Source organism: Schistocerca americana, chromosome 1 (genome assembly GCF_021461395.2).
Source record: "Schistocerca americana isolate TAMUIC-IGC-003095 chromosome 1, iqSchAmer2.1, whole genome shotgun sequence".
NCBI lineage: Eukaryota > Metazoa > Arthropoda > Insecta > Orthoptera > Acrididae > Schistocerca > Schistocerca americana.
Window position 1 is genome coordinate 368,035,648 of NC_060119.1, and position 575,275 is coordinate 368,610,922.

General features: G+C 42.3%; 1 protein-coding gene across 1 annotated transcript; it reads left to right on the forward strand.

Annotated features, from left to right (window-relative positions):
* The first annotated feature begins 31,151 nt into the window (after nucleotides 1–31,151).
* LOC124600483 (hexokinase-1-like) lies at nucleotides 31,152–316,035 on the forward strand. Its single transcript, XM_047136165.1, has 11 exons — nucleotides 31,152–31,264; nucleotides 158,401–158,486; nucleotides 282,002–282,155; nucleotides 282,252–282,470; nucleotides 287,007–287,189; nucleotides 287,329–287,465; nucleotides 291,034–291,146; nucleotides 296,297–296,452; nucleotides 301,954–302,093; nucleotides 312,626–312,759; nucleotides 315,297–316,035. The coding sequence occupies exons 2-11, from the start codon at nucleotides 158,406–158,408 to the stop codon at nucleotides 315,390–315,392; spliced, it is 1,413 nt and encodes a 470-aa protein (XP_046992121.1). The 5' UTR covers nucleotides 31,152–31,264; nucleotides 158,401–158,405; the 3' UTR covers nucleotides 315,393–316,035.
* Nucleotides 316,036–575,275: the final 259,240 nt, after the last annotated feature.

Consider the following 575,275-nt stretch of genomic DNA (forward strand, 5'->3'; position numbering starts at 1 on the left):
ACAAGTTCCAAATAGCTCTTCGTTGCCTGTATTTTACCCATGATACTTTGAGAATTTCGAAGAGAACACCTCAGTCAACATTGTTATAAGATTTCTTTAAATCTACAAATGGCTTCTACTAGTTCTTCCATTCTACTGTAGAGAATTTGGAGTAGTATTTTTTCAATTTAGTGGACCTGTTTGGCGTAAATAGAAAGTTGTCTTGAGTGTTCAGATTTCGAAACCACGAGAGACAGGTGGACAGATCTGGATCTAAACCCAGGACATTTGTGCATAACCTGACGGTCAAGAACGGTGCACGACTCCCTCACCCGCATTTTCCACCAAAATGCTCACACCTTCTTCCACCACCATGATAAGAACCAACTAACCAACTGCCTCTGGGTTGAGCGCTACCTTACTATCGTTCTTTAGAGACCTGGCCAGGGCAGAGAAAGCAGATATGTCTCCCTCAGGAGATTAAAACCGTAACGAGTGAAAAAAGCGTAATGTTAGGAGAGAAGCTTATGTACCCATGTTCTGACAGGAAAAAGGAGTCCCACTTCCAAAGCAACTGTATGCCATGAAAAGGCGATACACCATCACTCCCCTCTCCACTCGCTCATTGATTCCAGAAGATATTTCATCCGTCTCGGGTATCACAAATTCGGCTATTTGGTGCGTCGAGTACATCTTCAAACTCATTCTCCAGAATCTATGTTTCTCATTACTGCTGCTGTTAAAGGACTGAATTCAGTTTCAATTCGAGAGGTTTTTGATGGACGTTGGTCTCTGTGCGTGCTGTCAACCACTTTTGTACTATTCGTTTATATTTCCAACATGTGAACCACACATGGTGTAACAAGGAGATGCGGCCATACTTTCACGACACAGTCCTCAAACACACAACAATAAAAGCTTGTTGCATTGACACCAGTTCGTAAACACTTTAATTGTTCCATGTTAGAATTCATCTTCTGCCACTTTTCATATTAGCAGGTTGTTATAATTAAACTGAATGTGTTCCGAATGCACCAGTGCGGGCTATATACATTGCGCAGCACTGAAAAATCGTAGACATTTTCAGTAATCGGTACGCACTCAAAGTACGCTGAAAAAAAGTAATAGTTCCACTTTCTGCCACGAGGTGAAAATATAACGCTGTATGCAGTCAGAATGTGGTGCGGGTGCAGAAAAAGTGTAATAACGATCAAACACGTGTTAAACATGGTTCTGACACGTTAGTTAGGATAGGGTCATAAGATACAATGTGTGGTCAAAGTGGTCACCTGACATAGCATTATGCTGTATCTCTAACACTGCATGGTCGATAGTTGCTCGTAGCATATTCGGAGTACTCAGAGCGACATTTATCCTTCATATCTGGAGGAGTCCGGAAACACTTTTGACAGACACGATCTTTCAAGTGTCCCCAAAACCAGAGGTCACATGAATTTAGGTTCGGGGATCTGGGAGGCCACACACCTTGAAGTTGCCTTGAGATGATGCGGTCGTTATCGAAGATCTTTCACCTGTCAAGCATCATGTGGTGTCGCCCTATCTTGCATAAAAATTGTGATGCGGACACAAAGCAAGCTGGAGGAGGTCCTTATAACTTTCGGATGTCAATGTACGGCTAACAGGCCCACGAAATTTCATCTTCTCGAGCGGACCAAGTATGAAGCAGATTGTGGAAACACACCACATAGACGACACTGAGACTGAGAGCAGTGCATGTTCATACACATCATATGGCGGAGCAGAATCATATGTGACAATTCTGTGCATTGGCAGCATCGAGTAAAGTAAAATGTGCCTCACCCGCCCAAACAATATTCCCTGGCCACATGTCATCCATTTTCATGTGTGCCAAAAAACGAAGGGGAAAGTCACCACGTTGTAGCCTATCTTGGGTTGGTTCAAATGGCTCTGAGCACTATGGGACTTAACTTCTGAGGTCATCAGTCCCCTGGAACTTAGAACTAATCAAACCTAACTAACCTAAGGACATCACACATATCCATGCCCGACGCAGGATTCGAACCTGCGACCGTAGCGGTCGCGCGGTTCCAGACTGTAGCGCCTAGAACCGCTCGGCCACCATGGCCTGCCCTATCTTGGGGCTTCATTTGATTACATTCTGACTCTTACAAGGATACCGGTTTACAATGCGCCGCAAAAACTTTTTGAGCTGTTGACCTGGGAAGGGACGATTCCAATGACTAGCTCGAGCATTGGTTGCATAACTTCAGGCATGTGTTGCACAGTAGACGATACCTATAGAAACCTTGTCAACGAAAGCTATGGGAATGGGCAGAATCCCTGCTGCACCACCTAATTCACCTGTTTCTTCAAAATTTCTCGATCATATTCTTTAGCCTATTAATTGACATGGGACCTCATCGCAGCTGTTTCTCTCGGCAATATTTCCGCAATGCAGCGGTGCTATTGCTGCCGTTCTGATAAAACGGCTTCACCAGCGGTGCATAGTCTTTCTTCTCAACAGCTTTTGCTTTTAATGCGGAAACTTCAACCTTCTCAAACCTTTACACCAATAAGAAAGAAATCAACACATGTCGCTAAGCGACAAACGGCATGCTGACGTCAACACAGGAGCCATTTAACATTCTGATTGTTTATAGCGCCATATTTTCACCTGGTGGCAGAAATATGAACTATTATTTTTTCAGCGTATTGCGCAAGCGCAACAATTAATGAACACACCTACGATGTTTCAGCGTCCTGCGATGTATGCAGCCCATACGGTAACACTTGGAACGCCGTTAGTTTAATTATAACCAGCCGGAATATAAAATATGGGAAATACGGAGGAGCAGGAAGTACCACCTTCCATACGAAACGTATTCTACGAACTCCAAATCCCGTTTGAAGAGTTGGAGATAATGAATTCTAACACGGAAATGAAGCGCTTTCGAAGCTATGTCCATATTACGTACACTGATGAGACAAAAATATATATGAAACTTGTTTAACAGGATGCTGTCAACTTCTGGAAAGCAGTAAAGAAGCTATTCTGTGTGGCATGAATTCAACGGGCGGTAGGTTTCCGCAGATATGAGGCACCAAACGTCTACGCGCGTGCTATGCAATTCCCGCTAATTAGCTGCTGGTTTGTGCGTGTGGAGCTGGCGCCGATTAGCGTCCAAGATGTGTTCCATTTGGTTAATATGGTGTTCAAGACATTAACGTGTGTTCACTATTGTGCTCCTAAGCCACAGTATAATAAGTCTGGATTTGCTACATGGCTAGTTATTCTGTTGCAAGATATGACACCGTTGATGCATCAAGCATTAATATTCACTTAGTCCACAGCTGTTATGGTGCCCATGGAAGACCTGTTGGAAAACACTCCCTGAAATGCTGCTCCTGAATAGCAGCACAACAGGTCGAATTACGAGGCTGTCGTAAAAATCTGCAGTCAGGGTGCGTGGCATAACCACGAGAGTGCCTCTGCTGTCATACGAAATCGCATCTCAGACCATAACTCCAGAGGTGGGTCCAGTGTGTCTAGCACGGAGACAAGTTGGTTGCAGGCCATCAACTGACCTCCTTCTAACCAACACACGGCCATCACTAGCACGCAAGCAGAACCAGTTTTCATCAAAAACACCACAAAGCTCCACCATGTCCTGCAATGAGCTCTCGCTTGGCACCACTGAAATCACAAATGGCCATATTTCGCGGTAATACAAAACGTGCTGCCTTTCTTTGAAGTTTTTCGATGTACTCCGTCAATCCTAACTGGTAAGGATCCCACACCGCGCAGCAGTATTCTAAAAGAGGACGGTCAAGCGTAGTGTACGCAGTCTCCTTAGTAGGTTTGTTACATTTTCTAAGCGTCCTGCCAATAAAAGGCACTCTTTGACTAGCCTTTCCCACAACATTTTATATGTGTTCCGACCAATTTAAGTTGTTCGTAATTGTAATACCTGGGTATTTAGTTGAATTTACGGCTTTTAGTTTAGACTAATCTATCGTGTAACCGAATTTTAACGAGTTCCTTTTAGCACTCATGTGGATGACCTCACACATATTTAGGGTCAACTGCCACTTTTCGCACCATTTCGATATTTTTCCTAAAGCGTTTTGCAGTTTGTTTTGATCTTCTGATGACTTTATTAGTCGATAAACGACAGCGTCATCTGCAAACAACCGAAGACGGCTGCTCAGATTGTCTCCCAAATCGTTTATATAGATAAGGAACAGCAAAAGGCCTATAACACTACCTTGGGGAACGCCAGAAATCACTTCTTTTTTACTCAATGACTTTCCTGCAATTACTACGAACTGTGACCTCTCTGACAGGAAATCACAAATCCAGTCACATAACTGAGACAATATTCCACATGCACGCAATTTCACTACGAGCCGCTTGTGTGGTACAGTGTCAAAAGCCTTGCAGAAATCCAGAAATATGGAATCGATCTGAAATCCATTATCAATAGCACTCAACACTTAATGTGAATAAAGAGCTAGTTGTGTTTCACAGGAACGATGTTTTCTAAACCCATGTTGACTGTGTGTCAATAGACCGTTTTCTTCTAGGTAATTCGTAATGTTCACACTCAATATATGATCTAAAACCCTGCTGCATATCGACGTTAACGATATGATTCTGTAATTTAGTGGATTACTCTCATCACCTTTCTTGACTATTGGCGTGACCTGTGCAACTTTCCAGTCTTTGGGTACGGATGTTTCGTCGAGCGAACGGTTGTATATAATTGTTAAGTATGGAGGTAATGCATCAGCATACTCCGAAAGGAACCTAATTGGTATACAGCCTGGACCAGAAGACCTGCTTTTATTAAGTGATTTGAGTTGCTTCACCACTCCGAGGATACTTACTTCTACGTTACTCATGTTGGCAGCTGTTCTCGATTCGAATTCTGGAATATTTACTTAGTATTCTTTTGTGACGGCAGTCCCACGTGGCCGTCCGGAACCCGATGTTCTTGCGACCGTAGATTCTCGTCCACCGCTGCCACCAATCATGTACAGTGGCTACATTCCTGTCAAGCCTTTTTGCGGTATCACAGAAGATACACCCGGCTTCTGGTAGCCCTACAGCACGACCTCGTTCGAACTCAGTGGGGTGTTGACAATGGCGTCTTCGTTGTTTTAAAGGCATTCTTGTCTAACATCAACTCACCACGACCAATTTCAACCGTAATTGACGCTCACGACCGCTATAGCGCGTATTTAAAGCAAACCTGATGTGCATCCTCATAGTGGTGCTACTAGCGCCACTCTTATGCTACTCACGCGAAATATGAACAGACGTCATATTTCAGATGCAGAAACATGTCTACCGGCTTTCGTTTATATGCTGCGATTTTTTTTTGCGTCAGTGACTTTTCATTGCTGCGTCACGAACTGGCGACGTCACCAATCAGCGTTTGATCACGCGGTGGGCGGAGATCATGAAGTTGTGACGCATCATTGTATTTGGAATGCACGATGTTCCTTCATAAATGTCGGAATGTGGTTTTATATAATTTTAAGGGTAATCCCTGTCGCAATGAACATCGATTTTGTTTTAACGTTTTGCTCTGCAGGCTAAAGAGTACATTTATAATGTTCAAACTGTCAAACTGGTCAAATCGCACAGTTCATCGTTGAACCTATTCTGCATTTTTAAAATCCTATTTGGATTCGAAGGGAATTTCTCAGATTACCATGACTTCCTTAGAATATCTTAAGTGAACTTGGCTATAGAGGTGATTGTTCCGATAACAAGCGATAAATCTTACCAAGAATGTACATCTGCAACATGGTACCTAACAATCCTGTTATTAATGACTCTGTACATGTTCCCTGCCATGGGAAGTTTGCCAAAAAAACAGAAAGTACAAGAAAGATATATTCTGCTACTCTTTACCCAGTGTTGCTTACAATGCACTCCGTCATCAGGCCACAAGTTGTCCATCGGGACCATCCTACCGCCGTGTCATCCTCAGCTGAGGATGCAGATAGGAGGGGCGTGTGGTCAGCACACCGCTCTCCCGGTCGTTATGATGGTTTTCTGTGACCGGAGCCGCTACTATTCGGTCGAGTAGCTACTCAGTTGGCATCATGAGGCTGAGTGCACCCCGAAAAGTAGCAACAGCGCATGGCGGCCTGGATGGTCACCCATCCAAGTGCAGACCACGCCCGACAGCGCTTAACTTTGGTGATCTGACGGGAACCGGTGTATCCAAAGCAGCAAGGCCGTTGCCCAGAGTTGCTTGGTTTCCATTACATGCTGGAGGTAGATGATTCAGTAATCCCTTGCGCGAGGCTGCTTTCTACCCATATTCACAAATATGTATTGACGCTGGGGTTTTTCTTGGTGACAGGTCAAGTAAAACGTTGTACCTCGACTATAATATCGTCTATTTCGGATACTGTATAACTTTTAGAATCACGTGTCGCTATTTTCATATATTCAATGAGTCGGCCATTGGTTTACGTTTAATTTATACCCCTGTTCTGCAGGTACTCTTGTATTTTCTTGCTCCCTCTTGCTCCTCTGAAACCTTTCCGGCTGTTGCAGTTGGAACTGGCAGCAGCGTTGCACGGTGATCTCGCCAATTGACTGCAATTTGTTTGACACTTTGTGGCCCCACGGCGCTGCTGGCCCGTGATCATGACTCATTGACGGGAAACGCGACAGGCTATAGAGTTCAATTACGCTTCGCAGTGAGACCGAGCCGAATTGTTCCGCTATTATCAGATCTTTTTCCTTCTCGGCACAACGAAGCGACAAGTGGTTCAAAGCGCGGCTTGAGAGTGGCAGTGGAGCATTCCTCTACAGTATAAGTTCTGACTCGACAAGGCAGCAAGGGCATTCTAGCGATTTACTGTAACGTAAATGGAAAGTATTACACCATGACGCACCAGCTCGATATTTATCAAACTTTGTGGAGAGATTCATCACGTAAGAGTCATTTAATGATTAAACTTTCATTCCATTGGCACGCGGGGTAGCCGAGGGGTCTAGGGCGCCTTGTCATGGTCCGCCCCCCCCCCCCCATCCCCTTGTTGGAGGTTCGATTCCTCCCTCGGGCATGGGTGTGTGTGTTGTCCTTAGCGTAGGTTAGTTTACGTTAGATTAAGTAGCGTGTAAGCTTAGGGACCGATGACCTCAGCAGTTTGGTCCCATGAGGCCTTACCACAAATTTCCAATTTTTCATTCCATTTGGAGCTGACGCCCATCATCAACATCAGTATGTGGGTGACACTCTTGTAATATATGTGTATGAAAGCAAACAGCCTGCGAATGTCACCTTGAGAAATTTTTTACCGTCTCTGAAACATGTGCTGTGTCAGTTCACGAAACTGCTGGTTGGAAGCTGCAATGAAAGTACAGTGTATTTCAAAAAGGAATATACGTTTTACAAACTGTTATATTGTCTATTATATGAATGTTCGAAATAATAGACACAAATGCTATTTTGTCGAAAACTGGCATTCTGAGTCTGCAGCTGTGTATAAAGTATAGGTTGCCTCTTACACAGAAGATAATAGAAACCAGCAACTTTTTACAGTGCTGTTTATTTATTTAAACAGTGTCGTTACCGGTTTCGAACATTACAAGTTCATATTCAGACGGCTAGTTCACCTTAAGATACATTTTACATTAGCTTTCACTTTTTGTTTTCCCAGATGACGAAATTTCCTTGAGGTGGTGGTGCCCTACAACCAAAGGACCGAGTTAGTCAACGCAGCCTTTCTTCAAAATTTCATTCAGCTGCTTTCCAATTTAAAGCAGACATCACTCTCCTTTACAACAACAACATGCAGGATATTACCTAATATGAAAGAGTGAATAATACAGGGAACACTTTCAATTATTTATTGCACAAGAACTAAGCATTGTACAGATGTCACACATATTGCATTTTGGAGAAAATCATTCTGAAATTCGAAAAGACGGATTCTTTTGGTGCGCGGAGGAGACGAGTGGAGGCGTGTAAACGTGTAGTGCACGGAAAATTGCCCGGACATTGGACAAACCCGTGAACACGGTGTGTAAAATCCTACGAAACATCCTTCTTTGCTGTCCATTCAAAATTACCCATGTGCAAGAGTTGCTTCCTGTTGACCTGCCAGCAAGAGAGATCTCTGCTTTAGAATTTCGTGCTCGCATGGAAGTGAAGCATTTTGTGGACAGACGAAGCCAACATCCATCTTACAGGACATGGCAATACACAGAATTGTCGTATATGGGCAACGGAAAATCCACAAGTAAATCAACCAGTACCACTTCATCCTGAAAATGTCACTATGTGGTGCGGGTTTACGGCATCATTTATCATAGGGCCATACTTTTTCGAAGAGACAGGTGCTTCCGGTCCTGTTACCTATACCGTCACTGGTAAGTGCTATGAATGTCTTTTGTACAACCACGTCATTCCAGCTCTCCAACAGCGTGGATGTGTGGATGGGATCATTTTTATGCGAGATGGCGCACCTCCGCACATTGCAAATCCAGTTAAGCAGCTGCTGAAGCGCCATTTCGGAAATGCTAGAATTATCAGCCGCCATTTCCCTACAGCCTGGCCATCCCGATCACCTGATCTTAATCCGTGTGACTTGGCTGTGGGGATATCTGAAAGATGTTGTGTTCAGTGTTCCGATTGCAAACTTAGCTGAATTGAAGGCACGCATTGTGCAACACATTCTGAACGTTACCCCGAAACAATTCTATCAGGTGTTGAACATGCTGTTTCTCGATTTCAACTTGTTGCAAAAAACGGTGGACAGTATACTGAACATGTTTTCCGCCAGTCACACGGAAATTAATAATCCGATTTGATTTTGATTGATGCTTTTTATGCTGTTTTTGTAATGAGGACAGTTAAAAGCGGATGTTATTGATGCTTTTTATGTGGTTTTTGGCCTCAGCACAGTTAAAAACCGATGTGAGCGTTGCTTTTTGTGCGGGTTTTGGCCTCAGGACAATTAAAAACCGATTATTCCCATCCGATGTGATATGACCTTGCCATGGTGGATGGGCCTACGAACTAACAGTATCACATCTGTACACCCATGCACACTGAGTAGAACAGTTTGTTTGAACGTCAAACGTACACCCTAGGCATTGTTGTGTGATTTATTTGTCATTTGTAGTCGACCACTATTAAATTATGATGCTTATAGTGTCATCTATAGTTACATTTGTAACTATTTATTTTTCTTCTGCCATACGTTTTCCCCATTCTCCGATAATGTTCCGTTGCAAGTTGATGTCATCCTGACCACTGCTGGTATTTATGCAGCAGTTTGAAAGATTAACTTTAATTATAATCACCCTTTATATACATCCATCACAAATCATTTACTTTGCTTCCGATGTATGCCGTAATATTTATATAATATGGGCACAGTTATAATATTTATTTATGTACACCCATCTGATATCATTTACTTTGCTTCCGATGTATGCCGTAATATTTAAGTAATATGTGTACAGTTGTAACATTTATTTATGTACACACATAAAAAAAGGCATGCATCAAAGCAAGAGGACGTGGTACTGGGTATTAGAGGTACCGGTGTATAGAACAATCTGGAGCACCACCTCTGAAGGTATTGCTGTATGGAGGTACAACATGCATTGTGTGGTTTTAATGTTGATCTCTTTTCCAATTTCCTGTACTGGTTCTGGAATTCTCGGAACTGAGGTGATGGAAAACTTTTTTTAATGTGTTTACATCTATCCCTTATCATTTACTTTGGGTCTAACGTATGGCACAATATTTACGTAATATCACTGTAGTAACACTATATAACAAACTGACAGCTTTATTTGCTTATTTTAATTCATTCTCTTTTAACATAAGTAATAAGTAATAGAACATATGTAATTTGTAAATTTCGATTGTCACCTATGTGTATATATGATAACATCTTTGAGAGTGGAAGTCTTTGGCATTTTTATGTTTGCAATATCGTCATCTTTGTGTACATTCTTCCATATGGTGCAACTTCTTAATGTGTGAGTGGTGCTTTAGATTATGTGTATCCATATAAATAAAAATGTGCATCATACTGTCTTCGCTGCTACATGATCACACGCAGTCAGCATTGGAACTTAATGGCGCGGATCTTTCAACCTAAGTAACAAAAACATCTTTACTTTAATAATCTGTTTTCATCATTTAAAATCGTTGTGAAGCATAGTTACAGTTAAAAAGACATCGTGTCACATCAGTTTTGGTTGTACGGCACCACCACCCCAAGGAAATTTCATCATTTGGGAAGACAAAAAGTGAAAGCTAATGTAAATTTGTATCTTAACCTAAGCTAACCCTCTGAAGATGAACTTGTAATGTTCGAAACCAGCAACGGCGCTATTTAAATAAATAAATAAATAGCATTGTGAAAAGTGGCTGATTGCTATTATCAGCCTATAAATAGACACAAAGCATTCATATAATCGATTTGCCTCGATGGACAATGAATCCATAATATCGTATGCATAATGTCGTTCGATCTCCTTCGGGAATGTAGAATCAATGAGCATAGAGGACATACATGGGGACTGCAGATAGGTGACGCTAGGTGGGATTGCAGGTCGCCCGGGGAGCGCGGCGACATAATCCGAGCTGTTGCGATAAACACGGTATCTGGATGTGGTTAACGCAACTGCCTCACGAGTAGGAAGGAGATCCCGATATTGAGTTCTGGTCCTGCGCACGTTTTCACTCGTCGCCGCCGATAGCGCATAAAGTCCCGATGCAGCTGCTTTCATCAGTTTCTTTCCTTTCTTCCCCTCCCCCTTCGATTTACCAACATTAGTGTACAAAATTAAAGCCAGGAACCGAGATTTTGCAGGGTGGCGTTTATTTTGTCACAATACAGTATAATCAGGTGATAGTAAAGTACAAACAATACAAAAAATAGAGAACGTAAATAGTTGCAACATGCATAACCGTAGACAAAAATGTTCTTCGTTTTTTTCCAACTTAAGTGATTTACACACACATTCCGGCGACTGATTAATGCGCTCAGTATAGGGTGTGACCACCTCTGGCAGCTTTACAGGCCTGACGAACGGCGGAGAATGATGTGAATGCTGTCGTGAGGCAATGACGCCCGTTCTTTTTGAAGCGCTGCTCGCAGGTTTTGGAGGGTGGTTGGTGATGTGTCGGCACAGCATGGAATTCAACCTTTTACACAAGGACACAAGCTCAACCCAATAGGCTGTGGGGTGGTAGGACTGGACCAAGTGACGCATCAGGCAATCACCGTCGACAGTTGCACTCAACATTTATGTGGCACATTTAAACAAGACAAATAACAAATAAAACCATCAATACATTTTTAAAATTACCACACATATTTAAAAATAGCAATTAGATGAGAGCAAGTTAGTTCAAAATTTAAACATTCATAAACCACGGCCCTTATGGCCTATTACACATTTAGTGAAATGAGTTAAAATTATTTGGTCAAAGACTGTAATCAACCTGAAGAAAAATTTACTAAAATTTAACGAGAAAATGTAGTCTTTCGTTACTGCGGTGATTGGTATTACCAAAGTAATTCAGAGTACAGGCAACAACAAATCAGATACCGTGGTACACAACAACGTTACTTAAATGGCAGGCACCCAACAATGTAGGATATAAAATATAAAATTTCATGTGACCAAGCAACCTCGTGGGATTCAACAAACTACCCCAGAAGGGGACGCCCGCTCACTCAGCTGTTTCCAATACTGGATCGGCATGGACCCCCAAACGGGAGCAGCAACGGTCACGAACAGGCACGAAACATCCCAGAACTAGTGGGTATCTACAACAGACTGACATCTACCTTAAGTAACTAGAAACACAATAATTCATTACAGCACATCATCTGTACAATTAATCAACATATTAATGAACATCAGCTAAGCAGTACAAATCTATTTTCTTAAGCCGGCCGTTGTGGCCGAGCGTTTCTAGGCGCTTCAGTCCGGAACCGCGCGACTGCTACGGTCGCAGGTTCGAATCCTGCCTCGGGTACGGATGTGTGTGATGTCTTTAGGTTAGTTAGGTTTAAGTAGTTCTAAGTTCTAGGGGACTGATGACCTCAGATGTTGAATCCCATAGTGCTCAGAGCCATTTGAATCATCTATTATCTTACGTGCATAAGGCCAATTATACACTAAGCCGCGAGCGAACTAGATACTCGGCCAGCCGGTACGCGCGGGCAAAGGAGCGGAAAAGACGCAACCCAGGACCCCGCACCCGCTACCAAGACAAACAGCAGAAGACCCGATAAAACGAAATCAAAATGCAAGTAACTAGCATGCAGGATAACGGTATACCGAATTCACTCCCCCCCCCTCCCCCCCCCCCTCCCCCCCTCCCCCCCCTCCCCCCCCCCCCTCCCCCCCGACGCAAAACACAAAACGACTTACAGCACATAGCCACACTTAAATTTGTGATTAAATCAGAATTAATTAAATGTCCACATACTGACATTGAAGGAACTATTATACCTTCATTAACAGAATCAGTTTCAAACTATTTTAACACACAATAACAACTGGTCTCTCAGTAACTCGTAAGAATCTGTGAAACTACTCTTTTAGAATTAGACACTTGTCTCTCAGACACACTATTACTTAAGGTAGAAACGTAACAGTAATGTTGAGCTGTGGTAAAAATTGCTGTTTTGAAGAGCGCGCCGCAGCGCGTAGTGTGAAGCAGTCGCCTGTGGCAATCGCAGCTTTGATGTCTAACTCTGGTGGGAAAGGGGAAAGGGATCCTGTTCACGTGCATTTAAGGGGCGCTATGAGCTCGTCAGTCTGGGGTCAGTCTGGGTCAGTCTCTCGTCCTCAGCTTACTAGTCTGTCTCTCGTCCGAATTTGTGAGGCAGTTTGTGTCTGTCTGTTGTCCGGATCAATCTTTAAAGCCGGATAAATGAGAGTCTTTCCTCTCCGCCAGTAAGAGAACTCAGCGAGTGGTCGCCCGGCCGAGGGTTAGTTCCTGCATCTGAGTCTGCGCGTTAGGCCGCCAGTCTGCTCGAGTTGTTCAGGCAATGGTCATTGGCGGTTGGATCGATCGGTTGGTCGGTCGCGCACCGAGACACAAGATGACTGGTCCGTCTTGAGGGTCGGCGCATGTGAGATCGCCACGTGAGTCCAGTGGGCCGCGGCCTATAGCGAGGGGTTGTGACTTCGCGGTCGACACGAGAGCAACAGGAGTCAACCCACGACATCGGTCTGGCCGGTGCGAGCTGCGACGCCGTGAGACGGGAGATCGGCGCGCCTTCCTGCGTCCGTTGAAGCGGCTGGCAGCGGACGGTTCGGGAGAGCGATTTGAGGGTGCTGCGCCAGGTTTTCTCCAGAAATCGCAGTTTATTAGAAGTTAAGTGATTGGCGATATGTTGTTTGATTTACTCTTGTTAAATTCTACTTGTTTTCTTGGTGAGGTCACCAGCCGTTTTGCTTTGGGGTCGTCCCACCATTCTTCTCCGTTTGCCCACCCGCGGGAAGGTTTTTATTTATGAATTGGGTGGTCCCTTTTTCCCTTGTGGAGTAGGGGCGGGTTAGAGCAACCTGCGGTTCGGGTTGTTCGGTAATCTCCCTATCAATTTGCCGTACGTTGGCAGCTGCCTCTGTCATGTTTGTCGGATTGGGTGTGTTAACGAATTTATTGCTTGGAGTGTAACGGCCTACTTCCTGAAATATGTTTTGATCTTTGGAAACTTTGATATTATTGCCTATGATCTTAAGAGGCGGTATCTGTGTACTGTAGAGCATCTTAACTTGTTTGGCCAACCTTGTATAACTTTATATAAGGTTACATTTCATGGGCTTTTATTTAAATGGTCATTTTAGTATACAAAGTTGCCACCGTAAGACTTTTCTTGGAAGATAAAATCAAGTTGCCCCTTCGGTGGCAAAGTTAATGTTTTAATTCTAGTCTTTTGTACCATTTCCAGCCCTCTTACGGGGTGCATAATTTGTGTGCTTGTGTGAATTGTTAAAACTTTTAGTAGTTATCTGGTGTGTTGCAGATTTGCACCAGTGTAGTCTTTCAGAGGTTTTTGTGAGCGGTCGTAACTACGGCCGTGTCAAAAGGGAACGGCAATGTTCTCAGCCCAAAGGCTCATAGAGTCAAAAATTTTTTTCTTTCTGCCTCTGAATAAATTATAACTTGATATTTAGAGGGTGCTTTCTGATTATAATTTTAAATCTGTTTCTTTTAAAAAATGCTTTAGGCACCATTAAAGTGAATGAATTACCATTTGTTAAAAAGGAATTTGTTTATGATTTAATTAGTTACTCCCTGGCAACTACTTCCACGCTCACATAGTGTGATTAAATGTGTTAATGTTCTTCAAAATGGTTCAAATGGCTCTGAGCACTATGGGACTTAACATTTGTGGTCATCAGTCCCCTAGAACTTAGAACTACTTAAATCTAACTAACCTAAGGACATCACACACATCCATGCCCGAGGCAGGATTCGAACCTGCGACCGTAGCAGTCGCACGTTAATGTTCTTGATGAATCGCTAGTAAGTAGAATAAATTATCAAGAAAATTCTTTGAAAATAAATCACGGTTCAAATGTTATTGCAATTCACGGCAAAATATATCCAGGGAAACTTTTATCCATGTATATTTATAGCAACTGGCCAGCTTAACTCCGTCGTGTGATATAAATACAATAACCAGGCGGCACTTAGACAAGGACAAGCCAAACTGTTTTCAATGACGGTTAAACACTGGCAGTAGCAATCTAAAAACAGAATGTATCAGCACTCCAGGGTCTAGTAAATGCTAATCATCACATCATTTACATTTCTCCCTAGAACATTGCGCACTAAGCAAGTTGAAATTAAACACATTCGAGGACAGACTCAGTAGGAGTAGCAACGGCCGGCCAAGAAAATGAAGTCAACAGCAGAGAACCCAGTAGTCGATTCCGGCCACAATTTACAGCACAAGCGAGGCCCTTACCCTCTTGCTTGTTCGACGAATCCAGTCGCCGCAGATCCTGGTGCCAGGAGACATGTATTAAGCGAAATACACCAACCGCATCCCAGTAACGTGACTGCTTCCAAAAATGGTTCAAATGGCTCTGAGCACTATGGGACTTAACTGCTGTGGTCATCAGTCCCCTAGAACTTAGAACTACTTAAACCTAACTAACCTAAGGACATCACACACATCCATGCCCGAGGTAGGATTCGAACCTGCGACCGTAGCGGTCACGCGGTTCCAGACTGCAGCGCCTAGAACCGCACGGCCACTCCGGCCGGCGACTGCTTCCAAACCGGCGATATTTGCTACGGCGCGGTCAGCCGGGTAAACAGCCCCTTTTGGATGTGCTCTTCCTGCTGCCTCACACGGCGCCTGTACTGTCCGCCAGATTTGGCAAACGACGTTACAGCTAGGCGTCCTAAAGCAAATCCTCGCTACTTGCTAGAGCTTACTCCTCGCTCCCTGATCGGCCCGGTAGGTGGCGCCACCGCGCGCTCTGCGCACACCACCGGAAAGATGAGCCATACCGGCGGCGGGAATATCGCTGATCGAGCCACACGGCTCAGTTGGTGTATGCTGAAGTGATGCAATCCGTGTCCCTAGCGCACCCAGGCGTGCTCTATGGGATTCAAATCGGGAAAGCGAGCAGGTCACGCCATGCGTTCAATACCTTCCGTTTCCAAGAAAACATCAACCACTCGTGTTCTATGAGGTCGAGCATTATCGTCCAGCAATACGAAGCCTGGGCCCACAGCAGCCTGTAACAGCAGCACATGACGTCCAAAGGTCTCGTCACGATACCTGGCAGCAATTAATCGTTGCCTGTTTAACTGTACAATATCATGAAGAAGCGTTCGTGTGGTCAACATATTCCATGCCCGCACCATAAGGGATCATCCTCGATGTCAGTCTCTTTCCACAATGGTTGGGTCTCGAAATCGTGTTCCACGTTCTCTCCAGATGCGAATCCTTCGAGAATCACTGTCCAGACCAAATGGAGACTATCTGTGAAAAGAACATTGTCTCACTGTTCCGCCGTCCAGGTGGCACGTTGATGTCTCCACTCCAGACGTTCCCTTCTGTGAAGATGCATCCGAGGTACACATACAGCAGGTCTTCAACAGTAAAGGCCACTCTGCCGAAACCTTCTGTACACCGTTTGCCTCGCTATTACAGCCCTTCTTCTTCTTCTTTCACTTCCAGTTTTAGCGGGAGCTATTGCTATATTATTAACGGACCGAAACCTAAATACATCATTCTTAAACCCAATTCTATATCGACACCTATTCTGATTCTTTGGGCACCTCATCAAATAAGACCTTGTTCTTTGTTTATAAAAACCTTTTTTATGTCCGTATGCTATTTAGCCATTGTTCTGAGTCATAATTCCTCCTCGTAATAAATCTGCAGCTCACAGTTCCAAAAGTGCGTCCATGCATTATACAGTACACTCAACGAATCCCCATCTGCTGCACATCGCAGCTTTTCACTACTGACTGTCATAGATTCTACGACTCCACAATGCTGCTATCGCAGACACAGGTTCTGTTGCCTAACAAGTGTTTTCGGACCACAATTCTTCAAATATATAATTTTCCTTTATAAATATTAACACATCCGATAACACCGTCAAAAAATAGCCATCTCTCAATCTTATGACTCCCAGATCCACGCTCCAAACCATTTCAGATTTTCTCTTTTTCCTAATATCTTACCTGTATGTACAATTAGCTTTAAATTTAAATAGTGGTCTCTAATTAAGCATGAATCTGTCAGTAGCTGAATAATCAGCAAGGCTAACTACCGTACGGAGGACCTATGTTTGACTCCCGGTACTTCCTTGGTGAGAGGACAGGACAGGACCACTCAGCCTCGTGATGCCAATTGAAGCGTTACTTGAATGAGAAATAGCGTTCCAAGGTCTACGAAGGCGACGACAGTAGAGCCCTTGCATACCCCATCCAAATGATGCCACTGACTGAGGATTACACGGCGGTCCGTCGGTCCCGACCGACCCATCTGAAGCCATAATGACGGAGCTTTCATTTCCCTATTCAAGCGTTTAACTTAGATCCAGTAGCGTGTGACGTCACAGGAAGTATCTGAAGGCGATCGCCAGGGCGCAAGTGATCTCTTGCCGGTCCATTGACGGTGGCTTGGTGCGCTAGTCGCTCTTTGCTGGCGAATCTGTCGTGTGGCTTCGCTGCTGACTGAGCAGTTATGTGGGTTACAGACTGTAACTTTTCGTTGGTCTTGGAATCATTTTTTGAACACTAGTTAAATACTTCAACTTTTGGCTGAACTTGGAATAGGTTTGTGGGTGTGAGTTAAATGCTTTAACTATTCACCACACTTATATCATATGACTGTGTTTTCAGTGACTTATTTTGTGTGACTATGTTTTGACTTTAATTTTGTGTTTGGGATTTTGGTTCAAATGGTTCAAATGGCTCTTAGCACTATGAGACTTAACATCTGAAGTCATCAGTCCCCTAGAACTGAGAACTACTTAAACCTAACTAAGGACATCACACACATCCATGCCCGCGGTAGAATTCGAACCTGCGACCGTAGCAGTAGCGATGTTCCGGACTGAAGCGCCTAGAACCGCTTGGCCACCGCGGCCGGCTGGGATTTGGGGCAATTTTTTTATTTGATATGTGTATTCAGAATAACCAACTTAATTTTTTGCTGCAGTTGATAATGGGAAACTGCACAATATTACATTGAATGTATGTTTGATGTTGATTTTCGTGAATTAACATGCAATGAGGTGAACTTCGTTTACGCCTGCTTCTGTGTTTGATCCTCTGCTCACATTACATACATTTATTACTGTTTAATTTTTTTTTCCTTTTCGTTACTTATATTCCCATATAGGAGTCATGCTGGGTTGCATATACGATGCAGCAACGCACTTAAAAGATCGCTCCTTATATATGTGTGAACGTGATTTAATAAACATTTATTTGCTTTAAAATATAACCATAGGGTTTCACCAACATAATTAATCCCATGGTATTTATCCAATCATTTTACATATTTATTTATCATTTGCTAGCTTGCCTACTCGCAAAAAATAGTTTGAGGATAATTTCTGCATTAACTGTATGGACTTTAAAGCGGCGGTGCACAATTGACCTCTCTGATAGTAACAAGCCAGGCTAATAAATTAGCTCGTGCACTGCCCACTCCGATAGCGGCCTGTTAAAGCCACTTGAACGGTCGTAGAGTTTCGTGGCAACAGCTCGCCTTTCTTCAGAGATTCCTGTTGAAGTTCCCCGAGCATTATGTTACAATTTCGTATAGGCTATGCTAATCTGTTACGATCCCAGCAGCACATCTCTGAATTCATTCCGTATCTGCTGTCGTAGCTATTTGATAAGCACTCCAAACTCTGGAGCAGTACATCTACATCAGCACTCCGCAAGCCACCTTAAGGTGTGTGGCGGATTGTAGTTTGTGTACCACTCTCACGTCCCTTTTTTTTTTTTCTTTTTTTTTTCTGACTCAGTCGCACATGGTCCGCTGGAATTACGATTACGGGTAAGCCTCCTTGTGGGTGCGAATCTCTGTAATTCTGTAATTTTATCGTCATGGTCTTTTCGCAAGGTACACATAGGAGGAAGCTACGTATTGGTTGACTCATCTAGGAGAGTAGGCTCTCGGAATTTTAACAGTACACCACACTATCACGCAGAATGCCTGTCTGGCAGCGTTTTATCATTGGAGTTGGCTGAGAAATTCCGTGACACTTTCGGGTTTGCTAAATAAACATGTACCGCACCCCCTGTTCTTCTTGTGACGTTCTCTATATCCTCGACCGATCCTGTCTCGTACTGATCGCTGACAGACGACCAATATCGAGGTGTGTGTCGAACGAGAACTAGGTAAGCTATTTCCTTTGTGGGTGACCTACACTTCCTAAAGATTCTTTCGGCTGCCCTGATACCCCGTGTGCTCGTGTGTCATTCAGTAGGTGTCACTGTGGAACTGTATCGAAGGCCTTCTCGAAGTTAAGGAGTACGGCATCTACCTGGGCGCCAGTCTCACGGATAAATAGACCGAGCCTGCTTTCACCCGATCGTTATTTTCGGAATACGTCTTGAGTCTTTCAGAGATGTAAGGATAAACCATTTCAAAAAGGTAAAACTGACCACAATCTAGAACTATTCAACCCGCCCCGCTACAAATTTCGGTCTCCCATTCCCCTCCGCTGCTATTGTCTTTCGATCTTCGTTTGTAAGCTAGTACGCGTAGAGTGAAAAACACGCTTCTGTACTTTTGATGGAGGCGAGACAGTGTGGGATAATCAGCTCTGTTGGTACTGCATAGCTTCCTGCTGCACGACACTCTCTTTCCATCTTCCAATCAATCAAGGAGCTCGAGTGCCTTAATTGGAAAAGAATTTGGTGCGGCCTGTAAATAACTGCCAAACTACCGTTTAAAATTAACCTCACTTTAATGGGAAGCCTGACAAGTTCATAAAGCAATATATCACAAAAAATTAAACCATCCAAATACACTTCTATCTGGCGCCAAATCGGAGAGAGCAGCAGAAGTGGCATGCAATTACGTCCCTTGCGAGAAGAACTGACCGACCAAAGGTACTTTTCAGAATAAAATGTATATCTGGCAGGCTAGAATTACACATTATGTGTGCAAAACAACTTCCCAGCCCAGACTAAAAGCCACCGAAAATCACGACTAACAAAACAAACGAGGAATTCGGGCTCTTATTTTCTGGCGATATTAATCGCGACCATTTGATCATCAGCGATCGAAACACTAAGTCAAGACGGTAATACTCGAAGATTAGTGTACTGGAAACCTACTTGATAGATGTCGCTTTGTGCTGCCTTGCGCTGCCATCTTTCAACACACACTATAAGCGGCTGGCTTGTCTTGAAGTCGCCGACGGCGCTTAAGCTTCCTTCGTCGTAAAACATGTCAAACGACCACGAAATACGGTTCTCGCCTCAAGATAACGTCTCACACTTCCAGGCTGTGTTTTCGAAATAATAGTGTTGCAATACGTTCAGCACTTCCGGCCTCATTCAAATTTTCATTGTCAGTAATACGTCCTCTTATCAGTTCCGGGCAGCACACCTAGATGTTGTCCCATGGAGCATGTGGGGATTTTACTTTTGGAGGAATGAGTCTGAGCTAGGATCGTAACTTACCCTATTTTAGGATGTGTATCAGTTATTTAAATTCACTGAAATGAAATGCATGATGATACTGAAGATGAAATCAATGAGGTCATCAAAATTATACCAGAGAAAACCGTTCAGAAACGTGAAAAATGAAATGTAATGAACATGTTGTGACGAACTAAAAATCACATGAGACTGTGTTTCGCAAACGAACCTGGTGCTCATTGAGAGTGAATACCTTAATCACTGAGGACAGCCGTGCTCGCATCCAGGAAAGAGATATTTTCAATAGCACTGGCATTTCTCTTCTGTTACTTACGACCACATGCTCCTTCGCGTTGAATGTGGGATTAGAAACACGGAAGAACAAATTTGGCTGAGACACTGTGCTTTATCAAATTTTTGGGGATGTAAATAACGATGAAAACTTTAAAATCCAAGAAGTGAAACAAGCCTACGGAACTGTTCAGTCACTACACCAAACATATTTCACCAGTAGTGATTTAAGTGATCGCTGAGAGACCACAATTAATGTATCCTCTTCAGCAAGGGTACATCATCAGCCATTAGTTCTCTCATTTCTGTGGCTAAGAAATCATTTACCACACTTTTTATCTGCAACCAAGCATTTTCTCAGGACATCAAAACTCCGTATGAGCGGACGCACTGAAGTAACTGAACCGCAGAATACAATCGCACAAGGGACTGGTTTGTTTGCATCGGGCTGACATATATTAGCTTTCATGGCTCACCTTAAGCATCGATATCCATCATTACACAGGCATTCAGCAGGTAAACCTTTCCTCCAAGTAGTTTTCAGTACTGTTGCTGCTGCTGTCCACTGTCCGAAACGTATGGACAGTTAACGGATTTAACGTTCTTCTGCCCAGAAAGTAGAGAAAGTATATTCCTGTCAGCCTGTGTCAAGCAACAGACAATGCCCCTTGACACAGCCCGACAGGAACGTACACACATAAAAAAAAAGTTTTGCATCACCTCGAATCCGAGAGTTCCGGAATCTGAACAGAAAATTGGAATAGAGATCAACATAAATATCATTTCCGCCCTTTTTATTGCTCATGAAAACCACATATTGCATGTTGTACCACCGTACAACGATACCTTCAGAGGTGCTGTACACACCGGTACCTCTAATACCCAGTAGCACGTCCTCTTGCATAGATGCATGCCTGTATTCGTCGTGACATTGTATCCACAGGTTCATCAAGGCACTGTTGGTCCAGATTGTCCCACTCCCCAACGGCGATTCGGCGTAGATCCCTCAGAGTAGTTGGTGGGTCACGTCGTCCATAAATAGCTCTTTTCAATCCATCCCAGGCATGATCAATAGGTTTCATGTCCGGAGAACATGCTGGCCACTCTAGCCGAGTGATGTCGTTATCCTGAAGGACGTCATTCACAAGATGTGCACGACGGGGGCACGAATTATTGTCCACGAAGACGAATGGCTCGCCAACAAGCTGCCGATATGGTTGCACTATGGGTCGGAGGATCACATTCACGTATCGTACAGCCACTACGGCGCCTTCCATGACCACCACCGACGTACGTCGGCCCCACGCAATACCACCCCAAAACAGCAGGGAACCTCCACCGTGCTGCACTCGCTGGATAGTATCTCTAAGGGATTCAGCCTGACCGGGTTACCTCCAAACACGTCTGTGACGATTGTCTGGTTGACTGCATATGCGACACTCATCGATGAAGAGAACGTGATGCCAACCCTGAGCTGTCAATTCGGCATGTTGTTGGGCCCATGTGTACCGCGCTGCATAGTGGTTGCAAAGATGGACCTCGCCATGGACTTTGGGAGTGAAGTTTGGCATCATGCAGCTTATTGCCCCCAGTTTGAGTCGTAACACGACGTATTTGGCTGCACGAAAAGCATTATTCAACATGGTGGCGTTGCTGTCAGGGTTCCGCCGAGCTATAATCCGTAGGTAGTGGTCATCCTCTGCAGTACTAGTCCTTGGGCGGCCTGAACGAGGTATGTCATCGACAGTTCCTGCCTCTCTGTATCTCCTCCATGTCCCAATAACATCGCTTTCGTTCACTCCTAGACGTCTGGACACTTCCCTTGTTGAGAGCCCTTCCTGTCGCTAAGTAACAATGAGGACGCGACCGAACCGCGGTACTGAACTACAAACAACACGAGCCGTGTACCTCCTGCCTGGTGGAATGACTGCAACTGATCGGCTGTCGGACTCCCCCCATCTAATAGGCGCTGCCCATGCATGGTTGTTTACGTCTTTGGTCGGGTTGAGTAACATCTCTGTACAGTCAAAGGGACTGCGTCTGTTGTACAATACCCACAGTCAACGCGTAATATGTAGAAAATTGTCCACGCTACCTCTAAGTACAATTCAAAATATTACTTCATAATAGCAAAAACCAACCACCAGAACTGCTTATAACCTATAGGTACAGTGACCAAAATGTAAACTAAATAGCAAATATATGTACATATTCCAGGCTACTGAAGATGCTTTTAGAAAATAAAGGCGAAACGCGTATGGTACGAAAATTGTGTTTCATTCATTTGCTGTCAGACGTTCCTAAAATAAAAATTATCAATGTACCGTAATATGTGGGTACTGTCTGCGAAATTAATAGCGAACAGAAATAGTAGCATAGAAGTAATAAATTTAAACGTCATCCATGATGCGGCAGTATTTCACGCATCTCATTGCTTACGATGTCGTAGCTCCTGCAATGTGATAGGTATGTTGTTCTTACCCACACAGAGAGTTTCCTGACTGTAAGGGGTATATGTGCTAAGTTTGATTGAAATCGTTCCAGTGGTTTAGGTGGAGATGTAGAGAGCACACACCCACACACATTCCTACATACATAAATTTTATAATATGTATGGATACTGTGAACACGTTGGTACAAATACGATTTGACGCACACAGCCAAATCACTATAAAAATAGTTTGAACAATTATTTAAAATTATTTAACAATGCACACACAGGTACAAACTTATTTCTGAGGAATCCAGACAAATCAGTTAAATGTAAAAATTAAATCAATGTAAAAGAGAACTCACCAGAGATTGGGAGACGCTCAGTTGGATATTGCACTGTTTCTGCGACAATAGATAGTACACAAAATGAAATGTACACGTTACTATCTCGTATGAAATAAAATAGAGTTTTGTTTTATTTCGGGATGTTTATGACGCAATAAGGCAGGAGCACTTGATGGAAGGGGCGCCTTCAGTTTCGCAAGGTTTCCTGGGAAACGGTTTTGCTGTTCTCCGAAAGAGCTGCAGCATAACAAGTGGATCACATCTCCTTCTTTCCTCTGATAGTGATGGAAAGAGTAATCCTGGAAGCCTGTCCGGTGTAAGTGGGAAGGAGTTGAAACATGAGTGGTACACATTCGTCCCGAGACAGCTATCATCTTCCTGCTCGGTGAAATTTTCGAAACAAGAGTGAGGTTCTAATTACTGGTTTGATCGGCCATCAGTGTATGTGCAAAGAATAGCAGTCTCTTCTTTCTCATTGATTGCGATACGTTTTCTATGTTGTAATAAGTTTCACTGTTACTTTTTAATTTTCAAAATTCTCTAATTTTTAGAGGAGCTAATCAATATCCGACCAAAAGTACCCAGACAGCTATTAGTGGACATTAATATGGGGTGTGTCTACCCTCCACCTTAACGGCTTGATATCTGCTGGGCACACTTTTAGTAAGGCGTCTGAATGTTTATGGAGGAGTTAAAGGCCATTCTGCCTCAAGAAGCGAAACCTGAGAAGATAGTGATGCCGAATGCTGCAGTCTGAAGCGAATTCGACGTTCCAACTCATCCCAGAGGTGTTCCGTAGCGTTCCGATTCAGACTCAGGGTAGGACAGTTCATTTCAGGAACCTTATTGTCCAGAAACCAATGCCCCACATATCCTGCTTTATGTCGAAGTGCCCTGTCATACGGATACAAACTAACATCGTTTCCTAATTGTTTCTCCACTGGCCTCAGTACCCGGTGCTTCAAAATGCGTTCATATCCTTCCGCATTTGCTTGATATAAGGAGATCACACCCTAACAACGAGAAACAGCCCCCTACCATAACATGGCATTACACATGATGGGAAGTAACGTTCTCCAGGCATTCTCCAAACACAAACGCAGCCATGTGATGATCACTGGCTGTAGCGTGCTTCATAGATCCAAATCACACTTTCCCAGTCACCGACTGTCCAGTGACCTCACTCTTTGTAGCACTTCAAGCATCGTTTAGCATTGACTACAGATATATATGGCTTATGAGGAGCTGTTCGACCATTTTACCCTATTCTTCTTGACTCCCTGCGCACAGTCACTGTGCTACCCAGACTAATGGTAGCACTTGGCAATTCACGAGCCTTACCTTCCGCAATTTCACTCGATTTTTTACAACCACCGTCTGCAATGCTCTACGGTCCCTGTCCAGCAGTACATGAGGTTTGACTGGTTTAACGAGGGTGAGTCAAATGAAAACCTTAAATGTGTAATAACAAATCGAAATTTCGCGCCGTTATCCTTCAAGTTGGTAAGCGTGCTACAAACAGCGTGCAGAATTGCCTGTAGGTGGCAGCATAGTGCAGATGCACACATACTGTCGCAGTATCAGTATAAAGATGGCCGCCCCACTTGTGACTTGCACCAGAGATGAACAGCGTTCTGTTATTCGGTTTTTGTGTAATGAAGGTGTGAAACATGCTGAAATACATCGACGAATGAAGGCTCAGTGCGGTGATGCATGTCTGACACAGCAGCAAGTCTACGAATGGCGTAGGAAGTTCGCAAATGGTGTGACTTCAGTGGAAGATGCTCCTCGTCCAGGTCAGGCACAACGAGTTGTGACTTCACAGAACATTGCAGCAGTTGAAGCCATAGTGAAGGAAAACCGCCGAGTGACACTGAATGACACTGCAGCATGTTTACAGATTAGTCATGGGTCAGCACACCACATTGTGCGTGATGTTCTCCAGTTTCACAAAGTGGCTGCAGATTGGGTGCCACGGCTGCTGACTCCTGAAATGAGAGAACGGCGTGTTGATGCTTGTAGAACTTCTACGGCGCTTTGAAATAGAAGGTGATGGCTTCCTTGTAAGAATCGTTACTGGGGTCGAAATCTGGGTTCACTTCCACCAACCGGAAATGAAGAGAGCGAGCAAGGAATGGCGCCATTCCTTGTCATCAAAACCAAAGAAGTTTCGAACAGAACCACTAGCAGGGAAGGTTATGCTGACTCTCTTTTGGGACGAAAAACGTGTCATTCTGGATCATTACACGCCTAGAGGGACCACTGTCACCAGTGCATCATACACAGATCTCCTAAAAAATCATCTGCGGTCTGCAATCAAATCTCACCAGACCTTGCGCCAAGTGATTTCGATATGTTTGGACCACTCAAAGACGCAATGGGAGGAAAGAAGTTCCGTTCTGATGAAGAGGTACGCCACTTGGTGCATGAGTGATTGCGCGGCCTACCAAAAGAATTTTTTTCTAATGGAATTTATGCACTTTGTAAGCGCTGGAGGACTTGCATTGAGCGTGGGGGAGATTATATTGAAAAGTGATACAGCTTTGTACCACTTCTGCATAATAAGTAATATTCAAAAAATATTTAAGGTTTTTATTTGACTCACCCTTGTAGTTTAGCTGTGGTTCTTCCTTCCCGTTACGACTTGACAGTCACATCACCAACAGCTGACTCCGGCAGCTGACAAAAGGGTTGAAATGTCCCTGCTGGATTTCTTACTCAAGTGACATCCACCGACTAGTCCACGTTTGAAGTCTCTGCTCTCTTGACCCGATCCACGCTGCTGTTACCGCTTCTCTACTACAACACAGTAGTCCCCGGCTCCTTTTATACTGGTGGACCCGGCTCTCGTTTCATCTAGTGATCAGCCGGCCGCGGTGGTCTCGCGGTTCTAGGCGCGCAGTCCGGAACCGTGCGACTGCTACGGTCGCAGGTTCGAATCCTGCCTCGGGCATGGATGTGTGTGATGTCCTTAGGTTTAAGTAGTTCTAAGTGCTAGGGGACTGATAACCACAGCAGTTGAGTCCCATAGTGCTCAGAGCCATCATCTAGTGATCAACTCTGTATTTCATAGGATCGACCGGGTACTTTTGATCAGATAATGTATTTTCCTTACAATTCCTCTTATCACTGATTTTTTTTATCTTCGTATTGACCAGCTAGGGTCACGTAACTACGTCAGCTCCTCTTCTTTCCTTGTTATCGTCACCTATTTTCCAGTAAGCCTTCATCGTCTCCCCTTGCTGTCTTTTCCCATCTTTTGTTTATGTTGTTCTCGGTTTCTTATTTCTTCTGCATTGAAAGCCTTCTAAATTCGGCACTTTATACCTTTCCTGATTTTGTTTTTTTTCTAGTTCTTTCCTTATTTGTGTAATCCATGCTCATGTTGATTTATTACAGAAATACAGGACTACTTGTTTCGTTAGCCTGTTCTCATTCATTTAGCCTCTTCTTTTAGCCTTTTTTTCTCGTTTTATTGAGTTTAGATTCCCCCCGAAGGGGGGCGGGCTGGCAGCAGCTTAGTACGCCGCTCTTCAGCCTACAGAATTTGTTTTAAAAAATGAAGGTAATAAATAATAAAAGCAGCCGATAAAATCGGTGACTTAAATGGTAAAATGGCGGAAAATTGTGGAACTTAAAACATAAAACAAAGGAGAGGTGATGCTAATAAAATACATAGGAAGCAGACAAGTAAAATAATAGACAGACAATTAATGAACACGGCGACAGTCTGGTTTCTGTCCGCAAGAGATATAAAAATCACACCCAGCGACAGCTTGATTTCTTTTCGCAACACTTTGGATAGACACTCAACACTGAACACTCGCTTGAACACTGCACTAAAAAGTTGGCACAAATATGAAACACCACAGCCGCGGGCTGACGGGGGGAACCTGGACAGATGATGGGAAAGAAAAGGGGGGCAGGAGAGGAAAAACGAAGTGGGAGGGAGGGGGGGGGGGGATGGAGCCGACAGAGGACGATCTTCTCATTACTTCTCCTTTTCCATGCATTTGTAGTTGGTATTGCACCATTATTTTTGTAGCAACGCGTCCTTCAAGTACCTCGATTCTGTTGCTGATTTTATTGCTTTTATATATATGAGAGAGGTTTCTACGGCTGCCGCCACCTCTCGCATCCCAATCTCCGTCGTTCACAGTCGTTCCAGTCTCCTTCATTAAGACCTCTCGCCACAATTGCTTCGTTGTCGTCGTCTTTCCAGCGTCTTGCAGGTCTACCGCGCTTTCTTCTTTGATGTGGAGTCCATTGCCATACCCGTTTTGGCCATCTTGTGTCTGGCATACGCTTTAAGTGACCATACCAGAGAAGGTGCTTCCTTTCTATGTAGTCAAGGATTGTGCTTTTGACATTCATAACCTCTCTGATCCTATCATTTCTAATATGGTCAAGTCTGGAGTACCCACAACTCCCTCTCCAGAAATTCATCTCGACAGGTAGCAGGCGATCTTTCTGCCTCTGAGTTAGTTTCCACAACTCTGCACCATATCTTGTGATACTTTCAATAATTGTGTGGTAGATGGTATGTTTTGTTCTGCGCGTTATGTTTTTGTTCCAGAGAATACCATTTAGTTGTTTTATGGCTCGCTTGCACTGGCCTATTTTATTGTTTACATCATTCATAATTCTACCATTGGACGACAGTGTCACTCCCAAGTACTTAAAATTTTGACACCCTTTAACAAATGGCTCTCAGCACTATGGAACTTAACTTCTGAGGTCATCAGTCCCCTAGAACTGAGAACTACTTAAACCTATCTAACCTAAGAACAGCACACACATTCATGCCCGAGGCAGGATTTGAACCTGCGACCGTAGCGGTCGCGCGGTTCCAGACTGAAGCACCTAGAACCTGTTTGGCCACACCGGCCGGCACACCCTTTAACAGTATTAGAACCGAGCTTTCAGATATTCTGTTTTAGATACGTTTATGACAAGACCCCATTTTTCATATTCTTCTTTTAATTTGCGGAGCATGTAATTTGCATCTTCCTCATCTCCAGCTACTAACACTTGGTCGTCAGCAAAAAATAGAGTGAACAAGATCTCGTCTACATCTACATCTACATCTACATACATACTCCGCAATCCACCATACGGTGCGTGGCGGAGGGTACCTCGTACCACAACTAGCATCTTCTGTCCCTGTTCCACTCCCAAACAGAACGAGGGAAAAATGACTGCCCATATGCCTCTGTACGAGCCCTAATCACTCTTATCTTATCTTTGTGGTCTTTCCGCGAAATGTAAGTTGGCGGCAGCAAAATCGTACTGCAGTCAGCCTCAAATGCTGGTTCTCTAAATTTCCTCAGTAGCGATTCACGAAAAGAACGCCTCCTTTCCCACCCGAGTTCCTGAAGCATTTCCGTAACACTCGCGAGATGATCAAACCTACCGGGAACAAATCTAGCAGCCCGCCTCAGAATTGCTTCAATGTCCTCCCTCAATCCGACCTGATAATGATCCCAAACGCTCGAGCAGTACTCAAGAATACGTCGTATTAGTGTTTTATAAGCGGTCTCATTTACAGCTGAACCACATCTTCCCAAAATTCTACCAATGAACCGAAGACGACTATCCGCCTTCCCCACAACTGCCATTACATGCTTGTGACACTTCATATCGCTCTGCAATGTTACGCCCAAATATTTAATCGACGTGACTGTGTCAAGCGCTGCACTACTAATGGAGTATTCAAACATTACAGGATTCTTTTTCCTATTCAACTGCATTAATTTACATTTATCTACATTTAGAGTTAGCTGCCATTCTTTACACCAATCACAAATCCTGCCCAAGTCATCTTGTATCCTCCAACAGTCGCTCAACGACGACACCTTCCCGTACACCACAGTTCTAACATTCTGCGTGGTGTCTGTCTGTTCTAAGTCGTGTCTTCCTACCACTTTCGCGCAACGACGCTCTGAGCGTGTTTTTTAGGGAATTGACTAGTTTGAACCTGGGACCTGGCGCTGGTAAGGAGACGCCAGACCACACATGACATGTAGAGTTCAGAAGAGTTCAGTGAGACTAGCGATGATATAATCAAATACTTAATGATTTCAGCGTCAACTCCACTGCACTCCCTGTAATACTAACTAAATTTAGTGGAAGGGGTTCAAGGCTTTCCTTTTTTTAGTTAGCTGGTAAAATAACGTAAAAAAGCAGTTAAGTTTACCATTGGAAATTTTATTCTACTCACAAAACATTGTTTATAAATCGCACTATTGATAAAACGAAATATTTTAATACAGGATGATAAAAACCAACTGCGTTCAAGAAAAATGTGAACGAATATTCCCTGAATGGGTTTCCAAGTTCTACAATGGATCGAAGGATGACCTATGCCATATTACATCTATAATCTAGATTTAAGTTAAGTTTCATAAAAGAGAAAACTATGAAAATGGTCTACAGTGACCCTCAATTATCTCTAATTACTTATCTAACTTTCCGTAAATTACAGTGGCTGATGTGGCTGCTCAATAACCATATAACAGAAAAATCATCGCCTTTCAGATTTTTACTTCAAGTAGCAAATGTGAATACCATGAGCTTCAATTGACGATCGACACTAGTATTACGTAAAAAGGGAATGTAACAGATGAGACTTCTGCAGTTCTGAGTGAAGCCTCATGCGCTCAAAAATGCGGCATCGCGTGCGTTCATTACCTTGTCGGTGTTTAGGCAGTGTCAGGGGGCGGCGGGCGGCACAGCTCCACACCTTGCCGTCTCGGAAGCAACTGTCTCCTACCTTCTCCTTACTACAATTTACCGAAGTTGGTTTAAAAAAAGCTATCTGTCTGTGTTTTCAACTGACCAATCAGGGTCTCAATGTTAACCTTAAGCTCCGCCTACAAAAATTCTATCCAATGAGAAACGTTATACTTTTCGTGGTGGGGCAATATTTTTAAAGTTTGCAACGTAACAGAGACGCGAAGAAGTCTCACGCTAAAACGTGCAGCTGGTGTGGCCCTTTTAGTGTTATCGTAAGATCTATACTGTTCTTCTGGAGGGCTCTATCTTTTAACGTGGGCCTAGGGGTGGTTTTGGCGGTCGACTGACGACGTCGGTGTCCATCCCTCATCGTAGGGCCTCCTAGCCTACACGATTCTGCTCTCGGCTTCTGTTCTCGTTTCTCCCCTCGGAACAGCGTCTGTTTCACGGTGGGAAGGTATGACATGCATTTAGGCGTTCTTGTGTTAGTCTGTGGTATTCCATTTGCTCACTCGTTGGTCGTATTACTTTGGTTAATTTAATGTCAGGATTTATTTGGAGCTATACTGCCGGATTTGCTATCATGTCAGGGTTTTCATGGAAGGTTTTGGATTTGCCTGACACTTTACACAGCATCATCAGCAAACAGCCGCACGTTGCTATCCACCCTATCCAAAAGGTCATTTATGTAGACAGAAAACAACAGCGGACCTACCACACTTCTCTGGGGCACTCCAGATGACACCCTCACCTTCGATGAACACTCACCATCGAGTCTATAGGGACACCCATTCCTCCGCATTTTCCTTTTCCATGATTTTAATGCGTCCTCTAGGTAGATCTCAAAGAGTGTAGGGGCAAGTGTGCATCCCTGGCGTAGTCCCTTTGTCACCTGAAACTCTTGAGATAGTTGATTTATCACTTTAACCATCCCCGTACAACCTTGGTAGAGGAGTCTGACAGCTTTCCACATAGCTCAGTGACACACCATTGCTTTTAATTTTGTAATTTTTGTACTGGTGTCGTTCGCGCGCTGCTGACGTCTGTGACTCTGTGTTGCGCCCTGACGTAGCAGCAACAACAACGACGTTATGTACAGTTGCACTGTTCGCAGAGTGGTCTGCTGCGGCCGCGGCGGTCTTCTGGCGGCGAGAGGAGCGCGCGGCGTGTGTGGCGGCAGAGCGGCGAGGTCGCGGCGAGGCGTGCGCAGTAAAACCGCCGGCGTGCGCGGCCAGGCCGCAGTCCTGCGCCAACCCGCGCCGCGAACACTGCCGCAGGCCCGCGACACACCACACGACACACCGCGCCACGTCACGCCGCATCGCGACGCAGCAGGACCACCGCAACAGGTATTCGCTTGCCGCCGGCGCCGCTCCGTCTCAAGTGAGGCGGCTCGGCCGCGCACTCGCATCCTCTCCTCCTTCCCTAACTGCCCGTCGAGAACTGCCTACAATTTCGGAAACGTTTGTCGCCACCTGCTCAACTCGTTCCAAGCGGGCATTTGTTGACTCCCGATATCATTGCTGCCTCAAATAGCGTAGCTTGTGGGCTCGACTCCTGCTTCGGGCAAAGACGTTGTTGTTGTTGTGGTCTTCAGTCCTGAGACTGGTTTGATGCAGCCCTCCATGCTACTCTATCCTGTGCAAGCTTCTTTATCTCCCAGTACTTACTGCAACCTACATCCTTCTGAATCTGCTTAGTGTATTCATCTCTTGGTCTCCCTCTACGATTTTTACCCTCCACACTGCCCTCCAATGCTAAATTTGTGATCCCCTGATGCCTCAGAACATGTCCTAGCAAACGGTCCCGTCTTCTTGTCAAGTTGTGCCACAAACTCTTCTTCTCCCCAATTCTATTCAATACCTCCTCATTAGTTATGTGATCTACCCATCTAATCTTCAGCATTCTTCTGTAGCACCACATTTCGAAAGCTTCTATTCTCTTCTTGTCTAAACTATTTATCGTCCACGTTCCACTTCCATGCATGTCTACACTCCATACAAATACTTTCAGAAAAGACTTCCTGACATTTAAATCTATACTCGATGTTAACAAACTTCTCTTCCTCAGAAATGCTTTCCTTGCCATTGCCAGTCTACATTTTATATCCTCTCTACTTCGACCGTCATCAGTTATTTTGCTCCCCAAATAGCAAAACTCCTTTACTACTTTAAGTGTCTCATTTCCTAATCTAATTCCCTCAGCATCACCCGACTTAATTCGACTACATTCCATTATCCTCGTTTTGCTTGTTTTGAAATGTGCTGTTCTCTTCTGTGACAAAATGCAATATTAAATTTAGCCATTCTGATTATGCCTGTTAAAAATATTTACTGCGAATGCAGTTTTGACATTTTTGTCATTTTCAAGCATACTGAACCCCAACATTGCCGCCAAATAAAATTCGCTGGCATTAAAAGTAAAGTAGCGGAAAGTTAAAACTGAGAACCTAACTAGTATTTACGTACGATGTTCAACCTCATTCTATGACGTAAAGAAGTGATATGTTGTAGTTTCCAGCAGTGTGTATGTATTTCGTTTTTCTGTATTGTATTTGCTTCCTTTTTCCCATACGGGCGAGGGTGGGCTTTTAGCGGAACAATACTCCACTCTTCAGACAAAATGTAACAAAACAGAATAAAGAACATAAAAAGATGAACTGTATACATAGGTTTTTAACATATATAGGGTGTCCCAGGAGGACGATCAATATTCGGGGATGTGACAGGAACGAACATTCGAAGCAAAAATATCTGGCAAACAACGGATCTAAATCGCATAACTTAAGAGCTATGAGCACTTCTTCAGCATCGATGTTGTGTAACGAATCTTTTCTAGTGAACAACTGATCTTAGCACTTAAGGCATGCCTTAGGAACCCGTGTTTACTGAACTTATTTTTCTTCTTTTGGTCCATACTGCAACCTCTCACAATGTTTTCAATACAATAGATTTCCTTCACAGTAGCGAAGATGAAGTAGTGCTTACAGTTCTTCTGGTATGCACTTTGGATCCCATATTTACTAGAATATTACTGGATATTAACCATTCCTTTCGGGACGCACTGTACTTGGTGTTCCTTGGTAAATCTACTTTTCAAAGTCCTCGATCTTCCTATTCTTCCCAGTACTTCGGTGTTTGTTATTCTTGGCGTTTCCAAACAATATGTGAACACGAGCCATGTGGCAAGCACAGAAACGCATTCAACTTACATAAAAACTTCATCCACAAGATATATAAAACTAATTACTCGTGTAGCCAAAACGAATTTCTCGTGTAGCCAACATATTTGTCGGACGGAAACAGCGATGAAATGAGACAAGTGCGTAAACATACAGAATTCATGAGCTTGGAAGTACAGATATATTACCATATCCAGTTGGTATAATATGGCTTGTCACATGTGCATCCGCAATGGACACAGGTGATAAAAGCAGGTGTAGTAATGTAAAATGATTAACATGACAAAAACCACGAATGCAAATTAAAACTAGATGATACCAACATACGTAAATACAAGAACAGCACACCTAATCGAAACTTGTCGAGTCACGGTAAACAAAACCTTAAAAAAACAAGTGTAACAGTGTAAAAAAATCGTAAATGTAAATAATTTAAAGGTAGATAAAGTCCACGTATCTATAGCACGTCCACACAACCATACAAGGTGTGTCACATTACGCACGTAATGTGCTAATATGAAAATACCTAACAAGATTTAAAAGCAGGTACTATTTAGCAACACGTATAGCATGGCCAAGAATACTTGCCAGGCCCAACCAGTTGAAATACTGTTAGAATATTTTCTCTTTGGCTGCAGAGACGTAGCACTGTATCTATGAAATGATAACACTATCCTCTTGTTTAAGGCCACCTCGGTGTTTACTTTTTTCTTCCTCTCTTGGAAACCTTGTATGTTTGAAGTTCTCGCTCCAAAAAATTCTTTTATCATTACTACTTTTTTTCTTATGTTGTTTTTATCCCAAGCCTTTGCTGACTTCTTGAATTCTTATTGTTGTTGACTTTTTTCCCAGAGATATTTGAAGATCCTGAAGGCGACTTGCGGGAAAATATACTTATGTCGCAACATAATCAGTATATTTCAAATTTTATGTGCTCTGGCCTCCAACTGCATCTGAATGTAAATGCGAATTAGGTAGCACTGAGTTGTTAATTTCTGGCCATCCGTATACGGAAAAACTTGGTACTTGCGGCTTTTATAACTGCTCGTAACATTCCAGAAACGAAGTCTCGGTATTGTCCTCGTCCAGGTCAATTTAGGACGTGCCAAAATGTCAGGTATTCCTGTCATTTCTTCGCGTATTTTAGTATCCTAGGCTTTCAGAACACTTTCAAAATATCATGACACCGATTACTTACATCAAAAGAAAGAAAAAGTCAGCATAAACTTATTTTCCAAATTATTCGTTTATACCAGTGTTCAGTATGTCCCCACGAACGTACTCTCGGAATATCTGTGGGTGGATGGAAATCTGCTTGGTACTAGTTGAGGCAGAGCTCAGCAACGGTTTAGGATTACTTGGACTGGAATTGCAGATCACTGTTCGGTGCCCATGTTCTACCAGACATCCCAAAGATTCCGTGTGCAAGGGTTAGATATACCACAGGATATGTCTCCGAAAAAAGTAGTAGTAACGGGTTTGTGCATAGTGGGGCCGATGCGGTATTCAGTCATACCTCAAGGATAGGTAGGGGAGCATCGCAATCTGCACTTTTACTCGACCTAGTTCCTTCGGATTGTAGTCTGCGAGAGCCATTTAAAACAACTGGTTTCTGCAGCGGACTTTCCTAATGCAGGGGCCCTTCGCCAACGTTTGATAAAAGCCTTGACAAGCATTCGGAACCGTCAAAGGTGCTTAGAAGGGATTGGAAGTCCATGATCCAATGAGTAAGTGAGTGTATATACGCTAAAGGAGAACATTTTGAACCCTTGTTATAAGTTTCCGAGTTGAGAGCAATGTGATATATGCATGGGGGCTTAATTAAATAAAATGCAAATATTTTTGGTAGCTGTATGTCCGATTACGCTGTGTCTCGTAAACGGTTGGCCCTGACTAGTTTTTGTCCGCAATCTGACTGCATGGAACAACAACAAAGAATGAAATGAAAATTTTCGTTAATACAATTAATTAATTAAGTCCCCAGCAACTATAAAACCTACGAAGCCAACAAAGCACAAGTGTAGCTGTTCTGTGTGTGGAAGTGTGATTCAACGTACACATCTGGCACGGTTCTTCTTCACTAAGACAAGAAATTTTAAATATCATATATACTGAAGTAATTAAAAAATAGAAATACTATAATTGCGTAAGGAGAGCAGAATTACACTCTAATACAAGAACACAAGCCAGATGCTTTGTTGACTGAACCTGTAATGCTGCATTATTTAAGACATTGAGATAATAAAAAGAAAAGGAAATTTTTTTTCTTTTACCTTCATATATTGACGAAAATCACTCTAATCATTACAATATATCTCCACACCGACTCTCTACTACCACATCTCAACAAGAACTCTCCACCACGACCTCTCGACAAGCACTCTTAACTACCACATCTCAGCAAGCACTGCCTACTACGAGTTCTCAACAAGCACTGACTCCTACAAGTTCTCCCCAAGCACTGCCTGTGGAGGCGGCTGAATAATACTCTTTGGCGCAATCTCTGGCGCTGTGGCTCAGTGTAGCCACCTTTCATATGCCCCTCCTCCACGGGCCAGAATTTGAAGGTATTTTTGCCAGCATTGGTGGTGAAAATACCACCAAATTCGTCCACAAAAATACAGACAAAAATAAAAGATAGTATTAATACCTAAATATCACATAATTAGTTAAAATTTTGGCTTTGCACTGACCTTTCAATAACCTAATATATAAAATACAGTAAGCAATACAACTTCTTTTCATACATGTGACTTTACATAATAGTTCACGCAATACACAAAAAATCAGTTTATACTAATGTTCACATAACATGCTTTCCATGATTAGAAAAAAAAAAAAAAAACAAGTAATTGATAGTTCCAGCAGTAGCACCCAGGTGCAACCAGCAACAAGTGACATCATTTTAGTAAAAGCAGTTCCATCTGTGGCACCCAGTAATGTTGAACAGGTGCAGACAGCAAGAAGCAACATCAGTTCAGTAGAAGCAGTCCATCAGTGGCACCCAGCAATGTTGAATAGGTGCAGACACCGACAAGTGACATTATTTCAGTAGAAGCAGTTCATCAGTGGCGCCCAGCAATGTTGACAGGTGCAGACACCAACAAGTGACATTATTTCAGTATAAGCAGTTTCATCTGTGGCACCCAGCAATGTTGAAGAGGTACACACAGCAACAAGTCACATTTCTCAGCAGAAGCGGTTCCATTAGTGACATCCAGCATTGTTGAACAGGTGCAGAAACCAACAAGTGACATTATTTCAGTACAAGCAGTCCATCAGTTGCACCTAGCAATGATGAGCAGGTCCAGAGAGCAGTCCATAATATTCACTATCACTGATCACACTGTTCATCAGAGTTTATAAGTAGAAATTAAACATGTCCTAGTGGCGAATTCTATATGGACCGTTATAAAGCAGAAAAAATTTGCGACACAAGCCTTTTCCTTTGTGAGACAAACGATGAGACTTAATTAACACTTTTTGACCAACTGACAAGATTTTTAAACGACCAGGACGCTTAGCTGATTTCTCTCTTCTAGCAGCCGCAGAAGCAATATTTTGTAGAGCCAGGTTGACAACTTCAGAATGCCGCAATTTCCGTGTAGGCGGAAAAGGAACGAATTCAGAAATGCGATTTGTCGGTGCTTTGTTTTTTAATATCAGTATCGGCGGTAAAGAAGTTGAGTCATTAGGAAGTTCATTCAGAATGTTTTGAAAAATATGAAGATATTGATCCCAAGTTCTGTGATTCTGATTACAATAAAGACGACACAATTTATTGATTTCCTTCATCCATCTCTCTGAAGCGTTAGATTGAGGGTGAAAAAGTGAAATGAAAATAGGTTTAATTTTACGACGCCGTAGAGTACGAAGCCAAATTTTAGAACGAAACTGGGATCCATTATCTGATATAACCTTATCAACATGACCAACTTCTTTAAGAAAATGGTTAATGAAAGCATTAGATACTGAACGAGCTGTTGCTTTGCGTAACAGTGTAAAACACACATATTTTAATGTCAACTCCACTGCTACGAAAATGTACGCAAAACCATTAGTAGAACGAACCACTGGACCGAACAAATCGACTGCAGCCATCTCCTTTAATTTCGCTGGAATGATAGGAAACAACGGTGCTCTGTGAGAAATTGTTGGCGGCTTAGCCTTTTGATATAATTTGCATTTGGCCAGAACAGATCGAATACGTTTTTCCATATTACTGAAGTAGCAATTTTCCCGTAATTTATGAAAGCATTTTCTGGGACCAAAGTGCGCATAACTGAAATGCGTATACCAAATCAGCTTATTAACCCACTCATCAGGAATACAAACTAACCAAACAGAGTTGTCGACCGATTTTCGTTTAAAAAGAATGTCATTGCGAACTAAATAATGCTGTCTAATCGCTACGCTTTCCTTTCTCCTCCACTTCTCTTTAATGTCCTTCCAGATTGGATCCTTATTTTGCTCCTTAGCGATGTCCTGGAGCGAAGACGAAATAAAGTTCTCAAACGCAACACCTTGAATATACATCAAACAATAATTGTTTTCTATGCAGTCCTCTTCAGCACTTTGTTTCAAACCCATAGGTGCACGTGATAAAGCATCAGCAACAATATTTGAAGAACCCTGTATGTAAACAATACTAAAGTCAAATTCCTGTAGGTACAACGCCCATCGTGACAATCTGCCATGAGTTAATTTTGTCGACATAAGAAATTCCAGAGCTCGATGATCGGTGTAAACCTTAGCATGTCTGCCAAACAAAAATGTGCGAAATTTTGTAAAAGCCCAAACAACCGCCAAAGCTTCAAGTTCCGTTATCGAATAATTCTTTTCTGATTTAGAGAGAACACGACTTCCAAATGCAATAGTTTTCTGGACTACAACGCCGTCTTCTTCTATCTCTTGAAATAAGTGTGCCCCTAGGCCCTTGTATGATGAGTCCGTCGCCAAACAAAAATCTTTAGATAAATCCGGATGTGAAAGAAGTGGAGCAGCAACTAAAGCATCACGGAGTTGTTCAAATTCTGACTGAGCTTCCTCATCCCAACACCAATTAGATTTCTTTCCAGATAGTTCACATAAACGAGGTGTGGCCAAATCGTCCAATCTAACAAAGCGTCTAAGAAAATTACAGACACCAAGGAAACTACGAACATCACGTTTTGTGGTAGGAACAGCATAGTTACGAATAGCGTCTAATTTCTCTGGATCAGGAACAATACCTTCTGTAGAAATAATGTGACCGAGAAATTTCACCTGTGAACGACCAAATTCAGATTTTTCCAAGTTCACAGTAATGCCAACTCTTGCAAAGATACGTAATAATGAATCCAAAATTTTGTTGTGTTCACTCCAAGAACGTTTAGCAGTAAGTATATCGTCAACATATGAAGTAATATTGTAACGAAGATAAACAGATAAGATTTCGTTTAAACTACGAATGAATGCTGCTGAAGATACAGTAAGTCCAAATGGTAATTTCCGAAATCACTTTTGGGTAAAATAGTCATATCCGGTTAATGTTTACTTACTCTCTAGATAGATTGATAGTCGAAGAGTTGCTTTGACAGATGCAAAGAATAGTAAAAGAGTAGGCAGCGGTGCAGAAAACTAAAAGGGAAATAGCACCACTACAGCTCGCGGCCCTATGCACGCTACGGCACATATTCACTTAGAGTAGTGAATCCCCTGAGGACCTTAATAGCCGCACATAATTTCAAGTTTGTGACTTAGTGGCAAATTTGGTGGAAGTGCGTACATAAATTGATCTAACCATGAACATGGATGTATGTCATACTTAGAATCGCGGAAGATCTTAAATTTCCGAACAGTCAAAAAGTGTTTATAGTCAAAGTTTTCTCCTCGTGGCGACAAAGACCTACCGCGTCTGTCCCAGTCCCAAAGTCGATTATTGTCAAGTTCACGCGCCTGGCGCTCTCTTGTTGCATCCCGTAAATGAAACAAATTATTTTCTTCAAACCCCTCTGCTATATGTGATTTCAAATTTCTTTTGCTGTCTTTTCCTACAATTTCGCCTACGATCTGTTTGACTTGCTTTCGTAATGCCTCAACTTCCCTTTTAACGCGTTCATTAAATTTTCCCTGATTTTCAACATGCTTATTTATGTTCTGGTACTCTTCGGTTTCTGCAAATGGCAATGGTGCTGTATCATCTGAATCTCTGTCCCCATTTAAACCAAGATTTGTCAATTTGTCTGAAATGTCCTCAACTCTTTCCGATAAATCACCTATTTGTTCTTTCTGTTTATTTACGTCTTCCGTAAGTGTCGCGACTCGGGTTTCAGTATTGACACATTTGGTAGTTAACTGTTCATATTGTTGTGTTAGGTTATTTATTCTGTCATTTGGTACGGATTCCTCGATTCTCTCAAATATTTCTTCCTTATCGTGTGCGCGTTGTAAATTTAACTCTGAAAATTTCTGTACTATGACGCGATCTCTTTCCTCCTGTTCTCTATCCTGTTCCTTTTGTCTGATTTCTACTGCAATTAATCTATTATTGTAAGCATTCAAAATTGGTTGTACTTCTTCTCTGATTTCTTTCTTTAATTCATCTTTCATATTTTTGAAACATGTCCCTATTCGTGAGTCTAACCGTGTTTCCATTGTTCCCCTATCTGTTTTTAATTCAGATCGAAACTGCTCCATTATTCCCATTTGTAAGTCTAACCGTGTTGCCACTGTTTTTAATTCAGATCCCAAATTTAATATTACACCCATCAACTGCTCCATATTAAATGGTTCAAAATTCTTTTCGCCCCTAACATTTCCCGCAAAACTAACTTCCTTCTGCATAGCCATAAAGCTATCTGCGTTCGATACTATTCCAGAATCTTCTGTCGTTAATCTCGGATTCTGTGAATTTTCTGATTGAGAAAAATTTTGAAATGGTTCCGGACTATTTTCCCGACTTATTAAATTGTTTTCCACTTCATTATTCATCACACTGTTCTCCTGTGTTGGCGAGTTCGCCATGTTAACAATTTCGTCATTCTCACTATTCATCATTTTTGCCTTTTTCATTGATCGCGTAATCGTTTACAAAATATACAAAACTCGTCACTATATGATAATTCTACACAATGACACTTTATCTCCAACAATACCATTTACACGAAATGTTTCCCTCAAACATGATTAATCGAACAATTGAAATAATTGCCCTAAATTGTCAAACCCATAGACAAGACAATAAAAATTAAATTTTGAAAAATACCATTAGAAGAATGCCAATTACCAAATCTACATATGCAATATAGACTACAATTACTAAACTACAAATTACTACAACAATACTACCGTCTACTATTTTTACAATCAGAAGAATTCCAAGGGACGATCCGACGCAGCGGTCGCCACGTGCATGGGGGCTTAATTAAATAAAATGCAAATATTTTTGGTAGCTGTATGTCCGATTACGCTGTGTCTCGTAAACGGTTGGCCCTGACTAGTTTTTGTCCGCAATCTGACTGCATGGAACAACAACAAAGAATGAAATGAAAATTTTCGCTAATACAGTTAATTAATTAAGTCCCCAGCAACTATAAAACCTACGAAGCCAACAAAGCACAAGTGTAGCTGTTCTGTGTGTGGAAGTGTGATTCAACGTACACATCTGGCACGGTTCTTCTTCACTAAGACAAGAAATTTTAAATATCATTTATACTGAAGTAATTAAAAAATAGAAATACTATAATTGCGTAAGGAGAGCAGAATTACACTCTAATACAAGAACACAAGCCAGATGCTTTGTTGACTGAACCTGTAATGCTGCATTATTTAAGACATTGAGATAATAAAAAGAAAAGGAAATTTTTTTTTTCTTTTACCTTCATATATTGATGAAAATCACTCTAATCATTACAATATATCTCCACACCGACTCTCTACTACCACATCTCAACAAGAACTCTCCACCACGACCTCTCGACAAGCACTCTTCACTACCACATCTCAGCAAGCACTGCCTACTACGAGTTCTCAACAAGCACTGACTACTACGAGTTCTCCCCAAGCATTGCCTGTGGAGGCGGCTGAATAATACTCTTTGGCGCAATCTCTGGCGCTGTGGCTCAGTGTAGCCACCTTTCATATATTGTTTCATTAACAGCTCAAAACCGAAACATTTTCGAGCTGTGTTTCTACGGGTTTTTTCCCTTATTTTAGTCTGAGAAATCCACCTCCAAATTTACACTGAGGCGACAAAGGTCATGGAATAGCAGTATATATACAGATGGGGGTAGTGTCGCGGACATGGATATAAAAGGCCAGTGCATTGGCTGAGCAGTCATTTGTACTCAGGTGATTCACGAGAAATGATTTCCAGCGTTATTATGGCCGCAAGGCGGGGATTAACAGCTTCGAACTCAGAATAGTAATTCGAGCTAGGCGCGGGGATATCCCGTTGCGGACATCACTATGGAATTCAGTGTTCCGAGATCCACAGAATCAACAGTGTGCCGAGAAGACCCAATTCAAGGCATTACCTCTCACCACGGGCAACTTAGTCGCTGACAGCATCCACTTGAAAGACTGAGAGCAGCGGCATTTGGGTAGGGTTGTCATGGTTAGTAGACAAGCAAGACTGCGCGAATTAATCGCAGAAATCAATGTGGGACGTACGAGGAACGTATCCGGCAGACAGTGCGGCGAAATTGGGCGTTAATGGGCTATGGAAGCAAACGACCGACGGTAGTGGCTTTGGTAACAGCACGACATCGCCTGCAGTGCCTCTCTTGGGCTCGTGAGCATATCGGCTGGACTGCCATGGACTGGTCGCAAGAGTCCCGGTTTCAGTTGGTAAGAACTGATAGTAGGATTAGAGTGTAATGCAGACCCCACGAAGCCATGGAACCATGTTGTTAATAATGCACTTTGCAAGATGGTTGTGGCTCTATAATGGGGTGTACTGTGTTTACATGGAATGGACTGGAGCCTCTGGTCCAGCTGAACCGATCATTGACTGGAAATGGTTATGTTTGGCTACTTGGAGACTATTTGTAGCCATTCATGGGTGACAATGCGTTATGTCACCGTTCCTCGATTGTTCGCAATTATACACAACTGCAACCAGTCACTTTTTTCATTAATAATGCTTTATTAAATTAACCGGTTTTCGAACCCTTTCAGGTTCATCTTCAGATGATTTCGGGAGAATCCGGGAAGTTACATCATTACTGGTAGTAGCATAATGCTGGGTGCTGGTTCTATGGCAGAAAGATGGGTCACACTTTAATGTATCGCCATGACTGTAGATTATCTGTCGATATGGATGTGAATTTAGTTTTTACTTACTGCGACAGTATAGGCGGCTTTTTTTTCGTATCTGTCTGCAGACAGAATTCTTTACAGACGAATGGAAAAACTAGTAGAAGCCAACCTCGGGGAAGATCAGTTTGGATTCCGTAGAAACACTGGAACACGTGAGGCAATACTGACCTTACGACTTATCTTAGAAGAAAGATTAAGGGAAGGCAAACCTACGTTTCTAGCATTTGTAGACTTAGAGAAAGCTTTTGACAACGTTGACTGAAATACTCTCTTTCAAATTCGAAAGGTAGGAGGGGTAAAATACAGGGAGCTAAAGGCTATTTACAATTTGTACAGAAACCAGATGGCAGTTATTAGAGTCGAGGGACATGAAAGGGAAGCAGTGGTTGGGAAGGGAGTAAGACAGGGGTGTAGCCTCTCCCCGATGTTGTTCAATCTGTATATTGAGCAAGCAGTAAAGGAAACAAAAGAAAAATTCGGAGTAGGTATTAAAATTCATGGAGAAGAAATAAAAACTTTGAGGTTCGCCGATGACATTGTACTCGTAATTCTGTCAGAGACAGCAAAGGACTTGGAAGAGCAGTTGAATGGTATGGACAGTGTCTTGAAAGGAGGATATAAGATGAACATCAACAAAAACAAAACAAGGATAATGGAATGTAGTCGAATTAAACCGGGTGATGCTGAGGGAATTAGATTAGGAAATGAGGAACTTAAAGTAGTAAAGGAGTTTTGCTATTTGGGGAGCAAAATAACTGATGATGGTCGAAGTAGAGAGGATATAAAATGTAGGCTGGCAATGGCAAGGTAGGCGTTTCGGAAGAAGAGAAATTTGTTAACATCCAGTATCGATTTAAGTGTCAGGAAGTCATTTCTGAAAGTATTTGTATGGAGTGTAGCCATGTATGGAAGTGAAACATGGACGATAAATAGTTTGGACAAGAAGAGAATAGAAGCTTTCGAAATGTGGTACTACAGAAGAATGCTGAAGATTAGATGGGTAGATCACATAACTAATGAGGAAGTATTGAATAGGATTGGGGAGAAGAGAAGTTTGTGGCACAACTTGACCAGAAGAAGGGATCGGTTGGTAGGACATGTTCTGAGGCATCAAGGGATCACCAATTTGGTATTGGAGGGCAGCGTGGAGGGTCAAAATCGTAGAGGGAGACCAAGAGATGAATACACTAAGCAGATTCAGAAGGATGTAGGCTGCAGTAGGTACTGGGAGATGAAAAAGCTTGCACAGGATAGAGTAGCATGGAGACCTGCATCAAACCAGTCTCAGGACTGAAGACCACAACAACAACAACAACATCGACAGATAATCTACAGTCATGGCGATACATTAAAGTGTGACCCATCTTTCTGCCATAGAACCAGCACCCAGCATTATGCTACTACCAGTAATGATGTAACTTCCCGGATTCTCCCGAAATCATCTGAAGATGAACCTGAAAGGGTTCGAAAACCGGTTAATGTAATAAAGCATTATTAATGAAAAAAGCGACTGGTTGCAGTTGTGTATAATTTATTTACATTAATATACAGTCACGGTTCTAAAATATCCGTAATGGATAAGCATAATCTGTTCGCAATTAGCTTGAAGAACTTCGTGAACAATTCGGCAGTCCACCCAGATCGCCGGAGATGAATCCCATCACACATTAACGGACATAATCGAGAGGTCAGTTCGCGCACAAAATCCTGCACAGGTAACACTGTCGTAATTATGGACGGTTATAGAGGCAGCATGACCTAATATTTGTGAAGGGGGCATCCAACGACTTTTAGAGTCCATGCAACATCGACTTGCTACATTAATCCGGGAGGTCCGACACGACACTGTGGGGTGTCCCATGATTTTTGTCACCTCAGTTTATGATCCATCTTTCATAACCTGTAAGTTGTTACGACTTTTACCTCTTAATAGCGGTGTTTGCCTTTCCATTATTTCTGTATTCCTTGTGCACCACAGAGCGAGGTGGCGCAGTGGTTAGCACACTGGACTCGGATTCTGGAGGACGACAGTTCAATCCCACGTCCGGCTGTCCTGATTTTGGTTTTCCGTGATTTCCCTAAATCACTCCATGCAAATGCCGGGATGGTTCCTTTGAAAGGGCACGGCCGACTTCCTTCCCCGTCCTTCCCTAATCCAATGAGACCGATGACCTAGCTGTTTGGTCTCTTCCCCCAAAACAACCCAACCCAACCCCTTGTGCACCGGACTGTTTAAGTCTATAGAGTGCAACAGATGAGGGATTTAACTCTTGATAGACTTGCAGGGGACAAATAAAGTAATTCAGGATGTTAAGAGTATCAGCAGTCTGATAACACTTCAGTCATGGAGAAACGTTATTTCTTTAGAGATCGACACGTGTTATATAATTAAAACAGAGATGCTTTATGTCACAACACATTAATTTAAATAAAACACCAATTAAAATAACTAACGCGTTACAAAATAGTGAAAATAATCGACTTGTGTCCTTAATACTATCAAATTTTGTCACGGAAAGTGTGCTTTAAAAAAATTGCGTTATGTTCTGTAAATAGAGCAAAGCTTCCTCTCTGTCCTGTGCTGAGAATCATCGACTTACTAGCTCAAGGCTACGCTACCCATTATTCTGTCACTGGCTATTTTCCGCATTCTGTATCATGTATTATTATTTACATTTCGACTGTTCCACGTTTTGGACTCTTCATCAATCTTCTATACGCAATTTCTTTTCCACGATTTTCATGTGAAAACAAAGTGTTGCGAAATAACTCTGTGATTGGTACTCTAAACAGCTGATAAAAACTGTTTTCCAAAGCCCAGTTTTAAGGCATTTCGTGACTTCTGTGACCCCATGCGTAGTATATCAAATTTCTTATCTCAGGATTTCCTACAGTGCTCTGCAGAGCAGTAAATGTTGACATGTTAACTGATTCTTTTCCGTCTCTGCTTGGAACATCAAGTTCATAATTATAAATGAAAACCACAAAACGTTGTGGATGTTGTATAGTACTCTAGAAGATTTATACTTTATATTGATGTATGTTGACATGTGCCAAAAGTATGTGCAAATGTTTTCCATTTTGTCTCGATGATGTACCGGTTTTATTCTATAATCCTGTACGCAATTTCGTATACTTTGTATTTGTATGATTTCGTTCTGTGTTTGATGTTCTGAAACGCCTCATTTCTGTTTTCTGTAACAATTTTTCACTTACATCCAGTAAAGAAAAGTAACCAATGTTCTGTACAGTTTCACAACGTACCACGTGTTACTTTATTTTTATAAATGTCAGTGAATTGACGATTACTATTATTTACCTGCTCATCAAGTACTTGCAGTCGCGTAATAAAATTGTTTTCAGGTTTCGATGTAGACCATTTTCAAGCTACCTGCGAGATTTAATTGTTCCGCAGCTAATCAGTGTTGTTCATTATGTTGCCTGTCTGTGCTGTGAGTCATGCGATATGCACGTTTAACATGACACTTAAAATAATAGTTAAACAGTTTCCTAAAGCGAAATGAAAGGACAATTCCTCCCGCTACACTCTTTAATAAAACCGGGGTTTACATCTCTGAAAGCATTTGTAACTACGCGATTTTCAACAAAATATTTTATAGAACAATAATTACTCTCTTGAGATGGATATGTTTCGGTGTTTGCCGTTAATCCAGTTAAATCTTCAAATGGTTCACATGGCTCTGAGCACTATGGGACGTAACATCTGACGTCATCAGTCCCCTAGAACTTAGAACTACTTAAACCTAACTAACCTAAGGACATCACACAAATCCATGCCCGAGGCAGGATTCGAACCTGCGACCATAGCGGTCGCGCGGTTCCAGACTGAAGCACCTAGAACCGCTCGGCCACACCGGCCGGCAGTTAAATCTTCGTTTCATTTTCAATGGTCTCTTCTTCCCGTACAATAAGGACATTTCTGAGGAACTGAAGAGTTTTCCCTTTCTGTTTGTTTATTTTACATATCAGTTTACAACTACCGCATTCTGGTTAATTAAATAACACGTCTGTCGTATTGTCGAGATTATGAATGTTCCTGTTGCTGCCACGTTTTCGTGAGGGGTGATTCCTTTGTGTCAGAAATCATTACCTAATAGTCTATAGATAAAGCTGGGTTTGTATGTATATCTGGATACTTATTGTTTTTATAGTTTATTGCTATCTTCTGAGATTATTTTACTCTTACAAGGTAATTTTTATGAAAACAATATTTGGTTCCTGGTTGATGCCAAGTATAGTATTTCTTTTATTGTTCATCAACGCCGTCCACATATATAAAATAGTTCTTCAGTGTACTGTTGACGAAGGGAATTTTTTCTGCACTCGAAACACCGTACCTCCCTCGATAGTTCTTGACGGAAAGGGGCTGATCCGTATTGCAGAGATCAGAGAATGAACGCGAAGCTGTGAAGGTTGACAGTAGCCGCCCACGTGGGGAACGTCTCTCGCGTGCGACGAAACGAAGGTGCGCCGTTCAGACACCGCGTATAGCCTACCAAATTCCTCGCTGCTGTGTTTGCGTTTAGCGCGTGCTCGCAATTTGTACTAGCGTGCGTAGGACGGGACTAACAACAGCTGCACACACAGAAAGAAGACCAGTACCAACATGGTGTACGCAGTTTTGGCTGCTTTGCTTTCCGTCGGGATTTTAAATCCCCCACAGCTATATTCTTTTTCCACTTTTTATTCGTTTTAGTGTACATCCAGTATTTAAACTGACATCCTTGACACGGATAAACAATTTGGATCGAACAAAGGTAACGAGACTGTATTCCTACGAGTTGAATCAGGTGACGAGAGCAGTATTCGTTTTGCTCTAGCATTAGCACTTAATATACTTGCAACGACACGCATAATCAGCTTACTTTTTGCGCTTCATCATTGAGCATATCTCTAACGAAACCCTGCCATTTTCGTAACCTCTAATACTTTGTCTTTTGTGTATTGCTTGACGCCATTACTCCAGCCAATATACTGTGTTCTACCTCTTCCTTTAACCTCTTTTTCTTTATTTCTGTAAGCATCACTGTCAGTCTGTTTATTCGTGTCCAATCCTCGCGTCCATCTACATTTATTCAGCCATTCTCAGTCTTCGAGCGGTTTGTTCATTTGGTCTTTAGCATTCTTCGATCACTGCTAATAATGCTGAAAACGAAAGTTTTTGCTGACACAGTGTTCCGGAAATTAGTGAGATGATTATTGTTTATGTTTTTGTTTATTCAGCAACAATGTACACTCCTGGAAATTGAAATAAGAACACCGTGAATTCATTGTCCCAGGAAGGGGAAACTTTATTGACACATTCCTGGGGTCAGATACATCACATGATCACACTGACAGAACCACAGGCACATAGACACAGGCAACAGAGCATGCACAATGTCGGCACTAGTACAGTGTATATCCACCTTTCGCAGCAATGCAGGCTGCTATTCTCCCATGGAGACGATCGTAGAGATGCTGGATGTAGTCCTGTGGAACGGCTTGCCATGCCATTTCCACCTGGCGCCTCAGTTGGACCAGCGTTCGTGCTGGACGTGCAGACCGCGTGAGACGACGCTTCATCCAGTCCCAAACATGCTCAATGGGGGACAGATCCGGAGATCTTGCTGGCCAGGGTAGTTGACTTACACCTTCTAGAGCACGTTGGGTGGCACGGGATACATGCGGACGTGCATTGTCCTGTTGGAACAGCAAGTTCCCTTGCCGGTCTAGGAATGGTAGAACGATGGGTTCGATGACGGTTTGGATGTACAGTGCACTATTCAGTGTCCCCTCGACGATCACCAGTGGTGTACAGCCAGTGTAGGAGATCGCTCCCCACACCATGATGCCGGGTGTTGGCCCTGTGTGCCTCGGTCGTATGCAGTCCTGATTGTGGCGCTCACCTGCACGGCGCCAAACACGCATACAACCATCATTGGCACCAAGGCAGAAGCGACTCTCATCGCTGAAGACGACACGTCTCCATTCGTCCCTCCATTCACGCCTGTCGCGACACCACTGGAGGCGGGCTGCACGATGTTGGGGCGTGAGCGGAAGACGGCCTAACGGTGTGCGGGACCGTAGCCCAGCTTCATGGAGACGGTTGCGAATGGTCCTCGCCGATACCCCAGGTGCAACAGTGTCCCTAATTTGCTGGGAAGTGGCGATGCGGTCCCCTACGGCACTGCGTAGGATCCTACGGTCTTGGCGTGCATCCGTGCGTCGCTGCGGTCAGGTCCCAGGTCGACGGGCACGTGCACCTTCCGCCGACCACTGGCGACAACATCGATGTACTGTGGAGACCTCACGCCCCACGTGTTGAGCAATTCGGCGGTACGTCCACCCGGCCTCCCGCATGCCCACTATACGCCCTCGCTCAAAGTCCGTCAACTGCACATACGGTTCACGTCCACGCTGTCGCGGCATGCTACCAGTGTTAAAGACTGCGATGGAGCTCCGTATGCCACGGCAAACTGACTGACACTGACGGCGGCGGTGCACAAATGCTGCGCAGCTAGCGCCATTCGACGGCCGACACCGCGGTTCCTGGTGTGTCCGCTGTGCCGTGCGTGTGATCATTGCTTGTACAGCCCTCTCGCAGTGTCCGGAGCAAGTATGGTGGGTCTGACACACCGGTGTCAATGTGTTCTTTTTTCCATTTCCAGGAGTGTATATCTCAAAAGTACCAGTCGTAGTAATAAAGAAATATCAGAGTTCATTATAGTTAGTTATGGGCCGACTAATGACTCAGCCAAGTATGGGCAAAGTATCTGCTGTGGTCATGTAAACTGAACCGTCTAGAAGATAAAGGTAAATCATGGTAAACTTAAATCAGCATGACAAGCGGACAGTTGATACTACTGAATGCTAATTCAGTGTCGAAATCACTGCAGCACCTCCCTCAATGACAAGACAGAGTATTATATCACATGAGCACTATTTATGCTTTTAAAAAAATGGCTCTGAGCACTATGGGACTCAACTGCTGAGGTCATTAGTCCCCTAGAACTTAGAACTAGTTAAACCTAACTAACCTAAGGACATCACAAACATCCATGCCCGAGGCAGGATTCGAACCTGCGACCGTAACGGTCTTGCGGTTCCAGACTGCAGCGCCTTTAACCGCACGGCCACTTCGGCCGGCATTTATGCTTTAGCCATGCGATGTTGCTAGGATACTCTTGACCCGTCGTACTACAGAACAATTCATATTAACAAATACGTATATTTTTCTATTTAATTTATAATAAATAACAAAATATTGCAAAGAGAAAACAATTACAGGCAAACTATTCGTTCGAACCAAGAAGCCTCAGATCTGTCATGGAAGGTAATACGTTGCATGGGGGCTTAATTAAATATGATTGAAAATATTTTTTAGTTTTTAGTAGCTGTATGTCCGATTACGCTGTGTCTCATAAACGGTTGGCCCTGACTAGTATTATTACGCTATCTGACTGCAAAGAACAACAACAAAGAATGAAATGAAAATTTTCGTAAACACAGTTAATTAATTAAGTCCCCAGCAACTATAAAACCTACTAAACCAAAGCACAAGTATAACTGTTCTGTATGTGGGAGTGTGACTCAACGTACATCTGGCACGGTTCTTCTTCAACAAGACAAGAATTTTTAAATACCAATTATACTGACGTGATAAAAGAAAATTAGAAATACCATAATTGCTCAAGGAAAGTAGAATTACACTCTAATACAAGAACACACGCCAGATGCTTTGTTGACTGAACCTGTAATGACGCATTATTTAGGACACTAAAATAAAAACAAACTGAGTTAATTACCTCATTTATATTGATGAAAATCATTCTAATCCTTACATTATATCTCAACCAGAACTCTCCAATATCACATCTCAGCAAGCACTGCCTAATAGCACATCCCAACAAACACTCTCTGCTACAACATCTCAGCACAGACTACCCCGAGTCCTCGATAGGCACTGACTACGACGAGCTCTCGACAAGCACTGACTTCCACGAGCTCTCGACAAGCACTGTGGAGGCGGCTTAATAATACTCTTTGGCGCAATCTCTGGCGCAGTGGCTCAGTGTAGCCACCTTTCAATGTGTCTTCCTCAATTTACATTTACATATTGCTTTTGCATATCCCCGAAAACCTGATCAAATATTTCAGTTACAGGCATACAATAAATGAAATCAGAGGTGGTACTTGAACAGAATTAATACGTCAGATGAAGACATCCAAATTGTAAAAAAATAAGACAAAAATTGGACTGATGCAGACTTTTTACTGTAAAGTCCAAGTAAATCTCTTCGCAAATCAAAATGACGGAGGAACATGGGATCGGCTCACCATTCTCCCAGACATTGTCAGCTTTCCCGACTTTGGAGCCGCTACTTCTCATCCAATCATTCTTTCAATTGGACTCAAAAGGCTAAGTGGACCTCGTCCCAGTCCTCTCGTCAAGGAAAAAATCTCTGACAGTACCGGGAATTGAGTCTGGATCCTCCATATGACAGAATTGCTAATCTCTCAGTTGCGAAAGGAGACCACAAATATTCAACTTGCTCTCCTAATGTCACAGCTGGAAATTATCTAAGGAGCTACCAAGCACCAGTAAGATCACAGCTTCTCGAAAGGACTGTGGTGTACAGGGCCAAAGTTATTCGGTTGAAATATGGAGGTCCGGATCAACCTCTATAAGAACAGGACATGTGGCACTATAATATCACTCACGCAACGTGTTGATTTCAAATGTTCTTAGGTCCACGGCCGTGTAGTTTGGACTTACGTTGGTGCCTCACGCTGTGCTATCAGTAGTTCTGGCTCTGATGACGTCTTAGTTTCAGTCCGTGCTCGGAAGGTATACATTCGCAAATTTTGCGCTTACCTGTAAGCAGATTCAGTAACCATCATGGCGATCACTCACAACAAAATCACTATATCTGCGGAAATAGTAAATAGAATGGTCTAAAGAACATTAAGAAGACAGATCCCACTCTGCCAGAGGCTGGTGGCCGTCGGTCTGACGGCTCACCCTCGACACTTTACACTTTATGATAAGCGGCGGGGTACAGGGATCAGTACGACACGTATGAAAATCGAAACACTCGTAACCTGCGATAGCTTTATGGGACCTTGGGGAGGTTCCCAGCGCCTGCATGTTCCAATTTCCACACGTCCTCATGGTGCCGCGCAATGCCGTCCGAACGGCCCATCTAGAGATGAGTTCTAGGTATCGAAGCATTTGAGACACTGGAACAGTATTCGAGAAGGCAGAGGTGTAAATCCCCATTCTCCAATCCTGAGGTAAGGTTTCCGTGATACTTCTCGAATCACTACAGCCAAATGCCACGTACGGCTTACATGCTACAGCTTGCAACTTCCCCAGTCAGAATTTTGTTCTTTCCTGAAGGACATCGAAGACATGCTGAATTCTAACCTTCCTTCGATCCTTCCTTCCTCAATTACTTCAAATGATCGTCTAGTATTCCAGAGTTCGAAACTGCATTTCTAGAATTTACATTGATTTTCAGGAATGCGGTGAATTGTGGGTGCTGACATATTATCATACAATCTTGGTAGCCACCTGAGCAAGCTGTAACTACGAAACATAGTAAGATAAATAATGATAGCATTGTTGTAAGTCTATAACATTTTATGTCCGTCGTCAGTTAAAAAAATCCTAGTTATTTGCTGTATGGTAGCTGGCTGACACGCATCCGGCATAGGAACTATTAGAGGTTGTCTGCTAGCACGATCAAGCTGCTTAATTGGGTATTGTTGTTTCGGGCTATATAGATTTTCATTTCACCTTAGCACATTGCCCGGGTTCCCGGGTTCGATTCCCGGCGGGGTCAGGCATTTTCTCTGTCTCGTGATGGCTGGGTGTTGTGTGCTGTCCTTAGGTTAGTTAGGTTTAAGTAGTTCTAAGTTCTAGGGGACTGATGACCATAGATGTTAAGTCCCATAGTGCTCAGAGCCATTTGAACCTTAGGACATTTTGAATACACTCACAAGGGGAGGCCACGACGTTGCACCACTCTGCCAATTCCGAGAAAACTGGAAGATAAGTTTTACGCGTCCATTACGTAAATGATATACCTATGCGAAGGTGCTGGCGTAAGAAGTCGTTGCGGGCACTATGCAAGAGGGTCGTGGACGAGGCGAGAGTTCGAATTCCGCTCACGCTTATTTTTTTAATCTCTGGTCACAGTATTTAATTTATATGACATTTGAGAGGTAATACACTGAAAACAGAAACCACGTGCATTTTCATGAAGTTGTATGTTATTTGACTGTTTACTGCCCAAGTCACTCGATAAAAATGATGCGAATGACGTTATTTACAATCAGTAATACAGTCAGCCACAGTGTTCCAGAAGAATTTTCTTCTCGTATTAGTACCGGAGATATCCGCGAAAAGTTGGTAGCACAATTTATCTACCGCCCTGTACTAAGGATAATAGATTCACGTTACGTGCTTTGTGAACATCGTCGAAGCCAAGCGACACATTGCTGCCCAAGAAGTTGCAGGCTAAGCCCCAAGGCCGAGACAAGACTCGTGCTTCAGTGATCCGTTCGACTACTGCGCAATTAACGTGTCCGTTCGGTGCCCGACCTTGCTGCAAGTTTTCGACTAAAGAATATGCTACTCCATCCAGTACCACGCTGATGTGACAGTCGGTACGTCACTTTTCCGTTATCGTAATCCGTGCTGTGCCTGACTTGCAGAATCTGGATGAACGGCGTCGAATATCTGCGAGACTCAAACTAGAGTGTAACACAATGCCATCACCTTAGAATTTGAAAAGATAACAGAACAGCTGAAATGGATTAAGCGTGCGCTTAAGGCTTTCAGCGATCTATTTATTCCACTTGGCGCAGAAAAGGAAAAGCCAGCAATTCTCACTATTCCAAACCAACAGTACCAGCAACGAATTTTGAGACAACCTTACTCGTAATTCGTAAGCTACAGTACGGTAAATGATGGGCGTTACTTCCCACAAGTACTTTCTTTGTTATCATCTTCTGACTGGTGTGATCCAGCCACAACGACCTCCTGTCCAGCGCCAACCTCTCCGTCTGAATAGCGCCTGCAGCCAATGTTCTCGATTATTAGTTGGATTTATTCCAATCTCTGTCTAGGTTTTACTCCCTATACGACTCTGTATAGTACCAGGTCAGATATTCCCTGATATTTTAACGCATCTCCTACTATCCCGTCCCTTCTTCTAGTCAGTGTTCTCAAATATTTCTTTCCTCGCCGACTCTGCGGAGGACCACTTTATTTCTTATTTTATCAATCCACTCAATTTTTGGCACCCTTCTCTAACAAATCTCGAACGGTTCTAATCTCTTCTTTCTCCGTTTCTAGCCCATCTCTTTCTATAAACTAATATTATGTGCTTAAGTCATTTTTATATATTAGGTCTATAACTTTGCTTCCGCCGTTTTGCAATAGACGGCAGCAGCGGCAAGTGGGGTTCAGGTGGTTGGTCATAGGTGTAATACAATAAGCTTAGGCATCTGCAAACATAATGCCATAAAAATATATTTGTGATTGCATCGTAAGGTTATTCTCGATTAAGTACGTCAACTTACTTACCCATTTCTCGCCATTTGCGGGAAGTTTTAATATTCTGCCTGAACATGAAGAAATCTGCAGCTGTGGCCCTTAAAATGGTACAGGTACAGCTGCCCATGCAGCTTCAACACGATACCACAGTTCGTCAAGAGTAGTGACTCGCATATTGTGACGAGCCAGTTGCTCGGCCACCATTGCCCAGACGTTTTCAGTTGGTGAGAGATCTGGAGATTGTGCTGGCCAGGGCAGCAGTCGAACATTTTCTGTATCCAGGAAGGCCCGTACAGGACCTGCAACATGCGGTCGTGCATTATCCTGCTGAAATGTAGGGTTTCGCAGGGATCGAATGAAGGGTAGAGCCACGGGACGTAACACATCTGAAATGTAACGTCCACTGTTCACAGTACCGTCAATGGGAACAAGAGGTGACCGAGACGTGTAACCAATGGCACCCCATACCATCACGCCGGACGATACGCCAGTATAGCGATGACGAATACACGCTTCCAATGTGCGTTCACCGCGATGTCGCCACACAAGGATGTGACCATCATGATGCCGTAATCAGAACCTTTATTCATCCGAAAAAATGACGTTTTGCCATTCGTGCATCCAGGTTCGTCGTTGAGTACACCATCGCAGGCGCTCCTGTCTGTGATGCAGCGTCAGGGGTAACCGCAGCCATGGTCGCCAAACTGATAGTCCATGCTGCTGCAAATGTCTTCGAACTGTTCGTGCAGATGGTTGTTGCCTTGCAAACGTCCCCATCTGTTGACTCAGGGATCGAGATGTGGCTACACGATCCGTTACAGTCATGCGGATAAGATGCCTGTCATCTCGACTGCTAGTGATACGAGGCCGTTGGGATCCAGCACGGTGTTCCGTATTACCCTCCTGAACCCACCGATTCCATATTCTGCTAACAGTCATCTCGACCAAAGCGAGCAGCAATGTCACGATACGATAAACCGCAATCGCGATAGGCTACAATCCGACCTTTATCAAAGTCGGAAACGTGATGGTACGCATTTCTCCTCCTTACACGAGGCATCACAACAATGTTTCACCAGGCAACGCCGGTCAACTGCTGTTTGTGTATGAGAAATCGGTTGGAAACTTTCCTCATGTCAGCAAGTTGTAAGTGTCGCTGCCGGCGTCAACCTTGTGTGTATGCTCTGAAAAGCTAATCATTTGCATATCACAGCATCTTCTTCCTGTCGGTCAAATTTCGCGTCTGTAGCACGTCATCTTCTTGGTGTAGCAATTTTAATAGTCAGTAGTGTATTAGTGGAAGAACGTGCAGAGAATGTTTTCAACGTCTTAAGAACGGTGATTCTGTTGTCGAAGACCGGCATGGCGGTGGAAGACAGAACGTGTTCGTAGCTACTGAAACAGACGAAGACAGTCACAGGGCATCATTATAGAAAGCAATTGATGCGTTCGAGCCCAGCACTAAACACAATACAGCGATAGACACGTTTAGGTAATTTTGCAGCAAGTCAGTGCTCGACCCCATGTTGCAAAACCCGTCAAAATATACATGGAAACGTTGAAATGAGAAGTCGTACCTCTCTCGCCGTATTCTCCATACGTTGCTCTCTCTGACTACCACCTTTTTCGATAAGTGGCATACAGTCTGGCTCTTCGATCATATGAACAAAGGCAAACGTGAATCGATTCATGGATCCCCGCAAAAGACGCCCAGTTCTTCCGCCACGGGATTCATATGCTATCCGAAAGATGGGGGAATGTATTGGCCAGCGATGGGCAATACTATGAATCAAAATATTTGTATAAGTTTTTCACAATAAAGCCCCGAATTTCGATAAAAAACGGCGGAAGCAAAGTTGTAGACCTAGTACACTTTTCTATCTGCCATAAACTCCATAATTTTGTCGGCTCTACAGGATTTATATGCAAACTACTGACAAATGTTCGGAGCGTACCGAGAATTTTACCTCGGTATTTCAATGTACAAAAAGCTCAAAAGAATATACTCGCTCTTTTAGTCGTAAAAATGTAACATCAGCTACTAAACGAAGTCAAAGATGAACTAATTATGGCAGTACCATCTCTTTGGTATACCTCTATACGTTGCTTCGTTGGTTTCTCGTGGCGCAGTCATTGTGGCTGGCCATTGTCGATAAATATCACCCTGCGAATTCATCGTAGGCCGGGGCCGAAACTTCCCCTATCTGATTATCCATCGATCACATGCAGTGTCAAACGGAACGACATGGCTACTGGTAGAATAAAGTACCTGGGAAGACAAGGGTCCAATCCCCGTCCGGACAATCGGATTTCCATTTTCTTTGTTTTCTTCAGTCATTTAAGGCGACTGTCGCCACGGTTCTTTTGAAATTTCCTTGCCTACCCTTCCTCATCCCAAACTTCTATTCTGTATCTGAAGATTTCGTCGCCAAAGGGAAACAATAACGTTACTTTCGACAGTCATCAAAGGCAGCACTGAGATCAAGGTGATAATGAGGTGGATCGCCATCTTGTTAATTCTTGTATCTCCAAAAGCATCCAGAATAGTACGGAAAATTATCCAAAACATATAAAAAGACGGGTGAACAGTTAATGTACCTTCAAGGAACAACTGGCCAGTCACACTTCACAATTACATATCAGATTACACATTATCCCGTAAGATTCTATTTCTTATCAATGTGAACGTGTGGATTTAAGAGAACCTAATAGGCCCACACCCTATTATGACGGTTTATAGTGACATTCGATTTGAAATGCTATTTATCAGATGAGATAAGTAGCCCAGCACAATCATTACCCTCGCGAACTTTGCTGTTACAATATTCGCAGTAGTTAACACTTTCGACCCAGGTCGTCCTTGTTCACCGAAATCATGGTATGTGCACTTTCTATTTTGCAGCCTCCAGAACTCGCAGCGCTCTTGAAAACCGTACCCCTCCTTCGTGAGCGAACTCATTCACGACCGTCGTTATGAACTGTTGCAGAAGGGCAGCTCTGGCTGCAGCACTTGTTATTGACTGTGCCTGACCAGATTTTTGCTCATCAAATAAAGTATTGCCGACCTTAAACGGAACGCTAGCAGCTGTTCGGCATGCTAGAGTCTTAGTTCGAAAATTATATCTGCTTCAAAAATTGAGTACATTCCGTACCACTGAATTACAGCGTTTCATTCTATGAAAAACAAGCTTGTTTCACCAGTTCGTCGACAGTCAAACGTCACTTTTTTTTTAATTGAGAAAAGCTTAGTTTCGTGCTACTTACTTTACCTCCAAGCAAAGAAAAAACATTGTAGACCCAAGGTGAGATTTGTGCAGCCGACGAAAGGAAGGATCAGAACTGTTCCATAATGTCGTCAGACAACTTAGCACAGAATGTGGCTTACAGATACGGAAGAAAGAGTGGGATAAATGAGGATAAATATTTAATATCATAAACAGTCTTGATCACAATTAATTTATTCCGGTGACCGGTTTCGACCACTACTGTGATCATCTTCAGACCTACAAGTCGTATACAAACCTTTAATTAGAGGGCTAAATACAGTAAAGAAAATACATAAAAAGTACATAGCTGTAAAACTATGAATTACCAATAAGTAAGAACCTTCTTCTGCTGGAGAATCACTACTGGAGAAACCAGTGCACGTCTTACTATATATACTAGAGGCTCCGCACACTTCTGACGGAATGATGTCATTGCTAACCAGTGGGTTCTAGGTCGAATAACAGTGTAAAATTCTTAGTTAAAAGAACATTGACAAGAATGTAAAATTAACACACACAAAACTTAGCTTGTTCAACAGCTATTGGCAATTAAGAAACGTTAAAATTATTTAAACGAGTAGGATAAATGAATTTCGTTTTGACAGTACATGGGTTGCCCTCTCAAGGCCTATTAGTGAGCCATTTGGAACCACTGGTTGCAATGGTCAAGTTGGACACTGTTCCGAGGATGCGGCAGCAGGCATCTTTCCACTGAAGCTGTTGTAAAGTCGATAGGACTTCAGTGGAAAGGAATAAATAAATTGTGATTAAAATTGTTTTTGATAGTAAATATTTGTAACAACATCGATCACTGTTCACTCCCACAATGTATTCCAAAGTAATTAAATGAGGATAAAGACTGGCTAAACGAAAAAAATATAGCAGCTTGCAGTAGAAGTAGTGAAAGCGTTCTGTTTTCGTAGCAATATTTCATAAGGTAGCCCAAACGCGAGGATTATCGTAAGCAGATTGGGCCAGACGAGGGTTAATTCGTATGATATTTTTCGGTGGTAGACCGCGAAGCTTTTCATTTCTTTGGTACAATGGCACTTTTCATTCGATAAATGTGAGTGTTGTGCCTGAAATACATCGTTCAGTATAGCTGACTGAGATGCGTTCTTGTAGAGTTCTGTATCATGTTCAATGACGATGCGAGAGAGAAGGGAGAAAATGGAACCCACTGCCCTCTCCTTCAGAGCAGCACCAAAGGAACCACAGCGTAACTTCTTCATCCGATCGACGGGTCACCATCAACAACGCCGCAGAGACTGAGTACTGACAACGAATTTTCCTGCTGCCACCAATATTCGAACCTGCTACACATGCTGCACTAAGGGGCACGGCTAAGGAGACAGGTATATGATAAAAAATTTATTCCATAAATGACTTGCACTGGTGTTAAAATAGATATGGCGACAAGAAGTTCTTGGGATTCTACCTTTGGGCTAAAAGTCAAATGTGCACTGTCGGAAAACAGGACAAGAGGAAATGGGAAAGATAGGAGTTGTAGTGTTACTGCCCCGTATTAATACCCAAGTTGGCCAATAAATTTACCAAATGAGGAGAAAAAAATAGGCGAGTAAAGAAATTTATGAAAAAGTACTTACCGAAACAAGGGCCAAGTCAGTCGGTGCAGTTAACATAGTACTGGATGATAAAATGGAGATGATGGAGAGGGGAAGAAGGAAGATCAGGGTTTAACACTCCGCGATGACAAGATTATTAGGGACCGAATGTAGTCGCGGACTGGACCAAGATGCAGGAGGAAATCGGCGGTGGCCTTCCCGAGCCATACCGGCATTCGTTGTACGAGATTTAAGGAAAACTTGGAAAATCTAAATCGGGCTTGCTGAGTGCGAATTTGAACTTGTTCCTTCCTTCATGCGAGCCCAATACCTTAATTGATGTGACACCTTCTCCGTGGGTAACAATTGACGGGGGAAACAGTAGTATAAGTGAAGATCAGAAAATGCAAAATAAGTTATTCAGCACGTTAGGTAGCGCGAAGTAGAAATCGAGGGATTAGTATCAGGCAGAGAGACAGCATAAACTGCTGAAATATGTTTGAAATCCTAGCAAAATTAAATTAAAGATGTAGCAAAAGAAGGGTAATATACACAATAAACAAGAGGACAATAAGAATGAAAGACCAACAGACAAGTGCCTGGATTAAAAAGGGTGTTAAGACTCGGATGCAGTCTTTCTCCCCTACCATTGAAACCGTACACAGAAGAAGTAATGAAGGAACTAAAAGAAATATTCAAGAGTTTGATTAGAAATCGAAATGAAAGGATATCAGTGATACGATTCGCTGACCGATAAGAAATAAGGTGCTGCTCAGCAGCCGTGCTGTTTGAGGCACCATGTCACGGATTGCGCGGCCCCTCCCGCCGAAGGTTCGAGTCCTCTCTCGGGCGCGCGCGCGCGCGCGCGCGCGCGCGCGCGTGTGTGTGTGTGTGTGTGTGTGTGTGTTGTTCTTAGCATAAGTTAGTTTAAGTAGTGTGTAAGTCTAGGGACCGATGATCTCAGCAATTTGGTCTCTTAGGAATTCACACACATGTGCGAACATGTGGTCCTCAGCAGAATTATCGAAGAAAGGATAACATTAGCTGAAGACAGAATGGTAGGGCATGTCGTGAGACATCAGGGAATAGCTTCCATGGAACTAATGGGAGCTATGGAGCGCAACAACTGTAAGAAAAGAGGAAAGGCCGCTGGACCTGGTGGGATACCAGTTCGATTTTACACAGAGTACGCGAAGGAACTTGCCCCCTTCTTGCAGCGGTGTACCGTAGGTCTCTAGAAGAGCGTAGCGTTCCAAAGGATTGGAAAAGGGCACAGATCATCCCCGTTTTCAAGAAGGGATGTCGAACAGATGTGCAGAACTATAGACCGAGTATAATGACTTTTCTGGAGACTCGAAATCTACTCTGTAAAAATCAGCATGGGTTTCGAAAAAGACGATCGTGTAGAACGCAGCTCAGCAGCTCACGCTATTCGTCCACGAGACTCAGAGGGTCATAGACACGGGTTCCCAGGTAGATGCCGTGTTTCTTGACTTCCGCAAGGCGTTCGATACAGTTCCCCACAGTCATTTAATGAACAAAGTAAGAGCATGTGGACTATCGGACCAATTGTGTGATTGGATTGAAGAGTTCCTAGATAACAGAACGCAGCATGTGATTCTCAATGGAGAGAAGTCTTCCGAAGTAAGAGTGATTTTAGGTGTGCTGCAGGGTAGTGTCGTAGCACCGTTGCTATTCACAATATACATAAATGACATTGTGGATAACATCGAAAGTTCACTGAGGCTTTTTGCGGATGATGCTGTAGTATATCTAGAGGTTGTAACAATGGAGAATTGTACTGAAATGCAGGAGGATCTGCAAGGAATTGACGCATGGTGCAGGGAATGACAATTGAATCTCAATATAGACATGTGTAATGTGCTGCGAATACATAAAAAGAAAGATCCTTTATCATTTAGCTACAATATAGCAGGTCAGCAACTGGAAGCAGTTAATTCCATAAATTATCTGGGAGTAGGCATTAGGAGTGGTTTAAAATGGGATGATCATCGGTAAAGCAGATGCCAGACAGAGATTCATTGGAAGAATCCTAAGGAAATTCAATACGAATACAAAGGAAGTAGGTTACAGTACACTTGTTCGCCCACTGCTTGAAAATTGCTCAGCAGTGTGGGATCCGTACCAGATAGGGTCGATAGAAGAGATAGAGAAGATCCAACGGTGAGCAGCGCGCTTCGTCACAGGATCATTTAGTAATCGCGAAATCGTTACGGAGATGATAGATAAACTCCAATGGAAGACTTTCCAGGAGAGACACGGTACGGGATTTTGTTAAAGTTTCGAGAACATGCCTTCACCGAGGAGTCAAGCAGTATATTGCTCCCTCCTACGTATATCTCGCGAAGAGACCATGAGGATAAAATCAGAGAGATTAGAGCCCACACAGAGGCATACCGACAATCCTTCTTTCCACGAACAATACGAGACTGGAATAGAAGGGAGAACCGATAGAGGTACTCAAGGTACCCTCCGCCACAAACCGTCAGGTGGCTTGCGGAGTATGGATGTAGATGTGGATGTAGATTGGAACGGAAGGTGTTAGGTGTAAGCGATAATTCGAGATGAACAAGCTGGCTAGTTGTATATGAGGTCGTGGCAAGCCTCATCAAAACAGCCGGTAGATTGATGACCCAGGTGGAGAGAGAGAGAGAGAGAGAGAGAGAGAGAGAGAGAGAGAGAGAGAGAGAGAAGGACGGCGATCATCACACCTTTCGAAAGTTAGAAGAGTTAAAAAACGAAAGGGTTCGCAGTAAACAGCTGCCTCACGTCAGCTACAGAAGAACTTTCCCGGAGAGCGTATACAACGATAAGGAGCGACCGTGCGAACAATTGGTTGCGCGGCAGCCGTGAGCCCTCGACTTTGCGTTGAGGCTTGTATCGTAAAGATAAGGGAGCGCCTGCCTCCCATAACGCGCGTGTACAACGTTCCCCTGGTCCGCACACGCCGACACACAGCATTATTCTTGTCGATGAGCGCCTTACATCTCTCTTAATCTGCCCTGTTATGTGTCTCCAGAGGGCACAGGGTCACTGATAATTTTTTTACTTTTTTTTAAGGAGCGGCATAATCCTTGGCAGTAAAGCTTTATGGCCCCTAGATATCGCTACATACGTTATGTACAATGCAAGGCAGTGCTCCCGGACGGGAAACGTTGCATAATCTGTAGCACATGACAAACAGTGGCACCCCACTGTAGTAAAAGGAAGTGTCTTTTTGTTGACACAGTAAATGCACTCTATCGCACCTGCTTACATTGGAGCTGTACAGGGGATGATACTCGACAGCTCGACATTGTTTGTGGCTCAATTTCAGAAGCAGCCCATGAATTAAGGACGAGGACAGCAGGAAGAATCTTATCTCTTTACCCATCTTGTGCAGCAGATTTGCTAACGTATCTGACCTTCGTCTACACTCTATTTCCATCTTTGTTCACTCAACATTTATTCTGGTTGCATTGTGTTGCAAAGGAAGTTTGTAGTTTATGCAATCATATTTTATTGCGTCGAGTGCGTGTCCATTATAAGTCTCCTCACACAGCACTGTGCTGAACACGTATGCACTTCCAGAATGAGATTTTCACTCTGCAGCGGAGTGTGTGCTGTTATGAAACTTTCCTGGCAGATCAAAACTGTGTGCCGGACCGAGATTCGAACTCGGGACCTTTGCCTTTTGTGGGCAAGTGCTCTACCATCTGCTCTACCCAAGAACGACTCACGCCCCATCCTCACAGCTTTACTTCCGCCAGTACCTCGTCTCCTCCTTTCCAAACTTCACAGAAGCTCTTCTACGAACCTAGCAGAACTAGCACTCCTGGAAGAAAGGATATGGCGGAGACATGGCTTAGCCACAACCTAGGGGATGTTTGGAGAATGAGATTTTCACTCTGCAGTGGAGTGTGCGCTGTTATGGTCGAGCACTTGCCCGCGAAAGACAAAGGTCTCGAGTTCGAGTCACGGTCCGGCACACGCATGCACTTGTACGTCTATATCTACGTCCAGATCCACATACGTACTCCGCAAGCCACGGCCCCACTTCGAGTCATTTCCTCTCCTGTTCCATTCGTACACAGAGCGAGGGAAAAATGAGTGCCTATATGCCTCCGTATGAACCCAAATTTCTCGTATCTAATCTTCGTGGCCCTTATGCATATATACAAATCAAAAAAGTTTTGCATCATCTCGGTTCCGAGAGTTCCGGAATCTGTACAGGAAATTGGAATAAAGATCAACATAAACATCATTTCCTTCCTTTTTATTGCTCATGAAAAACACACATTGCATGTTGTGCCACCATACAGCGAGACCCTCAGAGGTGGTGGTCCAGATTGCTGTACACACCGGTACCTTTCATACCCAGTAGCACGTCCTCTTGCATTGATGCATGTCTGTGTTCATCGTGGCATGCTATCCATAAGTTAATCAAGTCACTGTTGGTTCAGATTGTCCCACTCCTCAACGACTATTCGGCGTAGATCCCTGAGAGTGATTGGTGGGTCACGTCGTCCAGAAACAGCCCTTTTCAATTTATCCCAGGCATGTTAGATAGGGTTCATGTCTGGAGAACATGCTGGCCACTCTAATCGAACGATGTCTTTATCCTGAAGGAAGTCAGCGGGTGCGAATTGTCGTCCTTGAAGACGAATGCCTCACCAATATGCTGCCGATATGGTTGCACTATCGGTCGGAGAATGGCATTCACGTATTGTACAGCTGTTAAGGCGCCTTCCATGACCACCAGCGGCGTACGTTCGCCTCACACAATGCCACCCCAAAGCAGAAGGAAACCTCCACCTTGCTGCACTCGCTGGGCAGTGTGTCTAAGGTGTTCAGTCTGACAGGGTTGCCTCCAAACACCTCTCCGACGATTGTCTGGTTGAAGACATATGCGACACTCATCGGTGAAGAGAACGTGATGCCAATCCTGAGCGGTCCATTCGGCATGTTGTTGGGTCCATCTGTACCGCACTACATGGCGTCGTGGTTGCAAAGCTGAACCTCGCCATGGTCGTCGGGAATGAAGTTGCGCATCATGCAGCCTATTGCGCGCAGTGTGAGTCTTAACACGACGTCCTGTGGCTGCACGAAAAGCATTATTCAACATGGTGGTGTTGCTGTCAGGATTCCTCCGAGCCATAATCCGTAGGCAGCGGTCATCAACTGCAGTAGTAGCCCTTGGGCGGCCTGAGCGAGGCATGGCATCGACAGTACCTGTCTCTCTTTGTATCTCCTCCATGTCCGAACAACATCGGTTTGGTTCACTCCGAGACGCCTGGACACTTCCCTTGTTGAGAGCCCTTCCTGGCACAAAGTAACAATGTGGACACGATCGAACCGCGGTATTGACCGTCTAGACTTGGTTGAACTAGAGACAACACGAGCCGTGTACCTATTTCCTGGTGGAGTGACTGGAACTGATCGGCTGTCGGACCCCCTCCGTCTAATAGGCGCTGCTCATGCATGGTTGTTTACATCTTTGAGTGGGTCTAGTGACATCTCTGAACAGTCAAAGGGACTGTGTCTGTGATACAATATCCACAGTCAATGTCTATCTTCAGGAGTTCTGGGAACCGGGGCAATGCTAAACTTTTTTTGGTGAGTGTCATGTTGAAAATACATTTGCAATCATGTAGCAAGTGGAACATCTTTGAGCGGGCGGGGCATTTCTTCTTGAAGGAATTGTAAGTACGTCTCGCCAGTTAGACGTCCTGGTAAAAAGAGTGGCCCAATAAAGTGTGTTGATTATATCACACCACACATTTATGCTAAATCGCTGCTGGAAATTGCGTTGCATTGTTGCATGTGGGTTTGTTTCAGGACATACGTGCTCGTTATGTAAATTGTTTAGTAAATAAATGGTATTTGTGTAACTGCCGATTAGTGTTTAACCAGTTGCACAATTCCAAGCGAAGGGCAGGATCTCCCGGATGTAAATGATGCACTTTTTGTTTGTGGTAAGGATAAAGATTATTGTACTCCATAACTTAGATTGTGAAATGCCTAATCGTTGATAGATACATCTTGTACCCGGGCTACATTGAACAGCATCCATGATATCCTCATCGTCGTCTTCAGGTACCGAGCACTCGTACTGATTATGAACGCTAGGTAGAGAACCTGTCTTCCATAGCATTCAGAATTCTCCACTAATAGTTCCTGCATTTGGAATCCTCCGAGTTGGATAACGCATGCGATATTCGTTATCTGAAGCCGTAGCATTACGATCACATTTGCCATAAATAAAAACCACATCGGCGTATTCCTCTGTCATAAATTTGAAAAAATCTTTATTTCATAAATAATCTACAAACTACAACAGATAATATGTGGTTTCACTTAAATACACTGTTGTTGTTATGTTCTTTCACTGAACATCATAGAAAACTAACTCGTTTCAAGGTTAGGAAACAACTGAAACAACTCACTAATGGTTACCAACAATGACATAAACGTTTCTACATTCTTAATGGAAAGTAAACAAATTTACTTGTATAATAATCTTCGCTTCTCTGGAGGTTCTGGAATACTACTGCAGGTACACGTCTGGGACATATTTTAGTAGATTCACCAGACCAATAACAACAAAATAAACGGAAATCGTGCTTCACTTTAACCTTGTTCAGTTTGCGATGACTTCATATTAGCGAAGTTGCTAAATTTCAGGCAAAATCTTTTATTAGACGTAACTCCGTAACCAAACACTTGCGGACCTATGTTTACACAAACTTTTTTCTTTAGTTTTACGTGTAGAATAACATATTAAAATATTTGCATATTTTCGTGAATAACCCTGTAGATAAACCGCACTTCCTTAAAACTCTCCCAATAAATCGAAGTCGACCATTTGCCTTCCGTAATACAATCTTCACATCTCGTTCCGTTTCATAACTCTTTGCAACGTTACGCCTTGATATTTAAACGACCTGACTATGTCAAGCAGAACACTACTAATGTATCAGAACGTTACGGGTTTGCTTTTTCCACTCATTCGCATTAACTTTCATTTTTCTACACTTCTGGCTATCTGCCATTCATCATACCACCTAGAAATTTTGACTAAGTCATTTTGTATTGTCCTGCAGTCACTCAACTTCGAAATCTTTCCTTACACCACAGCACCATCAGCCAACAGCCACAGACTGCAGCCCAACCTGTCCGCCAGGTCATTTATGTTTATAGAAAATAATAGTGGTCCTATCACACTTCCCTAGAACGCTCTTGACGATATCTTGTCTCTGATGAAACCCACCATCTAGGACAGCATACTGGTTTCTATTACTGAAAATGTCTTCTAGCCCGTCACGTATCAGGGAAGGTTTTCCATAGGCTCGTATCTCCATTGTCTACAGTGAGGCACCGTATCAAATGAAATGCTCTCTCTCTCTCTCTCTCTCTCTCTCTCTCTCTCTCTCTCTAAAATCACGGAACTCAGTCCTAACACGTCTCTGTGTAACTTTCATTGTATTAATTTTCCTCATCCTTGCTGCTTTAGTGGCGTGACATTCGACATAGAAGTATGTGGTCCAAAATCTGATAGGGGAAGAAAGTTTTATCAATAGTGAGTGGAAAATGGAGACGAACTGACGGTGTACAGTTCCTGATCATTAGACTGCGCACCAATGTTTAAGACTGAATCCCAAAGCTCTTCATAGTGCCTAACAGAGTAAGAGCACAGAGCATTGTTTATGGTGTTGTGAGCGGTGGATAAGAATCAGTATGACCATTGCCCACTACGAATGTAGTGTGTGGACATGTAAGGTGAGAATGTGGGTCTCGCGGGAGGTGTGCGCGAGATAGTCCCTGCAGTCACATTACCATCTGTGCCCTCGGTGGCTCAGATGGATACAGTATCTGCCATGTAAGCAGCAGATCCCGGGTTCGGGTCCCGGTCGGAACACACATTTTCACCTGTCCCCGGTGTTATATCAACGCCCGTCAGCAGCTGAAGGTATTAATATATACTTCTAATTTCAGTGCACAACCTGTTACCATACGATACAAAGGGTTCATGAGAGACCGCAGAAAGGGTTCCCCACAACCAGTGTCTGTGAATTTCGACTACACTCACCTCTTTTTTCCTTCTTCTGTTTATTGACAATGATACTGACCTCGAGAACAAGCTGCAGACGAATTGCTGCAATTAGCCGACAGTGTTGGAAGAGTTTGCGTCATATATTATTGCAGCCAGTGAGTCTCGGTGTGGAGTAATACAATTAACTAGCGTTTATTCAGACCATAAGACAGTTGGAATTTTGTAGCTTCCAGTGAGCCAATCGCTCTGGCCAGCATTGTTGTTGCTGAAGATTGGTTTGATGCCGACTTTTTCACAGTAGCCTGTACTGGACAAACGTCTTCATCTCTGCGTAACTACTGCAAGATACATTTATTTGAATTTACTGATTCTATTCAACACTTTTTCTCCTATTACAATTTTAACCCCCCCCCCCCCCCCTCACACTTCTTTCTGTTACAAAACTGATTCTCTGATGCTTTAGGATAGGCTCTATCAAGCGATTCCTTCTTCTAGTCACGTTGTCCTGTAGATTTCTTTTTTCCCCGATTCGATCAATGTCTCCTCATTAATTATCCGATCTAACACCTAATTTTCAACTTTCTTCTGGAGCACCACATTGGAAAAGCTTCTGTTCTCTACTTATCTGAACTGCTTATCATATACGTTTCACATCCGTACAATGCTACTCTAAAGACAAATAACTCAAAATAATTCACAAGACTTAAACTGATATTAGATAACAAATTCTTCTTTTCAAAAATTCGTTTCTTGCTACTGCCAATCTGCATTTTATATTCTTTTTGTTTCTGCCGTCGATAGTTATTTTGGCTGTCCAAAAAGAATAACCCGTATATTAATTTTAGCGTATCGTTTACTGCTATAATTACCTCCACGTCAAGTAATTCAGTGAAACTACACTTCTTTTAATTTAATTCATACTCGTCTTATGAACTCATTGCAAGACACTATTTATACAGTCCAAGTTTTCTTCCAAGTAATTTGCCGTCGCTGAGACAATTACAGTGTCGTTGCCCTAACCTCAGAGTTTTAATTCCTTCTCCTCGGAATTTAATTCCTCTTGCAAATTTTTGCTTGATTTTCTTTACCGTTTACTAGATATACAGATTAAATAACTTTGGAGAGAGGCTACAACGTTCTCTTACTCCGTTCTGCACTACCATCTCCTCCGTGTCATGTCCTTGAATTCCTATAACTGCAATCTGTTTCCTGTACAAGTTTTAAATAACGTTTAGTCCCGTTATTTTATACCTGACACCTCGATAATTTTAAAGACATGTTCCAGTCAACATCATCAGAAGTTTTTTCTAAACCTGCAAATGCTAAAAATGTGGTTTGCGTTTGTTTTAAGATCAGCGGTAGAATCAGTATGACCTCTGGTGTTCACATATTTCTGGGGAAGCCAAACTCATCGTCCCTGAGTCGGCTTCTATCAGTTTTTTCTATTCTTCTTTAAATAATTCGTGATAATATCTTGCAACCACCATTTATTGAATTGATGATTAGGCAACATTCTTACTGTCACACTCTTTTTGAAGTCTGAGGGTATTTCGCCTGTCTAATATATCTTGGCTACCTGTGGCGTCAGCGGTATACGTCCATAATTGCCTCCAGTGTATTAATAAACCGCTCTCCCGCAACGCAGTATCATTTGCAGCTTGCCTATCTTACGCCTTTCAGGGGCAACAAAAATTTCATGTTCAATATTTCGCGTAGTTATTGATCGAACTTAAAAATTAAAAAAAAAACTTTCACCATCTACTCATTAGCAGTTATGATGTTATGCTGAAAGTTTACCACAATGAGATAAGTATTACAAATGGAAACTGTGTGTTTGTCTTGAAACAGCGTCCGCCACGGCGCGCAAATAATGGAACTCAATTCGTCCAGCAGTTGAAAATGAGAGCACTTAGCGACTTCGAGTAAACTTTGCACACAGTTTCAAACTTTTAGGAAGCTGTTTCTGTCTAACAGCACACATAAAATGACGAAAGGAAAAAGGTTTATCGCTGAATACATTTTCGCTGTCCATGCAGTCAAGTAAAGCTCAAGCACGACGTTTTAATTCATTACTTCATTACTTCTAACTCTATTCGCAGCGCACTGTGGATACAATATCTACATATATCACTGAATGTACATGCAAAATTATATCGTTGTACAAGACACACTTCCGGAGGTATGACGTCATATACACACACCAAAAACAGTTTTGCATCACCCCGGTTCCCAGAACTTCGGAAGACAGACGTTGACTGTGGATACTGTATCACAGACCCAGTCCCTTTGACTGTTCAGCGACGTCACTAAACCCGTCCAAAGATGTAAACAACCATGCAAGAGCAGCGTCTATTACACGGAGGGGGTCCGACAGCCGATCAGTTCCAGTCACTCGACCAGGAAGGAGGTACACGGCTCGTGTTGTCTGTAGTTCAACCACGCCTAGACGGTCAATACCGCGGTTAGGTGGTGTCCGCATTGTTATTTTGTGCAAGGAAGGGCGCTCAACAAGGTCTAGGCGACTCGGAATGAACCAAAGCGATGTTGTTCGGACATGCCTCGCTCACACCGCCCAAGGGCTACTACTGCAGTGGATGACCGCTACCTACGGATTATGGATCGGAGGAACCCTGACAGCAACGCCACCATGTTAAATAATGCTTTTTGTGCAGCCACAGGACGTCGTGTTACGACTCAAACTGTGAGCAATAGGCTACATGATGCGCAACTTCACTCCCGACGTCCATGGCGAGGTCCAGCTTTGTAACCAAGACACCATGCAGTGCGGTACAGATGGGCGCAACAACATGCTGAATGGACCGTTCAGGATTGGCATCACGTTCTCTTCACCGATGAGTGTCGCATATGCCTTCAACCAGACAACCGTCGAAAACATGTTTGGAGGCAACCCGGTCAGGCCGGATGCCTTAGACACACTGTCCAGCGAGTGCTGCAAGGTGGAGGTTCCTTGCTGTTTTAGGGTGACACTATGTGGGGCCAACGCACGCCGCTGTTGGTCATGGTTGGCGCCGTAACGGCTGTACGATATGTGAATGCCATCCTCCGACCAATAGTGCAACCATATCGGCAGTATATTGACAAGAAATTAGTCTTCATGGACAACAATTCGCGTCCCCATCGTGCAAATCTTGTGAATGACTTGCTTCAGGATAACGAAATCGCTCGACTAGAGTGACCAGCATGTTCTCCAGATATGAACCCTATCGAACATGCATAGGATAGATTGAAAAGGGCTGTTTCTGGACGACGTGGCCCACCAACTACTCTGAGGGATCCACGCCGAATGGTCGTTGAGGAGTGGAACAATCTGGGACCAACATGCCTTGATGAACTTGTGGATAGTATGCCACGACGAATACAGGCATGTATCAATGCAAGAGGACGTGCTACTGGGTATTAGAAGTAGCGGTGTGTACAGCACTACCTCTGAAGGTGTCGTCGTATGGCGGTACAAATGCAATGTGTGGTTTTCATGAGCCATAAAAAGTGCGAAAATCATGTTTATGTTGATGTCTATTCCAATTTTTTGCACAGGTTCCGGAACTCTCTGATTCGAGGTGATGCAGAACTTTTTCTGATGTGTGTACATTGACATGTTTGAAAAACTAAATTTTGGTTGAAATGGAGCGAAAATTACCCAGATTATACACATCCAGTGTTTTATAATGGGAGTACTAAGCGACTTTCAACATAATTAGGCACAATTTGCAACATTTTCTAAACTTTTTCTCGCTTACATTCTTAAAGTCAAATATTTCCCACATTAACTCATCTGTAAAGTAATCGGACGCCTGAAGCTGTTTTATAGGTGGAAGTTCGATTCTTTAAAAATCATGGGTTTATTGGTATGATTGTGTTCGCCATCCCTTCTTAAAAACGAAAAGGATTTTTCCGAATCACTTGTCTCTAGAGTTGCGCCCTATCAAGCTTAGGGTTCGGTAATTTTGGTACACTTCATAAATGACGCAGTAAATGCTAGGACTACCAGTAGAAATAAATGTAAATGTCGTGTGACTAGGGCCTCCCGTCGGGTAGACCGTTCGCCGGGTGCAAGAATTCTATTTAACGCCACTTTGGCTAATTGCGCGTCGATGGGGATGAAATTGTGATGAGTTGGACAACACAACACCCATTCCCTGAGCGGAGAAAATTTCTGACCCAGCCGGGAATCGAACCTGGGCCCTTAGGATTGACATTTGTCACACTGACCCATTTTTTTTTCATTTTGTTCGGTATTGTTTGTTGCGTTTGGTCTGGGCGGACGTCACAAGACATCCTTTCAAGTTGATCGTTGATTCCTTTACTCAGTTTTTTATTACAGACGGCGAGCAGCCCTCTGACCGAACACGCTGATCTATTCTGCCGGCACTACTCAGCTACCGGGGCCGGACTGGACTATCAGTAGTATTGCTGGAATCTGTAGGGAAAGAAACATAAGTAAATATGTGAAAGAAACTGGAAGCCGGCGGTTTCTCTTAGTTTTTTGTTTGTTTGGTTGTTTTTCATGCACATAATTCGAACCGCACATCATTCAGTATTAGTCCACCGTAGATTTTACATCCTTACAGAACACTAACTGCGTTTTATACGTCATAAAAATTAGTTGAACGCTTAACTTACGTGCTTTTATGCAACCAATGCAATTGCGTTTGATGCAAGTACAGTTTATACGCACAAACAGACGAAAAGTATTTAATTATTGTTGTTATTGTTTTGTACTCAATAGAATGTTCTTCTTCATGATCAAAGGCAAGACTTTCATTTTATTGTTGACAAATGCGAAAGTTGTTTATGAATAACAAAAACTTGTTTTATGTAAGTTCGCCGAAGAATCAAAGCGATGTTTGATATATTTTTGTTTTGTGGTACTGTTTTTATTTTCCCTTTTTCTGAGGAAATTGCGTTCTGTAGAGCTGTATCATAAATCTGTATCGTTTTCTTGATATTTCCCACAACATATCTCTGTATCAAGTTATAAATGAACAGTTTTGAAATAAATCGTCAAATAAAAGTTGACAAGTTCAAGTCCTAAAGAACGGACACCACAATTCATATAATTTGAAAGGCTTAGTTGGACAATAAATCCACCTTCATTGCGAATGCGTAAATACATCCGACCTCCTGTAGGGATCTCGGAAGAGCGAATATGGAGGACATAAACAGGATCTGCCGGTAGGTGGCGCTCGATGGGAGAGTGTATCAGCCGTGACAGTCCGTGCAGTTGGGGTGACACTGTCCTGTATGGGGCAGTGGTTACCCCCACCCGCAGGAGGTCACGGGTTCGAATCCAAGTCCGGTACACATTTTCACTCGTCGCCACCGATTTTGCATAATGTCCCATCGTAGCTGACAACAGTGATCCTTCCCCTCTCCTTTCCTTTCTTCCCGTCTTCACCTTCACTTTACGTATTCACACCAAGTTTGTAGACAGTTTACCGGCTCCAGTTTTTAGGGGAATCTAGTAAGACACGTACAGAAAGCGAGCCTCATGAGGTAACGGCCGGATAGGTATACAACACACCTAGCGTATAGCTAACGCGCTTACGACCTTAACTGACCTACGTTAGCTTATGGTAGTTCTACAACTCTACCTGTTGCGCTTCGTCTCCTCAAAGACCCACGATAGACTGCCGTTAGAAGAGGAGCTACGTAACCTACAACGTCTTGACTGAGAGAGTAGCAGTCGTTCAGCCGGTTGCAGCTGGCCATGAATGGCGGCAGGGCGGCTGCGTTCCGTGTTGCGGTGAGGCAGTCGCCGGCTGCAGCGGATGTGGGGCAGGGCTCGCCGTGACGCAACCCGCGCAGCAGGCAGCGGGAGGCAGCCGGGCCCCAGCCAACGGCGCGCCGGTTGGCTGCAGGTGGCCGCGCCTCTGCGCCAGCCAATGGCAGCACTTCCCTGTCACCGGCGCGCGCTGCATCCGTACCGGGGACGCTGCGCTTTCCGGCGTTCACTGCGCAGACAACTAAGATCAGCGATGTGGTTTAGAGGCAATGCTGTATAGTCCGATTAAAATTACTTGGTATTTGACGTCTTTCACTTTCCGCTACAGTGTTACCGCATCCGCTGTCGGCTACGGCTCGGTTATAGGCGACACAAACACGGCGGGTCACTTCACAAATGCTGTTAATGCGGCCATTTTTAGGTGTAACGGAAATGGAAGATGCTCTGCGATACCTCACTTTAAGTGGCCAGTGACCGAACTGCGGCAGACGTCGAGTTTTGTAGTACTGAAATTACACACTTGTCCTAACCTCGTGATGTGCAACGTATCGGAGGAAACGGCGATCAACAATCTGCGGCATAGCTAAAATCACGATCGCTTTGTTCACGGCGTTTAAGGCTAATCTCTAAGAGGAAACTCGGGACACAAAAGTTTCGTAATATGTTTGTTTGCAATAGCCATCTTCAGGATAGACTATCAGCTTTAGGGTTAAATGCAAACTGTTAGTTCCCGGGTTCGATTCCCGGCGGGGTCAGGGATTTTCTCTGCCTCGTGATGGCTGGGTGTTGTGTGCTGTCCTTAGGTTAGTTAGGTTTAATTAGTTCTAAGTTCTAGGGGACTGATGGCCATAGAAGTTAAGTCCCATAGTGCTCAGAGCCATTTGAACCATTTTTGCAAACTGTTACCTTCTCTCCTTCTCCCTGTCATTGGCTTCCTGAAACAATCCTCACACTAGCTACACGCGATGCCGCGTTACTAACCGAAGAGCAGTCCTGGTTGACATCTGGTCGAGATTATAGGCGACACAAGCAGACAACAACCGAAAAGAGCATGACAGGAACAAAAATAAGGGCAATTAAGAAAGTCAATACGACGATGAAAATGACGCGGCAAAATACTAGAAATAAAAAGTTACATTTAAACCAATTAAATGAATAAAAAGATAATCAAAATCGCCGGCCGAGTGGTTCTACGCGCTACAGTCCGGAACCGCGCGACCGCTCAGGTCGCAGGTTCCAATCCTGCCTCGGGTATGGATGTGGGTGATGTCCTTAGGTTAGTTACGTTTAAGTAGTTATAAGTTATAGGCGACTGATGACCTCAGAAGTTAAGTCCCATAGTGCTCAGAACCATTTAATCAAAATCTTTTGATTAGATTTAGAAAAATACAATATTTCGTTGCATTTGACGAGATTCAAACCTTCGACTTTCTACCCGTCAGGTTTATGTGCTAACAACCAAGCTATGCCATTATACTGCAAAAATCTGTTGTATTTATGACTCTGGTGTCCCAGTCGCAACGATTAATTGACTGCGCAATGTCGCGCGAAGATTATATAGTGTAAGCCGATCTCTATGATTATATTAACTGTATAAATCATTCTGAATCGCGTCTTGAGCGGAGGGATAGAATAGTGCTTAGTTAGTGCTGTATCTGAATCGCGTGTGTGTCGTTAGAGCGCGCGCGCGCGTTTGTGTGTGTGTGTGTGTGTGTGTGTGTGTGTGTGTGTGTGTGTGCACGCGCGCTCGCTTTTGGTGTGGTTATCACGTGTGATGAAATACAAAATAAAATGACCAGACACATCAAGAAAAAAAGCCGGACAAGGAATTCAAGTGAACTGATTGTTGTGGCAGTTTGGTAACGGCGAACGGTTCGGGCGTGACGTTGAGCGCTCTGATTGGAAGAAATCGGCTACAATGCGTGAAGTGTCAACTGTCAAGTAATTTTAATCGGACTCTGTTGAATCGGTGTGAAGTTGGTTCCTCACAGTTACAATGGACAGGGAGCTGCAGCTTCGGGCGCCAACCTCAACTAATAACGTAACGCGATTTTGTAAACGTGTCTATATTAACGAATCAGTATTGTCACAATACTCAGACGGCTATTGTTTTCACCTGCACCCGTATGCTCTTCGCGGTTGAAAGCTGTCTACAGCGCTGCGATTTTTCAGGGTTCTTACGCCGTCTTAACTATACAGGGTGACTCTTATTAACGTCTAACAACCCCCGAAGCGACGTAGATGATGCTGAGACAAATAATTTAAGACACATGGGGCCGCAAATGTCGGGAAATACCTCAAAAGGGAATGATAAATGTTGAACATGTGACGTCAACAGATGACGTACCTCGCTGCGTGTGCAGCAATGGAGCCTATCGGTCTGTCACACCTGATCATCCCAATCCAAATCAAGTATTCGCGTCGGTATTGATCTGGGCCTACGTGCGCGACTTTAGCGCGTGGAGCTCAGGGTTCGAGTCTTGTGTCTGGCAGGCAGCACTCTTTCGTTTTTTTCCCCGTTTTTTTGTCGTTGCGTTACACAGTTGGATGTTTACATTGACGTAACATTTATTGTTTTATTTATCGGACTAGCGGTCTCCGCTGGTCAATTGCAAAGTGCGGTACAGCAAAAACCTAGCGTATTGCGTCACAAGTAAATGAGTATATGCTTCCGAACTGCATCGTTACCACTAAATGACCTACGTGTCCTTTACTAAGTGAGTAAGCAAAAAAGATGTGAAAAAAGGAATGAAACACAAAATAAGAACAGCTTTTGCTTCGTTACAGCGAGGGCGGTAAATTTGCAACTTCTACGTCTACAACCGCTCGCATTTACAAAAGGTGTTCGAAAAGATAGTAGCCCAGCGGAGCCATGAGTAATACAGCCCCTAACCGGCGAGGGCAGAATTGACAAGGCCAATCGCTGCTCGTGCGGCGAGGTACGTCGTCTAGAGTCGTCACATGTTCAACATCTATCATCCTATTTTGGGGTATTTGCCAACGTTTGTACCCCCATGTATTTCATATTAAATTACTTGTCTCAGCGCCACATTTGTCGTTTCGGGACCCTTTTTCTTTGATGGGCCCTTTTTCTTTGATGCTACTGTCACTGGAGAAGTGTACCTGGAAATGTTATGCACATCAATTTTGCAAAGTATACGTGTGCTTTATGGAACCGATGAAGAGGTCTTCTACCAAAAGTATGGGGCGCCACCACACTACACCAAGCAGTGCGAGATTTCCTGGATGACAATTTTCCGGGTCATTGGAATGGACGAAGAGGGCCCATTGAGTTCCCTCCACGATCGCCAGATCTAACACCCATGGAACTGCGAAAGACAGCGTCTATCGACGTAAGCCACGCACGCTGGAGGAACTTCGCCAGGAAATTACAGCGACATGTGCAGCGATCTCTACTGTAACACTGTCTGACGTAGTTGCGCCGACCGTTCGTCGTTCTGTTATGTATATAGTCGCCAACGGTGAACATTCTGAACATTTAAAGTAACCATGTGCTAAACTGAAGGTTGTACAACGATCAATTATTAAACGTAAAATACACATATAAGTAGTAGTTTTCGTTCTTTAAAGTGTGTATACACTTTTCTGGCGGACTCTGTATGGAGATACTATCTTCAGAATGTGTCGCGAATACAGTTACTTGTAAAGAAATAATAAATTAAAACGGCATGCGTAAGGTTGAAAGGGTCCTGTAGCCACCTTTCATTGCCAACTCTCGTAGTGGTCAAGTCGGCAAAGGGGTTTCCGCTACTTGTGAGAAATCCACCTGCGTTAGGTTGGTGGCGGAAATGGCATCCTGGGGTTTTCCGGTCCACGCGGAGCGTGGAAGAGGCTGGAGAAGGGGGAGGCAGTCTGCCGCCGGTACGGGAAGCGTCCACAGCTGTGCTCCAGTCGAAGAAGGGTGAGTTGGACTGACCGCGTGGCGCGTTGTTACATAGAGAGGGGAGCTTTTAGCTTTTGGTCTCGAATTTCGTCTTATAAAGTTTTACTTGCTGGGTTGCAGCAGAGAATGCAAGGCTTTTGTAGACTTTCAGTTTGATTCCCAATGCAGTCTTGACTTTGATCCGTGAGAGGAACGCAGCACAAAGGAGTTGCATATGTTGAAGTGCCCTCGGTTCAGTGTGAATGTTTATGTGCCTACAACTGTGTGTGTATGCTTCTAATCTTTTCCGGATCTTGGTAATTTTTGTGTATTTGTGGATTTTCTTTGTCTCATGTGATTAAAATTTGGCCACGGTCCATAGAAGTTGTCTCCGCGGACCGAGTGGGCACGCGAGTCTGTTATGAAACGTATAGTATTTCACAATCAATTGTACATAGTTAGCATGCAACAGCAGTCTATAGATGCACTACATCAATGTTTTAAGGAATAAATAATTTTGCCTTCAATCTTATCTTGTGTACCGATGTTACGTCGCCGTTACCTTCGCCATTTACCTTGTAGTTTTCCTTGTTGGCCCACCTATAGCGTTTCCATGTGCACAGGTGTAGTGATTAGTGTCCCTTTTTTTATCTGAAACAAATGCTCTGGAATAGATCGTGTTTTCACGAATCTTGCTGCAGGCTGCACTTACGCATGGTGTTCACGACCTATTTACTTTACTCAATATTTGATTCACGGGAAGAATGCCTGGATCATATCAATAACTACATCCCATTCTTTATCAATGACTTTACAATGAATGTTCTTTTGTGAGTTTTTCTTATTAATAAATTAAGTAATTTTCCGACTCAGTGCTACCTCTTCTTTGTCGTGTGGCTAAAGTTGGTGGCGACCCTATCTTTTATATTGATTTCAGTGTCAAATAGCATTTTCTTATTCAAAGTGCGCGTGGGTCTTTTAGCTATCAGGATACATTCAAAGGGCGCTTCATGCTTCTTGCACATAGCGTCCTTTTATTCACGCTACTTACAAAGTTCTAGTTCAATATCACACCATCTGAAACAGAAACTAGTTTTTCAAGTGTCTTAATTCTTATAACATCATACCTCTTGATCCACGAGTCGTACGATGTTATAATTTTGCACGTACATTCAGTGCTACATGTGGATAACGTCTGTGGACCGTGATGCGAATAGAGTCAATAGTAAAGATGTAACAAATTAAAACGTCATGTTTGACGCTGAAGTTAGACTGCATGAACAGGGAAAATGTAGTTACCGATATACCTTTTTTGTTTCATCAAGCTGTGGCGGGTGTCAACGAGAAAAAGTTTCGTACAGCTTTGAAACTATGTTTAAACTTTGATGGAAGTAGCTAAGTACTTCTCGAACTTCTCAAATAGCGGATGAACAAAATCCTGCTATTTACAAACCGTGAGTTACACTGCCTCAAGACGAACATTTGTCTTACTGTGTTAAACTTTTAACATAACATTACACGTCTTAATGAGCAGATTGTGAAGGGCTCAAAATTTTTAAAATCCGTCAGTAACCTCGCAAAATAGTGAAAATAATGTTTTTATTGTCCCTGGGAGCCATAACATAGGAAAAATGCAACTGGTACCAGGTTCCTGGCACCGGGAGAGTCGCGTAGGATTACGCATATATGGAAAGCAAAAAGCGTGCATCAGCAGAATGTCTATAAATTATACTGTAGTGCTACATAGAAAACTTAGTTTTAGGAGGGCCAGTACCGGAGTTAACGGCATTCTTCAACCAAAGACCCCGCCCCAGCACGAGCGCTGCTCGCTCTTCAGTTAACAAACTGACTGTAGCTACCTTCACAAGTGTACATACAAAATCTTCTTACACACAAATGGCTGGCAGGAAACGGCCATAAAGTGCTTGGCGGAAAGCAGTGGTCTGCAAAGCGTTTGTAGGTCCTTGATTCCTCAGTCGCGGTAGGTTCTATGGGACCAAACTGCTGAGATCATCGGTCCCTAGGCTTACACACTACTTAATCTAACTTAAACTAACTTACGCTATGGACAACACAAGCACACCCGACGCGGAGGACTCGAACCTCTGGCAGGGCTTGGGGCGGGGGGGGGGGGGGGGGGGGGGGGGGGTGAAGGGGGGGGGGGAGGGAGCGGCGCGAGCCGTGGCAAGGTGTCTTAGACCACGAGGTGGTTGCATATTACGGTATGCACTGCTGGTGTCATAAACACTCAACAGAAACCTCACCGAAATACAATATTCCTCGTGGTAGAATCGTAGAATCTAAAGAAATACTAAAAGAACGGTGTTGATACATAATATTCTCGCTGGTATGTCATCGGACTGTTATGTCTTCATGCCAAAATACTGCAACAGTATAGCTCGTTGTCAGCATCAGGAGTTCCCTGGCGAACTAAACGGTCAGGGGGACAGTTCTGTCTCTCCGCGGACATCATCTAACGCACGCATCCATGTCCAGGTTGCCAGCAATATAAACGTTGCCTAATTGCATTCTTCACCATCACACGAGTCGCTGGGTACACTATGCGATCACTTCTGGTTCGCATAGCCGGTAATTGAGACAGCAGCCACTACATTCCTAGTGTTAAAGAAGAGGGTTGTGCCTGTCTTCGAAGTTTCGCAGGCTATCTCCACAAAATACAGCAAGTCCGCGTGTTTCCCAGCAGTCCTGACCCACGTCGATACAGATAGTGCTTGACAGTTGTCCTGGCCAACAATGAGTACTCTGAATCTCTTACCCACTGAAAACATCTGATACTGGGTTACTGAGAGACTGACGCGCTAGCACTCGCGAGACACTACGATTGATAGACTATGAAATAGAGCTGAAGCAGCGTGGAATAAGGTGCCCGTTATCTCTCACCTAAGCATATTTCGTTTCATACCCATTCGGGTTAGTACCATTGTTGCTGCCAGAGGTAGCAGCCCTGTACTGCACATTTCGCAATCTCCCACAGAGTTCGCAGCTCGTGGTCTCGCGGTCGCGTTCTCGCTTCCCGGGCACAGTGTCCCGGTTTCGATTCCTGGGGTGTCAGGGATTTTCACCTGCCTCGAGATGACTGGATGTTTGTGTTGTCCTCATCATTTCATCGTCATTCATGAAAGTGGCGAGATTGGACTGAGCAAACGTTGGGAATTTGTACGGGCGTTGATAACCGCGCAGTTGAGGGCCCACAAACCAAACATCATCCCTAATCTGTACAGTCTCATATCATCTACATACACCCAAGGAAAAAAATTCCAGTACACAAAAATAATTAATGTAGAGTAATAAAATTTTGGGAATACTTATCTTTAGGGAACATATTTAAATGATTAGCATGGCAAGTCCATAGGTCAATGTAAGCAACGCAAAAACCATTGCAAATATGGAATGCTCGTACATTAATAACTTGTATAACCGCTAGAATGTTGAATGCATGCATGTAAACGTGTATCCATTGTGTTGAACATAAGCTGGATGTCAGTTTATGGGATGAACTTCCATTGCTGTTGCTCTAGATCGGTCGAAACAGGCATGACGCTGGAGTTGTTGCCCTGTGATATCCCGTATGTGCTCGATTGGAGATTTATCAGGTGATAGAGCAGACCACAACAACATGTCAACGCTGTGTAGAGCATGTTATGTTACAACAGTGGTATTTGGGGTGAACGTTATCCTGTTGGAAAACACCCCCGGGAATGCTGTTCATGAATAGCAGCACAACAGGTCGAATCGCCAGAGTGACGTATAGTTTTGCAGTCAGGCTGTTTGGGATAACCACGAGAGTGCTCCCGCTGTCATACATAATCACATCCCATATCGTAACTCCAGGTGTAGGACCAGTGTGTCTAGCACGTAGACAGGTTGGTTGCAGGCCCTAAACTAGCCTTCATCTACCCAACTCAAGGCCATCAATGGCACTGAGGCAGAACCAGCTTTCATCAGAAAACACAGTAGATATCCAAACTGCCCTCCAATGATCTGTCACTTACAGTGTGGATTCAAAGCAAACCTTATTTGTATCCTTTTATGCGACTGGCGATAAATTCGTACAGGCATCATCTTTGTAAGATGTAGATACAGGCCTAACAAGTTTCGTTTACTTCGCATAACTTCTCATTGGTGTTGTGATTTTTTTTCTGTTAGTGCATTTATCATATATTTTTCTTGCTATCATGTATATTCGCAAAAAGTGAAATTTCCGATAAATAGTGAATATAAGAGCCAAACGGTTGCATAAAATTTATTGTGAAATTTCGTTATCTGTAGCTGTCCTGCTGTCACGATTTTGATGGTCAGTAGTGCGTATGTTATGCCGCAAATTTTCGCGTCTGAACTTCTGATAATTATTAAAGCCATAGTATTTGGGCTTTGATTTGCTTTAATGTTGCTGATTTTGAAGAACCGTGGTGTTCCTGCGCTGTGTCGGCCTGCGACTGTTGCTTATCTTTAACCTTTAACTGGGGAGGTGAGCATTCGTAACATGACTAGGGACGCTGGGTGTTCGCAGCAGCCTACATAAATACGATACTGAGATTTCGATGTTTTTCTTAAATTGTTTATTATACAATAAACATCGCATTTAGTCTTTCATTAATTCATTTAAGTGCAATTTTAATCACTAAGGGACTCGAATAATTATCCATAACTGATAAATCAATAACATGTGTGAAATGGTTTCCAATGTTCATATGCATACTATTCTCCAAATTAATCAAGTACGAAAAGCTTTAAGAATTTTAAAATTATAGAGAGATGTTAACAGACAAAGCAACAGACATATTTACATAACTTAAAACAATCATTCATGTCAAAAGTCTAGAGAAAAATCACATTTCAACACTGAACATTTTCATCAGCACTGGAAGAAGATTCTGAATTGATACATTTACTGCAGATGTTTTTCATTTGATTTGAACACATAAATTGGTTACACTTGCAACGGAAGAACTTGTTTTTTCGTCAGCATATCTTAGACAAACTGTACATTTTCCTGATGTGCGTTTATTACTTTGAACTGTTGGAGTAAACTCTTCCGTATTTGAGATCTCAGCTGGCTTCAGCCGGATGGATCTTGGTACAGCCGAGTTTGAAGCTGTTTTTAAAACCTGAGGAAGCACAAGCTCCTGCCCCACCTGTCTTATAAATTGCCTTCTTTCCACAGCAAAACTGGGGATGTTGCTCTTCATTATAACTTGACCATTAATGCAAGCAATATCTACGATCCGAAATGACACCGCAAATGGCCATCGCTTTGTTCTTTTTTGCTACGGTGTGTGCTGCACACAACTTGTCTACTCCACTTTTTGTAAGGTTGTAGAAGGTAATGATTTCAGGTTTCTTTCTGTCACCTGTAAAGCAAGATAGTAGTGTACCAGTTATCTGCCGGCCGCTGTGACCGAGCGGTTCTAGGCGCTTCAGTCTGGATCCGCGCTGCTGCTACGGTCGCAGGTTCGAATCCTGCCTCGGTTAGTTAGGTTCCAATAGTTCTAAATCTAGCGGACTGATGACCACAGATGTTAAGTTCCATAGTGCTTAGAGCCATTTGAACCATTTTGAACCAGTTATCTGCTGATATATTTCGTCCAGTTCCTTGAATCCCCTCAGTAAGTCTAAAAACGAAGTCTTTACCTGAATTAGAAACTTGGAAAGGCCCTTCAGGCTGTCCGCATACACTTCCATTTGAGATACACTCCTGGAAATGGAAAAAAGAACACATTGACACCGGTGTGTCAGACCCACCATACTTGCTCCGGACACTGCGAGAGGGCTGTACAAGCAATGATCACACGCACGGCACAGCGGACACACCAGGAACCGCGGTGTTGGCCGTCGAATGGCGCTAGCTGCGCAGCATTTGTGCACCGCCGCCGTCAGTGTCAGCCCGTTTGCCGTGGCATACGGAGCTCCATCGCAGTCTTTAACACTGGTAGCATGCCGCGACAGCGTGGACGTGAACCGTATGTGCAGTTGACGGACTTTGAGCGAGGGCGTATAGTGGGCATGCGGGAGGCCGGGTGGACGTACCGCCGAATTGCTCAACACGTGGGGCGTGAGGTCTCCACAGTACATCGATGTTGTCGCCAGTGGTCGGCGGAAGGTGCACGTGCCCGTCGACCTGGGACCGGACCGCAGCGACGCACGGATGCACGCCAAGACCGTAGGATCCTACGCAGTGGCGTAGGGGACCGCACCGCCACTTCCCAGCAAATTAGGGACACTGTTGCTCCTGGGGTATCGGCGAGGACCATTCGCAACCGTCTCCATGAAGCTGGGCTACGGTCCCGCACACCGTTAGGCCGTCTTCCGCTCACGCCCCAACATCGTGCAGCCCGCCTCCAGTGGTGTCGCGACAGGAGTGAATGGAGGGACGAATGGAGACGTGTCGTCTTCAGCGATGAGAGTCGCTTCTGCCTTGGTGCCAATGATGGTCGTATGCGTGTTTGGCGCCGTGCAGGTGAGCGCCACAATCAGGACTGCATACGACCGAGGCACACAGGGCCAACACCCGGCATCATGGTGTGGGGAGCGATCTCCTACACTGGCCGTGCACCACTGGTGATCGTCAGGGGGGACACTGAATAGTGCACGGTACATCCAAACCGTCATCGAACCCATCGTTCTACCATTCCTAGACCGGCAAGGGAACTTGCTGTTCCAACAGGACAATGCACGTCCGCATGTATCCCGTGCCACCCAACGTGCTCTAGAAGGTGTAAGTCAACTACCCTGGCCAGCAAGATCTCCGGATCTGTCCCCCATTGAGCATGTTTGGGACTGGATGAAGCGTCGTCTCACGCGGTCTGCACGTCCAGCACGAACGCTGGTCCAACTGAGGCGCCAGGTGGAAATGGCATGGCAAGCCGTTCCACAGGACTACATCCAGCATCTCTACGATCGTCTCCATGGGAGAATAGCAGCCTGCATTGCTGCGAAAGGTGGATATACACTGTACTAGTGCCGACATTGTGCATGCTCTGTTGCCTGTGTCTATGTGCCTGTGGTTCTGTCAGTGTGATCATGTGATGTATCTGACCCCAGGAATGTGTCAATAAAGTTTCCCCTTCCTGGGACAATGAATTCACGGTGTTCTTATTTCAATTTCCAGGAGTGTACATACCAAGTTCTTGCATCACATAATGTCTGTATTTTTATTCCGTATTTAGCAGGTTTGCTAGGACTATACACCAAAAAGGGATATTTACCTCTGAAGGGAACCAGTTGTCCATCAATTGTGGTATAACTTCCAAGGCTGTATGCATTTCTGCAGTTTTCGTTCAACAAGGTGAATACTTCCCGCATTGCAGCCATTTTATCCACTTCCTTACGTTGCCCCCTATCACGAATATTACCAAATCTCAAACACCTCATAAGTAACAAAAATCTGTCCAGTGACATGTGTGAAATATTTCTACTCCTAGTCCCTGTGAAGAAAACAGATCTTGTAAATTCATTTTAGCTGCCCTACAAGAACCAGGCGCGATTCTAGAAGTCGGTCAAGGGGGGTGGGGGCTAATGGGGGGGGGGGGGGGGGGGAGGTTGGGGGAATGGAATATGGCTTAACAAAATGAGAGTGGGGGTCCTCTGCTGACAAATTGGTAAAATTTGGTGTTGCTTAAAGTAGTGTTTCGTAACTGTTTTGAAGTCCAGGGTACAAAATGTGTATTAATAAATAATACAACGCCTATTTTAAGTTAAATGATATTTATTGGTTTAGGTAGTAAGCTATTTGCCGCTCTTATTCTTTTGTTAAAATGTATTTGGAATACATTGCAACCTATATTGCTAAACAATTACAAAAAAAAAATTGAATCTGTTGGAGTAATATATTCGCTGATTTCTGAAGTCATTTTATCCAGTTTAATATGATGTTCCATGGGGGGTGGGGGGCTATATCCCCCATACCCCCCCTTGCCACCACCCCTGATAAGGGCCAGCAATTATAAGCAGTCCACTGAAAGATCGTATTATTATTACACCTGTTTTCTGGCATCTATTTTTGTTCTTGTAGAAGGCCTCGATGCTATCAATATAAAGGTTGGTGCACTCTACTATTGAGCGAATTATTTGCTCATTTATGAACACATCAAAGCATTCTATAGCAGTCTTGCAGTCATTAGCAACTAGTTTGGTACCAAGAAGCTGAGTTACTATATTTTGCTTCCTTGTTATGATATTATTAGGTGTAGTCATCCATTTAGTTACTTTATCCTTACCAAGCATACACGTCTCTGGTGTTGTTGGAAAGGAGGAAGCCGTATCTTCACTAGCATGTCATCAGATTAATCACTTGCAGTTGCATGATCGCTTTCTTCACACTGTTCTTCTTCATTGTCATCCGACTCTTCAAACTCTGGAATCTCACAGTCTTCATCTTCATTAAAAACTTCCTCCAACAGACTTCTAAGACGTTTCTACTCCTCCTTATATGACAACACGAACAATGGTTTCGCAACAATGTGCATCCCTTTGAACATAGGTAAAAAGGCGCCCAACAGTGTGAACAACATGCTTCGCAAATACCAGTAAACTTTTACACCTGGGGTGCTGTGAACACCCCACATCTCCAGTTAAAGGTTTTAAGGAAGTTGTGAAGAAAACGAATATCAGAGACCTACTTCCCGCAGTTTTGACCATGAATTTTGGTTATTTAAACTCAAAAGAACCTGTTTTACTTCCAAAGCTAACTAAAGTAATCACGCCAAAGATTAGTAACAAACTACAAAGAGCATAAAGCACACAAAATCATGCAAATAATTTCGTAAAAAAGTAAGGAAATGTCTGTAATTTTGATTGATTGTATCTGCGAAAGGGAAATAAACTAGCACTTCGTCGTGAGTATGCGTTATTGTGATGTCCTAATGAATGTACACAGTCTGCGTAATTGACGCTTAACGCCGATAGCATGCCTTGCACCAGTATCAAACTAGAAGCCTTACGATGATTGGTTCGTGCTCGGCTAATGGCGGACGCTACGACTTACGCGGACACATCAACGTAACACGCAAATTTGTGTAATAAAAGCATTGCACACACATGCTGCACCACACTCCTCCAAAAGATACGTAAAAAACATGTAATAATAGCTATGATACAATAAAAAGGATGGAAGTAGCAAGTAGTAATGACTACAGTTTATAGTGGAATAAACAATGTCAACACTCATTGCGAACACATGTGACAGAAACTACATTTACTTAAGGGAAACAAATATTAGGAAAGTTTTGTCAGAAAAGAAAAAGAAATGACATTTAGAATTGTTTAAAATAATTTGAGTGTCCTCCTGATTGTCGGGGCGTTATTCCACCGCTGCCCACGGCGTCTCCAGACACCTTTTCGGCCTGGAATCTCAATGACTGTCTTTAGTGTTGAGGCCCGCTTCGAACTCAACCGCGATGCCCAACGAAGACGTGTCTGGAAGACGCCCCGGACAGCCGTGGTATACCAAACTGACTGTCGCCCGCCATCCGTCCCCACAACCAGGTTTGATGTTCTGCTGTGCCATTTCTTTTCCGAGCGGGACCCCTTTGTTTGTCATCCACGGCACCCTTACAGCTTACAGGCACAGCGGTACGTCGATATTCTACGCCCCGTTCTGTTGCCCTTCATGGCAATCCACTATCGGCTTACATTAAAGCAAGATAACGCGTATCCAGCCGGCCGGTGTGGCCTAGGCACTTCAGTCTGGAACCGCACGAGCGCTATGAATCCTGCCTCGGGCATGGATTTGTTTGATGTCCTTAGGTTAGTTAGGTTTACGTAGTTCTAGGGGACTGATGACCTCAGATGTTAAGTCCCATAGTGCTCAGAGCCATTTGAATCATTTTAACGCCTATCCACACGCGGAGAGAGTTATTATCGCTTGTCTTCCTGCTTCCCAAACCATATCTTAGCCAGCAAGGCCGCCTCATCTCTCCCCAATTGAGAACATTTGGGACATTATGGGTAAGGCCCTCCAACCATCTCGGGATTTTGAAGATATAAAGCTCCAACTGGACAAAATCTGGCACGATATTCCTCACGGAGACAACCAACAACGCTGTCAATCAGTGCCAAGTCGAATAATTGACTGCATAAGAGGTGAACCAACGAGTTATTGACGCTCTCAATTTATTGAGCTCTTTCTCTTGAAAAAATTATCCAATTTTTCTGAAAATGTTCGTTTCTACATTTACATCGCATGTAAGATTTCCGTTCCTTCAGGATAATTCCTTCGTGGTGTTTGCCGCCTTTTTTTTTCTTAGATTGTATGACAGAAGAAAACTGTGCTCCGTTCGGGAGTTTGACAGAAGACTCTTTCCTTTTGGAGACAATATTGTTATCCACTGAGATTTACAGACACGACTCATGCACCAGCGACACAGCTTCAGTTCTGTCAGTACAGTCCCCTCATACGTCCACATCTCTAAGATCAGTTTACAGCGTCCAGACTGGATAACGCCAGGATACGTAAGATTACGCAGAAATTGATACACGTTAAGTTCCTCACTGAATACAGAATTTCTATACCTTCGCTGCTTCCTGCACAGTTTATCTTGTACAACAAATAATTTGCTGGCACTAGTTTTGATTCATTTGGTCGTTCCAAGAATTGTGAGAAAAATTTTCTTCAGTGACCGAATAGACCCAGACCATTGAACTGTTTTCGTCAGTGAATTGCGTGTATCAATCCGCCGCAGGAAGACGATGTTTAGCACCTGCTGCTATAGGCGTCTGACAAAAGGCAGCATCCGGAGATCTCACTATGTGACAGCTGGTTCACTTCCCGACCTTGTTTTTAATCAACGTCTGCTGTTCAAGGGAAACGCAATTCTAGATTAAGATTTCGTCATCTATTGCTAAACTGCTCGAAAAATAGATTCGCGCACTTCTGTAAGTGTATTCACCCGACAGAAGTGGTGTGCAAGACAAGGCCTCTGTTATAAGCGACCTACCTCGGCAGATGGGCGTGCGTGAACTTTTCCCATGCCAACAGTTGCATAGATGCTTCTCAGTAGCCACATCATCAATTTACTTCCCAATTCCACCAACCTCTTTCTTTCTAAAAAACAACACCAACAACAACAACAACCGCCGCCGCCGCCACCACCACCACCACCACCACCACCACCACCACCACCACCACCTCCTCCTCCTCCTCCTCCACCTTTTTATTTCTTCTTTTACTTTTTCCTCTCCGCATTTCTACTTTTCTACGAGGGTAATCCCAAAAGCAAGGTCTCCTATTTTTATAAGACCTGTTTATTTCTACAGTGGTTTACATCTTGAACATTTAACTATTTTTCGACATAATCACCATTTCTGTCGATGCATTTTTGTAGACGCTGTGGCAGTTTTTACCGCGCGACTGCAACGGTCGCAGGTTCGAATCCTGCATCGGGCATGGATGTGTGTGATGTCCTTAGGTTCGTTAGGTTTAAGTAGTTCTAAGTTCTAGGGGATTGATGACCACAGATGTTAAGACCCATAGTGTTCAGAGCCATTTGAACCATTTTTTGTGGCAGTTTTTGTATTTCCATGTCACGCCAGCTCGCAGCCATGCTGTTCAGAAAGTTATGAACCTCTTCTTTCGCCTCGTCGTCGGGGCTGAATCACTTCCCGGCCAAATGTTCTTTTAACTTAGGGAACGAGTGATAGTCAGGACTATAGGGTGGGTGGGTGATTATGTTCCACTGAAACTGTTGCAGGAGAGCAACAGTTTGCCGAGCGATGTGTGGGCGATAAATGTCATGGAGAATGTGTACGCCCTTGCTTAACATTCCTCTTCTCCGGTTCTGAATTGTCCGTTTGAGTTTTTTCAAAGTCCCAGCGCCGGCCGAAGTGGCCGTGCGGCTAAAGGCGCTGCAGTCTGGAACCGCAAGACCGCTACGGTCGCAGGTTCGAATCCTGCCTCGGGCATGGATGTTTGTGCTGTCCTTAGGTTAGTTAGGTTTAAGTAGTTCTAAGTTCTAGGGGACTAATGACCTCAGCAGTTGAGTCCCATAGTGCTCAGAGCCATTTGAACCAAAGTCCCAGCGTTAATTGTGGTCCCAGCGATTCAGCTCCGACGACGAGGTGAAACAAGAGGTTTATAACTTTCTGAACAGTATCGCAGCGAGCTGGTATGACATGGCCGTACAAAAACTGCCACAGTGTCTACAAAAATGCAGCGACAGATATGGTGATTATGTCATAAAATAGCTAAATGTTCAAGCTGTAAACTGATGTAAACCATTGTACAAATAAACAGGTCTATGTACTTATAAAAAAATAGGAGATCTTACTTTTGGGATTACCCTCGTACTTTCTTTCTCTCCTTTTACGTTCCTAATCCTTCTTTCCTATTCAGATCACTTACTTATTTTCGCTGTTTTCATATAAATCTTCAAAACATGATTGTGTAAGTGTATTGACGTGTCATATCAACGATATTTTTTCTGCCTCAACATGTCAACAGATAAAAAACGTATCGTAATGGCGTTGTGAATTCTTGGCTCAGTTTCCATTGATGCTTCAACAGAATACTTTCCTAGCGCGCTAAGAACGTGCAGCAAGACCGTAACTTTGAAATATTATCAGAAAATAGCTCGCCTCTTCCACAAGCAGATTTAAACTGTTTATAGCTTTTCGTAACTTTCTTCTTAGTTATTAAAAAATTTGACTTCGAATTATATACGAGGTGTTTCAAAATCAATTAACTTGTTTTAAGACTTTGTAGCATTTATTACATTCAATTTACATATATAAATAATACATTAAATAAAAGAGCATCTCAAACAATGTTGTTTGTATACTGGTGCGAGAAGGAAAGAGCGTGGAATGACGAAGAGCGATTGAAGAACGTGCAGAACGAGTGAGAAGCTTTCATGCGTAGCCCCAAGAAGTCAGTACGGAAGGCTAGTCGTGAGTTAGGAATTCTAGTGACTTTTAAGGAGACTTTTACTGTTACGCCCTTATCGTTTGCGGTTGTTACTAGCTTTAAAGCCTACAGACCACGGTTTACGTGCCAACTTTCCGTACGAAATGTTGCTGCATGACGATGAAGGTTATATGGATCGCGTCGCCTTCAGAGATGAATCGACGTTCTGCCTAAGTGGAAAAGTCTACAAGCATAATGTGCGTATCTGAGGGTCAGCAAATCCCCACGAGATGATACAGTTGCAACGAGACTCCCCTAAATGGAATGTTTCTGTGATATATCCCAGCCGAAAGCTTATGAGCCTTTCTTTTTCGGTGCAGTAATTGCAACTGGTGCTTCTTATTTTGATGCCCTAGAACTATGGCTCTTTCCTCACTTGGAAGAAGTGAACCACAGGACTTTATTCGGCAGCGAGATGGTGCGCCACCTCAGTGGCATAACTTATTACTTCAGTGATTAAAAGACGTTGTACCCGACCGCTGAATTGGCCGCAGGTTAGCGATCGATAGTTCTTGTCATGACCTCCACGTTCACATACGACGTGACGCCATGCGATTTTGACGTTTATGCGTTCATAAAGGATCTTGCGTACCTCTGTCCGCTACCAGCTCATCTACCCGACTTACGAAACAGCATTGTTGCAACAATTATCCAATCTCAAGGTTTGGGAAAAAATCGCCTATCAACCCCCTGCCCTCCTCCCCCCCCCCCCCCCCCCCCAACCGTCCGCAGCTCGTGGTCTAGTGGCTAGCGTTGCTGCCTCTGTACCACGGAGTCCCGGGTTCGATTCCCGGACGAGTTGGGGTTTTCTCTGCCCGGGGACTAGGTGTTGTCCTCATCATTTCATCATTATTCGTGAAAGCGGCGAGATTGAACAGTGTAAAGATTGAAAATTTGTACGGGCTCTGATAACTGCACAGTTGAGCGCCTCACAAACTAAACATCACCATCACCTTGTAACCTCCTCCTCACTTATCGACCTTCATGACAGTGAAAAATTAAACCGCGTGTACCTAATGGAAATTTGGGAAAAGCAATCGTCACCGAAGTTAATCTGTCGGTGAAGAGGGAGGAAAGGGTTGCATCTAAATGAAAGGAAAAATGCAAATGAAACTGGTGGAAATTAATTTTGAAAAGGGGTAAAGTTAATAAACAAAGTAAATGTGCGGCCGTTACGTTAACAATTAACTAGCGGTAATTAGATATTTGAGATTTGGGGGAAATAACGGTCGCCAGTCCTATGGACAATTACTATAGTAACTGAAAAAGAAAGGTTATTACACATATAATTAGCACTAGAAGCGTGGCAACTGAAGGTTGACACGTGTAGTGTGAAAACTAAAAGTTTGTCAGAAGTAATAAATTACGCTACACTCTGACTTAATTTAGCAAAAGAATTAATAAAACCCGAAAACTGAAAGTTAATTTAGTGACTGAAATTAATAGTGAGCTTTGTTTCTGAAGCACATCGAAATTCAGTAAAATACGGTTAGTCTTGGGCTATCTCAACAATCATTTCAAAAGCTATCTGAATCTACGCAATTTAGAAATAAGAGATTTAACTTTGAACTTGAATTAAATGTTTCTGAACAATTAACAACAGTAAAATTTAGTATGTACCAAGCTGAGCTGCAGTCACAGGTAAGCTAAAATACGATAACAAAACTCGCACTCTTAATTTGTGCTTGTGTAATCTAAATATTGTAGCCAGCTATGAATACCTTAACTGAACTTTGAAATTAAAGCAGTGAAATCGAATTATATTACTTTAATGCTGGAGTTTGAATTTCAACGACACTCGGATTCATTCCGGAAAAGGAAGGGACCCTGCTTGGTAATGCAATTGGGACAATGAGCAACAAAGGTTCATGCTACGTTGCTGTAATTTAGTGAGAAAAATTTAACAGTTTGAAAAGCTGAGGTCTGCCATACAGTTCTAAAACTTTACGTGCTGCCAGTCTTCCTTGTTGGTTGATTGAAGCTTTGAAGTCGTCGATGGAGGAGGTGGCGACAGTCACTCATTGTCGGCCGTCGCTGTTGCAGAAGCTGGATGTAGGCGCGCCGTCTTCTCGACACGGTCTCCAGCGGAAACAGGCTCTTGATGTGTGCCAGCTGACGCTCCCGTCCGCGACACCATGTCAGAAACTAACATAGCAAGTCGAGCGCAATTACATGCTGCCAAACCCCGAAAGCGCGGCAACTCGCGGGAGCGTCACACAACACACCTGCTCCACTGCCCTCCTCCAGCCAGCCCCGTCTGCTCTGCCCGCGCTCCACGCGGCAGAGTTAACACTACCAAAGATCCTAAGCACTTTGGTTCTCCACACGACCTATCGATGTATTCGTTCGATAGCATAGTTTTCCCTAGGCAAGACCCAGCGTAAAAATACAAATAGTATTTACAAAACAAACCAATTATACATCGACATAAATGCATAAATATATATACGAATAGTAAAACAATTACAATATATAAAGACACAGAAATGTCATATCTTCAGGTGACAAAATAAGGAAAAAATTTATAGTACAATAGATGGAAATAGGAGGATATGCATTTCCGGCGTTACACGTGCCCCACATTGTCTGAGGATGTTCGTGTAACCTAAACAGACTCAGAAAATGTCCCAAAAAAGAAACAGCGGAAATGCATATGCTCAAAACATCAACAAAATTTAGCATTCGTCTAATTAAACATAAATCAATTTTTCGACCATAATAATTGAGTGGAGACACTCCTAATCTTATTCTACTCTGTCATCTTGCACAAAATAAAACAGGTTGACAACATATTAAAATTCATAGAAAACAGAAAATGGTTTAGCTATTCCAAAATCATTAAAATTCGTAACACTGTCAAGAAATGGAATACTATTTACAAAATTAATCAGAGTAGGTGGCCATAAAAACAGGTAGATCAAAATACGCAAATTAATAATTAATTACATAGAATACACATTTTTATGTAACCTTTTCATAATTTATATTCTCGCCATGAGAGTCCACTTAACGCTAAACAAGAAAATAATATTCAGCAGATCGAAAAAACATAAATATTGACAGCAGAATTCTTTCACATCAGCTGTCCGGGAAGAAAAACTACTCCGCCTTCCGTACCCGCAAGTACAAAGAATGCCGACAGCGGCACAAGAGCCGACAGCGGCTCCGCCTCGCCAGTATTGTTGCGCCCGCCTGTGCAGCATGCTTGATGTCACTCGCCCTTGTAACGTCATTTCCAGAACGTCCGTTTCACTTCGGAAAAACTCACTCCCGAGTAATCTCAAGGAGTCCATTATCACTATCACAGTGGATTACTCAACACTGTCCATCGTCACACGCATGTACTAGCCTGAAACTTAAAACAGCGTCTAAGTACATCGGCAATGACTAGTAAAACACACATTCATGAAATCTTACAGCTAGTTACAAAATCATATTTACATTCCTTAATCTACTGTGACTCAGCTGAAAACGTAAACTAGCAGCTTTGATTTTTCACTTGATTAATAATCAGTTACTCTTAAAACATTTAATCAAAATTAATTACTCATTAACTGCAACTTCTTTAATGACCTCTTGGTCAGGCAAAAGCATAGTAATCTAGCAGATCGTTAAATATTACACTCTATATTTACATACTGTACAAATTACCCATTCTGTGGTATTAATCAATCCTAGGTTGGTACAATTTCAAGTCTACAATGTTCCGTATACCTAATACCTTTCCAGAGCTTGGATACTCTAAGCAACAAGCATTTGTGTGAGGTATACCAATGACTTTATATGGTCCATTATAAACAAACTTAAATTTAAAGATTTCATTGTCTATCTCGCTCGATTTTTCATGAGTTTTTACAAGTACTAAGTCTCCGATTGCAAACTTAGCAAAACGCGCTTTAGCGTCATGACGACGTATGCGAGCATCGGCTTTTAGCTTCATTATTTCTCGCAAACGATCTTTTTTCACACCAATACTAATGTCAATCCGTGGAGGGAATTTGATTATCTCTTCCACTAATCCTGGTTTGTCTGAAAACACACTCTTATTCCTCATTATTACTTCATACAGGCCTCGTCTTTGTTCGTGTGTTACTTTTGACACACCCTCTACAATACTTTTCAATTCACTTTCTACACTATTGTCAATGCCGAAAGTCCCCACGTTACAGTAGTTCAAATTCATACCTACGTCAATGGTATCCGGCCAGTTAACAATGTGTATAGGCTGGTATAGCCTATGCACACCATCTCCTGCCTCGTCAAAACTAACTGCTATTGTTTTATCTTGTGACGTACATGTCAAAGTTTTGCTTTCGCAATTAATCACTGCACGGTACTTTAATAGCCAATCTAACCCGATAATTACTTCCGTAGTTAAGTCTGGCACGACGACAAACTCTCGTTCAAATCGTGCCCCACATATCTCGAAGTTGACAAAAATCTGTTTTGTGACCCGTTTACTGGCCTTCCCAGTAGCACCGATAATTTTCACTCCTGTTATTGGCATAACTACGATACTAGGTCTGTCTTTCAGTAACTGAAATATTTTCCCAGATACAGCACACAATTCTGCACCGGTGTCAATCAACACGTTTAGTTGTAGGCCGTGCATATTAACAGACACTACTATCTGTCTACACTTGTCCTCGACTGTTTCTATATTTTCGCACAATAAATACTGGTCAATATCCAGGTCATTGATCCTAAATCCGGCTTATCTGGCGGATTTTTCAGCCTCTGTTCACATACAGTTTTAATTTCAACATGTTTCTCCTGAGGTTTAGTCTGTAGCTTCGCCTCCAATACCGAAACTTTTTCCTGTAACTCGTCAACTAGTGAGAGTTGCTTTGCTATCAATTCACTAATTATCACCTTCGTTGATTCCTCTTTGGTCAGATTGATCTCATCTGCCAATGTACCTGCAAGAATGTGCCCAGTAGTATCTGCAGTTACTTCCTCTGGATCTGCGCAACCCACACTGCTACCGTCCGACCGTATAACGTCAGCTCTAACCTCACACACGCTGTAATCTACGTGCTTTTCTACCAATCGTGTCTGGCTATCACTAAAATTTTCGTAATCTTTCTCCTTAACACTCTCGCAATGTTTAAACTGGAGTTTTGCGTCGGATGGGTCGGCTACTTCTACCACTGTAACTTTCGGTAAGGTCTGCCGGTTAGGGCAAGAACTTTCCGTTACTACTTCAACATCCAACTCCCGCGGGACGAAACACGACAAATCTTGCTCGTGCTCCCCATTAACATCAACTATTTCTGGTAAAGTCTGCCGGTTAGAAGAAAAACTGAATTGCTCCCACATTTGATGTATTATTTATAACTGGGGTAAGTGGAATGTAATAAATGCTACAAAGCCATAAAACACGTGTATTCTTTTTGGAATGCCCTTTGCTAGAGGATGTGTGGTTTTTTTTTACTTAAAGTTATAAAAAAGTGTCCTGTTAATGTGTAATGAATGGGAAAATCTTTAGCTACGACTTTAAATAAGAATCGAAGCTAATTTACTTTATTACATCAAAGTGAGCATTAAATCGTACGTGAAATGTTGACAGTATCAAACAATGAACTTGGCGAATCTGAATAAACGATTGAGGGTATGATTCTAATAATTAAGTCTCGATATCAAACAATAATACTCGCGAAGTAGAACCGTGATTGCTGAAATGTTAGTACTAAGAGGTAGACAGCGCTGTAGAAAGGTATATATTTGCATCAGTGGCCGAAATTTGCAAGGAAGCAAGTCTTCAGAGTAAAGCTTGAACATTGCTGAAACTTAGTAGTAATGATTTGACTGTCCCTACAATTCATCTCATTGTAGCGGTTGGATGTCATCATGTTTATCTCCAGGTGTTGGCCGAAATGGTCGCAGTGGTTTCACTCCAATGACGCGCACCTGCGGCAAAGCGCAACTCGATACGAAATATTTTCCCAGTTAATCTACTGGAACGGTAGGTCGCCTGGCTCTCAGGCGCCAGTGACAGTCCTTGGTGATGAAGGTGAAGTCTTGCAATTGGGGTGGAGCTTTGCGATGAGAAGATTTTATTCTGTCTGCTTTTGAAAAGGACGACTCGGCTTTTCGCTTTTTCGTTCTCTACATCATTCCTGATTGGCTGATCTGTGGATATTCCGAGCGCTAAGCAGTCAAAAGAAGGCCTTAAAAGAAACTGGTCCCCTCTCTGTCCTTGAGTTCAGGCAGTTAACCACTAAAACATCTGCTAACATTTGGTGTTGAAAAACTGCGTTCTGCTCTCTCTCTCTCTCTCTCTCTCTCTCTCTCTCTCTCTCTCTCTCTATCTCTGTCTACACCTACATCTACATCCATACTCCTCAATCCACCTGATGGTGTGTGGCGGAGGGTACCCTGAGTACCTCTATCGGTTCTCTCTTCTATTCCAGTCTCGTATTGTTTGTGTAAAGAAGGATTGTCGGTATGCTTCTGTGTGGGCTCTAATCTCTCTGATTTTATCCTCATGGTCTCTTCGCGAGATATACGTAGGAGGGAGCAATATACTGCTTGACTCTTCGGTGAAGGTATGTTGTCGAAACTTTAACAAAAGCCCGTACCGAGCTACTGAGCGTCTCTCCTGCAGAGTCTTCCACTGGAGTTTATCTATCATCTCCGTAACGCTTTCGCGATTATTAAACGATCCTGTAACGAAGCGCGCTGCTCTCCGTTGGATCTTCTCTATCTCTCTATCAACCCTATCTGGTACGGATCCCACACTGCTGAACAGTATTCAAGCAGTGGGCGAACAAGCGTACTGTTACCTACTTCCTTTGTTTTCGGATTGCATTTCCTTAGGATTCTTCCAATGAATCTCAGTCTGGCATCTGCTTTACCGACGATCAACTTTATTTGATCATTCCATTTTAAATCACTCCTAACGCCTACTCCCAGATAATTTATGGAATTAACTGCTCCCAGTTGCTGACCTGCTATATTGTAGCTAAATGACAAAGGATCTTTCTTTCTATGTATTCGCAGCACATTACACTTTTCTACATTGAGATTGAATTGCCATGCCCTGCACCATGCGTCAATTCGCTGCAGATCCTCCTGCATTTCAGTACGATTTTCCATTGTTACAACCTCTCGATACACCACAGCATCATCTGCAAAAAGCCTCAGTGAACTTCCGATGTCATCCACAGGGTCATTTATGTATATTGTGAATAGCAACGGTCCTACGACACTCCCCTGCGGCACACCTGAAATCACCATTACTTCGGAAGACTTCTCTCCATTGAGAATGACATGCTGCGTTCTGTCCCTTTTCTATAGCCAAACAGCTGGGTTCTTAACAGCACAGCCATGTCTCTCTTTCTGACTGCTAATTTTCAGTGCCAGAGTTCGGCGGCGTCTTTCCAAATCTAGCTAAAACGGCGTTTCTCCTCTTTCCACATTCGAGTGAGAAAACCGTTTCTGCTTGTGTACCTATGGCAGGTGCTATTGCCATTTTCGTGGTCGGCTCCCCGCGGCGTCTCCTCAAAGGAAAGCTGTGCAGCTAAGTGATGTTGACTTTTTCAGCTCATGGCTGGTCCCTTCCAGGAACTCTTCCGGCCGTGGGCCTCTCGTTTCAGCCCACATGTTCTGACTGCGCCTGCTCGCTTGCAGTTTAACTTAATACGTTTCCAAAGTGCCCGCTTCTTTAGATTGGATCACGCAGTACAGTATAAGAATGTAAACTACATTGATCAGCTGCTTGCTATCACAGGCACTGACGTACATCTCATTGGTCAGTGGGTATTAATTGCTGTGATATGGTTAGTCTTTTTAACTCTGATTTGATACTAGTTGTGGCACAGTTTTGAGAAAAAACAATCACGTAACTTTCTCATCGAGTCAGAATGACAGATTTACAAAAGCTTCGATTGTACATTATACTATGTATTCTTTCTGTTTTCATGTTGCGGTTGTTTTGATTTGACAATACTTAGCCCGATGCTAAACAGTCCCGTTCGTGCCTTTTTGTGCCCTTTATTTTCTGTGCTTGCTGCTCGCGCAGTAATCTATAATTCGGGGAACTAGTGTGTATTTGTCAATTATAACTTGCCTCAGAGATGATATGCGGTGGAGATGTGCATTGAGGCACAGTACAATATTTTGACATGACCAATATGTAATCTTTGTTAAATGACACAAGGTATGACAGAATATAATGTGTGTCGGTGTAACAGCAGGGTCACAGCTGTTCTCCAATGCCATGCGTGATATTTTCGAACTGCCAATATCCTCGAGGCGTACCACAATAAACTAACATAGCTGAATGTAAAGACTGGAATTTAATCAAATAGTTTACATTTGAGATATACTTGTGCTAATTAGAGCAGTATTTGATGCTGAAAACAGTCAAGGCTCGTATACATGGGTGGTTTGATGATTTCTGTGATACAATGGAACATTTTTGTTTTGCTTTCATGGTTGGTAAGCTCGATTATTCCAAGGATCGTATAATGAATTTCAACAATGTACAGCGTACAGTTCATTGTTGACAGCTGTCTGAATTGGTCAGTGTGTCGACTGCGACAAAAAATGAAGCCAACCGAATTTCGTGCTGTTATTAAACATTTTCATTTCAAGAGTTGGATTGCTGAACAAATCAAAATGGGATTAGTTGAAGTTCACACGGACTTTGGACCATTATTGAAGACCATTTATTTTTGGGTGTATGTAGTTAAACGTGGTCAGACAAGCACTGAAGGCAAAGCGCGCTCTTGCTGTCCAATTGAGCTCACCACAAAGGAAACCATTGACAAAAGCCATGTTATGGTAATGGAAGACGACCGAATAAAAATTCGTGATATTGCTGAGACTGAAGGCGTCTTAACTGTGCAAGTGCTTCATGTCCTGCACGGAGAATTGGCTGTGAAGAAGCTGTGTGCGAGGTGGATGCAGCGACTGCTAACAGTCAACCAAAAGTACATCCTCCACAACATTTGAACATAATGTCTGGCGATGTTTAATCGCTATCTGCAAGACTTTTTACGCCGATTTGTGTCTGTTGATGAAACCTGTATCCGTCATAGCACACCACAGTCCAAACGATAGTCAGAACAATGGACAAAGCCTGACGAAAATGCACCGAAAAAGGCCACTGTTTTCTTTGGGGGGGGGGGGGGGGGGGAAGGGGAAGGAGATTCCCAAGGGGAATAATCCGCATAGATTACTTGGAAAAAGACAGAACCATAACAGAATCCTATTACGTTTCATTGTTAGATCCTTTGAAACTTGCGCTGGCTTAACAATGGCGAAGGCTGACTCGCAAAAGTGTGCTCTCTTCCTCCACGACAATGAACCATCCAACACATTAGCGAAAACAATGGCGAAAGTTCATAAAGTGGGCTTTGAATTGGGTCCTCGCCCATCCTATTCACTAGATGTACCGGTATCCCCAAATGTTTCTTCCTCAACTTGAAATTTTAGCTTACTGGGAAGAATCAGGAAGCGATACTTGCAGTCAACGAGTACTCTGCAGAGTTTGACAGAACCTATTTTTCAGATGGGATGAAAAACTGGAGGATCGCTGGACCAAGTGTATATCCCGAAAAGGAGACTAGGGCGAGAAGTGAGTTGTTTATGAAACACATTTTTCTCGCTTTTTTTAACAGTCTTATCAAACCATCCTCGTACACATATTCGTTACTGTCTTACGAACGTCTCGTTTGTGGATCCATGTCTACTGGAACGTTTCTGTTATCGTATACATTACCCTGTGGCAGTTACTGCTGTTAATTAGGATGCACCCTGTATCTGATAAGGGCTCAGTGAGATCGAAGACGAGTTCCACCAAGAAATCGCGATACGTTTCCAGAGGACAGGTTACAATAAAACCCTTCTGGTGTTTTTCTACATCATGGTAAGGAAATTGTAACGTTTCGCTCACTATTATAGGAGGACTTCATCGTGGTGACGTACACAACTACTCTGGTGTTAGTATGATAGTACTTGGGTGCCGTGCTGTGATGATGTGCTTTTCCTGAATCTAGAACATCACGGCACACCTTTCACATAGTCACGTATTTCTGCACAGTGCCTGCTCGACCTGGAGATGGTGTCTCAAACGTTGGACACCCACAATCTCACCATCAAGTGTGTTGATGTCGTTCGACTAGCTCGTCCTGTGTCCAGTTGTCAGGCCTACGAGTTGTGTGGACGTCAGTCACATTACACGCCCAACTACTCTGTTGGACATGGTGACGAGAGTGCACACTCATCAATACATCTATCTTCAGATTCAGTTGTTGAGTGTAAACACTGTATTCAGTAGATTTTGGAATACTCGTTAACAGCACATAATGTTCAAATTATACACTGAGTCGTGTTCAGAAATAAGGGTGTTTTGAAAACACAATAATACTGTATTTATTATACGGTTCTGCTATATATAATTTAAACGATAGCGTCATTTCGCAATAGGACTGGTCTCTCTCACTGGAATCACTGACGTTAACGGAGTTTCTAGCCTCCAATAAATAAATTCCCTTCAGCTTCCTTATATGAGTAGTCAGTGTCTTTGAAGCGCAAATATATGATACGGAATAAGTTGCAATTATCTTGTACTTTTTCCATTGTAGGGTCACTAATCATTGACAAATATGTAGCTTTCCTAACATGGGCTTCCATCAATGTTAGAGAACATTCTATTCAAGTCAGTGAGGGCATTTTATTTTAACTTGATGCTTAGTTTAGCAGCACAACACGTTCTAGGACATGTTTAAATCTTCCCCCATCATTCGATTGGACAAAAACAGACCTGTATAACCTAATCATACCTTTCTCTGCTCTGGAATACCTGTGGTAGTTAATTTGATTGCTTGCCTCTGTAATTACATCTTTGGAGAACAGCAGCAGTTCCATGTCGCTTTTCTTTCAGCGCCGGCCATGGTGGTCGTGCGGTTCTAGGCGCTTCAGTCCGGAACCGCGAGACTGCTACGGTCGCAGGTTCGAATCCTGCCTCGAGCATGGATGTGTGTGATGTCCTTAGGTTAGTTAGGTTTAAGTAGTTCTAAGTTCTAGGGGACTGATGACCTCAGATGTTAAGTCCCATAGTGCTCAGAGCCATTTGAACCATTTTTGCAGAAACCAAAACATTGGCTCGTTTTACACCATAACAGCCATACACTACAAGAATTTTACTGAAACAGACTACAACCGAGAGGCATTAGTACAACAAATTTTCATGTACATTCATTTATGTTAGTGCTGGTTTATCTGCCGCACTGTAATACAGCTGTTCTTTAGTTAGTTGGTACGGTGAGACGTGGATACTATTACTGCATGAATCTTGTGCATCGTTCATTGGAAATCGTAGTATAGTTGCCGAATTGCACCCGTCTTGCATGTTTATTTTGTCGTATAAGTAATGTCTATTAATGTTTATGACCGTATAACTGTCAATTTTTACTTTTATGTGTGGAGTGGTTTTAATTTTTTGGTGACTTAATTTGACTGCAGTATGAATATTAGGGAAAGAACCTGCAATATGTAATATTTGTAACTAAGCACTGACTCCCATAGTCATTATATTAAAAGTTTGTCGCGATCCGTCTTCTGTGCTTGAAAAGATGGCTTCCGGAACGTGCCAATAATATGCTCTGTTTTACCTTTAAGATGGCAGAGAGCCCTGGGTTGAGTGCGTCACTTCTTGTGTGGTTACGTTTTGTGGGGAAGGAACTAAATCAAAAATGAGATACTCAATTATGCGTTTCACAGTTGCACAGTATCATCTTTCACTTTGTTTGTCGGCACCAACTGTTAATATACAGGACGTCACAGGAGAAATGGTCAGTATTCAGGGATATGATATGAACCATCATTCGAAGAAAAAAAATTCTAGAAAACATGGGCTATAAAATGGATACGTTAAGAGCTATGAGCATTGTCCATCTTCGTGCAACATACCTCTTCTAATGAACACGTGATCATAGCTCTTAAGATGTGCATTTTAGAGCTCCTGTTTACTAGACAATTTTTTCTCGTTTTGATACGGGCTAACTTTTCCCAAAGTATGCTAAGCAAAGTGCTTGCTGTAGAAGAGATTTGTTTCACAGTATCGAAGATGAAGAAGTGCTCATACCTCTTAAGGAATCCATTTTAGAGCCTATATTTACTGGATCATTTTGCTTCGAATGATAGTTCCTGTCATATCCAAGAATAGTGAGCATTTCTCCTGTGACACCCCGTATAAAACTGATACCGATCTCACAAATTTGGATAATAGTGTTAGACACTTTGTCAAGTACAACTGTTTCATTATTTTACTGCCGTCCTACTTAAAATGGATTGGCGTCGCTTCCCTTGTGTGCGTCCATTTACGTCGCACACCGTACTCACGGGAACAGCCCACAGAAGTTGACAGCAACGAAACTTGTGGTTTTCACATGTTCGTCAAAGGAGCATCTAGACTTTTTCTTTACGGTACTTTTACAATGAAACAGCTGTATGAAAGGATCACTGAGATCAAGGGTAAAATTAGATATTCATTTAAATATAAATAATTTTAATCATATCTGCATTAATAAAAATTTGAGGTGACAATTGAGGTCTCCGGGAATATGGTCACTTTCCACTGCATTTGTCAATCAATCGCTAGAGCAATGTCATTTATTCAACGTAATTGGAGCAGCTTCTTCCTGTTGTAACAGTTTACCACTTATATGATTCGTAGCGATACAAGGGTTGCTGCCCATGAATCGAAGCGAACCACTACATCTGTTCACATAACGCAAGACAGTGGAGGTCAGAATGTTGACGCGTGTTAACAGCAGTGTCACGGTTGGGTAAATGTGGCAAATAGTGCCTCTCTACCAGAGAGGTACGATGAGGCGTTTCAGTTGATAAGAAGTGGATGTCCGACTACGTTGTCCCTAATCTATCACACCGATACTACCTCTTTCTATGTTTTGTATCTGACGATATTGCTGTTCCTTATTCTACGGTACGTACAGACGATAAGTTGGCTTGCTGCCTTCTCTTCGTGTACTACGGTACTGCACTGTCAAAACATGGCCGTTCGCTACCTTGGGAAAGACTTCTGCGGACTGGTTAGGATTGATAAGTGCTTAGCCTCGCTGTTAACAAAGGTCGCCAGTGACGCTGCTACCAACAGATAACAACTGTCTCTAAATAGGTTAGCGTGCGACCTTACTCAGGTATTCTTTAAACATCTGCCGTCGTTTCAGAACGCATCCGCTGTCTTGGGAACGTCGTATTGCATAAGAAGTCATCCGTAATGACCGGCCGACTTTACCTATGTTGAACTGATGTGTCGCTAATTCTGGCAAAACATTATGAAAAGGCATTGCGCCTAACTAATTACTTCGAAATTGCCTACTCAGTAACTAGAATCGTTACGCAGTATCATCGGTATCTGTAGTGTATACTATAAATACCTAACTAGGATTCCTCTTTTGTGATCAGTGGAGTTCGTCATGTGTGTACCACTCTCGTGTAGTAGCGCTTTCGGAGTGCGGTGTAGTGTTGTGTTGTTGTAGCAGATAATAGTGCTACACAGAGACAAAACAAATCTGACTCCTCTTGAATACTACCAGAGTGACAGAGATTGTTACCATCTCCAACCATTATTTCAGTAAATCGTCGTCACTCAGTGACTGTGAAGAGATTTGGAATTTAACCTATGACATTGGTGCATAATCTGATGATCCATAGCTGTACGCCATCAGCTTTTCTCTCGCAGGCCAAATATTGGAATGATTCCATCAATAGAATTCCTATCGGCGGCTCGATCGCCATGGCACACGTTAGCTACCTCGGCTACGAGCTTTGAGCAGTTTCCCTCAAGTTACACCAAAAAGCACACCGTTGTTATGAAATCATGATTAATCTGCTTTTCATTGTGACTATTTCCAACACTATAAAAGTAGTCTTTACACAAATTTCCCTTCCCATCTTTTCCGTTTACAGTATCGCTTCGCTATTTACATTACCAGAAGCAACGTCGACTCTACACAAGTTCCGACTTTGGAGTCCGCATTTGACCACTACAAAATGTAAAATATGCTGACACTGGAGAGAGCTGTCCCGAAGGTTGCCGTACTGAGAAACGAAATATTATTTGCGCAGGAATTGAGAAAGTTTCTTCGGACAAGCCTCTGCTCACTCTTAGCTTCACAGTTAGTTCTCCACGATTCGCAGCCCCACAGTGACATATTGTTGAACATACAGTCGAGTCATACTTCGAAAGACCACCGTTATTTTCACGGACACCGATCGAAAGAGGTAGGGATAACGCAATAGTTAGGAAACTGGATTCGCATTCGGAAGGAGAGGGGTTCATTTTGTCATCGGCTATCCAAATTTTGATTTTTTTTCCTTTAGCTCTGCCGTTTAAGGTAAATACCGGGATTGTTGCTTTGAATAAGTCGCGTTGCTCCTGCGTTCTTGACCAACTGATTAACTTCTCTGACTCCAATGACCATTCGCTGCTAAGATTCATCTGATGCTCCTGTTTCTGCTGGCTTCTCTATGAAACGAAAAAATTAACATTCCAAGCAAATATAATGAAACGCTGCACATTCTCCTGTTACTAGATAATACCCAACAGCCGGCCGCTGTGGCCGAGCGGTTCTAGGCGCTTCAGTTCAGAACCGCGCTGCTGGTACGGTCGCAGGTTCGAATCCTGCCTCGGGCTTGGATGTGTGTGATGTCCTTAGGTTAGTTAGGTTTAAGGAGTTCTAAGTCTAGGGGACTGATGACCTCAGATGTTATTCCCATAGTGCTTAGAGCCATTTGAATACCCAACAAAGAGATGGTGAACGTGATACGTAACATGAGTTTGATATTTTGACAGTCTCACCAATTGCTGTTACGAAAGGGGTGGTGGTGGTGATGGTAAGCTCATATAGGACCAAACTGCTGAGGTCATCGATCCCTAGGCTTACACACTACATAATCTAACTTACGCTAAGGACAACACACACACCCGTGCCCGAGGGAGGACTCGAACCTCCGACGGTTGGGGGGGCGGGGGCGGGAGCGGGGGAGGGGGGGGGGGGGGGGGAAGCCGCGCGAATCGTAGCACGGCGCCCCAGATCCCGCGGCTACCCTATGCGGCTTATGCAGGAGGTATGCAGTGCGTTGTTATACACGGAAATTCTAAAGGTGGTGCGCTAATTGAAGGAGTTGACAGAGGAATCGAAATACAATAACTGTGAAATAAGAAAAAGTCGCGGAAGAAATTCTGCGGCAGTGAAAGTTTTGGAATGCCAAGAACAAGGACAATCAACGCACACGCGCCGCGAGTTCGGCAAAGTTAGTTTCTGTGTACGTACAACTACATGTCATTTATGTGCACTCCTTTTCGGGTGATGCCGTTGATGTATTAGTTACTGTGTACGTACATACCCTTTCAAACCGTGTCCTCAGAGATCGGAAGAGGAGGTCCAATCGCATGGCCACCTCGCTCTCCTGTCCTGACACCTCTTTATTATTTTTTTGTTTCTGTCAGAAGCTTCGTGTACGTGGCAACAGTTCCCGACAAAGAAACATTTCTCGCCAGGATAGTTACAGCGTCTGATGAATTTCCTGTGATGCCTCGTGTAATTGGTAGGGAGCTCCAGAATTTTCTACGAAAATGTTAAGCCTGTACTGAATATGGTGGCGGCTATTTTGAAGTCCTCCTGTTATGTACAGCGTTGTTGAGTAAACAGTACATTCTCTCTGCCGAACTTAGGACGCATGAATAGTGGTTGTTCTTGACATTCCAAAAATTTCATTCGCTGAGGATCACTTCCAAAACCATTTGGTCCTATTCCAAGGATACTGTATTTCTTCTCCTCTGTCAACTTCCACAGTTCATGCACAACCGTCTGAATCACCCCGTATATTAAAAAGGCTGGTAAAGTGTGAGTAGGACTCGCGCTCTCAGTGTTCCGTACAAACCTAATTATACTCCTGGAAATTGAAATAAGAACACCGTGAATTCATTGTCCCAGGAAGGGGAAACTTTATTGACACATTCCTGGGGTCAGATACATCACACGATCACACTGACAGAACCACAGGCACATAGACACAGGCAACAGAGCATGCACAATGTCGGCACTAGTACAGTGTATATCCACCTTTCGCAGCAATGCAGGCTGCTATTCTCCCATGGAGACGATCGTAGAGATGCTGGATGTAGTCCTGTGGAACGGCTTGCCATGCCATTTCCACCTGGCGCCTCAGTTGGACCAGCGTTCGTGCTGGACGTGCAGACCGCGTGAGACGACGCTTCATCCAGTCCCAAACATGCTCAATGGGGGACAGATCCGGAGATCTTGCTGGCCAGGGTAGTTGACTTACACCTTCTAGAGCACGTTGGCTGGCACGGGATACATGCGGACGTGCATTGTCCTGTTGGAACAGCAAGTTCCCTTGCCGGTCTAGGAATGGTAGAACGATGGGTTCGATGACGGTTTGGATGTACCGTGCACTATTCAGTGTCCCCTCGACGATCACCAGTGGTGTACGGCCAGTGTAGGAGATCGCTCCCCACACCATGATGCCGGGTATTGGCCCTGTGTGCCTCGGTCGTATGCAGTCCTGATTGTGGCGCTCACCTGCACGGCGCCAAACACGCATACGACCATCATTGGCAATAAGGCAGAAGCGACTCTCATCGCTGAAGACGACACGTCTCCATTCGTCCCTCCATTCACGCCTGTCGCGACACCACTGGAGGCGGGCTGCACGATGTTGGGGCGTGAGCGGAAGACGGCCTAACGGTGTGCGGGACCGTAGCCCAGCTTCATGGAGACGGTTGCGAATGGTCCTCGCCGATACCCCAGGAGCAACAGTGTCCCTAATTTGCTGGGAAGTGGCGGTGCGGTCCCCTAAGGCACTGCGTAGGATCCTACGGTCTTGGCGTGCATCCGTGCGTCGCTGCGGTCCGGTCCCAGGTCGACGGGCACGTGCACCTTCCGCCGACCACTGGCGACAACATCGATGTACTGTGGAGACCTCACGCCCCACGTGTTGAGCAATTCGGCGGTACGTCCACCCGGCCTCCCGCATGCCCACTATACGCCCTCGCTCAAAGTCCGTCAACTGCACATACGGTTCACGTCCACGCTGTCGCGGCATGCTACCAGTGTTAAAGACTGCGATGGAGCTCCGTATGCCACGGCAAACTGGCTGACACTGACGGCGGCGGTGCACAAATGCTGCGCAGCTAGCGCCATTCGACGGCCAACACCGCGGTTCCTGGTGTGTCCGCTGTGCCGTGCGTGTGATCATTGCTTGTACAGCCCTCTCGCAGTGTCCGGAGCAAGTATGGTGGGTCTGACACACCGGTGTCAATGTGTTCTTTTTTCCATTTCCAGGAGTGTATATACCCTCATGCTCATAAACTAAGGATATGCTGATACATGGTGAAACAACGCTCTGGTGGGCAGTTTACGGGTTCACATCACCTGGGGGTATGACCATGCGGTGCATTTGACCTGCGGTGGCGCTGGCAGCAGTCCACATAGGCAGAGGTGTGTTGGTGCATGTCAGAGTACGGTGCAGCGAGTAAGTGTGCAGGCGTTTTCAGACGTGCTAATGGTGACTGTGTGTTGAAAATGGCTCAAAGAACACATACTGATGACGTTATGAGGGGCAGAATATTAGGGCGACTGGAGGCTGGTCAAACACAGCAGGTCGTAGCACGAGCCCTCCGTGTGCCACAAAGTGTAATCTCAAGATTATGGCAACGATTCCAGCAGACAGGAAACGTGTCCAGGCGCTACAGTACGGGGCGTCCACAGTGTACAATACTACAAGAAGACCGATATCTCACCATCAGTGCCCGCAGACGGCCACGGAGTACTGCAGGTAGCCTTGCTCGGGACCTTACCGCAGCCACTGGAACAGTTGTCTCCAGACACACAGTCTACAGACGACTGAACAGACATGGTTTATCCGCCCAGAGACCTGCAAGGTGCATTCCACTGACCGTTGGTCACAGGAGAGCCCGTAAAGCTGGAGTTCAAGAACACAGTACATGGTCATTGGAACAGTGTCCCAGGTTATGTCCACGGCCGAGTCCAGCTATAGTCTGAACAGTGATTCTCGCCGGGTTTTCATCTGGCGTGAACCAGGAACCAGATACTAACCCTTCAATGTCCTTGAAAGGTACCAGTATGGAGGTCGTGGTTTGATGGTGTAGGGTGGGATTATGATAGGTGTACGTACACCTTTACATGTCTCTGACAGAGGAACTGTAAGAGAGGTCAGGTGTATCGGGACGTCGTTTTGCACTAGTATGACTGCCTATTCAGGGGTGCAGTGGGTCCCACCTTCCTCCTAATCGATGATAACGCACGGCCCCACCGAGCTACCATCGTGGAGGAGTACCTTGAAATAGAAGATATCGGGCGAATGGAGTGGCCTGCCTGTTCTCCAAACCTAAACCCCTTCGAGCACGTATGGGATGCTCTCGCTCGACGTATCGCTGCACGTCTTCAAATCCCTACGACACTTCAGGAGCTCCGACAGGCACTGGTGCAAGAATTAGAGGCTATACCCCAGCAGCTGCTCGACCACCTGATCCAGAGTATGCCAACCCGTTGTGCGGCCTGTGTACATGTGCATGGTGATCATGTCCCATATTGATGTCGGGGTGCATGCGCAGGAAACAGTGGCGTTTTGTAGCACATGTGTTTCGGGACGGTTTTCTCAACTTATCACCAATACCGTGGACTAACAGATCTGTGTCGTGTATGTTCCCTATGTGCCTATGCTATTAGCGCCAGTTTCGTGTAGTGCCACGTAGTGTGGCACCACATTCTGCGATTATCCTTAATTTGTGAGCATGAGTGTATTTTAGTCGACTGTTCGTCTATGTCTTTTGGTAAGTGAGTCTGGGCATAAAGGGCCATATATTTTGGCTGCATTGAGTTAGAACTTAATTTTTTTGCACCAGCAAGGGACCAGTTTTAACGTGCTACATCTAGCCGTTCTTGAGAAGGGGTGTCTTAACAGAATGACAGATTGATAACAGATGGCAAAAACATAGTTCTTTGATATCATTACAAATCAGCAATTTCCGGATTTTTCCTTTACTTGTACTTTGGAACCTTGCTTCTTGGCAAATTTCATGACTCTAGTCCACCGAAACTACTCTGTTTGGTTTTGATAATAAGAGTTTGCGAGCATCGCAGTGTGTGATATTGATGGGAGTTACGTAGAAGCTTAAATTTTTTACATCGCCAAGGAAGCGTAGATGTTAGTATTTGACATAAATTTCAGCTTGATGCCTCTATCCGTTCCAGACACAAAATGGCCTTAACAGATGGACGGAAAAAAGGACAACAAAGTGATACTGTAAGGGTTCCGCTTTTACCGATTAAGGAACGGAACCCCAAAAATGTGTGAGAGTTTCTTCTCGGATTAGCATAGACAACAAACGGCAGTTCAGTGCTTCTGTAAGCCCGACAGCCGTCTGTTAGCACAAAGTATCCGCGCACGTGTGGCCTTGACGCGTCATCCCGCAGCATGTGTGCCTGAGGCCACATGCCGTTCTCTTTATGTCAGCCCGCTAATCACATATCTGCCGAGTTAACACGGCAGCGTAATCTGCGTCACAGGTAACGCAATTACCATTACTGTCTCCCGGCCTGTTATCGGTGGTCCTGGGCCTCTAGGTGTCTGGTACAGATTCCCAGACCGGAGCTTGCGGTAGATAAAAGCACTGCCGTACGGCCTGTGGAGAACTATTTTGGTTCGAGTTCAGGAGTTTGGTGCCTTAGAAAGGGTGTCATCCAGTGCAACCAGGTGGATAAAAAAAAAAAAAAAATTAAAAAGGCTCTGAGCACTATGGGACTCAACATCTTAGGTCATAAGTCCCCTAGAACTTAGAACTACTTAAACCTAACTAACCTAAGGACATCACACACACCCATGCCCGAGGCAGGATCCGAACCTGCGACCGTAGCAGTCCCGCGGTTCCGGACTGCAGCGCCAGAACCGCACGGCCACCGCGGTCGGCCCAGGTGGATCAGAATGCCTCCTGAGGTGCTTGCACTTTTAGTGGTAACTGTGAATAATTGACTCTGAACAATGAGGTCCCACAGAAGCAGATGGAACTTTAGCACTCAGTAGCTTTACCTGCTTTACTTCCTCTGAACCACCCAGTTACAAGGGTACTGGAGTCCTCTCTGTGCTGGACAGGGACGGGTTTTTCCGATTTTCCTCTCCAATCCTTGGACTGAGACCAGTTAGAGATACGTGAGGCTAATTGCTGGGAAGAAGGCGATGGAATTAATCCCCATTCAGGGCCCCAAGAAACGTACTGAGAAGCACTTAGGTCATTTAAAGTGTAGGGTATTAGATTCGTGGACTCCTTTCTAGCAAACGGGATCTGGGTTCGAGAATGGATAGCTCTGGGCAAGTGGGACCCGTTGCCCTTAACGCCTTGCCGAGCGAAATGTTGAACTCACTTTGTAAAAGCTGCTGTTGTCTCATCTGAAGTAAGGGGTCATCGCTGTGACGCCGTCTTCGTCTCCATAAGGACTGCTGGTTGGTTGCGAAAACTGTTGCCCAATGGCTTAAGGTCGTCTTCCCCCTCATTTTCAAGTAGTCCGACCTTTTACAAACAGTAAGTTTCCCGATGGGCGATCTGGGGACGATATGTTGGTTGCGTCGACCAAATGAGGTTGTTTTAGAATTCTGTTCAAATGGCTCTGAGCACTATGCGACTTAACTGCTGAAGTCGTCAGTCGCCCAGAACTTAGAACTAATTAAACCGACCTAACCTAAGGACATCACACACATCCATGCCCGAGGCAGGATTCGAACCTGCGACCGTAGCGGTCGCTCAGTTCCAGACTGTAGCGCCTAGGATCGCACGGCCACTCCGGCCGGCTAGAATTCTGTGGATGAAATCGTAAAGACGGCACATAGAATTAACAGAAGAGAATGCTGAGATCAGTGTTTGCATGGTACAGTTGCTACGGACGACAATGTTCAATATTAGTATCCGCAGCAATATGAGACGTATGTCTCACGTAAAGAATCGCATTATATATTCTTTAGGTAAGTATGAGATTTTTCAAATACAATACTCAAAATTACGTAAGTTGTAGTTGAAGACTTGACAACGAGAGCGTGTAGGTTAATCGTCGTTGTACTCATTTTTTAAACAGAAGATGTCCGCCCCCGGTAGCTGAGTGGTCAGTGCGACAGAATGTCAATCCTAAGGGCTCGGGTTCGATTCCCGGCTGGGTCGAAGATTTTCTCCGCTCCGGAACTGGGTGTTGTGTTGTCTTAATCATCATCATCATCATTTCATCCCCATCGACGCGCAAGTCGCCGAAATGGCGTCAAATCGAAAGACTTGCACCCGGCGAACGGTCTACCCGACGGGAGACCCTAGCCACACGGCAACAGAAGATCGAAAGTTTACGTGTCAGAAACACGACGGAAATCTTGATGGTGTCAGTGATATACACGGTGTATTAACAGTGGATGGTGGTACAGTTTCTACAGGGCTTCATCGTTTCCAACAGGGTCCTGCTATTAGGAACATTGGTGCAATACCGGGAAGGCTGTAGAAAGAAATAATTACCAGAATGTGCAAACTGGGACAGACGTTCTAGCAGAATATCGTCGTGTGAAGTAGTTCCTCAGACCACAAGAATTCATCTACTATTCGTACTCTAAATGCTGACAGATTATGAAAAGAAGACAAGGATTTCTGCCTCGTGTTTCAGTTATGAACAGAACAAGGACCTACTAGGCATCGCATTCTTTCTGAGACAAAAGTGTGATTCTTGAGAATATTTTTGTTCAGTCGTTGCAACTGCAAAAATGCGTGTCTTTTTTTCATCAGATGTGTTTCGCTTTATTGAGGTAAAGCATCATCAGTGGTCTTTAATTAAGCTCTTTAAATCCTGATTTTCCTTAATATCGAAAGCAGTTCGTTAAGAATATGTTGGTTTGTACTCACGGTGATTTTCACTTGATTTCTCCCTTATATCAGGAAATGGCGTCTGCTAGCACATTGTTATTTTTCTGCATTAGACACTGATAATTTTCGCGACTGCTACGGTCGCAGGTTCGAATCCTGCCTCGGGCATGGGTGTGTGTGATGTCCTTAGGTTAGTTAGGTTTAATTAGTTCTAAGTTCTAGGGGACTGATGACCACAGATGTTAAGTCCCATAGTGCTCAGAACCATTTGAACCATTTTTGAACCACTGATAATTTTTGTCTAACACACACCATTGTATTCTGTTTTTGTGCTTCTAAGTATGTGTTGTGATTTGTGTTTTGTGTTGTTGCCAACACATATAATAATCTAACAAAAAAAAAAAAAAGAACGAAGGTTGTAGGTCAAAGACAATATAATGGAAAGTGTATGTTGGCAACACTACAAAACGCAAAAACAACAACACATACTTAGAAGTACAAAAACAAAAAGAATACAGTGGCGTGCATAAAAGTGTGCTGTGAAAAACATATGAAATGCATACTGCTGCAGAACAACTAAAAATTAGACAAAAATTATCAGAGTCTAATGCAGAAAAACAACGATGTGCTAACAGACGGCATTTCCTGATGTAAGCGAGAAATCAAGCGAAAATCACCGTAACTACAAATCTACATATTCTTAACTGTTTTCTGATCTTAAAGCAATCAAAATGTAAATAACTTAATTACAGACCACTGATGATGCTTTACCACAATAAAGCGAAACGCGTCTGGTGAAAAAAAAGACACGCATTTTTGCACTTGCAACGACGGAACAGAAATACGCTCAAGAATTGTAAGGCAAATACGGCCAATAAAGCCACACAAATGAAGAATTAAATGGTGGGATGTTGGGGCAAGTAGTCTTGTAGCATGTTGCCGCTATTTATAAGTCGTTTACACTGGTGTCACAATCATAGTACAACTATTGGAAACGTTCAGATTTTCAACAACAATAACAAATTGTAGAGAGTTCAAACAAATGGTCTTTTCTCATTATCACCGAGGAAGCATTGCAATAGACTCCCCCCCCCCCCCCCCCCCCTCCCTGTCGGTTTGAGTAGAAGTAGTGTCACATTCATATAAAAACAACACATCATTTGCTGTTTTTTTCTGTTACTCGAAGAATATATTTATTTAGTAACACTTCATTTAAAACCGAAACTCTTGTCTAAAGTACACGCCAAAACCATGATCATCGCTTTAGGGAATAATGAAGCTACGCTGTAAACAAAGTTGCAATAACCTACACGTAGTTTTCTTTGTTCAAATGAGTTTTCTGCCAACATTATCTCCTGAAGGTATGAATAGAGAGGATGTCCACAATGGAACAGCGTAACTTTTTATTTGTTAATAATTGGTCACAGACAGTGTAGGAAATTATTGAGAGATGCTGTAAAAATAATGTAAATAACCCAAAAAAGTGTTCATTACTAAAATGTCACATGTAGTAACCTAAAAGATGATCATTCATAGAGTGCACTAGACACTTGCGAACTATTTCTATGGTTTGTACATTGGCTACTATCTATCCTCTTACACCTGATACCACAATCTGCTTTATTCACAACTGGGTGGGAAATATCAAGCAACTACCTCACGTGAAAATCATGCTGAAGATAAACTGAAATAGAGAATCATTAAAAAGTAATTACAATTATTGTATTCTGATCTGAACACCAAATGGATCAAAAGTTAATTGTTAATTATCTTTGCTCCATAAGAACTTGAATGTATGAATGAAGGTTCTTGAGCAAGAAATATAGTAGTAGTTTGTCACAGAAATTGTAAGGTGTCGCGCAAATAACACACCTTCCATTGAATTCCTGAAACAATTCCAGGTAAATCGATATGTCACATGACATAGTTACGTGAAAATGTACTAATTTTATTGACAGGCAAATCGAATGTACAAGCCAAGATATCAGAATATAATCCACTAACACTCAAACTCGGAATTGCACACAAGTAATTTTCCAGACCCTAGCCACAATTTGCTGTCCTGAGGAAAGGAGAATTTTACGACGACAACACCCGTCCCATGTTCGGCAGAAACCTTCACAGCGGGAGACTCAGTGGACAGAATGTGACGCCGTAGCCACTGTGCAAGCCGCTGGCAGAAGCTGCCCTTGACCCTGGAAGACACATAATAAATCTAGCCATTCTGCAGGAACACAGATGGAGATGGCAGATAAACGTCAGGAGAAACCCAACTCAAAACACTGGTGATTCACTGTGGCCACCTGCATTAAAATCCATGTGGAAGAAAGCTTTTTGTCACAGTATTACGTAGCAGAACTTAAACTTTGCCCTACGACAGAACGACGCCTTTGATAGGCCACAGAAACTCTAGTGGATGGAGTAATAACAAGTACAAATGCTGAAAGTGTGTAAATTCCATGATTTTGAGTTAGTTATGTTTATTTCAGTATAAAATGATACAAAATCATCACCTTCATAAATATTTAGCTCAAGTTTTTTTAAAAAAGTAATCTACATTTTTGTATAAATAACGTAACTAAATATGCATTCCAAGATTCAGCATAACAAATTTTAAGTAAATAATTACTTGAATTAAGTTATGTGTTATGCACTGATAAATTTCAGTGCCATTCTGGAAGGACAAAAGTGAAATATTAAGAAAAAATGAAGATAATGTTACATGAATGAAAATACTTTGTAAGTCCACTTTGTACCAGAGCTATGTAAAACTGGTCACAAGTCTATATAAAGGATTACAAATGTTAAATGTCCATACGTATAGCACATACAATTATATATTTTGTTAAGAGATAAATTCAGATGATGACCGTTTTCACTTGGCTTGACGTTTATACACGTACTCGGGAACATCCCTTATGACAGTACAGCAGTAATCTGCTAAAGTAGTGGGGCTCCATTTTCCGGCATACGTCTTCTCAAATATGGCAATATCTTTATGAAATCGCTCCCCACGTTCATCACTTACTGCACCAAAATCTTTGGGGAAGAAGTCAATACGAGTGTGTAAGAAACGCATTTTCAATGGCAATTGCAACCAAATTTTTCATAAGATGACAACATGTTATCCACAATGTCCTTGTAATTTATTACTCGTTTGTTCCCTATGAACCGTAAACAGACTGAATGATTCTCATCGCCTTGTATGATTCCATCAAAAGTATGGTCTCCAAAAAGCTCTCGAATCTGTGGATCAGAAAAGATTCCCTCCTTTACTTTGGCATCACTCAAAAAAGGGAATTTTTGCCTTAAGTACTTAAACGCGTCACCATCTTTGTTCATTCCCTTAACAAAGTTTTTCAAGAGACCCAACTTGATGTGCAAGGGCGGGAGCAGAATCTTTTTAGGGTGTACTAGAGGTTCATTCTTAATGTTCTTTATACCTGGTTGAAGAGATTTTCTGGTGGGCCATTCATGTTTACTGTAATGAGATGCACGAGCTTGGCTATCCCATTCACAGAGAAAGCAGCAATATTTAGTATACTCTGACTGCATACCTAATAGCAGTGCAACCACTTTCAAGTCACCACAGATCTGCCATTAAGAGTCTTTATACTTGATGGCTTCTAGTAAAATTTTCATGTTTTGGTATGACTCCTTCATATGCACACTATGCCCAACTGGAATAGAAGGAAGCTCATTACCAATATGTAAAAGCACTGCTTTTAAGCTCAACTTTGACGAATCAATAGTCTCCACTCATCAGGGTTGTAATTAATTCTGAGAGCCTTCATTAGACCATTTACGTCTGCACATGCCACAATACTATCTTGCATGTTAAAGAAAGGAGTGAATTGTTGCTATCTTCTGCGGTAGAATGAAACATCTACATTGCTTTCTAGAAAATTGTGCTGCTTCAATCTTGATGCTAAAGTCTCAGCCTTAGCTTTAGAGAGCTCCAAATCTCTAGTGAGATAACTCATTTTGAGACAATTTTTGTGGATCATCAGCTGATGATATGTTTGGAAGAAACTCTGGATCTTGTTATGTACATGGTTCAGGACATCCAGAAATCCCCATCAGAAGTAATCTCGTGCTCTGTCGGTGGTTCAGGTGCTGGCAGTTCTTCCCCATGTAGAAATGGACGTATGGCAGATGGAATGTTATGGTAGATCACTGTCCGCTTCTTCTTCTTCTTAGATATTCCCTTCTTGATAGGAGGAACCATACAAAAGTAGCAGTCACTGACATGGTTAGTTGGCTCACACCAGATCATGGGCACTGCAAAGGATATTGAACGCCCTTTCCCATGCAGCCAGTTCCTGAGGTTGCTGGCACAAGTATTGCATATCCCAGGTGGAGCCAGGTTTTATCCTGATCATCTATTTTGCACCCAAAATAACAACTGTAAGCTTTTTTAATCAATGGAGTGTTCGCAGTCAACCTGAACAACTGGTAGTTAATTTCGAAACAAATGTTCAGAAACTATAACATGCATTAATAAAGTCACTGAAGCTGAGGAGGAGGGAGACAAAAAGAACACTAAAATTGGCATCAAAATGTTTATATCGAAAATATTGCACACAAGTAAGACCGGAGACAATAATATAATCCATTGTTACTAGTTATTATGACTTTGACAAACCATTGTAATATTTGATTTTAAACTTACCATAAAAATCCGTATATAATTATATCACCGTAATTAAACAGCGTAAAATGAAAAATTAAGCTAATTTAGAATTGTCTTTGTCATAGTCCAGATCAGCACATTAGAATTGATAGGAATTGGCTATTTTCATTCGATTTACATTTTCATTGTTACACAGTGTAATCAGTGAATGATATGGTATTGCACTGACTGACGCGATGTATCATCCTAGGAATCATTTTCAACAGAAGCAATAATTATTGCAAACAAGAAGTGTTATTGATTATACTTTCTCCTCTGTTAATTGTTAGATCATGTGCAATGGCGAGGCTGAGTATTAGCAACTGGACACAGCAGCTCTACGAAGTTGGCTGCTATTTCTGAATGGGCTCCGTTACAGCAGTGAGTTTGCCAAACAAGTGGTTCACCACCCTTCAGTCACTTTCGATACACGGTGACGACAATAGGACGTGAAACGTCGAACAGATTGACTGTTTCCGAGATGTCTTTCTCAGACACCGGGCCATAACGATCTACCGTTTATCAAAGTCGCTCATGTCAATGAATTTCCTCATTTTAAGCCGCTATTGTCATTAGAATAATTAACCATTCGTCTCTGCTGCGCTTATACACTGAAGAGCCAAAAGTACACCTCCCTAATATCGTGTAGGCCTCCCGCGAGCACGCAGAAGTGCCGCACCACGACGTGGCATGGACTCGACTAATGTCTGAAGTAATGCTGGAGGGAACTGACACCATGAATCCTGTAGGGCTGGCCATAAATCCGTGAGAGTTCGAGGGGTTGGAGATCTCTCCTGAGCACCACGTTGCAAGGCATCCTAGATATGCCCAGTAATGTTAACGTCTGGGGAGTTTGGTGGCCAGCGGAAGTGTTTCAACTCAGAAGAGTGTTCCTAGAGCCACTCTATAGCAATTCTGGACGCTTGGGGTGTTCCTGCTGGAGTTGCCCAAGGCCGTCGGAATTAACAATAGACACAAATGGATGCAGTTGATCAGACAGGATAGTTACTTACGTGTCACCTGTCAGAGTCGTATCTAGACGTATCAGGGGTCCCATATCAATTCAACTGCACAAGCCCCACACCATTACAGAGGCTCCACCAGCTTGAACAGTCCCCTGCTGACCTGCTGGGTGCATGGATTCATGAGGTTTTCGCTCGATACAATTTCAAACATGACTCGTCCGACTAGGCATGTTTCTAGCGATCAACAGTCCAATGTCGGTGTTGACTGGCCCAGGCGAGGCGTAAAGCTCTGTGTCGTACAGTAATCAAGGATACACGAGAGGGCCTCCCACTACGAAAGCCCATATCGATGATGTTTCGTTGAATGGTTCGCACAACACTTGTTGATGGACTACTATTGAAATCTGCAACAACTTGCGGAAGGGTTGCACCACGGACACGTTGAACGATTCTCTTCAGTCGTCGTTGGTCCTGTTCTTGCAGTATCTGTTTCAGGTCGCGGCGATGTCAGAGATTTGATGTTTTGCCGGATTCCTGATAATCACGGTACATTCGTGAAATAGTCGTACTGTAATATCCCCACTTCATAGTTACTTCGGAGGTGCTGTGTCCAACGGCTCGTGCGCTGACTATAACGCCATATTCAGTCACTTAAATCTTGATAACCTGCCATTGTAGCTGCAGTAACCGCAGTTCCTTTGGCGCTTCAGTGTACAACTTTATTTTTCGCATCACGTGCCTTCAGTGCCATCAGAAGGCTCAGTCTAGCGGTGGGTAGTGGTCAGAATTTTTTGTCTCATTTGTGTATATCTGTTGTATTTGTGTTCTCAGAAAGTATGTTTACACGAAAGAATATGACAGGTCGATATTTCACAGGCATTAAATTCAGAGACTTCAATCTTACATGCACACGTCCCAAATGATTTGTTAGGGTGGTTATGTGATCCCCTACAAATCACGAAACAAAGAGCTGAAATAGTGCTATTGCAATTATAGCTTCTTTAAGTAAGATAAGTAGTGCTAATTTAGATGAAATGTAGTGGAAATCGTTATGAGGCTGGAACGACAGAAGTGCTCACTACTTCTCAAAAGTGGAAAGAACAGGAATAATGACAACAGAACAGTATGGTTGCCAGTCCCCTTCGGACAGTTCCACTGAGTAACTAATTACATATCTCAACAGTGTTTCACGTAATTTCGAAATATTTGTGCGCTTACGATTACATAAATGCAGGATATTCACAAGGCGAGAAAGTATGGGTGCGTGTAGCTGAATGCCGTAATGCATGGGAACGTCTAAATCAGTGGTAGTGAACTGGTGAGAGTTGCAGCTTTCATGGTGGGCAGTAAGCAGCAGGGGTTTTAAAAACATTTTCATTTGGTTTTCGTAAAATTTTGACATCAACTAGTTGTTACGTAATTATTATCGTATGCTTTAACTTGCTGTAACTCTGCTTCAGAAACTTCATAAAGTGCAATTGGTTCCCTACTTTATAAATCACCATTACTATAGAGCTGATGAGCAATTAGAAAATTTTGCTACTTAAAAGTGGGCGGTAAGTAAAAATGATTGACAGCCTCTGGTCTGAAGGCGGGTGTGGATTGATATCTGAGTTTTTGAGGGGCGTTTATGACTTCTTGCTTTGCCTCCCCTTCCCCTCTCACCAAGTACAATTTGCTGTCGCTCCCACTTTTCCGTACGACGGTTGCCTATGATTTTAATAATAATAACAGTAAAATATGCAAGAGATTGCAGTCAGAAAAACACTCAGTTTAAAAATCATTGGTCTGAAAATTTGAGAAGATCATGTGTCATGTAGCTGGTTTAAAGAAAACGATAGCAGCAAACTCTTACAACTTCGACAAAGAAAAAATTTACACAATATAAGATGGAAGTGTACCCTTGCGAGTATCAGTATCGCACTTAGCACTACAATTGTAAATACAGATACTTATACTATGTGACAGTGTAAATGAACCGAATGCTATTTTTCTCTGTCATTTTCGCATCCGTTCTGGAAAATCAGTCATTCTGTTATTTACTTCGTAATACATAGTCTTTCCCTTTCAGTTTTGCTTTACTCATCTTCCCGAGGTTGCCGGTTCTGCCTGTGGAGTCAGGAACCCTGTCCAGTTTGTTGTTGGCAGCAGATATGGTCACTGTCTATGCATGGGCGCCTTGTACTGGATGAGATGCTCTCTCCAGGTGGTCATCTTGAGAGAGCATCCATGCGGGTAGGTCCTCAGGCAAGCGTGTGATAAGTGTTTTGATTTAAATGTAGCTTGTAACTATCTAGGATCCCTTGGCATTTTTAAACCATTTTCATGCTACTTTATTATGAAAATTAACTGAAAAACTCGTAAACTGATGCATGTAACAACACAACCCATATTTAGTAAATTTTTTATTAGAGTGGTGGTGGTGGGAGGGGGGGGGGGGGAGAGGGGCGAGGGAAGTGTCATGAACTCCACAGCCTCCCTCTTCGATATGTGTTTATCTAGAACAGGTCTTCATCAGAGCAGTACATATCACCACCACAGAACTGTAGCTAACGTAGCTGCACAGACTACCCAAGTTCAACGCCCTCCCTAACACAAACTTCAGTTCACATCTTCAGCTTACTTTCCCTTCTTAGATCGTCACTATTGTCAAAGCTCTCTGGTTTTGGAATAGCACCCCAGGATGTAACGGGGAATTCCTGCCTGTACCTCTGGTGTAGGTGATCTATAGATCTGGCTACAGCTGCCAGAGGCTGTTGTCTGTGTGTGTGTGTGCATAAGCTAACTTTCCAACAGGTTTTTTGTAGTGCCTTTTTGTGACTCAGCATCTCCGCTATATGGTGAGTAGCAACAGTGTGTCCCATCTTTATCTGTGATAATGGGAGAAGCTAAAGAAATGAATTAAAATTTGTGTTTTAGCACTATGGTAACATAGCTGCATGGACTAACCAAGTCCAATGCCCTCCCTAGCTCAAACTTCATTTCAGGTCTTCAGCTTACATATCAAATGGATGACGATGATGATGATGATGATGATGATGATGATGATGAGTCTCGCATGTAACAGATTCTGGCGGTGAAAAGAAAACAATTCATTGTTCGTTTGTTTTACAGACACCACATTAATTCCAGTTGACGATAGCCTGAGTACGTTTTGAACGAATTGTGAACCATGTCTAACCAATTGATAATAAAAGATTGGAGTTTTGGACTTTATCATCAGGAACTATTACCTTTTTTGTTCTGAATGGTGACTTTTCTGACAAAGGAATGGTCCAATACGACATCTCGAGTTCTAAACTGAAATTTTTCGTTCAGAAAGAATACACCGAAAGAAATGCACAGTCAAAATTTTAGTTGCTAAGGCCCATTGCACGAACATTTTTTTAAAAGTGCGTAAATCGCTGTTTTTTGCCGCCAACAGTGGTTTGTAGTACAGCCTTTCCTTCATGGCGCGCGAATCGGCGAAGAAGCAGACGCAGCCGTGACGAGAGAACGTTGCGCCGCGCAGATCGAAGTCCAAAGAGCAGGCAAGCCTATTTTTGAAGCTCTTAAACGATACCAAAAACGTTTCATATCATTAACTGCTTAAATAACTTGTAGTTCGTATCGTCAGCTGAAGTACTGCAGATGTAATTGTTACACAAGTGACTGGCAGAGGAAAGAAAATGAAGGCAGTGTTTGATGTTACACTGCGGACGAATTTCATGAATCTGGACTTCAATGCGTTGAAATGAAATATTTTATAACAATTTCTGTAGCACAGCTCTTACGTTAATTTTTGAATAAGGTATATTTTTTTAACAATGAAACAGTTCCTTGATTATCTCCAGGAGTCCTCACAAAAATGCGAAGTGTCTTTTGGATGACGAAAACAAACGTTGTCCTAACAGCAGGCACACCTGAGAAACGAAAAATTAATGCATTTAGGAACGTCACAGTAATTACTACTATTATTTGGACAGAACTGGGATTGAGCAAGGAATGATCGTGACCGTCGTTCTGCGTATTCTGCTACGTACCAGCCATACTTGATAAAATTCGACGGCGATGCAAACGGACAAAGCACAAGTGACTGAAGTTTAACAGCACTGTTCCGCTAATAAACCCGAAATGCTGAACGGAAGCTATCAGAAATTTTTTGTCCGACAATTCTGAAAAATGCTTTGTAGTGGCGAAAAATTTCTTTATCGAGAGATTCAATGCATTCGTATTTCCTAAAGACAGATGTGATGTTATGTCTAGGACAACATTCCAACAAAAGCAATGAATTATTTGCTGCGACTGCTAAGAAGACGTTTCGTATGTAACACTGCAAACTATTCTCTTCCATTTTTCCGTATTTTGATACGTCGATTACAAGATTTTTGTAGGTCCCTTTTTTTTTAATTTTTGGCCCTAACTTGACATGTATAAAGCTGCAGTAATGATAATCCACTGATACTTCTCACTGTCATTCTTGTATATGACTGCATAAATGATTTTGTCTTTCTTTCGCTCCAGAAGTGCGATTACCAAGCAGTTTTTGCACAAAACCTGACCGCTTGGCTTTACACACAGTATTTTAGAAAATAACGAGAAGCTTCGTCTTTGTCAGCGACGAACTTCTGTACCTATTAATCACTTCTCATCTATAAGGTTACTTGAAATAAACTTCGTAACTGTGCGACTTTCTTCTCTGTTTAATTTCCTGAGTCTGTTTAATTGAATTGAAGAAACCTGAAATCGATAATGTTAATCTCACGTACAAGGCAGAGGACTCAGTTACGCAGTCTCCCTCGATAACCGTGCATTGACTCCCAGGAGCAGTTCTAAATCTTTCCAATACTTTTTCTTTCACTTTTTTGCACATTTCATTTTGGCACATATTTCATACTTTTGAACTGTGTTTCTTTCTGGGTATTCTTCGTGTATAAAAAAATTCAGGCGAGGTTTCGACGTGTCGGGTTAGACAGTTGCTTTGTCAAACAAAGAAGCTGTTAAATTTGCCAAACTAGTCTCAACAACAACAGTCTAAAGCATTTTATAGTACTCCTTCGCAAACGATGTGTTTTCTGCTCGGGCACCGCGACGTCGGCTCTGTGATAATACGCGTCGTAAAAAGAGAGCTTATGCGTTTACGTTATCTAATTCGGAGTATGGAGCGTAATCTGTCAATGGCGTTGCGTTAAATTGTAGCGTAGTGCTGTCGTAAATCAACAGGTATATCTGCCCAAGTTCAGTGTCGACCTGATCTATGTCGCGTTCGATAAGGGGACTGCCATTGTCCAAAGAGCCGAGAAGCTTGATATCTGTAGTCTTACAGCGACAACCTTGCTGGAATATGGTGAAAGAATCCGACCCGAAACGAAAGGAATTGATATCGCAGTCGTTTCTCTATTATAATCCAAAGCAAACTAAAATCTCGGTATCTTGAGGTAAAAGAGAAAGGGATGGTGAAGAAACAGAACAGGAAGGACAAGTAGTTAGTTACTACTTTCTTTTTTTTCGATCAACTTAATTTATGATGTATCTACAACAATAATATCGCTGTAGCCACACTCATTATCATCTGACCTTATTATTAATTATAGTTACACCAAATTAATAAGAGTGAAGAAAGTGAGAGACAGCAATGTGAAAAAGCGGCTGTCCTTGGAGTTCGGGGTCGATGTTCTTATTATCTTGTACTCTAACGTAAAAACCGTTAAAGAATCGTGAAATATTGTCACTTATGGTACCATCCTTTACCTCTAGCTTTGTAAAAGAAGCAGGGAAGAGAGTCATAAATGAGATTGCTTTTTAAACTTCTCATAGTTTGACGTAGAGACCATCAGACTGTCACCAGCTATATGGGGAAAATCTTTATTGGTAATGAGTTTCTCCATGTGCCTTTACATCATGAGGCAGATCGGAGAGAATTCAGCTGTGGGTAACAATAAAAGGACAACGAAATGATTGGTGTCTGGGTCTCGCTGCTTCATTTATTGGTTAATTACACTACTGGCCATTAAAATTGCTACACCAAGAAGAAATGCAGATGATAAACGGGTATTCATTGGACAAATATACCGGGTGATCAAAAAGTCATTATAAATTTGAAAACTGAATAAATCACGGAATAATGTAGATAGAGAGGTACAAATTAACACACATGCTTGGAATGACATGGGGTTTTATTAGCACCAAAAAAATACAAAAGTTCAAAAATGTCCGACAGATGGCGCTTCATATGATCAGAATAGCAATAATTAGCATAACAAAGTAAGACAAACCAAAGATGATGTTCTTTACAGGAAATGCTCAATATGTCCACCATCATTCCTCAACAATAGTTGTAGTGGAGGAATAATGTTGTGAACAGCATTGTAAAGCATGTCCGGAGTTATGGTGAGGCATTGGCGTCGGATGTTGTCTTTCAGCATCCCTAGAGATGTCGGTTGATCACGATACACTTGCGACTTCAGATAACCCCAAAGCCAATAATCGCACGGACAGAGGTCTGGGGACCTCGGAGGCCCAGTATGACGAAAGTGACGGCTGAGCACACGATCATCACCAAACGACGCGCGCAATAGATCATTCACGCGTCTAGCGATAAGGGGGTGGAGCGCCACCCTGCATAAACATCGTACGTTCCAGCAGGTGTTTATCAGCCAGGTTGGGGATGATGCGATTCACTAAGCACACTAAGTACACTACTGACCATTAAAATTGCTACACCACGAAGATGACGTGCTACAGACGCGAAATTTAACCGACAGGAAGAAGATGCTGTGATATGCAAATGATTAACTTTTCAGAGCATTCACACAAGGTTGGCGCCGGTGACGACACATACAACGTGCTGACATGAGGGAAGTTTCCAACCGATTTCTCATACACAAACAGCAGTTTACCAGCATTTACTGGTGAAACGTTGTTGTGATGCCTCGTGTAAAGAGGAGAAATGCGTAACATCACGTTTCCGACTTTGATAAAGGTCGGATTGCAGCCTATCGCGATTGCGGTTTATCGTATCGCGACATTGCTGCTCGCGTTGGTCGAAATCCAATGACTGTTAGCAGAATATGGAATCGGTGGGTTCAGGAGGGTAATACGGAATGCCGTACAAGATCCCAACGGCCTCGTATCACTAAGCAGTCGAGATGACAGGCATCTTATCCACATGGCTGTAACGGATCCTGTAGCCACGTCTCGATCCCTGAGTCAAAAGATGGGGACGTTTGCAAGACGACAACCATCTGCACGAACAGTTCAACGACGTATGCAGCAGCATGGACTATCAGCTCGGAGACCATGGCTGCGGTTACCCTTGACGCTGCATCACAGACAGGAGCGCCTGTGATGGTGTACTCAACGACGAACCTGGGTGCACGAATGGTAAAACGTCATTTTTTCGGATGAATCCAGGTTCTGTTTACAGCATCATGATGGTCGCCCATTGGAAGCGTGTATTCGTCATCGCCATACTGGCGTATCACCCGGCGTGATGGTATGGGGTGCCATTGGTTACACATCTCGGTCACCTCTTGTTCTCATTGACGGCACTTTGAACAGTGGACGTTACATTTCAGATGTGTTACGACCCGTGGCTCTACCCTTCATTCGATCCCAGCGAAATCCTACATTTCAGCAGGATAATGCACGACCGCATGTTGCAGGTCCTGTACGGGCCTTTCTGGATACAGAAAATGTTCGACTGCTGCCCTGGGCAGCACATTCTCCAGATCTCTCACCAATTGAAAACGTCCGGTCAATGGTGGCCGAGCAACTGGCTCATCACAATACGCCAGTCACTACTCTTGATGAACTGTGGTATCGTGTTGAAGCTGCATGGGCAGCTGTACCTGTACACGCCATCCAAGCTCTGTTTGACTCAATGCCCAGGCGTATCAAGGCCGTTATTACGGCAAGAGGTGGTTGTTCTGGGTACTGGTTTCTCAGGATCTATGCACCCAAATTGCGTGAAAATGTAATCACATGTCAGCTCTAGTATAATATATTTGTCCAATGAATACCCGTTTATCATCTGCATTTCTTCTTGGTGTAGCAATTTTAATGGCCAGTAGTGTACTTAGTGGTATGTTGGTCCACCTTTGGAACCCAATACACTGATTGTGCGTGACATTAAACCTAAAAGTCCTGCATTTTTAGAGCAGCCCTTTGCCTGGGTGACAGCGTATCTGGACACGACCATTGACCTTGTGTAAGGAATAAGTTTCATCCGACCAAGCGACATGTTTCCATTGATCGACGGTCCGTGCCTATGGCGATCGTAACTGATGATGTCGTCGGCCAATATGTGAACGTTTTGGAGTCATTTATCGCTGAAACCCACTTCTAACGACATGCGAAGAGCGCTGTACTCCGAAACAGTTGGGCCTGCACCAGCATTGTACTTTGTTATCAAAACCGCCATAAATTCACACCTACTCTGCTCTAGAGAGCGAAAGAGCCACTGGCCTCCACATTCTGTGAAGAGGCGTGGCCGTGCAACACTTTGTCGCCATTCGTGGTTTCGTCGACCTTCAACCACGCGAAGAGCGAACCAGCTTCGTCGTTTCCGCAATGTGATCCCAGGCTGGACCATAAGGATATGCCCTTCGTCAAAGTCGCTTATGTCAGTTGATTTCCCCATTTTGCGGCCCAAATCGTCGTTACAGTGATTTCCCATTCCTTTCTGGTCTGCTTACATACTTTACTTACTGCGTCACGTGCCCTAAGCGTCACTATGCAGTCTCGCAGTGGACAGTGGTCATAATGTCGGGTGTTCTGCATTTTCGAACATACTTCACTGATCTCATTTTATGTTATTGCATTTCGTTTAACTTATCCTCGTCTATTTTCACCATTTTATTTCAGCGACTGTAATTCGATTGACATGTGTGTGCTACCAGCCACAACACACTCAAAAGTTAAATATCTTCAACATTTCGCGGTCCTGTCAGCAACTGTATAAATATTAATTTTAAATTTAATAATGAACAGCCTCAGTTGCACCGTTTACCTAGAATTTATCTAGGTTTCAGTTGGGATAACCAAACCTTCTTCAGAATAACAGTATCTATTGTTTGTCCATAGTGGACATCGTCAAGCTAATACTGCAAATCCATAAATTATCGTCAAACTGTAAAACTTATCTGGCACTGCCTCGGCCCCACTTCGCGACCGCGATGCGGCATCCACGAGTGCAGTACAGCACTCGTGCAACTGAGGCTGTTATTAATTAAAATTAAAATGAACACTGAAAAGTCCTTGTGTAACATTGTAAGTTATCAGTTTCACTTCATCGGATGTCCACTACATTGCCGTATGCAACTCACGGGCCAGTAACTACGAGAAGCGCTCAATAAGTAATGCAACACATTTTCTTGGCCAGTTTCGGCTGAAAAAAAATGCGAAATTTGTTGTTTGACATCGTAAAATATACTCACTTCGGCCTGTATAGATTCATGAATTTCTTATATGTGCCGGCTCTATACGTAGCCTTCAAAATGGTGACTGTGACGGAGGTGCGTTCGAAGCAGAGAGCTGTCGAGTTTCTTGTGGCGGCAAACCAGAGCATCGCAGATATTCATAAGCGCTTACAGGAAGTCTACGGAGACCTGGTAGTGAACAAAAGCAAGGGGAGTCGTTGGGCGAGACGGTTGTCATCGTTGCAACAGGGTCGAGCAAACCTGTCCGATCTTCCGCGTGCCGGCCGGGCGCACACAGCAGTTACTCTTACGGGTGTTGGAAAGGGCGGACACTCTCAATCTAGGCGATCGACGGATCACAATCAATCACCTCGCTGTTGAGCTGGTAGTCTCTGTTGGTAGTGCTGACACCCTCATACACCATTGGGGTCCTCAAAGGCGTGTGCGCATTAGGTTCCTCGCTGCTTAACATAAAAACCAACAAAGGACCATTTGTGCAGAATTACTTGCGCGTTACGAGGCTGATAGTGACAATTTTTTGTCGAACATCGTCGCAAGAGATGCAACATGGGTTCATCACTTCTAACCGGAAGGAAAAGTTCAAATCCACACCCTTAGCGGCCGGCCGTAGTGGCCGTGCGGTTCTAGGCGCTACAGTCTGGAACCGAGCGACCGCTACGGTCGCAGGTTCGAATCCTGCCTCGGGCATGGATGTGTGTGATGTCCTTAGGTTAGTTAGGTTTAATTAGTTCTAAGTTCTAGGCGACTGCTGACCTCAGAAGTTAAGTCGCATAGTGCTCAGAGCCATTTGAACCACACCCTTAGCAGTAAACTAACGGCGATGGTCCGGTGGGAGTCTGAAGGGGTTATTCTCTTTCATGTCCTTCCTCATTATGCAACTATCAACTTCGAAGTGTTTCGTGCTAGCCTCTGGAAACTGTAGAAACGACTCGAGCGTGTTCTTCGCCAAAAAATGCAAACGAACTTCTCTTTCTCCACGACAACGCAAGGCCTCACACTACTCTACGCGCCATAGAGGAGCTTACAGAACTTCATTGGACTGTTTTTTTTTTCCTTCATCCACCCTACAGCTCGAATCTCGTACCCTCCGACTTCCATCTCTTTGGCCCAATGAAGGATGCGCTCCAGAGGAAGCGGAATGTGGATGATGGGCAGCTTACTGATGCAGCAAGACGTTGGCTCCGGAGCTGACCAGTTAAGTGGCGCCATGCGGGTACACAGGCCCTCCCTGTAAGATGGCGTAAGGCCGTCGCATTGAGCGAGGATAATGTTGAAAAAAAAAATGTTTTGTAGCCAGAAGAATGGGGAATAATATGGTGTATTGGAAACCTGAATAAAAAAACAAAAAATGTGTTCGATTATTTATTGAGCGCCCCTAGTATAATGTTAACAGAATTTCTGCTCTAGTGTGCAGAGAAACACTTCAAAAATTGGGATACGAGATGTATATTTAATTCTATCATATTTCTAGCGTCCTCCCCATGAACCATGGACCTTGCCATTGGTGGGGAGGCTTGCGTGCCTCAACGATACAGATAGCCGTACCGTAGGTGCAACCACAACGGAGGGGTATCTGTTGAGAGGACAGACAAACGTGTGGTTCCTGAAGAGGGGCAGCAGGCTTTTCAGTAGTTGCAGGGGCAACAGTCTGGATGATTGACTGACCTGGCCTTGTAATACTAACCAAAACGGCCTTGCTGTGCTGCTACTGCGAACGGCTGAAAGCAAGGGGAAACTACAGCCGTAATTTTTCCCGAGGGCATACAGCTTTACTGTATGGTTAAATGATGATGGCGTCCTCTTGGGTAAAATATTCCGGAGGTAAAATAGTCCTCCATTCGGATCCCTGGGCGGGGAATACTCAGGAGGACGTCGTTATAAGGAGAAACAAAAGTGGCGTTCTAAGGATCGAAGCGTGGAATGTTAGATCCCTTAATCGGGCAGGTAGGTTAGAAAATTTAAAAAGGGAAATAAATAAGATAAAGTTAGATATGGTAGGAATTAGTGAAGTTCGGTGGCAGGAGGAACAAGACTTTTGGTCGGGTGAACACAGGGTTATAAATACAAAATCAAATAGGGGTAATGCAGGAGTAGGTTTAATAATGAATAAAAAAATAGGAGTGCGGGTAAGCTACTACAAACAGCATAGTGAAAGCATTATTGTGGCCAAGATAGACACGAAGCCCACGCCTACTACAGTAGTACAAGTTTATATGCCAACTAGCTCTGCAGATGATGAAGAAATTGATGAAATGTATGATGAGATAAAAGAAATTATTCAGGTAGTGAAGGGAGACGAAAATTTAATAGTCATGGGTGACTGGAATTCGACAGTAGGAAAAGGACGAGAAGGAAACGTAGTAGGTGAATATGGATTGGGGCTAAGAAATACAAGAGGAAGCCGCCTTGTAGAATTTTGCACAGAGCATAACTTAATCATAGCTAACAGTTGGTTCAAGAATCATAAAAGAAGGTTGTGTACATGGAAGAAGCCTGTAGATAATAGAAGGTTTCAGATAGATTATATAATGGTAAGACAGAGATTTAGGAACCATGTTTTAAATTGTAAGACATTTCCAGGGGCAGACGTGGACTCTGACCACAATCTATTGTTTATGAACTGTAGATTAAAAGTGAAGAAACTGCAAAAAGGTGGGAATTAAGGAGATGGGATTTGGATAAACTGAAAGAACCAGAGGTTGTACAGAGTTTCAGGGAGAGCATAAGGGAACAATTGACAGGAATGGGGGAAAGAAATACAGTAGAAGAAGAATGGGTAGCTTTGAGAAATGAAATAGTGAAGGCAGCAGAGGATCAAGTAGGTAAAAAGACGAGGGCTAGTAAAAATCCTTGGGTAACAGAAGAGATACTGAATTTAATTGATGAAAGGAGAAAATACAACAATGCAGTAAGTGAAGCAGGCAAAAAGGAATACAAACGTCTCAAAAATGAGATCGACAGGAAGTGCAAAATGGCTAAGCAGGGATGGCTAGAGGACAAATGTAAGGATGTAGAGGCTTATCTCACGAGGGGTAAGATAGATACTGCCTACAGGAAAATTAAAGAGACCTTTGGAGAAAAGAGAACCACTTGTATGAATGTCAAGAGCTAAGATGAAAGCCCAGTTCTAAGCAAAGAAGGGAAAGCAGAAAAGTGGAAGGAGTATATAGAGGGTCTATACAGGGCCGACGTTCTTGAGGACGATATTATGGAAATGGAAGAGGTGGTAGATGAAGATGAAATGGGAGATACGGTACTGCGTGAAGAGTTTGACAGAGCACTGAAAGACCTAAGTCGAAACAAGGCCCCGGGAGTAGACAACATTCCATTAGACCTACTGACAGACTTGGGAGAGCCAGCCCTGACAAAACCTACCATCTGGTGTTGACTGGCAATGGCAAGGAAAGCGTTTCTGAAGAAGAGAAATTTGTTAACATCGAGTATAGATTTAAGTGTCAGGAAGTCGTTTCTGAAAGTATTTGTATGGAGTGTAGCCATGTATGGAAGTGAGACATGGACGATAACTAGTTTAGACAAGAAGAGAAGAGAAGCTTTCGAAACGTGGTGCTACAGAAGAATGCTGAAGATTAGATGGGTAGATCACATAACTAATGAGGAAGTATTGAATAGACTTGAGGAGAAGAGGAGTTTGTGACACAACTTGACCAGAAGAAGGGATCGGTTGGTAGGACATGTTCTGAGGCATCAAGGGATCACCAATTTGGTATTGGAGGGCAGCGTGGAGGGTAAAAATCGTAGAGGGAGACCAAGATGTGAATACACTAAGCAGATTCAGAAGGATATAGGCTGCAGTATGTACTGGGAGATGAAGAAGCTTGCACAGAATAGAGTAGCATGGAGAGCTGTATCAAACCACTCTCAGGACTGAAGACCACAACAACAACAACATTTCTAGCGTTAGAACTGAGCCGCTTGATAAGACTTTGTCATTCTTAATTTTTTGATAAAAACGAGCAAGTCTTTCTGTAACATCGCAACATTCGTTGGTTGGTTTGGTTTTTGCAGTAGTATATTGTGGTTTAATTTGTACACTGTCTACTGGAGGTAGGCGTCTGCGTGACTAATGATCATCGAATCGCATGTCTCCCGCTTTGTCTGCGGCGACTGATTGCCACTAATTGCTTAGAACGGGCCGCGACAAACCGAGATGGCAGCAAGGGTTTCAGATAAGTCTGGCCGAATGGCAGAAGCGAAGCGTTAGTTAGTCCTGTGTTTTTTCCTAGCCCGTCCGTTTGATAACCGCTGACCTACGCGCACCCTGAATGCCCTTGTGCTGCTTCTGATTACTCTGGCGAAGAAATAAACACCAGTGTCGTAACACCAAGTGAGAAATTTAACGGCGAAACATTTCTGACATGTTGTTAAGTGTTAGGCCAAATTAAGTACAACGCACTCTACCGCATCATGGAATATACAGGGAGATTAAAAAGCAACTATACACACTTCGCGGGTGCAATATAGGCATCAAAATAAAAGCAAAATGTTAAAAAATGTTTTGTCTGAAATAGTTTTATTTCCGAGTTATGATGTTTAATGTCATTTACTTTAACGAGTCTTCCTTGATGTATGGGAACCAGTAAATTATAGACAGAAGTCTTTTCGTGCTCGCTAGAAGTATAATCACCACCGCTAAGATTTACTACCAACACTTCAGCACGAATAGGCTGCACCTTGTAAGAACAATCAGGGCAACTGCTTCATAAAAGCATCAGGTAACTTGCCCATAAAATGAGCACAAAGACATGCATAAGTTTACCTGGCATGTCATCCGACACTCTCATAGATGATATCCACTACTACCGCATTTCCCTCCAGGGAGCAACGGTAAAATCCCTGGACTCGTGTTCTGGAGAAACAGGGCCCTAACCCGCAGTTTTCCTGCACCACCTCTAACGAATTCCACAATAGTTTCTTCAATACCACCGCTGCCGATTTTTTACCTGAACAAGTTTTCCGTCTCTGATGACCTTCTCTCATGACCTGGATACTGCCGAGGCATTAGGCATTGAACAGCCTTTCCTCTATTTACATATTACAGGTCAGTGTTCATAGTAACAGGAGACAACAGAAACAAACCCCAGTGTCGCCAGTTAAAATATATACATCCAGCACGATTTAACATTTCTCTCTTTCTATGACCGAATCCTAATTGACAAAATTACACATTGGAACTGATGCGTCCTCACAGCATATTCTGGGTTCGTTCAGTTTACTCTCATGGATGTGACAATACCTCAGTGCTGAAACCTAGAGAGTGGCGCAATGGTTAAGAGACTGGACTCAGGAGAAACCGTGTTCAAATTCCAATCCGTTTATCGAAATGTAAACTTTTTTTGGTTCCCTAAATTTGTTACGGCAACTACGAGTACGAGGACGGTTCCTCTAAAAAAGACACGACCGGTTTCCTTCCCCATACTTGTACCATCTGATCTTGGGATCCTCTCAAATGACTCGTCGTTCGAAAGCGACTGCAACTGGGGAAGGTATCATTACAAATTCCAGTAACCACTGTTCGACGTTAAATCGTGAAATTCCATAAGGCCATCTACTGTCCACCAGACCACGACTACACTGCGTTAAGAGCAACACGCAGCTGATCAAAGTGATCCACGGTGATGTCTCTCAAACAGAAATAAAGAGCATTCGAAGTACAAAATCAGCCTAAGGGGAACGCACTATCGAGGTGATGCACGCAGCAAAATGGTGAGACACTTCATCAAATATATTTTGAAGGATATCCTCACGATTTAGACCGATTTCCATATCTCGGCATCTTTATCTGTAAACACATAGTTTCAGACATCACTCTTCAATGGTCACCTATTAGGGTCGTTCAGTACTTAAGTGAGCTCACGACCATGGATCGGTAATCACCGGAGCGTGCTCGAGCTGTGGCAATAGTTTAGTTTTGTGGCAGGCGTCAGACATCGATGGATTTTTTCCTCGTTCCTTTTCATATTAGTCGTAGATTTCATAATGAGAAAAGCTGTGGAGGAGCCCAATATAGGCATTTGTTTAAACGAGCAATCCAGTTTTATGAACCTGGATTTTGCTGATGACATGGTACTTCTAGCAGAAACGAGACAAAATTTACAACTAATGACTGCCAAGGTGGATGGGATGGGCAGTTCTGTAGAGCTAAAAATAAATACTGATAAAACAAAAACAATGTCCATAAAAAGTGGAATTGTATCTACTTAAAATATAGTGCAACAGAAGGCACTAGAAGCTGTTGACCGATTTCCGTATCTCGGCGTCGTTGTCTGTGGTAATCGCGGGACACGAATGCAGACATCACCAATGGAACAGAGAAAGCATCTGTAGTCTTCCAACAAAAGCTGACATACGACAGTTAGTCTACATGCCCGCAAAGCTTCAGCTCTACTCCCCTATCATCCTACCATAGCCATATATGCATGTGAGACCAGGAAAGTGTCAGAAAAATTAGCACACAAGTTCAATGTTGTTCATCAGGCGAGTTTTGAAAATCAGCTATGGATGGATGCATAAGTATAGGAAGACCTCGTAACACCTGGAAGAGATTTTTTGCAAAGAGTGTTCAGTGCATGGACATGAACTGGAAGGAAGTTGAAGATCTGGTAGCTGATCGAGTTCGCTAAATGAAACTTGTTGCCCGCTGTGCTACTAGCATTGGAGGACCTAAGTCTGACAACCTTGAGTTGTTATGGGCCGTAACATACCATTCCTGGCGGCGCCCAAAGGGCCGTCCGTGTTCTTGGCTTTTGGTGAAGACAGAGCCATTTTATGGCGACCGGCGGAAGCGGACTTAATCCTGCTTAGAAATGACGTGTTAGTCTCTCCATTATCTGACTCTGACTAAACGGTTTGTGGTAGGAACCTACCATTATGGCTTAGTGCAATAAATTTCTCACGTAAGTAGGTGTTTTTCAACACCTATCGGAAGTAAACACCTGAAACGTTCTGTCAGAAGGCAGTACTAAGCAGAGGAGTACTATCAGCAGAAGCAGGAAATTGCAACGAAAACGCCAGAATTTTGCTCCTGATGCCGATTTTTTTTTGGGAGGGGGGGGAGGCCTGAATGTTAATTTGGTGAAACGACTCGGATCTCACGAAACTGTCGAGTCGACTGGCATCCATCGAGTCTTTAGGAGGCAATTCGTCGTTTGTGTGCCATGGAGACTGTGAGGGAAGGAGGGACGTGTTTTTATGATCTTTAACATTTCTGAAGGCGGGAGTTAACGAACCTTCGTAACCAACGTTAATGATCCTTGGTAACCAACAAACTATGTCCCCACAAACGAAAACCTACACGGACTCGAAAATGTATTCTCTTTGCATGTGCGTAGAAATCTGCTCAGCCATTTTCCTGTTTTCTGAGTAGATGATATGGTTATGTGAGCGAATACACGCTCGGTAGAAAGATCCCTCACATCCTGAGGAACCATTAGCCAGCAGAACATGGTTTTTAGTGAAAGAAAAGAATTTGGCGAGAACTTATTGATGCCATTAAATTTCATTTGCTTCTATGGAAATTTTAAATGTATTTTTCCGTTCCGTTTGACTTACTGTCTTTGAATAATTAGCCTGTTTTGTTTTTCTGATGTTTTCAATGCAAAGTCCAACGACACAGCTGGTGGAGTTTCTATATCCCGCCTGGAAGGCGGCGCGTGGGTCTGCTCCTGAAAACTGAGGGTAGACCGATTGTAGGAAGCTAGGAGGAGCAGGTGAGGTAGATCACTTGGTACTGCCGGCGGTTCTAGGCGCTTCAGTCTGGAACCGCGTGACCGCTACGGTCGCAGGTTCGAATCCTGCCTCGGGCATGGATGTGTGTGATATCCTTAGGTTAGTTACGTTTAATTAGTTCTAAGTTCTAGGCGACTGATGACCTCAGAAGATAAGTCGCATAGTGCTTAGAGCCATTTGAACCATTTTTGACTTGGTACTGCAAATAAAAAATGGTTTTACTATGTACTTAACTTTGGCTGAGATGAGCACGCAGGTGCTTAGCCGTACAAGTTACAAACGCTCGGCAACTATGAATCAGAAACAATGTTGCTTGCTCGTCTACTCGGCATCAAATGGGCTGAATCTGGAGTGGCGCTCGTAGATCTGCACAGCGCCGGCTAGAGGGCGCTGTCGTCTGTGTCGGTGTCGTAGTGCCAACCTAGCAGAGCGCACCTACGTTGTGGCATCGTAGCTATCGATACCGCAGGAGGTGCATTCACTGTTTCCAGCGCATATTTCCAGCGCAGTGGTCATATCTCAGAATCTTGTTGAATAGCAAACCCTCAATCCCGATTCTTTAAAGAATAGACCTCCCACGTATAAAACAGCTTTAAATGTCTGATTACTTAAGAGATATTTAATTTGTTAAACATTTGATGTTATGCTTGTTGTTAGTCGCTAAATGTGCTCATTCTCAAATAGTGGATGAATACATTTCTGGGTAATTTTCGTGAGTTACGTTGCCTAAAGACATATACACGATTTCTAAATGCAACACTTATCTTACTGTATTCAACATTTAACATAAGATTGTACCTTTTAATGCGTACATTAGGACGGAATTTTAAATTTTTGAATTTGGTTAATAGCTCTACGAAGCACTGAAAATCAGTTTCTTGTTGCCCTGAAAGCACTTTGCTGGGCTACCTGCAACTGAAACCGTGCCTCGGGTTAATAGTTTAGTAATATACAAGGGCTATTCGGAAAGTAAGGAACGATCGGTCCCGAAATGGAAACCGCAGTGAAAATCCCTTGAAGCTTTGCACCAGATGGTTTGGGCAGTGTCTCTAGTACGCTCGTAGATAGCTTCACGTCGCTCTTCTCAGTTGTGAGCGCAAAGTGAGCGCGTAAAGATCCTTAGAAAATAGCGTCTCCCGCCAAGTACGGGTGCCTGCCGAGAGATTTCGCTTGATTTCATGTAACCCCAGATATCTAAACTGTCGTGCAATTCCTTCTTCATTACAGTTCTCGGACGTACACTGCATGGGCAATCAGGACGCTCCTGCAGCGCTTTTGGATGGGAAGTGTTTGATCACCCACCATACAGCCCGGTCTTAGCTCCCTCTGTTTTTCATCTCTGCTCAAATGAACCGCTGGCCACCAAGAAAACTTTTTGGCACAGACAACAAGCTGCAGTCCAGCGTAGAATATTGTCCGAAAACACTGAAAGCTGCCTTCCATAATGAACGTCTTGGAAGGTTGGTACAACGCTATGACAGATATCTGCACTCATGCTCATAAATTAAGGATAATTGCAGAATGTGGTGCCACACAACGTGGCACTACACAAAACTGGCACTAATAGCATAGGCACATAGGAAACATACACGACACAGATCTGTAAGTCCACGGTATTGCTGATAAGTTGAGAAAACCGTCCCGAAACACATGTGCTACAAAACGCCACTGTATCCTGCGCATGTACCCCGACATCAATATGGGATATGATCACAATGCACACGTACACAGGCCGCACACCGGGTTGGCATACTCTGGATCAGGTGGTCGAGCAGCTGCTGGGATATAGCCTCCCATTCTTGCACCAGTGCCTGTCGGAGCTACTGAAGTCTCGTAGGGGTTTGAAGACATGTAGCAATACGTCGACCGAGAGCATCCCAGACCTGCTCGATGGAGTTTAGGTGTGGAGAGCAGGCAGGCCACTCCATTTGCCTGGTATCTTCTGTTTCAAGGTACTCCTCCACGATGGCAGCTCGGTGGGGCCGTGCGTTATCATCTATCAGGAGGAAGTTGGGACCCACTGCACCCCTGAAAAGGCACACTGTTGCAAAATGACGTCCCGATACACCTGTTGTGTTACAGGTCCTCGGTGAAAGACATGCAGGGGTGTACGTGCACCGATCATAACCCCATCCCTCACCATCACACCACGACCTCCTTACAAGTCCCTTTCAAGGACATGAAGGGGTTAGTGTCTGGCCCCTGGTTCACGTCAGATGAAAACCCGACGAGAAACACTGTTCAGACTACACCTGGACTAGTGCGTGAACATAACCTGGGACCACTGATCCAATGACCATGTACTGGGTTCTTGACACCAGGCTTTACGGGCTCTCCTGTGACCAGGGGTCAGTGGATGTACCTTGCAGGTCTCCGGGAGAATAAACCACGTCTGTTCAGTCGTCTGTAGATCGTGTGTCTGGAGACAACTGTTCCAGTGGCTGCGGTAAGGTCCCGAGCAAGGCTACCTGCAGTACTCCGTGGCCGTCTGCGGGAACTGATGGTGAGATATCGGTCTTCTTGTGGTGTTGGACACTGTGGACGTCCCGTACTGTAGCGCATGGACACATTTCCTGTCGGCTGCAATCATTGCCATAATCTTGAGATTACACTTTGTGGCACACGGAGGGCCCGTGCTACGACCTGCTGTGTTTGACCAGCGTCCAGTCGCCCTAGTATTCTATCCTTCATAACGTCATCAATATGTGTTCTTTGAGCCACTTTCAACACGCAGTCACCATTAGCACGTCTGAAAACTTCTGCACACTTACTCGCTTCACGATACTCTGACATGCACCAACACACCTCAGCGTATGTGGACTGCTGCCAGCGCCACCGTGCGACGACCGCAGGTCAAATGCACCGCATGGCCACACACTGAGGTGATTTAAACCCGCAAACCGCCCACCAGAGCGTTGCTTCACCATGTATCAGCATTATCCTTAATTTATGAGCGTGAGTGTACGTTGAAGCGGCGGCTAGATAGAGAAGTATCTGTAAGGTGTAACTAATTGTTGAAAATAAAACAGTTCTGCTTTTAACCGTGGTTTCCATTTCGCGATCGATCGGTCCTTACTTTCCAAATAACCAACTTAGATTAGTTAAATAGTTACAGGGCATTAAAAATTCTTTTTGCAGCAGGGACAAGTTTAACTCTAAAATTTCTTTTAGCAGCAGCGACAAGTTTAACTCCGTCTAGCGAGGCTGTTGAACCTCATTCTGAGTGTTTTTAATATTGTAACGATGCAGAGAACTAATACGCGTCCGCCAATACGCATCTCCTCGTAAATCTTCAGAGAAATATGCCGCGTAATTTGTTTCGCACGTTGCCACGATGTATCGGAGAACGAGACGAAAGGAACGTTTCCAGGACCAGAATTACTGTTCACACTTGGTGGTCCTTTCTAATTTTAAGAGAGAAGTGGCCATGTTCATAGTAGTACTATATAATGCCGTTGACCGCTACTCGAAAGTAGTGAGAAATAGGGCCATAGAAAATAATTTACTGTCCGACACAATCACATCAATTTCAAATGAAATTACCGTTTCGGCACTTATCGGGCCGTCCTCAGATCTACAGGACAAATTACTATAAAAACTGAAAGAGAGTACACTACGGGTTGAGTTCGCCTGCTGCCTTCCTCTCTTCCATTATGCGAGAGCATAATGCTGTCAACATGGAAATGGATACGGGCGCAACGAGTGGGGCGCCAGACTACGGTGCCATCTGCTGGTCAGAAGCGAATTCGTCTGCATCCTAGTAGTCCCTGAATATGTTCAGTGTTTCATTTTAACAATAGTGGTTATGTGTAAGATACTTCCTATTTAATATTAAAATGTAAAGCGTATTTAAAAATTCAATATATAAGTGGTGTAAGCTTGATAGCGTACTGCCAGACCACTTTACGTAGTGTATCAGCTTGTTACAGTTGCGTGACATCTGTGTCATAAGATACGATGATTGCAGACCGATTAATGCAGTTTTATTCATTTTTTGGTTAAAGTCCTTATATACGGTGTTTTAAAATGGGTGTAGATAAACTTTTTACTGAACTATCTCACTGGCAAATGAATAGTTAGTTAGTAGCCCATTAGGAGACTGGCTTTTATATACAGGACCAACATCATGTATGTTCAGTGAAAACAAGGTTTCCATGGTGGTGGGACTCATCCACAGCAATTTATGGTATGACATTATTTTACTGTATTTTTATTTTATCGTGATTTGCATAGCTTCTCTTTTAGTTTTTGCATTTATTTGTCCTCTTGATCTAATGATGACCGAAAGCGGTAGAAATGGTAACTTCGTGTTTGAAATTACTGCCATTGTGTCTGTCAATAAACTACGTTCAAATCAATCAATCACACTAGTTTACAGCGCGTCTAAAATATTCTTTCAAAGGGCCATAGAAGTTCTCAATACCATCGTGCTGTCTCCTTAAAAATAGTGATTGTATGTTACCATTATCTGAACCGAAACTGCGGCATAATCTGCCGAACGGACACAACGCGTCACAGTTCTTCCTGCCACTGTCAACCCGTCATCCACAAGTCCGTTTGTTTACTGGTCAAGAACAAAGAGCGAATAGAGTGCTTTTGATTGCCATAGACGCTTCGCTTCAGTTGAATATAAAAAAGGACGACACTTTGACATCTAGGAGTCAGCATAAATTAATTTTCTCCTCAGACTGGTTGCTACAATCGTTTCCAGTTGTAACCGGTTGTGTCAGGTTGCCAAGAAATGACCTTCTGTTGTCAATATATTTCACTCTGTGGCAAAGTCACCGTCACTGCTCAAGCACTCGCGTGTCAGGGGCCGTTGCGAAAATCGAGAGAAGAGCCTGTTATATAATTTCAAGTCTGGCGTGGTAGGATCTTGTTAACCGGGTATCCCACGCCTAAGTCTCTACAGGCACACGAAAGTTCCGTTGTTATGCGGAGATGGTTCAGTTTGGATCTTTGGATTTAGTGGCAGAGCTGCCGTCCCATGCTACGACGACAGTGGTGAGTTGATCACTAATTATTTCCTCTTTTTACCTTTTCGAGTATGAATCATGGAATTTCTCCATCATGACTGTTTTTTCCTCAAGAGACAAAGAAATATTTTTTGAGAAAAACAGCCTGACGAGACTCGGCCGTCTGTGCTTTCAAATTCACATTTACGCGATGTGTTTGGCCCATCTACGAATAGTTCTGTTTTTCACGTGACTTATTTAGTTATGAGCTTCAGTGAAATATGTAAAGACGATTTAATCCAAAGTAGATCATACAAAGTTAGTACCATGGTTCCCAACAGCAATTCTGTTTCATATGTGTTCCTCCCAGTAGTCTCTCTTGAAAGAAACTAATTCTCATTTTCTATCGTTAAAAGGTAATTACGATGCATATAATACAGAAAAACAGATTTGCATGGGAAGGCAACATTTACATACAATTTCAAGAAATGGCTAGTCAGAATAGTACGAACATCGAAAACAGGCTAAAAAAGTGAAGCAACGCTTAAGCACCTTACAGAGTGTATTAATTTTGGTTTACTGCTTCTGAGATTCAGGAAATGCCACTGTAGGTACTTCTGTTGCTGCCGATCGGGAATGCATCTCCGAGACTCAACCTCAATATTTCATTTTAAAACTGTAAATAGACATAATGCCATCTTTTTCGCCTTCCGGAAACAATGTTTATTCGGTGAGAGAGTTATGTATTATAATACATCAAAATGTTCAGTTTCATCTCTTACTTAAAATGCAACTATTTATAGCAGCCCCAACAGACTATTAAGGAGATGCACTGAAACGTCCCCTTAGAAAAAATGGTGAATTACTGTGCTGGTAAACCCCTTACGTTATTTAATCTTCAAACAGCTCAGCAAAACTAAACGTACTCAGACATTTCTCTCTGTACTTAACTGAAACACAATATTTTTAGCGCAACGCAATGTGGCTTTCAGTAATCCCTACAAAAGAGCGGCCCTGACTAACAATAACCTATACCTTCCATGAATCACTTACCTCACAAAAATCTTCGTTACTTTAACTACTGCAATACAGCGAGCGCCAACACTGCCAGCTAAATAAAAGATTCTAACTACTGAAAGCACTAACTACTGATAGGCATAGTTAGCAAATGAGAGATTTGGATAGAGAACAAACAATGTATTTACCTTAATAGTGTTCAAAAGTCATAATATATATCAGTTCATGACATCCAGTCTTACAAATTTACTCTCTCTGATGGACACACGTCCAGATCATCCGCTCTCAAAACTCCATCTCTCTCCCCACATCCACCACAGCTGGCGGCTCACCTCCAACTGCGCAACGCTACGCGCTGTTCACATCCAACTGCCCAACACTACAATAGAGAATATTTCAACAATGCAAACCAGCCACAGACTTCACACAGCACAGTCAGTGATTTTCATACAGAGCGCTACGTGGCGTTACCAGCCTACTTACAGCACTACTGAAATCTTAAGAACAACTTCCTGTCTAATTATTTAATTATATGGGGAGTCTCTCCAATGGGTTGTCAGGCTCATTTTCGCTGGTGTTTCGGAAGGCATTTGCAGTTTCATTTTTGCGTCGTGTAGCCGGGATCACCTCAAACAAGTCATGCTGATCACTTCTTTCATGCGATACTCAGCGTCGACCGGTTTGTTTCCCATTACAAACAAAATCATTTTTAAATCGGAAATTTACGTGTCCATTTTACAGAGCGGTCCCATATTAGTTTAGCGGATTATTCCTTTCATCGATATGTATTAATGGGAACAGGAAGACACGGAGAATAATCACTACCCTGGTAGCAACTGAACAGTGGTTCTGAATGGCGACAGCAGTCATGGCGGGCCAGGGAGCTGTCGTCGCTGAGTAGTCCTGGTTATTATTCGTGTTTTACTGTCGATGTTAATACACATCGATAAAACTAATACCGCCCTGGACTAATTTGGGACTGCTCTTTCGAATGCGCACGTAAAATTCCAGTTTAAAAATAATTTTGTTTGTAACGGGAAAGAAACCGGCGTTTCCATCAACGCTGGACGTCGCATGGAAGGCATGATGAGCTTGGACTGCCTCTAGCTACAAGTTGCAAAAAATAAAAATGCAGATATTTGCCGAAACATCAAAGAAAATGCGCCTGACACTTCTTAGCAGAGACACACTGTAGAAACGCGGTACACTTCCCGAAAGCAAGTTTCAGAAAATTTGCTACCGAATCACGTTATTACCTGCGAGCCACGGTGGATGACTGGAATTCACTCAGTACCTAATTTAGTATTTCCTTACAAGAAACATATTGCTGTTTTAGTAAAAAGTGTAACGTGAATTACCCTCTGTAAGCATTAAGGAAATCTGGAAGATGAGATATTCGGAATGTTTACCGTAGCTTTCCTTTGCAGTTAGCGAATGCGACATTGCCCTTGGTGGCCTACATGAAAATTAAACTGGGTATTAGTGGTTTGCTGCGTACAAAAGCATCACGTTAATCGTCACCAATCATTTATTTCATTTTTAAAGTGTGTACGTCCCGCATTCGTGACATGGCAAGTGACCTTTAAAGTAAAGGAATGTGAAAAAGGCACAAGTAACTGATAAGCAAGAGCGGAATCATAAGACAATCTTAATCCTTTCCGATACGACCGGTATAGTAAGAGATAGCTGGATCCCAGGCGATTGTACTAAAGATACCGTCCCGGCTCTTTTTGTGAACCGTCGTTTATCAACATACTGGCTGTGTTTTCAAGAGATTTTGACTCACACAACGCATGATAATTAATTTGATTCACAATCTACAAATAATGATACGATTTACGAATTTAAATACACTGCGTAACAAAAAAGTGACACATCCAAAAGGGAAGGAGGAAATGAAAGTAAACTTTACGGGTTGAGATGGTATGTAATGGTAATTCAGAGATTACAGAATCGAGTCAATTTTACAAAGAATTAGGCAGTATGAGCCCATTCATCCGTATTGACGTTGCACTCCTGACGTGGATGCAACCTCTGATTCGTCTGAGAAGCGTGTCACAAAGCCGATGCATCCTAAGGTGGGGGGGAAACCTCTAGTGCAGTTGGGATTTTTTAATTTCCTGGCAATATTTGAATTTCCGGTTTTATTTTACATGTGGGACAATTAGCCTATCACGTCAGAGGGAAAATCTGGCAACAATGAAGAATATAGTAGAACCAGTCCGCCACACTATTCGTGTTGATGCCAATAAACAAATAAACAGGTTAAATCAGCGAAGAAGATTAAATTAAAATGGGGAGGTTTCGGCTTTGGGGGAGGGGGGCGGGGAACGAAATTGAAGTTTAACCTGGGCCCCAACTAACCCAGTTACTTCACTATACGTACCCTACATTTTGTTGTGATAGCACTGCTCTTTTCTAATATAACCAAAATGTGTTAAGTTCGTTCACATTTTTGGTTTGATCAAGAGCCTGCGAGTTTGAAGTACGCAGACTGCGTGCAGTGTAGCCCCTCAGGAGTTACTTGAAATCAAAAATGGAAACATCAGTCGATACTGCATTAAATTCATGGTAGCGTATACTTAACCACAATGAAATAATCTTCAATTTAACGATATGGTGCGAACTTTAACTCTTAGTTCAATTTTTGTGGATTTTTTCACTCCTCCTTTGGCTTTACAAAAAAAAAGTTAATATTAACAAATTTCATATACTAGAGGTAAAAGCTCCTAAGAAAAGTTTTACTTCTCAGGGGTGAAAGGTAGATGTTAATAGGTTGAACCGTTTTTGTTTCATCCTGTACAGTTTTGAAAAATCGTTTCGCGAGGAAAACCTGTTTAAAGTGTAGCGAAAGCTGTTGTAAGTATTATTAGTTCAATTCGCGTAAAACTACATGTTGTTACATATTTTTAATGTCGCTAAACGCAAATCTGAAGTTAGATTTCAAAATTCAAAATGGCTAATCCAATATGTCGCGGCACGACAAGTTTTCTACCTGAGCCAGGCGTCTCCGACTGAAATCGTCCCACGGCGGCCGTGACACTGCTTCGAACAATGAACTGTAGAAACTTCTGTAACGCAGGGATTAGAAAAAATTTTCATTCCGACATTCTAGACGCATACATATTTCAAAAAATGCAATAAATAAAATCGAATTTTCGACCATTTTGAATGAGAACGTGGCCTTAAAGCAGCGACAGGGAACATGCGTTGCATCACAGTCTTAATAAACGGCTGTAATGCCCATGTACTGCGAATTGCTTTTACTCGTGTTTTTATGCACTGCACGAGGCACATTCTTTTACTTTTATCACTGCCGCTGCTTCCTTTTGACGCTGCACGCGCTATCTTCCCTCAACCAGTGAATGTACTGAGCTGGTCCTGCAACTAGATGCTAGACGCATTGTCCAGTGCTCGTTTCCTGGTAACCAGTCCTCTCTCTTACCATGAATAAGTATTTTGTTGCAGTGGAATAAACCTGATGTGATGCAACCCGTGTGGGAAAACTCAGGAGGCGGTTGGTCAGTGTTCAGAGAATGAGAGGCTGCGACGTTTGTGAGCCGCTGGGAAATATTGCGTCATTCTGGTACAGCGCTATTATGAAACGTGTTTACGATTGTTCATACTCACTTCGTCGTTTACTGAGGCTGTGGTCCGTCTTCGATTCTCGATGATTATCTCTTATTTTTCTAGTAAAAATGAAGATCTGTTGACAACTTTGGATGACGGAGTTAAGATATAGTACTTTTGAGAGAAATTTTCTAATAACTTGTCTCTTCTAGTTTTAAGCATATTTTCTTAAAAGACTGATACATAATAGAATATTAGGTACAGATGAGTTGAATGTGTTAATTTTTAACTGTGTATAATCGTGTAATGTTGTAATATGGAAATTTGCACTTGTATTCTTTTGTATGCTTTTCAGCAAAAGACCAAAATAAGTATACAAAAAAATCAGATTTTTCTGAAGTAAGAAAGTATGGAACGTCTTTCTCTCAGGCTCGATGAACTTAAGGAAAAGCGGCTGAAATTTATGTATTTAGTGAATGGCCCCAGTGTATGGTTATTACAACATATTCAAAGAAAAAAGCGTACCTAAAATATAGATTTTATATCCCATGATTAGTTGCAGTCGTCCACTCAAGGCACAATGGCGTTGGGAAACAGACTTCCGTTGGTTCACCAAGGTATGATCTCCACTCATATCTTGCGACAAAGTGGAGGATAGATTATCTTTGGGCTACACTGTCACAGTTTGACGTTGGACGTTTTTCCCACATGTAAAGATTTTCTGGACAAATACCGTGTCCCCGTGCTGTTTCACCTTTTCGATATATGACGAGAGAGTTCAAAACGACTGATGGGCCTGGTAGCTCATGTAGATAGTAGGTAGCGTTGTCATTCTACAATTCCAACCATTTGGCATCGAGATTGAAGCTGACCAAAAGTGCTGTTGGGCCGGGCAATTCATAAATGTTCAGAATCTTGTAGTCCTTTATGAATGCTTCTTGTCGATGTACCCAGTAACCCTATCCGGTCTTCACATTACAACGTTTTGGATTACTGTATTATAAAAGATACACTTAAATTAAAATATATTGTGGTTACTATGTTTCAGAGTTACATTTCCTTAGAATGGTATTGGGGGTGATACAAGCGATTCATTCTTTCCAGTACCTCTGCCCGAACAATTGTTATAGTCAGGACTCGAATGTAAAGAAACTCAGATCAGGAAGAAACGGCGATTGTCAGATCAACAATAAATTACTAAGACAGTATAAAATACTAGGACCTGAGATTGGATAGTTTAGTTTATAAAATCGTAATAATCTGTGGGTTCTATATTAATGTCAGTAATACATTAAATTTCAGCATCGTGGCTTTATCGCTACTATTATCACAGTATCCGATTCTCGCAATCGTGTCGTTAATGAAATTTTAATTTTTTCACTCACTGAAACGTTAATTCGAGTTTCGATGAAATATATTTTCACTATGGATTGGAGTACGTCATACGTAACTCTGCAGTGTAAGTGTTTAACATAATGTCACAGCCAGAATGAAGAGAACTGAAAACGACAACACGAGACCCAAAAAACGGTTCACCATGCAGGCAGTCCTTTCCACATACTAACACACGCCCACCCACTGCACTTATGGCTACGTTGATATGACGGAATCTGACGCGCGTTCTCGAATTGGGCATTTAGACACGCAACATTCAACCTTCAAAAGATCACGCAAAAAGTTTCTAGACGCAGACAAATGCTCTTTGACGTGCGTCTTTCAGAAAGACTGGTGGCGCCCGTACGCTGTTCAGTTGACCGCACGTTCCCGTCCTAGCCAGGCGTATTTTCTGTGTCTTTCTTTTAGTTTTGTTTGTTGGGCGGTGCGAAAAGTGATTGATGATTGAAACCGAAGGCAACAATACTGACGTCGACCTAGCGATTGAGGATGTGGAAAAAAGGCCAGCAAATTGATATATAGCGTCGGAATCATACAAAAATAAAATTTTGAGATGGCGAGGAGGAAGAACTGGTTTTTATCTTCTGTGAGAATAATGGTACTCTGGGATAGAAGTTGAATGTAGGTAAGAAAACCTTTTCTGCTGTCGAGTACACTTTTGTTCATATCTTACTATCTGCATGTTCAAGTTTACCTTCATTGACAAAGTAGTTGGTAAATTTAGCCCGAACGTTATCTGCCGATGGTGTGAATCGTCCGTTTTGGGTATCATTAATACTTGTGATATATCCCTCTAAGATGTCTTCGTGTTTCAATCCATTTCTCATTTGAGCGTAGTTGTGAAGCCCTGTAATTGGTTTTACAATGTGGCCTGCGCAATCCACACTGACATCTAATTGGTGATGTAGTATTCTCCACTTATTATACATTGTACCAAAAGTACACTCAACATACCTACGTGCTCAAGTTAGCCGACAATTTCATAAGTCAGCTGCTTTCCGCCGTTGGGTCTCATTAAATTATCCACCAGCCCAAATGTTTCACCTACTAAAATCACGTAAGGCTGTGTCATATCGTGTTTTTCCGATAAAGGTCTTGGTTTTGGTATATATAAAGATTTTTCAGTGATCTTCTGATACAGGAAGGAATCCGCGAAAATTCCTGAGTCGCTGTCTTTCCCACAAGCGCCAGTATCTACCGAGATAAAGAAATAGTCAGAATCAAATAGGGCTAACAGCACTACAGGAAATAAATTACTGTCGAGAGCTCCGATCTAATTAGGAAACTTTGCGTATTGTTCAAATCCTTGAGATATTTCAATCCATTTTTCTTCATATGGTGTTGGCATCAGAATGTCTTGTAATTTATTCTGCTAACTTTGCATAATAAAAGGTTTATCCCAGATACAGTTGATTTTTCCAATTTTAGATGAATAGTGTAGCTCCGCCATTCAACGTGCGCTTGCAACATTTCTGACATGAATAATATAGTTTACTATTTACTCTTTACAGGAGCTCTGATATAAGCAAAATAGAAAAACATGAACTTCATTAGAGCGACGAAGACAAGAAAATCTGGGTCTAGTGCGTACAGTAACAGTTAAATTCAGTTCAACAGACTCTTGTTTCTGAAGTCTGGCGTACCAGCTAAAGAAAGACACATCAGTTTGAACACTGACACAAACGAAGCTGAAGCAGGAGGAAGTAACCGTGCGAAGACTAATGATAATCCACTGATACCACCACATTTCCAGCCAACAAATAAATTCAAACCCAGTGCCAGTGATGACAAACTCATTAAAGTTTTAGAGGTGAGTCTAAAACAGAGAGATTTTGAAGTCACAGAATTAACAAAGAACAAATATGATGTAACAGATGGTTACCTTTGGAGAACGAAATAAAGAAAATTCCTGAACATAGCCGCCTCAGAGTTAAAATAGACATAATTATACACTACTGGCCATTAAAATTGCTACTCTACGAAGATGACGTTCTACAGACGCGAAATTTAACCGACAGGAAGAAGATGCGGTGATATGCAAATTATTAGCTTTTCAGAGCATTCACACAAGGCTGGCGCCGGTGGCGACACCTACAACGTGCTGACATGAGCAAAGTTTCCAACCCATTTCTCATTTGACCGGCGTTGCCTGGTGAAACGTTGTTGTGATGCCTCGTGTAAGGAGGAGAAATGCGTACCATCACGATTCCGACTTTGATAAAGGTCGGATTGTAGCCTATAGCGATTGCGGTTTATCGTATCGCGACATTGCTGCTCGCGTTGGTCGAGATCCAATGACTGTTAGCAGAATATGGAAACGGTGGGTTCTGGAGTGTGATGTGGAACGCCGTGCTGGATCCCAACGGCCTCGTATTACTAGCAGTCGAGATGACAGGCATCTTATCCACGTGGCTGTAACGGATCGTGCAGCCACGTCTCGATCCATGAGTCAACAGATGGGGACGTTTGCAAGACAACAACCATCTGCACGAACAGTTCGACAACGTTTGCAGCAGCATGGACTATCAGCTCGGAGACCATGGCTGCGGTTACCCTTGACGCAGCATCACAGACAGGAGCGCCTGCGATGGTGTACTAAACGACGAACCTGGCTGCACGAACCGCAAAACGTCATTTTTTCGGATGAATCCAGGTCCTGTTTACAGCATCATGATGGTCGCATCCGTGTTTGGCGACATCGCGGTGAACGCACATTGGAAGCGTGTATTCGTCATCGCCATACTGGCGTATAGCCCGGCGTGATGGTATGGTTACACGTCTCGGTCACCTCTTGTTCGCATTGAAGGCACTTTGAACAATGGACGTTACATTTCAGATGTGTTACGACCCGTGGCTCTACCCTTCATTCGATCCCTGCGAAATCCTACATTTCAGCAGGATAATGCACGAGCGCATGTTGCACGTCCTGTACGGGCCTTTCTGGATACCGAAAGTGTTCGACTGCTGCCCTGGCCATCACATTTTCCAGATCTCTCATGAATTGGAAACGTCTGGTCAATGGTGGCCGAGCAACTGGTTCGTCACAATTCGCCAGTCACTACTCTTGATGAACTGTGGTATCGTGTTGAAGCTGCATGGGCAGCTGTACCTGTACACGCCATCCAAGCTCTGTTTGACTCAATGCCCAGGCGTATCAAGGCCGTTATTACGGCCAGAGGTGGTTGTTCTGGGTACTGATTTCTCAGGCTCTATGCTCCCAAATTGCGTGAAAATGTAATCACATGTCAGTTATAGTATAATATATTTGTCTAATGAATACCCGTTTATCATCTGCATTTCTCCTTGGTGTAGCAATTTTAATGGCCAGTAGTGTAGAATGGAATAGCGCAGCACCAAAGCACGCGCAAACATCAGCTCTCAATCAACTTCAGCATCACACTATTTGCCAGAATACACCTGCCTGCACAAGAACAATATTCTTCTGGTTATGCTTACACAACTACCTCGCGGCCTTTAGCACCAAGTTCTCCTTCAGCTGTCTCCACCGATGGTTCACAACTTCAATTATTTTCCGAGTGTTACAATTGTTTAGCTATAAAATGTCGGCACTGATAAAACTAAATAAATACCTATCTTAAAGTATTATAAGTTTTTCGTTTGGGGAAATCCAATATAAGATGGCATTCTGGCCTACTATAATGTCGCCGTGCGGGATTAGCCTAGCGGTCTTAGGCGCTGCAGTCATGGACTGTGCGGCTGATCCCGGTGGAGGTTCGAGTCCTCCCTCGGGCATGGGTGTGTGTGTTTGTGCTTAGGATAATTTAGGTTAAGTAGTGTGTAAGATTACGGACTGATGACCTTAGCAGTTAAGTCCCATAAGATTTCACACACATTTTGATTTTACTATAATGTCCCCTTGCATGGCACGGACCAAGTCGTCAAATTACTTTGTAGACATTCTGAAGTAATTAAAGAATTTATATTCACTGTCCTTCAGTTGCCGATACAATGTGATAAATAAATAAGTCTATCACTTAAAAACTGGGTGAAACTAAACTGTGAATTTTCGATTTTTCTTGCAGTACATCCACAAGACCTCTGTTTTCTGGTCTCCACCGAAACACGATGCGAGCGTGACGCACACTTCCGCTCCTCGTCTCAGCTTTCCGGAGATTTGATCGCGCGTTCGCACGTTACATCTGAACGTTTTAGTAGACAATAAAATTTCCTTTAAGGTTGCCTCTGCATCTACGAGGTATTGCTGAGATGCGTAAAGCAATGCCACTAGCAAGCTTAGGTGTTGGTGGTTAGTGTTTAACGTCCCGTCGACAACGAGGTCATTAGAGACGGAACGCAAGCTCGGGGTAGGGAAGGATTGGGAAGGAAATCGGCCGTGCCCTTTCAAAGGAACCATCCCGGCATTTGCCTGAAACGATTTAGGGAAATCACGGAAAACCTAAATCAGGATGGCTGGAGACGGGATTGAACCGTCCTCCTCCCGAATGCGAGTCCAGTGTGCTACTAGCAAGCTTAGAGAACGGACATATGTCAAAAGTGGTTATCCTGTTGTACGTTTTCATGATTTGACATATTTATTGCATTTAATTATTTTTTTTTGCCACTAATCCGTTCCTGTTGTCTCTGTAACCTGCTAACAAGGGGAAGGAAGTCATGTCGCCATCTGTTTGTGAATAGTTAAATTTTGTTCGGTGCGTTGTCGTATTTCAACTGTTTCGGTATCCTATTTTCTAAGGCGAAGATAGGGTATCAGCCCAAGTCAGAGTAGAAAACCGCCTAAAACTCATACACAGGCTAGCTGATACACCAGACTAAAAATCTCTAACCCACCACCCAAACTTCTTTGTGTATGATTCACCTTCCTGTCTCGCATGCTAGCGCGTTGTGTGTTTGGCTCTTCGACCATAAATATAATAGACTGGCCCTGACGTCATTTTCGTGGCTCCAACATCTCTGGGTTCAAAATGGTTCAAATGGCTCTGAGCGCTATGGGACTTAACATCTGAGGTCATCAGTCCCCTAGAACTTAGAACTACTTAAACCTAATTAACATGAGGACATTACACACATCCATGCCCGAGGCAGGATTCGAACCTGCGACCGGTCACGCGGTTCCAAACTGAAGCGCCTAGGGCCGCACGGCCACACCGGCCGGCTACATCTCTGGGCTGAAGTCACGTGAATGATGGCAAAACATGGTTGTTTCGTTTGCGCTTATGGCTGTACTCAGCGTTTTGTCGGGGGAAATGGCATTACATTTCACGTGTAAGTGTTTCTATGATAGTGCAGATGCGTTTATTGATATCTGCTGAAGTGACTTTTATATCTTTTTTACACTTGAAATAGAGTATCACGTAAATTAACGTGTTGAAAGTGATGCCTGTAAAGTCAGACTCATATTACATTTTGGAAATTATCTGCGATAATTCGGCTACAGAAGTAAGTATAATTGTTTCTCGTTCCTACTCAAAGGTTTCCTAAGGATGAAAGCCGAAGGCAGCTTTCGATACAGACCCTGAAACGGAAAAACTTTAAGCCATCTGCACATAAGCGCCTTTGCTCGAAGCACTTCGCGGAGAAGTGTTTTGATAGGTTAGTTATTATGTACAATGTATATTTATAATTTATATTTACAGTGTTTGTCATTTTTAAACCTAAGCTTTAAAAGTATTTTCTGAAACTTCAAAGTCTCACCTTTCATCTAAAATATCACTTTTTTTAAACTGATAGTTTAAAATTTTGTAAAAATAGTGGGAACTGAACCTTTGAATTGTACCTAAAATTGGTACTCTAAAATGGACCTTCTCCTAAAGTCGACAATTTTGGCACCTATAGTTGACATAATTCCCATATCCCATTTTCTTTTATAAGTGACTAGAGCTCAAAACGCGGCGAATCCAATGTTTAAAGTTTTGACACGAGCCCACTCTTACTGTTTAAAAGAATTCTAACGCCATTTTACTTTAATTGATAGTTTATAGTAATTTCGACCCGCTGCCCACCAGAGTGGCTTTCGATTTGTTAGACTTTATAAATGGTACTGTGAACAAATCCAGGTCAAATGCAGTTCTGGCATAATGTTTCACAAATAAATAAGTAATTTTTGTTGGAAGCGTTTGGCAGTCGATTGAGAAATGTGGGGAAAATACGATACAAACATAGGATGGCAGACCGCTGATTTGAAATCCCGCCATGTTTTGCCAACAGTCGCGTGGTTTATGTTGGAGCCACACCAGCCCTATAGCTTCTGCACAGCAAGGCCAGTCTACTCGTATCTATGGTCGAAAGTTTGGCTATACCAACAGATGTGTTTCAGATTATGACCACCAATATCTGTATTATCGGAAGTTGCTCAGAGATCTTCTTATCCGTCTCAGTTAAGGAATGAAAACAGTAGGGTGCGCTGACAGTTTTGTAAAACGTGATAACTAGGTACTGTACTGCAACATAGCTAGTTTGATCTAACCTAACAACCAATGTACGATAGTTGTGGTGTTGCAGAATTGAATTTCTTGATCTTAAATCCAGCAAATAAAACACGGAATATTAGTGAGAGACTGCGGGCCTATGCGTTTATCCATATCTGAGAATGAGGCCGAATAACCACAAAGTGTCCGCCCCGGTAGCTGAGTGGTCAGCGTGACAGACTGTCAATCCTAAGGGCCCGGGTTCGATTCCCGGCTGGGTCGGAAATTTTCTCCGCTCAGGGACTGGGTCTTGTGTTGTCCTAATCATCATCATTTCATCCTCCTCGACGCGCAGGTCGCCGAAGTGGCGTCAAATCGAAAGACCTGCACCAGGCGAACGGTCTACCCGACGGGAGGCCCTAGCCACACGACATTTCCATTTTACCACAAAGTGGGTAACGTCCTACGACACGGAGCGTGGAATGTCAAAAGTTTGAAAATGATGGGGAAACCGCAAAATTTGAAAAGGGATATGCAGAGGCTTTGTGTAGGTACACTGTGGATTCAGTGAAATGAAATGACAATAATGATTTCTAAAAACTGACATACTGCCAATTGGTAGTATGCGACCTTTGTAATGCTTGTATAATAATTTATTACGTCACGATCGCTTAGATGTATGAAAAATATTCGCATTACCGATTCCGGCAAGTATTGGCTATCTTCAGATCCATTAAAAACCATCGTACAGATATGTAAATAAATGTAGTAAGGCGCTTTGAACATATTGTCATTTTATGATTCAATAAATGTACATTCTATCATAACCTGATAAAAAGACTAGAATTAGAATATCGATCTGTTTTATTGTATATGGATATTGGAAAGAAGAGGTAACTGGGAGAGGGGGGGAAAACAAAGGCGAAACAGGAGGATAACAGCGTCCTCTGCACCTCCTCAGGTTTTCTGTGGTCAATCAAGTAAACTTGGTATTTTAAACAACATTGTCAACAACACAAATTATTAAACTTACAATGCCTGAAACTTTTTTTTAACAAAGTTGTTTAAGGAAAAACATTTAAGAAGTAATACGAAAAATGCTCTTCCTACTAGCGTACATATCAACCTTACACATCTGAAAATAAAAATCTGAGCCTATATCGTATCATCTGTATATTCTAAGATCGGTAATCTGACCTATTTCGTCATTTGCAATGACGGAATCAATCCTGACTTAAAACCTCTTACAACACAAATCTGTGTATATCTTCTCTCTTAAACAACGTATCCATACCTTTAGTTCGTTAAAACTTACAAAATCTGTTAGCGTCTGTCCATTATTGTTGATTACGCTTTCTCCAAAAGAACTAATGCAATCAGGGCTTCATCTGTTGCCTATTAACACATTAAACTCTCCGGCTATGACAATCTCACCAGTATTTCCAAACCTGTTAAGCACTTTTATAATACTTCATAAATTTGTTCCGATTCTTCTGCTTTATCCTCCTCTGGGGCATAGACACAGATTAAGGTAAGCATTCTTCTGAGAGATTTCAAACGTACCAACATAATTCTGCCTGAGATATATTCGTAGCTCTTAATTCTTTCTTTTTGACTTCTTTTTATTATAATTGCTACACCCTTGCTGCTCTCTGTTGCTTGGCCATTCCACTATTGAATACACTAATGGCCATTAAAATTGCTACATCAAGAAGAAATTCAGATGATAAACAGGTATTCATTGGACAAATATATTATACTAGAACTGACATGTGATTACATTTTCACGCAATTTGGGTGCATAGATCCTGAGAAATCAGTACCTAGAACAACCACCTCTGGCTGTAATAATGGCCTTGATACGCCTAGGCATTGAGTCAAACAGAGCTTGAATGGTGTGTACAGGTATAGCTGCCCATGCAGTTTCAACACGATACCACAGTTTATCAAGAGTAGTGACTGGCGTATTGTGACGAGCCAGTTGCTCGGCCACCATTGACCAGACGTTTTCAGTTGTTGAGAGATCTGGAGAATGTGCTGGCTAGGGCAGCAGTCGAGCATTTCCTGTATCCAGAAAGGCCCGTACAGGACCTGCAACATGGGGTCGTGCATTATCCTGCTGAAATGTAGGGTTTCGCAGGGATCGAAGGAAGGGTAGAGCCACGGGTCGTTACACATCTGAAATGTAACGTCCACTGTTCAAAGTGCCGTCAATGCGAACAAGAGGTGACCGAGACGTGTAACTAATGGCACCCCATACCATCACGCCGGGTGATACGTCAGTATGGCGATGACGAATACACGCTTCAAATGTGCGTTCACCGCGATGTCGCCAAACACGGATGCGACCATAATGATGCTGTAAACAGAACCTGGATTCATCCGAAAAAATGACGTTTTGCGGTTCGTGCAGCCAGGTTCGTCGTTGAGTACACCATCGGAGGCGCTCCTGTCTGTGATGCAGCGTCAAGGGTAACCGCAGCAATGGTCTCCGAGCTGATAGTCCATGCTGCTGCAAACGTCGTCGAACTGTTGTAGTGTAACGACGTAAGTTTTTTATAACCGATTTTCGTTTGATATATGACCATGTGCAGACTTCGTCACCTACGTCAGTTACAACCCACTTCAAAACGATTTATATTCTTTTTAAATTGTCATAGAATGGTTCTTGAACGAAACTGTAAAACATCAGTTGATTCGTATGCAAAGAATTACATCACTTGGGCCAATTGGTTTTCGTAAACTTTTTTTCGATTTACATTTCGTTTGTTTCTCCTCAGAAATTATATTGACACACGTTATCTTGATTTAATCGATATCAGAAACACACATTGAATAAACCTTTGAGATTCAAAGTTTCGATGAACGCTGTCAGAATTCAATAATCTTGTCAAATATATTATTAATCCGTTCACATAATTCTTAATAAATAAATCCTCAGAACACGTGTTTCAACTTTAGTAGCATCCACTATTTTATTAGCTTCCTACACATACAGATGTGAACTTGACCGTTGACAAACTAGGACTGACTTTTCAATAAGATTAAGCTCTCTATGACGTCATTGTTGTACAAAAAGAGTAAAAAAAATTCATTTTAATTTTTAGAAGCACGACGCAACAACTCGGTTCCAGGATCTTCTGTTGATCTTTGGCTGTCGACCCGCGACGTATAGTGGCCAGCAATTTCCTCTCTGGTCGCGGCAGCGAAGATGCTGTCTCCGTTCGTTGCGCCGCCCTCTCCGTACATGAAACATAAAAAAATACAAAACTTTTAGATAATTCACAGCTATTACAAATATTAAGAAAAATACATAAACAAAACTAAATTAAACTTATATTCACCTGCAAACTGGGCTGACACTGGTGGATGGGTGACGCTTCAATTTCGTCCCCCTACACTGTTCGTGCAGATCGTTGTTGTCTTGCAAACGTCCCCGTCTGTTGACTCAGGGATCGAGACGAGGCTTCACGATCCGTTACAGCCATGCGGATAAGATGCCTGTCATCTCGACTGCTAGTGATACGGGGCCGTTGGGATCTAGCAAGGCGTTCGGTATTACCCTCCTGAACCCACCGATTCCATATTCTGCTAACAGTCATTGGATCTCGACCAACGCGGGCAGCATTGTCGCGATACGATAAATAATCGCGATAGGCTACAATTGCTGTTTGTGTATGAGAAATCGGTTGGAAATGTCCCTCATGTCAGCACGTTGTAGGTGTCGCCACCGCCGGCAATCTTGTGTGAATGCTCTGAAAAGCTAATCATTTGTATATCACAGCATCTTCTTCCTGTCGGTTAAATTTGGCGTATGTAGCACGTCATCTTCGTGATGTAGCAATTTTATTGGCCAGTAGTGTATTATATAACTTTTCATGCACTGGTCAGTCTTAAGCTTCTTTCTGTTGCAAGGATAAAGGCTACGTCCAACTTAGCAGTTTGCAATAGCTCCTAATTCATTCCGTTTACGAGTTTAAATCTAATATTCCAAGTCGCAGAAACTTCTTCAGCAATCCAACTCTCGTTTTTTTTTCTCTTTTTTGTTTCCCAGGCCGTCAATACTTAACCCATTTCTAGATTGGAAGCTATTCTCGTTTCTGACAGCAATGTACATTTCCTTCGACTGCGTTATGAGAGCCGGGCAGGTAACGCCTCCTCTTAACGATTAAATGTGGTTGTCACTCCTGTCTAATGACCCGTAGCCTCTAACCCCCTGGTGACGAGCATCCTAAGCACTATACTGTTGCAAGATCGATGACGACGGGACGATGCCGACTTGAAATGTCCCTGAGAGATTTCAGTCTCTGACAGGCAGAGCGGCCCCCAAACAACGCGTACCGCCTGGAGCAGTGGTACGCGGCGCCCTCGGTCCAGATCTCCACGGACACCGTACCCCGGGACCGGCCTCGCCACAGGCGGCTTACTCTGCGATCCGATCGACTCGGCTTATCTACGTGGGGGGACGCCCTGCGGTCACATTAGCTTTCACGCCCAGGTGTGCCGGTTTTACCAGTGACGTCATGCGTAACAGATGACTACTCAAGTCGGTCACACACTGCACATGTTGCAGACCTACTGTTGAAGATCGCCTTCGTCTTACCTTAACCTAAACAAATTTTCCCTACCCACTGGGGTTAATGCGTCTCGCGTCCCCAATGAGGTACAAACACAGTAAAATTTGCGCCAAAGATTACATCTGCACTATGTGGTCGAAAGTATCTGGGCACCCCTATGTAATGTAAAACTGACAAAGAGGCGGGCTCGGCAGTGTATAAGGAGGTTAGGAGTATTGCGCTATCAGTAGAGAAGCAGTGACAGCAGCACGGAATGGTCAGTGGAGCTCAGTGACTTCGAACGTGGACTAAGGATTGCATGTCACATGAGAAGCAAATACATTGGGGACATTTCAAACTTTCTAAAGCTGCACAAGTCGACTGTTGATGATGTGATAGCAAAGTGGAAACGCGAAGGAACGCACACAGCTAAATCAACACCAGACAGACCTCATAAACTGACGGATGCGAACCGTCAAGGACTGCGGAGTGTGGTTGTAAAAAAAAAAAAAAAAAATAAAAAAAAAATAACTCGTGAGTTCCGAAGTGCTACCAAGCAGTCCAGCTAGCACAGTGATTATGTGCAGGGAATTGGAAAGAATGGCATACAAGGCGTACAATGCTCGAGCAGGTCCTCATGAGGCACTTATTTCTGTACTGTGCGCAAAGCGACGCTTGAGTTACTGTAAAGGGCGACGCCACTGGACAGTAGATAACTGGAAACGAATGATCTGGAGTGATGAATCACGCTTAGCACTGTGGCATCCGATAGAAGGGTTTCAGATCGGTTACTGCCTGGAAAACCTACCTGCCGTCCTCGTTAGTCCCGACAGTGAATTACGGAAGAAGTTGTGTTACAGTGTGGAAGTGTTTTTCGTGATCGGAGTGTGGTCCACTTATTGCGCTTAAGAGAACGCAAAATTCAGAAGAACATGAATACATTTTAAGATTTATGTATTACGCACAGAGGAACAGCTGGAGAGCTGGAGACGATGAGTGTTTGTACCTTTGTACCTATAAAAGCAGCGTCTTGAGGCTGTGGCCTGTGGGCAATAACAATCCCAAAATGGACTGGCTTGCCCAGCGCCCTGACCTGAACCTAATGGAACACCTTTGGGATGAGTTAGTATGTCCACTTCACTCCAGATTCCAGCTCCCAACATCACTAACTTCCCTGGTTTCGACTCTTGAGGAAGAATGGTCTGTCATTCCTCCACAGACATTCAGACACCTTGTTAAATGCGTCCCCTGCAGAGTCCAAACCGTCATGAAGGCGCAGGGTGGACACACTCCATATTAATGTCCACTAATAGGTGCCTGGGTACTTTCGATCAGATAGTGTACCTCTATATCCCTACTCCGAATGCCACCTGATGATATACGGTAGATGATACTTTCTGTGCCACTATCGCTTACCCCTTTTCCTACCCCACTCGAAAATTGTACGCGGGAAGAACGATGATTGATAAGCCTCCGTGTGACCTGGGATATGTAATTTTGCATATACCGTCACGATCTTTTCACCATATATACGTTCGAGATTGCAATGCATTGGTCGGCTCTTTTAAGAACGTATGCTTTTGGAATCCTAACAATAAACCACATTTTGACGAACAATGATTCTACTGGAGCGTCTGAACTGGACTTAGAAAAGCATCTCCGTGACGCCTTCGTGCCTACTAAACTAACCTGTGACGAAACAGGCTGCCCTTCTTTGGATATTCTCTATTTCGTCTGTCAATCCTATGTGGTAAGTGTCCCGTACCGTATAACGGGGAAAATTCGAGTATGGATCGATTGAGGGTTTTGTAAGCTACCTTCTTCATGGGTGGATTACACTTCCTGAGGAATTTTCCAATAAATCTGTCAGGCGTCCGGTTTTCCAACGATTACTTGTATGTGATCGCTTTCGTTTAAATAGCATAATGAGCATACTCCCAAACATTTAATGGGTGTGGCTGCCAACATTGATTGTAATAATTCAATAACTTGTCTTTCCGTCTATTTATGAACAATACGTTACATTTTTTGGGGGGTTAGCTACCAGTTCCTGAACCAAGCGTCCATCTTCTGCAGGTCTCCCTGAATTTTGGGTACAATTTCCTAGCATTGAGTCTTCTCTGTATGCAATAGCTCTATCCGCGAACAGCCTCAAGGACATTATCGACTATGTGATTTGTATATTGTGTGACACAGTACATTAATCATGCACAGAGATCAAACTTAGTAAAGCAAAAACGTACTGAGTGCAAACAAACTTTCAATCCATATGGTTTATGTATCTGAGATGCATGTCCGTAATCTTAATTCTTTCTTAATATGTAACACATTCAAAGTACGGCACTGCCAAGCGAGAGTCCTGTAAGTGGACACTTTATGATAAACGCGTAAAATACATTACGTATTTTGTTGTTTCAGAAACCATGTGCGAGAGCAACAACAGCGTGGAGGCGGCCATGCACGTGGCGCCGCTGGAACTCAGCGACAACCGCCGGCAGCAGCAGGTACATACTCGCTCCTCAGCTCCTGGAGAAATATTTCAATCTGCTAGTGTGTATTATTTAGGTCCACACACGAACCATTACACTCACAAAAATGCTGTCCTATGCGTCCTGTCCAGCCAAAGAACAAACTCCTAAGATATTCGGCCGCATTGAACGAACAGCAATGTGAGCACGGAAGGGAAGAAGGGAGCGATTGGTAGTTACACACGAAGTACCAACTGCCATATAACATAATGTGACTTGACGTGCATAGATGTACAGGGGTTGGAGAAAAATATAGAAACACCACGACAAATGCATGATGCTAGTTCAGCCTGCAGATTGCGCTGTTGTATTTGACTACGAGCGGCACCTGTGGAATGTCATCACTGCGTTGTAAGCGTCAGTCGAGGTCAGAATAGTTTCCTATGTAGTTGGGGGTACATTATGTCGAAGCTAGGTGAATTGGAATCTGGGCGAATTTTTGGTGCTTCAGTAATCAGTGTAGTCGAAGTCTTAGGTGTTTTAAGAAGCACCATATCGAACATTCATATCGCATGCAGGAACAGCGGAAAGACATCATTCGCCAAGTCACAATGGAGACGAAAGTGTGTGTTGAATGATCGTGACAGACGATCACTGAAGAGGACTGTGACGAAAAATAAGAGGACGGCAGCCGCAAAAGTCACTGCAGGACTGAATGTCGCACTTGCGAACTCTGTCATCACCACAACAACACGAACGGAGCTTCATAAACTGTGAATTATAGGGCTAATTGGAATTCCAAAACCACTCATCAGTGATGTAAATACCCGTTACTGGAAAACTTGATGCCAAAGCAACAAGACTCTCACTTTGGAGCAAAGGAAGGAATTCATCTGGTAGGATGAGTCTTGTTTCATACTGTTTCCAATTTCTGGTCTAACTTATATCCGACGAGTAAACATGACAGGATGTTGGACAGCCATACCCCGTGGGCCCTATGGCTACTGTACGCGGTCACATTCCTGCCAAGAAATATGTGACCTAATCAGATCCATCCTGCTTAAAAAGTTTGTTCCTCAGTGGTTATTCTGTGTTCCAAGACGACAGTTTTTGTGCACGAGGATGAATTGTCACGTTTCCACTGGCTACCACATCCACAAGGTCGCAATACTATTGAGTCTTTGTGGTCTGATTTGGAGAGAAGGGTTCCCGATTGATACCCCCCCTCCATCATCGCTACCTAAACTTGCCAGTATTTTGCAGAAAGAACTATACAAGGTTCCACTAAAAATCATACAGTAGCATTCCGAAAAGACTGGAAGCTATTTTGAATGCCTACAGTTGTCCTACACCGTATTGAGCATGGTAATGTGTTGTGTTTCTGGGGTTTCGTTATTTTTGTCCAATCCCTGTAGATAGGTCTGCTTCGCTCATCTGGGGAAGCTCGAGCCAATCTGCCTGGACTTGATTGGCCGACTCCATTATACGATTTAAGCAGCCAATAGAAAGCTTTAAAATGGCTAAGCAAAGAGGCCGGCGTCAGAAATTGCTGTCTACATCTACATCTACACCTATATAAATATTCCACAAGCCACACGGTGCGTGGCGGAGGATGTCCTGTACCACCACTAGCCATTACCTTTCTTGTTCTACTCGTAGTTAGAGCGAGAGAGAAATGACTGTCTACATGGTCGTTGTGAGCCCTAATTTCTCGTATATTATCCTCGTGGCCCATCACGCGAAATGTGTGTTGGGGCTAGTAGAAATGTTCTGCAGTCAGGGTCAAATGTAGGTCCTCTATATTTTCTCAGTAGTATTCCTCGAAAAGAACATCACCTTCCCTCCAGGGATTTCCATTTGAGTTCCTGAAGCACCTCCGTAACACTTGCATGTTCTTCGAGCCTACCGGTAATAAATCTAGCAGCCTACCGCTTGAACTTCTGTGTCTTCCTTTAATCTGACCTAGTACGGATCCTGAACACTCGAGCGTTACTCAAGAACAGGTCGCACTAACGTCCTGTATGCGGTCTCCTTTACAAATAAATTACGCTTTTCCAAAACTCTCCCAGTAAACCGAAGTCGACTATTTACCGTCTCTACCACAATCGTCACATGCTTTCCATTTCATATAGTTTTGTATCGTTATGCCCAGATAGTTAAACGACGTAACTGTGTAAAGCAGGACATTACTAATGTATCCGAACATTACGGGTTTTGTTTTCCTACTCATTCGCATTAACATACTTTTTTCTACGTTCAGAGCTAACTGACATTCCTCACGCCAACTAGAAATTTTGTCTAATTCATCTTGTGTCCTCCTACAGTCGCTCAACTTCGACACCTTCCCTCACTCCACAGCATCGTCAGTAAACAACAGCAGATAGCTGTCCAGAACGTCCGTTAGATCATTTGTGCGTCGAACCAGGAGATACATGTTGGTCGTGATGTGTGAAACGTCTGTCTGACTTCGTGTTTCCGGCTTGCCGTGTAATCTAACCACATTGAGCTGTGGGAGCATTCATCACTTCTGCTGAAACAGGACTGTAGTACCAACAAAGAACAGGAAGGCTTCTTCTGGCTTTTTCTAGGGTCGTCCCTGAAGGAAAATGGTTGAGTTCGCAGGACACACCGCCCGCCCAAAACGTTCAGAGATTCAGTTTATTCTTGGCGTGCAAATGACTTTAGTGCAGCAACGACGGTGGCTGCTTTAAACAACAAATGTGCATACGGCCGGACAACTGTGAGCAGGCAGTATTAAGTACTGGGCGTGCGGCCACAATGTGTCAAGTGTTGTTGTGTCAGAATCGCAGTGCAACAACATCCCTAAATCAAGTGTTAGACATTCTCAAGAATGTTTGGAAGAAGCGAAAAAAATGTGCAAATTATGTCCCGCACATCACATCTTGATTCTCGAACAAAAACGACGAGTTGACAGCTCCCGCGACTTGATTTGAAATGTAAACCGCGGACAACTTTTTTCTGCAAAAAATCATCGCTGGTGATGAAACTTCGTGTTATCAGCATGAACCTACCAAAAAATGTAAAGTGGGTAAATTCACGTGAAGATCCACAACTTGACGCCATAACCGGCGATCAAGCTAGTGCGACGCGCTAGTTGAACAACATCCCAAAGAAGTATTTTTTGACACTTTCACATGGTTGTATGAACGCGCTGTGGGTTGTATTTACATGCGAGAAGAGCTTACAGAACGTTAAAATGCTCTTGTTAATGAAATATAGCTTCTTTTTACGTTGTCGAAGAATAAATCTTTTGTCGTGACAGGTTGTACGACTATTTAGCAACTGAATTTGTGTTCCGCGAAAACGACGCAAGTAACGATCTCGTTCTTCTACATCTATCGAAAAAGTACCTTGAAAGGACCTCAAACTTTTCCGCAGATACTGTAGCTCTTATCGGCTAAATTCTCTGACACAGCAGAAGCAGTTACGAGATGATTACAGCTCAGCATGCGGATTCACACCTTAATACCGCACAGCTTACGAGAAGTCTCGAGTCATGAAAGACACCTTTTGAGGGAAGTTTGGAGTCTTAAAAATGAAATGAATACTGTCTTGGGATTAGTAGGCACGAACGTATGTACCATCAGAGTACCTCTACATGTTACAACGATGACCATGAGTAAAGAAGTATAGCTGATTCAGTGCTACCAAATACGAAACACATGGGCGGAATCAAACCTTCGAAGCGGTCACAGTTTCATAGTATTATTGTAGATTTGCGTGGTTAACAGTGTAATCTGTTGGCAAATATTGACATGTCTGTGCTTTGTTCAGTTCACTAGACATTGATAGTGGTGAACTGATTGATGAGCTGGTTAAAATCGGGACAGTGCGCTAGCTCTGTGCCTTTGCAATTCCTTGTCATTAAAATAAACCTAATACCAGGATACGTTCAGAATGTTGCCTTCTAGTAGAATATTTACATATTTTAGGAAAAAATTATTATCTTTAGCGTGCAGGACGAGTATGAAAAAAGACGTTGTTTCTTGTCCGTCAAGATTAACCTGGCACTGAAATAAAACTCAAACTATAGTAGCAGATTCTAACAATAGAGGAGATAAAAATATGAACTAATTTAATAATATATTAAGGAGGTTGATTTTAAATACTCTTCAGGTTTGAGACACAAGTATTATCCTAAAAATATTCAATGTAGAGGACGTTAATCCAAGAGATCTGAAGTTTAGGAAAAAATTGTATTGTTTTATAAAGGAAATTGTTTTATCAAACAGAGCATTGAAAGCCAATTGGTTTCTCCTACTCCTCCTTTTCCCGTGACTTAAATTCCAATAAAATACACTGATGGAAAAAAATCCTAACACCAAAAATAATTAATGTAGAGTAATGAAGTTTCGAGACTACATTTGTCTAGCGAGAGAAAAGTCTTTGTAAATGTGAAGTGCTGGTACATTAATAACCGTTGTGACCGCCAGAAAGTTGAACGCAAGCATGAAAACGTGCATGCATTGTGTCATAGAAAAGCCATATATCAGTTTGTGGAATGAGTTCCACGCCTATTGCACTTGGTCGGTCAGTACAGAGATGGTTAATGTTGGTTGGGGATGACGCTGGAGTTGTCGTGAGATGATGTCTCATATTTGCTCAGTTGGAGAGAGATCCGTTGATCGAACATGCCACGGAACATGTCGACACACTACCGAACATGTTGGGTCACAACAGTGGTATGTGGGCGAGTATTATCCTGCTTAAAACATCCCGGGAATGCTGTTCATGAATGACGGCACAACAGGTCGAATCACCCAACTGACGTACAATTTTGCAGTCTTGGTGTACGGGTTTAAATGGTTCAAATGGCTCTGAGCACTATGGGACTTAACTTCTGAGGTCATCAGTCCCCTAGAACTTAGAACTACTTAAACCTAAGTAACCTAAGGACATCACACACATCCATGCCCGAGGCAGGATTCGAACCTGCGACCGTAGCGATTGCGCGGTTCCAGACTGAAGCGCCTAGAACCACTCGTCCACTTCGACCGGCTGGTGTGTGGGGTAACTACGAGAGTACTACTGCTGTCACACACCCCAGACCATAATTCCAGATGTAGGTCCAGTGTATCCAGCACTCAGACAGGGTGGTAGCAGGCGTTGATCCGCCCTCCTCCTAGTACGGTCATCATTGGCATCGGGCGAGAACTGGCTTCCGTGGCCGTGCGGTTCTAGCGCTGCAGTCTGGAACCGCGAGACCGCTACGGTAGCGGGTTCGAATCCTGCCTCGGGCATGGATGTATGTGTGATGTCCTTAGGTTAGTTAGGTTTAACTAGTTCTAAGTTCTAGGGCACTAATGACCTCAGAAGTTGAGTCCCATAGTGCTCAGAGCCATTTGAACCATTTGAAATGGCTTCCACCAGAAAACACAACATACCTCCACTCCGGCCTTCAATGAGCTCTCACTTGACACCACTGAAGTCGCAAACGACCGTGATTTGGCATCAGTGGAATGCACACTATAGGGCGTCTGGCTCGGAGCTGTCCTTGACGTAACCGATTTGTAACAGTTCGTTCTGTCACTGTGTTGTCAAATGCTGCTCCAACCGCTGCTGCAGGCGCGATACGATGCACAACAGCCATACGGCCAACACTTGCTTCTCGGTAGTGGCGAGTGGTCGTCCGGACTTCTTGTGACTGTACCTTCCCGTGACCACCGCTGCCAGAAATTACCTACAGTGGCTACATTCGTACCGAGTCTTTCCGCAGTATCCAGTTTCTCGTAGCCCTATTACACGACCTCGTTCTAGCTCAGTAAGTTGTTGATAATGGCGTCTTCGTATTCTTGACTAAAATCATCTCACTATGTCCAGTCTCAAAAGTAACTAACGCTCACGACCGTTGCAGCGTGCTATTTAAAGCAAACCTGATTTTCTCCCTTATAGTGGCGCTACTAACGCCACTATTATGTAACTGGTGCAAAATGTGAATGCACGTCAACTTTCCGATGCAGATCTCCTTCTTGGTTTTGGGATTTTTTCCGTCAGCGTAAGAAGCATTATTTCTAAAGAATCAGGTACCTGAAATTTATAGACGTAATTAGAAATAAGGAAACAACTACGTTCACAATTTCTTTCAGTTTGGCAGAAAAAGTGAAAAAAATGAGTACCTGAGTGGTCAGCGCTTTTGACTATCATGCAGAGGATCTGGGTTTAACTCCCGGTTCTTCCGGGGATTTTTTCATTGATAGGACTGGAACAACTTACTTTCAGCCTCGTGATGCCAATTGAGGAGCTACTGAAGTGAGGAGTAACTGCTCTAAGGTATAGATAGCCGACAGCGGCCGGGAAAGTGGTATGCTGACGGCGTGCCCCTCCATACCGGATCTGAACAATGGTTTCTTCATACCAGGAAGAATTCAGTGGATGTCCCGACAAGAGAGTACGGGGGATGAGACAAAATGCGATAACCCACAGTAGCAGCATGGGTGGCTGTGCCCCACTCTGAATGACGTAGGGCAGGGGTGTTCAACCTTTAGCTTACCTGGACCACATTGAAAGAAGACGAGTATTTTTGGATCGCATAGAATATACCTAACACTAATACTATCGCTAAGGAATAAAGAAAGAAAAAAAGGGGGTGATCGGAGCTGTATGTACTTACCACATTTAAGTAATTATAACTCATTAATTTACGATTCTTTATTGTAAAAAAGCAAGATGTAGTTAATTTGGCTTTTTTATGTGAGATTTCATTGCTTTCATAACTTCACATAACCGGAAATTTTTTACGTAAATTGATTTTTTTCCGATCGTGTGCTACGTGCTGACTTCTTGGGCCGCACTGATATTTGCTTTCTTTAGGCCGCGGGTTGGACACCCCTGATCTAAGGGGTTGTTGTGCAGCAAAGACACCCCTTGAACAGTCTCCCGCGATGCTTCTTGCTTTCCTTCTTTGTTAAAGCGTCATAGCGATACACACAGCACTCTTCCATGGAGATGAGCTGTCTACAGAAACCTGGATTAGTCTGGCAAAGCTGGGGCACTTCCGCCGTTGCCTCGCTTCGCGGAAACTAGAGGACAGCGGCTGTTGTCGTGTTGAAAACTGATTCCCCCTCCCCCTTTTTGGATATCGCCTCGATTTTGATTCGCCGATCTTCGATCACCAGGCCTCCCAATTCTCTTGTGATTCATGATCCTTCAGTGAAACGATCTGCTGCTTGATTCTTCGTCATTCAGTGTTGTTCGACAATACTTTAAACCACTGTATCACATGATGATGGACTGTTGCCGTACATTTCCATGAACTCAGCATGGAGTGTTACAGTGCTGTTCAGCTTAAAGTGAAGAAAAATACCGAACGGTTATCCACTTTATTAGTGTGCTGCACTAGTTTGTTTTGTCTCCTCTAGCGGCGCAGGATGCCAGTCTGTAGCAGAACTGCAGACATGTAACTGCAACAGCACGAAATTTAAGATGCGCGGTCACTATCAGCTTCTTCGTCTTGCAGCCTGTTGTCATCTACTTTTCTCCCAATTTATTCCTGCCTCTTCGGTCTACTGCATCCGGAGGCGTTTCATACATCCAGTTCTCTTCAGTGCATTGGTAAGTGGTACCCTCGGTCTAGCAAGATTGCGCAGTGTCGTGGGTTGTATTCCAATCTTAACATGGGCCAGCGGCTCATATTCTGTACGTCAGCAGGGCCTGCCCCTTTGTGCATAAGTATCGGAGAGTGTTGGAGCACATCGATTGCCCTGATTCTTTTAAACATTACCGTACTGGGCATTATGTCTCGCAGAGAGCTCACAAATGTGCACCTCTCTGCAAGCGGATGCATGACTCGTAAACTGTTGGCACAGAATCGAGGCAGTGCCACAGCTTCCAGTATGTAAATGGGAACTGGGTGTTTACGTGAGTGAAATATCTTCCTCCTGGGGTCGATCGGAATGCACTTAGCCTTGAGAATGAAATTGTTTTTCATTAACGTCCCAGTGAAAGCTTGCGGAATACTGCAGCCAATTTTAATAACGTCAGACCTCCTTCAGATGATGCAGCTGCTATCAACGTACAGTGAAGTACTGTTTGAAAAAAGCCCCACAGACATCTAAGCAGATCTTGATGTGTTCTCAAAATAGTTAAAGACTGGCAGCTTCCTTCAAATGCACAGGAGTGTAAAACTGTGCACTTCACAAAAGACGGAAGAGCGAGGTGGCGCAGTGGTTTGCACACTGGACTCGCATTCGGGAGGACGGCGGTTCAATCCCGCGTCCGGCCATCCTGATTTAGGTTTTCCGTGATTTCCCTAAATCGATCCAGGCAAATGCCGGGATGGTTCCTTTGAAAGGGCACAGCCGACTTGCTTTCCTAATCCGATGAGACTGATGATCACGCTGTCTGGTCTCCTCCCCCAAACAACCCAACCCAACAAAAGACGGAAGTGTTGTATCCTAAGGTTAAAACACCTATTGATCACAACTTCAATCGGTTAAATCACACAAATTCTCTGGTGAAACAATCTGTAGGTATATGAAATAGAATGACCTCACACACTCTGATGTAGGTAAAGTAGATTGCATACACTGATTCTTTGGCACGATACGGGGAAAATGCATTCGGTCCACAAGGAGACTGACTACAAATCACTTGCGCCTCTCGTCTTAGAATAGTGATCAAATGTTTGGGACACATGCCAAATAGGATGTTAAGAGTTTAAAATATAAGAGTCTGTATGCTAAATGCAAGGAGTGACGAAACTAAAGAGAAATTTTGGTTTTGCGATGATCGTAATTCTGTCAGAGGCAGCAAAGGTCTTGGTAGAACAGTTGAACGGTATGAACAGTGTCTTGAAAGCGTGATGGAAAATGACCGACAACAGAAGTAAAATAAGAGTAATGGAGTGAAGTGGAACTAATCAGATGATGCTGAGGGAATCAGATTATGAAACGAGGCAGTAAAAGTAGTAAATGAGTTTTGCTATTTCGACAGAAAAATAACTGATGGTGGTCGAAATAGAGAGGATATAAAAATTCAGATGGGTAAGGAAAGCTTTTCTGGGATAGAGGAATTTATTAACATCTAACATAAACTTAAGTGTTAGGGACTCTTTTTCTGATTTAGTGTAGCCTTGCACTCAAGTGAAGTGTGAACGATAAGAAGCGCAGACATGAATAGAAGCTTTTGAAATGGTGTGCTACAGAACAATCCTGAAGATTATATGGGTGTATCACACAACTAACAAGGAAAAAGTGTCGAAAGTTGTTCCCTTTCGTACGGAATGGAATGAAGAATGGTGATTCGCAAAGTAGTAAAACAGGTAGAGGGAGACGGTCCATTATATTCATGTGTGACTCTGTCTGCGAAATATTCTCTACGTAATACATCATACCAACGTTATCACTCATAAAGCTTCCGAATGTCTAATCTGAGTGCGATAAAACAAGGATTTACTGGGATGCTTGCGGAGTCAAAATTTGCTGGTCTGTCAGAAGGATTTTTTTGTGAAGTTTCCAGTAACTACGCCTGTAATATCATGCTGTTACAAGGCATTCTGCCTGCCCCCTTTCCCTCCTCTTTAGCATAAAAAATGTTTGGTAGCTAAGACTGTCACTACATCAAACACTACTGTCTACATATGTTACGGAAAAATCGAAGTAGGATGGCATGAAACAAGAATAATAATTTTATATAATCGAATGCCAAATTAAAACGTAACGCCGGCCGGTGTGGCCGAGCGGTTCTAGACGCTTCAGTCTGGAACCGCGCGATCGCTACGGTCGCAGGTTCGAATCCTGCCTCGGGAATGGATGTATGTGATGTCCTTTGGTTAGTTAGGTTTAAGTAGTTCTAAGTTCTACGGGACTGATGACCTCAGATGTTAAGTCCCATAGTGCTCAGAGCCAGCCAAAACGTAACGTAAACACCAGTCGAGCATTAAGCCTCAGGTCTGTTCCGATTGATGCCTATAAGGCAGTATGAAGAGCGACCTATGATGGTGCGATACGTGGTCAGCATGTAGAAAGTCCGTTCAGCCATTACTGCCAGTAGACGAATCGTCATAATGCTGCTGCAGTTCCTCATTTGGCCTCACGAGGGACGCCTCTCCAGACTTGCCTGCTTCACAAAAAGATTGAGAAGTACTGGGTATCGGATCCAGGTCCTTCCGTACTGAAGGCAACGACGCTAAACGTTCTGATACGGAGGCGGTATTCGAATATCAAATTATATTTCATAAAGAAAAATCATCAAACGCTGATCCATTCGATTCGTGGCAGAATTTACGAACACGTTATCAATACGAAGGTAATTTCATAGTTCAACCAGAGCTTGTCTCTTCCTGGGCAACTAAAAGGGTTTGCATAAATAACGTCCCATCGACAACGAGGTAATAAGAGACGGAGCACAAGTTCGTATTAGGGAAGGATGGAGAAGGAAAGCGGCCGTGCCCTTTCCAAGGAACTATCCCGAAATTTGTCTTCAGCGGTTTAGGGGAATCACGGATAAACTAAAGCAGGATAGCCGGACGGGGGTTTGAACCGTCGCCTCCCGAATGCGAGTCCAGTGTGCTAACCACAGCGCTGCCCCATTCGCTCTGGCCAAAAGAAGTGGATAAACCTTGGTTAGTATTCGATCAAGTTCCACACTTGTTACGCCCTTCAAGTCCTCTGCGAAGGCTATCTCCACTGCCACATAATTCCATAAAAATATCTGTGTCATAGTTCGGCAGCTATAAACGTTAAATTAGCTTGAAATGACAAATGACAGGCAAGGAATTAGGTGAACCCTTTTCAAAGGAAGCATTTACCTTCACTCCGACATCTATACTCGGGAAGTCACCTTACAGTTCGTGGCGTTACAGCTACAATCCTCCCCCCCCCCCCCCCCTGCATCCGCCAATGCTGCGTGGTTAGGATAATTATAGGTAAACCTCTAGTTTCTCGGATTTTCTTGTCGCGGTCATTTCGTGAGGCATATGTGGGAGTAAATATGTTGGCTGACTCTGTCCAGAACGTTCGCTCTCGGAATTTCAACAGTAAACATCTGCGAAGTACCTCTCTTGTAGCATCCGTCGGTGGAATTTCTTAAGCATCTCTGTAATGCTTTCGTGTCGTCTACACAGTCCCTCCGCTTTTAACTGCGCTCAGGCAGACGTTTGCGCTGCCTGATACGCTCCCTGCAGTTTTAACGGATGACGCTTCCATGACAGGCTTAGTTTTGAGTTTTATTCGCGCAGGGGGCTTTTATCGCTCGATCTCAGGGTTTGTGTCTTTTTTGCGTTGAGTCTGGCCTCTGGGCTACGGTTTTAGATTGGGGTTCTTCGTGTATCTCTTGGTGGTTGGCTTTTCCTTTTTTTTTTTTTTTGTTTCTATGGTCGGCCAACCACTGTAACACTCTGTGTTTTAATTACCCTTTTATGGTCTTTGTCTATGTCTTTCTTGTCATCTCCATTGCTTGTTTTTCTTCTTTATGGTTGTTTCATGGTCTCGGAAAAAGAGACCGATGGCCTTTGTAGTCTTGTATCTTCAACCCCCACAAACCAACCAACCAACCTACACAGTCCCGTGACGAAAGCCGGCGCTCTTGGTTGAGTATTTTCTACCACCGTTATTATTATGATTATGAAGATGATGAGGATGTTTGGTTTGTGGGGCGCTCAACTGCGCCCGTGCAAATTCCCAACTTTTGCTCAGCCCAATCTCGCCACTTTCATGAATGATGATGAAACGATGAGGACAACACAAACACCCAGTCGTCTCTAGGCCAGCGAAAATCCCTGACCCCGCCGGGAATCGAACCCGGGACCCCGTGCTCGGGAAGCGAGAACGCGACCGCGAGACCACGAGCTGCGGACCAGCGTTATTAGCTCAGCTTGATAACGGTTCGTGACTGATGAGCAGTACTTGGTAATCCATGAACAAGTATTTTGTAAGCAATTTCTTTAGGGGATAGATTACATTTCCTTAAGATTCTTCCAATGAATCTCAGCCTTTTTCTCCGCCTATTCACGTGCAACATGACACATTTATTTACGTTTTGGTGAACTATCAGCCCCTCCAGCAATCTCTGCTTCTCTGTAGATGTTCCTGTTACTCGTAACATTCTTCTAACGTTGCTACATTCCTATAAATGACAGACTCGTCCGCGAATAGCCTCACGGTGATTCCAGCGTTATTCATTAAATCCCGTAGACAGCTGCATTTCTGTATTAGCCTTATACGATTCTGAGAAACTGCGGAAAACCTATATCTAGAAGCGCCACCTACCATAACACGAGTCAGTGCTTTAACCGCTGCGCCATGTAGCTCTTTGAGCGCCGTAAATCGCACCAGCCGACTAATTGTGTAGTAGTACAGTATAAAGAGAAATGAATATAATTGTTGTAGCTAGCATAGTAGTAGTCTATGGAATATAAGAAATGGGCGTAGAGAATGACCAGGGAGCGGAAAGACAGGGCCTCCAGCAGACAGGTGAGTTTCACTTGCGCGTCATTGAGTTCCGCCGGCGCTCGCGTACCGGTACGCATGCGAGATTACGTCACAGGTGTGGCAAGCGGCCAGCCGGCTTGTTTGCAGTCTGCGACTCGCCGAAACCTGTGCTCAGGGTCACAATCCGCTTAGATATAACCTTTCAGAGAGCGTCTGGCTCATGTGTCCAGCTACACACTGTCGCCAGCTTTTCTTCGGGCATGCATCACATTTGTGCATAATGACGTATCCAGTGCGTAGTATCAAATTTGTGAAACAGCGGATGCCTCCATTAAATCGACGTAACAGAACACTGACAAGCTGCCATTTACTTCAGAGACCTCTTTTTGTACGCATTTTACTTGAGATAAATTTATTGGCACGCGTTTTAGTCTTCAACGTACGAAGAGGTGAAAAAAGTAATGGGATAGCGATACGCATGTATGCAGATGGCTATAGTACCACGTATACAAGATATAAAAGGGCAATGCGTTGGCGGAGCTGTCATTTGTACTCAGATGATTAATGTGAAAAGGTTTCCGGCATAATTATGGTCGTACGACGGTAATTAACAGACTTTGAACGCGGAATGGTAGTTGGAGCTAGACACACGAGACATTCCATTTCGGAAATCGTTAGGGAAATTAATATTCCAAGATCCACAGTGTCAAGAGTGTGCCGGGGACACCAGATTTCAGACATTACCTCTCATCATGGACAACGCAGTGGCCCATGGCCTTCTCTTACTGATCGAGAGCAGCGGCGTTTGCGTAGAGTTGTTAGTGCTATCAGACAAGCAACACTGCGTTAAATAATGGCACAAATCAATGTGGGACGTACGACAAAGTATGCTTCAAGACAGTGCGCGAAATTTGGCGTTAGTGGGCTATGGCAGCAGACGACCGACGCGAGTGCCTTTGCTAACAGCGCGACGTCGCCTGCAGCGCCCCTCGTGGGCTCGTGACCATACCGGTTGGATCCTAGACGACTGGAAAACCGCGACCTAGTCAGATGAATCTCGATTTCACTTTGTAAGAAGTGATGATAAAGCTCGAGTGTGGTGCAGACGCAATGAAACTATGGGTCCAAGTTGTGAACGAATCACTGTGCAAGGTGTGGGCTGTATTTACGTGGAATGGGCTGGGTCCTGAACCGATCATTGACTGGGACTCGTTATGTTCTGCTACTTGGAGACCATTTGGAGCCTCCTTGGAGTTCATGTTGCCAACAACAACGATGGAATTTTTATGGATCACATTGCGCCATTTCATTGGTCCACAGTTGTTCGCGATCGGTTTGAAGAACGTTCTGGACAATTCGTGCGAATGATTTGGTCACCCATATCGCTACACATGGATCCCATGGAACATTTATGCGACGTAATCGAGAGTTCAGTTCATGCACAAAGTTCTGGACCGGCAACCCTATCGCAGTTACGAACGGCTGTATTGGCAGCATCGCTCAACATTTCTGCAGGGGTCTTCCAAAGATTTGCTGAGTCCACGTCACGTCGAGTTGCTACAATATTCCGGGCAAAAGGAGATCCGACACGGTGTTAGGAGGTCGATAGCAATCAGCTGATGGTGTGAGAGATTAAAAATATCATTCACAATGCAGTTGCGTAGCGTAGCGACTTCATACTGCTAGAGACAGTGAATGAAAGAGACAGAGTGAGGGTGTGTGGAAGGAGGAGGGAAAGAGGGAGGTCGTACGGGTGCCCTCGAATACTGGTAACTTTGCATATTTCGTCACTCAACGAGAAAATGTTCCTAGTAAATGCAGTTGGAATACAAAATAAGATGAAGCATCGTCCATACCATGAATATGCTTTTTGCACCCGAAGCCGGGCAAATGATTCTCAGACAAGTGAAAAATATTCCCAAAGTAAGTTGCTGCAGTAGCGAAATAAGAGCTGTGCAAAAAGTTCACCTTGGAAGCGCTGAATTTCATGGACGCGGGGTTTGAAGTAAGCTTTTTGTGAGCAAGGCTAACAGATGAAAAGCTCAAGTTTGCGAATGAATGAGGAGATGGTACGGAGTGATAGCTCCACTTGGTGCTTTTTTTGGAATGTATCTGGTGGTAAGGGTGCTAACGGAAGGTTATTTGTGTGTAGGACATCCAACACTAAATTAGGCCTCAACAAAATCAGTCGACCATTGGGATGCTGCATGCGACCTCGTCAACATTATAAAATGAGTACCTGACAATTCGAAGCAATATAATCAAAGCGATATTTTTTTCAAGGTGATAATTAATGCTTTATTACAATCCTTCGTTTAAGATCATGTTCCTAATTATATGTTTTGTAGTATGCCTTGCAGTCAGACACTCTGTATTCAGTACCCCGATAAAGTTCATTAGCTTGAGACGCAAGAAAAACTGAACTACATATTCATATACACAGTGATTTGCCTGAGTGAAATAAAGCAAAGATGCCTCATGATGAAGCGTATCGGCTTCTAAATTGATCGGGTATAGCCTTATTTTATTTGTTTATTATTCGAATAACCCAATTACAGAGCACGTTAAATCAATTTTTCAATTGTTGCAGCACGTTTTTTCTTCCTCTTCGCTGACGTTGGTATCATACGTTGTGATGCCTGCTTCAGGAGCTGTACTATATTCTGAGGTTTATCTTTTTCTCTCTTGTTCGTCCCTGAATATCGCTTCCTGAATTTTGTTTCCCTGTTATGGTGTCCATTACTCCGAAGTTTGCTTCTTTGAATTAATTTAGCATCTGTGTGTGTGTGTGTGTGTGTGTGTGTGTGTGTGTGTGTGTGTGTGGATGGATGGATGGTGATGGTGTCCGAAAGGACACGACATATGTAGATAATTAAAGCGAGTTGGCCAACGACCTCTTCAGTGCGGGTGCACACCTAACTCGAACTCTTACGAGAATCGGAGAAATGTCGCGAGTAATGTGGGTAATGGACAAGGGGAGCTACATTAGGAATGTGATAAGTTGAGAATTTAGATCTAACGAGAGGCGTGCTAGGGTACTCCATGCAGTTGCGGTGACCAATGTGTCCAGATACCTTAGTGGTCAGAGCATCTACCTAGTAAACAAGAGACCTGAGTTCGAATCCCGATCCAGCCAAAATTTTCAACTTTCCCCATTGATTTCAATCATTGCCAGTTCGCAGCCAATGTTTATAAGCCTTTTGGGTCACGCTTATTGTCCTTTCAGCTTCACAATTTTACTAAAGATTTGCTTCGTGAGTCTGCCATAATACATCCTATCTAAATGTCCGAAGAACGACATTCTTCTTTTGCGCATTATTTGTATTATATTTTCTACAACACATCAATAAATGCAACTGAAGAAGGACAAGTTATTTTTATGAATCAGGAGCACCTTCATTTTCTACACACTCCACCAGCACGCACGCAGACTTTGTTTTCAAATCTAGTACTGCAGCAAACAGAAAGCAAACGTAATGAGAATGAATGTTAAACTGCGCCCGCCATTCACTTGTAACTATATTCGTAACTTAGTGAAGGTTTGCAACGTCTTCTGCTGTAATTGTGAACAATGCTAGCTATCAGAATCTCCATTAGCATTCAATAGCGAACGAACGGAGCCTAACTTAGCATGTACACATGCGTGCAGTTAGTTTGCTTCGACGTCCCTGAACTCTCAATAAGAAATATGGCCCAGGAAAAGAATTGTAGTCAATGTAAAATTCGGTAGCATCAGTCTACTAAATGTACTAACATACTATCAAGTGATTCGGTGCGGTGGCTGAAGCACTGATATTCTGGGACGCCAGGGTTCAAGTCCCCGACCGACCACACGGATTTATGTTTTCCTTGCTTTCCCCCAAACAGGTTAAAGCACGCGAGGGATGATTCCTTCGAAAACTGACACAGCAGATTTCCTTGGCTTTAATTGCTGTATCCGAGCTTGTAATCCGTTTGTAATGAGCGCGTCGGCCACGGGGCGAAATCCCTCATTTGCTTTCTTTCTTGCCGCGTGGGGTAGCCTTGCGGTCTTAGGGCTCTTGCCACGGTTCGTGCGACTCCCTCCGTCGGAGATTCGAGTCCTCCCTCAGGGATGTGTGTGTGTGTGTGTGTGTGTGTGTGTGTGTGTGTGTGTGTGTGTGTGTGCGCGCGTTGTTCTTAGTATAAGTTAATTTAATAGTACGTAAGACTAAGGACCAATGACCTTAGCAGGTTGGTCGCTTAGGAATTCAGACATCATCTTTCTTTCTTTTTTTCAGAAGTACTCGTACGTAATTGACGGCGAACTCATCACACTGTTATCACCCCAGCTCAACCACCGCAAAATAAGAGGCGTTTAGGCTGGCTCTGAGCACTATGGGATTCAACTGCTGAGGTCATTAGTCTCCTAGAACTTAGAACTAGTTAAACCTAACTAACCTAAGGACATCACAAACATCCATGCCCGAGGCAGGATTCGAACCTGCGACCGTAGCGGTCTTGCGGTTCCAGACTGCAGCGCCTTTAACCGCACGGCCACTTCGGCCGGTAGAGGCGTTTAGCATATTCTGCACCGTCTCTTGTATACCTTCTTCCAGCGTCAGTAATTTCATTTCTTTAGAAATGTTTCGAGACCACACAGCTGCCAGAATACCGAAAAGAAATGAGACAAGGAAGCATAAAAACAGAAACAAGTGAAAATTCTTTTTCATATAGATAGTAACCAAGGTAGGAGGCAAATGGCCTTTATTCTTTATGCTTATATGTGTAAAATCAGGAACAGCCAATATCCGACAACGTTAGTGGATAATATATGACCTTTTTGTTTCCTTTCTCCCCAGCGCGTACAGTACGTTCCACTACAGCTGAGTGGTTGTGAGGCACAATGCACGGAAAGCACATTAGGTTGTGACAGACAATCGATGTAACCGACTGTACCGAGGGAGGTGGCGCAGTGGTTAGACCACTGGACTCGCATTCGGGAGGACGACGGTTCAATCCCGCGTCCGGCCATCCTGATTTGGGTTTTCGTGATTTTCCGAAATCACTCCAGCCAAATGCCAGGATGGTTCCTTTGAAAGGGCACAGCTGACTTCCTTCCCCGTCCTTCCCTAATCAGATGAGACGGATGACCTCGCTGTTTGGTCTCTTCCCTCAAACAATCCAATCCAATAACCGACTGTACGCGTCGAGTACGAATCAAGATCTTCAAGCGAATCACACAACCGTCTGACTCTGCATGTTCCGCTCTTAAATACGTATATTTGTATTTGAAATAATAGAAGGAACTAGCAACACTAACCAGAACTCTATTCAGGAATGAATATGGTCATAAAAGGAATATCTGAAATCATATTCATTAAAAAGGGAAAAATTCTTGTACAGTGTAACGACTAAAAAAATTGGAAATTATTGTTCCCCTAGTTTACTTTTCCTTCGTTCTGTCTTCGACATTTATCTTTAAACCGACATAGTTATAGCTGTGTGTTATGGTCATGCACTATATCTTCTCTGTTTCCTTGGAAAAAGAACTATTTGTAATCTCTCCCCCTCTTCCCCATTACAACTTTCGTAAATCGGATTCTGGAACTTTCGTAGCCTACACCGTTGAAAATGCAGGAAAATTCAATGAAGGGAGTTTCATGGGCCGGCCGTTGTGACCTAGCAGTTCTAGGCGCTTCAGTCCGGAACCGCGCTGCTGCTATGGTCTCAGGTTCGAATCCAGCCTCGGGCATGGATGTATATCATGTCCTTAGGTTAGTTAAGTAGTTCTAAGTCTAGGGGACTGATGACCTCAGATGTTAAGTCCCATAGTGCTTAGAGGCATTTGACACATTTGAGTTGCATGGGTGCACGATGTATGTCCCTCACAGTGACTTCAATTTGAGAAGCCTTTCGGGTCACCCCAGTACGAACGTCGAAGGCCCCAACGCTTCAGAGGACAAAGAATACGGGAAGAAGGTGGTTAAAGTTTCACTCACGCAGTGATAAGTGCGGACAAAACACTTATTTTGCTGTAAAATGACGGGAAGAAGAAACAGTGGCCTTCCCGGTGTTAGCCTATTGTGATTTTAGGAAATGACGGAATCCGCTTTTCCAACAAGAGTATCCAGAACATTAACCACTTCGTTACATCGCTGGGCAGAATAATCAAGGGAAACCGTTAGTGGCCGGCCGAAGTGGCCGTGCGGTTCTAGGCGCTGCAGTCTGGAACCGCGAGACCGCAAGGGCGCAGGTTCGAATCCTGCCCCTGGCATGGATGTTTGTGATGTCCTTAGGTTAGTTAGGTTTAATTAGTTCTAAGTTCTAGGGGACTAATGACCTGAGAAGTTGAGTCCCGTAGTGCTCAGAGCCATTTGAACCATTTTTGAAACCGTTAGTGTTGTTGTTGCGATCAACAACACTAAGGTTGGCGTGGCGTAGTTCTTACTTCCCTGTTGCTCTTCATTTCGTTTCATTAGTCCAATGCAAGTTATACAACATAAATTGTGATTGCACAAATATTAAAGCACGCATTAATGCATGTTTTCATAGCTACGTATCCCCGAAATTCTCTGGAGCTTCCAGCCGTGTCAAGTGGTCGAAATCCCACCAGCTTTTCCGAGTGCACCTCGGTCATCGTGGTCAGTATTCAGGTGTATGACGGGAACAACCATTCGAAGCGAGAAAGTCTTGTAAAAATTGGCTCTAAAATGCATACCTTAAAAGCTATTAGCACTTGTTCATCTTCACTACTGTGGAATGCATCTCTTCTACTTTTTCGTTTACATGATAAATCGTACAAATATAGAGGCTATAAAGTCAACTAAATACTTAGGGATTGCAATTACGAATAACTCAAACTGAGCGATTACATAGATAATTTTGCAGGGAAAGGAAACCAAAGACTGCGATTTACTGGCAGAACAATTTTTAAAAAATTCAGTAGGTCTACCAAAGAGACTGCTTGCAATAAGCTTGTCCGCCCTCTTCCGGAGTACTGCTTTGTGGTGTGGAATCCACATCACATAGGATTGACGGAGGACATTGAAAAAGTTCAAAGAAGTGCAGCTCGTTATGTTTTACTGCGAAGTAGAGGAGGGAAAGCCACGGATATTTTTCGTTGTGCAACGATCTTCTAATGAAATTTCAGTCAGCAACTTTTTCCTCAGTGTGACATTTTCTTGCGTCTACCTACATGGGAGAAATGATGATAATAATAAAATAAGTCAGAGCTCTCATGGAAATATTTAAGTGTTCGTTTTTGCCTTGCGCTGTTAAGGGATTGGAACGAGAGAAAAATAGTTTCAAGATAGTTCGATGAACCCTCCGCCAAACACTTACTTGTGAGTTGGCGATGTACTGAACAAGTGCTCATAGCTGTTAAGGTACGCATTTTAGCACCCATGTTTATCAGACAATTTTTTCTTGTTATGGTCCATACTTCCTCCTCCCAAAATACGAAAAGCAAAGAGCTAGCAATATAGGAGACTTGTTTCACAGTGTCAGAGTTGAAGGAGTGCTTATAGCTCCCAAGACGCGTATTTTAGAGCCCATGTTTACTAGATTTCCTTTTGCTTCGGATGACGGTTCCTGTCATATCCCTGAATATTGACCATTCCTCCTGGGACGAACTGTATTGATCACATTCAAACAAATATTGTGCAAATGAGCTACCAATCCACTTTGTCACGACTGTACCCTAATTTTAATAACTCTACACACGTACAGAGGTGTCATCCCTTTCGCCCTTTCGATGGGTTTTACATAATTTTGCAGAAGTCTTCCACGGGTGCCTGAGAAACACACATGCACGTGCCTTTATGTAACTTATTTCCCCCTTCAACTGTTTACTGCCAGTGATACAACGGCCAGTAAAGCCTTGTGCTTTTCGTAGCTTACTTCTGCGCAATCAATGACAGCTTAAATTTCGGCAAATGCCACTACGTGGTCAGCGAGTCCACCACAATTATTTTTCTGTTTGTTTCAAAGAAGAAAACGAAGGAAAAGTAAAATCAGGATGGACGAACTCGACGGTATTGCATACATCGAACGTGTAGCAGTAAGAAGTTACCACACTGCAGACGTTGCTGCATGCAGAGTAGGAACTAGGAATACCAGTTTTGTCTGGCGGTAGAGTGCCACCAGACCTGCATTACTGAATTGCTGACGCGCACGGCTGTTCGGTTCACTGGCATCCAGTGACCTTGGCGGAAGCAGCACTTGTGATCACAATGAGCACCGAACTCTTGTCACAGAAAGCTTTCGCAAGCACAACAAACAATGCGACATGTCGCTCGATATGCCAGTCTGTTCCTTACGCTACTGCGACGGTAGCGTCGTTGATTACGTCGCACTATTTAGCGTACTTTAACCCCTTTCCCGAACACAGTTCATTTCCCTTTGGTGCAATGTTACTTGATTAAACTCACTGAGTAGCTCTATCATGTGACAAAAGGCAGCTGATATCTGTCCCCGTCAAATGTATTACCGTCATTCTTAGCGTGCGCATATTCCGCAAATATTTTCTATTTTAATTTTTTATTTTTTTCCAGATTCTCTCCTTCTCGACGCGACAGTAGGTTAATTGGTACTTAGAACAAAAGCAGAAGAGCTTCTTTTTAAGAAATTTAACCTATTTCTAAGTAATAAGTTACTAACCCTCTCAAAAAACGGTATTATGCGTATTAACAGAATCTTCCGTCGGTTCTTGGTAGAACAACATTATAATAATAAATGAAAAGCACCAGTTTGCTTTTGTTCTACAATATTTTTTTTTTGCTTTGATTATATGTTAATCTTAAAATGCAGTACCATCACACTCTCAAACTGTAGGTTCCATCAAACACCTCAATTTTCCTGCATTTACTAATTTCTGTTTATCTTATTGATATTGCTTAAGTTCCTCGTGTATTCTGTATTTACATTGACGACTGTCTCTTCTTTCTTAATTGGTTGTGTATCTATCTCCATGTTTCATACCTCTTGATGCAGCCTTGTCTAGTACTAATTTTATCTTATTTTATTAGTTTTGTTTATTAATAGAAACTTATGTAGGCATGCTATTCCTATTTTGTGCTAAATGTTTTCCTGTCAACTCCATTGTTATTTATGTACTGTTCAGTTTTTACTATTTCATTGCAAAGATGTTACTCACTGAATGTTTCTACTTCACTCTAGATGTGTTACTTCTCTTCCAATGTTGTCTGCTAACATTTAACTTCTTTGGTGATAATATGTCTGAAGATGGCCTTGTAAGCCGAAAACCGGTTAGCAATAAAAATAATATTGTACAACAAAAGCAAACTGGTGCTTTTCATTTATTATTGGTATTATGCGTATTTATTTCTTTACTCGGCATAACGACAGTACTTGATCAAAATTCTGAAGGGAGAACTCTGCCTGCTGAATCAAATAAAGCGGTACATTATTCACACAAAGTAAGAACAGTGTAAAAGAAGAGCTGTCAGACCATATAACGTGTTTCCATTGTTCAATATAATCCATGTCTTGTGCTCGTCGGCTCACAAAAGTCTCTTTTTTACAGTTTCCTAATTACAAAGGGTTTTGCGATAATACAGGTTAACAACGAAATCTCTTTCTTGAAGCTGAAAGTTTTTTGGTTGCTAAACTACGAAAAAATTTTCAGTGTCATGCAATTTGGCACGAATTTGAGTTACTGCGACCCACGCAAAATGTAGCTATGTAACCATCATAATAAAGCCAGCCACGTTTTGTCATTTTTTGCAGTGTTACCCTGCTACAAAAATTGTTGTGTTTCATAGTCTGTAAAACAGTTGCCTCCATATGGGACACTCCTACGAAACACGAACACCGGATCAAGAAAATCTAGGTAGGTAGAACGTCTAGATTTGTAGGGAAAACGTACTATTTGATTCTTTGATGTCTCCCTCCCTGCCACTAAAACAAATTCTTATCCCCACTTCAAACAACATTTGAAATCATGAAACAATTTATTAAAGCCCTACCAAAATATAGTGACACTTAAGCATGTGGCAAGTAGGTTTCTGAGGTTATCTGAACCCAAGTTAAAAAAAGGAGTTTTAGTCGGCCCTAACATTCGGAAACTAAAGAAAGACGAAATGATTGAAGATAAAACCAAAGACATCGAAAGATCAGCTTGTGTATCGTTTAAAGAAGTTATGAACGACTTTCTCGTGGACTTCAAAGGCCTTCATTACGAAAATAAAATAGCAAACATGCTGTATAATTTAAAAGTACTGAGTGCCTCAGTGAGCTTGAAGCTGCACTTCCTGGACTCCCACGTCAGCTGTTCTTTAGGAAATGTAGGTTCTGTGGATGAAAACGGGGTGAAACTTTCTACAGAGATTAAAGAAATGGGTGAAGGTATCAGGGCCGATGGGATGTCAGCATGATAGACGACTATTGCTGGACGCTGCACATTGAGTGCTCTCAGGCAGTGCACGAAAGAAAAATTTTGAAACGGAATTTTGAAGAGGAAAAGAAGAGACGTTAAGAGCTATGTCTTTGTACAAGTACTAAACGACATAATGCATCATAATGTTAGGAGTGCCTTATTTTAACGTATTTTTAACGATTTTTAAGTATATGTGATTAATATGAATTTTCTGAATCCTCGTCATTACTTTGTGAAAGAAATTTACGTGATGGAGAGAATCCCTTGGCATTCCTGAACATAGCATATCAAAAAACCCTAAGATCACTTAAAATAATATTTAAAAATTTATAAATTGTAAATTTGTAGAGCCCTGTGGCTTTCCTACTATTATCGTTGCCTATTTATATGGTACATTCGTGACAATTCTTCCTCCTCGGAAGGGCGGTAGATCACGAGAACATCACAACGATGGCAGTGACAACTTAAAACGACAGAGAGATAACATATTACAAGGGGAAACAAGAAACGTCACTACATTGAACTGTGGCAGAAAAGAAGTAAATTATGTATTATACCAGGTGGGCACGGCTGACTTCGCTGTCTGGTCTCCTCCCACAAACAACCCAACCCCAACCCATGACATTTCTGTCCAAAACTCTGTAGCTCGAAAGTTAACTTGGATGTTATCCTGAATTTAAGTCATTCAGTGCTCCTGCGATGATTTCTGAAACTACTACTACTACTTCTACTACTACTACTACATCTAATTTACAAACTTACTGTTTTCTGATTTCAATACAGTAAATCACATAGGAATACGGTTGCAGTTGCAAGAGTCAAAGCATACAAAAGGGAAGCAGTATTTCAGAAAGAAGTGAGACGGTGTTGTAGCCAATCCTCCATTTATTTAATCTCTACAGAGAGAAAGCATTAAGGAAGCCAAGAATAAATTTGGAAAGCGAAATTAATTTCAGGAAAAAGAGATAAAAACGTTAACGGTTGCTGATGACATTACAATTCTGCCACAGAGAGGACTTGACTTAGAAGAGCAGTTGAACGGAATGGATAATGTCTTTAAAAGAAGTTATAAGATGAATATCGATAAAAGCTAAACAAAGGCAACGGCATGTAGCCGAACTACGTTAGGTGACGCTAAGGATATTAAATTAAGAAGTGAGACACTAAATGTAGAAAATATATATTTTGTTATTTACGCATCTTAATAACTGAGTTGGGCCGAAATAGAGATGAAATAAAATGCAGATTGGCAATAGCAAGGAAAGTCTTTCTAAAATAGTGAAATGTATTAACATCGAATTTAAGTTTAAATGTTAGGAAGTATTTTCTGTATTTGTCTGGAATGCACAGAAGAGATATATGGGTGACAGACAGTTCAGGGTAGAAGAGAGTAGAAGGTTCTTAGACGTGGTGCTATCGAAGAACGTCGCAAATCGAATAACAAATGAGCAGATACTGAATCGAACTGAGGAGAAAAGGAATTTACAGCACAACTTGACTAAAAGAAATGCTAGGTTGATATGACACATCTTAGGACATCAAGGGATTGTCGGTTTTGCTAAGGAAGTGTGTGTGTGTTGGGGGGGGGGGGGGGGGGTGCAAAACTGTATGAGCAGACTATGGCTTGACTACAAAAAGAAGTTTCAAATGGTTGAAGTGTGCAGAGATGAGGACAGATAAGACCTACATCAAACTGATCTTCACAATGAAGACCACAAAATAAAATAATAATAACAGTAATACGAGTATAATAACAAAACACCAGTGAGAAAAATTAAAGAAGGGAGTTGCACTGATGTAACGGTTCATCATCACAAAAATTATGGCGATATGGGCCTCAGGGATGTTGGAATTTTTAAATCATTCTCACCAGCCGCCTATATTTATAAAAGCTACTTACGGCAGTATCGGCCTAATGTTAAATACTGCTTTAAAGAGGTTGTTCATATTTGCCATTCTGTTGGCGGAGAGCCTCAATGAACACATTACTTTTGTCTCTTAAGTTTAGTTTAGTCAATTATCACAAAAATTCTTTAATAATTTACTTACTTAAAAAAAACGTTACCACGAGCAGGGAAAATGGGAAACAACTTATAGACAGCGAACCCGAAATCCACTGACAAGATGTGGAAGATTGTTCAAAGGTATTTGCGAGTCTGTTAGCGTAAGGGACTCGTTGACCCTTGTGACTCGTAGGAGAGTAAAACGTGATTATAATTTATGCGATTTGTTACCCAGATTACATTCTGTACTGTAGAAATACCTTCATTTTAAAAAATCCTCTAATACGCAGTCAGCAAAATGTACAATACGAAACAGAGAACTGCAACAACCCTCAGGCAGATGCAGAAGTACTGTGATGTGGTCGCCATCACTGTGGGAACAGTTAAGCATAGCGTCATTGTTCCGCTCTTCCAGCACGTTGAGTGAACCCATACACAACGTGCATATCGACGAACTCATTGCCAGTAACCTATCCGTACTGCTGTGTACGAGTATCGATGCTGAAGCAGAACTAATAACGCCGAGTAACAAACCCCAGACATAGCCGAGCAGTTCTGAGTACGTTTGCGGGTGAAGAATAAACTGGACATTACTGCTACCAACACCAAGCCGCGTAAGTTAATGGAAGAAATAGGGTTCCAAACAAGGCAGACATACATACTGTCGATATTAGCGCTGTTGCTTACGTATTTTCAGTGCAATACAGATACAAAGACATCTGAGGTGAGAAATCAAACTAAATACAAATTACTTCGTAACTCGACACCTAAGACCACGGGTTCGTTAGAATGTATATCTGAACAGTTTACGATTATTTCGGTTAAATTCGAATTTACGCTATGTAGAACAGCTCTACTTGTCGGGAGAGAGCTCAGCATCAGGTACACATTCGAAATTGGCGGCATGCTCCACAAAGCGGGCTGTGAAAGTGCCGAGCCGCGGCGGCGGGACGCCCGTCCCCTGCGCCACCTTGCTTGAGGGTCGGTATCCGCCAGGCCCTTGACACGCTGACCGTGGGGCCCTCTTCCTGTCAGTGATCGCTCTCGACGCCGGCGGTCCGTTTCGAAACGGGAACTGGTCCCCGGTGTCTGGCGCAGCTGATCCGCACGTCATCCTCATTCTGAATCAATTAGAGCGCGCCGCGCCGCCTGAATGGGCCGTTTCCTGCATTGGCGCTTCCCCTCGGTCGGGCGCCAAGCCGCCCTATTGCAAAAAAATGTACTCTCCGTGCGCCGCAGGCTTTTCAACGTGACAGCTCTTAAAACCTCCGGTGCTTCCATTTCGTGTCAAGGCGTCATTATATTTGGTGTCCCAAACCTGTGGGGTCGAAATTATGCAGACGGTAGAGTGCCAACATGACCAATTTGAGATAAAGGATCTTCTTTCCCAGCGTCTGTTGACAGTCTAGCGAGGTACGCCCTTTTGGCTGTCTGCACTTGGCTTGATCTTGTGTTTGGTCAGGGTGGAGAACTGCTATTTCGAGATTTATAATGATGCCATCTAGCGCACGTTACCACGTTACCTCAGTCTCCCAATAGGTTGTTTACCACCAACTGTCAACGAAAACCTGAGTTTTTCTGTTTTTGTTGACCTGCTCGAATCGGTCAAACGATTATCAAGTGCCACACCAGATCTCTACGGAATCATTTTGGTTTCTGAAACTCGTTGCTCTGCTTTTTTGTTGCGGGCCAACACTCTGCATCGTACATGGCAACTGGTCTGATTGTGACCGGTGTATTTTCAACTTGTGAGTCGGTCCTGCCTCTTCTTATCATCACTCATTGGCCGCCAATTAAATCGTGCATTGCGGACGCAGTACGTAATTTCGGGAAACGGGTGAGCGGTCAATAGCGATTATTGAACCAAGGTATTTGAAGATATTCTGTTTGAGAGGTTTACACTGTCGATCGTCATAGTGCCAGTAGTATTTGGTTAGGTTAACTCGGGGGAGGGGACCAAACAGCGAGATTATCGGTCCCATCGGATAAGGGAAGAATGGAGAAGGGAATCGGCCGTGCCCTTTCATAGGAACAAAAAAAAAATGGTTCAAATGGCTCTAAGCACTATGGGACTTAACAGCTGATGTCATCAGTCCCCTAGACTTAGAACTACTTAAACCTAACTAACCTAAGGACATCACACACATTCATGCCCGAGGCAGGATTCGAACCTGCGACCGTAGCGGTACGGCGGTTCCAGACTGAAGCGCCTAGAACCACTCGGTCACAGCGGCCGGCCGAATGGCTGGTCGCCAGGGCATTTTCCTCAATCACTTTACTTCTGCGAACTAAGAAGACGCGCTACTTTGAACTGCAATGTGGTTGTAGCTAGTCACGTGATCAAGTTGTTCCCAGTGCGGTCGGCTTTCGCATCGTGAATCTGTGTTTCATGTTAACGGTAACTTGAACGAGTGGGCCCATATCGTGGCACGAAAAATACCTCCAAATCATGGAACCACCTCCAACCTGAAATACACCCTTCATTTGGGGACGGTCAAATGCCTCATTGGGCCGTTGGTGTATTCGACGTCTTGCATCACTGGGAAAGAGGCGAAATCACAACTCCTCGGACCGCCAGTCAGCTACTAATATATATATATATATATATATATATATATATATATATATATATATATATATATATATATATGTTTGTCTCATTGGCGACGTGCAGCTCTATGTGTCACCGTGATCAATGGCTTTTGCGAGGTACTCGACTGCAAATTTCCACACCATGCAGTCCCCACCCGTTCGCTCGAAAATGTTACAGGAGGGCCTGCATTCGCTGTCGGCAGCAATTCCTGTCGGCTTTGAAGCCGACTGTCGCTGACAAGATGCGATATTCATCTCTGGTTCTTGTCGATTGGGATCTTTTTATTACTACTATTCTTACACGGTCTTACATGGCTGTGAGTGGTACGCCATACCGTATAGATCTGCTGGAGAGTCCACATTGATGCATCAATAAATTGAGCAATTTCAATCACTGTGATGTCACAGGCACGTCAAAACACGACAGTTCGTTTCGCGCGCTCGCGCACACACGTACACACACACACACACACACACACACACACACACACACACACACACACACACGCTTCAGTGCCATACATTGTCAGCGATGGAGCGACACGTGACCTGCTACTGCCGACCAATGTGCGCTTTTGAGAAGGTGACTAACATTTCGTGAGCTTGATCTACAAACACTTACTGAAACGCATCGATAATTCACGACCTTGCACTATCTGAAACATTCATTCCAACGATTTTTTCTAGAAGCCGCCCACTCTTCTTTCCCGTGTAAAAATAAATAAATAAAATTAAAAAAATCGGCCGTTAATTCTTCGATGGGTCGAACTTTCGCCTTGTAATAGGTACTATTCCTAGCGCGAGCATCTTATTGAACAAATATAGTACTTGACATTGTCTACCTGCCGCTGAGTACCAAATCGTCTGAAGTTCCGTAAATTTTAAGGGAGTTCTGCCCCTAGTTTTATCCCAGAGATAAGTACGAAGCTTCGGATAAATCGATCAGGGCTTACGAATGATTCAAATGGCTCTAAGCACTATAGGACTTAACATCTGAGGTCATCTGTCCCCTAGACTTAGAACTACTTAAACCTAACCAACCTAAGGACATCACACGCATCCATGCCCGAGGCAGCATTCGAACCTGCGATCGTAACAGCAGCGCGGTTCCGGACTGAAGCACCTAGAACCGCTCGGCCACAGCCAGGGTTTACAGGCTGCATAATATTTTCTAGTAACTTTCTATTACAGGGTAGGTTAGGTTAGAGATCACAGGAGGACGGAAAGCCTGTTTGTATTCTCGTTGTGGTGAGTTTAAAGAACTATATAGCGGCATGAAGAACATTCATTTAATAGATGCCGCGTACTCCTGAAACTGCTTTTCGACGGAATACATAAAAAAATCCTAGTATGAGGGGCATTCAGTGAGTAATGCAACACATTTTTTTCTGAAGGGAGGTTGGTTTTATTCAGGATTCCAACACTCATTTTTCTGGAAACAAAACCCAAATTTTTAACATAATCTCCGTTCAGTGCGACGGGCTTACGCCACCTTACTGCGAGGGGCTGCATGCCCGTCTGGTACCACTCTACTGGTCGATGTCAGTGCCGAAGTCTTGCTCCATCAATAACCACGCCATCATCCACGTATTACTCCCGCAGAATGGAACCTTCATTGGGCCAAACAGATGGAAGTCGCAAGAAGCGAGATCCGGACTGCAGAGTGGATGAGGAAGAACAGTCCAGCGAAGTTTTGTGAGCTCGTCTCGGGTGGACAGACTTGTATGAAGGCTTGCATTGCCATGGAGGAGGAGATATTCGTATGCATCTTCGTGCCGACGAACAACTGAAGTCGTCTCTACAGTTGAAGATTGATCGTTGCACCATAGGGGAGGACATAAAGAAATAACATCTTCAGACTCGCAGGAGACCGCCGCCATGACTTTAGAGGCTGAGGGTCCTGCTTTGAACTTTTTCTTCGGGGGAGAGGTGGTGTCGCGCCACTCAATAAATTGCAGTTTTGTTTCCAGTTCGGAGTGATGAAACCATGATTCATTGTCAGTTACGATGTTCTACAAAATGTTGTCACGAACAGCCTCGCAACGCGCAAGCAATTCCGCGCAGATCCTCGTTTGATACTCTTCATGATCTTCTGTTGGTCGGCGAGGAGCTCAGCAGGCACTCGCCTTTGGGTTCCCCAAAGGTATCAGCTAGCAACAGAAAGTTCAAATAGAGCTGCGATGTGTTTGATTATGATCCATCGATCAGCTCGAATGAGAGTGACCGTCAGTTCAAACATTGCAAGAGTCACAGATGTATGTGGCCAGCCGGCACACGGGAGATCGGACAGGTTTACGCGAGCTTATTGCGATGATGACAGACGCCCCAGCCAACGACTCGCCGTGCTTTTGTTCACTGCCAAGTCTCAATAGGCATTCTGGAAGCGCCTGTAAATATCTGCGATGCTCTGGTTTTCCGCCGAAAAAAATTCAATGATAGCTCTCTGTTTCGAATGCACCTTCGTTACAAACACCATTTTGAAGGCCACGTTTAGGGCCACCACCAGTCGGAACATCAAGAAACTACAGGGGCTGAAGTAGGAATATTCCACGACGCCTCACAATAAATTACGGATTTTTTTCAACCGAAAATGGCTGATAAAAATGTTTCTTGCGCTACCTATGGACGGTCCCCGGCACTACGGCTCCAAACGAGCAAACTGTAATAACGTAGCGATCATCTTTATTCAACAAGAACTGGGTTGACTAAGGAACGAAACACGGACGGACAATTGCTCACACGACAAAGATTCAATTACGCAGAAAAATAGAAAGCAAAATTCGCCAATTTTCAATGGAGACTGAATCGTTCAAGTCGACTTTTAACTCGCAGTGAAAACAATCGTGAATCTTAACTGGGCACCCGATGCATGAAGTGAATCGTGACCTAATAAGGAGCAAGTTCAGTTCAATCTGAATTTACTTACAGCAATAGCGACGCTATCACTTGCAAGAATCTCGCACTTCTCCTAACGAATTAATTTAATCGTTGTAGGGAACCATAACTCAAGAATGAACTAACTCCCATCCAGAATCACAGTTCAAGTGTCCACAGAAGTAGTACGTCGAACTTACGTGGCTACGGAACAGCGACTGACTAAACCTGTATAAAATCAAACCTGCGTCGCCTCTGTGTACAGAGATGGAACAGACTTGGAAGGAGGGAAATTACCAATCACGAAGACGAATTTGCCAGAGATACCAGAGGTCTCCTCCAATCAGAAAGCGGAAGAGACGACACCTGGTTCATTCGTTTCAGAAGTTTTCACACGGTTCGACGTCTAAAATTCGAACAAGCGTACGGTTCGGAGGAACGAATCACGCCGTCGCACGTCTGAAACGCCTGGGCAGACGAATGTCGCGGATGACTGGAGTTCGTTACGGGTCAGCTTCGAATATTGCATCCGACCACCTATTCCATGCTTTTGCTGCGAAGTTGAACCAAGAACTTTGACTTGAATTCACTTAGTCACATGGGTTTGTTATTACACCCACATTCATTCATTCCAGCGATCATCCATATTTAGGATAGGTGGTTATAGGTACACAACATGACGAATGTCGAACGTCGTAAAAAGAGAATAAAACACACTCAGCTTCGGTTGCCAGCGTGATATTTCTCCCTGACAGGTAAAATATAAGAAAACACGGACAGACAAAAGATGCTCTGTCGGCTTAATCAAACCACGAGATCATAGAGCCACAAAATTATATGAACGGAGGACTGATTGACGTCTTTGAGTTGCCCATCGCAGAATAATGTGTTTGATTCCTGTGGAACACAACTAGCTCTTTATTCACATGAAGTGTTGAGTTCTATTGACAATGGATTTCAGATCGATTCCGTATTTCTGGACTTCCGGAAGGCTTGTGACACGGTACCACGCAAACGGGCTCGTAGTGAAATTGCGTGCTTACGGAATATCGTCTCAGTTCTGTGACTGGATTTGTGATTTCCTGTCAGAGAGGTCACAGTTCGTAGCAACTGACGGAAAGTCATCGAGTAAAACAGAAGTGATTTCCGGCGTTCCCAAGGTAGTGTTGTAGGCCCTTTACTGTTCCATATATAAACGATTTCGGAGACAATCTGAGCAGCCGTTTTCGGTCGTTTGCAGATGACGCTGTCGTTTATCGACTAATAAAATCATAAGATCAAAACAAACTGCAAAACGACTTAGAAAAGATATCTGAATGGTGCGAAAAGTGGCAGTTGACCCTAAATAACGAAAAGTATGAGGTCATCCACATGAGTGCTAAGAGGAACTCGTTAAACTTCGGTTACCCGATAAATCAGTCTAATCTAAAAGCCGTAAATTCAACTAAATACCTAGGTATTACAATTACGAACAACTTAAATTGGAAGGAACACACAGAAAATGTTGTTGGGAAGGCTAACCAAAGACTGCGTTTTATTGGCAAGACACTTAGAAAATGTAACAAACCTACTAAGGAGACTGCCTACACTACGCTCGTCCGTCCTCTTTTAGAATACAGCTGCGCGGTGTGGCATCCTTACCAGACAGGACTGACGGAGTACATCGAAAAAGTTCAGTGAAAGGTAGCTAGTTTTGTATTATCGCGAAATATGGGAGAGAGTGTCATTGAAATGATACAGGATTTGGGCTGGACGTCATTAAAAGAAAGGCGTGTTTCGTTGCGACGGAATCTTCTCACGAAATTCCAATCTCCAACTTTCTCCTCCGAATGCGAAAATATTTTGTTGATACCGACCTACACAGGGTAAATAATGGGAAATCAGAGTTCGTATGGAAAGATATAGGTGTTCAATCTTTCCGCGAGATTGGAATAATAGAGAATTGTAAAGGTGGTTCCATGAACCCTCTCCCAGGCACTTAAATGTGATTTGCAGAGTATCCATGTAGATTTAGATGTAGAACTGTGTATGGGGTTACCCTAAATACACGCGGTGTAATCTGGAGACCAGATACAAAAGCCAAGATTCCAGCTGGACACGGGGAGTCTTATGATAGAGGAGCAGCGGTTGTCTTTGCGTCCGCGCTGTGCGCCGGTCAGCCGCTCTCGCGTTGTGTTGACACTGAGTTCGCGCGGCGACGGCAGCCGCCGTTACGTAACCACACTGCGGGTAGGTGAGGGGGAGGGAGAGGGTAATCACGGCCACAGAGTCGCGCGAGGCTTTTCCGCGAATCGGGCGCCGCCTCCGGTTTCTCGACTGCTGCCTCGGCGTCCTTCGGCGAAACCGTTCACACACACTGATACGCCTTCTACGTCTGTATAGCGCACACGCGTTAAAGAAGACATCTCTCATAGTACTGAAGCTATTCTACATCCACAACTACATCATCTGATCAGAAGTGTCCAGACACCTATTAATGGACATATTTATAGGATGTGTTCACCCTTCGCCTCTGACTGCTTGACCGCTTTCTGCTGTCGCTTCCTCTCGATTCTTGATGTGTTCCGGGGCTCTGAAGTGGTTTACACCGACGGCTCAATGGCTGATGGTCACGTAGGCTTCGCATATGTTCATGGAGGACATGTTGAGCAGCACTCCTTGCCAGTTGGCTGCAGTGTTTTCACTGCAGAGCTGGCCATATCTCGTGCTCTTGCGTACATCCGCTCATGCCCTGGCGAGTCATTTCTCCTGTGTATTGACTCATTGAGCAGCCTACAAGATACCAATCAGTGCTACCCTGGCCACCCTCTGGTAGCGTCCATTCAGGAGTCCATCTATGCCCTGGAACAGTCCCGCCGTTCCGTGGTGTTTGTGTGGACCCCAGGACACGTCGGAATCCCCGGCAACGAACTTGCCGACAGGCTGTCCAAACAGGCGACGCGGAAACCGCTTCTGGAGATAGGCATCTCCGAAGCTGACCTGCGTTCTTTCTTACACCGCAGGGTTTTCCGGCTTTGGGAGACGGAATGGCATAACAGCGCGCACAACAAACTGCGTGTCATTAAGGAGACTATGAATGTGTGGAATTCTTCCATGCGGGCCTCTCGCAGGGAATCCGTTGTCCTCTGCCGGCTCCGCATTGGCCAAACGTGACTGACGCATGGTTACCTAGTCCGTCTCAAGGACCCACCTCAGTGTCGCTGTGGCTCCCAAATGACAGTCGTCCACCTCTTGCTGTACTGCCCACTTGTAGCCGCTCTGCGGCAGACTTTTAGCTTTCCCAGCACCCTGCCTTCGCTGTTGGGCGACAATGCTTCCACAGCAGCTTTAGATTTACATTGTATCCGTGAGAGTGGATTTTACACTCCTGTATAGGTTTTAGCTCATGTCCTTTGTCCCCCGTGTCTTCCACCCAAATGCTTTTAATGTGGAGGTTTTAATGTGTTGCAGAGTGGCTGGCTTTCCCATTTTATTCTCGTGGTTGGCCAGCCACTGTAATCTGCATCCATATTTTACTCCCTTCTGTTTCTAGCGTCTCTCTGTTATTTCTTGTCCTCTTTTGTTCCTTTTAGTGTTCGTTGCCTTCCCTTCATTCTTGTGGTTTTTCCTTTCTTTCCATTTTGTGTTATATGTTTCGTCCGTTTTATTCTCAACCTTGTGGCATTGTTTTATTAGGAACAAGGGACCGATGACCTCATAGTTTGGCCCCTTCTCTCTCTTTAAACCAACCAACGTCTGACTGCTTGAATTCTGCTGGCGATTGAGTGACGTGCCTGGACGCCTATGGTGAAATGGCTGCTTTATCTTTCTCAAGAATCCAATTGAGGCAAGTGAGTGATGTTGAACAATGTCGTCAGGAGCGAAGTCAACGTTTTAACGTCATCTCAAAAGCATTCCATTGGGTTCAGATCGGGACTCTGGGAAGGCCAGCTCTCTTCAGGGACGTTATTGTCCACAAACATATGCTGTTTTATGAAATCGTGCGTTGTCATGCTGATGCAACAACTCATCGTCTCAGAACTGTTCCAATACTATATGCAGTACGCAGTGCAGTAAACTCTTTCATATCCTCCCGTATTAAGAGTTTTCTCAAGAGAAACAAGCGTCTGCAGCTCGTGGTCTAGTGGCTAGCGTTGCTGCCTCTGGATCACGGTGTATTGGGTTCGATTCCCTGCTCGGTTGAGGATTTTCTCTGCCCGGGGACTGGGTGTTTGTGGTGTCCTCATCATTTTCTCATCATTATTCGTGACAGTGTATAGATTGGAGTGTGAAAAAAGTGGACTACGTAAAAAATTGGATCTTTGTATGGGCGCTGATGACCGCGCAGTTGAGCGCCCCACAAACTAAACACCATCAAGCGAAACAAGTGGACCACACCCGAACCGGGAGAAACACCCCCATACCGTAACATCAACTCCTTACTTTACTGCTGGCTCTATGCAGGATGGCAGGTAATGTTATCCAGGCGCCAAACAGAAATTCTGCTCTCAGATTGCCAGGGGCTATAGCGTGATTCATTCTACAAATCACTCGCTTCCATTGTTCAGTGGTGTCAGTGATTACACTACCTTAAGCGTTGCTTAGCAAAGACTGTAGAGATTTGTGGCTTTTGAAGATCTGCTCGACCATTGTACCCCACACTTTTGAACCCCCCCTCGCACACTCACTGTGCTAGCTCGACTGTTGGTAGCTCTTCGGAACTCACGAATAGTTCCTTCCGCTACTTTAATGTCATATCTTACAACACTCTCGCGTTTGACTCGGTGCCCCAGTGCAGACTCCTAACTAAGGTACGAGCATATGGGACTGGTTGCCAAATATGTGAGTGGCTCGAAGACTTCTTAAGTAATAGAACCCAGCACGTTGTCCTCGATGGTGAGTGTTCATCGGAGGTGAGGGTATCATCTGGAGTGCCCCGGGCAAGTGTGGTAGGTCCGCTGTTCTTTTCTATCTACATAAATGATCTTTTGGATAGGGTGGATAGCAATGTGCGACTGTTTGCTGATGATGCTGTGGTGTACGGGAAGGTGTCGTCGTTGATTGACTGTAGGACGATACAAGATGACTTGGACAGGATTTGTGATTGGTGTAAAGAATGGCAGCTATCTCTAAATATAGATAAATGTAAATTAATGCAGATGAATAGGAAAAAAGAATCCTGTAATGTTTAAATACTCCATTAGTAGTGTAGCGCTTTACACAGTCACAACGATTAAATATTTGGGCGTAACATTGCAGAGCGATATTAAGTGGGACAAGCATGTAATGGCAGTTGTGGGGAAGACGGATAGTCGTCTCCGGTTCATTGGTAGAATTTTGGAAGATGTGGTTCATCTGTAAAGGAGACCGCTTATAAAACACTAATACGACCTATTCTTGAGTACTGCTCGAGCGTTTGGGATCCCTATCAGGTCTGACTGAGGGAGGACATAGAAGCAGTTCAGAGGCGGGCTGCTAGATTTGTTACTGGTAGGTTTGATCATCACGCGAGTGTTACGGGAATGCTTCAGGAACTCGGGCGGTAGTCTCTAGAGGAAAGGAGGCGTTATTTTCGTGAATCGCTACTGAGGAAATTTAGAAGCTGACTGCAGTACAATTTTACTGCCGCCAACTTACATTTCGCGGAAAGACCACAAAGATAAGATAAGAGAGATTAGGGCTCGTACAGAGGCATATAGGTAGTCATTTTTCCCTCGTTCGGTTTGGGAGTGGAACAGGGAGAGAAGAAGCTAGTTGTGGTACGAGGTACCCTTCGCCACGCACCGTATGGTGGATTGCGGAGTATGTATATAGATGTAGCTGTAAAACGCTGCCCAGCATAAGGTCTCCCGGGTCTCGGTTTAGCTGCGGTTGTTCGTTCGCCTTTAGACATTACAATCATATCACCAACGGTCCACCTGAGCAGCCTTAGAAGATTTGAAATGTCTCTGATGGATTTGTAACTCAGGTGACATCCAATGACTAGTCAGTGTTCCGAAGTCACTGGGCTTTCCAGACCGATCCATTCTGCTGTTACTGCTTCTCTACGGACATCACAATACGCTCCGCCTACTTTTATGCTGGCGTGCCTGTCTCTCTATCTAGTGGTCAGTACTAAATACATACGATTGTCCGGATACTTTTGATATTGTATTTGTAGAAAGTACCCTCCACCATGCGTTGTATAGTATTCTGTGAAATATATGTATGGCTGTAGATAAGAAGACTCTCACCTGACTATTGCATCATGCTACTCCTTTCGACTATCAGCCCTATCGACGTACCTGCACCATTTCCGAGATGGCGCGAACAACCGCGCGCAGCCGCCGCGCTGAGGAATCCAGACGTGACCTCGGTCCAGATACGGACACACAGGACTTCACAAGCGGCACGAGATCACCTGCTCTCCGAGTTGGCGCAGTACCTTGTATGGATGAGTCTTCGAGCTCCTTCACTTCTGTAATAATGCGGGTACAAATCTCTATCTTGACGGGATACCTTCACTTTCGCACGGCTCTCGAAAGCCAGAACATGTGAAAATTGGAGCAACAATTCTGCTGGTGCCAAAGCCAAAGACAAAGCTACCGACAGCTCTGTGAAAGACGGTCCTATCCTCTTACATGCTCTCATTTCGCTTACGACAAGAAAGTCCTTAAGTCAGAGCGAGAAGAGTGGTTACAAGTAAAAAGGAACAAGCTGCGAGTAATAAACTCAACTATGGTATATGTCCTCTCAAACATCAGAAGTACAAGATAAGAATGCCTCGACTCAGAATAAACCATCGTTCCAGGATGCACAGTTCCCTTCTCAGCCAATCCAAACGCTGAATTGTAACACTGGCGCGCGCACGTGTATGTGTGTGTGTGTGTGTGTGTGTGTGTGGTTTTTTTTTTTTTTTGGGGAGGGGGGATGTTACTATCATTGTATGTTTAAGGACTCCGGTGGCCAGCATAAACCCTTGATCTATCTCCAGTGTGCTGTACGTCGGCGTCGACTTTTACTTGACATTAATCTCCAGACTGTTGAATGGCAGCTGCGGTACTTGTGGTCATATTCGATCATGAGAGGATACTGCATCTCTGATGCGAAGCTTACGCAGACTCCTGCATCCCTTCTGCTTCTCACTGGTCACGTAAACTTTCCAATATCGATTCAAGAAATAAGATTACGAGTAAGCCTACTGGATTTCAAGTTCCTATGTTGGTTATCGCTCCCTGTAAGCACTTTGTCGCATTTTAATGGTGACTGGATTAATAGTTTCCTACTTGTTTTTAAAAGCTACTTAGGGTGGACGAAATGATTCTTTTGAGGAGTGGTAGAATAGAATGAGTATTTAATCGAGCAGAAAATTGTCGATTTCCTTACTGATCTGACTGAAAAAACTTCCTATATTTACTAAGCGGAATGAAAAATCTAAATGCAGAGTTATTTTTCCAACAATCAAATTCGATTTGCTGGACAGCAACCCTAATCCTGCATAGCTGGCTATTTGTAAATTGCTGTACCCACTGTACCTCCTAGTGACAAAGGCTCTCGTAGAAGATCAAATTCTCGCCGATTCTGTGCACAGGAACTCGTTAAGAAATTTTGCGACCGTTCCAAGCGTCCAAAATGTTGGATTTCAATAATATTTTAGCAGTGATTAACAGCATGCATCAATGATGTGGATAACATTTTTAAATTTCTTCGCTAGAATTTCCCCCTCCTTAGAAATAAGGAACTCATACTCTCCATTTATTAAAAATGTTAGAAGGTGCTGATAACCTCACTACAAGCCACTGGCGTATTCTAAACAGCTGATTAGACACCATTCGCGTAAAAGAGCTAACGCCTACACGGTCGATATTTGATCGGACTAATAAGATCGTTTAAGGCCTAACATGTAAAGACGACAGTGAAATTTAGTTTCCGAAATCCGATTTTCGTCTTTAGGAAGTTGTGCTGCATGAAAATGGCGTGAAAGACTTTTATTCAAACAGCACTGGTGCACATAATACTCAAATGAAATCTCATTCAATGGTGACGAGACAAAATATTAAGATGTATTTGTCAGCGAGAATCACAACCAGCGTGGTTCAAATTCCCGTCTTACCATCGTAATTCAGGTTTTCCGAATTTTTCCTAAATCGCTTCAGGCAAAAAATAGCGGAATGGACTCTTCAAGCTGCCCACAGTCGACTTCCACCTTTGCGAATATCGGATAAAATACGTGATTGGACTGATGAAATCCTAGTGCTCAGAAACAATAGTAGGCAGTGTAAACAGTGTCCAACGTACCACATCAATGTGTGATTCGTACTTGCACATATGGAAAAACAGCTTATCATCGTTCATGCCACGGATCTTTCTCAAAGTAGTGTGGTTTTTCCTGCAAGACAATCACTTTCATCCATACCACCACCAACGATTTCATGATTTAGGTGCGGATACTTTCGACAAAGAGTTCGGCTTTGTGAATGGATTGTTCATTGTTGTGAGAATGAGTCCAATTTTCTAGGCAGCCTAATGCTCACAGATGGCGCAGTTCTCTACAGATGTGTGCTCTCATAGTCGTAACAGCCTCGTCTTTGCGTGGGGAAATCCTCACGTCCCATTTGAACGTCATATCGAGAGCGGTTTGCGGTGAATTATGGGTCGGCATCATCAACGAGCACATAACTGCACCGTATCTTCTACCACCAGGTTTAAATGGAGTGAGATACAAGAGTTTCATCGAATATGTTCTTCCAGAACTGTTAGAGCAAATACAGCATAACATGCGCCGTTAGACGTTGATACAACTAGGGGGAGCATCTGGGCACTTTTCTGTACAAGTACTTGACGTACTCCATGTCACACATCTCATACATTGGATGGTTAGGGGAGGTCCAACTGCATGACCGCCTCGTTTCCCTCTTCTGACGCCTCTTGCCTTCCTTCATGGAGGCATATCAAAAGCTTCGTGTACGTCACACCCATTCTCGAGAAAGATACACTTCATCAGGAATTTGCAGCATCTGATGAGAGTCACGCGATGCCTAGTGTACTTTGTAGAGAGCGCCAGAATTTTCTACGATATTATGCCTGTACTAAATGTGATGATCTCCATTTTGAACATCTTCTGTAATGTCCAACAGTATTGAGTAAACAGTACTTTCTCTTTACTAAATTGAAGGCTTGTGTGCAATGAGTGTCCTTATAGTTCCTTCCTTTCATTGCTTCAGTATTAATTCCGAAACCATAAGTTTTGATTTCACCGTTGTTCAGTTTAGATTGCTCTGTCTGTTCCTTCCATTTGAGCACAATCTTTTGAATGACCCCGTATATCGCGATCGGTAACCGATGGCGGTGGTGTAGTCAAACATAAAGTGTTTTAACCTATTTACGTGCATAGCTTTTTTTTTGTTAATATACATCCAATGACAGTTGTCAGTCTTTGTACCAACACTTCCAGATTTTAGTACAATTTTTTTTCTTCAGAAGAAAAATAAATGTATCCAGCAGATGTTGTTAACTATCAGGTGGACGTCAGCCAACATTACTGACTTTCTGTATACTTTGTTCGTTACAAAGATATGAATAGCAGTGTGTCTTTTTTAATAGTACCCTATATTTTTAGTTCGGTAGTCCACTTCCTCTTCTCAAGACTTGCTCAAAAACGTATCACTGTGTACAATACACGTAAACATGGCGTTATTAAATCATAGCACAAACTTTCCATTGATAATACTGTATTAGACTTGTTGGAACAGACAGTAAAAAAGTGAAAACACGAGGAAAACGCACACCGTCATTTAGTCGACCGTCTTGAGTTGTTTTGTGGGTACAATAGACACCAATAAACAATCAGTAACGCATGTTCTCCTTGTGTACCTACCCTTTGTTTGTGAAGGAACGTTTCATGATAAAAACTTTGTTCGTGTGGTTATGACATTTGTTGGATATGGAGAATGGTTTTAAGCATCACATCGCCCACTTCATGGCTCTACCTGCACAGTGTATCCGCGAATAGTTCCTGATACAAGCTGAGACAGCCGAAGACCGATATTATCTTGAGGGCCAACCGGAAGCTAACATTCATTCTTGCGTCTACAGCCGCCGTCCTTGACAGATGTTGTCCCTTGTCAGTTCGCCTTGGTTTACGCAATCATGTCTCGTTTCAATCACTGGCTTTCTGGGTGTGGTTTCAGCGGGATTCTCCGATCCAGACGTATCCATTTATTTTTCTGCTCTTAACAAGAACACTCGGTTTATACACTACTGACCAATAAAACTGCTACACCAAGAGGAAAGGATGATGATAAACGGGTATTCATTGGACAAATATATTATACTAGAACTGACATGTGATTACATTTTCACGCAATTTGGGTGCATAGATCCTGAGAAATTAGTACCCAGAACAACCACCTCTGGCCGTAATAACGGCCTTGATACGCGTGGGCTTTGAGTAAAACAGAGCTTGGATGGCGTGTACAGGTACAGATGCCCATGCAGCTCCAACACGATACCACAGTTCATCAAGAGTCGTGACTGGCGTATTGCTCGGGCACCATTGACCAGACGTTTTCAGTTGGTGAGAGATCTAGAGAATGTGCCGGCCAAGGCAACAGTCGAACATTTTCTGTATCCAGAAACGCCCGTACAGGACCAGCAACATGCGGTCGTGCATTATCCTGCTGAAATGTAGGGTTTCGCAGGGATCGAATGAAGGGTAGAGTCACGGGTCATAACACATCTGAAATGTAACGTCCACTGTTCAAAGTGCCGTCAATGCGAACAAGAGATGACCGAGACGTGTAAACAATGGCACACCATACCATCACGCCGGGTGATAAGCCAGTATGGCGAAGACGAATACACGCTTCCAATGTGCGTTCACCGCGATGTCGCCAAACACGGATGCGACCATCATGACGCTGTAAACAGAACCTGGATTCATCCGAAATAATGACGTTTTGCCATTCGTACACCCAGGTTCGTCGTTGAGTACACCATTGCAGGCGCTCCTGTCTGTGATGCAGCGTCAAGGGTAACCGCAGCCATGGTCTCCGAGCTGATAGTCCATGCTGCTGAAAACGTCGTCGAACTGTTCGTGCAGATGGTTGTTGTCTTGCAAACATCGCCTTCTGCTGACTCAGGGATAAGATGGCTATCATCTCGACTGTTAGTGATACGAGGCCGTTGGGATCCAGCACGGTGTTCCGTATTATCCTCCTGAACCCACCGATTCCATATTCTGCTAACAGTCATTGGATCTCTACCAACGCGAGCAGCAATGTCGCGATACGATAAACCGCAATCGCGATAGGCTACAATCCGACCTTTATCAAAGTCGGAAACGTGATGGTACGCATTTCTCGTCCTTATACGAGGCATGACAACAACGTTTCACCAGGCAACGCCAGTCAGCTGCTGTTTGTGTATGAGAAATCGGTTGAAAACTTTCGTCATGTCAGCACATGTGAATGCTCTGAAAAGCTAATCATTTTCATATCAGTGCGTCTTCTTCCCGTCGGTTAAATTTCGCGTCTGTAGCACGTCATCTTCGTGGTGTAGCAATTTTAATGGCCAGTAGTGAATTTCCAAGAGTATGTTGCCCTGAGATGGAAGATGTATATCACAATTGCCCGATCGGAACTACGAGGAGCGTTCAGTAAGCAATGCAACATTGTTTTTCTCGGCTATTTTCGGTTGAAAAAGAGCGAAATTTGTTATGAAATATTTCCAGTTCAGTCCGTATACTGTCATCAAGTTGCGATAGATAGCGGCGGTATACGTAGCCTAAAATGGCGTCTGTAATGGAGGTGCGTTCCAATTAGAGAGCCATCAATGATTGTTTTTGTTTGCGGAAAACCGGAGAATCGCAAGTATTCATAGGTGATTGCAGAATGTCTACTGAGATCTGGAAGTGAACCAAAAGACGGTGAGTCGTTGGGCGAGTGATCTGTCATCATCGCAACAAAGTCGCGCCAACTAGTCCGATCTTCCGTGTGCCGGCTGGCCGCACACAGCTCTGACTTCTGCAGTGTTGGAGCATCCGGACATTCTCACTCGAGGTTATCGACGGATAACAATCAAACACCTCGCTGCTCAATAGGACGTCTCTGGCGGTAGTGCTGACACATTCGTCCGCCAGTTGGGGTACTCAAAACAGTATACCCACTGGGTTCCTCGCCGCCTAACGGAAGACCGTAAAGAGTGTCTCTTTGGACCATTGAAGAATGCACTCCGCGGGAAGCGGTAGGTGGATGATGGGAAGGTTTTTAATGCAGAGAGGCGTTGGCTCCGACATCGACCAGTAGAGTGGTACCACACGGGCATGCAAGCCCTCCCAGTAAGGTGGATTAAGGCTGTCGCACTGAACGGAGGTTATAATGAAAAATAGGGTTTTGTAGCCCAAAGGATGTGGAATAGTAAGGCGTATCGGACTCATGAATAAAACTAACCTGCTTCCAGAAAAAATTGTTGCATTTCTTATTGCACGCCCGCGTAATTTTTAACTTCGCTGGTTCAAAAATGAAGGATCATCCTCTGCTGCTGCAGTTAAAAGTATGGACTAATCGAGAAAGAGCGAAAAAACTTCATTTGCTGAAAAAGTGCAATCCGCTTGCAGTGAAACCACATGGCTGTCGTCAGGTGTGTGTCAATTTTTGCGCCTCCCATTTCAAGTTCGATTGGAACGAAGACTCGAATGTATGTAATCCAAACGTGGAAGTGCCATCCCACAGTCATCAACGAGACTGTTGGTTATCCAAGCTTGGAGTCCAATGCCGTGTCCTTAATTTTACTCTGACATGATCCTACACACTCATTAAACACAGAAAATTGCATGTTTTTTTTTTTGTATTACTCCCAAAATTTATGTTCATTGTGTCCAGTTTCTGTTGTCATTTCCTTATAGTTGCGTCCATTTTTAGCCCCACTTGTTTAATTTCCGTGTTAATGTAAAAATATTCTGCAAGGCAGTTGATGAATGTGCTAGTTTTCGAACAATATGAAGCTTTTGCGCGAAACTGTACGAGTCTCCACATGCTGTTAACCTCTATATTAATGTAAATTACCCACTGTCTTAAAACGTCGTAAAGTGTACAAAAACAGGGGTGTTATGATCTGTCTCGAACTATCAGCTGATATAGTAAAGTTTGTAATCTAACATTTCAGACAAAATAATATTGGCGAATAATTCTAGTCTAACACCAGGATACTCTCATATTGAACAGGATGTGCTGAAGGGTCACTGAACGCCCTATGAATCTTGCTTTATCACGGAAGTAAGCAGGTAATGAACTGTTCTTTAATCCTGAAATAATCAAAAACCTATGTTACTAAACTGTACAGCTTCTGTAGAAAATTTCGCAATGTAATTCGTTTCGGACGAACTAACTGTACTTGAACATTTAGTGGACTGGGCACTCATTTCTGCTCATCTATAATACACGTATGTTGTTGGTCCGACAAAAAGTAAATGAAACTGTTCTCATTAGTAAATAACTATTTTTTGTGGAGTATTGACGCTACACCGTTTTCTAAACTTGAACTATGCCAAGTTTCATGAAAAGTGGTCGATTCACTAGATATGAACGGGCCGTTTACAACAGACGCATTCCGGTGTAAGGCAAAAATTGGTGAGACGCTTACGCAGCGTCAGAGTAAATACAGAAGTGATTTGAAAAGAGAAAGAATGTAGTGAAACATGTGTGGATTCAAATGTGGACTCATTGCCTTAGCGGCAGATACGACGCTAATTGCTGGCGTATTGGTAAGGCGTTCGTTCCCATATTTTCGATATTATGCAATGCAGTTTAATCGTGTTTCCAAACACTACTCATATTCCGACTTTGCCCCACGAGGCACCTTTTAACGAAACCCATTTGAAGTAAGACTATCCAGTAATCGATATTCAGACTGCCATTTACATCGAAAACTTAATATTGCGCAAGTTGCAGTAATTTTATGAAGAGAGAAGATAAATAACTCGTTTACAAATTTACGATACTAGCCTCTATAATCAAAAAGCTGCTCTTACAGTATTTTACTACCGACTGAGCTATCCAGGTCACTATTCACGAACCACCTTCTCAGCCTTACATCCACCTGTACTCCATCTCCTAACTTACGAACATTGAAGTTCTCCTGCATACATACTGCGACCAGCACTCCTGGAATAAGTGTAGCTGTAAAAGCGAGGGTTCCAGGTTAGAGTTCCGCTCTGACACATATTTTTAACCTGCCAGGGAGTTTCTAAACACAGCACATTGCGCCACTGTGTGAAAGATTCATTCTGAATAATATGTTACTAGTTTACCGTGTTGTAATATTTCCCTAGCAAGGACTTAGTTTTAACAGAGCCTGCTTTTATCTTCGTGTAAAAGCCGTTCAGGTTTATGATACCGTAATCGTTATTAAAGGATTATCAAGAAAACGCAGCATCTACGTGCCAGACTCAGACAGTACGTCGCTAATCAAAAGAGTTTCTAACATCAGTCGTGACAACCATTAACGCACTGTCGTTCGTCGAATTATATTCAAGAAATTTAGTGCTTTGTCCCTGTTTATGCAATTGCAGGACAAAGTGATGCAGGAGATAGTAAGAGGGAAGGCGTCCCTGAGAATTTTGTTTGTCATGCCGCTGAATGAAGAGAGGCACAGATCAGAGGAAGCCCATCTTTCTTTGGTTGTGCAATGGGATAGGAGAAAAATTACAAGTAGTTGAATGAAATTGTCATCTGTGATGACATCGTTGTGAAATCTCACGTAACACTATAAGCACGCCTTTTTATGCTAGTGAATTACGCTCATCCGGTATTTACTCAGCAACGACGTAAGTGTAGCGCAACCGTTCGCCGTGATCGTATCTGACCGACCAACCTGGCCTTGCGGAAAACTACGGACAACGTTTCATTGCAGGAGCTGCACTTGACCCAGTTCAGTTTCCCTTTGTTGGCCGTGACTTATTAGTTGGACTGCGAGGTCACCTAAAGAAGGCCATGTCTGCAGTGTGATGCATTCCCAGACCTTCACAGTTACTGACAAAATGAGTTCACAGCACATGAGTCGTACCAAATAGGCATATTCAGTGTCCCTAGATTTCAAAAACTGTTCGACACTACATCATGCTGACGATTCATAATGGAAAAAAGACCATACGAAATACTTTCAAATATCTAATGGCCTGGGAAAGAGTTTTATTTTTTATTTATTCTCGAGACAAAGTTGAAAAATTTAGAGTTGGTTGAAAAATTTAGAGTTGATATTCATCACAGTGAATATTATACCTGGCGAAAAGATGACACTACAATGAGATGTTCTACCTTCGATCTACATATTACATGTGCCAGAACTTTGCAAGGCCGAGGCATTCAGACGGTTTTGCTGAAGATCAATCATTCAATGTGCAAGATGTAAGGTACAGAGGTGCTCACTCAGGGTGGTATTTTCGTACTGTCCAGTACCACAACACCTCTATTGAAGCTCCATTATCATATGTTCTCCTTGTGTAATGTGCCTGTTCTTTAGCACTTATCTGTTTTTAATGTTATCAGCTTCCCTTGAGACACCACTAACAGACCTCACTGAACTAACACATCATAACAGGGGACATCAACCTACTAAAGTTTCCTTAAACCCTCTGATTAACTCAAACATCTGCAGCTCGTTCGTCGGATACAGGATTATTAACAAACAAGCTCGGTCACAATTAAATATACAGAAACATGGAAATCAAAAGCGAATGAAACACATGAATATGTAGAAAAGTTATTTACTTTAGCATCATTGACCAGGACTCAATTAACAAAATCAGCTTTTCTCCGGGCTTATGAACGTCACCACAGCCCTGGAAACTTAGAAAAGTTGTAGATCGTCCCTCTCTAGTATGCAATTTAGTTCTATATTACCACGTCCCTCACTACGCTAGAATGCCTCAGTATTTCCACTCAATCAAACTCGCGTAATGCAAACAATCTGGTTCTATACTTCAACTTTGTGTCGATAGAATGATTGTCCGGTACCTTTTGTCGCACTCGTCCACTTTTCCAGCACCTTTGTTCTTCCGTCTGGCTATAATCTCACCATAACTTCCATCTGTTGTCCACATTAAAGTCTTTTATGAAGATTTGAGAGGAGCGAAGATTGCAATAAACTTACTAGTTTACTTAGCTTGTCATGTTGAGATGGCTCCAGTTCTTCTTGTCTAGGGTCTGATTCTTCAAGCTGAAAATCTCACATTTTAGGTTCTCACGGTTGGATTGAACTTTATAAATTTGAAGACTGTTGTTGCAGAATTTCTGTTTTCACGTAAATATACTTTACCACATTTTTAGTTCAAAAAAATGGCTCTGAGCACTATGGGACTCAACTTCATAAGTCCCCTATAACTTAGAACTACTTAAACCTACCTAACCTAAGGACATCACACACATCCATGCTCGAGGCAGGATTCGAACCTGCGACCGTAGCGGTCGCCCGGTTCCAGACTGTAGCGCCTAGAACCGCTTGGCCACTCCGGCCGGCCACATTTTAGTGTCTCATACAGTAGTTTGATTTTGTACATTAACAAAGCCGAAATTACATTGTTCGCACAAAAATACGTCTGATCACATCAGAAGCATGATTACGACTCCCTCATTCTGCGGAAATAACACAGTTCCAAAGGGTTTACAGTTTTTCTTAACAAATGAATGCCTATTAGCTTTAGTTACATCATTAATTTCGATTATTATTTCATAATTGCAACAAGATAAATATAGTAAACAGTACAGGATTGCGTAATTAATAATACAAATTTTAAGTGTGCCAATAATTCGTAATCTCAAATGTTTCTAAAAAAAATCAAACCGTTCATTCAGAACTAGTACTTAACGATTACGTCGGAGTTGAAGTGGGTCCGTAACTTCATCTTTAATGAAAGAAACTAAAATATTTTATTAAGTAATACCATTTAATAAATTTTAGCTTGAAGCATAACATACTATTCATAAAATTATATGAAGGTTTACAGAAAAGCAACTGAGATAATGCTGATCTGTCCAAAATTCGAAAAATACTGGTATTGACAACTACTGTTGAGGAAAAGTAATGCTGGAGGAGGATGTCCCGTTACAAGCCGAGCCCACACTTAGCAACTGCCACTTTCCGCCTCTAGTCCCTATCTCCTCGCAGGGTAATTACCTGTTTCCCACCCTCTACTCTAAAATAACCTTTTTTATCGTAAAAATATTCTTGTATTGGTGTACAAATTAAGTACTCCTTCTCTGTCAAACTTTGAAGTTGTCATCCTTCGGCATTGCGCTGGACGTTTCCTTGTTCAGGTTCTCCTGGCAAATCGTATTCTCGCTGTGTGTCATCCTAGTACCTGCCATTGCGTGCGCCCAGGATTCACCAAACCGTTACACTGAGCCGAATGGAACAGCCTCATGCTCTCTTGACGTTACTCTTATCTGCGAGTTACTGGGGACACTTTCGCACCGTCGGCCACTATCAGAAAATATCCATGGCGTCTCGTTTCCGTTTCCAATCGATCGTTTCTTTCCAAATTCCCAAAAGCACCAGTTGCCTCGTCTCGTATATAGTGAATTTCAATGTATTTTTTTTTAATAGTTCAGCCTAGTAAGTTATAATGGACACCGAATATACCACAAAAATGAAAGAACTACCGAACGACTCCCAAAAAGTTATAATAGATCCACCTATGAAAGGAACGGTTGGAATACCGTCGTAAGACGCATCAGGAAATATCTTTCCTTTATTGATGCTGGATAGTTTCGGACTTGCATCCACCCTCAAACGATCCGACTTTCTTAACTGACTGAATACAGTTATCTATGTATGCGTGGAACGACCATAGCAAATAATACAAATTGTAATAAAGATACTTAAGCATACAGTAGACAACTTACAATTAGCGAAAAGATTCACGCAAGTCCGAAATTAGCCAGCATCAGAAAATAAAGAAATCTTCCTAATGCAACTTACGACGGTATTCAAATAATTTATTTCATTAAAGATGAAGTTGCGGACCCACTTCACGTCCACCATGCCGGAGATCTATAAGAACCGATTTCGTTCCCAACTGCCCTGAAAGTTAGTCTTATGTACCGGGTGATCAAAAAGTCAGTATAAATTTGAAAACTTAATAAACCACGGAATAATGTAGATAGAGAGGTAAAAATTGACACACATGCTTGTAATGACATGGGGTTTTATTAGAGCATAAAAAACAAACCAAAGTATTGCTAGACACGTGAAAGATCTCTTGCGCGCGTCGTTTGGTGGTGATAGTGTGTTCAGCCGCCATTTTCGTCGTGCTTGGCCTCCCAGGTCCCCAGACCTCAGTCCGTGCGATTATTGGCTTTGGGGTTACCTGAAGTCGCAGGTGTATCGAGATCGACCGACATCTCTATGGATGCTGAAAGACAACATCCGACGCCAATGCCTCACCATAACTTCGTACATGCTTTACAGTGCTGTTCACAACATTATTCCTCGACTACAGCTATTGTTGAGGAATGATGGTAGACATATTGAGCATTTCCTGTAAAGAACATCATATTTGCTTTGTCTTACTTTGTTATGCTAATTATTGCTATTCTGATCAGATGAAGTGCCATCTGTTGGACATTTTTTGAACTTTTGTATTTTTTTGGTTCTAATAAAACCCCATGTCATTCCAAGCATGTGTGTCAATTTTTACCTCTCTATCTACATTATTCCGTGATTTATACAGTTTTCAAATTTATACCGACTTTTTGATCACCCGGTATATCAGATTGCTTGTCTTTTATGCTGTTGACTATAGGAATATATCGATGCTGGGCGGATCCAAGCAAACGCAGAACCACTTAGTATTTGCATAAGGTGTACTGAAATATATCTCTTCAGATATGAGTCTAAATTTAAGATAACAAACAAAAACCCATGGGCCTAATTGTAGTACATTACAACATAAGAGGCAAACTTCTAGATCGTGACGCACATGAGTTAAATGCCTAGCAGTAGCATATGAAGTAATATGAAACGGAACGACCGTGTGAATAAGGATAGTGAATCGAAGAAAAGATTGTCTGTAGGATTCTGGAAACGTGCAGGGCATTTACCTGCTAAGGAAAACGAATGAGAAACTGTTGTTCGACTTCTCTCGAATGCTGGTCCTGTAATTGGGATCCTTAATGATCTGAAAATAAACACCGAAGAGATTAAAGAAATTCGGTGCGAGGATCGTTAACACGTCCGTACACGCTACGTCAAATTGTGACAGATATCTTCCGGAAAATCAAATAGAAGTCATTAGAGCGGAAGTCGCTATATTCTCCCGAAATCCTGCTCGGAGATCTTGAGCCTGACCTGGAAGTACTCGTGCATAGCTACTTAGAGAGGAACTATCACATACAACTAATCGCAAGTAAGGCAGATATTCACTGGAAGAATCCACTCAGGAAGGAATTACCCTGAAAAACCTTCGAACAATACTTGAATATTGCTCGTCAGCCTGGGATCTGTAAAAGATAGCCGGCCGAAGTGGCCGTGCGGTTAAAGGCGCTGCAGTCTGGAACCGCAAGACCGCTACGGTCGCAGGTTCTAATCCTGCCTCGGGCATGGATGTTTGTGATGTCCTTAGGTTAGTAAGGTTTAACTAGTTCTAAGTTCTAGGGGACTAATGACCTCAGCAGTTGAGTCCCATAGTGCTCAGAGCCATTTTTTTGTAAAAGATAGGTTTGATAGAAGAAGTAGAGCAGACCAAAGAAAAAGCGGCGCATTACGTCACTGGTCATTTAATAAGATCTAAACCGTCACGGGAATGCACATGGAACTCCATTGCCAGACGCTACGAGAGATGTGTTATACATTACAGTGTGGTTACAATTCCGAGAGCGTGCGTTGTTAGAAGAGTCAGCCAAAACATTGCATCGTCCTTGGTGCATCCGGGGCTGATTTAAGGGCCAGGCGAGGCAACGAGCAGCTTGGGGCGCCAAGCTGAGAGGTCCGCTACGTGTACTCAAGTGCTAAACAGGCACACTCCACATTTCTAGATATTCGGAAAACGTCTGACACGCTGACCAACTTCAGACTGTTAACGAAGATACGAGCAAACGAAATAGGTTCCCAGATATATAGTATAAGTGGCCCGAAAGCTTCTTAAGTAATACAACCCAGTATGTCTTTCTCATCAGAAACAGGGGTATCGTCTGGAGTGCCCCACGGAATTGTGATAGGACTGCTATTATTTTCCATGTTCGTAAATGATCTAACGGACAGGGTGGGCGCCGCGTGGGGTAGCCGAGCGGTCTATGGCGTCTTGCCACGGTTCGCGCGGCTTCCTCCGTCGGAGGTTTGAGTCCTCCCTCGGGTGTGTGTGTGTGTGTGTGTGTGTGTGTGTGTGTGTGTGTGTGTGTGTCATCCTTAGCGTAAGTTAGTTTAAGTTAGATTAAGTAGTGTGTAAGCTTAGGAACCGATCACCTCAGCGGTTTGGTCCCGTAAGACCTTACCACAAATTTCCAATTACAGGGTGGTGTGACGTCCCCTCTCCCCTTCTGTTGTCGCCGTTGATGTTTAGCCGCTACTGCTACAGCTCGGTCCCTGGAATGTAGACGCGACGCGCAGTGACGGTTGTCCCCATCGGATAACGCGGAACAGCACCTGAAAATCTCTAAAGAAAATTGTTCCTTGCGTAATGTATGAAAGTCCGTTTGCGAGTCCGCACAGTCTTCTCAGTGATGCGAACTGCTGATTTTAATTGTCTGTTATAGTTTTATGATGATTTGCTATGCCCGGTTTGTTAGTTATTGCAGTATTGAGTGAATCATTCATCACCAACGTCGTATCACACCACTGAAGCGAGGAAAAATTCATTTGCGGTTCAGTATCAGTAGTTGTTGTTACGTTGCTAGGCAGAGTTGTTCACTACGGCACGACGCAAATCCAGAGATAATCTATAATGCTATCTTGCTTTCGTGTGTCGTAATATTATTTCGGCAAAACACCCCTTTCAATGCTCAATGTTCATCAAGTCACTCTTTCAATTAAAATGTTCGCAGTTAATTAATTTTGATCATCAACTATCACAAAGTTCAATTAATGATGGAGCCAACACGTGAGATTTCCATTACTGACGAACAATTTTTATTGTTCCTTTGTAGCAGTTAGTTTATAATCACCACACCACACGCACACCGATGGATGAGATCAATTACGATTCTTTTCAGTTCGGTAATCGTGACAATTACAACTTTTACAATCGGCGTATTTGTATTACGTATTTGTATTATCTTCGTGTGGTCGTATGAATGTTTCCTAGTCAAGGCTAATCAGGCATTGCAGTCTTCGATACTATGTCCATTCTTCGTTGTAACTGTTCACTTTGATGAAGGTTGAGTCCAACAATAATATCTCCAATAATTAAAGTTCATTAACTCGTCGTACACTATTCATTAACTCGTCGTACACTATCAGAATATCACTTCAGTTCAAGTTCTCAAGTCAGAATAACTGAGAACAAAGTCCGCGCATCTCTCTCACGCAATAGTACTTTTTTTGGATAGAAACAATCTCGTAGCGTTCCATTTGTAGTACTATAGCAAACGGTGCTCTCTCTCGACTTGATAGCAAGGAAGCTAGCAAGCGACCAACTTTTCCATGATCGGGCATTGTAGACGCATTGAATTTCCTTTTCGCCGCGTTTACAACTCTCTTTCACAGTAAATGTTATCTCTGACCGACATATTGCTTTGGACCTAACCTTCGTCGTACTGCTTTGCAGTTATTACTAAGGTGTTTGATAGCTAATTAAAAATAACCGTTCTTTCTTTCTAGCTTTATATCATGACATGCTCAGTAATTATTGAAATTAGTGTTCATCAAAACTTTAAGGTGTTATATTACTGTCAAAGCTGTCGTACCTGTCAGGATAACACTGTTCCCTATTTTCAATTATCATGACACTCTTATTTGGGTTTTCGGGTTTCTTTGGGTGTTACAGCGACCGGCAATCTGCAGTTGGTTGTTGATGGTGCTGTGGTGTACGGGAGAGTGTCGAAGTTGACTGACTGTAATACAATAGGAGATGACGCAGACAAATATTCTAGTTGATGTGATGAATGGCAATTTGTTCTAAATTTAGAAAAAAGTAAGTTAATGTGGATGAGTGAGAAAAACAAACTTGTAATGTTCGGAGACAGCATTAGTAGCTTCTGTTTGGTAGTGTCAGGTATTTTAAATATCAGGGTGTAGCGCTGCAAAGCGTTATGAAATAGAGCGAACGTGTGAAGAATGTGGGTAGGGAAGGCAAATGGTAGACTTCGGTTTATTGGGAGAATTTTGGGAAAATGTGGATCACCTCTAAAGGAAACCGCATGTGGGACGTAAATGGTTCAATGGCTTTGAGCACTATGGGACTTAACATCTGAGGTCATCAGTCCCCTAGAACTTAGAACTACTTAAACCTAACTAACCTAAGGACATCACTCCCATCCATGCCCGAGGCAGGATTCGAACCTGCGACCGTAGCGGTCTCGCGGTTCCAGACTGAGGCGCCTAGAACAGTTCGGCCACAACCGCCGGTGGGGCGTAAATGCGACATATTCTGGAGTAGTGCTCCAGTGTTTAGAATCCGCACCAGGTCGGATTAAAGAAACTCACCGAAGCACTTGGAAGGCGGCCTGCTTGAGTTTTTACCGGTAGTTTCGAACAACAAACATTTCGGAGATGCTTCAGAAACTCTAATGGGAATCCCTAGAGAGAAGGTGACATTCTTTTCGAGGAACACTATTGAGACAATTTAGAGAACCGGCATTTGAAGCTGACTGCAGAGCAATTCTACTGCTGCTAATTTACATTTCGTGTAAGGACCGCGAAGATAAGATGCGAGAAATTAGGGCTCGTACAGAGACATACAGGCAGTCGTTTTTCCCTCGATCTACTTGCGAGTGGAAAAGGAAAGAAAATGACCAGTGGTGGTACAGGATACCCTCCGCCACGTACCATATAGTGGTATGTTTGTAGATGCAGACATTGATGGGAGGTGGGGAGACCAAATAATAATGTTGCTTATGCAGGAAACTGTTCTCCAACCTGTCCTGCGTATATCTCGCGAGAAGATCGTGAAGGTTAAAATGTGAGAGATTCGAGTTCACACGGAGACTTACCACGAATAGTTCTTCCTACAGATCGTACGCGACTGGAACAGGGAAGGAGGGAAATGACGTGCTATACAAAGTACCAATCCGCAACACACTATACGGCGGCTTTCGGAGCCTCCTCCATGTCATTACCCCTAACCCTACCCTTTTGGGGTTTCGGATCATCTGCCGAAAATCCCTACTCTCACCCACATCGACGATCACGGCGGTCTCCCGCATCAGCAATTGGTAAACTCGTTCCCGTCGACTTGGAAAACTTATGTTGCAGACCACGTCCAATGTAAAAATATTGTACTACAAAATAATGGATTCTTCAGATCAACTGGCCACCAGAAACTGTCCATAAATTGAAGTTCGCTGGAAAATGAGTACTTGCAGCGAACAATCTAAACCGTTTCATCAGTTGGAAAGGCTCATTTCACTTCTCACTGAAGTGCCTGTTGGGTGCAGAAGTTTTGGACGGCAGTGGGGGCTTCTGAAGATGTCCGGCAAAGCGGGCGAGGTAAGGACGTGATGGTGGTAACGCGACCTGATGAGGCTGGTTTGCCCAGCGGGCTCGGTCGATAGCGTGCCGTCTGCCGTGGGTCACCAATCGTTGCAAGCGCGCATATATTTCGGCGTAAACAAATATCCGGCATTTTCGTCCAAGAAGAACCGTCTTTCGTAACTTGATTTTTTTCACTCCTAATGTGCTTCAGTAGCTATTTTCAAACTCCTTTTTCTTTCCATTCCGTTATAGAGGATCGCACTACGCGAGGCTGTGGGTAGCGAGATCCTGGCCGAGGCCTCTGTTAAACAGAATCTGGTACCTACTTTTCGAAGGAGACTGGTGTTCTTCAAGGAATTATGATAAGACAGACACTGCCAAAGATCTATGTGAATGAGCCTGGCAGACAACGGATCAAATCCCAGACTATATGACGTACACCCTTAAGTTAAGACCTGCACCACTACTTATGTTTACAGCTGCATTGGTTACGCAGATGACGAGAGTCAGAAATCTCATTCCTTACCAAGAAATACAAATATTTTCCAGGTCTTACTTTCGTCCTCTCTCCTATTTCCGTATTCGTCTATAAACAAACAAATGCAACGCTATGCTTAACACACGTTAATTCCAATCTTCAACAAAACACAGGTAAATATCGGACACAGTAAGGTATGAATAGGAAACAGCCGATCACCTCCGTCCTATTTTTATATACATTTCTTTTCTTTTGCATAGAGCAGCTGTACAAATTATATAACAACACAAGACAACAACAATAGCTGTTATTTGATATACGTGAGCCAGGGTACTTAAACAAGTCAAGAAAAGTGAACGAACCTGGTTAGCAGCAGTAGTAAATAAACATTTAAATCTTTGGTATTAATAATCTGTGAAAAACTGCTAAATTTTTCAATCTATATATCCGCAAGATTGACTTCACTCTTTGGCGAAATGAAGATATTCCAGCATAAATACCGTCAGACAAAAGCAGGCAGTAGGGCAAGATGCTAGATAATCTGAGGCTCTCTACAGACTCACAGATAGGTCTGATCCCCAAGATGGGACCATCTTGCCATAGATAATCCGTTCTTTAATCTAAGGAACTTTCCAATCCAAATGCTAGGACGTCTTTGGGACAGACCCTGTGTTGCCTGTTGTAGAGACTAGATTGCCAAGTCGGAATATGGATTCAGTCCCTTTCATTGTTATTACGATACATCACGTAGCAACTTGCTTAATTTATTGTAGCGACTTTTGCAAGTTGTACCCTTAATCTGATTTCCTCAGTGCAGGAACTTCTTTTGGCTACTGTTGATCCTATAAATATACAGGGTGAAAAGTATTTAAACCGACAAACTATGGGAGGTTGTAGGGGACATCAAAACAAATATTTTTCCCTAATGTCATTTTTTTCTGTGATGAATATTTAAACAGTAGAGGAAGATTTCTCTGGCGGCAAATTAATTAAACCAACAAACACTTTTCCATTTTTATATGACCAAGAGACAACACATTAACACAACCCAATTTCAGTTACATTAGATTTTCAAAAATGCTTCCATTGACACGTAAACAAATATTACACCGTTGGATCATGTTCTGTCTGACACGGGCAAAAACCCCAGGAGTACCCTGAGTTGTTCCTGCTGCTGCTACTATCCGGGCAACCAGATCCTCTTCTGATGCAACAGGAGTTGCGTAAACAAGGTTGCGCATCTCTCCCCACACAAAAAAGTCCAGAGGGGACATATCTTGGTATCGAGCAGTCCATGGCACAGGACCACCTCTGCCAATCCACGTTTCCAGGAACCGTCGGTCCAGAAATCGACGCAGACGATGAGTGAAATGTTCCGGCGCCTCGTCATATTGGAACCACATACGTTGTCTTGTAGGGAGCGGGACGTCTTCCATCAGTTCTGGCAATGCTCTGGCGAGAAAATTGTAATAGTGCCTTCCATTTAATGGCCTAGGTAGCAGATACGGCCCAATTAAACAGTCCCCAACAACAGCAACCCACACATTAACGAAGAACCGCACATGATGAGTGCTAGTAACTGTGGCATGTGGGTTATCCTCACTCCAAACATGCGAATTGTGCATGTTGAAGACTATCACGCCCGAACGTTGTTTCATCGGTAAACAACACAGAGGATGGAAATGTAGGATGTATTTCACACTGTTCCAGGTACCACTGCGAAAATTGTGCTCTGGGTGGATAATCAACTGGTTCCAGGTTGTGGACACGCTGTAAGTGAAATGGAAGTAACAATTGCTCTCAAAGGATTGTTCTTACATTGGTCTGATTCGTCCCCATGTTACGTGCAATTGCACAAGTGCTGATTGAAGGATCCCGCTCCACTTGCAGCGTTCTTACCGTTCGACGGTGTGCCTGTCCAGGTAATCTGCTAAATGTGATGTTTAAAGCTTTCCCGGCATACTGATTGTTCCATAAAAACACGGGAGAACTGCCGGATATCAGTAACTTCCTGCCACGATATTTCGGCGCAGAGTCTTCTGGCCATCTTCAGGTGAATGCCACTGTAGTAGTACTGGCGAGTGCGCGCTGAACTCCGCTATTTAAAGCCTTCTGAGGTGACATTGCGCATGCGCTGCTCAGCGTGCGCGTTCATAACGGCTCCGTGCGCTGCGCCTCGCGCCCTCCACTGTGAAAGCCTGGCGTATCGGTGTCAGGTCGATTTCCATCTTTATGCAGATAACTACGTCGACTACGAAGTTTCTCTATAACAGGATTCCAAGCAGAGTTCAGCTGATATCCGCTATCTCGATTGATGAGAGTCTCGTTGTCAGACAATCTTATTTCCACAGATTCATTGATAATCGAGCTCCAAAAGTTTGATGTATGGGCCAAAATTTTTGTGTCGTTGTAATTCATGGAATGGTCTGTCGAAATACAATGTTCGGCGATTGCGGACTTGGTGGATTGGAGAACGCGAGTATGCCGTTGGTGTTCCATAATGCGTTCCTGCACAGCTCGTGTTGTTTGCCCTATATATGATTTGCCGCATTCACACGGAATTTTGTAAACACCTGGTTTATCTACCATTTATTGGGAATATTTCTTCACAGATAGGCAGAATATTGAGAAAGTATCAAGTGAGAGTCATCTTTCGCCCTCCTTCCAAAATTTCATCACTGGTGGGCTCCGTTAAAGACGACCTGGGCCTGCGTAAACCAGGTGTTTGCAAAATTCCTAGTCGACGTAGTTATCTGCATAAAGATGGAAATCGACCTGACACCGATACGCCAGGCTTTCACAGTGGAGGGCGCGAGGCGCAGCGCACGGAACCGTTATGAACGCGCACGCTGAGCAGCGCATGCGCAATGTCACCTCAGAAGGCTTTAAATAGCGGAGCTCAGCGCGTACTCGCCAGTAGAGATGGGCAAACTGAAACACATAACTGTTTCGAAACAAATGAAACAGTACAATGTAATGTTTCGATACGCTGTTTCGAAACAGTGAAAGTGTGTTTTGTAATCTAATAAACCTACACATTTTATCATCTTGAATGACATTTTGTCATCTTTAATGTCTATTGTATAGGTATGTCCACAAACACAAATGAGTGCGAGAGCGCTAATCATATCGCAGAAAGTATGAAATTATCACTTAGGCGTCTTGGCAGTTTCGTATTTCTGCAGAAAATGCGCTGCTTTCGTGTCGTGTGGCTTTCATACTTTTCAATTGGCTGAGGACAGCCATAGCTGAAGACAGAAAGGCCACCACGAACGGAACTGGAGGTGGGAGCAAACTGCAGAAACAACGGATATGCTACTGGAATTCCCACATTCCGTTAGTATGGGTAATATACCCATCCTGCTAATTGCCATGCACACAAAGGGAATCATTGAGGATAATAGGCACAGTGACTATAGACTCACAAATAGCGCCAAATAATTCGAATAAATAACAAAAAAAAATTTGTCTTTCAAGGTGTTTCGAACTGTTACTATAAATTCACCATGCTTCCTAGTCCTTCCCGTTCACCATTACACTATCAGTGATATGTCAAACAGATTGCTTGCAATTATACCTACATCAGATTTATGTATATGTCTAATAACTGTCACTCTACGCCTTTTTTATTCAAAATGTTGTAGGCTTACTTACGTTTGTTAATATGATTACTGTATATGAACAGAGAAGCGTATGTTATCAACAAGTGTAATTTAACTGAATGATTTTCACATATTTATTATTTTGAATGTGAATAGTATGCGTTGTTTATTGCTTGGTTAGTGTTTATAAAGCAGATGTTACGCCATTTCGGAATATGACAGTCAGCTAGAAACGAAGCTTTATTTTCGGATATCTTAAGCTTCACGCTATTGCTTGTCAAAAAGATTTTGACACTCTTGAAAGTGTTTCATGAAGTGGTATGTTAAATGTGTTTCAGTACCTGTGCCGAGCCCGAATCTCGTCCGACACAGAGGGGAATGAAACATCACTGTTTCGAAACAATTAGTCCGTTCCAAGCACTGGTGGACTGAAACAGCCTTATTTTGAAACAACGATACAGTTTCTGTGTCTGGCTCGAGACCGAATCTGGCCCAGTTATCCGAGACATGGGTGGAATGAAACACCACTGTTTCGAAACAGTGAACCGTAGCCGTTCCGAAACACTGAAACAGTTCCACATATCGATACACTGTATCGAAACATAGAAACAGTGGCCAAGTCTACTTGCCAGTACTACTACAGTGGCATTCACCTGAAGATGGCCAGAAGACTCTGCGCCGAAATATCGTGGCAGGAAGTTACTGATATCCGGCAGTTCTCCCGTGTTTTTATGGAACAATCTGCTAAATGACGCGGTCTCACGCAGACGTTGGTACACAGCAGCAAAGGTCGTATGATGCGGGATACGGTGATTAGGATAATGCTGATAAACCTGCTGTGCAGCTCGTCTGTTGTGGTGCGCTACGTAGTACGCACCAACTATATCAGTGTACTCACTCCAGGTGTATCGCCCCATTAGTAAACAGAGACAATGCACTACTACACTGATGGACAGTTGCTTACAACTGAAGAGCGTAACACGCCCTCTAACAACTGAAGAGCGTAGTACAGCCTCCACCGGTTTAAATAATCCTCCTAGGAAAAAATGACATAAGGGAAAAATATTTGTTTCGATGTCCCCTGCAACCTCCCAGAGTTTGTCGGTTTAAATTCTTTTCACCCTGTATACACAAATGTTTTATCTAGATCGCAGATTCATATAATGATGCGACCAATTTCGATTGTGCTAGTTATCATCTTCATATAATAAAGATGTAGTTACAGTGTGTAACTCGTCACAATGTATAATCAAGTACTGAGCTTTAACGACTCAGCATGTGATGATTTACGGACGGTAACGATATTTTTATAATATGAAGTGATTGCTAACTCAATCGAAACTGATCATATCGTTGTATAAATCTGTGATCTAGACAAACAAACAAAAATTAATATTCAAACTTAAGATGACTATTCCACGTACTTGACCACGTCACGTCTCATAAAACCAAAAATATACACTCCTGGAAATGGAAAAAAGAACACATTGACACCGGTGTGTCAGACCCACCATACTTGCTCCGGACACTGCGAGAGGGCTGTACAAGCAATGATCACACGCACGGCACAGCGGACACACCAGGAACCGCGGTGTTGGCCGTCGAATGGCGCTAGCTGCGCAGCATTTGTGCACCGCCGCCGTCAGTGTCAGCCAGTTTGCCGTGGCATACGGAGCTCCATCGCAGTCTTTAACACTGGTAGCATGCCGCGACAGCGTGGACGTGACCCTATGTGCAGTTGACGGACTTTGAGCGAGGGCGTATAGTGGGCATGCGGGAGGCCGGGTGGACGTACCGCCGAATTGCTCAACACGTGGGGCGTGAGGTCTCCACAGTACATCGATGTTGTCGCCAGTGGTCGGCGGAAGGTGCACGTGCCCGTCGACCTGAGACCCGACCGCAGCGACGCACGGATGCACGCCAAGACCGTAGGATCCTACGCAGTGCCGTAGGGGACTGCACCGCCACTTCCCAGCAAATTAGGGATACTGTTGCTCCTGGGGTATCGGCGAGGACCATTCGCAACCGTCTCCATGAAGCTGGGCTACGGTCCCGCACACCGTTAGGCCGTCTTCCGCTCACGCCCCAACATCGTGCAGCCCGCCTCCAGTGGTGTCGCGACAGGCGTGAATGGAGGGACGAATGGAGACGTGTCGTCTTCAGCGATGAGAGTCGCTTCTGCCTTGGTGCCAATGATGGTCGTATGCGTGTTTGGCGCCGTGCAGGTGAGCGCCACAATCAGGACTGCATACGACCGAGGCACACAGGGCCAACACCCGGCATCATGGTGTGGGGAGCGATCTCCTACACTGGCCGTACACCACTGGTGATCGTCGAGGGGACACTGAATAGTGCACGGTACATCCAAACCGTCATCGAACCCATCGTTCTACCATTCCTAGACCGGCAAGGGAACTTGCTGTTCCAACAGGACAATGCACGTCCGCATGTATCCCGTGCCACGCAACGTGTTCTAGAAGGTGTAAGTCAACTACCCTGGCCAGCAAGATCTCCGGATCTGTCCCCCATTGAGCATGTTTGGGACTGGATGAAGCGTCGTCTCACGCGGTCTGCACGTCCAGCACGAACGCTAGTCCAACTGAGGCGCCAGGTGGAAATGGCATGGCAAGCCGTTCCACAGGACTACATCCAGCATCTCTACGATCGTCTCCATGGGAGAATAGCAGCCTGCATTGCTGCGAAAGGTGGATATACACTGTACTAGTGCCGACATTGTGCATGCTCTGTTGCCTGTGTCTATGTGCCTGTGGTTCTGTCAGTGTGATTATGTGATGTATCTGACCCCAGGAATGTGTCAATAAAGTTTCCCCTTCCTGGGACAATCAATTCACGGTGTTCTTATTTCAATTTCCAGGAGTGTATTTTTGTCGACTTCCTCAATGATTTCCCCGTCAATCATAACGTTAGTCTTAATTCCTTAAGTTACTAATTTTGAGCTGCAAGGGGGCGATCTGTGATAACAGATTTGCCAATATGGGTAACTATTCTCGATAACCGGTTTCAGTAATCAGCGTTACAATCTTCAGATCTCGATAGACAGGTTATTGCATATATTTTACTGCTATTTTAATACATATGCAATAACCTGTCTGTCGAGATCTGAAGATTGTAACGCTGATTACTGAAACCGGTTATCCAGAATAAAGATTATTGTTGGCGATCTTCGCAAAGAAGTTCATCTTCTTTGATTTGCAATTTTTACTTCCGTTGATAAAATTTCTGTTTTCATGAAATTTAGTGTTAGACCAATTTTACCACCTTCTTCTCGTATTTCTTTCTAGCGTACTTTTACTGTCTTCATTACCGCTTGATGTAAATGTTGTGTAGCCCACATAGCTTAAGTTACTGATTAAAGGCTTTCCAATTCCGTGTTTACAGTCTCTTACCAATGTAGTACTGCAGGACTTTCACAATTTTACATACCTAACACTAAATATAACAATCTTTCTAAGAAATTTTATGCAGGGCAGAAAGCAGCAGCTATCGGCTGTCGGCCCGGACTCAACAGAAACTCAAAGTTTCTTCTGCTAATCATTGTCCAGCTTGGCGAGCCCACGAAGGTTAACGCATAGCATGTTCCGAGAGGAAAGATCACCCAGACTCGGATCGAATCAAAGCGCAGGACTAACGATTATTGTTGAAATACGCTAGCCACCGTTAGACTGTGATTTTAGAGAGTTTCCCATGTCTTTCTAGGCAAATGTCGGGCTCCGTCACTATTTACACTCCTCCAGAACACAGCTCACAAACAGTCAAAACGGCACCATACACTGAACAGTTCACACGATTCGTAGGCAGACAGCGTATAGGATTTTACCCACCACCTTAGGGTAGTGACGGTATGGTGAGAGGTAAACCATCTGGTCACAGAAAATAACTGCAACATTATGGACCCATCGAAGACCGGACTGTTTGTGAGAAAAAATTTACGAAAGACTGTCACATTCCAGTTTCCACGAGATCTACCTCGCCTGAGCGTGTTAGCCGAATCTTTTAACGGAGCCAAAAACTGATGTAACGCACTGTATTTGAATAGAATATAAACCAGGAGAACCGGTTCCGCCAAGCCGCTAAAAAGAAGAAAAATGCGGTAAGCGATACCGAGTCTCAAGCGACCATGCCCTATACTGCGTCGTTGGCGATCACAGTCTCTAAATGGAAAACACACACACACACAGAGAGAGAGAGAGAGAGAGAGAGAGAGAGAGAGGGCGGGGGGGAGGGAGGGAACGCGGGGGGGAGGGTCATATAACTATCTGGTGCGTGGCTTTCAGATTAGCCTTGTAGTCTATCTGAACTCAGTCATAAAGTGCTAGCGAAATTCACACATGAAACTTCACAGTACGACACTTCTAAAGTGTGTGGAGACTGTACAACAATGACAATAAATGGAATATGAAACTCTGTACGCTATAAAACCATACATTTTGAACGATAGTGGAAACAGTCACATGTACAAGCCGACTTTCGTTTTTTGAAACATAACTGGTTTTAAGCTTTTTGCTCATCTTCATAGGCACAACTAACGTTAGATTGTGTGAAGTAAGATATTTATCTTCGAGAGTGGTTGTTTACTTTAGATTACAGCTGTTCTCAGTTCTGTGCTATTGTCCTTCATCTGTAGAAATATTTCTTCAATTGACAGCGTCTCATCGTTGTCGCCGAAAGCTCATTCCACCAACCTGCTATTTTAAGCAAATTCGTTTTCTTTATTCTGGACAAGCTAAATGTAAATTCACCAGTTTGTCTAAATGGTCAAATGTAATTTATTATACTTCTCTGTGATACCTCAGCGTATTTTGCTTAGTTTGAACCCAAAGTCAAAAACTTTATGCCAGAGTCGTGCAGAATACTATGGTCGGTAGATGTGTAGTCGGCAGGGCCCATGTGGGGAGAGCGGTGGTGGTGGGGGCTACAGCAGGCACAGTAGGGGAAATGCCGAGCACTGGAGGCGAATTACCTTTATAAACTGAAGCCTACACTCACATTTTTTGTGAATATTAAATGGAGCCCCTCAACACCCACACTTGCTTGGTGACCATTCAGAAAAATCTACTGTCACCTCTGCTTTGGTTGGGATCTAAAAAGAATTCCACTGAAAAACGCAGCAATTTATTTTCGCTTTGCTTGTTAACCATTCGTAACTTTCAGAGAAGCGTCATGAGAGGCGAATTTTCTGTAAAAGCTACATATTTCTCTTGTTCCCATGTTAAAATTTACTCCTTTTGCCAAAATACACTGAGTCACCACACTAACACGCTGTACAGATGCAACTGTGAGAGAATTCTGAAAAAGTGGCTTGTTAAGTTCATGACGTGAGCTACTGAGGAAAAGTAAGGTCAGTAGACTATGAAAAATCAAAAACAAATGTCTAATGTCTTCACTCATGTTGTTCCATACCTCTTAGCATTGTCATTTCACCAGCTATCGATGGCCCCTAAAAATTATATTCTGTCATCGAAAAGGTCTGTAGTTAGTGGACTAACACAGTGGATAATGATTTATTGCCTAATAGCCATATAGCAAAATACTCTCCCCTGTGCATGCTATTATTTTTCAAAATCTCATTTGCATATCTATAACTGTTGACGAAATGTGAGGAATGTTTAGGATACTTCACTCTGGGGTGGCGCGATCACAGATGAATGTGGTGCATTATATCATTTTTCTCGAGAGTGGTGACAGAGATCTCCACCCAAGTCTAATGAAAAATTCAGTATCTTAGCTAAATTCCATACGTAGCAGCATATTCTGTACTACGCACCCAACGTAAAATCATACTGTCTGCTATTTTTCGTTGTAAACTTTTTCGAATTTCACGCAGTGTCTTACTTCCATGTAAATATCACTATAACTATGACCATTAACGGAATGATGGGCACATCATCATGAACCTGGCGTCTAAAGCTATAAGTAACGCAAAAACGATTTTTAACGAATAATTTCTGTAAAATAGTTTGAGAAAGACTGCAGGATGTGCGCCTCCATTCTGTCATCGCCGATCGGCATTTCGAACAAGCAAATGGACTCGTCCAGCGCTTTGGACGAAAATGGGTCGCCGGCCACCTTATCTTGCGCGGACTCTACCTCGGATGGTCTCTTAATTAGAAGAAGTTTAAATAAATACTATGTAATATTTTAGTGTTACTCATATTTTTGTAGTCTGACGTACAATAATAACATTTTTCTACAATACCAGATAGTTCACATACTCCATCAAGGCGTATTTGCAAATTTATTTGTCCACGTGACTTCGGTTTACACCGATACCTTTTCACATGGCAGTAGCATATTATAATTTGTTGCAATTAATTTTTTGCACTCTCACAAAGAAAATATCGTTGCATACATCGTAAATCCAAGAGTATTTCCCATGGTTACGAACAAGGCGGTAGTAGATGGCGCAATAACCCCCCTTATGACAGACGATACCTCACAGGCACCTGCATGCTATCTATTATTAGACGTACTTGGCGAACGATGTAGTTACGACTATGAATTCTTATCCTGGGGACGCGAGATTCAAGTTCCTGTATATCCATCCATATTTGGTCTTTCGTGGTTTAAACTGCGTTAGGCAAATAACGGAATGGTTCTGTATGAGAAGAAAGAGCCGATTTCCTTCCCTATCTTTGTCCGAGTTTGAGCTCCTTCTCTTGCGGTCTCACCGGCTTCAGAGTGTGCAATTCTTTCAGTCCGCCTCCTTCAGCGCACCTCACGTGGCAATGAGTCGATAATGTTGGTGTTCGATGCTTTGATTAGTGTTGTTTATTTATCTTTCTGTGGTTGGCAAGTTATGGGAAATATCGTCATTATTCTTAAATCAAGCCTTTGGACGACTTGATACAAAAAATCTTGTTTTCTGATACCACCCAGACGCAAAAACTTTGTTCCAGTTTTAAAGTTGTACACTTGTTTCAAATTTATACGAGCGCTTGATAGGAGATAGGAATGCTCCAGCTCATATCTATGAAAATTAATTATACAAGGTGTAAAAAAACGATGTTCACCAGTTTTTTTGGTATTTAGAGAAGATAAAAAAGAACATTTTTTCATGAGCCACAGGCGCACCGCTTCCCCGATAGGGGCCCACGAAAACTTTGACGTCAGTGATGTTCAGAGACGGTATTTATACTGTTGTGTTATGCGTATTGTTTTAGAGATGTTGCTCAAAATGTCGTCCGTTTACATCAATGCACAACTAGCTACTGTGTGCCGCTAATTGTCTAACGCGGCCAAAACAACTAGGTGGCTGCCGCTTCAGCCAAACGGACAACAAGCTCTTCCGGAGTGTTTGTCGGTGTCACATACACCAAATGCTTTGATCAGCATGCAAATGACTGTTGTGCGATCATGTGAACGGACGACAATTTCAGCAGTGCCTCAAAAACACCGTCTCTGAACATGGCTACAGTCGAAGCCTTCATGGACCCCTAGCAGGAAAACGGTGTAGCTGTTGGTCAAATAAAAAAGTATTACTTTTATTACTTTTTATCTCTTACAAACACTCTAAATATGTATTTCCTTTTACACCCTATTTATCTGTTGCGAAGACATAGTGTAACGATATCACGAAATCAACACGAAGATAAAGATGCCCTTGTTGCCTAAATGTTTAAGTACTCCATGCAATATTACGTCCCATAGACCGATATTGCACGTATGTTAGTATGTGAAATAATGTGAAATCATTAACATTTGAATATGATTCAACAAATATGTCCCTTGACTTTTGTTCATCAACTTTATAAAACTCCAAAAACAATAGCTGTTTTTGTTCACTGCTTGTGTTTTTACACTTGTACTTACAGGAGCAGCTTGCCTGTTCTGCTGGTGGTTTTTTCGCAGGTATCTCTTTCCCACGACTGTTAATGTAGGGCTGGCCCTTTTCTCTTGCTTCACATCTCTTACGAACAATCAGTTTCTTCCTAACAGGTAGCCGGCCGGTGTGGCCGTGCGGTTCTAAGCGCGTCAGTTTGGAACCGCATGACCGCTACGGTCGCAGGTTCGAATCCTGCCTCGGGCATGGATGTGTGTGATGTCCTTAGGTTAGTTAGGTTTAAGTAGTTCTAAATTCTAGGGGACTGATGACCTCAGTAGTTAAGTCCCATAGTGCTCAGAGCCTTTTTTTTTTCCTAACAGGTTTTTCCATTTTCTGATTGGTACACTAAACACACATCCGAAGAACACTCTAAAACACACACGTGAAACGACCGAAATCACTGCCGTGTCAACAAACTGTCACCAACTAAAGCAACTGTGTAGATCAGGCACATACATCATGGCGGTGGCACTTACATCCCTTCCCATCTCAGCTCCGCTGGCGCTTGCACAGTGCTGTTATCTTCGAACTGCTCTTGAAACTAGTAGGAATTTTCTCGTTTCATTACGCTTGGCTTATACACCCCTTTTCACTATAAAAGCAATTTTTTTAATTTTCGGCACTTACAACCATTTCTATTTTTTTGTATTCAGTTTATTAAAACAGAGACTCAGCAGTACAATAAAGTGCAATACAAAGCCTTAAAAAATAGCGGTGACTATACTATCTTTCCTTATAGCAAAAAAAGTGACGTCCGATGTGTGACGCGTGTCACAAACAAGCTCAACGTACTTGTGTTTATCTCCTCAAAGCTTTAAGCCATGTTGATTCCAGATACAGAATACATATTATTAAGTTGCCAATGAATCGCGTGTACAAAATCTGTGATACTTTTGAATGGTATCTGTTTGTATTAGCAATGTATTTAATGACGTTGAAAAACCTTCAAGGTCGCTTACGCGTAAACCTTAGTGACCCCGTAAATAATGAAACAATTTGTCAAACTTTACTAGTTTTGCCTAATACTAATTTGACACTGTGGGGCTATGTTTGACGTGTTTGTCAACCATAGACTGTGTGTTACATATTTGAGAGAAATTTTGATTGACACAGATTTGACAAGATGGCGGACATCATTTATGGTTGTTTTCCGAGCATGTTTAGAGACAGAGAGTATTATTACAACTTATCTCACTGTACTGTGAGTTCCCAGAACTGTGAGAACAACCATCAAGGACAAAATCTAAATAGTATTGGCACTTACCAAAACGGCAGAGGTGTTGCGTCTTTTCCAGCCATTTACAGAGGCACACGACATATCACTATATGTTTCGTACATAATTTGTGACTCGCACTAGATATCCCGCTGCCCGCCTCATCAGCAGTAGCAGAAGAGCTTGGAGAAACAAATGAGTTACAAAAGACGCGTAAATACGGTACCGTCACAGAATATACTCTCTGTTCTGTGATACCGTCGCTAGGAGACTAGTACACTCCTGGAAATTGAAATAAGAACACCGTGAATTCATTGTCCCAGGAAGGGGAAACTTTATTGACACATTCCTGGGGTCAGATACATCACATGATCACACTGACAGACCCACAGGCACATAGACACAGGCAACAGAGCATGCACAATGTCGGCACTAGTACAGTGTATATCCACCTTTCGCAGCAATGCACGCTGCTATTCTCCCATGGAGACGATCGTAGAGATGCTGGATGTAGTCCTGTGGAACGGCTTGCCATGCCATTTCCACCTGGCGCCTCAGTTGGACCAGCGTTCGTGCTGGACGTGCAGACCGCGTGAGACGACGCTTCATCCAGTCCCAAACATGCTCAATGGGGGACAGATCCGGAGATCTTGCTGGCCGGGGTAGTTGACTTACACCTTCTAGAGCACGTTGGGTGGCACGGGATACATGCGGACGTGCATTGTCCTGTTGGAACAGCAAGTTCCCTTGCCGGTCTAGGAATGGTAGAACGATGGGTTCGATGACGGTTTGGATGTACCGTGCACTATTCAGTGTCCCCTCGACGATCACCAGTGGTGTATGGCCAGTGTAGGAGATCGCTCCCCACACCATGATGCCGGGTGTTGGCCCTGTGTGCCTCGGTCGTATGCAGTCCTGATTGTGGCGCTCACCTGCACGGCGCCAAACACGCATACGACCATCATTGGCACCAAGGCAGAAGCGACTCTCATCGCTGAAGACGACACGTCTCCATTCGTCCCTCCATTCACGCCTGTCGCGACACCACTGGAGGCGGGCTGCACGATGTTGGGGCGTGAGCGGAAGACGGCCTAACGGTGTGCGGGACCGTAGCCAAGCTGCATGGAGACGGTTGCGAATGGTCCTCGCCGATACCCCAGGAGCAACAGTGTCCCTAATTTGCTGGGAAGTGGCGGTGCGGTCCCCTACGGCACTGCGTAGGATCCTACGGTCTTGGCGTGCATCCGTGCGTCGCTGCGGTCCGGTCCCAGGTCGACGGGCACGTGCACCTTCCGCCGACCACTGGCGACAACATCGATGTACTGTGGAGACATCACGCCCCACGTGTTGAGCAATTCGGCGGTACATCCACACGGCCTCCCGCATGCCCACTATACGCCCTCGCTCAAAGTACGTCAACTGCACATACGGTTCACGTCCACGCTGTCGCGGCATGCTACCAGTGTTAAAGACTGCGATGGAGCTCCGTACGCCACGGCAAACTGGCTGACACTGACGGCGGCGGTGCACAAATGCTGCGCAGCTAGCGCCATTCGACGGCCAACACCGCGGTTCCTGGTGTGTCCGCTGTGCCGTGCGTGTGATCATTGCTTGTACAGCCCTCTCGCAGTGTCCGGAGCAAGTATGGTGGGTCTGACACACCGGTGTCAATGTGTTCTTTTTTCCATTTCCAGGAGTGTATTTACAACATAGGCGACAATGGACGACTAACAACGCAGCAGCGATCGGCAGTTGTCTTAGTTTCTCACGAAACAAAAAACCCTGTTGCGACTCGGACAGTGGCGGATTTAAAAATTTTGCACCCCTAAGCACACCATATTATATGCCCCCCCCCCAAAACAAACATGTTTTAAATAATAACTATTACCCGATCACTGCACAATTGTCGTTTGAGGTGGGAGAGCTGTGAGCTGTTTGCGTGCTCTGCTATTCGTTGTCAGCGGTCTAGTCGCGTTCAATCAAATTGTAATATGGTTCCTGAACTATACTTGGTGGATAAAACAAACTTAGAACTGCATTGTGTTAACACATCCTTCTTTTGAAAGACAACAGAAACGAATACAAGGAAAAAAACTTTTCTTTTATGGCCTAAAGAGTCAGCAGAGCGTGTAGGAGACAACGGATTTTTGTTATATATTCAGTTTTAATATGTTCTTTTACGCGAAACCGTTGAAAATGAAAATAAAAAAGTTGTATTACGATCTAAACATTGAAGGGAACGTGCCATACATTACAAATTAATGCATACTTTTACAGAGATGCGCTCAAAATTAAAATTAATCTGTCGTTTTACGATCCAATAACTTGAATGTGTAGCAGATTAAAAAAAAATACGATCGGTATTAATACGTGAATCTATAGGAAAGTGTAAGAAATGAAAATGAAATAGAGATTTCGGTGCATGAACTAATAATTAAATACAGACGAACAAACACTGAACTGGATTTGCCATTACGTAATTTTACAGACTAGTGTGGAAAAATCAAATTTGTTTTCTAATCAGATAATTAACGTATAAATCATTAGGGTCTGTGTCACTAGATGCTGCATAATAAATGTACACAATACCTTTAATCCATGTAAGGGCTGAACAGTTTTGTACTGCAGCTACTGCTCTCACCATAGCTCTCACTAACGGTATTAGCAAAGCCTTTATGTATTTAACGACAGAACTGAAGTACGTTATTTATTAACACTTTCTCATCTGAGCGTACTCTCTGATAACGTATATTTCCGCGATAACCATACGTTTCAGCAGACGCCAAGAATACGCTGCAGTTGTAATATACTACAGTATCAGTATGATTTGACCGTACAGCGCCGAACTGACTGGGTCATTCGGGTATTGTTTAGCATTGTCGGGCGTCTTCGATCGCGTCTGCACGTAGACGAGGTTTAGTAAATTGTAAAATGAACAGGTAATACGTAGTTTGTAAATCCAATGAATGTGCTCAAAGTTATAATAAAAATCACATTATAACCTTAAATTTTTAAAACTAATATGAATAAATAAATAAACTCACCAGTCAGCTAAGTTTGCGTCTGGCTTTGAAGACAGAAAACTCGTTGATCATATCTGCGTAGTTAAGACTGTTATCCCTTAGGACATCGGGTTAGATGCAAAGAATGGACAAGGCGTTCAATCTCTCCTCAGACAACGTAGAACGTAGGTACGATTTCAGTCTTTTAAGAGCTGAAAACGAGCGTTCTGCTAAACAATTTATAAGTGCCATACGTAGAAATATTCTAGATGCAGTGTCAACATTCGTAAATACGGACTGTAACCTCTGTTTTTGTAAAAATTTGCTCATTTCGACTGAAGAAGGCTCTAAATCTGTGTCATATGACGCTTGGAGTTTTGCTACACGTTCAGCAATAATATCGTCAGGTGAACTGTTCTTACGGTTACTGAAAACTGTGAAGGAGTCCAACCGTGTTCTATAGCTTTCTCTCCTCGTCACTAATTCGGCGTACACGTTATCGAGTACTGGGAAAGATGTTTCGACTCTAAATTTTGCCCTTCCAGTCCAAAAAAACTTCTTCAGAGTCCGCTTGTTCGTCATCATGAAGTTTGCGTCTTTGCGATCTTCTATAGGTGCATTCAAAGTCTATATCAGTCATAATCTCCACGGATTTATTTTCATAACAGTCGAACATGCTACGAATAGATGCAATAACTCCTACAAGTGATTCATATAATTCATGCACTATTTTAGTATCAATATTTACACTTTGTAATTTCAGATTTACAGTATTAAATCTCTGGAGTATGTCCTTCCAAACCGTCATCATGAATACTGTTTCTAGTCTGCTAGGAGACCAGAGACATCTCGGGCAAAAGCCGTACTTACGGGAACACCTGATGGTACCCGTCTAGTCGGAAGACCCAGGAAGCGATGGGAGGATGAGCTACAGAAATACCTCTGGCAACTAAGAGTCCGTGACAACTGGATCCAAAGTGCACAAGATCGCCGTCTATGGATGAGCATTGTGATCTACAGGGTCCTCGATCGCCGATTTGATTGATTGACTGATTGATTGATTGATGATTGTTGTGAAGTGTATTTCACCCATTATTAGATATTCCGCTTATGTTCTTTTCGTATAAACATGTGTTTAAAAATGTAAAACATTCCCAGTATCAACATTTTTTGTTAAACGGGTGTCATTAAATCAAAGCTCAGATATTGAAGACCACAGAGCTTTCACATTAATTACAGTAATGGATGGTTGACTTGATACTTCGCCGTAATTTCTACAAGAAATTTAAGTAGAGTTGCAGTATTTAAGAAACCGCTGATTAGTATATCACAGGTTTTCGGGGGTCTCGGTATTTTCACGGGGAAAATACAGTAGGGTTAAGTAGAAGCCGACAACATTCTCGGAATAATAACGTTTCAAACATTGTATTGTAGATTGTCATCTACATCTACATCCATACTCCGCAAGCCACCTGACGGTGTGTGGCGGAGGGTACCTTCAGTACCTCTATCGGTTCTCCCTTCTATTCCAGTCTCGTATTGTTCGTGGAAAGAAGGATTGTCGGTATGCCTCTGTGTGGGCTCTAAACTCTCTGTGTGGGCTCTAAACTCTCTGATTTTATCCTCATGGTCTCTTCGCGAGATATACATAGGAGGGAGCAATATACTGCTTGACTCTTCGGTGAAGGTATGTTCTCGAAACTTTGACAAAAGCCCGTACCAAGCTACTGAGCGTCTCTCCTGCAGAGTCCTCCACTGGAGTTTATCTATCATCTCCGTAACGCTTTCGCGATTACTAAATGATCCTGTAACGAAGCGCGCTGCTCTCCGTTGTATCTTCTCTATCTCTTCTACTGCTCAGCAGTATTGAAGCAGTGGGCGAACAAGCGTACTGTAACCTACTTCCTTTGTTTTCGGATTGCATTCCCTTAGGATTCTTCCAATGAATCTCAGTCTGGCATCTGCTTTACCGACGATCAACATTATATGATCATTCCATTTTAAATCACTCCTAATGCGTACTCCCAGATAATTTATGGTATTAACTGCTTCCAGTTGCTGACCTGCTATTTTGTTGCTAAATGATAAAGGATCTATCTTTCTGTGTATTCGCAGCACATTACACTTGTCTACATTGAGATTCAATTGCCATTCCCTGTACCATGCGTCAATTCGCTGCAGATGCTCCTGCATTTCAGTACAATTTTCCATTGCTACAACCTCTCGATACACCACAGCATCATCTGCAAAAAGCCTCAGTGAACTTCCGATGTCATCCACAAGGTCATTTATGTATATTGTGAATAGCAACGGTCCTATGACACTCCCCTGCGGCACACCTGAAATCACTCTTACTTCGGAAGACTTCTCTCCATTGAGAATGACATGCTGCGTCCTGTTATCTAGCAACTCCTCAATCCAATCACACAATTGGTCTGACAGTCCATATGCTCTTACTTTGTTCATTAAACGACTGTGGGGAACTGTATCGAACGCCTTGCGGAAGTCAAGAAACACGGCATCTACCTGTTAACCCGTGTCTATGGCCCTCTGAGTCTCGTGGACCGTCTTTTTCGAAACCCATGCTGATTCCTACAGAGTAGATTTCTAGTCTCCAGAAAAGTCATTATACTCGAACACAATACGTGTTCCAAAATTCTACAACTGATCGACGTTAGAGATATAGGTCTGTAGTTCTGCACATCTATTCGACGTCCCTTCTTGAAAACGGGGATGACCTGTGCCCTTTTCCAATCCTTTGGAACGCTACGCTCTTCTAGAGACCTACGGTACACCGCTGCAAGAAGGGGGGCAAGTTCCTTCGCGTACTCTGTGTAAAATTGAACTGGTATCCCATCAGGTCCAGCGGCCTTTCCTCTTTTGAGCGATTTTAATTGTTTCTCTATCCCTCTGTCGTCTATTTCGATATCTACCATTTTGTCATCTGTGCGACAATGTAGAGAAGGAACTACAGTGCAGTCTTCCTCTGTGAAACAGCTTTGGAAAAAGACATTTAGTATTTCGGCCTTTAGTCTGTCATCCTCTGTTTCAGTACCATTTTGGTCACAGAGTGTCTGGACATTTTGTTTTGATCCACCTACCGCTTTGACATAAGACCAAAATTTCTTTGGATTTTCTGCCAAGTCAGTACATAGAACTTTACTTTCGAATTCATTGAACGCCTCTCGCATAGCCCTCCTTACACTACATTTCGCTTCGCGTAATTTTTGTTTGTCTGCAAGGCTTTGGCTATGTTTATGTTTGGTGTTAAGTTCCCTTTGCTTCCGCAGCAGTTTTCTAACTCGGTTGTTGTACCACGGTGGCTCTTTTCCATCTCTTACGATCTTGCTTGGCACATACTCATCGAACGCATTATGTACGACGGTTTTGAACTTTGTCCACTGATCCTCAACAGTATCTGTACTTGAGACAAAACTTTTGTGTTGAGCCAACAGGTAATCTGAAATCTGCTTTTTGTCACTTTTTCTAAACAGAAAAATCTTCCTACCCTTTTTAATATTCCTATTTACGGCTGAAATCATCGATGCCGTAACCGCTTTATGATCGCTGATTCCCTGTTCTGCGTTAACTTTTTCAAATAGTTCGGGTCTGTTTGTCACCAGTAGGTCTAATATGTTATCGCCACGAGTCGGTTCTCTGTTTAACTGCTCAAGGTAGTTTTCAGATAAAGCACTTAAAAAAATTTCTCTGGATTCTTTGTCCCTGCCACCCGTTATGAACGTCTGAGTCTCCCAGTCTATATCCGGCAAATTAAAATCTCCACCCAGAACTATAACATGGTGGGGAAATCTACTCGAAATATTTTCCAAATTATCCTTCAGGTGCTCTGCCACAACAGCTGCTGACCCAGGGGGCATATAGAGACATCCAATTACCATGTCTGAGCCTGCTTTAACCGTGACCTTCACCCAAATCATTTCACATTTCGGATCTCCGTCAATTTCCTTCGATACTATTGCACTTCTTATCGCTATAAACACGCCTCCCCCTTCACTGTCCAGCCTGTCTCTGCGGTATACATTCCAATCTGAGTTTAGGATTTCATTACTATTTACGTCTGGTTTCAGCCAACTTTCTGTCCCTAGTACTATATGAGCGTTGTGACCGTTTATTAATGAGAGCAGTTCTGGGACCTTTCTGTAGACGCTCCTGCACTTTTACTATTAGCACATTAATATTGTTATTCCCTGTTGCATTTTGCCTACTCCTACCTTGCTGCGTCTCAGGAGGCGTCTTGTCGGGCCTAGGGAGGGGATTCTCTAACCTAAAAAACCCCCATGTGCACTCCACACGTACTCCGCTACCCTTGTAGCCGCTTCCGGCGTGTAGTGCACGCCTGACCTATTCGGGGGGACACCACATTTCTCCACCCGATAGCGGAGGTCGAGGAATTTGCACCCCAGATCTCCGCAGAATCGTCTGAGCCTCTGGTTTAAGCCTTCCACTCGGCTCCAAACCAGAGGACCGCGATCGGTTCTGGGAACGATACTACAAATAGTTAGCTCTGATTTCACCCCGCGAGCGAGGCTTTCCGCCTTCACCAATTCCGCCAACCGCCTGTACGAACTGAGGATGACCTCTGAACCCAGACGGCAGGAGTCATTGGTGCCGACATGAGCAACAATTTGCAGTCGGGTGCACCCAGTGCTCTCTATCGCCGCCGGATCTATCGGATGAGACCCCCCGGCAAGCAGACAGAGTGAACACTGGCCTTCTTCCCCGACCTTCCCGCTATTTCCCTAAGGGGCTCCATCACCCGCCTAACGTTGGAGCTCCCAATAACTAATAAACCCCTCCCCCCGTGTGCCTGCTCGGACCTTGCTGAAGGAGCAGCCACATGTCCACTCACAGGCAGAGCGGGCGATGCCACACGGCCAGCCTCCACATTGACCCTCCGCCTCGTGCGCTGCGAACGCCGCTGAACCCGCCACTCCCCTTGGGGAGAGGGTGGCCCAACCGCGCCCAGTACACGCGAAGATGTCTCGACAGCAGGGACAGTGGGTGAAGCATGTAACACCTGGGGTGTACCTTGCGACGCACCAGACTCCCCACTGCCGCTACGCTCCGAGGCAGCAGCCTGAATACGGCTGACCGCGGCCGTCAACACGTTCAGCTGTTCGCGAACAGTGGCCAGCTCCTCCTGCGTCCGTACACAGCAGTCACACATCCTATCCATCCTAAGGAATCAATTTACTGAAGATAGTTAATCAACCTTTAACTAGACTGCTAATTTACTAAAGGCGGCTGTTTATTCACTAAACTGTGGTTGCTAGCCACTTCTTGTAGAAAACAATGAAAATAGCACTACCTGTCTCTGGACTGTATTGAAAACAAACACTAGCACTACTGGCACTATGGTTGACTAAAGGGACTCTCTCTGACTGTATTCAAAACAAACACGAAATCTATGGAACTATTAATAGCACTCGACAATTAAAGCTTCCTAAAAGCAAATACACACGGAAGAAGTGACAAGTAAGAAAAATACAGTTAATACTTAAATTAAGGTAGCTCGCTGCACAGCAGACGTGAAGCAGACGGCAGTTACGACGACACTGACTCTACTGGCACTATGGCTGACTAAAGGGACTCTGACTGTATTCAAAACAAACACGAAATCTATGGAACACTATTAATAGCACCCGACAATTAAAGCTTCCTAAAAGCAAATACACACGGAAGAAGAAGTGACAAGTAAGAAAAATGCAGTTAATACTTAAATTAAAGTAGATCGCTGCACAGCAGACGTGAAGCAGACGGCAGTTACGACACTGACTCTACTGGCACTATGGCTGACTAAAGGGACTCTCTCTGACTGTATTCAAAACAAACACGAAGTCTATGGAACACTATTAATAGCACCCGACAATTAAAGCTTCCTAAAAGCAAATACACACGGAAGAAGAAGTGTCAAGTAAGAAAAATACAGTTAATACTTAAATTAAGGTAGCTCGCTGCACAGCAGACGTGAAGCAGACGGCAGTTACGACAGCTTACTTCAAATATTTGAACAATCATGAAGATGATACCAGAGAGAAACCCAATGTTAAATTTCCATTCAGTCACCAAGATGACTACGTATATTTCCAAGCTTGTGTGTAGAATTTCGTTCTTAAGGCTTATTTAAACTAGCTAGTTGTTCAACAATATTAAAAATTTTTGTCGTTCGTAAGCGCAATTATTTTCAAACGTAAATGGTTAAAATGAGTACAGAGCAAAAAATGCCGCCTCCCTTAAGGTGCCGCCCCTAGGCCCATGCCTAGTGGGCATGTATGTAAATCCGCCACTGGACTCAGAGGCAGTTTTCGACAACAGTTTAACACACGGCGGGCCCCTTGCAAGAGAACCATTCACAGGCGGTATGATCGATTTGCATGGGAAATATCAATGTCGGAAGCGAAGCTACTTCGGCCGAAGTCTTTTTGTTAGTCAAAGAATATTGAAGCGGCATGAGTTTCTCTACAGCGAAGCCACGGCAAGTCGTGCAGAAAGGAAATAGTACAACTCGGCATATCCAGACGCTCCGTTCAGCAGATTCTTACAAGTGACCTCCGGGTTTACCAGTACAAGATGTCAAATGGTTCAAATGGCTCTGAGCACTATGGGACTCAACTGCTGAGGTCATTAGTCCCCTAGAACTTAGAACTAGTTAAACCTAACTAACCTAAGGACATCACAAACATCCATGCCCGAGGCAGGATTCGAACCTGCGACCGTAGCGGTTTTGCGGTTCCAGACTGTAGCGCCTTTAACCGCACGGCCACTTCGGCCGGCCTACAAGATGTCCTCTGCTCAGAAGCTCACTACAGAACGCAAGTGAGAGAGACTACTATATACCACGCGGAGTGGGCGCGTGGTTTGAGGCGCCATGTCACGGATTGCGCGGCCCCTTCTGCCGGAGGTTCGAGTCCCCCCTTGGGCATTGGTGTGTGTGTTGTTCTTACCATAAGTTAGTTTAAGTAGTGTGTAAGTCTAGGGAGCGATGAGCTCAGCAGTTTGGTCCTTTAGGAATTCACGCACATTTGATTTTTGACTACTGTTTGCCCGCTGGGTGGAGGAAAGGGAACAAACTCTTCACGACGTTTGGTTTATAGGAGAGGCGCGTTTTCATTTGGACGGTGTGGTTAACAAACAAAATGTGCGCCTTGACATCCAATCACTAGTCCACGTTCGAAGTCACTCAATTCTCCTGGCAGACCACCTTTCATTGTTATCATTTCTCTACGGGCGCAATACTCGACACATCGCCTTTCGTGACACCTAGTGGTCAATTCCGAATTAGGTAGGATTGTCGACCAGGTAGTGTATATGCGAAACGGGGTTTTCAGCTCAGGCGTCGACAAAAAATAAGTATCGCTACAGACTTGATGCCAAACCTTTGATTCGAGTTCCTCCTTCATTCCTAAAGCCTAATATTAAGTACACCTCCGAAAATAAGAATCACTATCATCTGTCTCATACAAATTTGAATTATATTATGAACTTATGGGTATATTTTGAAATTACTTTTTGGAGCAAATAAAAATTATTTGAAGCAATGGTTATATTTATTTGAAATAATCAATTTACAAAATCTTACATCAGAAAATACTGCCTCAACAAACTAGAGGTTCTACGATAAAAGTGGACAGTAAGAAGGGCCCAATTTACTGAAAAGATTAAGAAACGATATTTTAGGTGGAGGCATTTAAATTGTTATATTATTACATTATTTACATATTCTGTATTGCTGCTTGGAGTGTCCACACTTCATTTACATATTACATTCGGTTGATATGTAATAAATCAGGTAGCTAGTACGCTTGGAGTTGTCAATCTTCGTGCTTAAATAAGAATACGAACCAACAAGAAAATGGATCAAATGGCTCTGAGCACTATGGGACTTAACATCTGAGGTCATCAGTCCCCTAGAACTCAGAACTACATAAACCTAACTAACCTAAGGACATCACACACATCCATGCCCGAGGCAGGATTCGAACCTGCGACCGTTGCAGTCGCGCGGTTCCAGACTGAAGCGCCTAGAACCGCTTGGCCACACCAACAACCAATGCAGATTGTGGCAACACATGACTTGTCAACACACATGCGTTTACAGCGCTATGCTTATTGGCTGTGGCGGCATGTGCTACAATGTTTTCGGTTTTAAGTAGTAGTTATATTCTTTTAGTTTCCTCTCTATTAAATCAGAGAGACAGTCAGCTGTGAACAGCCGGCCGCAGTGGCCGTGCGGTTCTAGGTGCTACAGTCCGGAACGGCGGGACTGCTGCGGTCGCAGGTTCGAATCCTGCCTCGGGCATGGATGTGTGTGGTGTCCTTAGGTTAGTTAGGTTTAAGTAGTTCTAAGTTCTAGGGGACTGATGCCCTCAGATGTTAAGTCCCATAGTGCTCAGAGCCATTTGAACCATTTTTAGCTGTGAACAGATAACAAATGCTAGTGAGTGACAGCAAAGATGTTAAAATATGTATGAATCCATTCACAAGATTTTCGCTTTTCAAAAAGCTGTCTGCATCTTAAAAATCTAAATTTTTACGTTGTCTCAATGTGGAACAGCGTTTCCATGTTCCGCTACATTCGTCGTTTTACTTTTTGAGGCCTCGTTAATTTTCGTATTTTTTCTTGTTTTGTCAATGACTTGCGATATCACAAATTTTTGTCTAGGTCGTACAGTGTTGAACAACATCCGTAAAGAAAACTGAGTGCGAGAATATGGACAATTAGCTCCAGATGGCCCAACAACGTTTCCTACGGACAAGCTCCAACATTGATTTCGAACGTTGGGTATGACTCCGTAACACAGTGCAATAATTGAGATGATGTGGTAGCCTTTAGTGCCATTAAGATAGTCTGAATGTTGGAAAATAACTCTTGACGGTCACGGCAAAAAAAAAAAAAAAAAAAAAAAAAACCAAACGTGTTTTCAAATCTAGACTACCCAGATACGTAGAGTGGTATATAGAAATAATCTACAACTATAGATCAGTATTTATAGTTCTTATTGCTTCTTGAGGCATGCTCTTCTGGTAGGCGTTAGATGCGCGACGAAATGCGACGTAGGCGTTTTGCAAAAAGCAAGACCGCACGCCCCGTCTGATAATGGAGCCCTGTGCAAATAGGCACGAGACGACGCGGTTGACATCCGCTGTAGCGAGGACAAGGCCACGTGTTGTGATGTAATGACCCCAGCTTGCTCGCTCCCTGCGCTTTTAAGAGCTCGCCTTGGGGTCTCTGTCAAGGACGCGTTGCGCAAGCCTGACGCTATTCGTGATCCACGATCAGGTAAAGGCCTGTTATCCGTCACTTAGTCCATGGTTCTTTATCGAGTTAGATCTGTCGATTCGAGTCGGTCATCAAAATACTGCCGCCAAGCGAAAACGGAATGTAAGTAAACGTAACAGGTTCGCCGAACGATTCGAAATGTAAATGGTATCGTGTGTTACACACGCGTGCACGCGGCGTGCGCAGAGAGGGACAATTTAACTAGCACTACGTACAGGGTGTTTCAAAAATGACCGGTATATTTGAAACGGCAATAAAAACTAAACGAGCAGCGATAGAAATACACCGTTTGTTGCTATATGCTTGGGACAACAGTACATTTTCAGGCAGACAAACTTTCGAAATTACAGTAGTTACAATTTTCAACAACAGATGGCGCTGCGGTCTGGGAAACTCTATAGTACGATATTTTCCACATATCCACCATGCGTAGCAATAATATGGCGTAGTCTCTGATTGAAATTACCCGAAACCTTTGACAACGTGTCTGGCGGAATGGCTTCACATGCAGATGAGATGTATTGCTTCAGCTGTTCAATTGTTTCTGGATTCTGGCGGTACACCTGGTCTTTCAAGTGGCCCCACAGAAAGAAGTCACAGGGGTTCATGTCTGGCGAATAGGGAGGCCAATCCACGCCGCCTCCTGTATGTTTCGGATAGCCCAAAGCAATCACACGATCATCGAAATATTCATTCAGGAAATTAAAGACGTCGGTCGTGCGATGTGGCCGGGCACCATCTTGCATAAACCACGAGGTGTTCGCAGTGTCCTCTAAGGCAGTTTGTACCGCCACAAATTCACGAAGAATGTCCAGATAGCGTGATGCAGTAATCGTTTCGGATCTGAAAAATGGGCCAATGATTCCTTTGGAAGAAATGGCGGCCCAGACCAGTTCTTTTTGAGGATGCAGGGACGATGGGACTGCGACATGGGGCTTTTCGGTTCCCCATATGCGCCAGTTCTGTTTATTGACGAAGCCGTCTAGGTAAAAATAAGCTTCGACAGTAAACCAAATGCTGCCCACATGCATATCGCCGTCATCAATCCTGTGCACTATATCGTTAGCGAATGTCTCTCGTGCAACAATGGTAGCGGCGCTGAGGGGTTGCCGCGTTTGAATTTTGTATGGATAGAGGTGTAAACTCTGGCGCGTGAGACGATACGTGGACGTTGGCGTCATTTGGACCGCAGCTGCAACACGGCGAACGGAAACCCGAGGCCGCTGTTGGATCACCTGCTGCACTAGCTGCGCGTTGCCCTCTGTGGTTGCCGTACGCGGTCGCCCTACCTTTCCAGCACGTTCATCCGTCACGTTCCCAGTCCGTTGAAATTTTTCAAACAGATCCTTTATTGTATCGCTTTTCGGTCCTTTGGTTACATTAAACCTCCGTTGAAAACTTCGTCTTGTTGCAACAACACTGTGTTCTAGGCGGTGGAATTCCAACACCAGAAAAATCCTCTGTTCTAAGGAATAAACCATGTTGTCTACAGCACACTTGCACGTTGTGAACAGCACACGCTTACAGCAGAAAGACGACGTACAGAATGGCGCACCCACAGACTGCGTTGTCTTCTATATCTTTCACATCACTTGCAGCGCCATCTGTTGTTGAAAATTGTAACTACTGTAATTTCGAAAGTTTGTCCGCCTGAAAATGTACTGTTGTCCCAAGCATATTACAACAAACGGTGTATTTCTATCGCTGATCGTTTAGTTTTTATTGCCGTTTCAAATATACGGGTCATTTTTGAAACACCCTGTATTTACAACGGTCAGCCAGAACATTAAGACGACCGATATGCTATCGATGTAAACGCGTCCAGGCGATAGCAGCGTCACCTGGCGAGGAATGACTGCTAGTCATACACGCACGTTGCATGTCGTATCAGTGAGCATGGTGTCCCTGCATAGAATTGATCAAGCGTGCGATCTATCTGAAATTGACTGCTGAGGGCAGATTCTGATGGCCTCAGATGCTCGTCACGAGCATTTCGGAAACTACACGACTTGTAGGGTGTTTTAGGAGGGGTGTGGTGAGTGCCTTCAATACGTGGCGAAATTAAGGTGAAACCATGTCCAGAGGTCGTGGGGTTGGCGGCGACCCCTCCTTGCGGATGTTGGACGTCGTAGGCTGGGCAGACTGGTAAAAGGGGGCGGCGGCGTGCTGTGGCGCAACATATCAGACTTTAATGCTGGGGAGTGTACAAGTGCGTCTGAACACACAGTGCACCGAATTCCCCTCACGATGGGCCTCGGCAGCCGACGACCCGTGCATGTGCCAATGTCAACACCATGACACCAGCAGCTACGGCTGAAATGGGCACATGACTTCCGGCACTGGACGTTGGCGCAGTGGCAGAGCGTTGTATGGTCTGATGAAGCCTGATACCTTCTTCACCATGCCGATGGGAGGGCGCGACTCTGCCTTTTCAAAGGTTACAGCTCCTTGACACGTGTACTGCAAGACGGAGACAAGCTGGCGGAAGGTCCTTTATGCTCTGGGTAACATTCATGTGGTCACCCATTGGTTCAGTGGAGCTCGTGCAAGGCACCGGGACGGCAAAGGAGTATCGTACACTGGTTTCAGACTACGTGCGCTCCTTAATGACGATCATTTTTCCCGGCTGCAATGGGATTTTCCAACAAGATAATCCGCCATGTCACAAGGCCAGGAGTGTGATGGAGTGGTTCGAGGAACACAGAGGGGAGTTCTAATGAATGTTCTGGCCTCCAACTCGTCGGATGTCAACTTAATCAAACACATCTGGTATGTGATTCAATGTGGCGTCAGAGTCCTTAGTCCCCCTCCCCGGAATTTACGGGAATTAGATTACTTGTGTGTGCATATGTGGTGCCAGCCCCCTCCGTCGACCTCCCAAGGCCTCATTGCTTCCATGACAAAACGCGTTGTTGCTTTTATCCGTGCCAAAGGTGGACATACGAGCTGTGAGGTAGGTGGTCATAATGTTCTGGCTGATCGTTGTAGATATGGTAATAGAATCTACCAATAAACCCTCCACGCTCGATTACTTCAGTAATTGAATTCCCATGTATAAAACAGCTTCAGACAGTGGATTAACTTACAAATGAGTTAAAAACATGTAAGCGAAAAAACGTTTTAAAAAAGGTTTGAAATTATGTTTGAAGTTTGATGAAAATCACTAAGTTCTTTCATTACGAAACATTCGATCCTTATAGTCTGGGTAATATCCGCTCCGTTTCAACCAAAAGCTAGTTCTTAACGCATCTCAGTGTTTATGATGTCATATCTCTTGAACTGCGTATTTTAAAATGATACAATTTTGCAAGTATATGCACTTTCCTTATAATACATGGTACTTGGATAGCGATAGCGATAGTTTTTTACTCGACGTTTCCAAGTGATATTTTACTCATATTAGTAACTTTTAGGAGCTATCGTATCGAATGATTCCGCAAAATTTATTGTGAATAGATCTGGCAGTAAAGCAGTAATAAATTACAACATCACACCTGATACGAATTTTAACCCCATCAACATTGAAAATGTAGGAAGTGATAAACATTACTCCTTTCACAATTTTGTGGGAGGTGCCAGTGAGAAAAAAATTTCTTAAAGTTTGAAGTTACATGTGAAGTTTGTTGGAAATTGCTAAGTGTTCCCACTCTCAAATATTGGATGAATATAGTCTGGATAATTTGCACACCGTGAGTTACGCTGCGTCAACACATATACACAATTTCTACCTCTAATGCTTGTCTCACTGTGTTCAACCTTTCTTTAATATTATACCTCTTAATGAGCAAATTTTCAGTTCTTGCCCCCGGAGGCCGTTAGATAGGCAACCTGCAACTGTAATGTGCAGCATCAACCACGAACCGAATTTGCCGTTTTAACATAAGGCGCAGTTAAAAGAAAACGAGACATAGATAAAAAGAAAATAAACTTTTTATTACTTCAAAAGTAAATCGGTATAACTACTATACTTTTATCACTTTGTAAGACAAAATGGGTGAATGCCTTAATCGAAAAAAGTTTGCGAGTGCCTACGAAATCATGATTGTACCCAAGCGTGCATCTCATCTTCTGAAGAAAACCGACGCCCACGAATGTCTCCCTTCGGATCTCCAGAAATAAGGAAATCGCATGGGGAAAGATGGGTATTATATGGAGGATGTGTAAGGGCTTCCCAGCGTAATTTCTGCAGCGTAGTAGAAACAACAGGCATTTCAGCCCCGAGAAAGTCATCCCGACCTTTTTCTTTGACTGAATGGGTCCGCTGCTCATTCACCTTCTGGAATACGGCGGCACAATTAACGGACAGCGGTACGTACACACTTCGCAAAAACTGAAGCGCACCATCTATATCTAGATGGTTACTCTGCAATTCACACTTAAGTGCCTGGAAGAGGGTTCATCGAACCATTTTCATACTACTTCTCTACCATTCCGCTCTCGAATGGCGCGTGGAAAAAGGAACACCTAAATCTTTCCGTTCGAGCTCTGATTTCTCTTATTTTATTATGATGATCATTTCTCCCTACGTAGGTGGGTGTCAACAAAATATTTTCGCATTCGGAAGAGAAAGTTGGTGATTGAAATTTCGTAAATAGATCTCGCCGCAAAGAAAACCACCTTTGTTTCAGTGACTGCCACGCCAACTCGCGTATCATATGTGACACTCTCACCCCTATTGTGCGATAACACGAAATGAGCTGCCCTTCTTTGCACTTTTTCGATGTCCTCCGTCAATCCTACCTGGTAAGGATTCCACACCGGGCAGCAATATTCCAGCAGAGGAAGGACAAGTGTAATGTAGGCTGTCTCTCTGGTGGGTTTGCCGCACCTTCTAAGTGTTCTGCCAACAAAGCGCTGTCTTTGTTTCGCCTTCCCCACAATATTATCTATGTGGTCTTTCCAAAACCCTAGGAACACAGACGGACGTCGTCATTCTGCTGCCGACTAAAGCCCGCCCACATTTTAGAGAGGTTATTTCGACGATACTCCAGAAGTTTCGCGCGGAAGTCCTTACGCATCCTCCATGTAGTCAAGATACCTACCTATGCGATTTCTATGTTTTTGATATCCTGAAGAAAGGCGTGAGTGGTCGTGGGTTTGCTTTGGACAAAGAAGTGCAGGTCTGGTTACAATCGTGGCTCCGCAGACAGCCGCCAACATTTTTTCCAACGGGATAAATGTATGTATTAACAGTTACGGTAATTACTTTTGAAATAACATACAGTTTACTTACTTTTTCTGTCTGTCTCGGTTTCATTTGGCTGCCCCTTGTAATACAGTAACTTCTTGGTGTGTAGTACTTTAATCTCGATAGCTATACTTTTTTACTTGACATTTCCAAATGATACTTTTACTCATATTAGTAGCTTTTAGCAGCTATCGTATCGAATAATCCTAGTAATTACCTATTACATTTTTATTATTTACCCAAAATTTGAGGCTCATGACGCTGTTCCAACACTCAACAACTGAACTCGCCATCACGAAGAGGCCAACAACTGAACGAGCGGTGTGCTTGCGAGCGATAAACTGAGTGTGCGAAAACATTTGTGGCGTTTCGTCACGTCTCACAGTACTCGTTTACTTTTGTGTTGTGGTTTAAAACAGTTTAAGTAGAAGATGTACTTAATCTGCAGACGGAATAGCGAGTAGCAAAAGTGAAATTTGGCAGTATTTTGATAAAATGGATAATAACAAAGTGAGGTGCAAAATCTGTTTCAAAAACTTGGGAGTCTTCGTGAAATACTTCACACATGAAATGTCATTTAAGAAGTCACCCTACCGCAACAGCGGGATAAAATTATTTACTCAGCAAAATAATAAACGAGTGAATAGACCGTTACATGATTGTAGGTGTAAATATATGAGGACATGGACGGAATAAGAGCATAAAACAAAAATGTGGTTTTGAGACGATTTTAATTTCAAAATTTATGGAATTAAAAAGCCCTTTCAGGAAGTCGTATCTTACCAATGCGATTTGTCGTGATGAGCTTGATTATCCGAAAAAATTGTAATCCATAATGGAAATATAAACATTGCTTGATTTAAATTTTTTTATTATTCAATTCAAAATCTGTGAAAATCGACTACCTCTCACTATAATTATAGGCTTTAAAAACAGAGGTGGAGAGATTGGAGCCAGTAGAGGGATCTTTCTATCAAAGATAAGTAAGTATCGAGTCCTCCAGTTACAGGTAAAATTTTGGAATGACAACTCGTTCAACTCTTGGAATTAAAGCAAATATAGCCACGGTAACTGTCCATCAGTACACAAAAGAAAAAAATGTGTTCAGGAAAGAACATATTTAAATGATGAGTTCGCAAGCACGAACATACCCACAACTTCCTAGGTTAGCAAAAAAGTACTTTTGTTAAGTGACTGCATCAGTAATGACGGCCAGTAACGAAAGTAACGAGTAACGAATACTTTGTAACATGAATGTGTCTCGACTGTATCGACTACATACGGTACAAAATTTAGCGGCTACTTTCACAGTTGCAGTGTGAGGCATTCTCTCAAAAATGTCGCCACACTTACATGTTCCAAGCCGTATTGCAGGTGTTCGCTCTAATAATGGCGATCCTACGACTCGAGGTTGTTGCTCGCCGTACTGCTCTCTGTTTGTGTAGGAGGGCGGTTCTTTGGAAGATACAGCCATGCCTCCGTGACGTCAGGGCGAGCCCCCTTTCAGCGGCCATACGCTGACAGGTGTCCACGGTCGCACAGGTTTACACGGGCCGCAGATAACGACAAGGGTTATCGTGTCGTTTGGGGATCAGCCCACGCCGCTGTGTACACTGGATGGGTGGACGGTACTTCCGCGTGGTCGTATGGTTCTAATTATGAAGCTCAACGGATGATAAAGTGGGAACACCAAAAGTGTACAGCTTGCGATGGTCCGTTACTTCAGACTCGACAAAATGACTGGAGGAAAGATGTCATGAGGTAGATACTAAATTCAAACAGGATAACGTATACGCTTTACAAAGACTGATAAACAGTAGTGCTAGGAAATACAGACGTAGGATCACAACAATTGGGAACAATAACGCTAATTGGATGCGGGAAACAATAAATACCGTGAGAAGATGGAAGCAATACTTCATGAAAGTTTATTGTTGCAATTGAAAATGTGACACGATGCAGGAAGATGACAGGAGATTCAGTACTTATTTCTGAATCTCGAAACTCTTTGACTTTACTCTGAAAAACAGTTGCCCAAGTATGGATGAGATACCGCAAATCTCTTACGCGCATCAGCCCAATGAACGCAGCAAGAAACATTCAATGAAATTTATAAAACTGGACACGTTTCATCACAGTTTGAGAATAATGCAATTCTTCTGTTTTCAGAAAGAGAAAGAGCGGGAGGACGTGAAAATTACAGTGCAGTCAGATTTATTAAAAATACCTGTACTTACAAGAGTAGTTTATCGAAGAATGAAAGAGAATATTGAAAGTATAATAAGACAGAGCGAATTTTGTTTTTGAAAATGGATTATGAAAGGACGAATTTTGTTGAAGTAAAAGTAGATACTCTCGAGATGCAATTTCGCTCCACAGTTAACGAAAGTGGGCAGATTTAGGAAAAACGAGGGAAAATGCATTGCATTCGTAGATTTGAGGAAACTTTTGACAAAGTCGAAGGGGATAAAATGTTTACAGCTTTTGTGCAGTGGGGTATAAGCGTAATTAGCTTTTGTTATGCTAGCTGACTGAAGTAGTCCGCACTAGAGATGGGAAAATCCCGACCGGTTCAAACCCATACTGGGATTTTAGTTCTGACTAACCGATATTTTTCGCAATTTATTTGGTCTCGGTTACACAACATCCGAGAACCGAGACTCGGTTAATACAAGACTCGAAGAGGCCACATCATTTAATGATTGAATTGGCTGATGATGATGATGATGATGATTTGGTCTCGGTTATAACAGGTGTGTTTTATATTTTTTACTAATAACTGGATAAAAAACCGAAATATCAGTTTGTCATGGCAACAGCGTTAAATTTTTTAATAAACCTTTAAAAAAAAAACGAGTAATTCATTTGTAAAATTTGTATTGCTTTGAAGAATTGAGTTTTTATAGAAAATGGGAAAAGCGATCAGTGCTATGTTAGAAACAATACTGACACACATGTCCTAAGAATTCGTACAGCATTGTTGAGACAATAATGTAGCTGTTACTATGTAGCATGGCTTATTAGATGGTAGGCATGCACATGCAGTGTGCAAGACTTGCCCTCCTCGGTTCAAATGGCTCTGAGCACTATGGGACTTAACATCTATGGTCATCAGTCCCCTAGAACTTACAACTACTTAAACCTAACTAACCTAAGGACATTACACATATCCATGCCCGGGGCAGGATTCGAACTTGCGTAGCGCCTAGAACCACTCGGCCACACCGGTCGGCTGCCCTCCTTGCCTCTATGGTAGTTTCGCAGTGTCATCGCCGGATATCCGTTGTACCGGTATATCAGAGTGGCACAAACCTTAGTATGGAACTGTTGTACGAAGTGACGTAGCAATGAAGAACAATGATTCATTTGCTTTAAAAGATGAAACATTTGTCTGCCATTTATATGAAATTATAAGCGAAAGGAAACTATGGTAATATATGCCTTTATCTGCCTGTAGCCATTGAAACTGAACAAAGTAACACCAAAAATACCATTCTCAACCCCAGTTTTGACCCTTTAGCACTTACTAGGATCCTTGATGACAACATGATTCTTGGGCAGAGTTTAAAAAAGTTGGAATAAAAAGAAGAATACTGTTGATGTGTTGTAGTATTCACCCACTTATGACTTTTCGGGAAAAACAGCGAACGGTGGATGGACTAAGTTTTCATTCCTTTGGTTATTTAATTTAATATTTGTTTCTGTCTAACTTGAAACTGAGGGAGTTAAAATACTTCGGTCTATGTTTATTGCGGGAAATAATAGAAGAAAAAATCGAAAATCGGTTATTTCAGAAACCGGTTATTTTGAGCGTGGAAAAACAGCAGTATATCTGAAAACCGTTCGTTTCGACGATAACCGGTTCCATAAACCGCAGTGTCAGGATAAGGAAAGGTAAAAGGCAGGAGTGCTCATTGTCACCACTGAAACAGAATTTTCGACATCGACAAATATCATAAAGATACGGTCCGATGATGACATGCCAGTAATCACCAAAACAACAGGAATTACCTATAACATCCACACAAACAAACAGAAAACTAATGTAATGATGAGTGCAGTAGGTGGGCGTGCTGGATGGCTAAATGTAAAACTTGAACGAGAGATTCTTGAAGAGGAAGGCAAATTTTTTTCACAGAGATAAAATTTATACGGAAGCGAGAATTTTATAAATAAAAAAAGCTTCCCGTAAAAGGAAACAATTGCTAATTTCGAAAAATATAAAACTGAAACAGATGAATACAACGCATAGTGCTGTGCGAGTGGGTAGTATAGACAACGAGGAAAACAGAAATTAAACTGTCAGAAACCTTTGGTTCAATGGTTCAAATGGCTCTGAGCACCATGGGACTTAACAGCTGAGGTCATCAGTCCCCTAGAACTTAGAACTAATTAAACCTAACTAACCTAAGGATACCACACACATCCATGCCCAAGACAGGATTCGAACCTGCGACCGTCGCGGTCGCGCGGTTCCGGACTGAAGCGCCTAGAACCGCTCGGCTACTCCGGTAGGCAGAAACCTTTGAAATGTGCTGTTACAGTATGCTATTGAGGACCCAAGGGATTTGTTGAATATGAAATGAAGACAAGTAGCAATGACTGAACGAAAAAATTTGCTAATAAAGGAGAATTCCAGAATGAAATTTTCACTCTGCGGCGGAGTGTGCGCTGATATGAAACTTTCGCGGGCAAGTGCCCTGCCGTCTGAGCTACCCAAGCACGACTCACGCCGCGTCCTCACAGCTTCATTTCCGCCAGTATTTCACCTCCTACCTTCCAAACTTCTCAGAAGCTCTCCTTGACAAGGCAAAGGTATCGAGTTCGAGTCTCGGTCCGGCACACAGCTTTAATCTGCCAGGAAGTTTCAAAGGAGAATTAATTGAACGGTTAGAATGGCTGGACATATCTCGTGACATGACTAGTTACTGGTGGAAGGAGACAATCGCGGGGGCAACCCTAAATATGAATTCATAAAGCAGATCGTTTGTGATGCAGGCTGAAGCAGTTGTACTGAAATGAAGAGGACGGCTCAGAACGATAGGAATTGAGATCTAAATCTTAGGGTTTATTACCGAAATAGCGGCTGTGAGAGTGAGGGAAAATAGAAAGGCCAGCCTGCTTGTTCAAATGTTGTCGATGCACATTTAATGCCAAATTTCGATGGAGGCCCATACAAGCTAAAACAGAGGTGAATTCGTGGTTAACCGTTTATCCTTCTAGTAGTCACATCGACTGACATAAAATGTGAGGAACACAGAAGACATTGTCGGATGTCAATGTAACATCGTAAACCTTCATACCATCGGCTATTATGTAAATTATTAGAGTTGAAATGTCTGTGACGGGTAGAACGATCACCAGAGTACATTAGTCCTGCACGTGTTTAGTGTTGTTACGAGGTCCAGTAGGGTATATAAGGGCGTGAAAAGCGTCACATGTTGAGTGATCATTGTGAAGGACACGGAAATGCCACGTTCTCATGCAAGAGCCTTATTCATACCCGGCAAAGTTTGAAAGAGGCCGGCTGATCCAATCGTACAATACCCAGGTTTGTGGTGCATTCAGATGTGACAGTGGCCCTATGTTAAGTGCATGGGCACTGAGGACAGGCATAATCGTCCTCAAGGTTCTCGTCGACCACGTCCGACTACCACAATGTAAACCCTTCACATCTGTGTCTGCCAACCTAGAACAAGTAACGGGCTCCCTGCAACATTCTGTGTCATTCCGCACAAAAATTTACAAAATCTTCAAAGTTATGAAAACAACGCCTCCTCGGAAGATGGTTCAAAATGGCTCTAAGCACTATGGGACTTAACATCTGAGGTCATAAGGACATCACACACATCTATGCCCGAGGCAGGATTCGAACCTGCGACCGTAGCAGCAGCGTGGTTCTGGACTGAAGCGCCTAGAACCGCTTTGCCACAGCGGCCGGCCCTCGGAAGATGAATAAATGCTAGGAAAGAGCGAGAGGGAGAGATAGATAGATAGATAGATAGATAGAGAGAGAGAGAGAGAGAGAGAGAGAGAATTTGTAATGTAGAGCTTCTTATAGGCATACGTCGTCAGCTGATTCATTTAAAAAACGGTATGGTGTTATCCCGACACCGATCTGCCATACAGCAGCGACCAGAAGGGTAATTATTGGTGTTTGCATAAGGTGACTATTTCACTCCGCTAGGCGATAGCGCTTGACAAATAAGTGCTCGTCTCGCGGACGAATATTTTCAGTATCAAACAGTTCAGCACATGTAGTGGTCAGATCGATCCACTGACCCGAATCCCATGTCGCATATTTGCAGTGCTCTCGAGAAGTGCGCTGTTGATCGCAGTCCTCCTCCACAGACCTTCGCCTCGCTGAGAGCAGCTTTGTAAGAAGAAGGGGCATTCACTATGGAAGACTACTCTTTTCGAGCAACCGAGCTACTAATGCAGGTAGTACCATTAAGCCCTCATTTAATGAGACTATGCCTGACGATATACCGCCAGACTTTCGGAAAAACATCAGTCACGCAGTTCCGAAGATTCTAAGAGTCAACAAGTGCGAGAATTATCGTACAGTCAGCTTAACAGCTCATGTACCCAAGTTGCTGACAACAGTAATATACAGAAGAATGGAAAAGAAAACTGAAGAGCTACTAGATGATGATAAGTTCAGCTTTAGGAAAGGTAAAGGCACCAGAGAGGCAGTTCTGACGTTGCAGTTGATAATGGAAGCAAGAGTGAAGGAAAAATACGTTAATAGGATTTGTCGACCTGAAGAAAACATTCGACAATGCAAAATGGTGCAAGATGTTCGAAATTCTGAGAAAAATAGAGGTAAGCTATACGGAAAGAAGGGCAATATACAATAAGTACTAGAGCCAAGAGGGAACAATAAGAGTGGAAGATGAAGAACGAAGTGCTCTGATAAAAAGGGCGTAAAACAGGACTGTAGTCTTTCGACCCTACTGTTTAATCTGTATGTCGAAGAAGCAATGATGTAAATAAAAGAAAGTTTCAAGAGAGGGATTAAAATTCAAGGTGAAAGGACGTCAATGATAAGATTAGCTGATTGACATTCCTATCCTCAATGGAAGTGAAGAAGAACAGTCTGACGAGAAACGTAACATCGGCGTTGGTCATCACGAAATAGATAAAGTTAAGGAATTCTGCTACCTAGGCAGCAAAATAACCCAAGATGCCGCGCGGAATTAGCCGAGCGGTCTTAGGCGCTGCAGTCATGGACTGTGAGGCTGATCCCGGCGGAGGTTCGAGTCCTCCCTCGGGCATGGGTGTGCGTGTTTGTCCTTAGGATAAATTAGGTTAAGTAGTGTGTAAGCTTAGGGACTGATGATCATAGCAGTTAAGTCCCATAAGACTTTCACACACATTTGAACATTTTTTAACCCAAGATGAAAATAAGGTGGTCCTAGAAAGCAAACAGCACTGGAAAAAAAGCCATTCCTGGACAAGAGAAGTCTACTAACCATTTTTTGGAAGGTGAGTGTTAACAGCCATCAAATAATGTACAAAATGCATGTTTGACCATCCGCTGGCTTGTTTATTTAAAACGCATATATCGACTGGTTTCTGTGACTGAAACCTGTGGACACTTGGGTTTTAAATAAAAAAATAGCTGAGGTCAAATGTGCGTTTTATGCAGAAGTCTACTAGTTTCAGACATAGATCGTAATTTGAGGAAGAAATTTCTGCGAATGTACGTTTGGAGCACAGCATTGTGTGACAGTGAGACAGAGACTGTGGGAAAATTGGAAAAGGAGAGAATAGAAGCATTTGACTTCTTGTGCTACAGAAGAATGTTGAAAATAAGGTGGACTGATAATGCAGGGAATGAGGAGATTCTCCGCAGAATCTGCGAGGAAAGGAATTATGGGAAACGCTAATAAGAAGAAGGGACAGGATGATAGGACAGCTGTTAAAACATCAGGGAATAACGTCAATGGTACTGGAGTCAGCTGTAAAGGGTAAAAGCCGTAGAGAAAGACAGAAATTGGGATACGTCCACCAAAAAAATTGAGGACATGGTTTGCAAGTGCTACTCAGAGATGAAAAGGTTGACACAGGAGAGGAATTCGTGGCGGGCTGCATCAAATCAGTCAGAAGACCGATGACTCAAAAAAACCCTTGTCCTAACCAAACTCATGACCCAATTTACTAGTTTTGTGACGGTATCTAAGTTCAGTAATGAAAAAGGATATTAACCGTAGCTCACATTTACGAGCACCGCGCAGCTTAATAAATAGCAGGCATAGTATGAACATTTGAACATTAAAAATGCGAAGATTATTCGTGAGATTCTACCAAATACTAAGTACAATGGTGACCAACTTATCGTCGAGCTCTGTGCAGTGGTGGTCGAAACCCTGCTCTGTAATTGCAGTACTGAAATATGAAAAAACTGCTGGCAATGCGTCTCATATCCATTTCAAAAAAGAGCGGTTCGAAAAATTTGAAAGCGCATGTCCTACTAAATAATACTGCATACATCGACTCAACACACACTGTAATTTAGCTTGCGGTTCACGAACAAATACACTTCATAGACTCCGCCACAGCTTTTCTTCATTCGGCTATGGTCGTTAAGACCTTCCTTCTCAGTTGGAATTACATGCAAATAACGGAGATTTTATTACTGTCTATAAATAAGGGGAAACCATTTGAGAACTGAAGCGCTTCATGAACTTCAAGCACAACAGTTAGGTAGACAATAATGAGAACTTGCCACATACGAACACGAAGTTGTGGCAAACAAAGCCCAACTCAAAATATACTAAATATTCAATAAATAAGACGTGAAAGTGAAAATGCGAAACAGCATATGCAATTAGAGTATATAATTGTTTCCAAAATCAAATTAACGTCGAACACAAGCCACTTCGCTTCCGAAGAACGCGTGCACATCAAATGAAAGTACTAGCAGTCACAAGGACTCAAATACGTTGACACGACTTCATGAAAAGCATAAAATGAACTCTACTGATGGGGAAAGTGATTGAGTTGAGGACATAATATGTTGGACTGAATAATAAGAACTCGATTCTGTAACCAGTTTCAAGCTCAGCGGATTGCGAAGGACACGGAAACTTCTGTTCATAACAAGTTTATTACACGAAATTAATCAAAATTAAATCGTGGGACACGAATGCCACACGAATCAATTAATAGCAAAATCTGTCTCTGAGCAATCACTCAGAATAGCAATAAATGAATCGTTCTCACCAATAAATGCAAACACCCCTCACCTAGCAAACATGCAACCATAAATGGCTCTTCGATCTAGACAGTGTGTACAAAACTTACCACCGGCTTAACTACCAGGGCGCTGATACGCTGAACGGTTCCTGAGCTGTCAGAGATGACAACGCCTTCCTCCACAATATTTCTTCTTCTTCTTCTTCTTCTTCTTCTTCTTCTTCAGTTCTCTAATGCTTCAAAACGTCGGGGTAACCTCTTTGCGATTCAGTCCGAAGCTACTATTACTCCTCTGAATCACATATACTTCCACATAGGCGAATAGCCCAGTGTGGAGTGGTCTCCACATCTCATAGACAGATTCAAAAAATCTGTACTGGATACATCGATACTGCTTTCAGGAATTTCCTTGCGCAGTATAACGGCAGATAAGTTATGAATGAAAATTATTGATAGTGTAAAACTGCCATTTAACAGACAAATTTCAGCTTCCCGTGAAAATATCAAACGCCATCATTCTCAGCATCATACACCGCTGCGTGCGCTATATTGCAACTCGGGGTATTCACGCTTCATTATTGACGTTATTTGTGTTGTATCCAAGCGACACATTCTTTTTGTATATTTAAAAAAAATTGTTCAAATGGCTCTGAGCACTATGGGACTCAACTGCTGTGGTCATAAGTCCCCTAGAACTTAGAACTACTTAAACCTAACTAACCTAAGGACAGCACACAACACCCAGCCATCACGAGGCAGAGAAAATCCCTGAACCCGCCGGGAATAGAAACCCGAGATGCGGGCTGTATATTTAAAACATAATCTGAATAAGAATGTAAATTTTCTGTGTCAAACTGTTTATTATTTTTAACGTGCCAGTCCAGCAGACAGTTTCGATCTGCCAGGAAGTTTCATCCCCAGGAAAGTTCTTTCCCAATATTTCCTAACATTCGACGTTCGTCTTTGTGGCGGGAAGTGTTTACCGTTACTCCCATGCAGTTGACCACCTCCCATTTTTCTAGTAGGCCTATAGAAACGTCTGCAAGATGCCATTCAGCCGAGAGAGGTCCCTGAGAAACTGCTCGACCAAATAAGCTGATATTTGAAAGCCAAGTCACCATAAATGGGTCTGTTTGGGAGGTTCATGTCAGCCTGAAAGCTATATTACATTTTATTTATTCATCATCATATCGGATACAGATTTCTTTTTTTTGGGAGAACTATCTGCAAGCTCACGTTGTCATGATTTACATCTTCCATACTGACCCTAAGTAGCCTGGAGAAACTAATGACATCATAATTATTTTAACTTTTCCGTTTACTTCGAGACTCTCCTCGACCTCTAATGAACAGAATCCCTGAGGAATGTTCTGCCCTACAAGTAATCTAATAGTATATACCTGTCTACGCTACTACTACAGCCGTACCGAACGAGATGCAGTGGTTATCAACTGCACTCGAATTTTCTGAGAATGAGATGAAATCCCCGGCAGCTTCTCCACATTCGAGGGAAGGAAGTTAGAGTTCAATGTCCTGACTACATCGACACCATCAGAGACGGAGCACAAGCTCGGACTGTTGCCAGTATGAGGAAGAAAATCGGTCGTGCTCTTCGAAAGGAACCACCCCGGCATTCGGCTGGGTGGCCGGACGCTGATTTCAACTGCCATTCTCCCGAATAGCGATTCAGTTTACAGTTTATATCCTCTCTCTCTCTGCCATCATCAGTTATTTTACTGCCCAAATAGCATAACTCATCATTTACGTTAAGTGTCTCGTTTCCTAATCTAATTCTCTCAGTATCCCTACTTTAATTCGACTATATTCCATTATCCTTTTATGTTTTGTTGATGCTCATCTTACAGCCTCCTTTCAAGACAGTGTCCATTCTGTTCAACTGCTTTTCCAAGTCATTTGCCGCCTCTGAGGGACTTACAATGTCATCGGCAAACCTCAAAATTTTTATTTCTTAATTCGTACCCAAAATTTTTCTTTGATTTCCTTCACTTCTTGGTCAGTGTACAGCTAAAATAACATCGGCAGTGGGCTACAACCCTGCCTCACTCTTTTATCAACCACTGCTTCCCTTCATGCCGCTCGACTCTTATAACAGCCGTGTGGTTTTTGTAGGTGTAGTAAATAGCCTTTCGCTCTCTGTATTTAGGCTTGCTACCTTCAAAATTTCAAAGACAGCATTGCAGTCAACATTGTCAAAAGCTTTTACTAAGTCTACAAACGCTATAAACATAGGTTTGCCTGTCCTTAACCGATGTCCTAAGAGAAGACGTAGGGTTAGTATCGCTTCGCGTGGTCTTAAATTTCTCAGAAATCCAATCCGAGGTCGAATTCTTTTCTCCCCTCTTCTGTAAAGAATTCATGTTGGTATTTTACAAGCATGACTTATTAAGCTGATAGTTCGATAATATTCACACCTGTCAGCACTCGCTTTCTTTCGCATTGTAATTATTACATTCTTCTTGAAGTCTGAGAGTTTTCGCGTCTCTCATACACCTTTTACACCAGCTGAAATAGTTTTGTCACGACTGACTCTACCAAGGATATCGGTAATTCTGTCGTTTACTCCCATGATCTTGTTTCGACTTGCGTCTTTCAGTGTTCTGTCAAATTCTTCTCCCAGTATTACATCTCCCATCTCATCTTCATGTTCGTCTTCTTCTGTTTCAGTAATACTGCCTGCGAGGTTTTCCCCCTCTACATACTCCTCCCACCTTTTAGTTTTCCCTTATTTACTTAAGACTGGTTTCCCCTCTGAGTTCTTGATGTTCATACCGCTGCTTTTCTTTTCTCCGAAGGCCCTTTTATTTTCCTGTAGGCGGTATCTATCTTTCCCTTAGTGATATATGCTTCTAAACCCTAAGCAGCCTAAGGGCTGCTCGTTACTTGCATGTTACAGGCTGCACTAGTCCATTTGCAGCCTGTAACCACGCAAGTAACGAGCAGCCCTTAGTGGCTCGCCATCACAATTTTTTATCTTAAATTTCTTTGTGACTAATGCCCTTTTGGAATATTTATTATTTTATAAATGACACGTAAGTACTGCCAATCTTTCACGTTGATTCTGTCCTTATACTCTGTATCAGTCGTTTTTAATCATAATTCTGTGACCATGTTATAGATCATTCTTTGATTTAAATTCTGAGGAAGACACTCCTAGCAGTGTCGAAACCCGGTTAATTCGTTAAAAATAGTGACCGAGGGCTGTTTTCTTTCAATTATAACTATTCTCGGTCTCTGAACGTGCAGCCATGTACAAAATTTTTCGATCCAACAAGGGTTCCATTTTTACTGATTGAGGTCCCGAACCCTCAAAAGAGCCATCTTCGTTTAAGTTACTTTTAGATTTAGTAATTTAGTCACTGATTCAGGCTCATGCTGTAAGTGGCTGAAACTAGTGTCTAAAGCTGAACATGTTTTTCGGTTGAGCAAAGTGCTTATGTGCGCGTTTCCCAGAATTGCTGTCGTTGGCGACCCAAACTAATTGGGCTATGGGGTGAACAGAGACTGCAGGGCCGCCATTATCTGCTAGTGTACTTTACCTGCGATAAATAATGTTCCCTTGTCGAGTGCCACGGTAGACAGTCGCTGTATCGAGCGGCACCTCCTGCGGTCGTTAGCCACCTCTATTTTTCTCCCGGTAAACAGCGGCCTAGACCTACCTCGGGAATACAAGAACGACCGGTGAATACAGTATTACTTACACGTAGTGTGAATTAGAAGACCTGGTTTCTTTTTGTTAACTGGGCGATTTGTCTACTCTTCGATTTATGTATTAAAAATTGATGAGATAAGACTTTTAACGCCTGAATTTGAATGTAATTTTTTTTTGCGTATGAGCAATGATTTTTATTTTCATCCCACGCAGATACACGTTTCAAGAGATCAGTCTGATCGTTAAGTTCGTCCATGAATACAAGTTGATACCGCGTTTCTTAACTTCAAGAAGACATTCAACACAGTTTCTCACTGACGCCGAATTAACAAAATACGACAGTGCAGAAAGTCAGACCAGCTGTGAATGAAGATTTCCTAGCAGACAGAACACGGCATATCATTCTTAACGGAGAGAAAATTTCAGGTCTAAAATTAACTTCGGTGGCACCCCAACGGCGAGTTAAAAAATGGTTCAAATGGCTCTGAGCACTATGGGACTCAACTGCTGTGGTCATAAGTCCCCTAGAACCTAACTAACCTAAGGACATCACACACATCCATGCCCGAGGCAGGATTCGAACCTGCGACCGTAGCGGTCGTGCGGTTCCAGACTGTAGCGCCTTTAACCGCTCGGCCACTCCGGCCGGCCAACGGCGAGTTACGGGACCGTTGCTTTTCACAGTACGTGCATGGTGTTATGGGTGTAGGTACAGATATTGTGATCATTCATACATTAAAATGTACCAACTTTAGCGTTTTTTTTTCTCTGCTTCTAACAGTCTTCCGCAAACACATTACATAATTTACTACCTTATGTTTTGTGCATGGTGGTAACTGCATTGCAAAGTTGACCACACCTGTCAGTTAAGACTATCCTTTTGCCTCTACACATCTCCACTTCGATTCCTGACCTGCTGTCCAGGGGAAATTAAACTTTGATGCCTTGCTTGTGCCGCGCGTATGTGGATGTACTAACCAACCTAAAAACGATATTACACAGATCAAAAAAGTTTTGCATCACGACAGTTCCCAGAATTCGTGAAGACAGACGTTGACTGTGGGTACTGTGCCACAGACACAGTCTCTTTGACTGTTCAGAGATGTCACTAAACCCGCCCACAGATGTAAACAACCATGCACGGACAGCGCCTATTAGACGGAGGGAGTCCGACAGCCGATCCAGGAAGGAGGTACACGGCTCTTGTTTCTGTAGTTCAACAATGCCCAGACGGTTAATACCACGGTTCGATGGCGACCGCATTGTTACTTTGTGCCAGGAAGGGCTCTCAACAAGGGAAACGTCCGGAGGTCTTGGAGTGAACCAAAGCGATGTTGTTCGGACATGGAGGCGATACAGAGACAGTAACTGTCGATGACATGCCTCGCTCAGGCCGCCCAAGGGCTACTACTGCAGTGGATGACAGCTACCTATGGATTATGGCTCGGACGAACCCTGACAGCAACGCCACCATGTTGAATAATGCTTTTCGTGCAGCCACAGGAAGTCGTAATATGACTCAAACTGTGCGCAATGGGCTGTATGATGCGCAACTTCATTCCCGACGTCCATGGCGAGATCCATCTTTGCAACCACGACACCATGTAGTGTACAGATGGACCCAACAACACGCCGAATGGACCGCTCAGGACTGGCATCACATTCTCTTCACCTACGAGAGCTGCATATGCCTTCAACCACGCAATCCGATCAGGCTGGACGCCTTAGACACACTGTCCAGCGAGTGCAGCATGGTGGAGGTTCCCTGCTGTTTTGGGGTGGCATTATGTGGAGCTGACGTACACCGCTGGTGGTCACGGAAGGCGCCGTAACGGCTGTACGATACGTGAATGCCATCCTTCGACCGATAGTGCAACCATATCGGCAGCATATTGGCGAGGCATTCGTCGTCATGGACGACAATTCGCAACCTCATCATGCACATCTTGTGAATGACTTCCTTCAGGATAACAACATCGGTCGACTAGAGTGTTCTCCAGACATGACATTCAATCCTGACGTGATTTTTGCAATTATCATCTCCTTCTTTTTTGTCGCAGTCCTCTTCAGTGACTGTCTGTCACGATCACCCAACTCACACTCTCGTTTGCGTTGTGGTTTAGCAGATGATGTGTATCCACTTTCCCTGTATGCGATACAACTCCTCGATAAGGAGCCTCTTGAAACATAAAACACTTTGCCTTTCTTGGATAAGGGAGCACCAACCACACGAGCATGAACAATTTGCCCACGTTCGAATTCTCTTACCTCCTACATAACGCATTCAAAACTACGCAGAACACTGTTCTGACCACGATTGACACTTGAAACATATTGAGGACATTGCCAGTGCACAGCGCAACCTGCAGGCTTGGCTAACATCTACTATATTTATGTTCAAGTATGCATTTCTCGCAGTATTTCCAAATTTTCGTCCAACCCCTGTACATGTTTGTAGTCATGGTACATATGAAAATATCCGCGTCACAGTCCCGTAGCACGTTGCTAGTGGGCCCAAAACGAAATAGCACAGCCCATTGATGAAGTGAAGTATGTGAGGGATTCGTTTTCTGCATCTGAATGGAACAAGGTTGCAAGAGATCAAGCTGATGAGACGGTGCACATGTACGGCAAGAATGCATTCTCGTATGACAGTGTTTAGGTGGCGTAGACCTTTCCAGTGTGGTCAAACGAATCTGAAGCGGTAGGCAATTCCTCTGTAAAGAAACTAAAATTGGAACACAAGCGGAGACCCTGGTCCTTGACAAGCGGTTTATGATAGTCGAGGCAGTAGTCGAAAAAGTGAAGACGAGTGATGCACAAGTTCTCAACATCTCGAGCAATGGTCTGAACGTGAGAAATATTGCTTATATGAATGCGTGTTATCTGTTCTTTTGAACATGTTTGAAAAAACACACCACGCATTCACATGACTGATTCCAAGGTTGTATTCCCGGTCCGGCACACAGTTTCACTCGACGCCGCTGTTTCCGCACGAAGTCACGATGCAACTGACATCATCAGTCCCTCCCCTTTCTATTCCTTTCTCCCCTTTCCATTTATTTACACAATAAGAGATATCGCTGTCAATCGAGTTGCGCTACTGCCCACACTCATTCAAAAAGTCCACCGAAATGGGGCAGCGGCGGAATTGTTATATTATGAAACGCATTCACAGACTAAAAATACAGTATTACGTCAGCTGTGTGGCTTACTATAGACACATGAAAATTTGTGCCGGACTGGGATTCGAACTTACTGTAGCACAAATTTTCATGTTTCTATATTAAACCACACAGCTGATATATTATCGTATATGCAATCTGCGAATATATTTAATAATTTAATGGTGCTATAGATCGTCAGAAGTCTGTTGCTTCAGACATGCATGCATGTCGGAAGGACATTTGCCTCGAACTATACGGACACTGAACTAACTGGAAATGTTACTGTTGTTTAAGACCATTCCAGATAACGTACTTATCTGCATAATCACCATGGACGATTGCTGGGTGTATCTCCACGACCCCAACGCAAAAAAAAAAAAATAACGAAGCAGCCAGATTTACCAACGACGAGAAAGGTGGAGAGCCAATCACCATTGGGGAAGGTGATTCAGAGTGTTTTTTGGAACTGCCGTGGTGTGGTGCTAACAGAGTATGCTCGTATTGGGCAAAACGTCGAGGAGCATGCTTCCATTGTTCCACAAAAACACCTCAGCGCATTGTACACCGGTTAAAATCGCACATAATTCTACTTTGAGCTAACAAATTGTTTCCACCTCCCCTGCCCCGTTTACCACCCCAAATTCTCTTGACATGGCACCGCCGGCCGCGGTGGCCGAGCGGTTCTAGGCACTTCAGTCCGGAACCGAGCGACCTCTAGGGTCGCAGGTTCGAATCCTGCCTCGGGCATGGATGTGTGTGATGTCCTTAGGTTAGTTAGGTGTAAGTAGTTCTAAGTTCTAGGAGACTGATGACCTCAGATGTTAAGTCACATAGTGCTCAGAGCCATTTGAACCATTTGACATGGCACCCACTGATGTTTTCCTCGGTTCTTGTATAAGAAACCATTGCGAGACAAGTAGTTTCCAATGACGACGAGGTGATTTTGGAGGTCGAACATTTTCTGTACTTTGACAACCAACGTCTCTGCAAAGATATCTTCACTGGGAAATATGTGACACATTGAAGGGTGAACAAATAGAGAAAGAGTAAACACTGTCACTGAGTTTCATGGTCGCAGTTTGACTTTTTTTTCCAAGATGATAATTAAAAATTTATGATAACCCCTCGAAGAGTCACGATTTAAGTGAAAGTGAATGCATAAAATGCAGACTATTGTAGAATATTAGGACACGGGCTGTAATGTGAACTGGTGTCACGTTATGTACGAGAGATTCGAGAACCAAATCAACTTAAGTGCGGTCCAGGCTGGGGATGACATCTCTGCTATCGTCAGTTTTGTCATGGTGTTACATTAGTATGCTGTTAATTTCCAGGCGGGAAGGAGCGCAGGTCCCCGGCACGAATCCGCCCGGCGTATTTGTGTCGAGGTCCGGTGAGCCGGCCAGTCTGTGGATGGTTTTTAGGCGGTTTTCCATCTGCCTCGGCAAATGCGGGCTGGTTCCCCTTATTCCGCCTCAGCTACACTATGTCGGCGATTGCTGCACAAACAAGTTCTCCACGTACGCGTACTCCACCATTACTCTACCACGCAAACATAGGGGTTACACTCATTTGGCGTGAGACATTCCCTGGGGGTTCCAACCGGGGCCGAACCTCACTGTAACCCTGGGTTCGGTGTGGGGCGCCGGAGGGGTGAAGTGGACTGCGGTAATCGTCGTGGGGTTGTGGACCACTGCGGCTGCGGCGGGGACGGAGCCTCTCCGTCGTTTCTAGGTCCCCGGTTAACATAACATAACACGGTTTATTACACTCTTCAATGTTGTTGTTGTTGTGGTCTTCAGTCCTAAGACTGGTTTGATGCAGCTCTCCATGCTAATCTATCCTGTGCAAGCTCCTTCATCTCCCAGTACCTACTGCAACCTACATCCTTCTGAATCTGCTTAGTGTATTCATCTCTTGGTGTCCCTCTACCATTTTTACCCTCCATACTGCCCTCCAATGCTAAATTTGTGATCCCTTGATGCCTCAGAACATGTCCTACCAACCGATCCCTTCTTCTAGTCAAGTTGTGCCACAAACTTCTCTTCTCCCCAATCTTATTCAATACCTCCTCATTAGTTACGTGATCTACCCACCTAATCTTCAACATTCTTCTGTAGCACCACATTTCGAAAGCTTCTATTCTCTTCTTGTGCAAACTATTTATTGTCCATGTTTCACTTCCATACATGGCTACACTCCATACAAATACTTTCAGAAACGACTTCCTGACACTTAAATCTATACTCGATGTTAACAAATTTCCCTTCTTCAGAAACGCTTTCCTTGCCATTGCCAGTCTACATTTTATATCCTCTCTACTTCGACCATCATCAGTTATTTTGCTCCTCAAATAGCAAAACTCCTTTACTACTTTAAGTGTCTCATTTCCTAATCTAATTCCCTCAGCATCACCCCACCCGACTTAATTCGACTACATTCCATTGTCCTTGTTTTGCTTTTGTTGATGTTCAACTTATATCCTCCTTTCAAAACACTGTCCATTCCATTCAACTGTTCTTCCAAGCCCTGTGCTGTCTCTGACAGAATTAGAATGTCATCGGCGAACCTCAAAGTTTTTATTTCTTCTCCATGCATTTTAATACCTACTCCGAATTTTTCTTTTGTTTCCTTTGCTGCTTGCTCAATATACAGATTGAATAACATCGGGGAGAGGCTACAACCCTGTCTCACTCCCTTCCCAACCACTGCTTCCCTTTCATGCCCCTCGACTCTTATAACTGCCATCTGGTTTCTGTACAAATTGTAAATAGCCTTTCGCTCCCTGAATTTTACCCCTGCCACCTTTAGAATTTGAAAGAGAGTATTCCAGTCAACATTGTCAAAAGCTTTCTCTAAGTCTACAAATGCTAGAAACGTAGGTTTGCCTTTCCTTAATCTTTCTTCTAAGATAAGTCGTAAGGTCAGTATTGCCTCACGTGTTCCAACATTTCTACGGAATCCAAACTGATCTTCCCCGAGGTCGGCTTCTACCAGTTTTTCCATTCGTCTGTACAGAATTCGTGTTAGTATTTTGCAGCTGTGACTTATTAAACTGATAGTTCGGTAATTTTCACATCTGTCAACACCTGCTTTCTTTGGGATTGGAATTATTATATTCTTCTTGAAGTCTGAGGGTATTTCGCCTGTCTCGTACATCTTGCTCACCAGATGGTAGAGTTTTGTCAGGACTGGCTCTCCCAAGGCTGTCAGTAGTTCTAATGGAATGTCGTCTACTCCCGGGGCCTTGTTTCGACTCAGGTCTTTCAGTGCTCTGTCAAACTCTTCACGCAGTATCATATCTCCCATTGCATCTTCATCTACATCCTCTTCCATTTCCATAATATTGTCCTCAAGTACATCGCCCTTGTATAGACCCTCTATATACTCCTTCCACCTTTCTGCTTTCCCCTCTTTGCTTAGAACTGGGTTTCCATCTGAGCTCTTGATATTCATACATTCTTTAATAACAATTCTAATATACGAGCAGCTCGCCTCGGTGAAACAGCTTACGCAATGTACTCGGTCAGCGTGTGTATATAAATTGCGACGGCGCGTCAACTGACGAGATCTACGCTCTCTCCAAGTGTTAGGAGTGCACTTATCGTTGCGCTTCTGGCATAGGCGTGCACCGACTAGTCTGCATGGCAGACCTGCTAAACGAGAATAATAGCTGTAGAACTGGCCGCGAGGGGCTGGTGAGAACAGCTGCCAAGGCCGTCGCCGGCGCGCCGTTTTTTAATTGAGCGCTGTTCGCGCGCCTGACCTGCGCGTGACGTCACACGCGCCGTGGTTAACGAGCCGCTACTTGAACCGTGATGGATCACACATCGGGATTGGCTCGCCGTGCCCCCGCCGGCCGCTCGTGGCAGTCTATCGGCAGCTGTACGTGCCGGTCGCGACCCCCCGGCGCCTTCTGGATGCTTCGGGCCACGCATCAGCTGATTGCTACTGGCTGGGTCATCGGCCGATTTGGTAGGCGACTACACTGCTAGTTAAGTTCGCTACAACGTTAAAGCAATTTTCTTCCCGTCTTATGATCACTAATTTCGTCCTAGAAGAAATACACTACTGGCCATTAAAATTGCTACACCACGAAGATGACGTGCTACAGACGCGAAATTTAACCGACAGGAAGAAGATGCTGTAATATGCAAATGATTAGCTTTTCAGAGCATTCACACAGGATCGGCGCCGGTGGCGACACCTACAACGTGCTGAAATGAGGAAAGTTTCCAGCCGATTTCACATACACAAACAGCAGTTGACCGGCGTTGCCTGGTAAAACGTTGTTGTGATGCCTCGTGTAAGGAGGAGAAATGCGTACCATCACGTTTCCGACTTTGATAAAGGTCGGATTGTAGCCTATCGCGATTGCAGTTTATCGTATCGTGATATTGCTGCTCGCGGTGGTCGAGATCCAATGACTGTTAGCAGAATATGGAATCGGTGGGTTCATGAGGGTAATACGGAACGCCGGCTGGATCCCAACGGCCTCGTATTACTAGCAGTCGAGATGAAAGGCATCTTATGCGCATGGCTGTAACGGATCGTGCAGCCACGTCTCGATCCCTGAGTCAACACATGGGGACGTTTGCAAGACAACAACCATCTGCACGAACAGTTCGACGACGTTTGCAGCAGCATGGACTATCAGCTCGGAGACCATGGCTGTGGTTACCCTCGACGCGGCATCACAGACAGGAGCGCCTGCGATGGTGTACTCAACGACGAACCTGGGTGCACGAATGGCAAAACGTCATTTTTTCGGATGAATCCAGGTTCTGTTTACAGCATCATGACGGTCGCATCCGTGTTTGGCGACATCGCGGTGAACGCACATTGGAAGCGTGTATTCGTCATCGCCATACTGGCGCATTACCCGGTGTGATGGTATGGGGTGCCATTGTTTACACGTCTCGGTCACCTCTTGTTCGAATCGACGGCACTTTGAACAGTGGATGTTACATTTCAGATGTGTTACGACCTGAGGCTGTACCCTTCATTCGATCCCTGCGAAACCCTACATTTCAGCAGGATAATGTACGACCGCATGTTGCAGGTCCTGTACGGGCCTTTCTGGATAGAGAAGATGTTCGACTCCTGCCCTGGCCAGCACATTCTCCAGATGTCTCACCAATTGAAAACGTCTGGTCAATGGTGGCCGAGCAACTGGTTCGTCACAATACGCCAGTCACTACTCATGATGAACTGTGGTATCGTGTACCTGTACACGCCATCCAAGCTCTGTTTAACTCAATGCCCAGGCGTACCAAGGCCGTTATTACGGCCAGAGGTGGTTGTTCTGGGTAGTGATTTCTCAGGATCTATGCACCCAAATTGCGTGAAAATGTAATCACATGTCAGTTCTAGTATAGTATATTTGTCCAATGAATACCCGTTTATCATCTGCATTTCTTCTTGGTGTAGCAATTTTAATGGCCAGTAGTGTATATCACTGCCCTAAAGTGCAACACCAGAAGCGATAGCAAAGAACCAAATTTTACATGTTGCTCGTTTGCTGTGTGGTAGTAGGAAGAACACGTGATCAAATCTGTAACTGTCTGGCGATATATACAAGGTTCGAAATGTAATACATAGCTTTAATCCGGCTGGACATAGAGTCCATCTGAACTCGGATGACAGAAACGGGTACGTAATTCCTCGCTGCTTCAACTCAGAGCCAGAATTCATCAGTCGTACTGGCTGGCGAATAGTAGCGCGTCAGTCGCTCAGCAACGCAACGACCAGATGTTTTAAGTGGCTGAGAGACCTGGAGAAAGTGCTGGTCAGTGTAACAGCTGAATACCTCCTATGTCGAGATAGGTCAGGACAGCACAGACAACTCGTGGTCTTGCGTTGTCTTGCTGAAAGCTGATGTAATGGAGATCGCAAAGATATGGTACAGCCACGAGCCCCAACACATCAGAAATGTAGCGGCTGTTGTTCGATTACCGGCTATCTGATGCAGAGATTTTGGAACATATAGTGTGTTTGAACACTATGAATTACCTCAAAGGTAACAGTCTGTTACATATAATCAGCACGAATTCAGAAAATATCGTTCTTGTGAAGCACAAGTAGCCCTGTATTCGCACGAAGTAATGCGTGCTATCGATAGGGAATCTCAAACTGATTCCACATTTCTAGATTCACAGAAGGCTTGTAACTAAACTGCGTGTCTATAGTGGATCATCTAAGTTGTACGACTGGATTCGTGATTTCCTGTCAGAAAAGTCATAGTTCGTAGAAATAGACGGAAAGTTATCAATTAAAACAGAAATAATATCCAGCGTTCCCCAAAGAAGTGTTGTAGGCCTTCTGCTGTTCCCAATCTCTATAAACGGTTCAGGGTACAATCTGAGCTGCCCTCTTAAATTGTTTGCAGGTGAAGCTGTCATTAGAAAAACAAATCCAATTGCAGAATGGCTTAGACATGATATTTGCATGGTGCGAAAAGTGGGAATTTACTGTAAATAAGGAAAAGTGTGAAGTCATATGCACATCATTACCAAAAGAAATTCGTTAAATTTTGGGTACAAGGTAAGTCACCCAAATCTGAAGGCTGTCAGTCAACTAAATACCTAGGAATTACAATTATGAAGAACTTAAACCGGAACGATCACATAGCGTATGTTGTGCGAAAGGTAATCCAAAGACTGTGTTTTAGTGACAGAACACTTTAAAGATGCAGCAAGTTTGATGAAGAGGCTGCCTACATTACTCTTGTCCGTTCTTTGCTACAGTATTGTTGAGCGGTGTGGGATCCTTGCCTGGTAAGATTGACGGAGGACAGCGTAAAAGTCCAAAGAAGGACAGCTCGGAGTGAATGTCATGGATACGACAAACGAGTTGGGGTGGTAATCATTAAAACAAAGGCATATTTTGTTGCGGCAAGATGCCTTCACGAAATTTCAATCACCAGCTTTCTGCAGATTACTTTCTTGGTCCCGATCTGCATAGGGAGAAACGAGCATCGTCATAAAATAGAGAAATCAGAGCCCTCACGGAAAGATTTAAGTGTTGGTTTTTCCCACCTCTGTTCGAGAGTGCAACATTAGATAAATAGTCTGAGGATGGTTCCATGAACTCTCTGCTATGCACATAGTGTTAATCGTGGAGCAGTAATGTGGATGTAAATGACATGATAGTGTTGTGTGCTCGGATGCCGGGCTGTGTAACGCTGACGAATGCAATCTGGCAACGTTTGTTTTCATTTTAGCCTCCACATACAGGTATGTCCATTTTTATTCTGTACTCCGTATCTGGACTCGTCTGAAAGGTGGTGCCACTGCCGTGTCCATTGTTGCCATTGGGCACACCACTGTCAGTGCCCCTCTGTTGTCGCGTCTAGGGAAGGCGCAACACTGGTCGTCGTACTGTCATTCGTCAGTGCACCGGACATCATCGCACTGTCCGCATCGATAGCTGTCTTGCTGCGGACAAGTCCATTTCCTGACGGAAGATACGACATGTGACTGTGCGATCCTGCGCGGCCTAACGAACAACATGTCCATTTTCTCGGGTACCATTGCCGAGGGTCAATTAAGATCTTCATGACGCTGAGCATGGCCTTCTGAACTCATCGATTCTATTTTCACAGTCGTAGGATCCCGACCAACATGAGAAGCAATACTGCAGGACGATAAACCGCAGTCTCAGGAGGCCACAAACTGCCACTGCCGAATTCCGATACGTGCTGATAGACGTTTCTGCTTCTTACACGAAACCTAACACAATCATCACACAGGTAACCAACATTTAGATTAGCTTTCTGAAAGAGAAACCTGCCGTCTAATCGTTTCTTTAGATAGCGTGACTGCTATCCCCTTTGTGTGGTTACGCTGAAATGCTATTCATTTGCGTGTCAATGCATGAAACACACTCCACGCCTATTTGATGTTTTTTTTTTTAAACGTCGTGTTCATAGTGTTGCAATTTTAATGGACAGCTCTGTGCCTCTTTATTAGTTACACGTTTTTTTAAGGGCCGAAAGCTACCTCCGTCCAGTTCACTAAACTGAACCCTTTATCCTCACCTCCAGTTCTTTCGTTCCGTTGTCCTCCCTTTGTTGTAAAATTAACTGCTCTTGGGTGACTCTGAGTATCATGCTCCCTTGCTGTCTTTCCCTAGATATTTTCTCGCCCGTCTTCTTGGCACATCGCTGGTTCGTACTTTTTTTGTTGACCACATTCCAATACGATTGCTGGGAAACTTTCCCTTGTTTGTGGGAGTATGTTAGGGCTCTGCTTTGTCACCTCTGCTGTTTATTCTTTTCTTGGACGTCGCCATAACACTCATTCGACATCTTCTGGAGGATTGCTCGTCGGCCTGGGACATTTACTAGATTGGATTAATAGCAGAGGTAGAAAAGATCTACTGAAAAGCGGCGCGTTCGTCACTGGTCCGTTTAGTAAGCCGAGAGAGCTACGGAGATGCTCAACAAATTACAGCGGCTAACGCTACAAGAGAGGCGCCGTGCATCCTGGACAGGTTTACTGCTGAAATTCCGAGAGGACTCGCGCACCATATTACTTCCTTCCACAGGCATCTCACGAAATGACCACGACAAGAAAATCATCGAAATCACAGCTAATACGGAGGTTCACCGATAATCAGTCTACCCACGCAAAATTTCCGGAGTGGGTATGAAGGTGGCGGTGGAGGCGCGGGGGAGGAGTAGGGGATAGGAGGGGGAGGGTAGGAGGGGACGAGTTAGAATGATACTCGACCCAGGGGTATATTGTTGAAACCACGTTTACTGCCGCAACCGGGTAAAACCTACGCCGGCCGATGTGGCCGAGTGGTTCTAGGCGCTTCAGTCCGGAACCCACTGCTGATGCGATCGCAGGTTTGAATCCTGCCTTGGGCATGTATGTGTGTGATGTCCTTAGGTTTGTTAGGTTTAAGTAATTCTAAGTCTAGGGGACTGATGACCTCAGATGTTAAGTCTCATAGTGCTTAGAACCATTTGTAAAACGTACAACAAGAAACAGACCAATCAAGTCATGAGCAGTACCTGCTTAAAAAAGAGCATAAGGCCAAATAGTTAGGGGGCAGCGCTCCCTCCACATAAAAGTGGTCTTCAAAAACTGAACTCTATCCCTGCTCCGACACACAAACTGACATTAATTCAGTATCATTCTGAAGAGAGGAGGAATATGAAACGATTACTGACTAGCAGCAGGCATACACAGAACCCTTTGTCGCGCTATCTCTAAACTATTTCGCTATTCGTCGTGAAAGTGATAAGAGTTTTCCCCTCGTATCTCAGATCCCGGCTTCGTTATTGTGCACGAGCCAGACTCAAGGGAGCATAGATGAGATGCTAAGAAGTCACAGCGAACCGAAGTCACCAAATTAAAGCCCAATTACACTGGACAGTGGTGCGTCCCACCACTATGTATCGCGCAGAGTGTTGAACAATGCAAAAACTACTCGACTTTGTTATATTGAAGTCATTTACCGACAACATTCGAGAGCATCGTCTTCCATGGTGCGATCGTGAACAGAAAGCAGCACTGGGCACAGTCATATAGCGTACATACCGACTCGGTGTCCATGGACGAAAGTCATGTTGAAGAAGAAACAAACAAAAATGTAGAGACACTCAGTGAGAATAAGCTGCCTGACAAAAAAAAAGTTAACTACGCAGAAGACAGTCCACGTACACATAATCGGTGGATATGTAAATGATTCGAGTTGCAATTCTTTGCCACGGGTAGAGCGGCCACTGGAGTGCTTTATGTTGTTCGTGTTCAGCGTTGGTACCAAATCTGTTAGGATATAAACGGGAGCTGCGCTGCATTCCGTTATTAATAGGATTTATTATCAAATCCTAATATGATGGCTAGTTTTTTGCGAAGTAGTTTAACCACGTGTTCAGGGTACAGCGCGCCCAGGGCAAGCTGATATTTTCCGGTAGCCCCTTGAATCTCTGCAACCTGAAGAGCTTTGTTGATATGCTGCTTGCATACAACGAGGACGGTGCGATGTGAGTTTGAAAACGTCAGCAGAGTTAGTGTTGCATAAATGACTTTTAAATATCTAAATATGATGTGGAACGCAACAGTTGTTTAGAAAAATAACAGTAAATGTGAACTGTATCATTATTTCTTGAGTCCTTACTGTGAAGAAAACTATAACTATTCTCTTCTTCGTAAGCGGAGATCCGGACTGCAACTGATGGCGAATAAAATTTAATTTTTTTAGTCTTCGTAGCAATATCATAATAATAAACTGCTGTCTGCTAGTTGAAATAACTTTGTTCACATAGGAAAATTTGGTCGTATCTTCTTCTGCCAGGAAACGTGGTACTTACAACGAACAAGTCTCTTCAATGTTGTCCTATAAAAATCTGTAATTGCTGATAAATCCAAGAATTCCTCTGTTTGATAGTATAGTGTATACCTGTCCAACCAGTCTGGTAGCATCTTTGAGGCAGTCGTCGCCACTCTGAAAGTATTTGTACCACCTGAATGTGGTAGACCGAAGTAGAAACATTTCTTGGAAGCGCTGATCCACTGATAGCGTTCGAGATTCCTTGTTACCGACAGATCCATTAACTGCCGTCAGACGAACAGATGAATCTTGAGTATTTGAATACAGAGCATATAATGACGTAATTTAATAGGCAAAGAAGTAACTGCCACTTTCTCACATGGAGCCTCATGTTGTAGTAGTCTGTATGTTGCAGTACCCGTGTATGATAATACACGGTCTCTTGTAATGCTATCGACGTGTTCCTCTCTCTAGCTGTGTAACACGTTTACCCAGTCCCAGAGCCTTGTTTACCGTCATGAGAGCACAGCGAACCATACTACTGCGACAGCACGTCACTTGCGTGTTTGCCATTAATGACGAAGCGTAACACACTGACGTACGACGCTTCAATGAAAATCGATAGTACTACGCACCGTTTCACGTAGTGGCCGAGTGGCACACAGAGACGTCTCCCTTAATGTATTTACAATTTGCTACTCACTATATGACTCATATGAATCCTGCCGTAGATAATGTTTTGTGTATATAAAAAATACTGAACCGCAACATACACGCGGTTGACTAAATAATAGAAACCTACGCAGTATCAGACAAGAAGCAACACAATGTGTAAAGAAAGAACTCGTGTGAGATGAGACACTGCATAGCATTCATCAGTCAACATTTAACCACCAAATTGTGTAATTTATTAAATCATCGGGGATAAATCGATAAGCAAATACAGAAAGATTTATGATATTGTAAATGTTGTGTTGGCAGAAGAGCCAACACCGTGTTACTAGAGGAGGCCCAAATGCACGCGTTTTAGCTCACGCAGGCTGGCGTGAGGAGGGAAGAACTATACTGACGTGAGGTCTGGAACATGACAAGGAATTAGAATTCAGAAAGCGGACTTAATTAGTTTGATACTTAACTTTAATCCATTAATGATGAACGTCGCTCTTGACGGTACATGATTCATAATATTATCTGTTCAGGATACATAGTAACTGAATATGGCGCCTTGCTAGGTCGTAGCAAATGACGTAGCTGAAGGCTATGCTAAACTGTCGTTTAGAGCGTATGCAGGCAGTGAACCATCGCTAGCAAAGTCGCCTTTACATCTGGTGCGATTGCTAGGCTGTCTCTCTAGACTAGACCTGCCGTGTGGCGGCGCTCGGTCTGCAATCACTGATAGTGGCGACACGCGGGTCCGACGTGTACTAACGGACCGCGGCCGATTTAAAGGCTACCACCTAGCAAGTGTGGTGTCTGGCGGTGACACCACAGTAAAGAATGTGAAAATTCACTTAGAGGAGATACCATAAAAAGTCAGCACCAGAGGGGGCAAACTACATTATGAAATAAACTTGATACCTCGTAAATTATCATACAATGTGGCAGTTCTCAAACAACAAACACCGAAAAATAGTAGAGGGAAGTTTTCAGGAATGTTTTAGGGATTGGAAACAGAAAAGCATTTAGATGAACAGGAAATCACAACAAAACTTCCAGATTACAGATGAACTCACAGATGCCATCAGGAAATGACAAATACAGTTATAGTCACACACATATACAGCGCATAAGAACAGTCAGAAATAAAATTGTAAAAGTTCTTTTCTCTTGAAGAACCGCAGCCACTGGTTACCATAACCATGGTCTAACAGAAATTCGTATTCATTGAAAAAATCACTAAAATCGAACAAAATTCAGCAGCTCAATTACAAAAACGCAAAATATTGAGGAGCCTGCTCAAGAAAATATAATATGAACTGAAGACCACGGAAAGAAAAAGCAAGCGAAACAACGGATACTGCCACAAATAACTGAATGAGAAAGATGATAAATAAGATCACACGTTTTCAGTTGGAAGTACTGTATAAAATAGAAAAAGGTACATCAAAATCATTACATAATTCATTCTTGCATGTGGAGAAAGTCCTAGATTAAAAGTACTATTTCTGCAATCCATTTGACAGATTTCGCCTTGTAACAGGACATTTCGAAAATTATGCAAGGAGTTAGCTAACTATCCAAGATACCGTGTCCCATCTTCATGGAAATGGCCTATTGAAAATGTAAGCAGTTATCACATTCGCAGATCTCACGGAAAAGCAGAATGTTTACGTTGGGATAGCTTAAAATGTTCACAAATATAATGAGTCTACCATCACAACTGCTTTTATTTTCTACCGTAATTAGAGGCAAGCAGTAATCCGTTTACCGACATCACTAAGTGTTCGTTTGATCCTAAATTTATAAAAACGTGAAAGTAAACGAGCTGATGACTTAAAATCTACAGTTTCTACTCGGAGAAGTACTAACAGTTGTTACCATATGAAAGGTGACAAATAAAATTGAACAAGCTTTGTAGAAAGAAAGTCTGTCACTTTGGGCTCTATACAAAAGAGAATAGCACTGAATCCGTTTCGAAAGTCGCAAATGTTACCTCATATTCCCTTTTGACTTAATGGGTGGCGCTTGATTTGATAGGACAATGTTGGTTACCCTCACGATAAGGGCAACGGTAAACAAATTTCAGGTCTACGGCAGGATAATCAATGTAGTAAGCAAATTTCAGATTAGATAAGTGGAAGTGTCTTTCCTCGTTTCATAAATTAATTAGGTCCTGTTAGCTTTCACGTATTAATGAGCCTTAGACACCGACTAAATTCACCCTAAACAAATCTAAACGATTTAAAGGACTTTACTAAGCAATCGCGGCCCTTCTACATTATTTACTTTCAAAACGTTACTTGTAGATACGAAAGTTATAGCTATCGCCAACTTCAGGGACCTCTTGCTACGATCTGAGTTGCTACTTTATTGGAAGCGTATGCGTTACTGTCGGTTTTCTGTTCTTTTAACAGTTCCGATATGTTGCAATATTTCCTTGTAATATTGAAGGGTTGTATTGATGACTTTTTATTATTGCTCTTTTTTAAAGTGCAGCGCGCTAGTTTCTGAGACGGGAGCCAACCTGAATCAGATCCGAGCGGCGGATTAACAACTGTTGGTCTGATATACCGGCCAGCCTGATTGTGGTTCTTAGGCGTTTCCCACTTTCATTTAGGCAAATGTTGGCCGGTTCCCAGTCTCCGCCTTAGAAAATACGACCGACACTCAGCTCAAATACAGAAACACTTACAGAATAAAATTTACACGATTCACAGACAGGCGGCGCACATGACTTCTCTCCCTTAGGTTAACTGGCGAGTGGAGGGCAGTTTTTCGGATCATAAAAACAGTGACCACCGTACTACGGAATAAACGCTAGAAAAGTATTTGTTCAAAACTTTTCTAGGCCGCACCAAGAGTCTTTATCAGAGATAAACAAAGTACTGGAATCATAAGCATTAAACTTCTAGGGCAAAGTTTTGTACCACCCTCATGACTTGCATACTTTGTGCATTTTTTTCATCAGGAGCTTTTTCCTCAATAGTATTTGCAGCCGAGAAAATCGCTACATACCCTGTGTTAGGGTGAAAGTAAATCTGCATTTCAGTACAGCATGCATGGTCTCCAGTCGCGAATAGAACAATGCGGCGTCTGTACACTATTCAACATTCAGCTGTTGTCGTGAGACCCTCAGCATGGCAGGTCTGCCTTGTAGCGGTTGTCCAGTCATCATCATCATATCATCATCATCATAATCATCATCATCTGACGACCACTAGCTACAAATTATGGCTTGTAGTCACCCCAAGGAGACTGCAACAGAACTGAACACATCTACTCTGGAGGCAAATGGGAGAGCTGCATTGACTCAGATTCTACACAACCATGTCTACACAATCAATTTAACCCCTAGGGATCCATTAAGAAATGATAGTTCAACCCCTCCACCATTAAGCACCCAGCTGAACAAAGAAGTTGAGCAAGTAAATACCAGAAATGGAAGAAACACTTGGAATGGTACCTGTATTTACCCATGTCTCTTCAGTGCGCCTAGTTGCCTTTGAGGGTATTTTGAGATCTGTAGAAGATGTGATCTTCCAACCTATTATCCAGCCCTGCAATCTACATTTCGGTGATAGACTTGTCTTTGAAAAAGATAGTGCAAGAGCACACAAAGCCCAACTCCTGAACGCCTTACAGCAGGAGGGAGGAAACAACCAAATGTAATGGCCTGTGGTGTTCGCAGACATGAGCATTACTGAACAAGCTTGGAAGCAGTAGGAGTTTGTAATGTGCTGGCAAAGGAATCCTCCTCACACAATGATGAGCTTAGGAGTGCCATAATGTAAGGAGCAAACAGGGTTAGGCGGCATCATATCGACTACCTTGTCAACAATATGTCAAGAATGATCCAAGGATATTACAAACTGGAACAACATGGTGTGGAATGTCACCCAGCTGCAGATTTTCATTTCACATATCGAGTGGTGTTCAATGAGTAATGCAACACATTTTTTCTTGAAGCTGGTTGGTTTTATTCAGGCATCCAATACACTATATTATTCCCAACTCTTTTGGCTATAAACCCTATTTTTCAATATAATCTTCATTCAATGCAACATTCTTATGCCACTTTACTGGGAAGCATGGTACCACCTTGCTGGCCGACGTCAGAGCCAACATCTTGCTGCATCAATAACCTCCCCATCATCCATGTACTGCTTCCCATGGAGTGCATCTTTCATAGGGCCAAATGTATGGAAGTCGGAAGATACAATATCCAGGCTGTAGGGTGGATGAGGAAGAACAGTCCAGTGAAGTTTTGCGCCTTCCTATCAGGGTGCACAAACTTGTGTGAGACTTCCATTGTCATAGAGCAGGAGACATTTGTTCACATTTTTGTGGCAATGAGCATGCTGAAGCCAGTTCTTCAATTTAAGGAGAGTAGCACAATAACAAGGGTCGTTTGTGAAGTTCTCAGAATGGAATAGAAAAGAAGTATTTACATCGCTGAAACTTTTTTTTTCGATGTAGTCACCCTGCAGATTAATGCACTTGGTCCAACAATGTTCCAGTGCCTTGATCCCATCTCGAAAATGAGTTTCCTCTAGGCCTGCACAATAGTTGTCAACTCTGGCTGTCAATTCTTTATTTGAAGTGAATCTTCGTCCACCAAGAAAAATTTTCAGTTTTGGGAAGAGATGGAAGTCTCACGGAGCCATATCAGGTGAATAAGGCAGGCGTGGCAACAGTTCATACCTTAGTTTCTGTAATTTTGCCATGGCGAAGGCACATGTGTGCAGGCGCGCGTTGTCTTGACGGAAGATGACTTTCTTCCTAGCTGAACCTGACCTTTTTTCGCGTATCTTTTGTTGCAATTTTTTCAAGAGGTTAGCGTAGTATTCTCCGGTAATGATTTGCCCAGATAATCTCCGAACAGAATTCCCTTCGCATCCCAGAACACCAATGCCATGACCTTTCCCACCAAAGGAATTGTCTCTGCTTTCTTTCGTGGTGGAGAATCAGCACGTTTCCACTGCTTTGATTGTTGTTTCGTCTCTGGGTATAGTAGTGAACCCAAGTTTCATCTATGATTACAAACCGGTGTGGAAAATCTTGTTCGTTTCTCCTAAAATGGATCAAACATTGTTCCAATATGTCAATTCTCACGCATTTTTGATTATCTTGCAGATATTTTTTTATTTCTATTTCTTCAGTTCGAATGTGATACACCCTTTCAGAGGACATGGGGCAAGCATGAGAAATTTCATACACTTTCAATCGGCAATCCACCATAACCATTTTATACACTTTTGCAACGATTTCTGGAGTAGTGACAAACCTTAGCCGACCACTCCTCGGATCGTCATCTAAGCACTCCCGACAAAATTTAAATTCATTTGTCCACTTGGTAACAGTTGAATATGAGGGAGCAGAGTCTCCCCCTCCCCTCCCCCCCTCCCCCGTGTATTCTGGAAATCGGCATGATGACCTTTGCTTTCATACCTTTCTTTACGTAGTACTTAATCACTTCTTGAATCTTGACTTTTTTTTTTTTTTTTTTTTTTTTTTTTTTTTTTTTTTCTATCTTTGCAAACCAGTACACGGGAACAACAACAGAGCCATGTCACCACCACAGCTGTCTTCCAAGAGCACTGACATGGCACATGTTTACAGGCAACAGTCCAGTGAATATCACGTGAACAACTTGTTGCCCTGACACTAACCTCTGGTATTGATTCCGAGAACTTTTCAAACCACCCTCATACTTCAGAGTTGACTGTTGCATCATGTGAAAGGACATCAAACAGACTAGACCCTTCAGAGTCCTGGAAGACCACCACCATGACTTCACCAGCTAAGGGTGCAGGTTTGGACTTTTTCTTCAGAGGAAAGATGATGTAGTGCCACTTTATGGATTGTCATTTTGTTTCCAGTTCAAAATGATGAACCAGTGTTTCATCACCTGTGATGATGATCAATAAAAAAATTGCCACGATCAGCCACATAACATGCAAGCAATTCCACAAAGATGGTCCTTTGCTGCTCTTTATGGTCTTCTGTCAAGTGGCAAGGAATTCACCTTTGAATACCCCAACCAGTGAATGAGTGTGTCAGCACTACCAACAGAGACGTCCAGTTGAGCAGCAAGGTGTGTGATTGTGATCCACTGATTACTTCGAATGAGTGTGTCCACATATTCTAGCATTGCATGTATATGGCTGGCTGACACACAGGAGGTCGGATAGGTTTATGTGATCTTGTTCTGATGATGACAGATGCCTTGCCCAATAACTTACTGTGCTTTTGTTCACTGCTCATTCTCCGTAGACATTCTGTAGATGCCTATGAATGTCTGTGATGCTCTGGTTTTCCGCCGAAAGAGACTCAATTACAGCCCTCTGCATGGCAGGCAGCTGTGTTACAGTCACCATTCTGGAAGCTATGTAAAGTTCCACCACCAATTGGAGCTTCATGAAACTATAGTGGCTGAAGTGGGAATATTCCATGATGTCCTAAAAAAATTCCGCATTTTTTAACCAAAATTGGCTGAAAAAGAAAGTATTGCGTTACTTATGGAATGCCTCTGATATGTGCAAAGCTGTGCTCTTTTGCACAGATTGCCTTTCTTTGTGTTATTGTTTGGCTTTTATTTCATGGTAAGATACATTTTTTCAGATTCATAAAGCTTAGTCTTTCATTACCTGCACCCCTTGTATCTAGACCTACACACACACAGAGATATGCAAGTGGCGCTGGTGCAAAACTTTTCTTTTTTTTAGAAGTTTATATACTTCTATATATACTTATATACTAGCAGTTTATATACTTCTTCTTTACTTACGAGGATACCATTATAGTGCTGGTAAAATAAGCAGTATAGAAATTTAAAAATGTATTTATTTTATTCTTCTGGAACTAATTTAGACTGTTTTAGGTTTAGACTGTTTTAGGCTATTTAAGGCATGGTACTAGGATTCAGCTCTGAGAGTTGGGTGGTCAGCTTCTTACTGTCTCCTCCCCTCCCCCATCCTCCCACCCACCAAATATAACATGCTGGCATTCTCATTTTCACACTTGCAGAGTGCCATAGATTTTAATAGTAACAAAAACATAATACATAAAATGTAATAATAATAATAATAATAATAACGTCTGAGAAAGGAAAGAAATAATAATAATAATAATAATAATAACAAAATTTTTAAAATAAGTGCTTTACTATAAAATCCAAAAAAAATTCAGTTTAGAGAAATACAGTATTTGAAAACATTTGTCCAAAAATTTAAGAACTACATTCATCATAAATCAATTTCAGAGCCCTAATAATAATAGTCTCCCCCCAACTTCAACAAGGCCATATGTTAGACAATATAAAATTAAAGTGTGTGGTTGCCATTATCTGTGTTTCACTTGGCACTATGATTACGAACACAGGTCTGCAGCTTATGGCTATGTGAGAGTGCAAGGTGCTTGTTGACTCTGTTAGAGTTCATCCATGTACAGGAAGGCAGTCTTCCTGTTGTCTTTCTTTTTTTTATTTTGTTAGTGATGGTTCTTTCCCTTTCTGTCTTGCCTTGCTTAAGTTCCTGTGGTTTTTCAGTCCTACCCACATACTTATAGACCACATTAGATTGTTGGTAACAACAGGTACAGTCAACATGTGAATATGTGCCTTTACCCAGCTGAAATGTTACTGCTCAGACCGAAACCCATCCACGTAGACAGGTGCTCACTGGTGCTGCAAATTCTCCTGTGTTAAATGTACCTTCTTGCCATTTCCACTTCTATAATCCTCATTTCTTTCACCGTCCCCACCCCCCACCCTCACCCCCTTTGTATCTCAACTTGGTTTATTTGCTAAGTATGTTACTGGTGTTAATGCCATGGAAGATGTGAGGGATGGGGATGATACACCATGATTTGGTAACAATATCTGCAAGTTACTGCAAATTCAGATTGTGCTATATGGTAGATTAACATGATGCTAAAATAGTTACAGAAATAAGTGAATGGTGAATTTTTCTTCTTTAGTGCCAGTAGCATAATATATGTCTGATAAAGACATGATAAATTGAGTAGATGCACCAAATAGCTGCTTATAATAAATACTCTTTATTTATGACAGACTGTTTTGACTTCATCACCATTTTCAAGTATGTCTAGATTGATGTGACGTCCATATTACATCATTAGTGGACTGTCTTATAACTGTCATTGTTTTAATAAGGTGGTAAATGTTATCAATATGTTGAAAATGAAAAGTTAATTACAATGTGATGGTAGTTTGACAGTTCCACTCTTATGCTGTTGTGTCGTAACAGTGGAACTGCCAAACTACTGTCACATCGTAATTAACATTGCATTTTCAACATATTGACATCATTTACCATCTTATTAAAATTGTGACAATTGTAAGACAGTCCACCAATGATGTAATATGGATGACACATCAATCTAGACATACTTGAAAACGGTGATGAATTCAAAACAGTCTGTCATAAATAAAGATTACCTATTACAAGCAGCTTTTTGCTACACCATTGCCTTCTGCTAGTACTAAAAACATCTTGTTACGCTCTCTTCTATTGCTCACTCTGTTTCATCAATGTTGCACTCTGAATTTAAAAAAAAAAAAATGATGATTTCCAGAAGTAAGAAGAGGCATGGATGAACGTACCTCAAAATCACAGTACTGACTGCATTCACATATTATGCAGAGGAAATCTTGCTGAGATTGAATGGTGTATACATTGAAAGTATTTGCTACTGTGTCTTTAATTAGATATATTAAAGTACTGTCATCAGTTTGTGGCAGAAAGTTGCTATGACAGGTATGAAACTCTGCAAAAGCATGCTAGTAACACTGAAGTAATACCTTGAGTGCAGTTTTGCAAGTTTTGTTGAATGCTGAAAATGAGGTACATACTTCATCTTCTCTGTCATGCCAGAGTTTACAAAATAGTACTCACTAAAACATCATTAGACAATTATACTGTCGCAGTTCAAATGTAGCTTAGGTGAAGTGTGTCCCCTGTGTCCTCTGTATTTTCAAAGTTGCAGAGGATAGAAAACACAAGCTTCACCATTTTTAGCTTATGAGACAATGGTCAATAGCTTCATAGAAAAATGTTTGCAATTGTCTATGGAATCATGATTGTACCTGAGCATGCACCTGTTCATATGAAACAAATTGATGGCCATGAATATCTTCCTTCAGGACTAAAAAAAAGATTGTTGCAGAAGTTTCACTGGGAAGCCCTTACCCATCTTCCATATAGTCCCAATCTCTTCTCATTTGATTTCTATTTGTTTGGAGCTCTGAAGTCAGACAGCCATTCCACTCACATTGCTTGGGACAAAGAGATGCATGCCTGAGTAAAATCATGGTTCCACAGGAAACTCAAAACATTTGTCCATGAAGGCACTGGCTATCTAGTCTCACTGCAGGACAAATGTACTAACAATTATGGTGATTACTTTTGAAATAACAGTTTACTTTTTTTTCCATTCATCTCATTTTCATTTGACTGCCCCTTTTAGCACTGTCATAGTACATATATTCTGATCCTAAAGTATCTAAATCACTCACATTCTTTGACTGTTGTCAGTGTGCAGTCATTTGCAAAAAGCAGTAGTAGATAACATCAGCTATGTGTATTACAGGGGAATTTGTCTGCGACTCGTGATCGTGCGGTAGCGTTCTCGCTTCCCACGCCCGGGTTCGATTCCCGGCGGGGTCAGGGATTTTCTCTGCCTCGTGATGACTGGGTGTTGTGTGATGTCCTTAGGTTAGTTAGGTTTAAGTAGTTCTAAGTTTTAGGGGACTGATGACCATAGATGTTAAGTCCCATAGTGCTCAGAGCCATTTGAACCATTTTTGAACAGGGGAATTTCTTTGTAAAGCTGGCTGCTTCTTCTAATTTAACTATGTTAATTTATATTTTATGGGAGCATAATTCAAATACAGCAATTTATGGACAGTTAATTGTTAACAGAGCTTATAGAATCAAATTCAAAAGGCTATTTCTCTAGGTTAATGTATGTATTGACTCATACCATATCCTTAAAGATAATCCTTCATGACAGGATCTGCAGTACATGAATGACTGGGTAAATAGTTGTCTCATGGTAGCTGTTAATATGTAAATTGTCAGTCTTCACCATTTAACAATGTATAAATACTAACTGGTAAGTAACTTAAGAAATAAGCCCTTTTGCTAAGAGCACAACATGGTCTTGTCTATATAGTAAGTAGATATGAACAAAATCATATATAGTAAGTATTGATATTCTTTGATAACCCATGACTTGCTACCAACAGAGGACACCTGTTATGGATACTCTTACAAGTACTGTGAACTACACTCCTGGAAATGGAAAAAAGAACACATTGACACCGGTGTGTCAGACCCACCATACTTGCTCCGGACACTGTGAGAGGGCTGTACAAGCAATGATCACACGCACGGCACAGCGGACACACCAGGAACCGCGGTGTTGGCCGTCGAATGGCGCTAGCTGCGCAGCATTTGTGCACCGCCGCCGTCAGTGTCAGCCAGTTTGCCGTGGCATACGGAGCTTCATCGCAGTCTTTAAGACTGGTAGCATGCCGCGACAGCGTGGACGTGAACCGTATGTGCAGTTGACAGACTTTGAGCGAGGGCGTATAGTGGGCATGCGGGAGGCCGGGTGGACGTACCGCCGAATTGCTCAACACGTGGGGCGTGAGGTCTCCACAGTACATCGATGTTGTCGCCAATGGTCGGCACGTGCCCGTCGACCTGGGACCGGACCGCAGCGACGCACGGATGCACGCCATGACCGTAGGATCCGACGCAGTGCCGTAGGGGACTGCACCGCCACTTCCCAGCAAATTAGGGACGCTGTTGCTCCTGGGGTATCGGCGAGGACCATTCGCAACCGTCTCCATGAAGCTGGGCCACGGTCCCGCACACCGTTAGGCCGTCTTCCGCTCACGCCCCGACATCGTGCAGCCCGCCTCCAGTGGTGTCGCGACAGGCGTGAATGGAGGGACGAATGGAGACGTGTCGTCTTCAGCGATGAGAGTCGCTTCTGCCTTGGTGCCAATGATGGTCGTATGCGTGTTTGGCGACGTGCAGGTGAGCGCCACAATCAGGACTGCATACGACTGAGGCACACAGGGCCAACACCCGGCATCATGGTGTGGGGAGCGATCTCCTACACTGGCTGTACACCACTGGTGATCGTCGAGGGGACACTGAATAGTGCACGGTACATCCAAACCGTCATCGAACCCATCGTTCTACCATTCCTAGACCGGCAAGGGAACTTGCTGTTCCAACAGGACAATGCACGTCCGCATGTATCCCGTGCCACCCAACGTGCTCTAGAAGGTGTAAGTCAACTACCCTGGCCAGCAAGATCTCCGGATCTGTCCCCCACTGAGCATGTTTGGGACTGGATGAAGCGTCGTCTCACGCGGTCTGCACGCCCAGCACGAACGCTGGTCCAACTGAGGCGCCAGGTGGAAATGGCATGGCAAGCCGTTCCACAGGACTACATCCAGCATCTCTACGATCGTCTCCATGGGAGAATAGCAGCCTGCATTGCTGCGAAAGGTGGATATACACTGTACTAGTGCCGACATTGTGCATGCTCTGTTGCCTGTGTCTATGTGCCTGTGGGTCTGTCAGTGTGATCATGTGATGTATCTGACCCCAGGAATGTGTCAATAAAGTTTCCCCTTCCTGGGACAATGAATTCACGGTGTTCTTATTTCAATTTCCAGGAGTGTATTTTCAGCAAAAACAATCTGTAACACCTTTAGTTAGGTTTCCGAGTGTAATGGTACAGAGCTTAAGGTCCTGCTGGAGGGCAGAATTAAAAAGCTTACTCTGTCATCCAGATTTAGGGTTCCCATTGTTTTCTCCATTACATCAAATATATATCAATAAAGCCATGGCCCATTTCCTTTCCTTTCCTTCTCCAATTAAATTAGTGCTCCATCTCTATCACCTAACGTTTATAGGACAGTAAATTCAAGCTGCCGAACTTCCCTTTGAAGGATTTTGTAGTTTTGATTTTTTTTATATACAAGGTTAATAATGTTATTATGGAAGCATGGTTAGCATTGGTAAGAAACACTTTGATGTGATTACAGTTCATGTCTTAAAATTTATTATTAAAATAAGATGTGACTCATTAACGATATGCATTTTCAGATTGAAGCTGCATTGTGTGAGCTCCAGTTCACAATGGAAACTGTGAAGAAAATAGGGCGAGTCTTTGAAAGTGAACTTGAAAAGGGAATACATGAGGAACCATCTTCTCTTCAGATGGAAAATACATACATACCAGAACTTCCTGATGGAACGGGTAACTAGACAAAAACCGTAGCACTCTTTGGTTATTAGTTGTATGTTTGAGTCTGGATAAAATCTAAATTCACTTTTTGTGCACACTTTGTTTCAGAAAAAGGGAAGTTTTTAGCCCTGGACTTGGGAGGTACTAATTTTCGTGTAATTCTTCTTGAACTGGATGATGGTAAAGTCACTGATGAAAAGGTCAAGCACTACCATCTTGATGATGAATTAAAAGTAGGATGTGGTGACAGACTATTTGGATTTCTGGCAGAATGCATAAGTGATTTCGTAAAAGAACAAAATCTGACTGGAGCAAGACTACCATTGGGTAATGTATGAAACAATGACAAGAAATATTAGTGTTTATTACATTCACCATTTACATTTAAGATAGTTTGCTGGTCTGAAAGAAAAAGTAGTAAAGTATTATGCAGATATGCCATTAATACTTATAAAATTTTGTTGGTGAAAATTAATTTTCTTCTAATTCAACTCTGATAATAACCTTAAAAAGGCTCATATCAGTGCAACCAGGTGTAAATGCCCAAATTACCGGATACTGAGGCCTAAATATTGACCATGTCCCACACAAATTCTCTTTTTACTGAATCATTTACTGTATCTTATATACTGATCCAATTTTCAAAGTGGTTCAATTAATCATACTTGACAATATTTTTTATGATAAATAAGTTTTGTATGGGGGTACACTTAAATGCATATCATCACTGTCAGTATGAAAAGTTATCAACAAAAAACACAAAATATGTATGTGAAAATAACTAGACTCTGAATAGAAGAGCTACTGATATCATAATATCAGGAAACCATGCACAAAAATATGATAAGTAGTAGATGAAATAACAGAGAGAGTCCTCCTTCTGAGTGACCAAGTGTACAAAATCCACTCCCCCCCCCCTCACACACACACATACAATCTTAGATAACATTCTTTCAGCATTGTGTTCCAAATGGTGTAACTAATGAAGTAGTTATCATAGCTGGGGTGGGTGGGATATGGAAGAACTAAGAGCCATTGAAAGGAAAGGAGTCAAGAAGAAATATACCTGTGAGGAATGTAGATGTGTTTGGAGAGGAGGTGCTGGCATCTGCACAGGGAGACAGGGAACATTTATGAAAAGTACTGAGAAAATATAACATGGGGGTTTGGAGGATACAGAATAACAGAGAGAGATAATGATGAAGAAGATGCAAATGGCCAAGGGTGAAATGGAACAGTATGATGGGGAGAGTGAGGCTATCTTAGTGGCAATATGGTGGAGTGGAAGAGGAACAAGAGAGAGGATAATGGGCTTTGGAGAACAGACCAGCATTGAATAAACGGCAGGGGTTGTGGGAGAAAAGGTTATATACCAAGAGGGACTGCCACTTTAGCAATTATTGGGGAAAGGTGATTAAGATGGCATGGGCTGTAAAACAGCCATTGAAGTCAACTGAGTAGTGTTCTCTTCAGCTTGGTGTCCTGCTTGAACATGTTCACAGTTTAACAATGATAATTCATTCTGGAACATAGTTTGGTTGTGGTCACTTGTGAAATCAATCACATCATCTCCCCGCTCTGCTGTAGCTACTACACAGCATCCAGTTTGGTATTATCACAGAACAACCATCTGGATGAATATATATCACTAAACTGTGATAAAATGTATAACAGACCACCCTGTTGCAGAGTGTTCTCCCCATAAAAAGTGTAATTGGCCTAAATTTCTGCTTCACAACCTATGTCATCAGGCCCCTACCTCCCAGTAAAATCTTTTTGGCATTGCACAGATACAACATCCAAAACATTTTATTTGTTGCCTCAACTAATACGTATTCACTAGCCTCTTATCGCCACATACCTCTGTCTTGTTTCTTATACCACACTGATATGAGCCTTCCTGAACCCTTACCTTGCTAATACAACATACTCTTGAGCATCTGAAAGTCTCTCAGCACACCATTGGACGAGTTTTGTGTGATGTTAGGCTATTAATTTGGGAGTATATAACTTCAGGCTTGTTTTCGTCCACAAAGAATCAGTGATGAGAATTTAGTGAGCTAGAGGGTTTTCATACTGGTTGCATTTACCCTGGAGCTTTCACAATTTAACTGTGAAGCAGAAAGACCTGGAGAGTGTTAAAACTATAAATGGTTGTAACAGACCTAATAAATTACCACCCCCCCCCCCCCCCCCCCCACACACACACACTGATATATGTTTGGGAGTATTCAGTTGCAGGGATCAACACTTTATAGCTGAGTGGACGTAAGTTGACCTCTGAGAGTTGCAGTATGCTGGGTGTGAGAACTTTGCGTGCCTACCGCAACCAATCACATGATGCAGTTTTGTAAACATCTCTATGGCAATGCCTCAGTGTTGCGCCATCACTGTAGACAGCTACTGTTTTTGCCTGTAGCTGTTTGAGCATCACAATTAAAAGCTGGGAACAGTACTGGTAACTGTCAGGGATCTTCTTACACTGACTCATTTATATCAATGTTTGCTCCCAGAATGAATCTGTGAAGAGAACTGAGTGAGCTGGACATGTTCCACACTAGTTGCATTTGCCCAAGACTGTTGTTTGCAATGTTACTGTGAAGCGAAAATACCAGGTAGGCATTAAAATTAATAATGGCTGTAGCAGACATAAAAAACTAACTCATACATTCTAAGGCATATTTTACAGAGCAACTGTCAGACATCAATGTCAACTAATGCATGAAATTTCAATTGCATCTAAGATAGTGAGATGAGTGATGGAGTGAGCTATCAGTTGGTGATGGTACCTGTTATTCATGTTCTTGGTGCTGTCCAGAAGCCACTGATTGCACAACTGAAACTGCAGTGCAGCATAACAACTTCATTGGAAGTGATGCAAAGCTATATTTTCTGGTTGGTGTTGGGCTATTAATATTGTCAAATATCAAAATGAACAAAGGCATTCATGGAAAAGTTTTAGACAACACCATCTCCCCCATACTGTGGCAGCTACTTGAAACAGAACTTGTATGCTTCAATTTGATAATGTTCATGACGAAAACACTTTATCACACGTTATAGAACGTACATGTTAGGTGGATTTGATGAACTGGCATCACTGACGTTCTCACTTGAATATCATAAAACATCAAGAGGACACTTGTGCACCACTTGAATTCATCCATAAACATTCCAACAATTACTCACCAAGCTTCAGGAAGAGTGGGTACAAATTCCACCTTCAGTGTTTCAGCACTTAATGAAGCGAAACTTCCTGCCAGATTAAAATTGTGTGCCAGACCAAGACTCAGACTCAGGACCTTTGCATTTCATGGGCAAGTGCTCCACTGACAGAAGTACAGCCATGAAGATGAGTTGTGAGACATTATTGGATAGCTCAGTTGGTAGAGTATGACTGTAGGTGTCCATCCTTTCCGTGTGTCACATGAGTTGGATTCTTTGCGTATGCATTGAAAACACAATTTCAGAGACTCATAGATTTCTGCTCTGGGTCTTGGATAACACATTCTATCTTTTGTTCTTGGTTGTAAGATTTTTCTTATAATATTAATTTCTTTTATTTTAATTGCTCTTTTAATGTTTTACCAGAATAAATAAAAAAATAAGCTTCACATGAAAAAAAAAGTGTAGAACCAGGTTCTACATAAAAAAAACTGTGTACATTTTGTCTTAAACATTTGTTTTGATTCTTGGTAGTTGGTACTGTAATTCAAGAAAATCCATGTTCTCATTTTTGCATGGAAACTGGTTATGGGTAAATAAAAAGTACTTATTTACTTTGCAAATTTTGATTCGCTAAAACTAAAACTCTCCCTCTCTCCCCATAGGGTGAGGTTTGAGAGAGAGGAATTAGTTTTACAAATATTGTCTCTCATATTCATTTTTTCTGCAGGTTCGGATAAGTTTTGTTTGTTTCATGATCATTAGACCACACAACTGTAAATTATCACACAAATCATCTGACTAGCTAACTAACTAACCAAATATCCTACTTATTAACAAGTGAACTCATTAGCTAACTGAGTAAGCAAAGTAAAAGACTAACTGAGGAAAAGATTTTCTTGAATTACAGCACCAACTACAGAAAAAGAAAGGTTTAAGACAAAATGTACATAGTTTTTTATGTAGAATCTGATCCTGCAATAAAAAATGGGGGTTGCCATTTGAAATTTTAAAGTTGCCTCCCACCCCACCCCCAGGGGGCTGGGGTGGTGGGCTAATTTTAGCACCAGCAGATATCCCCCTCAAAAACAATCAAACTTGGATTCTTCATATTTTTTCACGTGAAACTTATTTTTTGAGTTATTCTGGTTTGTCAGCTTTAAATTTACACCCTGTATAATGTCAAATTTTACAGTTCCAGGAAACACTTTTTTTTTAAACTGAAATGTTGTTTCTGTATCAGATAGATCTTGTTGATGAAATTTGTTGTTCTGCGTATCTTGCTGTAAATTTCTGTGCACATAGGTCATTCTGCTACATATTTTGCATCCTGAAAGTATTCAGATCCAGTTCTGTCACCCAATTTTTAAATTGCACAGCAGTAAATAAAGTGAATTAAGATATAAATGTGTCCTTGAAGTAATGTCAGTTGTAAGTTATTTAGTGTGTTTTATCTTCATATGGATTTGAAAGCATACTTTTTTTTTGTTATCAGCAGATGGAAGACAGAACTGAAATCCCAGCACAAAATGTTCATTCTTTATTATGGAGAATTCCTGTCCCTGAATTGTGCATTCTCAGCAGATGACAGAGAACAAATTTATGTTACTGTTGGTTAAGTGTTATAAGCTTATACTCTCGTACAGGCTTTTAATGTCTTTTATTTTTTTCTCATTAGTCTTTTGTTTCTATTCACAGGTTTCACATTCTCATTCCCAATGATACAAAAAGCACTTGATGTTGGAATTCTTGTGACATGGACAAAGACATTCAACTGCCCTTCAGTTGTTGGAAAAGATGCAGTCCAAATGCTGAAGGATGCCATTCACAGACGTGGCGATACACATGTTGAAGTTTTAGCAGTTCTTAATGACACAACAGGTATAAAGCATAAGGTTTTACTGCTTTCCAAATCACAATCAAGTGCTTCTATATGTCCCTTGATGGGTCTTTTTAGTATTAGCCAGTGTTAGAATGTTCAACATAGATTTATCAGCTATTATTAAGGATAATGTTACAGGAACCTTGGTACAAGGTGCTGTGCTGGACAACAGAACTGCCATTGGGCTAATCCTTGGCACTGGCAGCAATGCTTGCTATTTGGAAAGAGCAGACAGAGTTCAGCACTGGGAGGGCCAACGACATGGAGAGAAACAGGTGCAGTATATTCTGATTTAGTACTTCTTAATGAAGTAAGAAATAAAACTACTGTGAAAGAATTAGAATTTCCTGTAGATAAAAAATAATTAGCTCTCTATTTTATAATTAAAAGCATTCTTTGACATATATCAAAGGTGTTTCTATGGATGTGCTAAGCATTACAGAATATTGTTCCAAAGTCACAGAAGAAACTGAACAGATGCACCTAGATGGACACATGTTAATATCACACTACTGTAGGTCAACTACAGACAAAGGGGGAGTGCAGAAAGTGGAATAAAGTCCCAGGCCATAGACTTAAATTAGTACTTCATTGAACAGTTCTTTAAGTGCTGTAATCTGGCAACAGACTTGGAAACACACAGGATAGCAGTTCTGACAATGTGCAAGTATCCACCACCAGATGTTTCAAGCTTAATTAAGTAGTTAGAGATGGTACTAATACGTGTTAGAACAAATTATTAGCTACTACACCACAGTAACATTCCTAACAAGAGCATGACACAGTACAGCAGCTATGGAGGATTCATTTAAAAATGTAACTGTTATCCATGAAATGATGATAACTCCTTAATAAATGGTTTATTTGACCATGATTGTCAAATAGCTGTGATAAAGCATCCCTATCAGCCAGGTTTAGCTAAAAAGGACAAAATACAATTTCACAGAACCAGAACTGATGACACGCACACTGTTCAGTGGGAAGAGTTTTACCAAGGACATACAGTAGATGAAACATTTAATTCTTTCCTTAAAATGTGAATCAATGAGTTGTGGCCGTCACTGTGGATTCCATGAGAATGTTTGACCAACATCTGGGGTCGAAGTATTTTGTACCAAGAAGAGTGTCATATTTAATGAAGAAGACTAAGTCTAATCAAGAATTACAGGGTCTCTACAAGCAGTACTGGAAAATCCTTGACCATATAATCAAAATGGCAAAAATTAAATACTAAGGGTGAAAAACTAAAAAACTGAACAAAGCAGAAGCATTTTGAAGCATTATTATGTAAGAAACACACAATTCCAGCAAGGAAAATGGTATTCAGTTCTTGATGACTGTAGCAGTACAACATATGATATTAATTTAATTGTCTGCTAAATTCAGTGAATTCTTCCTAACAGTAGCTGAAACTAGAGGGACAAAAATTGCACCATCAAAAGCAGATCCATTAGACACATCTATTATTTACTTACACAGGCAAACTCCAGCACCACGTAGTTTTGCAACATCAACTGTAAAACAGATGCCACGAAAATCATTAGCTCACCAAAAAGCAGTAATTTTTCTGGTTAGAGCGGTATTTCCACTGCAGTACTAAACTCTTGTGCTCAGTTGGTAGCATATCCATGAGCTGCCTTTGCAACCAGCCAATTAGTAAACAGTTTATTGAAAATCATATTGTACCACCATCAGATAATACCAGTTACCTTTATTACTGCTATCAATTTTGAATCTCAAAAATCATCATCAGGCACACAGAGTTTTTCACTGACACTACCTGTGTGGATGCATACATGGCATTTAATCCCACTTTATGTAGTATAAATGCTAACTAAACATAAGAATTTAATGCATAAATTTTAAACATGGTTTAGAAGATCCAGTGTGTCAATAATGTCAGGTGTATTTTTTAAAGTAATTACCATTGTAAAATACAATTAAAAACAAACAACATTATAAATACTTTTCTGGTCTTGAAAGCCTGGACTTTAATCAACTTTTGGGCATAATTTCCTCTCTATGTTATGGCATTTTTGTATTATGTGACTAGCTTCTGAAATCTATCCTCATAGAAATCTGTCGGTGGATGAAAACAACTTCAGGTACTGTAAGTGTTCTGTCATAGTTTCATACAGAATGCTTTTTGAAACATGATCAAAGGCATGAAATAATGATGAAATAGTGTAACATCTGTCTCCTTGAAATTTTTATTGACTTTCTGCAGTGCGTCATCAGTAATGACAGATGGTACCCACTTTAGTTTCTTATCACACACAGTTGTGTGGCTTCCTCTAAATCTGCATCATTTTCTAATCATTGCAGTCTCGTAGCAGTTTCACTAATATGCCAATGAATTTCAGCAGCTTCTACATCTCTCACATTTAAGAAATGAATAATAGCACATTTTTTACAATTAACAGCATTGTCAATCGGGTGGGCTATTTTTAATACTTCTAAATAATGTTCATACAAGTAAAAGTTTCTGTAATTGCTTTTTTGGATGGTCAAAAGTTGAAGGGACTTTGCAAGTATGTTCAGTGATCACAAAGCTCCAATGGCCTTATTTCAGAATGGTACTTACTTTAAAAATGCACCTCATACAACAGTAGAACACGTGCAATCTCTGGACATATGTAACGTGTGCAGTTTCAATCACAAATGACCAGGCTTCTCTGTCAAGACAGTAATATACAATCTTATAAACTTTGTTCTGATAAAATGAAACTAGAGAAAATACCCTGTTGGCATTTTCTGTGACCTTGCCTGGACCTTCAGTTGTATGGACTGTAAAATTCTGCTAAGAATGGTAAAATGGTATGACACTAAAGGAATTCCCCTTGTAAGGTTGGAGTCCAGTCTTGATAATGGAAAATAAGAGGGTCACATTAATGATACACCAGGAATATGACTAAATTCAGGAAGTGGTAACATTAAATATGGGATCCACAAAGTTGATACACGGCATACTCCTGTTCTTGACCTAAATAAATATTAGGATACCAGAGGACTTACAGACATGGCAATGTTTGCTAATGACACAAATACACCAATAAAGGGAACAAACACATCCACACACACAGGCATAAGAATAGTAATAATGGAACAGACCTAAAATTTAACACTTAATCTAATTTTTTTCTGCTTATCAAACAATGGAAAGCTTAGAATGGAATGACAACAGTACGGAAAAGTAGACTGGTACTTAATAGTTGGAGGAGACATTGAGTCACTGGCAGGCACAATGAGAAAGAATGCTAGAAATATTTCAGCTTTCGGGCAAAGTCCTTTTTCAGAGGTACAGAACATGCACACATTTACACAACTTGCGCACGAATGCATTTTAATGTACTGCATAACTAAGACTAGCCTGTGGTTATGGTACTCTAACATAATCATACATTCACACATTCTCTTCCATAAATATAATTATGAATGAAAGCCTGCAGGGATGTGGAACAATCTGAAATGTTTCCAGAATTCTTCTTCATTTGGCCTAATTGTGACTCAGCACCACCTCCATCTTCTGAGTAGCAATCTATCCATTTCATATAAAACATTTTGTTGTATAGTGCAGCAGTGAAATTTCACATTACTTCAATAGCCTTAAGGGAATGGAACATTCTGATTGTTTTCAGCGTCACCTCATTTTAGGAATGATATACAGGGTTAATCCAAATTCCACTCACAAAATTTTATTGTATCTCACATAAATATGAATCAATGTGTTACTTTTCATGTAACAAAACAACAGAATGAAAGCTGTGCTGTATTAAAGGTTTGATATTTAGTTTATTAGAAAGCTATTGCAAGTATGTGACTGTTATTTTAACTTTGTTTCAGGTAATCATTGATATTGAATGGGGTGCCTTTGGTGACAATGGAGTCCTTGATTTCATTAAAACTGACTATGACCGTGAAGTGGACAAGAATTCTCTTCTTGCAACATCATTCACGTATGTATACAGAGTAACTGTTGTTTAAATGTCTTATAATGCCTTCATCTGGAAAAATGGATCTTTATACAGTGATGCTATTTCTCAAAATAAGACTGGAAGTTGTCAGTCTAGCTCATTATGGTTAAATTTGGACAGCATAATGATTGTTGGCATTAATTGTTTCAGATCAAAAGGCATAAAAAACAAGTGTACACTACGTAAATAAAAACTAAATATAATGACTACAAATCCAGGGGAACTGTAGACCAGAATTTGGGAAAAGAAACATTGATGGTAGCTTTTGCTAGCTCTTGCTTCGTGAGAATAAATGAAACTGTGGGATGTGGGGTGACGTCTGCTCAGAATCATATTCACTGTGTACAGGCTCCATGCTGAAAACCTATCTTATGAGATCAGCTTTGCCCATTGTTACACTAATGACACTCATTTGAATGGTGTCCAGATAGTCCACTCTTCTTTGTGGCTATGGGAGAGTCCTCCAGGTTGTCATACAGCTATCTTCATACAGAATTCTGGCATCCCACATTGGAAGTCTGATTTGCTGAGGTGGTGCCGTAAGTATCTCAGTTGTTTGGGGACACTTTTCACAGTATCCTTTTGAATGTGCTTTCTGATATCCAAATAGAAGATGAGCTTCAGATGTTACTACTTTGGTCTTTTTTTTTCTACTTCTTACTGCTTGTCCGATGTCAAGAGCAGCTATTCCACCAAGCCAGTATATCTTCTCCTTAGGTGTGGGCCATAGACCATCAGTAATAATATAACATATCTAATCCAAAGCTGCATTCACTGCTTTGGTGTGATGGTATCTAGACCATACAGGTCCTGTTTACTTAGGTGGAGAGTAGCACAAAAGTACTGTCACCTTGGCCACAGTTTTTGGTTGTGCTCCCCAAGATATTTCCATCAATTTGCACAAAATGATTCCTTTCAGCCACTTCTAATGCTTCAGTGAGTTTACATTCCATGTTTATATTGATACAAATTAGCTAGTTATCATTTAAAAAGAAAATCACCTTCAGCAGAGTTGAATTGCTGGATTCTTCAGTCACTAAAATTTTGCTACACGTAAGGAAACATTGCACCATTTCTGTGTATCCTTTACAATTTACATGCCTTGGCCAAGGTGACAGTACTGTTGTCGTTACATTCAAAAAATGGGGAGATGAGATAGTAACAGGATATGCTCCAGCATTAGTACATGTGTAGCACTGTTACATGCTACTTGCCTATATCTCAATGCTCTGCATAGCACAATTAAACAAAGATCAATACTTTTTGTTTGAAAATACATCTAAGACACCTTTACTTTGACAGTATGAATTTACAGTACAATTTGTATCAATCTACATTTCACGTAACTAAACCAGTGGCCCCATTATGAAAAAAACAAAGAATAAGAATTATAGTAGTTGATAACTCATTTATTCTGGCACCTTTCACATCTACATCTGCATCTGTACTCAGTAAGCCACCTTTTGATGTGTGTCGGAGGAGATTTTGTGTAGCACTTTTACTTAGCTTTCTTCTATTCCAGTTGCATATAGTTTGCAGAAAGAAAGATGGCTTTTAAACCTATATGTGGGTCTGAATCTCTCTAATTTTATCTTCTTGGTGTTTCTGCAAAATATATATAGGAGGAAGCAATATATTGGTTGACTCTTCCAGGAATGTACAGTCTCGGAACTTTAACAGTAAACCCCACTGTGATGCAGAATATATCTCTTACTGTGTCTGCCAGTGGAGTTGGATGAGCATCTCCATTATGCTTTCATGCTTACTAAATGAAACTGTAACAGGACCCTGACTGAAAGCAGTATTCAAGTATTGATCAAATGAGAATTTTATAAGCCACTTCGTTTCCTGATGGACTACATTTCCTGTGGATTCTTCCAATAAATCTCAGTCCGACATCTACCTTCCAAAATCAAATTTCATAGACAGAATAATTTTTCTTACATAGGGAGTATGCCAAGACTGGTGATGGGGGGGTCAGAGAATGGTCTGAATGGTGATGTAACATAAGGTGCCAGGCATCTCAACTAAAGCCGTTTTCCCTTGTGGGCCTTCATACAGGAGATATCTTCCTTTTATCTCTTTGCCACTTAATTTGTAAAATATGCAATGGACACAGTTATTCTCTGTTACTAAAGTGAAAATAAAGCAAGAATAATTGAAAAAATAAGTAAATAAATAACATTCACTTTGGACCAGAATCAAACCCACACCCCTGTTTTTATCTAATAATTCAAACAAAACAATTATGCACTTTCAATTTATTGCCTTATTTCTGCCAGTAATCTGCCATAGACATTTTCCCCAGAATATAATTAGAGGCTAATGTATTGCCAACATCGGCGTCATTCAAGACTAAATGTTACTTCTTATTGTGAAAGAAATCGGTGATGAGTGTGTTGAAGGAACAGAAGTAGGATACTGCAGTATGACTTATTAATTACAGATCTATGTGAGTGACTCCTTAAAACTGGTTACACTTAAAACTCTTTGAATCTGCAGTCCAAGACAGAACTTCCCCTTCTGGCTAATTACTTCATTATTTTCTACAGAATCGGCAAAATAAAACTAGCTCAGAAAATACTTACAAGAATGCTAGCATGGGGTTGATCTTTGTTAATGAACATCAGAGAAGATGCTGGAAGTAGCTAAAATTGATGTCTATGCAGTGCTGTACTCAATTTTTCAAATTGTGATACATATATAGCAACCCTGCCTGAGTGATACCCGCAATATTTTCAGTGTCCTGCTGTGGCTTTACCAGTTTGTCAAGATTATTTGAATACACCCGACTCTTCAATTTGTCCCACAAGTAAAAATCACAGGAGGAGAGGTCAGATGACTGAGGTGGCCAGGAGATTGCTCTGTGCCTTTGTTGATTGTCCTCTTGTCATTGTCCTCTTGTCACTGAATACCTCATGCACTCTTGACAAGGTTTTGAAGATGGTGTGTACTGTTGCTCTATGTTGCTGAAAATAACAGAGACACTCATCTTTTGTGAGTTGATCCACATATGGACATACAGTTAGCATTAACATTTTGGAGAAAGAATTGCATTATGATGCAGACAGCAGACATTATGCCCCAAACAATGGTCTTAAGTTAATGCAGTGCCTTTTTGAAGTACCGATGGGGATTTTCTGATAAATAAATGTTCTGAGAGTTCGGATGTTGAACCAGACATCATCTGAAGAAATGAAAAACTGAGAATTCAAAAGTTATGATTCTGCTACACTCAGTCAGGAATCACCTGTAGAGCTCAACAGGTGAAAGTTAGTGCGGATGTTATAATTCATACACAACAGCAAACTGGTAAGGGTGCTTTTTCAAAATATTTTAGCATGTCAATCTCTTAATGCCCACCTGCACAGGTAAATAGTGTTCAGATTTCATCAGACTTTGTTCCAGGCTTTTTTTCACTCAAGCAATGTTTTCTGGTGTTGAAACTATTTTTGTATAGTTAATTTCCATTTGAAAAGAGGCTGTTTTGTGTCATTTTGCCACTAAGTGTTGCATTGCAGACTTTGCTGGAGTATGGCCAAAATGCTTCTAGTCTTAAACTCTTGCAGAAACAGTGTTACTCACATTTTCCATGGTTAGTGCTTCACATAAAACTTGACAATGAACATGTACTGTTTTACCATGTGCAAAATTTTGTGCTGCATTCAACTGGTCACTAAACACATCTGACCCTGTCACTTACTCAAACATAATGACACAGCAAAGTATTGGGGGCAGAACAAATACATGTGTAGATATGTGACAGGAACCGACTGGTGCACCAAAATCATGGTTTCCAGTAGTTCTCCTGTTCATTAACAACATAAAGTCCACATCAGCCTTATAAATGTTTTCCATGCCAGTTTTATTTTGCCCACTCTGTACATTAAGAATCTCTGGATGGCTGTATTGGTGCAGGATATTTTCAGCACTCTAATCTTCCTGTAGTTAATTCCAACATACAAAACTGTAGTTTCTTTTTCTCATTTAAGTGATTTACTTGTCTCCATAAGGTTAGTGTAGTTTACTTAACTGCTCCTATCAAGCAAAGATCCTTGGCAGCTTTAGTAGTAAAACATTAGTACCCTATGCAGCAGTCAGACATACTGATCTTTCAGCAATTAAGACTGACAAACTAGCAGTTGTGGTCCCTCTGAAGTTGTTGTTGTTATTGTTATTTATAACTGCCTAGTCAGCCACCATGCATCACAACTGTATGTGTCACACTGAGTGCTTCACCAAACAGTAAGTGTTGTTTCCAAATATTTAAGTAGCCCGTGAGCAGTTTCTTGCCAGTTTTCATGAGCCACAGACTTCAGAGGTTGATTTTTTTTTTTTTTTTTTTTTGTAATCTTGCCACCTCTTTAATGTTGAATGTAAAAGAAAGAAAGAGGCATATGGCACTGTTGGCTTGAAGCCCCTTTGGGGTATTTACAGCTGCCTAATCAAAAAGGGTTTCTTTCCTCTGCACACAAAAGCCTGTTCCCTTGCACAATCTGAAAGTTTTGTTACAGTTGCAAGTGTATGTGTTAAAAGCAGGTGACTGTAATGCAGGTATATATGGTGTGATGTATTTGTGTTGTTTAGTGATAAGAGGATGAAATCTGGTGATGGCACATAGATTGATTCTCTCAAATGGCACCAAGGAGGCTGCTGAGCTTAACATGCCCATTCAACAGACAAATCAACGTTAACATCACTAGCCCTTACTCCATGAGACACTGCTGTGAGTTTTGAAATGTAATCCATCCTGGACATTGATGTGAAGTCTGTAGGTCTCCTTCCATAACTGGCCATATACTGACAGCTGATATCCTGCAGGTGAAAGAAATTTTCACTATCTCTGTGTGATGCACTGCTGCACAGATGTGCATCAGCTGTCTCAAATACGGAGGCAGCTTTTCATTTAAAAACAATGAGGAAACAAAGCAGGATGACAGCACTCCTAGCTTTGCTGTATGTGTCCTGTTTAACAAAATGTTTACACAATAAGCTCAAATTTTTATGAAATATTTTTGTTAGTGCTGTCTTTAGAATAAGTTTTCTACCACTAAATTATTTAAATCTGAAATAAAATAAACTAGTCAATGACATCTGAAAATATTTCCCATTTTCTTTCTCTTATATTGTAGGTTTGAAAAATATATTAGTGGAAAGTACCTAGGAGAGATTGTAAGAGTCATATTGGTACGACTAACTGCAAATGGACTCCTCTTCGATGGAATAGCTTCCAAAAAGCTTCTAAGCCAAAACTCATTTCCAACCAGCTATGTGTCCCAAATCGAGCAGTAAGTATATCTGAAAACAACTTTGGAAAAAAGTGTAGTTTGTTTTCCATGCCACTAAATCTGTTTTGTATCTTAATAAGCGTCACATATTAGTGTTTATTAAAAATATACCATTGCAGTCCCCTATTGGCTGTGTCTGTATATGTGTGGATGGATATGTGTGTGTGTGCGAGTGTATACCTGTCCTTTTTTCCCCCTAAGATAAGTCTTTCTGCTCCCAGGATTGGAATGACTCCTTACCCTCTCCCTTAAAACCCACATCATTTCATCTTTCCCTCTCCTTCCCTCTTTCCTGATGAAGCAACCGTGGGTTGTGAAAGCTTGAAATTTTGTGTGTGTGTTTGTGTGTTTTTTTATTGTGCCTATCTACTAGCACTTTCCCATTTGCCAAGTCATGGAATCTTTGTTTTTATGTATTTTTCCCATGTGGAATGTTTCTTTCTATTTTTATATAAACAAAGATGATGAGACTTACCAAACAAAAGTGCTGGCAGGTCGATAGACACACAAACAAACACAAACATACACAAAAAATTCAAGCTTTCGCAACAAACGGTTGCTTCATCAGGAAAGAGGGAAGGAGAGGGAAAGACGAAAGGATGTGGGTTTTAAGGGAGAGGGTAAGGAGTCATTCCAATCCCGGGAGCAGAAAGACTTACCTTAGGGGGAAAAAGGGACAGATATACACTCGCATACACACATGGATGGATATGTGTGTGTGTGTGTGCATAAATTATGCGCCAGTGCAGAATTCTATCACGTGTTTTCCTCTCTTGTTCCTTCCTTCCAGTCCTAGTTCTTCTACTATTTCCCCATCTCTTCCTTTTCCTACTATCAAATCCCAGTTACCCATCATAATTAAATTTTTGTGTCCCTTAACTATATGAAAAATTTTCCTTTACCTCACCATACATTCTTTCCATTTCTTAATCACCTGCGCAGTTAGGTGGCATATAAACTTGCACTGCTGTGGTGGCTGTTGGTTTCATGATAATACATTCACTATGCTGTTCATAGTAGTCCATCCACATTCCTATTTTCTCGTTTATTATTAGGCCTATTCCTGTATTACCCTCTTTGATTGGAGTTGGTAATCCTCCACTGATCTGACCAGAAGTCCTGTTCTTCCTAACATCACATTTCATTAATTCCCACTATGTCTAACTTCAACTGACCCAATTCCATTTATAATTTCTTACTTACTAAAGAATGCATAATGATTTTGATTAGGAGGAAACAAACTGATACAAGCACTGATTCCTGATCAGTATAACCATTTATGGCTGAAAACTAGGTTGCATAATGGGACTAGAACCCTCTATTTAACACATTATTCCCACACAATACTATTGGTTTTTCTTTGCGAGGCTCTTTGATGTCTTGTCTCACACCTTACGCAAAAGCAACTAAGTTAATTTCCGACACAATAACCGAAATGTCTTTGGAAGAAACAAATCACACTCACAGTGCCTGATCTGCCTGGAATACAGCAATAAATAAGAACAGAAATGGTACTCGAAGCAGTGGTTGATACTGTCCTTCATCTTTTCATACCTTCTGCTAATCTTTCCATAACTATTACAACCAACATCCTTTATAACCCATTCACATATTTTATTCTTTGTCTGCCCTTTCCATTTTGTTTCTCTACTTCTCATTCTAGCACCAGGTTAACAACACCTGGATAATGTTGGAGATGTCCCATTAACCTGTCCCTTCTTCTGGTAAGGATCTTCCACAGACTTCTTTCTCCACCTGTTCTTTTTAGTATTTCTTCACTTCATAATTTATCTGCCTATTTAATTCCCTCCTCCTCACCCCATGAACCATGGTGGGGATGCTTGCATGCCACAGCGATACAGATAGCCATACCATAGGTGTTACCGCAACGGACGGGTATCTGTTGAGAGGCTGGACAAACATGTGGTTCCTAAAGAGGGGCAGCAGCCTTTTCAATAGATGAAGGGGCAACAGTCTGGATGATTGACTGATCTGGCCTTGTAACCTTAACTAAAACAGCCTTGCTCTGGTACTGTGAACGGCTGAAAGCAAGAGGAAACTACAACCATAATTTTTTTCCCGAGGGCATGCAGCTTTACTGTATGGTTAAATGATGATGGTGCCCTCTTGGGTAAAATACTGTGGAAGTAAAATAGTCCCCAATTTGGATGTCCAGAGGGGGAGGAGGGGAGACTACTCAGGAGGACGTCGTTATCAGGAGAAAGAAAACTGGCATTCTACGGATCGGAGCGTGAAATGTCAGATCCCTTAACCATGTAGATAGGTTACACAATTTAAGAAGAGAAATAGATAGGTTAAAGTTAGATGTAGTGGGAATTAGTGAAGTTCGGTGGCAGGAAGAACAACACTTTTGGTCAGGTGAATACAGGGTTATAAATACAAAATCAATTAGGGGTAATGCAGTAGTAGGTTTAATAATGAATAAAAAAATGGGAGCATGGGTAAGTTACTATGAACAGCATAGTGAATGCATTATTGTAGCCAATGTAGACACGAAGCCCACACCTACCGTAATAGTACAAGTTTATATGCCTACTAGCTGCGCACATGATGAAGAGGTTGATGAAATGTATGGTGAGATAAAAGGAATTATTCAGATAGTGAAGGGAGACAAAAATTTAATAGTTATGGGGCACTGGAATTCAATAGTAGGAAATGATGAGGTCCCATGTTCTGAAGAGCGCAGGGGACGAAGTGGAAGACCCGCACTGCTGATTAGGCAAGGCCCTAGCAAAGGTGGTTTGCCATTGCCTTCCTGCGACCATAATGGGGATGAATGATGATGATGATGATGATGATGATGACAACACAACAACACCCAGTCATCACGAGGCAGGGAAAATCCCTGACCCCGCCGGGAATCGAACCCAGGACCCCATGTGTGGGAAGCGAGAACGCTACCGCAAGACATAAGCTGCAGACGATAGTAGGAAAAGGAAGAGAAGGAAAAGCAGTTGGTGAATATGGAATGGGGATAAGGAATGAAAGAGGAAGCTGCCTGGTAGAATTTTGCACAGAGAATAATCATAGCTAACACATGGTTTAAGAATCATTAAAGAAGGTTGTATATTTGGAAGAGGCCTGGAGACATTGGAAGGTTTCAGATTGAATATATAATGGTAAGACAGGGATTTAGGAACCTGGTTTTAAATTCACAGGGGCAGATGTGGAATCTGACTACAATCTATCAGTTATGAACTGTAGATTAAAACTGAAGAAACTGCAAAAAGGTGGGAATTTCAGGAGATGGGACCTGGATAAACTGACTAAACCAGATGTTGTACAGAGTTTCAGGGAGAGCATATGGGAAATATTGACAGGAATGGGGGAAAGAGATACAGTAGAAGAAGAATGGGTAGCTCTGAGGGATGAAGTAGTGAAGGCAGAGGATCAAGTAGGTAAAATGATGAAGGCTTTGGGTAACAGAAGAGATATTGAATTTAATTGATGAAAGGAGTAAATATAAAAATGCAGTAAATAAAGCAGGCAAAATGGAATACAAATGTCTCAAAAATGAGATCGAGGGGAAGTGCAAAGTGACTAAGCAGGGATGGCTGGAGAACAAATGTAAGGATGTAGAGGCATATATCGCAAGGGGTAAGATAGGTACTGCCTACAGGAAAATGAAAGAGACCTTTAGTGAAAAGAGAACCACCTGTATGAATATCAAGAGCTCAGATGGAAACCCAGTTCTAAGCAAAGAAGGGAAGGCAGAAAGGTGGAAGGAGTACATGGAGGGTCTATACAAGGGCGATGTTCTTGAGGACAATATTATGGAAATGGAGGAGGATGTAGATGAAGATGAAATGGTAAATATGATACTGTGTCAAAAGTTTGACAGAGCACTGAAAGAACTAAGTTGAAACAAAGCCCCGGGAGTACACAACATCCCATTAGAACTACTGATAGCCTTGGGAGAGCCAGCCCTGACAAAACTCTACCATCTGGTGAGCAAGATGTATGAGACAGGCGAAATACCCTCAGACATCATGAAGAATATAACAGCTCCAATCCCAAAGAAAGCAGGTTTTGACAGGTGTGAAAATTACTGAACTATCCATTTAATAAGTCACAGCTGCAAAATACTAACACAAATACTTTACAGACGAATGGAAAAATTGGTAGAAGCTGACCTCGGGGAAGATCATTTTGGATTCCGTAGAAATGTTGGAACACATGACACAATACTGACCCTACAATTTACCTTGGAAGATATATTAAGGAAAGGCAAACCTATGTTTCTAGCATTTGTAGATGAAAAGAAAGCTTTCAACAATGATGACTTGAGTCCACACTTTTAAATTCTGAAGGAGGCAGAGTGAAATATAGGGAGTGAAAGGCTATTTAAAATTTGTACAGAAACCAGATGGCAGTTACAAGGGTTGAGGAGCATGAAAGGGAAGCAGTGTTTGGGAAGGGAGTGAGAAAGGGTTGTAGACAATCCCCAATGTTATTCAATCTGTATATTGAACAAGCAGTAAAGGAAACAAAAGAAAAATTTGGAGTAGGAATTAAAATCCATAGAGAAGAAATAAAAACTTTGAGGTTCACCGATGACATTGTAATCCTGTCAAAGACAGCAAAGGACCTGGAAGAGCAGTTGAATGGAATGGAAAGTGTCTAGAAAGGAGGATATAAGATGAACACCAACAAAAGCAAAATGGGGATAATGGAATGTAGTCAAATTAAATCAGGTGATGTTGAGGGAATTACATTAGGAAATGAGACGCTTAAAGTAGTAAATGAGTTTTGCTATTTAGGGAGCAAAATAGCTGATGATGGTCAAAGTAGAGACTGGCTATGGCAAGAAAAGCATTTCTGAAGAAGAGAAATTTGTTAACATTGAGTATAGATTTAAGTGTGAGGAAGTCTTTTCTAAAAGTATTTGTATGGAGTGTAGCCATGTATGGAAGTAAAACATGGACGATAAATAGTTTTGACAAGAAGAGAATAGAAGCTTTTGAAATGTGGTGCTACAGAGGAATGTTGAAGACTGGATGGGTAGATCACATAACTAATGAAGAGGTACTGAATAGGATATGGGAGAAGAGGAATTTGTTGCACAATGTGACTAGAATAAGTCTTTCGTTGGTAGGATATGTTCTGAGGGATCAAGGGATTATCTTGAGTATTGAAGGGCAGCATTGAGGATAAAAATCATAGAGGGAGACCAAGAGATGAATACACTAAGCAGATTCAGAAGGATGTAAGTTGTAGTAGTAACTTGGAGATGAAGAAGCTTGCATAGGATAGAATAGCATGGAGAGCTGACCTGCATCAAACCAGTCGCTGGACTGAAAACAACAACAACAACAACAACAACAACAACAACTACTACTACTACTACTACTTAATTTTTGATGTTCTTCATACCACAATATTTCAAATGCTTCAATTTCTTCTTCTCCACATATTATTATTATAGAAACAGCATTGAGACACACACCATCAGTTCAAATTTTGCTTCTGTATTTTCTCAGGGACACGGTAGATGGAGGAAACAAGAATACAGAAGATATTCTGGACAAATTCAACTTGCAGTATACCACAGAAGACATTGCAGTTGTTAAGTATGTCTGTGAAGTTGTATCAAACAGATCAGCTCTTCTGGTCTCAATTTGTAAGTACATAGTCTCAGTTGCTTTAATTAGAAGGAAATGAAGCAAGAGAGAATAAAATAAGAACGTAATATTGTAAGTCATCAAAATATGTTGATGGACTTCAGAAACTAGAAACGGGAACTGCAGGTGAATGATGCAAAGTGTACTGATGCTAAATTAGCAGTAATAAAACCAAAAAATCTTGTAATTATCATAATTTCATTTTCATTGAGACTTTACCAAAGATTTTACTGGAACAATAGTTTTAAATTTATTTCAATATTTATGGTGCAAAATCTCACACCAAAAACCTACAATGTGAAAAACGATCTCCTAATAAAAACTTTGAATTAAAATAAACAAGAGTGTAAAATATAAATAAAACACATATTAAAAACATAGTTTTATGCACAAGTAAACCTCCTTTGATGGCTATTTCATAAGCATGCAGTCAGTTCAGTTATTATTTCTGTGTTTCAAACCTAAAAACCCTTAAACACATACTGCAGTTGAAAATTATCTTCTAGAAGTTAGGTGAGTGAGAGAAATATACACACATGAAAAAAGAAGTTTTGAATCATCCCAGTTCCCCCAACTCCTGAAGATAGACATTGACTGTGGATATTATATCAAAGACACAGTTCCTTTGACTGTTCAGAGATATCACTAAACCCACCCAAAGATGTAAACAACCATGCATGAGCAGTGCCTAATAGACGGAGGGGGTCCGACAGCCGATCAGTTCCAGTCACTCCATCAGAAAGGAGGTACATGGCTCGTGTTATCTGTAGTTCAACCATGCCTGGACTGACAATATTGCAGTTCAGTCATGTCCACATTGTTACTTTGTGCCAGGGAGGGCTCTCATCAAGGGAAGTGTCCAGGCATTTCGGAGTGAACCAAAGTGATGTTGTTCTGATGGGGAGGAGATACAGAGAGGTAGGAACTGTTGATGACATGCCTTGCTCAGGCGGCCCAAGGGCTACTACTGCAGTGGATAACTGTTACCTATGAATTATGGCTTGGAAGAATCCTGAAAGCAACATCACCATGTTGAATAATGCTTTTTGTGCAGCCACAGGACGTCGTGTTAAGACTCAAACTGTGCGCCATAGGCCGCATGATGTGCAACTTCACTCCTGATGTCCATGGCGAGGCCCGTCCTTGCAACCACCACAACATGCACCGCAGTACAGACATGCCCAGCAACATGCTGAATGGACCGCTCAGGACTGGCATCACATTCTCTTCACCAATGAGTGTCACATATGCTTTCAACCAGACAGTTGTCAGAAACATGTTTGGAGGCAACCCGGTCAGGCTGAATGCGTTAGACACACTGCCCAGTGAGTGCAGCAAAGTGGAGGTTCCCTGCTGTTTTTGGGGTGGCATTATGTGGGGCTGACATATGCCGCTGGTGGTCATGGAAGGCACCGTAATGGCTGTACGATACGTGAATGCCATCCTCTGACTGATAGTGAAACTGTAACGGCAGCATATTGGCAAAGCATTCGTCTTCATGGATGCCCCCATCGTGCACATCTTGTGAATGACTTCCTTCAGGATAATGACATCAATTGACTAGAGTGGTCAACATTTCTCCAGACATGAACCCTATCAAACATGCCTGGGATAGACTGAAAAGGGCTGTCTACGGACGACGTGACCCACCAACCACTCTGAGGGATCTATGCTGAAACGCTGTTGAGGAGTGGGACAGTCTAGACCAACAGTGCCTTGAAGAACTTGTGGATAGTATGCCATGACGAATACAGGCAAGCATCAATGCAAGAGGATGTGCTACTGGGTATTAGTGGTACAGGTGTGTACAGCAATCTGGACCACCACCTCTGAAGGTCTTGCTGTATGGTGGCACAACATGCAATGTGTTTCATGAGCAATGAAAAGTGCAGAAATGACGTTTATGTATATCTCTCTTCCAATTTTCTTAACAGGTTCCGGATCTATTGAAACCGAGGTAATGCAAAACTTTTTTTGATGTGTGTATTATTACAAAGGGTACTAAGAAACTTTTTTACAACAGTACTATTTATTTTACTACTTAAAAAAATGATTGCTTCAGTCTTTCAGTACCACAAATAAGATATGTGCCCACTTCCCACTCTTGTTTCTGCCAAAGGGACTTCTGCCATCTGCATGTAGTAACTATCCCATTCAAGCCAAAGAGCTCTTCATTCAATAGTGGCTACATATACATGGTGGTTCATTGACAGTGACTGGGCCAAATATCTCATGAAATTAGCATCAAACAAAAAAATAAGAACAACAAATCTGTTCCATCATGAGAGGGGAGAACAGATGGCGCTATGGACGGCCCACTACATGGTGCTGCCATGGGTCAAAATTATAGAAACTGCATTTTTTAAATAGGTACTTCCATTTTTTATTACGTTTCCATGCAGAACAGAAATAAATAGGAATTTTTGATTTGGAACATTTGTTTCGCTTTGTGATGAATGTTGCTGTAATATCCCAACACTTATGATATGCCTCGCCCATTTAGATGAACAGTTGATAACAATGTGGCTTTTTAAATTAAAACCCAAAAGTAGTTATGTTTGGACTTTATTTCTGTTGTTCCAACGTGATACATTAACTTTCGTGACCTTATCATAATTTATGTGAACGCATGCTGTTACTGTGTGAGCAACTGTAATAACCTCATTAATGTAATAAATGCTCAAAATGATGCCCTTCAGCTTCAATGCTTTTGGCAATATGCATAACAAAATTCTTCTCAACAGTGAGTAGGTCACCTTCAGTAATTGTCGTACATGCATTGACAATATGCTGATGCATGTTTTCTGGCATTGTCGGTGGATCACAGTAACAAATATCTTTCAATTTTCCCTCAAAAAGAAGTCCCGAGATGTACGGTCCAGTGAACGTGCAGGCCATGGTATGAAGCTGCTATGACTAATCCACCTGTTATTAAAAATTCTATTTAATACCACTTCAACTGTATGTGTGCTATGTGCTGGACATTAGCGTTGTTGGAAGTACATTGCCATTCTGTCATGAAGTGAAACATCTTGTAGTAAAATTGGTAAAACATTAATTAAGAAATCAGCATACATTGCACCATTTAGATTGCCATCAATAAAATAAGGGCCATAATTACACACCATACATTAACCCACCAGGGTCGCTGATGTTCCATTTGTTGCAGCCATCGTGGATTTTCCGTTGCCCAATACAGCACATTATGCTGGTTTACATTACCTCTGTTTGTCAATGATGCTTCATTACTAAATAGAACCCTTGAAAAACAACCTGTTATCGTCTCGTAATTTATTTTGGGAAAAATTTACACAATGTTCAAAATCATCAGCATGCAATTCCAGGTGCATAGAAACACGGTAAGAATGTAATGTATGATTATGTAGATTTCTCAAAAGTGACATTTTTGAAATTTCCAATTCCCGCTGTTTGTCTGCTACTGATGTGTGGATAAGCCTCAACTGTAGCTAAACATTTATTTGGGCATCTTCATTTGTTGCAGTTCTTGGTTGCATCTTCTTCTTCGTCTGAACACTTCTTGTATCTTTAAATACATTAACTATCTGACAGAAGGTACAGACACTTGGATGCTGTCTGTCAAGATAACGATCAACATACATAGCACAACTTTGTTGGGCATTTTGATCACAATAGCCATAAATGAACACCATATCTTTTCTGTGACTGTTAAACATTCCATTTTAACAAGATCATGTCTTCCACATAATTATTATGACTGCATATTATCATACGTAATTTAAGTAATGAATTGCACACAGTGCTATCGGGTGCATTGCTACATCTGTGAGAATATTACAGCGCCACCCATCACAAAATGAAACAAATGTTCCAAATCAAACATTCCTATTTATTTACCTACTATACGAATATGCAGCAAAAAAATGGGAGTGCTTCTCTTTTTTTAAAAAAAAAAAAAAAAAAAACAACAACACAGTTTCTATCAATTTGACATATGGCAGCGCCATCTAGTGGGCCGTCCATAGCGCCAACTGTTTTCCCCCGTCACACTCGAACAGATTTGTTTTTCTTATTTTTTAGTTTGATGCTAATTTTGTGAGATATTTGGCCAGGTTACTATCAATGGACCACCCTGTATAAAGAAGAACTTGAACTTTGGAGCTCATATTATGTATCTGCAGTCTTCTTTGGTCTATATGGCAACATTTTCTGATGTAGCTGCGTGGATTTGTTGGCTTTAAGGAATAGTTTATAAGCTGAGCTACTGTACTCACATTCTTATTTATGCACATATCTTCTGCTCAGTATACCCAGTGTCTCTTTCTGAGCATAACAACTCAGTGGATGACACAGAAGTGGACAGTTATATTCCCATCCAGCTATCCAGATCTAGGTTTTCTGCATTTTTTTTTTTTTTTTTTTTGAATTCGCTGAGGTGAATGCTGTCATGGTTTATTTAGTATCTGCTTCATGGTGATGACTCTGCTACACAACATGTCAGCACGGGTACTTAATTTACTGATGGTGGCTCAATACTAATTGGGGAATAGAACCTCTTGAGGAGTAACAAGAACTTGTCATGCAAGTCAATCTACAGGAAGCAGGAAGTCCCAAAACTCGTAGAGGCATGCAGGAGGATAACTCACAGCATATGGCTGTGGCAGGCAGCTGTCCACTGAGCACAGGTCAGCAGTAAGCACTGGCTGCCCAGCATACTGCTGCCCACAGGTAAACACCTTCATCAGCAAGTCTGCTGATACTATGCAGTATGTGCTCTATCCATGGTACATTTAAATACTATAACAATGCGCTATCCATGCCAGCTTGTCTACCTACATTGCAGTGTTTGCTGGCGGGGATACTGAATCCTCCCTACCCACCCACCTTCTGCAAAGTGCATGTAGGGCCAAAAACAGCCAGGCTTGGGCCACAACCCCTGATGCAGAACTGTAGAAGTCATTGGATAACCTAGCAGAAGATCAACCAATGAAGGAGGCGACAGTGATGCTACTTGCTCCACAGGAAAAGCGGAAGGAGAAAGAGGCTGATGCTACATGGTGACCAGTGCTGCCTACAGCAGAGGTAAGGCCACCTCATCAATGAGAGGGAGAGGAGGCACAGGAGGTGGAAGAGGAGGATGGATCAAAAGCCACTGACTCCACATTGGCAGGAACAGACGAGAGCCTCACTGGGACTGAGGTTGGTTGGTTGGTTTGGGGAAGGAGACCAGACAGCGTGGTCATCGGTCTCATCGGATTAGGGAAGGATGGGGAAGGAAGTCAGCCGTGCCCTTTCAGAGGAACCATCCCGGCATTTGCCTGGAGTGATTTAGGGAAATCACGGAAAACCTAAATCAGGATGGCCGGAGGCGGGATTGAACCGTCGTCCTTCCGAATGCGAGTCCAGTGTGTAACCACTGCGCCACCTCGCTCGGTTGGGACTGAGGCACATGTGACAGGAGGACGGCAGAGGGCACTATGTTGCAGCAATGAAGAAGCACACTGCTGCAAGTGGGGATCTGCATCCAGATCAACGTCGTGACCAACTCTGCCATCCTGCTTAATTGAAGACTGTGGCAGTGACATCCTAACAGGGCATAAGCATAACTGGTTTGCATGTCAGGTCAGTTGCTCCATATCAACATCCACCACAAACAATTTCCATACCTGCTGCTGGCTGGAGGACTGGGCCCAAATGGCAGCCTTGGGATGAAATTGTGGTGGGCCACAGTAATCTCTAGCATGTGCGGCTAGTGTCCAAACAAAAATTCTGTAGGACTGCACCTGTTGACTGGCATTGCCCAGTACGTAGTCATGGAAAATGACAATGCCTTGTCACAAGGAGAGGTAGACACTGATTTCCTCATATGGATTTTTAAGGTACACATGAAGTGCTCCACCTCTGAGTTAGAAGCTAGGTGAAATGGGCAGCAATTGGATGCTGGATACTGTTATGAATGCAAAAGCTTCCCACGACACAAATTGCCTGCTGTTATCAGATACATGGGTTTTGGGATGATCTTTCAATGGCAAAAATGGACAACTTATGAACAATGACAATTGACAATGTGTGGGACAGCTTGGCTGCATACAGGAAACTGTACAAGCATTGACCACCAACAACCACATGCTGTCCAAATAAGAAACCAAAACCAACATGCACCCTGTCCCAAGAGTGCTCAGAGACTGGCTAAGTAGAAAACCAGCATGGTGGTGCAGACTGGTTCTGTGCACAGACCCTATGAACCGACACCAGATGTTCGATGTCACAATCGATCGCTGGCTAGAAGACATGACAGTACACCAACGCCTTCGTGTGAGCCATACTCCAGTGCAATGTCTGCAGCAACTAGAGTATGTGGAGGCACAATGCAGGGCAAACAACCACCCAACCATTGCTCCTACTTAGCAAACATGAGGACCCCCTGGACAATGCCGAGGTGATCATGTAGGAGGAAAAAAAGTATGCTATGCAGGATCTGCACCCAAAGAGGCTTGCTCCAGCCAACACATCTGGACCACCAAAATGATTTTCTGCAATGCATCATCCAATGTGAACCTGAGAATCGGACCCCATTGGTAGCTGCAAGGGTGCATCAGCATTGGCATTCTGGACAGTGGAGCAGCAAAGAATGTCATAACAATAGTTACTGAGAAAGAGGGACCACTGCTGAAATGGGTGGGCAGTCCTGTCAGACAGCTTAGAACGGTGGTCAAATAAGGAAACTGCATTGTGGCTGATGATGAGGAAGAATCTCGCCCCATACAAGAAAATGTGATAGTTATTAGCCACAAAAATAACAGCTGGCATTTACTTTCCCACCTGTTAGTAATTACACTGAGTTGTGAAAAGAGTGTCTGGTGCATAATCAATGGGCTGTTCTGTGCCATATTGCTTCCAATGGGACAGGACTGCACCAATCCTACACTGTGATGCACTACAGGCCAGGGTTAAAGGTTTACTCAGTGTAAAAGAAGCCAGACAGTGAGCAGAATACGAACACTGCTTCAGAGGCTGAAAAGCCAGTTGACAATCTACAGACCAGAAAAACTTAGTGCCCTCCTAGTAAATCCAGTAAAGAAGATGGAAGATGTGCATGGCCCAGCAAATGAACTGAGCACAATATGAAATCTTACCCAAAAAAGACAGGAGCTCCTTCAGGTTCTTGAATTCTGGCAGGTTGACAGTGGCTCTGATGAGGCTGTCTGTTGGGAAGAGGCCATCTTTGCTAAACACATGTCCCAAAATAATGCTTTTCCAGTCTGCAATGAAGACCATTCTCCAGGAAACATTGGAAAAGTGACTAAAGGTTTTGCTAATGTTCCTCTGGTAGGACCTGTTACCCAACATCACCAAGATAATTGGCGCAACAAGAAATGTCCTGAATCAACTGCTCCAAGTCCTGTTGATAAATTTGCAGCATGGACAAGATTCTGAAAGTAGAGTCATTAAACTGGTAAAGTCTAAAGGGGGTATTGAGGACCAAGAAAGTCCGTGAAACAGTGTCCAATCATAACAGCAAGTAGGCATCACTCAAGTCACTGCACAAAAAATACTGGCTCTGAACAATTTTCCCAACAATCTGTTGGTTGCAAAATTGAATAAGAATCCATGACACATTGTGACGAGTGATCTGTTTAAAATTGGTGCAAATGTGAATAGCACTTTTGTGCTTTTGAATCTCTACTACAGGTGCTGCCCACTGACTCGATACAGTAGTAGAAATGACGCCTTGATCCTGCCAACACTGCAACTTGGCATTTACCTTGTCATGCATGATGAAGGGAATGGGGCAGGGATGACAAAAAATGGCTTAAGAGAAACATGTGCCTCAAAATTTTCAGCCCGATCCATAGTATTCTCAAACAACTGGCCGTATGACCACAGTAAGGAGCCTAAATCATGAATAGAAACAGATTGAGTCATTAAATGCATTTCGTCAGCCATCTGGAAGCTGAGAACAGAAAAGGAATCAAGGCTAAAAATATTTTGCATCACCAGTGAATGGACCACTAACAATGTAAGTTAACATTCCTCGTTTACATAATGTGCGAAGACAGAGAATTGCCACTACAAAATTGCACTGTTTACTAACCTGACATAGCAGCTGTTGAAATGCCAGGCACCACATGAGCTTGTATGTATCTAAATTAACAAGGCTTATAGTTGCTCCTTTGTCAAATTGAAATTTGACTGGCCACACACTCCACCAAAATGTCAGCAAAATACCCATGCACGGCGAGACGACCCCAGAGCCCAGTGAAAACACATGGCTCATGGTCAAATGGCCTCTTTGATACCATACCCCACACATGGCATCCATGTGTAGAGAATCTTCATAAACATGCAGTGAAGGACAACAGGGATGAGGAGGAGAACAATGTTGAAGACCCAGAAACCACAAAGGGTGGGAAATACGGCACTGTGAACAACATAAACCTGCCATGCTTGGCACAGGCAAAGACAGGCAGCGCCGCATTGCCGTTGTGCCCGAATTGTCAGCAACATCAACGCTTTGTGACTGGGTGCAGGTACCCATGAGGCCTCAGGACATGTTTAACATGAACGCCTAATTGAGCCACCTGCCAATTATCAGAAAGCATGTCTCCTGCTGCTACCATCAACTCATGTGAGCAACATCAGCTAAAGAAGATTCAAACGAGGTCACACCCTAGTCTGAACCTCAAGATCAGGCACTATTGGAACACTCAAACCAACATTTGCGCAAGAGGCCTTATGAATTGGCAACCCAGACTGCATACAAATGCCCTGGGTGCTTGTGGTGCTGGTTAAACTGCAACTGTGTCACCACCACATGGGTCTGATTTTCAAAATAGTGCATCAGGAAGTGACAAAGCTCATCATAGGGGAGTCTCTCTGGCTCAGTGGAGTGCTTCAAAATTTGAACAATTTCATATCAACATGCATTGCTGGACAACAAGGCAACCTTATCAACTGGATCAATGATAAACCTTAACTGGCAGTGCAGTAAGAACTGGCAGATGTAATTCTCCCATGTTTCCATAGACTCATCAAAACCAGCAAACAGCATCAAGGGCACAGAAAAAAAGTTCTCAGCAGATTCCTGATCCATCCCTGGCAGGGCAATGATGCAAAGTAACTCTGCATTCTTATTCATATATGCGTGTATTTGCTCCTGCTGCTGCTCCTTTTGTAGGCGCAACTGTTCCTGCCAGCACTGCAGAAACACCACATCCATGGTGGACCAAATTACAAAAGGGAAACAAAAAATTGGGGCATCGCACATGTAATAATGTCCTTCATCATGACTTTAGTATCTGCACTGGTGTGAAAGTGCTGCTACACAATGTTAGTGCAGGTATTTCACAGGCTGATGGTGGCTCAATAATAACTGGGAACTGAATCCCTTGAGAGAAAATGAGAACTCGCTATGCTGTTCAATCTACAGAAAGCAGAAGGCCTGAAACATCATAGACACATGCAAGGGGATAATTCAGCACACAGCTGAGCACTCGGCAACAAGATTCAGCATGATGTAAAAGGTGAGTTCCGTGATAGTTGGACTCAGTGTAAGCACTGGCCTGTCTGGTCTACAGCTGCAAAAGTTGGACTCAGTGTAAGCACTGGCCTGTCTGGTCTACAGCTGCCCACAGGTAAACACCTCTGTGAGTGAGTCTGCCTAATACACACTGTGCACACCCTCCATGGCAGGTTTCCACACTGTTCCACTACGCTTCTCAAGTCAGCTCATCTCCCTCCAATGCAATGCCTGCTGGTGGGGATACAAAGTGTATTTGAAAAGGACACAACTGGAATCATTGCCTGTTCTTGGCAAATGAAAGCTTGTAATCCATCACCAATCACTTCACTGCCAACAGGCTTTCAACCCTAATTTTTCATTCAGAACACTTTGTGAATACAAGTAGATGATAGGAACGGGAGGGGTAGAAATTCTGTATAGCAGAAAATATGCAAATCCCAAAGTCTTTGATCGTCTTTTAACGTAAAGTGCGTGGCTAAAAGTTATTACCAGTAAGGCAAGAATGATTATGAAATGACTAAAAAAAGCAGGAATAAAGAGGAAGAAGATACAAAATAAAAGTTATGGGAGATACATAGGCAGCACTTCCAGAGCTGAAACTCAAAATGAAAAGTGGCAGTTGCTATACTTTCATCCATTTTCTCAAGTTTCTAATTGCACTGAGATTGTCTGTCATTATTCAGATTTTTAAAATCTTTTTTAGATGCAACTGTAAGTATGGAGCCACTATCAGTATGAGTTAACCAGTGAACAAATTGTCCAGGAGGTACAAATTTTATGATCTCATTCAATCAGCAGGTTATGCTAATAGATGCACACATCTCTACGTGTGCACGCATTTGTGTGTGTGTATGTGTGTGAGAGAGAGAGAGAGAGAGAGAGAGAGAGAGAGAGAGAGAGAGAGAGAGAGAGAGAGAGAGAGAGAGAGGGGGGGGGGGAGATGAATTTAGTTGGAACACTAATAAGCTAATGTACATGTAAAGTGACTGTAAGTGGGCAATACTAATTTTATGTATGAATGTTTCAAAGGTTTATCAAGACTTCTCATAAGAATGGACAGACCAGATACAACTATTGCAGTAGATGGATCTCTCTTTAAACACCACCCTAGGCTGAAAACATGGATGAACAAATACATCCAGCTGTTAGCACCTGGAAAAAAGGTATGTTCTGTTTTGCTTACTGTTATTACAGATATCGCCATCATCTTCTTCTTCTTCTTCTTCTTCTTCTGTATATCTAAATCACTAACGTGGTTCATAGTTCATGAGCCAAGCTGCAGATTGCCTATCTAATGGATTCCAGCTGCAATGAATGTATCATGCCCATATACACTACTGGCCATTAAAATTCCTACACCATGAAGATGACGTGCTACATATGCGAAATTTAACCAACAGGATGAAGATGGTGTGATATGTAAATGATTAGCTTTTCAGAACATTCACACAAGGTTGGCGCCGGTGGCGACACCTAAAACGTGCTGACATGAGGAAAGTTTCCAACCGATTTCTCATACGCAAACAGCAGTTGACCGGCGTTGCCTGCTGAAACGTTGTTGTGATGCCTCGTGTAAGGAGGAGAAATGCGTACCATCACGTTTCCAACTTTGATAAAGGTCAGATTGTAGCTTATCGCGATTGCGGTTTATCATATCGCGACATTGCTGCTCGCGTTGGTCAAGATCCAATGACTGTTAGCAGAATATGGAATCGGTCGGTTCGGGAGGGTAACACGGAATGCCGTGTGGGATCCCAACGGCCTCGTATCACTAGCAGTTAAGATGACAGACACCGTATCCACATGGCTGTAACCGATTGTGCAGCCACATCTCGATCCCTGAGTCAACAGATGGGAACGTTTGCAAGACAACAACTATCTGCACGAACAGTTTGACGATGTTTGCAGTAGCATGGACTATCAGCTCAGAGACCACGGCTGCGGTTACCCTTGACACTGCATCACAGACAGGAGAGCCTGTGATGGTGAACTCAATGACGAACCTGGATGCACAAATGGCAAAACGTCATTTTTTCAGATGAATCCAGGCTCTGTTTACAGCATCATGATGGTCGCATCCATGTTTGGCGACATCGCGGTGAACGCATATTGGAAGTGTGTATTCGTCATCACCATACTGGCATATCATCCAGCTTGATGGTATGGGGAGCCACTAGTTACACGTCTGGGTCACCTTTTGCTCGCATTGACGGCACTTTGAACAGTGGACGTTACGTTTCAGATGTGTTACAACCCGTGGCCCTACCCTTCATTTGATCCCTGTGAAACCCAACATTTCAGCAGGATAATGCACGACGGCATGTTGCAGGTCCTGTACAGGCCTTTCTGGATACAGAAAATTAACAGACTGCTGCCCTGGCCAGCACATTCTCCAGATCTCTCACCAATTTAAAACGTCTGGTCAATGGTGGCCGAGCAACTGGCTCGTCACAATACACCAGTCACTACTCTTGATGAACTGTGGTATCGTGTTGAAGCTGCGTGGGCGGCTGTACCTGTTCACGCCATCCAAGTTCTGTTTGACTCAATGCTCAGGCATATAAAGGCCGTTATTACAGCCAGAGGTGGTTGTTCTGAATATTAATTTCTCAGGATCTATGCACCCAAATTGTGGGATAATGTAATCACATGTCAGTTCTAGTATAATAAATTGGTCGAATGAATACCCGTTTCTTCTTGGTGTAGTAATTTTAATGGCCAGTAGTGTAATTATAAATCAAATTTAAAATTATGTCTTAACCTACTCACTAATAAGTTTAATGTTATGTTAACACAATAAGACATGTATTACAGTTAGAAAATATGTCTGTGTCTTGAGACAGCACAACTCCTGGTGCACAAATTATCCGGACTATTGTTAATCAATATTTGAGAATGAGGGCATGTAGTGACTTTGAAACAACTTAATGCAAAATTTGAAATCTTTACAAAAATTTTTCTCAGCTGACATCCTCCATAAAATAATGAAAGGAAAAAAATATTGCTTACTAAATTTCTGCTGTTTGTGCAGTAATACTTCAGCATTCAGCATGAGATTTTAATTTATTGCTTCTTTACTATTACCTTTATTTGTTACTTGTTTTGCAGACAATATCCACATATACCACTGGCTGTACCTGCAAAATTATTTCATTGTACAACGCACAATTCAGGAGATGTGACATTATAAACATTGGGTGCAGGGAAAACTAGATTTTGCTTAAAACAGAGTGCAAATTACACAGATTCAATCAGTCTGAGTTTGATAATGAGAGCACTTAATGATAGCCTATAAAGTTAAACATAATTTCAAACCTTTTCTAAACTTTTTCTCACTTACATGTTTAACATCAAATATTTAATACATTAGCTCAGTTGTTAAATAATTAGCCTTTGATACTGTTTCACACATGGAAGTTTGATCCGGGGTGCAAAGGTTTACTGATTTTCAGTGTTTATTATTGTTATAAATATATGCTTGTATATCTTTGTTTATAACAAAGACGTGAAGGAGGCAGAAGAGTCGTTGTTCAGATAATGTCGTAAGAATTTCATCATTATATAATGCAGAAGGGCCTAGGGATCTAATGTTTGTTCTTTTCACACAGACAAGAGTCCTTCAAAAAAGTGAAACATTTGAAATATGAATATTTTCTTGGTGTTTGCAGTTTGTATGACAGACCATTGCATTTGTCCACAGTTCCGCCTGCTTCTTGCTGAAGATGGCAGCGGTAAAGGTGCTGGAATAGTGGCCGCAATTGCTCTTCGGTTGAAAGAGAGGTTTCAAGAAACGTGACTAAAGTCAGATCCAACCGAAATGAGCAAATACTGAATAATGTACACCAAAATATATTTTGAGAAGGGCCAGCAGGCTTGCTTCACTATATGCAGTAATGAAAAAAAAAATACAGAATGTAGTGAGCAGTGGTTGACTCATTCATTAACAATGATATTTCACAACACTATGAAGATGCTACTGAACTCTTGGAAGCAAGCTGGCCACAAGTTTAAGAATTTCAATGAAGTTACTTTTCAGGAACTTGGAATAACTGTGATAAAATGCCCTTTCAAATATCTGTTGTGAAACAATGTTAATCTTGTATGACAAGCCTATTTATACTCAAGTGATTTTGTTACATTTTTCAATAAAATGGGATATTGTAGTTTTACAAACTGATGTGGAACTTCTATCAAAATGATAATTTAGGACCATATGGTTCCCATAAATTAGTTTGTAAGACATTTTTTCCAGATTCAGAGAACAATATAGTAACAAACATTTGAACATAGTATAATGTATATAATACAGTAATGTTACTTAACATACACGACTACAGAAAGAATATTGTAAAAGTTGCCTTTTGTGTGGTCTATGTCAGAATCTCAAAATTTCTGTTCCTATAAAGATCTTGTGTAATAAAAAAAAATGTTCACCAAGATTCCATAAATGATATGTCTACTGTTTCATGCATTCTGACTATTAGTCAGGTATGACTAATTTCATACATAGTGTACTCTCGTGAATAAATAGGACCGTATATTTGGAAGAACACCAGTGTGCAGGGATGTACATGTGTAGAGATAGTATATTTGGAGCAAGTGTCTTTTGTACAGTTTTGAATAGAGGTCAGTAATGAACAGAGAAACAAAACTGAAACACCAAATGTGATAATCTGTAACTGGTTACTACTTTTGCATGTGAAACTGTCTTTTTATTCCCCCACATTCACTTGACTTTCCAGCATGAAGAAAAACAGCTGCACTTGCTATTGATTTATTTGTTAACAAATCATGGTCAGTTCTGGCCTCATGGAAAGCCATTATCAAGTGGAGATCTGTATTTGATTTGGCCTAGTGAACTGTTTCAAATGAACAGTGACGTAGTTCACAACACTGAGTTAAGTTCGTGTCATCATTTGGTAACAGCCTTTAGTGATACTGAAACCAGTTGTAGTTTACCAAGAAATATACTGTATATGGTGCTTTCACATGCATCATTAGTTCTTTATAGTTGCAGATTAATGCTCTACTCCACATTGTGATGGAAGTGATGATTACATTTTGCCAGTTTGTCCAAAATAAAATGGTAGTGGAGTTTTAGAGGAAGGATTACTCACTGGCAAAAATATTAACCTCTTAAAAATTAAGTATCTATTTTTTTCACATTGAAGATTCAGTCTCACTCAACATTTGGATTGTTTTAAGAATACTTATTAAAGTCCAATTCCAGTAAATGATAAGGTAAGAAGCAAGCTGTTAAACTGCAGTCCCGAGAGTGATTTAATCAAACAGTCTGAAACCTGTATGAGGACAGCAGGATAACTGTTTGAATTATAAATTCAAATTTCGTACCAAATTAAAGAAACAGATTTCCCCTTTTCACTGTAGTTGTGCTCACGTAGTGCAACATATAGGTAATTCACTGACTGTGGGTATAACAATAGTGAGATTTCAAATTTTGATCAGATTTGTTAGTAAGTAAAATGTGTTAAGACAGCAGTGCAATAGTGAGAGAGGATGGGTGGTTACTTACTGTAAGTATAACATTGTCACTATCTTTGGTCAACTTTAGTAGGTCTTCATCACTCCATTTGTTATTCTTCACCACTATAAGCTGAAGTAGGGATATATGCTGATGAACGAAAACATTATGACCACTTTCCACAACAGGGTAGAATGCCACCTGCTGGCATTGTGGCAATAAGGGAAGTGTATAAGCAGAGCAGATATAAATTTGGAAATATTCTATTGGTGATAAAAGTCAAAAAGGAGGAAAATTAACTTACAAAAGTGACTCTGACAAAGGGGAGATAAGTGTGGTCCAGCACCTGGTGACAAATATCATAGAAATAATGAAGCTGGTTGGATGTTTGCATGCCGCTGTTCTGAGCATCAATGGAAAGTAATTGAAGGATGGTGAAACCATGAGAAGGTGACAATGTATTTGATTCCCACACCTCATTCCTGAAAGGCAAGGTCATAGGCTTGCTCGTTCCGTGAAGCAGGATATGTGGTGATCTTTGGCAGATCCAATGATGGACTGCAATCCTGGTGTAGGCACAAGTGTTTTTTAGCACATTTTGCAGCACATGAAACTGAAGAAAAGGGCTCTGTAGCAGATAACCCCTGTGTGTTCTCATATTCAAGCAACAGCCTTAATTTTGAGTGCAGTGGGCATGAGACTACAGAAATGAGACTGTGGAGAATGGAAATTTGTCAACTGGTCAGACGGATCACATATCTTGCTATACCAGGTTGATTTTCATGTCCTGATATGCTATAACCCAGGCCAATGGCACCTCAAAACACACAATGCACCACTGTCATAGGCTGGTGGTGGCAGTATTATGCTTCAGTGGAGATTCATCTGGGCTTTCATGGGTCCTGTAGTGGTAATTGAAGGCACAATGATAGCTCCGTACTATGTGAACATTAATGCAGATCACCTTCATCCCTCCATGTCTGTTGTTGGCCCCTGATGGTGACGGGGATACTTGAGCAGGATAACTGTCTTAAGTCACAAAGCCAAAATCATTCTGCAGTGGTTTGAGGTGAATGACAATGAACTCAAACTGATGTCTTGGCCACCAAATTTACCTGATATGAACCAAAATGAACTCACCTCAGATTCTATCGAGCACTTGTTCTACACCCACAAACCACCACCCCTAATTTATGTGAACTGCATGACATGTGTATAAACATTATGCTGCATACATAACACATTTCAGCTGTACTTCATTTTTTATGCCTTACAGCCACTGGAAGGATTTTCAATTGTTGTTTTCTTTTTTTTCGTCACGTATTCTGTAAGTTCATTATCCAATTTACACAAACATTAAGTGAGATCATGTGTAGCCTACTATTTAAGTACCAGTATCCATTGTTGAAGTCAAACTATAATGTAGGACCAGTGAGGAATGAGATTCATCAGCTACTGTGAAATTATTTTTTACTTTGATCTTTTCCTCATTACAGAGGCTTATCTCCAACATAAGAATTTACTCGGAAATTACTATACAAAGAATAAATGTTCTTAAACTATATTTTCAAAATATTCCTCTAGGTGTTTCAATCTTGTGTGTCCTCTTCCTCTGCGCCCATTCTCCTGATTGTGTGCTATACATTTTGGAGCCAGGTGGTCACAGGTCTTCCTCTTCCTCTTCTTCCCTCCGGTTCCCACTCTGGTATCAGTTCTGGTATTCTGGCTTCCTCCATTCGTCGTACATGCCCGTACCACTGTAATTTCTTCCTATCCATTCTCCTTATTATTTCGGTGTTCCTTATCTTTCCTTTCCTGGAGATTCTTGCTGTTCTTCTCCATAAGTCCATCTCTAGAGCTTGTAATTTTTTAATGTGCTTCAGGTTAATTGTCCAGGTCTCTGTTCCATACTAAACCACACTTTCTAATATGGATTTGTATATTAATTTTTTAGTTCTGCTCATTACACTCCTACTTCATAAGACTGAGTTAAGCATCCCAATGACCTTCCATTCGCTACTAATTCTTTTATTGATTTCTGACTCTGATTTTCCCTCAATTTCTAAAGAGGATCTCAAATAACAGAAAGTGTTTATCTTTTTGATTTTCTTTCCTTTAATGTATAGCTCATCTGAATCATTAGTCAAGGTTTTTTTTTTTTTGTAATTAATCTTCAAACCCCAAAAGTATTTTATGCTACTGCTAGTTGATTGCACATACAGTTAGCATCCTCCTCATCTTGTGCTACGACTACTTCATCATCAGCAAACAATAAATGATGTAGGCAAACTCCATCTCTTATTTCTAATCCCATACTGCTACATTTACGAGACCATGTTCTAAGGCTAATATCTATATGGGTTTTAAATAATGATGGTGACATGGGACAGCCCTGTAAAAGGTCTTTGCTTGTTCTAAATTTCTGTGAAAGTTTATTACCAACTTTCAATTGGCAAATGTTATCTTTACACATGTTGTGATCTTCAGTCCAGCGACTGGTTTGCTGCAGCTCTCCATGTTACTCTATCCTGTGCAAGCTTCTTCATCTCCCAGTACCTACTGCAACCTACATCCTTCTGAATCTGTTTAGTGTATTCATCTCTTGGTCTCCCTCTACGATTTTTACCCTCCGTGCTGCCCTCCAATACTAAATTGGTGATCCCTTGATGTCTCAGAATATGTCCTACTAATCGATCCCTTTTTTTAGTCAAGTTGTGCCACAAATTTCTCTTCTCCCCAATTCTATTCAGTACCTCCTCATCAGTTATGTGATCTTCCCACCTAATCTTCAGCATCCTTCTGTAGCACCACATTTCGAAAGCTCTTGTTCTCTTTTCGTATAAACTACTTATCGTCCACGTTTAGCTTCCATACATGGCTACACTCCATACAAATATTTTCAGAAAAGAGTTCCTGACACTTAAATATATACTTAATGTTAACAAATTTCTCCTCCTCAGAAACTCTTTCCTTGCCATTGCCAGTCTACATTTTATATCATCTCTACTTCGACCATTATTAGTTATTTTGCTCCCTAAATAGCAAAACTCATTTACTATTTTAAGCATCTCATTTCCTAATCTAATACCCTCAGCATCACCCAATTTAATTTGACTACATTCCATTATCCTCTTTATGCTTTTGTTGATGTTCATCTTATATCCTCCTTTCAAGACACTGTCCATTCCAATCAACTGCTCTTCCAGGTCCTTAGCTGTCTCTGACAGAATTACAATGTCACCGGTGGATCTCAATGGATTTTAATACCTACTCCGAATTTTTCTTTTGTTTCCTTTTCTGCTTGCTCAATATACAGATTGAATACCATCAGGGATAGGCTACAACCCTGTCTCACTCCCTTCCCAACCACTGCTTCCCTTTCATGCTCCTTGACTCTTATAACTGCCATCTGGTTTCTGTACAAATTGTAAATAGCTTTTCGCTCCCTGTATTTTACCCCTGCCACCTTCAGAATTTGGAAGAGAGTATTCCAATCAACACTGTGATAAGCTTTCTCTAAGTCTACAAATGCTAGAAATGTAGGCTTACCTTTCCTTAATCTATTTTCTAAGATAAGTCATAGGGTCAGTATTGCCTCACATGTTCCAACTTTTCTACGAAATCCAAACTGATCTTCCCCGAGGTCGGCTTCAACCAGTTTTTCCATTCGTCTGTAAAGAATTCGTGTTAGTATTTTGCAGCCGTGGCTTATTAAACTGATAGTTTGGTAATTTTCAAATTTGTCAACCCCTGCCTTCTTTGGGATTGGAATTATTATATTCTTCTTGAAGTCTGAGGGTATTTCGCCTGTCTCCCAAGGCTATCAGTAGTTCTGATGGAATGTTGTCTACTCCCGCGGCCTTGTTTCAACTTAGGTCTTTCAGTGCTCTGTCAAACTCTTCACGCAGTATCATATCTCCCATTTCATCTTCATCTACATCCTCTTCCATTTCCATAATATTGTCCTCAAGAACATCGCCCTTGTATAGACCCTCCATATACTCCTTCCACCTTTCTGCTTTCCCTTCTTTGCTTAGAACTGGGTTTCCATCTGAGCTCTTGATATTCATGCAAGTGGTTCTCTTTTCTCCAAAGGCCTCCTTAATTTTCCTGTAGGCAGTATCTATCTTACCCCTAGTGATATACACCTCTACATCCTTACACTTGTCCTCTAGCCATCCCTGCTTAGCCATTTTGCACTTCCTGTCGATCTCGTTTTTGAGACATTTGTATTCCTTTTTGCCTGCTTAATTTACTGCATTTTTGTATATTCTCCTTTCATTAGTTAAATTCAGTATCTCTTCTGTTACCCAAGGATTTCTATTAGCCCCTGTCTTTTTACCTACTTGATCCTCTGCTGCCTTCACTATTTCACCTCTCAAAGCTACCCACTCTTCTTCTACTGCATTTCTTTCCCCCATTCTGGTCAATCGCTCCCTAATGCTCTCCCTGAAACTCTCTACAACCTCTAGTTCTGTAAGTTTATCCAGGTCCCATCTCCTTAAATTTCCTTAATAAATTCTCCTTAAATTCTTTATACATATGTTGTATTATTTCAATCAAGGAAGGGTTTATGGCTGCCATATGTAGTGCAATTCCAAAGTAATTTTCTCGGAACAGTAACATATGCTTTTTCTAGATCTATGAAAATTAATCCTATATTTTTTGATTTTTCCCTATGTTTCTCCAAAATCTGTCGTAATATGAAAATATGGTCTTCCAACCGTGAAACCACATTTCTTTTTGGGTTCTAAATTTTCTTTCCATTTTGTTTTTAATAACTATCACAAAAACTCTCATTAATGTGTTTGTAACACAAATTCTTTAATAGTTTGAACAAATTTTGTGATCCCCTTTCTTAAATATAGTATTAATGTAACCTTGCTTCATCTCGTTGGGTATTGAATCTCCATGTATAATTTTGTTGAAGAGCTGTGTTATCAGTTTCACAATTTTCCACCACCATATTTCAGACACTCCAGATCGATATTGCCTGGTCCCTGTGATTTACCATTCTTTCCAGTTCTCAACTCCTGAAGTACTTCACTTTCTAAAATCTGGATCTCATCATATTAATGTCCATTTTCTTCCACTGTTCCTTCTTCTAGATATTCTTCTCTGTCCTCATTTAATAATTTTTGGAAATACTCTTCCCATTCCTTTTGTGTTATCATTTGGAGATTAGTTTTGCTTTTCGTATCCTGTGGAAGCCCTTGCTTCTTTTGCTCTCCCAAATCCTAATTTGCTATTAACCTTGGCACATGTTCTTTTCCGTGCATCATTGTTTTCCATCCTTATTTTTTTCATCACTTCATTCTTCTTTTTCTTGTATATTGATCTTGTTTCTTCTGATTTATCATTCAACCACTGATGGAACACATTTCGTTTTTCTCTAACGAGGACCTCTATATCTTCTGGCCACCACTCTGCTACATGGTTGTGGTTGCTATCTTTTTTATCCAACACCTCTGTTGCTATGATTTTCACATTAGTTTTTACATAGTCATATATTTCCTCTGTACTTCCTTCAAATGATTCAACCAGTTTCCTCTCCATCCTGGCCGCAAAGTGTGTTCTGATACTTTTGTCTTGTAGGCTGTCAATATTAAAAGGTAAATTTTCATCTTTCCCAGTCTGGTTCATTTTATTTATGTTACTTGTACCATTCCTTGCATCCTTCCATGGCCAAAAAGATTTCATTTTTACTAGACAGTGGTCTGATCCATATGGGCTCCTCTGTAAGATCTGAAGTCGACTGCCTTGAAACTACTTGTTTGCTACTGATAATATAATAGAACGAAGTTCTGTAGTATTCTGTTGCCAAGTATATTTATGAATGTCCTTGTTTTGAAAAATGAGTTGGTAATTTTTAGATAAAATTGTTCACAAATTGCAATCAATTGTTCTCCATTGTCATTATATTCTTCATCTCCATGTTTTCCTATTACTCTATAAGATTCTCTCATTTTTACTCTTCCATTCCTGTCTCCCATGATAATCAGTTCCTTTCTTCTTGAGATTTTTTCAATAGTTCCTCTGAGGGTGGCCCAGAATGTATCTATCTCCTTGTCTTTTGTGTCATTCATGGATGCATATACACCAGTAATCACAACTTCCCTAGCAAATAATGCCATTTCAAGAGTTATAATACATTGATTGATGAATGTCCAATTTGAGATTCTTTTTTTCCATGATTTCTTTATCATAATGGAGACTCCTGCTTTGGCTCTTACTGCTTTTGATACCCCACTCCAGATACGTACATAATTATCCAGTTCTTCTTCTCCTTGGCCTTTCTTCTTTGTTTCAGAGAGTACGACAGCATCCATGTTGAACATGTCAAGTTCTGCAGATAGTAAATTTATTTTAGTGGAAATACCTTGCACATTCCACCATCCAAACATCATTTTCTGTTTCTCATTGTCAGTTCGTTGTCCAAAGTTCCAATTTTTCTGAGTGATATTATTATGTTTTTCAGCATTTTTAGGTTTTTATGTGAGTGAGGAGCTGGGCCACTGCACAACCGCCAACCAAAAGGACCAGGTAATTTTTACTCAAGGTTTTCTTCCTTTAGTCTCTGATAAGCAAATATCACACCACAAGGCAGCAGTTGCCAGTTTTGGTCCACCCCGGGTATTTTATTTCCCCGGTATCTGCCATATCTGGTGAGCATTCCCCTATCTGCCACCTGGGGAGGTGCGCAATGGGAGACCAGCAAACTGCATACACGTTATTATTTCCTTACCATAATCTACAGAGAGCTAAATACTCAGACACGGTAAAACATATTGTAAGACTGGCAGAAAGTGAATTTAAAACTTCTTAGTGGTATAATTAATAATTAATGTAGGTGTTCATGCAGTTTCTTGATCTCAGTAAACACACTAGCTGACAACACAATTCTAAAAGCATGTGTTGACTATTTTTGGGTTCCTGTATGTCTGACCAACTGACTATTAAGGACCCCTTTTCTCAGGAACATGTAGACTAATGCAATCAAAAGATACAGCTATTTATGTCATATATTTTGATACTCGGAAACTCACTCTTCAAGACATTGTTAAATTGTATGTCAACAAAAATATATTTTTGCCATCACAACATATGTTGCATTCGTCGCCTATCAAAGACATAATATACACAGATTGCTGAATGCAAAAATGAAATGTAAGCTAAATCTTCTGTATCTACATATACAAACTGAAGTCCTCTGCTCACTCCTTTTGTATGTTCAGGCTAGTCTGAGGAACTGCTGTAGAAGTTTTGATATGGTCTTGGAATTTCCAGGACCAATATCTTGCCATTACCTATATCGAAAACTGCCAAAACTCACTGAGATTCTTGATTCCCATGATGGATGAACTATAGATATATATGTAATTAAGTCTGCAGAAAACCCCAAGTTCACAAGTTCTACCTGCACTTGGCCAATTTTTATCACTATTCTCAGACACAAGACAGCTGAAAGTTCAACAGTATCATAGATAATGGTCTCAAATCATAGTTCTGAAGCGCTGAGGATGAAGCTGTGCTTTGACATGTACATTGGTTAATAAAGCTGTTCTAAAGACATCAGACAGATTTTGAAACAAAAGGTGTAGAAAACAACATGCCAACATTTGTGGATGCCTGTAGTCAATGTTCTCCTGCTTTGCACCTTATAGAGTACAGTCAAAGATTTAGCATTAAATCAGAAATGACCTAGTTAGATTTCTACTGGAAATTATGATAAAATCCACAATGACAGTTTCTTTGAATTTTAGACTTAATGAACCCTAGACCAACTCACACTACCATTCACCTTGACTTCACATTGTTCATACAAGAAGCTTGAAAATAATTATGTTTCATTTCAAATATGTCCAGATTTCTAATTTACCATCATGAGCTACACAAGAAAGTTCATAATTGAAAGAAATAAGTTCTTACAATTATGCATAAATAATTAACAAACTCAATCAAACTTTTAAGGTAATAAGTACTTTCTGCATAATATCAGTTTCTATAGTACATCTATGTTATATTTTACACAGCATTCATTACAGTAATTTGGATACTGTAGACAGCTATACTCTTATAAATATCATTCAAAACTGTCCAAATAATGTTTTCTGGGCACTGATAACCTCACTGTTGAGCACCCATAAGATCCAAACAAATAACAGTGTTTTCTATGGGATTTATCAGAATAGCCAGGAAAACCCATTCTAATTTATAGCCTTATATACGTTTTACCCCTTTCCTTTCTGTTGCTGTGTATCCTGACGCACACTGTAAGCCCTTTGAATCAGATTCCAGGTTAGACCACTTTAAGCTGAGACAGTACCATTAGACCAATATCTAGCATTTGTAACTTAGTCACAAAAACTTGTTCGTATATTGACAATACTGATTTTCTAAACATTAATACTACTGAATGTCACTGCAGAAAAAATACATTCAACATGTAATTTCTTTCAGTTGCTTTGAAATGTTTTATGTACATCTGAAATCTGAGGAGGACAAAATGCACTCTCCTCTTCATCACTTTTTTGAACGATGTCAACATATGTCTGAGATTTATTACAGTTATATTAAAATTTATTTTGTCTTTATTAAGGCTTTTTGAATGCAACAATACAATTTGGTTAAACCTACTTCAAGGTTAACAGGGAAAGTATATGCTGTCAAATTATCTATTAATTTCAGTTCTGAAATTGTATTAAAGTAGGGTAATGTTCTTTATTTTAATTACATTCTCAGCCACTTACATAGGAATACAATTGCCTATTGGCTTCAGTCTTGAGTTCTTCTGCTGTAGTTTGATGATTTTTCTGATAATTTAGCAGTATGAGTGGCCGGCGTTGTCAAAGCTTCAATCTCAATTGCTGGTGGCAGATTGGATTCTAGCCTGCAGCCAGAATTACATGTACCTGTCACGCCAACACTTGAGGGCTATATCCCCAGCATGAGAATCTGAGACCCATTTAGCTTGAAGCTTTCCTCTTTCTTATTGAAGCTATTGCTGTGTTTGTGGATTCCTATCACTTCCCTGAACAAGTGAGCTTGTAGTTTTCTCCACAGCAAGAACTTCTGTATCCATAAATTTGATAGTGTAGATGGCCTCATCAGTGGATTTTCTGCCATGAATGATTTCTCAAACTGTCCCAGCCTGCAATGGCATTTATGTTCTGCGATCAGGACGTTTGGTCATCCAGTCATTTCCACATACAATTTTCCACATGCAGAGGTAATGCAATATATTCCCAACATTGCAAGTAGGTCAGTTTTGTCCTTTGTGATCTGAGACACTGTCTGATCTTCTTGGGTGGTTTGTAAATCACCTTTACACAGTGATTGCACACCATACAGCTGATTCTGTCCGTCACCCTATGGATACGTGGTAGACAGGCCATACCTGTCATTTCTTCTTCTGATGTATCATTTTGCTGAGTGTTACATTTTATGACATTTCTCATCCAACTGATAGTGTACCCATTGCTCCTCAGAACTTCCATGTGCTGCATCTCGTGTCTGCAGCGCAGTGACTCTCATATTCATGTTGTGTGTGTTTGAGTATGTTAATCATTTCCCTTTTCTGGGTCAGCTGATGATGTGACAGTTTGTGCAGCTATCAGCCCATGCCTGTCGGTTTTCAATACATGCTGCATCCCAAGTTCTCACCACTTCTTGTAACCAGCACATCGAGGAAGGGTGGTTGTTGGTCCTTCTCTACCTCTACAGCAAATCTTGTGGTGGCATGCAGAATGTTTAGGTCCATTAGGAAGTCAGTGAGCTGATCTTCACCACATCTCTACACCACAAAGGTGTCGTCAATGTACCTGTACCACACTGAAAGTTTACAAGTTGTCAAGTCCAGTGCCTGTCTTCTGCAATGCTTCATGAAGAAAATAGCCACAACTGGACTAAATGGACTACCCATGGTGATGCCTTCCAGCTGTTCATAGAAATCGCCATTCCACATGAAATAGCTCGTGGTGTCATGATCCACAGAATCAGTGAGTGGCACTTTGGTATCTAAAGAAGTAACATCAGAGCTGACCAGAATATCATTTGGTCCATGTTTTAGTTACTTCATCTTCTCAACTAAACGTCTCGAGTCCTGAATGTATGTGTCAGTCTTTCCCATATCTGGCTGAAGCAGAGAGGCATTTGTTTTGCCAGTACATACATCGGTGAGCCAGGAACACTTACAATTTGTCTTAACAGTACATTATCTTTAAGGATTTTTGGTAATTCCTACAGCTAAGGGCTTCTGTGTTGAGCAAGTTCTTCTACATGTCCACAGAGAGAAGATGCCTTCATTGATTGATTCATATTCCTATGATCTGCTGCACTGGACCTGAGCTTAGCTTGTGGTATGTCATTATGTCATCAGATCTAACAGGTCTCAAATTTTGAAATTTCAAGAGAGCTCTTTCCGGGATGAGTCAGACAACATATTACTTCCTCCCACATACATCTCATGAAATGAGAGAATTTGATAAATTAGAGCTAATACAGAAGTTTACCACACCATTTGCAAGTAGAACAGAAGGGGAGAGGGGGATTAGTTAGTGGCACCAGAAGTACCCTCCACCAAAGACCACCAGGCAGCTGGTTTGCGGAGTATGATGTAGATGTAGAATCTTCTGCTCATAATCCTTCATTATGACAGGCACATTTCCCTTGTCAGCAGCCAAAACCAATATACTCTTGTTGGCATAAAGGCTCACTATAATTTGTAGCTCTTCTTTTTTCAGGTTACACATTGGCGGTTTCAGTGCATATTTCCTCTACTTTTTCACAAGGAAAGGTTCAGATGGCCACTTCATTAGAAATGATGTTCTCCATATGTATAGTGTGGTGTCACCGCCAGACACCACACTTGCTAGGTGGTAGTTTTAAATCGGCCGCGGTCCATTAGTACATGTCGGACCCGCGTGTCGCCACTGTGTGATCGCAGACCGAGCGCCACCACAAGGCAGGTCTCGAGATACGGACTAGCACTCGCACCAGTTGTACGGACGACGTAGCTAGCGACTACACTGATGAAGCCTCGCTCATTTGCAGAGCAGATAGTTAGAATAGCCTTCAGCTAAGTCAATGGCTACGACCTAGCAAGGCGCCATTAGTAACATTGCATGTATCTAAAGAGTCTCACTTGTATCGCCACAATCTCCAGATGTACCAAAAGGATGGATTAAAGTTAAGTATTCCAGAAGCTACGTACTTTTCTTTATAGCATTCATTACGTATCCTGTTTCAGACCTCACGCCATCCAGCTTTAGCTTTGCGCGTGCCTTTCGGCTTCCTCTCATTGTGTCTAGGCTGTCTTGTCTAGACACAACATATAGTTCTAGAAATGATCATAAAACTCCCTTCTTTTTGGACACACCATTACTCCGAGGTCAACGGTCATTCAAGGACATTGATTACTGTGCATGACATGTTGGGAATTGGTTCTTGCTACTGACAAGAGTGACCATGTCTGCTTGTTCAAGAAACCAATAGAAATCCACAAACATGACAACAGCTACAGTAAGAAAAAGTAAAGTTTCAAGCTAAACAAATCCTGGATTCCCATGCTGCAGCAAATGTCTGTTGCAGTTAGGAAGGGGAGAACCACAGTGGAAACTCCCAGGGAAAAGTCTTCAGACATTAACACAACAGATACATATAACCTCCAGCCAGGGAGTAGGCTCCAGTCCACCACCAGCCATGGAGGTGAAGCTTTGACAATGCTGGTGAAAGATCAGAAAATTTGTCACACATTGGCTGAAAACGTGAGACAGAAGCCTACATGCAATATATCATTAACCTTTAGTATTTACTACATGTGAATAACACATTATTCCAAGACTTCTATCATGTCCGTTGTACAATCACGCACTATATTATACTGACAAATTCAAAGAACATAGCATTCTCAAATTGTGGTTTATAAATTAATAGAGAGACAGCACTTTCTGACTGGAAGAACACTTAAGTCAACTTTCTTTACTGGAATCCTAGTGCAGACCAATTTTTAGAAGAAACCATCCATATATTTACTTAAGTTATTTACGGAAATTACAGGAAATGTGAATCAAGGTGGCCATATATAAATTTTCTCAGGCAGTGAATTTCTGCATGAGGAAACTAAAATGGTGAAAAGAAAGTCAACTAACTTTCTCAATAGGCCCTTGCAATTGCTTAAGTGCCATCAAATATTTATAATTATGGTACTCACCAGCTCATCCAATGCATATGTCAGGAGTTATACTTTTTTGTGTAGGGAAAATGGTAACACAATTTCCATACAGTCATATACCATTCGGTTTTTCTTAAAGCAAACTAGAGTCACTGACTTCCATATGAGAAACTATAAAAGCATGGTCTAAGAGGGGAAGCAATAAACATTATAAAATCATTGATTGAAAATAAGTAGCAATGTATAAAATGTAACAGAGGTAAAATATTGGAAAATGTGCATTCAACATTCCAAGATGTGAAATACTGAGTGCCACCAGATCTGGGTTTAGGACAATTATTATTCTGTATGTAAATGACATGCTGAAAGCTGTACATGAGAAGGTGGTGATATACACTTACGACAAAAACTCAAGTAGTAATCAATAAATCAGCAGAATACTTAGAAAAAAAGATGAGTGATTTAATGGAAAGTGAAAGTAAATAGTTTAATGAAAGCAACTTTTCCATCTGAAAGTAGAACATACACATTAATACAAGCAACTACGGGAATCAACACAGATGATGTCAATATAATGATTGGGAACTCAAGTATTTCTGAAGCTGAACATAACACTGGGACTAATGGTCAACACTCCGAACTACAGAAGCTGTGTAAAACAGTTAATGATGTGCACCTATTAGATATGAGCAAAATAAAGCGTGAAAAACATACCATGCACGGACTCCACTTAAAGAGAAATGGAAGGCTCAAGTTAGTGAACCTGGTAGTGGAACTTTGTAGCGAACTGCATAAAACCATGGACCCTATCATCTTAGACTACAACCAACAGGTATATTTTATGTGTAAGAAGCAACACAAAACTGTGGAATTAAACAACACTAGCCAGTCAAAAGCAGTTACCAATTCATCACCAACAGCATGTCCAACATCCTCACTAATGAAAAGTGACAGCAGTTGAAGAGCTGATATTCACAGTGACAATTTTTTTATGGGATCATTACAACAAGAAACATGGCAAGACTCTGGTCAATTTGTAAGTAATGTGTGCACAAACATAGCCTATAGAGGGAGCCTGACAGCAAATCAAGTACAAATCCTTATGTATCTCTGAGAGACAGTAATTTAACCCCCAAACACTGTAACTTAAAAACTGTTATGAATGATAAATTATGTAAATTCCACCAAAATTTAGGAGCCTTAGAGATAAGGAGCTTATGGCTCTTGACTTAAATGAAAATCACTCCCTAGCACAAGCCCATTTATTGTTTCACAGGGAATCATGTAAAGTCTGCTAAGCTGATACCTTAATTGGAGGGTTATGTTCTAGCTGATAGTTACTGTAGAGCAAATAGAGGGAAAGGTGGTGCTGCAATATACATCAAAGTGAGTATAGCTAATAAATCACTCAACTTATGTATTGTGAAGATTTTCATTTTGAAGCCTGTGGATCTGAAATTTTTGCTGATAATAGATCGGTTATAGTGGTGACAGTACATAGGGCTCCTGCAGGGAAAATCTGTGTTTTCTTAAAACAGCTTGAATCAGTTCTGTTAAAAATATATTCAAAGCCTGAGGAGTTAGTCATTCTGGATGAACAATGTAAACTTCCTTACAGACAACACCAATAGAAGAGAACAAGAAAATTTGCTCAAACCTTTAATCTAACTCCAGTAGTTGAATTTCCTACCCGAGTGACAAATACCAGTGTAAGCCTTATTGACAACACCTTATTGATAAGTTCAGGAGCAATCACAGTACTAGAAGTCAAATTCTCAATGGTCTGACTGATCATGATAGGCAGTTGCTTACTCTTAGTAACATATGTTCGAGCATTAAATGTAAACCAGTTTTCAGGTCTTTCAGAACAATCAGTGTGGACACATTACAAAATTTCAATAAGCTCTTGCAGCAGATTGACTGGAGGGGAAAAAAAAAAAAAACCCTGTAAATATGAATCACCAGGTTAACAAAATGAAACTCTGCATTACAGAAGGGATAAAAATGTGATGTAAGACAAAAATAGAGTTAGATACATTACAAATATGTTCTGACGAGTCTGCTGTAAAAGTGAATTATTGATCACATTGAATATTGAAAAGAGTTATAAAGTGCTCTAAAATATTACATATTTAATCTGAAATAGACAACTCAAATAATAAAATAAAAACCATCTGGATTGCTATCAAAAGGGAGCTGGGGAAAAAAGATAAGGTTTCTAACATAGAAATAAGACGTTGTGGTAGTTTGGTTAAAGAAACTGACACAGTGGCAAGTGTCCTTAATGAGCACTTTCTAACAGCTTCTGAGAAAACCAGTTATATGAGCTTGGTTAGTGAGGCTATGGGTCTTCTGAAAGAATCTCAATTGTACAAGATTAGTCAAACGCATATATCCCCAGATACAGTCAGTGAGGTGAAAAAGATCATCACTAAAATGCAAACCAAAAATTCATCTGGCTTTGACAATATTTCCTCTAAGGTACTTAAACATTCTCATAATGCCATTTGTGTAATACTTTGCCATATAAACTCTGTGAAAAACATCCGTTTTTCATATTAGGTGCACTGTGGTGCTGCCTACTGCCAGGTACTCCGTATCAACGATGTTAGTAGTCATTAGACATCGTGAGAGAGCAGGTGATTGGGTGTAGCTTGTATCATACTTCTGTACATGAGATTTCCACACTCCTAAACATCCCTCGATCCACTGTTTCCGATGTGATAGTGAAGTGGAAACGTAAAGGGACACGTACAGCACAAAAGCGTACAGGCCGACCTCATCTGTTGACTGACAGAGACTGCTAACAGTTGAAGAGGGTCGTAAAGTGTAATTGACAGACATCTACCCAGACCACCACACAGGAATTCTAAACTGCATCAGGATCCACTGCAAATACTATGACAGTAAGGCGGGAGGTGAGAAAACTTGGATTTCATGGTCGAGCAGCTGCTCATAAACCATACATCACACCAGTCAATGTCAAACAACGATTCACTTGGTATAAGCAGCATAAACATTGGACGACTGAACAGTGGAAAAATGTTGTATGGAATGACGAATCACGGTACGCAATGTGGCGATTCGATGTGGGTATGGCGAATATCTGGTGAACGTCATCTGCCAGTGTGTGTAGTACCAACAGTAAAATTCGGAGGTGGTGGTGTTACAGTGTGATCATGTTTTTCATGGAGGGGGCTTGCACGCCTTGTTGTTTTGTGTGGCACTGTAACAGCACAGGCCTACATTGAGATTTTAGGTACTTCTTGCTTCCCACTGTTGAAGAGCAATTCGGGAATGGCAATTGCATCTTCCAACATGATCGAGGACCTGTTCATAATGCACGGCCTGTGGCGAATGATGACGATTGGTTTGTGGGGTGCTCAACTGCGCGGTCATTGGTGACTGTACAAAGTCCCAATTTTTCACAATTCAGTTTTTTTTTCACAGTACAATCTAGCCACAATTGCAAATGATGAGGATGATGCTGAAATGATGAGGACAACACAAACACCCAAGACCTGGGCAGAGAAAAATCCCCAACCTGGCCGGGAATTGAACCCGGGACCCAGGGGTAGCAATGATAGCCACTAGGCCACGAGCTGCAGACCCCTGTGGTGGAGTAGTCACACGACAATAACATCCCTGTAATGCACTGGCCTCCACAGAGTCCTGACCTGAATCTTATAGAACACCTTTGGGATGTTTTGGAATGCTGACTTCATGTTGAGCCTCATCAACTGACATCGATACCTCTCCTCATTGCAGCACTACATGAAGAATGGGCTGCCATTCCCCAAGAAACCTTCCAGCACCTGTTTGAACATCTGCCTGCGAGAGCGGAAGGTGTCATCAAGGCTGAGGGTGGGCCAACACCATACTGAATTCTAGCATTACCGATGGAGGGTGCCACGAACTTGTAAGTCATTTTCAGCCAGGTGCCCGAATACTTTTGATCACATACTGTATTTAATGAAGCCCTTCAACAAGGTTTTGTCCCAGGCATAACAACGTATTCAGATGTGAAACCACTATTCAAGAAAGGGAATAAAACTGATTCTTCTACCACCTGATTTCACTTTTAACAAGTTTCTCCGATGTTCTTGAGAAACTTATGTATAAGAGAATTGTGGAGCTGATGAACATTCACAAGGCTCTTAGTCATTGCCAATTCAGATTACAAGTAGGCCTGTTACCTGGTGATGCTATTTTTTCATTTACCAATAATTTTTTAGAAGCACTGATCAATAGATTAGCTTCAATTGGTATATTTTGTGATTTAACCAAGGCCTTTGACTGTGTGAACCATGAAATTCTCCTTTCAAAATCTTTGTATTATGGTTTAAGTGGCACAGTGGGAATGTGGCTTCTATCATACCAAACTGATAGAGAGCAGAAGGTATCGTTTAATCATGGAGATGGCACAATAGCCTCATCTGGCTGGGGAGCAGTTAAGTACTGGAGTGCTGCAAGGTTCTGTGCTGGGACCCTTGCTCTTTCTTATTAATGGCCTTCCATACCGCACAAAAGCTACTACCAAATTTACTCTCTTTGCAGATGATTCGTCTCTTTTAGCTGGGTCTCAGAAGTGCAGAAGGACATAAGTCTAAGCTGTAATGACCAAGATATACATCAAGTAGATTCTTGTAAATTTTTAGGCCTCCACATCGACAATAAATTAAACTGGTTATGTCATACTCTGGACTTGAGAAAAAGATTTAGTTCAGCAACTTATGCTCTACACATTATAACTGTGACTGCAAATACTGACACTGTTAAGGCTGCTTATTTTGGCTATTTTCATTGTTGTCATATGGCACAATGTTTTGGGGAAATCAACCAATGGCAAATAAAGTGTTTGTCACTCAGAAAAGAGCAATCCGAATTCTAAGTGGAGTGAGTAGAAGTCATTCATGCAGACATTTTTTGAAGGGGGAAAAAAATATATTAACAGTGACCTCACAATATATTTATGTCCTTTTTAGTCAAGAACCTATGCACAAAACCAATAATGACTATCGGGACTATGACACCAGATCAAAACACGACTTGCATGTGGATGGAAAAAACTTGGGCCTAATACAAAAAGGTGCACGCTACTCCAGCAAAGAGGTGATTAATGCACTTCCTATGGACATAAACAAATCTTACTAGTATAAACCACAATCTAAAAGTAAATTAGAAGAATATCTTCTGGAACACTCTTTTTACTCTCTTGGTGAGTTCTTTGACATAAATACTTCTATATTGTAAGTCAGATATGGCACATTGAGTTGTAATATTTGCTGTTACCACTTTGTAACTGAACATGATGACCTATGCGAGAATAACAATGTACTTCACTTCTAGAAAATTTATAGCTTAATATGGAATAATTGTAATTTATTATTGTATTGTTTTATACCTCTGCTTTACTTCAGGAAGTGTCTAAGCTTGTAATTATTAACATATTTTGTTCCTTTACATGTATTGCAATTTGTATCTATTAGCATCTATAAGTAGGCTACTGTTCCCATGTATAATTATGACTCATTCCACACTCATACAATTCTCTTGTATACTGGATCTATGGAACACAAATAAATAAATAAACTTTTATGTAAAGGGAGTCACATATACGAAAAAACTGTTAAAAACTGAGCACAATTTTATTTATTCCCCAAAAAAGTCTTATGCAGTCATTCATTCATTCATTCACAAATTAAGTCCCGTACATAGCACTATGGACAGTCTTCACAGCACCATGGAGGGGAGCATTCAGGGAAGTGAAACAAGTAAAGTCATATATTTACAGGCAGAAGCAACCACTGTAGGCTGTTTCTGCAAAGTATAACAACAGTAAATTATGCCTGGCACCAACCTGTTCAAACTGACAACTATAACCATTATTTTTACATTACATTACATATGTATGCTAGGAGAAAAACAGTTATTTTGAAAAAAGCTACTGCTCATCTTTCTGCACTACACAGCTGCTGTTTCAATATAATAATTCACACAAAGCATTTATGTAACTTTACACTAACTGCTATCAGCTGTCTATATACTCACAAAATAGACACCTGTCTGGTACAAATTTATAGTTATGAATCATTTACATTCCTAAGTTGAAGTATCCTGATAAATTGTAGGAGTGGTGAACAAGGTATTCTTTTACTTTGTTTTTAAATATCTGAGGATTTTCAGTTTGCTCCCTAATGTCTACTAGCAATCTGTTACAGAATTTGCACCTATACGTAAAGCTCTCATTCTGAATCCTAGAGAGGGATGCATAGTCAGTATGAAAATGATTTCTACTTCAAGTATTGTTGGTGTGAATAACCGAGTTCATCCAAAATTCACTCTTACTCCATGAATACCATCAGGGGGTATATATAGGGTGTCACACCTAACTTCAACCACATCTATATCGTACTCCGCAAGCCACCTAATGGCGTATGGCAAAGGTACTTTTTGTACCACTAACTCAGTGCTCCAACCCTGTTCCACTCGCAGAGTGCATGTGAAGAATGAATGTTCATAAGCTTCTGAATTCGCTCTAATTTCTCGAATTTTCTCCGTTTAGTCATTATGCAAGATGAATGTGGTGGGAAGTAATATGCTGTCCGACTCTTCCTGGAAAGTGCTCTCTTGAAATTTCAATAGTAAATCTTTCCATGATGCACAACACCTCTCTTGTAACATCTGCCAATGGAGTTTGTTGAGCATCTCCGTAATGCTCTTGCACTGGTTAAACGATCCTGTGAGGAAACCTGCTGCTCTTCATTGCATTTTATCTATCTCTTCTGTAAGTCCTACCTCGTAGGGATCCCAGACAGATGAACAACACTCAGGAAGCGATCGAACAAGTGCCTTCATGCACGAGTTCCATAAGGTTCTTCCTATGAATCTGAGTCTGCCATCTGCTTTTCCCACTATTTGTTTTACATGGTCATTCCACTTAAGGTCACTCTGGATAGTTACTTCTAGATATTTTACAGTAGATACTGTTTCCAGTGGTTTGACTTCAACATTTTAGCTGTACAGTAATGGATTTCTTTTCCTATGTATACACAATATGTTACATTTATTCACATTCAGTATCAACTGCCAGCGTCTACACCATTCACTAATTCTCTGGAGGCCATTCTGCAAATCATCATCATCTTATGGCATTGTTACTTTGTTATAGATGACCATATCATCTTTGAACAGCCTTAAAGAGCATCCGATGCTTTCTACTAGAACATTTATATGTAATGTAAACAGTAACAGTCCTATCACACTTCCTTGAGGTACTCTGCAAATTACCTTCGCACCTTTCAATTTTGTTCCGTTGATATCAACATGTTGAGTTCTACCTGCAAAGAAGTCTTTAATTCAGTCCCAAATCTGCTCTGATACTCAATAAGCTCATATTTTTTACACTAAATGGCAGTGCAGGATGGTGTCATGCCTTTCTGATGTCAAGGAAAATAGCATCAACCTGAGTGCTGTTGTCACAGTGCTGTGAATCTCATGAAGGAACAAAGTGAGCCGAGTTTCACAGGATCTCTGTTCGCAGAATCCATGTTGGCTTTTACAGAGAAGAGTTTTATTCTCCAAAAATGTCATAATTCTTGAGGATAAAACATATTCCACAATTCTACAACAGACTGAATTCAACAATAAGGTTTATAATTGTGTGCATCTGTCTTATGGCCCTTCTTAGAAATCGGAATGACCTGCATTTTCTTCCTGTCAGGTAACTGTCATTGCTCAAGTGACCTATGATAAATTACTGCTAGAAGGAGAGCAAGTTCATTTGCATAATCATTGTACAATCTTACAGGTGTCTCATCTGGTCCTGACGCTTGTGTACTACTAAGCAATTTTAGTTGTTTTTCTGCTCCTCGATTGGTTATCTCAATATCTGCCGTTTTGACTTTCTAACAATGATTGGAAGGAGGGACCATGTTACGATCTTCTTTGGTGAAACAATTTCATAAGACCCAATACAGTATTTCGGCCTTCTCTTGTTATATTCCATTTCAGTGCCAGCACGTTAACTGAGTGAATGAACAGATGATTTTGATCCACTTACTGATTTTACATATGACAAAAATCTCTTAGGCTTTTTACTCAGATCGGCTAATGAAGTTTTACTTCCAAAGTCATTCAACACTTCTCTCACTGCACTCCTTACGCTCATTTTTGCTTTGTTCTGCTTTTGTTTGTCACTAGGTTTTTACTTTGCTTGAATCTGAGATAAAGTTCTCCACTTCATATGTTTTCAAATGAAATAAAATGTGAAAAATGCAATTAGCCAGTAAACACCTATATCAGGGGCTTACGCAGTGGAACAGAATGCACAACCTCTTCAAGAAAATAAACGCCACTTTCAGCACAATGTTATGGTTTGTTGTTTTCCTTTTTTCAAGTATGTTTTCTCTATCACAATAAAAACTGGAGGTACAATAAGTGATGACAGATTTGTTTTCACTGCCCTAAACCTTATAGCTTCCAGATATTTAAGACTATAAATAATGGAATAATGCCACAGTTTCTGCTGTAATGTGGGTTGCCTGCACTATACTGGTGCTTGCTGTAGGCAATCCTTGATCTGTGCATTGTGGCAGAAGCTGTGGCATTTTGCCATCCTTTACAGTCAACATATTTCAGAAGGTATGGGGTTTAGAACAGTGAAAACAAGTCTGCCATCATCACTAATTGTACCTCTAGGTTTCATTTCCGCAGGAAAAACATACATGTGCTATTAAAAAAAATGTAGCTTTGTGCTGAAAGTTATATTTGTTTACTTGTAGGAATTATACAGTCCTGACCATTGTCTGGACTTCTGACATAGGTACATTCCTGGCCAACTGTATTTTTCACATTTTGTTTCGTTTTGGAAATGTGGGGTGCAGAGTTAGGTGTGAGACCTTGTATACTGGTTGTAAATGAATAGTCCCTAGGTCCCTGAAGAGGCTTCTGCAAGATGTTTGGTTACGACTTTTACAGAATATTCTTACTGTACACTTCTGTGGAACAAATACTTATTTCAATGTAGCTGCAGTCCCCTAAAGCTTATGCCACAGGGCTGAACTGAATGAAAGTGCTAGGGTTGCCACAAGTATCCCCAAGTGAAATTCCCTGATTTCCAGACAAGTTTTAGCATTTTCCCCTGACAAATTTTGAGATTTCGAGGGTAAGTAAAGACATAAGTTGACAACCCGTCTTTGCAGCTATGGTACAAGAAACAATAGTGCCAAGCAAGGAAATATCTAAATAAAACTTGCAAGCTGACGGCATTTCCTAATGTGAGCAAAAATCTTAAGTACTAACATTAACATCTTTTTAATGAACTTTTTTTAGATGGAGAAAGCAAGCCAAAAGGCATGTGTGTTTCAGTAAGACCACTGATGTTATTTTATTTCAATAAAACAAAACACATTTGGTGACAAAAATATGTATTTCCTTAGAGTCACAAGACAGATTTAAAATATCTTCACTGACTTCATAAATAACCTCAGAAAAATAGGTGTCTTGAAAGAAGTGTATAAGGCAGGGAAGAGTCGTGTCAACCAACAATATAAGCAACCACCAATAAGAAGTTGGTTCTAGTATGTTTATTATTGTCGGTTATTATCCACGGTGTTACATCTATTACTTTACAGATATTATGTGACTTTTCTTTCAAGAAATATTTGAGTACACAGCATACAAACCGCCAGTGACTGCCACAGTTTTCTTCTACACACACACACACACACACACACACACACACACACACACACTCTCTCTCTCTCTCTCTCTCTCTCTCTCAGAATCAATAATAATGAGGATAGGTAGTAACTCACCGTAAAGATGATAGCTGAGCTGCAAACAGGCATGTGGAAAAGACAATCACACACTCACAATTAAATTTTTGGCCATAGCCTTTTTGTCAGAAAACGAGAGCACACACACACATTAACACAGTCACTCAGACAGGACTCATGCCCACATGACCACCGTCTCTGGCGGCTGCCTCTAGCCTCTGACAATTAGATCCAAACAAACCACTCCTCATGCCTCCCTGCCTCTTGTCTGCAGCTGCTAGGCTAGTGTGACAGGTGGTGGCAGCACTGACTGCCAGCCGAGCGGCGTGGTATGAAGGAGATAAGCACCAGTAATGAGGGATTAGGAACGGCATATGTGCTCACTGCACCCGACCGGTAATGATGCGTGACATCTCAGTAAACAAACCATTTCATCTACTGAGAAACAAAAACTAGATATTTTCAGGGCTTTTTCCCAAATTTCTCTGACATGTTTGAAATTACCTGATTCCCAGAACCTATGGCAACCCTGAGTATGCAAAGTATGCTAACAATCCTACCTGCATGTAATAGGGTGGGAGAGATTCCTGAGTGCAGAACTGAACTATTTGGTTAAATTGTTCATGTGCTGGTGCCATCCCAGTTTATTATCTGTCTGAATGCCCATGAACTTCACACATAGAGCATCATCCAGCATACACCAATCGATCTCCACTTCTGGTATATGCATGTCATTTTCATTAGTTTTGAATTTCATAATACGAATTTTTGTAAAATGAAGGTTAAACTGTTATCTATGAACTAGTTTGGGTCCTTTATCAAACATGAATGTTTCCAGGCCCCTCCAATGTTTTAGGGTTGGGCGAAAACATGAGCCAACCTTGGAGCACACCACATTTAATGTTTCCCCACTATGAACTGAATCTTATTACTAATGTATTATTTGCTCATGTGACCCTCTGTTTTCTACTGCTAAGATATGACTCTATACACCCAAGGGGAAGACATTTGATATCATACCATTTTAATTTTCCTAGCAGAATTTTTTGAGCTACAAAGGCAAGATCACAGAAAATGACAGCAGGGTAGTTTTTATTGTTTAGTTTAATTACAGTTGAGATTGTGAGATCGTATCAGCTTCTCATTATATAAGCTTTTACAAAAGCCAAACAAACTGTTGTTAGGTGGTTATCATCAGAAAGAAGATTTAGTATTCCGATGCAAACCACAACCTTAAATATGTTTAAGAACATGGGAAGGAGGCAGATCACATCTATAGTTAGTGGCCAGCCAATTACCTCTACTTTTCTATATTGGTGTTACTACCTTACATCTCAGTCTTTCAGAAAATACAAATGGTAACAAGGTAAATACATGGACAGGGCCAAAGTCAGCACAAGATTTTTAGTAATTTGGCTGAGATACTATCATAGCCAGACAATTTACTGTACTTTATAGTGATCTAATGATTTTTGTGATCTCTAACAGATAAGTTGGCAAAAGCGATGTCTGAATGTAGAGTACACATTACCTGTGTAAATAAGTATAATGGATTTGCTATCAATGAACCATTTTGTGTTCCCTTGTGTTCAGCTACTACCAAAAGGAATTCATAGAATTTAGTAGTTAACAATTTGAATTTCATATCATTTGCCTCAATCCTATTGCCTCTTTTAGGTGTTCAATATCATATGCCTTGCCAAATTTATTCATTTCTTGCTTGATAATGTTCCAAATTGTTCTTGTAAATTTTGCAGCATTATTTGTTTTGCTTTTTAAATCTTGATTAGAGATAGCATTAAATAAAGCTTTCTCTTCCTAGCAGATATTAGCTGTCTTTTTTCTCAGCTTACACTGTATCCCATTGTAAAGGAAAACTGGTTTCATAATGTTGCAAGAATATTTTTAGGTAAGAAATAAAATTTCTCATCTACTATGTGCTCTTTGTAAACTTCTTCCCATTTCTCAGCTTGTAACTCTTTCCTGACTAGTGCAGTTAAATCAGCATTTACATCTCTGTGAACTGTTTAGTGCCTGTAAACCTCAAACACACACACACACACACACACACACACACACACACACACACACACACACCTCTGTGAAGTTTCATTTTTCTTCTCTTCGTTAAACCGTCAGTCAGATTTACCATTTATTATGGTGCTCACATCTCATTCATGGAACAGTTGGATTTAGAAATAAATTATCAGTCATTATCGATTTGCAAGTATGTTGTTCTATTCTTGCTGGGAATATGACTGTAGGGGTAAATACTAATGTTGGGCATCAGTATTTCTAAGTGACCTTAATAGTAGCAATCCATGATAAATTCTATACTGAAATCTCCACACACAGTAACTTTCCAGCTATTTCTACAACATCTTACTAGTTTCCTATCTAAATGTTTAGTGGAGCTTAAAATGTTTCCTGTTGGGTGCCTATGGACTGTCAAAACAGCTATCCTTGATAGTTTCCAGGCCTTTTGCAGAAGTAAGATACTCAAGCAGCAATTCAATGCAATACTCACTGAGGTTAATGGCCTAGGATTTACTCCATCCTTTGTGTGTACAGCCACATCCCGAGTCCTCATTATAGAATCTGTCAACAACAATACTTTAGTAAAATGTACCATGTGCTTATTTACTCTCACATTCCATATTTTATAGTAGTACTGGGTAGTGCAGAAAATATGAACATGTTTAGATTGTTGAAACTGAGATAGAAGGCTACAAGGTGCATTGGAAACCTATCAGCACGGCTATCCTGCAGAAACAAATTTAAAGAACTGAAAACACTGACAGTACTTGCAATGTACATCTACTAAACAATTATTTTTAAAGTATCCTGTACAGTTTTGTTGAACTAATATGTGAATAAATTAGAGAACTAGATTTCATGAAAATTACTGTAGGCCCTATATACACAGAAACTGCTGGAAATATATTTTATAATAAACTTCAATGCAGCATTTTGTGTGTGTGCGTTTGTTTTTCGTTGTTAGACATAATACATTGTTTATATTATATCAAATGTGTCTCAGTTAATGCAAGTACCCCCTGACATTTTTAATGACATTAAAACTTGACCATCAGATGAAAACTAGTTATATAAATAAATGTGTTGTCGACAGAGGTGATGCGGCAGTACACCAGGAATTTCCTGTAATATTATATCAAGTCAGTTCAATAAAAAAAATTCTGACAGCCTGCAGTGCTGATAGTCAACGTTTTTAATATAATAAGCCACACATTTCATTTTTTGTATATTAGCACCACATACAAAACTCTTTATACACCAATAAGTTTTTACACATTCAAAACTGGGTTGGCTGTGAAAAGGGCATGTTCTGAGCACACTGTCCGTCCATTTCCATAGTGATGCAACAGCTTACAAAATGTAAACTAAGTACTTATGTATGTCATCGCATATATGTACTGACAAGTGTGATTCTATCTTTTTTACTTTAGGAATGAGAGATGTACATTATGCAAGACAATTAAAAGATCACCCAGGTATCAGTGACAATTAAACATAACTTTTCCATGTCACCGTTCTGCTTGCAAGGTATGGATAATGTTGCAAATGTTGCTCACACAAAAGCTAGTTCCATTTAACACATTTCAAATTATAACCAAAACAACACTCTCTCAGACGCTTTTCTGTTCTCTTTCTCTTAAGTAACAGTGTGCCAGCAGAGCATTAAATCACACTGTGGCATCTCAACACACAGAAACAATCACAATGACTGACAGTTTATTCAAGTTCTCATTTGTATATTAAATAGGAAACACCAAAGTTTTAACAAACCACAATCAACATATACATTTTTTCCACCAGTGATTTTAATATTCTATTTCATTTTTACCTGGATTCATACAACTACTATAATCAGTAGTAGTTATGAAGTATACGAGAGTAAATTAATAGTGGATACACACAAAGGTTTAGTTGACAATGATATAAAATATCGAAATTGGTTGGCGTACAGGAATATTTTGCATACGGCTGAAACGATGTACTAAAACTTTGGTATCGGAATTCTCATGATGACAGGGCACAGAAGCTGTATTAGGCCTAATTACTATTGAACTATTTAATTCAGCAACAGTAAACGAAAAAGTATGTCTATCTGAAATGAACTTCTTAATTATGGTTCCATCTTTCCCAGTAATTGTAAATACTTTGTAGCTGCAGACAATTCGTAATCTTGTCCTCTGGTATAGACTTATACGTAAATGTACTCGAAAATAGCATAAAAACACGAGTGTGCTGCTGAGGGATTTCTCTTGATCCGATGTGGATACCACACTGTACTCTTCCGATGTAGTCGAATGTCAACTTACTATGGCAAATACTAACAATTTTGTATTTATTTCAATACAACTATGTAAACAGGTGCTTCTCCCATATCCTACGTGTACCAGAGCACAACATATTTATACTGCTATAGTATGTTATGAACAATTTATGTTACACTTGATCTGTTGTACCCGGTCGCACAGACCTCAAATTATTATCTTTAGGAAAACGAAAAAAATCTCGTATCTCTAGAACGATCGCGAACACCTTACCGCACTGTTTATCGATTCACTATTGCATGCTCTCGTGTTTACAGATCGCAAACCAGGTCTACCACAGCACAGTTAAAATACTTTTGCTAACAGTTCTTCATCTTTGAATCTAAGTAGCACTGACTGCATGAAATATTTCGTGTTATTTATTATAAGCGAAATTTCAGTGTGTCGACATATTGATACTATTTTGAAGATTTCTTTGGTATACCTGTCATTAGTTGTTTGGAAGGTGGCAGCATCAGCGCTCAGCTGTCAAACTAGCAGAAGGAACTTCAAACTGCAGCAGACCATCCAAAGTCGATAATATTGAGCTGAAACGCTGTTTCGCTTTAAAAATAAAAATTTATTGAAGTTCACTACGTAAAGGTCTCACCAGTGACCATCTCTCCAAGCGTTTATCACATTTCTGAAAAATGTTTTACACTTTTGTTCGGACAAAAATCCATAGTTATTGATACGCTCGGTCCGGGGCCGCTAACAGGCGAATACACCTCCTGCAGCCAGCTGACAGGAAGGTTGTGGGGGCTCGAGGTACTCCGACGACAGCGACAACGGAAAAGCCGGTAAGTCCGTATTTTGTCAGATGTGCCTTCTAGCGTATATGAATTGTGTAAAAGATTAAAGTGATGTCATTTCTAAGTTACATAACCTGTGATTTATAATATTAAGATTTATGCGGCAGTAAAATTTGAAGTTGCGTCTGAGCTTCAACTTCAGTCTTTTCACTCTGCAGATTTTTACTGTCATTTCATTACATTCTTAAAATTGCAAAGAAACGTCTCATTAGAGAATCGAAGCAGTGGACTACTTAGTTGCTTCTGTCATTCACCACAATCGAAGTAGGGGGCCTAAACATGTATCTATGTGTTGACGTTGTTGCGCCTCCAATAATTTTCTGCTATAAAATGTGTCGCAACGTCACAGTAATGATTATTTTTTTCGTTTGTTTCAGGTCTCTCAGTATCGCGCGTAACAGCATAAAATGTCAAAATTGTAATCTGGAGAGCAGCCCGTCATTCGTAGTATTTACACAGTAATACCGTCGATATTAGTGCTTGCGGGAAATAAGAAGCAGAGCGTGTAAGTTCGTCTGCGAGTCGTCTTCGAAGTCTCCTTGGAGATCACTTGTACATACCAATATCTATCAGAAAATGTTTTTTCAAAACCCAGAACAGAAGAGGAACAGTGTTAACAACAACTCTGGACAAACAGCAACAATTGCCATCGATGCTGACAGACGTTGTGGAAACGCGTGTGACATCGCAGAGGATGTGGATTTAATAACTAGATTCTGTATGCCAGTTTGTTCGCGTGACACGCACACTCGAGAACTAGCTTTGGACGTGATCGAGAAAACGGTAGAAGGGTGGCTGGATGGATATGGTAGTCCAAGACACACAAGGATGTCACTGATACCACCTAGTCATAGACTGGAGAATTTCAGTACAAATGGTCACTGCTACACCGATACAGTTTCATCAGGAGACGGCATCAGAAGCGTTCCGAAAGAATATTTATCTCTTGTTACATTACATCTTCCTGCCTTACTGCGACTGTCCGTAAACTGCCCGTTTCTTGACGTGCGGGATAAATGCAAGCGAGTACTCAAGCTTGTACAGGTAAGTTTATATTGTTTAGACATACCCGCTGCTTCACTCTTTCCTTCGCAGTTTCGAAGCAAGCCCTTGTAGTTCTAGAATCCTTTGTTTCGTAGTTATAGTACATTTTACTATAAAAAGCTTTCTACGATTTTGCATTTCTTCTCTGCTTAAGAGCCTTCAAAACATTTGTAGCAGAATCCTTTCGATTTATTTATGAAATTACTGTGTCGCTGTATTTTAACTTAATAATTCTTAGTTAAAGAAAGAGACAGATGTAAGCATTTAGTAATTGATAAATAACTCTTCCCTCCCCCTCCCCCCCTCATTTGTAATTTATGCTTCAGGTATAACCTACGTACTTAGAAGCATGAAGGTAATTGTCTCTTCAGGCGTTTAAAGGGAAAAGATCCCTTAAATTTGTGTACTACCGTACACGTTTAGTGCGGCGACTGTGCACCGGGTCAGCTGTTTGGTGGCCAGTAATCGTTTTCATTGCTTGGCCGTTCGCTACGTTTGTTTAAAACTGCTAGCACTGCCACTACGCTATACATTGCCAAATGGAAACAATTACCATAGCAGTATTGGCAGACTTGTTAACCAGAGCAGTTTAGTAAGCTTAAATTTTATTTCATTCCATCTGTACTAGTTTTGTTAGGATTTCACTACTGAAGAAAGGAGTTTGCAACAGATAATCGTGGGCGATTTTGTCTAGCAGCGTCCAATCTTCGTCTTTCGTCCATCTATGTGTAGCAAAATGTAAGAAACTGCTGTAACGTAAGCTATAATTTTTTTCAGTTTATGCCATGAAAATAACTATTCTTAAAAGCAAATGCAGTGCTCGGTAGTACACAGGGCGACCTCCCCTTTCTCTATAATAGACTCGCCTATCTGGCACTTTCGGGCTCTATCTTGTTCCATAAAAAATAAGTAAATAAAACTGCTTCAATATTGAGAATGAAACAGAACAACAGATTTTGATGCTCTGAACTGTTTATGAAATTAAGGGGAATCTACGCTCTTGCAACACCTTGTATATTAGATTTCATGAAATCGAAATGAAAAGTCTTGATTTGGAAGAGTAATTCTTGAAGTTGTAGTCGGCAAACGACATAGCGTCAGTACGTGCTGTTAACAAACGACTCATTTTTAGACGGGTTTAAGTCTGCGCTACTATACAGTTTTCAATGTGGATATCAACCTAGAAAGAAGTTTACACGCACACATGTTCGGCAGGCTGTGTCGCTGACTGTATTTTTCAAATATAAATAAAAACACAAGATAATTAGTCACTAATTTTGAAGTTTCTTATGACTATATTTGGAGCCTTTGTTATTCCAAGTACACTGTTTCTGGGAAACAAACGATTTCTAGGTATCTAGAATTTCGTATTTTTTGGTGGATTAATAAGAAGAAATATTTTTTCTACTTATGTGGCAAACCTTCTCTGCAGATCATTGGAGCTTGTTTTATTTTAGGATAAAGTTTTGAGGAAGAAACGCAGATTGGTACTGGGAATTGTTGAACATATCTTCAGGGAATCGGGAAGTATGTCGCGTTGCTAAGAATTACTTACTGGTTTTTCACTGTATTTTTCGTAGTTCATGTACTATTTGTGTACATAATTGTATCAAAATACTCGTCGACGATTTGTCAGTTAGATAGTAATGCTTTCCTGCATATGCTCCTCAACTTTAGCGTGTAGAATGAAAATCTCCTTACCAACGGGTCAACGTAGACATCGGACTAAACTACAGATCTGTGTGTTACCAGAAGCCTTTATTTCGGATTCACATTCGTTGACTTCATCACCTGACATACTGTTACTTGTCATCCTAACCTAGAGTTAGGGCTACGCTGCAAATCAGTCTGTCCCCACAACCAAAATATCTTGTGGCGGACGCACTGTTGTACTCGGGTCTGCCTCACTGAAACCGAATTACCACCTACATAACACTGGTTGTTGCTACAAGAAATTAGAACCATGAGGCTCTGCGCGTTGGAAGTTGCGTTATTGAGCACCATAACAGAGTTGAATTGCATTACGCGAAATCCGGAAAGCAAATTTAGCCTCTCCAGTAAGATGTGATTGAAAAGACAAGTTTCAACTGTTGTCTGGATCTACGACTTTTAGTTTCTTCCACGACTCGTTTCGAGGGCTTACACACTCGTATTTAAGTGAATCAATGGTTTACACGAGCGTTAAGTTTTCTAATTATGACCAGTTGTCTGTCATATGGTTCCTTTCGAAGATGTTCCAGGAAAAAACTGCACTGCAGACTGTTGTGTTCTCAGTTGAGCAACAGGCTATCCAGAAAAAGAAACTCATGACTAATATTGATTAACTTGAAGATGACGGTGAAAGCCCCCAATAATGCGCCGTGGAAGAGTAATTGACAGACATATACATAATGGATTTGATTTGTCTTCTGTGTTACAAACACTTGCAGTTTCTTGAATACGGCCCAACATGGTCGAAATAGGGCTATGGCACTCGTCTATGGACTATAGTTGATCGGGTGCAGCTGAACGCCGTTGGGAAAAAAGTCTGACACACGGCGTGCAGAAAATTTTTCAGGTCTCTCTCTAGACTGCTGTCCTGTCAGTATTCAAGCTTTCCGAGTGTGGAATTTAACTGAACACTGAAATCAAGGAAAGAATGTTGCGCGTTAGTGAGTCATCGTCACTTAATTGTGACACTAGCACAGTACGCGCTCTTGACAACTACGTATCGGAAATAACTTGATGGAAAAGGATAGTGACGAAAACCAACGACGATGACGGCTGCGAAAGTCACTGCAGAACTAAATGTCGCGATCGCGAACCCCGTCAGCGCCAAAACACAAAGGGAGCTCCAAAAGCTGGGAATTGCTGGGCGAGCTGGAATTCCAAAACCATTCATCAGCATTACATATGCCCTTACACCCTTATAGAAACCAAATGGCAGTTATGAGTTGAGGGGCATGAAAGGGAAGCGGTGGTTGAGAAGGGAGTGAGACAGGGTTGTAGCCAATCCCCAATGTTATTCAATCTGTATATTGAACAAGCAGTAAAGGAACCGAAAGAAAAATTCGGAGTAGGTATTAAAATCCATGGAGAAGAAATAAAAACTTTGAGGTTCGCCGATGACATTGTAATTCTGTCAGAGACGGCAAAGGACTTGGAAGCGCAGTAGAACGGAATGGACAGTGTCCCGAAAGGAGGGTATAAGATGAAAATCACCAAAAGCAAAACGAGGATAATGGAATGTAGTCGAATTAAGTCGGGTGATGCTGAGGGAATTAGATTAGGAAATGAGACACTTAAAGCAGTAAAGGAGTTTTGCTATTTGGGGAGCAAAATAACTGATGATGGTCGAAGTAGAGAGGATATAAAATGTAGACTGGCAATGGCAAGGAAAGCGTTTCTGAAGAAGAGAAATGTGTTAACATCGAGTATAGATTTAAGTGTCAGGAAGTCGTTTCTGAAAGTATTTGTATGGAGTGTAGCCATGTATGGAAGTGAAACGTGGACGATAAATAGTTTAGACAAGAAGAGAATAGAAGCTTTCGAAATGTGGTGCTACAGAAGAATGCTGAAGATTAGATGGGTAGATCACATAACTAATGAGGTGTTGAATAGGATTGTGGAGAAGAGAAGTTTGTCGCAAAACTTGACTAGAAGAAGGAATCGATTGGTAGGACATGTTCTGAGGCATCAAGGGATCACCAATTTAGTATTGGAGGGCAGCGTAGAGGGTAAAAATCGTAGAGGGAGACCAAGAGATGAATACACCAAGCAGATTCAGAAGGATGTAGGTTGCAGTAGGTACTGGGAGATGAAGAAGCTTGCACAGGATAGAGTAGCACAGGATAGAGTAGCATGGAGAGCTGCATCAAACCAGTCTCAGGACTGAAGACAACAACAACAACAACAACAACAACAACATGTGCCCTTAGTAGGAAAACTTTGTGCCGAAGCCATAAAACCTGGATTCTGTAACAATGGGGGAAACGCGTTTGGTCGGAGGAGCCTAGTTTTACACAGTTGTCAACTCCCGGCAGAAAGTACGTTCCAAGAGTGAAACAAGGCGGGGATTCGGTGATTTGGGCAATGCAAGGTCGCATTATTTCCAAGGATTGTGTGACCATTTTGGCTGAACAGTTTCATTCCATGGTACAATTTTAGTTCTTCAATGATATTGTTTTCCAAGGAGACAAGGCCCCTGTCCACACAGCTCGCTTCGTCCCGACTGGTTTTGTGAGCACGAGGATGAACTGTCGCTTCTCTTGGCCACCAGTCACCAGATCTCACTAGAAATGAGCCTTTGCGGTCTACTTTGGAGACAAGGGTTCGTAATCGCTATCGATCTCCGTTATCGTTACGTGGACTTGCCACCATTTTGCAGGAAGAATGGTATAAGATTCCTTGAAAATTATACAAGACAGGACCTGTTTTTATCCACTCCTAGACAACTGGAATCTGTTTTGAATGCCAGTGACTTTTCTACGCTGTGTTAGAAATGGTAACGTGCAGTGTTTGCGGTGTTCTCATATTTTTGTCCATCGCCCCCCCCCCCCTTTTACCTACGGTGTACTAACCGGTAACTGAGAGTTCGTGTCAGATTCATATATACTATTTTTCTGGCAGATAGGCCAAGTTCAGATACATGCGAACGCTTTCAGTTTGTACATTTTTAGTAGTTTCAGAGATTAGCTGGGCACACCATAAAAACGTCACGAATTGAAGCTACAGTGATAACGGAAGCTGTTCATACCCAGAACTTAATGGCATATTCAATCACAGGGAGATCAGCGACGAATGGTAAAGTAATCTAGGGATTTCAAGACAAATGGCTCCCTATGCACCGGTTACTGGTCGACCATTACCTGTTCTTTCTTAATACGTAATGAACTGGTAGGCCTATCTGTGTGGAATTTAAAGATGGGAGTTAAGTTTGTGTAGATAGTTTCTTTCCGTACCTTTCCTTTGATTCGTACTCCCTTGCTAAATTTGAACTATGTATTTTATTTTCAGAGTACGGCCAGTTTTAGAAGTTTATTGACATGAAACAATGCTGCGGCGTTGTGGAGTTATCAGTATTGAGCTGAAATGTGTAATGTTTTCTCATGGCAGAACATGTTTTTCTAGAAAATGTCTATCATTAAATTAATATCGACCTGTAATCTGTTGAAGCGAAAGGAACTTAGATGGTGACAAAGGTAGTCTGAAATTGGTAGATGTCATTACGAAGTAAAAGGGATTTCATTAGAACACGTTCGCCACTTAACCTTAGAAAACCATATTAATTAACGAGTCTTCCGGAAAAGTGCGAACTGACCTTGCGAAATCAAACTCGCGCACTGCTTGCGTGGATTCCGTATTTGTAAACCCCCCCCAAACAGCTTTAGGCTCAGTATTATGTCAAGTCACCAAAGAAAGCACGTCCTTTGTGGTATCTAAGTAGGTCTAACATAGGATTGAAAATTCTTGACTGACAAAATGCAGCATCTTGTTCTAGATGTAAGTCATCCAGAGTCATAGAAATGATTTCACGTTAGCACCAAGGAAAAGCGGAATTACCCTTAATGTTCATGACATGTATTAAAGAATTAGCAAATAGTATTCTGCGATTACCCGTGAAAAGTTTTCAGATGAAACCCGTAGTAAAATTCGGTTAAACTTCGACAAACGTTAACTGCGCTACTCCAAGAAAAAGTAAAAATACCTGAACGTATCGATTTGTAGGGACATGTAACTAAACGTTCATATAATTTCGATCGTGGATTACCCACGGGGGCAGTTTGCGGTTCGTTAGTAGAATACTAGAGATGTGCGATCAGTCTAATAAGAAGATTGCTTACAAATCACTCGTGCGATCCACACTAGAGTATTGCTCAAGAGTGTGGGAGCGGTTCCATGTAGGACTAAAAGGGATAATGAGCGTATAGAGGAGGATAGCACTAATGGCAAGTTTTGTTTGACCCGTGGGAGTATGTGACGAAGACGCTGAATGAATTGAAGAGGTAGACGCTTGAAGATACATGCAGACCATCCCGTTAAAAGCTACTTACGAAGATTATAAAACGAACTTAAAGTATGGAACCCTATACGCTCCCATAGGGGTCGCGAAGACAAGATCAGACTAATTACAGTGTGCAGAGACGATTAAGCATTCTTTCTTCGCGTGACCCGTACGTGAATGAAACAGAAAAAAGCCCTAATAACTGCTACAGTGGGATGTAATCTCTGCCATGCGCTTCTTTGTAGTTTGCAGAGCGTAGACGTAGATCTAGTAGCCTTGGAGAACACGATTATTGAGTCACTACTATAACCTGGATTACAATAACAGATTGAGTGACGGCTAGTTGTACGCCAGACAGCTGCCACAGCAACAACCAGTGAGTGAATGAGGTTGGTCACACCTTCCACTTTGTCCGCCGTTGTCATATAGTTCTGCTACCTCAGGTGTCAGTTGCAGACGACGCTTGCGTCCGATATTGTAACAACTATGATTAGTTTTACTTGTTTACGTTGCTCCTGTGTTTGACGTGCTTGCTTTTTGCCCTGGAGTAGAAAAGTTAAAAGACCATTACCAATCGGTTGAGCAAACCCGATATTGCACGTTAACGGGCAACATGCGAATGTGTCCGGAATGGAAACGCCCTGCAGTTGCTGCAGTCATACCGTGTTTGTAGATAAACGTGAACCAACATCAACCCACGCTCTGCCTCCCCCATTTTCTTCCTCTCACCTTCCATCCTCGACTGTCAGTCACTTTATTTTGACTGAGGTGTAGTCATTCATTTCCTACGAATACCTAGAGGTAATGTGTGGAGATAAATGGTGGAACGCATACACAAGTTCAGTTCTAGATAAAACAAGTGGCAGGCGTCGATTTATTGACAGTTTGTCTACGATTGAGGTAGCTTACAGAACCCTCGTACGGCACAACCGCAATTCTCGTACTGTTACTGTTTCTGACTCGTATGAGTTTAGTCTAAACCGGGGTCAAGAAGTGTGCACAAACCAAGGCAGTGCGATGGTTTTTTCAGGTGAGTTTAATGGAAATGCTGAAAAACTTTAGCTAGTAAGCACTTCAAGAAAAACCTCGTGTATCTTCTGAGGACATGCTTAAAAATTGTAGAAACAGGTTTTGGGGATCGGATATGGGTGAAATATTCTTTAATTCCTTTCGTATCACACTCAAAGATAACATTAGGCTAATTAACGGAACACTTACAGGTACAGAACGCTTGTTTTTTTATTCTCTTGTTGCTTGTGACCCTGAATGGAAGAGACAAACGCACTCTATGCCATGCACTTTGTTGTGATTCACACAGTGCACAAGAAGACAATGTCTATAGCTATATTATGATGGATACTCTTCGATTATTACCTGATATTGGAAATAGAGAAATTTCCAAACAACATTCTGTACTAGGCGAGTTCACATGTCCCTTAGAGTTCGTCTTGTACAGTTGCAATTTTTATTAGTGTCGAATGCACTTCTTTGCAGCTCTTTCTTTTGAGGTTATTCGCATCCGTCTGCTACTTGTTCATCTCCGTATTTACGTTAGTGACGTAGGATTTATATTTTGCGTTCCGATAACTCAAAACCACTGCTATGGTGAGTCTGTCCTGGCATTCACCTGCTGCTTGATTGCCGTCATTGTTTACCGCACCCTCCTATATTTCATCGCAGCGCAACCAATTCTTTTTCTCTGACTCTTTTATTGAAAGAACTTCTTCTGCAACACCGTTCTGTTTTTCCTCGCACTCTGCCATTCATTCCATACCAAAAAAAGCTCATTTCATTTTAAATAAGAGTCCACGTACCTCATTACCGCTTCGCAGCATTTAGCTTCATTGGATACCTGAATACATTCAGACAGTACGTCCGCTCGAGCGAATCCCTAACGTTAATCTATGCAGTCGTTATCTTGTATATCAACCGGGTTTCCAGCGGAGAAATTTTCTTGTGAAACTGCTCACATTCGATACAGAAACTGCTGCGGGTTGTAAAAATGGAGACTGCGATCATCATAAAGTGTAAAAAGAACACAACGTTTGAGATAAATACCGAGGCGCACCAGGTTTCCCTTAAAGCGGACACTGGGATGGTTCCTTCGAAATAACAGGGTCGATTTCCTCCGCCAGCTGGAGCTTGTGCTATGTCCCTAATGCCGTCTCTGACGACTGAACTTTAATCTTCCTTCCTGCCTCCTTTTTCCTCCTCAGTTTTTTCCACATTTTCAACCGTCAGACATAGCAAACTTTAAGGAAACCTCTGGAGAGTCTTCATCTTTCGTGATATGTCCAAAACTTTTCAATATCTTCTGTGACATTTTTGCCTCTGAAACTACACTACTGGCCATTAAAATTGCTACACAATGAAGATGCCGTGCTACAGACGCGAAATTTAACCGACAGGGAGAAGATGCTGTGATACGCAAATGATTAGCTTTCCACAGCATTCACACAAGGTTGGCGCCGGTGGCGACACCTACAACGTGCTGACATGAGGAAAGTTTCCAACCGATTTATCATACACAAACAGCAGTTTACCAGCGTTGCCTGCTGAAACGTTGTTGTGATGCCTCGTGTAAGGAGGAGAAATGCGTACCATCACGTTTCCGACTTTGATAATGGTCGGATTGTAGCCTATCGCGATTGCGGTTTATCGTATCGCGATATTGCTGCTCGCGTTGGTCGAGATCCAATGACTGTTAGCAGAATATGGAATCGGTGGGTTCAGGAGGGTAATACGTAATGCCGTGCTGGATCCCAAAAGCCTTGTATGACTAGCAGTCGAGATGACAGGCATCTTATTCGCGTGGTTGCAACGGATCGTGCAGCCACGTCTCGATCCCTGAGTCAACAGATGGGGATGTTTGCAAGACAACAACCATCTGCACGAACAGTTCGACGGCGTTTGCAGCAGCATGGACTCTTAGCTCGGAGACCATGGCTGCGGTTACCCTTGACGCCGCATCACAGACAGGAGCGCCTGCGATGGTGTACTCAACGACGAACCTGAGTGCACGAATGGCAAAACGTCATTTTTTTCGGATGAATCCAGGTTCTGTTTACAGCATCATGATGGTCGCATCCGTGTTTGACGACATCGCGGTGAACGCACATTGGAAGCGTGTATTCGTCATCGTCATACTGGCGTATCACCCGGCGTGATGGTATGGGGTGCCACTGGTTACACGTCTCGGTCACCTCTTGTTCGCATTGACGACACTTTGAACAGTGGACGTTACATTTCAGATGTGTTACGACCCGTGGCTCTACCCTTCATTCGATCCCTCCGAAACCATACATTTCAGCAGGATAATGCACGACCGCATGTTGCAGGTCCTGTACGGGCCTTTCTGGATACAGAAAATGTTAGACTGCTGCCCTGACCAGCACATTCTCCAGATCTCTCACCAACTGAAAAAGTCTGGTCAATGGTGGCCGAGCAACTGGCTCGTCACAATACGCCAGTCACTACTCTTGATGAACTGTGGTATTGTGTTGCAGCTGCATGGGCAGCTGTACCTGTACACGCCATCCAAGCTCTGTTTGACTCAATGCCCAGGCGTATCAAGGCCGTTATTACGGCCAGAGGTGGTTGTTCTGGATACTGATTTCTTAGGATCTATGCACCCAAACTGCGTGAAAATGTAATCACATACCAGTTCTAGTATAATAGATTTGTCCAATGAATCATTTCTTCTTGGTGTAGCAATTTTAGTGGCCAGTAGTGTTTCACAAAACATTTTCCCTGTATTTTGATGGTTGGCTACTGAGTCACGCTGGAAACCCAAAGGCCTGATTACAATCCACAAATGTTTCTGGGATTTGTACTGGTACTAACAGTTTCTGAATGTGCATAACGCCAGTTTTCACGGAGGTTGAGGCTGCACGAGGAATTGGAGGGTCCCACTTGTGTGACTGGTTGATTCAGTTCTCACGTGGGAGGAAAGACAGGACTCCAGTCAGAAGCAGCATTGTGGTGCTCAACACAGCTGAGATACTGACACACTGTTTTCAACTCCGCAGATCGGTATTTTAAAAAATCTTACGATATTTTCACCACTGAACTTGACTTAGTTTCTTTTAAGTCCGTTGAAAAGATGGGAGCTCTGAGTTCTTTATTTTGTAGATGATGTATCTTATGTACCTTCCTCATGAACGTCTTAATTACAATTAATTTAATTAAAACAGATTTTCTCATTAGTGTTCATACTTCCTCATACTAAGAACCGACTTTTTGTCATCCTAGACCCATACAGAAATTATTTACCTCTTCATCGACCTCGTGATATAGCTTAACAATAATTTTCATTATTGTTGTTAAAAACGTTGATTTTGTTGTGACAATAAATACAGAAACTAAAAAGGAAGACGGAAAACGCTTTTGGGTACCTCTGTCGAAGGCTCAACACTTCAAATGAAAACAGGTGCAGCCTGTTTTCACAATGTTAATAAACTGTAATTTGTACCCATTTGTTTATCGGTAGTAAAAATACAGCTGTTTACAACGAGTGTGTACATTTCTCCAGAGTTCCACACAATGTCATGTTCACAATGGGTTGATAGTACGAAGTCGAGGTTTGAAATCCAGTCAAAAGCTTTTGCAGACAAACGGTGAAGGTCTTCCATTGTCCCTTCCAATGCTCTGAAGCAAAATTCAAATATTATATGATGTACATATCGCCGCAATTTCATTGAAGAGAAGACTTCCATACCCATTGGTGCAGCAATGCTCCACATATGCCCCGGTTAGTTCTGATCGGCTTTAGTATCAAACAGTGTCGCCAGGGTACATGAAAATTTGTTGGTCGCTCCCAAAGAGTGTTAATTAGTCCGTGACGCATCAAGGCAATTTGCTCATACGCTTGATTGTTCCAGGCATCCTGCATATTGCAGTGACTGTTCTGAAGAGCGTGAACACGTCAACTGCTGTAAAAAAAAAAAAGTTCTGCCTTGTGCACTTTTTTCTGAATTTATTCTGAAGCTCAGTTATCAAATCAGTTCGTGTTACCTGACACGGAGCTTAATGGAAGCTACATTATATTACACTAGGTACATCCCGGTGTGTTTTTCGAAGAATGCTTCTGACAGCACTATCCGTTTCTCACTTCCTTGTTCCATTGACGAATGGTGCGTTGGAAGAAAGACTGCCAGCAAGCCTCATTATACGTTCCATTGCATATGGAAAAAAGTAAAATGTTGCCGATCTCTTCCTGGAATATGTGTTATATCGGAATTTTAATAATAAACCACTCCGTGATGCACAACTCTTGTCTCGTGTAAGAGACCATCAAAAGGTTTCCATTTGAGGGCGTTGCTGCAGCTTACGTGCAACATAGCGCGATTCCAGTGCGGAGATATAAGCACCAATATGTCGGTAAGGGATTTGTGGCTTTCATTCCTTTCTGACGTGCGAGCGTAAATATGGAAACGTGAAATATGGCGACATTATTACCAAATGTGTTCAGACAGGTCCTACGTCAGTACCAAAGAATAACGGCACTTATTCTCTTTCCTTGGCTGCCGAAGGACACACATTGGTAGACAGTGACCGAAGAATGTATATGGGACAGCATGTCTGCGGAAACCACCGTTCGGGAATGGTGCACAAAGTTCGGTGTTGGGTGCTGCTGCTTCATGGTGATGCACGTCGCCATACCGCATACGTCGCAACGCAAAAGTTAGGGCAACTCATACCATAGCTCCCTCTCTATAATCCTCATCCCTCCAGATGCAATTATCACGCCTTCAGTCCTTTCATGCTTTCAGACCAATTGGCCCTGTGTATTAACAAATATTTTTCCCCAGTGGAAAGTTTGCGCACACATTTGTGAATGTTCAATATTTTTACCATGTAAAAGTGCTGCCAGATGTTCACTACAAAAATATTCACAAGTCAATGTAGTCGCGCACAGCAGCTCGTGACCGTCAGAATGCACAGAAGTGTTGGTTGGTTACATTCCAACGTATAAATGAATATTATTATTGTTATTTTGCATGGTAATTGTTGATCATTTTATTTATTACAACAGTGATACTTCAAAATTAGCTATTTTAGTCCGTAAAAAGAAGCCAATGTTCGAAGTATATTTTGAAAGCGGGTACATATTTTTGTATACATCGTGCATTTAAAATCGTTAAAAAATCACCTAGGAGAATTATAGCATAAAGAAAAATTTTCCTTTCTCTACAACAGGTAGTTACCGACTTCTTCACGCAGCATGATGATGCGATGGTTCACCAAGCACGTATATTCAGCTTTCTGCGTCAATGGAATGATTACCTGAATGGCAGCGGCTATTTTGCCTGATCGGCTTATCGCCGCTGGACTGTAAGGCCTTGGAACGGAAACTTCTTGATCGCCGTTGACTGTCTAGCAGTTGCTAAACGATCCAGTGACGAAATACGCACCTCTTCTTTGCATCTTCTCCATATCTTCTACTTATCTAGCTTAGTAAGGGTGCCAAACTAAGTAGCAGTACTCTAGCTGTAGTGGGCAAGTGCTTCGTAAGTCATTTCTTTCGTGAATGACTTAAATTTCCTTAAGATTCTTCCAGTGGATCTCAGCCTGCTTTTTCTACAGCAGATTATATGGTAATTATAATTAGGTCGCTACGCTACCCTCGATATGCTGGAAAAATTACACTTTTAAAGCCGGCGGCAGGCATAAAAAGTCATCCGAAATTGTACTAAATGCTTTTTCAGAAAATTATTTTGAACAATTAGTTCATGAGCCCACTCGAAGCGTAAATCGTTACGAAAGCACACTTGACCTCTTAACAACAAATAATTCTGGACAAATAGTGAGTATCCTTACGTATACAGGGATTAGCGACCACAAGGCAGTTGCTGCTAGGCTGAATGCCGTAACACCTACAACCATCAAAAAGAAACGCAAAGTATATCTATTCAAAAAAGCTAATAAAAATGCTCTTACCGCCGTTTTAAGAGTCAGTCTTCACTCGTTCCGATCTGATCATGGAAGCGTAGAAAAGTTGTGGAATGATTTCAGAGAGATAGTATCGACAGCAACTCAGAGAAGTCCGTAACCACATAAATTAATAAGTGATGGTAGTTATCCCCTATGGTACACAAAACGGGTCAGTTCGCTGTTGCAGAAGCAGCGAAAAAAGCATGCCAAATTTAAAAAATCTGGCAGAAAACCCAAAGTAATTCTGGTCATACATACAGCACACCAGTGGCAAGAGGCAATCAGTACTTTCACTGCGCGATAGCAACGGTGAAGTCACTGATGACAGTACCACTAAAGCAGAGTCATCAAATACGGTTTTCTGAAACTCCTTCACCAAAGAAGACGCATTAAATATTCCTGAATTCTAATGAAGATCAACTGCCAAGATGAGAAACGTAGAAGTAGATATCCTCGGTGTATCAAAGCACCTCAAATCACTTAATAAAGGCAAGGCTTTTGGTCCAGATTGTATACCAGTCAGGTTTCTCTGAGTATGCTGATGTGATAGCTCCATATTTAGCAATTATATACAACCGCTCGCTCACAGAAAGAAAATTGCCAAAGTCACACCAGTACCAAAAAATGGAAGCACGAGTAATCTGTTGAATTACAGGCCCATTTGCAGTAGGGTTTTGGAACATACACTGCATTCGAACATTATGAAGTACCTCGAAGAAAACGATTTATTGACAGTCAGTACGGATTCAGAAAATATCGTTCTTGTGAAACACAACTAGCTCTTTAAACTCATGAAGTAATAAGTGCTATCGACAGGGGATGTCAAATTGATTCCATATTTTTAGATTTCCAGAAGGCTTTCGACACCGTTGCTTAAAAGCGTCTTCTAACCAAACTGCGTGCCTCTGGAATATCATCTCAGTTGTGCGACTGGATTCGTGATTTCCTTTCAGAAAGGTCACAGTTCTTAGTAATAGACGGAAAGTCATCGAGTAAAACAAAAGTAATATGCGGCGTTCCACAATGAAGTGTTACAGGCCCTCCACTTTCCCTGATATATGTGAACGACATAGGAGACAATCTGAGTAGCCGTACTAGATTGTTTGCAAATGATGCTGTCATTTACAGTCTTGTAAACTCATCAGATGATCAAAACGACTTGCAAAATGATTTAGATAAGATATCTGTATGGTGCGAAAAGTGGCAATAGACCCTGAATAAGGAAAAGTGTGAAGTTATTCACATGAGTACCAAAAGGAATGAGCTACATTTAGATTACGCGATAAGTCACACAAATCTGAAGGCTCTAAATTCAACTAAATACTGAGGGATTACAATTACAAATAACCTAAATTGGAACGATCACATAAATAATATTGTGGGTAGAGCAAACCGAAGACTGCGATTCATTGGCAGAACACTTAGGAGGTGCAACAGATCTACTAAAGAGACTGCTTACACCACGCTTGTCCGCCCTAATCGGGAGTATTGCTGTGTGGTGTGGGATCCATATGAGGTGGGACTTAGGGATGTCCTAGAAAAAGTACAAAGAAGGGCAGCTCGTTTGTATTATCGCGAAATAGGGGAGATAGTGTCACAGACATGATATGTGAATGGGAGTGGCAGTCAGTAAAACAAAGGCGTTTTTCGTTGCGACGGGATCTTCTCATGAAATTTTAATCACCAGTTTTCTCCTCCGATTGCGAAAACATTCGGTTGGGACCCACCTAAAACGGGAGAAATGATCATCAAGATAAAATAAGAGATATCAGGGCTCGCACAGAAAAATATAAGTGCTCGTTTTTGCCGCGCGCCGTTCGAGAGTGGAACGATAGAGACAACTTGAAGGTGGCTCATTGAACCCTTTGTCAGGCACTTTATTGTGAATAGCAGATTAATCACGTAGAAGTAGATGTCGCTCTGGATGATTATTTTTATGTTATTAATGTTTCCGGTAATGTAATGTACCGCTAATGGCGGAACTGAACAGGAGTTTTTTTATGTATTACGTTCATTTCTGATCAGGACTAACCGCCAGTTCTTGCACCAGTCCTCTGCAGGTTTTCTAGCATTTCGCTGCAGTCTTTTTGCAATTCTTCTGTAGACAACAGCATCGGCCGTGAACCATCGCATTGTGCTTCCGACGTTATCCACTAGATCATTTATATTTATTGTACACAGTAAAGGCCTAACACTCCGTTTTATTACCATCGAATTTACTTTTATATCTGACTTGTTGAGTTGTTTCTGCTACGTTGCCCTGAATCCAATTACAGATCTCCCCTAATACATAAACAATGAAACTACTGTGGTAAAGACTAAGTTATTGACCTGCTCTGTGTGTGTGTGTGTGTGTGTGTGTGTGTGTGTGTGTGTGTATTCTTCTTTTTTTTAATTAGCAATCAGTAGTAACACTTTACTGAGGTCTGCCTTTAGTCCCCATTCTGTAAACCTGTCTGATTTGTAAGACTACATTTTTAGACAGGCTATCTTACCAATTTTATCTTTCGTGTGATTATGTATGAGAGCTGAAGTTAGACTTCACTTGCCAGCTTGCCATTTTCTCGCACGATATCCTGCGAACCATTGATTGAAGAGGGATTGAAGAGCAATAGTCAGTTTCCGTATTCCTACATTTTCAGAAAGTGTTTGAACACACTGCAGACTTGAACAAAGATCCGAGCATACGGAATAGGTGACCAGATACGTGAGTGGCTTGAAGATTTCTTAAGTAATAGGACCTAGCACGTTGTCCTGGAGGGCGGATGTCCATGAGACGCAAGGATATCAGGAGTGCGCTATGGACGTGTGAGAGGACCTCTCTCTCTCTCTCTCTCTCTCTCTCTCTCTGTATATAAATGATCCCAGTGACAGGGTGCACAGCCGCTTGTGGGTGTTTGCTGATGACGCTGTGGTGTACGGAAAGATAATGACGTTGAGTGGCTATAGGACGACCCAAGATGGCTTAAAGAAAATTTCTAGTTGGTGTAATGAGTGGCAGCTTGCTCCAAATGCAGAAAAATGTAAATTAATGCAGATGAGTAGGAAAAACAAACCTGTAATGTTCTAATACAGCATTGCTAGTGTACTGCTGGTCACAGTCAGCTCCATTAAACATTATGTCGTAACGTTTCAAAACGATATGAAATGGAACGAACTCGTAATAACAGTAGTTGGAAGCGCAAATTGTTGACTTCGGTTTATTGGGAGAGTTTTAGGAAAGTGTAGGTCACCCACAAAATAGACGGCGTATAGAACACTACTGTGACCCATTTTTGAGTACTGCTTGAGCGTTTGGGTCACCCACCGGATCTGACTAAGGGAACACATCGAAGCGGTTTATAGGCACGCTGCTAATTTGTTACCGGTAGATACGATCAACAAGAGAGTAGTACGTAGATGCTTCGTAAAGTTAAATAATCTCTTGTGGGACTCCATGCTCTTTTCGCGAAACACTATTGAGAAAATTTAGAGAACAGGCATTTGTAGCTGACTGCTAACTTAAATTTCACGTAATGATCGCGAAGACAAGATAAAAGAAATTAGGGCTCGTACAGAAGCATATAGATAGTTTCCCCGCTCGCTCCATTTGCTAGTAGAAGAGGGGAAGGAAATCACTAGTAGTGGTACAAAATACCCTTCACCATACACCGTACGGCAGCTTAATCACTATGTATGTAGATGCAGATGAATATCAGTGAGAACGACGGAGATTGGTTGAGATTTTAGTTGAATTTTTTTTTATCTTGTAAATTTCGAATGTTAGATGTTTGTGAACAGATCCATACCAGATTACTTTAGCTGCAGAGCACTCTAAAGACACAAGCGAGCGAGCGCGGAAAAACTCCATCTCCGGGGATAATTTGGGAGACACCACTCTAACAACGCACTGATCTTCCGGGCGTCACAGCTATGAAACTGTCGCCGATGAGAGAGGCACAGCGGCGGAATGGAAAGGCTGTTGAACGGTTGTCAGCGGTGTTTGGGGAGGCTGACAGCCGGAAGTCTGTCATCGATCGGTCGTCCGCCGTGCGGCAGGGGTTGGAGTGGGGGTATGTATTCCATTCCAGATTGGGACATCCTCGCTTCGTGCTGCCCAGTTCCAATCATTCGCAGGCCGTGTTCCGGTATTTCAAGCGAGACATTCGTGTGCCATCAAGGCAACAAGTACAACCCCTTTTTTAGACGTTATTTTAAGATCCATGGAACGGAAGAAGTCTGACAGGATATCGACAGGAGAAGAAGATACTGCGCCGACCGGAGTGGCCGTGCGGTTCTAGGCGCTGCAGTCTGGAACCGAGCGACCGGTACGGTCGCAGGTTCGAATCCTGCCTCGGGCATGGATGTGTGTGATGTCCTTACATTAGTTAGGTTTAATTAGTTCTAAGTTCTAGGCGACTTACGACCTCAGAAGTTAAGTCGCATAGTGCTCAGAGCCATTTGAACCATTTTGAAGAAGAAACTGCACATCCACCCGAGAACTTTTGCTTACCGCTGGTTGTTGCGTTCACAACGAACAACATCGAGAAATCGAAAGCTTGCTTTCATGTTGCAATATTAAGACCACTGCCCTTAGAATCTGTAATGTAATTAATTACTTTGATCGTTCTTGCCTTAAAAGCCCAACAGAAACAGTGCATTCCTCCGAAACTAGCAAGGGTGTCGAGCTGTAAGGACTTAAAGTGGCTTGTATGGACTTGTCTAGCATTCACATTGGTTGTCGAAATACACTGTAGATTTCATTTCCTCTCTGTAAGCAAATCAATATATGAAGACATACACGGTAAAACGGGCTAACCTTCAAATGTAAAAACTTAAGAGATAAATGTTGCCATTTGTTGCTGGGTACGGTAACTATCAAAACTGACTTTGGCCTCACCCCTAAATATGCTAATATGATATTTAGGGGTGAGACCAATGTAAGTTTTCATAGTTCTCGTAACCAGCAACCGATGGCAACACTTACCTTTAAGCTTTTACGTTTGAGAGTTAGCCCGTTTTTCCGGGCATGTTTTCATGTTTCTTTTAGCATAGTGACCCCACCAACATTAAAAAACGTAATTACTACTAAACATTTCATAATCTGCATATTCATTCGGACGATAGTTGGCATAGTCAGTCATCAGGTTGAGAGTCCTGAACCAGAACAACATGTCTGTTTGGATACATGCCAGCACAAGTAAGCTATGAAGTTCTTGGGAGGGGAAAGGTAAAGGCCAGTAAAGAAATTTTAGGAACCGGCTAAAAAGAGAAAAAGGTTACTAGAACTGGCGAAGAAAGTAACCTGGAAAGTAAAAACACGGAAGAGAGAGGACACAAAGCGTGGAACTAAAAAAAGCTAGATAACGCGATAAAAGTGTTCGGAGAAAACTAAAATCAACAATGCACTTTACTCAGTATAGCATACCGTATGAGATAAGATATCAAAGGGGATAACTTTAAACATAAAAAAGCTTGCAAAGAAGCTACTGTTCGTGATACTCTAGTTGAATTACTCAAATGTGGGCTACGTGCAAGGGAATGAATTATGACCTGAAGTCTCAAATGACTGAATAAAAGTAAATTCTGAAACACTCGGCGATCGCTCACAAACATTCGTGATAGCTATATACGAGAAGAGTACGAAATACAAAAAAGCTGACTATTACTCACTTAAGCACCCAGGTAGGCGGATAATACTATAAAAGTTCAAGAAAGGTTTACAGGACCATAGTATCTTCAATGGGCACAAGACACTTGTAGGAAATACTTGTCGCTTGAAAATGCAACAGAAAAATATGAATGAATGATAGTTCGCTCTTACATTTATAGATTCGACACTTCTATGTTACATTAAAGCGTAGATAAGTAACAAAAAGCGAAAGAATAAACAAGGAAGTTTAGTGATGCTTGCACTCGGAAAACACTACGGAAAACAAGATTTGGGTAATAAATGTCAGGAAGTATCACACATGGTATTCCAACGCGAAGGTTAACACAAGGACATTGCAGAAAGAACTGACGATCACAGATGACTGTGGAGCCGGCCGCGGTGGTCTCGCGGTTAAGGTGCTCAGTCCGGAACCGCGCGACTGCTACGGTCGCAGGTTCGAATCCTGCCTCGGGCATGGATGTGTGTGATGTCCTTAGGTTAGTTAGGTTTAAGTAGCTCTCAGTTCTAGGGGACTGATGACCACAGATGTTAAGTCCCTTAGTGCTCAGAGCCATTTGAACCATTTTTGAACAGATGACTGTGGAAAATCTAGTATTATGCCACGGGGAACATTCACCTAGGCTTCCGTGGGATCTGTGGTGGTAACGAGGCTGCGTAATTGGTGAACATTATTGCGGACCATCTGCATCTTTACCTATTTGATTCGTTCTTGAATGGCGATGGCACCTTCAAACAGGGTAACTGTTCGTGTCACAAGGTCAGAATCGTGCCACATTAGCCTGAGAGGAGCGTGATAGTGAACTCATGTTGTCCTTTTCACCAAATTCGCCTGATATGAATCTGGTGGAACAGATCTGAGACACTATCTGGCGTCAGCTCAGGATCCACAAACAACCAGTCCATAATTTATGAGAAATTCCGTGACCTATGCTTACAGTGCTTCAAATCTTCAGACACCTACCAATGGCATGTCGAATCTATGCCACGTAGAATCGCTGCTTTAATGCATTCTACAGGTGGACCATGACGCTATTACACGGGTGGTCATATCGTTTTGGCTCATCAGTTTATAGTGTAACAACACTTTATGGTAAATGTCAACAAACTGTTTTCAGGGTAGATCTGATTTGTTGTTGCACATCAAACGCTATGTTAGTTACTATAAACCATCTCAATATCTCCAAATGGTATACGATGCAAATGCTTGCTGAAAAAGTATTTTACTTTGCAGAGACATGTGGGCCAAAATGACTGGTGTTGAAGGAGGAGGTTGGACAAATAGCGTCAAATAGGAAACATAAAGAACCCATGTTACCTGTCTGCATAGTTCATTTATTTCAATAGGTTTTGTTTGCCACTGAATAACGGAAGGCATTATCTCTTTTCAAGGAAGCTGCAGCTAATAAACTTTTGCTCTTAATATTTCATTGCTTATAGGGTGTAATTCAGTATGTTTGCTCTGCTAGACCGAGCGTGAATTATGAAAAGGAGTCTTAAATTTGTGCTCGTAACGGAGAGTAGTGTTTTTAGTGTATTTGTAAGAAGCTGGGGAATGTAATGAATAGCGGTGCGTAACATACGTGACGATAAAAATTCGGCCAGATTTAGGTTACACTGCTTTAAGAAAGCTACACTGCATCTTCGTCTGTTTCGTGAAAATTTGCCAGACCTTCAGTGTGGAGCTCAGTTTATTTGCTTGACCGGTTATTTACTGAACCGGAGGGCGACATAACAAAATGCTCACAGTATATCATTGTTGAGTTAGTTTTTCTGTATTGGGGTCTCTGGTGGGTTCGAGACAGTTGTTTGACATTGAATGTGCTAAGACATTTGAGAATATTTTTGACTCTTTGCTCCTTCGCTATCTGCAAATGGGACCTGCTGTTGCTAATCTAGAAGAGTTCGCGTATCACTTGAAAATAATCATGACCCTACAGAATATAGCGGGAATTATGTCGAAGAACATTGGAGATACGCGATGTGGTGTAAGAATATCTTCCTCTCCCCTCCCTGATGTTAAAGTGAATTACAACATGAGATCGACATTAGCTTAAACAACTATCAAAAATACCTGCGACTCATAAAATTTGTGCTCGCTTTGGTTCCGAGATTTACTATGTGTACCGTAAAAAGTGGACAATTTCTTGCAGGAAACGATCTACTAAGCTCTAAGTGATGATATTCATGTCGTTTCTATAAGACGGACAGCTGTATTCGGCATTCTCAAGTGTAGTGCCTGAGATTGTTTAAAATCTCAATTAAAGCGTGTGAGCAAGAATAATATACTATAACACCCGAGATTCTAAAACGTACACAGAGAAATGTGATATGGGAAGGGCAAGGCAAAAGCGTCAACCAATCGTACAGATAGCATAGGTATCAAAAAATTTGTGTTCTGTTTGGGATGTTGCATTATAACGCAAGTCACGAGTCAGATTACCTGAAAAGTAATTTGGTTTGTACATCTTTTTAACGTAATAGAGTTGTTCGTTCTGTTCTAGTGGACAATCTAGAATATCAGGCCGAATTAAACAGCACAATCCCATAATGAAATATTATTTATTTTTGTAATATGACCGCACTTTGTAAAAATGTTGCGTACCGAAACACACATCCTACGAGCAGTACACACTGACGGTTTTCGTCCCAGACAAGAATTCACTCAAAACAGGATCGGTCAAAGGTTTTATCGTCCGTGTTAACAACTGGAATGAGCTGCTTTCATCGACCACACTGGTTTAAAAATTTTCAGTATCAGTTTTTTAAGCTGCAGGATATTTGAACCACCCTGTATTTGGTACTTAGGAGAATGTTTAGTTCTTGCTAGATTCTTGGGGGTGTATTTAATGAACAGCGGATTTATGCACCTGAGTCTGTATAGCTGTGGTGAAAGGTAGAATAGCGTTATTGGAATGTAAGGAGTTTTCCTAGTCAAGGCATGGTATTTAGAAGCAAATCAACGACTTTGTTTTCGTCATTTTAAAAACCGTTCCTTTCCCTACACAACCCCAATTGGCTGTTATAAGTTAGTACGAAAGAGGTGCGTTGGAAGTCCATATTCTGTTATCAGAGCAGTATCGCAGCCTCATACTGCGTGGTCTTGTGGTTGGACTGTGTAATTGCACTCCAAACTCCAGCAGCTTAGTTGAGCCACTTCTCGACAGCGAGGACAAAGCCTAACTTCTGCGGTAGGCCACGACAGTCTGAGTTTCTAGAAACTGAGAAGCTCTCAGGCTTGGGACTTCAGACGGTTCGGCAGTGTGGCTCATAGCCATTACTGGCAATCCTGTTTAATTCTTAGCATCATTAATTAGCATCTGAAACGTTGATAAGGACCTAGTTTTGACAATTTAATCTTATCCTTGATGCTGACTATGACCATTTTTCGTTGCACGGCCAAATATTTCCATTATGTATTGCTGCGATGTAATCCTATTAAACTAGCTGAGCTCTTCATAAATCCAATATCAACTTCGACCAATCGACTGATTCAGATGGAATGTGCTTTGTTCGTCATGATCTAAATTCTGTGTAGTAAAAGTTCGTTCTAATGTAATACTGAAACTTTCGGCCAGCGCACCTACAACTGCTTAAAGTTAGCGTCCCTTTCCATATAGGTCTTTTTACGTAGATTTACTTCATCAGTTTTCTTCCTGTGCTTCAACTTTTTTGTATTGCCTACTCTTTTAGAAATTATCCCATCTTTTTTAGCTAGTATTGGAAGCCAGAACCACTTCTTAATCTGACAAGATAGGTTTTATGGGACGTGGTTTCCATCAAATAATCCCTCAAAGCTTGTTATGAGAACACTGCTGATCTTGATTTTGAAACATTTTAGAGAAACTTTTTGTAGCAATCGAGATATTTTAGTCGATGCAGAATATTAACATATCTTGATTTGGACAACTAGTTTCACTTAAAAACGTTTTAAGTACCATTAATTAAAAAATCGATAAAGATACCAATAACTTTCGTAATACTTTGCCTAGAAAAAATCCATTTTCAGTTTTGTAATCCTATAACCATACAGAATAGTTTGATATACATGACAATAACAAGCTGTTTGAAATTTATGTAGGTATTTTTCTAGTGATTTTTGTTCCAATATTTTTAGGCCTTCTAATCCGTTTCAATCAGTATCAGAACTGGCAGTTTGTGAGGGACTCCCAGAGTCATTTGGATGCCTCAAATTATCTGTATAATTAGTTACAACGTAATTTAAATTTACACGATACTGAATTTGTTTCATTAGACACGTCGAAATTCTGACCTAGGGCTTGTCTGACGCCATATGAGTTTCACTATTCACTGGAATAAAAGCAGTATACTAGGTCAAAGGGGAGGCACTTTCGATTTTAGATAGTTGGGAAGCTTTGACACGATTTTAGCTAGCAGACGACAGATGTGCATATGTTTCCATGGTGGCTCTGGTGTTTTAGATTTTCAGCCCCCTCCACTAGGATGAAGGCAACACTGATTCACGGAGGCAGGTAAAATGTTTCACTGTATCGATTTGTGTTATTGTTTGTTTACAGAACAACAATAAACATTATTGGTAGTTTCTATAATTTTAAAGTTAAAATATTACTTCAAACGTACATACGAAGGTATGGACCTGCATCCCTGGACAACAAATGATTGCAAGATAATTACATCCACGGGGGTTAAGAATTTGGCAATCTACTTTATCACTGGGGGCTAAAATTGTCATATACAGTGATTGGTGAGTAGATATCAGTGTATTCAACGTAATGTGAAGTACCCTAATACCTAATAAGTGATTCAATGTACCGAAAGTAGTTCTTGCGTAAGATACCATAAGAAACTGTGGTAGGATAGCTACTGTTCAGGATGTATATAAGTTATCTGGGAGATAACATTACTAGCTCCTTGTCACGTGGCAATAAAACTGTTCCGAAACAGAGCCATTTTGATGATGACCACACCATGCATACCGCATGAATTAATGAAAATTCGTGGAACGATTAACTATACGATCGTCGACCAGTCACTGGAAACAGTGGTAACCGTAAATTATCTGAGAGTGTCAGAACGATTTAAGGTGGAACGACAATGTAAATGAAGGGTCGTTGGAAGATACACTAAACCACAGTCCTATCTCTCTGGCGTCAGTCTCATGTAGAATGTGTCCATCCTCCGCTAGAGTACTGCTGTGCAGCATGGGATCCTTATCAGATAGGATTGACGGAGGAGCTAGAAAAAACTCAAAGAAGGGCAGTTAGTTTTATACATGGCGAAATAAGAGATAGTGTGTCACGAGTTGGGGTGGCATTCATTAAAGCGAAAGTGGCAATCATTAAAACGAAGGCGGTTTTCGTTGCAGCGAGATCCTTTCACGAAATTTGTCACCAACTCTGCCTTTCAAATCTGAAGATAATCTGTTGATGCTTACCGCCAAAGGGAGAAACGATCTACGTAATAAAACAAGAAACCAGAACTCGCTCGGAGAGATTTAAGTGTTAATTTTTTCCTAGCGCTATTCGAGAGTGGAACGGTGCAGAAATAGTGTGAAAGCGATTCGATGCACCCTCTGTCAGGCACTTCAGGGTGAATTGCAGAGTAATGATGTAGACGTAGAAGTTTTATCCTTGCGTATCGTATTACGACATTTCTGGAGACCGAAAATCTCTGTAGGAATCCATATGGATTCAGAAAACGATGATAGTGGAAAACCCAATTCGCTTTGTTGGTTCACGAGACCCAGAAAGCAGTACATACTAGCGCCCATGTCGAAGATGTGTTCCTTGAATTCCGGAAGTGAATTCCGGAAGGTGTTAGATACAGTTCTACCCTGCCGCTTAATGAATAAAATAAGAGCGTACGGAATATCAGACCAGCTGTGTGACTGAAGAATTCCCGGAAAAGGTAACATACGAGTAGCATGTCATTCTTAACGGAGAGAATTCTTGGGACATAAAAGTAACTTCCGGCGCACCGCAGCGGACTTTTATAACACTTATTTCATTTCACAATATTATGAATACCCTAGTGGATACAGGCAAATGCCGGGATGGTTCCTTTGAAAGGGCACGGCCGACTTCCTTCCCTAATCCGATGAGACCGATGACCTCACTGTCTGGTCTCCTTCCCCAAATCAACCCGCCTAGTGGATAATGACGGACGTCCAGTGAGGCTTTTCACGGATGATGCTGTTAATACGTTACAAAATGCTGGAAGACCTGCTGAGGGTCGACGCTTGCTACACGGATTGGCAGTTGACGCTCATCATAAACAAATGTAGCGTATGGCGCATAAAAAAGCACAAAGACCCATTACCGCCTGATTACACGATGCAGAACAATCACTGGAAGCAGTCGCGTCCATAAAACTAGAACAATGCGTACGGAGAGATTCAAAGTCGAACGACCACGTACAACTATTCGGAGGTAAGGCAGAGGAAAAACAGATTCATTAGAAAAATCCTCAGAGAATGTAGTCCAGCCGCAAAGGCGGTAGCTTACAAAAGGTTCGTTGGACAAATACTTAAATATTTATCGTCATTCTGCGCTCCGTATCAGATAGGATTGAGGAAATAGAGAGCATCCAATGAAGAGCAGTACGTCCCGTTACAGGTTCATTTAGTAAACACGAAAACACCACAGAGATGCTCAGCCAGCACTGGCGGCAGACGTTGAAAAAGAGGTGTTTCGCATCATGATGTGGTTTACTGATAAAATTCTTGGAGCGTAAGTTGCTAGAAGAGTCAGTCAGTGTATTGCTTCCTCCTACGTACATCTCCCGAAAAGACCATGGACGTACAATGAGAGAGATTACAGCTAAATCGGGGAAGTGACAGGAGTACACAAAGTAACCTCCGCCACACATCTTAAGGTGGCTTGCTGAGTTTTCTTGTGGCTGTAAATCTGAGGCAAATGCAGGCGATAGACTCAAACTTAGCAGATGAATGCAAAGGTTCTGTTACTGACCCACGAAAAATGTTACTTTCAAAACCCTCGTTCGGTCTGCTCCAGACCATTGTTCATCGGTCAGGGATCGTTACCACGTTTGGTTGCTGGTACGGATAAAGAAGATTCAAAGAAGTGCTGCACATTTACGATGGGTTAGTTCATTTAACATGAGAATGCCAAAAGAAAAAAGATGAACAAATCCAACGTAAGACATCATAAGAAATGCGTGCACGTAGGAGTATACCCAAAATTGTGAGAGCCCCCTCTTCATGAAGATCCAAACAACATATCTTGTGGAATGAATTTTCACTCTGCAGCGGAGTGTACGCTGATACGAAACTTCATTGCAGATTAAAACCCTTTATCGGACCGTGACTCGAGCCTGGGAACTTCGCTTCGCCTACCCATTGTGCAGATTTCCTGGCAATTATTTGCGACAAATATCACCCCCAGCTTCTTGATGTAAACCTAGTTTGTACACTATCTAGTCAAAATTATCCGGACATCCCTTTGCAATGCTGAATTGATCACTAGATATCGTTGAGAAGCGGACCGCCAGTATGAAAGGAAGCGGGGAGTATTGTGTTGTCAACACAAAAGCAGTAACAGCAGAATAAGTCGGTCAGCAGAACTCACTGACTTCGAATTGGACTAGTCATTGAATGTCACGTGAGTAGCAAATCCAGCAGGGACATTTCAAGCCTTCTAAAGCCTCCCAGGACGACTGTTGATGCGATTGTTAAGAAGAAACGCGAAAAAACAACCACAGATAAACCAAGACGAGGCAGCCCTCATGTATTGACGGACAGGAACTGTCAACCATTGTGGAGGATGACAGCTGCTGACCAGTTACGTTGCACAAGTTCATAGTTCTCCTGCGCATCCGAATCACCGCCTCCTTTTCCCACCCAGGGCGGTTCATCTCCCGCATCGGCGTCCCAGGTCAGGGCTTCAAATTACAGTTCGTTTCCGATCCCTTCTTTCCGAACTGGAGTCCTGGCCTTTACCACCTATACTTAAGGTCGATTCACGTACATCTCCATGGTGTAGACCTAGGCCGCGGCTTCGCCTGGACCTTTCACACGGTCCTAAGGACTCAGTTAACCCCGCGGCTCTCCGCTGAGACTTCCCCTCGATTCTTGATAGGTACCGAGGCCACGAAGTGGTTTACACCGACGGCTCGATGGCTGATGCTCACGTCGTTTTCGCGTATGCCTATGGAGGATATATTTAACAGCATTCCTTGCCCGATGGCTGCAGTGTTTTCATGGCCGAGCTGGTGGCTATATCTCGTGCGCTTGAGCACATCAGTTCATGCCCTGGGGAGTCGTTTCTTCTGTGTACTGAGTCCTTGAGCAGCCCGCAAGCTATCGACCAGTGCTACCCTTGTCATCCTTTGGTAGCGACTATCCTGGAGTCCATCTATGTCCTGGAACGGTCCAGTCGTTCAGTGGTGTTTGGACCCCAGGTCACGTCGAAATCCCAGGCAACGAAATTGCCGACCGGCTGGCCAAGCACGCTACGCGGAAACCGCTTATGGAGATCGGCTTCTCTGCAGCTGACCTGCGTTCAGTGCTATGCTACAAGGTTTTGCAGCTTTGAGAGACGAAATGGCATAACCTCAGCACGCACAACAAACTGCGTGCCAGTAAGGAGAATACGTATGTGTGGCAATCCTCCATGCGGGCTTCTCACAGGGACTGTGGTTCTCTGCCGGCTCCGCGTTGGCCACGCTTGGGTGACAAATGGCTACCTCCTGCGCCGTGATGACCCACTTCAGTGTCGGTGCGGCGTCCGGCTGACAGTGGCCCATATCTTGGTGAGCTGTCCTTCTTTGGTTGCCCTGCGACGGACTCTTCAGTTACCGACTCGTTGCCATTAATTTTATCTGGCAACACATCGTCTAATTTAGTATTACGTTTTATACGTGATGGTGGGTTTTATCATTATATATAAGTTTTAGCGCACGTCCTCTATCTCTGTGTTCTGCGCTCTAATGCTTTTAGGGTGGCTGTTTTAATGTATCGCAAATTGACTAGCTTTTCCTCTATATTCTCATGGTCGTCCAGCCACGGTCATCTGCTATCTTGTTTTTACCCCTTCTACCTGTTTCTTGCTTCTCTCTGTGGTTTTCTTTTCCTGTTTTGTTTGTGGTTGTCCTTCTGTCGTTATTCTGGTTCTTCGTTTCTCCTATTATTGTGCTGTACGTCTTTCTTTTTATCTTTTCCTTGTGTAAGTATTTTACCGGGAACAAGGAATCGATGACGTCGCGTTTTGGTCCCCCCGCCCCTTCTTAAACCAAGCAACCATTGCGGAGGATGATTTGAGTTTCAAAGCACTACCAGCCTTGCAGCTAGCATAACGACTGTGCGTACGGAGTTAAAAATAATAGGGTACCAATGGTCGAGTAGCTTACAATTAAACATTTCTATCGTCAGTGCGAAGCGCCGATTGACGTCGTTTAAAGAGCGACGCCACTGGACAGTGAATGATTAGAAACCAGTGAGCTGGAATGATGAATTACGCTATACCCTATGGCACTCAGATGGAAGGTCTTACGTTTAGCGAATGCCTGGAGAACGTAACGTACCATCATTAGTAGTGGCAATGGTGAAGTAGAGAGGAGTTCGTGTTATGGTTTGAGGGTGATTACGCTCAAGCAAAGGTTAAATGCATGAAGATATGAGCATATTTTACAGGACTGTGTACTGCGTGCAGTAGAGGAGCAGTTCGGAGACGATGATTGATTGCATCAAAATGACAATGCATTCTTTCAGAACGCAGCATCTCTGATGCAATGGTTTGTGGACAATAACATTGTTGAAGTGGACTGGCCTGCCCTGACTACTTACTTGAACTCAGTGGAACATCTTTGAGATGTTAATATGTCAACTTCCCTTCAGACCCCATCGTCCAGCATCACTACAACCTCTTATATAGGGTCTTGAGGAGGAACGGGCTGCCATTCCTCCAAAGACATTGACATCTCATTCAGAGGTCCACAGCAGAGTTCAAGCCCCAACGTTATTGTCCACTAATGGGTGTCCGCTTACTTTTGATCAGATATTGTATATCTCGTAAATCTGAACCAATAATATTCAAGTGAGATCGTATTACACAGAAAGGAGGAAGAGATCAGGGGCGAAATGATGTCCAGTTGACAACACGTCGCAATAACCCAAAACTGGACAGAGGAAAGTATTTCTTCTGCGGTCGTCGCTAGTAGAAAGAAGTATACATTTCCATTTTTTTCCCGCTGCAATGATCGACCCATTAGGTATCTGGGGTACATGCGTAACAACGCCATTTCTTCCACTCACACATGATTTGAATAAAACTAGGAAAACACCGCCAGAAATCCATGTCTGAACATAAACGCAGATGCTAGCCAAGCCTCCATTTTACACTCTCGTATATGACCACATGCGGCACCACTACCATGTCCTCAATATGCTGCGAGTGTCAGTAGTGGTCATTATTCTGTGCAGTTGACTGCATTACGTTGGAGCTAAGTGAATTCGAATGTTGGCAAATTCTTGGTGCTCGGATCATCGGTGCCTCGGTAACCAAGGTAGCCGAGGTGTTCAGTGTTTCACGAGGCACCGCATCAAGGATTTATACCACATACAGCGAAAGCGGCAAAATCGTCATCCGCTAAGCCACAACTCGGCCGTAAGTGTGTGTTGAGTGATCGTGGCAGACGGTCACTTAAGACGATAATGACGATAAACAAGAGAACAGCTGCAAAAGTCATTGCAGAACTGAATGACACACTAGTTAATTCTATCAGCACCAAAACAATTCATAATCAGGAATTAGCAGCGTGAGCTGGGCTTCGTAAAGCACTCATCAGTGATGAAAATGACAATGACAGGAAAACAAAGTGCTGAAGCCATATAACCTGGACTACAAAGCAATGGAAGTACGTCATTTTGTCGGATGATTCTTGTTTCACACTGTTTCCAACTTCTCGCCGATGTTACGTCTCAAGAGTGAAACATAACAGTGCTCTGATGATGGTTTGGACAGCCATGTCGTGGTATTTCACGGGATCCATGGTCACCCTGCAAGGTCATATTACTGACAAGGATAATGTAACCATTTTTTCCTGATCCAATCCTTCCAGTGGTACAGCGTTAGTTTCCCAATGGCGATGCCTTGTTCCAAGACTACAGGATCCCTGTCCACACAACTCCCATTGTCCAGGACGAGGACGAATTGCCACATGTCTCCTGGCCACTTCAGTCACCAGACCACGATATTATTTAGTCTTCGTAATCTACTTTGGAGAGATAGACATGTGATCGCTATCTCCCTTATCGTCATCTGCACTTGCCACTATTCTGCGGGGATAGTGGTATACAATTTGCTTGAAAAAATAAAGGACCGGTATTCGTCCATTCCTAGACGGCTGGAAACTGTTCCGAATGCCAGTGGTTGTTCTACACTGTTTTAAGCATGTTAATGTGTTGCGGTAGTGTTCATTCCAATTTTTTTTATTCCCTATATTTCCGCTGTATATCACTTAAACCAGTGGGCTCCGTCACAGAACATACTGCAAAAGATACACACAGTTGAATAATAGGATCTGGGCGGTCAAGATCATTATACATATTGCACAGTGATGAAGGAGCAGGTGGCCAGACACCCCATTCCCGGCCGTTGTCGGCTTTCCAGACCTTGGTTCCGGTATTCGTCACTAAAGTAGTTCCTCAGTTGGCAGATTTGGCTGAGTGGACCCCATTCCAGCCTCTCCGCAACAGAAAACTTCCGGACACCAGCAAGAATTGAATAAGGGTCCTCCACGTGCTACCACTCTTGGTTCTGTAAATAAGTAGCACCCACAAAACTCTGAATCTTCTTCAGAATTTAATTTAAAACTCACGCTACAAACGGCACGCGTCAGATCAACAGGAAAGTGCGCGCAACAGCAGTTATCAGTTTTTTGTTTAAATTTTTTAGGTAGTAACTGAAATCTCACTGACTAAACTTTATCATCCTTGTTCAAATACAAATTTGAGATTCAATCGGGGAGTCGACTTAAGAAAATTTGTGGTTTAAATGGATGGAAAAAAATTCGGTTCGAAATTGTTCCTATTTGTGCAGTGACGTTAGGACTAGTGTTATTTTACAATTGCTCCCTAGCAATGTGTAACCAAACCATATGACAGGAAAATTATATCGGAACTCCCACATTCCACGTTCAGAAATTCAATTACTATCGTATTCCTGTAGAGACGCTAGTTCTAAGACTGGTTTGGTACAGACTTCCACGCTAGTCTATTTTGTACAAGTACTCTACGTGATCAAATGTATTCAGGCACGTGGCTGAGAATGACTTGCAAGTTCGTGGCACCCTCCATCGGCAATGCTGGAATTCAATATGGTGTCGGCCCACCCTTAGTCTTGATGACAACGTCTTGCAGGCATACGTTCAATCAGGTGCTGGAAGGTTTCTTTGGGAATGGCAGCCCATTCTTCACGGAGTGCTGCTCTGAGGAGAGGTATCGATGTCGATTGGTGAGGCCTGGCACGAAGTTGGCGTTCCAAAACATTCCAAAGGTGTTATATAGGATTCTGGTCAGGATTCTGTGCAGGCCAGTCCATTACAGTGATATTATTGTCGTGTAACCACTCCGCCACAGGCTGTGCATTATGAACAGGTGCACAATCGCGTTGAAAGATGCAGTCGCCATCCCGAATCGCTCTTCAACAGCGGGAAGCAAGACGGTACTTAAAACATCAATGTGCTGTGCTGTGATAGTGCCACGCAAAACAACAAGGGCTACAAGCCCCATCATTGAAAAACACGGCGACATCATAACACCACCGCCTCCGAATTTTACTGTCGGCACTACACACGCTAGCAGATCATGTTCACCGGGCATTCGCAATACCCACACCCTGCCATCGGATCGCCATATTGTATACTATGATTCGTCACTCGACACAATGTTTTTCCACAGTTCAATCGTCCAATGTTTACTCTTCGTACACATGTGTTCACTTCCTTGCGATGCTACATTCCAGACAAATACTTTCAGAAAAGATAATTCCCAACACTTAAATTTATATTAGATATTAAAAAATATCTTTAAGAAAAGCTTTACGTCTTATTGCCAGCTTCCATTTTGTATCATCCTTCTGCCGTCGTCAGTTATGTTGCTGTCCAAACAGCAAAGTTTGATTACAGATTCGATATTGCCAAAGTAACCACGACATATAACATTTAGGAAGTTCAACAAAAACTTGGAATTTCTGTCTGGAACTCGCTTTAGTAATTTTTTACAATCCTGTTAATTCAAAGCAAGCCAGTTAACGTTTCTGATCGTTGTAATTTTGTTCGTCTGTAACTGACTTCCCTTTTCATCCATTTGCCCTAGCATTCAAGATTTTAATGGGACGTTTCTCAAGAAGTTTTTATTTTTATTTTATATATCTAGTTCCGTAGGACCAACTTGAGGAGAACATATCGAAGGTCATGGAACGTATCAGTATGACAAGCCATAAGTAAACGCGATCACAGGAATCAGATTATTTTTTCAAGGAACTGCTGGACAGAAGACGACTCACCGATGAGGAAACTCTTCAACTTCGATTTGAAAGCGCGTGGATTACTGCTAAGATTTTTGAATTCTTGTGGTAGCATATTGAAAGTGGATGCAGCTGCGTACTTCACACCTTTCTGCACAAGAGTAAAGAACGTACGATCCAGAAGCAGACTGGATTTCTGCCTAGTATTAACTGAGTGAAAGTTCCAAGTTCTTGGGAATAAGCTGATATCGTTAACAAGAAACGACATTAAAGAACATAAATGTTTAGAGGCCACTGTCAGAATAACCAGATTAGTGAACAGGGGTCTAAAAGAGGTTCGCGAACTTACGCCACTTATTGCACGAACCGCCCGTTCTGAGACAAAAATATCCTTGGAGAGTGGAAAGAGTTACCCCAAAATATAAAACCATGCGTCATAAGCGAATGAAAATAAGCAAATTGGATTACTTTTCGTTTCGAACTGTCCCTTACTTCACATACCGTTCAAATAGTAAGAAAGGCAGCATTAAGCCTTTGAACAAGACGTGGGTTTTCCACGACATTTCACTATCTATCTGAATATCAAAAAATTTGAACTGTTCAGTTTCACTAATAATATGCTCGTTCTGTGAAATTAAGACGTCGGGTTTTGTTGAATTGTGTGCTAGAAACTGTAAAATAAGAGTCTTACTGCAATTTAGTGTTAGTTTATTTTCTGCAAGCCATGGACTTATGCCATGAACTGCACTATTCAAACCAGCGCCATTGTTCCACACAACATCCTTTGGTACCAAGCTAATGTCATAAGCAAACATAAATATTTTAGAATCCTCTTTAATACTAGAGGGCATATCATCTATATAAATAAGGGTCTGGAGTGGCCCCTGCACTGATCCCTTGGGTACTCCCCATTTGACCGTGCCCTTCTCAGACCCCACATCATAGCATTCTCAACACTGTGGATAATGTCCTTTTGTTGTCTGTTGTCGAAGTAAGAGGTGAACCAATTGTGAGCTACTCTCCGTATTCCATAACGGTCCAATCTCTGGAGCAATATTTTGTGATCAACACAACCAAACTCCTTAGTTAAATAAAAAAAGGTGCCTAGCGTTTCAAACCTTTTGTTTGATCCATCCAGTACTTCACAGAGAACAGAGAATACAGCTTTTTCGTTGCTAAACCACTTCTAAAACCTAACTGTACATTTGATAGCAAATAATGTGAAATAAAGTGATTAATTTAATTTAAAATATAATTTATTTCATGACACTTTTGTAAATGCATTTGAAAACTGCTTCCCCAAGAAAATAGTTAAATATACTCATAAGAAACCATGTAACAAACAATGGCTTACTAAGGGTATAAAAATATCTTGTAACCAGAAAAGGGAAATGTATCTGACAGCAAGAAACAGTAGTAACCCAGAAACTATCCAAAATTATAAAAACTTCTATGCTATATTAAGAAAAGTTATTAAAAATCAAGAAGTATGTGTATCATGTCTGAAATCAGCAACTCTGATAATAAAATTAAAACAATTTGGAATATTATTAAAAGAGAAACAGGTCAACCAAGAGCACAGGAAGACAGTATTACCATCAAATCGAATGAAAACTTTACAAACAAAAAGTCAGAAGTTGGAAATATTTTTAATAATCATTTAATAAATGTTGTGGATATAATAGGATCCAGGTGTTCATTAGAAGATGCTAAGCTGTTAATGGAAGAGGCCATACCTATGCAATTTGATACAATTGAAATCCCACCCACTTCTCCCTGTGAAATTAGGAAAACAATAAACTTTCTTAAAAGAAAAAACTCACATGAAATTGATGGCGTTTCCAGCAAAATACTAAAAGCTTGTTCTCAACAGATAAGTAATATTTTCAGCCACCTGTGTAATAGCTCTCTGGAACAGGGCATTTTCCCTGATAGACTGAAATATGCTATTGTTATACCTTTGCATAAAAAAGGGGATAGATCTGATGTCAACAATTACCGTCCAATCTCCCTTCTAACAGCTTTATCCAAAATTTTTGAGAAAGTAATGTATTCAAGAGTAGCTTAACATATCTGTAAAAATGAAGTACTAACAAAATGTCAGTTTGTTTTCCACAAAGGTTTTTCAACAGAAAATGCCATATATGCTTTCACCAATCAAATTTTGAATGATCTGAATAACCGAACACCACCCATTGGGATTTTTTGTGATCTCTCAAAGGCTTTTAATTGTGTAAATCATGAAATACTGCTACACAAGCTCAAGTATTGTGGCATGAGTGAGACAGTGCACAAATGGTTTAATTCGTACCTAACTGGAAGAGTGCAGAAAGTTGAAATAAGGAGTTCTCATAATATGCAAAGATCAGCACATTCCTCAAACTGGGAACTATCAAGAATGGGGTTCCACAAGGGTCGGCGTTGGGTCCTTTGTTGTTCTTAATATATATTAATGACTTGGCATTCTATATTCATGAAGAGGCAAAGTTAGTTCTCTTTGCTGATGATGCAAGTATAGTAATCACACCTGACAAACAAGAATTAACTGATGAAATTGTCAATAATGTCTTTCAGAAAATTACTAAGTGGTTCCTTGTAAACGGACTCTCACTGAATTTTGATAAGACACATTACATACAGTTCTGTACAGTAAATGGTATGACGCCATTAATAAATATAGACCTTAATTAGAAGCATATAGCTAAGGTAGAATATTCAAAATTTTTACGTGTGTCCATTGATGAGAGATTGAATTGGAAGAAACACATTGATGATCTGCTGAAATGTTTGAGTTCAGCTACTCATGCAATAAGGGTCATTGCAAATTTTGGTGATGAACATCTTAGTAAATCAGCTTACTACGCCTATTTTCACTCATTGCTTGCATATGGTATCATATTTTGGGGTAATTCATCACTGAGGAATAAAGTATTTATTGCACAAAAGCGTGTAATCAGAATAATAGCTGGAGTCCACCCAAGATCATCCTGCAGACCACGAACGTGGTTTTGCAGTCAGTGCAATGTTTACAAATGCGGAGTTGGCAGATGCCCATTTGATGTATGAATTAGCACGGGGCAATAGCTGTGGGCGGTACGTTTGTATCGAGACAGATTTCCAGAACGAAGGTGTCCCGGTAGGAAGACGTTCGAAGCAATTGATCGGCGTCTTAGGGAGCACAGAACATTCCAGCCTATGACTCGCGACTGGGGAAGACCTAGAACGACGAGGACACCTGCAATGGACGAGGCAATTCTTCATGCAGTTGATGATAACCCTAATGTCAGCGTCAGAGAAGTTGCTGCTGAACAAGGTAACGTTGACCACGTCACTGTATGGAGAGTGCTACGGGAGAACCAGTTGTTTCCGTACCATGTACAGAGTGTGCAGGCACTATCAGCAGCTGATTGGCCTCCGCGGGTACACTTCTGCGAATGGTTCATCCAACAATGTGTCAATCCTCATTTCAGTGCAAATGTTCTCTTTACGGATGAGGCTTCATTCCAATGTGATCAAATTGTAAATTTTCACAATCAACATGTGAGGGCTGACGAGAATCCGCACGCAGTTGTGCAATCACGTCATCAACACAGATTTTCTGTGAACGTTTTGGCAGGCATTGTTGGTGATGTCTTGATTGGGCCCCATGTTCTTCCGCCTACGCTCAATAGAACACGTTATGATTTCACACGGGATACTCTACCTGTGCTGCTAGAACATGTGCCTTCACAAGTGCGACACAACATGTGGTTCATGCAGGATGTAGCTCCTGCACATTTCAGTCGAAGTGTTCGTACGCTTCTCAACAACAGATTCGGTGACCGATGGATTGGTAGAGGCGGACCAATTCCATGGCCTCCACGCTCTCCTGACCTCAACCCTCTTGACTTTCATTTATGGGGGCATTTGAAAGCTCTTGTCTACGCAACCCCGGTACCAAATGTAGAGACTCTTCGTGCTCGTATTGTGGACGGCTGTGATACAATACGCCATTCTCCAGGGCTGCATCAGCGCATCAGGGATTCCATGCGACGGAGGGTGGATGCATGTATCCTAGCTAACGGAGGACATTTTGAACATTTCCTGTAACAAAGTGTTTGAAGTCACGCTGGTACGTTCTGTTGCTGTTTCCATTCCATTATTAATGTGATTTGAAGAGAAATAATTAAATGAGCTCTGACATGGAAAGTAAGCGTTTCCGTACACATGTCCACATAACATATTTTCTTTCTTTGTGTGTGAGGAATGTTTCCTGAAAGTTTAGCCGTACCTTTTTGTAACACCCTGTATAACAGGCTGGTGAGTTAATTCAAAGATCAGGGAAAGGCAGAGTCTCGGCACTTCCAATAGCATCAAGCCTAATATAACGGTATGGTGATCAAACTAACCTTTGGATTGTGAACAGCATTACTAATAAGCTGTGTGGTTGAGTGTAGAAGTCGGTGTGTAATCTAGGAGACTTTTGTGAATAACCAGAAATTGATGCGGTCTGGAACATCGCCACTCTCTCATCAGTGTTGAAAAAAAAAATATTCTCCCTTGGCGCAACAGAGGAGCCCTGTAATCACTGGCATCGCTTTGGCGCGAATTAATAGCTCGGAGATTGCCTTCCTGGTGACCTGTTTCATATCCGCGTAAAGTCCGCGCGTTTCGTAGATACTGATTAGCGAACTTGTTCGCCGGCCTCTCGCACTGGCCTTGCGGCTGACGCCGGCCTGCACAGCACAGAGCTGCAAGCCTCGCTGTTCGGGTCGCACACTGGTCTTCGAAGTCGTGCTCGCCTGTCGGTGATTTAATGGGCTGTGTGATGCTCAGGTTCAGTGTACACGTGGTAAGTAACTCTAGCCATACCCTGTAACTGAGTGACGTCGGGTGTGGGTGAAGCGTTGTTGTTGTTGTTGTTGGTGGTGGTGGTGGTGGTGGTGGTGGTAAGATTCGTCTTCCTATTGGTGTCGTAAACACATACGCGACTCGTCTTACTTCAGTGATGCACAGATCAGATAATCTCCTCACAGCATGGAATAGATGCAAGTAATGGGGGACTTTCAGTGCGATACATTCTTTTACTTTCCGACACCTACAAGGATATTCTGCTAATCATACTTAAGTGCCTGACCGAGGGTTAATAGCACCATCTACACAGTAATTCTTTATTATTCAGTCTTCAACAGCGCGCGGAAAATACGAACACCTATATCTACCCGCGCGAGTTCTGATTTCCCTTATTTTATGATGATGATCGTTTCTCCCTATGTAGGCCTGCGTCAACGAAATATTTTCGCACTCGGCGGAGCCAGTTGGTGATAGAAATTTCGTGACGATCCTGCCGCAATGAAAAATGCCTATGTTTTAATTATGTACACCACAAATCCTGTATCGCATTAATGACACTCCCTCCCCTATTTCGCGATAATAGAAAACTTGCTGCTCTGCTTTGAACTTCCTAGATGTACTCCGTAAATTCCATCTGGCAAGGATCCCATACCGCGCAGCAGTACTCCAAAAGAGGACGGACAAGCGTAGTGAAGGCAGTCTCTTTAGTAGATCTCTTGCGTTTTGTAAGTGTTCTACCAATAAAACACGGTCTTCGGTTTACCTTCCCCACAAAATTTTGAGTATGTTCTTTCCAATTTAAGTTGCTAGTAACTGTAATTCATAGGTATTTAGCTGAGTTCACAGCCTTTAGACTCGACTCATTTGTCGCGTAACCGAAGTTAAAGTGATACCTTTTAGCACTCATGTGGATGACCTCATACTCTCCATTATTTAGTGTCAATTGCCAATTTTCGCACCATACAAATAACTTTCTGAATTGTTTTGCAATTTGTTTTGATCATCTGATGACTACTAGACGATAAACGACACCATGGTATGCAAACAACCTATTGCGGCTGCTCAGATTGTCTCCTAAATAATTTATACAGATAAGAAACAACAGAGGGCTTACAACACTACCTTTGGGAACGCCAGAAATCACTACTATTTTACTTGCTGACTTTCCGTCAGTTATTACGAACTGTGACCTCTCTCACAGGAAATCACCAATCCAGTCGCGTAACTGAGACGATATTCCATAAGCAAGCAATTTCACTAAAAGCCGCTTGCGTTGTACAGTGGAAATACGGAATTAATTTGAAATCCCTTGTCAATAGTAATCAACAATGTGTGTGTCTGAAGAGCTAATTGTGTCTAACAAGAACGATGTTCTCTAAATCAGTGTTGACTGTGTGTCAATAGACCGTTTTCTTCGAGATAATTGACAATGTTCGAGCACAATACATGCTCCAAAATCCTGATGTATATCGACGTTAATTATATGGTATTTTAATTTAGCGGATTACTCCTGCTACCTTCCTTGGGCTTTAACCGTTATTAATATTATTTATAGCGCTCATATTTCTTTCTAAAATAAAATAATTTTAATTTTGTTGACTTTCCGGTCGCTTTTCTGCCGTCTACTTTGAAATAAAGCAATGTTTTGTCACTGTTTTTCAGGATAGGAGTTCTCAGGAGCTGCTTTTCTGTTAGACTATATGTTGTCAGTTCGCATGTGAAGATACCACCGAAGTGTGTAGATAAGCTGCTACATCAAATACTGAAATGTTTTCATGTAGCCGGAGATGAAACTGCTTCTCCGAATCTCCTGCTGGCAAGTACCAGGAACTTTATGATTACTTGATAAGCAGCATAACAAGGGAAATACGGTTGCACGGTCGTTGGCAAATACAGGTTTCTATTCGGTACCAGTAAGGCGACAGACAGTAAGTGGATCATACGTACGACAATTTGGATCTACAGCCAGCGAAGCCTGTACGCCGCAAATTATGGCAGAGGGTACGTGATTTACCAGAGTGAAACTTCCTCGCTTCCTCTTTAGTTTGTGTACGGTAGGTGGCAGGATATTGTCGGTGCCTCTCGTACACACGGATTTTTGTTGAATTACAGCATTGTGGTCACTACGCGAGTTGTAAGTGGAGAAAGTAACTTTGTTTCTAGAGTTACATTTGAATCTGGGACCTCGGAGTTTTGTTTGATGGGAATGCGCAACCCGACGGTCTAGCGCGTTTCTTGTAGCAAATTGTTGTGGCGGTTCTTGAGCATTTTGGACGTTGGTGCAACATTCAACTAAGCTGTGGCGAAACGCACTGTACTACTTCTGTTTTTCTCCGATAAATTTCGTGTTCGAATCTGGCTCGCGACGTGAAATGGAACGAGGACGTGAGGTGGATGGTAGAGAGAACGAATGACAGACTTCGGTTCATTGAAGAGAATTCTTGAGAAGTGGAGCTAATCTACTAATAAGGCAAGGTACAGAGCACATGTGTGACTCATTCTTCAATATTCCTAGAAGTTGCGATCTCCACCTGGTCGGATTAAAGGAAAACATGGAATAAGTTCAGAGGTGTGCTGCTGGATTTGTTACCGGCTGGTTCGATCGTCATGGGAGTAGTACAGAAATGCTACGTGAACTAATAAGGGAGTCCGTGGAGGGACACTGCGGAACGCTGTTCAGACGTTTTGTAGAATCGGCATTCGCGAAAGAATACAGGACGACCCTACCGCCACCAACATACATCTCGCATAATGACCGCGAAGACGAGAGAAATCAGTGTCTTACGGAGCTATACCCCCGTCAATCCAAAATTTTTAGAGACTGGTTTGGTAAAATACAGAGAAAGGTTGAGATGGTGGTTTTAATGTTTCAGGTGTTCTTGGTCTACATGTCTCTCCCCGCTCGCTTCAGCAGAGCGCCGAGCACGTAAATACGACCATGTGAAATTGTCAGGAAAGTTCTTCTTTAAGATACTGTTCAACTCGTTCGTCACATTGGCTTGAATGTCAGTTATGACGGTAAAGCATTGGCCTTTGAAGTGAAATTTTGCTTCCGGGAATAAAGTGGAAAGTGATAGAGAACTGGCACCTGTTTTTTCCGCAAGAAATTACACTGCAACTGGAGGCGTGTGTCGGGCGCATTGTCGTGCAGCAAGAAGTAATCCCTCTCCTTCCACTGTTGCGGAATTATCCTCTAAATAATTTTTCAAATCCGAGTCATGACACCAAAATAATATGGTGAGCTTAAAGTGGTGCCGCTGGGAAGAGATTCCCTGTTGATAATGCCATGACCTTAAAGAAAGGCGACGAGTATTGTCTTCACTTTAAATTTTGTCATTCGCACTTTGTCCTGGGGGACCATCAGATCCAATCTTTGCTCAGTCGTTTTGTGTTAGCTTCGTATTGATAAATCTCATCATCCGTGATGTTTCTTTTTTTTTCAGAAAAGAATAGTCGGCGTTTTTTATTTCAGTCAAGCCGCGACAGGCGTACACTCTTTGTTTTTGGCCGGGAGCCAAGATGAGCGGGAAAAACTTTATGTACGCTTTTCTCTTCTTCATAACATTCTGCAGAATGTCTTGGGCACTTGATTCAGAGATGTTCTGTTCTTCAGCAGCAGTAGCTCTCCGAGAGATGGCTGTAGGTTTTTCAAAGACCACGAATTTTCTGTTTCCGTCGGATGAACTTGAGGGGGAAGCTCTGACGTCTCGTTCTTGAAAGACAGCTGTCCTTCAAAATGTTTAATACACTTAACCACTCATGCATGACTTACTACTTTTTCATGCTCTTGTACGTCTCCGTAGCCGATTTACCGACTAAAACGTGGAATCGGGTCGCTGCTCATTGGTCCATCGGGTTTTGTGACATAATGTTGATGCACTGCGGCAACACGTCCAGTAATTAACACTTCCTGCTCACAAGTAATAGAATGTAAATGTATTGCTTACAGTTATTTCAAGCTGTCACCGTTGTCATTGCGTTGTCGTCGCATGTACGCCAGGAATGAATAGACAAAAAACTTTTTGAAAAGGGTATAACAAACAGTGGTGCAAGGTACCCACCGCTGCGCACCTTACGCTGGTTTGCGGAATATCTGGTAGACGTAGCCTTTCCCGCGGCTAGGTATTTGTTTTGTCGTTACATATTAAATCGTTGCAGACAGATACTTCTAATACTTTGCTGTGATTATTGATAGTGTAGTATGACTCCTCCTTTCGTCTGTTTACGAACATAATTATACCGTTATCATTTTTGTTGAATGTTAGTTGCTAATATTTGTATAATGTATGACGTAAGTCACGTGATTACCATTTCTAATTTCAAGAATATTCCGTATGTGGTGGATGTTGTGCCGAGATTGGATAACAAAGAATAAACAGAAAAAATGAAAATCTACAAATCGAAAAGACTGGCATTCCGTGATGCAATTGGAACAGAAACGATAAATAAATCCCCCCCCGTCCCCCTACCCAAAAGGATCATCTCTTTCGTTCGTGCTTGGTCACCATGGGGCCCCAGCCCCTCCAGCGTACTTCCCTTTCCGTGCTGGGAAGTCTATCAGTCTACTATTATTTTTTCTCTCTGCCTTTCCACTGGAGGGTCTTCTTGGTGGCGATTGTGCTTGTATCTGGTTTGTGATCTTGGACACTCATTTTCTTCCCTTCTGGGATTCTATAATTTTCCATTTTTAACTTTGGTTTGGCTTCATACTACTTTTCCAAATTTTACAGAAGTACGCATCGAGCATGGAGGTCGCCCAGTGCGGCATATGTTCCACTTTTTGTGCATGTCTCTCTTCGCACCCTTCGTTTCTTGCAGAGGTACTACGCCCAAAACGCAGCACGGATGCCATTCCGTTGTGTGTTTGTGGGGGATGAAGGGAGAGGGCTGTCAGGTACCTGCACAGTGGTAGCCCCTCTTACTACACAGAGGTCGCACTGTTGGTGCCAAGCCAAGAAATATTTGGCTGGGACATAGGAACTCAGGCAATACTTCACTGACCAGGTAACGATTATCGTGGCTGGATGCCGCCTATGGGGCTTCCCTATTCCGAGCGGGTGGTACCATGGCGGAAGGCATGGCTACGCTGTAGGTAAAGGGCCAAGCCAGACGTCTGAGTGCGAAACAGTGGACCTAATACTTCGTATGTGGTTGACCAGATAGGAATAATTTTACTGCAACGAGACGATGTTGTTTTTTTTTTTCCAAAAACACTGAAGACAAATTTGGGGCAGTTGCGTCTCAGGGAAAAATGCAAAATGGTTCGTTATTAACTAAAACTTCTTATCCTGCCCTGTCTACATCTCTTCAGGAATGTGATCCTCTATATGACATACTTCTAACCATAGCACCACACAAAACTTGAACATGGTCCAAGGAATCATCTTTCTCAGAGATGTTATGCTCCAAACAGATGAGGAGCTCTGAACTGATCTCCATTTGTGAGGTGTACATTATATCAGACGTGTACAAAAAGGGTACAAGGATAAGTATATGGTCGCTTTTCTCTTAGACTTTGAGGGAAATGTCCACCCAGGGAAAGGTAAGACCATGATGTACAGTTGTGATGGGAAACAGTATGTTCCACCTATAAGGTGCTTTAGATGTTTACATTTTGAGTATATGTCATTCCACTGCACTGGGGACCCAACAATGCAGCAACTATGGATGGTCACTCTATGAAGGTAGTCCTTTTAAATATCCATCTTTGTGTCACTACATGGAATATAATCGTCAGTGTTCGCCAGTTCGCCCAGATTTCAAGATCTAGGAACACAATTCCCCTGACTGCCTGTCGTACACTGAGGCATGGAAGAAATATGAACGCCTACATTCTGTGGATGTGACTGTCAATTACACTAACATCATGACCATCGCTGGACTCGCATTTGGGAGAATGATGGTTCAAACCTTCATCCAGCCATCCTGCTTTAGGTTTTCTGTGATTGCTCTGAATTGCTTCAGGTAAATGCCAGGATGGTTCCTTTGACAGGCCGTGGCCGACTTCCTTTACCATCATTCCCTAATCCGATTGGCTCAATGACTTCGCTGTTTAGTCCCTTCCACCAAATCAACCAACCAATAATGACCATCGCCTCCCTATTCTATCTTCACGAAACCAAATCTCCCACCATTCCCCTCTCATGTTGTTCCTTTGGTGTCTTTCTTGGGAACTATTTCACGCAACTGGCTAGAGAAGCGTTCTATTTCTATGGCATCTACCGTTGACAGAGCTCCCTCTCAGGATACCTTGCCCTGGCAGCCCTCAGACTGGAGGCCTGACGCCAGACAGTGGTTGAAGGAGCCACGACCGGTAGGTCCCAGGTCTGTCCTCTCATCATCTGTCCCTGTGTTCAATGTAGATAGCCTGTTGAACAAATCTTTCCCACCAAAGTTTATGAAGGAAAAGTAGTAGTAGTAGTAGTAGTAGTAGTAGTACATGTATCGAAACAAGGCTCTTCTTGTGCCCCCAGCGGTGTCATATCCTCCTATGCAGTAGGATTATGAGCTGATATTTGTGAGTGGGGTTCCATCTCCACTGGTAGTAGGAAGTGATCTTGCAGCATGATCTGTCCTCCAGCCTGCTTAAAGTCTAACCTGGGCACCAGTCATGCGGTCATTCACTGGAACTGTAATTGGTGCTGTTGTTACCTGCTGGAACTACACCACCTTATTTTCTCTTCTTCTGCATTGCTCTCCAAAAAACTCGCTTCACTATAACCATTCTCCAATGCTGCATAGTTATTGTGCGTTCTGTCAGAGCCATTCTGGTCCTGAAAGGCATCTGCAGGGGCCTATACTTCATTTCATGTAGATGCCGACAGTAAATGGATTCCGCTTTGTACTTCGTTGGAGGCAACAGCAATTCAGGTGCAAACGACCTCGGCGATTACACTTTGCAACTTTTACCTGCATCCAGGCAGATCACCTACTCATGTTAAATTGACCACATTAATCCAACCACTCCCCCCTCTCCCTTTCTCCTGCTTGGGAACTTCAGCACACACCGCCCACTTCATCTGTTAGGTACCTCCTCAGTAATGGTCTAAGTACCAGTTCATCGGTTCTTAGAGAACATCTTGCAATCCATTTCACAGCATCGGCATCCTCTTCCTGTCCGGCTACCATTCTACTGCAGGAGCGACAATTTGATGTTATTTCTTTGTTTCACTCCCCACAAAGCCGAATCATTTAATGGACCTTCCACTGACTGGGGATAACTTCAGGCTCTTGCGTCATCCCACTACACAGCTCTAGGGACTGATTCAATTCATAATCAGGTGATACAAGACCTAAATGTTAGCCAAAGGCAATATTTCCTCAGTGTCTTCCCTTTGCGATGGCAGATGGCAGTTGCCCTAATCCTTATGCAAGGTAAGGACCTAACGTCTCTCGACAGTTACCGGCCGATTAGCCTGAACAACGTACTTTATAATCTGCTTGGACTATGTTTGCCAGGTTTGTGGCTCAACGGCTCCTTCAGCTTTGAAACTATTACACCCTGTCCACCATCGTGACATGTCTGGCGACTGGTGCCTTTGACTATTCCCAAACACAGTCTCTCTCCTTGCCAAAGCTGGGATCTTCCCTCTTCAGATTCCACAGTACCAGTTCTTGGTCTCCTGTGCAAGCGCCATTTGACAATCCCGTAGTCATCCCACTTATCCTATTATCTTCGTCGATGAAACATTTTCCTGTTAATACCCACCGTCACGTGGTATTACCAGTTGGAATGTGCCTCACTTCCCTCTGCCAACATCTCCATCTCCTCACCCTTTACTGTGCTCCTCATGTTTTCTCGCGTATTCACCCTTGGATGGTGACCAGGCCACCCATCAGCACTGATCTCTTACAAGTTCCTAATGTCTTAGTCGCCCTCACGACCTTTGGGTTTCTGTAACGTCCAATTCTTGAAGAGTTCCAGGGTGCTGCCATCTTTTACACCAGTGGCTCTAAAACTGCGGATCAGATAGGATATGCTTTTACTTCTCCTCCAGCTATGGAATGCCATTTGCTGCCAAGAACATGCCGTGCGTTTACAGCAGAGCCTACAGCCATTAGTACACTCCTCCATTTTGTCAGACCTCCCTTGACTGTGGCTTAATAGGTACCAACTCAATGAGCAGTCTCCAGGTTATTGACCAATGCTACTCTTGCCACTCTTTGTTCTCCTTTATTCATGTCCTTCTCGCTGACGTTCGTTGTGCTACCTGCTCAGTTGTCTTTCTGGGTCCCAAGTCACATGGGTATCCAAGGGAATGAACTGGCAGACTTTTTGGCTTGACGACTTACTCACCCCCCTTCAGCTTTGCTGATCACAGGTGCAGATCTGCCTGTGCACATGAGGTCTCTGCAGACTCAGAATTGGAACACCACCTCGTGCACTACTGCCCATCTAATGAATGTCGCACAATTGAGGAGGCTAGTGCAGCATGGCACTCTTCTTTCTGCTTATTCAGGAGGGAATTCACAGTCATATGTCTTCCCCCCCGTCAGTCATACCAGGTTAACCCACAGTTTCGCATAACGAGCGACCCTTTAATTGTGGTTGTGGATCTTTACAAAAGGTAGCTCACATTGCAGCGGAATGCCACCTTCTTTTGGTCCACCGTGTCAACTATGGACTCCAGGACGCATTGTCTCTGATATTGTTGGAAGATTCACGGGTGGCTGACAGAGTTATCACTTCGCTCCGTGAAAGTGGCTTTCATTCTCAGAAGTAAGGTTATAATCTATCTCAAGAGCAGTGGCAAGTTGGTTGGGAATAGGGTATCTCCTGCTGTATTCTAGATCTGAGGATTCCCTGATCCGACCTTCTTGACCAGTCTACTTCTTCATCCCTCTTTTACTGGTTTAATCGCTTTTAGATTCAGTTTGCCCTCAACCTGCCCACCCCCCTCCCCCGCACCCAATTTTCCATTCTAGGTGTTGCACTCTGTTGAATAGTGGGCGCTCCTAACTATAATGGATTAGGGGCGATACAACTGTGTGTGGGACGTTCCCAAGAGCATGCAAAGCCTTCAGGACCCCCACCTACTGACTCCCATATTTCTTTCATTTTGCTTTTATTATTGATAGTACAAAAAATGTCCGTTACGATTTAGCCTTCTCATTTTTATTGTTATGAATATCCTGACAAGATCAGAAAACTTACAGTTCTTATAATTAAAATTTCCTTGAGGCATTTGAAGCTCATTTTTGTCCAAATTTCGTTTTAGCGGCACTTGTCGAGTGAAAAAGTGAGTCATACATTCAAGAGAGTTGCAATGAAGATCAACTGTCGACCCCTGTGTCCGTGCAGCCAACAGCCAAATTAAAAAAGAAGAAAACATTTGAGATATTCGCTTAAACACACAAACAAGGATATTGTGAGCTAATAGGCAAGGGGATCCGGGTTCAACTCCCGGCTGTGGCATAAATTTTAATTCATTTCTTCAGCTTCTGTCATTACCAGAGGTCAGAGAACGTTCTCGATGGACGTCTCTACTTCTGGATGGATCACTGTTGAATCGAGGGACTGATGACCTTATCGATCGGTCCCTTGGCCCCCTCCCCACCTCCAGCCAACCAACTACCAAACCAACCAACCAATCAACCATAAAGAAAGACTTTAGGTAACAGAGGTGATTCAATATTTAAAGTTTCTAATGTGAAGCTGCAATTGAGAAATTAGTTCGTGTGACAGCAAAGTACAGTTTATAACGTAGCAAACATTACGTTCATTCAGTATGACGACTCACTGCATTGAGATTAACTTCATGGCAATGCGCCACACACCAGAAAGCACTGAAGAAAATTGCAGTTCTGAATCCTAACATTTGCATTCAATACGCCTAACTACATCACACAACTTCTATTCACTTATAAACTGAACTATTGCCATAACAAAAAAATCAAGAGACGCGAGGTTTAGATATCTCGGAGCACGTTCATGTTGGGGAAGAGTGAATGAAGTCGACGGTCATATCTAACTACAGGTCGCAACACTTATTGGATAATATTTGCGAAGTGGAAAGGCGCTTCATTATATGTTGATGTGCTCTGTGTAATGCTCCACTGTCTTAAAGTGAATATAAATCAGTCTAATCTAGGAAGTGATGAATTGCAAGGAATACTACAACACGTCATACGATAGAGATTGTAATTGTGTGTGGTTTTACTGTCGCAATATTACCTGGAGCTATTGATTATCAGACTAATTCAGATGTCATCCACATAACAGAATTTTTCTGTCCAGTATCTGTCACGTGAATTACGGTGGGTGAATGATCATGTTTATGGACACATGATTTAGCAATATTGCAAGGAGGAGGAATAAATTCGAAACGATTGTCGACTAAAACATTTAACTGCGGTCTGTACTTCAGAACAGGAGCAGAAATTCTCGATTATGTAATTCTTGAACTGCTTGGTCCTAACTGTGACAGCTGCATCAGCTTTGCTGTCTTTATCAACAATTTTCTGCTAAGTAGTTCATAATCCTGCTACGGTTTTGCAGGATACTTCCTTTTTCCTGTACATTAGTTCCTTTATGCGAGTATCATGAAATAAAGGAAGCGATGAATTGCAAGAAGTAAATTATAAGGCGCCATACAATAATTTTGATTATTTCCAATATTATTACTACCGAGTTCGTTGTAGCAAGTGGTACACGAAAAATCGCAGCAATACAAGAATTTACAGGGTCAGCCAGATTAAAATTTTCTAGTTGATACTCCATCATTAGAATTGGTGTTATTACCCATCTGCTGAACGATTCGCTTGACTTACATTTCTACTAGACCACTGTTTTTATTGTATCTATATATCGTTGCTTTGCTGCTGGAAATGCTGAAATCATACCTAAGGCTTCAGAGGAAACACTACTGTCAGTGTTTCAAAGGAAACACTTTCGTTATTTGCGATGAAATAATAGTGGTATGGAAATCCAACGTTTTACCACTGTTCAGGATGAACATTTGAACTATCGTTTCTACAGTGCTCCAGAATATCCTTATATGTGTGTTTAAGCAAATATCTCAATTGTTTTCTTCTTCTTTAATTTGGCTGTTGGCTGCACGGACGCAGGGGTCGATAGTTAATCTTCACTGCAACTCTCTTGAATGTATGACTCACATTTTCACTTCATATGCGTTGCTAAAACGAAATTCTGGCACGTAAATACGTAGTTATTACTATGGAACAAGGAAAAAGTAAAAGCTCTGCTAGAAATAATGCAATATCAGTTGTGTTCAATATTCTTCTTTTATCTATAACAGGACGGAAGAGAAACGGAAATGGGTTATTTTCGTATTATAGTAGGAGTATGGAATTGAATGAAATACTCGTATAATTCATACACAGTTTCTCTACGACATGCATTAATCCCTGGAGATCAAAATCAGAGCCTTATATCCATATAGTGTTTCCATTATAACAGTTTTGTCCTCATTGATAATGCATGGACACAATCTAGCCAGTATTTGAGTCAAGCTATCCTCGTTCCTACGTCATACTCAAGTGGACCGCATAGAGACAAAAAACAACCGTTGTGTGTGTGTTGGAAAGATGTTAACAGTTATACTGCCGCCGCTCAGGCGATAATGTTTAGGACTGGAACATCAAATGTGAAAAGTAAAATACAATATGGAACTTTCATTGGGATTATAATTTGTGATTATTTTTCGTCTTCTTATTAATATTTCAAAAAAGTCTATAAGCCTACATGTAGGTTCATACCTGGCAAGTCATTTCGTGGTTTATTACGGGGTTATGTTTTTGACGGCGTCGTCGTTGTTGTTGACTTCAGCCCGAAGGAGGAATCGATGCAGCTCTCCTCCCTAATTCATTCTTCGCGTCTTTTCATGTGTCGTATGCCAGTATTACGCCACCCTGGGGGCTCACAGATCTTTCCGGAGTTCGTGCTTGGCGCCCACGGAGCCTCGAGCTATTGCAGCCCATTCTTCCTTTCCAGGCTGCATTTCCTTCTTCCCGCCCGTCCCTCCCCGTCCTCTCTACTTCCCCTCTGTCCACTCCTTCCCCTCTCTAGGTTTTCTTACTTACGTTGAGCTGGTATCCTGTATTCTTTGCAGTTTTGTTTCCCTTCCCCTCTCTTTTTCATTCTTCCTTTTTGAAGTTTTTGGTCACCCTTTGATGTTGTACCTCCACTTCTAAATTTTGGCTCTGTAGTGTAGGCCATTTGGGGAAGAGCTCTCTCCCTACTGTCTACGGCGTGGATTCCTCTCGACCCTTCCTTCCCCTCTTCCTTCCTTACGATAGCGCACCTTTCACACCACTAGGTCACAAACACATGTAACCAGTCCGTGTGGTAGAGCTGTTATGTATCCATCTGGCTTAGTCCCTGACAACACAGGGATCACACCACTAATACCTGAACTGTTTGCTCCTCGTGTATACCGAGGAGTGGTTGCTTGTCTTTCTGGAGCATCAGAACTTCCAACAATGGCTAACATGACAGGCAACCCTTGCTGTTGCTGGGGAGCACCCAATGGGGGAGCCCCTGATCAGAGTGGATTGTATCAGGGCAGATGCTTGGTGCACAAAGGGTATCAAGCTGCAAAAAATCTGGCCATTCTACAATAGTCGTCCCTTTGAATGGTGAAAGAGCATTGAATGCTTCTTCATGTGACCTGGCAGCCTTTCATTCCCTGGCCACACTGTGGGAGGAGGGGCAGGCTTACTGTCTTGGGATGAAATGCTTTCCACGCTACCTCATCTGTACTAGGACAGATGGGGACACATTCACCACCATGAAGCCATCGTTTTTTGTGGAGAACATCAAGGAAAAGTTTGGTGAAGTGGAGTGTCTCAATAAGATGTCTGGCTCCCTGTCGATCAAAGCTTCTTCTGCTGCTCAACCTGCAGCTCCTTGTGCTTGTGTTCATCTTGGCAATGTCCCAGTGTCTATTACCCCTTACCAATCTCTGAATGGTCCAAGGGGTGACATTTCATAGTGATCTCATCCTGCAAACTGATGAACTCGAAGTGTGCAGAAAGGTTGTAAAGGTAACCACACTGATACTGGCACATTCATTCTGGCTTTCGACGGGGATATTTCCCCAGAGGTGGTCAAGGTTATGTGCTACAGAAGTGACATGAAGCTGTACATCCCATCACCCATGAAGTGCTTTTGCTGCGTGCATTTTGTACATAAGTCTTCCTTCTGTACGGTGGACCCTCTGTGTATAATGACCTCCACTCCGCTCACACGCCAGATTGCTCAGCTTACAAGATAGAAAAGAAGATCCAAGAGTACAAGTCCCTGGATCACCTGTCTTACGCTGAGGATCGCCAAAAATATGACTCTCTATCTGATGTCACTTTCTTCAACTTGTGCCTCTGTTACTTCCTTTCTCCCTCCTACTCCTTCCTTGCCCCAACCCCATCCCGCTTCTCCCCTCCCCTGCAGTTCACACACCATCCTCTCTGGGAGCTGCTCCCCCTCCCCAGCTGACAAAGTGCTCCATTCTTCAGTATTTGCCAGTGATGGGGGCCACCTCTCTGCCGAGGACCCCTCTACCCAGCATCTGTCAGGCAGGAAGCCTACTACCACAACTTGCCCATAAGATGCACCATTTGTGCGCCAGAAGGTCGCCCACTCCCTTTCGGTTCCAGATGCTGCAGAAGCCTGTACTCGAGTGTCCTTCGCTCCTCTACCTCCAAGAGAAAAGAAGCAGCAGCGTAAGTCCCAGGACAAGGCCTCCCAGTGCCTCCAGAGGTGCCCCCTCCCCTCACAACCTGAGTGTGACATCTTATGTGTGGATTTCACCCCATCCTTGTCGGTGATGACCACTGACTGAGTGACATGACCATCCCTCAGCTTCTTTATGTGTAACCTGGACTCCAGCCACACGATAATCCAGTGGAACTGTGATGGATACTATTGTCACCTACCGAAATACAACACATTGTTTCTTCCTATGGTGCAGTGATGTCTTGATCTTCAAGAAATGCATTTCTATGATGACCACTCTCCAATGTTTCATGGTTATCGGAAATCCTGTCAGAACTGTACTGGCACTAGGAATGTAAATGAAGGGGTCTGCACTTTGATTCACTCCAATGTCGTTTGTGACTGAATCCTCCTTCATAACAACCTGGAAGCAATAGTTGTTAGAGTGCAAACGACTCCAGCAATCACCATTTGCAGTTCCAGTATCCCTCCAGGTAGGTCTCTTCCTTATGTTGAACTGTCTTCCTTGATACTCGTACAGCAACTCCTACCCCTGTATCTCCTCCTCGAGGCCTTGAATGTACACCACCCCCTTTGAGGGACTGCCATTTCAATGGTTAGAGGTCTTCTAATTGATTAACTTCTTACAGACTATCTCTCTCCTCAATGACAGTTTCCCTACCCACTTCAGCGCCATTCATGGCACCTTCACTGCTATGTCTCGCGATCTCTTCTCCTGCTGTTGTGGCTTCCCTGCATTGATCACACCATGATCTTTGTGACACACCATGATGATCTTCGTGACAGTGACCACTTCCTGGTGATTCGATCATTCCTCTGCCGCCGCCAGGTACACGGGCGCCCATGTTGGGTATTCCACAGGGGCAACTGGCCTTTATATACGTCTGCTGTGCACTTCGACACCTCTGTCTCAAATTGCATTGATGCGGTTGGGATGGGCATCTCTGCTACTATCCTTCATGTTGCTGGCAATGCTGTCCTTCTACCCATAGGTGCCCCTCGTCGTCGACTGGTACCATGTTAGACCAAGGATGTAGCAATCACTGTCCTGGACCACTGACAGGCACTGCAGCGATTTAAACGAAGCTCACCACAGACCAACCTCCACTCTTCTAAACTTCTTCGTGCTGGGGGTCGTCACCTTACTAAGCAGAGTAAAAAGGAATGCTGGGGGCGTTATGTTTCCTCTGTGGGGACATACTCCTCATCACATGTTTGGTGCAATCTCTGTAGCTTTCTGGACCACCAGCGACTGTCAACTGTCCAGCATCTTATCCTCAAAGGTGCTCTGTGTACTGATCCATTTTTCCTTGCACAAACCTTGCGACACACTTCCTGGTAGCATCAGTGTCGTCTTTCTATCCTGCTACCTTTCTCTGGCAGAAACACTGAGTTGAACATACCTGCCCCTTCCCTATTTCAACCCCCACGAAGCTGCAACCTATAACAAACGGTCTTCTGAATGGGAAATCTTGCAGGCTCTGCCTCTTCACATGATATGGCCCCAGGCCCAGTTTCCATCCAAAGCAAGTTGATCCAACTCTTGAACATTACCCAGAGGCAACGTGTACTCAGGGTCTTCAACCATGTTTGGCTTACAGATGCTTTCCCTTCGCAACAGTGAGACAGTATAATTAGCCTCAACCTTAAGTATGGGAAGAACAAAACGTCTTTTGTCAGCTACAGCCCAATTGGCATGACAAACATACTCTAACTGCTTGAAAGGATGGTTAGCTTCTGATTGTTTGGTACTCCAGTGTAGAGGCCTTTTGTTCCTGTATCAACGTGGCTTCTGGGAAGGACGATCCCCAACTGACCGTTTACTCAGATTGGAAACAGCAATCCGACAGGCTGTTAATAACAGCTGGCACCTCAGCATGGTCTTCTTTGACCTAAATAAGGCGTGCAACATGGCTTGGCACCATCACATTTTAGTTACCCTTCATGATTTTGGCATTTGCGGCCCCTTCAGATTTTTTTCCACGAGTTCTTATCCCAGTGGCTCTTCTGGTTCGAGTTAGCACTTCACTCAGCGCCCCTCAAATTCAGTAGAACAGTATCTGACAAGGTTCTGTGGCACGTGTCACACTCCTCGTCTGAGCCATCAATGAGCTTGTAACGTCTGTTGGGCCTCTGCTTGCCGTGGCGTTGTAAGGCGGCGAATTTTGCGTTTGGTGCAGCTCCCACTCCGTACAATCTGCTGAGTACAGGCGCCAAGGCGCCATCCGACGGTCCTTTGCATTGGCCATCTCCTATGGTTTCCAGTTTTCTCCCTCCAAAACCCGGGTTATGCTTTTTTGTCGTCGGCCAACACTATATCCCGCTTCAGAACTTTATTTAGGGGACAAGCTCCTAGATGTTGTAGCACAGTCCTGCTTCTTGAGCATTACGTTTGATAAAAAGCTGATGTGGCTGCCCCCTATTGGCCACCTGATAATGGCATGCATGCATAAGTCAATGTTCTCCACCTCCTGGACCACACATCTTAGGGTACAGACTGTGCTACTCTTCTCCATCTTTGCTGTGCTCTGTCTTGTCCAGACTAGCTTATGCTAGCCAGGTTTATGGCTCAGTGGCTCCTTCTACTCTGAAAATACTTGACCCTGTTCATCACTGTGGGGTGCACCTGGCTGTTAGTGCCTTTCGCACTAGTATCGTTGACACTAGTTCATGTAGAAGTGGGGGATTCCCCCTCTACAAATGCGATGGAACCAACTCCTGGTTTCTTACGCAATCGCCATTCGCCGATTCCCTGACCATACCATGTACCCATTCCTCTTCGCAAATGAGGGACGTCTCCCCCATGATAACTGCCCAAGGGTGGCATTGCTACTTGGAATGCATCTCGCTTCCCTCTGCTGGGATCTCCATCTCCACTCACCAGAATGCGCCCTGTGCACTTCCTCTCACCCTCCCCCCCCCCCTTCACCCTCCTTGAATGGTGCCACGACCACGATTAGGACAGATCTATTCCAGGGTTCTAGGGTCTTTGTCGCCCCTATGCTCTTCTAGCGCCTTGTACGTTCCATCCTTGCAGAATTCCAACGTGCCACCATATTGTACACTGATGTTTCTAAGACGATAGACAAGGTGGTGTACACTTTCACGTTTCTTACTTGCTTATAATTTCATTTATTGGCGGGATCATGTAGTGTGTTTATAGCAGAGCTGTTAGTCATTCACAGGGCCCACCATTTTCTTACTCAGACCTCCCTCCAGTGTTCTAATATTTACCGACTCAATGAGCAGCCTGTAGGCTATCGACGATGCTACTCTCAACACCCTTTGGTATCTGCTATCCATGACCTGCTTTCTACCCTTGGCCATGCCGCCAGTTCAGTTTTCTCTCTATGTATCCCAAGCCACATGGACATCCCAGGGAATGAACTGACCATTTGGCTAGAGAAGCAGTTACCTACCCCCTTTCCCCTTCATGATTCCGGCTGTGGATATGTGGAGCTATGTCAGATCTCTCTTTGCCCAAAAGTGGTATGACAACTGGTGCGCTACTGCTCTGAATGATAAATTTCACACAATCAAGGAGTCTACTGCGGTTTGGTTCTTTCTTCTGTTCCTCTGGGAAGGAATCCACTGTCTTACGCTGTCTACACATTGATCATACCAGGCTCACTCATTGTTTCCTCTTGCGTAACGAACCACTCCCACAATTTGATCGTGGAGCCAGACTGACAGTATAACATACATGGGTGGAATGTCCCCTTCTTTTGGCCCTTCTTACAAAGTATAGTTTCCCAAATTCCTTAATTTCAATATTAGCAGGCGATTCACGGATGAATGAACTGGTCCTCAGTTTCCTCCATGAAAGTGTTCTCTTTTTGAGACATCAGTCTTCTGACTGGTTCGATGCGGCTAGTCACGAATTCCCCTTCTGTGCCAACCTCTTCACCTCGGAGTAGCACTTGCAACCTATGTTTTCAATTACTTACGGGATGTATTCCAATCTCTGTCTTCAAATGGCTCTGAGCACTACGGGACTTAACAGCTGAGGTCATCAGTCCCCTAGAACTTAGAACTACTTAAACTTAACTAACCTAAGGACATCACACACATCCATGCCCGAGGCAGCATTCGAATCTGCGACTGTAGCGGTCACGCGGTTTGACTGTAGCGCCTAGAACCGCTCGGCCACTCCGGCCGGCTCTGTCTTCCTCTACAATTATTGCCCTCTACAGCTCTCTTAGTATCATGGAAGTCATTCCCCGAAGCCTTAACAGATGTCCTATCATCCTGTCCCTTCTCCTGGTCAGTGTTTTCCACATATTCCTTTCCTCTCCGATTCTGCGAGAACATCCTCATTCCTTACCTTACCAGTCCACTAAATTTTCAACATTCCTCTGTAACAATACATCTCAAATGCTTAGATTTTTCTTTGTTCCGGTTTTCCCACAGTCCGTTTTACTTCCACACAGTGCTCTGCTCCAAACGTACATTATCCGAAATTTCTTCTCTAATTAAGGCCTCCTTTGATACTAGTAAACCTCCCGTGGCCGTGAATGCCCTTTTTGCCAGTGCTAGTCTGCTTTTGATGTCACCCCTTGCTCCGTCTCACTGATTATTTTGGTTCCTAGGTAGTAAATTCCTGAACTTCATGTTTTTCGTGACTATCAATCCTGATGTTAAATTTCTCGCTATTATTTCTGCTGCTTCTCATTGCTTTTGTCTTTCTTTGATTCACTCTCAAGCCATATTCTTTACTCATTAGACTGATCATTCCATTCAGCAGATCATGTAATTCTTGTTCACTTTCACTCTTACCATCAGCGAATTGTATCACTGATGCACTTCCACCTTGAAATTTAATTCCAGTCCTGACTTTTTCTTTTATTTCCACCACTGCTTCTTCGATATATGGATTGAACAGTAGGGGCGAATAAGACTATATCCCTGTCTTACACCCTTCTTAATCGGAGCACTTCCTTCTTAGTCGTCCACCCTTATTATTCCCTCTTGGCTCTTGTATGTATTGTATATTACCCGTCTCTTCCTATAGCTTACCCCTATTTTTCTCAGATTTTCGAACACCTTGCAGCATTCTACATTGTCGAATGCCTTTTACAGGTCGGCAAAACTTATGAACGTGTCTTGATTTTTCTTTTGTCTCGCTTTCATTATCAACTGCAACGTCAGAATTGCCTCTCTGATACCTTTACCTTTCCTAAAGCCGAACTGATAGTAATCTAACACATCCTCAATTTTCTTTTCCTTCCTTCGGTATATTACTCTTGTCAGCACCTTGGATGCAGAGCTGTTAAGCTGATCGTGCGTTAGATCTCACATGTGAGCTCTTGCAGTCTTTTGAATTATGTGGCTGATATTTTGCCGAAATTTAACATCGGAATTCACGTGGCACTCTTAATGTTACCACCATTGCTTTCAGTTTCACCAAAGGTTGTTTTAACTTCCATATATGCTGTGTCGGTCCTGTCAATCATTTCTTATTCGATTCCTTCACATTTTTCGTACAGTCATTTCGCCTTAGCTTCCCTGCACTTTTTATTTATTTCATTCCTCAGCGACTTGTATTTCTGTATTCCTGAATCTCTCTGTTGTACTTCCTTCTTCGTCGATCAGCTGAAGTATTTCTTCTGTTACTCACGGTTTCTTTGCAGTTACCTTCTTTGTACCTATGTTTCTCTTTCCAACTTCTGTGACTCCACTTCTTAGAGATGTCCTTTCTTCTTAAAGTGTTCTGCCTACTGAACTATTTCTTATTGCTGTATCTATAGCTTTAGAGAAATTCAAGCATATATCTTCCTTCCTTGGTAGTTGTGTATCTCATTTCTTTGTGTATTTATTCTTCCTGACTAATTTCTTATAATTCATCCTAATATTCATCGCTACTACATTGTGATCTGAGTCTTTATCGGCTCCTGGGTGCACCTTAAAACCCAATATCTGATATCAGAATCTGTCTGCCCGTGATGTAATTTAACTGAAATCTTCCCATATCTTCCCGTATCTCCCGATCTCCCGGCCTTTGCCAAGTATATCTCTGCCTCATGTGATTCTTAACCAGAATATTCGCTATTACTAGCTGAAATTTATTGCAGAACTCAGTTACACTACTGGTCATTAAAATTGCTACACCAAGAAGAGATGCAGATGCTAACGGGTATTCATTCGACAAATATATTATACTAGAACTGACATGTGATTACATTTCCACGCAGTTTGGGTGCATAGATCCTGAGAAATCAGTATTCAGAACAACCACCTCTGGCAGTAATAAAGGCCTTGATACGCCTGGGCATTGAGTCAAACAGATCTTGGATGGCGTATACAGGTACAGCTGCCCATGCAGCTTCAACACGATAGCACAGTTCATCAAGAGTAGTGACTGGCGTATTGTGACGGGCCAGTTGCTCGCCCACCATTGACCAGACGTTTTCAGTTGGTGAGAGATCTGGAGAATGTGCTGGCCAGGGCAGCAGTCGAACATTTTCTGTATCCAGAATGGCCCGTACAAGACCTGCAACATCCGGTCATGTATTATCCTGCTGAAATGTAGGGTTTCGCAGGGATCGAATGAAGGGTAGAGCCACGGGTCGTAACACATCTGAAATGTAACGTCCACTGTTCAAAGTGCCGTCAATGTGAACAAGAGGTGACCGAGACGTGTAACCAATGGTATCCCATACCATCACGGCGGGTGATACGCCAGTATGGCGATGACGAATACACGCTTCCAATGCGCGTTCACCGCGATGTCGCCAATCACGGATGCGACCATCATGATGCTGTCAACAGAACCTGGATTCATCCGAAAAAATGACGTTTTGCCATTCGTGCACCCAGGTTCGTTGTTAAGTACACCATCGCAGGCGCTCCTGTCTGTGATGCAGCATCAAGGGTAACCGCAGCCATGGTCTCTGAGCTGATATTCCATGCTGCAGGTTGTTGTTGTCTTGCAAACATCCCCATCTGTTGACTCAGGGATCGAGACGTGGCTGCACGATTCGTTACAGCCATGCGGATAAGATGCCTGTCATCTCGACTGCTAGTGATACGAAGCCGTTGGGATCCAGCACGGCGTTCCGTATTACCCTCCTGAACCCACCGATTCCATATTCTGCTAACAGTCATTGGATCTCGACCAACGCGAATATCAATGTCGCGATACGATAAACCGCAATCGCGATAGGCTACAGTTCGACCTTTATCAAAGTCGGAAACGTGTTGGTACGCAATCCTCCTCCTTACACGAGGCATCACAACAACGTTTCACCAGGCAACGCCGGTCAACTGCTGTTTGTGTATGCGAAATCGGTTGGAAACTTTCCTCATGTCAGCACGTTGTAGGTGTCACCACCGGCGCCAACCTTGTGTGAATTCTCTGAAAAGCTAATGATTTCCATGCATATCACAGCATCTTCTTGCTGTCGGTTAATTTTCGCGTCTGTAGCACGTAATCTTCGGGATGTAGCAATTTTAATGGCCAGTAGTGTAGTCCTTCTCCTCTCTCATTTCTTGTCGCAAGCTCATATTCTCCTACACCTTTTCTTCTGCTTCTTCCCCCTACAACTGCATTGCAGTATCCCACGAATATAAGATTTTCATCTCTATTTACATACTGTATTGCCCTTTCAGTATCCTCATATACTTTCTCTATATCATCTTCAGCTTGCGACGTAGACATGAAGACCTGAACTATCGTTGTTGGTGTTGGTTTTCTGTCGATTCTGGTCAAAACAACCCTATCACTGAACTGTTCACATAACACACCCTTTGCCCTATCTTCCTATTCATAACGAAACCTACTCCAGTTATTCAGTTTTGTATTGCTGTTGCTATCACCCTATACTCATCTGACCAGAAATCCTTGTTTTCTTTCCGTTTCACTTCACTGACCCCTACCAGATCTAGATTGAGCCTTTGCATTTCCCTTTTCAGATTGTCTAGCTTATCTACCACGTCCTAGCTTCTGAGATTCCACGCTACGACTCGTAGAATCTTATCCTTCCGTTGGTTATTGAATATTTCTCTCATGGTCACCTCCCCCTTGGCAGGCCCCTCTCGGAAATACGAATGGGGGACTATTCCGTAATCTTTTGCCAGTGGAGAGAACGTTTTTAGTTAAGGGCCACATGTCCTGTGAGTACACGTTATGTGTCTTTAATGCAGTGGTTTGCATTGCCTTTTGCATCCTCATGCCGTTGGTCATTATTGATGATGCTTCCGGTCTTAGAAGCAGTTTCTTATGCCGGAAGTCTTTGGCCTCCATTGCTGATTATCAAAATTCAAGCGTTTGCAGGTTTCGAACCCGGGACCGAGGACGTTTCGATTACTAGTCAGAGACGCTACCCCTTTTTTTAATCTCATTTTGTTTTTGTTCGTTGTATCTGCTCGGGGCGGATGTCGCGAGACACCCGTTTCAGTTCGTCGTTGATCCAGTAACTCATTTTTTTTTATTACAGAGGGCAGCTAACCCTCTGACCGAACATGGTGAGTTACCGTGCCGGCGTCCCTTAAACCACTGCTGCAGCATCAAGTGATTTTATTTTCAGATATAAGGTTTTGCTTTACTCGTGGAGCAGCGCCGAGGTGGTTGTGCTTGAGGCCTCTCTTCGTGTATCCTCGGTCTGGGGCCCATAACCAGTCCCCCATAGAAAGACCGCTCTTTTTCCCCAGTTTTAGATTTGGGCTACCCTTTTTTTTACCTTCTTCCGTGTTTAACTTCCTCGTTTTATATTTTTACTCCTATGACTGGGTCCTCCCCTTTATAGTGAACCCTCTCTCTACCGCGAGTAACTTTTGAACCGCGAGACTAACGACCTCGCCGTTTAGTCGCATAACCCCCCTCACTTAATCAGTCAATCTCCACTCGGCTGTCAAGATTTAAGAAGAGAGTGAGGTAGTGCAGTAGTAAGTCAATGGGCTCTGATTCTGTACGATGATGGTTCAAATACCCTTACGACCAGCCACCAGAGTATTTAGTTCTCCGTGGTTTTCCTGTCACTTAAGGCAAATGCAAGTACGGTTCCTTTGAAAAAGCTCAGGCCGATTCCGTCACCATGATTCCAAAATTCAGAATTATCTCCACTAATGTTAAACCGTTACCTTATTTTCCATCCTTAAGTTTTGCTAGTTTTCCTTAAAGCAAGTCGGTGGAATACAGAGATAGTTTCCACTAATGAGTTAGTTCAACTACAGTGAGCGTGAGATCGAGGGGATTTTAGATTCTGGCATTAATTTCCTGAAAGACGGGTCGTTTTACTCAGTTTAGTAAAACCTGTCTGTGGGCCCTGGTCAGCGAAAATTCAAAATAGGATAAAGTAATTGGTAAGCTTTTAAAATGTGTAGTAGAAGAAGAAGAAGAAGAAGGTGAAAACATTGGTAGGACAATGGAGTTCTAAGCTGAACGAAAGAAGCGGGACCTGAGCTAATACAGATAGGACTAGATAAATTGGCAATGGAAGTAATGACAAGGACGAAATGCCGCAGGAGAAGACATTAGTAGTATTTTACGCACTGCCGCGTGGAGTGGCCACGCGATTAGAGGCGCCATGCCACGAATTACGCGGCCCCTCCCGCCGGGGGTTAGTGTCCTCCCTCAGGCGTGGGTGTGTGTGGTGGTCTTAGCATTAGTTACTTCAAGTAGTGTGTAAGTCTAGTGACCGATGACCTCTGCAGTTTGATCCTTCAGGAATTCACAGCACATTTGAACATTTCTGTTTTTTTTTATGCAATGGGTACTGAAGAGGTCGCACAATCGAATGTCCATCACATAAATGGAAGCAAGGACCAGAATAATTAGGAAACGTAACTTAGAGTAAAGCTGCAATAGAGTCGTTGTTTTTTGGCATTTGTTACGTAAGTCTGCTAAAAATTGAAAATGGAATTGCGTGAATGTAAGTATACAAAGCTTTGTGGCTTCTGAGAATATGCTGTGCAGTTGAATAGGCGGTTAGAAATTATGCAAGGTTGCGGCAGCTGTCTCTGCTGTGATCATCACGACTATATCCAGCATCTGAAGATCTAGTAGAGACGGCTGCTGAGGCTTTGCGGCATTACATCGATATCCGCCAGCTGCACAACCCACAAGCATTTTACCAGGAACAATCAGTGACTCAGCTGCTGTCTTGGAGAACACAGGACGAGTGTTGGGATGCGGTAGAAGACCAGCAGAAGGGATGGCGGTGGCGCGGTCGGAAGCCAAACGGCACGCCTTGGGAGGTCGCCAGGCGCCTTTAGCGCCGCTGCAGCTCCAGCTCGCCTTATCTGCAGCCTTATCGTGTCAACTTCTTGAGCCACATCTGCGCCAGATAAAGCTGTTACAAAGTTGCAGTTCCACCAGTCACCACTGAGCCTACTCTGCAAGTAACAGTACAATTCTGCCAACCTTTCAGCCTTCGTGTTACAAAAATAGGAGCAATGCTTGGTTCGTGTGTTTACTGGAGTGAACTCAGTTCCTGGAGCAGAATTCTTTTCTTTGTGCCTTTATTTACATATCACCTCCACGTTTATATTTCACTATATTTATCCGAACTACTGTTCTCTTTCTCTCCTCTGCTCGCTTCTTCCCTCCTGTACCCATTTTTCCTCCCCTCCCATCCTCTCCCTGCTTACTTCTCTCATCCCTTCCTCCCCTTACTCTTTCTCTTACCCTGTTATCCCCCTGCTTTTTCTTTCTCTCCATCCTTTTTCTCTCTCCCTCCCCCTGCTTATTGTCTCTCCCTCCCCCTGCTTATTGTCTCTCCCTCCCCCTGCTTATTGTCTCTCCCTTCCCCTGCTTATTGTCTCTCCCTCCCCCTGCTTATTGTCTCTCCCTCCCCCTGCTTATTGTCTCTCCCTCCCCCTGCTTATTGTCTCTCCCTCCCCCTGCTTATTGTCTCTCCCTCCCCCTGCTTATTGTCTCTCCCTCCCCCTGCTTATTGTCTCTCCCTCCCCCTGCTTATTGTCTCTCCCTCCCCCTGCTTATTGTCTCTCCCTCCCCCTGGTTATTGTCTCTCCTTCCCCCTGGTTATTGTCTCTCCTTCCCCCTGGTTATTGTCTCTCCCTCCCCCCTGCTTATTGTCTGTCCCTCCCCCCCTGCTTATTGTCTGTCCCTCCCCCCCTGCTTATTGTCTGTCCCTCCCCCCCTGCTTATTGTCTGTCCCTCCCCCCCTGCTTATTGTCTCTCCCTCCTCCCCCTGCTTATTGTCTCTCCCTCCCCCCCCTGCTTATTGTCTCTCCCTCCCCCCCTGCTTATTGTCTCTCCCTTCCCCTGCTTATTGTCTCTCCCTCCCCCTGCTTATTGTCTCTCCCTCCCCCTGCTTATTGTCTCTCCCTCCCCCTGCTTATTGTCTCTCCCTCCCCCTGCTTATTGTCTCTCCCTCCCCCTGCTTATTGTCTCTCCCTCCCCCTGCTTATTGTCTCTCCCTCCCCCTGCTTATTGTCTCTCCCTCCCCCTGCTTATTGTCTCTCCCTCCCCCTGCTTATTGTCTCTCCCTCCCCCTGCTTATTGTCTCTCCCTCCCCCTGCTTATTGTCTCTCCCTCCCCCTGCTTATTGTCTCTCCCTCCCCCTGCTTATTGTCTGTCCCTCCCCCCCTGCTTATTGTCTGTCCCTCCCCCCCTGCTTATTGTCTGTCCCTCCCCCCCTGCTTATTGTCTGTCCCTCCCCCCCTGCTTATTGTCTGTCCCTCCCCCCCCTGCTTATTGTCTCTCCCTCCCCCCCCCCCCCCTGCTTATTGTCTCTCCCTCCCCCCCCTGCTTATTGTCTCTCCCTCCCCCCCCTGCTTGTTGTCTCTCCCTCCCCCCCTGCTTGTTGTCTCTCCCTCCCCCCCTGCTTATTGTCTCTCCCTCCCCCCCTGCTTATTGTCTCTCCCTCCCCCTTGCTTATTGTCTCTCCCTCCCCCCTGCTTACTGTCTCTCCTTCTCTCCCTCCCTCCACCCCCCCCCCCCCCCCTCTCTCTCTCTCTCTCTCTCTCTCTCTCTCTCTCTCTCTCTCTCTCTCTCTCTCTCTCTCTCTCTCTCTCTCCCCCCCTCCCTCCCCCTCGCTGCCTGTCAGTCTTTTGTCTCTCCTCCTTTCCTCTATCCACTTCTCCTTTTCTCCTCTGTCCTTCACTCTGCTTTTCTTCTCTCTGCCTCACTGTATTATTCCAACTGTATTATTCCATATTCTCCTCCCTCCCCTGTCCCTCTTCTTGCTTGCTTGCTTGCTGTCTCTTTGGCCTCTCTGGTCACTTGATGGATTGATCCATACGTTTCTCTTGATCATCTTCACTGCGTTTTACCTCTCTCATTGCCATCTCTTTTCGTTGACCTCTGTAAAGCATAAACAAACAGAAGGATATATATATATATATATATATATATGTGTGTGTGTGTGTGTGTGTGTGTGTGTGTGTGTGTGTGTGTGTGTGTGTGTGTGTGTGTGTGTGTGTGTGTGTTTCTTTCGCATCAGTTCAGAATACACTTATCCAAATTTATGGTAGAGCATGACTGGCGTTCATAGCTTCAAGGAAGCCTGTAACATCGATTAGTTGAAGAATTTAATTCAACAAACTAATGCAGAGATTGTCAAGAGTATTATCAAGTCAGAAATTTATTTATGAAAGTCATTTGCCTAGTTCGTAGCTTCGAATTCTGAAATTGTCATTGTAATTAGAAATTGGTACAGGACTACGATTTTCATCTCACAATCAGTTCGACAGCCCTCATACATTTCTGTCTAGGTATCCCACACTCTTCACATGGTAACGGGTAAGACTGCATAAAGAAATCTCTATCCCTTCTTTCTCAGCTTTTACTGAAGAAAGTTCTGTTCAAATGTTCATCTTGACAAAGACGAGGAATTAATCGCTGGCGAAACAAATTAAGAGTGAACGTGTATCCATTACTCAAGTTATGGATACATTTACATGAAAATAGATACTTTTCTTTGGTAGTAATCAGATGATGGATTTGGCCAGCAGGCCGATGTGATTGCACTCGTTCGGGCTCTTAATTGGAGAGCTTGTACACATTACTCTTCAAGCAGATACACTGGATTTGATGAGTGGCGCAAATATTTTTATCGTTTTTATCAATTGGGAATAAAAACTCGGTATTTAGAACACACAATAAATCATAGAGAAATTGTTTTGTTTCTGAGAACTTTCTCCAAGTACTATATTTGTCATTTTTTGTGACTCTTTTGACTGTAGGATATACAAAAGTCTTTGTACGTTCTGAAATTTAATATTGTGTACAGAAAACTTCATGGAATAAATTCATGTAGCGTTCGCACATTGCATTATAAATAACAACATCGTGTTCATTGGCAGTTCATGGAACCGTAAAAGAAAATTAAAAACGGCCATTGACACATCAATATTCAGAAATGGGAATGCTGATGTTGATAAATATTTTCAGTAGGCAGTCAAAATTTTCATTTAAGAGCACAAAATGTGTTATTATAAGTAATAAAGGAAGAATGAATCACCAGAGGGCACACTCAAAATGTATTATTTAATTTTTACCAACTACGCGACACTAATCCACTCAAATTTACTGTGCATGTTGGAAGTTAAAATGACAGTGGCTAGGAACATTTTCAGTAAATCATCTCATAACAGTCTAGTGGAAATGAATGGAATGAGATTCGAGAAGTGTGATTTGTGAAAACTGTGAATTCCTTTGAATATTGTGCATAGTGTCATGCAGGAGAGTGCTTAGAATTAAATGTCACTTCTGATTTAGTACTCTAATAATAATGTTTGCAGGTGCTAATAGTTCTGCTATGATAAACTCACAGTATATTCCTGAGCACCTACCAAGTAGCACCCGGTTTAGTTTCATGACGGCAGCTGTTCGTCATGGCGTGCACACCACAACGGACCCAAAGCCTAGCGGAGTAATCCAGATACATCATAACTCGACTGCCATCTACGGCGCTCTACTGGCCGGGGCTTTTTCCAAGGCGCTCAAATCTTACTTGATGGCATCTCAAATATGCTCAAGAAGGATAAGGTCTGGTGGCCCGCGGGTCAACATAAATATGACCTCGTGCGCTTTACAAACGAGACATAGGTCATACCCAGTGACTACAATATCATAGTCACAACTGGAATGTATCAATCCACACAAACACCTCTGTGTAGCAATTTGTGGGGATACGAAATGGAATGATAACATTGTCAGTAGGTAAAGAAGCTAGCGGACTTTGGTTCGTTTGTAAAACACTGGCAAAATACAGTCTACAAAGGAGACCGCTTACGAAAAGCTAGTGCGAAGTATCCTGTAATAGTGCTTAAGAGTAAGGAACGCATACGAGGCAGGACTTAGACGGGATACTGAACGTTTACAAAGCACGGCAAGAATGGTCACGGCTTTGCTTCACGAGAGCTTCACGGAGGTTCTGAAGAAACTGAGCTGGCCACTGCTCCGCGAAATCTTACGGAAAATGTTCCAAGAACGAGAATTAAGCGAGGAGTTCAGGAATACACTAGCTTTAGGCCAGGAATGTAGGAAATTATTACAGCCTCCTAACGTAACGCTCCCACAGAGATCTTAGGACAAAATTAATTACGGCGCACACAGAGACATTCCAGTAAACATACTTTTCGCGCTCCATAGGTGAATGGAATTGGAAGAAGCCCTAATAAGTGGTACAATGGGAAATATCATCTGCTCTGCACCTTGTAGTGGTTTGTAGAGTGTTGATGTAGTTGCAGATGTCGATGGAGTGTTTCTGTGACCATTTCGCCACAATTTCGTGGCTGTGGAGTGGTCTGTTGTCTAGCTGAAGGTGGTCGCCTGTCGTTTTTCGTGCGTCACTGGCACGACCACTTCACAACGCGGTAGCTTGTGACAAGAGCCTACATTTAATTCATTGTTCATCAGTGCATAACATATGTACACGGGCGCATAGCTGTGTGTCATTTAACTGTGATGATTTATAAAAGCTCATCATGAAACACTTTCCGACCTCTTCGGGAATTTTTACTACAAGAATCGCTCTACCGGCCAACTACGATTTGGTGTTGAGGAGGATTCATTGTCCCATGTCCAGTGGCCTTCTGCCATGCGCTCAGCGGTTAACGATTTTACTGCTGTGCTCAACCTAGGCAGTGTATGTACCTTACACGCCCATTCAGGGGTACTCACGTGGGTTGGCAGGTTCTCTAGAGAGTAAATGGCACTGGACGATGGGACAACTCTGCCCGGCATTAGCCGAGCGGTCTAAAGCGCTGCGGTCATGGACTGTGCGGCTGGTCCCGGCGGAGGTTCGAGTCCTCCCTCGTGCATGGGTGTGTGTATTTGTCATTAGGATAATTTAGGTTAAATAGTGTGTAAGCTTAGGGACTGATGACCTTAACAGTTGAGTCCCATAAGATTTCACACACATTTGAACATATTTCGTGGACAAGTCAGTTTGTTGTAGAGGCCGATAGTATTCTACAATGAGCCCCGTGGATCCGTCATTTCACTTGGAAATGAACAGCGGCAGTCGCTGTCATTCTCAGTGAGTTGATCGTGGCAGTTGACACTCGAGCAAAGGTTTGTATCCGAATATAAATGACTTGCACGGGAGATCCCTTCGCGCTGCACGTTATTAGAATTCCTCAGAAAGCTGTTGATACGGGTTCATCATTTCAGCGATCTGAAGATTTCTGCGAGGGAATAGAGATAGCAAGCGTTTCAGAGTGCAAATGCATTTCTAACTACATTTATTACTAGTGCGTACGACTGACGTGTATCGCACGTTTCATTATTACTGACAAACACTAAATCTTTTGCATGTGAATCATGGGCTCGGGAAACTGTATATCACGTCGGATGTATGTTTCTGGTGCAGACACTTCGTGTACGTCATTGTGACCAGGGCTGCATTTGTGGGTTTCAGTAAAGACTAATTGAAGAACATACGTACTGTATAGTGTTTGAGACAAAAGACTCTGTGTGTTTTAAAAACTGCAACTACATATATTCAGCAAAGCGATAATTATACCCCTGTTGAGTGACTTGAAATCTTTATCAACAGCGTACCAAAGTACCTACCGAGTCTTTCTCGGGATTGTTCGCGTCTATTTTGAAGCGTCTGTTTAGTTTCTTCACTTCGCTCATGACAAGCTTCCATGGTTTAAACAAAGGTGTGATCGTTCGTGCTTCTCTTCCCTGTATACGTTCAGCACCCCTTCCAGTTCTATCTGGTGTGTGTCACGCGAGTGTTTTGTAAACAGTCTCCTTTATAAACAGATGGGATTTTACAATTATCCTACAAACTAACGGAAGCCTGACACCAGCTTTCTCACGATTGTACGTATCTGGTCGTCCCATTCCATGTCATTAAGAAGTGTTAAACCCAGCTAGAGTATACGTTGACTGATTCCAGCTGTGAGTTACTGATGTTATATTCATAGGAATAGTTTTTTTTGTTTTTTTTTGTTTCGTGATGTGCACAATTTTAAATTTCTGAGTATCTAAAGTGAGATACCAATGTTTGCACCACTTTGAAATCTAGTAAACATTTGACTGAAGATTTATGCAGATTTTTCAGTCAGTACTTCTTTATAGATAACTGAATCATCTGCAGAAAATCTGAGGGTACTGTTGTTATTTTCTTACAGGTTATTAATATACTGTATTAACAGTATGGGTCCAGCACACTTCATTGGGCCATTCTTGAAATTTTTCATCCATCTGTCGATGACTCTCCATCCAAGATAACATGCTGCGTCCTCCCTACCAAGAAATCCTCAGTCCCGTCACAAATTTCGTTTGATAGCCCTGTAATCGTAGTTTTATTAATGGAACTAGGTGTGGGACCGAGTCAAATGCTTTTCAGAGGTCAACACATACTTCGTCCATCTGATTATCTTGAGCCTTGGCTTTGAGGATGTCGTTTGAGAAAAGTGTGTTGGGTCTTGCATAACAGCATTCACATAGGCAAAGGGAGCCTATGTTTCCAACATAACGAATATCGTTGGTTCACTTTCTAATCAGTCTGTTTGTCGAATATCTATTAAATGTTGTATTGTCTAGCAAAGTTATCCTTATTAAGTAAGAGGAATGGAGAAAGTGAAAGTTCTTGGTAAATACATCTTCCATTCATTACTCAAGCTGAGCGAGTTACTCACAATGCAACATTGTTTCTTTAAACATTTATTTTCATGAGCGCCTTGAAAAACAAATTCGACCTGTCCCGATTGCTCTACTTTGATAGACTCCTAGGTAGTCCTTCACCACACATTTTCTGACTCGAGGTCAGACAGCTGAAATATTTTAGTATGCATATACAATGGCCCCTCTATCATCCTTACAGAGCAAACCTTGAACCCAGATCTTTGCCTTGAACAGACATAGGTCTGCATTCTGAGCAACCCTAGAATGTCTGCAAACCAGCTCATTTCTCTAGTGTATTACTTCAGATGGCACTGAATGTATGAGAATTCATGCCTGTGAACTTCATCCACGAGACTGTGGGACGTTGTCAGTGGTACGTCTCGGTCAAGGCTGTGTCATGTTTCATTGGATCTTGCTTTTGTCCTTCATTTGTTGCTCTCGACAAGACTTAACGAATAGTCCCCTTGGAACGGTTGTTGTGGCTCCAGCCTCCTCCTCCTCCTCCTCCTCCTCTCACTTGAAGCTGTTGTGACTCCTCTCTCACACTTCTCGCTGAGCGATGAGGAAGTTCTTCGTTGCTGGGAGCTTGTGTATTTGCACAAGAAAATGTAAGAACCGCGGTATCGCCATTATTTTTTTTGCTTGTGACAACAATCGTCAACATTTGTTCTCTAAGATGTAATGCAATATATGTTGAAGGTGAACAGAGAAACGTGATTTTCCTGTATCTAGAAAAAAGTATTTCATAATTTCACCAAGGAAAAGCTGTAGTAGTAAGAAAAAATATTCAGTACATTTAATGAGTTGGGAACATAGTCGAAGAAAGTGTGTCCGCAGCTCGTGGTCGTGCGGTAGCGTTCTCGCTTCACACGCCCGGGCTCGATTCCCGGCGGGGTAAGGGATTTTCTCTGCCTCGTGGTGACTGGGTGTTGTGTGATGTCCTTACGTTAGTTAGGTTTAAGTAGTTCTAAGTTCTAGGGGACTGATGACCATAGATGTCAAGTTCCATCCATAGTGCTTAGAGCCATTTGAACCTCTTTTTTTTTTTTTAAGAAAGTGTCTCTCATATGAATATGGTATTACACTCTTGCAAAACAAATGAAGCCTGCCTACAAATTTGAATGATTCTCAGAAAAATAGGTAAAAAATTAGATTAAGAAGTACATCATTTAAAAAAATCTCTTGTTTTAATAGCAAAGTAGAGAAAACAAACTACTGTGAACGAGAAAAGAACAAAAGATTTACTTCGGTTATTTAGATTTCACAGATCATAATACGAAAATGACATAGGTAAAATGCGTTATCGTAGTTTTGGCCTATAAGCCACACTACGATAGTTACTTACAGAGAAAACAAATAAGAAATTTACTTGAAATTTTGTAAAACAATTAATGATCCAACGATAGTCTGGGTAACACAGATGACGGAAGGATCACGTTCAAGCCTCAGACATGATGTCTAATAGATTAACTCAGAAAGAGAGTTTTTGTAGGATAGGAAATGCAGTTAAAGTCAACAGCAGAAATTAAAGTCAGTACATTAAAAATTTGAAGTTATGAACCACATAGAAACATGGGTTTATAGGGGACGATGGCTACCAAAAACACTTGCGCCCTGAAGTGCTGGTGGTGAACCCCAAAAGCATAACGTAAAATGACATTTCATGATAAGTCTATTTTAACACATGTATCAAAGCCACATTTCAGTCCACATAATTTGATCTACTACTTCAAATCTTCCAGCACTCTTCTACACTACTGGCCATTAAAATTGCTACACCACGAAGACGACGTGCTACAGCCGCGAAATTTAACCGACAGCAAGAAGATGCTGTGATATGCATGCAAATGATTAGCTTTTCAGAGCATTCACACAAGTTTGGCGCCGGTGGCGACACCTAGATCGTGCTGACATGAGGAAAGTTTCCAACCGACAGCAGTTGACCGGCGTTGCCTGGTGAAACGTTGTTGTGATGCGTCGTGTAAGGAGGAGGAATGCGTACCAACACGTTTCCGACTTTGATAAAGGTCGGATTGTAGCCTATCGCGATTGCGGTTTATCGTATCGCGACATTGCTGCTCGCGTTGGTCGACATCCAATGACTGTTAGCAGAATATGGAATCGGTGGGTTCAGGAGGGTAATACGGAACGCCGTGCTGGATCCCAACGGCCTCATATTACTAGCAGTCGAGATGACTGCCATCTTATGCGCATGGCTGTAACGGATCGTGCAGCCGCGTCTCGATCCCTGAGTGAACAAATGGGACGTTTGCAAGACAACAACCATCTGCACGAACAGTTCGACGACGTTTGCAGCAGCATGGACTATCAGCTCGGAGACCATGGCTGCGGTTACCCTTGACGCTGCATCACAGACAGGAGCGTCTGCGATGGTGTACTCAACGACGAACCTGGGTGCACGAATAGAGAAATGTCATTTTTTCGAATGAATCCAGGTTCTGTTTACAGAATCAGTATGGTCGCATCCGTGTTTGGCGACTTCGCGGTGAACGTACCTTGGAAGCGTGTATTCATCATCGTCATACTGGCGTATCACACGGCGTGATGGTATGGGGTGCCATTGGTTACACGTCTCGGCCACCTCTTGTTCGCATTGACGGCACTTTGAACAGTGGACGTTACATTTCAGATGTGTTACGACCCGTGGCTCTACCATTCATTCGATCCCAACCAAACCCTACATTTCAGTAGGATAATGCCCGACCGCATGTTGCAGGTCCTGTACGGGCTTTCCTGGATACAGAAAATGTTCGCCTGCTGCCCTGGCCAGCACATTCTCCAGATCTCTCACCAACTGAAAACGTCTGGTCAATGGTGGCCGAGCAACTGGCTCGTCACATTACGCCAGTCACTACTCATGATGAGCTGCATAGGCAGCTGTACCTGTATACGCCATCCACGCTTTGTTTGACTCAATGCCCAGGCGTATCAAGGCCGTTACTAAGGCCAGAGGTGGTTGTTCCGGGTACTGATTTCTCAGGATCTATGGACCCAAATTGTGTGAAAATGTATTCACGTGTCAGTTCTAGTATAATACATTTGTCCAGTGAATACCCGTTCATCATCTGCATTTCTTCTTGGTGTAAAAATTTTAATGGCCAGTAGTGTATAGTTTGTGGACCCGGAGATATACCTAGTGGAGCGTTAGTCTTAGGCAATGGAGGTCCTGGCCACAGTGCCGGATAGGGCTGGGAATTTTTCCTTGTTCCAGTCTCGGAGTGAGTACCGGGGATCTTCCGGAGGTATAATGGCGGCCGGAATGATGGAGCCATCGCACTCCCCCGCATATTGCCACGGCGAAGATAGCCTGTACTCTACCTACAGTCCTGGGCTTTCGCCACAGTCTTGTACTCTTTAACTGTTTTGTCGTAGGTAATGTTTAAAACATTCATGTTTTGATAAATGTCTTAGAAGCTCTGCTTGACTTAATCTTAGCTGTATTACAGCTAGGACTAATTTCCTGCTCCCAAGGATATCTTAAGTTGGCGTTTCGTGTGTTACTTTTGATGAACGCTTAATTGCTGCGTGTGGTTTTTAAATGTTGCAATTTCTTGAGTAGAGATATGTGTGACCTTAAGTATGCCATTTTCAGTATTGGTACTGGACAGATCTTTCTAAAAAATTTCAGGTAGCTTTATTGGTGTCAGTGTAGACTTTCTTGCTTCTAGGGAGTCGGCTGAGAGTACCGACTATCTTTCGCAAACAAGGGGGTTACGTAATAGAACACGCCAGGTCTTTGATAGTCTCTTACCAAGTTTTCTGACATGACAATGACGCCTGAGTGGTTCTTTTTACAAAGTAATGTACTGCTTTGCTCGTAACGTTTTTTGGCTTGTAGTATTCTTTACAAGCTGTTTACACAAATGACTCTCTTTTTAATCTTTCGTACGAATATTTGATGGGCCTTACAATGAGGTAAAAAACAATAGAAGTAAGTAGTCGCACTGCTTACGCTAATACATAGGAAAAATTGGTGAAATGGTACATCGTTGGCGACACGACAGGGAAGAAGTATGTAAACCAAATTAAGAGAGACGTTGTTCAGATATAGCTCATCCCTGCCGAGAACAACTTGCGAACAGCGCCTTGCTGTACGTAATTACATTTCTGAATAAGAGGTGAGAAGTTTTGGCAGCGCATCATTCAGTGACAGCAGAAAAGTGTCCTCCAAATATCATTGAAAAATTACAAAATTACAGAGCAAGTACGCTACTGTACATGTTACGGGATTTTTCAACAGTAAATTAGAAAAAAGGCGCCATTTGTTTAACGGTAATCTTTCGACTAGTTGGTTGTATCTGAGAACAGTTAACGATGGCATATATTTATCGTTGTGGGTTGTGTTGTACGTTGATAGAAGATTAGCTAATCATTTATAACCTTCAAAATCGTTCCTAGGCATATAATTCCCTGTTTCGTTGAAGGCCAGCGGAAGACACTTCCCGCGTGCTACACGGTGAGTAACCGCCAATATTTACATAGAATGGTGCAACGATTCAGAACTGTAGAGCATGGAATGACACGAATTTAAGTGAGGAACCTAATGCCAGAAACATAAAGTATGAGCTTAATCGCACATTGAATATTCCAGCTGCAGGGAATGCAGTGATATTTTTTCTTCTTGACAAGGTTCAGAGAAAATGATAAACCAGAGTCTCTTCGTAGATGCACCAAAAATAAATTGCTATGTTAAACATTAAATTACGTCACTCATACGTTGATCCTGAGCTTGTCAAATGGATAATACGGTAGTTTTGAGCACACACTGTGGCCGAAAGTCTCCAAGCAGCCTTTGCTCTTCATCCTATAGACGTGACTGACGTGCAGGATCGCAATGAGAGTTTTTGAGCGTATCCGTTAGGTTTTCCTAAAAACGATAGTGAGGTTTAGAAGGGGGCTTTGAGCATCCAGTCCAGCAAATCGATGTTTATTTCCTCACCCACGATACTGTATTCATTACTTTCTGAGCAGAGGAGTGAGCATGGTACAGGAACACAAAGCTTGCAAGCATTGACACAACGAAAAAACCCTGCTATAGTCTAAGGTATTTTCGAACACATGCATTAACTTAGCCATCGGCCAATTGTGATTCGTAATCAAGTGTTAATCTTCATGAAGCAGACCTTTATCAAACCTGCATACCTCTGTCGACGAGGTTTATGTTGGGAATTGACTTAAAATGTTCTTTGCTTCCTGACAGTGTATGTGTTACTATATTTTCCCTTCGACCAACTTTCGTTACTCGTATGATGTTGCATTGATTTTTGCCTACTCTGACCCAAGGGGTTATTTCAGTTTTCCTGATAGACGGTCGGTATTGAAACGCTGCGACTATCACATTAATAAGCGAGTCAAACGAAGCAAAACTAAAGAGATCAAGCTTTGGGACTGCTTTAAAAACTTCAGTTTCACATATTATAGACAGAACTGTCATTCAGAATGTAAATGCAGTTCTTTCCCTCTGAAATTTTAGTAAATGAAACTTACTGAGTTTCTTTCTTACATTATTTGTCGGGGTTGGCGCCATTGTAAAGCACGCCGCCGTTTGCAGAGACTAAAGAATTAAAACAGGTCTATGTCATGTAACACAGAATGGTTTCGTGGTTGCTGCTGCTATCACCAAATATGATGGATAGTTTTTCCACATAATTTCTCTTTAGGATGTTTCACTGTTCTGGCTATGAGATTTTTGTGCTCTAATTTCCTTCCAGAAATGGTATTTTCTTCGCACTTCCTGCGTATTCTATGCCTTATCGCAAGAAGGCCGATCATCAGGACTGACAACCAGCTTGAAGAAAAAATTCATTTTCGGTAGCCGTCTACTTTTACTTCACCCTAACAGGAGAGTCGCATAAAAAATTAAATATTCTGCATGTTGTTTAAGTTCGATGCTAGAAACAGAACTTCGAGAGACAAAAATTTTCAGGAACTATTGCACGTTCCTTTGCTCGTGATCGGCGTGTAGTACTTGTATATCCTAACGAAAGCTAGCGGAGTGCTTAGTAGATTCTGAAAATCTTTTAACGAAAATTTAAAGAAAATTGAATACAAATTTTTGGGTAGATGTATCAATATGCAACCGCTATGTTCCGTCCACTGCTGGCTGTCTCTTCGACTTCTTCACTATTTACAATATTTGATTATGCGCATCCGAGTAAGCCCGACATTGTTGCTGATGGCTGTCATATTTCATTACTTCGCTACATTCTCGTCCAAATATTTCTTGTCACGAGTAATCCATCAAGAAATATTCGTACTCAGTACTTGGGTCTGCCAAGTCTCTGGATTTGTACATCTTTCGCAACTGAATATCGCTTAAGTTCCATTTGCTACAACAGTGTGACGCATTTAATTCTTGCAGAGCTATTTTTGATGGTTTGACAACGCTGTCTTCATTTGCCCTACTGCCCTTGAGTGCCCGCACTCAGTGATGTCTGATCGTAGGTGTTAGTGTACATAACATACACTAAACTAAGCAGCCGTATCTAGTTATACAGCTATTACATATATTTATATAGTACGTCGTACAGCAATGCTCGGTGACACGTGCAAGCTTAAATAAGGAAGATCAGAGGTGGAGGGATACCGTTGAGATAACTAATGAGCACTGTCATCTTCAATCCGTATTATCAACTAACGTATTTAGCATCTCTCTAGCGGCTAAGCGAATCAGTGTTGTGCGACAGCTTTAGGGAGAGCTAACACTTCCTTGCGACCTTGGTACTGTTCCGAACTGCGTTGCCAGTGCCCGTCCCCGAGTTACATAGAATCATGCCACATTTGATTACATAAGAGAAATTGATTCTGTCCCTCAGAGACCATGCACGAGTATTATTCCTGGAGCGGGCTTGCTAGTTTCACTATTATTTGTGTATATCTTATTCCTGGGCTAGTTACGAGCATGCTGACTCAGAAACTATTCCTCGGAACGCTGCCAAAAATTGTGTGATGTGTATCCAGCGAAACGTTACAGTCAGGATTTCGGTTGACAATAGATTCAGGAACTACATCATATATATATATATATATATATATATAATATTTCGTACGGCTAATAGAATACAGCAGTAAGTAAGTAGTAACACAAACAACGTATAAAAACAATGAATGGTCAATGTTACAGACAACAAACAATTATTAGATCTAAAAAAGGAAGTAAAACACAAAATACACAAAAACACATAGAAATTATAGTAATAGTATCTAGTAATAGGTTTTTCAGAAGGAGAAGAGTAGACCAGACTCACGGTTGTATGTCCAAGTCCCTCAGCCAGCCAGAAGCATCTCCCTCCAGGAGGTGCAGCTCCTGCATTGTGCCAGGGAATCTCCTCGTAGGGCAGTCAATTGCGATATGATGTAGAGTTTGTGAATTCCCACAGTCGCAGTTGGGTGAGTCAGTCTGTCCCCATTTGTGCTTCCAGTAATTACATCTACCATAGCCTGTTCGGATACGATTTAAAGTTGTCCAAGATTTTCTGGGAAGACCGAAGCCCTCGGGCCGTACGGTTGGGTCCGAGACTAAGTTAAGGTGATCAGGGTTAGACATATCCCATTCCCGACGCCAGGCTTCGTCTATATCATAATTGTCCTCGATCAGCTGTTGCCCTAATCTCCATGATGGCTTACGGGACTTGAGCCTGTGGCTGGGATTCTTGCAGTCTTCGTGTAAGGGTAGGTCACGGTTGTTAGCGCACTTCTGCCATTCCCTTTTCAGTGCAGATCTTCGCCTTAGATGAGGTGGGGCTATGTTAGCCAGTACCGGGAGCCATTGGTGGGGCGTCGGTTTAATAGTGCCTGAGATGAGCCTCATGGTGTCGTTTAGCTGGGTGTCCACCGTGGCTGTATGAGTGCTGTTTACTACATCATATTATGGTACATGACAGAATGATTTTTCGGTTATATTGAGTGTCATTATTGATAACACTGTGAAATAACTAAGTCTTGATAACACAGAATACAGATAAAACGCCTCAATTTTTAGCTGTCATACTTTATTTACATAAATGTTATGTTACTTCATTCTCATTTGGGAAACAAGGAAGGTTTACATTTCTCAGAACAACTTACCGCTTAAACATAGGCGATGTTAGTTTTGCCAACTGTCACGTTTCCTCATATGGATTCTACGTTATTCATGAATTTGTCGTTATAGGACACAAGTGATGAACGGAACACGTTTATAATTTTGGAGTTTTGCTGTGAATACTGTCCGTTCCGTGACGATCTCGTCTGTCTGACCTACGGTGTGTTTCGTTGTCCGAAATGGAGTATCGACCATACCCTCGCTTCTGTTGAAATTTCGGAGTCTTGGAAAGCAAATAGGAGACTGCTGTTAGGCTGCAGGGCCCATGAGGACCATAGAACTACCCTGAACGCGAGTATCCCTCAGATACTATAACGGCACTTTACTCAACCTCAGTTTGCTCAACATTACATGCACGGGTACGAACGTAAAACTCCGCTCGGATATAGGCTCACAGTCTCTCTCGTGAGAGCGGTCTTCCGCAGGAAATTGGTAAATACTGTAGTGTCGACAAAAGTGATTCTTAGGAATCAATAGCATTCATCGTGATTTACTCTGCATTGAGTTGTGCATTTATCGTCACTTCCTTGATTTGTTGTGTTTGCATTCAGTGAATATTCAAAAATTCGAAGTGTTCCATATTTCTTCAGGATTTGAACAAAAATCGTTGTAGATAAAATTCCAGTAACAAGACTACTTTTATTCAGCTCCCCAAACATTGTTCAGATAGCGCTTAAACCTTCTGACTTACTTGCAGACAAAGCTTTTGAAAACCAACATTAAACAGCTATTGACACAAGCTAACTTCCGTGAAAGTGTCATTGCAGAAGACATCTCCAGATCACACGTAACAGGAATGATCTACTTGATTTAATTAACACGATAGCTGCTACTTACGAATCTTACACAGTGTGTTACAAGAGTGCTGCAAACGGCGATTGTGAGAATACTTCAGTACTAACGCAATTTATCCTGATTTCCAGTAAATAGTAATCACTCTTGCTACCTGTTAAATTCGGTTCTCTTGATTTAACCATGTAATGAATTTAGTTCGGCTGACAGTACTAACTACGTAGCCAATGTCTTCGTAACCACTCTGCAAGGTCGTATGGACGTGGAGTTTAGTATGTGGTACAGACGTTTGTTGTTTCCCCTGTCGAATGGAGATACTAAACTCAAGAATTGTCTTAGTGTTAATAAAGGTTAGTAGTCCACAGCACAAGGTTTCACGTCTTTTCCTCCCTTGATTTTCATATTCAGTTCTTACACAGATAACACTACACAGTACAAGCACTCACCAGCAAGATATAGACGCAAACCGAACTCTTCATAACAGATCGAAGAAGCCAACAACTAACCGATTACGACATTGTGCGGTACACGAGAGTGGTCCTCTGCAATCAATGATTACGGATTTTTCATTTTCTGGCGGAGAATGCTATTCCGTCAAACGGGATGCATATGGCACTTTATTGTGTTTTACCAAGACATTACACTTTCGCTCGCAACTGAAGTGAAAAATCTCGACTGTGGCATTACTGTTTTATTGAATTAATTTTCGTTATCTTTGTTTGTTTTATGTACTGTTTTCGAAGCATGGAGTATTCTTTTCCTTCACAAGTAGTAGAATTGAAGTTTTTGGAGACTTATTTAGGGTCGTTTATCGATATCTTTGACTCTCTGTTTGGTTTCCGTTGTTTTCCTGTCGTAATAAATTTAAAGTCTCCAGTTTAAGTCACTGGAAGTGGGAAAGAGATCACTGTGCTATGCACATAATTGACTTACGAGTAGTTCACAGAAACTCTGGTCCATGTTTCCCGTACAACGTGTGAAACAAGCTATTCATGACGAAATGAGAAAATAAGTTATAGTACTCGTGTATCTAATTGGTGTTCAAATTTCGTTGACATTTATATGGATTCGTATCTGGCTGAAGTAGCATTAACAGTAAGAAGACAAGTCTTCTTCGCTGTTTACAATATTAGCTAAATTTCTTTCGAACGACAGTTGTCGTAGCTGATACACCAATGGAACCGGATTAAATGTTGGAACGTCAAGTGCCAGCGGCGGAAGACGCCAGTCTCTTCTGGAGCAGGTTTGTTTATTTATTCCGAACATAGCTGCTGTCAGTCTTGCTTATTGTATTTCATTACTGTAACAAGATTCTGATTAGTGATCATTAGCTAACCATAAAATTCGAGCGAATGTCCTCACAGCTTGTACTGTTACTTTATTATAATAAACAGAAACCGCAGTTTCAAATGCGAATTGCGTTATTGTGTGAAGTGTGAGCTATGAACAGGGCAGATCCAGACAGTTCAAGCATATTCACTGAAAAATCATGCGACCTCCCCGTCCACACACACACACACACACACACACACACACACACACACACACACAAGCCCGCGAGAGAGGGCTCCTCATAAAACATCAATATATCGATCTTTTCCCCAAAAAGTGTCAATGTACATGGGCGATATTTTTCCCCGATATATCGATATCACAAGACTATATCTAGTGCAGAAATTTTTATTTTATATTTTTTACGTTTTTCGGTAAATATTCAGGTTGTTTTGAAATTTTAGTAGAACATAATTTTACTTCCACCGTGTGAAGGAGTCGTAATATTTTTTGAGCTTTCATAACGTCCAATCCTTCTCTTCGACTGTGGGAAGCAAGTGTATGTGACACACAAGTAGTAGTCCGATCGCACTGTGGAGGAGGAGGGGGGGGGGGGGGGGGGAGGCTGAATGGAATAACAAGATTACTGCAATTACTTATTGGCAATGGAGATTGTAATTCTGTGATTATCTTCTTACATTTTCTTATCACACACTCACGAAACCATTTCACAACCTACGGAGGCAATAAAACGGAAACGTTACGTCACCACTTGCAGAATCTTCGATTTGTCTGATGGCGGCCACTAGCTAGTCGAAACCTGCTACAGCATTGTGATAGGCTTTTATGTTTGTATTTTTAGAAAATAAGATCTTTAATTCAGCGGTTTACAAACATAACTTTCAGAATGTTACCTCGTGTGTCGCGATGTAGTGCTGCACGGAGCTTTAGAAATGATTGTTAGCGCTCGGATGCATCTGATGGGCCTACGGAAACGTCCTGAAGGTCGAAGCTTGTGGAGTGTGCACAGGGTGTTTCACAATTCTAGTTACAGGTTTCTGTGGCGGGATTTAGTAGCTGCGCTAAGGAAATACACTGTTTTCAAGTAAATTAATCTGAAGACTGGATTACCTCGTATTCCATTTTATTGTACGCCCACAGCAGTGATTATGAGCTCTGTACTGTGTGCGCTACAGCGGTCCATGGAATGGTAATGTCTCAGAGAGCTCGTCGCCCGGTTCTCTTCTACGTGTAGATCTTCGAACTTTTTTGTCTGTAAAAGGTACATTTGCAGAAATGGTTCCTTATCGAAACTTTATCTACACAAAAGTCCCCTCTGCAACCTCTAAATCCTGTTTATTGTGAAACAACCTGTACGTAAATGTAGTCAGATAGACAACACTCCTAAGGTAAATTGAAATTGTTGTTGGAGGACCAATAACTTGCTCATTTTGTAGTAATCTATTTTTCATTGTCGAATTTATATTCTGTATACATTACATCATCTGAAGTACTTTCTTTGGTTTATCTATATTTGCTAGATTCTTTACAACACAAAGCATATTTGTGCGAACCCCTCGCGCACACGTGAGAATCTGTCTGCAATCATACGACTGTCACAGACATACTTGCAACATACTATTACGACGTAATTCATGTTCTTTTAGTCTCGAGGTAGCGTGGGAAGTTCCACTTTTCGGACTACATTTAATTACCGCTTGCGGACCCTCTTTAATTACGGCTGTCTGTCCGAAAATAAGTATATAAGGGTTAGAAATGAAACTTAATTAACTTTGCCCACAGTATGTTAAGACAGACAGCGAAATTTGGTTGTTGTTGTTGTGGTCTTCAGTCCTGAGACTGGTTTGATGCAGCTCTCCATGCTAATCTATCCTGTGCAAGCTCCTTCATCTCCCACGCTGCCCTCCAATGCTAAATTTGTGATCCCTTGATGCCTCAGGACATGTCCTACCAGCCGATCCCTTCTTCTAGTCAAGTTGTGCCACAAACTTATCTTCTCCCCGATCCTATTCAATACCTCCTCATTAGTTCTGTGATCTACCCACCTAATCTTCAACATTCTTCTGTAGCACCACATTTCGAAAGCTTCTGTTCTCTTCTTGTCCAAACTATTTATTGTCCATGTTTCACTTCCATACATGGCTACACTCCATACAAATACTTTCAGAAACGACTTCCTGACACTTACATCTATACTCGATGTTAACAAATTTCTCTTCTTCAGAAACGCTTTCCTTGCCATTGCCAGTCTACATTTTATATTCTCTCTACTTCGACCATCATCAGTTGTTTTGCTCCCCAAATAGCAAAACTCCTTTACTACTTTAAGTGTCTCATTTCCTAATCTGATTCCCTCAGCATCACCCGACTTAATTCGACTACATTCCATTATCCTCGTTTTGCTTTTGTTGATGTTCATCTTATATCCTCCATTCAAGACACTGTCCATTCCATAAAACTGCTCTTCCAAGTCCTTTGCTGTGTCTGACAGAATTACAATGTCATCGGCGAACCTCAAAGTTTTTATTTCTTCTCCCTGGGTTTTAATACCTATTCCAAATTTTTCTTTTGTTTCCTTTACTGCTTGCTCAATATACAGATTGAATAACATCGGGGAGAGGCTACAACCCTGTCTCATTCCCTTCCCAACCGCTGCTTCCCTTTCATGCCCCTCGACTCTTATAACTGCCATCTGGTTTCTGTACAAATTGTAAATAGCCTTTCGCTCCCTATATTTTACCCCTGCCACCTTAAGAATTTGAAAGAGAGTATTCCAGTCAACATTGTCAAAAGCTTTCTCTAAGTCTACAAATGCTAGAAACGTAGGTTTGCCTTTCCTTAATCTTTCTTCTAAGATAAGTCGTAAGGTCAGTATTGCCTCACGTGTTCCAACATTTCTGCGGAATCCAAACTGATCTTCCCTGAGGTCGGCTTCTACCAGTGTTACCATTCGTCTGTAAATAATTCGGATTAGTATTTTGCAGCTGTGACTTATTAAACTAATAGTTCGGTAATTTTCACATTTGTCAACACCTGCTTTCTTTGGGATTGGAATTATTATATTCTTCTTGAAGTCTCAGGGTATTTCACCTGTCTCGTACATCTTGCTCACCAGATGGAAGAGTTTTGTCAGGACTGGCTCTCCCAAGGCCGTCAGCAGTTCTAATGGAATGTTGTCTACTCCCGGGGCCTTGTTTCGACTCAGGTCTTCCAGTGCTCTGTCAAACTCTTCACACAATATCGTATCTCCCATTTCATCTTCATCTACATCCTCTTCAATTTCCATAATATTGTCCTCAAGTACATCGCCCTTGTATAGACCCTCTATACACTCCTTCCATCTTTCTGCTTTCCCCTCTTTGCTTAGAACTGGGTTTCCATCTGACCATTTGATATTCATACAAGTGGCTCTCTTTTCTCCAAAGGTCTCTTTAATTTTCCTGTAGGCAGTATCTATCTTACCCCTAGTGATATAATCCTCCACATCCTTACATGTGTCCTCTAGCCATGCCTGCTCAGCCATTTTGCACTTCCTGTCGATCTCATTTTTGAAACGTTTGTATTCCTTTTTGCCTGCTTCATTTACTGCATTTTTATATTTTCTCCTTTCATGAATTAAATTCAATATTTCTTCTGTTACCAAGGATTTCTGCTAGCCCTCTTCTTTTTACCTACTTGATCCTCTGCTGCCCTCACTACTTCATCCCTCAGAGCTACCCATTCGTCTTCTACTGTATTTCTTTCCCCCATTCCTGTCAATTGTTCCCTTATGCTCTCCCTGAAACTCTGTACAACCTCTGGTTTAGTCAGTTTATTCAGGTCCCATCTCCTTAAATTCCCACCTTTTTGCAATCTCTTCAGTTTTAATCTACAGTTCATAACCATTAGATTGTGGTCAGAGTCCACATCTGCCCCTGGAAATGTCTTACAATTTAAAACCTGGTTCCTAAATCTCTGTCTTACCATTATATAATCTATCTGATACCTTTTAGTATCGCCAGGATTCTTCCATGTATACAACCTTCTTTTATGATTCTTGAACCAAGTGTTAGATATGATTAAGTTATGCTCTGTGCAAAATTCTACCAGACGGCTTCCTCTTTCATTTCTTAGCCCCAATCCATATTCACCTACTATGTTTCCTTCTCTCCCTTTTCCTACTGTCAAATTCCAGTCACCCATGACTATTAAATTTTCGTCTCCCTTCACTACCTGAATAATTTCGTTTATCTCATCATACATTTCTTCAATTTCTTCGTCATCTGCAGAGCTAGTTGGCATATAAACTTGTCCTACTGTAGTAGGCGTGGGCATCGTGTCTATCTTGGCCACTATAATACGTTCACTATGCTGTTTGTAGTAGCTTACCCGCACTCCTATTTTTTTATTCATAATTAAACCTACTCCTGCATTACCCCTATTTGATTCTGTATTTATAACCCTGTATTCACCTGACCAGAAGTCTTGTTCCTCCTGCCACCGAACTTCACTAATTCCCACTATATCTAACTTTAACCTATCCATTTCCCTTTTTAAATTTTCTAACCAACCTGCCCGATTAAGGGATCTGACATCCCACGCTCCGATCCGTAGAATGCCAGTTTTCAGTCTCCTGATAACGAAATTTGGTAGAGAGGAAATCGTACAGCATACAGTGGCTCAGGAGTTATCATCCCGCGCTAGGGCTGTTGATATTTTTAAAAACATCGGAAATCAGATATATCGACATAATGAGGAAAAAGTATAGACGTATCTGCGAACAAAAATATCGGTTGCACATTGTGTGTGTGTGTGTGTGTGTGTGTGTGTGTGTATATATATATATATATATATATATATATATACACTGCAAGTTTAAAGTAGTACACTAAGGGAAATAAGTACATGAAATGTTCTCAACAATGACTTCGCAAAGATACGTGATTTCATCATTGTTCTCCTGTTGTAGTATGACTTTCTCTACCCGAGGACGGAGTGTTCGTGTTATCAACATCTTTCGTGACAGTGACTTGATTGGACTCTGAAAAAAAATTGGGCTGTGTAAACAGTGGGACTTTGTATGGGTGCTGAAGACTGCGCAGTTGAGTGCCCTACAAACCAATCAACACCATCATCCTTTTTTAATAGGTATTCCCGAGATAACGTCAGTTACATTATATACACGATCTTGCAATTTCACACGATAGCAGCAGCTTTAAGAAATGTGAAAGTAAACTAACGAAAATCCTGAACAAAAAAGTGTAAACATCTCAATAAACAGCAGCTCAAATGCAACGTTACTGAAACAGAGAATTTGTTTCCAGCTATCAAGTGAACTAGCTCTTAGCATTCTGTAACTAGTTTTGGCGTAATTTATCCTCTGAAATACAGATATACCCGTCTAATACCTTGGCATCATTTTGGTTAGAGCATTAGCTATTAACAATCACGTGTATAACACTGCAATGAGACTAGATTCACTCTCTCTTCTTTCAAGAAGCTTTCAGGAACTTTAAGGGAGGTGGATACAGGATAGGAGCTTAGTTTTCTCTCGGTTCTCAGTATGGCTAGGGAGTGTTCATACTGAACGGATTGATGTTCAGCCAAAAGTGACTCGAGGACAATCAGTGGAAGCACCCGATCAGTACCCATCATTTGGTTTTCAGTGCTTTCAAATGTCAGCGGGAAAAAATACTGGGCACCCACATTAAAAGAACATAATGATAGCTTTGGACTGCTGTAGATAGAGCAGAACTACTACTAGCAATCACGCGACCCACCAGTGCTGATGTCAGTCAAGCAGTGAAGTGATTTGTGTGTCAGCCACTTCATGAAATCAGCACAGTTAGATAATTCGACGTGGAACCGTGACAGAACGGCAGAAAAGAGCTGTAGACATTGGACATGCCCATGACCACATCGTGAATGAAGTTGACAGTTCTGTTCGTGTATTAACATAGATTCACCGACGTGTCTACAAGGAATAGTGAACCACTCTGTCATGCAACACGGCGCAAGAAAAATTGTCGTAAAAAAGATCCTAACCGATAGGGACCGGAGACATTACAAAGTACAATCGGTTGGAATCCGACAGGAATTTGTGCTGCCAGTGAACGCGGTTCCATCTACGCTAGTTTGTGAGTGAAGATTGTGGAGGGAACTTGAAGCGGTGGACGTCTGGAGCCTGGTTCTCCGCAAATGGCCGTTGTTTCTAGCAGCACGCATAACCGCTCGTTGTGAATGGGAGAAACAACACAAACTGTCCGACGGCTCAACGGACGCATTTAACCTGCAGTATATGGAAGGTCTGGTTCATGTCAGAGGTTCCAGAATGGTTTTCAACATTGTCCGTGACCAGGTATTTCATTTCTTGTACGTACTCATGATGAATATGCTAATCACACTCCATTCTTCCAGAGTGATAACAGCCATGTGCAAAGGGCTGCATGTATGCATTCAGGTTTTAACGAAGAGTCTGGCAGCTTATCGCCCTTAGACTGATTGTGACCCCATTGAGAATGTCTGGGAATATTCAGAAAAGCAGGTGAAACATAGGAATCAACGTGCCCATAGTTTGGTAGCCCTTCTATATCTAATGATCAGTGAGTGGCTTAAGGTGGATACAGTATATCTGAAGAAACTTGTCACATCGTTATTTTCATATGCTTCAACATACACAGAAGAGCTATGACCGTAAATTTGGAATCAGAAAATGTTTAAAGAAAAACTGCATGAAGTAAATTAATATTTTATAAACCCCAAGAATACGTTTTACTTCTGGAAACTTCAAATGCAAATCTCTATATGAGAAATTTCCCAATCTTGTTAAAATTCTGATAATAAAATCCTTTGATAGTGAAAACAGTAAAACACTCCGAAGCTAATTTGATAAATGACACAGTATACTGTAATTTTGCTTACCAGTAACAGTTAAACCCAGATAAATTTACATCTAAACATGAATGAATAGAAATACGACGTTGAGTGGCATGTAAACAAAGATCGCGTACTTTCACAGTTGTCAGATTCAAAGTTCCCTCTAATACTCATGCTTGCACCAATGGCGAATAAGCTACTCCTTCGTAATTGGCCGATGTAATGACTTCAATGGTGGATGCCTCAACTTACTTGCCTGGCCACATTTCACAGCACAACACACACATTCTCCTGTCTAAACTGCTGTATATACATATCGAAGCACACCCTTCCAAAAGACACATACAGCGCATGCAAAGACTAGTACAAATATACTGAAAAGCAAAAAACAAATGATGGCAATACCTACTGTTAGTGGTGGAGTCAGCAATCACAGAAGGCGAACAGTCTTTACAATACACTACTATACTTCTGTTTACGGAGTACAATTGTGTTTCTCGAAGAGAGTAATGGTTTCGAGTCTTACATGTCCTGGGTCGGCGTGATGTGGCGACTGCGGTAGAAGCAGTTTGAAGCTGCTGATATGAATCCTGTAAGTTCATCCAGTCGTGTCCCTGGCATTAATATATCCTCTTCTCCTTACATCCTGTTGCTGGTGGCGGTGGTAATAAATTGCGTAGCAGCCATTTGTCGTAGGCCGGAACAAAGTCACTGTTTATGCAGCACCTGAAGGTCGTACTAGTTCAGCTGCAACTTTCACACACGATAGTTCGGCACAGTCCACACGATGTGTTTAAATTAACATTCCGTTTGCTATAATTTGCCAATTGCGAAGTTAGACAGTGCATCTACTGTTAATATTCATGGTTCACGATAGCACTGTTCCCGCGGAAACAGTCACTTCCGTAGCAACACAGTTCAGTTTCCACATTGTTTTTGCATACGTCATATAGCGTAATCAAGAAATAGAGCAATATTAAATTCACAGTTCATGTAATGCAGCTAAATTCTAAAGCGACGACCATGCTGTCTGTTCACGAGTGCATTGTCACTGACACAACCATCATTCTGCAAAAACCAGCAGCGTTTGCGTAATACAACCTCCGTTTAGAATATTCATCATAAAGTCAAACTTCAAACCGGTCTAACACACGAAAGTCCGGTGTTAATATCGCGTTAAACGCACACCATTACTACAGTACTTCCTTTAGTACTGCCATGCTCACGCACCATCCGCAACTGTCTGCCACACCGTTCGACCCTACAGCTATCGATACCTCTCGCACTCCAGTTCTTACACCAATTCTGCCTATTGCACTCCATTTCACACAATACATTTAATAAAACTATTTGAAAGATCATCAGAAAAGAATCTAATCAAATGAAAAATATTATGTCATCAGAAATAGATCTATGAAGTACAAGGTAGTAAAAGAAAAAAAAATATATCTCGTTATTAGTCATGGCATCACTAAGGCCCCCGCGAGCACACAGAAGTACCTCAACATGATGTGGCATGAGCTAGACTAATGTCTGAAGTAATGCTGGAGGGAACTGACAACATGAATCGTGCAGGCATGTCCATAAATCCGTAAGACTACAAGGGGGTGGAGATCGCTTCTGGACAGCACGTTGCAAGGCAACCCAGATACGCTCGATAATGTTTGTCTGTTGAGTTTGGTGGCCAGCGGAAGTGTTTAAACTCAGAAGTGTGTTTATGGAGCCACTCTGTAGCAATTGTAGACATCTGGTGTGTCGCATTGTCCTGCTGGAATTGTCCAAGTGAACCTCTGAAGGAGAGTCAGTCGTGCTTGGATAATTGATTCGGTAGAGAACTTGCCAGCTAAAGGCAAAGATCCCAAGTTCGAATCCCAGTGCGGCAAACAGTCTTAATCTGCAAAGAAGTTACAAAACTAGGCGCATAGCCTCAACGTTAAAATACTCTGACATCATAAAAACATTAATTGTGAGTTTGGGAACTTAATAGTGCACCCTTCCAGTATTGCCGTATCTCGTTTGTCACCAGAGACTGACAGATAGATATACATCTATATCTACAGCTACATTTATACTCCGCAAGCCACCCAACGGTGTGTGGCGGAGGGCACTTTACGTGCCACTGTCATTACCTCCCTTTCCTGTTCCAGTCGCGTATGGTTCGCGGGAAGAACGACTGCCGGAAAGCCTCCGTGCGCGCTCGAATCTCTCTAATTTTGCATTCGTGATCTCCTCGGGAGGTATAAGTAAGGGGAAGCAATATATTCGATACCTCATCCAGAAACGCACCCTCTCGAAACCTGGACAGCAAGCTACACCGCGATGGAGAGCGCCTCTCCTGCAGAGTCTGCCACTTGAGTTTGCTAAACATCTCCATAACGCTATCACGCTTACCAAATAACCCTGTGACAAACGCGCCGCTCTTCTTTGGATATTCTCTATCTCCTGCGTAAAACCCGACCTGGTACGGATCCCACACTGATGAGCAATACTCAAGTATAGGTCGAACGAGTGTTTTGTAAGCCACCTCCTTTGTTGATGGACTACATTTTCTAAGGACTCTCCCAATGAATCTCAACCTGGCACCCGCCTTACCAACAATTAATTTTATATCATCATTCCACTTCAAATCGTTCCGTACGCATACACACAGATATTTTACAGAAGTAACTGCTACCAGTGTTTGTTCCGCTATCATATAATCATACAATAAAAGATCCTTCTTTCTATGTATTCGCAATACATTACATTTGTCTATGTTAAGGGACAGTTGCCACTCCCTGCACCAAGTGCCTATTCGCTGCAGATCTTCCTGAATTTCGCTACAATTTTCTAATGCTGCAACTTCTCTGTATACTATAGCTTCATCCGCGAAAAGCCGCATGGAACTTCCGACACTATCTACTAGGACATGTATATATATTGTGAAAAGCAATGGTCCCATAACACTCTCCTGTGGCACGTCAGAGGTTACTTCGACGTCTGTAGACGTCTCTCCATTGAGAACATCATGCTGTGTTCTGTTTGCTAAAAACTCTTCAATGCAGCCACACAGCTGATCTGATATTCCGTAGGCTCTTACTATGTTTATCAGGCGACAGTGAGGAACTGTATCAAACGCCTTCAGGAACTCAAGGAAAATGGCATCTACCTGGGAGCCTGTATCTAATATTTTCTGGGTCTCATGAACAAATAAAGCGAGTTGGGACTCACACGATCGCTGTTTCCGGAATCCGTGTTGATTCCTACAGAGTGGATTCTGGGTTTCCAGAAATGACGTGATACACGAGCAAAAAACATGTTCTAAAATTCTAAAGCAGAACCTTCAACATCTACATTAGAACCTTCAACATCGCAGCGCGTCAGCAATCGTTGGTTAATATATTAAAAAACTAAAAACCCGCCTCGATTGCGGAAAATAGTACCTAGTGTTAAGTGTTAGCGGGTCAGGCTTGTAAGTGAGCGACCGTTTGTAGCTGCAGTTTATGGCGGGTCATGGCCCATCGAACATAGGCCGGTGTGAGGTGGAGCGTACACCATTAAGTTAAGTAGTGGTTTTGACTTTGTACATATGTACTGTTTGTGTTTTCTTTTTCGTTCATAAATGTATAACTATGATGTTCTTTTAATCATTGACAATGGTCTCCTTAGGCACTTGTGGGTTTTATTGCTGAATAAACAATCACCGGGCTGGCACTGGTCGACCTAAGTTCCGCCTATGATACAATAGATCACCGGACACTACTGCATAAAACCTGCGAGACCCTGAAATACTACCACCTAGTCAAGATAATCGAATCCCTGCTCCAAAATAGACAGTTCTTCGTAATGCTTGAGGGGGGGAAAAGTCTATGGCGGAATCAGAAAAATGGGCTCGCCCAAGGGAGCGTTTTGGAGCCAATCCTATTCAACATATATACAAATGACCAACCAACTCCAGACAAAACCAAAACTTTTATATATGCAGACGACCTGGCAAGAACAGTTCAAGGCAACAGGTTTGAAGCCATCGAGGAGACACTAGAAACCGCCCTTTCTACACTGTCAACCTACTACAAAAAGAATTCTCTAAAACCCAATCCCTCCAAAACTCAAGTGAATCCATTCCATCTGAACTCGAAGCAGGCAAAGTACAGGCTCAATGTTACCTGGGATGGGACATTACTGGAACACACAGATACTCCCACCTACCGTGGCGTCGTGCTGGACAGAACATTGACATACAAATATCATTGCCAAAAAACACGCAAAAAAGTAGTACGAAATTCCCTAATAAGAAAGTTGCCCAATAGCAAATGGGGTGCCAAACCTACCGTGGTCAGAACTTCAGCCCAACCTTTGTGCTTCCCAACTGCCGAATATGCCTGCCCGGTATGGTGCAGATCCGCCCACGCAAAAAAGGTAGATATTAGCTTGAATGAAACATGCAGGAGAGTGAGAGGCTGCATGAAACCAACCTCCATAGAAAATCTTCACAGAGCCGTAGGTTTCACGAACCCTGACTCAAGTAGGAAAGCCCATGAACATACCGAGAAGCTAAAACAAACCTTCGATGCCCGTCACTCAATATTTGGCCTAGAGACTCCAATCCAGACGCCGTTTCCTAAGTTGCGTCTTAGATGAGCCCCCCATCTGCTACCCACTAAGAGAGGACCCACCAAGCGGCTTTTCTGGTGATTGGAAAACCTGGAGAATGCTTAACCGCATCAGAACTGGGGTGGCTCCTGTGAAATCTAATCTGATCAAATGGGGTTTGTTGGACGAAAATGACGACAAATGCGACTGCGGCACTCGACAGGACATGGAACATCTTCTACAATGCCTTGCCTGCCCCCACAGATGCACCCTCGACGATCTATGGCTGGCTAAAGAAGCAGCATTGGACGTTGCCCAATACTGGGCAAATAAACTGTAGTTTCCGGACACGAAAAGGTAAAGTAAGTATTGCTGTTCTGAAGAAGGTGTAGTTATCTACGCCGAAACCTGGGTTAACACTTAACACTAGGTGCTTTTTTTCGCAATCGAGGCGTGTTTTTAGTTTTTTAATATGGCAGATGGATACTTTGATAGGTAGCGAGAGAGCGACAGCGAGAGCGAGGATGTGCTCCATAAATTTCGGAATGGATCTCACATCAGCAGTCGCGGCTCGTGAAGCGAGCGCTTCTGCCTCAACGAGGGTGGAGGCGGGCGTTGTGCCGGCATGGCAGGGGCACTGAGAAGGAGAGTTGAGCTAGGTCGGGTCAAGGGCAGAGTTGGCCGTGGCCGTGACGTCAGCTGACGCGTATCGATCGCTGCGCCGGGAGCACGCTCGATGCGCTCCACGGGCTGCCGGCTCATTCAGCGCTGCACCGCATCAACTTTACGACCTCCTATCTCTCTCTCCGTACATCTCATCACGCTCGTCCGGTTCTCTCGCGACTCCCAGCGGCTGTGTTTATTGAATAAACCCGGGCCATGCACCATTAATTTTGCAGCGCTCCTGGTAATGTGATACCGAGCTCGTAAAAATTGCCACCTGTTTGTACTGCTGTGAGACATTGGAATGTAGGTTAGCTGTTAACTCGTGCTCGTCTAAGTATTCGGCGATACAGCATTAGTTCATTTTGACACAAGCGGTGCTGTAACTGACTGCAGTCTCCTGCAGGCTGTTACAGAGATAATGATACACACTTCACGTTCAGGGATATCTGAGAAGGAGAAATGTTTCACTTTGAGTTAAAGAACCCTGGTAGAAAACAATGGAATTGAAAACTATAAGTGGCAATGAGGAAGATATCTTTGGGCTGCTGGCGACGATAAAAGCCAAGTAGACATGCAAGCAGGAAGGCACATAATTGTATTAATTTTAGTTGTTTGCACACGTTCCATACGCTGTTGCATTTATAAAAGTTGTACACAGCGATGTACTCCAACTTCTGTAAAGGCATGTCATCGTCATATTGTTCTGTCATCCCCATTACGACAACCTCAGTGTTGAGGCAGTGAGAATTCTCGCCAGGAGATAAGAGTACACATCGGTTCCGAAGGCTTCTGGTACGAAAGTCTCTTCAAATGATATCACAAAAAGGAATTAAGCTTCACAACAATTCCCAACTACCTAGTGAGATGACGCTGTGGTCAGACACTGAACTCGCATTCGGGAATACGGTGGTTCAAATCCCCGTCAAAGATTTCCCTAAATATATCCAGGGAAATTTCGGGATAATTCCTTCGAAAGGCGCAGGGCCAATTACCTTCTCCCAACCCGAATCTTTGCTGCGTTTCTGAGGCCTCGACGTTGGTGGGATGGAAGACTGAACCCTAATCTTCCTTCCTGGCCGGCCGCGGTGGTCTCGCAGTTCTAGGCGCTCAGTCCGGAGCCGCGTGACCGCTACGGTCGCAGGTTCGAATCCTGCCTCGGGCATGGATGTGTGTGATGTCCTTAGGTTAGTTAAGTTTAAGTAGTTCTAAGTTCTAGGGGACTGATGACCACAAATGTTGAGTCCCATAGTGCTCAGAGCCATTTGAACCATTTGAACTTCCTTCCTGTTTACAGTTAATGTCGGATTAACCGTACCTGAAACACATGTATGATAAATTCATAACCGAAACTACGTCGTTTCACCAGGAGTTATTAACTCTACACATAAATTTGTATACGTTGACTAAATTCTTACATCTGTTTTACATTAGGACCGACAATATCAGAGTTCGCGTAATGTCATCTGTAGCGCTAATCCGCCTGTCCTCAGCTCTACAGGTGTACGCAAACACTTTCATCGTATCTGACTACTCTGGAATATTCAGGAACTATACTTACACGTAGTAAACAGTTATGATTCCTAGTTTCTCGAATTCCACTCTGAGTTACCGCACAATACACTAGGCTTCGGACTTCGTGACGTAGTAATTTCAGAAATAGTCCCCTATCTAAAATTGATATGTTAGCCTTTCTGTGCCGTCCCTGAAATTTTGAATCATTGGCGTAGAATAGGAAACCATCCATCCATACACCTGAGTAGTTTTGAGAAAATAACGAGAAGTGGGCCTGGTTCCTCGCAAATAGGACTCTAATACTTTAACGACTGGGAGACCTCACTTTCTTACATGTCATTAATTATTCTTACGACTCTAGAAAATATTTGTTAATTTAAAATATTTTGACACGTTTTTAGAAGAGGAAGATAATTCCCTCGTTCTCTGGTAGCAGGATGACAAGCAGAAAGCAAAATTGGTGAGTATCAGTATAGCATTGTGTTCTTCCGAAGGCTAATTGTTCGTAAGTGGCAGAAATCAGTGATTTCAGCAGAAGTATAACACACACACACATATATATATATATATATATATATATATATATATATATATATATATATAAAATTAGAATTACAGTATCCACTGAAATGAAACCCCCTACTTTGCCAAAATGTCTCTGTTACCTACTGGTGTCATTCTTTCCTTTGTAGTCACGTGCAGAGTCGTTACTGAGGAGTAGAAAAGCCTGGTGATGGCGGATCGTTAGAATCGACGCGTAATGTGCATTACACAAAGAAAAACAGTAATCAGAATTCGTGACATTAAATTCATGTTGCAAGGTTCGACTTACGCAAAACGCAAATGTGCATGCAATGGAGCGCGGATATTGCGCAATCGACAAGTCACCAAACCAATAGCTTTTCAACGATATTAACACTTTAAACATGAAAACAGGATTTACATGTTATTAGTAAATGACAGTGGTGCATTTTATAATAAACGAAAACATAGGTCAGTTTAATTACTTCTATAATTGATGAAAATATTACAGAGCAAGAAAATGGCGTGCTAACCTTCTGCAAGACGTGAGATATGAGTGTGACAAAAGAAGGCTATATTCCTTACATTTAGCACAGAGAGATGAGTTAGACAGAACTTCAAAATTATTGGGTGGCTGACCTTGTTATACCCTGCTGAAATATATCTCACCAAAGTATTTCGTTGCCCACAACGAGGGTTGCCCAGAAAGTAATGCACCGAATTTTTTCTCCTAGCCGAAAACAATGTACGAATGCGAAACGTTACGTATGTATTTTTTGAAGTCTACTGAGTGAGCGCGCCAAGTTTGCGATATTTCCGAAGATAGCGTAGCTGCAGGACAGTTTCAAAATGGTGTCTGTAGGTGATGTAAGTTACAAGCAACGTGCCGTCATTGAATTTCTCACTGCAGAGAAAGAAACTGGGTAATATTCGCAAACGCTTGTGCAAAATCTATGGAGTCTGTCGACAGAAGTACAGTTAGTCGCTGGACACGGAGGGTGAGGTCATCAGAAGGCGGTTCGGCGGAGCTCCACGACTGGCAGCGGTCGGGGAGACAATCCAAGGCTGTCACACGTGACAGCCCTGACCTAGCCGCCTCGGACTTCAACTTGTTTGAGCCGTTAAAGGATGCCATTCGTGGAAGACATTTAGAGGACGATGAGGAGGTGATTCGAACAGTGAACGGGGATTTAACGTTCCATGGGTAACGATGTCATTAGAGATGTAGTTGAAGCTTGTATTGGACAAGAATGGGGTAAAAGTCGGTCGTGTTCTTATGACAAAAAATCCCGGCATTTATCTTAGGTGATTTAGGGAATTGAGCCCAGATTTTCCCGAATTTTAGTCTGATTGACCCAAACAGTCCATGACTCACGTGCTTCGAAATTCTCGCCGCGCGGGGTAGCCCTGCTGGCGCCTTGTCACGGTCCGTGCGGCTCCCCCCGTCGGAAGTTCGAGTCCTCCCTCGGACATGTGTGTGTGTGTGTGTGTGTGTGTGTGTGTGTGTGTGTGTGTGTGTGTGTGTGTGTGTGTGTGTGTGTGTGTGTGTGTGTGTTGTTCATAGCATACGTTAGTTTGTCAGATTTAGTAATGTGTAGGCTTCGGGACCGATGACCTTAGCAGTTTGGTCCCGTAAGACCTTACCACAAATTTCCAAAATTTCGAAATTCTTGTGCAAGTAAGTCAGCTGAAGGTCTCGCATGATCTCGATGTCTTCGGAGCGATGAACGTGGACCATTCTTGTTTCCATTTACAATTATTTTAAAAAGTTACTGTTATATTACGTATCGTTCACTACACTCTGTAACGATCGTGAGCAATACTTGTACAAAACAGGGGGCGAATTACTCACAGTGAGACGAGAAAGAGAGTCCACACAGATACACTTCCTATAGCCTTAGTTTCTGAGTTATAAAAGATAGAATTTCGTAAAAACTTCTGAGGTATGGAACAGCAACATATGTTGAAAATGTCCTCTGTTCGCATTTACTCATACATTCACTCATTGGATCATATAGGATTCTTAACATAACGCATATTGTGTTGAATGCTTCCTAGGACGACCATGAAATGTTGATCAAACATCTCTGCATTACGACTGGTTGCTGCGTAATTTGTTTCTGATGGCCTCTCAGACAATAAAATGTAAGACTGAGATCGGGGAAACGTGCAGACCATGTAAATGGCCGTCTACTGCCCAAGTATCTGACATACGAGATACCAATCGGTGCAACTCAAACAATGTAACTGAAATGTGCTGGAGCGTCCATTGTGAATAAACCTCATGCTTCCTCTCACTTGCAGGGCGCGATCTGGGACGAGTGTGGAATAGTGTTTTCAAAAATGTCCTATTAGACAGTCTGAAGGACGTGCTTGGAAACATGCGCGAAATTCAACTACATAATCTTGAACTTCTAACCCTAAGACTTTATGAAGACGTTCAGAGCACATAGTGAAGCCTCAGGTCCTGTCCTGTCCAGGTCCTATCAAACCCCATTACAGAGAGAGAGAGTTGAGTAAAATTATGACAGCATTTCGAATCAGATTAGGACTGCTAACGGAATTACTAGATAAATAGGAGGACGCTAGGGGGCTGGACATCAGTTAATTAGAAAGATATTAGTAACTTGCCCTAAGTAACGGATCTTCGAATTGTGGTGGAGCGGGGTGAGGGCAAGGTGGTGACTGTCATTTAATTTATAAAATACTCAAGATGACGTAAATTTCAGAAGTTCCAGGGGCTGTTACTTTAGGGCTCAAGCCAAGGCAACAGCATCTGGGAGATGCAGTAACCCTTCCAGTGGTGAGAGAGTTGAATCCACTAACCTGTGCGTGGGCGGGCCAAACTGCCCATAGACAGAAAGCAAAAGCGACCATCCGCATGTTCACACGCAGTTTCCTACAGAAACGTTTTGACCTTAGAAGCAGCACACAGCTGTACGGCGTCAGAGGTAACAAAACTTCTGAGACACGCCCTTTCGGCCTCAGTTTGTTTCCGATCTTAGTAGGCACCACTTTGTGACGAACTAGTGCGACGCTTCCGTTCTTGATTCTAAGTTCTCAAGGTTCTTCTCTGATTTTCTGATCGATACTCTCTCTCTAGGGACAGGAAAAGTTGTCGTTATTTTCAGTGTGTTTCTGTGTGTTTCCGTGTACATTTGGCTTGACCTGCACCAAGTCAGCGGATCGTTGTATAGTCCAGATAGGAGGACTGGCAAATTCCAACTTCAAGGAACGATATTCCTCGCATTTTTGTGTTGAATTACGAATACATTAAATTTAATCACAATTGTCCGTCTGCTACTGGTCTGTAGTCTCCCCTTGTTCCCTTCATTTACCTGTTTACTTATCTCGGCAACTGAAACCCATGCAGTAAGAGATCTGCTTCCTTCACGAACCAGTGAGCCGAAGATCATCAAATGTGGTCAGTTTAATTGGTGATTGTGAAACAGACAGACCTCATTTACTGCTTGCTATTCAATTCCGTCGAGTAAAATAATGTACAGACTTACGGTGATACATAATCAGTATGGTATCGGGAGGAGATTTATATGGCTCAAATATTAACTGTGAAAATACTTCATTCCGTTGCTCCTCGATGTTGCTTCATTCACAGAGTAAACTGAAGACACAAACAACGGATCGATAGTGAAACGTCCCCTTAGAAAAATTAATGAATTACTGTGCTGATAAACCTCTACGTTATTTGATTTTCAAACAGCTGAGCAAAACTGAACGTACTCAGAAATTTCTTTCTTTACTTATTCTAATCATCACTAAACTGACACACAATATTTTTAGCGCAACGTAATCTGACTTTCAATAATCCCTACAAAAGAATGGCCCTGACTAACATTAACCTATACCTTTCACAAATAACTTATTCACAAAAATCTTCGTTACTCGAACTACTGCAATACAGCGTGCGCCAATACTGCCAGCTGAATAAAAGATTATAACTACTGAAGGCACTAACTACCGATAGGCATAGTTAGCAAATGAAAGATTTTGATAGCGAACAAACAGTGTATTTACCTTAATGGTGTTCAAAAGTCATAATATATATATATATATATCAGTTCATGACATCCAGTCTTAGAAATTTGCTCTTTCTGGCGGACACACGTCCAGACCATCCGCTCTCAAAACTCTGCCATCTCACTCCCCAAATTCACCACTGCTGGCGTCTCACCTCCAACTGCGCAAAGCTACGCATTGTTCACATCCAACTGCCCAACACTACAATAGCGAATATTTCAACAATGCCAACCAGCCACAGACTGCACACAGCACAGCCAGTGATTTTCATACAGAGCGCTACGTGGCGTTACCAATATAAAAACCTAAACAGCCTACTTACAATAGTTTGTGAAACAAAACCATCAAAAAAGTACATGGCAAATTAGACTCTGCAAAACGATGATAAACAAATGCGATACTGCAGTGCCTGTGTTATTCCGAATTACGATGCAAAGTTCCTTCGGACATGAATGCGCGACCAAGGAACAGGCACTGCCATAAGCGGGAAGTCCGGGTTTCATTCCCGGTCCAGCACAGATTTCAATGTCGTCATTCCATTATACAGCTGACGGCAGTCAATATTCGCAACTGCGAATACATTTCATAAGAAAAAATATGTCGTGAAATACACTGTGGTTAAACGATGAAAATGATACGGATTTATGAACTACTGTACTGTGATAGATATTAAATAATAGGGCGACGTGTCAGCTACAGATGGATGGAATTTTATTGACTGTATTTGAAGACAGGCTCTGTAGTAATACAAATATTTAAATTCGTCGCTACACAGCTGGACGTGTGATACTGAGGCAATGATAGACATTTACGGATATCTTTTTAAAAGCTGTCAAAGGCCTGAGCGAGGGAGATAATGCAGAAACAGCATTACGCGTATTAGGTGGAGACACTTGGCTCATAGTCGCGCCTTGTTGGAATGTTCTATAGTGGCTGCTTCTTGCGTCGGGATGTGACAGTGAGGTTGCTAAGTTTAAATTCAGCGAAGAGGACAAGGATACTGACGGTATCAGTCTCTTTAAAAATTGATTTTCCTCGGGAAGGAACTTGCGTAAGACATCAATTGGATTGGAAACCTGCGAGTGCAGCAGACTCACTGAAGCCAACAGCCGAAGAAAGGCGAACCGTTTTCGGGGTGGTACAAAAGCCCATTCGTAGATGAATAGTGTTAGAGAGAAGACGTATCGTACAGCATTGAGGTCATCGTCGCCGAGGCAACCCAAGTTGCAGTATGAAGGTAAACTCTGCGTGTAGAAAAACCCTGACGCAGTAATTCCTCTTTTCTCCCGCACTCACCGGATTTCTGTAAGTTTTTGTCATTATGGCCTGTGCTCTGAAATGCATGAAGAATAAATGCAGTTTCCTTTAGGGTTCCAGTTTTTATTAATTCTTTGCACCCACAGCCAAAATAATAGTGTGTTGCTACCCCACCAATACTGCAGCTCTGGAATCGGTCAGTCACAGTATAATTGTCCAACCCTGCAAGTAGGATCGAATGGATTACCATTAATCCAGATCATTTATGTTCTGATTAATGTGCACTGTTAATCCTTGAGGAATCGTTCAGTGACAATAATTTTACGATCGTGCTTCATTCGGTTATTCCAACTAATCACGCACGCTCAGCCAGTCGAAGTAACCGGTGAGCCATGGCACTTTATTAACCATGAGCGGATGCAGACATAGGTGTAATACCTCAACGTGTATCGATAATGTGTCTCGATTGTTGAACAAAATGAATTTGAATTACTGGGTGTTGTTGTTGGTTGATGCCTTTAATCCAAACACTAATATGATGCAACTTGCCACACACGTCTATCCTGTTCAAACGTCCTCATCTCTGTAAGAGTGCGGCAAGCTACGTACTATTCAACCTGCTTGCTGTATTCGCACCTAGGTCTCCCTCTACAAATTTTATCCCCAGCACTTTCTTCCAATAACAAATAACGGTTCCTCGATGCTTCTTTTAGTCAAGGTGTGCCATAAATTTCTTTTTCCCAGTTTGATTCACTACCTCCTCATTATTTACTCGATCTGCTCATCTAATCTCCAGCATTCTTGTGTAACGCCACGTTCAAAAAGCTTACGATCTTTCCTTGTCTGATCTGCTTATCATCCACATTTCATTTTCATATAGGGCTACATTTCAGGCAGATACCGTCAGAATAGACTTACTAACACCTAAATTCAGATTAGATGTTACAAAATTGTTCTTCAGAAATGTTTTTACTATGAAAAGAGTGCATTTTATACCCTCTACTTCTGCCATCGTCAGCGATTTTGCTACCCAAATATCACGACTCGTGTATTGCTTTGGGAGTGTTTCATTTCCTAATCAAATTCCGTCAACATCCCCTGATTTGACTACATTGTATTACCGTTGTTTTACATTTATTGACATTCATCTTGTAACCTGTTATCAAGACAATATCCATTCCCTTCATCTGTTTCTCCAAGTCTGATGGAATTACAATACTCGGCAAACCTCAGAGTTTTCATTACTTTTCCCCAGCCTGTGGTATCATTTCCAGATTTTTCTTTACTGGTTAATCAATGTATAAATTCAGTAGCAATGACGGATAGGTTATAACCCTGTGTTACTCTCTTCTCAATCACTGCTTTCCTTCCATGCCCCTCGACTCTTACAATTGCCCTCTCGTTTCTATACGAGTTCCTTACAACCTTTCGCTCCCTGTATTTTACCCAGGTACATCCAGAATTTCAAACTGTGTACTCAACTCGACATCGTCAAAGCTTTCTACAAATGCAATAAACGTAAATTTGTCTTTCTTTAAAATATCTCCTTAGTTAAGTCGAACGGCCAGAGTTGCCTTGTATATTCCCTACTTACCTTCGGAACTCACCTAGATCTTCCTCAAAGTCGGCTTCAGTCAGTTTTTCCATCCTTCTGTAAATAATTCGTGTCGTCATTATACAACTGTGACCTACTACACTATTAATTGTGTAATATTCGCACCTGTCGTCTTTGAAATTTGAATTATCACACTTTGATTATTGAGTTTTAGACGAAACTCGTTTAACGTAAAGTTTAATTAAAACTGTAAAATGAATGATTATTGAATTTTTGATATCCTCGGTTTTTGCGAGTTATTTGCACCCCAAAGCGCTTGAAAGTGTTTGTAGAGCATCCTTTATAATACAGTGTATCCAAAGAATATACAGACGTAGCTTGAGATTTCCGCCTGCTTTTTTTAAAACTATTTCCTTGCGACAGCTTGCAGTGAGCTGTGCATTGAGGTTCTTGTGTACGATGGATACCAGTCAGAATGACCATAGCTGTCATGTTTCATTTACTTTCGTTGTGTTCGTCGTAATCAGTGAACGTGATTACAATAATGTTTTTGCGGGAAATAATGTTTGATACTTGTGTAATATTATATGACTCATTTTGTTGGCCGCAGCTGTTGCCCTTACAGTAATGAATTTGTGTGTTCGTGTGAAATAGTTTCAGATAAGTTCTCTCTAGTTTTGCTATGTTATTAGTATGTTGAACTTCACAGGAGTGACTATTTATTCTGTCCAGATTAACTTCGATGTCGTAGTAAAAGTCACACTGCTTATCAGCGGGAAAATGAGCTCATTTTTTGTAAAGTGTTTGCGTCGGCCTGTTGAAGGTGTTGCTAGAGATAAACATAATTTTCGTATTTCATGTTCATATTCATATGAAACTACTCAGATCCGATAATTAATACACACGCTACTACCAAAATTGACGAAATGTGATTTGGAAACCGTTGCCTTGTGGAAATAGTAATTTCTACATTATTTGCAACTTCTCATACGGGAGTCATGGTAGACATTGAGAAGTGTCAACAGCTGCAACGTTTCCACTTATTTTTTACGTCTCCCGTTTAATTTCTTGTGCAAAAATGAACCTGTCAGAAAAATACTTGTAATTCTTATGACTCCATTATAATTGTGTGTCTGGGTCTATTGTCACCCTTCTTAATGGCCCCTATTTCATAGTTTGACAACACTATAATTTCACTGATATTTTTGTGTGTTCTAAGCGGATACGTAGTAAAAATAGAGCCTTTCGGGGACGTCCATTAGAATTGACCTGCATAGGAGCGGGCTGAACGGCTTTAGCCTGCCACTGTCGCCCTCGCAGTTTTGCGGCTTCCACGGAAATGCCTACTTCAGCGGAGTCCTTATCTTGACTGTTCATAGTTTTAACTTATGACCTCACATTACAGCATTTCGTATTGGATTCGGATCTTTAAACTATTTACATTATCAAAGGAGGTAATGTATATAACTTTACATTTGTACAACGGTTTTATGTTGGACATAAATACTTTGCTTGACGTGGTATTTAATTACCACTTAATAATCACTGTTATTAATGTGCAGGTAATTCGATACATACTAGCGTTTATGGTGAAGATAGCCAAATAGAAATTGGTTTGTGTTGAAAAATTAGACTTGTCGCCTGTAATCTGAAAATAAAACATGGAATTTGACTTTGAATGGCCTTTACGCCATTTGACTGCACAAATTCAGACACTTCACTTAAGAAGGTCTAATTACACCCAAAACAGTTTTACTTGATACTGACTGAAGGCCGAAATCGTGATAGTAACACAAAACGAAGTAGTTTGTACAGTCTAATGGCGGAAATATCATTCAGAAATTGCACGACTATGGCCCAAAAATAAGAGTTGTATATGACTATTTTTCGGTGACTGTTGTATACTGCAATATGCACAAACGCTAGTTTCAAGAAATTAAACGTAGATGTTCCCTTTGTCACTATCACGCAAGTTGCCTTCCTCACATGTCTCATATGTACCTTTCATTAATACTTGAAAAAGTATCGCCTTACACGCTAGATTTAGTATCTCATGAACATATTTGCTATTTCCAATCTGCAGAAGAGACACAAAATAGTCTGTAATGGTCCATATAACACTGATTATAGCTCCATGTATGTCGACGTTTGTGAATTCATGACCTGTTTCTTTTACATGTGCAGCAGTTGCTGATTTTGCACGGTCCGTAAAGGCGATGTGTATTTCCAGAATGAATCTTTTACTCTGTGGCGAAGTGTGCGCAGATATGAAAGTTTCTAGCAGATTTAACGTGTGGATTGGACCTGGTGGGCTTATCGAATGTTTTCTTTTTTATCTTTGCATAAATACGAAACTGAAACTGGTATTTCAGTGCATTTTTTTGTCGTTGTCCTCATTGGCTATGCGTTCATCTTATTAATGGAATCTAAGAGTTGAATTCCTCTTAATGTTAAAATCAAGAAAATGTAAAATAAATATCTAAATAAATTGAAATTTCCTGGCAGGTTAAAACTGGGTGATGGACGGAGACTCGATCTCGGGACCTTTGCCTTTCGCGGACAAGTGCCCTTCCATCTGAGCTACCCAAGCACGACTCACGACTTATCCTCACAGCTTTAATTCCTCCAGAACCTCGTCTCCTACCTTCCTAACGTCCCAGAAGCTCTCCTGCGAACCTTGCAGAACTAGCACTCCTGGAAGAAATGATATTGCGAAGACGTGGCGTTGCCACAGCCTGGGGGATGTTTCCAAAATGGAAATTGTTTGCACACTCATGGTTTTCCCTCGTCGTAGTATACTTGCTCTTGCGTTTATCTAATCAAAATATATCTATTAAAATGAGTAAAGACGGGCAACAAATTTAACATCAGCAACATTTTACCCACAGGATCTAACATAAACGTCTTCTACGGAGCTGTCGAGAAGTGTCCTTGACCCACCCTCACACCTTTCTTAGACGAGAGGCACTGAGAAATACAGCTGCGAGGCCGCGTCATGAGTCGTTTTTCTAATATGTCCGTCTTTCGTTCACGAACTATACTTTGCAAGTACTACATTCAGTATAACAAATTCGGCACTGTGTAGTGTGTTTGGCTTAGTTCGTGTGTCTATTTTGTCTTGGATTCTATTGTGTTGATGTTTTAGGACCTGAAAAACTGTCATTTTTTTGGAAGACTTTTCATCATTAATTTTACGAGCTATCATTCTTTTCTCCACATTTTTTATGAAGGTCTTGTCACCAATTGACTTCTATTCCTCAGTGGGATGTAAGGGATTTTACGTAGTGACCGTTGCTATAGTCTCTAATATACTGTGTGTTACAGATATTTGTTGCTAAAGGGGAGTCAAAGTGCTTCAGTGATCGTTGTTCTATATGAAAATTATTTGTATAGTTGTGTGGCAGGACGAATAACTTGAGAAGTGTGGCAACTTAATTTTTTTTCCTCACACCAAATACACATGCACATGAGCACTGTTAGTGTTGCGACAGGTATCTGATCCGTATTCCACTTCTGTGTTTTGCAGCACTGAAAGCTTAACGTTTGCGATGACTGCACGAATGTGATAGCGCAGATCTGGTGGATCACGAACTGGTGTGTGGTAGACTTTCTTCTTGACAAATCTCCACAGAAAAACATAAAGTGGCCTAATGTTTGGTCTTCCAGGGGGCCAAGCAATCGATGGACTACCTCTCTTAATCCAGCGAACTGGGAACTCATGATCCAAGAAATTCCTCACCACATTCGCAAAATTATTTCGTAAGTGGGAACATCGTCAGTTCGTCGCAGACCATATTCACGCCGGAAACGGTGTAGTACCAGTGTAACAGACTTCAGCTGAGGAAGTGAGAGCACGCACAACCTCATCTACTATGGAGTCTACACGCTACTGACGCGCGTTTTTGTGTACAAAGCAATTAAGCTCATGCGTTCGCGCTGCCAACTGTCGCAAGCAAATACATAAAATATTTAGAGTTACCATACTTGAAGAATCAAACAGCCAATAAATATCTCAGTTACGTCTCAAGTTATTACATTTTACATTTTATTTGGGTATGTTTAACACTGACACCCTGTATGTGGTGGTTTCTTTTTCCTTTACCTGGATGTCTTGGAAACTGATGATATCCGTTTATATTAATTAGCAAAGTGGGTGCGTTTATTTACTTCATATTCACTGGCTGTATTGTCAGTGTCCATTTGTTGTTATCAACAATACCAAGCGAAACAAGGAGTTTCACTTCAACAACAAACCAAAAATTTGGGTGACCAAAAATCTGCTTTCAAGAGGTCAATAAAAGCGAAACATTTAGCAGTCACGTAAGAATACACCAACTGTGTTAAACACATATTTGGACAAGTGATGTAATACAAGGCTGCAGGATTTTTGGCCGTTGTTCTATAAGATAAAACTTTTTGTATGATTAGGCCGTGTCATATTCCTGCAAAACTTCCTCTCCAGACTCGACACTTCACTCCTCTGCTGCAATCTCCTGCAACCGCTACTTGAATATTTTATCGACAACCAGTGCCATGTTTACGAACAAGCTGATGTCTTCTTGTGCTTTCTGGAAGGAGCTGAATTACTCCGAAAAGTTGCTCAGGTTGTCTTTGATAGATCATTGTTACTCATCAGCTTCCATGTAAAAATACTCCAGTAAACAGGATGAAATTAATCTTCTTACGGCTGATGCAATATGGCGGCTTCATATAATTCATGGTTTCAACCATTTGGCATTAGATGGCTGTAAGCGTGGTTGGCGCACCAGTTTAGAGTTGACCTGTTTGTGGAGCCGGAAGGGGCGTGTCGTGCGCTCGCAGCCTCGTAAGCAGTCTGGTGGGAGCTGCTTATACAGCAGACGGAAGCCCCACGCGGACCACACCAAGGCTGCGTGCGGAGGGAAACCCTGGTCCAACTGAAAGCCACACGTCATCGTCCGCTCCACTATCGGTAGACTCGTAGAACATAACAGCACTGGATTTATGTAGGGCGTACGATAATATGCTGTCGTGTTCATACACTACTGGCCATTAAAATTGCTACACTAAGAACAAATGCAGGTGATAAACGGGTATTCATTGGAGAAATATATAACTGACATGTGATTACATTTTCACGCAATTTGGGTTCATAGATCCTGAGAAATCAGTACCCAGAACAACCACCGCTGGCCGTAATAACGGCCTTGATACGCCTGGGCATTGAGTCAAACAGAGCTTGGATGGCGTGCACAGGTAAAGCCGCCCATTCAGCTCCAACACGATACCACAGTTCATAAAGAGTAGTGACGGGGGTATTGTGACGAGCCAGTTGCTCGGCCACCATTCACCAACCGTTTTCAGTTGGTGAGAGATCTGGAGAATGTGCTGGCCAGGGCAGCAGTCGAACATTATCTGTATCCAGAAAGGCCTGTACAGGACCTGCAACATGCGGTCGTGCATTATCCTGCTGAAATGTAGGGTTTTGCAGAGATCGAATGAAGGGTAGAGCAACGGGCCGTAACACACATGAAAAGTGACGTCCACTGTTGAAAGTGCCGTCAATGCGAACAAGAGGTGACGGAGACGTGTAACCAATGGCACCCGATACCATCACGCCGGATGATACGCCAGTATGGCGATAACGAATACCGCTTTCAATGTGCGTTCACCGCGATGTCGCCAAACACGGATGCGACCATCATGATGCTGTAAACAGGACCTGAATTCATTCTAAAGAATGACGTTTTGGCATTCGTGCCCCCAAGTTCGTCGTTGAGTACACCATAGCAGGCGCTCCTGTCTGTGATACAGCGTCAAGGGTAACCGCAGCCATGGTCTCCGAGCTGATAGTCCATGCTGCTGCAAACGTCGTCGAACTGTTCGTGCAGATGGTTGTTGTCTTGCAAACGTCCCCATCTGTTGACTAAGGGGTCGAGACGTGGCTGCACGATCCGTTACAACCATGCGGATAAGATGCCTGTCATCTCGACTGCTAGTCATACGAGGCAGTTGGGATCCAGCACGGCGTTCCGTATTACGCTCCTGAACCCACCGATTCCATATTCTGCTAACAGTCATTGGATCTCGACCAACGCGAGCAGCAATGTCGCGATACGATAAATCGCAATCGCGGTAGGCTACAATCCGATCTTTATCAAAGTCGGAAACGTGATGTTACGCATTTCTCCCCCTTACACGAAGATTTACAACGACGTTTCACCAGGCAACGCCGGTCAACTGCCATTTGTGTATGAGAAATCGGTTGGAAACTTTCCTCATGTCAGCACGTTGTAGGTGTCGCCACCGGCGCCAACCTTGTGTGAATGCCCTGGAAAGCTAAGCATTTGCATATCACAGCATCATCTTGTTGTCGGATAAATTTCGCATCTGTAGCAAGTCATCTTCGTGGTGTAGCAATTTTAATGGCCTGTAGTGTATATTGCACTGTTCATGCAGTAGCAGCGCGCAAGAAATGGTCTACGAAGAGCTCGTTTTGACCTTGTTCAATTTTCCCACTTCATTGTCCACTGAGTTACGTGATCTGTGAACGTGAGTATTTGGATCACGCTGCTAATGCTGATTCGTAGGATTTTACTTTGTGAGGTTAAACCTTCTCCTTTGCACTGAATGTACTTTTTACTTGGGCAATTCTATTTCTTATTTCTTCTGTGCTTATTACATCTCTATAATCTTGCTTTCTAAATAAGTGAAGGGGCCAGTTTGCTGCAGTAGCTTTTCAGGTGTATCTACTCGAAATTAAGCTTGCCTGCCTTGTCACAAACAGTATGTTTTGCGTTTGGATTCACTTATTTTCGTGTTGTTGTTTCCCATACCTTCATCAGTTTAATTTAACATGGTTTTGAGGTTATTCTGATTTCCAGCTAAAACAGCTATGTCACCAGTATGTACATTCGTTTGCCATGTATATTACACCTCTAACTGTTTTGACTTTTGTAAGTGTAAACATTGTATAGATCAAAAATAATTGGTGATAGTAGAAATTGTTTCTGACTCGCATGTGAATCTTTGCCACCTCTTGTTTTCAGCGCCCGCCAGTGACAAGTCTAGTTGTCTCTATGGTGTGCTCCTGCCTTTTTCAGTATGTCAAACATTTCTTCTCCCATTTTACACTATCGAAGGCTTTCTGTATACCTTCAAAAGCTGTGTACGTTGTTAAATTTCTCTCAATTCGTTATTCCACATCTGATTTTAAAGCTAATGTTCCTTCCCTGGTTCCTCTTTTTTTTTTTTTCGGAAGCCAAATTGTGTGTGTGTCGCTTTAAGTTTTGTTGTACTCGGTTCAGGCCGATGTTGGTTACTATTTTCGGTGCGTGTACAACTAGGCAAAGCCTAAGATAATTTTCTCATTAAAAGGCATTCGCCGATTAGATGGGAAATACTGCATGAAAGAATTATATCAAACTTGTTCTGTAACGGCAGTACCGTGTCCTTCACTGGCGCACTTTTCTACATAATCCCTCTGCTTCACGTCATATTTCGCAGGCAGAAGGATGCGGATATACTTAATAGGAAAATAATACTTTTGTGCCTGAAATTTAAACCAACTTTACCTTGGTTCTCCTACTTGCTAGTGACACATGAACTTACTAAGCTGTAAAGGCGCAGTAGGCAGTACAGTTGAAGAGGAATGGACATCTCTAAAAAGGGCCATCACAGAAGTTGGGAAGGAAAACATAGGTACAAAGAAGGTAGCCGCGAAGAAACCATGGGTAACAGAAGTAATACTTCAGTTGATTGATGAAAGGAGGAAGTACAAACATGTTCCGGGAAAATCAGGAATACAGAAATACAAGTCGCAGGGAAGCAGCGAAGCTAAGACGAAATGGCTGCAGGAAAAATGTGAAGACATCGAAAAAGATATGATTGTCGGAAGGACATACTCAGCATACAGGAAAGTCAAAACAACCTGTGGTGACATTAAAAAAAGCAACGGTGGTAACATTGAGTGCAACGGGAATTCAACTGATAAATGCAGAGGAGAGAGCAGACAGGTGGAAAGAATACATTGAAAGCCTCTATGAGGGTGAAGACTTGTCTGATGTGATAGAAGAAGAAACAGGAGTCGATTTAGAAGAGATAGGGGATCCAGTATTAGAATCGGAATTTAAAAGAGCTTTGGAGGACTTACGGTCAAATAAGGCAGAAGGGATAGATAACATTCCATCAGAATTTCTAAAATCATTGGGGGAAGTGGCAACAAAACGACTATTCACGTTGGTGTGTAGAATATATGAGTCTGGCGACATACCATCTGACTTTCGGAAAAGCATTATCCACACAATTCCGAAGACGGCAAGAGCTGACAAGTGCGAGAATTATCGCACAAGCAGCTTAACAGCTCATGCATCGAAGCTGCTTACAAGAATAATATACAGAAGAATGGAAAAGAAAATTGAGAATGCGCTAGGTGACGATCAGCTTGGCTTTAGGAAAAGTAAAGGGACGAGAGAGGCAATTCTGACGTTACGGCTAATAATGGAAGCAAGGCTAAAGAAAAATAAAGACACTTTCATAGGATTTGTCGACCTGGAAAAAGCGTTCGACAATATAAAATGGTGCAAGCTGTTCGAGATTCTGAAAAAAGTAGGGGTAAGCTACAGGGAGAGACGGGTCGTATACAATATGTACAACAACCAAGAGGGAATAATAAGAGTGGACGATCAAGAACGAAGTGCTTGTATTAAGAAGGGTGTAAGACAAGGCTGTAGCCTTTCGCCCCTACTCTTCAATCTGTACATCGAGGAAGCAATGATGGAAATAAAAGAAAGGTTCAGGAGTGGAATTAAAATACAAGGTGAAAGGATATCAATGATACGATTCGCTGATGACATTGCTATCCTGAGTGAAAGTGAAGAAGAATTAAATGATCTGCTGAACGGAATGAACAGTCTAATGAGTACACAGTATGGTCTGAGAGTAAATCGGAGAAAGACGAAAGTAATGAGAAGTAGTAGACATGAGAACAGCGAGAAACTTAACATCAGGATTGATGGTCAAGAAGTCAATGAAGTTAAGGAATTCCGCTACCTAGGCAGTAAAATAACCAATGACGGACGGAGCAAGGAGGACATCAAAAGTAGACTCGCTATGGCAAAAAAGGCATTTCTGGGCAAGAGGAGTCTACTAATATCAAATACCGGCCTCATTGTATGGTAGTGAAACATGGACTGTGGGAAAACCGGAACAGAAGAGAATCGAAGCATTTGAGATGTGGTGCTATAGACGAATGTTGAAAATTAGGTGGACTGATAAGGTAAGGAATGGGGAGGTTCTATGCAGAATCGGAGAGGAAAGGAATATGTGGAAAACACTGATAACGAGAAGGGACAGAATGATAGGACATGTTAAGACATGAGGGAATGACTTCCAGGGTACTAGAGGCAGCTGTAGAGGGCAAAAACTGTAGAGGAAGACAGAGATTGGAATACGTCAACCAAATAATTGAGGATGTAGGTTGCAAGTGCTACTCTGAGATGAAGAGGTTAGCACAGGAAAGGAATTCGTGGCGGGCCGCATCAAACCAGTCAGTAGACTGATGACAAAAAAATAAAAAATAAAATCAGGTTGGAATAGTAGTGTGGCTGTCCTGAAACTTCATATTTCGGCATATGTAGAGCATTAATTCAGTGTCCTACTGTATGGTGGCATGTGTTGCTTGATTCCACGATTCATTCCGTCCGAGGTAGCAGCGTTTCAGCTTCCACAGAGAACGGCTGTATCCAACAGCATTAAGTTAGAACTTAATTAATTAGGTCAGCATTCATACACGTCTTATTGGATTTCTGACAGAACCCATGTCTTGAGGGTTTTCTGAATCTTGGTTGACTGGTAGTGTTCACACACTAAATTGACTGTCTCCTATTTCTGGCCATTGCGTTATAAAGGTAATTCACAGCTGGATAAGGGGATATTTCTGCAAGTAGCATAGCAATCCACAGGCTTGTGATGAGTCAAATGCTACAGTTGAAAGTTAATTGTTCTGTGTGTTTTGTCCTGGTAACTGTTGCCCATTGTTCGTTAACTGCTGTTAGCTTGAGTTAATAACTGAACTGGCACTTTGGCAGCCAGTGTGTGAGTTGAATGTAACTATTAATTTAAATGGCTAAGCCCTGCAAGAACATAATACATGACTATAGCTTTAATGTAAACAGATTATTACTTGTAGAGACAAACCCTGCAAAGAAAATGTTTGTGCTATCTGTATCAGGTCAAAACTACGTGAGTTATTGAAGAAACACACACACACACTTTTGACTAAGATGGTAAATCCCAACTGGTTTATGTAGAAGCCAAAAAACATTGAAATATTCAGAAATTTTTAACACTGGACACACGGCGCAACTGAGTTCAACTCCTGACTCACATATAAAGTTCTGTACTGCACCTGATCACAAATTTATGAACTTACCTTTTGAAAAAAAAACTATGTTGCTGCGGGAGGCTGTATCATGGAAAGCACTGCACAATCAATCGGACTTGAAGAATACTAAAGGCCCTTCTTAGAATTAGGATCATGTCTAGTTATGTTGAGGGAGGAATAATTGCTTTGTTTCCAGGATAACCTGTCATGAAACAGAAATTAATCTGCACACGTCAATATATTTACCCAATATCGTAGAAAACAAAATGTCTTCCACTTGTATTGTTACCGAATGTCTTTAGTCACGATGTCAATTTGGGCTTTAGTGCCAGTATCAAGTGACTACTCTAACAACGTAAATTGCCTACAGTTATCACTTAGTACTGGCACAATTGCCGAAATCAATCTCTTGAATAAATAACATTACATGATATTCCAATTGGGAAAACGTTGTCCTTCCTAAAACACTGCATGACTACGGACACAAGTAAACAGAAACGCGTGTCGGCACAGTCAGCAAAAGAAATAATCTATTTTTAATAATTTTATAACTGTTGGATGAAATTGAGGCAAAGAGGACGATACAAAAATTCTTTTTCGCATGGAAATGGCAAATGCAACACAGAGACAATTTCATCAACAGTGAATTTCCTATCATGAATACAAAAAAAATACGAGAGGTTGTGTACAAATGGAAAATAAACTTCGAATTCACGTGTTCACCATCCATACTAAACAAGAGAATATTACAACGCGTCGTGCCGCAAAAACTGCAGGCTGCCTTCAAAAAATGTCAGCAAACGAGAGTTCATTATCATTTCCACTTGAAAGAGGCTGATTAGACTTGGTATAAGTGCGGATGGGCAAATACCAAACAGATATGCTCGAGCATGTGGGCACCTCGTGCAAACTGAATCACAGAGTCTAGAAGTTCCTGTTCCGTAATACATATAATGTATCTAATTCCCGTCTGCGCACCCAGATACTGGTTTTTAGTGATTTGGCAAACCGTCAAAGACAAATTTCATCATGGGTCTTTTTAAAGGTCACGGCCTATTCTCTCCCGTGTCATTCCTAAATCCGGTCTTGAGCTCCGTCTCCAATGACCAAATGTTGTTAAAACATAATTTTCTGTTCTTCCTTTTCGTTACATTAAAACGCGCCCCCGCCCCCTCAAAACACACACACACACACACACACACACACACACACACACACACACACAGTGGCGGCGTTAGATCACCTGCGGTGGCATCACGAAGTTAACTGATGCCACTACTTAATATTTCACAAACAACGCGAATATTTAAACTACTAATTGAAGACAATTCCGAATCACCTCCTACATCATCCTATTCAGTACGTAACAAGGTGTCACTGTTTTTCCTGCGTTCGCTATCTGAATACTGGCAGCTAGATCCTGTAAATTCGAACATATGCTTAAAACGGCCAGGATGCTATGGTTTGTTACACCTGCGATGCAAAATAGAAACGAATTTGATGCTATACACGATCAGAGCAATTGTACTTCAGTGGAGTTAACTTCGAAATAAGTTTCCAGCAGTTTGATGTAAAATTTTAGCAAATTAACATTTATAATACAATGCTAACCTCTCGAATGCTCTGAAGCACGACTTTTGCCATCCTTTTTTTTCCCTTTTGACAACGAACACACAGTGACTTCGATATAGATTCGATTCCGTACTAAGATGAAACATACAGGGCAATTGTTCAAAAATGTTCAAATGTGTGTGAAATCTTATGGGACTTAACTGCTAAGGTCATCAGTCCGTACGCTTGCACACAACTTAACCTAAATTATCCTAAGGACAAACATACACACCCATCCCCGAAGGAGGACTCGAATCTTCGCCGGGACGAGCCGCACAGTCCATGACTGCAACGCCTAGACCGCTTGGCTAATCCCGCGCGGCTACAGGGCAATTGAAAATGCATCAGTCCAGTGCAAAATAGAAAAGTCTTTTTGTGGATATGGCTGTGAACTCTGGCTCTAGCACAGCATACGTAGGTGCTCTTCTAACGTTTGTGTGCAGGGTACGCATAGCCGCACGCACTGGGAAGTAAGTCGCAGCGAAGAGGGCCGCGCTTCGTGGTCGGCCTTGAAGCGTGACCCGCTGCCATTGAGTCCCTCCGGTCAGCTGGTGGCGCCTCTCCTCCTCCTCGGCCTCCCGCCCCCGCAACTGTGAGCTCCGTCACGCCAGCGAGTGCATTCCAGTAATAGCGCCACGCCGCCATGCCGTACCGCGCGGCATGGCGCGGGCTAAACTTAGATCTACTATTTCAGGGCCAGCTTGCGGTTTGCAAGAGAGGGGATGGTCGCGCGGCGTTCCGTGAGACAGCGCTGCCCAGCCAGTGGCGAGCGTCCTTTCTGACCGGGCGCAGCCGCGGGGGCTGCTGGGAGAGAGTGCGGCGGGGCGTGGTTTTGTTAACGCTATCGTCCAGTCCACCTCCCTCGATAGGATTCTTGCCGATGTCCCTTCACTTTGTGGTAGCAGATACGTGCTAGGCAGTGTAAAGCAGCGTTCATGAAACCACCACCTAATACCTACCACACAGATTCCGCGTAACGCTAGTTGAAAGTCAGTTCCTGAAAGTTCATAATTAAAAAATCGGGCGTTCGGGATCTTCAGTTTACGTGCAGAAATGCGTTCAAAATTAGATTAACTCTGCTTTTTATTCATATTAAAACACATGAAATGGCTATCAAGTCCGTATTTAATATGGTAAAATGTTATCATTCAAAGTTCACTGTCTGTACAACAAATATTCACTCGAAAAGTAGCCAGAATTTTAGTAAGTCCGACCCGACTAATTTTCACTTTCTACTAGTCACAGATCCACAACTATTCGCGAGTTAGCCGCGCGGGCTTAGCCGAGCGGTCTATGGGCGCTGCAGTCATGGACTGTGCGGCCGGTCCCGACGGAGGTTCGAGTCCTCCCTCGGGCATGGGTGTGTGTGTTTGTCCTTAGAATAATTTAGGTTAAGTAGTGTGTAAGCTTAAGGACTGATGACCTTAGCAGTTAAGTCCCATAAGATTTCACACACACATTCGCGAGTTAAACATTAGGTCGTTTCAGTGGTCTTCTTCGTAAGAGGTGCTCGCCAAAATATTCCGTACAGAGCACAAAACACGTCACGCGGAGTTCTTACTACGACCAGAAAGTTCACACGCTCGTATCTCTCAAACTATTTAACTTAGAAACATCAAACATTTCATTGAAATGTTCGTCACTCCAGACGCTTCAGTCACGATATGTTCGAACCGGAATTAGCTCACTATTTTCTTATCTTACAGAGTATTTTTAAGGAGCTATCTGACATGGTGTTATCCGTAGACCGGCTACCAAGCGACCTTTCTCGAGGTACTATCCTATATGCCCACTCATCTTTTCGCTCGGGAACAGCTTAATTCTGATCGGTTGTTGATCTAAACGACCAATTAGAACGTTCCTATATATACACTAAGATGGTATCTGTTCTTTCGGACATGTCCGAAAGAACAGATGCCACCTTAGTATGTATGTATATATATATATATATATAAATTTATTTCAAGCTCATCGGCCACATGGCCATCTTCTTCTTCTGTGCGAATGCACAAACAGTGCCCAAACTCTTACGGGAATCGGCAACGCGCCGCGAGTAATGAGTATAATGGGCGGGGGCACTACGAATGTAGTACGGGACAATACGTTGAGCATGTGGGTTTCGCAGGTGGCGTGCCAGAGATAAATCCCTGCAGTCGCGCTATCCTCTGTGTCCTCGGTGGCTCAGATGGACGCCGGCACGGTAACTCAGCGTGTTCGGTCAGAGGGTTAGCTGCCCTCTGCTATAAAAATACTGAGTTAATGGGTCAACGACGAACTGCGACGTCCCCCCCGAGCAGATACAACGAATGAAAACGAACAAAATGAGATTAAAAAAAAAAGATGGATAGAGCGTCTGCCATGTAAGCAGGAGATCCCGGGTTCGAGTTCCTGTCGGGGCACACATTTTCGTCTGTCCCCGTTGACGTATGTCAACGCCTGTAAGCAGCTAAGGGTGTTCATTTCATTGTAATTAGAACGTTCCTTCCTAATCATTCAGCGAAAAATCTTGCCTTATCCAATCACTAATTTGATAGTAATTGTCAGCAAAACTTCAGTTTCATATATTTTGTTTAATCAAAATAAACAAAGTGCGAAATATCTTTCAAATTGATAAATAAAATTATTCCGCCTCTAACTTCCATTCTGGCTGCTTCTATACAAAAGCTAGCACACACCGACATAAGTCACCTGAATCGTGGTTGCAACATAACTTTCCCGCGGTTCGTTTGTACAATGTCTTACAAAAAATGAAATGTTAAGTTTTAACGTATGTTCCATATACTCTCTCAATCCTTCTCACGCACTCACAAGGCAAAATATAATCAAATAATAATTTTGACCGATTTTTGTATTGCGTAATGCACAGTGACTAAAGTTTCAAAAAGAAAATTCTAATTAATTGATTTTTATGCGGTGATGACTTTGGAATGGCTTCAAATGATAATGAAAGTCAATCTGTTATTGTTCCTAACTTGGTTTTAAAAACAAGCGTAGGTTTTAGGAGTTTTAGGTAATTCTCTTTATCTCCAGAACTATAACAAATAAAAATCTGAAATTTTGACCGCATCATTTCATTAATAACAAAAGGATGTGTACTAAATTTGAACAAAATCGGATAATTTCTAATATGGATTATTTAGATTCGTATCGACTGAATGTTATGCTATGCAGTTCTCGCGGCAGGCAGCGTCAGCAGTGCTCTGAGCAAAGCGAGAAAAATGAAAATAAAAATAAAAATAGCCATCCTGCAGCCACTTCACTAGACGGCTGCGTGCCTTCCTGCAACGAATGTCATCTCGTAATTACTTGCTGCGTTACAAGAAGCGAATGTGACAGTCCACCTGCACGCCTCCTCGCTTTTCTCCTAAGCTACACAAGTGAAATGTCACTACCTTGCACTTATTGCAGATCACTGATTGTCCATCCATCGTCATATCATCAATAACCATTTGACGTCGACAGTTGCCTAAGATCTCCTTCAAACTTTTCCGTTGATTGTAGTCTATAGCTATACACACAAAAGTTGATCCAGTATGTTTTCTAACGTCCGCGTCATAGTCTTCCCTCATATCTAGGAATCCAGCAAAGAACGTCCTACGTCACCGTCAGCCATAATTATGGTTACAAATCCTACCGATATCCGTTTAATTTTCACTACAGTCATAATCCCGTCTTACACTGGGAACTTAGCAGACTGAGCTTCGAAACCTCTAACTTAAAAACGTGGTCTTTCGATCGCCTCTAAGCATAAAATATCTCAAACATTTCAATAAAATGGGTGGTAGCTGGGTGGGTAGCGTGATAACTTAGTAAATGCAAAGTCACTGGTTCAGTTTTCGCTAACAGCAACTTATTTCTTTTCTTTAAATTTTATATTTATTATCAAATGCAAATGTTAAACAATATAGAAAAGTAATTTTTATTAAAAATAACAATCGATTATATTACCAATGGTACGAAAATAAATTGATATTCGATACAGGCATATGAAATGTTAGATGAAAAGATTGTACACGTCAGTAACACGGTTCTGTACTTGAAATAAAAATGTATATTTTGTTTGTTTGTTACTCGTTTGTGTACCAAATTTTAATTTATTGTGGAGACCCTTATTTTCATGCCATAAGTACTTAGAAAATAGATATGTTACTTTTGTAAAGAAAGATAATTGTTAATTAAATTTACATTTTATAACGGATATACACTTTTAAAGTGCTGAACCAGAGACCTGTATTTACTAGGTTATTACATTACCCACTCAGATGCCGACCATTTCATGTTTTGCTATAAGCAGCGCTCGGGAATCTAATCTTCAAACACGATTTTTTCGAGTTTTTTCGAGAACAGCGTCGTACTGGTTCAGGAAATTCATCTCAGGACGCTGACCTTTAAATGCTGCCGAACACGCAGAACAGTCCGTAAAACACCCCTATGAAACAATGTGCATCAGCGCCCATCACTTTAAGATGCCACTGGTATGTGTTGCTTCTCCGGTTTCGCTTGTCCATCCTCCAAAGCTTGTTCTGCATCCCATTTCGTATGTCCAGTCCTTTATCGCTGTTACATACAACAAGGCTGTATCGCATAGAGCGTCAAGATGTGGTTCACAACCGATTTTTTCCGGCCATACTCTCTAAAGGCATCCGTTAATCTACTTCTTTCAGTCAATCTGTGTCTCGCGGGTTCAATTTCAACGAATTACCACTTCTGTAAAATTGCAGTGCCCTTCTGTGGTCCTCATGCAGACACATAGCTTTGGATATTTTCGACGAGTTCAGAGCAGTGCAATGTTTACACTTGCGTTAATATCATTTAACAGTAATCGATTTAGGTAATGTGAAAATGTCTCAGACGACTACAGTGTTATGATGTAACAAATAGCGGCTCTTCTCAATGCCATCAGGCAGTACTAGAAGCACCACAAACTAAAGATCACATAACAGTGTGACAACTAGAAAAAATAGGCATCTGTAGAGCTGTGAAACAGTATAGTCGAAAGGGACCAAAGGAAGAGCAGGGTGAGTGAAAAAATTTACATGCTAAATGTAAAGATTCTGCACAGTGAGTTAGGTAATAGATGGATCTTGTGGGTTTTGGGCACCTAGTCCATGTACGACCTTAGCTGTGTTTTCACAGTTCTGTCACAAAGTTAATTCATTATTAACTAAAAATTGACAATCCAGATTGATTGTAATAAAAAGTAATTTAATTTTTTCACATGAACAAAGATTTTATTGAAGTATGAAAATGATGTCACCACCTCATTACATAACAATTATTTCTCGATTGCCTTACACTTCGTTCTCCGGTTTTCCTGAAAGCCTCCAATATAGCTCGTCTGCCAATGAATTACCTGTTGTATTTCTCGGTAAAGTGATAAACAGTAGCCGGCCGCGGTGGTCTCGTGGTTCTAGGCGCGCAGTCCGGAACCGCGCGACTGCTACGGTCGCAGGTTCGAATCCTGCCTCGGGCATGGATGTGTGTGATGTCCTTAGGTTAGTTAGGTTTAAGTAGTTCTAAGTTCTAGGGGACTGATGACCACAGCTGTTAAGTTCCATAGTGCTCAGAGCCATTTGAACCATTTGATAAACAGTAGTCTCCCTTCATATTGGTGTTGCCGCGATCTTTCCGTCACTTGAATATCTTGGTGAAACCTTTCACCTTATACTCACCGATATGATCGAAACATCCAGGAAAAAATAAGGCTACTGTTCAAAAAGTGAAATCTGAGGGTTATCAAACAGCCTAAATTTTGACTTGTTCCAGAACGTTGGGTTCAACAGAATTATTATGTGGGTCCATTTCGTTGTAAAGAACAGCCTCCCTGATTGAGTCACAAGACTCCCTATCACTCACTCATTTTTTATTCAAAGTTGAAATCGATTACAATTTTTAGAATTTCAGGGCCAACAAACACAAGAGACTAATTCATGTTAATGATAAAAGTTGTTTCATTTCTGGCTTGTGTTATTAAAAATAACACCAATTTGGGCGATAGCAGTGTAAGCGTAGTTCTAAAAGGGAAGAGCGTTTTGATTTGACGAGCTGCACAGTTCTCTCCCCCCTCCACTCCTGCCACCTTAACATAGACCTTTCTAATTGTTGGCTCAGGTGTGGTGCTATCAGCAAGCAGCAACGCTCGTTTACTGTTTGTTTGTGCGATTTAAAAGTGTGACAAAATTAACGACCTCGTCTTGTCGAAATTTATAAACAAATAACCGAAGTTTATGGAAGTGTGGTGATTACAGCTTCATGTTGGAAATGGCGCATCATCTTTAGTGGCGGACGAACGAATATTCATAACGAGGAACGATCAAGCCGACCTTCAGTTTAAACTGGCTAACTCAAAGCAATGGTAGAAAATAGTAGAACACGATAGATGTTTCACTATTTACGGCATGAGTTTGTGCTTCGCTGAAATTTCACGATCAGCTCTTTACCAAATTGTTAATGGTGATTTGAACTATAGAATAGTGAATGCGAGATCGGTTTCTAGACTTTTGACACATGAACAAACAAAACAACGGTTCGGAGCTGCATTGACTTTCCTCACTCGTTACAAGGAAGGCGAGGAGTTTTCGAACCGCCTTGTTACTTGCGACGAGAACTGAATTTCCCATAAGATTCGGGGAATAAAAGCCAGTCAGTGGAATGGTATCATTCAGATTACCCAACGTAACCAAAAAAATCCAAAAAGTTCATCGGCACGGTGGTATTGATCGAAAGGGCGTCCTACCCATCGACTTCAAGCCTAGTAGCGGCACCGAAGTGCAGCGGTTTAATGCCAGAACCTTCTCGGGCTAGGCCTTAGCGTCAACAACTACGTCTATTATCATCGAAAGGTATTGTGTTCCTTCACGATAATGCTCGCCCTGATTCTGCCGCGGTGACGAAGGATTTCCTTCGGCATTTTGAATAGGAAGTTTATGAACATCCGATTACAACGCGGACTTGGTGCCCGAATGGCTCCCATCACTTTCACCAAATCGAAAGTTTTTTGGACTGCAGGCACCACGGTAATGAACGGGCTGAAAGAGGGCACTAGCTACTGGTTTAACAATCTGCTGGTAACTGAGTATCCAGAAGGAACAGGGAAGCATTTGAAGCGCTACGACAAAGGTTTAAATCTGAACGGCGACTACGTAGAAAAACAGCTATGATATTATAATGTGATGTAAAATAAGTTAATTTTTGGGAACGAACTGGAGAAATCTGCAATTTGGAGCGCAGCCTCACGAACAAACATAAAATATTGTTCGATGAAACTAAAATTCTGTCCCATGCCTCCACGTACTGGAATTCTGTTATTAAGGAGGCTGTTGAAATAAGAATGGGCCAAAAGAACTTTAACCGCGATAGCGGATACCATATGAGCTGTGCATGGAAACGAGCGCTTGATGCAGAGAAGCAGCAGAGACGTTCCTTCCGATGTTTACGTTCAAACGGAAACGGAAGCGGTGGCGCCACCGGTGCACACAGTGACACCGTCTGCGACAGCAGTACGTAATCGCCGACCAATCAGAAGCTGTCTTCGGGCTATATAGAGGTTACCACAGCAGCAGTGAAGACAGTCAGCTCCTGACGATGACGATGGAGGTAATCGTCGAAAGCTCGAAATTTTATCCAGAACTGACGCGGCAAGAATACCGAGAATGTTTTATATATAAGTTAACTTTTATTATGATTAATAAAAATGTCTGGAGAAACAATCGTTCTGTACCTTTAGAATGACGACCGTAGCTTCGGAATACAGACTGACAGGCGTATAGGGGGTGGTGGGTAGGGTGGGGGTTTGAAAGCGCGGGTTCAGTAACACGACCCGCAGTATCCCTGGCCATTGTGGCGTGCCATTAGCGGTCTACTGCTAAGTTAACGGCTCGCCGTTACCAGTTAGCCGATTGCAGCAGCCGCGCTGGGATTGCTCGGCCAGGCGCTATCTGATGTTCTCGGCCACAGACAGTGATAAGTTGGCCGGGGAACAATACACGGCTGCGGCCAGCCAAACAGCGTCGGCTATTGGTTCGCTATACGAGACGCTACCAATAAATGCTGTGGCCCCGGAAACGCACTGTTTACTTGCTTCACACACAAAAACTCAACTGTTGCAGAAAGAAAGCTAACTTTGTACCAACGGTGAGGGTTCCAGCCGACGAAGAAACCTGAGTGTTCCGTTAAATGTACTTCGACATGAAGAAATTATGCCTTCGGCATGGGTTGCACAAATAATCTGTGTGTCCAGTATTTGTAACATTTATGTGTAGAGAATAATAATACCTCTATTTCTTTAAATGCATCACTTTTGTAAGTCTGTTCTTAATTTCATCAGAAAGAGAGATATTCGAAAGCGAGAAATACGTGTACATAACCAGTTCCCCTATTTAAGGTACAATGGCTTACGAGAAATAGACATTTCTAGATTGTCGGGTTCACCGCTGTCGGTGGAGTGAGGGAGCCAGTGCATACATACATCGTTCACTACGGACCGGTCCCCCATTAATGAAGAAACACAATAACTGACAAAACAAACTCATGTATTCACGTATGATACCTTCGTCCCAAATGCTGACTTCGTCCTTGCTACACGACGGATGTTCCACAGTCATCTTAATCACAGAGCTCAAGTCACGGTAAGACCCTGGGACGTGTTACAGTTTTCAGAACAACAGATAACATTCTTAAGGACAGGCCGCAAGCTTCTGGCGAAAAAGGGAGGACACGTGGAAACGTAGACACGTAGCCACTGGGAGAGGGAGAGGGAGAGAGCGAGCCGTACGGAGTCCTAGACGGTCCGCACGTCAACATCAATATTGTTCACAGATCAGCCGTGAGCCGGGGAGAAAAAAAATTTATATTTTAGTTTAAAATTCCATTCGTATAAAATGCTGGTACTGCAGCAGATTAAGCTTCGGACTTCCAACAACGAGAAGACTTCACTGTGCATATCCAAATGATCTTCGGAGACGATCTAAATATAGTTGTATTTATAAACGATGAGGCGCATTTGCGCTTAAATAGGCCTGCTAATAATCAGAACTATACTTTCTGGGCGCCTGAACAGCCTTTCGTAGTTCAAGAAAGACCTCCCACGTGTGACAGCGTGGTGTGCTGTAACTGCTGTTCTCAGTTCGTTTTTGAGGAGGAAGGCTTAACTGTGACACAAAAATCCGGACGCTAAACACACTCCAAGCACGTTATTTCTACCAGAGTTGCCAAGATCATCAATCCTATTCGCCTTTCACTACTACTTGTGGAGACATTGGAAAAAGTATCTCTTTTAACAAACCCCAAAGTTTATCTCAGTTGAACGTTGCCATTAAAAAGTAGGGTTGATTGACGAACGCTTATTGGCCCTGTATTGTGAGTTGGTTGAGAGTTGAAAATTGTATTCAAGAGAATGGCTGCCGCTTGGATAGCTGTATTTTTCTTAAGTGACCATTTAAAATCAGTCCACCTCCTTAGCTGAATGGTCAGTTTGGTTGACTGCCAGATTCGATTCCCGGTACTGCCAGGGATTTTTCCTTGATGGGGAATTTGAGCAGGATGCACTCACCAACGTAAGGCCGGCTGAGAAGCTACTTGACCGAGTAGTAACGGTTCCTGGTCACGAAAACTGAAAACCACCGCGAGAGCGACTTGCTGACCCTACACCCAACAATACCGCATCCAATGCTGCCATTGCCTAACTTTGGTTTCTGAACTGTTCTCGTGCGCTTCAAGTAGCACTTAATAATGGCTGAACATGGTGTTCAAATTTTTGCGCCCAAGTAACGTTAGTTTATGAAACAAATGCATTACTTCTTGCAATTTCATAGACCCCACCGTCTGCAAGAAAACATTTACCAAAGTCTGCAATTTACTGCGTTAGAAAATGGAAAATGAAGCTCACTCCCATCTTCCCGCCCCAAATCTCTCCACGACTGGGATCAACATGTCTCATTCTCGAACTCGACCTGCTGTTGGGGAATTTGCTTCCTCTCTAAAACGACTTATATTTAATTTCACGGTAAGAAACTGTGCTTACAATCACAAAATGAATAAAGTAGCTATAAAGTCAGCCAATGGAATGACACTCCTTACAGCGTTAGAGCTAATTTTAACAGAGACTAAAGTTATGATGATGGATTGAAGGTCATGACTTACATTACGATTCATTACTTGGCACTCCAGGGTAAATTTAAACGTAATGGTCTTATCGGTCACACAGATCATTGCTTACAGAGTATTACTTGGGGATCGTGGATACTGCTACATTGTCACGTTACATGGTGTCACTTGTTGCAGCTTATTCGGTCTCTAGAACTGCCCTGGCTGGCGTGTACTCTTGCTGCAGTCCAAGTAAAGATTGCCATCCTTAAGTAGTTTGTCCAGCAGACACTCAGAATTCTGTCGTCTGTCCTATTCCCCACGTTGTACCTCAGTTACCTACTCTAAAGCTGGTCACTATTACCGGTTTTTTTAACCTGATCTGACCGGAATCTATATGACTCAGATCATACACGACGCTCAAATTCGCTGCTAAGACCTTTTCTCTAAGGTTCTGATTCACAAAACACCGCTCTGTATCGATGTTTCTGCTCGTAAACCCTGTATTCGTGCTGTCATATTTTATGCTGGTCTTTCTATATAGTTGAGTCTTCATTTTATGCTGGTCGGCAAAGACAGACGTCTAAGTCGAGAACAGGGTACCCTGCTTTGCATTGTGGGTACGGCCTCTCACTGCGCTTTGTTTGCTATTATCACGTAGTCTCTACAAGCTACACTTCTAACTAAAGGCGAAAATGGGAATGTTTGTGCAATATTCTTCAGTTTTTCGCAATTCTCACATCGGAGATTCGGTGTGCGATATGTGTGCGGTTGATAAAACACACCGTCGATGATAATACTGATATTTATTGCATTATGGTTACTACAGACTAGACTGTGCCATACTATGAAGTTCACAAGATTTTGGAATACCCTCTGGTTGTTTAATGCCATGCTCCTGTTTGAATTAAAAATTTGGCAGTTAATCAGTTGTAGTAGGTGCTTGGTCATTTCTTTTCCAGGAAGCAATGTAGAACTGTCTCGCTAAGAACGACCTGAATCAAGTGGCCTCTCTTCCTATGGCGTACATAGGGTTAGCTAGGGTATGGCGACTGGTGCTCGTGCTCTGGGCGCCTTTTCCGTGGGAGTGCGGTTTTGTTAAAGACGAAAAAGTGAGGAAGATCAAAAGAAAAGAGGAAGAGGGAGAGAATGGTGATGAAGGGAACGGATTAGACGATAGGGTGATGTATGAAAGGAAATAAGATACACTATGTGATCAAAAGTATCCGGACACCCCCAAAAACATAAGTTTTTCATATTCGTGCATTGTGCTGCCACCTACTGCCAGGTACTCCATATCAGCGACCTCAGTAGTCATTAGACATCGTGAGAGCGCAGAATGGGGCGCTCCGCGGAACTTACGGACTTCGAACGTGGTCAGGTGATAGGGTGTCACTCGTGTTATACGTCTGTGCGGGAGATTTCCACACTCCTAAACATCCCTAGGTACACTGTTCCGATGTGATAGTGAAGTGGAAACGTGAAGGGACACGTACAGCACAAAAGCATACAGGCCGACCTCGTCTGTTGACTGACAGAGACCGCCGACAATTGAAGAGACTCGTAATATGTAACAGGCAGACATCTATCTAGACCATCACACAGGACTTCCAAACTGCATCACGATCCAGTGCTAGTACAATGACAGTTAGTGCGGGAGGTGAGAAAACTTGGATTTCATGGTCGAGCGGCTGCTCATAAGCTACACATCACTCTGGTAAATGCCAAACGACGCCTCGCTTGCTGTAAAGAGCGTAAACATTGGACGAGTGAACAGTGGAAAAAAAGTTGTGTGGAGTGACGAATCACGGTGCACAATGTGGCGATCCGATGGCAGGGTGTGGGTGTGGCGAATGACCGGTGAACGTCATCTGCCAGCGTATGTAGTGGTTACACGACAATAACATTCCTGTAATGGACTGGCCTGGACAGGGTCCTGACCTGAATCCTATAGCACACCTTTGGGATGTTTTGGAACGCCGACTTCATGCCAGATCTCACCGACCGACGTCTGTACCTCTCCTCAGTGCAGCACTCCGCGAAGAATAGGCTGCCATTCCCCAAGAAACCTTCCAGCACATGACTGAACGTATGCCTACGAGAGTGGGAGCTGTCATAAAGGCTAAGAATGGAGCCAACGCCATATTAAATTCCAGCATTACCGAAGGAGGGCGCCACGAAATTGTAAGTCATTTTCAGCCAGGTATCGGGATACTTTTGATCATATAGTGGAACTCAGACTGGTTGTTGAGCAATGGTTTCTTAATACCTATGTCTCCATGTTACTGACACGTTTGTATTGTTGACGGCTAATAGACGGAGGACCTCTCGTTTTGCCAAGGGAGCCACCGTAACAACAGCGTGTAGAGAATATTTAGCGTTTGCTGTATGTTTCAGCTTTGCGTGGGACGGCAGGTATACAGTGGAGGAGGAGCCAGTTACCACAGTTAAGCCATTGCTCTCATCAGACGCAGAGGCCACGTACTCAGCATTCGCAGCTTGTGTTATCTGCTTCAAATTTTCCATTTCCATCTGAATATCGCAGCAGAAGTATTCGTTCTCTCCAGAGTAAAACTCTCTTGTACTACTTCCAAGTTTTTTCAAAAATCTCTTCTGTATTGGGGCAACACGTTGAAACTCTTCGCCCCATAATTGTGGATAGTTAAACGCGTCTCCAGTTTTTTTTTCTTTCTTCGTTTCCTTCTTTCCCGCTATTGTTTTTCAGTTTCTGCAACTTAAAATACTCTCCAACAGCTATGGTCAGTAATTAACGTAATGTTTCCTATAAAAGGATTGTCTTATAATTCCGCAGATTCGCATTAAACGAAATTATTTTTGTTGTTACAGCAGTTCCACGTGATTCCAAAAGCTCTTAAAATTCGACGGTTATGGTTCCATCTATTATTTCGACGGTTATGGTCCCATCTATTGTTAATATTAACATAATAATAATAATAATAATAATAGTAATAATAATAATAATAATAATAGTTATTGTCATTGTCGTTAATTATATCAGTTTTCATTATTAAATATATCATGTTACTTTACTGAATGACACTGATCTACGTAAGTAGAGACACCAGAGTTCCTGTTTTGATATAAGTGAAGACCTAAAAATGCTAATAAAGATAAGTTAAAAACATAACTAATAGAATTGGCAGCTCAGTAGTCAATCTACATTAGTCCAGGCATCTGTCTAGAGAAGCAAGTGCAGACACATATCGAAGAGCGGCACTAACGTAAGATATTTTGCAGCGTTATTTCCTCGTGCCCTCATGAAAAAAAGGTCTCTACGAATCATAAGTAGGCCAATATGTGTGACAGGCACAGCACTATTGTAAGAGTAGAGTTCAGTGGAGCAATTGGTTGACGTGAACCGGGCAGAAGGCAAGGAACAGGGACGAACTCGTCGGCTCTCGTGTAGGGATGGAAGGCCTGCAGCTGTCATTGCAGAGTTCTTTCTGTCTGGTTCCTGTGCGTCTCATTAGTAACAGTTGGAGCTACCTCCGAGGTAAAGATCAGCAACAGTTCGTGTACGAAGTAGTGCACCCACTATTACGGCAAAACTTCGATTTGTGGAATCTGTGTCTGATAAAATTAACGTACTGTACAAATGTTAGCGCAGACAAGACAAAGAATTTAAAATTCCACAGTAGCAGACGCGGATGTGTGCAGACGCGGATGTGTGCAGACGCGGATGTGTGCAGACGCGGATGTGTGCAGACGCGGATGTGTGCAGACGCGGATGTGTTCAACACGACAGACTGCTATTGTCATCGTCCAACAATAATGAAGATAAACAGTGGAATATATGTTCATAGATATCAAATCCCTTAACAGAAAGTGCCTCGCATGTCCTCTACAAACTTTCTTCAGTAAACGATTTCGAAACTGCCGTGTCAAGTCTTGAATCGACATATGAGCGTATTATTACAGCCGGAGACGTGAATTTTCAGCACAATAATCCATCCAGTGCAAAATTTAAGCATATGCTTTCTTCTTCATTTGTGTCGCTACTTCGGCTTGCTCCGACCCATCGCACGGACTGTAGTCACAGCCTCATAGCTGTATTTGCAACGAAATCCTCAGAGTAATTAGTAATTCTCAAATATCTGGAACTGACATGTCTACGCATCACATAATTTTCGTGACGTACTCGCTAGAGTGTCCCAGAAAGAAATTGCAATTGTCTACATACCGTGACTTCAATCGTATTAATTTATCTCATCTTGGAACTGAGGCGCAAAACAAATCTTAGGAGACATCTATTACTTTCGTGGACATAAAAAAATAACTTCATGAGTTCAATAACAAACTAACTCAAGTATATGACAAATGCCCCTTAAAGACAGGAAAAATAAGAAGAAAACCTTGGCTAAATGAACTAAAACTGCTCATGAATCTCAAATACGGGACACATCGGGCACAGACAGCGCCCCACTCCTGAAAGTCGGGCTACCTACAAGGAGAAGCGGAATAGTCAGCCAAGCTGCGAGAATTGCAAAACTCATTAACAGACAACAGAAACAGACCAGTTGTCCTGTGAGAAAACATGCATGGTCTTGGTGGCGCAGTGCAACGTGGCGCAGTGGGTAGCACACTGGACTCGAATTCGGGACGACGACGGTTCAATCCCGCGTCCGGCCACCCTGATTCAGATCTTCCGTGATTTCTCTAAATCGCTCCAGGCAAATGCCGGGACGGTTCCTTTGAAAGGGCACGGCCGACTTCTTTCCTGTCCTTCCCTAATCCGATGAGACCGATGACTCACTGTTTGGTCTCTACCCCCAAACAGTCCAACCCAATCCCTCTTGGTGTAGGGAAAGTAAAAGCTGCAGCTGACCCTATTGTCCTAGCCGATGAACTGAACCGGTTCTTCACATTACCTTCAACGACGATTGAACCTCAAATGAAACACTCATTGCTTTCTTCAAGAAGGTAAACGACTGCAGCCACAAAAAAATTTATCTAAAGCTTGTCACTTGGAACACAATAGAGAGACATTACCCGTATCAGACCAGCTTCTACTGGATATGATGGGATCACAGTCAAATGATGATTTTTATTGAACCATTACTACCCACTGTAACAGACAACGACTCCTTAACAATAAGTATTTCTCTGAGGCCTGGAAACAGCGACTAATTAAGGCATTACCTAAAAAGGACGCAGCCAGAGCTCCCTCTGATTACTAGCAGCCGCGCGGGGTAGCCCCGCGGCCTTGGGCGTCTTGTCACGGTCCGCGCGGCTGCCCCCGTCGGAGGTTGGGCATGGGTGTGTGTGTGTTGTCCATAGCGTAAGTTAAAGGTAGATTAAGTAGTGTATAAGCTTAGGGACCTATGACCTAAGTAGTTTCGTCTCATAAGATCTTCCCACAAATTTACAAAATTCTGATTACTATCAATTTGCATTCCTCTTGCACTCTCCATAGCATTAGAATATATTGGCCCACAACCAGTTAACAAGCTACCTAGCTACATATAACATACTAGACGAATACCAATCAGGTTTCCGTAAACATCGCAGTACATTGTCTGCCTAAGTGAGGGTAACAGATGACGTGAAGCTTGCCACAAATGCACAAGAGTAACTAAATATCATGTGCTTCTTGGACGTCACCAAAGCCTTTGACAACGTCGACTATGACATTTAACTTGCCTTATCCAACAGCCTCAAATTCTCGCCAATTGCAGTGCAACTCCTAACGCACATACCTGACCTCTCGCCAGCAATGCATCACGACCGGCAACGTCACAATGAAAGCATGTAGTATCAGGCGTCCCACGGGATTCCCTATTAGGTCCTGTACTATTTTCATTATACGTAAATGAAGTGTCATCAGTTTTGTATTATTGCAAATACACATGCGTGCTGATGACCTCCGGTTGTATCCAAGCACAAAATCTATAAACCTGAAGACAGCTACCGAGAATCCCAGTACCGACCTACGTGCGCTATCAAGATGGACGCAGGATATAGGGTTAAAGCTCAACCCATCCAAAACCCAAGCGGTACTGGTTGGTCATTCTAGGGTCTTAAGCCAGAAGTATCGGGAATCCCTACCACCTTTAACCCCTCATTCAGCCGAGAGTCTAGGAGTAATTCAGATAAAAATCTAAATTTGACCGTGCACATCGCCGTTAAGTGCTAGAAGGCATCAGCATCCCTCCATGTCCTACAAAAATATAAAAAAGTTCTTCTCTCTTGAGCTGAAAAAGAAACTTAAACACACACTTACTCTCCCAGTTATTGATTACAGTGATGTTACCCTGCAAGGACTTTCTCAGGAGAGCTCACTGCGCCTGGAACTGGTTACGAGTGGCTATGTTCATTATCCCTGCGATGTTCGACTCTGTGATAACCATCATAAGCACAGCTATCCTGGCTGTGTACAGACAAGCGCAGAGATTCCCATACCCTCTGTCTTCTCTGCCGTCTCCGTTCAGCCACCTTCTCGAGGTCTTTCTGAGTAACAGGAAGCCGACTGTGGAACAATATCCCGCAATATATTGCAGAACTAAACAGCTCCAGCTTTAGAATACAGTTAATGGCATATCTGCTGAAGCAACAATAAGATCGCCATTGTCCCTATACGCACTGGTTATCCTTGCGCATCCCTCTTTCTAGTCTCCTCACATTTCCTTTTCCCAGTACTCGCTATACAGAAGACATCTATTTTGTAGATCTATGAATTACTGTTTTATCTATCACCATAATTGTTATTGTTACAATTATTATTATCTGCGGAGTTGCATAGTATAAGTAAGTTTGATTTAGTCACACTGACACTAAAGACATTCAGATCATTTTAACATTAGTTGTCACAGTAATATTACTTTCTTAGGCAACAATGATGTTCTGTTGAATGATTATGATGTCAATCTCCACTTGAGAAACAATACAATGGAGCTGCAGTCACTAGTACTTAATCGATTCTCTTCGACAAGGCTTATTAATGTGCTGAAATAAGCATGATACAAGTATGGATATTTAGAAGACATTTTGAAATCATGTTAAATTTTGTTTCACATTGGAATTACAGTCGTGTATGTTATGCGAAGAAATTCGTTTCGTTTTATGTGCATGGTGTAATAAACGTTATATTTTTTAATTATTTCCTTACAGACTATTATTATTATTTTCTATCATAATAACGAGTTACTTAACAAAATACACGAATGTGAAACGGTGAAATAAAAAAAACCATGACTGTAAAACGTAAAATAAGTTTAATACATAAAACAAATATAAGTAAATAACTAGAACAGTACAAAAAGATTAGATATTTTAATTAGGTATGTTGAAAATATGCCTACAGCACTTTTGTACAGCTTATTTTTCAAGAATGGTATTTCAGAAACCAATTTCGTTACACAGGGATGTGTGTGGCATGAAAACTTCAACAAAATTTTCTGTTTTTCAAAATTAATTAATGGTTGTGGTCTTTTACAAAATGTCACGTTATTAGAAAAGTTGACTTAACGGTTTCCAAGAAAATTAATTACATATTAACTTTTATATAAACCATTTTTATATACCATTGTTTCGAAGATGTTCCCTCTAAACGTAAATAACCAAATTACCTTTTAGGGTGTGTATTATTCTTTAAAAGTGAAATTCTGTACACACTAAAAATATATATATTGCATTATTTTGCCACTTGTAAACACACGCCGAGTTTCCATAACATAGTTTATTGACAGTTCAGAATTTCCCTTGTTAGCTGGGAATGTGAGTATTGGCTACTAATTAACAAAAACGTTTGAATAAAATTAAAACCGCTGTTTAACTAAACCTATTAATTAAATAACAATCAGCTGGAAAATTCATGGTGCACAGATGAATATTTGCTGTAGGCGCTGAACAATAAATGTGTCCACACCACTGTCGTATCTTTATGCAAGTCGTTATCATACAGAACTCAAAATACAAAGCGCACTCTATAGCCCATCAATATTTTTATGTTTCTTGTTATTAATATAGTAAACTGTATTCTACGAGAACTGATACATTCCCAGATGTCCCTCAGTACCGCAAATGAGCTCTACGACATAGATATGAGGATGAGGATGACAATTTCTGCTAATATTGAGCAAACTGGTGACATTTACTTATACATTCGCCACAGATCGCAGTTGAACGTTTCACAGCATGAACATTTGTATATTTCCAGAAGATATCCCGTTGTAAAATCGGCTCATCAAGGGGCAATTTCTAGTTCCCAGCCACAGAAAAAAAGAAAAAATTGAACGATTTGTCGGAAATAGGCATGGCGTGTAATTGAGAATAGTTAAGTGACAGAAACGTTTTTGTTCTAACCCTGTAGTTCTAGACATTTCTCTGCAGCGTGAGTGTATAGCATCGTAAGTTTTATCCTAGCCGCATAATTTATTAGATTGTCAATGTGTGATCATGCATCATATTTCGAAGTTCATGCTTAGCTGTCGTCCTGTCTGTATTTTGCCTGTAACGTAAGGGGGCCGTGTGCGTGTGCTGACTATATGAAAGATATACTAAATTTTTGCGGAGCGAACCGCTACAAGGATTGAAAGTGGATGTGAGCTATGTTCTCTACGCCTGTTCAGCGTCATTTTACAGTTAGCTCAGCGACAACAAACGGTGTTGGTGTTAGGAGTGTGTTATGTTCCTCTGTGTCGTAAAATTATTATTGGAAGTTAAACTACTTGCTATTGTTCAGAAATTACACCACCAGCCATTTCCTTGAGGTAGGTAAAGCTTCCTCTTTATGGTGCCATTGTACGAACTCGTAAAGTGGTCTCGGATAAAGAAACCAGTCTGACAAGCCGTCGCGCCTAACCTCACGTCTCTGATATCTCCTGAGCTGCTAAAGATACTGCGCCGTCTGTTACAGCAGATGGCCAGATGCTTCTGAGCGTGAATTTGTCTCGGAGAACGGAAACCCCGTATGGATTCAGTTTCGGAACAGACTGGAGTTTAATTAGTAACTGAAGAGGCGGCTGAATAAAATTTCATTAGTGGGTAGAATGTTAGATTAAAAGTGAGAAATACATCTCCCATGTTACACGACACGTACGTACGTCTGACTACATAATACTAGGAAAGAATGGAGAAAGACATATGTAAATAGAATCAGGAAGTTTAACAAATCTGAGTCGGTGATAATTTAAAGTTTGTTTAATTCGCGAGAAGCGTCAGGCAGGGTGGATGAGAATCAATATTTCTTTTATTGCTTCGCACTTACGACTGAGAGAGAATCTTCGCCAGTATTTTGGAACATACAAGCAATAGTCTTAAATTGTGAGGTGGCACTTGTTTCATACCTTTCTCTTTGCATCCTATTTACATACGGAATTCGCTTACGAGACTCTCTTGCGTAATTTACTTTCCGATTCAGTTCTGTTCGTCGACTTCACACATGTATTGCGTGTTGTTCGCATAAGTGGCTAGGTCGTAGCGTGTAGCGAACAATGATTGGCAGAACAAAAACTGGTGTCCTTAATACCAGAACGGGAAACCACTGGTGGAAGGGGCTGTGAGAACGCTGCCCTGTTAGTAAACTTCGGTTGGAGTCCTTAGCTGCCCACTTGCCGTTCGTTTGTTGCTCCCTCTCTCTCTCTCTCTGTGTGTGTGTGTGTGTGTGTGTGTGTGTGTGTGTGTGTGTGTGTGTGTGTTCTCTCAACATGTTTCCTCAAGTAAAATATATATGGCCACTCCTGTCCCTTTAGTTTTCCAAACTTTGCCCTTCCCGTGGGAACACCGTACAAAGCCCAACAAAGTTTCCAGAATATCCGAGAAACAAGCCCGGATGTGGAAATGGAGCGACATTCATTTCCCGTTTCCTTATACGCGTATCTCATTGGCAGGCGCGTCTTTGACTTCGTTGTGGGAGCTGGAAACTGACTTCCCGATTCCTGGTTGGAAGAGCACTTAGGCCCTTTTTAGAATTCGCTGGAAAAGATACTGTGGGGTGCCTTTCCGAGGGCTGAAGGAAGGGTACCAAAAAGAGACATTCGTAGTCGTATTGGGATTCGGATGGATATTCTGATTCGAACTTCTACTTTGTGTGACCACCCTCGGCTCCGCGATTGTTCGTGTGTTTCTTGATTTCTGCCGTCTGCCAAGTCTTCGAAGTTTCTCTTTGAACTTAGGCGACGAGTAATCAAGAATATGATGAGATCCGTGATTCGCAGTCTCATCACATTCGCTCAGTCCAGTAACAGTTAAGCGGCCGCAGTTCGGCGCACCCCGACTTGTTGTCAACCACCTCAATGACAGTCACGGTAATTTCGCATTTGCAGTGCGTGCACCCGACGGCGGGAATCGCAATATATTGAGGAAGTAGTAGTTCATTCCTGTTCTCTATTTTTTTCAGTCCTCCTAAACACGCTTCACGCGCTGGTACGCAAGTTTTTCTGCATCTAATTCATGCTACAAAGGACTTTTTCTAGTAACCACTCACATTTATTTCGCTATCGAGTTAAGTCATAGGAACTTACCCTAGTGATATTTCTTTCTGATTCTTCCTTTATTCATTGATCTGTTGTGTGCTCTATTCTAATTTACACCTCTTTTGCGTAATTTGAAGGTTTTGCAATCGCGGTTGAAAGCATAATTTGTGTTCATGTGTCTGGGCACCATCTCAACCGCAATTATCCAGCCTTATGCTGGAGGCGACCCTAACAACCATTCACTTTCTTATCGTCCTATTTTAATTATGCAAATTTATTTTAAAATTGTTTTATAACCTCGATATTTATGTGTCGTGAGTAACTTTTACTCACTGTTTGAGTAAATATTACTTTACCAGATAAAACTCTCTCGTTCAGCAACCATTTAAGTAAATTATTCAACTGAAATGGCCATGTCCTTCAACCGTAATCAGTAGGCGAGGTCCTTGACGATTTCAGGAACTTCTCAAATAAGGTTTTGCGATGTACGCGGAAGTTGATTTTTCAAATACCCCATTAGTATCATGGGGGTAATCTATCATTTTACATGCGCTATGGTGATTGATTCTGCATCAGTCCAATCTGTATACCCACAGAGCACTTCATTAACAAGAGGTCGTGAAGTTATATACTCGTATTTACTGTCCTCTCCCTCATAACCACGTAATTAGCTATTTTATTTGCGTTGGGTATACAGTCATAACTCACAAGTTCCTTTATATGATTGAACTGTTTGATATCCTTCCTTTACAAGAAATCTAACTAAATTTCACGATGAAATTTGTAAGATTTCTATGCCAGTAAGTTCGCAGTTAAGTAGACGCGTTGTGATACATTCATTCTGCGCCGATTCCCTCTAAGCATTACCTTTAGATTTCATTTTGGGTATCAAGAGACCTCCATTATATTTTTCGACCAAGAAAAAGCGTTCGACAATATAAAACGGTGCAAAATGTGCGAAATTAAGAGAAACGTAGGAGTAAGCTACAGGGCGAGATGGATGATGCAGAATATGTACAAGAACCAAAAGAGACAATAAGTATAATAGACAAAGAACGAGATGCTCGGATTAAGAAGTGTGTAAGACAAGGGTACAATGTTTTGTTCCTAGTGTTCAATCTATATATAGATTATGGAAATAAGAGGGAGGGTCAGGAGTGGGATTGAAAGTCAGTGTGAATCGTAGAAAGCAGAAAACAACGAGGAGTAGAGAAATAACATTAGCGGTAAACTTAAAATCAAAGTTGGAAAACAACAAGTGAAGGAACTCTGCTACCTTGGGAGAAAAATAACATGGGACAGACGAAGCAAAGACGACATGATAGGCTAAATAGCAGAGGCAAAGAGGGCATTCAGGATTAAGAGAACTCCACTAACATCACACGTAGGCCTAAATTTGAGGAAGGAAGTTCTGAGAGTGTACATTTGGAGTATAATCATAGACGGTGGAAGAAGAGTAAAAGAAGACAATGGAAGCTTTTGAGTTGTTGTGACACGGATGCATGTTCAAAATCAGGTAGACTGATAAAATAGGGCACGAGGAGCTTCCCAGCAGGATCGGCGAAGGGAGGAACATACGGAAAACACTGACAAGAAGGGAGTGGGATGATGGATGTATTTTACATCAGGAAATAACCTCGATGGTACTTGGGGTTGTAGAGGGTAGAAACTGTGGGGAGAGATAGACATTGGAATACATATAACAAATAATTTAGGTTATAGGTTGCAAGTGCTACTGTGAGACAAGGAATTTGGCAGAGGAGAATAATTCGAGGTGGGCCGCACCAAACCATTCAGACCACTGATGACGCAAAAAAAAGTTAATAGAAATGCCAGCAACATATTCGAATTTAAAATTATTCAGTGAATGGCCTGGCATAAAATATCTCCATATCTCCTATGACATGAGAACTGTTATAATCCGTATTATAGGGATTAATTTACTCACTTCTATGTTCTACATTACCACCACAAGAGTTTAGAAAAATTCTTCTTAGCGAAAATTACGTGAATATTCTTACTGATATGACAACCTTGAAGCTAATAAAGGAGCAAGTGTGATGGTTGTTCCAGAGCTACTGTTCGATGTCAGTTCTATTACCTCCACCTTTTTCCTGGTCCCAGGACGAAAATACGAGCGCTATCAGATTGGTAGAAGGGCTTTTCATTGTACACCTGATAATTTTTTTGTGCATTTTACTTACTGCTCCAAGGGATAGAGCGATTTGTTTGAGTTCTGGTTCATTATAGAGTCGCAGTTATTCTCAGCCAATTAGTAGTCGAGCTGGCAATGGGTCAAAAGGTAATTCCCAAATGGAAATATTGGAATGGGACTTCCAGTTTCAGAATTTGTTTACCAGGAGGAGCATCGGAAAACGTCGCTCAGAACCGTAGGGTGGAAACTATTTCTAATTTCATTCTATGATAATACATGAAAGCCTGGTGTATGTATATCTGCATTTGTTCGTCTGGATACAGGGTAAAGTCGATCATTTGCTCGACATGTACAGTGTGAGTATAGACAGAGTGGTGCACTCAAGACAGCCCACCTGAATAACTCAGTCAGTTTTAGTGTTACAAGAAAATTTTCCAGCAAAAGCTGCTTGGCCTTAAGGGAATTCATTATTTCGTAGATAGAAGGGTGGAGGAAATATGATGGTCACCTTTGTTAATTGAATTGGCGTGTTATGATATTTACCTTTTAATAATAGGTTTGTAAAGGCGTACAGTGCATTACGCTCTGTTAGGCTCCGATTTGTAGGAGCATCCGTTACTCATGGAGTATCAGCGACAAGAAACAGGTGCACTACGTGGTTGCTTTAATGTACGGGTTATATCGAACGTAAAAAAAAACGTTCCACTCATTGCAGTGTCGGTGTGTTTATCTGTTGCGTGGAAACCATTAGTACTGATTTGCTGTCGTAGCGAGTAAACAATGTCGTCATAAAGTCATCATTTCCTCTGGATATTCTACGCAAAAGCTGAGAAAGTTGATAAGGCTCTTATTTAAGGCAAGTATCGCCAAAATACGAGTATGATACCAGCAGAACGGTTGTATGCTGAGAAGTATACTGACCGTGCTACACGTTTGCGATTTTTCTTTGCAGATATATTAGTCATTTGAGGAAACAGGTAACGTCGATAATTAAAAGTTAAACGGCTCAAAATAACGATCTATGAGCGACGTGCAGTTTCCATCACAGCAGCTGTAGCACACAACCCACACGATAATACAAGACAGTTCAAGACAGTTCAAACGCGAGGGTGGGAGCTGTCAACAAAGTGTTGTGCGAATACTAAATTCCAACAAATTTCACCCATTTCACATATCACTTTATCAGAAGCTCCATGGCGATGACTTTGACGAACGGTAACATTCTCCGAATGGGCACTACGGAAACAGCAAAAGATGCAATTTTCGTGAATAAGATGTTGTTCAGAAATGAAGCATCATTTACAAACCATGGGCACGTTAGTATTCGCAATGTGCACTACGAGTCTTTTGAAACCAGATGGTGTCTGAGAGTAGTGGACAAACATAGACGTTTGGTCACTAAACGTGTGATGCAGCGTTTTAAGTAATCGATTTACTGGTCCCTGTTTTACTGAAGGGAACTTAAATAGTGCGAGGTATTCTGATTTCTAAACAAAGTTGCTGCCTCTATTACTACAAGACATCGCACTGAACGTACAATTCATGTGGTACCAACACGATGGATGTCATGCACATACTACCATATTGCACGGAGAATGACGGAGATTCTCAGCAACAGCTTTAAAGATTGTTGGACTGGTTGGTCCGGTAAAAAAAAAAAAAAAAAAAAAAAAGACTGCGCGTTCTCCAGACCCAACGCCACTGGGCTTTAACTAGAAGGGTAAATTGAAACAACTGCTTCACAGTGAAGTTCTAACCACTTGCGACGACCTGAAAGATCGTATTACACGAGAGTGTTATGCTGTCAGCTCGGATGAAATCCGACGTGTAATATTGTCCACATCCAATCGTTTTACAGCGAATATGACTAATGGTCGCCATTTTGAACATAGGCTGTAACAACGTTACCTGGTGTCATTCCATTACTTAAAGTACATTTCATACTAGTCTCATTATATGCCTCCGCAGATGCATCTGTGAAAGGTCAACGCCATGATCTGATGTAAGCTACTTAATGTACAACAACATGCACTGAACACGTTTTCAAACATATTATTAAAAGGCAAATAACATAACATGCCAATCCGTTTAGAATCACAAAGTTGAGTATCATGTCTCCTCTATCCTTTCACTAACAGAAAAAATGAACACAACTCCATGGCCCCCTTCATGCAAAACAGCTTTTGTTTGAAAGATTTCTTCTATCACTGAGAGTGGCTGAATTATGCCGATGGCCTGTCTTAGGTGTCTCACGCTGTATATATTTCAAATCCAAAACATTGCATGTTCGATGTAAAAGATTAATAGAAATAATTTAATATTACCTGTGCATCTTGTTTAAATATTTTTCAGGTTGTTTTTATATTAAATAAATGACGTGTTGGTTTTCACTGTTCGTATGTTTGCTGCAGTTTTGAATGACATACGAACTTAGTTATGTACTTCGTCACATCAGTGAAGAAACAAGTTAAAATGTAAGATCTTGCGACAAAAACGATTTTCACAGTTTTGAGGTTAATCAGATCACGGACATGCTACGCTTCCATTACCGCCGATACTCTGTGGGGGGAGCTTTCTGCCCGAGTTTCGTGAGTATTTTAACTACATTTGCAGCGGTGTTTCGACGGCCTTATCTTTCAAAGTTACACCCGCTCACGATCTGGAGTAAAACGGAATCTAATATCCGAAGCTATTCTAGAACTCTTGAAGAGCCTTCGGAAAATGAAGCCACGAGACCTCTCACAGCGTTAAGGATTTCCCCCGCACACATTTAGTGTTGAGTTGCCTGTAGTCGAAAGGAGGGGGCTGTTCCGTAGTCGGGCAAGTACTTCACTAACTGTGGCAACTGCTGCGATGAAACTTCCCTCTCTGTTCATCCAGAGGAACCCGCTTCGTTTGATTGCCACCTTTTAGACATACACAAGCGTCAGACGTAAGGAAAGTAAGAGAAAATATTAAACATTTTGTATTTCACAGAATTTGATGAATTACATCTTCCACATAAACATGTTTTTGGGTAGGGTCCGCCTTTAGTAAAGACAGGCTCCACCCAAAAACATATGTTAATGTTAAAGCAAACACAGACAAAAGAGCTTCAACCTCAAGATGAATACATCTTCCACAATTATATCACGATCATAGATGCTACGTTCATCCCAACTTCTCGTGTACTGATGGAATTAATTTAGAGGTAATTTCGGGAGTACCGCAGGGAAGCGTGATAGGACCTTTATTGTTTACAATATACATAAATGACTTAGTTGACAACATCGGTAGCTCCGTGAGGCTATTTGCAGATGACACGGTTGTCTACAAGAAAGTAGCAACATCAGAAGACTCGTACGTACTCCAGGAGGACCTGCAGAGGATTAATGCATGGTGCGACAGCTGGCAGCTTTCCCTAAACGTAGATAAATGTAATATAATGCGCATACATAGGGGCAGAAATCCATTCCAGTACGATTATGCCATAGGTGGTAAATCATTGGAAGCGGTAACGACCGTAAAATGCTTAGGAGTTACTATCCGGAGCGATCTGAAGTGGAATGATCACATAAAACAAATAGTGGGAAAAGCAGGCGCCAGGTTGAGATTCATAGGAAGAATTCTAAGAAAATGTGACTCATCGACGAAAGAAGTAGCTTACAAAACGCTTGTTCGTCCGATTCTTGAGTATTGCTCATCAGTATGGGACCCTTACCAGGCTGGATTAATAGAAGAGATAGACATGATCCAGCGAAAAGCAGCGCGATTCGTCATGGGGACATTTAGTCAGCGCGAGAGCGTTACGGAGATGCTGAACAAGCTCCAGTGGCGGACACTTCAAGAAAGGCGTTACGCAATACGGAGAGGTTTATTATCGAAATTACGAGAGAGCACATTCCGGGAAGAGATGGGCAACATATTACTACCGCCCACATATATCTCGCGTAATGATCACAACGAAAAGATCCGAGAAATTAGAGCAAATACGGAGACTTACAAGCAGTCGTTCTTCCCACGCACAATTCGTGAATGGAACAGGGAAGGGGGGATCAGATAGTGGTACAATAAGTACCCTCCGCCACACACCGTAAGGTGGCTCGCGGAGTATATATGTAGATGTAGAAGTCATGCATAGATATGGCGTTTATTTCCTCCAAAGATTTTTGTTTTACTTATTCCTTGTCTCTAAAATTCTTTTATGTTAGGGTTTAGAACAAGGAAAAGTTACAGGAGGCCAGATTCGGTGAGTAGGGCGGATGCGAAACCGGTAATCATTATGCATGCGACAACATGCTTACCTAATAAGTTCGAAAACGCCGCGCATATAAACGGGAGATTCGGTTCTCATACCTCGGTTTCTGTTGGTGATAAAAAGGAAGGACCAGTTGCTTTGGATAGCCTGCGGGCTAGGGACCATTAGTATAACCAACGGAAGGTCGTCTTAGCCTCACTTTAATACGGTACTCAGTCGAATTATGAATATTAGAGACTTCCTCCAGCTTAGGTAAATGGAGCAAATCGGTTGGTTCTTTTTGCATGCGATGTGGTCTACGGTGTGCCTGGTGGGACTTAGGGAGGCACCATCAGTTCATAGGCGGTTCCCTGGAAAACCCACAAAGAGGATGCTTTTACTACATTTTCGCCCTCACCAGCGGACCAAAACCTAGCCAAGGCGACTGTGCCCAACATATGGGTTAGATGTTTATGATACATTCCTAGTCGTAAGATCATATCTACGCAGTTACTTACAAGAGCCATCTTCTCGCTTTCAAAAATCGTAATTCGTTATCGAGAAACACCCCAAAAACTTGTTTTTTTGGATACCAAAACCCAGTCGCGGATACCGAGAAGGCTATTTACAGTGAATGACTGTAATTTTTTTATTGATGTATTCCTAAAATCCAGATCTCGAACAAATTTGAAAATTTTCTTAATATTTTTGTCGCTTCTGAGATGGGTTAGCCTACTTGTACAAGTAAAATACACCCGTAAAATCGGTTGTGAGATGAAAACGTAATTTATAAAGTGACGTAGCACTGTAAAGTGACTCGGTTGTCGTCTTGGATTCCCATGTTGTAGTACTGAAGCACAAAAAAAAAATGTTTTTCCACCTAAAATCGGGTCTGTGGTGTGAAATTAGTTTCGCTTTATTTCACTTTCACATAAATATCCAAATTTTACTGACGAGTACATTTCTTTTCGTATGAGTTATATGCCCTGCTGCAGCAGGGAAAAATAGGGAACCAGCGGAAAAATTCTCTTACCAGAGCATTAAAAACGGGAATATGTTCTTGTTTATTTAAAAGACTCTGACTGAAAAGTGGGGTGCTCGCTGCCTTACTCTGTTTCTCAGCATTTTACAATGTTTTTCCAAAAACATTGACAGGCTAAAATATACAGGAGATGGTCCAGGAAATGACGGTGTCAAAGTCTTAAAGATGGGTAAGTTATAGCTCTTTGAAATTCGACAGCAAGATACTAGAGCAATTCTGAATATATCTGCGGTCTCCAGAAATTAAAGCACATCCAAAAACGCAACACTATCTCAGTATCTTTAAAACTTAAAAAGCTAATATTTCACAGTGAATAAACATGGACACAATGAACCTCTGAATTAACAACTATTAACTACTTCATGCGATTTCAACGAACGGTATCTCAGATGAGAGCATTGCATGAGAGCATTGCATATAGCTATCATCCCTGAAAACTACGTATCTGTACCTGTTTTATTGACTTCCGACGTCTTTAACTCCTCTTCATTATGAAAATGTTTTCAGAACATCTAATTCTCCACATTTACATAGCAAATGCATGCAACGTGAATACCCGATATTTTGTTATACTTGTTTTTATTTAATGAATGGTTTACTAGTTTGCCAGTAACTTTATTCAAACGTTGATTGCAAGTGCTATTAAGAAACTGTGCTAATGTAAAAGTGGTAAATCGCTTGTGATAGTGGAAACCACCTTTATAAAAGAATGCCAAGACATTTCTAACAAGCAGGCCTAAATAATTGTTTGAACTATATTTAACAGTGCGTTGTCGTTTAGTGTGAGCGCTCTTGTGCAAGAATGCTGTCTTCATTATTCATGAACCAGCTATTAATTTTATTTATTGTATATGGTCTGAATGTAACCGAATGGTTGTAACATTTATTTTATTTAAATATTGTTATATTAGTTCGATGTGGGGAAAGTGGTCAAGTGAGTCAGATCATGCCTGTAGAGCTAGAGAACGATGTAGGGGATGTGAGCGAGGAAAAAGTTGCATAAAGGTTTAACATTGTGTGAAGTTTGTTGCAAGCCGTTAAGTGGTCTTATTCTTACATACTGGGAGAACAAAGTTCGGGTATTTGCGCGCCTTCGTTCCCTGCGTCAAGAAATAAAGTTTGTAACTTGATACTTGTCGTACTGTGTTCACCGTCTAACGTAAGATAATAACTTTTAATGTGTAGATTGACAGCATTTTAAATTTTTAAATTCGGTCAATATACATGTGAAATATTGAAAATCAAATTTTCGTTGCTAGAACAGTCCATGGGTGTACCACGGGTCCATAGTGTCCATCGAGAGTAATATTTCGGCGATCAGACATGTCACCATCGTCAGGTGCGCTGACGAACTGAGCTCCTGAGGACGGGCGGCCGTCTTAAATCCCCTCCCCCTGCGAGGCGTTCTCTCCGCGGTCCACGCCCGCACATCGGCGGTCGGTGAGGCGCTAGCGTCGGCGTCTGTGGTGGCGTCGGTGTAACTGCCTCGTCCGCCTTGGTCGCGCGTTCGTTTTCTCTGCTGGGCGTCTTTTTAATTAGACTCAATGCTGGTTCCCATGCCATGCCGCGGTTATAGCCGCAATTTCGGTTGATGAGTCCGTCCCTGGTACGAATTTCGGTAGCCTCTCTAACGACGCTGTCCCAGTATTTAGATGTATGTACCAAGACCCTGGTAAGTTGGCAGTCCATTTCCTTATTTTCGGACAAACAGTGCTCTGCGACCGCCTGTAGGGAAGCAGCCTACTCACGCTGTAGTAAATTCACATCAGTTTCCATTATGTGCCAGCCAGTCTGCTGTAACTAGCTCTGACGTCATAAATGTTGCGCAATACCTTAAAAATCAAGCAAATGACCTAAAACTTTTCTAGCATGTCAAATATAATACTAAACTAATGTGTGTTAAATATCAGTTCGATAACTGAAGTCATTTTCGAAATTTGGACGTTTTTCTAAAAAAATCATTGGCGCAACCGAAAAGAGCTAGAGACTTCAAAATTTATATTCAGATTCATCTTTCATAATGATTTAATAAAAACAGTACTTTGGATTTCACAAATTAAGATTTTAGTGGAAATTCATGATTTTGTGGTTTTCATCTCAAAACTGAAGGAAGCAAGATAGATTAATTAGGCTAATAAATAAGGCTAGGATGTTTAGATTTAAATAGGTTGGAGGTCCGCTATGACTATGAAGATGTGTAAAGTTTCTTTGGAATACCTATAAAATTATAGCGATAGCGGATCTCAAAAGGGACAGTTCAGAGCTCATCTGCTGCGTGCAGGGTAATTTAATTAATTCTCTCGCCCAAAGTATTTAACTTAGCCACGTCAAAATTTTATTATCAATACTTACCTGCGTGCTGAATGCACGTTTAAATTAAGAGCTTCTTCGGCCATCAGCCAAAGAAGCTATAAATTATTATGTAACTTGAAGTGGTGCGTTACTAGCCCAGCGGCTAGTCGAGAGAGCCGGAAAGATCAGACGTTCCCTCAGCCGTCCGCACCGCGGCTTTATATATAAGAACACTGCGCGAGGAAGCAAGGCCCCAGTTCTCTCCAGACGCTGAATGACACGCCATCTGTGTCGGTAGTCGCGTCGCATCAGTGTATCTGCTACAAACAGCCCGTATTAAGTTACTAGAGATACGCGGAACCATGAAGACATTTTATGTGAAGTGTTAATTCTGGGATGATTTTCATTAACTAGCTTCAGTTTGCGTATTGTCGTATTTTCACGTGCCGTCGCGGGACAGACATTCTACCAAAAATTTAGCGTGGCGTTTGATGAAATATTTTCATCAAATTATGGCGAGCATTCTTTTTAACATTTGATTCGGACAATTATAGTTGCATCAGCGCATTAGACTCTGAACTGTTCTGTTAGTTAGGTTGTAGGGATACTTGTGTTGTTTATTAGTGAATTTCAGAATATACTCAACTATTTTGGAAAACTGTTTTTGATTAGAAATCCCGGACAATGTCCTAATTCCTCAGAGCTATAAGCTGCAGCTATAAGAACATTCTCAGGTAAAGTGGGCACTAGGATATCTATTTACTGGCTCCAAGTTTTATTAAATCACTTTCTGGGGGTCACGGAGTAAATAGAGAGCCAGTGTTGAGAACGGCAAAAGACAGCAATAACAACATTCAAAAAGCTAGAAACTGATTCAACACGCAAGCGTTTATACAGCAATCAGATTTTTATTATTGTTACAAACTTATACAATCCGCCGCCCCACATATGGTGCATCGGCCGGGAAACGTTTCTACAGTCTACAGTAGATTTACTATTATTACAAACTTAAACATCCGCCGCCCCACACGCCGACTTGTTGGAGTACCTAAGTCGAGTGTGCCTCTAATGTTCTCGGCAACGATCTTCGATGGTGCGCACTGTCTGTCCAATATGTATTCCCACACTGACACAGAATCTGGTATATGCTGCCCTTCCGCAAACCGAGATCGTCTTTGACACTTCACAATAATGCTCGTGTTTTATTGGGTGAGCAAAAGACAGTTCCTACTCGGTGTTTCTTCAATATTTGTGCTATTTTTCCCGATAGTGCGCCAGTATACTGTATATAGGCAGTGGCCATCTCTTGCTCCGTGACTTCTTCCGTCTCCACAGGCTGTACTGTAGAGGTGGGGCGGAGAGCGCGTCTGATCTGCCATTCCGAGTACCCGTTTTTCCAGAATACAGTTCTGAGGTGTTCCAGCTCATGGGGCAGACTTTCTGCGTCAGAGATGGTGCGTGCCCTGTGCACTAGTGTTTGTAACACCCCATTCCTCTGCAAAGGGTGATGGCAGCTATCCGCATGCACATACAGGTCGGTGTGCGTTTTCTTTTTGTATACCCCGTAGCCCAGGGTGCCATCCGCTCTTCTTTTGACCATGACGTCCAGGAATGGTAATGTTCCTTCTGCTTCTCCATACCGAATTTGGCGTTCGAATGTATGGAGTTCAGGTGTGTAAGGAAGTCTAGGAGCTTGTCCCTTCCATGGGGGCCAGATCACGAACGTGTTACCCACATAACTGAGAAAACAAGTAGGTTTCCATTTGGATGAAGCTAAAGCTTCCTCCTCGAAGTACTCTGTATAGAAATTCGCGACCACAGACAAGAGTGGGCTCCCCATTGCGACTCCGTTTGTTCATAGTATTCTCCATTAAAGAGAAAATACGTAGAGGTCAGAACGTGCCTAAAAAGGTCGGTCGTCTTCTCGTCAAATTTCTGTGCAATAAGCTCAACTGACTCTCGAAGACACACCCTGGTGAATAATCAAACAACGTCAAGACTCACCAAGATATCTGAGTCTTCCAGCTTGAAGTTGTCGAGACATTTTACGAAATCCACAGAATTACGAACGTGATGAGGGCATTTACCCACATAAGCGTTTAGTAATTCTGCCAGGTGTTTGGCCAGCAAACATGTAGGTGCCCTAATGTTGCTGACAATTGGGCGAAACGGCACCCCTTTTTTGTGGAGTTCAGGGAGTCCATAAAGTCTTGGCGGTACAGGTCCTTGATGTGTCAATCTCTTGGCGACACCCTCTGGTAAATCCGCGTCCTTGAGAGGAGCCCTAGTCTTGTTCTCCACTTTCCTTGTGGGATCAGCGTTGATCTTCCAGTAAGATTCGTCATTTAGCAGGCTCTGCATCTTCTCAGTGTTGTCCTTATGGGAAAGAATAACCGTAGCATTTCCTTTGTCAGCCGGTAAGACAACAATCTCAGGGCTCTGTCTCAGGTCTCGAATGGCTGCCCTCTACCTGCTGATAATATTTGACTTCATCGCTTTAGTTCTTGTCAGAGCACGGCATGTTTCCTGGCGTACTTCTTCAGCTGCAAGTCGCTCAGCAACCTGTTCAACTGAACTGACAATATCCACTAACGGCGTGAACCTAGGTGTGGGAGCAAAATTAAGTCCCTTCTCCAGTACAGAAACTGCATCCCCTGTTAGCTCAGTGTCCGTGAGATTGATGACCGGCTTGCGTGGGGCCTCCAGCGATGTTTTGTCAGGGACACGAGAGAATTTAGGTATCTGACGTCCCGAGACCTTACGTGCAGAATCGGCGGTCACCCAGGTAACACCATCAATCCAGAACGAAATTTTCACTCTGCAGCGGAGTGTGCGCTGATATGAAACTTCCTGGGAGATTAAAACTGTGTGCCAGACCGAGACTCGAACTCGGGACCTTTGCCTTCCGCGGACAAGTGCTCTACCATCTGAGCTACCCAAGCACGACTCACGACCCGTCCTCACAGCTTTAATTCCGTCAGTACCTCGTCTCCTACCTTCCAAACTTTGCAGAAGCTCTCCTGCATAGGTATGTATCCCCCAGGCTATGGCTAAGCCATGTCTCCGCAATATCCTTTCTTCCGGGAGTGCTAGTTCCGCAAGGTATGCAGGAGAGCTTCTGCGAAGTTCGCAAGGAAGGAGATGAGGTACTGTCGGAATTAAAGCTGTGAGGACGGGTCGTGAGTCGTGCTTGGGTAGCTCAGACGGTAGAGCACTTGCTCGCAGAAGGCAAAGGTCCCGAGTTAGAGTCTCGGTGCGGCACACCGTTTTAATCTGCCAGGAAGTTTCACCATCAATCCAGTTCCAGGTCCCGGAATTAAAATGATTGGCTAGTTGTAGATGTAGTTTAACTAGTTTCTGGGAGTTGTACTTAAGGCTGCAGTTGGTAAAGTGCACGTTGCTCCTGGAAGCCATTAGACAGGTAACCTGTAACCGGAATTGGATTCCGGGATAGGGGTTTAACAGTGACGAGAGATTCAAAAACAAAAACAAATGTCAGGTCCTTTTTACAGAAAAATCGTAAAAGATTGAAACGCATTGCGCATGTGACTGGATGGAGAAAGGTTCAAAACTTCGATACAGCTGCGCTTTTGTTTGTTTGTAGCAACTAGGCGACTACACCACAAGAGAAATCGTATTGTGCATTGGAATTCGCGCGAAGTTAATCCATTGTTAAAGTACAACGTGCATTCCGCCGTCGATACAGCAAGAAGCCGCCTCTGCACAAACATACTTATGACAGGCACACAGAATTCTTGGAAGTTGGTTCCATGTGAAAAGTGAAGAGTATTGGTCGGGCAAGGACGTCTGGTGAAAATGTCAAGCTTATCCCACGTGTGTCCACACGGAGTTCTTGGAAGTCCATAAGGCGGGCAGGCCATGAACTTACTCGAACAACGGTGTGGCGTGTTCTGAAACGACACCTGCACACGAGGCTCTAAAATTTGCTGTTGCTGCAGCAATTGCGACCCGGCGACCATAACAGACGGTAACTTTGCATTTCAGTTCTCTAGAATATGGCGGAGGACACTTCGTGAACGACTTGTGTTTTAGACGAAACGACGTTTCATCGTGCGGGTAAAATAACCGCCATAATGTACGAATTTGGGGTTCACAAAATGCTGGCGTGGACGTCGAACACGAAAGAGACTTAACGAAGATGTGCACTTTCTTTTCACAGATTTTATGAACTTTTCTCTTTTGCGGAAGAAATTGTGACAGGAATGTCATACCTGGACATAATGCAAAATCGGTTGTTTCAACTTCGACGAAGATTCCAATGATTCCATTTCTATACATCACGGCTTCCGGAGTCACTTCCTTCATGAGGTGCGGCGTTATCTTAACACCACCATCCCGCAATGTTGGATCGGAAGAGGTGGACAATAAGATCATTTTCATTGCTTTTGGCCTCTCAGGTCACCAGACATCACACATCGCCATTTTTTGTTTCTGTGGGGGAGTGATGACGTCACTAATGGAATCCGGTCACCAACTACAATTACAACTACAACTACAACTACCACTTCACGGTGAGTACTGATTTTTAAGAAAGGCCGTAAGACGGATCCACACAATTATACACCTGTATCGTTGACGTCATTCTGCTGTAGAATTATGGAATATGTTTTATGCTCAAAAATTATGACGCCGGTCGAAGTGGCCGTGCGGTTAAAGGCGCTGCAGTCTGGAACCGCAAGACCGCTACGGTCGCAGGTTCGAATCCTGCCTCGGGCATGGATGTTTGTGATGTTCTTAGGTTAGTTAGGTTTAACTAGTTCTAAGTTCTAGGGGACTAATGACCTCAGCAGTTGAGTCCCATAGTGCTCAGAGCCATTTGAACCATTTGAATTATGACGTTTTTGGAAATTGAATATTTCCTCTATAAAAATCAACATTGATTCTGTAAACAGAGATCCTACGAAACTCAGTTGGCTCTGTTTCTCCATGAGATCCACAGCGCAGTGGACAACGGCGCTCACGTTGATGCCGTGTTCCTTGCTTTCAGTAAGGCATTTTACACCGTCCCGCATTGCCATTTAATGAAAAAAATAGGAGCTTCCGGAGTATCGGAGCAGACCTGCGACTGGATTCAAGACTTTCTTGCAGACAGAACTCAACACGTCTCTCTTAACGGAAGTAAATCGACAGAGGTAAAGGTAATATCCGGAGTACCAAAGGGAAGTGCGATAGGACCGTTACTGTTCACAATATATGAATGACCTAGTAGAAAGCGTTGGATGCTATTTTAGGCTATTTGCAGATGATGCAGTTGTCTATATCAAAGTAGCATCGCCAGGAGATAGTAAGAATTTGCAGAACGACCTGCAGAGAATTGGTGACAGGGTCAGGCTCTGGCAGTTCACCCTGAACGTAAATAAATGTGACATATTGCGCATACCTAGGAAAAGAAATCCACTACTGTACAGCTACAGTATTGATGACAAACAGCTGGAGAGAGTGTCTGCCGTAAAATATCTACGCGTAACTATCCAGAGCGATCTTAAGTGGAATGACCATACAAAACAGTTAGTGGGAAATGCGTACACCAGATTCATCGGGAGAATCTTTGTGAAATGTAGCTCAGCTACGAAAGAAGTGGCTTACAAGGCGTTTATTAGCCGGATTTTTGAGTATTGTTCTTCTATCTGGGATCCCTACCAGGTGGGACTGATAGAGGAGATCCAACGAAGAGCGGCGCGTTTCGTCACAGGATCGTTTATCTGGCGAAAGAGCGTTACGGAGATCCTAAACAAACTCCACTGGCAGAGGCGTTGTGCGTCACGGAGAGGGTTACTATTGAAATTTCGGGACAGCACTTTCCAGGAGTAGTCGGACAACGTATTACTTCCCTCCACATAGATCTCGCATATTGACTATGAGGAGAAAATTCGAGAATACAGAGGCTTACCGACAATCGTTCTTCCCACGCACTATTGGCGAGTGGAGTAGGATTGGAGGGATCAGATAGTGGCCACCATTGGGTAGCTTGTGGAGTATGATGTAGGTGTTTATCTTCAGGAGTGCCCCAGGGAAGTGTGATAGGACCGCTCTTAGTCTTTATGTACATAAATGATCTGACTGACAGCGTGAGCATCAATCTAGGGCTGTTCGCTGATGACGCTGCTGTGTACGGGAAGGTATCGTCGCTGGATGGCTGTACAAGATGACATAGACAAAATTGCTAGCCGGCGTGATGAGTGGCAGTTTGCTCTAAATGCAGGGAAATGCGAGTTAATGCAGGGAAATGCGAGTTAATGCAGGGAAATGCGAGTTAATGCAGGGAAATGCGAGTTAATGCAGGGAAATGCGAGTTAATGCAGGGAAATGCGAGTTAATGCAGGGAAATGCGAGTTAATGCAGGGAAATGCGAGTTAATGCAGGGAAATGCGAGTTAATGCAGGGAAATGCGAGTTAATGCAGGGAAATGCGAGTTAATGCAGGGAAATGCGAGTTAATGCAGGGAAATGCGAGTTAATGCAGGGAAATGCGAGTTAATGCAGGGAAATGCGAGTTAATGCAGGGAAATGCGAGTTAATGCAGGGAAATGCGAGTTAATGCAGGGAAATGCGAGTTAATGCAGGGAAATGCGAGTTAATGCAGGGAAATGCGAGTTAATGCAGGGAAATGCGAGTTAATGCAGGGAAATGCGAGTTAATGCAGGAACAATCCCGTAATGTTCGAATACAGCATTAGTAGTGTGCTGCTTCACACAATGAGGTCGATTAAATATCTAATTGTAACGTTGCGAAGCTATATGAAATTCAACAAGCACGTAAGAAGGGCAAGGGAAGGCGAATGGTGGACTTCAGTTTATTGGGAGACTCTTAGGAAAGTATAGTTCACCTATAAAGAGACTGGGTATAAAACACTATGGCGACCCATTGCTGAGTACTGCTCGAGTGTTTGAGATCCTCATCATGTCGGATTAAAGGGAGACATTGAAGAAATTCAGAGATGTGCTGTTACATTTGTTAGGCATAGGTTGCATCAGCACACGACCATTACGGATATCTTCCGTGAACTCAGTTGGGAATCCTTGGAGGGAATAAAACGTTGAGTTTGTGAAGCACTATTAAGATCTAGGGAACCAGCATTTGCAGAACGATTCAACTGCCGCCAAAGCACATTTGGCGTAAGGATCAAGAATATAAGAGAAATAAGGGCTTTTAGGAAGGCATATACACATTGAGTAGGTGACTTGCTACAGCTGTTAAATATTATAAGAAAAACATTTTTATAGCCACCTGCTGTACGCTTTCTACTTCATTGTTTTCCGGTTTCGATTTTTACAACCATCATCATTAGAAGAAAAGGAGGACATCAGTTGCATAAAAACAGGATATTACTCGTACAAAATTCATTATCATACCAAATACAACGATGCCTCGCAGTGGTATGTGAAATACACATACCTTAGCCAATGTCAAAAATCACACACACAGGTTGCGTAAAGACTATTGCTGTTAACCAGTTGGCCAAATTTAAATCATAGCAAGTTTTGAATTATTTAAAATCGTGGAAATTTAGATCACGTTTGCGAAGAAATGGTGCTTCGAAATTAAAATAGATAATGTCTGTTCCTATAATTATTGCTGTCTTAAACGTACTGCACCTACAGTGACACGGAAAAAGGAAAATAATTGATATTTTAGAACTATAGCGGAGGATAGCAATGAACACAAACGTAAAACACCCGACTTCTCGTTATGCAGCCAATAAAGTCACCTCAGTGGAGTACAATAGCCCAAACGTACGTCGTTATGAGGCGGTATAAAGCACATATACTACTGGACCGCCTCGTTCTACGTAAATGCCAGTACAGTTTCTTTTACCTCCCGTTAACTGAGTGTTATACGCATTGATTTTCCAGATAATTTGCTCGTAAGTCGTAACGATACATACCGAGAAACATTCATTGTGCTTAGTAGTGACCGTAAAGTTTTCGTAGAATAACTACTTTTTTATGAGACTATTAAGCTACCGTTTGTGTGCGACATGCAAGGTGTGTGGAATTCTCCACAACGTCTTCCGTAGAATTGTCCTCTGTGTTTACGTTTAGAGCTGGAAAGGTCGGTTGCCTGTCCATACTGATTTAATCTCATTCCGTAGGAAATTTTTCGACCACATCTTCACTTAGATTTGGCCTCCCGGCGCGTCCATTTCCTTGATGGCAGCCACAATCTCTTTCCTGATGCCGTTTGTGGCCTAAGTAGTATACAAGAAACGCTAACGTCAAACCTTTTAATATCCATCTTTCAGATGTAGTTGAGATCTTACGTGCATGTTCGCTTTAGATAACCTTACAATCTTCTGATACTGTTAAATAATCTTTAATCGTTGTTTACATGTAAATCCGAAAGAGCGGCGCATAAACTATTTTAGCAATAATGCTGTAAATCTAATTCCCTTCCGGAGCATCAGTACGAATAAGCTTCATCGGACTTTCGTTCAGTTAATTCATTCAACGAATCAGTCGTAGTTCGCCTGGGCACGACATAAAAAACAGCTTATTTGAAATTTTACGAAAAAGCTCCATTCTTCAGTGGGTAGATCTGCGGCGATGACGGTAAATTACCCAAGAGATAATCACCTTAATTTCTTAGCGTCTATGTTCCAGTCTGTGCAGCTAACGGATATTACCTCGCCGCTGTTCATTTAGCCGCCGCTCTAATTTCGATCAGCTCATATCCGGGGATGGTTGCTCTGTTAAGACCTCTGGAGTGAACTTGTTCATTACTTACTTTCCCCAACAGCAATCTCGTCTACTTTGCCTTAAACATAAGTTTGCAACGAAAACGACGGTCTTAACCTGTTTTCATCACAACTCAGCATTCCAGCTTTACTTCCTTTTACTACTAAGGTTTTCACTGTACAACATTCATCCTTCAAGCGAAATGTAGCAGTGTTCATGCAAGAAGAGAACGTCGTGCTTATTCAGTGTATCTACCGGTAAAACAACAAAAAAAATCTAGCTTAATAGCTCGGATAAAGAACAGCCAACCAGTTGCAAAAAATAGTTTTCAAATAACTTTGAAAACGGTTTTGACGGATCTAAACCAGTTTTCTTCAGAAAGACAGATGAACTTTACATAAGCAATTCACTGAGTAAGAGCTGTCTCCACATGACATGTATTGGCAATGGTCGGTATGTCAACATGTAAAAATTAAGACCCATAGAATCAAGGACTTGTCACATCAGGAAAACAATCACTTAGAATAACAGGCTATGTTAGTAACTACATGCCGACTCTCATGCTACCCTGAGCAGCTTGTGCAGCAGAAATAGTATTTCATAATAAGTCCTTCATGATGTAAATTATATGCAGAGCACTTTCAGGAAACTTTAACATCCTCAAAACAAATGTGGACGCTCTGTTGTCCTATCTCTCAGTAAAAAACAAGGAAATAGTGGTTGTTTGTGATTTTAATGTGGACTTACTGAAAAGCTCTGCCAGTGAACAATCAGTAACACTTTTGTCCAATTCAGTCAGTGTGAACTTTGCATCTAGGATATGCAAACGCTCTGAGATTGCTATTGATACCTTTGTAGACAAATTTAGGGGAAAAAAGGTCGTATCATAAAATCGATTGTAAATGGGCTATCTGATCATGATATGCAGCATCTTGTTTAAATGTTGAAAGTATCAGGATAAAAAAAATCTGTTAAGAGTACAGGAGGGCAATAAATCAGTCAGAAATAGAATTTTAGAAGATTGCTCAAAGACATTAACTGGTAGATGTTCAATATTTTTGACTCAAATGGAAAATACAAAGCATTCATTAATAAAGTCACTTCCTCTTATGAAAATTTTTCTCCCATAAAGGAAACGCATATCAAACAGAAGTCTAAAAATAAACCAAGGGTTATATAAGGAATAAAGATAGCATAGCATTTTATTGCATTATAAAGAGTACTGCAAACTATTGAAGAAAGTAAACAACCAATTTAAGCACGTTTGTTATGAGAAAAAAGATAATTACATCAGGCAACAAACTAAAAATTAGACGGAATATAGTGAAGAAAGAGACAGGGGGGGGGGGGCAGCAAAAAGGAGGCGAAACAGATAGCTCTAAAAACAAATCAGACACTTAACAAGTGCATGTAGTGTTGCAAACCTCTTAAACGCATCCATCATAAAATCTTCAAAATCAAAATATACTACTGACTATATTATATCAACGAAGTTAATGAAAGAGCGCTTATGTGAGCTGAATTCTATCTGAAGTTATTTGTGTACTCAACCTCTTATCAGTGGAACATTTACAGAAAAGCTAAAATGTGCTGAAGTTCAGCTTCATTGCAAGAATGGGGATGAAGAGATACCGCAAACTATCGCCTACTTTCACTTTGTCTGGCTTTTTCGAAATGTATATAATTCATTAGATAACACTTTAGAGGCTACTGGCATTTTCTGTGACCTGCCAAAAGTGTTTGACTATGTTAATCACAGCATTCTGTTTGGTAAATTTGAACATTGTGGTGTCTCCGAACTAACAGTAAAGAAATGGTGTCATTGCGAAATACCTGTGGAGTAAGCAGTCAGTCTTTATCTGATTGGGAATTAATTACATGTGGTATTCCTCAGCGTCCCATCTTGGGTCCATCGCTTTTTCTTGTGTACATTAATGACCTCTTGTCCATTACATTGACAGATATTCCGTTTGTTTTGTTTCAGATGATACAAATATTGTAATAAGTATTAAGTAGTTACTCAAAATAACGCCACCTTTTCGTCTATCCCTCTTATGCTCCATGAGCACCGACTCCGTTCCCGAGTGAATATTCTACCGCGCACGTAATAAATTTTGCATTCTGTAACTTATTGACCTCGTATAGGAATTTTCCCTATACAATACAATAAGTGATTGTTTCTGTTAACAATTTTTTTATGGATTTTTCCTTCTATTACATCTGTCTTTGACATCATATGACTTCTAATTATGATAACCATGACACCCCACATGGCACGAAGAGGAGGTGGAGATTAGTGGTTAACGTCTCGTCGACAACATGGTCATTAGAGACTGAGAATAAGCTCGATTAGGGAAGGATGGGGAAGAAAACAGATCGTGTCTTTTCAGAGGAACCATCCCGCCATTTTGTTGAAGAGATCTAGGGAAATAATGGAAAACTTAAACCAGGATGGCCGGACGCGGGTTTGAATGCGAGTCCAGTGTACTAACTGCTGCGCCACCTCGCTCGGCCATGTCACGAAGAAATCATCTGTGAAACTGCTTTCTTCGTTGCGGTTTCGTATCAAAACCGCCGCCCTACGTTTTCAGTATTGCCTCGAAATGGCAGGATTAACATAATTCCCTTGAATGGAATGACATGCTGTTTCTTTCCGGCTTCTACAAGCATTGTCAAGGTATGCAGTCGTGACTGCCGTTTCTTAACAACGCTGTGTTCAGCCACATCAATGACTGCTTACCATCTACAGTAAGTTTACACGGAGGTACCTGCAATTTGCCTTAATTTCGGGAACTGGTTCAGCAATGCGGAAGTGAAGGTTTTCCAACTGAGTGACCCTTCGATCTCCAGCATCGTAAAATATTCATGCGTACCAGACTCTACTGCATCCCTTGGGCAACTTCAACGTTGCCAAACTTGGCGCCCCTCCCCCCCCCCCCTCACCCCTCCCCGCCCCGCCCCTCCCCTCCCCACTCTTCCCAACTTACCTTTTTAATTGCTAGCGCATCGAATCCTTCCGATTTTTTTTCCGGAATGCGTTCTGCAGAGGTAGTTGTAATCATACAAGTTCGCCGGTTTGTCAGGTTGCTTGGACAGAACAAGATTGATCAGACCTGACTCTTTAAGTTTATTATTAGCTCTCAGCACTTCAGTAATATGGGGAGACATCAACTTTCACCTTATGAACATAAACCTGAAGGTCACTGAACTGCATTGTTATGGAAATTAGGTGCAATTGTCACCTACAAATATAATTTAGTGGTTTTGAGAGATTACGTAGTTTATGACCACATTATCATATGAACCTACAGACACTGTGTGACGTGATACAGAGATATCTTCGCATTACTAAATCTTTACCAAATGGAAGTCATCGTACGACAGTAAGATCATCATTTCAGAAGAAATTAGTTTATTTTTCCTGCTTTTTTTATTTCTACTCACGATAATCTAAGTGGTGTTTACTGCATTCTATGATAGTGTTATTGTAATCTTTTTTATCCATTTTGGTTAGAGAATACCGCCTCTGTTTTCGCAAATTACGCTGCAGAAGATACTACAACCAGCCACAAGTTTTATTTTGAAATCACTTTATTGGACCATTATTAGTTTCGGACCTGGCACCTAGTATCGTTGACTTCTTTACAAGTTTGCATTTGTCTTCACGGAAAGCCTCCTTTACATACTTTAACTAGACGATAACAACACACTTCGCTGGTGCTTTAGTTTTCTGTCAGCAATTTTGTAAATGTAATAATGGACAAAAATACTGCAGTGAATTTTTTATTCTGACAAATACCTTACAGTTAGTCTTCACATTAAGTTACATTCTTATATACTATATTTGCTGTTTGGTTCTGTGGCGCATACACACATACATTTTCTGCTTGTCCGACGCGTGAAAATGCAACGTGAAGCTCACTATGTGAGAAACAGATCACCTACAAATTAACTCAGCAATAGTGAATTGTTGGGCACTGAGCCTTGTTGAATGCCTTACTACAAGCTAATTTCACAGGAAATTGTAATCTTTTAAAAGAAAGTGGCATATGAGATGAGGTCAAGGGGATTCTTGGTACGAACAGAGATTTTCCTTTTTGTTTTCCAGTTAAAATTACTACTTCAATAATGTTTGACACACAGTCTTGCACTATTACATAATTTTGGTGAGTTAATATTCCATAATAGCCTTACCGGCGATCCAGCTTTCAGTTTAATGCATGCAGAGATATACCGGACGGATTGAATGAGTTTAGAAATTCGGTTGGAAAGTTGACACTTCCTTCTTGATCCGCTGTTGTATTTACATATTGTTCCTGCTCCTGGAATCATTTTGTGTATTTGCTGATTTATTTGTTGCAGTATGTTATTCCTTGGTGTTAAAATTATTCGCTCACACAACCAGCCTTTATTTAGGTAGTTTATTTCTACCGATGGATACACTTTATCAATAAGTTGTTCCTCGGCTTCTACAACACTGCGTAATTGTTACGTTAAAATAAGCTTACCAGAGTACGGATCAAGAGGGTAAGTACCATTTCCAATTTTCAATAAATTTTCGGCGGATGTGTGAGCTTCTCGATCTGCTGTCGTTATTGCACGCATGTTTTCTTTCAAAGATAACTTTTCAACCTTATCCCAGACTATTAATCTATTTAAACTAGCGTTTATTTCATTTTCCGGGGTTAGTGTTTGCAATTATCGGTAATGTTTGCCGAAAGTATCCTGATAATAGCAATAAAATTTCTTCTCATTAATTTGTTGTTTTTCTGAAGACCTTATAACGCTGTACTGAGTGCTTTAAGACGTTTACGGGCCATTGTACGCTCGTCTCATATATCTATTTTTCATCGCGTTAAAAGCTTACCTCACGCTGAAGATCTCCTTTATCGCTGGCGGGAAACTCTTGTTCAGTTACGTTTAATGGCAATTTCAAAACGGAGTGTGCCGTTCTACCGCCCTCTATTAATGTCTATTCAACAGAATACACGGTCGCGAAAAGTTGCTTTTTCGTTTGGGCATTTTGCCCCAATATATTTTAACGCTTTTTTTTATTACTACACACAGATGTTAATTACCCCTGTTTTAAATGTTGAATAGGAACTGAATCACAGTTTCTGCAAGCAGTATTTATTTTTTTTCCTGCGATTATTATAAATAATATTGAGACGTGCTAGGCAGAGATTACGCCACACAGTTTGTGTTGGCAGCGTAAAGTCTCAGTTACGTTAGTATTACAGCTCTTGCCACCCACTTCCACCCACTCCCGCCCACCGCGAACAAAACACCATAGTGCACAAGGCGAGACTTCAGGCTACTCCCATGCATAAACGCCATTAGTGTGGAATCAATAGCTTTGGTCGACTTTTCATGAAGACATGAATGCAAAGAAGTCAACCATACATCTGACGACGGGCTCAGGCTCGACACTAGTAATGGTACAATAAAATAATTTTAAAAATCTTGTAGGAGATTGCAGTAGTTCCTAATTTGTAATGTAATGTAATTTGTTATAAGGTATACTTATAAAAATTAATTTTAATCGTCAGAGTACCATTTCTCTAATGTGATGCTGACCGCATGATACCTACACGTATTGATTATCCCTCACGACGCTGGCTCTTGTTGTTCGCGTTCCCTACTTCATCCTTGACGTTGCTTGTTTTCCTTTCTTTGACTGTGGTTTCCAAACGTGAGTGTTTCGTCGGTTATCTCGTGTGTGAACTGTTATGGTCTTAGCTCTGTGTTACGGTGCATATCCGGACCTGAATTTCTCTAATCCTTTCCTTCTGACTCACTGTTAGTGATCGTAGTGCCCCTAAAAACACTTTCTGTACGTACACCAATAGAGGATCGCCAGATGGCCATTGAGAAGCGATATAACACATCATCGAACCATTCGGACTTGGGCTTCGTAAGTGGTTCACGAAAATTGCGTGCATTGTTCATGCACTTCCGTGCTCATATCACGTAGTGGCCCTTGTATATTCAGATTTTTGCAGACGTTTGTGCCCAACAACGAAAACGCCGCGTGGTACGTCTGTTGAAATTCCTCATATGTCGATTCTTGTAAACAGTAGACTCCAAACTGCTCAGCCTCCTCTTGTCCAAATAAGTTTTGACTCATTGCTTCATCTTCGTCAACACCTTTTATTCTGATTTAAGTTCAAATGGTTTAAATGGCTCTGAGCACTATGGGACTTAACTTCTGAGGTCATCAGTCCCCTAGAACTTAGAACTACTTAAACCTAACTAACCTAAGGACATCACACACATCCATGCCCGAGGCAGGATTCGAACCTGCGACCGTAGCGGTCGCCCGATTCCTGACTGTAGCACCTAGAACCGCTTGGCCACCAAGGCCGGCCTGATTTAAGTGTGTAATATTTTAGATAGGAATTAAGATCAGTCCAATGGTTGATCCGGTGTTCCGGAAGGAATACCTTTGTTCTTCATTGCTTGCGGCAGGAGAAAGATTGTATTCATTTGTTTAGCCCTAGACGTTTCCTCGTTTCTTCCACGCTGTCTTCTATAGCGATAATCGAACTTTTCTCTCGATATATCTCATTTACTCATATGCATGTTTCTAAACTAATCTGGGATTGGAAGGCCTTTTGTAATTTATGATGTCAAGCTACCTCAACTTCAATCCTAGTCTTGCGTTCTTCGTCTGTCGTTTTCAATTGTTGCCTCCGTAACTTCTGGACTTCAGCTGCCAGCTTTTGGATATCTCTGCTGTTTCTTCTATCAACTACGTATTATTTCATTAAATTCTGATCTCAATTTTGATTAACTGATCTGTTTTATTTTCCACTTTTTCCTTGCTACTGCATATTTTTTTTTTGTTTTCGTGTCTTGCACCGAAAGTATTGAAAATAATTTTTCAGTAGTATTTGACTCCCATAAAAATCCTACGTAGATATACACATATCAGTAAGACCAGAGATACATGGTCAATCTGTTCCTTGTTATGCACCCACACAAGCACAATATCCGTGTGAGTGCTCTTTTGTTAGCTACTCACAAAAATAAGAGTGCGATGCGTGTGGCTAAAGCAGATTTCACTCACTGCTCCACAATACACTCGATAACGATGTCCTATTGCTATGTCGCCTTTCAGCCGCTGTGCGCAATTGTGCAACTTCAAGTATCTCCGTCCAACATTTCTTTTCGATGCTCACAAGCAATAAATTCGTACAACGGCCAAGCACCATTCTCGGAAGCCTATTGTATAGATTCGCCCATGAAATACCTTGTAAATGACACTTAAAATATTTAATTCCATCACTTTGGCGAGTCAAAGGCTTCCAGAGGGAACAATACTTGTATAACTTCAGTTAAAATTCCAGATTTTATACGGGAATGAATTAATGGTAGGTCAGATTTTGTTATGCCAAAAGCCGTTACGTAATGACAACATACGCCGTCTCGGGCTTTCCATGCGTATTATTATTGTTATTATTATTGTTTCATGTGGCTCAGTAGCCTCCTGCAAGTCCTTCAGTTGGACGCTACCTCAGCGACTTGGTTTGTCCCCAGCCTCCTTTATTAATACTATCGTTGAGATAGGCCTACAGTTCAACGTTGAATCGGAACTAAATGTCGTTACTGGTGAATTTTCACATTAGTGAGGTGTAAGAAATAGCTTAAAGGTAGGGTGATAAGTTTCTGGGATTCAGTACAGTACCTCTGGGTTTCCAGGGACGCACTTCATCACTATTTTTTTCATTATCTCTCTTTATAAATTTATTCCAATTTAGTGACTATGTGTAAGTAAATATCTTGTTAATACATGCCACTTTAATTCCATTGTGACTCTGGGTAACTTAATTTTCTGCTAGTACTGGAATTTTTCCGTAGACCCTGCAGGCTTTCAAAAAAGAAAATGATGAGGTGTGGTGGCCCTCAACTGCGCACCCTCTGACTCAGAGTTACAATATTAAAAGTTTTGTCTGGTTCCATTGTTTAGATGCTGGGATACGCAGTTGCCGCATTACAGGCCAAATACTACTGAGTCTACAGTATATGCGAAGGATACACACAAGAATCGAATGGTCAACGGTTTCTATCACTCGGCAATTGCGAATTATGAAAGTAACATATAAATTTATAAATGAAAAACTGCAATTAAATAAAATCTGCAGGTACTATCTTAACGACTTTAAAGGATGAGTACGATAGTAGAAGTACCTTTTAGAATGTCGTTTATTACTGCAAAACACTTATTGGTGTCGTTGGTCCAGCAGTTAAATAAAATATAAGTTGAATATGAGGGAAACAATAGATTCCTTCTGCACGTAATTAATTATGGACAACACAGGTCGCGAGATATTCACTTCTAAACACACACTAAGTCTTCACTGTAGAAACCTCGTAAGTTTCCCAAGTCCCCACTCCGAAGCATTTTTATCTCTCGCGACCATGCGCAAACCGCTCCACTCTCTCCAAGTCTCTGTCGCGACCGAGCGTCCGCCGCGCCGTCGCGTCCAGCACTTTCTGTGTCGTTTGCCATCCCGTCCAGAACTTCCCCGTGTCCTCTCCGGAAACCATCCTCCTCCTCCACTTCCATACAGTCTCACCAATAACGAGCGCTGTGAAAGGTTAGAGCGTTGCCTCCATGTATCCACCCCAACGTACACTCACAAACTTATTTAAACACATTCGAAATACTGGTTTAGATTTAAATACTTAAAATTAAATAAATATTCCTACGGCTGGACCATATACACGCTCTAACACACATTATTAAATACATAAACAAATTAAGTAAACATATATCAAAGGAATAGCAACAAAAGGTAGGCCTATAGCCTAATGTCCCTATGCTTTCTAAAACACAGTAAATATTTAACCAATTTCTTCAGGATTAGTATATATCGGATATAAACAAAGACATCGACGAATAAATATATTCATAAGCATGCTGCTACCGTTTTTTCGTATATTTGTGGATTACTTATGGTCTGACGCGATCGATAGTAATCGGCCCCTTTGACTTCCAATAACTGATGTACTATTCAAGTTACACGCCTGTAATTCATACCAATTTAGGTTTACACTAATACATTTCTAAAGACATGCCGATCGACCAAATCGGATGAAGCGCTCAGATTTTGGAAATTCGTTGCTGGGTGTTACTTGTAGAATTTACAGTCAGATACTAAACTTTAAAATAATAAAGATATTGTAAATCTGATTACACCATCAGAATCGTCGAGCAAATAATAATGTACGTGGTCGGCGTCCTGAGCGGCCCGCGCCCGCCGAGCGGCCCGACTGACCTCCGAGTTTCGAATATTTTCACGGCGTCGCAATTCGCCCGCTACCTCACAGTAGCACGTACAGCGTCAACCGTTTCAGGCTCCTCGTTCGATGCACTGGCAACTATATTATATTATGCAAGTCAAATTTTTCGGCTACAATAACTGCCACGCGATTTAGTTTTACTGAGTCCAGACGAAAAAAAGTGCCAAGTGGAAATTTTTTTTTTCAAGAATTGGCCTGGGATCGAACCTGAGATCCTCTAGACTTTATTCAATGACACAAGGACTTTTTCTCTTCTTTTTCTTTATAGGTCCTTTTTGCTTCTCTTCATCCCTTCCTTGGGCTTACCAATTTTTGCCTCCTTGGCATGGCTTCAGAGGCCATTAAACAAAATTTTGCTGTTCTTCAAGAAAATTAATCCATTTCTGGTATTAGTATCATATACAGAAATTGCAATACACATGAATACTTATGTTTTCATAAAATCGTAATTGCCCTTGGAGTAAATAAGAAATTGTTTCTTCTGGTAAAGTAATGAAATAATTAAAATAAATTCTTCTAGTTGTATCTTTATAAAAGGTAATTGGTTTCTCTTGTGTACTTAAAAACGAAAAAAGGGCAGATAACGGAATGTATTTGATTCTGGATTAACAATATTGTTCTTCAGAGGAATAAATAAAAAACATTGTTGTTCCTTAGATTGCTGTCCTTAAGATAGCTGTTGTAATTATATGAATTACATAAATGTCACTTCCCATAGTGTAATTAAAATGGAGGTTAAAGAGAACGTAAAGTAAGTGGAGCATGTATGTTAGTGATGGGTTAACATTCTTTACATAGATGACATACACATAATTGAGAACGTTGGTGTAGGACGCACGTAGTATTCATGTTTGTGCAGTATTTCTTGTAATGTTTCTTCAGTTTTATTGTAATATTAACCTATTCTTTGCCTATGGAATATTCTTTTTAGCATATTGCCGAAATTGATTTTACAATATCTTCTGACGTAATCTTACGGAATACTAGTACAATAGTTTCGTGCTACTCGGTTGAATCAGATCCTCTTTTATTGAATACGCAGTTGACAAACTTACCGTACAGCCACCAACCAAATCATTCTTTGGTTTCGGGAAGTCTGTAGCATTTGGTGTCGTCAGTTCATCCGTAGTGACAAATATCCCGTAATTTCTTCTTGGAAATACTACCCGTTCCTTCATATGACGTAATACAGTGCTATAACTATTCCATGTTAAAGATGTATGAAAGTGTCCACTAATGGGAAATCGACACAGGTATGTATCACTCAGTCCTATTGCATGCAACCTGTCATTTGTTGGTAACATTTCATGAACTACTCTATACTACGCAGACCGCATTTCCGTTGACAGGACTTTGCCGTTTACGTTTTTCCACATGTTCTCCCAGTTTGTAGTTGGTTTTTTACCTCTTCTGTTTTTCATTCTATCCTGTGCTGGTGTTTCGGAGAGGAATGCCCTGGCGATATTGACTTCAATTCTGCACATTCTTGGAACATAACTTAAGTCGACAAATTAAATTCTGGCATGTATTCATTTAAAATTTAATGTCTAAAGGCAGATCCAAATTTACTGGCGACGTTCTATCAAACAATAATGTGGCAATACTGTCACAAAATTCTTGATGAATTTCCTGATACTTTACGATAAATGAGCGCAAAGTCTTCTGTCCACCAGGCATAAGCCACCTTCTCCACACTTCAACGATGTTGTACCAACAGATGTCTTAGATGTGTGTCCCATCTATATAAGTAGGCAAACTGTTCGTATAATATGGTTAGCAATTCTCAGCACCATCGGTAGGCACTGACCTAGATAAAATGGTATAGTATAGTTGATCAGCTGTACTGTCTGTATTTCATGTAACCCTCTATTTTTGTGTTCCTGTTCTATCCCCTTAATTTAGCCAAGAATGTCTTTCCAGTTTGCTGCACGCATTTTGAGAGAGAACTTATAAAAAGTTACTCCCAATGATTTTTAGCGACTTAAGACTTGAGCCCATTCTAATCTTGTCTTGCTGACCCTCCGTACTGCGGAATGAACTAGTGTTCACTTCTGCATGCTTAGTTCTTTAATAAATCTGCAGTACACCTTTTAATTCTGCAGTGTCGTCATCAATTCTAATTACTACACACAGTCTTCTACATACACATGTCAACTTTTTTTTGGACATCATGTTAACTCATCCAGTTTGCTGCGAAAGATCCAACTGGTATAACATACAACAACATGGAGAGCGAACTACAATGTGAGACGCCCATTTGGAGTTCGAGGACTTCAGTGCAATATCTTCAGAACAATGTTCATCCCTGTGATCACAGTAAGTAATGAGTTTGGAAATTGATCTCTGAATCTCATTTTTCATTTTTTTTGAGGTAACTTATGACTGGATCGATCACCTCGATGAGCTCCATGAAAACCAAAGATCGTCTAGGTTTACTCCTTGCCAATATTGAAACAACGTATCTGTGTTCCTTGACGGGTTTTAGGTTACTGCGTCCAGCAAGGCTGTTTGTCGTTCCCTATCACCATCTATGTTACCGTGATCATCCGATTTTTTATTACTCGCACAGCTGTTTTGCAGTCAACATTCAGTAAACATATGGCTCTCATTTTGTTCACATACTTTGTTTCGCTTTTTTGGTTCAAAAATTTTCTCTGAGCACTATGGGACTTACCTTCTGAGGTCAGAAGAACTTAGTACTACTTAAACCTAACTAACCTAAGGACATCATACACATCCGTGCCCGAGGCAGTATTCGAACCTGTGACCGTAGCGGTCGCGCGGGTCCAGACTGAAGCGCCTAGAACCGCTCGGTCACACCGGCCGGCCCGCGTTTTTGGTATTGGCACACATCATACCTCCTTTGACGTCGGATGGTATGGAGGTACCAGTGATGACTTCGATAGTGACATCGGTCAACTTTCCTCCTTCACATTCGAGTATCCTTTTACCAATAGGCCTGACTATGCGCAACTTGTTTTAGCTATCAAAGGCAACTGAGGCAGGTCAAACATATACTGAAGCAAATTCAAAAACCTGCGTTTAAATGAAAAGAAATACGATGAAAGAATATCGAACGAGCTTGGATAGCGTAACGCACGGCACTCCAGCTTATGAAGCAGGGAGTTAAGCCAGACCTAGGTCGAATCCGCACGGCGGATCAACGACCGCGGTCTGGTACACTGGCCAGCCTTGAGTAAGTTTTTTAGGTGGTTTCTCACACTCGTTTAGGCAAATGCTCGGTTGGTCCTCAAATTCCATGTCAGACCGTGCTATACACCAATAGTTAAAATACGTTAACATACTAATAAATTTTACACGATTCACAGACAGAGGGCACACATGATTACCTCACTTAGTTTGCTTTGAGAACCGTGGTGTCATAGAGGGCATCCGATCACACGGTTGACTAATAAAATCATCACAATTATCTTGTGAGTATCTCTACGGCTGGCACCGCTTCTCGCTTCCCGTTCTCCACTCCTTCCGATCCTGGTAGTCTCTCCCTGGAGTCCTGTGGCAACCATCGCATCCCAGACCTCTAGACTCCAGCTGCTCCTAGGCTGCCCACGCTTTCTTCTTTCCGCCAGGATCCACTGCCGGGGTATCTTTGACTATTGGCTATCGTCCATCCTTTCTATATGTTCATGCCATTTTAGATGTTTCATCTCCATGGTGTCTTCTGCTAACTTACCGACGCCCATAGCCTCTCTCACATTGTTACTTGGTGCACGGTCCATTTGGACATGCCACAAGTTCCTCTCCAAAAGTCTATCTCTAGTACCTGCAACTTGTTTCTCTGACTTTCTCAACAACTGAAGCAAATATTACCTGCCTAATCCTTATTGTTATTCTGAGGAACTGAGTTCAGTTATCACACGGCGCTCCTGTCCTGACTTATTTTATTATTAATGTCATCTTCGCTTTTTCCGCTTGATGAGGTCATAACAACCAGATACTTAAAAGATTTAGTTCCCTTGTCTTACTGGCACCAACCTCCAAATCTGTATGGTACTGTTGCCAACCTTCAGATACTTGGTTTCTTTTCATGTTTGTGATACTCTTTTTTTTTTAACTTCCGAAGCTTGTACACTGCATCATCCTGGTCTCTTGCTGCGATGGTGTGGTCATCAGTGAAGAGTAGTGTGTACAAGATTTTATCCCACAGGGAGACTCCCATGCACCCACATCTGTTCCTCCAGGCTCTAAGGCTTCCACAACATGTATTTTAAGTAGCGCCGGTGCTGTAGCACACCCTTGGCGTTGCCCTTTTCTAACAGGGAACTCTGGTGACACTGAATTTCCTACTTTGATCGCTCTCTCACTGCCCGTATAGAAATGTTTAACTGCTTTGATGAAATTAGTCGGCACCCGTGCTAGTCTTCATACAATGTCCAAAGATTGTGTTGTGGTACCGTACCATAGGCCTTCTGCAAATCCACGAAGACTAAATGGATCTCTGCCCTCTGGCAAGTCTCTATTGTATTAGGCACCATACTGTGAATATATTATCAATACATGAGCGCCTTGGTCTAAAACAGTTCTATTTTTCAGATGATATGGCTTCCATTTATAATCTTTCGTTTACGATTCTCCTCTATAGCCATTAGTTATGGCATTGCACTTAGGTCCCAGTAATTTCCACAGTCCTCCTGTCCCCCTTCTTACAGGTTGAAGTAATAAACAGATTTCCTCCATTCCTTGTGTACCTAGTCACCTTCCAAACACACCGGACCAAGATATCATACACAACCACAGGAGCTACCTTCATTAATTCTGTGTTTGTTCCACCCAGACCTGGTGATTTCCCATTTTCATAGCCTTCACAGCTTTACAAATTTCTTGCGAGACTGTTAATAAATTCCTTTCTCTTCTCCATGATAAGAGCTTGGCAATACTTCACCCACTCCTCTGAGCTTTCTAGAGTAATTCTAGAACTATCTTGGTTTTCAACGCTCATCATCTTCCATGCTCTGCTTGCTCTAATACCACTCATGTTTCCTGCTATATCTTCTCCGAATTTCTGCCAAACCTTCTTTTTAGCTTTAGTAATGGCTCTTTGTGTTTCTTTCCGTGTAGCTCCGTACGTTTTACAGTCTAAATTCAAGCAGAGCGCTCAGCCACTTATTATAGGGCTCCTTTTCAGTCTTCATCACTTTATCTATTTCCTGGTTGCCTCATGTACCATTGCTTTAACACACACAGATTCTCTGCAATATCATCCTCGATGCGTGTTGCCTTGGCTGCCGGCCTAAGTTGATAGAGACACCCACTAACGAGGCTTCAAAGTTATTTCTCAGTACCTACAGGACCGTGCCTGTCATCGAAGAGAATCCAGTAGAACTTCTTCCCGGGCGATAGAATGTGTCCACGGGCGGTAGAACTTCTAGGCAGCCGTTAGAGATTCATCACCAGTGGACACTCCTATTTCGACTTCGCGTATCAAGCTAAGTACACATCACACCATGTACCTCTCAGATGCCAAAATCTGACCGGAGTGCCTACGAAATACTGTCAACGCTAGCAACTGGAGTCACATTTTCACTGTCGATTGAGCCTGACACTAGAAGGCGTATCGCCTGCTGTGGACCAGTAAATAAAAGCCTCCGTTATAACTACACATGAAGCAATGGCAGACGCCACCAGTGCCGGGGCTCTGGTTAATCCGTATGAACCTGCATCTGTTCATAGTCATTGTCGTCTGGCTGGCCAACGACGACTCTGACGCCGCCACTCCAACATCCAGTAATGTGTTACAACCAGAAACAACTGTGGGTGCCGCCTTTACAAAACGATGCTCTGGGAATCAAAATGCTGCTGATCAATCCATGACCTTCCAGCACTGAGGTGTTACCGGGCCCCGAGAACGCACCAGTTGCGGAGAGCGCGTAGATGAACTTGCGAGGGACATCAATGCCTCTGCCATGACTCACCTATGTGACGTACAGCACAAGAAAAAAAAGCACCGACCAGCCCCAAATGTCGCTGGTTGCATTTCCCTCTTCAGTGGGATGTCAGGTGGCAACAATAGCCAACCACAAGACGAGGAAGACGTACAGCAAAAGATCAGTGTTGCATGACAAGAGGCCTACCATACCACGAGCATCTCCTTCAGCGCCGCTGGCGATATGGTAACGTCCAGGTTGCTCATCATCGCTACCAATATTATTCAGATGCCACAAGCGCCATTACTTTTCCATCTCAAAGGGGAACAACGTTGCGGCGTAACTAATACACCACTTCAATCACGAAGGAAGCTCCTACAAACCGCATCTCATCCAGGGAGCATACTTAGTTGCTGACGCCTCCTCTGTAAGCAGTTTCTAGCGCTGCCACCAACTTAAAGCGCTCCACGTCACAGACCTTGAGATACAGGGAGACTGGTAAGGTTGCAAGAGGAATCAAGTGTTACTACAGTGCGCATCTCACATTAGCATCTGCTTAGAATCTGATCAGCTGTTTCTGTCTGCAACCATGCTACGTTAGTACCATACGTTTCGGTTCCAACACTGCTCTGTCCTGAACTGCAGTGTCGTGCTAGTGTGCTTCGTTACCCATTCCGGCAAATCTGTGTTTGTATAATCGCAGTGAACCACAATAATGGGCCAAGTCAACTCCCAAAAGTAGCTGAGCGTAGGGGTACGAAATGGTATGCTAATGTAGTATCAATCGTTGGTAAAGCTGGTGGTAGACTTCGGTCCATGGATAGGATATTGGTAAAATGCAGTAAGTCCACACAACACGTCCTGTAGCCCACTCAAGAATACTGCTCAAGAGTGTGCGTCGCATACCCATTGGAACAAACAGGGTGTACTGAACTATGTACAAAGAACTCTCACAGGTATGCTTGAGCCCTGCCAGAGAGCCACTGAAACGATATGGCACCCTGCGGAAGTTAGGCAGTCGTTTTGCGTTCCATACGCGAACGCAACTTGGAGAAGTCTTAATACATCGTCTAATCGCATTTACGTGAACACCAACTATGTTCGACGTGCAGTAACCACTCACAGACGGCAGGTGGCAGAATTGGTACTGGAAGATATATAAAGCGTGTCGTGGGATGAGGGAAACAGTGCAGACGTTGGCGTAATGCGGAGACGGAGGGATTTATCTGACGTCCAAAGGGACGTAATCATTGGCTTTCTGGCCGAGGGGGGACGCACTTCTGAAACAGCTAAATTTGTAAACTGTTGGCGTGCCGCCGTGGACATAGTATACCGTGTATGACAAAACGGCGCAATCCAAAATCGGCCCCGAGGCAACTGTGTTGCACCACGGCCTTAGATGAGGGGTGAACGACGTCTGCGGAGATGCGTACGGGCGAATGTAACTGTTAAGCAACTGACTGTCCAGATGAACCAAGGGGCTTTCATCAGTGTCTCCTCAACGACCGTTTAGCGAATGTTACTGTGGACTTCGGAAACGGACGCCTGATCAATGCATACAGGGTGAGTGCTCTGGAAGCTGCGCATGTATCACAGCTGGACGTCCACAGGTGGTATTTCGAGATAAGTCACGTCGGACAAATGGCAGTTCGCGTGCACGGCGCGAAACGATCGAAACCAAACACGCTGCAACGATTATGGTCTGGGCAACGTTTACGTGGCACACACTGGGTAATCTGGAAGGCAAAATGAATCAACACGAGTATGCATACAGGGTATTACAAAAAGGTACGGCCAAACTTTCAGGAAACATTCCTCACACACAAAGAAAGAAAATATGTTATGTGGACATGTGTCCGGAAACGCTTACTTTCCATGTTACAGCTCATTTTATTACTTCTCTTCAAATCACATTTATCGTGGAATGGAAACACACAGCAACAGTACGTACCAGCGTGACTTCAAACACTTTGTTACAGGAAATGTTCAAAATGTCCTCCGTTAGCGAGGATACATGCATCCACCTTCCGTCGCATGGAATCCCTGATGCGCTGATGCAGCCCTGGAGAATGGCGTATTGTATCACAGCCGTCCACAATACGAGCACGAAGAGTCTCTACATTTGGTACGGGGTTGCGTAGACAAGAGCTTTCAAATGCCCCCATAAATGAAAGTCAAGAGGGCTGAGCTCAGGAGAGCGTGGAGGCCATGGAATTGGTCCGCCTCTACCAATCCATCGGTTACCGAATCTGTTGTTGGGAAGCGTACGAACATTTCGACTGAAATGTGCAGGAGCTCCATCCTGCATGAACCACATGTTGTGTCGTGTTTGTAAAGGCACATGTTCTAGCAGCACAGGTACAGTATCCCGTGTGAAATCATGATAGCGTGCTCCATTGAGCGTAGGTGGAAGAACATGGGGCCCAGTCAAGACATCACCAGCAACGCCTGCCCAAACGTTCACAGAAAATCAGCGTTGATGACGTGATTGCACAATTGCGTGCGGATTCTCGTCAGCCCACACATGTTGATTGTGAAAATTTACAATTTGATCACGTTGCAATGAAGCCTCATCCGTAAAGAGAACACTTGAACTGAAATGAGGATTGACACAATGTTAGAAGAACCATTCGCACAAGTGTACCAGTGGAGGCCAATCAGCTGCTGATAGTGCCTGCACACTCTGTACATGGTACGGAAACAACTGGTTCTCCCGTAGCACTCTCCATACAGTGGCGTGGTCAACGTTACCTTGTACAGCAGCAACTTCTCTGACGCTGACATTAGGGTTATCGTCAACTGCACGAAGAATTGCCTCGTCCATTGCAGGTGTCCTCGTCGTTCTAGGTCTTCCCCAGTCGCGGGTCATAGACTGGAATGTTCCGTGCTCCCTAAGACGCCGATCAATTGCTTCGAACGTCTTCCTGTCGGGACACCTTCGTTCTGGAAATCTGTCTCCATACAAACGTACCGCGCCACGGCTATTGCCCCGTGCTAATCCATACATCAAATGGGCATCTGCCAACCCCGCATTTGTAAACATTGCACTGACTGGAAAACCACGTTCGTGATGAACACTAACCTGTTGATGCTACGTACTGATGTGCTTGATGCTAGTACTGTAGAGCAATGAGTCGCATGTCAACACAAGCACCGAAGTCAACATTACCTTCATTGAAATGGGCCAACTGGCGGTAAATCGAGGAAGTACAGTACATACTGACGAAAGTAAAATGAGCTCTAACATGGAAATTAAGCGCTTCCGGACACACGTCCACATAACATCTTTTCTCTATTTATGTGTGAGGAATGTTTCCTGAAAGTTTGGCCGTACCTTTTTGTAACACCCTGTATGTGCGTGGTTGGAAGGACGCCAGAATGAGGTGACCGTACTCTCTTAGCCACCAATCCCCGCGGATTAAAACCCAATCGAGAATTTGTGGGACCACCTCGATCGGGCTTTTGGTGGCTTGGTCCCCGACCGAGATAGATAGTACAGCTGAGCACGGCACTGGAGTAGGCATGATTCCACTTGCCTGCCGGCGCCTTCCAGAACCTCTGTTGCACGTCTCGCAGCGATCCGCGCTACAAAAGGTTGTTATTCAGGCTTTCGACAGGTGGTCAGATTAATTTGACTGGACACTGTATTTGTTCCAGTATGAAGTACCTTTTTCCATGCACTTAGCAGAAGGTTGCTGAGTATGTAGACTTTGCGATTGCCAGGCAATATTCAGTCTTTCTAACTCCTGTTTCTGTTTTTACTGCCATGTTCTTAATGCTCTAGGCAATTCTAACTTACTTCTGTGTATCGAGTTTCGCCGTAATAAATACAGGCTCATAACAGTACAAACGCCGACCGAAGTGACCGTTTGGTTCTAGGCGCTGCAGTCTGGAACCGCGAGACCGCTACGGCCGCAGATTCGAATCCTGCCTCGGGCACGGATGTGTGTGATGTGCTTAGGTTAGTTAGGTTTAAGTAGTTCTAAGTTCTAGGGGACTAATGACCTCAGAAGTTGAGTCCCATAGTGCTCAGAGCTATTTGAACCATTTTTGAACAGTACAAACATAGCATTTCTCGTGGCGTTATATAGTCCAGATCGCGATTGTCCAGCACCTCATCTTTTCTTTCTCTTCTTTTGTATGTCTTTGTAATAAATAATACTGAAGTCTGATTTAAACTACTGATACGCCGTTGCTTTCTTCCCTGATGGCATTAGATGAAATCAGTGTTAATCACGAATTGTGCTGCGTCATTCTCTATTTACGGCGTCGTCGAAATCAGTACGAGCAGCACGTGAGTAACGCACCACTCATCCATACTGGCATCGCTTTATTACCTTCAAGTTGCCGCTCCCTAGTTTTTTTGAGGCTAAGCGCAGTCGGTTCCAGTCCGCAGACACAGGAAAAATTTTGATGCTGCCGAGAATCGAACCTCTGATCTTCACGTGTCATTCGGGCACGGTACAAGGTCACCTACGTCTGTCTAGGGATAGAATAGTTTCATTAAGATAAAGTCTTACTTAAAATAATTAATTTGCGGTGTTCGTTTCAGACAATCAGTTTCATTCTCAGACATCCGTAAGTTTTTATTTTAGATCTTTTACATTGTACTGACGGTGGGGTGTTTCCATCCAACGTGGTAATTTCTTGAGAATGCGTGACAAAAAACTACGATATATACTCAAATAGTTATAGCCAGGAATTAAGGTAGTTTTAAAAAGTAAATAGTCCATGGCTGTAATATGTCGCCCGCATCTCGTGGTCGTGCGGTAGCGTTCTCGCTTCCCACGCCCGGGTTCCCGGGTTCGATTCCCGGCGGGGTCAGGGATTTTCTCTGCCTCGTGATGGCTGGGTGTTGTGTGCTGTCCTTAGGTTAGTTAGGTTTAAGTAGTTCTAAGTTCTAGGGGACTTATGACCACAGCAGTTGAGTCCCATAGTGCTCAGAGCCATTTTTTTTTGTAATATGTCTTGCTGTCGGGCACCATCATGCTAAAAAACTTCCACTACGGGTGGAAATAACTGGTATTTCATATCTAGTTGTCAACACAACAGGACCAAAGAAATTGTACAACCGAAAAATAAAATGACTGGCTTAAACTTTTCCTGAGAACTTATTTGTATTTTCACATAGTGCCCTTCCATTACGTCACGCCGCGCGGGATTAGCGGAGCGGTCTTGGGCGCTGCAGGCATGTCTGTGCGGCTGGTCCCGGCGGAGGTTCGAGTCCTCCCTCGGGCATGGGAGTGTGTGTTTGTCCTTAGAATAATTTAGGTTAAGTAGTGTGTATGCTTAGGGACTGATGACCTTAGCAGTCAAGTCCCATAAGATTTCACACCCACACACATTACGTCACTTTCGGACAAAGTAGCAAGACAGAGTTTAATTTTGAACTTCCGGAAACTCTTGAGTCTATATCGATCATTTTCGCTACTGTGGATGAGTGTTTAGCTTGTGTAATGCTAGGCATTATTCATTTTTCCTGAGTACAGATCTAGTTTGCAAACTCGTTTCCTTCCTCAACAATATATAGCGAGAGGAACTATATTCAGTATTGCATGGTGGCTTTGACTGACGACACTGCTGTCATATTCGTTACAGATTCTAGTGGCTACCTCACATTATTTAAGGAAGGGAAATACGAAAATGGATCAATTGTGTGTGTGTGTGTGTGTGTGTGTGTGTGTGTGTGTGTGTGTGTGTGTGTGTGTGTGTGTGTCGTTGGCACACGTTGTCCTAGAGAGGTCATTTCGAAATTGATGTTCCGCATGGATTAAACTAAATCTTGGCTCAGAAACGAGCACTATTTTATTTCCGAAACACTTTCGAAACAAGTTGCGGCAGGACGGCGCCTGTTTGGCTCGCCTCCTCGTTCGACGTTTCACAACAGCATCTCTGTGCGACAGCAGTGGTTGCAAAAGGCACTTGTGACCCGCGCAGAATCTGTCGATACCACGCTGCTTGTTAGACGTGTCCTGTCACATTACGCACTGCGAACGTTTTGTGTCCGGATTGTCACACCATGCTCTCGAATTATCCAAAGTCTGTTACGCCAAACGTATCTAGAGGCGGTTCGGCTCATTTGTTCGACAATCGAGATGTAGCGCGGCACATGTACTTTTACTAACAACGTAGGTGTCGACCATAGAATGGATACAATCAAAGCTTGAGAACATTGCAAAAAGGTGACAGCATTTGTAAACAGGGACCCCAGTTCAACTTAACATGAAATTCCAGATTGTTGTGCAACTAGCGTCGAGTGATGTGCAGTCACGCTCTCGATATATTAATTTATTTTATTTTAAATAAGCGGTCTGGCGAAGAGTAATGCAATAAAAAAAGCGTAATATATTTTGAGTTGTTGATGCTCGGTTAGGTTCATGCGAGAGGGTCTTCGGTAGAGCTATTGTGACGGCGAGCTGCAGGTCGTACACAGCAGTGGACATATTCCGGACGAAAGGGCTTCTTCGCAGAGAGAGAGAGAGAGAGAGAGAGAGAGAGGGGGGGGGGGGGGTGATGCAGCTTGAGAAAACCATCTAACCGTCTTTTGTCAGAAGACGCTATAAAATTAATCAACTGAGACTCATATGTAGAACATATGATGGCAAGCAGCTATTTAGTAGCTGTTGATATGCCAAAAATGAACAGCATTCTAGTTTACTAGAGCTTACAGTGAGTCTCTTGTAGTACGCGATACTGCATTACACTACATAATTACGTGATTCTGTTATTGTAGAACAGTACATAATTTTGACATTAGCATTACGAAGGTAAACGATTCCTTCACGAGTTTAACATTTAAATATATTTAGAACAAATGCAAGATTTTCGGCAGTTTGCGAAAATCTAATCTAGCGGTATCTTAATGTACAAGCAGAGGCGTGCGCGCGACGTTACGCTATTACCGTCTTTTCGTCTTCACGGAAAAACGTTCTTTTCATTCTCTCGGGCGTAATAAACGCTCTTAGCAAAGTATGCTGCCAATGACACGTGGACTCTATTCTGGGAACGTATTTTTCTTCCGGTTAGCAACGGCGTTGTTCATGGAAGTATTTAGTCGAGGAAGCACTGGCGACCTCGTGGTTTGGTTATTGAATTCCCATACATCCGTACTATCAACCATTTCTTCTGGAAAGAGACAGTACATGTATCTTCATGCTTTTAGCCTTCGTCTCTTAACACTCCCCTTGTCCTCCCATATACGTATACAACGTTGAGACGTTGTTGATAATTCTTCCGGGTTATATGGCCGTGGTCCATGTAATTCTTCTATTCCTAACGTTTCGTCTAATACTACGTTGGACATCCTCAGAGGTATGGCTGGTCCTGCTGAGTCCTGCCGACTGACGAGTCGGGTGTCGGAGAGCGGCCTAAATACCGAGGAAAGTGGGCGTGGTCTAGCTTGCACATAGTAGCAGAGAGAAAACTAGTCAAAGATAAAATGTAACTATCGATAATAGTCCGTCATGGATAAAAATCACTTATCGATTCTGTAACGCCACTGTCCATATCTCGCTTAATTTCAAGGCCTCTTCTTTTCTATTAAAATTATGTTCATGTTTATAAATTTCAATAGCCTCCCTATAGAGTCGTGGATAGTAGTTCGTGGTAGAACTTAAAACTGTAGTTTCAGAAAACTTAACTACATGGTCACCTGACTGAAGTGTATGCTCCGCAACGGAAGATTGGTCTATTTTTTCCCAGTCGGCAAAGACTTTTATGTTCCTTTACCCTCGTATTCACACTTCTTTTCGTAGTACCAATATAGACCTTGGCACAAGTACACGGAATTTTATACACACCGGTAGATGATAATGGAGGCCTTCTATCTTTAACAGAACGAAGTAATTGTCCTATTTTTCTGTCCTATCATCTGAAACAGGCCTTCGAAAAGAATGGGTACTCAAACAAAGAAATCGATAGAGTTTTAAGACCTAATTACAGCAGGCCAAAGCACAAGGATGGTACACAGCAATGGAAGAACACGGTGTCTTTACCTTTCATTAGTAAGGTTACAGATCGAATCGGCAAAATTTTGCTGAAACATAAAGTGAAACCGGTATTCAAACCTACCAGAAAAATAGAACAAGTACTTCGTTCTGTTAAAGATAGGACTGATGACCATAGACGTTACGTCCCATAGTGCTCAGAGCCATTTGTTAAAGATAGGCCACCATTATCATCTAGCGGTGTGTATAAACATCCGTGTACTTGTGGCAAGGACTATATTGGTACTACGAAAAGAAGTGTGAATACGAGGGTAAAGGAGCATAAGAGTCTTTGCCGACTGGGAAAAATAGATAAATCGGCCGTTGCGGAACATGCACCGCAGTCAGGTGACCATGTAGTTAAGTTTTCTGAAACCACAGTTTTAAGTTCTACCACGAACTATTATCCACGACTGTATAGGGAGGCTATTGAAATTTATAAACATGAAGATAATTTTAATAGAAAAGAAGAGGCCATGAAATTAAGCGAGATATGGACAGTGGCGTTACAGAATCGATAAGTGATTTTTATTTATGACGGACTATTATCGATAGTTACATTTTATCTTTGACTAGTTTTCTCTCTGCTACTATGTGCAAGCTAGACCACGCCCACTTTCCGCGGTATTTAGGCCGCTCTCCGACGCCCGACTCGTCAGTCGGCAGGACTCAGCAGGACCAGCCATACCTCTGAGGATGTCCAACGTAGTATTGGACGAAACGTTAGGAATAGAAGAATTCCATGGACCACGGCCATATAACCCGGAAGAATTATCAACAACGTCTCAACGTTGTATACGTATGTGGGAGGACAAGGGGAGTGTTAAGAGACGTAGGTTAAAAGCATGAAGATACATGCAAATAAGAGCGTATGTGAGGAGGTTAAGGGGTAGAGCGCGCGATGGTTACCAAATCTCGCTGTTTGATGTCTTTCGCCTTATGAGTGTTACCACGCTCGTCTCTCGTGCTCACTGCACGTACGCGGCGGGCGACCTGTTGTCGTAGGTTCCAAAGCAAAATAGACAAAAACAGACATGAGTATTTTCTATTTGACAGAGTAAAAAGGTATGTTAAACGCGGGACTAATATCCAGAAGAAATGATGTTCAACTATCCGTCGAAAATTCTTAATCCGTCGAAAATTCTTACCTTTCACAGGGTTGACTAAATCACTGCCAAATGCCGCGTCGGTTCCTGCAGCGATCCGAGGCAGCGTTCTTTACTACTCCATTCCCTGGGTACCAGTATCGAGCGAACGAGGAAAGGAAAAGTAGCAGTGTAGGTCATGACCTACACTAGCATGTCGTTCTGTACGATGCAATTACTCCCCGTGCCAAGTCAGAACGTAGTGCTTGTTTCTGGAGCTCGTATCGGGTAAGTTACATTGGCCGAAATATATGGAGGCCTGCTGAAGGCAGTGGGGATGGGGGCGAGGGTTGGATGAAATGGAATGCGAACATTAATTTTCTTGAGTAGCCGAGGCAAGTTTTACGTCCCCTGAAGCGCAGGTCGCTTCTTTTTGTGGAAGTTCTGCTTTTGGATCGATGAATGCGCAAGGCGACGTCTCTCCTCGTCCCCTAGGTTGTAACCTGTACTGAACTTACAGCCGCGGCACCTAAAAAGGCGGGGACGGCCCACGGTGTCTTACTTGCACAAACTGATGGAAAAACATTGGAATACCAGCCCACTGACAGATATCAATGATACCATAAAATGTATAAGGATATTTTAGAACGTAAAATAAACTTATCTTGTCCATTCTGGACGGTGTTAAACGGGGGAGTAAATAGAGGTTGATTAGGGTAGAAACAGCGATCACCTGCGGTTTATTGTGTATTTATTCTGTCAAACTATCTTTCAAGCTAAAATAGGCTCTTCATCAAATGGTAGAGTTTACAGGAGGATTATTTCGCGAACCACAGGCATATAGCCGTCAAAGTTAGAGCGTTGATGTATGTAGATGGAGTCCACTTAAATATTCTTACATACCTACTTACATGTATTCTTAACCATATTTGAAGCCAACAATCAAAAAGTGCATGGTTTATGCACATAAGAATGCGGATCTCTGGCTTTTTCGGTGGTGATTGTGGTGGTGGTGGTTTTGGTGGTGGTGGTGGTGGTGGTGGTGGTGGTGGTGATAAAAGTAGAAATAAAAACTACATATCTAAACGACAAACAGAAATGAAAGCAACTCCCAGAACAGTAGAACTGGTGCTCAGATAAATAAGCATGTCATATAGCTGCAGAAATTCAGGACGGGCATGATCCATGCGGTTGCTTGTGAAATGGTGATGATGAAAACATAATCTGAAATGTAAATGAATATCACACCTACTCTTTTTAGACCTCCTTCAACGATAACGACAGTTGCATAAAACTATAAAACAATGAGTCTCTAATACATACATCGCAAAATTACCTCTGTTTTGGAATAAAAAAGAGCAACTCCTTTGCCATGACTATACATCCAAATACTGAGATTCCAACACTAGAAAGGATCGTAAACAACAAAATTTTGCTTGTTGTCAGTATAAAGCATATTAAGAAGAATACATGCTTATCTCAAATGACAACTGCAAAAAAAATTCTGTGTAGTACCTTTAAGTAATTTATTGCATCACCTCCAGCTGTAAATTAGTAGACCCAAAAGGCTGCCTCAACAGATACAGTCAAGAAAACACGGAGAGTACGATTAAAGTCGTACTGAAACTTCATATTATACATACAAACCATGTCCTATCCTCGAAAATACAGATTTACATTTATGTTCTGACCGTACAGCTCTACACCAACTGTCAGTCATACACAGAACGATGAATAAAAGTACACTTAGTAGGAAAAAGAAAAATGTCCTTCATATTAACTGAGCTGCCCCGAGTAGCAAAAACATGTAAACACATGGTTTGAAAAAGATATAAATTTCAGCATATCATATAAAGGACTAGTAGAAGTTAGTTAATTTTGTACATTTTCCGATCTTCATATTCAGCAACGAATTCTTCATTAAACGTATTCGCAAACTTACTGTTACACAGTGCTCAACCCGAAGTCGAAGATTCCTAGCACGTGTCGTATGGTCCGCAGTATTTTCCAGTGCATGTGTACTACTCAGAACTGAAGTTTTTTCTTATTACTGTCTTATCATTTGAAAACCTTATATTTCCGGTTTTGTTAATGTTTCTGTTTTATCAGTAACCTTTATCTATAATTGTCACAATGATATTTTGTAAGTTTTCCATGAACAATATTCTTCTCTGATTATTTGCAAATCATGCAGTTCTGTGTCTAATTTTTGTGTACATTGTCCTCCAAAGTTTAAACATTTAACAGTAGGAACATGAAATTATAAACAGTAACAATAATACAAAATTATTCTTGCATTTATTAATAGGCTGTAACTCTTTTCTCAAGTGCAACACCTTTGGCCACGATTTTCATACGGTTCTCGTTATAATATTCTACTTACGGAATAAATATTTCAAAATAATGAAATGTCATAACTTCCTGTTTTCGCTTGCATTATTTCTAATGAATTTTTGCTGCAAACTGTAGTTGAAAGGATGATGAAATGAAATAATCGAAGATCCGGCACAGATCTGGATAAATAAGACAAATCGTTGGTGATGTAGAATGCCCAAGTAATAGTGACAGCTGCCAACAAAGCTGGTGATTACGTTTCTCCGGCTGTGGAGCTTTCGCGTGTTTTCGATCGGAGCCCCAGAGGAGCTACACTGGAACAGGGAGAGAGTGAATTGCAAATAGATGGACTTCGCCATTTCGGGGTAATGTTGATTACTCGAATCCCTCATACAGTGTCTTTGGTATATTTTTCTCTGGGACTTACAAAGTAATATACTGAGATAAAAGAAATTTATTTTGACAAGTAAACGTAAGAAAATTTATTCTTTCTGCGGAGCTATGACATAGTTTATTTAAATATGGTCAGGAGAGGTACAGAAATGAATTAAAATTTTTGAAATGGAGCATTTTTTCCTGTCGGCTGCCTGATGTATTTAATCCAGCTGTGTACGAGTCAGTTTAAAAAACACTATAATTTTAAGGTAGGAAGCTACAGATGTTCCAAAGTTTAGTGGTAGATGCAACATGATATACCTAATTGCCTGGATTCAGGTACATGCTGTGGTGGCGGAATGTTTGAGATACATGTTCATTTGCCTGAATGCATAACGTAATGAGCATTCTAAATGACCTGCGGACTAGATGCAAAGGTACTGACGTCACGGAGCGACAAGCTTTTTACATGTGCTGTTTGACGTCGTGTTCGATTAGATTGTAGAACGTATTTTACAATGCTGTATACAAGGCAATTCAGAATACACAAAGAAAGACGATTCATTTCACTACGAATGCTGACGTGGAATAAACGAGACATAAACATTTAATGAGTACGTTGACATGTTGCTGATGCTCAGCGAGTGCAGACACTAAATCAGTGGCCTACGCCGTAAGATATCATCGTCTGCAGCACCGGCGTTCAGGAAAATTCATTCGTTTGACCACCTCACTTAAATGAACGTTCCGCCAGCAGAATATTCATGTGAAAATTATCAAATATGTACAGAATCTTCCATCGACCCCTAAAACTTAAAACTTTTTAGCTCCATAACTAAAATTGATAGCTTTATTTGAACTGATATGTAAGTAGTTGGTTTAAATGTATCTGTTACATTATAGAAGAAATAACGTCCCACTGAAAAAATAGCTCGTTGCTGTAACTCTCGGAAAGTAACTAAATAAACCACGTTCATAACGCTACAGAAAACGTGACGTTTTTTTCGTTTCCCTATCTAAATGAATATTTCTTTCACTTACTACTAATTATGCAGAAAAACACTATCTGAAACATCCAATGTTACTTAGGCCTCTACTTCACTTCAGATGCTGTGGCCGAGCGGTTCTACGTGCTTCAGTCTGGAACCGCGCGACCGCTACGGTCGCAGGTTCGAATCCTGCCTCGGGCATTGATGTGTGTGATGTTCTTAGGTTAGTTGGGTTTAAGTAGTTCTAAGTTCTAGGGGACTGATGGCCTCAGAAGTTAAGTCCCATAGTGCTCAGAGCCATTAGAACCATTTTCGCTTCAGATAGTCACTGTGGCCTCGTAAAATACTGAAGGCCATATTATCGTAACCTTATTAACCATCGAGATCCAGGTTGATATGTTCTCACGCTCGCGCAAGATATATGCAGCTTGACTTCGGTCCTCTGCTCTTTCAAAAATTTCCCTTCTAGATGATCTCCTTTTTAACACATACAAAAAATTGCAATGTAATTATATTCTCAGATAAAACATTTCCGCTATAAGAATCTACATGTACTTGAACGCAACTGCTTTTGTGTGTGGCGCCAAAGGTGCCCTGGGACACACAGTGTCGATTTCTGTCTGCTACCGTTCGTCAAATGGCTGTCTCATCCGCTTCCTCATCTCCTGCGATATCATCGCTATAATCGGAAGCTATGCTTTACTAGCAAGTTAACCGGATCCGATAACAAGTACAATGGCTGCCCCTCCATTTGTGCCGCTTTGACTCCGGTTGCTCTTAAACTCCCACTGTAGTACCGTAGATAACAGAAGTTACAGCACTACTCCGACCTTCGTGTTACTCGACCATTAACCAGATCACCTAAGCAGACATACTTGGCAAGCGGCTGTAAAGAAGAATTATATCGAACTAGCCTTAGGACTGATTATAAAAATAGCCATGAACCATCTAAATAAATTTATTCCTTGGATACTTTCAGCTGTGTATGTAGAATAGTAACATGTTCGCATGCTTCTCGACCGTGCAGTATTTTGTATTTGTGTAGAAACATTACGACAGTTGCCGAGTATGTCTTTTTTTCATTTTGTTGGAAATTAGTATCGCTTCTCTTCGTTATAGTGTTTTCTTTTTTTTGCTATATATTGCCTGCATTTTCTGGCTGTTTCACTAAATTAAATGTTAGAGACTTCCATGTTAGCTACTGTCATAAGTCCGCTTATAGGACGACTAAATGGACCATACCTAGGGGTGGGGCCTGGTCCAGTGGTGGAGTACGAACCTAGAAACAAAAGGTCGCGGAATTGAATCCAGGTCTGCCTTCGATCTAACCTCGACATCTGAACGACGTGAGGAGTCGCCAGAAACGATACGTATTTCGGATTCCAAGTTAAAGTGTAGGTTCCGCAGCGACACGCGAGTTGACTAAGTGGCGTCCAGTTAGAAGACTGGCACTCCGCCATTCAGCCAGAAACACTTACTATCACAGCATCCTAGAGTCGGTGTGAAACACACTGCTGCCGAAGAATTCAAACACGTGGAAGAAATCGTAGATTAATAACGAAACAGTTGTAACTAATGCACCTTCAAGAATGACGAGATCATCCAGGGAACGCCACGAAAACATTCCTCACACCCTTAAGCTCCCTGTTCCGACCTGAGTCCGCAGCTCGTGGTCTCGCGATCGCGTTCTCGGGGTCCCGGGTTCGATTCCCGGCGGGGTCAGGGATTTTCACCTGCCTCGAGATGACTGGGTGTTTGTGTATTCATCATTTCATCAACATTCATGAAAGTGGTGAGATTGGGCTGAGCAAAGATTGGGAATTTACACGGGCGCTGATAACCGTGCAGTTGAGCGCCCCACAAACCAATCATCATCATCATCAGCCGACCTGAACGTATTCAACTATAGGTGGAAGGTATCAGCCATCTGTCCAATGGAGCATAAAACTGAAAGGTCCATCTGTTGCCACTCAGTGGACGTCCAGTTGTGTTATTGGTGTGCAGGTTCCTGCTCCAGAACGGCAACGCTCACTGATCAGTCGTTGAGAGGACACTGCTGGTAGCCTTTCGATTCATTTGGGCGGTCAGCTGCTCAACAGTTGCACGTCTATTCGCCAGTACACAATTCCGCAACCGTCATTCACAGCTGTCACTCCAAGCCCGTGCTGCACCGCAGTCGCCCACAGTTGTCTCGTCGCTGAATGTGGACTGCGCTATTTGGCCATGCACGGTATATTTTAACCGCCGCGGCATGTGAAGTGTTTACAAACTCAGCTTCTTAGGAAATGCTTCCATCCTTGCCCCAAAGGTCAATGACTCGTACCCTTTTGGACGGTAAATAAATCGCCCTGTTTCCGCAATACAACGAGTGCACTGTTTCCCGCGGCCTCCGCCAAGTTCAATACACCCTCCTGTGTTAGTGCCGCCACCTGCCGTCCTTTAATGGTTCCTGCAGGTTGACGGCGGTGGTCACATTAATGTGACTGGACGGTGTATATAGAACTTAGACCTCAAGGAAGAGCCTGCTTCCTCATTGTTTTATGTGTGCGTGTACGGATGAAATGGTGAGACATTCACAGTAATGATAAGGTTATACACTCTTGCACACAACAGCAAAAGGTGTAATGTGTCATCCAGTTAGGGTTTTTCAAACATTCCACGGGAGTATCAACTACATGAGAGGCTCAGTTTGCAGTATAGCGAGAACATAATTTCTTCTTGAACTTCCAGATTTTGGAAGAGAATTTAAACATGCGTAATAACATAGATGTTCATACAGAAAGAAACACAATTGATCATAGAAAATTCAACCTTTGAAAATAATCACAAAATATTTTAAATACAGCAGGATCTCTGAAAACTACCTCACTAATCAAAATGGCAGGCAGTAATGATCCACGGTTTCTAAGTTTATATTAGTGTTTTACAAATTGTAAATTGGTGAAATATCCAGGAATGAAATTAAATAAACACACACATCTACTATTACTATTCAAAGACGATATAATAATAATAATAATAATAATAATAATAATAATAATAATAATAATAATAATAATAATAATAATAATAATCGAAGACTGTAGTTAACAACGAGATAATTTTCAATATTGAAGTGCGACTCGAATTATGATTATGATAGACATGAGAAGCTCCGGAGATTGAATCAGCGTATTGCACAAAAAATATATTTAATTAAAAAACCCAAAAAAGACAAAAATCACATTTAATAAAACAATGACGATACCATTACTGTTGTATGGATGCGAGAGATGGGTGAATAAAATGAAGGGTGACAGCAAAATACAAGCACAAGGATGAAGTTCATGAGGATAGTGAAGGGCTGCATAGAAGAAACTTTACTAAAATTGAAAATGTTCTTAATGAAATGCTAGTACACCCATGTCCTTACAAATGCAAATAATATTTTACTGCATATACAGTGGAGTAGGATGAGTATATACCCAAATTTATTGCCGAATTGTGGGCATACAGGGTGCAATATTAAGTACACAAAGAGACCACCTTCCAGAGCAATAACGGCTTTAAACCGGCTGGGCATCAAAGCGAACTGAACTTCGATGACACGTACGGATATGTCATTCCATGTTATTTCAATTCTGTGGCAGAGTTCGTCAGCCATAGTGTCTAGCGAGTGATATTGTGCGAGACTCCTGGCAACCGACAATTCCGTGTTTACAGTGAGTGACAGATCTTAAGAACACCCTGACCAAGGCAACAGTCGAATACTCTCTGTATCGAAGGAGGTCAGGTTAGCACGGACAATATGCGGTCTTGCGTTATCTTGTTGAAAGGTGAATTCACGGAGGCCTCTAAATTTAATAGTTGCTGTCCAAACTACCTGTTCTGCAAGACAGCAGCATCTTGGTGTATACCTAATGGCTCCCCACCCAACGACGCCACCTAACGATTAACAATGTCTAATGCATGTCTTAGTCTCCACACACGGATAAGTTTCTCGTGGTGCTGTACACAGATCCAGGACACACCCGAAGAGATAGAGCGATGTCACTTGTTTGTCCAGTGTAATGGTTGTGCTCACCACTATCGTCTGACCTCTCTCTGCTGCAGCTACAGTGGCCGTGCTGACAGTCACTGATGCTCCAGACTCGATCACACTGTGTGTAAGGGTACATACCTTGCTGCAAACAAGTCCATTTCCTGACTCAAGGTACTTGACGTGGCTGTGCGATGCCGCTTAAGTCCTGCATGATATGGAGAATGGCTCCTCTGAATCCATTTCCATATTAGCATGACAGTCGAGGGAACCCTAACAACGCGAGCAGCAATATGGCGAAGCGATTAACAATAGTCTCGACAGGCAACGAGCCTGCCGCTGTCGATATACGATACGTGTTAGTAGACTTCTCTCCTCCGTACGCGGGTTTTAATAACATGATCTCACAAACAACTCGCATTCAAATGCATAGAGAAACTATCCGCGTAATCTCTCCTTATGTACGAAATTTATGTGGCGTTACTCCTACCTACTGCGTGTAGTTGCGCTAAAATGCTAATCACGGCATATCCAAGCATGTGGTACGTATCATGCAGTATTCATTGTGGTGCAATTGTAAAGCCCAGCAGTCGGCAGTCTGTTAATGAGGAAACATCTGAATAAAGATACAGGCAGAACTATCATCTGAGTAAAATTATAGACGGAAGATAATATAAGAACATCATTAATCACAACTCTCAATGAAGTTTTTTCGGCCGCTTAGCAAAAAAATGTTGCTGTGACCGCGCATACCTTGACCACAATCGCAAGTATGAACTACCGACATTTGCTACACAGACACATGATAGAAGACTAGCGACTGAAGGGCGGAAAAACAACAAGAGAGAAAGCCTAGAAGTACGAACAATTCACCCGTCGGTCCCCTATTTCACAAAATCTCATAAAAACTCACTGCCCAGGCACCGCGTCTTTTTAACAACCATACTCAAATTTAATCTTCGATATAAACATCATCACAAAAAAAATGGTTCAAATGGGTCTGAGCACTATGGGACTTAACATCTGTGGTCATCAGTCCCCTAGAACTTAGAACTACTTAAACCTAACTAACCTAAGGACATCACACACATCCATGCCCGAGGCAGGATTCGAACCTGCGACCGTAGCAGTCCCTCGGTTCCGGACTGAGCGCCTAGAACCGCTAGACCACCGCGGCCGGCAAACATCATCACAGGCTGCACGTCGTAGAGATACCTTTCTGCTCTTCTGGAGAGGAAGGCACAGATAAGCTTTTCTCTTGGCGCCCCAGGGTACATGGAAGTACTACAATCCTTTCATAAGAACTTGTGAACTTTGGTACTTGGTTTCAACCTGCGTGACGGCATTGGTAGCAACAGGGATCATAGACTTACTTGTGCGATGTAAAGATTCATTACTGCCGCAGGTATCCTCATCTAAGGCCAATATATTATTGGCGGAAGGATTCCACAAGAGGTGAACTCACAACGATAGTACGATATTGGTCTGTAAATATGTATGTTACGTCAAAAACTGTGTGTCTGCCAATAAATACTTCAAGACTGATTTTCTGTCAATACCTGCGATGGATACAAAATTCGTGGAGACGGAACAGACAGATTCCTACTCCCGGCACCGATGGATACTACTTCCTTCTTTAATGACATAACGTTAAACTAATTTGCTTGCATGAAATAATTAAATCAACACCCTAGCTGCAAACAGGCGTTGATATACATCATTGGGGACATGTTGGAAAATGAAACTTCCTGGCAGATTAAAACTGTGTGCCTGACCGAGACTCGAACTCGGGACCTTTGCCTTTCGCGGGCAAGTGCTCTACCAACTGAGCTACCGAAGCACGACTCACGGCCGGTACTCACAGCTTTACTTCTGCCAGTACCTCGTCTCCTACCTTCCAAACTTTACAGAAGCTCTCCTGCGAACCTTGCAGAACTAGCACTCCTGAAAGAAAGGATATTGCGGAGACATGGCTTAGCCACAGCCTGGGGGATGTTTCCAGAATGAGATTTTCACTCTGCAGCGGAGTGTGCGCTGATATGAAACTTCCTGGCAGGCACACAGTTTTAATCTGCCAGGAAGTTTCATATCAGCGCACACTCCGCTGCAGAGTGAAAATCTCATTCTGGATGTTGGAAAATATGTGCCCCGACCGTTACTCGAACCCGGGATCTCCTGCTTACATAGCAGACGATCTATCCATCTGAGCCACCGGGGGCACAGAGGATAGTGCGCCTGCAGAGACTTTTCCCTTGCACAATCCCCGCGAGACCCACATTCCCAACATGTCCACACCACTACATTCGTAGTGCGCCTAATACATGTTTGCCCTACCTTCAAATATAATTTGCATGCATCATTCCTGCCTTCCTTCCTAAATTTAATTGCTCAGTTCGAGCTATATCTCGGCAGAAGAGGCATTCTACCACTTTACGAGTCAGAACCAACCCATAAATACTAATCCCTGAAGACACATGTGAGTACGTAGAATTCATCTTTAATCGCTGCGTTAGTCTTTAAACTGCCTGCTCTTCACGCGGACTACTTCCGACGAACCACGTCGTTAAAAATGTTCGTATTAATGAAAAACTGTGAGAGCTCTCCAACATTCCTGTTAATTTGTTGGCCATGTTATTCTCATGTATTTGTTGGCGGCATGTCCGCATTTAATAATTTGAAAAACTGGGAACTGCGTAATATTCCGCTAACATAATAAGAGCGTAACATTCTGTAGAGATGCAGCAAATTCCGCTAGAGCCGTAACACGATACGTTACAGCGGCTTCCTTTCCTTGTTACAACCTAGATAATGAACAAGTTAGGAAGTCGTAAACTGTTTCAGTAGCTGTTTCTGTGCGCACAAAGTTTAATGCGGCCTTCGAACTAGTAACGAAACAGTGTTAAAACTTATTTATTACTTCCTTGATTACTGAGTTTCGCTTCTCATTTCCTTTGCTACTTCGTTTTCACCGATCGTCACCTTCAGTGGCAGGTGTTCGATATTTCATTGTAGATCCCATGTCGGTATTCCGTAATCGGCTGCTGAAACGAAATAAAGGCTCTGTTGTCAGTATTATCGAGCTCGTTTGAGGAGAGGGAGGTTCCTGCAAAGTAACAACAGTACGTGAAGTGAAGTATGTAGAGTCTTTCATATCCTGACGTACAATTTTCACACGTTCCTAAACGCACATAACATGTTCGTTCGCGCAGCTGGTATCGAATAATAGTGGTTTTTGGTTTCCCATGACAGTGGAAAAGTTAGCGAGAGAAGTGATACTCTTGTTAAAACACCAGAGGAACGATATTAATATCTTCATCCGGCCATCTGCTTTTAGGTTTTACGTGGTTTTCCTAAACCACTTCAACAGGTGCTGACTGCATCTAAACAGATAGGTCTGAGTATTAACTTGCCCATTCCGAGCCGATAGTCTGTCTCGCAAGACCCCTGCGTCCACAGAACGTGCAACTCTAACTTCTCTTCCTCCCTTGCAGAAACATAAGGGAACTGGATGACTTTTTACTACTAAACTTCAACTAGAAAGTTTCGGAGAATGATTGGAGAGTACACTGCGTGAATATCCATAACAAGACCATCAGAAATTGTTAGTTACATGTTTGATAGATCATGTTTTATCGAAATCATCCCGGATTCGAGTAACGGTCGGGGCACACATTTTCCAACATCCAGAATGAGATTTTCACTCTGCAGCGGAGTGTGCGCTGATACGAAACTTCCTGGCAGGCACACAGTTTTAATCTGCTGCATATTGAACTTCTTTATGACAAATTGACCGTTTTAATTATGGATAATGAAAGTCATTTATTTGTCGCTTGATGTAAAGATGTAAATCACTAATCCTCTTAAATTGTGTTGGATTATATCAGACGAAATTCACTTACGAATGTATACATGTAGAGTGAAGTTACAGTTAAGATGTCTAATTCCTTAAAGAGGTAACTACTTGACGACCGCGGATGAATACCGCACACTGTTCTCACTGTTTGATTTTGCTTAGATAATGCTTTCTGTCCAAGTGATGAGGTACCCCAGAAAATTCTTCGTGAAAATATGCAAAATATGTGAGGATGTTGATACGTTTGTATCCAATTATACAAAGAGAAAAAGTAGCTGAAATTATTTGTCTGCGCAGCTTAGTAATATTATTATCCCAGTTGTAGTTTTCGTAATACATACTTCCAAAAATCTGGAGCATTCTAGCCCGTTTAGTGACATCTCAGTCGTTGGTGTGACTGTATTGAAGGAAAGGAGGCACAGCTAGAAAGGCACAAAGATGGAGCGCACACCACATCGGGCGACCTTACCTGCACAATCCGTACTTCTGGAGAACTTCGGAAAGTGGTGGCAGATCAAACTCAACAATGGGTACCTGTGTTAATTTGATGAGAGTTGTTACCACATCACCGCTCACGCCTTTCTACCTCTTCCCCTTCCCCCAACTCACATTTCTGAACCAACACATAGAAAGTGCATTAGCGATTCACACGACAAGCAAATGAACATCGAATCAGTAAAATCAGTAAAATTAATATAAAGGCATCCCGCCATAAGTTTTCAAAAAGTAAAATTCAAAGTACGCAAAATGCAACAACGAAAATGATGAATGGTGAAAGTGTAACAAACTACCACTTCCGCTAGCGACGAGGGAAAAATGTCGGCTTCAAAACCTCTAGTAAAGCAAGTAAATTGTACACAATCTTCAAAAGCAAAGAACTGTTTGTGATGCACAAGTATCAAAACGTGCTTTCTAAATAACAGCAAAACGCGTCTCGTGTAACAAACTCATAAATTTCAGTACGCTTAAGACAGAAAAAACTAATAGATTGTATAAACTTCATAATAAATCTAAACTGTGGGTGGGATCGGGAGGCTCTTACCGCCTAAAAAGTCGCTCAGTTCTCATGGTCCGGCACTAAGCTTCTATGGTTAGTACCTGTGTCTTGTTTTTCTAAAGCTCAGTCGGTAAGACACTTGGCCACACAAGGCTAGCTGATTTCGTGTCGTGGTCCGATTCACAGTTTCAATGTTCCAAAAAATATCGTAGCCGCGTATGTGCCACTGCAGTGTGGAAGATTCTTTCCGAAAAAAACTCTGAGGCGCAGAATAGCCCATATCCTTTTTCCCAGGGGCCAACAACAGCAACTGTTGTGTACGCTCATGCTGTTGGAGAGACACAGTGTCTGATTCTCAAGTGGTTCTGATGTCTCAGTTGACGGGCGATGGCGTTGAAAGGCGAAACGCTTTCTTAGAGTTGCGGTTCGTCACTCATTTAAAACTTGTTGAAAAGTCCTACTTGACAGTGGCTTCGAGAATATACACTACCTGTTTAAAAGTATCCAGACACTCCTATGTGTGCGGAGTCGACCACTAGGTGTCACAAGATGCGGACCGCCAGTGTAATGGGAGATGGGGAGTACTGTGTTTTCAGTCTGGAACCGCGCGACCACTACGGTTGCAGGTTCGAATCCTGCCTCGGGCATGGATGTGTGTGATGACCGTAAGTTCGTTCGGTTTAAGTAGTTCTAAGTTCCAGGGGACTGATGACCTCAGATATTAAGTCCCATAGTGCGCAGAGCCATTTGAACCAGTATTGTGTTATGAGCTAAGAGACAGGTACAGCAGAATGTGTCAGTCAGGAGACCACAGTGATTCTCCGAACGTAGACCAGTCATTGGATGTCACCCGAGTAACATACATCAGGCACATTTCAGCCTTTCTACACGAGCCGAAGTCGATCCTGGTGATGCGGTGTCATGTGGAAACGCGAAGGAACAACCTCAACTAAACGAAGACAGGACAGACCTCATGTACTGACAGACAGGGTCCTCGAGCATTGCAGAGAGTGGTTGTACAAAATGGCGTGAAGTCAGCGGAAGAAATCACTCGTAAGTTCCAAAGTACAACCAGCAGTGCACCTGGCACAATGACAGCGCGTAGAGTGTTGAAAAGAATGGGGTGCAATGGTCGAGGAGCTGCTCGGAAGGCACAGAGTTCTGTGGTCAGAGCCGAGCGACGTTTGAGGTGGTGTAAAGAGCGACGCCACTGAACAGTGAATGACTGGAGAAAGAGTGATTTGTAGTGATGACTCACGATGTCAACTAAAACAATTCTATGGAAGCGTTCAGGCTGGTCCAATGTCATGAGAACGTTACCTGCCATCATGTCTGTTGCGATGCAAGTCGGCAACCGTTACATTCCGAAAAGCCAAATGTTACGTCCTCGTTGCTAATGGTGAACGGCTGGTAGGTAGCCAAAGGGACCTGTCGCCGTAGGAATCCGGACAGGTAAGCAAAAGATCAGTTGACACAACTGCACTTCAAATAAATATATTTCCTTCGTAGCTGAAGAACTGCTACACACTGTTGACAACGTGAGGCAGTTGTGGTTAGCTATAAGCAGAAGCCCAAGACGGGTGTGTGTCTGTGTACACTGAGTGTTTGCCGGTACAGCTAGCTATCAACAGCTCGGCGTAACATTCAGCATTATAGCTCAGCATTATAGCTCAGCATTATAGCTCAGCATTATAGCTCATTACAAAAATTACTTTAAAAATATTGAAGGAGGTTATCCAAAAATCTAAACACCTGCATTATGAGAAGAAGATAAAGGCATCCAGAAATAAAATAAAAACAATATGGGATATAGTTAAGTCAGAGACAGGTAGGACCAGAAGTGAGGAGGAACAAATGGCTCAAAAATAAATGAAACCCTGGTAACAAACGCATGTTGTGTTGCAAACCATTTAAACAAATATTTTGTCTCTGTTGCTGATAGCCGGCCGCGGTGGTCTAGCGGTTCAGGCGCTCAGTCCGGAACCGCGGGACTGCTACGGTCGCAGGTTCGAATCTTGCCTCGGGCATGGATGTGTGTGATGTCCTTAGGTTAGTTAGGTTTAAGTAGTTCTAAGTTCTAGGGGACTGATGACCACAGATGTTAAGTCCCATAGTGCTCAGAGCCATTTGAACCATTTTCTGTTGCTGATAGCATGGGGTTGTTAGGTTCAGTAAATAATGCAATGGAGTATCTGAGACCAGTGCACACAAGCAATCTCAGTAAAATGGAATTGACACTCACTTCACCCAAAGAAATAGAATCCATCATAGAGTCCTTCAAATCAAAGCATTCTAGTGGTTATGATAACATATCAACAAAGTAAATAAAAGAGTGTTCACGTGAGCTTAGTAATATCTTAAGTTATTTGTGTAATCAATCGCTTGTCACAGGAACATTCCCGGACTGGCTTAAATATGCTGAAGTTATACTTCTCCACAAGAAAGGGAACACAGAAATGCCGCCACATTACCGACCGATCTCACTTTTTCCAGCTTTTCAAAAATCTTCGAAAAGGTTATGTTCAAGCGTCTACTTAAGCACCTTAGTGAAAATAACATACTGTCAAAGTCACAGTTTGGGTTTCTCTAGGGTTCTGATATTGAATAAGCTATTTACACTTACAGCGAAAAAGTCCTTAATTCCTTGGACAATAAATTAGAGACAACTGTCATATTCTGTGACCTGTCAAAGGCGTTTGACTATGTGATTCACAGCATTCTTTTAAGTAAATTAAAATATTATGGCGTTACTGGTAGTGCTGCAAAGTGGTTTCAGTCATATCTTACTAATAGAAAACGAAGGGTGTCATTACGTAACACTTCAGCAGTAGACAATCAGACATCATCTGACTGGGAAGAAATTACATGTTGTTTTCCCCAAGGTTTCATAGTAGGTCCACTACTGTTTCTTGTGTATATTAATGATCTGTCATCTGTTACATTACCAGATGCCAAGTTTGTCTTATTTGCAGATGACACAAACATTGCAATAAGTAGTAAATCAAATATAAATTTAGAAATGGCAGCTGATCAAATTTTTACTGACATTACTGAGTGGTTCATAGCCAGTTCACTGTCATTAAACTTTTAAAAGACCCACTATATATAGTTCAGAACTTCCAAGAGATTTCCTTCTGGTGTGTGAATAAAATATGACGACATGGAAACAGGAGAAGTTGAGAGTGTAAAATTCTTGGGATTACAACTTGATAATAAATTCAGTTGGGAGCAACATACTAACGAACTGCTAAAGCACCTAAACAAGTCTGTGTTTGCAATGCGAATGATGTCAGACATAGGAGACATAAATATAAAAAAAACTGGCATATTGTGGTTATTTTTACTCCATTATGTCATATGCTATCATATTCTGGGGTAACTCCACAAACAGAGAAAACATTTTTAGAGTACAGAAGCGTATAATAAGAGTAATGAACATTGTAAATCCAAGAATATCATGTCGAAACCTATTCAAAAAATTGGGCATATTAACCACAGCTTCTCAGTATATTTATTCCTTAATGAAATTTGTTGTAAATAATACATCTCTTTTTCCAGCTAACTGCTTAGTTCACAGTATCAATACTAGGAATAAGAACAACATACATGAAAATTTAAAATCACTTACTCTTGCCCAGAAAGGAGTCCAGTCTTCAGCAACGCATATTTTCAGTAAGTTACCAGCAACCATGGAGAGTCTAGTTTCAGACAAGGCACAATTTAAACATAATTTAACAGAATTTTTAGTGGCCAACTCCTACTATTCCATCCATGAGTTTCTCAACAAGTGCAGCAGACAATTTTAATGAAAATTTATTATACTTTAATTTTTGACAATACTTGGTTGTAACAGCCAAGTAACTACCTACTGTGTGAATGATGGATGTATGGAAAGCAGATGTAAGTCTGTAAATAGTTGAAGTTTAATTTTAAATCTTGTACATAATTTGACAGTTCTTAACTGAGGATCACTGAAATGAATAATTTATTTTAATTTTTGACAATACTTGGTTGTAATAGCCAAGAAACTAGCAAATGTCTGAATGATGGCTTTAATGAAAGCAGATGCAAGTATTAAACCTGTAAATATTAGAAGTTTAAATTTAATTCATGTACATAATTTTGCTGTTTATTGACTGAGGATCTTTAAAATTAACGAAACTCAAGTTTTTCTAATTACATTTTTGTCATGTGTTTATCTGACATGTTCCACACCCAGGAGGATTCCCTCTTTTATGGGTCTATGGAATGAATAATAAAAAAAAAACTTCCTACATGCAACTAATCTCGAACAATAAGACTAGTGCCCAGATACTCGCTGCTTGTAACACCGTCCTGGCGTTCTTCATTGGTAGACGGGCTGCAGATTCTTCATTGATCACGTCATCTTGCAGGTGGCGAAGTTCATAGCGCCGTTCGCAGCCGCCCCGCTGGAATCTTCATTGAGGCGCTGTTTCTGCAATATCGATAAGCTACCAGACTTCAGTGTGTAATGCCAACAGTGAAGTATGGTGGAGGTGGTTTTGATATAAGACTGTTCACCGTGGTTAGGTTGTGGTCCGTTTATTGCCCTAAATAAAACTCTAAGTGCTGAAGGATGTGAAAGCATTTTACAGCGTTGTTTACTTCGTTCGGTAGAGAAACTGTTCGAGACAGTGACTGTATCAGCATGACACTACATGCTGTCATAAAGCAACGTAGTTGAGACAATCCTTTGTGGGCAATGATATTCCTGAAATGGAGTGGCTTGCCTAAAGTTCGCACCTGAAACCAATCGAGCATATATGGGATGAATTAGGATTTCGACTTCCAACCACATTCCAGCGTCCAACATCACAACATTCACTGATTTCGGATGCTGAGGAAGAACAGGCTGCCATTCCTTCACAGCCATTCAGACAACTAATTTTAATTGCCCCAGCAGAGCTCAAGCCATAAAAAAGACGAAGGTTGGGCATACGCCACATTAATGTCCACTAATAAGTGTCCATATACTTTGGAGCAGATAGTGTATTTCACGACGCGACATCGTTGCCAAAAGGGCGAAAGAAGAGGTCTCAGGCTGCGTAATATCTGTGGAATTCAGCTGCACGGAAGGCACACGCTTCTGTCATCACAATAACTCTCTCTACACGACTCTGTCGTAATAACAACCACCCTTGCTGCAGGGAGCAGTTCTGTTTTCGTACACTCAGCGAAAGGAGTTGCCACATATTATTGTTTCATCTAATCAGTGATTGCCATGTCATGTGGTGTTGCACGATGACCATCCAGAAAGTAACTTCCCCTTTCATGTAGTTGTGCTCCCAGCGCAGGTTCTATCACCAGCTTCGACGATAATGTGGCCTGTTTATTGTTGTTAGGATGTTGACGCAATGTGATATGAGGACTACGAAGTCACCCTTAACGGAGTAAGAGAGAGAAAGTCTCCTAGGATGTTTTACGTAGGTAATGCTGGAACGGAGAGGGGAAGCTGTGATTTACAGGAAGTAAATGAGAGTGCAAACACTTAAGAATTTAATTTAAAAATAATTTATTTTCCCAGTAGTTCAATCTCACTCGGGGAGATGTTTTACAGTGGCTGTATACCATTGCAAATCAACGACTACACTCTACACCTCTGTATCTTAGGCCTTTCCAGCAACTCCCAGTTACTGAGTTACACCTTCCGCTTTCAGAGACGAGTGCTCTGCTTGCAATTCGTGTCAATTATACTCAAACACTTTAACTGCAATTGGCGCTAAGTGCGAGACGGCCCTTGTTCCTTTTTATATTCTGCCACACTGAAAATTTCAACTGTTACTCGTTACAGGTCGCACAATCAGGTACCTTATTCACCTATGAGACCAGTGCCAATCAGAGCTTGTTCCTCTTCATATTCCCACAAACGAAAATACCAATAGCAGACAAAATCTGTGGTGCTCGGACGCGCTTACTCCAGGCCGATGGAATTACACAATTTAAATTTTGATATAGTCGCGCGTTGTGAAACAAGCACCACTCTCGTTTCTCTATCATACTTAGGAATAGTAGGCTTCGAAGCTAGGTACTACTTCTTCAAACAGCTGTTCTATTCCTCTGTAGAAGCAGGCATCTTTCATCCATGCTAAGTGCTCTCCAAGGGCCATTTGGTTGCGCGTTTGAGCTCTCTAGGGATACCTCCACATGTGTGTCGTTTATCATGTCAGGGAGCTGTATACAGACCACCGTGCTGGTCTTAAGAGTAATCGTGCGGCGCGAGATTTTACGAGATAGTGTGATTTAAAGCTTGACGTCTTTATCGTGCATCTCAAGCGGATCGTTATTGGGGAGACCTGTGCCAGAAATATTCATCTGGAAGATTGCTGTGTTTGTGGAATTTGCGTGGGGAATAGTCTCCAGAGCTACCAGGGTGTTCACGCCGTGCCTACGTCTGGTGGGCTGCCTCCCAAGTTGCGGCATGCTTCGTAATGAATCACCTGGGCTCACATTGCTACCTCGTGGGAGATATTGAAGGGTGTGTGATAATACGGGTGGTGGGGGTGGAGGTTGGAAAGGAGGCGGTGGAAGCTGCTGAAGGAACAGGCTTCTGGAAGATTTTGATGTGCTGTAAAGTTACACCAACCGTAAAGGCAATAAATAAAACTTGTCCCTTGCACAAGTAATGTTGACTTCTCCGTGTGCTTGCAGGAACAGTTCGTGTCCTGCACTTTTTATTGTGGTGAGTTAACTGTTTACCTTGCTTCATTCCACCATTAATCAACACAAAGAATCATATTTAGTTGAGAAGGACAAATAAAAGTAGTTGATTGGTTGCTTTGGCAGAGAGAACATAATTGAGACTGTTAAAAGCAAAGGAGTGCAAGCGACAAAAACACGATTCTGAGAAAAGAAACATAAAGTTTCTATCTGCGTTCACTTGTTACGCTGCCTACAGTAACCATCATTTGCAGTGGTTATTAATGAAGTTAAACATACGATGCAAGTGAATTAAATTCAGAATGTTGCGCTCAGTAATGCTTTTTGCGTAAAATCTAGGTGGCATATACCACTCCTCTGCCTCCAATTATGTTACTTAAATCCGTTTGACTCTCGTGAATATCAGGTCTGGAAAGAATCACAACAAAGTAATACAATATTTTGTACCATTTTCACGTATCCAGTCTCGTCAGTCAGCCGTAAATATAAGCTGTTTTTAAGATTTTTTAAAAAAATAATGTAGCAATCACCGTAAATATTTTTGTACGTTATTAATAGATTCTTGGAACTTTTTTAAGAAATTGTCATCAATAAGGCCTCCCACCCTCCCATCCGAGGAGTTAAAGTTGTTCTGTCCAACAAGAGGTGTGTCAATGAGGGAAATTCTGCAGTCTGAAAATTTTGTCTGAAAACGATACTACTTAAACTATAGGATTGCGCACGAAGTAATAGCACAGTTCTTTGAAATTTGAAAAAAAACAATAAAATGGTGGACATTTGAAACAAACATGTATTTTCGTTGCATGTGTTGGGTTAGGATTTTTGGAATAACTAATGAGTAAATTAAAATAAAAAAAATTGCCGATTACTCCTTGTGGAGTGCATGGTGTGTATTAAGCCAATTTCAGAAAGTTGTGTTTATTAGTGAGTCCGCAATCCATTCCATCAGCTTTGAAATACCCTGCAGCTGAAGCTGTACTTAAGGATGTACATCCAAAGCTTAATGATGATTTTGTTCTTGGTCTGACCCCTGAATTGTCACTAAAGGCAATGACGGTCGACACAGACTGAAGTTGTTGCACATTCCTCAGTAAATCATCACTATAAGGATTTTCACTGCCTGTTTGTTCAGAATCTAAATTCTTAATTTATTCACATTCTTCCATTTTTCTATTCTAATGTTTTGAATTCAAAAGGAGCCTCTCATCCGTCAAATTCCAACGCATCAAATCGCCTGATCATAGCAAAACGATCAAAGACATGTATGTGGACACCGTCTCTCTGCATCCAAAGAGAAAACACATCCTATTAAGTAGCTCTTCAGACAATTGGTAGGAAGCAGTTCAAATCATCCGATACACCTATCCCGTTGCCACCAAATGGATTAGAACTTCCACTACAGTATGTTGCACACTCCTCCAAATGTTTAGTTTTGTCACACTCAGGGTTTCACAACCTGGGTGGTCCGTGGGGCGAACTGCCATGCTGTGGGCCCTGGTTAGATTCCGGGCCGGGTCGGAGATTTTATGTCGCCTTAATCGTCATTTTTATCACCATCGACACGCAAGTCGCCCAGTGCGGCGTCAACTGAAATACTTGCAATTCGGCGGCCGAATTTCATCAGGTGTGGGTTCGCAGCCAACAATGCCATACGACCATTTCATTTTATTTCTAACCGCTTCAGTTGACATTTACAGCGAGAACATAACCGACATTAGCCTGTCCGAACCCTGTCCATTGTATTAAACATGCCACCTATCTGCGGGCAAAGAGTGCCTCAAAATCAAATGGAATAATACTTACAGCGCATATACGCACGTGCACATTGTGCATAAATCATAGAGAGAACACATTGTTCCTTCACAGTGAGTCACTCAAAGCAGTAATTCACCAAGCACCAAACCGGAGTTGAGAGGAAGAAAATGCCGAGACGAGCTCACATCGTGTGAAGAAGCTGCTCGCATGTTCACGCGTATCTGCACATGAAGCGGCCACACAATGCCGCAGGCAGCAAACGCATCCTGTGTACTGCGTACCGGGGTTTCAGGAAACCTGGCATCCGTGCGTATAATGGCCTTTCTGCGCACTCAGATTTTCGTAGACGCTTTCGTCATATATTTTAGCAATGTGACTGTTGACATGATAAACATGCCATTGATGTCGCACGTTTTGGGCGAAAGCAAAAATGAGGAACAGTTTAGTGAGGTGACAAGATGTTCTGGCAATTTACAATTATTATGTTTAGTTGGCCGTTTAAAGCCTGACACTCTAAGGATAAGACAATTTTAATTACTTGGATGGATGGATTTGTTAGACGCCACACAGTCATTCTTCCAGTTGACCGTATCCTCCTTATTAGATTCACGTGTTTTTAAAGGGAAGAGGGTAGCACAAGCTCTGTGCTGTAGATGATTTCTTTGTCACCTGCGTATCTTGTCCTGTGCTGCTAGTTTTGCGGCCGATGTTCTCATACGACCAATACATACGGTAGCGTAGTATTCGCCCAAATTAATCTGAACTGCGATCAGTCGCTTTGTAGTACATTTTTGAAACTTGTGTCCTTTCATAAGCTTTCCTTAGAATGATTGCAGGCTCATTTGCAGGTGGAGGATTCACAGGCGCTTCATATTTTGTACCAGTGTTGCTTGTTGCTGGAATCGTAGAGCTGCTGAAAATAGTAGTTGTTGTGTAGATCCTGCTGAATTAACCACTAGTAAAGAATAGGTAAGCCCAAAATGAAGGAAAGGTTTGTGCACGCTTGTGAGCTGAGTTGATACATCCAACGAATTTGATATCTTCACTTGCAGCTAAACTCCAGCTACATAAAATCTGAAGTAATTATTCTGAATGTGATCGGTGATGTGAGGTTAGGTACATCTTACAGTACTTCACTTCTTAATTGCAGCTGTATACGCACCGCAACATCATTTTTATTTTTATGGAGAATAGTTTTCGAACATCCAATTACTACTGCTGATCTGGTCAGTATAAACGCTTTCTGTTGTTGGGTTCACATAAGGATTTGAGGCAACTGATTCAGCACATTGTTATGAAACACGTCTTAGGCCCGCTATCATCTCGTTCCCTTGATGATTACCCTGTTGACCCATCTGTGGTGGCCGTCAGATAATACACCCTCGATCCACTCTACTTTCTCTGCAGAATAGAAAGCTATTAGCAACTGAGGAGCTGGTTGCGGTTAAGGCGATGATGGGTTGAGGTAGGTACTGTGTCACACTCTGGGCGGTTGTCGGCCAGTTTCTGTATTCTTCAAATACTCTACCGCTGTTGTGGGAGGGTTTTCTGTGCATTGGCGTCCGGTAGAGAAAAAGAAAGAAAAAAAAAACCTAGAAAGATGGATTAGTGTAGTAACAGCTTTGGAAAATAGTCGAAGCGTGATATTAATGAACTGCCTTATTTAGTGACTACATATTCATGTCTTTTAATGTTCCAATTCTATTGAGAAATCCCCTCCATGAAATTTTGCTCGTTTTGTATATGCAGAATAGCAGAAAGGGAAAAAAGATAAAATTTATAGGTAATTTTGGGTTGTGCAGGGTGCAAAATTTAGTGCAGAGAGGTGTCAATTCTCACAGCAGCAAGAAAGGCTATTACCCGGCTATGATTAATCAAAATATGCTTAGGTGCCAGATACGGGTATACCATTCCATGCTGCTTCACCTTTGTGCCAAAGTTCAGAAGTCATGGTGCGTAACTAGTGGTGGCATGCCAATACCTTGGCAACACATGACGACGTGTTTATATTGGATTAGAGATCTGAGAATCGCGCTGGCGGGGCAGTAGTTGAAGACACTCGGTATCAAAATAGCGCAATATGCAGTCTTGCGTTATCTTGCTGGAAGCTTACGTCATGAAGTCCTCCAAGTTACACCACAGCTATTGTCCTTAACTTGTGAGGAACGTAACGTTTGGTGTCTAAATTGCCGACTAAGGTACACAACATGACCACCTATGGTCCCCAAAGGGTCTGGCATATACTAACGCCAGACGCTAGGCCCACATAACGATGGCTAATACAATCCGGTAACATTCGTTCTCCTTTGAGCTTTCACACACAGATTCATCTATCATGATACCACACACAGAACCGGCACTCTCTGAAAATAATGTGTGTATTACTGTCGTTGGTCGCAACACTGTCGACGTTTCTCTCTCTGCTGTCACGTCAGGGGAATCCGCAGTAAAAGTCCTCGTGCTGTCAGTCTGCGGTGCTTTATACATTATCGCATGATCCGTATGTACACTGAGGTAACAGAAGTCATGGGATACCTTACAATATCGTGAAAGACCTATTTTTGTCCGAAGCAGTGCAGCAACTCGACGTGGCATTCACTCAACAAGTAGTTGGAAGTCCCCTGCAGAGATACTGGTCCATCTGCCTCTGTAGCCGTCCATCGTTGCGAAGGTGTCGTCGGTGCAAGGTATTTTGCACGAACTGACTCCTCGATTATGTCCCACAGACGTTCGATGGGATTCAAGTCGTGCGATCTGAGTGGCCATATCACTCGCTCGAATTGTCCAGAATGCTCTTCAGACGAATCGCGAACAACTGTGGCCTTATGACATTGCGCAGTGTCATCGACAAAAATTTCATCCTTGCTTGGGAACATATGTAAGCACACATGACAACATTATGGAGCCACCACCAGCCTGCACAGTGCATTGTAGACAACTTGGGTCTATGGCTTCGTGACATCTGCGCCAAGCTCGAAACTTACCATCAGCTCTTACCTACTGAAATCGGGACTCATCTGAAGAGGCCACGGTTTTCCAGTCGTCTGGGTCCAATCGATATGGTCACGAGCACAGGAGAGGCGCTGCAGGCGATGTCGTGCTGTTAGCAAAGGCACTCGAGTTGGTCGTTTGCTGCCATAGCCCATTAACGCCAAATTTTGCCGCACTTTTCTAGGGGATACGTTCATTGTACGTCCCACATTTGTTTCTGCGGTTATTTGACGGAGTTTTGCTTGTCTGATAGCACTGACAATGCCACGCAAATATCGCTGCTCTCAGTCGTTAAGTGAAGACCGTCAGTCACTGCGTTGTCTGCAGTGAGTGGTAACGCCTGAAATTTAGTGTTCTCGGCACTCCCTTGACAGTGGTTCTCGGAATGTTGAATTCCATACCGACTGCCGAAACAGAATGTCCTATGCGTCTTGCTCCAACTACAATCCTGAGTTCAAAGTGCGTTAACCCATGTCGTGTTGCTATAATTACGTCAGAAACCTTTTCACGTGGATAACCTCAGTAAAAATGGCAGCTCGCCAATGCACTGCCCTTTCGTACCCTGTGTACACGGTACTACTGGCACCTCTATATGTGCATATCACTATCCCTCGACTTTTCTCATGTCAGTGTGTAAGGTGAAATATCTTGTGGCTTACTTATTCCAGGATTGATGACAACTGTGTAAGTTGAAATGACACGCTTTTACACAGTTTTCAAAATGACAACAAAAACAGTTGTCAGGATAACACAACTCGTCAACTTCAAAAAGTGAAATAATCCTAACGCAACAATATTAAATATTAACTCTCAGAAGGTTAAATTAGCCCAAACATGACAATATTGAAGTTTAACTATAAGTTTCTTTAAAAACTCGTTCCTTCACTTACGTTATGATGTTGGTCAGTACTACGAAAATCGTAGGATTCCGGCCGTCCAAGGATTATGTAATCATTTTAACCGGTCAGGTGCATCTCATAGTACAACATTTGTTATCTAATGGTGCTGTGTTCCAAGGAAAGAGAGCTCCTGTTCACAGATCTCGTATCGGGAGCGAATAACGTCTCGACGGTTAATGACAACAAAACGCGAAAGTCAACGAAGAAAGATGTAAGATCGGAGTAGCGTTCGATCTGATAAATTTACATTGCGAATAAGCATACTTCAAGCTTTATCTAACCCAACTACGTCTAGAATCGTATGACAACAGTTAAAATGTACCATACTACATACCTGATATTACAATTACTATATGAGGGCGATCTTTCATTTTACAACTTCAACAAAAGAAAATGCCGACTTTGCACATAAATCTGGAGCGTTATAAAATGCTGCAGTGCGGCGTCCGCATTTCCCTAAGTGAATAAATTTATTTCGGCATTCTGCCAACCAAAAGCGTTCAAGGGCAGGCCTGTTTTGCAGACTGAAAGACAGAATGCAGAAGCTGCGTGGTAGAAAATCGCATTACGCCTTATTTAGACATACGGAATGGCAATCCAAAGTCTTTGTGTGGAGTATTTTCGTTAAATCAGCTTTTATTCATAGTGTGATCTTGTTTTGCTGTCGTGAATGTGTGTTAAATGTTTCGTTCCTTTTTTCACTTCCCTTTCCATTCACGGTTTTTTCTTCTATCACATCTTTTTATAACAGAGCAGAAAAATCTTAATAACGCAGTGGATATCCTGCTAGTGACCTATAATAACAGTTATGTCTAATGCGAACTGATACTAACGAGCCGAGAAGCTGACATCCTCTGCTTACAAATACTGTATTTTTCCATCAAATTTGCTCGTGGTGAGCTACAGTAACAAACTATTTTGAAAATTTGGTAATTTTCTCAAATAATCAATTATGATAAAAACGATTGATTGAAGTATTTAGTCAGCCTATTTTTGTTGTAATATCCGTCCATACCATTCTTTCGTTTTATGTTCTAGGAAAAAATTTGTGTGGACTATCCAGCTCAATCACAACTACTGTCGATTCTACAATCTGTATAAATTGGTTAGTGTAACCACCACTCAATTTGACGGTAAATACTCATGGTATTAAAAATGACTAGTATTATTAATATCACTGAACTTAATGCGTTGTGGAGACAGCTTTGTGAAGACTACAGGATAAGCCGTGCCTCAGTGTCAAGTATTCCATCAAAATGAATAATTCCGGAGGAAAATCTGTTGCTATAATGCAACATTCGTGCTGTGTGCTGAACTTCAGCTGATTTAGTCTTGGTCTGCCGAAACTGAAAGGAAAGATTAAATTTAACGTCCTGTCGATGACCAAGTCATCATATTCATAACAAAAGCTCGTCGTAGATACAGATGAAGCAGCGAATGAGGCATGGACTTCTTTCATGTACCCTCCAGGTATTCATGTCAAGTAATGTCAGAATAACGTATTCGCCTCCATAGTGTTCTCGAATGTGTGTTTTCATCAATAGGCATCCCTCTTCTTAACAGTAGATGAGGTATGGTTGCACATAAGATAACCGCCGGGAAGCAGTACGCTCCGAAGAATCGCTTACCACTTAGTTTCCAATAGCTTTACGGGGTGTGTACGTATATGGGAACCTCAGTAAGGTAGATTGCATGCCATTTCCCTATAGTTAAAAGTGCAAGCGCCTTTGTTGCGGTGTAGACAGCAGTTCAATATTATTCCATTAGTCTTACTAGTACTTTCCAAGCAAGAGTTACGGATAAGTATTGGGGCTGACGAAAATTATAGACAGTCAGTCATCTAATTTGGTATAAGTGCATCCGTATTCTTGTGTGTCTAACCCAACGATTGTGGAGATCAAGGAAGAATGAAATTCGGTGCCGTGGTTACAGAGACACTTTCAGTTGACGGAGTAGCCTATTCAAAACAGCCTTACAGAAGCTCCATTATGCTTCACCTTTCGGAAGAAATATTCTAGATCGTACATTTCCTGTTTTATTCGCACGTAAACACATTCTGCCTTAGGAAACAGCATCGACGAATTTTCAGTCGATTGTATTGCGTGTTTCCATTGGTGGGTGATCCAGTATATGTACTCCTTGTACCAATAAAGCGTCTTTTTCCACATTCTCCTGTATGATATGGTGCTTGGCTTGAGTCACTCTATCATTAATCCTACCTATACGAGGGGTTTCCCAAAAAAAAAAAAGGAATAACAACCGTGAGCCGTGAACGGAGCACTGATTGTTTTTATCAGGGCTGTTTTTTTTCGTTTCTTATGATAAGTTTAAGTGAACGACGTGCAACTGTGAATTTTTTTTCTACGCGGTAAAAATGCTGCAAAAATTGTATTGAAAACAGCTTACCAAGACGACGCTATGGGAAAACTCACGTGTACGAGTGTTTTGATTGATTTATAAGTGGCGGCGTGTCAATTGATGACAAACCTCGTTCTTTACGTTCATCAGTTGCCAGAAATGACGGAAATATTAAAAATTCAAGAGTTTGTGCTCACAGTCCGCCGACAGACAATTGAGCAACTGTAAGAGGTCGGTTCAGCGAATTTTAACGGAAGATTTGGGAATGAAAAGGGTTGCTGCCAAGTTTGTTCCACAGGTTCTGACTGACAATTAAAAGCTGATAGAGATTTTCTGTCAAATGTCATTGGTCATCATCAGTCATGGTGCTATGGTTATGACCCAGAAACAAAAGCAACAGTCAAGCCAATGGAAGACGTCATAGTCACCCCGTCCAAAAAAAATGTCGTCAAGTCAAATCAAGTAGCAAAACAATGAGGATTTGCTTTTTGGATGCGAATGGCGTAGTTCATTCAAAATTTGTTCCCCCCAGGTCGCACCGTCATTCAAACCATTTATTTTGAGGTTAAAGAAGATTGTGTAACAGTGATCGTGAAAAAGATCCGATTTGTGGCAGACAGGAGACTGGTCCTTCTACCACCACAACTGCACACACAGCCATCTCTATGAGACATATTTTGGCTAGAAATTGCAAGGTTCCACTGCACAAGCACCTTACTCGCCTGACCCGGCTCCGTACGACTTTTTCTTATTCCGCTGCATGAAAAGGGGCATGAAAGGACACCGTTTTGACAACATTGAAGAAATCAACAAAAAAAAGAGGGAGGAGCTGTCAGCTATTTCTAAAGATGACTACAAAAAAAATTTCGGGCAGTCGAAGCACCGGTGGGGCAATGTATTAGTCGTAATGGAAGGCCGGCTGGTGTGGCCGAGCAGTTCTAGGCGCTACAATCTGGAACCGCGTGACCGCTACGGTCGCAGGTTCGAATCCTGCCTTGGGCATGGATGTGTGTGATGATGTCGTTAGGTTAGTCAGGTTTAAGTAGTTCTAAGTTCTGGGGGACTGATGACCTCAGAAGCTAAGTCCAATAGTGCTCAGAGCCATATTTGTAATGGAGGGTGTTTTGAAGGGGATAAGGTTTGTTTTGTAAATAATTTGAAAATATATAGCTTTTAAAAAATAATTCCGGTTTTTTTGGGGTACCCCTCGTACGCTGCTCTCCTCACAGATTTCACTCATTACGTTTTCTGTAGCAGTGATAGGCCCTGACCAGCCATTTCCATAACAATAGTCTTCTAACGGAGGTAAAAATATTCTTTAATGTACTCTCGTCACTGAAAATGTTGTTCTTCTACTGGTGTATAGCAGAATCATGTTTCTCAAAAACTCTAGACTCCGTTGTAACAGAACACACTTGTAGAGTGCATTTACAGTCAAGATGGAAACAAAATACAACGCTAATGCATTAAAGATCAGTAACAAATATAAATCTGAAAACGAGATGTTTAGGCCTGGGTTGCCTTTCGTCGATAGCTATGTTAGGCGAACGTTTCAGATGAATATGTGCGTTACACCGTAGACACGAACAGGCGAATTTTAGCTCTATGTCTTGCTGGACATGAATGGAACGGGAGAAGGCGTCGTCGTCAGCCTAACGTCAACGCAACGTTGCTTAGCCCAGTACCGAACGGTGAAAGTGCGGTTCTGGGATACGATCTGTGAATTAAAAAGTGTATAGTAACAGAATGAACCAACTAACAATGATGAAGTTGATTAACAACAAACGCAATATTCGTAATCAATGCTCTTCACGAAGTTGGAATTGTAAACTGCTGTGAACTCTAATCATAAAAAAGTGTCATCGAAACATTTCAAAATATTGACATTTTTGCGCTTCAGAAGACACATACATTCCGAATGTCAAGGAAGCCAAACAATATTTAGAATGTAATACATAGTCTTTTTACGCTATCTGTTGTGGTTTTTTTCTCTCTAAGCACCAAATAGTCAGAAATAATCATGTTTCTAGAAACTTGACTTGTTCGCTGTTAGAACAAGATTAATTAATGAACATTTTTTCATTAGTTTATGGAATTTTACATGCAAAATGTAGGATTTTTCTCGGACCGGGTATTTCCAAACTCAAATTTTCGCTTTCAGATATCTGGCCTTTTTTTGTGTAAGGAGGAACAGCACTCCTGGAAAGAAATATTGAAGTTGACATGAGACATTTGCAATGTCACAAATACTAAGGAAACAAGAATGTAAAGACTAAGAAAACACAGAAGCACAAAATTCAATACTGTAATAGGTTACCTCACGATGTCAACAGACGCCGGCCGCTGGTGGCCGAGCGGTTCTAGGTGCATCAGTCTGGAACCGCGCGACCGCTACGGTTGCAGGTTTGAATCCTGCCTTGGGCATGGATGTGTGTGATGTCCTTAGGTTAGTTAGATTTCAAGTAGTTCTAAGTTATAGGGGACTGATCACCTCAGATGTTAAGTCCCATAGTGCTCAGAGCCATTTTTGTCAACAGACGACGCTACCGTCCTCCCACCTGTTTCAAAGTCTAAATGTTTCCACAATAATTCCTCTCCTGTTCCGTGCCTTGAAGTGTAAATCAACCACAAACATAAGCCAATGCCGTATCAGTAATAGTTATTTATGTTCTTGTATTAACCATCTATGTTTAGTCAGGAACAGTGCTACCTGCTACCTCGATCCAGAACGTATGGAGTGGTTCTTTGGAAACGTACATGATTGAGCTCAAACTTACCCACCATAGTTCCTATTCCATATCTAATCGCCTTGACGTCGACGGGACGCTGTATTCTAATCTTCTTACCTTTCTTTGTGGTAGACGATAGTCTGCGACGAAACGGAGGTTGTTATTCCTAAATGAAAAAAAGAATATGTGACAATTCTAATATTGTTATACAGTTTTGGGACAGTGTGTTAAGAGTATTTACCTAATGGTATTAAACGTTTGATTGTTCGGTTTCCGTAAACTCTTTTATTGGGGACTACCTTCTGTTGTTTCTCGTCAGTATCCAGTCTGCTATCTCGTTGCTGTCGTGGCTTACGTCTAGCACTTCGTTATTGACACAACTAATGACTTGTACTATATTTAAGTACAGTAAGCCTTCCATGCGAATCTAAACACGTAACTGAATTCATCTAATACGATTGAACTGTTACTATTTAGATTCATATGGAAATGAAATACAAAACAAAATATTCTGCACTTTGCTTAATCAGAAGCCATAGTAATAAGAGTTATCGTAAATGTTAGCAAAGGCCTGGTAGATGAGGACTTTACAATAGCAGTAATTAAAAATAATGGTATGGCATTGTGCCAGCCGACGAGCTCTCTAAACGCTTTGCGTAGCTGTGAATAAAAGAAAAAAATCTTATCCTGGATGCGGCTTCATTTTAAGAATTTATAATAGCAGTTAAACTCGGTTGCGCCAAAAGTAGCAGACGGAGTTGCGAGAATTTAATATTACTGTCGCCAGTTGGAGGATGCTTATGCCCGTTACGTGTGTGATTATTCGAATTCCTGCCTTTTATGATAAAATTCATCATGCAGTTTGTAAGATCTCTAAAAGTAGATTTTCCGTGATTAATATAAATACGCAGTGTGGTAGGACGCTTTAAAAACATACTATTACACAGTCTGTATCATATCCGGTGTTAAACATGCCTGTGAACATTGGAGAGAAAGTGGAAATTTTAACATTACAGTTCTGAGCAAGATCATAGTAACAGTGGATGCCGCGCAGGTTAATAGGATGTTCGGAAATTCCCGTTACAAACGTCTAGGACTTGTAGCGGAGAGTTAATACAAATATTTTGAATAGGAATCCATGTGTGGAAACGTACCGTTTCCATTCTACGAAGCTTTCAGTTCATATGTCTAACTCACCTATTTCTGTTTTACGGGAGAGGACCGAACATAGACGTCATCAGTCCATTGGATTAGGGAAGGAAGTAGGGCGTGCCCTTTCACAAGAATCATTCCGGCATTTTCCTGAAGAGATTTAGGGAAATCACGGAAAACCTAAATCAGGACGACGGTTCAATACCGCGTCCGGCCACCCTCATTTAGGTTTTCCGTGATTTCCCTAAATCGCTCCAGGCAAATGCCTGGATGGTTCCTTTGACGGGGCACGGCCGACATACTTCCCTAATCCGATGAGACCGATGACCTCGCTGTCTGGTCTCATTCCCCAAACAACCCAACCCTAAATCAGAATGGGCATATGGGGGTTTGAACCACCGTCCTCCCGAATAAGTCCAGTGTGCTAACAACTGCACCACCTAGCTCGGTCTGACATTAGAAATACCGCGAGTATGGAATTACTCGAGATGCTCTGATTGGTTGCTTAAACTACTAACCAATAGGAATTTAGAGCTTCCTTCGAGTTTGAGTAAGACTTGGTGCCTCAGATCTGTGAATCAATACAGTCGCTCGGGAGCCGTCTTTTGGTAAACACGTATGTTAAATCGCGTTGATCAAATTTGTACCATAATGAAGAAATCTGCGCGCTTGTGTAGTTGATGTAAAGTCACCACAGTGTTAAGTAATTTGAGGAAGTCTGAGCCTTGCGTGTTATTTATTGCCGGCCGGTGTGGCCGAGCTGTTCTAGGCGCTTCAGTCTGGAACTGCGCGACCGCTACGGTCGCAGGTTCGAATCCCGCCTCGGGCATGGAGGTGTGTGATGTCCTTAGGTTGGTTAGGTTTAAGTAGTTCTAAGTTCTAGGGGACTGATGACCTCAGAAGTTAAGTCCCATAGTGCTCAGAGCCATTTGTTATTTATTATAGGAGATTTCACATGTGAACATTTCAGGTCGTATATAAACTCTACGTGGCGTGTTTCGTGCAAATTACGAGACATGGCAAGCACTTCTGTACAAGAAGACTGCTGAACGACTGAATGCGTTAGATCGCAAATAGTCGTGGTTCAGTGACTATTTAGAATGTTCAAAATATCGAGTCGAATTAAATATCCACTGGCTGCTTTTGGGTGTAAACTTGTTACAGAACAGGGACAGTAACATTTCTTAATTAGTGTCGGGATAGTAAATACAGACTTGATAGTCGTTTTCTTTGTTTTAGATAGAATAAACAAATTAAAAGGGCATGTGACATTCTTTCAAACGAGTAATGCAAGAACCCTCAACACTTGATAGTTCAACTAATGTTCAGCAACTACCCACGGACTGGAGTTAGGTGGGCTTTGCGTGGTAGCTGCTTAGTCGCCTTTTTGACAACGCTGCTTTTGTCAACTAAACCAGTATCTACCATCGCAGAGTGAAGAGGGAGGCAACCTGGAGCCTATCCAGGTAGGTGGACAGATTGTTTAATGGATAGTGAGAGCGCAAACCGCCCTTCAATTTCTAGCACAGCGGCCAGAACTTGTACCAGCAGTTCTTCCTCTTTCTCTACAGGAGTCTCGCTAAATTAAACTTCGCATGCGACCTCACCAGTATCTAAAGGGGTTAAATCCGGCGATGGCGGCGGCCACGAAGTTGCACCACCTCGGCTCCTCCATCTTTCTCCATATCATCTTTTGAGAGGTTTCCGAACTGCACATGAGAAGTAAGGCGGTGCACCGTCATGTTGAAACTACATTTCGACGGACGTAGAATGGCAAAGCTTTCAAGAACGGATCCAGTACGTCTTGTAGGAAGATAAAGTACGCAGAACCAGTCAACTTGACTGGAAGACACATCAGATCTGAAACCGTCGCGAAACGGAAACGGTACGTTTTGCGGACAGGAGGGGTTTCCATTCAAAATGTGACATACTAACTCCTCGCTACAAGTCCTAGAAGTTCGTAATGGCAATTTCCGAACACCCTGTACATAGTACGAACATACTGTACCTGCACTGCGCCGATGACTAGGGTCAGTGCTTGGGTTGCGTAGTTTTTGCGATGTTATTGGGCATGCCCGTAAAGAAGAGCAAGGAAAGAGATTTAAATAACTTCTAGCACGTACTCTACTGCTCCCAAACATCACAAAGTGGTTAGTGCGGTCAGATGGAAGCATCACTGTAAACGATTTTAAAGAACTGCACTTCATAGTACACAACTCAGACACTTTTAATTTAACCCAGGCTTTTGGGACACAGTACAGTGATTTAGAAATTATGCGTAATAACGTCTCCTCTCCTAACAGAGCAAATACTGGTGTAACACTTTGTCACCTCAGCGATTCGAACCGAATACCATCTCCGTACTAGTAAGCATAGCTGTTTCTTCTGCTTACGCGGGAATGGACTGTTTCATACAGCCATATTTTTGTAGCATATCAGAGGTTTAGGTAATACAAGTTACTTGAATTATGTTCGATTAACAACACAATTCGAGTCAACATGTCCTACATACATACAGTAAGATACAAAATTTCTTTGCGTTTCTGTCTCTGTTGCAACTGACAGTTTGGTTTAATGGACTGTTTACGAACATTTCAATTCTTATCCAACCATTACCTTAGCGATTCTGAAATGATTAATGAAGTAAAATTTGTGCATTTTGAACTATTCACAACCGCTCAGTTTCGGATATTGTGTACAGCGGGCACTGTTCGAAATTGAACAGTTGTGAATAGCTCACACATACAAACGTTATTTCATTGATTATTTCAGAACTGTTCAGGTAATGGTTCCATAATGAATTGAAACGTTCGAAAATATGATCGTCAGACCAAATTATCATTTGCAAATGAGGAAGAAAAGTAAAGAAATCATAATTTTCCCTTTTTTTTTCAACTTGAAAATTATTGTCGTAATTATTTGCCCTCGCAGCGTCATATTATGGGTTACAGTGTCAGAGATGAATAACTGTAGTTCGTTAGTTGTCATAGATTTAGTTCCGTAAACCATGTATGTCTCGAAAGTCTTTCTTTTTTTTGTTAGGTATTGTACAAAGCACTGCCAAATTTCTTAGCTAGAAATTATAGCACTTCTCCCGTTTTATGTGATTACGGTGTTACTTGTCCACTGATAAGTGACAAGTATTCACATTCTTGCTATGATTGCCCGCCATGATTCTATGTATTATTGAGTTTCTAAGATTCCTAACGTTTGATTTCCCTTAATAAATTCAAATGTACATTTCGGTAGGGATCTTCAGGCTAGAATGATAAAATCAGAATGAAGCTGCAACAAAAAAATCGTGGATGTAGAACTGTTATTTTCTAGGAAAAGAATTGGGAACGTACTGCAAAAGGAAAGTGAGGGTATCTTGGAAGATTTTCACAAAACTAAATGAAAAATCTTATTGTAGGTACTAATAACCGGTTACAACTTGAACTACTTCGTCACCATAGATACTTCATTTGCAATGGAAAACAGTTAGGCATCTATAGACGGCAGCTTAAGCCAGTCCACATTGAGTACCACCGTCTACTTATGTTGTGAAGCGAATTAAATAATGAGATATTTAATCCGAGTACTTCGGCATTTTATCTCGGTATCACGGTTATGTTAAACACTCGTCGACCGTAATAATCACTAAACAACAATATTGGTTCTCCCGACGACAAAACGCTTTTCTATTTTTCTAGTACACTTTAAACTTAGTCGGTCCGCTATGTTGACTGTATGGTAAGTTCATATTTCGTCTACGTCGCATGATAAAAAGAAGTAAAGCTATCTTCAACTCTAACGTATATGTGAAGATGGTAATGCTTCGTTAGGTATGGCCGTGTTGGATGTTGTTTGCCGTTGCCTCCTTCCAACTTTTGAACTGATTTATCCAGGCACTTAAGCGGAGAACTACAGTTTAACATGGGCTCCAGACCAAGGCTGTAACTCTGTTCCTCTCACATCATGAGACAGCGAAATAAGTGATAAGTAACAGATAAACGTCCTAGTAATGATCGTGTTTCGAACTTGATATCTTTTGTGTGGTAGTCTGACACTTAACCTCTGATCCTCCGACTCACCTTAGGTCACACGACAGTGTCAAAAGTCCTCCGAATAATACTCTACCTTTTCCAATCACGATTTTGAAATTTCCTTCCACGGACTTTTTCTTTCTCGGGTCAACAAACACGGTAGACACAACTCACTCGACTTCAGTATCAGCAGAACTACATGTAGGACACAATACTCGTATAACCTTTCAAATGCTGTGCCTGCCATTTTAGCAGTCTCAAGAGTTCTTGAACATCTGTCACAATGCCACGATTTTCATCGATCATTTCTAGAAACGTGGCGAATTTGCAGTGGTCATACGACCAACCTCAAATACATTTATCCAGCGATAGCTCCGATTATCGGTTAATTCCTCCTTTGGACATTCTTAAGCAAGAGAATATTCTTCCTTTTTTAATTTCTTAATAGTATTTTATCACTACGTTACTTACCCAAGCTATCTTTTGATAGCTGTCGACCAGTCACGTTGATGTGGAAAAAGCATATTTGTTATATCAACTGTACAATTTCATGTTCACTGTCTGCTGGTTTCGATTGTTACATCTTCAAGGAAGAAAACATTGTACATCAATGGATCAACCATACAATTCCGTCATATAGAGAATGAACGTAAAATGGTACAGGGCACAAATATGATTTTCTTCAAATTATTTACCAGCTGTAGACAATAATCGACGGGCGACTCTAAATCGCGATTGTTGCGTCCGTTTGAATCATTGAAAAAAGGAAAAAAAGAAACACAAAAATAAGTCTTTCATAGAAGTCCACCAGTATTAACTTTAGTTTTCATGCCATTTCACTAAATGGCAGCAGTTACCGTTTCTGGCGTACATCTTATTTACCGAAACAGCGCAGATGATAAATCTATCACAAGCCCAGAACCCTTCGGCTTTAAACTGCAAAAGAGCAGGCGTATGTTTTTAGTACACTATTTCTGGTGCAAAGACGAGGACTATATCACTAAACAGTCACATCGCTGTGAGACTGAGACAGAAGAAGGAAATTACCGTGAGTTTATGTTTCAATCTGACGGTGTGGGGTTGATCTGTTATTCTGTGCAACGGATTAATCTGAGATGTACCCTTTACCCTGTGGCTCCTGCAAGATGCAATTTCAACCCCCACACTACTACAGAAGTCAGTCAGACGCTCCTAACGTTCTAAAGAGAGATGCCTGAAAAACTTTCAGCAATAAATATCTTCTGGAGTCGTGCGCTGTACGGAAATGACACAAAAATTCACAAAATTCCTTATGGAACTAGTGGGATACTTGAGTACTGGAGTAGTGCTAGTTAGTGTAAGAAAAACATGAAACTAACGAAAGTTATTGTTTATTTTGCAAAAATTCTGTGAAATCACAATGGCACTCTTAGTTATGAATTGAACAAGTTATATCCTAATTCTTTTCGGAATGTGAAGTTACCTCTCAAGGATAGGATTCGCTGATGAAATTTCTATACAAAGTTTAAGATAGTTGTTGACTTGGCAGAATGGCTGAGAGGCGCACCTACTCAACTTGAATAATTATCCTTTAGAAATAAGATAACTCTCGTTCTATCTGGACTGACCTTCACCAATCAAACTCTCCCTATGCCTTGATGAAGTCAAGGATTCCTATTCGCCCCTAGTCTAACTATTGGTGTGGTACACCGGTCAGATAACCAGTCCACCGCAATGCCACTCAAAATTCGCTCGCAGGCGTTTAACTATAACTCTGTCCATTCACACCACACAATAAGTGTGTCGGCCAACACAGTGAACAACGCTTAATCACAAGGACTCAATACAGAGTCGCCCTTCGATTCCCTCTCAACAGAGGTGCGCTCCCAGTGAAGTACTGAGGAGAGACATGTTCCTCGCTCCAAGAGCGACAATGGAACGGCGCCAGACATGAAGGGGTATACCTTTCAGTCTTTTCCATTATTCCTTCAGCTCAAGGCAGCAGAAATATCGTCCGCCAATCAGCATTGCTCTTCTAAAATGGGAGAATGACGTTTCGTTTAAGGCGAACCAATCCGGAAACCGGTAGCATTGGCGTTTGGTGTTTGCTGTCTCCCTGTGAAAATCTCTGAAACTGTGTGCTATGTGTAAAGAATGCATAGGCTGGCCGCTCCCACAAAATGTAGCGGAATTTGCTTTTAAGCTGAACACTCAGGCCCACACTGTCCGCTACACGGGCGGGCACTGGCCGACATAGGCTGGGTCGTCCTCTGAAGGGACCGGCGTCCCGTTGTGCGGTTTCTCTCCCGAACTAAAAGCTACTGTGACTGTCGTGTCTGGAATGTATGTGTGTACGCCAGCCTCGAGTATTTCAACCACAGTGCGCTTAATTGTTAATTGCATATCGTTTACATGAATTCATTCAACATTGACTTTATCTTATCGAGATTGGGTTCAAATGAAGCGTCTTGATGTGCGGAATATGATTGTGAGGACGGAATATGTAACCCACGAAGGTCAGGAGACCACGACGTCTTACAGCAATTACGATTTCTGTGTCTAAAAAGATATGTCGTGACTGATCCATTAATTCACTATCACCCAGCCCAAACAGCTAAGTATAGAAGATTGAAATTTGAAGAGGGTGGTGATCTTGTACTGCAGGCATTGTTTAAAAAAGAATTTTCGAAAGTGCACCACGAAGGGGGTGGACTAAGGGACGAAAACATTTTTGAAAATATGTCGCTGTTACGGCAATTTTGAAGCTATAACTACTGGAATTGGTGTTTGGTTTCTCGGTTGGAAATAGAAAAGTAAGTGTTCCAACAATTTCGGAAATTCAATGCCTAAAGGAGTAAAGTAGTAGGTCAAAATTACTTCCGAAAACTCTGATTATTAAAGAACTACTGAGGTATTTTTAAACCTAAAATTGAAACTTGATGTTAGACTTCTTGATTAGAAATACAAAATAAGTTGGTCAGTGCTTTGGAAATTGAACCCCTAAGACGGTGAAATAGTGTATGAAAAGATTTATGGAAATATTTCATTATGAAAGTAGACTGACATTTTGGTCAGAAGTACTTCAGAAAAGACCTAGCATCTATCCCTCACTTAGCGTGAAAAATTTAGATGGCGTTGCAGTTTGTGAACTCAAAGAAAGCTATTTAACTATTAGTACAACCAATCGGCTCTATCAAAATTTTGTGGAAAAAGAAGCGGATTTTTAACACATTAATTTTTCATTAGGTCTAACAGATGTTCATAAAATTATTTGGCTGTGATCACTAAGCAAACTAATCGTTACTGATGACAAAATATATACCACGCGTAAATGAGATTTCACGTACAGACAGATCCGTTGAGATGTGCGAATTCAGCATCGGGTGTAAGACTGGTGCTAATTACTATAGAATCACATATCCACTTCGCCTTTTTTTAAACTTAATATATTAAATTAATCCCGTTGGAATGCTTTAATTATACAAAGACTGGCATACAAGTGTAGATTTACGCCTGAGCAATGAGCATAACATCATACAAATTCTATTAAAGAAAAATAAAAAAAGTGTGCAAACCATACGTCTACGCTAACGATGCAGCGGCCGCTAAACTAGTTTCACGATAAAGTGGTTAAACGCTCCCGGTCTGCTAGTGACCGTCTCAAACGTACATTCTGACATCGACACATTTGACCTTTGAGAACGTCTTTATCAAACTTGGACATTTTTCTGTCTACAAGCCAACTAAATAAATATATGTCAAATTACTCACAAAAAGTGTTGGACGTCACATGCTAACAGTAGTAATGCTAGATTTGCCTTATAAGCTATGTGGAACGATAAGACTTGATATTACAACTGTAGGAACAATTTTCGTGCCGAAATTGATGTGGTATATGTGTGTACCAGTTTATGCATTAGCTATAGTGAACTGGCGGTAGGAACGGTGAGGCATTGTACCTCGTGTGGTTACATCGAGACCTATTGGTACAAAGAAATTCCGACCATTTGCAACTTACATGATTCCTTGTGGCAGGACAGTTCAAATACAAAATGTACTACGTATGCGTTTACTCTGGTTATTGACTTCTAAAATGATATCGGTTACACTATCTGCATTTCCGTATTACTTAATCAGGTCCCAGACAAAACTAACAAACTGAACTTCGAAATCAGTGGGAACTTTTACAAGCTCCCTCGCAGAGAGATTTTCAACATTAAATTGTGTTTCTGAACTCGTAACACGGTCTGTAAATGATCTACTACAAATATCAATGGTTACAGGAAAGGTATATTTCCGAAAAAAGTAATAGCGAAGCAAGAGAACGAAAAATTTGGAGCAGCGAAAACAAAAACAAAAATTAGAAAGCCACTAATTTTAAAAATTACCGAGTCTGTGACAAAAATACAGAGGATAATGTTCAGCTCAAATTAATAAGCGAAATGAAACAGCGTGCAACTAGAAATACCGGAATTTCGCTTCAGGCATATTTTCACAGTATCATTTTCTGACCTTTGATTTAAATAATTAATTCTGTACAGTTTATGAATTCGCAAATTAATACGTAATTTTTTACAAACAAGAGAAATAATAATTCACATTTAACGTTACATATTAGCACGAGTTTCGCAATATGCCAGCATTCTGCTTTCAAGTATCATACATCCAACGAGCCATGTGGAGTAGTCAGGAAACGAGTGAGCTGGCACTCTGGAACAGAGGAATTCAAATCCGCTACCTGCCATCCAGACTGAGGTATTATGGGGTTTCCACAACTCACTTTGGGCGAATACCGGAGTGATGAGTCTGTAGCCTATTCCGTCACGCATATAACAGTGCTGCAAAGTTAGGCGCACAAACGGAAATTGTCATAGCTACGTAGTAAATCAGTACTTGCAACTAATAGGCGCGTTATTCAAACAAAAATAAAATCTTTGAGTTAGTCCATCAATATCTGTCATGTCTGAACTTACGTACATGATGCAGCTTCTTGTTCACATCTACAACACGTTGCCACGTACATGCCAAAAATTACGAGTAATCAGTCCGCAACAGGATCGATGTTAGGGTTAACTAACGGACTACGTTCAGTGATAAAAGGCAAACGGAGGTTACCACTGCCTGGAATTGGAGTTATAGAAAAGTTGTGCATCGTAGTCTCAGAGAATTTGGTATATCTACCGCATGTTGCAACTTAGTGGATGCTGAGGAAAAACAGAGTAGTTCTCGTTTTAAACGCGCGCACCTGGCATTGTGGATTGTGACTGTCCAGCCGAAGGAGCGGAGCGTGTAACCATGGCTCCTAGACGACACATAAACGGCAAGGCTCCAGAGAGACTGGACAGGAAGCGGTTGTTACCACGCAGCCAGGATAAGTCACATTCGCACGTACGGAACGAAAGAGTGTCATGACGAAATTGTTGTGCGAACTAAAATACAGGGTAATTATAATTAAAGTTAAACTTTCAAACCGCTGTAGAAATAACACCACTGGTCACAATGACGTCAAATTGCATCGGAATATTGTCGGCGAAGGGGGAAAACGTGTAACAGAACAAAAATGATTACAAAATGTAGCAATAGATAGCGCTGTAAGAATTATAATTTAGTAGTGGTCGACTACAAATAACAAATGAATCCTTCAACAATGCCTAAGGTGTACGTTTGACGTTAAATAAACTGTACTACCCAGTGTGCATGTGTGTGTATATGTGTACAGGTGTGATACTGTTAGTTACGTCATATCACATCGGATGGGAAAAATAGGTTTTTAACTGTCCTGAGGCCAAAAACCGCATAAAAAGCATCAATCACACCGGTTTTTAATTGTCCTGAGGCCAAAAACCGCATAAAAAGCATCAACCAAAATCAAATCGGATTATTAATTTCCGTGTGACTGGCGGAAAACATGTTCAGTATACTGTCCGCCGTTCTGCAGCAAGTCGAAATCGAGAAACTGCATTTTCCACAACTGATAGAATTGTTTCGGGGTAACGTTCAGAATGTGTTGCACAATGCGTGCCTTCAATGCAGCTAAGTTTGCAATCAGAACAGTGAACACATCATCTTTCAGATATCCCCACAGCCAGAAGTCACACGGATTAAGATCAGGGGATCGGGACGGCCAGGCTATAGGGAAATGGCGGCTGATAATTCTAGCATTTCCGAAATGGGGCTTCAGCAGCCGCTTAACTGGATTTGAAATGTGCGGCGGTGCGCCATCTCGCATAAAAATGGTCCCATCCCCACATCCAGGCTGTTGGAGAGCTGGAATGACGTGGTTGCGCAAAAGAAACGCATAGTGCTTCCCAGTGACGGTACAGGTAACGGGACCAGAAGCACCTGTCTCTTGGAAAAAAATATGGCCCTCTTATAAATGATGCCGTAAACCCGCAACAAACAGTGACCTTTTCAGGGCGAAGTGGTACTGGTTGATTTGCGTGTGGATTTTCCGTTGCCCATATCCGACAATTCTGTATATTGACGTATCCTGTAAGATTGAAATCGGCTTCGTCTGTCCACAAAATCTTCACAGCCAATCATTGTCCACTTCCATGCGAGGAAGAAATAGTAAAGCAAAGGTTTATTTTGCTGACAGGTCAACAGGAAGCAACTCGTGTACATTGGTAATTTTGAATGGATAGCAAAGAAGGATGTTTCGTAGGATTTTACGCACAGTGCTCACGGGTATGTTCAATGTTCGGGCAATTCTCCGTGCACTACACGTTTGCACACCACTCCTCTTCCCCTGCACTACTGTGGCCACTGCGTCCACTGAAGTCGACTCAATTTGTTCCTTCCCTCTACCAGGTTGCACGCAAAAAGAACCCGTCTTTTCGAATTTCAGAACCATTTTCTCCAGACCCACGGCACTCATCGAACCAACGCCTTGTTTAAACCCTTCAGTGTCCGGAACTTCTGCAGAGCGACGTGTGCACAGTCATCATTCTTATAGTACAGCCTTACAAGCAGAGCACGATCCTGCATTGAGACAGTCACGGTGAACGTCGCAGACGCGAAAGGAGGAAAAGCCGTGTACCCGGCGTGTTTACAATGGGTTGTGCTCATGACAGGTGTTTTCATTTACGTATTCTGACACATACAGCGCCATCAATTTTCATACAATTTTTTTATTCTGCCATACGCTTTCCCCCTTCTCCGATAATATTCCGGAGCTATTTGACGCTATTCTGACCAGTGGTGTTACTTCTACAGCATTTTGAATGTTTAACTTCAGTTATAATCACCCTGTATTTCTACTTAAAAATCTTGGATATTTTGTATCACACGATTCAGTAATGCAGTGTAAAACCCGAAGCTGCCAAACTGGGCGCGTAGATGAGACAGACGAGTCCATTGACACTTACAATGTTTTTATATGCCAAAAACTACCCAAGTTACAGCAATATTAACTGTCATATACGATAACTTCCGTAACAAACTAATTGTATGAGAACTTGATGTGTTGGGAACACAAACGAAGTGGCAAATGGAAAATAAACTAGCTTATAATATAATCAGTGAAGACCATGCTTCACTACACTAAGTAGTATCAACGTTGCAATCAATTAACAATTTTGCACTTAAAGAAATGGAGCAAGAATACGCAATTCTCTGCAGTAAGATATGTACCGAAGTCAGAACAATGTGGCCACATTTATTACCTCTATTCCTGTCTTAGTCATTTTAAGTATTCGGTGTTTTTGGTAGTGATACTGAATACATTTAAATCGGCCTTTAATGAAGGCTGTTGCAATGTGAGTAGGTGCACGGGTTGCAGATTTTGAGGGCGTTAGGTGAAAGTAGAAGGTGGAAAGAGTATATAGAGGGTGTGTACAAGGAAGATGTAGTCGACGGCAATACTACGGAAGTGGAAGAGGACGTAGAGGCAGCTGAGGAGGGAGATGGGATACTACGTGAAGAATTTGACAAAGCACTGAAAGACCTAAGTCGAAACAAGACCCCGGGAGTAGATAACATTCCGCTAGAGCTGCTGATAGCTTTGGGAGAACCAGCCATGGCAAAACTCTTCCATCTGCTGAACAAGATGTATGCGACAGGCGAAACACTCTCAGATTTCAAGAAGAAATAATAATCCCAATTCCAAAGAAAGCAGGTGCTGAGAGGTGTGAAAATTACCGAACTATCAGTTTAACAAGTCACGGCTGCAAAATACTGACACAAGTCTTTTACAGAATAATGGGAAAACTGGGGAGTTCAGTTTGGGTTACGAAGAAATGCTGGAACACGGGGGAGATACTGACCCTAGGACTTCCATAGAAGATAGGTTAAGGAAAGGCAAACCTACGTTTGTAGCATTTGTATATACACCATTTGTCAATGCTGGCTGGAATACTCTTTTAAATTCTAAAGTTTTGAGGGGTAAAATACAGGAAGAGAAAGGCCATTTACAGCTATACACAAACCAGGTGGCAGTTCTGAGTCGAGGGGCACGAAAGGGAAACAGTGGTTGAGAAGGGAATAAGACAGTATTGTAGCCTATCCCCAATGTTATTCAATCTGTGTATTGAGCAAACAGTAAAGGAAACAAAAGAAAAATTGGAGTAGGAATTAAAGTCCAGGGAGAAGATAAAGACTTCAAGGTTTTCTGATGACATTGCAATTCTGTCAGAGAGCAAAGAACTTGAAAAAGCAGTTGAACGGAATGGACCGTATCTTGAAAGGAGGATGCAAGATCAACATAAAATGGGAATAATGGAATGTAGTCTTACTAAATCAGGTGATGCTGAGGGAGTCGAATTAGGAAATGAGTTTGCTATTTTGGCAGCAAAATAACGTACGGTGGTCGAAGTAGAGAGGATATAAATTGTAGACTGGTGATAGCAAGGAAAGGGTTTCTAAAGAAAAGAAATTTGTTAACATCGAGTATAGATTTAAATGTCGGGAAGTATTTTTTGGAAATATGTATATGCAGTGTAGCTATGTATGGAAGTGAAACACAGACGATAAACAATTCATGAAAGGAAAGCTTTCGAAATGTGGTCCTGCAGAAGAATGCTGAAGATGGGTTGAGTAGATCACGTAACTAATGACGAGGTACTGAATAGAATTGGGGAGAAAAGGACTTGGTGACACAACCTGACTAAAAGAAGGGACCGGCTGGTAGGACACGTTCTGAGGCTTCAAGGGATCACCAATTTAGTACTAGGGGGAAACGTGGGGGGGAGGGGGGGGGGGTTAAAATCGCAGAGGGAGACCAAGAGATGAATATAGTAAGCAGATTCAGAGGGATGTAGGTTGCAGTAGTTTTTCGGAGATGAAGAGGAGTGCACAGGGCAAAGTAGAATTTAGAGCTGCATCAAATCAGACTTTGGACTAAAGACAACAACATCCTTCATATTAAGAAGAGTCGGAAACAAAAGGTCGTAGTTGAATAGAAGCCTTCTACCACGAAAGTCTATCTGTTCATTTATTAATTTTCTGATAGTCTTTCGAACTGATCATATACATCTACTTCTTCAACAATGTTTGACTTTACCTTCAATGGTACTACGTGGGATCTTAAGTTACGTTTTTTTCTCCTTATTTTCCCTTCCCACTGTCATCTTCTCAACTGTTTCACTTCCATTGAAATATCTGCTGGTATACCCGTTGTAACATTTTCAGGTTGAAATCATCGTACATGTTAACTTACGTAAATCCGCCAATTCATCTCTCATATCCTCGTTACCTGCCGATAACTTTAGTAATAGATGGATTATAACATGAAAATGCGATCTTTTTAGCACATTCAGCTGAAACAATTGGTTACGTACTAACAAATCAAGTGAGGTTCCTTTCAAATGGATACCGTTCCTATGTTGAGATTCTCGGTTCATTATCTTGATGTCAAGAAATCTATTACATTTACTTCTTTTTATTTCTTTAATAAAATATTTGTTTTACGTGGATTTTATACGACAGTGATAAGTGAAGAAGGGAAGTAAAATCTAAACAGTATGGTGGTAATGGTCGTTAAACTGATTACTTTCGGACAAATTCTACCTGTGTAATCTTGCTTAATTCAGTATGGGCGTCGAGCTAAAAATGTTCAGTGCCAAATATGGTTCGCTAACAATGCCATTATTTACACTCATTTTGCTCCGTAGATCATCCGCCGAATGGCACTCCTCTTAAGTCAGCACGCTTGAAGAAACTCTGACGAGAGTTTTAGGAACTAACGACCCTATAAATATTTTGACTAACGCAATAATTAAAAAATAGATCTCTTCAACAATACATCTAAGTTTCTTCTTCTTGGACCCACAGTTTCCTTACGAAACCTACTCAGTCGTTTCTGAAAATACTAACGCTATGCTAAAAGATAATGCAGGAGATCATTCTACAAAGAGAAAGCGTCACCAAAGACAGCAATATTTTGTATTATGAACTCACAAAGGCGTAACTTTGTCACATCCTATAAACGTGAGAAACTAATTAGGTTCAAAGTAAACCTAGCACTGGCATCGAGACGAGTGGCACCGTGCAGAGCCACAGTCCCATTATTATTCACTTCTACCGGTAGTACAATTTTAGAAAATATGTAAAACATTATTAGGAGTGCCGAGCGGTTCTAGGCGCTACAGTCTGGAACTGCGCGACGGCTACGGTCGCGGGTTCGAATCTTGCCTTGGGCATGGATGTGTGTGATGTCCTTAGGTTAGTTAGGTTTAAGTAGTTCTATGTTATAGGGGACTGATGACCTCAGCAGTTAAGTCCCATAGTACTCAGAGCCATTTGAAGCATTATTAGGAGTTAAAATATCAAAAGCTATGGAAATCGAATTGATCTGCATGAAACAAGCATTTCGAAAATGTCGGCCGTGTGAAACCCATATTGTGCTCTTCACACACGACACCTCGAAGTGACCTGTGTCGCGGTAAATAGAGGATTTGTGTTTGTAAACGTCCAAACCGATTTTGATTCTGACCAACAGATACGACTACTAAACAAAGTACGTTCGTAGGGGGTATCTCATTACGTCTGTGATCTGATTGAACAGTTGTTACAAGATAGGTGAAAAGTTTTATTGCAAGAATATTTCTTTACAGAAACAAAAGTAATCTTACGGTATATTCATAATTTATACTTATGGACCGTCTGACAGTAACTGAATAAAACACAATTTTAGTGCCATACGCGTTTCGCCTTTATTTTCTGTAAGGCATCATCAGTGGCAGGATGCGTGGACAGTTTCTTACATATTAATGTTTTAATAAAACAAGCGTTCAGTGCATAGTGCTGTAGAATGTGGAAAAAACCGCAAATTGGCGTTCATAAGAAGAAGAACGACACCAAAAATGCAACAAGAGTGTAATATGTAAGAAAGTGTCCACGCATCCTGCCACTGATGATGCCTTACAGAAAATAAAGGCGAAACGCGTATGGCACTAAAATTGTGTTTTATTCAGTTGCTGTCAGACGGTCCATAAGTATAAATTGTCAATATACTGTAATATTACACGCAACTGAGGAAGACAGGACTACAAAAGTTGAAGATGTCAAAAGTAATCTGTTGTACCCCAAGAAAGTATACTATGACCATTAGTTTCCATAATGACTCACGGGGTCATATTAGAAGCAATTTCAGTCTTTCCAAGTTGGTGCGGTGAATTTATACTACAAAATTGTTGTGAGATTCAATTAAGTATTGGCAGAATATCACACTGACTCAGACATCTCGATGATACGAGTTCAAAGTTGTGAATTTCACACCACCAAACACACCTCTACTGTTCGAAAATGTTACGTAGCAATGTGTTGCTTAGACACACATTTTCACTTGTCGTGAAAACGTGTGACACAACCACGCTTCCGAATTCTTGCCGTTCCTTAGCCTAACACACAGGGAACGACGAATACAAAGGCACGGGTGCGGAAGCAGAGACTGGGCCAAGATGAGGGATCAGCGAGCGTAAAGTGCGGAAACGAACCGCCACGCATAATGGGGACGGCAGAGCCATTTGCCTATGCGCCGTAGCAGATCCGCGGTAATTGATGCATAATTTAGCGTGAGTAAGGGGTTAGGCGTTCGCGCTCTCAGCTCTCGTCATGCCGCGAAAGTTTGGATTTTTCGATGTGAGTATATATCCTATCGTATTCGCCCTGGAGACTAGCGAAAAGAGCAAGGAAACCGTTTTCAGCGACAGTCTTCACTGCTACGCGAATAAACCTCCCAGAGAAAAACTTACATGTTAGTTATTGTCAATGCTATTAAGGGATGAGGCTATATGTGCCTACAACAAGCTAAATTAATGATGTCAGTAAAATAAGGGACAGTACGGCAAATAAATATACGAAGACCGCTGTAACAAAGGCTCACTACCGACGTGACTTCTTTCAAAGTATAGCTAATCGATGAATTTTAAAAATAGATTGGCCATCGCTAATTGATGATAGTCGAAAAGTCTGAGTAAGTCTAACTTGTCCGTAATGTAACAGAGACCTTCGTAAAGATCGGAATCAAAGCATTAAATTTTATTATTGTAGGTATTGTGATACACAAAGAAATTGTTGAGAATTTTACATTAAATAGAACCTCGCAAGCGGGCCTTATTGTTTTTTGCACGCAGCCACGTGTTCTTAACTTTCTTAATTGTTACAACTAAAGCACGTGGCAAACTGTTAACATTGCTTGGTAACTAAAACACGTTTCACATCACTGGCAAGATGGTAATCTTCGATTTTAATTCGTCAGAGTAGTGCTGACTCCCAAACCTCCAGCTGTCTGACACTCAGATATGTATCAAACGTTGTATGTCGATAGAGTATCAACCAGAACTCCGATTTAGTTCGTACTATGTGCTGTCGTCGAGCAGAACGGGCGTAAACGTTAATTAAAAGTAACAGCAGAACTACCAGAATCATGAAAAGTTATCTGTGAGAAGTTAACATTTATGGCTTCCGTGAGTGAGTTGGTACAGCGTTAGATCAACCTTCACAGGGTACCGAGTTCAAACACCGCTAACGAATTTTTTAACTTTTTATGCGTTAAACTTACCTGGGAGAACATTTTCCTGACACATGAAAATACGTTTCGGAGTTCTTAGAAATTTTCTTTTAGTAGTGTGCTTTCCCTGCGTGAGTTGAAACTAGGAGAAGTATAGAGTATATTTGTATAGAGAGGTATGGTGTTCTGTCGGATATGTGCGAGAGAACACACACAACTCCTAAAGTCGCATAGCAACTGTGGTATACTTTACAACAACGGAAATAACTGAGGATGAAAGAAAGCGTGCAACATGCCTACTGGACATGGCTGTCAACTCCAAACAGGCCTTTTAAGTGTCATAACTGCGATGCGTTTTAAATACTCGCAGTAATGCTATTCCTGTAGTCCGATATTATGCTGCTACTTTTAATTAACGTTTACGCTCGTTCTGCTGGACGACAGTGCATAGTAGGAACTAAATCGGAGTTTTGGTTGATTCTCTATCGACATAAAACTTTCGGTACGTATCTTAGTGTCGGACATCCGGATGTTATGGCGTCAGAAGCGCAGCAGAATGGGCAGTAATTAAGTCGTTTGGACACAGAGTTCGCTCTAATAGAGATGATAGCCTAATAGGGTCTTGCTCTTCATTGTGAAGGTCTTCGAAGCAGATAACATGTATATTTGTTGATGAGGCATTAATGCTGATAAACGAAATGGGATGTGATTAATAAATATTTCTAAATTGCGCTGACTTGTTACTGAGTGTTACATTACTTAGTTCTAAATGTTAATAGTACGCATTTCACTTCTGTACATCTAGTGTCTTTACATTTCTAAGGGCCCGAAAAGTTTTTAGTTTCACACAATACGAGATATATTTTCTGTCAGTTCTGAACGTGAATTTAATGTGATGTGTGTCGAATGGAACTTGGTGTTTGAAAGAACCTTAATTTCATTAAATAGTGCCCATAGTGAATTGCCAGTTCGAAACGTCCAAAGAATGTGTGACATTCATATATAACTCTGTGAGCTTCGTCTTTGACGGACACTGTCTGCAACGGTTGATTTTGTAGAAATCTAACTACATTTACATTCTAGACGATGAAGTCAGTTTTTTTTGTTGACGTCTTTGATTATGTACAACTAATGAAGTGTCCGATTCTTTCTGCATCACAAGTCCATGCCTTTTTATCTTTTTATGCAGAGGTTCTTTCGTTGCTGCTGCAGTTCTGGAGAAAACTTATCTGGACACTTTCACTACACAGTGTGTGAAACAGAAATGGTCGAAAAAACGTGTTACGTAACAATTATTGTTGTAACACTTGTATTTACGACTCTATTAGTTATTTATAAATTGACGCCGTTATCACTTCTTTATGGAAGTTGTGCACAAAACAAAGAACCACTAATTCTCCTTTCTGTTCCTCCTGTTACATAACCAAGCGACAGTGTGCAATGATAAGACGCAAGCATCGCATTCCGCAGTACGGTGGTTTAAATTCCCATTTGGCCACCGAAATTTAGGTTCCCCGTAATTTGTCTCCTAAATCGCTTAAGGCAAATACCAGGATATATTCCACAAAAAAGTCATAGCCGATTTCCTTTCCCATCCTTCCTTGTTTGAACTGGTAGAGCATCTCTAATGACCTCATGGTTCATGGCATAGTAACCCTACCTCCTTTTCTTCCTTTCTGCTCAAACATCGCGCTATATTACTTTCGTAGATTCACAAAGATTGCCGTAATATTAGTTGTACCACGCACAGAGCGTATAACGCTGTTCAATTTCGTCTCTGACGAGTTGACCGTAAGGTGTCGGTGAATGTAATTCAGTGCGGTCTTGCACTCCTAAGTGGTAAATCTCAGTATTACCGTTACAGACACTCGTGGTGTCATTTCCGGCTTCGGTCATGTGGTAAAATGTCTTATTACACGATATTCTCCTATTCTGTATGCCACTATTTTTAAATTCAACTTATATTGAATTTTGTTTCATAACTTACATGTTTACAACACTGATGAAAGTGGATTGTACAGGAAGGGCATACCCACTCTAACTTCAGCCTTTCTAGCTAAAGTGCATTCTAATTTTGTGTTTTCCCTGGTTTTAACTCATCCGAGCTACATAGTGTATCGCACCAGAACTGTATAGCATGGGCTCGCACAAAATTCTGTGGAGCTATCTCACCTCTAGGAGAATGGATTCAGCTTGACAGCTCCGCGGGAGAATCCCGGTGGAGCTGAGAAGAGACGGAAAGAAGCCTGCACCAGGATGAAGCTTTACGTGGGTCGCTAAGGTGCGCCCGAACAACTGAACTGCTGGCTCACTTCCCGTAAAGACAAGTACCTGGTTCTGAGACCTGATACGGAAGTCAGCTCTCGCTTGTTACGTTCAGTAACAAAGCGTATACTCCGCATAGTGGAATAAGTCCGTCCTTACTTACCAGCAGTCTAAGTAGTGAGGTTGGTTGTAGAAGAAAAAGCATTTGAAATACTTTGTCTCTATCGTTTTCCTTATGCTTTAGTCCACAGTACCCGTCACCGAAGGAAACAAGTCATGCTGCCGCTGTGGCTAGCTGCTATTGGAATAAAATACCTTATTCGTCACTGTTGTCCAGTTTGTCACAGTGTAATTATCAAGAATCCTATTAAATATAAAAAGAGACATGTGTGAACAGTGGGAAACATGGGAAACATGGTTGTAAAGTCAAATGTATACAACAAAAAATAAAGGATCAAGGTTATTAAAAGCAGGTACTTAAATGTAGACATGCTAATAGTTCGTCTTACTTGCAGTCAAAAATAGATTAGAAAATGCTGAGGCATGTCCAGATGCAATTTCAACCCTCTATATAACACTTCGCAGATCAGTACGAAAGCGAGAAAACGACAGTTCGTAATCTTTGTGAACTGACAACAAACCGCACTGCCAAACGCTGCAAAAGTCTTCTCGGCTCACAACAAAAATACTTTTTCCTATATCCGTGTAGAACCAAATGAGGAGTCTTTACGTTGTCCTTAAGCGCGGGAATCGACCAAAACATTGCTTTTGTATGAGAGGTACACCAAGGCATTACCTTACATCGTTAAGCCTAAAGAGATGTCGTGCTACAAGACATACGATACACAGGGTGTCTCAAAAAGAATATACGTATTTCGAATGCGTGTATTAAACTTTAAGACATACGAGTATGAAACTTTACACACATATTCAAGAACCTCACAAGTTCAGATTACAGATGCTCAGTATGTCCTCCATCAACGACACGAACACTATAACATCGATACTGAAATTCCTCCCATACTCGAGCAAGCATGTCCTTCGCAACTGATGTTGTGGTAGTACGGATCCGGTTCTTCAACTCTTCCAGGTTCTGTGGGAGTGGTGTTACATAAACATTATCGTTAACAAACCCCCACGGAAAGAAGTCAGAGGGTGTCAAATCCGGTGACCGTGGAGCCCAGCTGAGATACGCTAAGTCGCCAGCTCCTCGGCGACCTATTCAACAGTGCGGTAGACTTTCATCCAGATTTCATGCACTTGGCGAGTCCAGTGAGGTGGTGCCCCGTCTTGTTGAAAAAGTAAATTGTCTTCGCACAGCCTCGGAAACACCCCCTTTTTGAATATAAATTATAGAGTGCAGCAATCATTCGTTCTTTTTTCGATTTTATTACGCAAATCCAGATTTCGGATGGAGGTTAGCCATTATAAATGCTCGATTTTCTATTCTCTATGCATGTAAATCCCCACTGTTGGGAAGTCAGTCACATTTATTTGAATACTACTATATGAGTGCGCCCACTTTCCGAATGGAGGGTAACCTGAACCATTTTTGTAACATAGCGAGATACTGTCGTGTTTCCATCATCCATTTTCTTCAGGAACACGAGGGCGGCCACGACTCTTTCCTTTACATACACATACAGTATCTAGCACGTGTATATACCATCTGCAAATGTTCCACCCATTCGGAGAATTAACTTAGTACCTCAACCTGAAGCGTTTCTGCACTGTAAAAAAATGGTTCAAATGGCTCTGAGCACTATGGGACTCAACATCTATGGTCATCAGTCCCCTAGAACTTAGAACTACTTAAACCTAACTAACCTAAGGACATCACACAACACCCAGTCATCACGAGGGAGAGAAAATCCCTGACCCCGCCGGGAATAGAACCCGGGAACCCGGGCGCGGGAAGCGAGAACGCTACCGCACGACCACGAGCTGCGGACTCTCTGCACTGTAATCACGGAATTGCACTTAGCAAACTCGAGAACACACAATGATTTCTGCTGCAGAGCAGTAATTTTAAACATATGACGGTTACCAAGCCGACCCGAAGACAACTGACATCTAGCGGCTATTAATATAAACTAGACAATGTATTCGTTTCTCCAATAGCCGAGCCGAGGCGCAGCGATCGATAATATGGACAAAATAATACTTTGTAATACGTATATTCCTTTTTGAAACACCCTGTATATCCAGCGAATATCGACAAGTGTCACAATATTGTAAAAGATAAAAGATTAGAAGTGGTTTCTACAATAGTAAAATTAGCATACGTTGTCATACAAAATTATAAAGTAACAAATATTTTAATACATACATATGTTCATAAACATGATAAATTATTGCAACGTACATTCGTCTTCAGTTGTTGTAAAATATTACTGGAACTATTTTTGTAAGTCCAAGGTGAACAACGGCAAAAACCATAAGGCCGCCTCAGATCGTATACTGGATCCGGTACGTACATGCACACTTGCATTCATCATTAAGATCAGTTCAGTAAAATTAGCCCAACTGACAAATTATACATATAATAAAAGTATATAATATCATAGCTCAGGACCCACTATAAGTTACAAGATTTATGTACGCATAAAATATTCTCAGCCTTCTTGTTGTTTCAAATGTGAATGAAACTTCCATCTTGTGACTGGTCGGCGTACGTCATCATTACATCATACTTCCCGAGATTGTCAATCCTTGCGTTCGTTGGGCCACCAGTCCCAGTTCAACGCATGTCTCTGTATATTCTTAGCGCCGAAAGCTCATCTCCACTTGCCACAAAGATCATAGCCGCTATCTTGGTAGAAGTTGTCTCGCACATGCTAATTTGTTGCTTCTTTAATAACAGAATTCCGGAATGTAGAAAAGTGGGACAAGTTCTTAGTTTCATAAAACATTATTATTTGTTTGTTCGTGATACTGTTCTCTGCAAGTACTGATTTCTCGAGTTCAAGATTTTTTAAATGTTCTGTGGTCGGTAACGGTACGGTTGGACAGACAAACTTTATCGCAATCACAAGGATTCTTGAAAATACCAGGACGCTGAGTCCTACGTTCACAATATGAATGGTAGCGTTGATACCTATATGTAGCATGGTGCTGTGATGATTATTCAGAGACCAAGACTGTGCCGACCGCTGTGGCCGAGAGGTTCTAGGCGCTTCAGTCCGGAACAAGGCTGCTGCTACGGTTCGAATACTGCCTCGTGCATGGATGTGTGTGATGTCCTTAGGTTAGTTAGGTTTAAGTAGTTCTAAGTGTAGGGGACTGATGCCCTCAGATGTTAAGTCCCATAGCCATTTGAACCATTTTTTTAACGAAGACTGTCCTTAACCGGGCGCAGCATCTCCTTTATCTAAAAACATAAAGATAATGGTGGCCAGGTTAAGGACATTCTCGATCTCAGGATAATCGTCACAACACCCTGCAACATACAGGCATCAACGCTGTTCCTCTCATTAGTCATGGACAGCTTTCTCCCCTTTCATTCCTCAGTGCGAACCTGGGCTCCGTCTTTAATGACCTCGTCGTCCGTGGGACGTTAAACACTGATCATACTACCTTCCGCTTCATATCAAAGCCTTCCTCAAATTTACAAATGCAGAATAGTTTCCTTATTTTTCCTATTATAAACGAAAGTGCTGAAATTGCTTTTCGAGTGCTTCTTCTCCTACTAAAAGGAAACTGGTCACCTTCAAATCTGCATTCAATTTTCGTTTCCATTCTTCCATAATGTACTCAAGTTAACTTCTTTCATGCCTGTGGTACTAGACTGTCTGTGCGTGTGTAACTCTTTTAAACGGATGACCTGGAATACCGTGCCACGATTTTTATGTCAGAGTGTTCATAAAAAGAGGTTAATTTCGGTAAATGGTGTGCTGCTTCATTTTCGATAGTTAAGAAATGAACCGGATGAAATCCAATGTGACAAGAGCTCACTGTAAGGTGATACATTCGAACGCCGTCCCCAAACGAGAACTACAGGTGAAAACATCGAGAAAGGGCACGATACGCCCAATCGGTGATTGGAGGTGTATGAAATACATCTTCATGTTTTAACAGTGCTCTGACTGATGTTTTAGCTTTCTGTATCAATATCAAAACTCCATTTGGAGTTCTTGCGGCTGCATACCCGAAAGCTAATGACTCAGAAGTTGACCTTAATAGCCTGTCAGAAGAAAATGTTCTATAAATTTTACATGAATTAAGTTGTGTGTATCATGTGTTGAACAAAGGTAGATGTGAAATCTAATTTTTAAAGAATATTGGAACCACTTCAGAAAAAAATATTAGTTCTTTTTTCGCCGATCCGTTACTGTAGATGAGGCGATGATCCACCATTCTACGCCGGAATAGAAGCCTGGGACCTAGAGCAGATTTTCCAGTTCCGTAGGTTTCGCCCCGTTTCACTCGGAAACTCCGACTGGATTCCGGTTGGATGCTGGCTTCTCGAATAGGTGGATGGAACTGACCGCCGTCTTTTTCGTTCAGTGTTTTGGAGACTTTTTGATACAAATATCAACAGAAATTATCATATTTGTTTGTACTTCGGAGGAATTACAAATGTATAATAGAAGAAATACGTTTAAAATCTACAACTATACTCCGCAAGCGGCTTTAGGTGTTCGGTGGACGGTGTTTTTGATGACACCACTATTTTCCCCTACCCCTGTTTCATTTTTGAATGGTGCGTGGGAAGAACGAGCATCGATAATCTTCCGTACGAGCTCTAATTTCGACGAAGTTTTCGTCGTAGTGAGTTCACAAGATGTATGTGGATGGAAGTAATATGTTGCTCGACTCCCTTCCCGCGCTCTCAATATTTCAGCACTTACCACTCAGTGACACACAATGCCTTTCTTGTAACGTCTGCCACTTCAGTTTATTCAGCATTTCCGTAATGCGGTTAGTAAATGATTTCGTCTCGAAACGTGTCGCTCTTCGTTACGTCTTCTGTTCTGTTATGTCGATACTAACTCGTAAGGATCCTCATCTGATAGGCAGTAGTAAAAAGTCGGTCGAACAAGTGTTTTAGAAGCCACTTCTGTTGTGAATGAAATAAACTACTTCAAGGTTCTTGCAATGCATCTCATTTTCCCACAGCTGGTTATGTGATCATTCCACTTCAAATTGCTAAGGATGATTATTGCTCGACGCTAGAGTAGTTAGTGTTTCCACTGATTTTTCATCAACAGCGTAATCGAACACTAGTGGACCTATTCACCTATTTACGCGCAGTACGTTAAATTTATATACGTTCAGGGACAACTGCCATTCTCTGCACCAGTTGTCGATCCACTGTAGAGATTTTTGCATTTTGCGGCAGTCCTCTAGCGTTTCAGCCTTCCTACCGGCAACATCATCTTCTACAAAAAGCCTCACGGAGCTTCCGACATTCTCGATTAGATTGTTCATACATACTATAGAGAGTAATATCCCTATAGCACTCCGTTGTGATGTTTCAGAAATAATCTAAACGTTTCAGTTTCGTCTCCGCATTGAATTTTTTCTCTTATTGCTATCTTTCGAATGTATCGAATTGCATGGTCTAAATTCATAATACTGAAACAGGTTTCGTGTTCTGAATTGAAAGAAATGATAAAGGCCGACTGGGGATCTTAGTATTCTAAGTCTGGCACTAACCCACTATGCCATTTAGCCACATTTATCGAAACAGAAATATGTTCAGTGATTATGAATTGAATATTAAAACCGGAGAAAATTCTGTTCTATGTCGCACATAAATTGTGCCACAGCACACAACGTGAAA

What these genes read in the sequence shown, in the direction of transcription:
- LOC124600483 (XM_047136165.1), top strand. Translation starts at nt 158,406, where the DNA reads ATGTGCGAGAGCAACAACAGCGTGGAGGCGGCCATGCACGTGGCGCCG. An exon ending in AACGACATGGAGAGAAACAG is followed by an intron (nt 287,466 to 291,033) that starts GTGCAGTATATT and finishes ACTTTGTTTCAG; the next exon opens with GTAATCATTGATATTGAATG. An exon ending in CTTCTTGCAACATCATTCAC is followed by an intron (nt 291,147 to 296,296) that starts GTATGTATACAG and finishes CTTATATTGTAG; the next exon opens with GTTTGAAAAATATATTAGTG.